At 40.9% G+C, this 485,053-nt stretch overlaps 5 protein-coding genes and 2 long non-coding RNA genes across 14 annotated transcripts; 2 read left to right on the top strand and 5 right to left on the bottom strand.

Annotated features, from left to right (window-relative positions):
• On the bottom strand, nt 41,056-49,691 carry LOC110259413. The gene is made up of 3 exons (XR_002341789.1): nt 49,648-49,691; nt 44,497-44,597; nt 41,056-41,393 (listed from the first exon to the last, which is right to left on the bottom strand). It is a non-coding gene; the product is annotated as an uncharacterized LOC110259413 (long non-coding RNA).
• Nucleotides 50,662-100,608, top strand: ACOT12 (acyl-CoA thioesterase 12). 2 transcript variants are annotated; one of them, XM_003480872.4, is made up of 15 exons: nt 50,662-50,901; nt 58,152-58,221; nt 65,647-65,707; nt 66,834-66,935; nt 70,552-70,687; nt 76,262-76,418; nt 77,982-78,101; nt 78,965-79,115; nt 79,637-79,692; nt 79,977-80,040; nt 80,697-80,780; nt 93,932-94,065; nt 94,995-95,123; nt 97,098-97,224; nt 97,484-100,608. In XM_003480872.4, the coding sequence occupies exons 1-15, from the start codon at nt 50,775-50,777 to the stop codon at nt 97,643-97,645; spliced, it is 1,680 nt and encodes a 559-aa protein (XP_003480920.2). In that variant the 5' UTR covers nt 50,662-50,774; the 3' UTR covers nt 97,646-100,608. The 2 variants fall into 2 exon arrangements, with proteins under 2 accessions (XP_003480920.2, XP_020940164.1); XM_021084505.1 differs by lacking the exon at nt 65,647-65,707 and having other exon boundaries at nt 50,705-50,901.
• LOC106509487 lies at nt 88,997-99,051 on the bottom strand. Of its 2 annotated transcripts, XR_002341788.1 has the most exons (5): nt 98,924-99,051; nt 97,493-97,578; nt 97,108-97,260; nt 92,938-93,159; nt 88,997-90,247 (listed from the first exon to the last, which is right to left on the bottom strand). It is a non-coding gene; the product is annotated as an uncharacterized LOC106509487 (long non-coding RNA). The 2 variants fall into 2 exon arrangements; XR_001307073.2 differs by having other exon boundaries at nt 88,997-93,159.
• On the bottom strand, nt 106,701-115,755 carry ZCCHC9 (zinc finger CCHC-type containing 9). The gene is given in 7 exon segments (NM_001244220.1): nt 106,701-107,331; nt 108,774-108,790; nt 108,793-108,841; nt 110,759-110,851; nt 111,089-111,239; nt 113,918-114,324; nt 115,666-115,755. Coding segments are annotated over 6 exon segments (810 nt in total). The 5' UTR covers nt 114,299-114,324; nt 115,666-115,755; the 3' UTR covers nt 106,701-107,212.
• Nucleotides 125,474-159,297, bottom strand: CKMT2 (creatine kinase, mitochondrial 2). 2 transcript variants are annotated; one of them, XM_021082288.1, is made up of 10 exons: nt 158,596-159,297; nt 141,467-141,638; nt 138,335-138,533; nt 135,888-135,983; nt 135,223-135,444; nt 133,185-133,270; nt 131,866-131,989; nt 130,690-130,824; nt 128,688-128,813; nt 125,474-125,736 (listed from the first exon to the last, which is right to left on the bottom strand). In XM_021082288.1, exons 2-10 carry the CDS (start codon nt 141,616-141,618, stop codon nt 125,617-125,619), a joined length of 1,260 nt encoding a protein of 419 aa, XP_020937947.1. In that variant the 5' UTR covers nt 141,619-141,638; nt 158,596-159,297; the 3' UTR covers nt 125,474-125,616.
• On the bottom strand, nt 161,664-429,819 carry RASGRF2 (Ras protein specific guanine nucleotide releasing factor 2). Of its 5 annotated transcripts, none has more exons than XM_021084499.1 (27): nt 426,091-429,819; nt 350,439-350,545; nt 325,380-325,527; nt 323,073-323,162; nt 317,784-318,037; nt 310,603-310,682; nt 310,024-310,217; nt 304,479-304,588; nt 303,075-303,193; nt 295,780-295,940; nt 294,756-294,822; nt 294,094-294,230; nt 280,702-280,784; nt 271,927-272,175; nt 270,631-271,019; nt 262,658-262,786; nt 259,392-259,481; nt 209,610-209,716; nt 195,029-195,141; nt 187,209-187,269; nt 186,791-186,894; nt 184,617-184,701; nt 180,676-180,873; nt 173,845-173,924; nt 171,286-171,403; nt 170,383-170,451; nt 161,664-166,657 (listed from the first exon to the last, which is right to left on the bottom strand). In XM_021084499.1, exons 1-27 carry the CDS (start codon nt 426,376-426,378, stop codon nt 166,565-166,567), a joined length of 3,723 nt encoding a protein of 1,240 aa, XP_020940158.1. In that variant the 5' UTR covers nt 426,379-429,819; the 3' UTR covers nt 161,664-166,564. The 5 variants fall into 5 exon arrangements, with proteins under 5 accessions (XP_020940158.1, XP_020940162.1, XP_020940159.1 ...); XM_021084503.1 differs by having other exon boundaries at nt 427,633-429,818; XM_021084500.1 differs by having other exon boundaries at nt 262,658-262,783; nt 426,091-427,626.
• LOC110259412 (skin secretory protein xP2-like) lies at nt 426,376-434,302 on the top strand. Its single transcript, XM_021084504.1, has 2 exons — nt 426,376-426,774; nt 431,889-434,302. The coding sequence occupies exons 1-2, from the start codon at nt 426,377-426,379 to the stop codon at nt 431,890-431,892; spliced, it is 402 nt and encodes a 133-aa protein (XP_020940163.1). The 5' UTR covers nt 426,376; the 3' UTR covers nt 431,893-434,302.

The following is a 485,053-nucleotide window of genomic DNA, read 5'->3' as shown; positions in this document are numbered from 1 at the left end:
TCACTTCATTCTGTGCCATCTCCCCTTATTTTTCAAGTCATACTCCCCTTCACCAGGTCATCTGTTCCTGTTGAGACCCAACAGACTGGATCAAACCTCTGACTTTATCTGCCTCTTCTCTTTCAGCACAATATTATTACCATGTTAAAAAAGAATCCTTCTTGCCCTGTCCTCTCAGGTTTTAATAAAACATTATAGGATTCCCTTCGGGCTCAGTGGTTGAAGAACCCAACCAGGATCCATGAGATTGGGTTCAATCCCTGACCTCACGTCAGGGATTAAGATCCGGACAGTACCTGGCCAGATTTGATTGCTGTGCTTTGCAGATTGCAGACACAGCTCAGATTTGGTGTTGCTATGGCCGTGGTGCAGGCTGGCACTGCAGCTCCTATTGACCCCTAGCCTGAAATTCCATATGCTGTGGGTGTGTCCTAAAAAAAATTAATAAAAATGAAAATTTAAATAGTAAGAGCTCATAAACTAAAACCCAGCAGAAATGAGACAACATTATAAATCAACCAACCTCATCCCAAGACCGTTCCATTTGGAAATAGATGCTCCTCCTCCCAACACAGATGATTTGAGTACACTGTCCAAGACGGTGATATAGAATAAATTAAAAACTAAAGTAACATAAAGTTAGTTCCTCAGTAGCACTAGCCAATATCTGTTGCTTCAATTGCCACCTGTGCATGGTGGCCTCAATCTGGATCAGCACAGATATAAAACACATCGCTTTGAAGTTAAGTCGTCAAGCAGTGCTACTCTAGAACTTTCTGGTGCCTCAAAAGTATGAAGGTAGAATTGGCTGTATATCAAACTGATTGTCCTTTTTTGTTTTCCTAATCTTGTGAGACCACTTTCCAGTTTCTCACCTTTCCAATGGTCAGCCTCAACCTGAAAAGTAAATATATACCACAGCCCCCTCAGTATAAGATTGGAACCATAGCTTCAGGAAGAAGTGTATATGCTAAAGTGTACATCAGACTCTTACGTATTCTAACAGCTTTAATGAGGACTCTCTACAGCCAGCTGGGAGTTTATCATTTCCCTTACACTATTAATCTCAATACTCGGAGCATTTCTGTGTATTTCACCGTTACACCATAGTTTATTAAGAGTCTCTCTAATGTAGTAACTGCCTCGCCCCAAACCCCTTAATATCCCATATCTATTACATTAACACTATTACTACAGGTGCAGAACTGAAGCATCCAAGACGAGGTTACTAAACCCCTAAATTTACACAGCCAAGAGATACAAGACTAAATCTCCATCCCTCATACTTTTATGATCAGCCCCGAACTACATTTCTCCCACACTGTTACAAGGGCCCATGAAACATGAGTTGCGAAAGAGGAAGCTTAGGGACTAGGTATTAACAAACCCCCAAATTCATAGAGTAAATGCAACTTTCTTTCCAGAGATATTTGAATTCGCAGTAATTTATTAGTTTCGCTCTGTTTCCTGCTTCTGCTGTTATCCGTATAAGCGTTTAAAGCTTGTGCCATCAAAGAGATAAAAATTCAGCTGACTATATGTTTCCAAGGGAACGCGGGGCTGAAAAATTGTTGTAATATGGATTCTTTTCCTCCAGTACTCCTATGAAATGAACAAGAGCGTGGATCATTACGGTCTCCTCATACAACCACATGCACCCTTTCACAGACTACTCGAAATGTATTCTCACATGTCAGTTAAACAAGAAATCTCAGTCCACCAAACCACTGTTTATTCCTGCTCTCTCCCCTATTTTGTGAAGAAAGCGGTCCACGTGTCGACAACTGTACGGAGCGGCATATTTTAGAATTGCCCTCAACTGAACTGCAAATGATATCTGTGTATTATATATGTGAAAGAGAAGTGTAAGTATGTGTGATGTCTATGACATAGGCACATACGTACATACCCACAGGACATTGTAAAATTATCACATATGACATCTAATAGAACTAATAGGACTTTATTTCCATCCTTTTTTCACGTTTCACATGTTATTATTAAAAGTTGCTCTGCCCTCCCTGAACTATTTTGTGGCTGTGTATATCACTGCTTTATATAAGTTATCTTTTTAAGGTGAACTCAGATGTTATGGTTTGGTAATATGTCTGCAATCATGGATAGGATAAATCGCTTATTTGAGACTTCATTAAATTGCGTTGTGATGCAAGTTATCCTTGAATCATAAAGTGTACTGGTCTCAGAAAAGAAGTGTATCTTCATCTTCATGTCCAGCAAATTCTCATATTACTTCAGTGAGAAGGTTTTTTACTTTTTTTTTTTAGGAAAAATACTTCGAATCAACAAGCTAACTGGGACCTAACACAGTAATTTCTGCATAACTGCTCTAATGGAATTCTTGATTTGCTTGTCTAGATGATACCAGAAAATCATTAATAGCCACAATTGCTTAGACACATAGCAATAAAGTGAACAGGGATTGTTGTATTTTTAGCAACCCTATCTTCTCTTGAATGTGATAGAGCCCAGAGATGAATAAAATCGTTTGCTTGATTTTGTCACTTCTCACCAGGAATGCTAGAGCTAAATTTTCAGTACTAATGTAATTGGACCTGATTTTATTAGGGCTCTTAGAACATTCTCCCAACACTGCAAAGGAGATACATCAAATGATTGGAACTTTGAGCACGAGGGGAAGGACTTTTGACCACAGCCCAGGACTCTGGAGCCCGGCTTTTCTACCCAGGTATCTCACTAACAGCAGAACTAACTGGCAATGGTCCCTTCTGAACACCTCCCTTCTCCCTGCAGCGAGCACCTGCTATGTTCTCAGGATATAGGCTTTCTAAGGGAAATCACTTTTACTAATTATATTTCACCTAGCCATTGACTTCAGCAGCTACATCTAATTCACGAACTGTTCCAGAAAGTGTAGAAAATTAAAATACTTCCCTTATGGAAGCTCATTGCTCTGTTGCGCTTTGGCAATCTTTGGTTCTGTGGTTAATCAGATGTACAAACACCCAAATCATAATAGAAAAGTGTGGAGACTTTGATTTCAGACTCTAAAAGCTAAGTTGTGATCCTGTCTGTTAAAATGTGATACAAATAACCATTGATCAACAACTATATAGCCAAACTCCAGGACTTTAAAAAAATTGTTCATCTCAGTAAGAGAATCCATCTTTCTTTAACATTGGTCTCTAAAATTAAAATGTGCATTGTATTACTAGTTTCTGTCCCAGATGACTTATTTCTCTCAAATCCATCAGGATTTATTCTTTGGGTTTGCCTGTGCATGACAGGATCCAGGCAAAACTGTTAAGGGGAAAAAAAGAGACTGAATTAAAATTTATGTTCCAGATTTAAACTAATCAAATGACTGCCATTAATCACACAGTGGCAGAGCCTAGAACTGCACACCAGAGAACAACTTCAAGCTTTCAAGCTGCAGAAACTTCATGAAAAATTCAAATGACAAGTCTTTAAGTCAAGCCAAGGTAACCTGAAGTGATGCTTTGTACAGACACATGAATTTACCAAGAATAATTTTAACTTTCATTTATGACAGTTGTGTGATCATGAAGTCCTGTGATTATTAAGCATAATCTTATAATGCTAGAATTCTGAAGCTTTTGTACATTCTTTTCTTCATTTTACGTTCTGAATTTCATTTATTTGCCTTCTAGAAGTATTGTTCCTATTATCAAAGAATCCTGAGCATGATTTACTTGCTCTGGTTTGGGGGTAATGCTGAATATTAATGCAGTTGGGTTCCATTATTTCTAGCATTTGGTCAAAAAGTGAAATTGACTTTCAAGTATAGAATTAATTCATCTGAAGTATTTCTTTCTCTTGGAACCCAAGTTTAAATAGCTAGTTTTAAATTCCTGAAATGGAAAATTGAGAAACTTTTATTCAAGAAACTAGAAAATATACTTCATTAATATCAAAACTTTCTCATGCACCAATAGAGGTTCATATATCTTACATTACATTTGTTTAGTTTTGAATCATTTAAACCTTATCCTCTTGTCTTGTAAGAAGCCATTTAGCCCTTTGTTTTCATCCATGTTTTCCATGCATTGTTTTTTCTTATATATACTACCTGTTCCTCAGTTATTTCAACATTTACCCTTACAGTAATGTTAAGAAATTCTTGCCTACAAGGAACAATAAAATATACATATGAAATGTAAAATAAATAGGTGAAACATTAACTTCATTACTCTGTTTTGCATTATGCCTCACTACAGTTTGAAAATGTATGTCCAGTGCTTTCTAACGGTAGGATGTTCTTCACCAGCTGTCTTTCTTATAGTAAAGTTGTACATGGAACAGAGGCTCCGAGGTGCCATTGATCTGCTAATACTCCGCACATTTGATGGGTCAGTCTTAGTGCTCCTTTCCGGGTGTTCCAGTTTGGACTCAGTTGCTGATGAATAGCAATTATACAGCTAAGAAAATGAGTTAACATTGCTCTAATGCAGAAGATTAACCAATCTGCTCTCTGAGCCATGAAGTGCCCAAACACCCTTCCCTCCAGGAATGAAATAGAGAAAACTTCCATTTCTATTTCTATGAATCTCTACACATTTGAACTCTGTGCCCTTCATAGACTCTTTCAGTTAATACTCTCCCTGTAGTTTAAGAGAACAAATGAAATAAATGAGTTCAGTTTCAGATACAAGGCAGCCCTCCATCTGTCCAGACCTTTCTCATCAGATCTTCTGGAATGTGCCAAAAGCATTTAACTGCTCTTTTGCAAAGAGTTTTCCACAGCCCTTAATACCATGAAGTCTTGATTGGCTTTTTTCTCTTGCCTCCCTCCCATTCCTGCGTCCTCCAGTAGAAATGAAGTACAATGTGAACATTTTATCTTTGCAGCCTTACAGTTTTCTTCTTCATGGAGTATACAGTTTCTCAGAAGAAGTAATTGCAGTTTCTACTTTTTGACTCTCACTGTTAATTAGAAGCAGTGCCACAATCATAGCTATTGACTTTGGAATGCATTATAGTATTTTGACATGAGTTTTTATGTTTGGTACCATATTCTCTTTCCTAATAACTCTAATTGATATAAGTAGCACTAGTAGTTTATAGGGAGAAGAAGCCCAACTTGGAGGGAGAAAGTTACCACATTTTTTTTTTCCAAAAAGTAGATTATCCTCCTTTTTAAACCCCTCCTGATAGAGTAAGTTTTTTGTTTGCCATGAGAAGCAGGACTCTCTTCCTTTACCACAGTTGGGACCAACTGTAGCATGTGTAAGAGGCTCCTTGGGTCAATGAATCATACTTTGAGAAATACTAGAAAGTAAAAGAAAGGTGAGCCACTGTTAATACACTTCTCCAGATTAAACGTGAGTGTGTGTGTGTGTGTGTTGGAGATGGCAGTGTGAAGTTTGCTCACAAAACATTCCCATTATAACTTACATTATGTCACAGCATAACTGATGACTGTTTAACAGTTCCTTCCTTTGATTGCATTTCATTTCAATGTAAATAGCTGATTAAAGTGATTTGGGATGGAAAGAGTAGTACAAAATAAGCAGCTGGATTCTCCTGCTTCACATCCCATGCTAGCATGCTCACATTAGCTTCTCTGTGAAGGCACTGCATCTGAAGGTAAGAACATTAAATGACCATTTAGTCCTTGGTCACTTCACTACCAGGAACTGTGCAATAATCTCGTCTTTTGACGTAGACATTTGTGGAGAAGATATTGAATGGACATTCATCTATTTCACCAAAATGTCAACTTTGTCCATGAACTGTAATTCAGAAGGAATGACCTACAGATGAAAAACACCTGAGACCTCTTTAATTACTTTGCTGAACTATATTCTAAAGAAAGTCCTCACTTGAGTGAGTCTCCTAAGGAACATTTCCTCTAGGTTTCCCATGTTAACTTAGTATAAATGGTCTTCCTGAATAGAATAAAAATAATTTCATTAAGAAGTTTAGTGTGAAATTTTTGCTGTCTACATCCTTAAAAATGTAGACAATATATAAACAACTGTAAATTATCAAGTGGGACTAAGTGTTTTCATGTACAGAATTATAGTTTCCTTTTCCCCTTTGGATTTACTATCTCAGGATAAACTGGACTCAAATCAGTTATCCCGTCATTGAAATGTAATGATATGGTCCTAGAAATAGGACCATTTTTTACAGTGAGATGTGCCATTAACACGACAAAGGCAAGTATTACTATTCCTAGAGAAATATTATTCCCAGGATTTATTCCATGTTAACATTAAAACTTTATCCTGCTTTCTCTTTTGTGCCAAACGACTTCAGTAAGTACATTGCCAAGAAAGTGAAATTTGGATTCTTCAGGTTCTCAGAACACAATACAACATGCTATAAGCTAAATTACCACCACGTCCTGGTAAAATTGCTCAAGAAAATACAATTCACCATCCATTTACTAGGAAACAATAATTCAAAGAATCCATCCAATTTACCTGAGTTTAACAACACCTTAGAAATGTTTTAAATATCAATTACCAATTTGAATGTATAGGACTTTCTACTAGAGTATATTTCAGAATATTTACTTCCCATGCATTAAGACAGTTACGTACATAATGTTAGAATGAATAAAGTCATGGGGTTTCCAACACGAATGGACAGTCTTTATAAACAAAATTCTTTAGCGCCATTAGCTTATTGTACTGTTTATCTAATTATGATTTTTAAGAATTAAAGGCGTCTTATTACTACATGTGTTAAAACGTTACCTATCATGTCTTCTTGGAAAAACTAGAATTATTGTAAGGTTTTTATAAATGCATAGTTGGTGTATAAATATAATTAGAGTAGGGGGTGACTCTTCCTAATCCACTATTCTTCATGCTACCATGGCCACCAGCTACCTGACACATTGTGCTAATTTAGCCTCTGCCTGTATGTGGGTGTGTATATAAACATTGTTACTATGTTTATTTCAAATAAATTTGTGACTTCATGTTTTTGTATAAATACTTGAGCTACTTGTGTAATGGGAAAAGTTGTCATAAAGATGTACAATATACATAAATGGCCCTTAATTTGGCAGATGTTTTCACATTTAATTTTAACAATATAGCTTTTCATTTACCATTTCTATCTTTCATTTCTAGCCACTAACTGTATTACTTATTGAAAAAGTAAAGGAAATTTTTCATATGAAGCCGGCATTACTAATGTGGATATCTGTGTCCATAATTGAATTAGACATGATACTTTATGTAAAACCCAGTCTCTAATACCAAAAAAATTATTTATATTAATTTAAATATGCTATGATGAGTTGCTAGCTTTATGTGGTCAGATAACTAAACTTTGAATACAAAAATCATTATTAGCAGATATGTTGATAAAAGTTCATTATTTTATTCCAAGTAGGATTATACTTAATATGGAAAACCTGAAACAATTATTGAGCTAATTCTTGTAAAACTATGCTTCAAGTATATTCATCTTTCTGATGAATTATACAGATTTGTCTCAGTTCACCATCAAACATTCACCCAGATAAATATTCTAAAGTAGGTTCTGCACACTCTTCCATAGATAATTAAGATTATAGGAGGAGGAAGGTCCATAATTGAGATTAAGCATTCGTCCTCTCTATCAATGAAATCTATACATCACTGTTTTCAATAAATTCTTAAGTGCCTTTTCTACAGTGTTTAAGAAGATTTTTAAGTGTTAATTATTTCTAAAATTATGGTTTGGATCCAAATAGGGAGTTCTGGTTCCATGATGCAGCACATTTATACATAGTGTTTAGGTGGGAAAATGCTATACATCCCACTGTTCAGATACCTTTTTGAGCCAGCGTCACCTCAAATAACTTATGAGGCAGCTTTAGCAAGATGTCTGGATTTCTGGAAGATGGAAGGTAAGGAGTAATAAGGAAGGGACTAAGTCAACTGAAGAGTCCCTGAATTTAAACAGGTACAGGCCTCTAAGAACTTTTCTGGAAGTTGTTATTTGAACTATTTCTAATTGTGTAAAAATGGTTGTTAGTGGTAGTAACATCATGTGGATTCAGGACAAGAGTAACATAAACAAACAAAAGCCAACAGAATTCCTTTAGTTCCTCCTCAGCTCCTCCTGGTGAAATGAGATGACAGTGAAAGAGCGCAAATCCCAGGGAAGGGGCTGATGTCTGCACCCCAGCCCCACACAGCAGGGGTCATCAAGTGTTTGCTCCTAGACCGCAGTGTAGCCTGAAAAGTCAAGAACCCCTTTACATCAAAAGAGGTATAAAAAATTAAAGGAAATTCCAGTTTTGTTCCCTACACAAATTGTCTGGTTAGAAATACAGCATTGCTTTTTAGAAAGCTCTGAAGCCAAAAGACATTATACCTAAGTGTTAATCTGTCTCATTCCATTAGCAGAGTTTCCCTTGAAGTCTGTAGGGTCTGCTTGGCTATAGCTGCATTTCTCAGTGTACAGTGATCTCAAATTTCCCTCACATGATTGTGTCTTTGCATCATACAGCCTCTAATTCTTGATGGCTAATAGAAAGGAAACTCAGGTATCCACTTACATCACATGAAAAATTTTGCTTTTCCATGTGCTCACAGTATAATCTCAGTTATCATATATAATTAAAAAATTGGAATACATTTTATAGAGAATTCAATGTTCCTGATTTATGTAAATATTGTTTCAGAGAAAAATGGTTTAACAATTGAAGTCAAATGTATTCTCTAGATAGTCTTACTGGTGCTCACCATTTTGTCATCAAGTTAGTCACTATTCACACATGACTGAAGGGACATTACACATATTTAATGGTCTCATAACTGTTTTAACAGAACACATGTATTAATCATTGCAAGAATTTTTTTCATTTTGAGAACTCAGCATGCTTTTACAACAAGGAGTGACTAGCCAGATTTTCATATACTTCCTTTTTCTTTGAGAAGTATTTATGTAAACACAATTTCTAATTCAAGTGAAAAAAAAAAAACCACAGGAATCTGAACCATTGATAAAGAGAAATGAACACTTTCAAAAGTCTAAGCTACATATGCAAGTGTTAAATGAAAATCAAGCACCAGCAATTGTAAATCTGTCTAACCATAAAAATTCTTCAATACCCAAATTCAAAATTGAAATGATCAATCTAATGAGAAATTTATTCAAATAACTAAATCAAAACATAGTAGCCATATCTAATTTGTACCAAAGGTGAATTAATAATACCACTGCCGGTATTTCTAAGATATCTCCACAAAAATCAGGCAAACCAAATTCTCAATATTGAGACATCAGAGTTTAAAAGGCAACCCATTTAGCAAAAATACCTTTTGAAATAGGCAACACAAGAATCACAGGCTCTGCTCAAAAAATAGTAAGGATGCTGAGAGATTTCCAGTTGCAAAATTACGTGGTCCAATGAAAGTTCAGTTTAGAATGTAAAGCTTTCAAGGTCCAAGCATTTGCAGAATGTGTATGCTGCAAGTATCTCTAAAATGAGCCTCTTAAATCATCTCAGAGGGGAGGTGGTCTGGGATGAGTAGCAGCCTGGCAAGCTGACTCTGGTTACTTCACTTCCCAAATGATTTAAAACCTTGTTTGGTAAGGTGTTTACTACTGTGTTGTCAAGTCCTAGAAAGATTTGCATAATGTTTCTATGTAAGAGAGTTACTGAACTATGTATCTGCAACAATGAATAACTAATACCAACATTTTTTTCCTTCAAATAACCAAAAATATTACGTTGTTTTGCTCTGGCAGTCAGCACTTCAGAAAACTTGAAATGTAGATTGGAAAAGTCTATGTTCCTGATACCTTTGATCTTCATTTCAAATCTGTTTAAAATAAAATATCTTTCTGGTTCACTTGGAAGTATTATTTCTCATCAAATTTACCATGATATGAGCTCTTGCACTGGGCCCCAGAAATTGAGGTTCCCACATGTGCATTAAAGAGGCACTGGAAATATCTAAGCGGCACTAGAAATATCTAAGCCTAACCAACTGGAGTTTTGGAGCAAATTGTTTAATCACGTATCTTTTCCATTTGAGTTGCACAAATACATGTTCTTACTCCTATTAAGTAGAAAATCGGCATTTACCAAGATTAATGATTAATCACTAAATTGCCACAACAATTTCAGCTCAAATGTAAATGTATACAGTTAATCCCTAACCTATTGTGGTAGATTTTTTCCCGCTAAAACCCAAAATTTATGTAAAGGCTTTACATTATAGATGATTTTGTGGTGGATTTCAATCCTGCCAAAAAGAAGCTATGTGATTCCAACTGTTTTCACATGTAAATGCCAACAATTAAAACACTTCAAATCTATTTCTGACATTAAAAACCTGTACACAAATGTGGGGACTCAACCAAAAGAGTTGTGAAAAATACTTAAGTAATTTGGGTCTTGGAGAGAGTGAGTATATATGTGCACACAGCGATTTATTAACATATTTCAACTTTCAAACTCTTTTAGAGTAAGTGCTTTATTTCACAAACTGAATTGGTATTTTACTGTTTGATTAAAAGTTGAAAAATCAACATTAACATTTATGCCTAGAGTTCAAAATATTTCTTAGTTACTTGGCTATGAATTTTTACTTTCAGTGATTATGTTAAAAGTGTATTGAAAATTTTGACAATTATAAGAAATCAGATCTAAGAGGTTCATTATCAAAATGGCAGAGTAATAAGGATGTGAAGTTCACTCACCCCAATGAACACAACGAATACACATCTACATGCGGAACAGTTTTCACCAACACACAGGTCATTAGGCAGGAAGTGAAGAAAAGCTGTAAGGTTGGGAACTGTGCCACTGGGAGGGGACTCAGAGGAAAAGGGAGAATACACAGGGGAACACCCCCCAGGGAGTCAATGGTTGGAGCCAAGAATGGCACCCCAACCCTGAGGTCCTACTTAGGGGAGCCAAGCCCCCTTGGCTGGTTGGAGGGCAGCTAGGCCTAAGAGAAGGGCTGTGGGAAGCCTGGACTATGTGTGAAGGAACACACAATATATTGTCTTGTCTCTGAGCCAGGACAGAGAGCTGTCTGCTCTAGCAGCTGCCAGGTTTCCTGTGACAACCTTGCCACACATGCCAGCCTCAACCATGTGCCAATCCAGTTTCACTCACTCCACACTGCAATGCAGCACAGGATCTGGAGCAGTCATGACTCGTGACCCAGTCCTGGGGTGGAGCCTGGGTGGGGTGGCATTGGCCCCTGTTCGTACTTAAACAAGCACATCAGAAGCCACTGAGATCTCTGATGGTGGCCACTCTACCACAGCTCACGCCCCAGTACACACCACGAGTCTGTGCAGGCCCCACCTGCCCTGTGGAGCAATTCCACGCAGGGCAAGGGCAGCAGAGGTTGAAGGCAGTGATCAGTTGTGAGGGACAAAGGGGACTTTCAACTGAAGCTGCATCTAAGCAGAGTGAGAGATTCAATCACTGCAGAGGCAGCAGACCAGAGGCAGCTTGGCTATTTGTCAGGGGAGGACATGTACTGAGAGTCTGCATGGGATCCACTTTCTTCAGCACTCTCCCACTCTGGGGAAGGGGTCACAGTGCAGAGGAAGGGGGAAAATATACATTTAGAGGGAACAGAACTAGCTTGGGCCCAACTCTCAAGGTTTTTGACAGCCCTCAGGACAGTGACAGCCACTGAGCAAAGGGCAAGTCCCATCTCACACTCAGCACCAGCTCTTACCACTGCATCTCCAGAACCATGACCTGCCAGCACACCCCGATGAAAGATGTGACTTGCATCCTTGTCAAATCCGGCTTACCGACTACTGGCATTGGGCACACTCAGTCTGCATAAAGATGCTCCCACATAGGAACACACCTTTAAGACCACAATAGGTAACTGTTTCACCTTAATTCATAGAGGCAGAGAAAGTTAAGCCAAGTGAGAAGACAGAGGAAGTGCTTCTCAATTAAAAGATCAAGAGAAAACCCTGGAAAAAAAATGATGAAACAGAGATAAACGGTTTACCACATCAAGAATACAAAGCACTGGTAATAAAAAAAAAACATTGAATTAGGAAAAAGAACAGATGTACACAGTGAACACTAACAAGGACCTAGAAAATGAAATACCTGATCAGAAATGCAATTCAATAGCCAAAATAAGCACAATAGAAGGACTAAATAGAAGACTGACATAGAAGAATGCACAAGTCATCTAAAAGAACAATTGAAATCACCAAATCAGAACAGCCAAGGAAAGAATTTTTAATGAAAACAATTTAAGAGATCTCAGGTAAAGCATTAAGTATACCAACATTCACGTAAGGGTCCCAGAAGAAGAGAGAAAAGGGGATCAAAAATGTATTTGAGGAAATTATGACTAAAAACTTCCCAAACCAAAAGAAGGAAATAGATATCCAGGTAGAGGAATGACAGAGGGTCCCAAAAACAATAGAAACTAACCCATGACAAGTTATGTCCATAACCAAAATGGCATAAGGTAAAGATAAAGAGAATTCTAAAGGCAGCAATAGAAAAAAAAAAAAAAAAAAGAGTCATAAGAAAGAGAATCCCATAAGCCCAACAGCTGATTTCTCTGAAGAACTTTTGCAGGCCAGAAGGGAATAGCATGATAAATTCAAATTTCTGAAAGGAGAAACCTGCAACCTAAGATACTATACCCAGCAAGATTATCATTTAATATAGAATGAGAGATAAGGAACTTCTCAGATAAGCAAAAGCTAAAAGAGTTCATCAATACTAAACCTAACCTACAAGAAATGCTCAAGGGTCTTCTCTAAGATGAAAAGAGGTAAGAATTTATGAGGAAAAAAATTCAACTAGGAATGGCAAATATATTTTAAGAATTAAGTATTAACCACTAAATCCAGTACAAAGATTAAGAGACAGAGGATCAAGATGGCAGATGAGTAAGATGTGGCACTCACCTTCTCCCACAAATACCTCAAGGAGATCCTGTTGAGTAGCATCAAGAACTATGTCTAGATACTTATATTACAACAGAACCAAGGGCAGGAAAAAAATATATACATGTAAGAGTAACTTGGTCCCCATGCTATACAACTGAAAAAAATTAAAATAATAAAAAATAAAATAAAAACTACATGTAGAACGATTCAAACAGAACATCTACTGAACACTGGCAGAAGATGTTAAGCCACCAAAAAGGACAAGAAACCCTCCAAATAACTGGATAGAACAAAAGAAAAAAAGAGAGAGAGGGAGGAAAGGAATCAGACAGGACTAGCACTTCTTAGGGGGAGCTGTTAAAGAGCAAAGAAACCCCACACCCTGGGAACCCACCTAACTGATGGGGACATCAGCCAAGACGGAGGGACCTCAAAATCGTGGAGAAAAGTGCAGCAGGTGAACAGAGGAGGGCAAATCAGAGAGAGCCCCACAGACCATTTGTACTACCACCCCCAGACACCATAGCCTGAGATGCTTGGGTGGGGGCTGGGTGCTGAGATTCAGGCTCTGGAGATCAATTCCAGGGAGAAGACTGGGGTTAGCTGTACGGAGACAGCCTGAGGAGCAAGGAAGTGGTGTGTCATGGGCTAGAGAGCTGAGCGCCACAGCTAAGAGAACCTGGGAGGAGGTCTGGGCCTACAGGAGAAGCAAGGCACCATTGCTGGGGAGGGTGAGAGAAGGAGGGGTGGACCTCCATAGGAATATCTTTCCCTGCATACAAGCAGACTCTCAGAGGGCAAATTGCCTCTGGTGCAGGCCATGGGTGATGAGGTGCCACTTGTGTGGGCTACAGGTGACAGGGCACCCCTTGTGCAGGCTAACAGCACTGGGGGGCTAAGCATGATGTGGCACCTCTTGTGTGATATACAGGTAGTAGGGGCAAACCACAGCAGTCATCTCAGACACCAGAGGTGACCATGGCCCACCAGCACTAGGGGTCTGTGAACAGGCACCATCTGCAGCCCCAGTCACTTCAGAGGTCAGCAAAGAAGAGGGCACTGCAATAGAGCACCACCCATTACTGCTCTCACTCCCCTGGGAATGCACCCCCCTGTTGCTGCCATTGCCAGATTCTCCAGGCACCACCTACACTTACCTGATCACTGTCACTTCCCAGGGCCCTGCAACTGGGAGCAGCCTGCACCACCTTCCATGGGTCCTTGCCACTACCAAGGGTCCAGCAACCAGGCATGAGCTACTACTCCTGCCCATTGCCTCCATCTTCCTGGAAGCACACATGGCACCCTAGAAATAAAACATAAGCTCTCACAAAATACCCAGGGGTGCTCACACATATAAATAGCCCCCTAAGACTACAGTATTTGTTTTCCCTAAACCCACAGAATAAGAAATATGTAAGCAAAATGAAGAAGCTCAGGAACCATTCCCAGTTAAAAGACGAGGAGAATTCACCTGAAGGAACAAATAATGAAACAGACCTCTGCATTCGAACAGACACCAAGTTCAAAAAGGAGATACTGAAAATACTGAAGGAACTAAGAGTGAAAATGAAGGAATTAAGAGTGGATATGAACAGTAAAGCAGATTACTTTGGAAAGGAACTAGAAAATATACAGAGGAGCCAAGAAAAATTAGAAAATTTATTTGCCAAGATGTAAGCTAAGTCACTAAAGAGGAGAATGGATAATGCAGAGACACCAATTAGTGACTTGAAAGATAGAATAACTGAAATCACCCAGTTAGGACAGCAGAAATAAAACCAAGTGAAAAAACATGAAATTAAAGGGATTGGAAATATATTTGAAGAAAGTGTGGCTGAAAACTTCCAAATCTAAAGGAAATGGATATCAAGATACAGGAAGAACAGAGGGCCCCAAACAAGTTGAACTGCAACAGGCCCACATCAAGATATTATAATAAAAAATAATTGGAAAAAGTTAAAGATAAACAGAGGATTCTAAAGGCAGCAAGAGAAAAACAAATCATTAATTACAAGGGAACCCCCATAAGACTATTAGCTGATTTCTCTAGAGAAACACTACAGGCCAGAAGAGAGTGGAAAGATGTATTCAAAATTCTAAAATGGAAAAATTTGCAGCCTAGAATACTCAACACAGAGAGAATATCATTTAAAATACAAGGAGAAAAATATTTTCTCCAAACAAAAACTCAAAGAGCACAGTAATACTCAGCCCATTCTAAAAGAAATGCTCAAAGGGCTCCTCTAAGTAAAAAAGAAGTAAGAAGTAATAGGACTGAGGGAATCACAACTGGAAAGCAATCACTTCAATAAGCCAGTATACAGATCTCAAAGAAAAAAAAAATCTATTGTAAAAGCAGCAATAAACTCAAGAAACAGCAAAAGGACAAATATGAAGATGTTAAAAAAGGACTTCATAAATCAAAAAATGTAAGGAAGCAAAGTAAGAAAATTAAACACTTTAAGAATGTGTTTGAACCTATATAACTATCAGGCTAAAGCAAGCAGTAAAGGAAGGGTTTAACATACTTGAAAAACAGGGCAACCACAGATCAAAACCAAATAATACATCTGCAGAAACTAAAAAGAAGAGAACACAAGCATAAGACAGAAGTAAATCATCTAACCAAAAAAAAAAAAAAAAAAGAGAGAGAGAGAAAACATAGAATCAACTGGAAAACATGGAATAAAAGGGCAATACATACATATTTATCAACAATTGCCTTAAATTTCAATGGACTGAATGCTCCAATTAAAAGACAGAGTGGCAGATTGGATAAAAAAGCAAGAGCCTACAATATGCTATTTACAAGAGACTCACCTTAGGGCAAAGGACACATATAAATTGAAAGGGAGGGGATGGAAAAAGCTATTTCATGCCAATGTACAAGACAGGAAAGCACGAGCTGAAATACTTCTATCAGACAAAATGTACTTTAAAAACAAAGGCCATGAAGAAAGAAAAGAAGGACACTATTTAGTGATAAAACAATCCTGTCAAGAAGAGGATATTACAATCATCAACATATATGCCCCTGATATAGGAGCACGCAGATATATACAACAAATACTAACAGACATAAAAGGAGAAATTGATGGGAATATAACAATTATAGGAGACGTTAACACCCCACTGACATCAATGGACAGATCCTCCAGACAGTATCAATAAGGCAACAGAGATCCTAAATGATACAATAGAAAAGTTAGATTGCATTGATATTTTAAAGATATTACATCTTAAAAAAATCAGAATACACATTCTTTTCCAAGTACCCATGGAATAGTCTCAAGGATTGACCACATACTGGGGCACAAAACTGACCTCAACCAATTTAAGAATATAGGCGTTATTTCAAGTATCTTCTCTGACAACGGCATGAAACTAGAAATAAAACACACAAAAAGAAATGAGAAAAAACTGACTACATGGATACTAAATAACATGCTACTAAAAAACCAGTCGGTCAATGAGGAAATCAAAAAGGAAATTAAAAAAATACAAGACAAATGATAATGAAAACACAACCATTCAAAATCTAAGGGATGTCACAGAAGCAGTGCTTAGAGGGAAGTTTATAGTGACACAGGCCTTCCTCTAGAGAAGAAAATCTCAAACTGACAATTCGCCCCACCACCAAAAAGAACTAGAAAAAGAAGAAAAAACAAAACTTAAAGTTAGCAGAAGGAAGGAAATCATAAAGATCAGAGAGGAAATTAGAAAAAAAAAATCGAGATTCAAAAAACAATTTAAAAAAAAAATCCATAAAACCGAGAGCTGGTCCTTTGAGTGGGTAAACAAAATTGACAAACCTCTGGTCAGACTCACCAAAAGAAAGACAGAAAGAACTCAAAATAACAAAGGAAAAAGGAGAAATCTCAAGGGATACTGCAGAAATACAAAAAACCTTAAGAAAATACTATGAACAATTATTCGACAGCCCATAAGAAATGGACTTTCTAGAGACTTACAACCTGCCAAAACTGAATCAAGAAGAATTAGATCAATTGAACATACTCATTGGAATTAGATCAATTGAACATACTCATCACTAGAAATGAAATGGAATATGTGAAAAAAAAACAAAACTCCCTACAAACAAAAATCCAGGACCAGATGACTTCACAGGTAAATTCTACCAAACGTACAAAGAAAAACTTATACCCATCCCTCTTAAACTTTTCCAAAAGGCTGAAGAAGAAGAAACACTCCCAAAGACATTCTATGAAGCCACCATCTCCCTAATACCAAAAACCAGACAAAAATCTACAAAAAAAGAAAATTATAGGCCAGTATCTCAGATGAATATAGATGCAAAAATTCTCAACAAAATTTTAGCCAACCGAATCCAACAAGTAAAAAAAGTCATGCACCACGACCAAGTGAGATTCACCTCAAGTTTACAAGGATGTTTCAACGCACAAATCAAGTCATACACCACATTAACAAACAAAAAAAAAGGAAAAATCCCATGATCATCTTGATTGATGCGGAAAAAGTATTTGACAAAATCCAACATCCATTCATGATTTAAAAAAAAAAAGTGGGTACAGAGGGAACAGACCTTAACATAAGCCATTTATGACAAACCCAGAGTAAACACAGTAACTCAATGGAGAAAAGCTTAAAATCTTTCAAGACAAGGATGCCCACTCTTACCAGTTATTTGACATAGTATTGGAAGTCCTAGCCACAGCAATCAAACAAAAGAAATAAAAGGTATCCAAACTAGAAGAAAAGAGGTAAAACTGTCACTGAATGCTGATGACATGATACTACATAGAAAACCCTAATGACTCCACAAAAACTATTCTAACTGATCAACGAATTCAGCAAAATAGCAGGATACAAAATTAACATTCAGAAATCAGTTGCATTTCTGTATTCTAACAATGAAATATTAGAAAAGGAATATAAAAATACAATACCTTTTAAAATCACACCCCAAAAAATTAAATACCTAGGAGTAAACCTGACCAAGGAGGTGGAAGACTTATATGTTGAGGACTAGAAAGCATTAATCAATAAAATTAAAGAGGATTCAAAGAAATGGAAAGATATACTATGTTCTTGGATTGGAAAAATTAGTATCATTAAAATGGCTATACTACCCAAAACAATCTACAGATTCAATGCAATCCCTATTAAATTACTCAAGACATTTTTCACAGAACTAGTACAAACAATCCAAAAATGTATATGGATCAATCAAAGAGCCATAATTGCCAAAGCAATCCTGAGGAAAAAAAAAAACCTAGCAGGAGGCCTAACTCCCAGACAAAGCTACAGTAATCAAGACAGTGTGGTACTGGTACCAAAACAAGTACCACCACCAATGGAATAGAATAGAGAATGAAGAAATAAACAAAGAAATAACCCTAGACACCTAGAGACAATTAATCTTCAACAACAACAAAATTGAAAAATGGGCAGAAGAGTTGAATAACATTTCTCCAAAGAAGATATACAGATGGCCAACATGCACATGAAAAAATCCTTAACATCACTAATTATTAGAGAAGTGCAAATCAAAACTACAATGAGGTACCACCTCACACAAGTCAGAATGCCCATCACTAATAAGTCCACAAATGACAAATGCTGGAGAGGGTGCGGAGAAAAGGGTACTTTCTTTCACTCTTGCTGGGAATGTAAATTGGTACAACCACTATGGGAAACAGTATGGAGGTACATCAGAAAACTAATTATAGAACTACCATATGACCCAGAAATTCCACACTTAGGCATATATTCAGACCAAAATTTCACTGAAAAAATACAGGCACCTGTATGTTCATTGCAGCAATATTCCAAATAGCCAAGACATGGAAACTACCTAAATGTCCATTGATAGATAAATGGATTAAAAAGATGTGGTATATATACACAATGGAATACTACTCAACCATAAGCAAGAACAAAATAATGCCCTTTGCAGCAACAAGAATGGACTAGAGACTCTTGTACTGGGTGAAGTAAATCAGAAAGAGAAAGACAAATTACCATATGATATCACATATCTGGAATCTAATATACAGCACAAATGAACATTTATACATAAAAAAAACAAACTCCTGGACTTGGAGAACAGACTTGTGATTGCCAAGGGGGAGGGAGTTTGGGGTTAGCAGATGCAAACTATTACATTAAATTGGATAAGCAATGAGGTCCTACTGTATAGCACAGGGAACTATATCCAGTCTTTTTGGATAGACCATGATGGAAAATAATGTAAGAAAAGGAATATATACATATATATATACTCACACACACATATATTAAACTAGGTCACTTTTCTGTATAGCAGAAATTGGCACTACATTGCAAATCAATTGTACTTCAATTTTTTTAAATGGCATTAAGTACATACCTATCAGTAATTATTTTAAGTACCAGTGGACTAAGGCTTCAATCGAAAGACATAACATGGCTAATTAGATTATTTTTAAAATGACCCTTGTATATGTTGCCTGCAAGAGACTCACTTCAGAGCTAAACACACACACAGATTGAAAGTGTGAAAATGGCAAAGATTTGATATGAACAGAAGAAAAAAAGCAGAGCAACACTCCTATATCGGATTAATTAGACTTTTAAAAAAAGGCTATAATGAAAGATAAAGAAGGGCATTATAGGAGTTCCCACTGTGGCACAGTAGATAAAGGATCTGGCATTGTTCCTGCAGTGGCATAGTTTTGATCCCTGGCTTGGTGTAATGGGTTAAAGATTCAACGTTGCCACAGTGAATCATCCTGAAAGTTTTAAACTGAATGACCTCAAAATTTTTAATAAAGAATATTATTTACCTAAAATGTGCTAGTAGCATCTTTCCCAGCCATAAAGCAATCAACTTTTCAGTAATTTTAATTTTGACATTTGAATAAATGGAAACTATTTTAAGGGTATGTATCCCATCATTTAGAATTAGTACCTTAAAAATAGCAGCTCTTCAATGGAATTAATAGTGATATAAAATGTTTGATATAGGCAGTACTTTTATAGAATAAGATATACTGGAAATCATTCCATGTAATGTTTTAAAATAAAAGGTCAATTATGGTTTAAAAAAAGAGAGAGAAGGGAGGAATTATATAATGATAAAGGGGTCAATACATGAAGAGGATAGAACACTCATTAACATATATGCACCACATACAGGAGCACCTAAATATACAAAATATTAATAGACACAAAGGGAGAGAATTTGACAAAAATAGAGTAATAGTAGAGGATTTTAAAACTCCACTTGGAGTTCCTGTCATAGGCCAGTGGTTAACAAATATGATTAGGAACCATGAGGTTGCGTGTTCGATCCCTGGCCTTGCTCAGTGGGTTGAGGATCTGGCATTGCTGTGAGCTGTGCTGTAGATTACAGATGAGGCTCAGATCCTGCATTGCTGTGGCTGTGGTGTAGGCTGGCATCTACAGCTCCAATTAGACCCCTAGCCTGGGAACCTCCATATGCCACTGGAGTGGCCCTAGAAAAGGCACAAAGACAAAATAAATAAATAAATAGTAAAACTCCACTTATGTCAATGGACAGATCTTCCAGATATAAAAATCAAAAAGGTAACAGTGCTATTAAATGATAGACAAGTTGGACTTAAAATCTACAGGACATTCAATCCAAAAACAGCAGAATACACATTCTTTTCAAGTGCACATAGAACATTCTCAGGATAGGTAACATGCTAGGCTACAAAACAAGTCTCAATAAATTTAAGAGGATAGAAATTATTTCAAGCATTTTTTCCAACCACAATGTCAACCAAGTAGAAATCAACCATCTCAAGAAAAAGGGAAAAGAACAAACATGTAGACTCTAAACACCATAGTACTAAAATTCCAATGGCTAAATGAAGAAATCAAATAGGCAATCAGAAAATACCTCAAGAAAAATGAAAAAGCAAAGACAACACTCCAAAATCTATGAGATATGACAGAAGCATTTCTAGTAAGGAAGGCTATAGTAATACAGAACTTCCTCAAGGAATAAGAAAAATCTCAAACAACATCAACTACCTACTATAGAAATTAGGAAAAAAAAAAAAAAAAAAACAAAACAAAGCCCAAAGTCAGCAGAAGGAAGGAAATAACAAAGATCAAGAAGAAATAATAAAATTAGCTATTTTGAAAATAGGAAGGACCTAGGAATAAACATGACCAAGGTAGAAGACTTCTATTTTCAGAACTATAAAACTGTAATAAAGGAATTTAGAGAGGATTCAAAGAAATGGAAAGATATCCCAGGCTCTTGTATTAGAAGAATCAATACTGCTAATATTTGGCCCTACTATCCAAAGCAAACTACAGATTTAATACAATCCCTATTAAATTACCCATGACATTTTCCACAGAACTAGAACGAATAATACAACAATTTATACGGAATCAGAAAACGCCCAGAATTTGCCACAGCAAACCTGAGGCAGTGGGGAGGAAGCAGGAAGCATAACCCTCCCAAACTTCAGACAATATTACAAAGCTATAGTAATCAAAACAGTGTAGAATTGGTATAAAAACAGATATACAGATCCACAGAACAGAATAGAGAGACAAGAAAAAAATCCAAACACCTATGGTCAATTATTTCTGACAAAGAAGGCAAAAATATAAACTTGGGGAAAAGAAAGTCTCTTCAGCAAGTGGTGCTGGGAACAACGAACAGCTGCATATAAATCAGTGAAATTAGAACACATCCTCACATCATGCACAAAAAGAAATTCAAAATGGCTTAAAGACTTAAACATAAGACATTACACCATAAAAATCCTAGAAGAGAACATAAGAAAAACATTCTCTGATATAAATCATACGTATATTTTATTAGGTCAGTCTTTCAAGCAATAGAAATAACAACAAAAATAAACCATTGGGACCTAATGCAACTTACAAGTTTTTGCACAACAAAGGAAACCATAAACAAAACAAAAAGACAACCTACCGAATGGAGGAAATACGTGCAAACAGTACAACTGACAAGTGCTTAATCTCCAAAATACATAAACAACACATATAATTCAACAACAACTACCCCAATCGAAAAACAGGCAGAAGACCTAAATAGACATTTCTCCAAACAAGAGATACAGATGGCAACAGGCACATGAAAAAATGCTCACCATCACTAATTATTAGAGAAATGAAGGTCTACAAATAACCAATGCTGGAGAGGGTGTGGAGAAAAGGAACTCTCTTACACTGTTGGTGGGAATGTAAATTGGTACAACCACTATGGGAAACAGTATGGAGGGTCCTCAGAAAACTAAATATAAAATTACCATAGGATCTGGCAATCCCACTCCTGGGCGTATATCCAGACAAAATTCTAATTCAAAATGATAAAGGCACCCCTATGTTTATAGCAGCTCTATTCACAATAGCCAAGACATAGAAGCAACATAAATGTCCATTGACAGATGAATGGATTAAGATGTGATAATATACACAATGGAATACTATTTAGCCATTAAAAAAAATAAAGCCATTTGCGACAGCATGAATCCAACTAGAGATTCTCATACTAAACCAAATAATTCAGAAAGAAAAAGACAAATACCATAGCATATAATTTACATCTGGAATCTAAAATGCAAAAAAAATGAACCTATATACAAAACAGAAACAGACTTATGGTTGCCAAGGTGAAAGAGGGAGGGAGGGAAACAGACTCGGAGTGTGGGGTTAGTAGATACAAACTACCACATTTCAAATGGAATAAATAATGAGGTCCTACTGTATTGCACAGGGGACTATATCCAATCTTTTGGGATAGATCATTATGGAAGATAATATAAGAAAATGAATACACACACACACATATATGACTGGGTCACTTTGCTGTACAGTAGAACTTGGCATAACATTGTAAATAAATTCTACTATAATAAAGAATGACAGGGAGTTCCCATCGTGGCGCAGTGGTTAATGAATCCGACTAGGAACCATGAGGTTGCGGGTTCAGTCCCTGCCCTTGCTCAGTGGGTTAACAGTCCGGCGTTGCCATGAGCTGTGGTGTAGGTTGCAGACGCGGCTCGGATTCCGCGTTGCTGTGGCTCTGGCGTAGGCCAGTGGCTACCGCTCGGATTCAGTCCTTAGCCTGGGAACCTCCATATGCCGCGGGAGCGGCCCAAGAAATAGCAGCAGCAACAACAACAACAACAACAACAACAAAGACAAAAAAAAAAAAAAAAAAAAAAAAAAGAATGACAAAGAGCAAAGATGAATGAAATCAAGAAATTTTTTTTGAAAAGATAAACAAAATTGCTAAAACTTTAGCCAGGCTTACCAAGAAGAGAAGAGAAAGGATGCAAATAAAACAAAGTAAGACATGAAAGAGGAGAACAGAAAGCAATAGATACCACAGAGATACCAAAAAAAAACTTAAGAAAATATGATGAACAGTTATATGCCAATAAATTGAACAAACTGGAGGAAATGGACAAATTACTAGAAACATGCAAGTTACCAAGACTGAATCAAGAAGAAAACAGACAACTTGCACAGACCAATCACTAGTAGTGAAAACAAAAATAGTACTCTCCCCCGCCCAAAACTCCCAACAAACAAAAGTCCAGGATCAGATGGCTTCATGGGTAAATTCTACATACAATTACAGAAAAGTTAACACCCATTCTTCCCCATCTATTCCAGAAAAACTGTAGAGGAAGGAATGCTTCCAAACTCATTTCACAACTCCAAGATTATCCTGAAACCAAAAATGAAGAAAGCATACAAAAAAGAAAATTACAGACCAATATCACTGAAGAACATAGATACAAAAATCCTCAACAAAATATTAGCAAACTGAATCCAACACTACATCAAAACAATCCTGCACTGTGATCAACTGAGATTTTTCCCAGGGATGCAAGGATTTTTCAGTATCTGTAAAAATGATCATTGTGATATACCATGTTAACAAATTAAATAATAAAAAACCATATGATCATCTCTACAGATGCAGAAAAATCTTTTGACAAAATTCAACATCCATTTAGGGTTAAAAAAAAAACTCTTCAGAAAGTAGGTGTAAGCAGAACATAACATAATAAAGGCCTTATATGACAAACCCACAGTAAGGTTATGAAAAACATATATCTAAGATCAAGAACAAGACAAGGATGTCCAATCTCCATCACTTTTATTCAAAATAGTTTTGAAAGCCTTAGACACAGCAATCAGAAGAGAAAAAAAAAATAAAAGGAACCCACATTAGCCAGAAATAAGTAAAAGATGCAAAACCAATTTGCACGGTTGGTTCCTCTGTCTTTCTTTGGAAGAATTCCATTTATTTAAACAATATGAGACCAACACTCCTTTTCCTGCAGTGAAAGTTTGACAGCTTCTGCCTGCATCACAAAAACTCTTATTTCTCAAGCCATGTTTAAGGCAAAGACGTTGAATTAAGATGGGAATGGAAATTTCGAGGAGACTTACAACCATTTTCCTTTCACAATATAAAAGTTCATAGAAAATACTCTTACAAGTCAAGGAAGAAATTAGTTCTCCGATCACACATTATCTTGATCAAGTGAAATCTAACTTATTCAATAAGAAAATTATATAATTTTTATTAGTAGAATTGCAGCTAATCCTATGTATCTTTTTTCTCTAATCTGGGAGCCCTGTTCTAATACTTATAACTAGTCCTTGTAGTTAAGATATAATATAGAGTTATTGAAAAGTTAATGTACCTTCATAAATAGTTATTAGTTTAAAAGCATTAATGTGGCTCTTGAAACCACTACTTAAATTCCTCAAGGAGTAACTTTGGCCCTGGTAAGACAAGTCCAATCTTTGTAGGAATATTTTTAAGCTATAAAGAGACTCCAAGAAAACACAGTTAGCTAAAAGCCAAGCGGTTACAGATCTTAAACTACTGTGGCCAATGGTTATGGCACCTCACTATTCCCATAACCCTTCCTGTAATGAATGATTACATCTGATCAAAAAATTTCCATTAAGTGAGCTTTCAAGATATTGTTAGCTTTGGGGCTAACTACACTCCTCATCTCTACCACAAGACCCATTATTTACATTCAAGCCAGTTAACAGTAATCTTTCTCAATCTCCTCTTACTTGTATCCCTCCCCATGGTCCCTGGAGTCCTATTACAAGAGCAATGTTAATAAACGCATACCACTGAATCAGCAGCAGGTGGATCCTTAGTCAATACAGCACAAGTCAATAGTTACTTAGAAGGAAGCCCACTACCTGCCTCCCTTGTACCAGTCCCCTCATCTGTCACTTCCCATAGAGACCCTCAAAACTTCTAGCCGATTTAAGTTTTACCTCAGCTTCTACAGTTTGAATCAGGTATGTTTTTGGCTTTTGTTTTCCAGCTTTTTTCCTTTTACTTATCTATCTGGATGTTAGCAGGTTTTAAGAAACAAAGTGTACAGTGACTGGTAGAAAATGATAGCTCAACAATGAGCTGGAATTTATTGAACATGATTACTGGTCTCTACTGACAAATGTTAAGCATGTCATATTAGGTAGGCATACTATCCTTGAAGATCCTGAGTTCCCTGTTTTTTTCTGACTGTAGATCATAAGGCCGAGATAAACATCTGTTATCTTTTTTTTTTTTTTTTGGTCTTTTTGCCTTTTCTAGGGCATATGGAGGTTCCCAGTCTAGGGGTTTAATCAGAGCTGTAGCCACCGGCCTATGCCAGAGCCACAACAACGCAGGATCCAAGCCGCGTCTGTGACCTACACCACAGCTCACAGCAATGCCAGATCCTTAACCCACTGAGCAAAGTCAGGGATCGAACCCACAACCTCATGTTTCCTAGTCAGATTCGCTAACCACTGAGCCATGACAGCAACTCCGATCTATTGTTATCTTATATTATTAGTTTTGATAGAGTATTACAAGTAAGTAGTTTTCTTCCCAAAGTTTTGAAACAATGAGGGAAAGGAGAGGAGGGCAAGAACATGCCCCTTCCTCTTTAATGACTGATCTTTTACATGAATGAAGTATGAGCTGATTGCTTTATAACAAGCCACCTCCACTCTTTAATCAACAGTTCCTCTCGCATCCAAAAGAATAAAATAACTAGGAATACACCTACCTGAAGAGACAAAAGACCTGTACTCTGAAAACTGTAAGACACTGATGAAAGAAATCAAAGATCACACAAATAGATGGAAAGATATACCATGCTCGTGGATTGGAAGAGTTAATATTATCAAAATGACAATACTACCTAAGGCAATATACAGATTCAATGCAATCCCTATCAAATTACCAAGGACATTTTTCACAGAACTCGAACAAAATATTTTAAAGTTTCTTTGGAAACACAAAGACCCAGGATAGCCAAAGACATCCTGAAAAAGAAAAATGGAGCTGGAGGAATCAGGCACCTGGCTGCAGACTATACTACAAAGCAACAATCATTAAAACCCATATGGTACTGGCACAAAGACAGACACATAGATCAGTGGAACAGGATAGAAAGCCAAGAATTAAATCCACACACCTACAGCCAACTAATCTATGACACAGGAGGCAAGAATATACAATGGAGAAAGGACAGCTTGTTCAATAAGTGGTGCTGGGAAAACTGGACAGCCACATGGAAAAGAATGAAATCAGAACACTCCCTAACACCATACACAAAAATAAACTCCAAATGGACTAAAGACCTAGATAGAAGACCAGACACTATAAAACTCTTAGAGGAAAACATAGGCCAAACACTCTCTGACATAAACGACAGCAACATCTTCCCAGATCCACCTCTTAGAGTACTGCCAATAAATACAGAAATAAACAAATGGGATCTAATCAAACTTCAAAGTTTATGCACAGCAAAGGAAACCCTAAACAAAACAAAAAGACAACCCACAGAATGGGAGAAATCTTTGCAAGTGAATCCACTGACAAAGGATTAATCTCCAAAATTTTTAAACACCTTCTGCAGCTCCATGCCAAAAAAACAAACAACCCCATCCAAAAATGGGCAGAAGAGCTAAACAGACAGTTCTCCAAAGAAGACATACAGATGGCCAAAAAACACATGAAAACATGTTCAACATCACTCTTCATTAAAGAAATGTAAATCAAAACCACTCTGAGGTACCACCTTACACCAGCCAGAATAGCCATCATCCAAAAGTCTACAAACAATAAGTGCTGGAGAGGGTGTGGAGAAAAAGGAACCCTAGTACACTGTTGGGGGGGGATTGTCAGTTGGTGCAACCACTGTGGAAAACAGTATGGAGATTCCTCAGAACACTCAAAATAGAACTCCCATTTGATCCAGCAATCCCACTCCTGGGCATCTATCCAGAGAAAACCATGACTCGCAAAGACACATGTACTCCGATGTTCATTGCAGCACTATTTGCAATAGCCAAGACATGGAAACAACCTAAATGTCCATCGACAGAGGATTGGATCAAGAAGATGTAGTACACATACACAATCGAGGATTACTCTGCCATTAAAAGGAAGGAAACACCAGCATTTTTAGCAACATGGATGGACCTAGAAATTATTATACTAAGCGAAGTCAGCCATACCATGAGACACCAACATCGAATGCTTTCACTGACATGTGGAATCTGAAAAAAGGACAGACTGAACTTCTTTGTAGAACAAATGCTGACTCACAGATATTGAAAAACTTATGGTCTTTGGGGGAGACAGTTTGGGGGGTGGGGGGATGTGCTTGGGCTGTGGGATGGAAATCCTGTGAAATTGGATTATGATCATTATACAACTACAGATGTGATAAATTCATTTGAGTAATAAAAAACTAAAAAAAAAAAAAAACAGTTCCTCAATGTGGTTTATAAACTTCTCTAGGCTTCTAAGACTGCTAAAACTCTGTAAATAGGTAGTTAAAATATTTTAGATGCATGCTCATTTTATCTATGGATTTCTTCTGTAACCTAATTCATCAAAATGCAAATGCACTTTTTTTTATCCACAGTCATTCAATTATGTCAACATCTCATGTGAGGGGAGGGGGACACTGTTGGTGGGAGGGCAACATATCCAGCTAAAACTGATTAGTTACATGGCTTTCAAAAAATTAAAATACTAAGCATTCTTTAAGGAAAATAATTAAACCATAGTCCAACATATTTCTGAAACCTGAGTATTTAATCATTATTTACAGTAATTAACTAGTTGCATCCCTGAGATACGACTTCCTCCCTCATGGGTAGGCAAGGGAAATTAACTAGTAAGTATGACTCAAATGCTGTGCTTTTGCTGTGCTTTTACTGTGTCCCAATGACTCACGTGTCTATTCAAAAGCTGAAATTAAATGAGGAGGGATGGGAGCAAACTGCACCTCTGGCCAGCTTGACAGATGCAGCTGCTGGGCAGCAGAATGAGCACATACTTTTCTCCAGACTAAGCTCCCTCTCCCCAAGCCTGAGGTCTCATAAAGTCCTCCCCAAACCTCAGCAATAGTGTTTTGCCAGTGGGTGATTTGCATCAAAGAGCAGCAAAATTCTTAATTTTAAAGCCTACGTGTTTTGTTTTAAATCATTTTATTGAAGTACAATTTACATGTAAAAATCTGTACTAATATATATATATATGTTAATAAGTTTAGAAATGAATATATACCCATAAACTATGAAGGCCATAGACATATCCATCACCTCCCATCCCATCCAACCTGCTGCACATGTGTGTGTTAAGACCACTGTTAGCTGTGGCACTCTGCTTGCTAACAGAGCTCCACAACTTATCTTACATAATTGAAACTTGCTACGCTTAGAACACCACCTTATCATTTCCTCTTTCCCCAACTCCTGGCAATCACTATGTTCCTTTGAGCTAGATGATTTTAGATTCCACATGTTGGTGAGATCATACAGTATTATTCATTTCTGTGTCTGGCTTATTTCAAATGGCATAATGTCCAGTAGGTTCATCCATGTTGTTGGAAATGGCAGGATTTTCCTCTTGCTAAGGCTGAAGGACATTCCATTGTACATATATATATATATATATATATATATATATATATATATATACACACTGCATTTCTTTATTCATCTGCAAGTGCCCATATAGGTCATTTCCATATCCTGAGTATTTTAAATAATTCTGCGATGAACATGAGAACACAGGTATATCTTTAAGATCCTAATTTCAATCCCTTTGGATAAATACCCCTAAGTGGGATTGCCAGATGATATAGTCATTCTATTTTTTAAAATGATTTTTAAAAAAAAAAAAAAAAAAAAAAAAAAAAAAAAAAAAAAAAAAAAAAAAAAAAAAAAAACTATTTTTTAAAATGATTTTTATTTTTCCCATTAGAGTTGGTTTACACTGTTCTGTCAATTTTCTACCATACAGCAAGGTGACCCAGTCACACATACATGTATACATTCTTTTTCTCACATTATCCTCCATCACCAGTAACTAGATATAGTTCCCAGTGCTATATAGCAGGATCTCATTGCTTATCCATTCCAAATGCAATAGTTTGCATCTATCACCCCCAAATTCTGGACTTCCCATGTGGCTCACAACCCCAAATTCCCAGTCCACCTCACTCCCTCCCCCTCGGAAACGACAAGTCTGTTCTCCAAGTCCATGAGTTTCTTTTCTGTGGAAAGGTTCATTTGTGCTGTATATTAGATTCCATATATAAGTGATATGATACAGTATTTGTCTTTCTCTTTCTGACTTACTTCACCCAGTGTAAGAGTCTCTAGTTCTATCCATGTTGCTACAAGTGGCATTATTTTTTCTTTATGGCTGAATAGTATTCCATTGTGTGTATATATATATATATATACACACACACACATATATATATATATACACATATATGTATATCACATCTTCTTAATCCAATCATCTGTCAATGAACATTTAGGTTGTTTCCCTTGTCTTGGCTATTGTGAATAGTGCTGCAACAAACATACGGGTGCATGTGTCTTTTTCAAGCAAAGTCTTATCTGGATATATGCCCAAGAGTGGGATTGCTGAGTCATATGGTAGTTCTATGTATAGATGTTTAAGGTACCTCCATGCTGTTCTCCACAGTGGTTGTACCAGCTTACATTCCCACCAACAGTGCAGGAGGGTTCCCTTTCCTCCATACTCCCTTAAGCATTTGTTATTAGTGGACTTATTAATAATAGCCATTCAACTGGTGTGAGGTGGTACCTCATTGTAGTTTTGATTTGCTTCTCTCTAATAATCAGTGATACTGAGCATTATTTCAGGTGCTTGTTGGCCATGTGTATATCTTCTTTGGAGAAATGTCTATTCAGGTCTTTTGCTCATATTTCACTTGGGTTGTTGGCTTTTTTGCTAACACAAAACAGGTCAGGTTTTCTTTGAGCCTCAGCTTGCTCAGCTCTAAAATAAGAACATTGGTTTGAAAAAGCTCTAAGCACTAAACTTCAAGAAAGTAATGATGAAGTATCTCTTCCTAAAACTATTGCATTTACCAATACTGTATCTGACACTGTTAATATCAAGGTGAGATCTTATAAATGCTAAAAAATTTTAACATAGAGAGAAGAGCCTGAAAAAAAGTTTTCCTGCTAATAAAAGCTGATTTGGAGACCTGATTTTTCTGAAAGTTTACAACCATTTTTGAGTTCACTTTCTTATGGTAACAACCAATTTTCCTGTTTTCATTGCCAAATAAGTCTAGTAATATAAATCTTCTCAGAGTAGAGTTCCTGTCATGGCTCAGCAGAAACAAATCTCACTAGCATCCATGAGGACACAGGTTTGATCCCTGACCTCACTCAGTAGGTTAAGGATCTGTCACTGCCATGAGCTGTAGTGTAGGTCACAGAGGCAGCTCAGATCCCACATGGCTGTGGCATAGGCTAGCAGCTATAGTTCTTATTCAACTCCTAGCCTGGGAACCCCTCTATGCCACTGATGTGGCCCTTAAAAAAAAAAAAAAAAAAAAAACAACAACAGCAACAACAACAAAACTCCTCAGACAACTTCAGGTTCTTAATGCAAGAAGCAACTAAGAAGTGATGAGACTCGGGAGCAACATGATCAATGCATCCTCTGCACAATACTTTAGCCCCATTCACATATTTAACGAGAGAACTAACTTTCGCCCCCAGCTACATTCTCAACTTTTACTTCATCTAAGCTCTAAAACTCTGGCCTGGAGAGTTACTAATAATATTTCAAAAACTGAGGTATTAAAGGACAAAGAAGTATTTTTATAAAGTTATCTTTCTTGTGGAGGTTTCTGCTATTCTTTTTCATTCATGTGACGACAACTCTCAATGTCCACTTAAATGAAGAAAGCTACCGTAATTATCCAGTGCTGCAGTAATGAGGTTTTTTGGTACCTGAAATATTTAGAATTCAGAAGGCATACTGATGAAGAAAGATGTCACATGAGAGCACATTTAATGAAAGGTCTTAATCAAAATGCTCAAAGTCTAATAAGCCATGCAGTGGTTGACATCAGACTTGACAGAACCTCATTTATTTTGGAGGTAGGCAAAGAGAAAAGAGGAGGCAGTTGCTAGATCATACAGGAGATTTTGGAAATAAATCATTTGGTCATTTTAGGAAATCTTTTGTTCCTTAGTCTAGGGTTTGTTATGGTCTTTCTTTACTTGGTTATGCAGTTTGTTTGGAATTATGCTACAACTGATTTGAAGACCTCTGTACAGATTCAAATATACCTATGTCTTGTTTTTATATTTGAATTCACTGTTTCCATAGTTTTGTGTTTTACTTTGACTATGTTTTAACAATTATGCTAGAGGTATGTTGGGTTTTATCAATCAAGAGTTCTTTAAAATGCTCAAGTTATATTTTTTATGTTTATGTTTCACTATTCTCTGTATGTCTACATTTACCTGTTTCAATAGTATTCCTGTCTTACAATTTGAGCTGTGTTTTAGAATAAAGTTTTCTTTCACAAAAGTTGCTATAACATACTGAATTTCTGAAGAAACTAAAGAATTAAGCAAATTCCAAAGTATGTGAGAATATAATCATGAAATTACAAATAAGATAGTATAATATCTAAAAGACTGTCATCATCTCAGGAATTAAGTTGACTCTGAAGACAGGCTGCCCAGGTTCAACTTCTGGTTCTACCATTTCCCGCTGTGTGACTTTGGACAAAGTATTTAATTTTGCTTATTTCCTCAAAAAGAAAATAAGAATACCAATAGTACCTTATACCAATCCATGCAAGGTCTTGTGACAATTTCATGTCAGGATGCATCTAAGTCACTGTGCTGTCTGCCACATGCAACAGTAATGTTGCTGTAAGTACTAAAAATAAAATATTTAGTGTTTACAAAAAAAAAAAAAATCCCACATTACACATGCATCTTTCTTTTAAAACCGACTGGTAAATTTCCTTTTTTAAATTGGAAAAAATAAAGGTTTTCTTCAATTTCAGTCTTAACAAGTGCACTTGTTGACTAAGTTCAAGTATTCTTTAAAAATTTCATGATATGTACAGGAGTAAAATTCTACGTAGATACAGCTTTTTTAAGCTTACCTTGCTAATTTAACTCTTCATATGAAAATCAGTTATAGTAAAACATATTAGAAAAAGACAATTTTTATTCCTTTGCTATTTGAGAAAGAGCATATTCTTATTTCAGATCAGATTTGGTCTCATCACAACTTATTTTACATCTATATTCTGTGCATTAATTATCAAGGTGTGGTACAAAGTCCAGAAGTATGAAAAACTGTTGCACTTTAGACAACAGAAAGACAATGAGGCAAAGTACTTGAAAGAAAAATGTTCAAATGTTCATCAAGTGTTAAAGTTTAGAAAGTGGTGGTTCTTTTATTTCTTCCCTTGGCTGGCCCACAGCATGCACAAGTTCCAGGCCAGGAGCTGAACCCATGCCACAGCAATGACAACACTGGATCCTTAACCCACTGTGCCACTAGGAAACTTCAAAAAGTGGTTCTTCTGAACCCTCTGCTATCAGGAAATCCAGTTAACTAAGCTGTTCAATGTTGGCATGATTGCCTCCTACTCATTGTGGACCTCAGCCCAAAAGTCACCTCCCCAGAGAGCTCTTCCCCAACCCCCTTACCTAAAACTGGCCGCTCCTGCCCCATTTCATGATTTCACAGCACTTGTTTCTATGCTCAATTATCTTAGTTATAGTTTAGGTGTTTATCTTTAGTCTTCTTCCCACTAAAATGGGAGCTCTGTAAGAGCAGGAAATCTGATGGCCTTGCTCACCACTGTGCCTAGAACAGCATCTGACACACAAATGAATGGAAAAGGCAGAAAGTGAATCACTGATTGGTAGGCTTGCAGACTCATCATCATTCTCTTGTTAGGGGTGAAGGAGTTAATAGATTCCTGTCACTGTTCCCCAGACATCTATCCCTATGTCATGGAACAAGTGCCCTGAAAGTGGCAGTGCCCTTAAATTAAAAGAGGCCTTCGTCCTGGCCCTGCACTTTAAAGGGCTCCATGTATCCTACTCACGCCCACCAAGATTTGTATTAAACCATTACTTGTGATCCTCTCAGGGTCTAGCACTCACTGGCACGGCACCACCCTCAACCCTAAATATCCACTTTTGACGCCGCTGTCCAAGGAGTCTCAGGGGAAGGCTTCTCTACCTTGCTTGCCCTATGTCCTCAAAAGGTTTATGAGCATAGGTTTGTGATGTTTCAGTCAGAAATAAACATTGCTTAAGAAGATGGGAGGGTTTCATTGGGACAATTTGAATGAAAGACTTCAGTAGGTAAAAAGAGAAATGAATTCACCTGACAACTTTACGGAAGATTCAGTATGTAGGCAATAGAACATATTACACACAATTAGGTATTTCCTGGAAGTTCTGTCTTTTCTTCATTTTCTAAGTCCTGACTCAGGAGATAACTTGGGAATTAGGACAGTATGTACGACAGTTGCATATAGTGGCTGTGTAACTTTCTACAATCCAAAACAATGATGCAAACACCGCCAGCCCATAAAGATTTGTGTAACAAATTCAGTAGTGTTTTATCTTTTGCCAACTTTCTATTTTGTCATCACAAATGTATATTTTAAAATGGGAGGATTGAACATATTTGACAATTTGCTCACTTGATTTATAATTTTAAATATTTAGACATATGGTGTGTGGGCTTCCATTTGGACTCATTTTAAAATGTACGATTTTTAGAAACAGGCTTGTAATGAAGACATAAAAAACAGTAATCTTTCTCCCTATCCGTACCGTTAGTCATAGCCTAAAAGGAAAGATTTCCTTCAATCTGGCAGAAATTACAATTACCCTCAACAGTTAATTGAGTCCCATGTTAAGCCTTGTTCTACTTGAATCGAATTCTGGAAATTCCTACCAAGTTTTATGACCTTAAAATTATCAGCAAACTCTCCTTGTCCAAGTTATTAGAACATTTCAGATTTTTTACATCATTTCAAGACAAGACAATACTTATTTGACAATGCTTCCCAGGTAATTTTAACACATATACAGCGTTAAAATCCAGCCTTCTTAGGTCATCAAAGACCTGATATGAGAGAAAAAGATATTTTGAGAAGACACATCATCTTTGTTTTCTAGGCAGAGCACTGAAAATGCAAAGAAAAACCCCTGCTCATAATTTCTCAGCAAGAACAGACCAACCATCCAAAAACTCATGCAAACCAAGAGAGAGTTCTAGAGTACATTTGATTACTTTACCAGTGTTGGTGGTTATTATCAAGAGAGAGACTTTTTTTTTTTTTTTTTTTTTTTTTTTTGCTTTTTGCTTTTCAGGCCCTCACCTGCAGCATACAGAAGTTTCCCAAGCTAGGGGTCAAATCAGAGCTACAGCTGCTGGCCTACACCACAGCCACAACAACGCTGGATCTGAGCCACGTCTGTGACCTACACCACAGCTCATTAGCCACACCAGATCCTTAGCCCACTGAGCGAGGCCAGGGCTCGAACCCACAACCTCATGGTTCCTAGTCGGATGGTTTCCACTGTGCCACGACAGGAACTCCAGCAGTCTGTGGTTTTAAAAGCCTCTTTTACTCCCTTTTTATTCTATTACTTTCCCACACATCCTATCTCTTGACTTAGTCTTTGCTGTCACCTGGATCTTAATGTGCGGCACCTGTGCCCTGGCTTTGCAAACTGTGATGCTAAGCTCTCTAACTTGTCATCCTTTGTTTCCGTCCTCTCTGCCAGAGCTAGCAGAGTAGCAGACAACCATTTGTCCTTCCACTTTTAATTCATCCTCATGGCATGCGTGGCATGAACATAGTCATCAATAGATCTAAATATCCCCACCCCCTCCTCTGCAAAAACGATCAAAACTTTAACGGTCTAAGTTACCTAAAAGATGTGAGAAACCATTTAAGCCATAAAGTAATTATTGCTGAGAAGTTCACCTAAAAACGCTTACCTTACACACATCCAATTCATTTGCACTTAATCATACTTAATATAGTTTAACGGTGTATTTGATTTAGTTTACTCAAAACAGCTACAGTATATTCCATGCTGCTAATTCTGAAGCACGACCGCTCTACTCAAACCCACACACCTAAAACAGCTTTTATCTATCAAATACGATCCTAAATCTTATTAACCTGCAAACATTTGGGCTAGCATATACTTCATTTATGCAACACTTCTTTGCCCTCAAGCTAATTGAATAGAACTCTTTACAAATTAACCTTGGCACTACCATCCACAAGTTTAAAAATTTACAACATATAATATACATACACAAATATACACACCAACAGGCTTGTTCGTTTGTTTTCCATTGTGTCTAAGAGATTTAAGATCTCCTCTTTTCCCTTTGGATTTATTTAAAATTTCTTCAGAATGGCCTCTGCAATCCTAAATCATTCAAAATTTCACCTGTTTTTTTCATAAAGCAGAGAATCTGAACCAAGGACAAGGAGAAATCTATCTTGCCTTTGGATTCCCTAAAATGTCTTTCAGAGAGAAATTTAACTTTATGAAAGTCTCAAAGTATCAAAAATGACTTATGGAACTGCTAACTGTGAGGGACCCTCGTCTCCAACAACGGTTTGCCAACCCCCAGTATCATGTACTTTCCCTCCTTTTGAAGAGCATGGGGACTGGCCACAAAGCTTCCACAACCAGAAACATTAACAGAACACACACACACACACACACATACACACACACACACAACAATAGGAAGAAAGCAAAAACAAATGTGCATGATAAAGTTCGAAAGCAGGTACCACAAAGAGAGTGCTCAGACACAAGGGAGACTTACCGGGGACTCTGCAGTTGGCGAAGAATCATGGCACACAGGGCTCTGTGGGAACCAGCACCACAGTTTGCTCCTGGCCTTGGGCTTGCAGCCTTCATCTTCTTGGAGCCCCACTTCAGGCACCATTAAATGTCAAAGGTTCAGAAAAAGCGAAAATAAAACCCACGAACCACCAATTAATAACAACGTAGTTTGCACAAATCACCAAAAGCGAACTAGGAACGTGCACAGAGTGAGGCTTGCAAGTCTACGGTTACCAAGCGGCTTATATAGTGAGAAGGCAGTGTCTTCACAGTAACTGGTAATTAAGCTAAATTAATGACTAAACTGGTTTTTTCTGCTCAGGGAAACTTTGAGACTGGTCTCCATTTGCTTTTGATTTTAACATCACAAAGTACGGACCCTATTTTAGGAGGCTGTCATAAGCCTGCCCAGATTTAAAAGGAGCTGACCCAGACCCCATTTTTCAATGGAAGGAGTGTCAAAGAATTGCAGGCAAATTTCAAAACCACCATCATCCCAGCAGGTTATAGGTTGTCTTTTCAGCAGCCCCCATGGAGAGACATGAAGATTTTCCAGGAGTGAAAAATGACCTACAGTGACACAAACAACTTCTCTGATCACAGAGTTTTCCCTAAAAGGGTAAATTATTCCAATGGCCTGCACAATTCCTTTACCTTCAGTCTTGAATCTAAAACAAAGTGCATCCAAGGACTGTTTCTAATTCCAAAAAGCCTTCGGATGATGAAACTTGCTGGAGAATCCTGGACCACACTACTTTTGGACTACAAGACAATAAAAATAAAAGATAGCTTTTTATTTTTATTTTTTTATTATTATTATTATTTTTTTTTTGTCTTTTTGCCATTTCTTGGGCCACTCCCACGGCATATGGAGGTTCCCAGGCTAGGGGTTGAATCGGAGCTGTAGCCGCCAGCCTACACCAGAGCCACAGCAACGCAGGATCCGAGCCGCGTCTGCAACATACACCACAGCTCACAGCAACGCCGGATCGTTAAAAGATAGCTTTTTAAATGAAACTGAGATTGTAACTGAGCAGGGCCCTGTGGGGCTCCTGGGCACAAAAGCCTTTCTGTGTCCCGCATTTCTTGTTTTTAGGAAATGGGTTTCATTCAGCCTCCATGCACTTCCCTGGGCTCCAAGGGGCAGGTCCAGACAGGTGCTCATTAGGGAAAGAAGGGGATGCAAAGTCAAGGGAGGGACAGTCAAGAAACAACAGTACGGCCTTGGGCAGAATCCTGGTCCCCTCTCAAGGGATCCACATAATGATATAGGGAGGCATCTTATACACCTAAGAGAAAAGTATATTCTTTATGCTTCTTTTAGAGATGAATACTTTGAACAAGAAGGTAGAGGCCTTCTTGTCCTTCTCGCTGGCTTAATTGCACCCTAAATGCTATCACCTGTAAACTAAAGATTAGGCACCCTGAGCATAATTGCCTGTGGGTTAAAGATTATGAGCACATAACGTTTTTCAGGAAGCTTCCTAGTTTGTTCTAATCTCTGATCAATATGCCCTTTTCCAAAGTACTATTATTCTAGGCAAGAACCCAGACGACCACCATTATGATCATGCTGAGATCTCCTGACACCGGCTTTGATGACTACGATTCCTGCAAAGAAAGAAGAATGCATGTCTGCCCCAATCCTGATTCCTATACAAAAACCTGGTTTTCTCCTTTTTTACTATAAAACTCCCCACAATTCTTCCCAATGGATGGCACAGTCTTTAGGGCATGAGCCTGCTGGTCTCCTTTGCCTGGCAAAGCAATAAAACTTATCTATTTCTCCTTTACCCAAAACTCTTGTCTCTGTCTCTATTTGGCACAGGTGGACAGAGGCCAAGTTTCAGCAACAGGTTGATTTGATCTCCCTCAGGATTCATTGTCCTAGTATCTGTCCACAAAGTGGCACAGCATAAGCCAGATTCCCTGAGGAACAGGCTCTGAGTAAATATTTGCATGTTAGCACAGAAAAGAAATTCAGGGACTGGGAGAACATACTTGTGGTTTCCAAGGGGGAGGGGGAGGGAGTGGGATGGACTGGGAATCTGGGTTAATAGATTCAAACTATTGCCCTTGGAGTGGATAAGAAATGAGATCCTGCTGTATAGCACTGGGTTCTATATCTAGTCACTTGTGATGGAGCAGGATGGAGGATAATGTGAGAAAAAGAGTGTATGTGTGTGTGTGTGTGTGTGTGTGTGTGTGTGACTGGGTCATTTTGATGTACAATAGAAAATTGACAATACTGTAAACCAGCTATAATGGGAAAAAAATCATTTAAAAAAAGATTTGCATGTTAGAAGCTTGTTGGGGCATGCTTTTCCCAAACATCACCTGTAAGGGAACGTGTATTTGTTTCCTATTGCTGCTGTAAACAGCAATAAACGGTGACTTCATACAGCATAATTTATCACTGAATAGTTCTAGAGACCAAAGTCCCAAATCAGTCATCAGGACTGCATTCCTTCTCAAGCTCTTAAGGAGAATCTGTCTTGACTTTTTTCATCTTCTATAGGCTACCTACAGTCTTTAGGCTGTGGCTCTATCTTCAAAAACAGGTGGTAGCATCTTCTCTCTTCTCTGACTTCTCGATTCTTCCTTATAAGGACCCTTGGGATTACATTTTGTCCACCAAGGATAATCTCTCCATCTCCAGATCCTTAACTTCCTCATGTGTGCAGATTTCCATTTGTCATGGAAGGCAATGCAGTCACGCATATTGGGGAGGAGGATGCAGACATCCCTGGGGAGCCATTATTCTGTCCGCCATAGAGCAGACTGGGAGGAGGAAGAAAGTGAACACACCTTAGAGACTTCAACCAGTTCCATGAGATGTGAAACCAGCCATGTTCTTCAGAGATGTCCCAGACTGCAGCAAGAGGCCAGGCCCTTAGACTCCCCAAATCAGCCAGACAGTGAATACAACTTCCCCCAGAGAGGGAACAAAAGTGAAAACCTGGCAGTTCCCTTCCACTGAGGGCAATTCCTGGGGAGGGGCCCAGGTGTCATCCAAGAAGGAAGACACTCTTGGTAACTGGGAAAAGGAATATTTGGGTCCTGAAGGGAATCTCTGTGCAGTGCACCATAAAATCCACACACCTTACCTGCGCAGATCTGCTTGCTTTGTACAGTAAGTCAGACCGCCTTGGAATAACTTCTCTGAAATTTTGGTGGGTCTCTTTCCCTAGGGAAAATTTACAAGTGGGAATTTCATGAGAAAAACTATATGCCCCAGGCTCCGGGTGGTTTCCAAACAGTGACAATGCTAATCATTGCCCTCCTCAGTTACCCACCCTGGGTTACCCCGGGCTACAGCCCTACTGGCTTAGGCAGTTTGCCTGGTGGGGGACCTAGAGCCTCATCCCTGAGGGTCCTTGTTCATCCCTTGTCATCATGCCCTTCATAGGACAAGGCTGTGGCACAGATCCTTTTATCACCAAAATTGGGCAAGGGAGACCCAAGATGCCCTGAGAACCACTGCATGTCAAATGTACCTTGGCCTTCCCCAGAAGTCCCACCTCTTCCTGGAGTTTTGGGTCAGTTGCCCTTGCCAGGATGGTGACACCTTTCCCTCCTGCAGCTGGTCCTCCTGCTGGTCTCTAGGCACAAGGAGCCTGGAGTGACCAGGCTCTTGCCAGAAGTGTCCCCCTCTGGAAATCAGAAGTGTCCCCCTCTGGAAATCAGAAGTGTCCCCCTCTGGAAATCAGATCTATACTCACAAAAACTTAAGGTGAGAGTCATCAGGGCTGGAATCACACATTTCCCAAAGAACATAAGTGATGATGATGGCGAGTGGATCCATCCCTACTTCTATCACTTGCTTCCCAGACTCTTGGGTTCTTCTAGGGACACACACAGTGATGTGCAAGGGTCTAACTTCCCTTCTTCCACCTTTGCCCCCTACATTCTCAGCAGAGCAACTGGACTGAGCCTTTTGAAATGTAATGCAAATTTTATCATGCCTCTGCTCAAAACCCCTCAATTCCCCATTTCATTCAGACTAAAAGCCAAAGTCCTTACCATGGTCCTGAAGGCCTCGCACAACCTCTCTCTCCCTTCACCCCCTTTCTGACACCAACTCAGGACCCTCTTGCCCAATCTGCTGCACAGAGCCTCTGTACTGTTCCTCAAACATGCCAGGTCCACTTCTGCCTAAGGACCTTTGCACTTGTTCCCTCTTCCAGAACACAGCTATACCTGCGCAATGTTGCAATAGCAAATAACTCCCAAATCTCAGGGTTACAGCAACAGAGTTTCTGGGTTAGCTGTTGGCTCTGGCCTCTGCTGTTCTGGTCAAGAGCATTCTAAGAGAGCCTCTTTCATGTGGACTCCACTGGCTGAAGACAAGGGAACGTGAGAAATCATGCCCTGACCCTTAAAGTCCTTTGCCCACCCACCGTTACTTATGCCTCGTTGGCCAAATCAATTCATACTTGAGGAGATAGGAATTGCAGCCCTAGCACGTGGCCGGAAGGAGGACAGGGACATTAATGAACAGTCCTAAGGACAACTGTGGCCTCTGAAGCCCCTCCCTCACTTCCTCCTGACCTTTGCTGAAGGAAAGCAGGGTCTCAGGAGAGCCTTTCCTGACCATTCTGTGTAAAGCTGAACTCACGCCCACCTACTGCCTCCCCTGTCCTGTTTTACTAGCCTAATGGCATCACACACACACACACACACACACACACACACACACACACACTTATGTACTTACTTTGTTCACCTTCTGCCTCCCTGCACCAGAAGCTAAGCTCCATGATAACAGGGATAAGCTTTCAATATTTGCTGAGGAAACATTTGGGCCCTGCTTGTGCTTCCTACTTCTGTTCCTATTAGAATTCTGAAAGGATCATTGGTGAGTGTCGTTTTTCTCCAAACTTCTCACCGAGTTTACCTGACAAAAATAAGAGGTGGCCCATGTCTATGTCCCTTTGCTATTCCAGGCTTTGTGTGAGAATCTGCTGAGGAGAGAATATTCCAGACAATCGTAATTCCGATAGGCAGGAAAGACAATTTTCCAAGATTTGTTAAAATATTTATCATTATTCGTTTTAATCTCTAAACCAAAATTTTTTGACCCAGGTATTACTGCCATCTAATGTAAAGTTATTTTTATCAAATACAAATATTGTTAAAATGTATTCAGGGAATCACACAGTAGAAAATAATATTTAAGACTATTGACATGTGTCAGGCCAGTCACAGGCGAGCGTCCTACTTGTCAGCCTCACTGATGGGCAGCCGTTTGGGTAAATCCCTGCCATTCAGCACCAGCTCACTTTCCCACATTTTCTCTTCATTTGTTTTCTCTGCATGTGATAAAAAAAAAAAGAAGAAGAAGAATTCTAAATGAAAAATCTGAGATATCAATATCTACATTACTGGGAAAATGTTTTCTTTTCAAATGCTGTATGATGATCATTAGGGTATATTTAAAACAATATTATTTTATCTAAATAACAGTGCAAATGACAATGGGTGTGTAAGCACCTTGGGCGTGTAACTCAAAAAGATTTACTTAAGAATTCAGATTTGATGACTGATTAGGTGGGCAATGTGGGGTAAATTTCGGGATCTTAGTTTTCTTACTGAAAGACTAGAATAATTATAGTGGCTGTCCCCATGAAGAGACTCCTGTGAATTAATTACCAGTTCCAACGTCCCTCAGGATAACATGGCACTGCAAAAGCTGAGTTACTAGTTTAGTCTCCCACTGGGACAGGAGCTGACCCCATAGCACCCAGGCAGGGCCTATGCCAGCGAGACCAGGTGGGGGCCGAGCAGTTGCCTGATTTGAAGACACACCAATGGCTGTGAAGGTTTTGCATCTCTAGCCTAGTCAGCTGCATGACTGAAAAACTGATTTTACCATTGCTATAAGAAAAAACTATTTCCCATGTATACTACTTTTGTTAATTAGGATACTATGAAGGGTTAATCAGATATCATTATAAAAGTATACCACCTATTTGAGAAAAATGACTTGAGTGTGATATTATAATCTGGATCAGTCCCCTGATAAAAGCTAAAAATGAGCTGCACTGATGGCACTCAGAGATTGAAAATATAAACAGAATTGAATAGTTCCATAGGAAATAAAAGAAAAATAAAGGACCACCAGCAATTGTATAAGAACATTGTGGGGGTGTATCAGCTAGAAATCTTTTGGTTACACATGACAGATAATCAAACTCAAATGGTCTTAAACAAACAATTAAAAAAAAAAAAAGGTCAGGGAAAAGGGGCCCTAAAAAGGCTTATCTGTTCATGTAACTGGAAAGTTCCAAAGTATTGGTTTCAAGTTAGGCTTGATCCAGCAGCTGAACAACATTATCAAGGACTTAACTTTCCCCAAAGTCTTCCCTATGCCTGAACGCCTTTATAAGAGGCACTGATAATTTTTTGTAATTAACTTTTTTTTTTTTTTTTTGCTTTTTAGAGCTGCTCCTGTGGCATATGGAGTTTCCCAGACTAGGAGCTACAGCTGCTGGCCTACACCATAGCCATAGCAACGCAGGATCTGAGCCACGTCTGCAACCTACACCACAGCTCATGGCAATGCCAGATCCTTAACCCACTGAGCAAGACCAGGGATTGAACCCGCAACCTCACGGATCCTAGTCAGATTCATCTCCGCTGCGCTACAAAGAGAACTCCGAGGCACTGATAATTTAAAAAATTTGTCTAGTTTCCATTCTCCATCCCTAATCAGAGCTTAATTTTCTTTGGGGGAATGACTTCTCTCCCAGAGTATTCAGTCTTAGCGAGAAAGAAATTCCAGACACCTGTCTCATCTCTACTGAAAGGAAGAAAAACAGATATTACTCCTCTTGGACCCTTCCCTTCCCCAGTCCTAGGGCCAGGAGCAGACATATGACTCAAGCTTGGTCAGACAGATGCTCTCTCCCAGGACTTTAGATCTTAACCAAGGTCCACAAGGAAGGAGCAGAGGCAAGGCCATACCAGAATATTCTTAATAAACATTCACTGCACTTCCCAGCCCTGCAGCACAGCCTTTGGTCCTGCCCACTGTCAAGCCTGGTTCTCCATGTCTAGTCAATTCTGGGACCCTCTCCCCCAAAGCATTCCCCTTTGCTCAGGATGCTCAGGTCCTGCTGCTTAACTGACCTTCTGGGACTGACCGTATGGAAGACAGCCTCCCCTCTCCATGTCCCACGGCACTGTGTACACTATCTGATGATATGCCCTTTTCATATCACACCGCTGATTTCTATCAGACTGAGAGGTTCCCTGAGAAGGAGGGCTTACCTACGCTCAGCCCAGTGTCTGCTCAGTAGTACGTATTTCATATCAAGTGCTGAGTGAATTAGTTGATGAATGAATCGCTTTAGAGAGACAAGACATGGTGGCATAAACAATTCTAAAATTTAAGGCTTATATTATCAAGCACAAATCATAAGGGCTCTTTAAAAAGTGTGGAACTGCCAGAAAGAATTTCTTAGGCTGTTTTATGAGGAGTTATTGCACATTCTTTGAGGATCTATATACCTATCAGACTACTCTTGTTTCATCCTTGAAATTTAATCCGAAGACTTCTTCTAGGCAGATTGATGCCTATCTAACAGGGGATAAATATTATCCATTTTGCCTCCAGCAAATGCTTCTGATGTTTAGGTACAGGCCTTTTCCAAAGTGAAACAAAGTATCGAAACCTCCAGGTTGGTTCTAGCCTTCCTGCATCACTTGGGGCACTAACCCTGACTGATGACTCCTCGTGGTAAAACACTTGGTCCTGCAGGGTGAGTGCAAATCCAGGGGGCTCTGGTCCCTGCGCTTTCCATGTAAGGCCTGGGTCCTTCACTCCCTACAGGCTCCCAGACACACATTGCACCGCTGTGGGTGGGCCCACAGGGTGAGCGGGGTGAGCAGGTGAGCGGGGTCGGGGATAGAGCACTCAGGGAACAGGACCAGCACCCGCACACCCAGTCAGGGCCCGCCTCCTACTCTCCCCCTCCTCTTCCTTTCCCTTGTTTTCCTGAGCCACACGGCCTAAGGAAAGCCAGTGTGTACATGTGAGGGTGACCCGGAGCAGGAGGTGGTCCCAGGACAGGACCTGGCTGCCCTTTCAGGACAGAGATGGCCTGGAGGTAGGAGATTGGGTACACACAGGAGGACTGACCGAATAGGGTAATCTATCAAGTGGGATGTAAGCCAGCTTTCTCATTGTCAGAAAATGGAGTTAGAAATATGGGGAAAGAGAAATACAATGAATCCTTTGTGGGTGGATGGGAATTGATGTTTCAGTCTGAATTACAGAGAGTGTTTTAGTTTTCCAGGGCTGGTAGAACAAACTGGGTGCTTTAAGATGGCAGACATTGCTTCTCCTGTGGGTCTGGAGGCCAGAAGTCAGAAATCAAGGTGAAGGCACAGAGACTGGGCATCTCTACTCACCTATTTCAGCTTCTGCTGGCTCTGTGAGTTCCTTAGTTCGTGACCACATCACTCCAACCTCTGTGTCCTCCTCCTCTCTGTGTCTCTTGTCCTCTGGGTGTCTATTTTATAAGGACACATGTCATTGCACTTAGGTCCCACCTCGAAAATCCAGGATAAGCTTCTCCTCTCAGATTCTTATTTGCATTTTTTTGTTTGCCATATAAGGTAATATTCATAGGTTCTGATGACTAGGACATGGACATATCTTTTGGGGGACTGTCATTTGACCCACTACAGATAGACAGACAGGCAGACACAGACACACAGACACACACACACTTATGAATCGTAGCTCTGTCCACAATGAGGGCCTGGGAGTGGTGACACTCAAACAGCAACAAGCACATCTAGGGCCCAGATCTTTGGAACCAGCCCTCTTTGAAGAAATGCCTGATTACAGGGCTGGGGAAGGAAAAAGATGAGCCTGGAACATCTGGTTGCACCAGAAAATGAAGAATTACAAAAGAATGATAGAAATATGTCAAAAGGACCCAGAAGTCAGCTTGTGGGGACTCCCTCTGACCCAACTGGAGATAATTTGAACATCAAAAGGAATAAAGATAATGAGAGGGCAGCTCACTGAATAAAATAAGAAACCATGAGTCCAGAGAGACTAAATAAATTAATGAATAAATCACAAATTTAAGGAGAAATGAGATGCTTACATAGTTTCAAAGTACCTCCCTACAAAATGCTAATAAGTTGCAAGGGGGAAATTTTCAGGATCACGTCCTGGAGGCACTACCCTAACCCAAGGACCAAAATGAACATCATCAAAAATGGGACAGGTTGAAACTGTCCACCTCTGGGTCAGGTACACGAAGGACAATACAGCATCGATTCTTGGTGTCCCTGCCAACAGTGCATCAACCCAATTCAATTACAAAGAGACATCAGACAAAGCCAAACTAGGGGCCATTTTCCAAAATAACTGGCCTGGAACCTTCCAACATGGCAAGGTCATGAAAGTCAAAAAAGAATGAAGACTCGTTCCAGACAGAGGAAGGCCAAAGGGAGATGACAACTGAAGGTAACACAAGGCCATGTTGGGGCAACTGGTAAAACATAAATGAGTCTGAGGACTAGAGGTTAATAATAGATTCATGTTAACGTCCTCTTTTTGATAGTGTAGCCTGGTTAGGTAGGAGAATGCCCTGTTTGCACGAAGTTCACATTCAAGTATTTAGAAGTAATGACAGGTTGTGAGGTTGGCAACCTGCTCTCAGATGGCTCAAGGAAAAATAAGCTGTTTGTATAGTTCTTCCATTTCTTTGTATAGTTCTTCAGTTTAAAAACACACACACAAATCAGATGTAAACTTCAGTCAAGTACACAGTCAACTCCCGGATATAATTTGAGGAGCTGCCCATAGCCATCAGCTAAGTTTCCATATATGTTTATCATTGTTTCATCCTCATTAGAATAATTTACATTTTTATAGCACTTTCATATGTTATTTATTAAACCATGAATTCTATAAAGCCAAGGGCTAAATCTATTTCACTCAACACTTCATTTATTCAATGACTGGAACAGCCCCAGGACACAGTAGGCACTCGATAAAATGCACTGATTGAATGAATGTAACTTGGACTAAAAGCACGGTCTTTGAAGTTCGACCGATCTAGGTAACTTCCCATCTCTCTCATTTCCTAACTGTGCAGCCCTGACCCCATTGGTCACCTTCTCAGCCTAGATGAGACAATAGCCAAACTATCGTGTCTGAATCCTGGCTTTACTATTTCCTAGTTCCTGTGTGGGCTACAGTTTCTTCATCTATGAAATGGGAATTATAATAGTCACCACCCTTCACAGGGCTGTGTAGCATGTTATGAGTGGCTCAGATAGTTTCCCCGGAGAATTCTATCAAATGTTTAAAGAACACCAAATCTAAACAATTTCTTTGGAATGTACAGGAACACTTCCCAATTCACTTTATGACTCTGATACCAAAACCAAAGAGAGGAAAGAAAGAAAGAATGGAAGAAAGGAAGGAAGAGGATTACAGACCCAGACCAATATCTCTCAAAAATATAGATGTAAAAATCTTTAACAGAATATTAGAAGATAGAATTCAGCAACATTTAAACAAATTATACCCCATGACTTAAGAGGGATTTATTCCAGAGATGCAAGACTGGCTCCATATTTGAAAGCAATCCCTGTACTCCGCCTACTGTTGAGCAGCGGCAGCCAGGGAACTCCATTGAGCAGTTCCTGAGATAAAGCCGGGGCCAAGCAAATCCCAGTAACTGGAAAAACTGGACACTATACACTTGGCTTTTGTTCAAACAAAATAAAGTGCTACACTGCATATGCATTAGGTGACACCTGGCTTATACCCATGATGCCTGTCTGTTTGCAAGCTGGGGCCACTGGAGGCATAGGAACAAACGGAAAAGGTTGGCTTGAGGCTCCAGGTGCCATATGGGACAGTCCAACTTCCCAAGGTCAGCATGATCCCAAGAACAGAAAATAAAGAGAACTTCCAGGCAAGAAGAGAAAGAGAACTTCCAGGCAGGAAGCGGGCATTTGAAATATAAGGAAACCCATTCTGAATTTTTTGCTTAGGAATTCTGTATTTAAGCTTTGAACCACATCCTTATAAATTTGAATTTGAAAATATTGACCTGGCACCTTTCATAACCTCTACCAAAGGTGGAGAAAGAGACTGCTAACTAATACAATTTATCTCTGTATGAAATACTTTGAATGACCAAGCCATCTGCCTGAGATTCACCTTATAAAAAGAAAAGGCTCCCAGCTACCTCTGATGTTCAGAACAATACCGTAGCTCTTGCTGTCTTCCCTGCAGCCCCTACTCACCATTCCAGCTTTTAGCACAAGCTGACAGCACCCTCCCTTCCTACTGAGGCAAAGCTCTGTCTGAGAGCCTACTCCTGCCCTGGAGTCAGCATAAATGCTGAGGAGTTTATGCTGGGGAGCAGCCCTTCGCCAGTGAAGGGTAGGAGTTGGAGGGCAAAAATCCCAGCTTCCATGTCTCTGGAAGGAGTAACACACACTGTTCTTCACAAACATTAATATGCTTATGACTCACCTGGGGATCTTGATAAAATTCAGACTCTGATCTAATGATTCACATCTGGGGTGGGGCCCAGACTCTGCATTTCTGACAAGCTCCCATGTGATGCTGATGCTGATGTTCTGGGGACCATACTTTGACTCTCCTGCAGGTGTTTTCTACAGTTTTCTCCCAAGTAAACCACATGTTCTCAAATTCCTGTTGGGAGTCCACTTCTGGGGGAAGCACTTTTTCTCTTTTATTTCACACTCCTTGTTCTCGGTTTTCTCAGAAACCTGACCACTACTTGCACTGTGACCCAGGGCAAACAAACATCCCATTTCCTCATGTCCAGAATGAGCGGGTTTGACTGTCTAGTTTCCTTCCCACCCCAACATTCTAGAGATGTTCTTATTGTTCTAGTGATCATCACACTTTCCACACTCTTCCTGATCAGTTCTCTTGCTCCTATGCATGACCTTCTAAAATCAAGCTGGCTTCAGAGCCCGCTCATCTTCAAAAGATGTCTCTAAACAGCAATAGAAAATGGAAGCCTTTCCTTCAAACATAATAGCAAAAATCATTGACAGATAAAGGAGAGAGCAAATGTTCACACATGCAGATGACATTTTCATTATGAAAGGGAAAAAGAGGCCATTCAGAAAAATTTAAGGACAGAGTTCCCATCGTGGCTCAGTGGTTAACGAATCTGACTAGGAACATGCGGTTGCGGCTTTGATCCCTGGCCTCGCTCAGTGGGTTAAGGATCCAGTGTTGCCATGAGCTGTAGCGTAGGTCGCAGATGAGGCTCAGATCCTGTGTTGCTATGGCTCTGGTGTAGGCTGGCAGCAACAGCTCTGATTAGACCCCTAGCCTGGGAACCTCCATATGCCGCGGGTGCAGCCCCAGAAAACTCAAAAAGACAAAAAAAAAGAAGTAAGGACAATAGTTTCAAGCAGAGGCTATGAAAATGAAAATTAGTGCAAAACACACAAAAGGTATGAAACCATAATCAAGACATCTAAACAGGAGATAATACATACAAGAAAACACAATAGTGACTTTGTGTAGTGTGTCTGCCTTTTGAGCAACATTCCCAGGCATACATATACAGATGCACGCTATCCCCTCTAGATAATCACTTTCAAAGGCTACCAACTATATACCATACACATGATATTACCACTTCAGTCACCATTTTAACCCAAAACAACATATGCTTGACTTCCAATAACTTAACAAATTTTCTAATATATTAATAAATTCATACATGTAACCATTAGTGATTGCTGTGTAACAAACCCCAATTCCAGTGACACACAACAAAAAGCAGCTAACGCCTCATTCACGAGTCTGCACGTCTGCTAGATGGTTCAGCTTCAGGCTGTGAATCTGCAGATTGACTGGAATGTCTCTGCAATATGTGATTTTAGCCTGGTATCCGGACGCTGATGGGGCACTGATGGAGGCAATGCATCTTCTTACTGCAGAGGGCAGATGTTGCTGAGAACAGATGTGGTACCTCAAAGGTCTAGGCTCAAACTGGTATACTCTACCTCCCCACACCCCATTCCAAAGCAAGTCACAGAGTCAACCCCAACATCAGTAAGTGCCTCCCATGGAGTCATCAGCACCTGGAGTGAATAGTTGCTGAACAATAAACTCTAAAAGCATATGTCTGAGTCACTTTGCTGTACAGAAGAAATTGGCACAACACTGTATATCAACTATACTCTAATAAATTAAAAAAAAAAAAAAAACTCGAGGCTTTTTCCAAAGAAGAGTGCCAAAAGTGACATGAGTAATAACCCTGTCATTGAAATCAGCATATAACTATATTAGGGGACCCTCCTGGAAGCAGAGGTTTCAATTTGTTGAATAAAGTCATCGTTATGCATTTTATAAAAGCCAAAGTTCTTACTTGCCTAACTGAATGCATCTGATTCTTATTTATGCTGGATATGAGATGGAAACCTACCCGCAGAGGACACTGAAAAACTAACAAGTCCATGTTAACATCATTCCTCTCATTTATATATATAATTTTTATATTTAAAAATATATCTTAAAAGGAGAAGCAAAATTACCAGAAGCACAGGGATGAAAAAGCAGCACCGAATTGTTGGAGTCAGTTAAACTCTGTGGTAACTCAGGAGCTCTGGGTTCAAGCCAGGTGATCTATGACCTTAGCTGAACCTTTTGCATCAGCTGCCTGCCTGACACAATGCTTCACATCTCCAGGCTTCCATTTCCTCACCCATCAATGCCCTCCCAGATGAAGCCAGCCCTAACAATATGACATCTATGGCTCTATAATATGCTGGAGGTTTTCTGATGTCACTGTTTCCTTCATGGGAACTAGTCACTGATTTTAGTTCTGGAAAATGTTACAGCTTTTATGTGCTAAAGGTTGACAATGAAAATTCTCATTTAATGTTCTAGGTTCTGCCTCTCATAAAGAAGAAATTCTCTTGGGATTTGTTGGGCTCATTTGTAATGAAGTGATAGTTTCTAATTGTCAACTCTCTAAATTAAAGCCAAAAGTTTGCCTTCCTTTGTTTGGTGACTCTGATGGGTCTGCAAACATCAGTACTTGTTTGTTTGGCAGTGCAGGTAATTTCACAACAAAATGATCAATAATAGAGGAGTTTTTTGGAGCCATTATAATATCCTAAGAGTCAGAAGGTGTATTTTGAACTTGAGTTCTCACCCTACCTGCCAATCAACAGCCTGAAAAAAAGAAGTCACTCCAAAATCAACTTCTAAAGCAAAAGGTCTACATTTTCTGGGCAGCATTTAACTAATCAGTTCTTAACTTCCCATTGCTGTCAAGTTCTTCACACAGATGAAAACCTCATTGTGCATTCATTTGGCAAACACCTGTATCACCTTAGCCAGGCACAGGCTATAAATTTCCTACATTATCTCTTTCAATTCTCTGCAAGTCCCTTGAAATAAGTACTGCAACCCAAACTGTTCGCAGTTTTGCCAACTTCGGTCTCCTGGGATTCAGACATAATAAAGCTGTCTTTTGCCTTCCTGGCGATATTCCTGGCGCCTTAAATTTCACCTCCCAGGGCACTGGGCGGGCCAGGCAGCCAGCAGGGCGCGCCATGCGGGCCTGGAAGGCAGCGGCGAGGTGCCCTTTGGAGTGGGGGCGGGCCCGGCGGCGGCCAGGCTCCCTCGCCCGGGGGCTTCGCACTCTTGCCCAGTCATGGAGCTGCCCACACCCGGCGAGGTGCGCATGAGCCAGGCCATCCAGCCCGCACACACCAACTCCCGCGGTGAGCTGAGCGCCGGGCAACTTCTCAAGTGGATCGACGCCACCGCCTGCCTGGCGGGTAGGGAAGCTGGAGGGGGAGTGCCGCGCGAGGGGGACCCTGGGTGCTAGGGCTCCGGAATGGGGGAGCACCGGAGGGAGTCGGGTGTGTATTGGGGTGGTGTCCAGGAAGGCAGGGAGTCCCTGAGAACTGGAAGAAGGCTGGGATGTGAGGGATGCGGGATAGCGGAGGGGGTATCTGGGATGCGGAGTTCGGGATGCGGAAAGATCTGGGACGGCCGGGATGAGGAAAGACCTGGGACGGCCGGGATGAGGGATGACGCTCCGCAGTGCGGATCCCTGGGGCTCGGTTCTGCGCCACGCCAGGAACCGGGTTCAGTGAGGAGGGAGAAGGAGGAGAGGAGAATAATTACAGAGTTTTAAGCCCTGTGCAGCTGGGATGTGATGATTGAGATTGTTCATCCTACTCTGGGAATGACCTAGACCAGTAGTTCTAAAACGTTTCAGTCTTAGGACTCCTTTACGCCACTAAATGAGGCTCCTGGAGAGCCTTTATGTGGGTTCTTTTTATCCATATTTACCTATGCAAAATTTTTTTAAATAACCATTTGAAAAGAACAAAAACCCATTACATATTTTCATTGAAAAGTAACTGTATTTTCAATAAGAATAAAAACATACTTAGAGAAGTGGTATTGGTTTATATTATTGCAAATATATTTAATGCCTAGTTTAATACATCACCTCGTTTCATATCTGCTTTCATTCAGTTTGTTGCCTTCCACATCCTCATGTAGTCTCTGCAAAGGACCTTTGCACCTGCTTCTTTTTTTTTTTTAATGTATGTATGTATGTATGTATGCATGCATGCATCTATTTATTACAGACTCTCCTTGCAGTGTATGGAAGTTCCCAGGCTAAAGGTCAAATCAGAGCTGCAGCTGCCAGCCTACACCACAGCCATAGCAATTCCGCACTGAGCTGTGTCTGCAGTCTACACCACAGCTCACAGTAACACCAAGTCCTTAACCCAATGAGCAGGGCCAGGGATTGAACCCATATCCCATGGATACATTACTGCTGAGTCACAACGGGAACTCCTGCAGGTGCTTTTCTTTTTGCCTTTACCCTCTTCTCATGGCCCTTTCAGGGCATTCCGTTTCCATTTAAATATCATTTCTGCAGAGCAGTCTTTCCTAACCATCTGCTTTATGCCTGTGCCCTTTCATCACTTTTATCACAACACCCTTTCTGACTTCCTTCACACCACTTAGCACAATCTGTAATTATTTTTGTATTAATATTTCAACTTTTATTTCTTGCCTGGCCAATTAGCATGTAAACTAAAGCTAGGTCTCTATTGCTTGGTTGGCACTAAATAAAAACCTTCTGATTTTATGTATGGATAGTTAGATGGATGGGTCCAGAACTTGGAATCTCATTTCTAAAAGGAAGCTAGGCTTTGCATAAGGCACTTAATAGAGTCGGCAAATGTACATATTAAGTCAAATAACTTTAAGATAAAATGTTAGAGCTGGAAAGAGCTTAAGATCATGTATTCCCAGGACTCTTATTTTACAGAAGATAAAAATAAAGCTCAGCTGATTACAAAACCCTGCTTTCCTCAATGAATGCTCATAGTTTCTAATCCACTATGTGTTAACCACCCATAAAACTGTCATATATCTGATGCCAATCTGTTTGTTTTCTGTTTGTTGATAGGTCTGTTTGGTTTCTGCCTTAACAGTTTTTATCAGGATTTGAGGTCGCTTATAACAACATAATAATGGAGATATGAATATAAAATTAATTCGCATGTAGGAGAAAAAAATATAGAAATTATTGTTGCTAATAATGATGATGCCTATTGCCAAGGCAACTAAATTCATTATGTGAATGTTTAAGTGATTCTGTAAAGTTACCTCACTTCGTGCTTCTCTCCTATAATGTAGAAACCATTGGCCATCCTGCAATTATCATAAAAATTTCTATGGTTTTTACATCTTTGGAAGCTCTGACCATAGAATGAGTCAGGAGATAACCAATTACTCTGGACCTTAATAGTTGTATTACTAATAATACAATGTTAAAAAGAGACCTTTATGATAAAGCTGGTTTGGAGACATGGTTAATGCCTGTGTTAAACACTCCATCGTAAGAAAAGCCGCCACATAAGCACAGGACATTATTTAGCCAAAAGTGTAACTGAATCTTTGACTGAGAAGTGCTCCAACATGGTGGGTTTTTTTATGCAATTGGACTAATACAAAAACTTTTTTTTTCTGGCATTTTCCCAACCAGAGTTCTATATTGAGAGGAACTGATCCTACCTTTAGAGGAACAGAGTTTTATAGTGTGAGTTTAACTAAAAAACTTAATTAAAAATAAAAAAACCAGTACTCTTCAGAGGATCATATAAGAACCCACAGTTGCTAGAACATATCACTCACAGTGGCTAGGCTCCAATTCAAAATTACTCGATATTCAAAGAAACAGAAAACACGACCCATTCTTAAGAGAAAAGACAGTGAGTGGAGACCAATCCCGAGATGACGCGAATGCTGGAATTAAGTTAAGCTTCAAGGATTTTAAAGCAGCTATCATGACTTTGCTCAAGAATATAATGAAAAATAGACAACAGCTCTCAGCAGAGGAGTAGAAACTATAAAATAATAACGCAATGGAAATACCTGAACTGAAAATAACAGTATCTAAATTAAAAATTCACAAGATAGGATTAACCAAAGAATGGAGGTGACAGACTAAAGAGTTAGTAAACATAAAGATGGAGCAATAGAAATTATCCACTCTGAAGAAAAGAAGGGAAATAATAAAAAGTAAAGTGTCTGAGATTTATGAGAAAAAATGACAAAAAGGTATAACATACCTTTTATAACTAGAGTCCCATAGATAAGAGAAAGTATGGAGCAAAAAAAAAAACAAGAAATAACGGCTGAAAATTTCCAAAATATGGTAAAAGATATATTTACATATTCAAAAAGGTCATAGGGAGTACCTGTTGTGGCTCAGCAGGTTACGAACCCGGCTAGTATCCATGACGATACAGGCTGGATCCCTGGCCTCACTCAGTGAGTGAAAGGATCCCGCATTGCCATGAGCTGTGGTGTAGGTTGCAGACATGGCTCAGATCCCATTGTTGTGGCTGTGGCATAGGCCGGCTGCTACAGCACTGATTTGACCCCTAGCCTGGGAACTTTCATGTGCCATAAGTATACCTAAACAGCAAAAAAAAAAAAAAAAAAAAAATCATAGATCACAAAGCAAAATTAATACAAAGAAAATCACATTTAGGCACATCATAGTCAAACTCTAGAGAAAATCTTGAAAGAAATACATTATACAATATATAGGAAAACAAGGATTAGGATTAGAATAAGCCAATGACCATACGTGGAAAGATGCTCAACATCACTAGTTATTAGAGAAATGCAAGTCAAAACTACCATGAGGTATCACCTCAAACCAGTCAGAATGGGCATCGTCTGTTGTCTACAAACTAATAAACACTGGATAGGGTGTGGAAAAAGGGAACTCTCCTACAGTGTTGGTGGGAATGGACTATTGACAATCGTATGGAGGTTCCTTTAAAAACTAAACACAGAACTACCATATGATCCAGAAATCCCACTCCTGGACATATATCCAGAAAAAAAAAAAACCTATAATCAGAAAAGATACATGCATCCCAATGTTCATTACAGCATTATTTACAATAGCCAAGACATGGAGGCAACCTAAATGCCCATCAATAGAAGAATGTATAAAGAAGATGTAGAACATATATATGGTGGAATATTATTAAGCCATAATAAAGAATGAAATAATGCCATTTGCAGCAACATGTGTGACCAGAGACTATCGTACTGAGTGAAGTAAGTCAGAGAAAGACAAATATCATGTGATATCACTTATACGTGGACTCTAATAATAATGATACAAAATAACACTAATAAAACAGAAAAAAATTCAGATTTCAAAACCAATCTTATGTTTACTATAGGTGAAACTACTGTGGGGAGAGAGGAATTGGGAGGATGGGAATAACATGTGCACACTGGCTGTATAAAATAGATGATTAACTAGAACCTACCGTATAGCAAAAGAAAATCTACTCAATAGTTTGTAATAACCTATATAGGAAAAAAGAATGGATATATTTATATGTATACCTGATCCATTTTGCTGTACATCTGAAACTTATACAACATTGTAAGTCAACTATATTCCAATAAAATTTTTTTAAAAAAATTAGCCACTGACCTCATCAGAAACACTGGAGGCCAGAAGATAGTGAAATAATATCTTTAATACTAAATATAAAAGTTACCAACCAAGAGCTTCAAGGCCCTGCGCCTGGTCTATCCTCGACCTTCCCTTCAGCCGTATCTTACTCACTCTCCTTGCTTTTTGCATTTTAGCCACAAAAACTTTCATCAGGACCTGTGCAGTCACTGTGCCTTCTGCCCAGCATGCCCTCCCTCCTCTGCACCCTCCTTCACAACACACATCTCTTTCACTCCTTCTCATCCTTCAGATGTCAGTTCAAGCATCCCCTCCACATGGAAGCCTTCGCTGACATCCCACTTGCTGTGGTTCCTCAGTTACAGACCCTCACAAATTCCATGTTTTCTTCAGAGCACATAACTCATTTTGTTATTATGTATTCATTTAATAATCTCTGGCTCTTCCACCAGACTCCGTAAGAATGGGGATAGTGGCTGTTCTGTATTTCCGGCACCTCACAGAGAGGCTGACATAGCACAAGTGTTCAGCCAACATGAGTTAAAAGAAGGAACGGACAACAGCACCACCATTTTTGTCAATCGTCATACCTGGATTACATGCACTTGGCTACTGTTCCTCAGCTTCTCTCAGTTTCCTCAAGGAATCAGAAACAGCTTTAGGGTTTCTCCGCTTTTAATGGCATACCGCATGAAGGACAATCAAAACCAAGAGCCAGAACAAGTTGGTCATAGTCAATTCACATCCGTCATACTTGTAAAAAGAAAAGAACCACGTGTAAAAATTGTGGCCCTCGGTTGGCTCTCCATGGCTTTCTTTTTTCTCTTTTAATTTAATGGCCCTTGAAAATATATGATGTAAATCACGGCTACTGAGCCCCTGAAGCCCATGTTCAGCCACGCACTTCTCTAGGGAGGATTCCTTGGTTGGTCTTTTCTTTTCCCAGAGTTCCTATTGCTTTTACAGACAAAAATCACTATTTAGAACAATGTATTTGATCTTTCAAAGCTTGAATTTCCTCATTTGTAAAATGGAACTGATACTACTATCAACCTCATATAATTGATATGCACAAATACTTAACTTAGTGCCAGACCATACTTAATAGATGATAATTATTATGACTGTTTCTTTGTGATGCCTAATGCAATCTATTATCGTGCTATATATATGCATAGAAGACACCCAATACATACATTAAAAATTTAGTCTTTTATCAATTTTTGCACTTTAGTTATTTAAAGCATTCAAAATTGGTAATTCATGTTGGTATACATTGTAACACTTTATTAATAAGAGTAGTTTAATAAATTCAACATCTTATTCCCTCATGTCAGGTAACTAGAATGAATATCTAGTAAGTACTCATTACTCAACTTTTTATAGCATATATTGGTAAGCATTTAAGTTCTCTAGAAAACTTAAACCCTAAAAGGGCACTATTGGAGTTCCCGTCATGGCACAGCGGAAACAAATTCGACTAGGTACCATGAGGTTGTGGCTTTGATCCCTGACCTCGCTCAGTGCGTTAAGGATCTGGCATTGCTGAGAGCTGTGGTGTAGGTCGAAGACGTGGCTCGGATCTGGCATTGCTGTGGCACTGGAGTAGGCGGCGGCTACAGCTCTGATTAGACCCCTAGTCTGGGACCCTCCATATGCCAAGGGCGTGGCCCTCAAAAAGACAAAAAAAAAAAAAAAGATAAAAGGGCACTGTTGATGGTTAGAGTAGACTCATTAACAGATAGGACTAATTCAGCTCAGTATCTGGAAATCAATGGGAACTGAATAAATACTTGATACACTGAATTAAATTGAGCCCAATATGAGAATTACTGGAGTCTGATACTTTTATGCTTATTTCCTCTCACTGCATTTATATCTGGGAAGCCCATTCTCCCCCCTCCATCACTCACACAAAGAGTTCTGCTGTGGTTAGTTTTCTGGTAACTCAGTTTATATTGAGTGTATATCTGGAAGAACAGTTAATCCAACTAGTTAAACCAGAATGTTCAATATTCTATAGAATTAGCTCCTAAGAATGTTACATACTTGCTCTCTGGAATATTTTCTCACATCTCTTTACCTGGGACCATCAGTTAATATATATTGCAGTTTAAGGAATCCACTACATACAAAGAATACAAATTCAGTATAGTTCACCATCTCTTTCTTTTTCATAATGTGGCACCAGGAGTGAAGTCTCCAAAATTAAAGTGGAGTTTACATTTCTTTGTGCATTCTGTTGGGGTCTGTTGCAATTTTAATTGACTATTCCTTCAAGTCAAATTCTAGAAAACACACATGTCAAATTTTTCCTAAAGAGAATAAATTTCATATTTTTACATAAAGTAAAACCAACAATCAAAAAAAAATCTCAACAAATTAAACATAGACAGGGAAAATGTAAATAACTGCAGCTCCTCCCTAATCTCTCCCACCATACTCAATACTTTTCCTCCTCCAACATAATTAATGCATAGTGAATTTTGTGTGAATTTGGTAATAATAAATAATAAATACTTATTAAATGCCTATATGCCGATCTATATTTCTCTGATGCTCAGACAAGTTTCTCTCTGGTTTGGGGTATGACTTTGGGGTCTTCCATATCGTTCAGTGTTTACACTGGTTAAATGGTTTAAATGTATTCATAACACTGGTTATGTGGGATAATAAATACAGCTTTGGGGCCTTGTTTTTAAAACAAAAGAAGGGTAAGTTACTAACAAAATATTTAAAGCTGGCATCGACTTACTAAAGTTGCTATTTAAATAACTCGATATGCTGGATATTGGTGTTGAATTTCAAATCAAAGATAGTACAAGTTAAAACTTAAGAGAAAGTACAGTAATTTCCATACAGTAGAAAAAATATACTGAGCTGAGCAAAGAACTCAGTCAGTTCTTCCAGAAGTGCGGGCACAGCTGTCCTATATTGAATGAGAAGATGAATTACTAGAGTAAATTCTCTTGTTTTATTCCTTTTCTCACGTGCTGAAATATTTAAGCATAACCACTAATGCAGCCCATATTTACCTGTTTTTTGAAGCTGAAAAGCATGCTGGGGTTTCCTGTGTTACAGCCTCAGTGGATGACATACAATTTGAGGAGACAGCTAGGTAAGTGGCATTGCTCTATCAAGCCTTCCAACTCCTGAATGTATATGTTGTGACATATATCTGTGGCACCTTGGTTTACTCATTTGGAGTCAGTGATACAGTTTGTTAATAAAATAAATAACATTCGACCCAATGTAAATCAGAAAAAATATAATTTGCAGGACCTACTTTTAGTAAATACTCTTAACTGTAAATTTACAGTCCTGGAGTTCCCGTCGTAGCGCAGAGGTTAACGAATCCGACTAGGAACCATGAGGTTGCGGGTTCGGTCCCTGCCCTTGCTCAGTGGGTTAAGGATCTGGCGTTGCTGTGAGCTGTGGTGTAGGTTGCAGATGCGGCTTGGATCCAGCGTTGCTGTGGCTCTGGCGTAGGCTGGTGGCTACAGCTCCGATTAGACCCCTAGCCGGGGAACCTCCATATGCCGCGGGAGTGGCCCAAAGAAATAGCAAAAAGCCAAAAAGCCAAAAAAAATTAAAAAATAAATTTACAGTCCTGATTTTGTTGAGAAATAGCTGTTAGCATTAGATGCATTCTGGTATAAGGTAGAGCAGGATTTCTAATAGCTGATTCTTAATGACTCTTCCCTCTACTAGAAGAATAATTAATGCTAATAAGTATCTCTGTGATGGTGAATTCATTATTAGGTTGTTGGGTAAATGCATCTGAGCAGAGACGTTAAATTATAAAAAAAAATTTTGTGCGTGGCTGTGTATATATGTTTTACCATCACTTATTGTAGAAAATCTCAAGGCACACAAATCTTTCAACCACCTATGACAATATTCAACTCATAGACATAGTTGTTTCACCAATATCCCTCCACACTCCCACACACACCTGGATTATATTGAAGCAGATCCTAGATATCACATCTGAATATTTTAGTATATACTTCTAAAAGATAAGAGCTCTTTTAGAAAAAGTAATAACCTAAACACAATACCATTAACAAAAAGTATCATTCCCAATGACCTGAAAAAATGTTTTTTAAACAATTGGTTTATTGAATCGGGACCCAGTATGGCTGATATGACCTTTAACATAATATTTTTCCCTTTCTTCATTTCTCTTGCAATTTAACTTTTAAAGAAACCTGGTCATTTGTCTTACAGATTTTACCACATTTTGTATTTGCTCACTATATCCCTGTTTAACATGTTCTCATATAACATGTTAGGTACATCTAAAAACTGACCTGATAAAAGTTTGAATTTTGGTAAAACCCGTCCCTTTCAAGAACACATAACATCTCCCAATCTTTACATAGAACATTATTTCATTAGATACTGGTAAAATAGTAATATGCTAATTCTACAATTTCTCCACATATTTTCTGAATATTTGTATAGAGAAACCCTTTATCTCACTAATTACTTGATTACTCTGAGCCAAAGTTTGTCCGGGAAAGACAGGCTTAATTCTTTCCCTTTAGTTAGTATCATTATGAGCTCATGGATTTTAACATATTTGATGCATTTCAATTCTGATATGATTATTACTATGGATGTTCAAACTATCCCATCCTCGAGCACTGGGAGCTTCTTTGGTTTGGTTCCTAAGTCCTTTGGACATAACAAAGTTAAAATCTTTAATAACTCCTTTGTTTTCTGCTGTGATAAGCTGGGCTCATCTTTTATGTTCCCTCACACAAATTTAACTTCAGAAAATTTTTCAAAAGAAATGATAAGTCGAGGTCATAATCTAGGCAGGGAAGGTGCTCATTGATACAAGGTTGGTCATTATTTCTATGACTTTTTAGTGGACAGAATTAGGAATTATGTTTTTTGAAGAGTATATGTTAATAACTGTAACAAATTAGGATAATATGGTTTTACTTAATTTCTTTAATTTTATATTCATATCTCTTTTTTTTTCTTTTCTTTTTTTCGGGGGGGGGGGCTGCATCCACAGCACATGGAAGTTCCCAGGCTAGGGGTCGAATTGGCGCTACAGTTGCTGGCCTACACCACAGCCATAGCAACACTAGATCTGAGTTGCTCTGAGACCTACACCATAGCTCATGTCAACACCCAATCCTTAACCCATGGAGCGAGGCCGGGGATTGAACCCACATCCTCATGGATACTAGTTGGATTCTTTACTGCTGAGCCATGATGGGAACTACGTATCTCTTTTTTTCTTTCTGAACACCCTTGATTCTTACGTAACTTAGAAGAAAACAAAACTTATAAGAAACATAACTTACAAGAAAAAGGAAGAAAGAAGATCATCTGTTTCCAGTCTGGGATAGTTCTCAGGACCATTGGGTAGTTACCACCAGTTTTCAAACCCTAAGTACTCTTGTCCAGTGAGATACCTAGTTCATCTCTACAAGCTTACTGCCTATATTTATCTATGTGGTGTTTATTCATTTACATACAAATAAAATTAAGCTAAGTGAAAGCACATGCATAAAGAAATTACATCTTCAAACCTGACTCCAAAAGACTTTTGATAGGAATTAGAAACATAGATATGGAAAGCCTTTAGCTCTTAGCCCAATCATCTCTTGGTACTGATAAGACACTGAGGCCTAATGCCCAAAGCCAGCCAAAGGTCAGAGGGCACTTAAAGCCTGGATCTTCTTATGCTTAATCCAGTGCTTTTCCCAAGCCACTTCTTCTAACTTTGTGATCAGCAATCTTTATTGAACATCCCTATGCTGGTTTTCATAGGCAGCTACAGTGTTAGTAAAAGAGCCCTTGACATACTAAAGCCTTGAAGATGCAGGTAAAGTTCTGTTGGCTAGCTCAGATACTAGCTGTGTGATTTTCCATAGAGTAGAAAAAATTGACATGTGTTTGTATCTGAACAAAATTACAGATTAATGAAAATCCAAACTTATTTGAGCATAGATTAAAGCATCATTACTAAATTTAAGAAGGCCAGCAGTCGATTGCAATAAACATCCATTATGAACTTTCCAATCCTAAATTATATGACTTAGATTTAACTAGTAACATCATCTTAAAATGTGGTTTGCCATTTACTCCATTTTGTGTTTGTGGTGTCAGAAGGGATATGAGAACTGCACCACTGAAAAAGGAAAATTGAAAGCTACTTATAGAAATTCATATAATTTGGTTAAAAGCCATAGTAAATATTTTGAATTCACAAATGTATATTGCATAGACCAAAATTGTGCTCTAGACCCAAAAGAATATATGATTATGGCACAGCTCTGGAGTGTGTGGCACTCAGTCTGGTGAGAAAGTTAGAAAAATACATAGTCATCAGAATGGAAGGAAATGATAGGATGCATGCTTAGGGTGAGATGTAAACTCAGTTCCGGGGGGTGGATAAAAGGTCCATTTTAATTGGAGAATCAATGAGACTTTCATGATGGAGGTAGCATTTAATAAAAGCCTTAAATGAGGTATAGATTTTCATCTGGTGAATAGGAAAAGGTCCTTACAAGATGACATACCTGTATAAGCTAAGCACCAAGGTGGGAAGGAGTGGGGGTGCTCAGGAAAAGCCTGGTCTGCAGAGATGACGCCCTAGCAGTAGTTTGGAATTGGCTAACAGAAGGCCTTGAATGCCATGCTATGAAATTGATTTTATTTAGTTGGAATTTTAGTCATTCCACTCACCCGACAGTTCAGTATCAGAAGTTTGGTTTGGTGGAGAACCAAGCCGTATGTATTTCCCCTACATTTTAAGGGCAGGGCAGAGTTCACAAGATCCGAAAAGCAGTAAGATGCTTCCCCTCTTCAAAGTCTGACAGGCAGAGAGGGCCAAGATTTTGGTAGCATATGAGAACAAAGTACTAAAGTAGCTTAGAAAAGGGACTCACTCTTCGCCTCATGCTATTACCGTAAACCTCTGCTAGAAACTTGACGAGAGCCAGAAAGTCTGGAAGGAACAAATTTAATGAAAAAAGAAAAATTGGTTTCCGTTTGCATGTGTTAAATGTGGGGATTAAGTTAAACGAGGTAATGTGTGTGGAAGCAGCTAACACTCAGCCTAGTAGAGCCTCCATAACTATTAGCCGAATCTGCTAAAAGAAGTTTGAGAATATGGCTCTGAGTTTCAAGAAAGAAGTTCAGGCTAAAGATATAGACTTGAGGAGTTCCCGTTGTGGCACAGTGGTTAAAGAATCCAACTAAGAACCATGAGTTTACGGATTCGATCCCTGGCCTTGCTCAATGGGTTAATGATCTGCCGTGAGCTGTGGTGTAGGTAGCAGACGTGGCTCAGATCCCGAGCTGCTGTGGCTGTGGTGTAGGCTGGTGGCTACAGCTCTGATTCGACCCCTAGCCTGGGAACTTCCATATACCGTGGGAGTGGCCCAAGAAATGGCAAAAAGACGAAAAAAAAAAAAAAAAAGATATAGAATTGAGAATCATCTCTATAAAGATGACAGGATGATGGAAGAGAACAAAGTCTTTCTGGAAGAAAGTGAAATGAGAAGAGAACAGAACAAAGAACAGATTTGGGGGGATGGCTACACTTAAGGGATGGATAAAGGAAGGGAAATCAGTGAAGGAAATGAGAATGAAGAGAGAACAGTGTTTTGGAACCCAAAGGAAGAGATGGTTTCCTGGAGGAAGAAGTTGACAGATTCTCTTAAATGAGAGGAGCCCTTGGATTTAGCTGTTAGGAAGTGACTTTGGAGAGATCAGGAGTAAGATGTGGAGAAAACAGGTAGTTTTGAGTAGCTGAGAAGGGAATGAAAGATGAAACCCCCAAACTGCTGAACCCGAAAAAAATCCTAATTTTTTTTTGTCTTTTTGTCTTTTTAGGGCTGCCCCCGTGGCATATGGAGGTTCCCAGGCTAGGGGTTGAATCAGAGCTACAGCTGCTGGCCTACACCACAGCCACAGCAACACCAGATCCAAGCCATGTCTACCTACACCATAGCTCAAGGCAATACCAGATCCTTAACCCAGTGAGCGAGGCCAGGGATCAAACCTGCAACCTCCTGATTCCTAGTTGGATGCATTTCCGTTGTGCCACAACAGAAACTCCAAAATCCTAATCTTTGAAGACCCATCTCAAATGTCACCTCTTCTTTTTTTATATATATTACTCAATGAATTTATTACATTAGTAGTTGTACAATTATCATCACAATCTAATTTTTTAACATTTCCATCCCAAACCGCTAGCATCCCCCCACCCCCCAAGCTCTCTCCTTTGGAAACCATAAGTTTTTCAAATCTGTGAGTCAGTATCTGTTCTTTGCAAAGAAGTTCATTGTGTCCTTTTTTCAAATTCCACATGTCAGTGAAAGCATTCGATGTTGGTATCTCATTGTATGGCTGACTTCACTTAGCACGATAATTTCTAAGTCCATCCATGTTGCTAAAAATGCTGGTATTTCATTCTTTTTAATGGCTGAGTAATATTCCACTGTGTAAATGTACCACATCTTCTTGATTCAATCCTCTGTCGATGGACATTTAGGTTGTTTCCATGTCTTGGCTATTGACAATAGTGCTGCAATGAACATTGGAGTACATGTGTCTTTGCGAGTCATGGTTTTCTCTGGATAGATGCCCAGGAGTGGGATTGCTGGATCAAATGGGAGTTCTATTTTGAGTGTTCTGAGGAATCTCCATACTGTTTTCCACAGTGGTTGCACCAATTGACAATCCCACCAACAGTGTACTAGGGTTCCTTTTTCTCCACACCCTCTCCAGCACTTATTGTTTGTAGACTTTTGGATGATGGCTATTCTGACTTGTGTAAGGTGGTACCTCGTAGTGGCACCTACAGTCGGCTAATCTATGACAAAGGAGGTAAGAATATACAATGGAGAAAAGACAGCCTGTTCAATAAATGGTGCTGGGAAAACTGGACAGCCACAGGGAAAAGCATGAAATTAGAACACTCCCTATACACAAAAATAAACTCAAAATGGATCAAAGACCTAGATATAAGACCAGATACTATAAAACTCTTAGAGGAAAACATAGGCCGAACACATAAATGACAACAACATCTTCTCAGATCCACCTCAGAGTAATGACAGTAAAAACAAAAATAAACAAATGGGACTTAATTAAACTTCAAAGTTTCTGCACAGCAAAGGAAACCCTAAGCAAAACAAAAAGACAACCCACAGAATGGGAGAAAATCTTTGCAAATGAATCGACTGACAAAGGATTAATCTCCAAAATTTATAAACATCTTCTGCAGCTCAATACCAAAAAAACAACCCCATCAAAAAATGGGCAGATCTAAACATACAATTCTTCAAAGAAGACATACAATGGCCAAAAAACACATGGAAAGATGTTCAACATCACTCACTATTAGAGAAATGCAAATACTACCTCTTCTATGCCTCCTTCCCTGACTTTTCACATTAGTTGCTTCTGGGAGCTTTTGCAATTCTCAATCCTTTCTTCTTTTCGAAAAACTGCATTTCATCTGTCTAGATCCTGGTGTCCCAAGTGAAGACAGATTTCCTTGATGTTCAAAACCTTGTCTTATAAATCACTGTATTCTAAGGTCTTAGTGTAATGCCAGAACTAGTTGTAACTCAGTAAACATTGTTAAATATATTATGAGTTGGAAAGAGAAAAAGATTATTTTAGGAAGTTGAAATATGGAGGAGAAGAGAAAAAAAATCTTGAGATAGAATATAGTTGAAAGATTTTTTTTAAAGGAAAAGGCTTGACCTTTTTCCACAGACTGATAAGGAGTCAGGAAGGGGCAGAGACTGAGGATGCAAAAAAGCAAAGAGCTGCCTAAGACAGACCACAGTGAGGGAGAAAAGGTAATGGGGGGATGGATCAAGGACACAGGTAAAGGAAGAGATCTTCCTTCCTCTGAAACAGAAGAGTGAGGAGAAGAATAATGAGAATGTGGTTCAGCTTTGAAGAAGGGAGAAAAATAGAGGAGGTTTATATTGGGTAGACCCTTAGGTGACCGAGAGGCCTGAACGCAAAAGCTCTGAAACAGCTTCCGGTTACCGGACCAGAGTTCTAGCAATAACAGGGAGTGAATGGATCATCTATCTAGCAACTCTGAGGGCTCAGGTCAACCTAGGGAAGCAAACATTCAGTTTGATCGCTTGCCTGCTTATATGTTTACCCACCTATTTGTTGACAAACATTTTAAAATGTCAATTGTCTAGGTCTGCATGTGTGTTTGTTTTACCTCCTCTTAAGGAAACATCTGTGATATGATATAAATGTCTGCTGTAGATTTGGAAGTTCACTTTTACACCACCTTTGCAGAGGCCCTTTTCTGTTAGAAAGAGGTAGTCAGCTAACATAGGTATGGTTTACAATGATTGACATCTGTGTTTTAGCACTGTCTTGTTCTGTTATCATTAACCTGAGTTTTTCATGCAGGAACATTATCAACATGATAAAGTGGAACTGCACATGCATTTAAGTGACTCCTCATCAAATGAAATGAGATTTGCTAGAATTACAGAGGTGGTTTTTTTTTGTTTGTTTGTTTTACTAGACTTGGACAAGTTATAACCATCAAAGCGAAAGTTACTAGAGCATTTAGCACAAGCATGGAGGTAAGAGGCTCCTATTTTTTCTTCTGCCTCTTGGTGCTCATTTCTTCATTGTTTATAGAAGGTAGATGAGGAGGCCTGGCATGACTTGGTGTTCATGAGATTCTGAATTTCAGAAGGCCCTAGTCAGGCTCACAGGTAAATAAGGAGCCTGTGTTTCCCTGCTACTAAAATTAAATGTGATGTGATGTGCTCTTTTTACATAGAAGGATACACAGGAAGTAAACATACAAGGAAAAGGCACTCTGGTTTCATAAATTAAGTGAATCATGGATTGTTGATGATTTTTGTACATGACATACTTGGTGAAGATGTAGAAATAGATATTCTTTATCATTGATAACATAGTGCTGAATTAAGATGCCTAAGGTGGCCCACAATTTCCAGAAGGTAGTATTATTTTTCTGAGGTATGTGCCTGAGTTTACTTAACACTTCAGCAGAATGTGATCGTGAGGCCCAGAGTTCAGAGTTCTTCACATGGGGAAACCTAGTCCACTATAATGTGTTACCAGGAAGTGTCTTAGCTACCTCCTGGCCAGTCCTGAAAAATGAAATTCCTGAAAGAGGAAAGCTACAAATAACATGACCGCAAGTAATACTCTGTCCATGTCAACTTGTTTATAAAACTCAGACTAAAGATTTTTAAAAGGTATGGTGCATCTCTCTGATAGCTATAAGGCATTCATTAACATCCTGTTTTCAAAAGTGCATTTATTAATAATGGGATTAGAAAATGCTTATCACATAATTTTAAGTTATAATATAAAACTGTAAATACACGGTGATGTACACTTATATACGTGTGTATAATTATTAATCTGAATGATGAGATTACTGGCAATATCTACTCTGATAGTCAGATTCCATTTTTATCATCTATTTTTGTATTTACCAGATTTCCTATGGGAAATATATTTTTTTCTATAATCAGAAAAAAAGATATTTTCCAATTTCATAGAAAAATCATTGAAAGGACTGTATTGTTTGAAAGTAAATTAAAATGCTGATTTCATTTAAAAACCCAAAGAAAATAATGATAGAGTACAGAGATGAATTTTGAATGCTGCAATCTCATCTGTTGTCTGGATGGCTGAAAATTTTTGAATTTATTTTTCTTTTCATTTTAGATCATCATCAAGGTCACAGTACAGGACATGTGCACTGGCACTGAGAAACTTGTTAGTGTGGCTTTCTCTACATTTGTAGCCAAACCAGTTGGAAAAGAAAAGGTAAATTTCCTGTGTGAAGAGATCTCTAGCATGTAATTGAGGGACATATTAACAGAATTATCAGCATCAGAATTACTATGGAAAAAAAAGACATTTCTTTTTACCATGAGTATGCTTTCCCAAGATTTGTTATTCAACAATATTTATCATAATTTTCACCAATATTTATGCAGTAATATCATTGTACTATAACTAACTTAGAGAAAATGAGAGATGTAGACAATTTGTGAAAGAGGAAAAAGCATTGTGTTTTAAATGATGGGAAAGTTATATCAGTGTCTCAAAAACATTGCTTACTGGTTTAATTCTTTTCTTTTAGCGTCATAGAACTCAAAAGTGAGTTAAAATATTTTTTTAGGAGTTCCTGTCGTGGCACAATGGTTAACGAATCCGACGAGGAACCATGAAGTTGCGGGTTCGGTCCCTGCCCTTGCTCAGTGGGTTAAGATCCGGCGTTGCCATGAGCTGTGGTGTAGGTTGCAGACGCGGCTCGGATCCAGCGTTGCTGTGGCTCTGGCGTAGGCCAGCGGCTACAGCTCCGATTCGATCCCTAGCCTGGGAACCTCACATGTCTCGGGAGCGGCCCAAAGAAATAGCAAAAGGACAAAAACAAACAAACAAACAAACAAAATATATATATATATGTTTTTTTTAAGTAAGAGCTGTTTAGCTAGCAGTTGCATGCTATCTATGGTCCAAACAATTTTTGTACCTGAAGGAAGAATGTCAAAGTTGCTGAGTTACTTAAGTTTAAAAATAAGCTGAAGGGCATATGGGGTAAATACACCCTTAAAATATATATATATATTGGCCTGATGTGGGTGCCCAAATAATTACCTGGCCATTGGCCCAGGAGCAGTGAGGCCCTTGTCTGCTGGGGACTTATTATAATTTCTTGGCTTTTCTTTTTAGGGTGACTAGGAGAAGATCCCCATTTAGTCTGAGCATTTTTATGTATTTCTTTGCTTTTTAGGACCACACCCACAGCATATGGAGGTTCCCAGGCTAGGGGTCAAATCGGAGCTACAGGTGCCAGCTACACCGCAGCCACAACAACGTGGGATCCAAGCTGCGTCTGCAACCTACACCACAGCTCATGGCAACACCAGATCCTTAACCCACTGAGTGAGGCCAGGGATCAAATCCGCATCCTCGTGATCCTAGTCAGGTTCATTACTGCTGAGCCACCACGGGAACTACCTAGTCTGACCATTTTTAAATGTAATAATTCAATTTAGAACTTAACTCTTTCACTCCAAGAATCACCCAGAGGTGACCACAGTGGCTTCTCCTAGTTCCATTTTGAAGCAACGAGTAGTTTTCCCTCTGCCAAAGTGTTCTTCCTCACAATGCCTCCAACTTCAGATCCAGATGGGGCAAAGCAATGTTTTCACTGCACCCAACAGAAGTGACAGAGAACCACACTCACCAGCTACTCCTCACCCGGCCAGGAGGCACCGTGGTGCCTGGGTGGCAGGTGTTCCTGCAGAGTTTTGTACCCTGGGACACTTCTTCCACTCTACTCAATATTAAACAGGCCACAAGGCAAATTCACATTGCCTAAGCTGAAGCTCATATCACCTATTATAGTCAACTGAATATATCACTTGTTATATTACAAAAATGCAAATTTCTGGTCTGTATCTCAGGCCTACTGAATTAGAATCACTAGGACAGGAGCTGAGAATCTGTACTTTGACAAAGCACCCTAGGGATCCTCTGGTCACTAACATCATTGAGACACTGAGATAGGTCTTGCCAATCATTTTGTTTTTCCTGGAATCCCCCGCCCCCACATCTCCAAACTTTTGAGAATGAGAGAATATGGGGTGGGTGCAGAGTTCTCATATCTGAGTGCAAGTGACAGAAAGGATTCTACAGCACCCTCCAAGCCACTCCTTCACTTGGAGGAGAAAATGAGAACCACCGCTCTCCCCTCCAGCTTCAGGCCTCTTGCTTCAACTTTATGACTCATGGAATAAGAACAGAACAGCCACACTTTTCATCCAGTTTCTACTGAGTCTAAAAAACTGTTTTCTGACTGTGATTCTGGGAAAGCAGACACCTTAAGTGCTGCTGTAATTGGCTGGCTGAGATAATCTTTATTGTAAGGCTCCTTTCCAAACAAACTTATTTTCTAGTTGGTAACATTCTTATTCAGTAGCACATCATGAAGAGAGCCATGAAAAATCAGTAGTTTGGTTTGAACCAACAGGCCTGCCTGGATCCCTGTCCAAAGTGAGTTTATTCTCAGATGAGCTGGGCAATGATTAACTAGGTCTAGTTCAACAACGGCACAGGCCAGATCACAGAAGGCCGCATAAGACTCCATAGGGTATGCGCCTGCACGGCCTTACTGAAGCTAAAGGAGAGGACACAGAAAACATCAAAGAGCTTCGAGACTTCCAGCCACAGCTCTTAGGGTCCTCTTTAACACACAAAATGTACTTCGTCTGCAGGTTGGAGAACCAAGGCCTTAATTTACCAGGTGGTCTTTATATCCCACTAAAATAAGACTGTGTAATTAGTTAAACCAGTCTAAGCTCTCTGTCTCTATGTCCCCAAACAAATTAGAAGAAGGAGTTCAGGGGAGTTTAACTTTAAGCATATATTAGAAATCACTAGCTGTTTCATCCTTATCTTGGTCAAGGGTCAGCACCAGCGTTTACATGTCTTGTAAATAAGTGTGGAAGGACGCTGGTCCAGCTGTAAGGTGACTCATAAACACAGGCCAGCACTCAGGCATTTCTGGAGGAGTTTGAACACTTGGTTCTGTTGCATCATATTTCCAGGTTTCCAGAGGTCAACTAGAGCTTTATTCTGATATATTGATTCTTTTGTTTTGCTTATTAGAAAAAGTTTTCACCGTGTGATGAAATTTCCAAACTGGGACTATCTCTTGGTACATGATAGCTTTCTCTAGAACATCTCTATTCTCTCCCCTTGCTATCTTTTTCTTTTTTCTTTTTTTTTTTTTTTTTTTTTTTGTCTTTCGTCTTTTTAGGGCCACTCCCACAGCATATAGAGGTTCCCAGGCTAGGGGTCAAATCGGAGCTGTGGCTGCCGGCCTACGCCACGGCCACAGCAACTCCAGATCCGAGCCACATCTGTGACCTACACCACAGCTCACGGCAGCGCCAGATCCTTAACCCATTGAGCGAGGCCAGGGATCGAACCCACAACCTCATGGTTCCTAGTCAGATTCGCTTCCACTGCACCACAATAGGAACTTCTCCCCCTTATCTTAATTTTGCAAAAGGTATAAAACATGTCTTGATAAGAGGAGTCAAAGTCCCTCTCCTCATTCGTTAATGTGAAGAATTCTTGTTTTGTACTTCTGTGGAAAATTTTTTAAATCAGGAGTAATTAATATTTGGGAAATTTTTTAAGGCACATATCTTGTATGAACAAATAATTAGGCCTATATTGATTTTTTTTTAGTTTAAAAATATTTTAAGAAAAAATTAAGTTAAAATAAAATATGTATGAAAACACCCATAAATGCTTTAACATTGAGTTAGATAAAAATGTAGCATGTCATTTGTTTCTGCTAAATTCATGTTGTGCTTTTATGATTTAACAAGGCAATTAAATATAAATGTTTTTCTTTCTCTAGATTCATTTAAAACCAGTCACACTTCTAACTGAACAAGATCATGTGGAACATAACCTGGCTTCTGAGAGAAGGAAAGTTAGGTTACAACATGAAAATACCTTTAAAAACTTGATGAAGGAAAGTGGCACATTTGATGGTCAGTAAATCTACTTACAGGGAATTTAATTATATGGCTGCGGCCTAGCATGTGATCTATCCTGGAGAATGTTCCAGGTGCACTTGAAAAGAACATGTATTCTGCGGCTATGTTGGTCCTTTCCAGTAATGAGAAAGAAAACCAGAGACAGAATGAGAAAGAAAACCAATTCAGGTCAAAGTTCCTGACAAGATGAATGTAAAATTGTCCAGGCAGAATGATGACACAATTCTGAATGAATATCCAAAGTACAAGAATTGAAATTGACCTCCGGATGGGTATTCCCCTGTCTGGAAGCCTGTGGAAAGGATGAGCTTTGTTTACTGTGTTTAACATGAGTACATAGCCAGAGCTGTGAGCCCAGATGGGTCTCTAAACCTGGGAGAACCCTATTTCCCCATTGATTGGCAGTCACCTGCAAAGAGGCATGCTTCTGCCCCAAGGTCCATCCACTAGACTTAACATATTTCTGCAGTCATGTCATAGCTGATGCTTATAAAAATATGACCTGCCCTAGTACCCACCTCTACATGTCTCACTGAATGCCATGTATGTCTTCATAGGAATCCAGTAGCTTTTTCTTTAGTTAGCCCTCAGAAAAGGAATTGTCTTATATTTAAGTCTTTACAATGTCTCTCACAGTATAAGGTCTTTTCTCAATGTTTTAATTTTATCCTGGGAGTTCCCGTCATGGCAGAGTGGTTAACGAATCCAACTAGGAACCATGAGGTTGCGGGTTCGATCCCTGCCCTTGCTCAGTGGGTTAAGGATCCGCGTTGCCGTGAGCTGTGGTGTAGGTTGCAGACGCGGCTCGGATCCCGAGTTGCTGTGGCTCTGGCATAGGCTGGCAGCTACAGCTCTGATTAGACCCCTAGCCTGGGAAACTCCATATGCTGCTGGAGCAGCCCAAGAAATAGCAAAAAAAGACAAAAAAAAAAATTTTTATCCTGGCAACACAATACTCAATTATGCACCTTTCTCTTTTCATTTAACAGTATATTTTAGGGATGGATTATATAAATTTATTTTGAACAAAAAAGAAGTATCATGTAAGTAAGAGAAATTAACCTAAAAAACTCAATCAATACTAGTTTGGATGTTTATAGAATATTATCTAACAAAATCAGTACTTTAAAAAAGATAGAAGTTGGAAAGGATTTAAGATTTCACATGCTCTTTAAAGATCACTTTAGGAAGCAATCCAATTTTGATTACCACAATGTGGTGGGCTTAAAGTCTGGAAAAAACTGAAATTTCCAGATAAAATATTTATAAACATCATTGCAAACACATCTCAGCAGGCAAAAAAAATAAGAGAAAGCCTGGAAGTCTATAAGTGATTAGAAATACAAATGCAGCAGTGTAAGGAGACACAAGAGCTGGCATTTTCTCAGAGGCCCCTGTGGGTGCTACACCTAGAACCTATGTTTTAATGGGCTTGCCAGTGCTCAGGAGACACAGCCAGGTGGAAGCTTGCATTAGGGAACCATACCTGGAGCTGCAAACTCCCGAAAATGATACCCTCAGTGGGTCAACTGGAAAAATCCCATTCCTCAGAGAGCTCTGGTAAGGATGCTTTCCACTTAGCCCTGGGTGGAATGGGGAAAAAAAAAAAAAAAAGCAAAAAAACTGTTTCCCCTGAGGATTCAATCACAACTACATTCTCAAGCAGATTTGGTGTCAGAATTCGTATAACTTGTTTGGCCTGAAACAGACAAGGGAAACCCAGTGTGAAGCAGTACTGTGTTAAGTACCCTCAGGTGGTCTGCAGCCACAAAGGCCAATCCTCTGAAGAAATGACTTTAAGCCCAACCCTCAAGAATTCCCACAGATAAAGATCTAAGAAATACGAGCTTCTAGGCAACAACCATAAAAGATAAAAATACGTCACCAAAATGCAAATGAAGCAATAGTCAATAGAATGAGGTCCTCAAAGACTACAGATATTGAATTTATCATATAAAGAATTTGAAGTAAGAACTTTAGTATATTTTAAGAAATAAGAGTATCAAAAGAATGCAGGAACAAGAAAATGACCTAGAATATTTGAAAAGAAGCAAAAAGAATTTCTATACAAAAAGAATATATAATAATTAAAATTTAAAACTCAATGAACAAAATAAACAACATTTAACATGGTAAACTGGAAAAATGGATCTGAAAAAGAAAAGGGAATATATAAGAGAGATTAGGAAACAGAATGGAGTAAGATGTCTAATAAGCATCTAATCAAAGTTGCAGGAAGACAGGAGAAAAAGAATGGGAGAGAAGTAATATTTGAAGCAAACAACATAGACATTTCATTAAGAGGTAATGCGGAAGTTTAATATACATATGAAAAGATATTCAATCTCATTATTAAGCGAGAAATGAAAATTAGAACCAACTTGAGATACTACTTCACATCCACAAAGCTGGAAAACTTCAAGAGTCTACAACTCCATTTAAGCGAAAATGGGGAGCAGTGGGAATTCTACTAAAGAGCAGATAGAAGTACACATCTGTACAGCTATTGTGTTACTTAAAAGTATTCTGTTGTTAGTGAGAACTGTGAATGTGGAATAAATCAGCAAAGTTAACTTTATTCATCCATCCATTCATTTAATAAATATTTACTGAGCACCCACATTCTGAAATTATATTGGAATAAAAAAAATCAGTCCTTGCTCAATGGAGATTAGAATCTAGTGGATCGGATAATCAAAGAACACACAAATAAATATAAAATTATAGCCATGACATAGAAGATAACCAGCATGTGGCACTGTGGTTGTTAGATATGGACCTCTTGGCCACCCCAGTGTCATTCAGACTCATTTACACCATGGCTGGGCAGAAAAATCATCATTTGTAATAAAAAGAAGAAGGTTCCACTTAGGGACTTTCCATTGAGGGATCATATTTGGGGGACAGTCACTGATGTCTTTGCCCAAAGTCTTAGAATCACCGGAGTAGAAATAGGGCTGAGAATGTAATTTAAACTGAACTGGGGGGAGTTCCCGTCGTGGCGCAGTGCTTAACGAATCCGACTAAGAACCATGAGGTTGCGGGTTCGGTCCCTGCCCTTGCTCAGTGGGTTAACGATCCGGCATTGCCGTGAGCTGTGGTGTAGGTTGCAGACGCAGCTCGGATTCCGCGTTGCTGTGGCTCTGGCGTAGGCTGGTGGCTACAGCTCCGATTGGACCCCTAGCCTGGGAACCTCCATATGCCACGGGAGCGGCCCAAGAAATACCAACAACAACAACAAAAGACAAAAAATAAAAAAATAAAAATAAATAAAAAATAAACTGAACTGGGGACTCTTTAAGGCATACCAACTATCCAGGGGGTTGTGTTGGAGGCATTGTCAGCCTGTGCCCATCCACTGATGTAAGTGCCACTGGGGCAGAGAAGGCGGCAATAACTGTAAATAGTGCTCCACTTTCAAGCGACCCATGTCAGCCCCTGTTCCTCTTTTTCAAAGTTGTTTCTAAGTTATATGTATTTCCAGGCTAATTTTAACATTAGATTTCCTATTTCTACAAAACACTCCATTTGTGAATTTTATTTGGAATTGCATTGAATCTATAGAACAATGTGGGGAGAATGAAAGTTTTGACAATATGAACATTTTCTGACCAGGAACACAGTATAGTTTTCCATTTATTTTGCTCTTTTTCATTTCTCAGTAATGTTTTGTAAATTTCCGTGCATAAGTGTTTGATGGGCTTTGTTTTATTTTTGTGGTCGGACGTCTCTAAGAATTTAATCATTGTGAAGTTATTATAAATGGTTTTTAATTTTTATTTCAACTTGTGTGTTGACAGTATATAGATCTACAACTGATTTTTGTATATTGAGCTTATCCTGCAAACTTGCTATATTAATTTCCTATGACTGCTGTAAAAAATTACACAGACTTCATAGTTTAAAACAAAACGAAACAAAAAATTATAGCCATGAAAGAAAGGTACAAGTGAGAGCTCCTAGCAGTGGGAGCCAGAGGAGGCTTTCCTGAGGACACGTGACTGAGATGGGCCAAGAAAGAAAGAAGGAGCAACAAGGTCCTACTATAGAGCACAGGGAACCATATCCGATCTCCCGGATAGACCATGATGGAAAGGAATATATACATAAACACAGCCACTTTGCTATACAGCAGAAATTGGTACAATATTGTAAATCAACTACGCTTTAATAAAAAAAAAATTTTTTTTAAGAAAGAACGAAGGTAAGTGGAAGAAGGTGGTAGTGGTGGCCAGCAAACCGCTGCCGACCGAGGGAGGACCATGTGCAAATGCCCTGATGTTGAAGAAGACACTGTTTAGCTTAGGAACTGGAAAAAGGCCATTGTGGTTGGAACAAAGGGAGAGAGACTGAGAGAAAATGGGTGGCAGCAGACTAGCTGGGGCTGGAGAAGGAGGCACAGGCCAAATAAGGAAGGAAGGGCTTGAGGCCATGAGGATGATTTGGGATTTTTCTAATAGGACAAGGGGACGTTACAGACATGTTTTTAAGCAGGAGACCCAAAGGATCAGCAGAATGAAGGGGGAGAAAAGAAAAGACCAGCAATTGATTAAAAATATAAAAATTACATTAGGAAATGGAGTTAAAAGACTCTGTAACTACACTTCTCTGCTCACTTATATGTGACTTGGCCAAGAATGGCTCCATCCCCAGCTACCAACAACAGCTGGGCAGATCTGTGCTCTCTTTCAGCTCTGCCTCTAATGGTACAACCAGGATGGTACCCTTGATTTGTAATTCCTCCCTGCCTCTCCTCAACAACAGCACGTGAGATTTAAGCCTAGCTGGTGATTCACTTGATGATGCAGGAAGGGTAATTGAATACATTTTACTGCTTTGCAGCCAAAGTAAATGATTTCTCCATTGTTGAGAGTAAAAACCAATTTGTCAGTAAATGAAGCAGATATGATTCAAAAGAAGCAGAAAAAGACACCAGGGATACACTGTATTGTGTCTTTTCTCTTTGTGACTGCATCCATTACAAAACAGAAACCACAGGAGGCCACATTCTGATTCTGAAGTGTATAGTACAGCAAACCATTCCAGAGTCTCAGTGTCTGTGACCCTTTAAAGTTCAAATCACTTTCTTTTCAATAACTTTATTAATATACCATAAATGGCCCATATCTAACATGTAAAACTTGATAGATTTTGAGACGCGTATACCCTCATAAAAAACCATCACCACAATCGAGATAATAACATATCCATCAATCCCCGAATTTCTTTCTGTCCTGACCTGCTCTGATCTGCCTCTCTTCCACCTGATGCAACCCAAATTTAAACTTAATCATTCTTTTAATTAAATTTCTGGTTGACTTGTAAAATAACTTGGCGTTCAGTCTCTAAAATATCCTCTCTGATCTGTTCTTATCCAGTTCACTGTAAATACCCATGGTTCAGAGCGACTGTAGAATAAAACCTATTTATTTCCTCAAGAGTTTTAGTCTTTGGTAGTAATTCAATGTTTCTAAAAATCCTGTGAGTTGAGTGTGCTGCTGGGAAGACAGGCTGTAGTCTTGGGTTCTGCGTTTAACTCCACCATGTTTGTTGACACCCACCTTTCAGGTTCCATTTGTGATGAAGAGGAAGGAACGGTTTCCACAAGGGGTACCTTCGTGCAGAGCATCGAACTTGTTCTCCCACCCCATGCAAACCATCATGGAAATACATTTGGTGGCCAGATTATGGCTTGGATGGAGACAGTGGCTACTATTTCTGCAAGGTGCTTGGTTTTGACCTTTGGCTTGTGATCTTGGGATCAGTGGGAAGAGGAAAGAAAGGGTCTGAGACTCAGCTCTTGAGTGAATCAAGGAAACAAAGAGAGGGCAATGTTGCCTTTTTATCAAAATGAGAAAATGATTAGTCCATTTTCCTGTTTACCTTAGAATTATTTTGCCCTTTTGTTTGAAGGTGAGTGTTTAAATTTTTGTTTCAAAAATAAACAGAAAATGACAGTTCTTATCCTTTATTCTGAATTATGTATGAATGTTGATCTTGTGACACCGCAACTCTTTGTAACAATAGTTATGGCAAAGTAGACCGGGAATAGAAACAGAAGACAGCCTCTATCTACACTTAAACATAGTCAAGTTATAAACTTTTTTAAAAGGCAATTTACAATTGGTTCTGACCTTTGAAAGTGTTGGTTAGAATCAGTATGGCCAAAGGATTAGCTAAAAAAAGATGAGAAAGAGGGAAGAATTTGGAAAATTACTTTTAAGTTCTCCTCAATTTCAAAAGGGCTATTTTATGATTAATGGAACCATGTAGGTAATCGAGCAGCTTTAAAGAACACTGTGTACTCTGGAAATGCATTTGAACATGATCTGCCCTTCTGACAATTTTTGTAACCACTGAAAATTGTTAAGGTTTTATTTTCCCAAAATCAAAAGAATTCTATTATTAATACGTCTATGGTTATGACTATGGTTAGAAACCTGTGGTTATCCTTCCTATAAATTATGCACAAATATGAGAGCTTGTTTTAAAAATGACATTGTCATTCTTAACGCCAATAAGGCATTTGAACCTGTTTCATTGTAAAGGCTTACAATATAATTAACTATGGCAGCTTCTGTTCACTCACTGTTGGCACAATTCTTTAGAGTAACTGCATGACTACTATGGGAATCCAAAATGTAGAAAATTATGAAAGTAACTTTCTGAGATTACATTTTCGTTATGGGTTTTCAAAACCTTGCACACAAAAAAAATGTAAAATGTATATATACCTGGTAGCCTTTCAGGCTTTGTGCAACAATCCAGGTGATTTTTCTGTGGGGAAAAAAAAATAAGTCTTTTGCTATGTGGGTGAATTCAGGTAACAGTGGAGCCAAGGAATCATGTGAGTGGCACCAGCTGGCAGTTCTCGTCACTGTGCCCCACTCCAAATTGGGACTCACAGCCTCCTGTGATTGTAGTCATGAGCTGTCAGAGGAATAAAACCCTCAAATCAGAACAAAAGACAGTGGTTGGTTTTTCAGAGGGACTTCCACAGAGTGCAAAAGACAACAAAGAGACAACAAAGAGAAACACCAGCATCTTGGTAAAAACCCCACGGCCTAGGGACATGGTATTATTTCCCAAAACATTTGCAGGCAATGTGCGGGACCACTCTCAATGCACACAATCCAAGTATTTATTTCCCTCTTGAGTTAAAAGAGATGTTCATTTAGAAAGCACCTTGAACACTGGTCTATTACATCCATCAAGCAAAGCAGCCATTCCTGAAGATATTTTGGAGAATGATCACGTCTTCTCTCTCTTCTTCCCTTTGTTTCATCAGCCGCCTGTGTCGAGCGCATCCCTTTCTGAAATCCGTGGACATGTTTAAGTTTCGGGGACCGTCTACAGTTGGAGATCGTCTTGTCTTCAATGCCATTGTCAACAATACATTTCAGACCTGGTAAAGCATGTCTAGTGCTCTTACCCTGCTATAAGTGAATTCAAACTTGTCCTTAAGTGGTGTTTTGTCATTTTATTCCAACCTGGAGGTGAGTATAGGGACAACTTCAAAGTAACCAAGTGCCTTCTAATTTTTTTCTTGAAACTTCACTTAACCTTCAAAATCTATAGAACCCTCTGTTCCACTTGAGGCCTCCTTACACCAAGTATATTATGATAATTTTTTTTTTTTCATAATAAGGATGACTGTACGTCCCACTTGATCCAGGATGGTCCTGGTTTGTACTTGTCACAATTATTAACTCTTCCTTTCACTCTCAAGAGTCCCAGTGACCTATGTGGTCAACCAGGTCATAAGAGACCTGTCATTTATCACCATGAAGTCCAAACCACTTCCCAGTTATCCAGTTATTTTTATTATTCTTGATACACAATAAAAAGATTTAACTTAGTATTTTTTCTTTTTAAGTGTAAAAAAAGAACATCTATATTTCCTATGCAGTTTCAGTGTTTGATGCTTTTGTAATTACAGAACTATTGTTTTTAAGAGAGAAAACTTGACTTTGGCACAATTGAATGCCCCTCCCCCATTATGAAAATATGTTCATGAATGTATGTAAAGTTCCACTGGCCTTTTTCCCGCTTCATAGTGGGAAAGTAAAGTGGAAATGCTCCCAGGAGCTTGTACCTCAGATCCATCGACCTGATAAAATGGATTTGAACAGCTGGACAGATTAGCAGACACAAAGAAACAACCTAGGGCCCTCATTCTCTTCCTTGCCTGGAGGAGGAGGTGGGGTGGTGGGCAGAGGAAGCCCGGCGTGCTCAGGTTCTCTGCCTACTGCCCTCGTTGCCCTTCTGCAGTGTGGAAGTGGGAGTGCGCGTGGAGGCCTTTGACTGCCAGGAGTGGTCTGAGGGCCGAGGCCGTCACATCAACAGTGCTTTTCTCATTTATAATGCTGTCGACGATAAAGAAGACCCGGTCACGTTTCCCAGAATCAAACCCATGTCAAAGGTCAGTTATCAGCACATGTAGTTCAGGTATCTGAACACTTACTTATTCTGGGGGAAGCTGTGGGTACAGAGCTCTACTCAGACTCTCTCTTTGCACCAGCAACAACCTTCATGGCTATTCCCCTTTGGTTTTCTTTCTTTCCTGTGTTACAAAGCAAAATGGGCTATTTCTTCTTTTTCCAGTTCACTCTAATCACTTAGAGTCACTGTCATCATTGAAATGATGGAGGCCCCGAAGTCCTCACCTTTACTCGGGCATACACTGCTGTTGGAAGTACATTGTCTTCAGTGTCACAATTCTGTCTTCTCCCACTTTACATCCAGTTCTCTATGCTGCTCCGCATTTGTTGGATTTAAGTCTTTTGGAATAGGCTGCCTCATTGCCAACTCTGACCCGAAGCCTTTTCATGCAGGGACTCCTTGTTCCAAGTAGCCTCTTCAACTGACTTAGAAAAGAGAGACTTAAGGATTGAGCTCTGAGATATTAAAAATTTACTGATTTTACTCTGTTTTTTGTTTAAGGATGATTTTAGACGATACCGCGGAGCTATTGCACGCAGGAGAATCCGCCTTGGCAGGTAAGGGACTTAGGTAGAGGGATTTTATGGAATCTTCTCTTATCTGACAAATTACATAGCAAAGAGCCCCCTCGGGGTCTCTATTCTCACATAATATAAAAAGAGAAGGTCTGATGTTTTCTGACTATGGGGGCTACTATGATGGAAATTGTTCTTTCTGATCATTCCACCAGTAAAAGCAGACTTTTGAAACTGCTGATTTCAGTTCAAGAAAGTGTCATAGTTTTTGCTGTGTGCTAAGGGGAAGAAAGAAAACTGTTATTTAATGTTTTAATTTTTTCCAGAAAATATATTATTTCTCACAAAGAAGAGGTTCCACTTTGCATACACTGGGATATTGGCAACCAGGTGATGACACTTTTATGATTTGAAGTTTTTCATGTAAAAATCACTTCCTTACAAAAACTGAAATTCCCTCATTTAACTGACTCATGCCTATGCAGGTTAGATGAAAAGGAGAATTATAGTAACCAGTCATCTCAAAATGGAATAAAACTAAGCTGTCAGTAACTAGTTATCAGCCAGTTGCTTCGCTGCCTTATTTGAATTAAGTGTACAGTTCCCAAGTCACAGACTCTGGATCAAATGCATTCAAGCAGCTTGATACATTGAGATCTGGTGTCATATCATGGTTCCTGCTGAATGATATACCCACTGGCTTGCAATTTTATAATACAGCAACACAGTATTAGTTTCTGACCATAAAATGTAAAGGGAAATCCAAGTTTACTTATTACATGTTGATTACAAGTGATACTGAATGGTATGCTTATCTTTGCTCAGGATACCAATTAAAATGATATTTATTTGCTAAGCATAGGAGACTCACATTATCTTATCTGAATTCTGAATTAAGAGGTTGGGACAGAAATTATGTTCCTGTAACTTAGTTCTAACCTCAATAGCAGCACTTTGGCTCTAACAATGTCCAGTTTCTGAGCAGAAAATATTTGATCATATATCTGTGCATTGAACTCACAGCTTTTCAAATATTTGCTTTTTAGGTATCTTTGAGTAATGGCAATGTGGAGGCTCTCAAAAATCTGGCAGCCAAAAGTGGTTGGGAGCTTACCAGTGCTGTGGAAAAGGTAGGAGGCATCCAGGTATACACACAACCTGTCGCCCATCACAAATGAAAGTTGTCATGTTGGTGGTGGTTTTGCTACTTCTTCTTTTTTTTTTTTTCTCTCCTTTTTAGGGCCACACCTATAGCATATGGTAGTTCCCAGGGTAGGGACTGAATCAGAGCTGCAGCTGCTGGCCTACACCACAGCCACAGCAACACGGGATCCAAGCCACATCTGCAACCTACACCACAACTTACAGCAATGCCAGATCCTTAACCTACTGAGTGAGGTCTGGGATCAATCCCATATCCTCATAGATACTAGATGGGTTCACTGCCACTGAGCCATGACAGGAACTCCCAGTTCTGATGCTTCCAATACTGCTTCTAAGATGGTAAAAAAAAAAAAAAATGGAGATAAAGATGGCAGAGTAAAGCACAGTGAGCTCACTTCTCACCACAAACACATTAAAAATACTTCTATATGTGGAGCAATTTACACTGAAAACAAACTGAAGACTGGCAGAAAGACTCTTATACAGCAACCAAGACTGTAAAGAACGATCCACACAGAGTCAGGTAGGAGGGGAAGAGAAGCGACCAAGTCAGGGCCTGCATCCCTAAAAGACGTCATGGGGGGGTTATCACACAGGCTCAGAGATCCTCCCCAGAGGGGGAGCAGTTTGAACCATGTGCTGTGCACCCCAGCCCTGAGGTCTGACACCAAGAGAAGGAGTCCACTTAGCTGGTTTGAAAACCAGTGAGACTAACGAACAGGAAGGCTATAAGAAACCCGGACTCCACTGTTAAAGAGCACTTACATGCTGCGTTACCCTGGGAACAAGGCAAAGGAAGCAGATTGAAACCTCCCAGGGTTATGGCTGGTTTCCTGGGACCACCCTAGTGTGTATCCTGGCCCACATCAACCACCTGCTCCAGCCTATATAGCTCCATCACAGCTCCCCACTAGGGGGAAGGTTGCCAATGCTGAGGAGAATGCACAGTCGGAGGAAATGGAGACAGCTCAGACCAAGCACTACATCTGAACAGGGTGAGAGTGGCCATTACTGGTATTCGCAAAAGTGATGGATCACAAGCTGATGTGCCAAGATCACCCAGCACATGCCCCAGCTTACACCAGGTACCTGCTCTGGCCCTCCTCACTCTAGCACTGCTCCCATCTCTGGTTAACAGTGCCATTGTCTGTGTGGAGAAGAGTACACACATAAAAGGAACAGAATCAGCTTTGACTCAATCCTCAGGGCTTCTGTGCCAGCACCCTGGGATCTGACACTGCCCCTAATAGGGCAGTAATGGCCACTGAGCATTGGAGAAGCCCCAGCTCGCACCTAGCTCTGCTTTATCCCTTTCATCTCCAGCCTCAATTCCCACCAAGGTGATAGCCACAAGTACACCCTGTGGAAGAAGTGACCCATCCTCACTTCAGACCCAGCTCCCACCAAAGCCACAGGGCACACATAGATTGCATATGGATGCTCCCACACAAGGATACCCCTTCAAGACCAAGATAACTAACCACTGCACCTAATTTCATACAGAGAGAAGAAAATGGAGGAATTTGTTTCAAATGAAAGAACAATAAAAACCTTGACAAAACAACTAATGAAAGAGATGAATAATTTACCAGATAAAAAGTTGAAAGCATTAGTAATAAGAATGCTAAGTGAACTAGAGAAAAGGACAGATTGAACACAATGAGAATTTTAACAAGGAACTAGAAAATATTTTTTTAAAAAAAAGAACCAGTCATAACTGGAGAGTACAATAACTGAAATGAAAAACACACTAGAAGGAATTAACAGCAAACTAGGTGATAAAGAATGCCTAAGTAATATGGAAGATACAATAATGGAAATCACCTAAACAGAACAGCAAGAAGGAAAATAAATTTTAAGAAATACAAACACCAGATTTCAGGCAATATTACAAAGTCACAGTAATCAAGACAGTGTGTTAATGGTATCAAAACAGATATACAAACCAATGGAACAGAATAGAGAAGCCAGAAATAAACCCAGACACCTACAGCCAACTAATCTTCCATAAAGTAGGCAAAAATATAAAATGGGAAAAACACAGTCTCTTCAGCAAGTGGTGCTGGGGAAACTGGAGAGCCACATATAAATCAATGACACTGGAACACACCCTCATACCATGCACAAAAATAAACTCAAAATGGCTTAAATTTATACATAAGACAAGACACCATCAAACTCCTGGAAGAGAACATAGGCAAAACATTCTCTGATATCAACCTTGCAAATGTTTTCTCAGGTCAGTCTCCCAAGGGAACAGAAATAAAAACAAAAATAAACCAATGGGACCTAATCAAACTGACAGGTTTTTTCACAGCCCAGGAAACCATTAAAAAAAAAAAAAAAAAAAAGACAACTTAAAGAATGGGAGAAAATAGTTTCAAGTGATGCAACCGACAAGGGCTTAATCTCTAAAATATACAAACAATGTATACAACTCAACAGCAAAAAAGCCAACAACCCAATGGAAAAATGGGCAAAAGACCTGAACAGACATTTCTCCAAAAAAGATATACACATGGCCAACAAGCACATGAAAAAATGCTCAACATCTCTGATTATTAGAGAAATGCAAATCAAAACTACCACAAGATACCATCTCACAACAGTCAGGATGGCCATCATTAATAAGTCCACAAATAACAAATGCTGGAGAGGGTAAGAGAAAAGGGAACCCTCCTGCACTGTTGGTAGGAATGTAAATTGGTACAACCACTATGGAAAATAGTATGGAGGTACCTCAGAAAACTATGCATAGAACTACCATAAGACCCAGCAATCCCACTCTTTGGCATATAGCTAGACAAAACTTTCCTTGAAAAAGACACATGCACCCGCATGTTCATTGCAGCACTATTCACAATAGTCAAGACAAGGAAGCAACCTAAATGTCCATTGACAGATAACTGGATTAAGAAGATGTGGTATTATACACAAGGGAATACTACTCAGCCATTAAAAAGAACAAAATAATACCATTTTCAGCAACATGGATGGAACTACAGACTCGCATTAAGTGAAATAGGTCAGAAAGAGAAAGACAAATACCATATGATATCACTTATATCTGGAATCTAATATATGGCACAAATGAACCTTTCCACAGAAAAGAAAATAATGGACATGGAGAACAGACTTGTGGTTGTCAAGGGTGAGAGAGTGGGATGGATTGGGAATTTGAAGTTAATAGACGCAAACTATTGCCTTTGGAATGGGTAATTAATGAGATCCTGCTGTATAGCACAGGGAACTATATCTAGTCACTTACGATGGAGCATGATAATGTGAGAAAAAAGAATGTATACATGTATGTGTGACTGGATCACCTTGCTGTTCAGTGGAGGATTGACAGAACACTGTAAACCAGTTATAATGGAGAAAATAAAAATCATTATAAAATTTTAAAAAATACAAACAGTTAAAGGAAAATTTGGGTAACATCAAGCATATAACATTTACACTGTAGGAGTCCCGGAAGGAGGAGAGAGAGAAAATGGTCAAAAATGTATTCGAAGAAATTATGACTGAAAAATTCCAGAACCAGAAAGGGGAAACAGATATCCAGGCACGAGAAATATAGAGAGTCCCAAACAAGATGAACCCAAAGAGACCTACACCAAGACATATCATAATTAAAAAGACAAAAGTTAAAGGTAAAGAGAGAACTAAAGGCAGCAAGAGAAAAACAAAAAATATCATATAAAGGAAACCCCCCACAAGGCTATCAGCTGATTTTTCTGCAGAAACTTTATGAGCCAGAAGAGAGAGGCATAATATATTTAAAGTGCTTAAAGGGCAAAACCTACAACTTAGGTTACTCCATCTAACAAGACTGTCATCCAGTATTGAAGGAAAGCTAAAGAACTTCTCATACAAGCACAGAAACAAATAAAGTCATCAGTACTAAACCAACCTTAAAATAAATGTTACAGGGTTTTCTCTCAGTGGAAAAGAAGTCTACAACAAGAAGTAATAGGAAAAGAAAAATTCCACTAATAAAGGCAAATATATAGTAAAGGCTGTGGATCAACCACTTAAATAAGCTAGAACAAAGATTAAAAAACAAAAAAATCATAAAGCCATAAGATCAACTATAACTACAATAAATAATTCAGGGATAAACATGAAGGTGTAAAATGTTACAACAAAAACATAAAATGTGGAGAAGGAGAGTTTTTAAATGTAGATCTTTTAGAATGCGTTTGATCTTAATGACTATCAGTTTGAAGCAAGCAGATATAATTACACTACAGCGTATATGAACCCCATGGTAACCACATATCAAAAACCTAAAAAGATTCACAAAAATCAAAAAGAAAGGAATACAAGCACACTACTAAAGAAAACATTAAACCACAGGGGGGGAAAAAGCAAAAAGAAGAAATGAACAGAGAAGAACTTCAAAAAAAAAAAAAAAACCTGGAAAACAAGTAATAAAATGGCATTATGTATATACTTATCAATATTACTTTATTTTTAAAAATTTTTTTCTTTGCTTTTTTAGGGCTGAACATCAGGCGTATGGAAGGTCCCAGGCTAGGAGCTAAATCAGTGTTACAGTTGCCAGCCTATGCCACAGCCACAGAAATGTGGGATCTGAGCTGTATCTGTGACCTACACCACAGCTCATGGCAACACCAGATCCTCTACCCACTGAGAGAGGCCAGGGATCAAACCCACACCCTCATGAATACTAGTCAGATTCATTTCCACTGCCACAACAGTAACACTTCTAGCTATAGATAATTACTTAAATGTCAATGGATTAAATGCTCCAATTAAAAGACACAGGGTGGATGGTTGGATAAAAAAACCAAGACATTCTATATGACGCCTACAAGAGACTGTTTCAGAGATAAACACACACAGACTGAAAATGAGGGGATTGAAAAAATTTTACATAAATAGAAGAAACAAGAAGGCAGAAGTAGCAATACTTGTTTTAGATGACAAAATAGACTTTAAAACAAAGTCTATAACAGAAGACAAAGAAGGACATTATATAATGATAAAGGGATCAATACAAGAAGAGGCTATTATACCTATTAACATATATGTACCCAATACACAAGCACCTAAATATATAAAGCAAATACTAACATATATAAAAGGAGAAATTGACATTAATACAAAAATAGTAGGAGTATTTAACACATCACTTATATCAATGGACAGAATAGCCATATTGAAAATTAATAAAGGAACAGTGCTCTTATACAATAGACCAGTTGGACTTAAATCTGCAGAAAATTCCATCCCAAAGCAGCAGAATACACATTATTTTCAAGTGTACATGGAGCATTCTCCAGGACAGATCACATACTAGGCCCCAAAACAAGTCTCAACAAATTTAATACAACAGAAATCATATTAAACACTCTTTCAGACCATAACATCATGAAATTAGAAATCAATTATAGGAACAAAAGTTGAAAAACACCAAGCACATGGTGACTAAACAATATGTTACTAAGAAACCAAGAGGTCAATTAAAAATCAAAGAGGAAATCAGAAAGTACTTCAGGATAAATGAAAATGTAAATGTAACTTTCTAAAATCTATGGAATGCAGCAAAAGCAGTTCTTAAGAAGGTAGTTCACAGTGATACAAATTTACCTCAAGAAATTAAAATAAAAAATCTCAAATAAACAAACTATCTTACCATCTGAAGGAATTAGAAAAAGAAGAACAAAGCCCAAAGTAAGCAGAAAGAAGGAAATAATAAAGATCGAAGAGGAATTAAATAAAATAGAGACCAAAAAATAATGGAAAATATCAATGAAGCCAAGAGCTGTTTTTTGGAAAACACAAACAAAATTGATAAGCCTTTTGAGAGACTCATCAAGAAAAAAACAGGGAGGACCCAAATAAACAAAATAAAAAAGCAAAGAGGAAAAGTTACAATAGATATCACCAAGACACACAAAAAAACATAATACCGTAAACAATTTTATGCCAACAAACTGGACAATCTAGAAGAAATACATAAATTTCTAGAAGCATACAATCTTCCAAGACCGAATCAAGAAGCAATAGAAATCCTGAACAAACCAATCACTAGTGGTGAAATTGAATAAATAATCAAAAAACTTCCAGGAAACAAAAGTCCAGGATGGGATGGCTTCACAGGGGAATTCTATCAAACATATAAAGAAGAGCTATTACATATCCTTCTCAAACTGTTCTGAAAAATTTAAGAGGAAGAAAAACTCCCAAATTCATTCTATGAGGCCACCATTACCCCAATACCAAAACCAGACAAAGACACTACAAAAAAAAAAAAAGACAATTACAGGCCAATATTTCTGATCAATATAGATGCAAAAATCCTCAAGAAAATATTAGCAAGCTGAATCCAACAATACATAAAAAGGATCATATACCATGATCAAGTGGGATTTATTGCAGGGACATAAGGATGACTTTATATTTGCAGATTAATATGATACACTACATTAACAAAAGGAAGGATAAAAATCATATGATCATTTTAATAGATGCAGAAAAACATTTGACAAGATTCGACATTCATTCATGATATTAACTCTCATCTAAATTGTGATAGAGGGAACACATCTCAACATATATGGTAAGTTCACAGCTAACATCATACTCAATAGCAAAAAAACTAAAAGGTTTTTTCCTCTGAAATTAAGAATAAGACAAGGATTTCCACTATACATTTCTATTTAACATAGCATTGGAATTCCTAGCCACAACAATTAGACAAGAAAAAGAGAACACAAGAAAATAATCCCAGTTTAAATCACATAAAAAGAAGAAAATACCTGTGAATAAACTAAACCAAGCAGGTGAAAAATCTATTCTCTGAAAACTGTAACACACTGATGAAGGAAACTAAAAATGATATAAAGAAGTGGAAAGATATCCCATGCTCATGGATTGAAGAATCAATATTCTCAAATGACCATACCACACAAAGCAACCTACAAATTTAATACATCTGGCATGACAATACCCACAACATTTTTCAGAGAACTAGAATGAATAATCCTAAAATTTATATGGAACCATGAAAGACCTGAATAACCAAAGCAGTCTTGAGAAAAAAGAACAAAGCTGGATATATCACAGTCCCTGGCTCCAGAGTATATTACAAAGCTACAGTAATGGTGCTGGCCCAAAAACAGACACATATAACAATGGGACAGAATAAAGGGCCTCGAAATAAACCCATGCACTTATGGTCAATTAATCTATGACAGGGGTGGGGGCAAGAATATACAATGGGGAAATAGCAGTGTCTTCAATAAGTGGTGCTAGGAAAACTGCTCAGCTATAAGTAAAAGAATGAAATTAGAACATTTTCTCATACTATATACAAAAATAGACTCAAAAATTTAAGACTGGAGACCATAAAACTCCTAGAAGAAAACAGGCAAAAAATTCTTTGACATAAATCATAGCAATATGAGGAAAAAAAGAACAAAACAGGATCTAAAATATTTTTCTGGATGTGTTTCCTAAAGCAAAGGAAACATAGGAAGAAAGAAACAAATGGAACCTAATTAAGCTTTTCCAAAGCAAACAATGGGGAAATGAAAAAACAGCCTATTGAATGAAAGAAAATATTTGCAAGTGATATAACCAATAAGGGGGTAACCTCCAAGTCAATATAAAAAAAAATAACCCAATTAAAAAATGGGCAGAAGGAGTTCCCTGGTGGCCTGGCAGTTAAGGATTCAGTGTTGTCACTGCTGGGGCTCAGGTTCGATCCTTGGCCCAAGAACTCCCTCATTCTGTGGGTGCAGTCAAAAAAAGAACTATGGGCAGAAGACCTGAATAGGTATCTTTCCAAAGATATACAGATGGCCAAGAGTCTCATGAAAAGATGCTCAACATCGCTCATCATCAGAAAAATGCAAATCAAAAATACAGTGAGTTATCACCTTATACCTATAGAATGGCTATCATCAAAATGACCACAAATAACAAATGCTGGCAAAGATGTGTCTAGAACAATGTTTTTAGGAATGTATATTGGTATAGCCACTATGGAAAATAGTATGGAGGTTCCTCAAAAAACTAAAAACAACTACATGGTCCAGCAATTACATATATATATATATATATATAGAGAGAGAGAGAGAGAGAGTGTCATATATAATCATATATTCATGTGTAGGAGTATAATCTATAAAGATATTGAATCACTCTGTTGTCTACCTGAAATGAATATAACCTTGCAAATAAACTATATTTCAATTTTTAAAAAGGTAAAAAATCTTGGGGGGGGAGCTTTTTTAAGAGTCAAGTATCTTTCCAGCTCTGTCTCTTCCATTCCACACCCACTGAACTAGGGTCCTTCAAATCACCTTGCACATTCCTACTCTGAGTTTGGTTTTCATATTCCACCTCTCTCTCCTCCTCCTCCTATCTACCTACCCCAGGCCTACCTGGTCTTCAACACCCAGGACTAAGCTTCTCCATAAAGCCAATTACCCTGACTGAAGGAACTTACCCCTCTAGGAACTCCTTTAACAATTACTTCTTTACAATTAATTTGCCAATCAATTATGCATTATCTTGTAACAGTTCCTCCATGGCTACACTGTATCGATATTTGTCTTATAGAGCAATTTAACTTTTTAACTTCAACACATGATCTTTTCCCTAAACTAGATTATAAACATGTTAAGAATGAAGCCTTGTCTTGACTTCTTTGTATCTCTTTTAGCACCTTTTACAATGTTTGCATGTCAACAAATTTCAATAAACATGTATCATTTGGATTTTAATTTATCTAATTTCAGAGGTGTATCAGGAGATCTTCTGAAGCTGATGTCCACACTAAACAGATTATAAACCCTCTGAGGCCCTTTTGTTCACCCCTATAATTCCAGAACATAGCAGTGCCCACCACTCTGGAGATGCTCAATAATCCCAACATTTATCTATGCTCATATTTCAATGTGTACTGTTTTTCATCATCAATGAAACAGTAGCCTCTAAAGTAGGATTATCATATTTTCTGGTTTTCCTGGAACAGTCCGGATTGTCCCATCATAATTATTAACAGTGCCTAAGTGTTCCAATTTAGATAATAAATAATAGGGTCACTTACCCTGAAATGGAAGCAAATTCAGATGCTACTGCATTGATTGTTTCACCTCTGGCTTGACCTCCTCTTCATGTTTTGGCTTTGGTTGTTTGCTTTTATGATGTCTTGGTGCTCACTTCTGAATCCTTTCAGGGTCTTCCTTACCTTCTTTGGATCCACTTAGGTTTCCATCTATGCTTGGTTCAGTGGTGCAAAAACACAGGTTTAACATAACAATGCTACTTGCTTCTCCTTATTCCTCATAAAAGCTGCTTCAAGACTTTGCCTTCTTTTATTAATATGAAAGCTGCTTTTTGCATCATTGCGAGCATCTGAGCATTCATGAGAAGCGTAGGAAAGGATACTTCTTGTCTGGAACAAAGGACAAGAACATATTTATTTAGTAAAGTCAGATAACATTAAAACTTCAGTTCTTTAGGAGTTTGGGGCCAGAAATCAACCTAGACAAACAAATGTGTTTTTACAGTGTCTAAGGAAAGCCATCAATCATTAATTCTTAACTTTTGTACAGATACATATTAGAGAATATTATGTAACTGAAGAAACATTCTTATGTTATCTCTGTTGAATCTGAAGCCCTCCTTTTTCTAGATTATATTTATGATAAAAATCTAGTTTTTTTTCTTTCTGAGTTATCCCTCTCTCTCTCCAAGTTTTTAAGGCTTCTATATGCTTGTTTTAACCCCTTCACCCACTATATGCTTTTAACTTTAAAATACAGCTCACTTATTTTTTCCGTCACCTTTCAGCTGAATAAAATCTTGTAACATAACTGTCTGTTAAAATTATACTTATTTGAGGTTTTAAAAATCTATACTTATTTTTTAGATGTTTTGATAAATGGCAAATGTCTAAAATTGTTGGTATTTGTAATGAAATTGAGCAGTACTTACTGTTTTAACCTACATTTCATTTTCAGTGTGTAATGGTGGAATTAATAGCAGTAATACAAGAAGCAAAATATGTACCCTCATCTTAAAGAAGCTGATAGTCAATTTTGAAAGCATCACACATGTACATATCACTGCTGAGGAATAATTTTAAGGTAGTTTATAAAGAAGTGAGAGATTGTAGTATTTAAAATGCAAAAGTCAGCTCTTAGGCAAATCAAAGTCAGGGAAGAGAGTTGCTTAGACAGCTTTGGAAAGGAGACGATTCTTTCCTCCCTGAGGATAGTACAGGGGTAAATTGCTGGAGGGGTAAAGTGGCATTCCAGACAGTGAGCAGCTTAAGCCAAGCCTTCCTGATGAAAGTCAGCATTGGTACAAGACTTAATTGACAGACATAGCTTTTTATTTAATAAGTGGATGAGAGTGTACCAGCAGCCAGAATGGCAAGGATCACGTGAAAACTTTTACACAGGACAAAATCTACAGGAAACAGACCAGAGGAGAACTAGTCTGTTTGAAGCTGGGGAGGGGCTGGTCCCAGGGCTCCACCTGACCAAGTCTCCTCCTCTTAGCTCCTGGGATATAATGCATCTCCAAGGAATCTACTCCTCTCCCCATGACTCCGTAAACACAACCAGTTTTGTCCTCCTTCCCACAATATAGTCTCAATGACATACGTGTCAACAGAGAGTACAGAATTCTAAAACTTTTTGAGTTATTTCCTCTTGTGCCATTTGTATAAGACCCAAACCCATTAATTAGAATCTTAGAAGGGGAGAAAAAAAAACATTAATAAAATGTTAACAAGCTCCAGCAAATGTTGAGCCTCCTTTAAGCTTCATTTCATAGAATATAATTCTCTAGGCACCAAATGATGAAACATTTGAGTTGGTTGCAAATGGAATTTAACCATTGTATTCTTCCAAGCATGTACCCAAACTCATTTTCTTGAAGAGTTGGTCTTGGAGAATTTTTCACTAAGAAAAGTTGGCTTTCCCAAAGTAGCACAGTTTAAAGAGAGCCAACACCTCCTGCTGCCTTTCTTTGCCTGCTTCATCTGCATCAACATCATTGACTCTGACAGCAGAGTGATGAGAAGGACTTTCTGTTACTTTTACCTTCAGGGAAAGGATCAAAATATCCAATATGGTACTTAGCACTGGATAAGTCTAGTGAGATCTATAAGGGCAGAATTTAATGATAGCTACTTAGCATGGAGTTTGTTTTGGCTCCAGGTTAGGAAGCAGCAGCATGTGTCTGCAACCTGAGAGCAGCTTCCTGGAAAAATGCTGTGATAATTTCTTAGGGCCACTGTAACAGTACCACAAACTGGGGGTCTCGCAGTTATGGAAGCTGCAAGTCTGAGACCAACATGTGGGCAGTATCAATTCCTTCTGAGGGAGAGAGGGAATATCTATTCCAGGTCTCTCCGTGGCTTCTGATGGTTTGCTGTCAATCTTTGAGACCCCTTGGATTGTACATCCATCACCTGACCTCTGCTTCATCTTCATATGGGATTCTCCCAGTGTATATGTGTGTGTGTGTGTCTAAATTGCCCCCTTTTATAAGGACACCAGTCATATTGGACTAGGGGCCCATTCTACTGCAGTATAACCTCATCTTAACTTACTATATTTACAATGACCTTGTTTCCAAATAAGGTCACATTCTGAGGTACTAGAAGTAGGACTTTAACATATGAGTTGGGGGGTGGGGGGAACAATTCAACACTTAAAAAGTGCTTGGCCTAGTCTTACATCCCACTCTACCCTGGTTCTACCAAGGTTGACCATGGCTGCCCCAAAGCCAGAATCTGACTGAGGTGGTAGAATTCACTCTGACCACCTGCCCTCACTCCTCTGAGATTGCACAGCTCCATCAGGCTGGAGAGCCACATGGACACCAGGCTTTTATAAGGTGACTTCTCCCTTAATTTATACCAATGAACCTCCTGCTACTTCGACTGTACAGGGGGCAAAAGTAGCTAATTCTGTGCTGGAGTGAGTCTCAGCCACCACCTAAAGCCACACTCATAGTCTGCTTTCTGTTTGATAAGTGCCCACAGCCTACTTCTCCTCTGCAGGCTCAATGTAAAGACAGGCTTGGTACTGAGGTCAAATAGAGAATAAAATGGTATAAGCAAATACTTACTTCTTTCCTTTCTAAGCTGCTTTTAGTCAGTTTCTCATTTCTTCATTCTCTTCTTGAAGATATTTATGTTTAAATAAAGGTTTTCCTCTCTTACAGCCTGATTTTTCCATCTGCTTGATTCCTGCAGTGAAGTCTTAACCCTATGCTTGTTTGTCTTCTCGCAGCTTGTTGCCATGGGAATGATTATAAGATGGCACATTTCAACGCTAACTTCAAAGAACCCTGAAAGAGATGGAGAAAATGGGCAGGATAGAAATGTGTTCTTAGCTGAACATATATCTCTGATTATTGGTAAAAGTACAGTAGAATGAGAGTTCAAAGTAACAGGGGATACATTAATGTTTAAGTATATGTCAAATGGCTTCCCCAGACAAGCCTTCTCTTATCTAAAGAATAATAAATACTAGAAACCCAGGGACTGGCCTCTCAGGAAGACAAGCCCTTGTGATTCACAAATGAAAGAATGCTCTGTGCTAAAGAAACGAGGTGCTTCAGCAGCCCTGTTGAGAGGATGAGATGATTCTGAAGGCAGTTGACTTGCCTCTTGGGTCCCTTCGGCCCATGTGAAGGTATGCCTGACATTCTTGGAAAGTATCTTTGGCTATCACCTTGACTCCAAGGTCTAGAGGAAAATGAAGCACTAACTTGCCCAGTGATATTTTCTGTTGTTCCTGGATAGAGGCAGGGAAATATCATAAAGAGATAAAGAGGGAAAGGCTTACACTCTTTATTTTTTGTGACAAAACCTGCTGCACAATAATTATATAACCCACCCTCAAGTACATGTTGTTTAGATGACAAAGGAGCATAGCTTCCTAGCCTGAGGTCTAGACATCCAAGTGTCTGAAGTGAAATTGCCATCGTTTGGCTTCATTATTATCCAGGTGCCACGATGCCTTTGTTAGTGCAGCCTATGACTGTATATACAAGCTTGTGGTTTTTAAGTAAAAACATCCATGTTTCTTTTGTATTTTTTCTTGTTATTTTCTTTTAGATAAAAATATATACTTTGGAAGAGCATGATATTTTATCTGTTTGGGTTAAAAAACGTGCAGAAAGACCAGCGCACTTGGCTTATCATCTCTTATCTGACTTTACCAAGCGACCTTTGTGGGACTCCCATTGCATGTAAGAATACGTTTTAAATATTTCCTTATTCAACCCTGACATCATGTAAAAGATGATCTCCACACTGCAGTCCATCTCCACTGTCCAAAGTATGACCCACTGTTTTATTGATTAAAGAGTATTTTCTAAAAATTGCTCTGCACAAAAAAAAACCTACATCAGGTGCCACTGAGAGACACAAAACAAAAAGTATTATAATCATCTACTTTTCATCTATATTAAGTTGATATACTTTAGCCACATCTATTGTAATCTTCTCAATACCTCTTCAAGGTTGATATTATTCCCATTTAACAAGAGAGAAGTTCCAAAATGTGCCAAGCTCACAGAGGCAGTAAAGCAATGGAACCTGAACTGGAACCCGGGTCTATCAGGCTCTGAATTCCAGACTCTTGTACTTTAATACACAGTCTCATACAACCCCCTCCTTATTATTATCTACATTTTACAGATGGGAAAAAAGTGACCTGCCTAATATAAGACAGCTACTAAGTGGCAATCTAGGACTCAAAGCCAAGTTGTTTGATTTGAAACTTAGGGCTCCTTCCCAATACACCATATTCCTTTACCTAAGGGTCCCTCTTGGATTGTCCATATAATTGACGAGTTTTCAAAATATTATTACTTGATCCTAAAGAAAAATAATTTTGTGGAAAACAGCGATGTGCCTTTCTCTGCAGTGCTGAGAGCGGTGACCTTAGTGTCGGATGGCCAGCATTCTCTTCCTCACACACAGAACTATTCCTTCTGGCCACACAACACTAAAAACAGACTTTGAAAAATGATGCTGGCTTTGAGGGGATGGTTATATAAGCAAAAGAGAGAATATGGACACCAATAATGAAATTATGCAAACAAACAAAAAAATGAATGCTTTATTCTACTGGATAGAAAAGTATAGACTTTCTGTCACTGTTCTATTTACATAGGTCCTGTGAAGTCATAGACTGGATAAATGAAGATGATCAGATTTATCATATCACTTGTCCTCCGATGAATGATGACAAACCCAAAGACTTGGTGGTACTTGTATCACGAAGAAGGCCTCTCAAAGATGGGTGTGTATCTGCAATTCAAGTTTATCGCAATGTTTTATAGTTTAGAGTAGAAAGAAAAAGTTGATATGAAAATAAGGAAGTCAATGGAATAAGCATTTCTTTTTTAATGATATTCATATGAGAATATGAGAATTTTCTAGATGAACCTTTAGTTATCATTAAAAAAAAAATTCTATTAAGTGCAGGCAAAGCATCATGCAAGACTCCTAAAGCAGTTTGATTTCCTTTTGCTCCATGCAAATGTCAAACATACTTAGCAAGGAGTTTCCATCATGGTGCAGCAGAAACGAATCTGACTACGAACCATGAGATTGCGGGTTCTATCCCTGGCCTCGCTCAGTGGGCTAAGGATCTGGTGTTGCTGTGAGCTGTGGTGTAGGTCTGATTAGACCCCTGGCCTGGGAACCTCCATATGCCGCTGGTGTGGCCCTAAAAAAGCAAAAAAACCAAAAACAAATCCCACATACTTAGCAAACCTTTGAGACATTCCTTTTTTGGTAAAAATGCAGTGAAAGCCAAATAAAACACCAGGAAATGGTTTTGGTTCAGAATTTACAAAGGCTCAACTGTGCTAGACACCCAGAATTGCTGGATGTTGATTAGAGCTCTGTTCATGGCTTCTCTATGGTCATTGGACTTTTTGGAAAATAATGTCTAGGTTCTAAGGGGAAGGGTCCCACAAGAAAGTATTCAAGGGACAAGAAGTGGAAGGTGCCAAGACAGTTACAGTCTACCTCTGGAACTGGCCAGCATTATTTCTGATGTCAAAGCTGATCTGTAGAAATAATCCCTCACATGTGGGATTACTGCACATGGATGTTCAGTGTAGTATCATTTACTGCAGCAAAAGATACTAGAAATGAACTAAAGCTCCATCTTATAAATTATGGTGGAACCATACCACAGAGTACTATACCAGCATTAAAAAGGATGAAGCAGTTACTGAGACACTGAGACAGAAACACCTGCAAAGATTTATTGTTAGAGGGAAATCAAATTATAGACCAGTAGTTGTACAATGATTGTATTCATGCAAAAATCTACATTTGTCCCTTTGATTTCATAACTGTTATACATTTATAAATGGGTTTAGAGGGCCACAACAAAAAGTTAAGTGTGTCACCTCTAAGATGGGAGTGTATTGTGGCTACGGTGGACTGAAGGATGATTTCTATTTCCTTTTTTCTTTTTCTGGCAGCACCTGCAGCATATAGAAATAGAAATTCTTGGGGGGCAGGGGTCGAACTGGAGCTGTATCTGCGAGCTACACCACAGCCATGGTAGCACTAGATCTGAGCTACATCTGTGACCTACTCCACAGCTTACAGCAACATCTGATCCTTAACTCCATGAGTGAGGCTAGGGATTGATCTCACATCTTCAGACACAACATTAAGTCCTTAACCCACTGAACCACAACAGGAATTCCAAATATCTATTTTCTACTCTATAAGGTTCTCTATTGTCTGAGAGTTCTTTAAAACAATGATAGGAGTTCTCTTGTGGCACAGCTTAAGGATCCTGCATTGTCACTGTAGCAGCTTTGGTCGCTGCTGTGGCCTGGGTTCCTTTGGAAACTTCTACCTGCCACAGGCACCACCAAATATAAATAAATAAATGAAATTTTAATTTAAAAAATGACATTTTTTCATTAAAAAAGAAGAGACTGAAATCACAACCCATTAGGACATGCACACGCACACATACACAAACAGTTTCGAGGTTGACCCCAGCTTTGCAGAGTTATGCAAAGTATATGTAATTCTCAGGCAGAAGACACCTTTGGCTCATCTCACTATATTTTCTATGCTTGAATGTAGCCATAGTGTTTCTAATGCATACCACTCATCTAGAAGATCTGGATCTCCATAGTTTTACTTTACTATATAAACAAACTGCATTAGCCAAAGGAATTGTCTAAGAACTATGCTTCACTTCTCTCAAGAACTAAGAAAGTGTTCTTTTATCTTTCAGTCACACTTACACGGTGGCAGTGAAGTCGGTTACTCTGCCATCAGTCCCACCTTCATCACAGTACGTCAGAAGTGAAATCGTATGTGCCGGATTTCTCATCCATGCTGTTGATAGCAATTCGTGTACCGTAAGTTTGAGGAAACATCAGCAGATTAATTTGCTCCTATAGATACAGAGAAACCTGGATTTACTAATTAACTGTAATTCTGCAACATGTGCCCACCCACACCCACCAGGGAATCCTAAGTAATCCTTTCAGATCCATTCCCAAAAGATCAGAGTCATTGTCTCCCCTACACCAACAAGACTGGGATCGCTGCTTGAAAAAACTCAAGTCAATAAGAAATTAAAACATTGTTTTGTTTTGCTTTATTTTTTTGAAACAGATATCTTACTTTAACCAGATTTCTGCTGGGATCCTTCCTTACTTTGCTGGAAATCTTGGTGGGTGGTCAAAATCCATTGAAGAGACAGCAGCCTCCTGTATACAATTCATAGAGAATGCTACTGATGATGGAGCTATGCATATTTTAAATGATAAATTTTAAATTACCTGTCCTTTGATGTCCCACTTTCAATTTCAAGCACCCTTAGTTCTGACACTTGGCAAGCTTCTGGGCTACGAAATAATGTCATATCGGTCTAAGCAAAAAATGCAGTTATGAAGAGGTTAAAAAACAAAAAGATTTGGGTGATTTGGGTGACCCAGTGATTTTTAACATTAAAAGTTTTAAAACTCTGTTGTAGATCACCTGTGGCTCTGCTCCCTTCCAGGGACGCAGGCAATGGAAAATTTCTCATAGGCAATATTTTGTGTTCTGTAAAATGGTGAGTTTGGTTAACAGAATCAAAAAAGTTTTATGCTCAGGGCTGAAACATATTCTGGGTGAAATTTTAAAATTTTTTATAAAGTCAGAAATGATAAGTTGGCTATTTGATTAATCGTATGGGGTTATTCCATGTACGGCAGGTATCTGTATGTTGGGAGCATCTGACAAGATGTATTACATGTTTTAGAGCTTTAAATTAGGAAGACATTAAAACATAATGGAATCCAGTCAATTTTAGTAATAGGAACTACTTTACTAGTGTCACTGAACATATATCAAGGTAGCTGACCATTTTAGTATCTATTGCTCTATATACACTCACAAAGTACCTGCAAAATGTGACACTGTAGAGAAAGAATTAACTGAGCTCTTCTTTCATAACCATTACATTAGAACTTTATTCCCTGGACTTTTACATTTATTATTTTACTCTGTGATTTGTCTTAACTTTAAGACAAACCGGCCTACGTCAACTTCTAAAAGTTGGAAGACTTCATCATTAGAGTTTTGAGCACTTAAGAGGTTAGAGATATCCTGCTTTAGTTTGTCTAATCTTTACCTCTGTCCAGGTCTGGTTGTAAATATTTTATTATTCTGTGCCAGCATGTTTACATTAATATGAACTTTGGGCTGTGGCCCAATCTTATGAATTAACAGTTATATACAATAAAAAGAGTGGATATGTAGATTAAAATGGTCATATATTACACTTCAAACGTAGAAAGATTTTTGAGAATATAGATCTTTTAAAAGATAAAAAAAGCGAGTGTAAAGGGGGTTACATTTCACTAAAATTTTGTATGCTAAAATTTCAGCCCTCTCTTAACAACTGACACACTTCTAACTTCTATCTTTACCCAGTCTATGACGTCACAGGACCTGTGTAAATAGAACAGTGACAGGAAGTCTACACTTCTCTACCTGCTAGAATAAGGCATTCATTTTTGTTTGTTGCATAATTTCATTCTTGGTGTCCATATTCACACTTATGCTCACCTAACCATGCCCTCAAGGCAGCATCATTTTTCAAAGTCTGTCTTCAGCGTCGTGTGGCCAGAAGGTATCGTTCTGTGTGTGATGAAGAGAACGCTGGCCATCCAATGCTAAGGTCACTGCTCTCAACACTGCAGAAAAAGGCACATTGTTGTTTCCACCAAATTATTTTGAATTTTAATTTTCTCGAAATTTTTTCCTGAGCAGTAACAGAGCAATTGTGGGGTTGAAGGACTAGAGTAACTTTGGTTGGGTCACTTTTAGACATAAAGATGTTGCCCACTCTAACTTATAACACCGGCATCGTCCATACCAGAACTGTCCAATGTGGTAGCCATAAGCCACATGTGACCATTTAAATTACATTAATTAGAATTAAATAAAATTTAAAGTTCATTTCTTCAGCCACACTAGCCCCATTTCAATATTATCCGTTACACGTGGTCTCATGAAGCTCACTTGTGGACTCCTGGACTAAAGAGATTTTAATAGGTTATAATCTGGAAAAGACAGCAATACATTCGGGCTCTGCTGAGGGCATCTCAACATCTGTTGCCTGAAAGCATGCCACAATTGAGTAAGGACTCCTGTTGGAAAATTCAACAACAGCCCTTAGGTTGACCTTTCCTTTTTTTAATGGAAATGTGTTTGATTGCTCTCTCACTCATTTAATACATACTTAATAAGAACCTCCCTGGTGTTAGAAAGTTTTAGGCATTGTGGGTTCACCAAGGAACAGAAGCATACTGATCACATCGTAATAAAATAAATAAATAATATAGAGTATTTAGGAAATACGTGTTAAATGGAAAAAGGATAAAGGATGTGAGGTCTGGGGAGGTGTGGGAGGTGGTTGTTCACATTTTAAATAGGGCAGTCAGTTAGCTCTCTTGAGGGACATTTGAGCAAAAACCTGAAGGCAGATGGGGACTGAGCCACGAGGATCAGTCCTGCAGGCAAAGCCTTTGAGATGGGACTGTTTCTAGCACTTTCTAGGAAAAGTAGGCTTGAACAGAGTGAGAAATAATTAAAGACAGCAGAATTAAAGACAGCCTTCCCCATTCTTTGGCCCTGGCTTTAAGCAAACACACTGCTCCAAGGGTAAGCAGCTAAGCTGGTTCATCAGCAGTCACCCTCAAGCCCATGGAGACTAAGGATAGAGGAAACATAAAAATGCAGTCATGCTTATTTTTTCCTTTGGCATGTCAAAATATCCTCAAGGAACATTCAAGATTTCATGCTATTCCTAATGGCAAGGGTTTTCAAGAATTTCTAACAGGACCGAAACCCTTTTGATTACGAAAGGAAGCTCATTCCTATTAATTCTTCCTGGTTTTAATGCAGCTGAGTTTCTGATCTGTATTTAGTTTTTCTATCATATTTTTTAAAGAAGAAATCTAGAGGAAAAAATGTGAAAATTGACCTGCATAATTTAGAATATAGTTTACCCTTATACTTAAACACCTCTAGGAAATGAACAATTTTAATAAAAACTGAAAGAACGCCAGAGTATTTTTATGTATACCATCACATGGTTCTCTTCATATTTCTTACTGCACATTTCAGAGATAACTTTGAAATTTTTTACTGGTTTATTTATAGGAGAGTAGTTTTGAAATATATGTTGAAAATGTGTATGTTAAGAAATAAATTTTATGTTTTAGAATAAATTATTAAAATGTAAACTATTAAGTTTGTTCATGTTTTATTTCACTCGTTTGAAGGTAATGTAATTACTGGGACAGACAGTTCACCTTGGACCCAGAGACGTATTGCATGTTCCTGCTGAATGTGCCAGACTGGAAGACTTATCCTAATTCTGAGCAGTACCTGTAGCTGGTCCCAAAGGCAATTAAGTAGGTCAAGGTGACCACAGCATGACTTTAGTGTAATGGCCCACTCTCTGGGCATAGGAGACCCAGCTTGTTTGCTGCTTGCTATAGTGTTTGCAACTTACTCAAAGAGTGCTAGGCTCTGGATTCCTCAGCTGTGACAAAAACCTGCTGTCTATAGCATCTATCTGGGCCTATCATGCCACCCTGTGGGACTGAGGGAAGAAGGGAAGCAGCACAAATAAGTCGATACTCACGTTGCTTGCTGTGCCATGACTAATACTGTCCTTTGTCTCTGAACCAGGATTCTTGCGCCTTCTGTAAATATCCATGAAACAGTAACAGACTAGAATCTCAAACTTTTCAGGGTTCTTGGGTTCCTCAGAGTAACCCACCTCCAGATTCAAAAGTCAAAGAAATATTACAAAATGCCTCTCATTGTATACTTGCAAGTAAAAGCACCATATAAAAATTACACATCTGGTACCATCTTTCCTTTCCTCATTTTGTGATATTTTTAGGGACAACTGAAAATAGATTCAAAATTAATATTTCTATCCTATTCCTTTTTTTTTTTTTTTTGTCTTTTGTCTTTTTATGGCCACACCGTGGCATATGGAGGTTCCCAGGCTAGGCCTGTAATCAGAGCCGTTGCAGCCGTTGCTGCCAGCTTACACCACAGCTCACAGCAACATCGGATCTTAACCCACTGAGCGAGGCCAGGGATTGAACCCAAAACCTCGTGGTTCCTAGTCGGATTTGTTTCCACTGTACCACAATGGGAATTCCTCCATTGGTCTTTATCTCTCTCCATCATCCCTTCTTTCCTTACCTGGCTGAGAGTCCATGGTCTATCATTAATATCACTCCTTGGAAAACCTCTGAACCTCTTCCTTTCATTCACCTTGTCTGGCAAATCACAATTGTGGTTAAGTTATTTGTAATACCTCATGCCTGCACTGAGCACCTGAAAATTGTGGCCTGGTCTCACCTGAAATTTATGACCACAAATTTCAAAAGGATTCTGATAATCCTACTACATTTTCTGTTGGCTACTTCATACTGCCTTCCCTTCTTTCAAGTTTCCCATGTCTTCTATCTTTTCTATTAATGAACTTTAGAAAATACCTCATTGGAGAAAATATAAACCATTAGGCAGGAGTCATCTCATGTCCCCATTTACACACCTTCCACATCTTTGCTGGCCCCCCTGTTGTAATGAATTAAACATCTCTACCCCTAGCAAAGAACCATTTCTCTAACCTTCTCCAAGGCGCCCCTCCTCTAGTTCTCTTTTTTGACATCAGTTTTTCCTGGCTTATTTCCATAGCCACTATTATCTATTAAAATAAGACAACAACTCGCCTGATCCCTTTTCCTAAAGGCCACCCCATCTCTATTCCCGTTAACTGTAAATGTGGTCTTCATATCCTTATTTCATTCATCGAATTGTACTTCCACTCCACTCTTCCATAAAGACCTCTCTTTTCAGGGTCGCCCATGTCTTCCATATTGCCAAAACTCCTGGCCCTCTTCTTGACTTTTTTAGCCTCTGAGCAGAGTCAACAAAGTCAGCTAGTTCCTTCTTTTTGCAATATTTTCTCTTCTTGGCTTCCGTGATGTCACACTCTTGTATTTCCTCGTACATTACCAATTGCTTTTATATTTCTTCTTTTTGTCCACGCCCGTTACATGCACACGTTCCCAGGCCAGAGACTGAACCCAAGACACAGCAGTGATCCAACCGGCTGCAGTGACAACGCTGGATCCTTAACCCACTGTGCCACAGAACTCCTCTCATCACATTTTTAAAGCCCCCTTCTTGTAGTTATTCCTGTTCCACCAGACCTCTAAATATTAGATTACCCTAGGGCTCTGTCCCTGGCCTCTTCTCCTTTACCTCCATTTATCAGCGAGTCCTCACAGTTTCCAGGTTTTAAAAGACATCAACTTGCCAATAACTCCCAGATCTATGTCTCTAGTCCTAAACTCTCCTGAACGCCACACCTGTATATTTAACCACTTATTTGACATTTCCACCAAGGTAATAGTCATCTCAAAGTCAACATTTCCGAAACAGACCCCTTAATTCTGCCGCCTTTCCCTCCATAAAATCCTCCTTTCTTCAGAAAATCTTAACAGCTCTGTTAAAAATATAATCAGAGCCTGATCCCTTCTAATCAACTCCACCGCAACAGCCCTAATGCAGAACACCATCTTCTCTCATCTGGATCATAACCTTTCTGTTCCTATTCTTACTCTTCCCTTCAATCTACTCTTGGCTCAGCAATTAGATTATGTCGCATTTTCCCTCAAAGTGAAAGGTTTTGCCTATCACAGAATAAAAGCCAAAGCATTTTTTTTTTTTGAGGTCCGTTGTCGTACATTGGATTATTTGGAATAATTATCAGAAATAGTCACTCACTCCCTCGCCACCACCTCCATCTGTATCTATTGTCTCTGAATTTGACCATGTGACTCATTAACACACATGATGAATCTAAAGGGCTGAAAAGGTTTTGTTGCAGTGGACTTCCCTCTTATATCTCTGCCATTGTCCTGAGAAAAAACACATCGGGGCTAGCCTGCTGCTGCCAGGAAAAGGAAGAGAGACATGTGAATAGGGCTGCTTCATCTGAGTCTAGCTTAGATCAGCTGATCCCAAACCAAACTTCCTATGGATGTGAGCAAGCCTAACCAAGATTAGCAGAGCTCACAAGCATGAGCTAAGTACACACCTACTATCGTATGCTTCTGAGAGTTTGTGATTCTTAGGTGGCAGAAACTGGTAGAGCCTGTAAGATATGACCCTGTTAACTGTCTGATCTCCTACTGGTTTATCCTTCATTCTTCTCCAACCGTACTGACCTCTTTGCTGTTTTTCAACTACACCAGGTATGCCCCTTCCTCAGAATAAGTGCATTTACTTACTACCTCACATCAAGATATCCAAGGCAAAAAAAAAAAAAAAGGCAAGTTCCCGTTGTGGCCCAGTGGAAATACAGCCGACTAGTATCCATGAGGATGAGGGTTTGATTCCTGGCCTCACTCAGTGGGTTGGGGATCTGGCGTTCCCATGAGCTGTGGTGTAGGTCGCAGATACAGCTCAGATCCCATGCTGCTGTGGCTGTGGCCGGCAGATGTAGCTCCCACTCTACCCCCCAGCCTGGGAACTTCCATATGCCCCCGGTGAGGCCCTAAAAAGAAAAAAAAAAAAAAAATTTTCCAAGCCTTACTCCCTACTACCCATGTACCTATACAGTAGACTATTACAGATAAACCTTGAAGACATCATGGCAAGTGAAGGGAGCCAGTCAAAAGTTCACATCTTCCTTCTACCCCTTGAATACGGCAAGGTCATTCCTCTTTAGGGGCTTTGACTATTTTCTCTCCCTAAATGGTCTTTCTCATTATCCTTACAACAGGTTTCTTCTTGCCATCCACAATCTAGCTTAAAAGTCTAAGCGTCAGAGGCCTTCCCTTGATTATCCAATCTAAAGTAGCTATCCAGCCACTTGCATCATCGAACGCCAATTATATCAGGTATTCATTTAATTCAGTCGTTCATTCAATAAGTATGAACACTTTGTATGTGCCAAGCACTTCTGAGGATCTAGTAATGAGCAAGACTCAAAATTCCTGCCCTCATATAGCCTATAATCTGATGGAGAGGGGACAAATAGTGCTAGGTAGGGACATAAATAATGGACAAAATTTAGAGAGAGAGAGAATGAAAAGTTAGCAGAATGAGGAAAAAGCTATTCTCTGTAAGGCCTGTCCTAAAAGAGTCTATGAGGCCCATTGTAAAGCAGACACTTGAAGGCAGTAAGAGAGGGTTGACTCTGGGATGGGGCGGGGGGGGAATGTCAAGAAAAGAGCAACTCAAGATTCGAGCCTATAGGCTTGGAATATAATTGCAGTGAAAATAAATGGAGACAAGAAAGGAAATTAGTCCTTTTTTTTCTCAAGGGAAGTGATAAGATTCAAAGCTATATGAGTTTTAAGCATTACTGCAATGTCCAGCAGGCAGGTGAGAAGGAAGCGAAATCAGGGATCTGGGGGCTAGATGTAGATTTAGGGGTCACCTATGGCGAAGTGAAAAATAAGCCAGGAGTTCACCAGTAGCTCAGCAGGTTAAGGATCCAGCGTTGTCACTGCTGTGGGTCAGGTTCAATCCCTGGCTCCAGAACTTTTGCATGCTATGGGTACAGCCAAGAAGAAAAAAAAGTTGGCAAGAAGAGATGGCATTTCCAAAAAACTAAAGAAAAGAGAGCTAATGACTCTTAGGGGATTCAATGATGTATTTATAAAGTGTAATAAAATATACTGCCCTAGTATTATTTTTACTGATATTTCTGATACAGAAAGCAATATACACTTTCACAGGATATCAGAACTTCTGTGTCTAGCATGTTCTTCTGACAAAGCGACCACATACTTTTCCAATATTACATTCAGCACCTGCAATTTACTTCTAATGATTTCACTGTCTACTTCAAAGATCATTAAAATGTAAACAAAGTAACCCAAAATAGACGAAACAGACAGGACCATCCCTGCACTGAAGACTCGCATAAAAAACATTAGACTTAACTTGCAGCTGACTGGTTTTCTACTTTCCAGAGACTTTTGCTCCGATTACGACAGGTAAAATAAATCTTAAGTGTTCAGACTTAATGACTAAGGCAGCCCGTCTGTCCTTTTCCAGTTGTATGACCTGTGCCATTCCTTTTAAATGGCACTCATGTCCTTAAGCTCTGAGATACTGAGCCACATTCTGTCATGTTTTCCTCCATCACTGGGGAAAAAAAAAAAAGAACAGCTCCTATCAAGACCAGAACTGTTGGAACAGTGGAAATGAATCTGACTAGGAACCATGAGGTTGCGGGTTCGATCCCTGGCCTCGCTCAGTGGGTTAAGGATCCAGTGTTGCCTTGAGCTGTGCCAGACACAGCTCGAATCCCACGTTGCTGTGGCTATGGTGTAGGCCAGCAGTTGTAGCTCCAGTTGGACCCCTACCCTGGGAACCTCCATATGCTGTGGTTGCAACCCTAAAAGAAAAAAAAAAAGACTAGAATTGTTGAGTCACAGAAGCATTAAAACAGAAAAGTGTTCCTTTTCTTATTTGGTAAATATTTTGCTTTTGAAACATCAGTAACTAATCACAGCTGTTTCCTTTTGTTGCAAATGTATCCAATCAGGTAAAACTCCAAATGAAACACAATCCAACAAAGTCATCCCATTATACAGTACAATGGGAGCCTTAAGCTTTGTGAAATATATGTATTAAGTATGCATGTATTCATCAAATCAAACAAAGAAGCTAATGGTCTCTGATTAGTATTCTAACTCTATTATGATGATGTTTGCATCTCACCCTGACTCAATCCAAAAAATTCGAACAAAATGCTATTAAGTTTGACAGACAATCCGTTATGTACCATCATCATTCTAGTTAAATACCCTATTTGGGCTGGAACTTCTCTCTTGAAAATTGGAGCAAAGAACCAGCTGCTGTTAAATTGAAATATATTCTATTTTAACCTCAGTAATCTGTAATTCTTTATATCAAAACTGAAGCAAAAGGAGTTCCCGCTGTGACTCAGCAGTAATGAACCCTACCAGTATCCATGAGGATGCGAGTTCAATCCCTGGCCTCACTTAGTGGGTTAAGGATCCAGGGTTGCCGTAAGCTGTAGTATAGGTCACAAATGTAGCTCGGATCCCTGAGTTGTTGTGGCTGTGGCGTAGGCTGGCAGCTGCAGCTCCAATTTCAACCCTTAGCCTGGGAACCTCCATATGCCACAGGTGTGGGCCTAAAAAGCAAAAACAAACAAAAACCGAAACAAAAATTAACTAAAACTAACCTTCTAGGAGTCATAAAAAATCATGTTTCCAAACGGATTGTTACAAAGACATTCACGGAAAACCGCTCATTCATTCCAAAGTTAGGTATTCAGAAAAATAAATAGCAAACGCGTTTTTATTAAATATTTTTAAAATACAGATTTTATAGCAATTATAAATTCTAATATAATAATAAATTGATACTTTGAATGAAGAAAATTATGTCGGCAAAAATTCATTTCCAAGTACAAAGCAGTTACCCTATATTTAGGGATGGTTCATATTAATGCATAATTTAATTTTTAAGAAAAAGGTGATTGTTACAATCAGGTATATAACCACTTAGTTACACCTAAGTTTTATCTGTTAAAAATATATACTTTTAGAGAATCCAACTTGAACATTTTATACTTTTTTTCAGCGATTTTCCCCAAACAGTGGGAGAAGTACTCCTCAATGGACAGAACTCAGGGAACAACCTGACCCACCCAGTTTATACTGATATCGATAATACAAGCCGCCTCCAAGAGAGAGTCTAGCTCCAATTTGTGAAGTAAGCCCAATTCAGAATGTTTACCAAAGAAGTGGCAGCTAACAACAGTACCAGTCATTATCAAAAGTTAACAACTTTAGGTAGCTTTGTTTTGGGTTTCTGTGGTTTAGGCACATCCAAAATTTCTTCATAGTCTGCACTCATTCCCTTTGCCCAGCGACCAACTGTGACCATTTGATCTGCAAAGGAACAGGAAAATCAGAATATAAGAAAACCAGTCATCAAATAAATCCACTTAGATTGTTACTGGTTTAGCAAAGGAACTAGTTTTGATATGAATATTGTTACTGGTTTAGCAAAGGAACTAGTTTTGATATGAATAATCACAAGGAGAGACGACTCCATCAATAAAGGAAAGTGAGCAATTCTGTAATTGATTATAACCCTTGATTTCAGAGTACCACAGGCAATTTCTCATCCCAATTAGGGAAATGCAGCAACTGCTTTGCAATGCACAAACTGATGAGAAAGCTCTTTTATTCTTTCTCAGAGTTCATCATTACAGAGTCAATGAATTCCAAGAGTCTGTAAACAGCAAGACTTATGAAGCATCAGTTTTAAATGCACAAGATTCCACCTGTGAAATTAAACAACATCTGCTTGTCAGTCTTGTCATTTGGGAAGTGGCAATCCTCCCAGGAGGGAGAATTCAAATTCCACTTCATCATTTCAATCTCACTGCCTACAATGTTGCAGGCTTCTTTCAACTTCTTCTAGACAAGACTGTAAAAACAAGAACTCTTGGTTTTCAAATTCAAATGCTAGGGGTAGGAAGAAAGAATGGACAGACTTCTTTGTGCGGTACTATGAATATTTGCTACCAAGAGAAATGTGCTTTCTCCTTAAGAAGCACTACTGTCGGAGTTCCTATCATGGCACAGTAGAAACAAATTCGACTAGGAACCATGAGGTTGCAGGTTCGATCCCTGGCCTCGCTCAGTGGGTCAAGGATCCAGGGTTGCCTTGAGCTGTGGTGTAGGTTGCAGATGCGGCTCAGATCTGGTGTTGTGTGACTGTGACGTAAGCCAGCGGCTGCAGCTCTGATTAGACCCCTAGCTTGGGAACCTCCATATGTTGTGGGTGTGGCCCTAAAAATCTGCCTTAGGTTTGGTGAACATTTATGAAGTTTTTGATGACCAAGAGAAGTGTTTCATTAGGAAGAAAACATAACTGGCCAGATGCTGTGTGTATAACACAATTTTAATATTTTTGCCAGTTTTTGCAACCAACTTTGAATCCTATAGGTTTCTTCAGAGCATACCAGAGGATACTCAGTCATAAAAATATTGAAAGTTATTTTCACATTTATTTTCTCTTAGTGAATCCATAGTTTTCTTTAAGTAACAGAATTGGCTCTATTATTAAATACATTACTTAGCAAATACAAATGTTTATGAATAAGATGCTTTATAAAATCAGGGTCCTCTGGAGCTTACGGGTCACTTTTTTCTTCCACTGGAGAACAGCAGCTGATGCTCAGTTAGTACTGTGTCTACTGCTGATAAAGAAATGGTAAGTCATCACTGCAGAAAGAAACCAGCCAGCCTTTAAATCAGTTGTGCCTCAGTGAGGTGAGGAATATTAATCTTACCCCGTCTAACTAGAGAGCCAGAGATCTCACCTGAATTCTTACTTTCCGGCAGTCTTTCTTAAAATGTTCCACAGAGCCACAAAGTCTGCAGCAACCACCTATAAAAAGAACAAAGTTATGGAAAGCCTCTCATACTTACTTAAGGCTTTTAATGTCTTTCATATACAATATGGTCCTCATAACCTTGTCACGTTGTAAAGGCAGCTGGAGCCACAAACTTATTCCTATTAAGTCTGTTGTCTATTCCTCTTGACCTCATAGAGGACTAAACTGTACCTACCCACCATTTCTTGCTCCAGGCCTTCCAGGGAAAAGTGGAAAAGAGATATGACAGAAGGTACCCATCCTTTGGAGTGTCCAAGAGCCACTACATGGAAGCCTAGACCTTGGTTACATGGTCAAGGGTCTGTGACCTCTGCAAAATTTTGTGTGGGTGCATTTTTTGAGGAGAATGCCCATAGTTTTTAATCAGATTCTTTAATGGTCAGATGACTCCCAGATGATTCTTTCATGACCCCCAAAGAGGTGAGGAACCACTGCTCTGCTGTACAGTTCAGACAGGAGTGGGCAGTTACAAAAGGAGTTCACGTAACTTTTGTTTCACTGCCATCTATCCGCCAGGCATCCTAATTCTAATAAAAATGCCTACTTGCCTACTTCAAGCAACATTCTAGGACAGTAAATTACAATACATTTGGTCTCTCAAATGAGTCTTTCAGTGAATGGTCAAACATTACTGCTTAAGGGTTAAGCATTCGCATGATCACGCTATAATGTTAAGCGACTTACTCAGAAAAATGATCCTACAGAATACAAACCTAGATGAATTCTCACTTCCGTGTGATCTACTCCCCTTGCTACATGTTTTTATATCTAGCCATTTTGGTGGACCATACAAAGCTGTCTTTGTTCACCAGTCATATTTTATGCTCTGTTTCATAAGTTCAAAACCAAAAGGGACTTTTGAGCATTTTCTAGGTCCAGGACTCTTTACTGCTGTAGATGCCATAGTGAAAGAGAAGAGGCACTTGAACAATATATTTTAATTCTCATAACTCTTCAAGGTAAAACACCCTAATATGTCAAATCTAAGACACCATTGATTATAAGATGCATCATTATTTTACATACCTCTCTGGAAAAGAAAAACTGCCAATTATGTGGCACCCATCAATAGTAAGATACACTGAGTTCAGAGATACTACACTGTCAAAAAAATGTGTATCTTGCAATCTGCGAGATATAATTTTTTCTCATTTGCACTTAACAGGTAAGGAAAGTGAAATGAGAAAAGTAATCTGGCCAAAGTCCCACAATTAGCGAGTGGTAATGCTGAGGCTATAACTGGTCTAACTCCAAAGTAAAAGCATTTTATTGGACGCCTGCAAAGGAACAAAGGACATGACACAAGAGGTGTCCAGAACCTGATGGTACCAGCATCACATAAATAAACGGCTCACATTACTGGATGACAACTTCCTCCTTAAAGCTTTAAATATCACAGGCTTTAGTGTGGGCACCTTAACACATTAACTGAGCTCAAGGTAAGAAAGTTACATGGTCCCATGACAGACAATTAACTAAGGAAAACATTCAGAAACAAAAATTAGCATAAATATGAAGAGTGTATACCAACCCTTCTACCCAAAATGGCACACTAGGCTGAGATTAAATTTTCAACACTATTTTTTAAATCTTATATTAGTTTGAGAAATAAGCCCTTTGCTTCAGTTGCTTAAAAGTACATATTTATAACATACTCTCACAACTGATGCTGAAGCAAGCACAAAGAGTGTGAAATACACATGTCGGTATTTTCTGATTTGATGTATTAAAAATACCAATTTGCAGTACACAACAAGTTTAGTACACAGAAAACTGCTTGATAAAAACAACTAAATTCGTAAGGTTTTGCTACTTATTTAGTGATGTATTTAAAAACTGGTTAAGTGTAAATTAAATCGCAATTGGACGATGACTCACCATTTTTGACCTATAGGCATTACAGTACTCACCATCAGCATAGAGTCCTTTGGGATTATCAGGACAAGATCTGGATAGATGTCCCATTTCCCCACAAACGAAACATTTTGCAAAAGGAAATTCACCTGTAACAATCAACAGCTCCTGTTGTTAGTTATATATAAGTCATGTAATTCATATTATTTTAAAATACTGAGTAGAAAACATTTTTTTTTACATAAAGTTTAATCTCACTTGATTTCAAAATATTAGGTGACACACTCCTAACAAACCCTGTCAACAACAACAAAAATAGCAGTTGACTATCCATGGCCACTTTCCCCATTAAACACAGGAAAAAATGATAGGAAAAAGAAACATACCAAGAGCTGGGTCTACTTGAGCCTTGCACTTGATTATTTCGTGCTCTGTGGATCCACACCGATAGCATATTCCAGTGCCCATTTCTTGATTTTCAAGGGCAGCGGGGCAATCTGCAATCCCATGGCCAGGTTGTCTGCAATGGAAACATACCTGGAAAAACAAAACCTGAGTTTCCACACTGCAGCACTACACTGGCTTTATTAATTCTAGTCATCAAAAATATCTTTAAAACATTTCTCATTTTGAAGTTATCTAGAGCATTTTTTGAAATCTCAGTTATTTTATCTGCAGAAAAAATGTTTCATATATTCCTAAACCGTAAGAAATGTCATTTCCATCAGAGGGTTTCACTGCCTCTGAAAATTCTCAATCCATAAATCTATCAGTCTCAGACACAAAGTTATAAATGTCTTTGTAGGAGATAATTGCTTAAAATGAATTAAGCAAATATGGACTATTCATTTCATTAATGGGGATGTCTATAACTAGAAAAACTGAGTTTTCTGGAGAAGACAGACAATGACCATAAAAATTATCACTCAAAATTAATACTTTCATTTTAAAGTTCACATAATTGAATGAATTTGGGTCAAATAATCCATTTAAATTATGATTCAAATCATAAGATACATTTCAGATCAAAAAGCACACTTTATAATTTTTATATTGTTAATACATATTCCTTCATATTCATAAATATAGAGGTTTCATTTTAGAATATATACACATTTTTAAAGGTATAATTCTAAGATGAATTATTTTGCTCCAGCATAACATTAAACAATGATTTGGTTGCTTTACATACTATCTGGCAATTTGGAGAATATTCTTTGCTGCAATGAATGAGAACATCACTCATAATCATAAGATGGTAGATATTTAAACTATCTTATTTAAACTGGAAAAAGGTGTATTTTTGGATAACAAATAGTTCATCATTTAATTATTTTTTTCAAAATATGCCCAAGGTTTTAAAAAAGCTAATTCAGCAGGCAAAATAAAACATAATATTCTGCAACTATACCCTCACTTTCTTTTTTTCCTATTTAATAACAGCTTGGAAAAACAAATGAGTCCCTTTATTCCTTATTAACTTTTATATTTAGAATAAGCTAGCCCAAAGGAAGAAAATGCATTTATTCTACAACTGCAGGAAAAGCTACTACCAAAAACTGGCTTACCAACCTAAGAAGTCTTAGACTCCTGGTGAAGTCAGGGTAGTTTCTAGTAACCTGACAGTTTACTGATTAAGGTTTTATCTGTAAAATACAAACTTCAAATACAAACTTCTTGAATGATCCATAAATTTAATGTAGATGGGACTGTGGAGAGCAGACTGTTAAATTTCTAGATGTCAATCAATTTATTAACGTTAAGAACTGATGCTTGGTGTGAGGTATTAAAAAAAAAATGAGTTGAAGGGTCTCGAAAAAATGAAAAACTATCTAAAGCATACGCTTTAATATAAAGCATTCTTTTTTTCCCTAAAACAACGTCATCTCCCTTAACTACAACCATAAAACTTCTCTTAAAAGGTCAAACCACTGAACTTTTTTGAAAAGTATGTGATTCACTGCCTTAACACTGCCTATGCAGGGAAGTGTGCATTGACACTGTCATGTCTATGTCAATGAAATTATCTTTAAATAACCTTTATGTAAAATTAACTAAACTATTTAAAAATAATTGTACAATTTAAACATAACTGTTTGATCCAAACAGAAATGACTATCCAAATTTAACCACAAGGAACATTTCATTATTATCTCAAAAAAAGAAACTTTAAATATGATACTGCATAAAACTAATCTTTCAAATAATCAGAAGCCACATTTATAGAGGCTGTAACATTTCAAGCCTGCGCTGCTGCAAATAATGCTCTACATTTAGTAATTCTAATTTCTTTTAAACCATAAAATAGCAACACATCCTGATTCTAATGTAGCATCCTGCTGGAAAAATCCCTTGCTAGAGAAGGGAAAGAATTATACCAAGTATTTCATTTCCTATCTCTGACACAGTTTAAAATCTAGGTCTTAGCTCCACAGAAATAAACCTGCAGCCTCTAGCATTCCCCTCAGTGTAACATGGGGAAGGAAGGAGCAATGACTAGGGAAAATCGCAAGGAGTTTTAATTCTGCTGTTCCTCTGCTATATTACTAACCAGTGATTCTTACTAGCTCTTCTCTTGTGCCTCAGTTTTTCATGGATAGACAAAAGGACAGTCTTTCCAATATCAAAAGGAACTACACATACCTACCTGTTGTACTTAGCCTCCCCCCTTATTTGGATTTTTTTTTTTTTTTTTTTTTTTTTTTTTTTAGTGACTGCTTGAAAAAGAGCTACTAAGGAGTAAGAACAGAGGTTTTAAAGTCAGACTCCGGGATTAAATACCTTCTCTTTCTTTTTTTTTGGCTAAACTGCATAGAGTTAGCAGCCCATTTAGGTTCACATTTAATAACACACCCACTTATACAGTGCCAGCCAGTATTCTAATTAACACCTTTTCCTGGGTTTGAATTTCTCCTCTGCTACTTGCTAAGTGACTTTCAGCAAGATACTTAACCTATCCGCACACCAGTGTTTTCTACCCATAATATAGAAATAAAGCCACCATCTCTCTGTGTTGTGATAATTAATCAGTACATCAAGTGGCCTAGCATAGAGAAAGTGCTAACATAGTTCTAGTGTTATGACGAGCCCTCAAAAATATCCTTATAAAGCTAATACATCACAGCAATCAGGCTCTGCTAAAATATGTATGTGGAGGTATGAATAATAGTTTCTAGCCATAGAAAGTAACATTTTGGAAGAGGTGATAATCTTACCATTGCATTTTTCTTTGCTGCTTGTCGTTTTAATCGCCTGCCCTCCCGGCGACTGTCCTTCTTTAAAGCAAGTGCAATTTCTTGCCTTACTTCCTGACTGTCTGCTATCTCCTCCCCATTGTGAACCATCTGTGAGTTCTGTCTTAGGTACTCCATGAATCCATTCACATCTTCATTTAAATACTCCTTTTTCTTTTTATTCTTTTTGTGTTTTGCTTGAGGTGAGTCCTTTTTAAGAGACAGCCTATTGGCTTCAAGTTGTTTACTCCTTGGTGGGCTTTGGCTTTTCCCCTCAAGGGATCCCTTCTTCATGTCCTCCCATGATGTTGCAGGGAAGGGTCTTCTGTTCTGTGTGGTCGTAACTCGTGCCCACCTTGTCATGGCTTCATCAGAGGTACCTTATCAATCTTTACCACAAGCATGACCGTTAGTTATCAGCTCCAAGAAAAAAAGAACTATGTCTATAACTATACCACACATACCCATATGTTAAAGTTTTAATTTTTATTTATTTTTTTATTTTTTGCTTTCTAGGGTCGCACCCACCACATATGGAGGTTCCCAGGCTAGGGGTCCAGCCAGCCTACGCCACAGCCAGGCCAGATCCTACCGCATCTGCGACCTTCACCACAGCTCATACGTTAACCCACTGATGAGGCCAGGGATCAAACCGGCAACCTCCTGGTTCCTAGTGGGATTCATTTCCGCTGAGCCACGACAGGACCTCCCAAAGTTTTAATTATTAAGTCACTTATTTCATTTAGATATCTACATGTTTAATTATGTAACACACTGGGGAAATATGCCTGTAATATAAATCTAGCCCTTGCCACAGCTATCAGACCAGTAAAACAACAAACAACAAAAACAGGGATATAAATACTTGCTTCCTATTGGAAAACAATTCATAAGAAACTACATTATTTTCAAAATTAAATCATACAGTAAATGAAGTTACTTTCCCCCAATTCTGCAGTTTTCCCAGCTGTTTATTTTTCCTATCTCTAAGTCGAAAGTCTACTTTCTTTCAATCTTCTCGCTGGGTCTGCCATTTCATTGCAAGCAATTTGCATAGTAAAGTGGTAAGCCTGCACAAATCCTCTCCTTTGACGTGATGTTTGTCATTACAACTCTGCGGCAGACTGAGAAGTAAAATACATAAAAGTGTTTGCAGTCACGTGATAATACTAGATCTTCCTCCAGAGTGTAAGCTACGTCCAGCCTGGTTGTTTCCAATCATTTTCCATTATGAAGCCGCCTCCCTTCTAGGGCAGTATCCTGTGCACCAACCAGTGTTAAAACATCAGCTGCTGCCACAAGAGCTGTGGGGCGGAGCCAATAAGCAGGCGTGGGCCGTGCGCGGCACGCCACTTCACACCACGCACGCACACTCGTCGCTGCAGATCCTGTGTCTGTCACAGTAGGGACAGGAACTGTTCAAGAGGAGATGGTTTCTCCTTTCCCTGAGCATCTGGGAAGGGGAAGCTCCGAGGACCCGGTCGCTTGACACCGTTCGCCCGAATGGCCCCACAGGGGTTGGACACGCCGGCCAAGCGGCCAGCTCCCTACAGCTGAAGCCGGTCCCGGCGCCGACACCCTAGGCCGGTCGGGGAGCCGGGTGCCCCGGCCCCAACTGGCGCCTGGGGGCCCTTAGGGACCTAGCCGCCAGTCCCTCCGCCCTTCCGCCGGGTCCTCAGAAACAAACTAGGGGCCCGTACCACCTCATTCCCCGGCGCGCAACCTCTTACCATGCACGAATCCTCCAGGGCAGCTGAGTTGGCCGGCCAGAGAAACCCGTACCCCTGCCGCGGCGGCAGCGGAGGCGGCACCCTGTAGAGGAAGTACGTGGGCCCTGAGGGTGCGTCACTTCCGGCGGGCCATCGGCTGGCCCCGGTGGAGGTGCACCTGAACGGCGCTGACTTCTCAGCGCCGGTAAATGTGGCTAATTGGTAAATGTAGAGCGCCGGGTGTTTGAAGAGCACTGTGTTGGAAGGCGGAGGCGCAAAGATGAAGAGTGCACAATCTGTGCTGTGTGGAACGCACACCATAGTGAGCGAGATGGGTGGGAGGGTTCGTGGGGTGAGGGAGGCCCGAAAGAGCTTTCCTTGACAAGGGATCTTTGTACTGGACTTGAAAAATAAAACAAACATTTCTTTGGAATTGGCGTTGGGAGAGAGTTAGATCTTTTCAAACAGAGGTAAAGTAAACCTATTAGCGCAGTGGCAGTGGATCATTGTTATAGAAATCCGAAAAGGACATTTGGCGCCCTCTTGGATGGAGGATGGAGCCGCTTAGGCCTGCGCAGTGCTAGTTAAGGATGAACCTGAAATAACACCCCGTGAAGCCAAAGATGTTCTCTTTTTAAGAGTGAAACCCAAGTCTCCCAAACAACTCTTTAGCTCAACAACGCCCCCTCCCCGCAACAGCCACCACCAGTATTCCTGCTTGTTGTAAAAATTGGCATCCACTGAGTTCACCAGGGCAACTGCTCCCATCCCCATTGCCATGGTCGATCCATTTTTACCTCTTAAGTATCTGTCTACTTCATCACTAATACTACTACTCTTGTTCCAACTTTCATCATGTCCTATCTGAATTACTGGCGGCTGATCTGGGCATCTGTTCTTGCTCCACTCCCTCGAATTCATTTTCCAAGCCTTAGCAAGGCAAGCTTTTGAAATGTAAACCAGATTGTTGCTCCCCTGATTTAAACCTTTCCATAGTTTCCCATTGTTTTTGTTTTGTTTTTGTCTTCTTAGGGCCGCACCCGCAGAGTATGGAAGTTCCCAGGCTAGGGGATCACAGCCAAGCCAGATCCAAGCTGCATCTGCAACCTACCCCACAGCACAATACCAGATCCTTAACCCACTGAGGGAGGCCAGGGACCAAACCTACCTCCTCATGTATGCTAGTCAGGTTCCTTACCACTGAGCCACAAGAGGAACACCAGTTTCCCATCGTTCTTAGGAAGAACTTCAAACTCATAAACAAGACGTTAAGTGTCTGCCTACTTCTCTAGCCTCACCCTGCACAAGCTCCCCCTTTTTCCTGAGCTCCCTGCATGGGACTCTTTGCTCCTCAGTTTCTCAAATGCCACGTGCATCTTTCTGTCTCTACCTTTAAGCATGCTGTTCACTTTGTATGCTTCTCCTCCTATTTTTCTTCCAATTAACATCTCCTCACCCTTCAAGGATTTTTTAACATTTAATTCTCAAGTAAGCTTTCCAAAGCTCCTTTCCCCAAACTGGGCCAATCCCTAGTGCTCACTCATAGCAGTCTATATTTCCTTATGGTGTTTTTCAAATTTATAATTGCATAATGCATTTTGTAATAAGTTATTGTATCCCCGTTGCCTGATATGTAGTTGATGCTCCTATGTTTTGCTAACTAAATGAAGAATAAATATTTTGCAATGCTTGTTAAAGTAAGCTAGAAAATGACCCTATTTTAAGAGTAAAGATTAAAGTCAATACTGTAGGAATACTGGAATTTGGTATGGTAAATATCACAGATATCCTAGGTCTTATGGTGGGGAAAGTTTTAAAAGATTTTTTTGAATCCTCCAGGTCTTGAAGAGAGAAAGTTTCCTAAAAGATATATGATAGTGTTCCTCATACCATAATATTCTTAACCAGCCACTTAGCATTCTAAGTGCCAGCCAAGAACCTGACATTTCATAGAGGTTTCTTTTGCAGATTCCAGATTCTTGCACATAATGTATACCACTAGATGGTGCATTCAACTAAAACTTGTCTTTGGCATTGTGCTGAATTTTAATCTGTAGATGGTTGTTCATCCCTGGAAGTGAAGGAACATGATCTCAGTTTGTTTGTGGAGATGTGCATCAGCTAAAAATTAGAAATTGAGTATATCAGCCATGGAAATCTTTTGGGATTCAGAAGACATTATTAGTACTAAGGATAGCCCACTTCCACTGAACATTTGGTAGGTACCTAGCACTGTCTGTTGAATGCTTTACATTCATTACCTAATTAACCTCCCCAGTACCCTGGGAAGTAAGAACTATTATTTTCTCCACTTTACAATGAAGAAACAAGCTCAGAGAGCTGAAGTAACTCATCCAAGGCCATATATCCAGTAAGATAGAGTCAGGATTTGAACCAAGATCTCAGCCCACCATATGCACACCACTGTGTTAAAATACTGCATAAGATTGTGGACTTGAGCCCACTTTTTTTTTTTTTTTTTTTTTTGTCTTTTTAGGGCCACACCCACGGCATATGGAGGTTCCCAGGCTAGGGGTCTAATTGTAGCTGTAGCCACAGGCCTACACCACAGTCACAGCAACATGGGATCCGAGCCGTTTCTGCAACCTACATCACAGCAACTCTGGATACTTAACCCACTAAGCAAAGCCAGGGATCAAACCCACAACCTCATGGTTCCTAGTCGGATTCGTTAACCACCGAGCCACGATGGGAACTCCTACTTGAACCCACTTTAAAGTAAACTTTACTCAGTCTTGCTCATGTAAGACTATTTTTTTTTTTTTAGAATGTATTCACTTTTACAGTTCAAGGAATTATCTTTTTATTAAAAGTTTTTCATTCAGATATCATTAAAATACTGTAAAAGTGTTACTTTCAAAACATATGATCCAGAGGGTAAATGTCGAGTGGGAAGCTAGAGTTTTAGTTATGAAGGGCTGATGGACCTCAGCATGAGCAGCTTCAAACACCTGTTTTTTGTTTTTTGTCTTTTGTCCTTTTAGGGCCACACCCATGACATGTGGAGGTTCCCAAGCTAGGGGTCTAATCGGAGCTGTAGCCACCGGCCTATGCCAGAGCCGCAGCAATGCCAGATCTGAGCCTCATCTGCGACCTACACCACAGCTTACGGCAACGCTGGATCCTTAACCCACTGAGCGAGGCCAGGGATCGAACCCACAACCTCATGGTTCCTAGTCAGATTTGTTCCAGCTGCACCACGACAGGAACTCCCAAACCTGTTTAGCTGTAATTTGGAATGGAGACTACTGCATCTAAAAAGGACAGCTGGGACCAGATGTTACCAAAATAAAGGGTTTTGTAAATACTAAATCAAAATGTTTGCATGTTATCCTTTAGAGCTTAAGCAATGAAGAATTATACATAGTTTTTCAGATCATCAGTAGATCGTCCCATAACATAGATCACAGAAGAGGGCTGTGTGTAGAAAAATGTACCTAAAGCAGTGCCAGAACCCTCTGGAGCCTTGAACTTCATTAGAATATATACAGAAATAGAGCAGAAGAGAGAGGAAAAGAATTAGTGATCCTGCTGTTGTAAATAAAAATGAAATCCAAACCAGTGACAGGAACTCCCTGTCAGTGACTTTTTTTTTTTTTTTTTTTAGCTGCTTTAGAGCCCTTACAATAAGGCTCCTGGGTAATAGAATTATGAGTTCCTTTTTTCTTCTTTAACTATTACTTTACAAATTTTCTTTAATGAACATGTTCTTTAAAATCATTATTATAGTGTTTTTTAATCCACGCAAGTTTTGCAACAGCGCATAAGAATTTCCAATTATATATAGATTCATAGAAATACATACCTTTAAAAGTCTTGTTTTACAGGTTAATAAATGAAGAGTCAGAGAAGTTAAATAACTGCCATAGGACACACTGCTAGTAACACAGTTTTTTTCCCTGACGTGGACAGACAGATGGCCCTATATTTTTAGTTTTTCATTTGACTGTTGGTTTTCTCACTCAATAACAAAGTTACAAGCAGTATCTGAACTCTCAACAGAAGAAACCCATTATAGGAAGTTGCTTGAGGTTGCTAAGCAATAAGGAATAGAAATAACATGAAGTTTGTGTTCCCTCCTGAAAAAAAAAAAAAAAAAAACGAAAAAAAAAAAAAACTTGAATCTTTTTCTTACTCTTTGAACGTAAAAAAAGAATAGCACTGGAAACATTAATCAATCACAAGAATGATGGGGCCTTCTGACGCTCATCTCACCCCCTTCTGGTGTGGCTCTCAAGTTTGAGTTCTTAATCATGCTTTTTAAAGGTTAGAGTGTTAAGAGCTTCAAATGAATACTTAAACCTAAATTACAAGTGATATGATTTGCAAGCTCTCCTCTCTGACATGTGTACTTCCTTCCCTCCTTCTTTGTCTGAGGAAAGCTGCCTGGTATGTATGGGTCTTAGACTGTTCCTTCCAGGGGGACAGTGGGAGGTCTGTAATTAAAAATGGATTTCTATAAAATAGGGTAGGTCAAGAAAAAGCATTTTTTAGTATCTACTGTCTACCAATACCTTGTTAAAGAGTAGATATATCACCTGGCCATTCAGCAGGTTGGGGATCCAGTGTTGTCACTGCTGTGGTTCTGCTCGCTACTGTGGCACAGGTTTGTTATCTGGCCTAGGGATTTCCACATGCTGCAGGCTTGGCCAAAACTTTTTTTAAAAGCCAGTCTATTAAAAAAATAGAAAAATTCATATTTGACCTTTTAATCAAAAAGGTCATCTTGATTCTCTTGTTTACATGTACTTTATTATTTAAGAAGCAGTTCTTAAGTTTAAGAAGCAGATTGTTACCCATGTATAACTTCTCTTTCTTATTACAAAATCACTCATCAATTTGAATTTAGGAAGTGTGATGTGTGGAGCACAAAACCTTTTCAAAATAATTATAGCCACTATTAGTAAGCATCTTATGCTTTAAATCTTCCTAAATAGTTATGACTGGTCATACTCATGATATACTTAACGCTCATGAACAGTAATACTCATTTACAGCTGGGGAAAACTAAGATGCAGAACTAGCTTAACTAACATTAAGTTTGTCAAAACTATATCCAGGATTTAAAATGTTTGTTCCCTTTCCTGAACTCATGGTCATGTCACCTTCCTGTGATTGCCTAATATTTCATTTTATTATTTGCCAGGCTTGTATTAAAATAAGCATTGATTCTTGGCAAATTCTTTCCTAATTTCATATTCTGCTGAATCTCACAGTAAAGTCCTATTTGAAGATGGATGGACTCCCCACCCCACCTCCCACTCATGATGAATACATTCCTAGAAAAGATAAAAAACAGGTGCCCCATTGGCATATAAAAGTGCTAGTATCTAAAAAGAGGGGGAAATGACATCTCAGCAGTATAAGGAGAAAATCTGGAATCAGAGAGAGAATGATTATTTAATTTCTATTTAAAAAAAACAGGATAGAAAAAGACAAAAAAATCAACCTCCGTTTTAATTAAGCTAAACCAATAGGCCACTTAAATGAATGTCGAAGATATGCCAGGAGTGTGTTGAATAGAACATGTTACTTAAAACCTTTAATAACCAAAACTTTTTACCTGTCTACAGAGAGAGATGTGATTTCACTGTCGACCAAATTGTTGTTATGTGAATAAAATGCATAAAGACTTGAAAACCAAGCCTCTTCTACTCATTAAAGTCTTCTAGTGCTTCATTAATTTTAATGGTATAATCTAGTTCTGATTGAAGTGCACCTGAATGCAGTTAGTGCCTCATCAGAACTGATGAGTTCCAAGTAATTCAGTCCATGTCTGCAGAGTGATCACCAAGTACGTGTCTCTATTTACATCTACTCTATGCCTATTTGCCCGTGTCTGCAACAGCACAGCTTCTGCATTCCAGGAGCCCAGCATCTTCCTTTTTTACCTCACCTACACTATTTTAAAAAGATCCCTATTTACGGAGCTGCTTGTATACTAACAACTGAGTTTTGTACAAACGACAAAAAAGGATTTTGTAGAGACACCAAAATACTGCATTTCTTCCCCAAATCTTCACATTGAATACAGGTAAGAGCCTATATGAGTCAAATGCATTTTTTGAAAAGTAGGGAGCCTGATGTATATGTTAAAAAGTAAAAGAATATCGTTTTGCATTTCCTCTGTAACCCTGTTTCATAAAACTAATTTTTTGAAAAATTTCTTAAACCTTCTTTTTAGAATTCCATAATTGTATCTCTCAAACCAGATTTACTCATTGTCAAATACAGGTTTTGCTTACAAGTTGAAAACACAATTATTTATGGTGCACCTCTTTCATCCTTGACCTCCAGCATGGATTTATTTTCAAGGCACTAAGATAAGTGACTCATTGAATATATGGATCCAAAGCAAGAAATTCAGATAATCTAACCCCACCCCCATCCTAGGAACTAACTAAAGAGGATTTGGACCTCAGCAGCAGCTGATAGGATGAAGAAGGCCCCTTGTACCAAATGTGATCTCTCTAGCCCATTTTTTAGGTTCCATGATAACCATTTGCCTTCTCTTTGCCTAGGTTTCTTACAGAAAGGAGAAAACGTAGTTAATTTGGCTTCCTTTTCTGAATCATCTGATTCTAGTCTTGCAGTTCTTAGTTGTACATCCCAGGTCTTCCAGATTTAGTCTTCCAGATGGCTAATCCCCACACGTGTAGATTTTTCTAGTTTAATCCTAGGCAGTTTTATTTACTTTCTCTCTTTTTTGATGGTTTTGAGGCTCCTTCATATATGTACTAGTCCCCTATAAAATTTTAAAGCCTTGTATGGTTCCCTACACATATGAGAAAGAGAATAAATACTTCTAATGTAAAGAATCACTACCTCGATTAATGGACTAAATGCAGTAAATATTCCATAATCTGTACCAAAGTTTTCCTTCACTAAAATTAACAGCAACTCTGGATCCTTTCACATTAAAACAATTAGGCTTGATCAACTTTGAATGTAAAAAAGTTGTTATGAAATATTTTTGACATTGAAAAAGGAGTAAGCGACTTCTTATGCCTGGGAACCAGAAGGTGAGAAGAGGAACCGTCCTTGTGAAAGGGGTAATCATGGAAATCAGAAGACAATAGAACAAAATATTTGGAAACAAAAGAAAGGGGAAAGGAGAGGATTTAATGTTTATTGAGCCAGCTAATTAGATCTATGTCTTCCAAAATGTTTCATCCCATTCATGTGCTGTAAAATCAATTTAGGTGACCCCAATCAACATTTTTTAAATATGAGAGAATGAGTTAATATAGAATAGAAAAATATCAGAGTGCATCTCACATAGGTAACTATTATTACTTCAAACATTTATTGGGTTTTACATACATACATAAAGACACTCAATTGCTTACCTGGGTGCTGGGTTCTAATACAAAATATATTTTTTCCTATAAATTACAGTGAAAGAAAAAAAATGTAAGTTATTGCCTTATATTATTTAATCATCATAAAAACTTTGTAAGGCAAATTGTCTCCATTTTACAAATGAAACCAAGACTTAATTATAGAGTTAAATAATTTGCCCTTGGTCATACAGCCAGTTAGTGGCTGAGCTTCAATTTAAGGCAAATCTTTTAACCTCAAAACAATTTCTTCTGGCTGCTTTCCTAACATGCTCTTACATGATCTTTGGCCTGCAGAACAGCCAGTTCTGCATAAGCAGACATACTGCGGCAGTGCAAAAGTCAAAGAGAAGGACCAAGGAAGAGAGCTAGAATGGTTTCCTGGCCAGCAAAGCCTGCTCTAGCTGCACTCTGCCCCAGAAACAAGAAATACAGCAAACTTTAAAAGTACCATAACGCTAACCATACTCTGTTCCCATCCCTGCTCAACAAATATTGATTGGAGGAGACCTTAATAAACAGAAACCATTTATACACTATGACTGCTTTGGCTAAAAGGGCATTCAGTTAGAAATCTAACAGTGAAGTCTTTTTATCTTTCAATTGACTTATCTTTTACACCACAGATCTTTTATTTTCACTGTAGCATTGTCAATGTGTTTGTTTCTCATAGAAAAAGAACCTACAAGTTCTGCAAACAGGATTATAGCATTCACATATTTGGCAATATTTGTCAGCATGTGCTTCTCTCTAATCTCTTCATTTATGTGTCGGTTTCTTTAAATGTACAAACTTGCCTTCACTTACCACTTATCTCATCAGACCTTTCAGAAGAGGCATCATCAGTCCTGTTAGTCTGCCCTAAAGGATGGTTTTAAGGAATATTCAGAGATGGATTATTATCATATTATAAAAGTGATTCTTTTTTATTATTTAACAAAGGAATCCTTACGTAATACTTACAATGTGTTGAGCACTTCTAAGTGGACTTTACAAACATTACTTTTAGCCTCTCAACAACCCTATGAAGAAGGAATTATCACTATTCTCATTTATACAGAGGAACCTGAGGAACTCAGAGTCAAGCACTTAACATCATATGGTGGGAGAGCTGGGACTTGTACTCGAACAAAGGGCTGTAGAGTCAACATGCTTGACCACAACGTCCTCTCAACCCTCCATCCCTTGTCCCCAGAAAGCCAGTTACTGCCCAAGGTTCTGATCCCTCTTTTGTCAACAGGCATTTGTTGGCAGAACAGCCCTCCACCCCATCCCATTCAGGGTGTTTAGCACAATGTCCTGAATTCTGTGGGTGTAGTTTCCTCTTCTAAATTTCAACCACGTATCAGTTTGTCACTCAAAAATTGGTGTAGTGCTATTAGCACCAGCACAAATGTATTCTTTTTATACATTATTTTTCTCAATATAGCAGAAGGGAAGACTAGGTTTCTATTATAGCAGTGATCTATCTTCATTGTAGCATCTACAGTGCTCATTTATTCACAAAATGCAGAACTTGTTCACATTCCTGTTATTCAAGATAACAGTATTTTTCTCATTGTGTGGGGCAGTTTTAGAGTTAGAGAATTAGCTTCTCCCACCTTTTCTATCATGTCCCTTCAGATTATAGACATCACAGGATGGAAGGAAGAGAATAACAAGATTCGAGGTAAGCATCTGTGTGCTGAGGAAAGAATTCGGCTTTCAAAATTATACTAAATACATTTTCGGTATTTGAGACATCAAATTTTGGATTGCTTTTGAGAGACTGAATATACAAAAGGACAACAGTCAGACCATAAATGACAATGAAACTCTTGACGCTAACCTCTGCATCAACCAGTTCAAGAAGCCAAACCATAGTCTCTGAAGCAGTTGGCCCAGAGGCTGGGCTTGCTCAGTGACTTCCAGTTTCCCTCTTTTGCGCCCTAGCTTCCAATTCACGACCAACCTAAGAAAGCCAAATATGCTTCCCAAACCACTTACAAAGGATACCCTGCTGCTAGTCGGCCTGCCTCCAATTTCCGCCTACAGCCCACTCAGAGCACACCTGAGCATACGCCTTCTTTTGCCAGAAAGCTTTCCTATGCTTGCCTTCAAATTTCTGCCAGATTCCTGGAAGTGGTGGTGGTGGCTGACTCTCCTGCTACGGCAAGCCCTGAAAAGCCTTCATTTGTCCTCTTCTGCATAATCTTTAGTTCCACACATTCAAGAGATGAGTTTCCTCTTGCTCTACTGATTACATTAGTTTCTCATTTTTCTTTTCAATGGTATCTGTAGGGATTTGTTAAAGAGTTGATTACAATAGCATCTAGATAGTTGGAGGGTTTCTAAATTGGTGCCTAAGGGGTCTTACAAATATTAGCTTTATTGCCATCTTAAAATATTTTTACCACCTGCTACTTGTAATTGAATGTTTGCCCTTCTTTGTAGCATTAAAAAAAAAAAAAATCAAAGAAACAAACCAAAGATATTAAGGAGAGTTTTATTGTAAAGATAGACAGGACCTACAATTTTACATTTTTCCAAGTCTATAAAAACTCTCAGAGTAGAAATTGCTTTATGTCTGTCATCCAGCAGACAGATTATTTCAAACTGGGGGAGGGAAAGTTCACTTCCTGCTAAACTGGGGCAGAGGTGGCGGCACCTTAATATCTTGACCTCTCTCCAGCTTCTTTTCACAATCCACCAGGTAATTGACTCCATCGATGACTATCTGAACAAGCTCAACCTTTGACAGTGAAAAAGATGAAAGATTAATTTGCACCGAAGACACATACAAGGCTTTCATAAATAGGAACAATACTGGGACAAATGAGAACTCGCCATGTTAGACGGACTTGATAATGATTTCTTCTCATTATTTCCCTGAAGTTTTGTGGGGAGAGATAGTTATCATCAGAAATATGATGATATCTGATACAGGGTTTCTCTCAATCTTTCCTAAGATGGGTTACCACTCTGTGTGTGGGAAATTTTTTTAAAATACAAAACCCATTAGTGTGTATCTCAGACATTTTTTCCACAACAGTCTCTGCTATAAAATAACGGTTTGTTTAAAACCAAAACTTCACAGTGACACCCTTGTGATGTTCTTTGATCCAGAACTGAATTCTGACCCGCCACTAAGCTACCTGAGTACTAAATGTGCTATAGTTCAGATATTATCATTCACACAGTGAATGGCTTTCTGAAAATTCTTTAAACAAATGTTTGGCAATTAAACCCTGTTTTGCACTGTACGAGGCAAGTTGGCTACTTAAAGAACGTGGGTGAATTATATTAAGATATACTTTAAAGAGTTCCCCTTTAAAATTATTTTACTTACAAATAATTGGTGTTTCTTAAACTAGAGTACCCATCTACCTATGAATTTTTCCCTGGGAATTGCCTCCCAAATTTCTCACACTGCTCCTAAAGGGACCCAAACTAAGATAGTAAGTCATTACTAGTTCATTCCAGATGGCCCAAAAATACATGGTATAACTCCAGAACGGACAGCAATAATGGAAGAGATCATTAAGTGTCAGAGCTAAACATACTTCAGGCATGATGGAGTCTAGTACCCTCCCCGGTTCTTTTCTTGCATAAGGAAACTGAGGCCCTAAGAGAGGGTTGAGTCAGAAAGACAGTCATCACTGAGAAAAGAAACAAGTATTTTCTACTCATCTGACTGCCCTTCTTCCAGTATGAATGAGTGTGTAGTGAGATGGGTCTCTCATTCACTGCCAGTGGATCTCTCTTGGGATAAACCTTCTGGTAGGAAACATGGTCATAAGTAAGGGACCCCTCATCTTTAATTCAGGAATCCCTTTCCTAGAAATATATCCTAACTAAATAATCAGAGTTGTAATTAGAGTTATGCATAGAGAGGAGCAAACAAAATATCAAATAACCAGATATATTAAATAGACAAAGAACTACTTTTAGTATGCTGTCATTAAATACTGTGTTCCAAAGAATATTTAATATTGTAGGAAAATGCCCATGTTATAATATATTGGGAAAATCTGTGTTATGTCAAATATATGCTATAACACTAAATTTTGTGAAAAACATTTTTTGAGTAATTCTATGAATGGAAGGCAGTTTAGAATAATGTTGACGATGGTTATCTCAGGGTTGTTAGGCTAAAAAAGTGGTTTTATTTTTAATACTTTTAAAAACGTTTCTACCTTTTATAATGATCACCTGCTATAGTTTTCTAAAAGTGGTAACTACCTTGCTTTCCAGTAATAAAAATCTAGTTAATATTAGAAGCTGACAGGGCTATGCCCCATATTTTCCTTATTCACTTCACCACACATTTTCCCAACAAATGCCAGGAGGTATGGTAGATAGAGCTGCTTCTTCCTCAAGTACTTTATCAGAGCTAGTAGCACTTAGGCCAATTTAACTGTTTTGAGTGTTTTTGCCTTTCCTTTCCTCAGTTCACCGGGAGGGGTACCAACCTGCAATTAAATATGCAAAAGATGGCAAGGAAGAAGAGCAGGCACCAATAATTCAGATTTAATAACCACCCACTGAGTTAATAAGAGTTGTATAAGAGGCCTTTAAACTAATGATGAGCCCAATACATTCAATGGGATCTCATCCAGATAAGTTGGCATGACTTACTGAGATGAGCACAATCTTACACACGCACACCTAGTACACACCTGAATTGCCATCTGTAGCTCTACACATAACATTTTACAAATATCAAGTATCTAAAAATGCCCGAGTATAATGCCTTTTGCAGCAACGTGGATGGAACTAAATACTCTCCTACTGAGTGAAGTAAGTCAGAAAGAGAAAGACAAATACCATAGGATATCACATATATCTGGAGTCTAATATATGGCACAAGTAAACCTTTCCACAGAAAAGAAACTCATGGACTTGGAGAACAGATTTGTGGTTGCCAAGGGGGTGTGGAAGGAGTGGGGTGGACTGGGAATCTGGGGTTACAGATGCAAACTGTTCCTTTGGAGTGGATAAGCAATGAGATCCTGCTGTATAGCACAGGGAACTATATCCAGCCACTTATGATGGAGCATGATGGAAGATAATGTGAGAAAAAGAATATGTACATGTGTGTATGACTGGGTCACTTTGCTGTGCAGTAGAAATTGACAGAACACTGTAAATCAACCATAATGGAAAAAATAAAAATCACTTTAAAAATTAAAGAAAACAAGCCTATAATGGAAAAAATAAAATTCATCTTAAAAAAATAAAATAAAATAAAAATACCCAAGTGAAGATGACAGTATGTGACCTTCACCAAAGGAAATTCTGAATCAAGAGAAACTCCGTTACTTTACCAGCCTTGGAAAGGGAAAGATAGCACACACGCTCTCTGACTTCACGGTGATAAAAGACTGCCATCCTTCAGCATGACAGAGCTCCTGCTGCTGACGGATCCTGGAAGAGCTCTCAGGGGCAGGCAAGGGACAACAGTCCCACGGTGAATTTCTTCACTTGCCTGTACATCCCCAGCTTATACCATGCTCACCTTCAGGTGGTGATTTCCTGAGGAAGACTAGTACTGCAGAATGAAGAAATGCTAACATGACTCAGGACTTAATGGGCAAAGAGGAGGTCTTGAATTTTGTGTGCAAGGAAAGGCTGTTGAGGTTACTTCTTTTTGTCTTAGGCTGCTTTTGTTGGTTCATGTTCAGAGAGTGAGAGAGCCATTACCTCTGATCGACCAATTCGGTCTATGTTGGAAATATCATACACGTCTGCCACTGCTGCAGTGTCCACACCACCTGTACCACGCTTCTGGAGTCTTAGGTTCTCCAGGATCTTAGAAAATCGCGGATCCTGGGACAAAGGATAGGATTTAGTGTCATAAGATGTAATACTGATGCATTATTGGCACACTCAGACATATAAGGATAAGTAACAACAGTTGATATTTATTTATTTTCTTGCTTTTCAGGGTTGCACCCACGGTATACGGAGGTTCCCAGGCTAGAGGTCGAATGGGAGTTACAGCTGCCAGCCTTTGCCTCAGCCACAGCAACACGGGATCCGAGCTGCACCTGAGACCTACACCACAGCTCATGACAATGCCAGATCCTTAACCGACTGAGCGAGGCCAGGGATCAAATCCACAACCTCAAGGTTCCTGGTCAGATTTGTTTCCCCTGCACCATGATGGGAACTCCCAACAGTTGATATTTATTAAGCATGTACCAGGGCCCTATGGTGGAACACTTAAGCCTTACAACAACCCCATGAAGAAGGTATGGCTTTTACGCCTTCTTCACAGATGAGGAAACTAAGGCTCAGAGGAATTAACTTGCCTAAAAGTAGACTGAACACAGTTAGAAGGGAACAGAGCCATTATTAACCCCTTCTTCTTTTTCTTCTTCTTCTTTCTTTTTTTTTTTTTTTGGTCTTTTTAGGGCCACATTCATGGCATATGGAAGTTCCCAGGCTAGAGGTCAAATCAGAGTTGCAGTTGCCAGCCTATACCATGGCCACAGCAATGCCAGATCCGAGCTGCATCTACAACCTATGCCGCAGCTTGCTGCAATGCCAGATCCTTAACCCACTGAGTGAGGCCAGAGATCGAACCTACATTCTTAAGGATACTAGTCAGGATCTTAACCCTCTGATCCACAAGAGAACCCCTGTCACTAACTTCTACACCCTTTTTTTGGCATGTGGATGCCAGCTTTGGTGAGTTTTGATTCATCTATATAAACGTTGTTACTGATCTGATTAAAATTGTGACATTAAATAACTTCAAAGAATTTTCTTAGTATTGGAGTTTTGAATAACAGATATTATTATGCGATAAGCACATTTTCTAAAATTGTTTTAAAGAATTTGATTCATTTGGTGTGCTGTGACAGAAACTATTAGCTGCCCACTGGAATCCCTCTCCTATTCCACAGATGAACTGAGGAAGTTAACAACTGGTAGGTTCTTTCGATGAACAAGCAGAAGTGGCGTGTGCCACTGCCAGGCCTAGACCTTAAATCTTTTTTCTTTTTTTTTTGCCGTGCCCATGACATATGGAGGGAGGTTCCTGAGTCAGGGATCAAACCTACGCCACAGCAGTAACTAGAGCCACAGCAGTGGCTTAACCTGCTGAGCCACCAGAAAACCCCCATAGAACTCAAATCTTTCTATGGACATACCTGCATGCTCTCTTTCCTTCCACAAGCTAGAACATGAGACCTGACTGTGACCATACAAAGGGGACAGTGCCCTGAGACCATAGTCCTCCAAGTGTAGCTCCCTGGCCAGCAGCAGCAGCAGCACCTGGAAACTTGTTAGAAATGCAAATTCTGCAGGTGGGGCCAGCAATCAGTGTTTGCACAAGCCTCCAGGTGACTTTGCTGCAGGCTCAAGTCTGAGAACCTCTGTCCTAGGAGAGAGAGAGGAGATGGAAGGCAAGCCAGGGAGCAGGGCAGGGCAGGGCAGCCCGCCTATCTATCCCAACCTGGAAGGTGAAAAACTTGAACTTCTTGTTCTTGAAGCCACATCCCTTTCTTAAAGCCCCATTCACCTCTCACCCTAAGGTACAAGTGTTTTTGAAGCAAACAACCCTTTCTTCTCACTTTCTATTATCCGTGCAGAGAGTAAGGGTCAAGGAATGGGCTGTGACATTTCTCCCACTGCAGAGCAGTCCCATCTGAACTGATCCTGGTGGAACCCAACAGGGCCACCAGCCACATGACATTACCTTGCTGAGTTTTGGGATCCTGACATGGACCCCAGCTCGTAATCCCGTGCCGAGGTTCGAGGGACAGGTCAGAATGTACCCGAGGCGCTCATTCCACATGAACTCCCAGCCTCGTTCTTGGATTAGACGTTCTACCTACAACAGGGAACAAACGGCAAAGTTCTCAGCTACCCAGTCACTCAGCACATCCCAAACACCAGGGAGAGACCTGTGTGCTATATGTTTGCCATGAATGAAGTTTAGGTAAATTTACAGGACTTCTCTTTCGGTAGAAAGGAAAAAGGAAAGCTGTCTTTCAGTTCTTTTTTTATGAATGTTTTTAAATTTCTTTTTTATTGAAAGAAAGATTCTTCAAAATCTAGAGCACGTAACAATTGTCAAAAGCTTCACATGCACAATTTCATACAATCCCATGATAACCCTTTCACCTCCCCAACCCCTTTGCTGCCCCTTCCCCTCCCATGGTAACCCCTAGTTTGTTCTTTTTGTCTGTGACTCTGCTTCTTTGTTGTTTTACTCACTAGTTTGTTGCAATTTTTGGATTCCCCAGCTAAGTGACATCACACAGAATTTGTCTTTCTCTGACATTTCACTTAGCATAATGCGCTCCAAGTCCTCCATGTTGCTGCAAATGGCAAAATTCCATCCTTTCACCCTATAATACTTGTTTAACAGAAAATTAAACCTCTCCTATCAGAATATTAAAATGGTCCAATTAAATTAGAAGAACAATGTAAAACATTGATCACAGTACCTAGCCCACAATAAACTCAATAAATGCCAGCTGTTATTGTTTTCCACCTGAGCATAGTAGGAGAATATAGGAATTCTCAGCAAGTATGGCTGTGGGCAGGTTCTTATGAACACAGGAGTATGCTATATTGTCTCTGCTTAGAACAGCCAAGAGCTCTGTTAAAGAAATCAGAAAATAACTAATGATCCACAGAAGTCTCCACCATTTTGCACTGGGGAGGAAAGCAGAGGAGCTTGCTAATAACAAAAGAAAGTCATCTATTTTTTGAAGTACTACCCTGGAATTCCCATCCCAAAAGGGTACCACGATCCCCAGAAAAAATTAGCCCATCTTGGAAGTCACTGTAGTGTCTTCCTGCAAGAATAAAGAATAAAGGATATTTTATCTTAGCGAATATTCAGAAATCTCTGATGACATCTTACCTCCTTGAGTCCTCGACAGAATCGCTCAAATACTCTTTTCATATTGCCTCCTTTCTCCATAGAGATTACCCTGGTGTGGTCTTCCTCATTAATCCAGATGAGAAATGTCTTGTCATAATTGTGCCTAATGAAGAGAGAAATATGGTGCCGAGTGTTAATTACGTTGGTTTCAACACATGAAAATTCCCATTACCTCTGTAGCTTGATTGCCTCCTCATTTCCTTACATGGCCCTAATCTCTTAATTGTGCTGGAACAAGTACTGCAAAATAATGTTATCTTGACAGAATGAAGAGTAAGACCAAGGATGTCATGTTTTTGCCCAAAGAGAACATAATCTCCCTTGTTCCTTAGACTAGGATGATAATTCAACCATGATAACATTTGGCTTTGAAGCTAACAAGAGTGTTTTGTCTCCTAATAGATTGGAACAAAATCTTGCAGCCCTTAAAAATATGATTTTAGGAGTTCCCATTGTGGCGCAGTGGTTAATGAATCCAATTAGGAACCATGAGGTTGTGGGTTCGGTCCCTGGCCTCGCTCAGTGGGTTAAGGATCTGGCATTGCCGTGAGCTGTGGTGTAGGTTGCAGATGCGGCTCAGATCTGGCATTGCTGTGGCTCCGGCGTAGGCTGGCGGCTACAGCTCCGATTTGACCCCTAGCCTGGGAACCTCCATATGCCGCGGGAGTGGCCCAAGAAATAGCAAAAAGACAAAAAAAAAAAAAAATATATATATATATATATATATGATTTTACCTGCATCCCAACACCTTTGGGCTGCAGAAGATTTCACATGTTTGCTGTATAGATCCTGCCTATCTGCCCTCACTGAGCAGCTGCTCCCAAACATTTTGATCTGGGCTCTTCTGGGTAGTGTCACAATAAACTATCGAGGTACAGGGATCAAAGTAGCTTGAGGACTCAGGGTCAAGACAAAATATGTGTACACTCAATAGTCACTCTTCCTCATAGGGTTTTGCTTACATTCTCAGTATTTATTTTTCATGTTCTGCTCTTTTGTTTTAATGTCATGAAACAGATCCTCTGTGAGTTCGAATAGTATGAAGCTAACTTTTCTTAAAAATAGTCTTTTTTCTCATGCATAATTCATGCAAAACAGCAAATATTCCTGCACATCTTGGAAACATCACTCTATTTATACCACACACACACCAATTTCTAAGTAGTCTCTCTTCTCCATTTAGCTCAAGCTGGGCATGCTGTCAAGCGCAGAACACAGCAACTTCAGGTTAGGACAAGCGATGATCTGAAGGAGAACATCTGCACACACTGCAAATGTGAAAACGCTGTGTCCATACCAGATTCCCCTGGCATCTGGCCAGTCACGGGCCATCCCAGCACAAGTTAGTAAAGGGGATACTGGCTTATCAAACAGAAAGTGGTCCTGCAGGCCAAAAAGGACAAAGCAGCAAGGAGAAACTGATGAGATCAGAGACAATGCCAAGTGCCAGGTGGCCAAGTTTCAACTCACTAATAGTGGCTAAAGTCCCTCAGGCAGTGGTTCTCAGCCTTGGCTCCCTGCTATAATAACCTGAGAGCTTTAAAAAAAAATTCTAGTGCCCAGTTCCCATCTCTCAGAGATTCTGACTCGTTATGGGGTGCAGCCTGGACATCAGTCTTTTTGGGTGATTCTCGTGGACAGCTAACGTTGCAAACCACTGGCTGAGCCCAGATGGAAATCCTTCATCACCATGGAGACTGTCAACCCCACCAGTGCCAACCCCACGCAATGGCAGGGTGGGCAGTGAGTGGGGGGTACTATCCTGAAAAGTATTTTACAGAGATGCAGTCTCCACATTTCCAAGTGCTGTTGGTTTATTTATTATTATTATTATTATTCCTTTCATTAAAAAGTATTAGAGATATAAACTGAGTTGGAGTTTCCGTTGTGGCTCAGCAGTTAATGAATGCGACTAGCATCCATGAGGACGCGGGTTTGATCCCTAATCTCACTCAGTGGGTTGCCATGAGCTGTGGTGTAGGTCGCAGACGTAGCGTGGATACTGTGTTGCTGTGGCTGTGGCACAGGCCGGCGGCTACAGCTCCGATGGGACCCCTAGCCTGGAAACCTCCATATGCCATGGGTGTGGCCCTAAAAAGGATAAAAAATAAAATAAAATAAGTTGTGAATAAAATTGTTCCCATTCATGTAATGTTCACTATGTGCCAGGCTCTAGCTATGGATTTTTAAACTTTTATTTCCTTTAATCCTCACAACACCACTCCGAGGTAAATGTGATCATTCTATTTGATAGGAAAAGAAAACTGAGAACACAGACAGCAAACAGCCCATCACACAGGTAGGAAATGGCAGAGCTTCTTACAAACCTAGATTGTCTAAGTCCCAAATACGCCTCTAATTACAATATACTATTCTATATTGTAGTATAGAGTACAAAAATCAAAATCAAATGTATGGATCAAAATCAATGCCCAGAGCCTGACCTTTTTCTTAGCATGTGTACACAATGAGAACATGCATATGGATACCATATATTCAAATATATTACACGGATGTCAGAAATCAAGAGGACACAGGAAGGGGAGTCCTTCAACAATCTCTAAGTGGAGGAGGTCAGAGACCTGAGCCAGGACAGGCTGATGGCTGTCATTTCCCAGGAAATGGGGTATCCCCTAAGCCAGAACCAGAAGTGTCTCCTTGAGGAAGAGGAGGGCTTAGTTCTGAACCAGGAGACTGAGGCCTCTAGATCATGTGGATGGCCCATCTGATTTGGCAACGGGGCATATTTTGTGGCACTGCATCTTCTGAAATGACCGAGATGTGTTTCTGCTGTTCCTTGGGGTTTAAAGCTACTTTTGAAAAATGCCATTCTGTTGTAACTGTGCTACAGGGAAACTGAAGAAGGGACTTGGGGTTTGTCTACCCTTGTGTTAGAGTGAGGCCATGGAGAACCTAAGGAGGCAGCAGGAATCCCGGAGGCTGGCCCCTCCTGGAGGGGCCAGGGCAGGTCTTCTACCTGGATAATTCCCTTCCCAGATTTTCCTAGCTTCCCAGACTTTGAGTGTGGTAATGGACACCATCCAGGCATAGACAGGATTTTTCACACCCAATTGTTTCCATTTATCAACAAGCCAGGGGATCCTCCAAATCCATCCTCCACCCCCCACCATACTTTTTCCTCTGCAGACTTTATCCGTCTCTACTTCTGACCTAAAGCTATATGGCCTGCTCTTCTTTCTTTACACTGACCAGGCTGAAGCCCCAGCAAGCTCCCAACCAGCGCAGGGGCCCGGGCTGGGGGAGAGGCCACACCGCGCGGATCAGGGCTCTCTCTGCACAGCCCAGCCCAGGGCAGCCCAGGGTGTTTGACTCACGTCGATGAGCCGCTGCTGGTCCTGCTCCGTCATCTCGGACAGCTTGTAGTAACGGCCGGCCAGGTCCCCCTTGAGGCCTTCCAGGGCCGTGATGGCCACGTTCTCCACCTCCCTCCGCTCGGCCCGGGTACAGGCGGGCGGCAGGCTCAGCCCGCGGATGCTGCGGCCCGTGCGCACCCGAGACGACAGCACGTAGCGCTCGTCGAACTGCCCCTGGGTGATCTGCCGAGCAAAGCCTGGGGTCACCGTGGCGCCACGGCCACAGTGGCCTCCAGCCTTCGGGTCTGAGGGCCCTATGGCACTGAGCACGTGTGCACGCTGCACACATTCTGGAACTCTGGGGGCAGGAGTCTTAGAGAGAAGTCTAGGGAGGAGCTACTTTACACAGCGCTGCCTGCAGTTCTTTTACCACCCACTAGGTTTGAAGTGAAAAAGGAATTGTTTTATGAAAGGTTTAAAATTCTCAATGACCGCTACACCCCTGGTGGTACAAAGTAAGAAAAACAGACTTCGGGACCTTCCTGACCATCTCCGTGGCCCTCCAGGGAGCCTGCTGTGCCAGGGCCATCACAGGGCTTTCAAAGGCATCTGCCTTCTCTCAGGTGCTCCTCCCCTTGAGCTCGGGAGCAGCTGCACCGGAAGGCACAGAGGCGGCTGGCGCCTACCTTGGATGCGTCCAGATCAGTGGGGTGCTTCATCACCCGAGGGTCGTAGCCATTGTGCCTCAGCTTGATGACTGGGTCAAAGAGGTCAGCAAACACCTGCAGGAGGGAAGATGCTCCTGTTTCCTCTGGAATTAAATTGGTTCATCATTTGCTTTTTATCTTTTTTTTTTTTTTTTTTTTCCCTTTTTAGGGCCACACCTATGGCATACGGAGGTTCCCAGGCTAGGAGTCTAATCAGAGCTACAGTTGCCTGCCACAGCCACAGCCACAGCCACACCAGATCTGAGCCGTGTCTGCAACCTATAACACAGCTCACGGCAATGCCGGATCCTTAACACACTGAGTGAGGCCAGGGATCAAACCCATAACCTCACGGTTTCTAGTCAGATTCGTTTCTGCTGTGCCACAACAGGAACTCCCTGCTCCCTTTTATCTTAAGAGCCAAATTTGATGCCTTCCTTCTCAAAAATTCTCAGTGCTACCATGCAGGAAAGAGCTGTGAGAGTGGACTGATGGCCAGTAATAATAACAGTTGTGGTAGACTTATACCAGAGGAAACTTCTCTAAGGCACCTTGACCCTTCGGAGAGGGCAGGGCTACAGAACTCTGTCATGGTAACCTTTTCCCTAGTGATTCTGCCAAGTTCACTGCCATCAGATGAAGTAGGAAAATCTTGTGTTAGAGGGAGTGGGATGAGACTGGGAATTTGGGGTTAGCAGATGCAAACTATTGCATTTGGAATGGATAAATAATGAGATCCTGCTGTATAGCCCTGGGAACTATATCTAATCACTTGTGATGGAACATGATCGTGGAGAATGTGAAAAAAAGAATGTATATAAACTGGGTCACTTTGCCATACAGCAGAAATTGACACAACATTTTAAATCAACTATAATAAAAAAGCTAAAAAAAAAAATTGAGGGGAGTTACCATTGTGACACAGTGGTAATGAACCTGACTAGTATCCATGAGGATGTGGGTTCGATCCCCGGTCTCACTCACTGGGATTAAGGATCCGGCATTGCTGTGAGCTGTGGTGTAGGTCAAAGACTCAGCTTGGATCCCGTGTTGCTGTGTACTGTGGTGCTGCCTGCACCAATTTGACCCCTAGCCTGGAACTGCCACATAACACAGACTCAGCCCCAAAAAAAGAAAAAAAAAAAAAAAAAAAAAGAGGGCTTTTCCCCAGAAGTTCTTGCTTTTGTGGGATAAAAGAAGCTGCCAGATCAGAAGCTAAGCAGTTCTGGGGTCAAAAGAGAAGGTCAGATTCTAAAGTTTTGCAACATAATAAACTAACTGCAAGGAAAGAAAACTGCACAGCAGCAATTAAGGCAAAGCAGGAACCTCTCACCCTGTGAGGACCTTCCACAGCCCAAACTACCTTGGGCGATACTTACTTTTTTAAAAAAGCAAAAACTTCAAAAAGAATATCCTCTAGGTCAAATAATGTTAAGAGAAGTCATAACAGAGCACCCTACAGCATTTGGGAGCTGTGAGAAGTGGTAAGTGGGTCCAGGCAGCCAGCTCTAGTCTGAGACTCTGGGAGCCCAGAGCTGGGCACTGTGGCACCTGAGTGAGCTACCAGTCTAGTCCATTCCAGAGAAGCCCCACCCTCCTCCTGATGGCTGCCTTTCCAGGGAGCTGCCTTCAGCTCCCTGCAACACAAGGGGCAAAGGGGGCCCAACAAGAGGGAGATCAGCTGGAGGTATTTGTCACCACGAGGCTGCTCCGGTGGCTGAGCTCCAGAGCAGTAGACCGCCCTGTGCTCTGCAGCCGGGATGAGGATGTGGAGATTGTGGGATTCCTCCAAGAGATTTAGTGAACTCACTAATAGAACAGCGCTATGTAATCAGTCATTCTTAAACTCAAGACACATGGAAAAAAGGACACAATGAACTTCTTTGTCTGCAAAGAAGTTTGAAAAATCTATGGTTTCCAAATGAGACAGGTTGGGGGGGGGGGATCTACTGAGGATACCGGATGGAAATGCTGTAAAATTTGGTTGTGATGATTGTTGTACACCTATAAATGTAATAAAATTCATTGAGTAATTTAAAAAAGACACATGGAACCATTCTCCTCCACTGCAGTAAAGTTCAGCCACAAATGCATCATCTCCTAAACCCTTACTGGTGAATACATATCACCAATACAATAAAACCATTAAAATATATATTTTTTTAATATCAATTCATCCCCTTGACAAGCTCAGAGAGTTCCATCACGTAACTCATTCCTCCATGGGGATGGTTTCTGCAGCAGCAGCAAAGGAAGCTTTGTCCCTGGGAGCTATAGACCTCACTGTTTCAGAAAGCACTGCAGATGGCCCCTTGATGCTGGGGCCTCCTTGATGGGCTCCCTTCCTGCAGAGGCAGCAAGGTGGCCCACAGAGAGAACTCAGAGCAATCCGCCCCCATACACGCACTGGCAGCCCAGAATTTTACCTCATAGGACTCCTCATCACCAGCCACCATGCCCACGGTCTTTATAAAGGGGTGGCCGGGGTTGTCCACACCAGTCTGGATACACTGGTCCAGGGTGTAGCCGTTGGGTGTCACCTTGTTGCGGAGCTTGGCGTAGATGGCCGGCGTGAGGCACTCGGCCATGCAGTTGTTGTGCTTGCGTAGATCAGGGTAGTCTGCGCTGCAGGGGGAGGAGAAATGCATTCAGTGAGCAGCCCCTGAGCGAAGGGGTCTGTGCAGGAGCTCTGCTTCTGCCCATCCTTCCCCAGCAGGCAGAGGAACACTAACTAGGTCGTGAATAATGTAAGCCAGATTTTTTAAAAAGAGCTCCTTGAACTGCCAGAGAAATGGACCTGGCCCTGCCTAAGGAGTCCATGATGCTTGCTGCAGAAGCCCACAGACTGTGACTTATGTTTATGTAAAGAGGAGAGAGAGGGGAGTTCCTATGGTGGTGCAGTGGAAATGAATCCAACTAGGAACCATGAGGTTGAGGGTTTGATTCCTGGCCTTGCTCAGTGGGTTAAGGATCCAGTGTTGCAGTGAGCTGTGATGTAGGTTGCAGACGCAGCTCGGATCTGGTGTTGCTGTGGCTGTGGTGTAGGCCGGCCAGCAGCAACAGCTCCAATTCGACTCCTAGGCTGGAACCTCCATCTGCCTCGGATGCGGCCCTCAAAAAAGACAAAAGACAAAAAAAAAAAAAAAAAAAAGAGGAGAGAAAATAATTAGAAAAGAAATTGAAATCATATAAGAAGCTACAACAGGTATAAGAAATATGTAAAATCATTTCTCCCCAAGCTAAGTGATAATCACGTGCATTATTGTGGAATAGGCCATTGTAAAGTATCAAACTTTATCTAAGAGAAATAACAGGACATCTCATTTAAAGGGATTAAATGGTTCTGTTGGGTAGAAGAATGTTAGACTGTAGTTATGATTTCCATATGGTAGAAAAATTGGTAGAGAGATGAGAGAGAGAATATGTTGCGATTCTATGTGATCGGGTAATTTTATAAAAATATTTTTGGTACTTTCCATGGTAAAGATGGACTGTTCCAAAAACATGAAACACACCCATGAGAAAGTGAAATCATATGCAGACTTCCCTTTTTTTTAAACTCCATCGTTTTGGTAAAATACAACAGCTGCATTTTAGTCCCTTAGATCTGCGGTACAAAGGCTAAAAACTCAACAGGTGAAACTACAGAGAAATTCATGTGTCTGTCTGTCCTCTCTCTGTGATGTTCTCTGCTTTGCTGGGAGCAGTGCCTAGCTATAGAAACAGGAATTCAGCTATTGAAATAATACCTAGAAAGAAATCAAATGGAGGTGCTGTCTTACCCTGGGCTATGTACTGATTGAAGAATAGGGGATTAAAGATGACCACAGGCTCAAACGGAGGTAATCTCACCTCAGGAATTCCTGAGGTACACGGTGGGGGCCAGTATTTCCCTCAGAGATCCTGATTCCCACAAAGCCAGTAAATGTTTCTGAGAAACACCTCAGGTGTTCCTTGACTCTTTCATGCAAACCTGCCTACATGAAATCTCTTCAAGGCAGACCTCACCCCAACTCGATCCAGTGGTGTGTGATGCCTCAGCCATAGTAAGTTTCCAAGGGTGGAGAAAACAGTCCATCTTTTTTTTTTTTTTTTTTCCTGCCCCTATATGGAGTTGCCAGGTCAGGGATCAGATCTGAGCCACACCTGTGGCAATGTGGGATCCTTAACCCACTATGCTGGGCGAGGGATCAAACCTGTGTCCCAGCGTTCCCAAGATGCTGCTGATCTCACTCCGCCACAGGAGGAGCTCCAAAACAGTTCACTTTCATGCCACTCCTCCACTTCCCTACTGCAAGGTCCTTTAAAGCTGACACTTAACATCAATACTACCACATGGGGAATTCCCACTGTGGCGCAGCAGAAGCAAAACTGACAAGGGACCATGAGGCTATGGGTTTGATCCCTGGCCTCGCTCAGTGGGTTAAGGATCTGGCATTGCCGTGAGCTGTGGTGTAGGGCACAGATGAAGCTCAGATCCTACGTTGCTGTGGCTATGGCATAGGCTGGCAGCTGTAGCTCTGACTGGACCTCTAGCCTGGGAACCTCTATATGCCCCGGGTACGGCCCTAAAAAAAGCAAAAAAAAAAAACCCTACAATAGCATGTTTTCCAGAGGTGGTACAGCATGTGTAGGCAAGACATAGGTCTCGAATCAAGGTCCCTGGGTTCACATTTGATGGCACTACTTAATTCTCCTCAGTATCCACTGCATCAGGGATGCTAAGAGGAACAAAATACTCTGCATAGGAGTTCCCATCATGGCTCAGGGGTTAATGAATCCGACTAGGAACCATGAGGTTGCGGGTTTGATCCCTGGCCTTGCTCAGTGGGTTAAGGATCTGGCATTGCCGTGACTGTGGTTTAGGTCGCAGACACGGCTCGGATCTGGCGTTGCTGTGGCTGTGGCATAGGCTGGCGTCTACAGCTCCGATTAGACACCTAGCCTGGGAACCTATATATGCCATGGGTGTGGCCCTAGAAAAGACAAAAAGACAAAAAAAAAAAAAAAAAAAAACTCTGCATAAAGTGCTCCGTACACACAGGAGTGTCCAACAAATGTTACTACTATTATTACTATTATTTCTATTTCAACAGACATCCAGCTCTAGGCAGGGATGATGACATTACACTTTCTTAGATTTGCCCCAAGTCACTGTGCTTATAAAGAGTCACTTTGATTTAGTCATCCTCAGTGGCAAAAAGAGGTATCCTTGCTGACAGTTTTGGCAGGAGAAAGCATATTTCTGGCTGGCTTTTGGTGTCATTTCAAAGCCAAGAGGGGGAGTTCCAGTCATAGTTCAGTGAATCCGACTAGCATCCATGAGGATGCGGGTTCAATCCCTGGCCTCGCTCAGTGGGTTAAGGATCCAGCATGACCCTGAGCTGTGGTGTAGATCGCAGATGCAGCTCAGATCTTGTGTTGCTGTGGCTGTGGCATAGTCCAATGGCTACAGCTCTGACTGGATGCCTAGCCTGGGTACCTCCATAGGTGTGGCCCTAAAAAGACAAAAAGACCAAAAAACAGAAAAATAAATAAATAAAGCCAAGAGGACTTACCTTGGCGGGAACAGCCTGTGCTGCTCCCGGGCCTCAGCACACACGCTCCGCTGATTCATCAAGTACCCGGTGGTCAGGGCACCGGTGCCCAAGGTGGCAAATAACAAAGAAGCATTGCGGCCAGTTAGTAATTTTGAGAAGGTGCTGGCCATCCTTCCTCGTGGATGAGTGTCTGGAAGGCAGAGAAGCTGGATTAGCCACACAGCATGGCCCTGAACCATAGTACAGAGATCAATAGATGGGAGAAAGAACTGTGGGAGACTTAGCGTCTGTTTTACTTTTCTCTGTCTTCCTTTCTCTTCTACCCCCTTCACATTGCTTGAGAAAATCTGGGTAGTTTTAGAAACTGAGGATGTCAAATTGCTTGAAGCCCATGCCATTTTTTGCACTAGCAGGACATGCGTGGGTGGGAAACGGAGGATTTCTACATCTGACTGGTTGACAGACCACGTGCTCTTTGGGACTCTGCCCCTGCACAACTTAACACTGAACAGAATGGACTGCTGGGCTTGTAAGAGGTAGAGGAAGTTGTTACCAAACTAGGTTCATTTTGCCCAATGCACAGCAAGCCAAAACGCTGAGACAATAAAGCTTGCAGCAAAGAGAGGGTTATTCCCAAGACAGCCAAGGGAGAAGATGGGAAAGCAAATCTCCAATCTTCCTCCCTGAAGGCAAGGGGCTTGGGGTATTTATGGGATCACAAATAAAGAAGCGGGGCAGGATGTCTCCATGAGGACAAAGGTTCGATCCCTGGCCCTGGGTTAAGGATCCAGCGTTATGGTTGCAGATGTGGGTCAGATCTGGTGTTGTCATGGCAGTGGCAGCTGCAGCTCTGATCCAACCCCTGGCCTGGGAACTTCCATATACTGCAAGTGCAGCAATAAAAAGAAAAATAATTTTTAAAAAAGCAGCAGGGTGGTCGAAGGCATGAGGAATGTGGGGAGGATGGGGAGAGGTGATTGGAAAAAAGGTGCAGTAATAGTCATTTTGCACAGCTGTAATTAGGCTAAAGGGCTCCCAGGTTCTGAGGGTGGAGTTTTCAGCCCTCCTATATCAGAAGGTCACTGAGCTCAGACACTTGTGTATGCCCAGTTGAAGGTTCAGTGGTCAGATCCAGTCTTAACCAACTCAGCCTGAACTAGACACAACTGACTCTAGTTCCTGGAAAATAACTCAGGCAAACATCTTATCATTTAGGCTAGGAGCTGCTTGGTGGAGCTGCAAGCCTTAAAAGGACCTAGATTGGTGAAGACAGGCAAAATGGATGTGATCCATCATTTGTACAGTTTCAAAGTCTCTGAGAACCACACTCCTACTTTGCTTACCCCAAATGAGTCAGTGTCAGAACTCAGGGTAACAAGTCAGGAGGTTTGGGTTATCTTGAGAGTAGATGCCCATTTGAACACTAAGATCAGGATGCTAGCAGGGAGGTGGAGACCAAATCTAAGACTCCCAGGTGAGCAAGGATCTTGAGATGAGCTGAAGTGGTCCAAGGTCAGGAGCCCTCCCTGTACCCCTGGCTTCCAGCTGAAGTGCACTCAAATCCTCTCTGAGGAAGGTATATTCATTTTAGGACCTGGTTTCCTACAGATTAAGATCAAGCAAAAAGCTCTCAGTCAAAGACCACCAAGCACAAATGGAGATACCATGAATGGAAGTCAACAGAAGACATGGCCACAGATTTAGACCTCCAATGATTGAATATACTGGAATTGTCATATGAGAATGCAGATTGCCTCGACGTGCAGTGTTGAAAGAAATAAATCTTGGAATCACAACAATGAGCGAGCAACAGAGACTATTATTACCAAATTTATTTGGAAGAAACCAAACTGAACTACTGGATATAATACAGCTAAAGACAGAATAAATAAACTGGAAGATATATTTAAGAAACTACACAGAATGTCATACAGGTTAAGAAGAAAATGGAAAGTATAAGATAAGAGATGTAAAAGAATGAAGGTCAAATACACATCTAATTAAAGCCCCAGAAAGGAGAACAGAGAAAACAAAGAAGCCATATGAGAAGAAAAGTGAGAATTTTCCAGAATGGAAAAAGACAAAAATCCATAATTCAAGAGGCACAATACAACCAACCGAAATTAAAATAATCCATCCACACATAATAGTCAACTGCAGCACAGATGCAACAATGACACTAAAAGCAGTCACAGAAAGACAGTTTCCTGTAAAAGGAAAAACATCAGCTGATTTTTTTCAACAATGAATAATGGACGCCAGAGACCCGGTGTCTTTAAGGAGCTAGGAGACAATAATTATCAACCAGATTGGGGACCGAATCAAACTATCTTTGACTGAAAATGAAAAAGGCAATTTAAAGAGCAGATCCATAACAAAGAAACTACTAAAATATATACTTTAGGCGTTGCTGTCATGGAGCAGCAGAAAGGAATCCGAACCATGCGGGTTCATCCCTGGCCTCGCTCAGTGGCTCAAGGATCTGGCGTTGCTGTGCCTGTGGTGTAGGTCGCAGATGCAGCTCGGATCCAGTGTTCCTGTGGTTGTGGAGTAGGCCGGCAGCTGCAGCTCCAATTAGACCCCTAGCCTGGGAACCTCCATATGCTGCAGGTGCGGCCCTAAAAAGCAAAATAATAATAATAATAATAAAATATATACTTTAGAAAGTAAGAAACAGACACTAGCGGGACAGCCTGAGATGCAGCTAAAATGTATAAATCATGATACATTTTATATAACATCAACAAAGGATGAAAATCAGATACCCTGCTGTGTCTGCTACTGCTGAGAGATCAGAAGGGACAATTAATCCACAGCATCACCCAGGGAGGGACTATTTAACATGGGTTGTTGAGTAGAGAACAATGGAGCAGGTATCCTTCAGTACTCCCTCTTTAGATTGGCCTCTGTGATGCCCAAATAAAGGAAGGGTAGAATTTCCCCCTAATATTTAGAAGGTTCCCAGGACTCTGCTACAAGATTCTCCAAGTGTAGATGGCTTAGATGGCTGCAAAGAGCCCATTGAGAGTATGATTACAGGATGAAAACCTGGGCTACCCAGTGGATGATGAACTCCCCCAATAAGGCGAAGCTGGCATGGCCTTAAACGTAATTCTGAAGTAGCCTTCTGAGGTCCACTTTCTGGCTTGATTGCATTTGGGGAACTGGGATTGATCCCTCAACTTTGTGCTTCCAGGATCCTCACATGGAAGTCTCTACTTAATATCTTTTTGAGCAACACTAGGGAGAAATTTGAACATCTCAACTAAAAACATCAAAGGCCTTAAAAAATAATGAGGAAATTCTTTTTCTATTTAGCATGGGAAATCAGATTATCAGACAGCATTTCCTCTGTGCTCATGTCTTAAAACAACTCCCTCAATTCCAAAGAAACTGGAATTACCTTAGTAATCACCAGGCAAGATAAACACGTCATTTCTTAAAGTTGTTCTGGGGACTTGTAGTGGCCCAACATTCACCTCGTCACATGTACTTCTTTGTTCCCTACTAGACTTTGGGCTGCTGTTCATCTTCCAAGAGGAGGTGAACGGTCCTCAAGGAACAGCAGCAGGTGTTCCTGGCCCTTGTATGCAGCAGGCAACGTTAGGTTGCATCTTTCAGACCTGTCTTAGCTGTTTCCACACCCTGCAATCAGCTTCCCAAGCAGCGAGGCAATATCGCCTTCTCTGAGTTTTATTGTAGAACTCATCAAAGTAAGGGAAGCTTTGCCCAAACTCTTTCCAGACTATACATGAGCCAAAAAATAAGCCAGGACATTGTTTCTCTAAGTTAACAGGAAGTGCAATTGTTGCGATTGAGGGTGACTCAAATATTTTTATTTTGATTTTTTTTCCCCTTAATTGGATATGTTTTCGCATCAGTCTGTTTGAGAAGAGAAATCCTAAGGGGCAGAGTCAGGAGGAAGAGGTGGGAATGGTGTCCCTGTGTAGTGCACTGACCACTGGTGGTCCTTAAAGGTCTCCCCCGCTGCGAGGGTGATCCGGAGGGAGTATATGACTCAGAATATGAATGTTTGAGATGTCATCATATCCATATTTTAGTTTCTGGAAAAAATAATATTATTTAACATCCAAGAGTTCTAACATCAGGCAATGATGTCAGATTCCTGGCAACAATCCTCTAGAGGCTTTGGGTGCAGCAAGCCAAGCAATCTTAGGGCTGAAATTCTCTTTACCCCCTGCTTTGATTCCTTGTAGAGAACTGACACAGACTCAAAGTTTTGGTAAAGTGAAGAATTCCTGTTTTCTTGACTCTATGTTTTTCTCTCTCCAAGACACATGGAGACAATGAATTTCACCATTAAGGTTCCAATCAATGAACTTGGATATGAAGTTGAAACAAGGGTCTCAAACAGGACAGTGATCTGTCCTGTCCTCCTCTGGAGCCATGCTCCCCCAAGACCCAGAGCCAGGCTTGCAATGAAATCACTCTGCCTCACAACTAAACGAAATCTCTCTTGCATACTAAAAGTTAGTCTTTGGAAGTTCCTCTCATGGCTCAGTGGAAATGAATTTGACTAGAATCCATGAGACTGTGGGTTCAAACCCTGGCCTCAATCAGCCGAGTTGGGGATCTGGCCTTGCTGTGAGCTGTGGTGTAGATCGCAAACACAGCCTGGATCCCACGATGCTGTGGCTGTGGCGGAGGCCGGCAACTGTAGCTCTGATTTGACACCTAGCCTGGGAATTTCCATATGCTGCAGGTGCGGCCCTAAAAAGTGAAAGAAAAAAAAAAAAAAAAAAAAAAAGCTAGTCTTTGAAAACCTGCACTGGCAGAACACTGCTTTGTCCTAAAGATTTCTCTATTACCCGGAAGGCCCCAATGTTACGTAAGCACAGCTGATACCCCTGCTCAGAGGAGGCTCACTTTGTTGTTTGCACAGATGATAACACGTGGCATAAACCAACAGAGCTGCAAAGAGCTATGCTGGAGGTTACCTGTGTTCACCCAAGTGGTCAGTATTTGGCTTTGCCTAGTTTCCAAACACGGTGGTTCTATAAACTGGTATATTATGTGAAACCACTGGAACAAAAGTTTGGAGCTTAAAGTGCTCTGAAGCTCCCTTACAAGCTTTTAAAATTTTGATTCCCTCCATGCGCCTAGTATTAGCATAACACACTGAACTGTCCTGTCAAGAGATCAGTGGAAAGAGGAGATGAGGGGCTGGAGGAACTGTGGTGTTTCTCCGGGGACGAAAGCCCTTGGCATCTAGACACCTGCACTGTGGGTTCCATGTCTTGCTTTTTGCCTGATGGCTTACTTCAAAGCAGGCATCATTCCTGCTTTTGGAATGTCCTGTTTATTCCCTTCTTGGCACTCAATCCCACCTATAGTTATTTTATTTATTTTTCTTGTTTATTGATAATCTCCCTGAACAAATTATAAGCCTCCAAGGGAAGGGACCCTGTTCCTTTTGCTCACTGTCATATTGCCATTGCCTGGTGCTTAGTAGCCTCTCAGGAGCATTATTTAATATAAGTGACTTCTGTTTTTTGCTGGGGTTAGAAGTCAATCTGAGGCTTGCCAGGATCCACGATCCTGGGGTCAAGTGAGTGGTCACAGTGGGGGATGTGAGGCCAGAAATGGAGCCAATCAGAGAGCTGAGGAGATGAGGGAGCACGGGGTGGGGAAGAGGAACATAGGCAGCAGAGAAATTGTGAAGCCTGCTTCCCTCAGCCATATGAGATCAGCAGCCAGGGTCCCCTGGGAGAGCAATGCTGATGTATTCTGGAGAAGAGAGGCCAATGTCAACTCAGTAAGCTCATATGCAGAATTTTGTGAAGGCTCACACAAGCACACGGACATACGTTCAGGGATGGTCATGGGGGCCCAGAATCCCCAGGACACAGTGGGCCAGTCTGACATTCAGGTTGCCAGCTCTAGAGCCTTACAATCTCAACTTGGGGAAAAAAAAAGAAAAAGAAAAAGAAAAAAAAATATATATATACATATTTGAATACAGATTTTTAAAAAAATATCAGTTTTTCTGTCCATATTTTTGTGCTAGTGCAATGAACCACACTCAGTTGTTCTTATAAAATTATTAATTGTTACTATTTAGTAAAAGTATCGCCTCTCACTGCCCCTCCCATTTGGACTTTGCCATCCATTCTTTCCAGCCTGACTGGACCCCAGCCTGGTGCCTGTGTTTCCACAAAAAAAGTGACCGCTTTCTGTCTGAGTGCCCCAAGCACTCACGAGCTGCTCACTTGCACTTGAGCTGCATAGTTCTTTGACATGTGGTGGTGACTTCAGTTATCCCATATCTCCTGTCACGTTGGGGAACTCCCCACATGTGTTTGGATTGTCTTTCCAGCTGACTGGTAAAAGCTTCAAGGATAGGAACTCATCTGCCAGATTCCTGCACAGTAGCTGCTCAATAAACATCTCTTCCCTGACTTTATGTTTGTGAACAGTGTTCTGCCTGATTTCCAGAAGGAGGCACTCTTACCAGCGCCCTGTGTATCTCCTTTTTTTTAGGGGTGCCCTCATGGCATAGAGGAGTTCCCAGGAAGTTCCTAGGAGTCAAATCAGAGTTGCAGTTACTGGTCTACACCACAGCCACACCAGATCCAAGCCACATCTGCAACCTACGCAGCAGCTTGTGGCAACGCCGGATCTTTAACCCACTGATAGAGGCCGGAGATGGAACCCCATCCTCATGGATCCTAGTCGGGTTTGTTACTGATGAGCCGCAAGGGGAACTCCCTGTGTATCTCCTTTTAAAAGTGTGTATCTCTCAAGTGAACATGTAAAAAATAAATAAAATAAAATAAAAACCTGTACGTCTTTTCCTTTCCCCAAGGCACCTTACCCTCTAGCCTGGCCCCTTTACTCCCGAGTCCTTTTCACTTTTAATCTGCTATGAAGCCCCAGGCCTGGTATCCAAACCAATTTAGAATCCACTTTGTGAGTCAGCTTCCTGGATCAAAATTTGAGGAAAAACAAAAATCTACTTACATTACACAAAACACATCCCTTTCAGCCTCTGATTTTGAAATCTTATCAGAAAAGCAGCAAAGCAAGGCTGGTGGGCTGCTTTTCTGCATTTTCCAGCTCAGGTTCCTGGGCTGTGTAAGCCACGCCTGAGCCAAGGCAGCCCAGTGCAGGCTCCTGAACTCTCAGCCTTGACAGGCTGGCTGATCCCAAGAGCCCCCTGAGCCCATTCCACAGGTGCCCAGCAGAGGCTGCCCCACAGACAGCCGACAAAGCATAGCATGTGCACCCTTGCTCCCTCCAAGGATCCGCCCCAGAACAAGCAGGCAGGTGGGAAAGGCATGCTCAGGTGAAGAGCAAGTGCTAGGTGTTGGGGAAATTTAATTTAAATCTCCTGACACCCAGAAATTCCTTTCCAAAAGATACAGGAAAGTAAGAAACAGTTTGGAGTTCCCGTCGTGGCTCAGTGGCTCACAAATCCAACTAGTAACCATGAGGTTGCGGGTTCGATCCCTGGCCTTGCTCAGTGGGTTAAGGATCTGGCATTGCTGTGAGCTATGGTGTAGGTCGCAGACGAGGCTCGGATCTCGCTTGGCTGTGGCTGTGGTGTAGGTGGCAGCTACAGCTCCGATTGGACCCCTAGCCTGGGAACCTCCATATGCCGTGGGTGAGGCCCTAGAAAAGACAAAAAGACAAAAAATAAAAAATAAAAAAGAAAGAAACAGTTTAATTACTGACTAATAAGCAGGAAAACAGACTGCAATGCATAGGCAATCAGTTAAAGAGACTCCAAAAAGGCGGAACAAAATCTCATCCTCTTATGGAGCCTTCAGACAGACCCTTCCAAACTGCTCTCGAGGTAAGTCAGGTAAGAGAATATGACAGCACTACTTGTCACACAGAGTTCACCCTAAATTCACAGTCGTGGGCATGGCCATTTGTGTTAGCTAACTACCTTTGTCCAAAGGGAAAATAAGCTTTTCCATTTCTCTGACAGGTTGCTTACCACTGAGCCTCGGAGACTGGGCGGCTGTCTTCGATGGGGCGTTTACATTTCAAAGAGATGCTCCCAGGTGCTTGAGAAAGACGGGCCTGGGTGGTCAAACCAGCTAGACGTTTACTTAGCTTTTAGAAAGATTTAAATATGTCTCAAAGGGGCAGAGAAAGTTTTCTGAAGGAAATACTCTAAGAAAAGGGAGGGGGTACATTAACTTTGGCATTTCTCTCCCCCACATTACTGGGGAGGACAGTGTTGGGAGATCAGCTGGGCTCAGCTCCAGGATGGACATTATTTGGAGCCGATTTAGTACTTGGTACATAAAAGGGAAGAGAACCCACAACCACAGTATGGGGTCACAGTTTTTCTTGGTTCTCAAGCCCACTGGCCCACATGTGACAGGTTCTAAGTAAATGCTGGGTGAGTGAATGAACAGTCACAGAGAAACCAGGGCAGGAAAGGACTTTGGAAGTCATCTATCTATCTATCTATTTTTTAAAAAAATTTGTGGCCGCGCCTGCAGCATGTGGAAGTTCCCAGCCAGGGATCAAACCTGTTACAACACACCACAACAGCGACCCGAGACGCTGCAGTGACAATGCTGGATCCTTAACCCAATAACCCACAAGGGAACTCCTAGAGACCACTTAGCTCGACTTGAATGCAGAAATCTCTTTCCCTTCAGCCGTTCTTAAATACCAGCAGTGCTGGGGAGCTGACCACTTCTGAGAGCAACCCGTTTTACTGGAGAATAACTGAAAATATTAAAAATCCTTTTCATGTCTTAATAAGGGGGAAAAACAAAACTAGAGAGCACTTTCAAGGGCCATGTACTTTCTTCACAACTCCAAGGAGTATTATCTTGCCCCACGCCACAGATGCGGGAACTCAAAAACAGAGAGGTTAACTGACAGCCAAAGGTCACACAGCTAGAGGGAAGTTATATGTACTGACTTTCAATAGGCACTCATTTAAATGAAGATGCTGCTTTTACTTACAAGCTTTTTGTGTTTTAATTTTTGACTACGCCCATGGAACATGGAAGTTCCCTGGTCAGGGATCAAATGCATGCTATAGCAGCGACCCAGAAACCCACTGCCCTGCAGTGACAACTTCAGAACCTTAACCCACTGCACCACAGGAGAACTCCTACAAGCTTTTGTAATAAACAATATTACAGTATATTTGAATGGAGTAGATCCCCTTGTCTCTCAAGTAACAGAGCTGCCAGACAGTTCTAGCTGCCTCTGGTTCTTTATGCTCTCCCCGGCATCCTGAAGGGTTTGTCTTCATCAGGGTTTCCACAGGGGGCTTGAGAGAGGATAATTATGGGGTCAAATTGCCCACTAGCACATGGGCATCATTCTGGGCAGCTCTGAGAGGCAGCGCAAGCAGGGGGTGTACCCTCGGGGCTCCTCCTCCCTCCAGAAACCCCACTGACCTGGCATGGGGGGTCACGGTCACCATGAATGATAATGACGTGTGTCAGGTGGGGACAAGTCACAGTGAGAAAGTGATGGAGGGAGAAGCAAGACAGGATGAATGACGATAAAGACATGTTATCTCTTTACTTGTTTGTTTGATAAATATTTAAATGCCTACTATGGGGCTGCTTTTCAGAGCTCATAGTCTAAGGGGAAAATTCTCCTGTAGCACTTACCGTTGTTAAGCTTTGTGGTTATCTGCTGTTAGCTTTGTGGTCATTACCTCATTGAATCCGTATAACAGACCCGTGAGGTTGATGCTCTTATGACTCCCATTTTACGGGTGAGCAAATGGAGGTAAAGAAAGATAAAATAACACATCCAAAAGCACACAGTTTCTGAGCGCCAATGCTGGGAGTCAAAACCAGTGGTCTGTTTTCATAATCCAGGCCCTTAACCAGCACCCCGCCTGGGCAACAAGTCAAGTGGTAAGTGTTCTTTGAGGGGACCCAGAGCCCTGTGAGAGCCCCTGGGAGGGTCTGGAACTGGCCCAGCCCACTCCGCTACACTTTTTGAGGGAGCTTGTCTGGTCTCAATTAGATGGAGGTATTACTTGCCTCCACCTGCCCTGGGACTAGTAGCAGGTCACTGACTGCAAAGGATTAGAGCAGAAACAATGAGGAGACACCACACACCCGTGAGCATCATGAGATGACTCTGGAGGTCTGGTGCATCGCCTCCCTCTGGCTGGCTGCTTTCTCGCCATCTCCAGGTGGGAGAACTGCCCCTGCCCTCAGCCCTCACCACACTTAATCTACTTTGGAAAGGAGAAGGGGAAGAAAGGCTAACTTCAGTCCCTGTTCTATGCCTGTTCAATCTTCTGAATGAGGAAACAGCATCCTGGACACTGTCCCTCATTCAAATGTGGCTCTGGAGGGACTCCACAGAAGATAATTCCCCTGAAGGTGGAGAGCTGAATTAAACTGAAGCTGAATCTGCCTGGGATTTGTAGTGGCTGCCCCAGGGAAAATGCACAAATTGGGGATAACCCTGACTGATTCTAGATTCCAGAATACCTGCAGCTACCAGGAGTGAATCTGAACGGGGCCAAGACCAACTACTCAAATGGCCCACGTGAAGGGTGAATGCAACATCCACGGTGGAGAAGATCAATTTCAACCCAAGAGCTAAGCCTCAAATCCCATTCATTCACCAAACCACCCATGCATCTACCTACCCATGCATCCATCTGCCTATCTGTCCTTCCATTCAACCAACATTGGAGAGTGAATCCCTGTGTTAGATCCTGGGGCTGCCCTCCAGGAGTTCACAGTTTGGTGGGGGAGACAGATCACTGTAAGAACACAGCATTCCAATCCAAAGTGGCAAGAGCAAAGAGAATAGAGGGGAGAAACCCCAAATCTGCCGGGTGGACCAGAGGCGGTCATTCTGGAGGAGGTGAAAAATCTTTGGTGCCAGGTGGACAGAGGGGAGGACATTCCAGATAAAGGGAACAAAATGAACAGAGGTGGGGGGCTGCCAGGAGCATAGGGACAGCTAGTGAGGTGAAAGGCAGGGCACAGACTGCAGAGACAGGGAGCAAGAGGAAAGTCACTGTGAGACGTGGCAGTTGATATTGGAGGTGATGAAAAGGGACACCAGGATTTTTAGCAGAGGAACAATTTTACTAGATTTATGGAAGGTTGACTCCATAATGCTGTGGTATTCATGGTGAGACAAACACAGAAATTGAGAGTGAAATTTGAGGATGTGTGTAACATTTTGACAGAATAATTTCAATTAGAAAAAAAAACTGAGCTGGTGTTTTGCATGTCTTTGATTAAGTTCTTTTTCCAGCGATTGCACTTTTATTTTACAAATGTACTGGTCTGCAATGGAGGAGAAATCAGTAGCAGCTTTTTCTATAGATAGATTGAAAAGCACGGCTCAGTTTTCTCATCTGGAAAAGGGGGCCAATGATAGGACCCACACGTTGAGGGTCCTAGTGTCGGCCCGAATCCTGACAGAGAGGGAGCAGGCAATAAATGTTAGGAGTTCTTGTGGCTAAAGCTACTACATTGCTGAGGAAGGGACATGGGTCTGGAGGCAGGGAAACCAAGTCCCAGGGCCCTGGACTAATCTGGGGAGGAGATTCTCTGGCCTTGAGCCATGGCAGTGGCGGAGGCTTACATGGAGATAAATGGGAAGGATTCCCAAGCTATTTAGTGAGTGGGCTCGGGGGGGCTGTGCGGTTAGTTGGGGATGGATGTCATGAAGGACACTTGAAGGACGGCCAGGGTTCTGACTTGAGGAGTCCCCATGACTGGGAATCCTGGCTGGGGAGCAGGTTTAGGGTCCAGGCAAGGACAGGGTAATCAGGTGGAACGGAAGGGTCCCTGGGAGGTTTTGCAGAGAGGATGTCTTCTAATGTGATTATGGAGCTTGTAAGAGACTTCTTGCCCAAGAGGGGTCTGGACTGGAAAGGGCGGCAATTGTTCAAACATCCGCTTCTTTCTTTCTTTTTCTTTCCTCTTTCCTTTTCTTCCTCCCTCCCTCCTTCCCTTCTTTTTTTGCTTTTCAGGGCCAAACGTGCAGCATATGGAGGTTCCCAGACTAGGGGTTGAATTGGAGCAACAGCTGCCAGCTTACACGACAGCCACAGCAATGCAGGATCCGAGCCGCATCTGTGACCTACACCACAGCTCATGGCAACACCAGATCCTCAACCCACTGAGCAAGGCCAGAGATGGAACCCATGTCCTCATGGATGCTAGTCAGGTTCATTACTGCTGAGCCACGACAGGGACTCCAGCCCTGATGTCTTCAAAGAGACTTTAGGCAGGACAAGTTTCACCTCTCTGCTCCAGGTCCACCATTCTGCTTCTGTGGAGGCAGGGAAATAAAGCCCTATGCTAGAGGCAAGGTGGGGCCTTCTTTTGGTCCTAAAAGGTTCCCAGGAGTAGAGCTGGGAGAGTTAGGGGACAGGAGGGAGCAGCTCTGCATGGCCCTTCCTCCCTGGCTGTAAGCAGATTCACCCTGGGGTGCTCTGAGAGCCACCACAACCATTGTGGAAAGTGAACCAGGAAACATCTATTATCATAAAAATGTGGAAACCCACTGGCCCAGCATCACCCTTTGGAAGTCTGTCCTGCAGAAACAGAGCTGTCAGTATATTAGGAAAGAGGCATAAGAATGTTTCAAGAAGCAACGTGTGTAGCGGCAAAAAAAAAAAACCAAACCAAAACACACACGCAGAAGAAACCTGGCCATCAGAGGAAGGCTGTATTAAATGTGACACATTCAGACAATGAAACATTGTGCAGCTATTACAGAATCAGTGAAAACTGCCCCCAGTCACCAGGATGTAAGTCTATACCATGTCCTTAGGTTAAAAGGGAAAAATCTTGCAGAGTAATGAGTATGCATGATTCCAATTGTGTAACAACGAGGTGCATATGTACATATGTGCATAGACTGGTACGAACAGGCCAACCAAAAAGTGTCACTTGCCATCTGGTTCTACAAGAATGAAGTCATTGGCCACTGCAGCCGCTGACCTTCAACACACCCTGAAAAGAGGTCAGAGTGAGGCACTCTGTGCTCTGGGAAAACTGACAGAACAGGCCTTCAGACAGTTAGGTATTTTTCTAGGAGAAGATTTTATGAGCCCAAGTTCTTGCATCTTGCCATATCTAGAAAAGCACTAAAATCGTTCACAGGGACATCTGTTCCTCAGGACTAGCAGCAACCTTCTGCCAAAATGTGTGCTTGATTGCATGTATCCCTCTTTCAGTAAACTTACTTACTTACACACACACACACACACACACACTCAGCTATCTGAAAGGTCGTCTCCCAAACTATAGTCCTCCTTTGGATCCAAATAAAACTTAACTCACAGCTCCCACATTGTGCATTTTTCTAGTCAACAAACATAAAGAAAAGTCTTGAAGGTTATTCAAACTGCATCAAGTATTACTCCAGAGCAATAGATTTGGAGTCAATAGATGATTAATTTTCTCTTAATAGAATTCTGTATTGCATCACTTGTAAAAATATGTATGTATTTGCCTTTGTGATCGAAATTAAATAAATTAAAAGTGAAAAGAAAATCAGCTGTGAAATGGGTTAAAAATCCAGATTTCTAGGCTTTACTTTCCAATGAGTAGCAAGAATGGGACCATTGCATGTCAGGCATTCCCAAGCCCTGCTGGATCTGGGAACACTGTAAATTGCCTACCTGAGCCTCAGCAACTCCTCTACCTCATGGGCTCAGTAAGACCATTTCCTGAGCTCTGTAAGGATTAAGTGACAGACCAGAGCAGGCATGAAATAAATCTGAGTCCCTTCTCCCTAATGACCCAAAGACAATGAGACAGTTATCCCTCTGTCCCCTCAGCCAACCCAGGCTGTCCCAGCCAGCACTGGTCTGCCTCTTCTCTGAACATTTTTTTTTTTTTTTTTGTCTTTCCTAGGGCCGCTCCCGTGGCATATGGAGGTTCCCAGGCTAGGGGTCCAATGGGAGCTGCAGCTGCCAGCCTACACCACAGCCACAACAACGCGGGATCCGAGCCGCATCTGTGACCTACACCACAGCTCACAGCAACGCCAGATCCTTAACCCACTGAGCGAGGGCAGGGATTGAACCCGCAACCTCATGGTTCCTAGACAGATTTGTTAACCACTGCGCCATGATGGGAACTCCTTCTCTGAACATTTGTTGATTTTGGTTTACAAGTTTAGCATTTGATGAGTTTCATTTAATGGTTTTATGTTGTAATTTCTTTGCAGACAAGACCTGATTCCAGAAGGAGCCCATCATGAACTTTCAGATCCACTGATCATCCTCTGAAAACCATTATCTGGGTTCACAATATGTATGTGCTCAGTTGGACTCCCAAGTTCTTCTTCTAGACTCTGACCTTTTGCCCAAGCCTTTCCTTCCACCTTGAACGTCTTTCCATCCTTGCACGCTTGGTTGAACCTTCCTTTCTTTGTTTCTTTTAACTAACATTTACTGAATGCTTACCAGGAGCCATGCATCATGCACGTGGCCCTTACAAACCCTGTTTTCAGTCTTTGAAACAATCCTGCCAAGCAGGCATAATTTTGCTGATGGGGAAACAGACTCAAGAGGGTTCAAAGTCCTGCCCGAGGTCTTGGGCCAGCGCCTAAATGAAGCTGGGATTTGAACTTAGGCTTGTGCTTGGCCCTGCATTCAGGCTCCTTGCTGGCAGCGCACCTCCTGGGCAGCCCCACTCTGCTCAGCAATTGGAAAGAAACCACCTTTGTGGTTTAGGACGTGGTTTAGGACCCGGAAGTGGCATTTGATCACACCATTCAGCGAGGCCCCCCAGATGGTAGAAATGCCTTTACTGCAGCAGCTTCTAGACACGGGATCCTCACCCCAGACCATGTGACACCCTCAGAGTCCCAGAACACTCTGGACCTGTTCTCTTTCCTTGTCCTCAGGCTCCTGCTGAAGGGGCCCAGATGCCAGGTGCCGCTTTACCCACTCCACTCTGACGCCAGGTGCCCAAAGAGCCTGCCAGCCGTGCTGGGGATGCTGGGCCAGCCTGCCTTTCCCTGAGGAGGTGGGGCCTGGGCTTTTGTTCTCTCTCCTCCCCTTCCTTCTCCTCTCTCACACGGAGGTAGGGATTGCAGGGGTGAGGAGAGAAGGCATCTCTAGCCCTCACCTCATAGAAGCGGTCGGCCTCTGTTTCCCTGATCTGGAACACCTCCTGAGTCCTGATTTGAAAAGTACTGCTCATAGCATCAGAGCTAAAACCTGGCAGAACTGCTGGGCTCCCAGCCAGGGAGATTTCTATAGGGGGGTGCAAGGTCACAGCCAAAGGCAACGGTGTCGTGGTTATTCCTACACTTGTCCTCTCCACCAAAAACAAGAACCACCACAGCAAGCCCTCGCGTCACTGTGCCCAAGAGCTATACATCTGTCTCAGACAGGAATCCTGGGAGTCTGGGTCATGGTTTGAGGGTTTTGTCTGGTTCCGTCCCCTCCTAACGTGGAGGCCTTGGGTTTTGTCACAGCCTCCATCCTGAGCCCCTTAGTTGTCCTGAGTATCCTGGATGGAGATGCCATGAGTGCCATTCTGCTGACCCAGAGTTATTTCTGGTCCAGCTGTACACGGTGTCCATGTGTCTGAGCTCCTTGGAGGGCAGTGGAAGGCTAGGGGGAGGTCCACGTGTCAGCTTTCCATCTAGAGAGTCACCCCAAAAGAGAGGATGTCCTTGGGGTTGGACCAGCTCCACAGAACGCTATGAACAAACTCACATGATGCCAGACGTGGCCAGCAGAAAATGACTGTCCCTTCCCAGTTCTAAGAGAGGAAAGGGTTCAAGCTACTTTGCCACCATGGCCTATAGAGGCACCCTCAGGGGCACTCTTGGGCACCCCTGTTCTATTCAACAAATAGAAAGTCATTAGCGGAGAGGTTTAGGGTCCTTCCCTATAAAACAGGTCTTTCCTAGGCCTTCTGGGGATGAAGATATATGATCATCACCAGGCTTGTCTCTCAAGGGTAGGTTGTTTTCAAGAAAATAGGAAGCTGGGCACCATCTAGTCCCTTGAAATGCTGTAAAGGAGTAGTCTCTTTCCCTTGCCCAAGGGACAGAGTCCTTGTGGCTCCCCAGGCAGGAGTGGGTGTGACCTCCAGCAGTCACCTTCAGGAAGGGCTCCCTGTGAGATTCCTGGCTCAATGGGCAGGAACTCCCAGAATGCTGATGCAAGGTTCCATGTGGTTCCCTCTGGGAAGACAAATGTCTCCTCCTCTCAGCTGTGGCAGAGAAGGAGGTCCAGTGGCCCTGAGCCAGAGGCAAAGTCTGTCTCAGAACAAATACTTCTGCCTCTGGACATGCAGGACTCTGCACTCTTTATCCCACTTGATTCCACCTGACCCGCTGGGGGGTTGCAGAACCAGGGCAATGCTCAGGAGAAGGGCTCAAGGACAACAGTGAGGAAGGCTGAGGGGTTGTGGCTTGTTCTGGCAAACACCTCTCTCCATCCCCAGCAGAACATTCGAAGGCAGAGATGTCACCCACTCAAGAGACAGAAACAGGACTGACAGTAACCCAAGCACGCAAAGAACACGTCTTTGGCATAGGTGAAACACATGTAGGCCAATTCTATAGCATTTTTACCTCCAGGGTGGAGGGGAAACATAAGCTTGGCTCATTATTAATGGGTTAGTGATTTCAAAAATGAATTACTAGCAATATGAACCAGTTTAAATCAAGTCTAGCTATATTTGCTCAATTAGTAATTAGCTCCATTCGAGGGCTTCAAAATGCTCATTATTTTCAGTTAGTTTACCCCAAGTCACTGATTTGCACCTCTCTTGTTGCTGCTGCTGCGGGAAACCATTCTCAAAACTAATGTGTGAGTCTCCATAAATACATGCGAAAGTTGAAGGTCCCCAATTTAGTGGCATTTAGATTTCTGCCATCAAGAAAAATTCCCAATTCATTATCAAAAACAGGCACCGCAAGCAGGGTGCTGACACGGCTCTGGCACCTCACACGCAGCTGTCCTACGGCATGGTCACCTGCTCCTGGGGACAGGGTGACGGCAGCCAAGGACAGAGGCTCGACCGGCTTCTTTAGAGAGTTCCCACTAATTCTTCACACAGGAACAGTGCCCAGATCCCGGCCCACTGCCCTGGGTCCACTACTCACAAGGCCCCCACCCTGGCTCCCGAAATGCCCCCGCTTTGGGCTTTGGGGGAAGAAAGGTGCTTCACCGTCTCACTAACCTTGGAGCTGAAGTCTCCTGCGCCCGGCCTCCTGCACTGCCCACAGCCAAGGACTGAAACGCGAGAGCCGGAGCCGGGCCTTGAAAGGGCTCAGGGGAGGGGCGGGATCGGGCCCGTCTCGGCCAATCCGGCCTCAGACCTCCGGCCGAATCGCTCTCCAGCTGTGCCCTTGAAGGCCGGCTCCTGATTCTTCCGCCGCCGCGGGCCCCGGAGTTCCTTGTAGCACCTGCTCTGTCTCTGCTAAATTTTCCGGCTTAAGTCTGCAGCTGGAGGCTGCCTCTCCCTGGCCTCTGCGAGAGGTTCCTGGGCCCACAGGCATCTGACTGGCTGCCCAGGCTTGCAGGCTCCAGCCTTGGGGGTGGAAGGGCCGCTGGGAAACTGTCCTCTATCTGCCCCTTTTAGGGAATTGGTTCCTCCCGTCTCTCAGGAGCCCCATCCCTGGGGCCCCGGATTAACTACGGAGAATGAGCCCCTCTCCTTCTCCCCTTCCCACCCCCAACCTCTCCCTAGGCTGAGGTCCCTCTTTCTAGCTTCTGATCAAGCTCTGAGCTAGGGGCTAAGGCATCAGTTATCATCTTCCAATTTGCCTGGGGCCTGGATTCAGGGACGGTAATTATCACCTTTCTCTTCTAGATCAGGCCATCTGCAGTAGATTGATAGGCAATCTCACTTTGTATCCACGCTAGCTGAAGTTGCTACCCAGAGGTTCTGCAGGCCATCGCCTTGCTTAAAAATAGCCCTCCTTGGAACGGCCACCACAAACCGGAAAGGTTGACTGTAAATAGCATTGACCCACCAGGACTCTGGACCGCAGCCTTGCATTTCAGAGGGAGCTGCCCAGGCCTCTGGGGACGGGTCACGTACCCAGCTTCTATGGCCACGTGCACATCACTAGCTAATTCTTTTCGATTCCTTCTCAGGACCTAACCCATCCTCAGAGGGGCTGATGGAGCAGGTGTGGAGCCCAGAAATAATCTCCCACAGAGGGTGGTTCTCTTTCAGTAGCTCCATTTCTTTTAAATATGATCCAAAGCAAAAATAAGTGTTTCACCTTTGCCTGAGGATACTGACTGGGAGAGTTTATGAAAGGGCCTTTTGAGGCTGGAAAGTTTCCTGACTTGGGGGTGATTGTACAGGTGTACACACATGTAAAAATTCCTCAAGTTGTACACAAGTTTCAAGCACTTTACTGAGTATTGGTCATACCTCAGTTTAAAATATGCTATCCTTATAACCTAGCTTGCATTGAATCAAAATGTTTACAAAGCGAGACTTAACTTTTCTGCATTCAGTATACTCGTGTTCTAGGCTCTCCTGTTATTTCATTAAACAGTTGCAGATTGTCAGATCCACCAAACTGACAGCATGATCCTCCAAAGAGTCAGAGTTCCCAGTCTGCACATTCTGTTGCAATGGACCATGGTCCCTCTGGCTTCTGTGCCAGGATGGGCAGCAGGCTAGAGGTCTGCAGGACTGACCAGCTGCTGTTTGACTGCTGTGTGGCAGTTTAGGCACCACGTGAAATAAATCCAGGGAGCCTAAAATAGCCCAGATCCCAGACCTAGAAAACTGAGGCTTTTTGAAAAGCATGGAAATGTAGAATTTAAAGAATGGCAGTTACAATGAAAGCCCCCTCCCCCCGCCAATTCCTTACTAATGGACATTTAGCCTCTCCCCCGCCACACCTCATCTCAAACCCTCATCTTTTACAGTGTACTTTTAATGTATTAAAGTAAGGTCAGAAGAGAAGTTGGGATGTTGTTGAGAAAAGGGGGGGTGGCACTTTTCTTTTGGGGACCTAGTCATCCTCACACTTAGAATAAAAGTGACGTGATGAGATGGCAACTTCCACAGGTGGTTCAAAAGAAATTCCCCAAATCCTTCACATGTGATCCCTGTCATATGCCATTTATTCCTTTCTCATTGCTGCCAGCTCCCTTCCAAGTCTGGGGGCTGTGTGGCTGGCTCTTGCTCTAGGGACAGGAAAAGAGATGAGGTGTGTAACTGCCCTATCACTTGCTATAAAGGAAATCTCCTGTCGGAGGCTTCTTCTCTTGTCTGTTCCCAAATCCAGCTGGAGACGATGCAGTAGGACCCAGATCTGACTGTCAGGTGAGGGCAATGCCATGAGGAATGGCCAAGTAAGAAGATGAGAGGAACTTGTGCTCCTGAATCCCTAGCAGGCTGATGGCTCATTTCAGAACTGGGAAAGGGAGCCAGTGGGACAGGAGGGACCCACAGTCTTCCTCTTCTCAGCTCTCTCTTGTGCTCAACCACTGCATTGTGTTTCCTTCAGCTCTAAAGGTTAGGACAACTTCATTGACTTGACCAAAATATTTTCATATATGCTATTCCAAATAACCAGTGCAGAAATTCTAGGGCCAGCTAGGAGTCTTACTTGATAGATGAGGCAATCAGCCTCAGCTAGCTCAGGGGCCCTTTCGGGGTGGGAGCTAGGGACGCCTGGGCCAGGCCTCCATCTCAGCAGCTCTTCTCTCCACAGCCTGTTGGTGAGCTGCCATTCAGTGAACAGAGCTGTTGGTGCAGTAATGAGTTCTGTGTGCCTGGGGATAATCAAACCTGGACAGTGGCACTAGATGACACTTAATATCTTTTTTAAAGTCGTTCAAGTTCTCTTGATATTTTAGTACCTGCAGCATGGCTTCTTCTAAACCTACTCCCTCCAGCCCCCTACCCTTGAACTTTAGAAGTAAAAGAATATATGAAGGAGTCCATTGCTATGAAAAATGCTAAAAGAATCAAATGCAGGAGTTTCCTTCATGGCTCAGCAGTTAACAAACCTGACTAGGATTCAGGAGGATGTGGGTTCGATCCCTGGCCTCACTCAGTGGGTTAAGGATCCAGCATTGCTGTGAGCTGTGGTGTAGGTCGCAGACGTGGCTTGGATCCCACATGGCTGTGGCGGTGGCTGTGGCCAGCAGCTAAAGCTCTGATTCAACCCCTAGCCTGGGAACCTCCATATGCTGCAGGCGCAGCCCTAAATAAAGCAAAAAAAAAAAAAAAAAAAAAAAAAAAAAGAATCAAATAAAGAGACTAAGGAGATTGTGGAGAATTTGAGAAAGGCAAAGTTTAATTTGCATATAGGCATAACCCACACCTCACCTGGCAAGTTAGGCCACAGAACAAACCCTTCTGTCGGAGTCACAAATGTCAGCAGATTTGCAAACTGGACACAAACAATATACTTCTCAAAGTAACACATGGATGCGTCCATCACACACACAAATAACAAAGAAATACACTTAGATCCTCTGCACAAGAGAGACGAGGATGGTAATCAAGTTACCTCACACGTGGACAGCACTTTACAGTTTTCCTCATGACAGCCCTGTGAGGTAGGCAGCATAGGAATTACCATTAGCCCCATTTCACAGATAAGCAAACTGAGGAGCAGAGAGGTTTCAGCACTGGCCTAAGGTTCCCCAGCTTTAGATACAGACCTGGGCCTAGGACTCAGGGCTAGGATCCCTAGCCCAGCACGCTTTCATAACTGTCTCTCCAGAGAAAAAATAATGATAGTGTAAAAGACAGTGGTTCAACATCATTTAGTAGAACTATTAGTTTTCTTGAGCAAATGAGATCAAGTACAATCAAATCCACCCTAATGTTAACATGATGTGGTGTGGCAGCCAAGATGAATACTTTTCTGAATCATTCATGTGTTTATACCTACAACAAAATGGTTGTTTTCTCCTTTAGCTCTGCCCTGCTTTAATTTTAAACCACTGGCAGACACAGAGAAATGACACTGATTAGGTTTCATTGACTCAAGTCTTATTACCGGGATTCACATAGTGGTGTCTGTAATCAAGTCATTATTTAAACTTACAATCTGTTGTCTTACTGAAATGAAAATGAATCTTTATTTATTCCTTCTGGCTGTGGACATTAGCCTAGCTCTATTCTTTAGCCATAAATAATATGTTATCTTTTATAGCATTTCAATAGCAGTAAAAATAAGAAATTTTACAGGCTGGTTTTAAAAAAATCTTATATTTTGAAGTGAAGGGAAAGGATCACCCCTTCAAGGGGGATTAAAATCAAACTTTGAAGAGCTAAATAGCGAGTTCCCATTGTGGCTTAGCAGGTTACGAACCCGACTACTATCCATGAGGATGTGGGTTCAATCTCTGGCCTCCCTCAGTGGTTTAAGGATCCGGCATTGCTGTGAGCTATGGTGTAGGTTGTAGTCGAAGCTCGGATCTGGCATTGCTGTGGCTGTGGCACAGGCAACAGCTCCAATTTGACCCCTAGCCTGGGAACTTCCAGGTGCCCTTAAAAAAAGAGAGAGAGAGAGAGCGAGAGCTAAATAAAATCCTTTCTTGTAAAATAAAAGTTAATATTGGGAAAAATCCCTCTGTTGCATTACTCTTTTTAGTTAAGAATTTACAAATGGCTCAATCATTCTCGACCCAAGGTCTTATCTTGTATAACATCCTGAAAAAAGAAGATGTGTGAGTCCATTATCGCACGCATTCAAGGGGGAACATAACAGATTTTTCTCTTCTAAGTTATTCAGTATCTCCAAGTTTCATTTTTTTTTCTTTATTAAACTTAAGGCTTGGGTACATCAAATAAAATCAATTTCTGGGGGAAATTCTTTTTTTGTCTTTTTGCCATTTTTGGGGCCGCTCCCTCAGCACATAGAGGTTCCCAGGCTAGGAGTCTAATCAGAGCTGTAGCCACTGGCCTACGCCATAGCCACAACAACGCGGGATCTGAGCCGCATCTGTGACCAACACCACAGCTCATGGCAATGCCGGATCCTTAGCCCACTGAGCAAGGGCAGGGATCGAACCCGCAACCCCATGGTTCCTAGTCGGACTCGTTAACCACTGAGCCATGACAGGAACTCCAGAAATTCATTTGTTTTTAAGTAGTACTTTAAGATGCACTGAAATTAACAAACAGAAATAGGGGCTTGGTGTGGGCACCAGTTGAAAATATTGCAACAAGAGTTTAAAATTCCCTCTTTAAACTCAAACACTAAGGAAAAGTGACAACATTTTACTTCATGCCTGAATCTGTCACACAATATATTGACTTAAGTGAGAGATTTGTCCCTGTAGCAAAACTGGATGTCTTAGTTAATAACCAAAGGCATCCCCTAAAATCCCCAAGATAATTTCATTGACAGTACAAAACATGGGTATTCATCTGAAAGCATGAAATTGGATTTTGCTTCTGATTTTCTAGGTTAATTTTGCAATAATACGTGTTCCCTACTTGGCTGTTAGAGGCTGACCTCCCATCTATTCATAGAAATGGGTCTCATATGATGGGATAGAAGCAGACACAGCCAAGAGTGCGTGCTCTGACAATCACTCAAAGCTTACAGGGCAGAAGAGGATGGGTGCTTTAAACAATGGAAAGAAATCACAAATTGCTCTTGGGGATTTTAAATGTCACCAAATTGAGCTTTTTAAAAAACATTTTCCTCTTCCAGCTAACCCAGAAATGGTGCAGGTCAGCAAAAGCAACGCCCTTGGAGGTGGAGTTCTCTCGAGGCACAGCTCCAGCAATGCTTTAGACTCTCAGAAGGAGTGTGTTAGCGTCAATAAAATGCTAAAGGGTCAGCACAGACAACGGACAGTGCCCACAGTTGACCACTGGGGGGCGCGGCCAACATTCTGCAGGAAATAGACTTGCCGGCTTTGTCACTAGCAGAGGGGAAAAAAGGCCTACGCCAAAAAGGGAGAAGCATTTGGAAATCCCTCTAGTTCCTATTTTTCTTTAATAAGAATGGTTGCAGTGCCTTTGGAAAATCTGGGTCAGAGAGTTAAGGGTCCAGACTTCCAGGCACAGTGCCGACAGAACCACACCCTCCCTTCTGGAAGACTTTGGGGGACTCTAAGGGCAGAGTTGGATGCATCAACTTTTCCACCTGTTGTTCAGCCTGAAACTACCGTGTGTGTGGTCCTTTCACTGATTCGTCCTGGTTTTGTTCACCTTCCAAATGATGTTTTTCAGCCAAGAAAGTTAACCTTTACTTTCTTATTCTTCTGCAAGACTTTGAGGTGCTTGGTGCGACTGACATACATTAGTACAAACTCTTCGGTTTCTGAACACTGAGAAATAAATTGTAAGTTATGCATTATTAGGACCCAAACAACCCATGCTTCTTATCATGCATCAGGATGCATCAACCTCTTACTTGAGACTAGAGAGGAAAAAAACAAGCAACTTCTTTAAAAAAAAAAAAAAAAAAGAAAGAAAACATCCATTAAGTCACCCTCTGTGGGTTTAGTGCTACACTGTTGGCTAATATGAGCTATTGAAAATATTTTTGGAGTGGTTCGCAAATAGTATAAATATCTTCTATTACTTCATATCTCACTTTATAGTTATATACAGAGATGGCCCTTACCATGCAGGAAAAATGTACATTCTCCACCTCTATGGGACATTATCAATGCCACTGGGTCTTAGGAGCCAGCAAATTGAATTTATTAGTCAGTTGTTAGCTCTAACAACATAATTAAAGTGCAAAGAAAGATGGAAAACAGCCAAACAGATCAATTTTTTTCACTGTCAGCATCCATACACCTCATGCCTCGTAGGGATAATGCCAGGTGCAATAGGCTCAGGTAATAATAACTGTATTTTTTTTTTCTTTTCCTTCTTTTAAAGCAGAGGTCTCCCTGAGAAGAGAAGAGGGAGGTAAACATGAGAGAGCCCTATTTCTTCAACAACCTACAAACCCTGGGGAAAGCAAGATTACTTTCCCAGCCTAAGGGAGGAGGACCAACCCTTGCATTTGGCTTTCTGATGTAAGAGCTGTTGAGAGGTTGGGCCCATTTCCCATATACTTAGAACATTTTCACTCAGAAATGCCTCAAAATCTAAAAACAAAGATGACTGGGGGAAAACTGTCTTCCAATAGCACACGGAATGGGGGGGCGGTTATAAAAAGGAAGTCTCACTAAACAGCTTCAAAAAAATACATCCAATGTTCATAGTGGGCTTAAAAATGGTTTGGGTAAATCAGAATAGATTCCCACATAAGGGGGGGGGGGCGGAGCACAGCAGGGAGTAGAGATGATACATTTTAAGTACATCTTTTCACTTAGCATTGAAACCCACTCTTCTTCCCTGTAGCACTTGGTGGCCTTCTGTCCTCTTCCACAGTTTTGTCGGTGAGGAGCGTGGGCATATTGTTGCAAAGCATGCACCTGCCTCTCCAAGGGCATTGGCTTCCTGGGCTCCACAGCCTCAGGAAGAAGCCCCTCCCACCGACTCGAAACAGTCCTGGGGGCTCAGCTACTTGATTTTTAATCCTGGAAATCTTACGTACAGACGCACCTGACTTTTAGCGTCTTTCCTGCCCTGTCGCCTAAAGACTGAAAGAGCAGTTTCAGAACATGCCATTCCTCCGATGTGAATATTTATAATGCGCTGAGAACCATGCACATGCTCTAGACTGAAATTGCTTATGCGTCGCCCAAACTGACAGAAGCAGCTTCGGCTCTTCTGGAAGCTTGTAACAAAGGAAATGTAACAGTTAAATCCCAGGAGGAGATTGGGAGGTGCACCCGGTTGGTCAAGTGCCAGCGAAATATCGCAGGCCTTTTCCACGGACGCTCGTCCCCCAAGTTCTAACAGAACGTGGAGCAGTTTCAAATTCACCTTCTTTCCTGCTTCATGAAAACGGGCTACCAGCACTTCCCCTCTTGATATTCCCTCAGGCAGATGTGCCCTCAGCTTTACCAAATATCCATCTTCTTCACCTTTCCACCCAAGCCTGAAGCATCTGTCTTTAACCCCAACCAGCTGCGCTTCCCTGACTGGAGACAGAATTCCAGTTTGGTTCTGTCATCTTCGGTGGACAAAGGAGACTGGCTTGGTCTCCATCCCCGGTCCTCCCTACTCTTTGGGAGGCACAGCATGCACAGTTCTGTCCGTTCTGCTTTCCATGAAAATTCCACGGACTCGGGGCGAAGCCAGATGGTCAAGCAGGGAGCCGAGGTTCAATTTTTAGTGACAGATCATAGAGCGTATCTTCATCTATGATGAGGGCTTTGTCAAGCAAGTACTGCGTGACCTGGAGAAAAGAGGAATATCTCCGCATTTAATTCTTTCCAAACACCAGTACGGACGTTTCTGAATGGAACCTGACACAATTCGACATTTTCCCCTAAACCTTTAAAAACTTGGAGTTCCGGTTGTGGCTCAGCGGTAACATACCCGACTAGTATCCATGAGGATGCGGGTTGGATCCCTGGTCTCGCTCTGTGGGTTAAGGATCTGGTGTTGCCATGAACTGTGGTGTAGGTCGCAGACGTGGCTCAGATCCCACATCGATGTGGCTGTGGTGTAGGCGGGCGGCTGCATTCTGATTCGACCCCTAGCCTAGGAACTTCCATATGCAGCACGTGTGACCCTAAAAAGACAAAAAAAAAAAAAAAATCACCGTGACACAAGGCTACAGTGAAATCCCTGTTGACAGGCTCTCTGGTGGTCATGTATGAATGACCCTCTGGGGTAGACAATGGAAATAAAAAGAAAGACAGTGGAATGAACACACTGGAGCATGCGGTATCGCCATGGAAATAGTTCCTTATTTTTACGGAGATATAACCGATGTAAGCAAAATCAATAGCTTGATTGGTTTTGCCAAATGTGAACATCCATGTACCTTACGTATTACAATGTAGAATAATTCCATCACCCCAGAGAGTCTCCTCATGCAGCTTCCCAATCAATCTGCTCCCAGGAGCAACTGCTGCTCTGATTTCTATCACCACACATTAGTTTTGTCTAGTCTAGAACTTCACATGATAAGTGAATATTACATAGGATATACACTTTGGTATCTGGTTTCTTTCCTCAGTGTAATATTTTGAGATTCATCTACATTGTGGTGTGTTTCAGTGGTTTGTCCTCTTTCATAGCTGAGTAGTGGTCCACTGTACAGACACACCACAATTCGTTTATCCATTCATCTATTTATGGACAATTGGGTTGTTTCCAATTTTTAGATATTATTATTATTTTGCCCATAGCATGCAGCAGCTTGATACGGGATCTCAGTTCTCAGCCCAGGGAATGAACTCGGGCCACAGTGTTGAAAGTACTGAATCCTAACCACTGCACTACCAGGGAACTCCCAATTTTTGGATATTATTAAGAAATGCAAAGAATATTTTATACAAGATTTTTATGGGTGTGTTTTCACTTCTCCGTTGGATAAATACCTTGGAGAGTAAGTAATTTCTGGGTCATAAGGTAGATGCATATTTAACATTTTAAGAAACCTCCAAATGACAATTCTTCAATGTGGTTGTACCATGTTATTCTCACCAGCTATGTGTGGGCGTTCTGTTTACTTGGTATATTAATTTTTAACTTCAAAAGATAATATAAAACGATCACCAAAACTATGGTACCAACAGCACATGAGAAGAGCTGGTTATCCTATATCCTAACTAATGTTTGCTACTATCAATATTTAAAAATTGTGCCTATCTGATAACTGATAATGATGCCTCTTTAAAATTTGCCTTTTTTCTTATTAATGAAGCGGAGCAGTTTTCAAATATTATTGGCTTTTTTGGTTTCTTCTTCCAAGTTACCTATTTATAGCTTTGTCAATTTTCCCGTTGAGTTGTTTATGCTTTCCTTTTAGATATGTAGGAATACATTTATTCTGTTTCTTTGTTTTATATTGTCTTCTAGACTACTGCTTGTTTTCTTTTTTTCTTTTTTTTTTTGTCTTTTTGCCATTTTTGGGGCCGCTCCCTCAGCACATGGAGGTTCTCAGGCTAGGAGTCTAATCAGAGCTGTAGCCACTGGCCTACGCCACAGCCACAACAACGCGGGATCTGAGCCGCGTCTGCGACCAACACCACAGCCCACGGCAACACCGGATCCTTAACCCCCTGAGCAAGGGCAGGGACCGAACCCGCAACCTCATGGTTCCTAGTCGGAGTCGTTAACCACTGCGCCACGACAGGAACTCCTGTTTTCTTTTAACATAATTGCCCTTTGTCATAGAGAAGTTTTAGATCTTGATGCAACAAACATTAACAAGTTCTACTTCTACAGCTGTTGCCTTCTGTGTGTAAGAATGTCTTTCAGGAGTTCCCGTCGTGGCACAGTGGTTAACGAGGAGTCCGGCTAGGAACCATGAATTGGCAGGTTCGATCCCTGCCCTTGCTCAGTGGGTTAACGATCCGGCGTTGCCGTGAGCTGTGGTGTAGGTTGCAGACACGGCTCGGATCCTGCATTGCTGTGGGCTCTGGCATAGGCTGGCAGCTACAGTTCCAATTAGACCCCTAGCCTGGGAATCTCCATATGCCGTGGGAGCATCCCAAGAAATAGCAAAAAGACAAAAAAAAAAAAAAAAAAGAATGTCTTTCAAATCCAAAGGCCATGAATATTTTGTCCTATATTTTAAATGATTTCGCATTTCTTTTTATATTTAGGTAATGAATTCATCTGGACCCCATTTTTGTGACTGATATGAAATGGAGAGCCAGAATTTCTATACCATTTATAGAATAGTCAATTTTTTTAATGCCTCCTTTATCCCATATAAGATTTTCATATAGACAAAATCTGCATCTGGACTTCATCCTATTCCATTGAATTTGTATTCCTGTGCCAACATAGTCCTGTTTTTTTTTTTTTTTTTTTTTTACTGTGGTTTGAGGATGTGTGTCTGTATCTGGCAGGGAAAGCTCTACCTTATCCTTCTTATTTTTCAAAAAAAGTCCTTATAAAAAATAATAATAAATTTAAAAAATTAAAAGTGGGAGTTCCTGTCATGGCTCAGAGGAAATGAATCTGACTAGCATCCATGAGGACACAGGTTCGATCCCTGGCCTCGCTCAGTGCATTAAGGATATGGCATCGCTGTGAGCTGTGGTGTAAGTCACAGATGCAGCTCAGATCGTGTGTTGCTGCGGTTGTAGTACAGGCCATTAGCTATAGCTCTGATTCAACCCCTAGCCTAGGAACCTCCATATGCCACAAGTGCAGCCCTAAAAAGACAAAAAACAAAAACAAAAACAAAAAACAAACATCATTTTTTTGCCTATCCGAGCTTCCTTATAAGTTTCATAATAAATATGTCATTCCATGAAATAATAGGGAAAACTGACCGTGACTTACATGGGAATCTTCTGTCCTATCTTTCCATTTTTCTTAAAGTTAAAATGATTCTAAAAAATAACATCTATTAAAAAATGAAAAGAAAGAAAGAAAAAAGAAAGGGCAGGAGGAAAAGGTAAGAAAGACCAGTTGCGGCTGGGATGAAGAGAGGAAGGGGGTCTAAGACTTGAGATCAATCTTAAAAGATGAGTAGGGACCACGTTACACAAGACTTCTTGGACACATCAAGAGCTTTTCTTTCCTTATCCTAAGAGCAAAGGGAAGCCAATGAAATATTTTATGCAAGGGGCAAACAACTTCCACTGTGCATTTCAGAGAGTTCTAGCTGGCTGTAAATGGAGTATAGAATGGATTTTACACTCTAGAGCAAATGCAAGGAGACTGGGTAGCAAAGATTGGTAGCTTGGGCCAGGGGTGGTGGTGGTGTAGACAGCTTTGTGAGAAACAGGAGCTAAAATAGAGTTTAATGATGAATTGATATTCTTTTGGCCCTCTTTCTTTTTTTTTAAAGTCAGAGTTACCAAAGATTTGTCTATTTTATAGGTCTTTTCTTTGAGTCAGCTTTTGGTATTACTGATCAATTCTATCTGTGTCCAATTCATTAATTTCCACTTTTTTCCTACATTAAATTCCCTTTCAACCATAGAACATTACCTTTGGCTGATGGTCTATGCGAAAGGAGGTCTGCTGGAACTGGCGAATCTCTCTGATGATGTGTGATATCTAACAGAGAAACAACAACAACAAAAGCAAAGCAGAAGTATTTCCTGTGCTGCAGCACATTTTTTCTGTGGGCCCAGACTAGTCAGTCAATTCCTTCAATGAAGTATCTGGAGCTCTGCCCGATCATGCCCCAGGCCTGGGGCTTTCTTGCCCTTTGATGAGCCATGCTAAATGCTAACAGCAAGAAGATACTGAATTCACCATTAGGGAAACAGCTGGCACTGGGTGGCTTCAGGTTCAGGAGTGGCAAGCCCTTGGTGCCACTGTCCATGGGCCCCTTGCCTCTAACCTAGTGCTCAGAAGCTGGCTGTCCAGCCAAAAGTCTTCAGCATCTGCCTATGACTGGTCAGCCCTGGACAGTCATCCGTGGAGCTTGATTCCCCACCCTCTTCATCCAGACTAAAAGCTGAAATGGCCCCGTGACAATGTCCTGCTTCTGCCACTCTCAAGTGACCATCATCTCTTCCACCTCAAGATTAAAAAGCAAACAGTGGGAGTTCCTGTTGTGGCTCAGCAGTAACAAACCCAACTAGTATCCATGAGGATGTGGTTTGGATCCCTGGCCTCACTCAGTGGGTTAAGGATCCAGTATTGCTATGAGCTACAGTGCAGGCAATAGATGTGGCTTGGATCTGGGGTTACTGTGGCTGTGGTGTAGGCTGACGGCTACAGCTCCAATTCAACCCCTAGCCTGGGAACCTCCATATGCCATGGGTGAGGCCCTAAAAAGACAAAAAAAAAAAAAAAAAAAAAAAAAAGCAAACAGGGATTTCCATGACGTTGCTTCTTCTCTGTAAGCCACTGAGACACACTGACGGTGAAATTCTCACCTACCATTCTCATCTTGGAGAAATTGACAAGGCCTTCCTCAGTAAAGTTGGGTGTTCCTTCTTCAATAAACGCCAGGTCTGTCAGGTACATCCCCAGATAAGGAACAGCTGGGGGGTTACAACTGCAAGACCAAGAGGCACTGTTTTCATGGCCATTCACACAAGTGTCCATTTACCCAGTTTAAACAGTCAGCGACTGTGCTGCTCCCCTCCTGAAGAATCAAGTCTTTCAATTCCATTTTCAGAAGCACACTCATGATATGCAGAGTTTTTTTGTTTTTTTTTTTATTTGTTTGTTTTTGGCTTTTTAGGGCCACACCATGGCATATGGAAGTTCCCCAGCTAGGGGCAGAATCAGAGCTATAGCTGCTGGCCTACACCACAGCCACAGCAACACTGGATCCTTAACCCACTGAGTAAGGCCAGGGATCGCATCCTCATGGATACTACTCAGATTCATCATTGCTGAGCCACGACGGGAACGCCGATATGCAGAATTTTAAAGACATCTTACAATAGAATATAATACAAAATTACAGCCTATGTTTTTCTCTGTGTTTGAGACAATGGGATTTCAAACAACAGGATGTCTTAGAGACAAAGACAAAGCATTTGCTAGGGTACTTGCTTGTGATGTTTGTAATACCTGTAAACTGGCCACACTTTTCTGAGCAGTAAAAGCATATAGGAAAATCCTATACCCTCATCTCACTTAAGTACAAACATTCAACCTTAAAGAAGTGGGTGGAAAAATCAATGTGTTTAGAGCTTGTAAAATTTGTTTTCCGTTTCAGTTAGTATTTAAATGTTTTCGAAGGGATGGACTTAATTAATATCACACCTGCGCACTCAAGTGAGACCTCTCTTTGGATGGAGGACAAGCTTGGTCTTCTCAAAGAGTCTAGAGGCTGAGAACATGGCCTTTTGAGCCTGAGGGAACTGGGTTTGAGTCCCAGCTTGACCACATACTAAGTGATGCTGGGCCAACTCTCTAGACAGCAGATTCCCTGTCTGTAAAGTGGAGACAATAAAACTTATCTCTTTATTTTGTTCGGAAGTTTAAATAAGTCACATCAATCATTTAGCATAGAATCTGTATTTTGGAAATTATTCAGTGAATAGTTCTTGTGCCATTGTTGTTGTTGTTATTGCTGTTGTTGCTGTGAGTCTTTCTTTCACTCATGGCATCCCAGGACAATATTTCCCAGAGTAAGGCAAGTATGTATAGTAGATCATATGAAAACAAGTCGCAGGAGAATAGCTTCTCTTCTGTGTGTGTGTGTGTGTGTGTGTGTGTAAAGAGAGAATGAATCAGCAATAAGAGGTGAAAAATAAATAACAATATTCAGTAAGTTCTGGAATATTTACATGAAACGTCATAGGAAATTACTCTGTTTAGAAATGGAAATGCCGGAGTTCCCGTCATGGCGCACTGGTTAACAAATCCGACTAGGAACCAAGAGGTTGCGGGTTCGGTCCCTGCCCTTGCTCAGTGGGTTAACGATCTGGCGTTGCCGTGAGCTGTGGTGTAGGTTGCAGACATGGCTCAGATCCCACATTGCTGTGGCTCTGGCATAGGCCGGTGGCTACAGCTCCGATTCAACCCCTAGCCTGGGAACCTCCATATGCCACGGGAGCAGCCCAAAGAAATAGCAAAAAGACAAAAAAAAAAAAAAAAAAAAAGAAAGAAAAGAAATGGAAATGCCAAATCAAGAAACTTTTTATAGTAAAAGATGGGTTGATCAATTATGGTGATATTTTCTTATGCGGAATGCTCTGCATATCATGAGTCTATCCATAAGACATTTACTATATGTGCGTGGTTATTCCAAATGAAAAGGAACATCAGACAAACACCTAGCAAATGAACCTATCTACGAAAGAGAAATGGAGGACATAGAAACAGACTTGTGGTTGTCAAGGGGGAGGGGGCTGGAGGAGGGATGGAGGGGGAGGTTGGGGTTAGCAGACGTAAGCCATTATGCACGGAGGGAATAAACAACAAGGTCCTACTGTAGAGCACAGGGAAGTGTGTTCAATGTCCTATGATAAACCATATGGAAAAGAATGTTTTAAAAAGAATGTATATATAACTGGAGTTCCCATCGTGACGCAGCGGAAACAAATCTGACTAGGAACCATGAAGTTGCAGGTTCGATCCCTGGCCTCACTCAGTGGGTTAAGGATCTGCTGTCCATGAGCTGTGGTGTAGGTCACAGACGCAGCTCGGATGTGGCACTGCTGTGGCTCTGGCAGCAACAGCTCCAATGAGACCCCTAGCCTGGGAACCTCCATATGCTGAGGATGCGTCCCTAAAAGGACAAAAGACAAAAAAACCCAAAAATGTATATATAACTGAACCACTTTGCTATAGAGCAGAAATTAACACAACATTGTAAATCAATTCTACTTCAATAAAAAAAAGAGAAATACCTAAATGATATAAGTTGTTTCCCATTTGTTTTCCCTTCAAAGGCAAAGTAGGAGTTAGGCACTATTTGTAGACTATAAAATTACATAAATACATTTCTGAATTATGAACACTTTAATAAGATAAACGTACTTTTTAAGAGTTTCTCTGAGATTCTTAAATCTTCCTTCAGATGAAACAGTCTTCTGAAGCTTGTCCATTAGAGCTTTTGTCTAGAAAGAAACAAATAACTTAGTATGTCATGAAAACATTCCTATGGTTTGATAAGGTGGTGAGTTACCAAAAGATGCTCAGTTTTCTTCTATATTAGCAAGTACTAATACCTTTGCCAGACTCTTGTGATGTGATATAATTTTCCAAGTATAGAGATGGTGCATTACATATAATTTGATGTTTAAAAAAAGAAAGAAGAACATGTAGAGAAGAAAAAGTGACTACTCATTTAGTCAGAAAGAAAATATGTAGAAAAGAAAAGCTGGAAGGCACAGGAAACTTAGGAACTTACAGAACTAAAAAAACAGGGGATCTTCAAGGAGAGGTCTTGTGTCAGGGAATTTCCCTAATGATTTTATTTGATCATTAATTTCCAAGTCATGAAAGCACATATTAGGTTGCCTGGCTATGAACCAATCAATACCCTCTAGTTCAAATCTTCTTTTGTGGTCATCTTCATCCATTTTCTAGAAAAGTACAACTGATAATTACATGACGTTGTTGTTGACACTGGTCTAAAGTGTCTTCCCTGTGCCTCGGACAATGGTAGGGTGGCCCTTGGAGATGATGACCCTCTCCTGGTCATTCCCACACCCAAGCAGCCAGGCTGGGAGAAACACTTGCAGTAAAGTCCTGGCTGAGGCTCCTCAGATGACTCTGTCCCAATCTGGAGAGGAGCTGCATGGCTTCATGAGCGATTTCAAAGTGGCTGAAAGGGCTCCCTCCCCATCCTGGTCCCTGAGAGCTCTGGAAGAAGACAGCCAGCAAGGCGTGCACAGGGGTGGAGGGCTGGAGGAATGGGATGAGGTCAGGCAGCCCTTCTGCCTGGCCCAGGGCTGGCCTTTGCCCAAAGAAGCTTTAGGAATACAGTCTGTCCTACAGACACACACCATATTTGGTGGGCTCCAGAGCATATATTCTACCAGGTCTTCTGGATGTCTCCCAGATGGAACTCAGACCTTAAGAAAAGCTATAGAGATGATGGTACTAACAAAAGTGTCTGAAGCAGGGCACATATGCAACTAGGCCCTGCTTACCGTGACTGGGTTGAGGTACTGGGCCCTGGAGGATAGTCTATCCCCCATACTAAAGCCACTTTGAGTGATCCGTACGTGTTACTGAAATGGTAAATTCTACTTAATGTCTCTGTAGATGATATTTTCAAATTTGAAAAAAAAATCCAATATTAGTCTTATCATCTCTACTTCATAGTCAGTTCTGTTATCCCTAAACTTGCATCCTGTCAAAAACATGAATATCACCAAGTACAGGGAAGGCCTAACATTTTGTTAAAGAACATTTACGAATCCCTTGATGCCAACTTCAGAGGAAAAAAGAATGAGAAGAAGAAAAGAGAAGGCAAAGAAGTGACTTACTGACCCTGATGAAGTGTGACGTGTCACAGGATAACATTCTCTTTGTATCCAGAGCCTAAGGGCTAGGCCACAACTGCCTTAGAGGGAGGCAAAACCCAGGCACAACAAAGGGCTCAGTGTCCAGCTTTTGGATTCTGATATAATGATATAATGAATACCATTTTAAAAATAGTATTACAATACCCATTCATCATAAAATTTCTCAAAAAACTAGGAAGAGAGGGTAGTGCCCTAAACTTTATAAAAAGCATTCACAAAAAAAACCCTATAGCTCACACGATCCTTAATGGTGAAAAATTGAAAGGAGGATTTCCCCAAGATCAAGAACTAGATAAGAGTGTCCTTTCTTATCTTTTTTTTGTTGTTGTTGTTTTGTTTTTTGTTTTTTAGGGCCATACTCATGACATATTGAAGTTCCCAGGCTAGGGGTAGAATCAGAGCTGTAGCTGCTGGCCTATACCATAGCCACAGCAATGCCAGATCTGAGCCATGTCTGTGACCTACACTGCAGCTCACAGTAACACCAGATCCTTAATCCACTGAGCAAAGCCAGGGATTAAACCCATGTCCTCATGGATACTAGCCAGGTTCATAACTGTTGAGCCACAATAGGAATTCCTTTGCTTATCATCTTATTCAACACAGCACTGGAATGTCTAGCCAGAGCAATAAGACAAGAAAAGGAAATAAAAGGATATAAATTAGAAAGAAAAAATGATATTATTCTTATTTACAAGTGACATAACTGTCTATGTAGAAAATTCCAAGGAATCTATAGAAAAACTCCTAGGACTAATAAGTGAGCTCAGCAAGATTGCAAATTTAAGATCAGCACACAAAAATCAATCACATTTGTACATATTAACAATGAATTGTGGAAACCAAAATTAAAACCACAATAATAATGAAGTTCCTGTTGCAGCTCACTGGGTTACAAACCTGATTAGTATCCATGAGGATGCAAGTTTCCCTGGCCTTGCTCAGTGGATTAAGAATCTGTCGTTGCTGTGAGCTGTGGTGTAAGTCACAGACACAGGTCAGATCTGGCATTGCTGTGGCTGTGGTGTAAGCTGACAGCTGCAGTTCTGGTTTGACCCCTAGCCTGGGAACTTCCATATGTCCTGGGTATAGTCCTAAAAAGAGAAAAACAAAAACAAAAACATAGCACAATAACATTTAAAATATCTCCAAAGAAAAATGAAATATTTAGGCATAAATCCAACAAAATATACATAAGACTTGTATGTTGAAGATTTCAAAATGCTGATTTAAAAAAATTAAAGAAAAAGTGCGAAATACTACATTTATGGGATGGAAGTCTCAGTAGAGTAAAGATGTCACTTTGTTTAATGGAATTCCAATGGAAATCTCGGGAAAGTTTTTTAGATATAGTTTTATTCTAAAATTCATATGGAAAGTCACAGCACCTAGAGTAGCTAAAATAATTTTGAGACAGAAGAATAAAGTGGGAGGATTGCAGAAAGAATACTCAAATCTCAAAGGTAAAAAGACAAACAATCCAATTAAAAAAGAGGTGACGACCTGAGGAGACATTTCATGGAAGAGGATATACAGATGCTAACAAGTACATGAAAAGTTGTTTAACATCATTAACCACCAGGAAATGAAAATAAAAACAATAGTGAGAATCCAAGTGGCTAAAATGAAAAATGATAAAACCAAATGCTGATAAGAATGTGGAGAAACGGGTTGACTCATACATTGCTGATAGGAATGTAAAAGGTACAACCTCTCTGGAAAAGATTCTGGCAGTTTCTTACTAAATTAAACAAACAGGGAGTTGCCGTCATGGCGCAGTGGTTAACGAATCCGACTTGGAACCATGAGGTTGCGGGTTCGGTCCCTGTGCTTGCTCAGTGGGTTGACGATCCCGCGTTGCTGTGGCTCTGGCGTAGGCCAGTGGCTACAGCTCCGATTCGACCCCTAGCCTGGGAACCTCCATATGCCACGGGAGCGGCCCAAAGAAATAGCAAAAAGACAAAATAAATAAATAAATTAATTAATTAATTAAACAAACAATTACCATATGACCCAGTAATGGCATTCTTACGCATTTATCCCAAAGAAATGAAAACTTACACTTACACAAAACCTATACATGAATGTTCAGAGCAGTTTTATTTGTAACAGCGAAAGGTGGAAACAACCCAGATGTTCTTCAAGGGGCGAACGGTTAAATGAAGTGTCATATATCGATACCATGAAATACTGTTCAGCAATAAAATGGAACAAGTATTGATACAGGTAACAACCTGATGGATCTCAAAGGAATGAGGCCAAGCCCCCCCAAAAAAACAGGCAATCTTAAAATGTCATATGCTGTAGGATGCCATTTATACCACATTCTTGAAATAACAAAATTAAAGAGATGGACATAAAATCTGTGGTTGCCAGGAGTTAGGGAGGGAGAGAGTGGAAGGTGGTTGTGACCATAAAAGCGTGGCAGGAGGGATCCTAGTGATAGAACTGCTTCATGTCTTGATCGTGGTGGTGATCACACAAATCTATCCCTGTAATAAAAGCCCAGAGGGGAGTTCCCTCATGGCTCAGTGGTCAACGGATCTGACTAGGATGCATGAAGATGCGGGTTTGATCCCTGGCCTCGCTCCGTGGGTTAAGGATCTGGTGTTGCTGTGAACTGTGGTGTAGGCCGCAGATGCGGCTGATCCCGAGTTGCTGTGGCTGTGGCGTAGGCGGGCAGCTGTGGCTCCGATTCAAACCCTAGCTGGGAACTTCTATATGCCCCAGATGCAGCCCTAAAAAAAAAAAAAAGCATATAAAACACAATATACTCCCACACAAACACACACATGAGTACATGTAAAAGTAATAAAGTCTGAATAAAGTGGGTGGTTGATATTAATGGTCAATTCTGGAGTTGTGATATTGTTTATAGTTATGTAAGATGTTACATTGGGGGACACTGGGTCTAAGGTGTAGGGGATCTTTATGATTTCTTACAACTGCGTATGACCCTGCAATGATCTCAACATTAAAGGTTTTTTATTACAGTTTTTAATAAAACCATAACTTTTACTCAACAATGACAAAAACGAAAAACCCAATGAAAAAATGGGCCAAAGACCTGAATAGACCTTTCTCCAAAGAAGCCATATGGATGGCTAGCAGGCACCTGAAAAGATGGTCAATATCGCTAACTACTAGAGAAATGCAAATCAAAACTACAATGAGGTACCACCTCACACCAGTCACAATGTCCATCATTAATCAGTCACCAAATAATAAAAGCTGGAGAGGGTGTGGAGAAAGGAAACCTTCCTACACTGCTGGTGGGAATGTAAACTGGTACAACCACCATGGAAAACAGTATAGAAGTTCCTCAGGAAACTAAAAATAGAGATTACCATATGATCCAGAAATCTCACTCCTGGACATATATCTGGACAAAACATTCATTCGAAAAGATACATGCACCCCGATGTGCATGTCTCGTGAACTAATGTCATTTGCAGCAACCTGGATGCAACTAGAGATTCTCATGCTAAGGGAAGTAAGTTAGAAAAAGACAAATACCATATGATCCCACTTATATGTGGGATCTAAAATATGGCCCCAACAATCTTATTGTCAAAACACAGACAGACTCACAGACAGAGAGAACAGACTTGTAGTCCTCAAGGGCAGCAGGGAGGAAGTGGGATGGACTGGGATTTGGGGGTTAGTAGATGCAAACTACTACATTTAGAATGGATAAACAAAAAGGTCCTAGTATACAGCACAGGGAACTATAGACAATCTCCTGGGACAGAACATGATAGAAAATAGTATTTTAAAAAGAACGTATATACACTTGTGACTGAGTCACTTTGCTGTACAGCAGAAATAGGCATAACATTGTAAATCAACTATACTTTAATAAAAAATAAAATAAAGTTATTATCAAATAGTGACTCTATTTTCCAATGTTACACAATTTTTAACAAAGGTGTGGCTTTCATGTGCCAGATCCAGGCTTTATTCACAGAAGAAGAATTTGCTAGTTCTTGGGGCCAAATGTGGGATTTTCAGGGCACTTCACTTTTTACTAAAGAATTGGGGGAGGGGATAAAAGCTATGATTTAGGCTTGGTTTCTTGCTACATAGAGAAGAAATGAAAAGGGTTGGAGAGAGAAAAGAAGATAGAATGGGGTCAGAAGTAGTGTCTCTGATTGGCGGAGAGGTGGCTTAAATCCTCAGAAAGGGTGAAGGAAACCAGACAGTTTTGAGGAAATGTCAGCAGAATTCTATGCTCTTCATCCCGCCCGAAACCCTGGGGCTGGGCACCCTGGCGATGCTTCACCACCTTTGGGTGGTCACAACAAGGCAGGCGTAGTGGTGTGTGGAAGAAGAAGACAGAGAGAGTGCCTGGCATAGACCCTCCTAGCCTCTGGCACCCACAGGACATAGAGGAGCCTACACAATTCCCCCAGCACTCTTTGAGAGGGACAAGGTAGTTATCTAGTAGTGAAGAGTTAGCTGGCCCACCAGGGATCCAGGGGGACAGAGGGGGCAGGACCTGTAGCAGAGACAATACGCACCAGTCTCAGAGAATCAGCAGAGCCAGTGAGAGCTGAAGGGGAAGTGAGGTCAGCCAAGTGCCCTGGGGGCGATAACCACAACCTTGTTCCTGGCAGGGTAAGCTGACCATGTGAGCACCAGGCACAGACAATGCACAGCGGCTTGAACCCAATGACCCATCAGCCAAAGACTACAAGAGGCTAGTGAGTGCACACAGTCTTCCACGAGCCCAGAGAAGCCCTCCCAACCCCCACTGACACCCAGGGGGGAGACCAGGAGGAAGAGCAGCAGAAAATGGCCATGGCATTTGAATTTTCACATTATCTGAATGAAAACAATAAGTATGAACAAGCTGAGTCCACCTAAAAGCAAACTAGGCAAGTTCTATTTCTTCACATCCAGGTCATTCGGCCAAAACGTGATGACATGAATGACAAAGAAAAAGGTGAACATGGTGACCATTTGTCCCTGGCTTTTGATCCTAAGGCACTTGTGCCCTTACTGTGAGGGAAAAAGAGGGATCCACTGGGTGTCACTGCCTGCACTGGGAATCAGTGTGTCAGGAGATGGCTCCTGACTGTCAACCACACTGTTTGAAGTTGTCCCCACATATGTGATAATGAATGTTTTCGTTTGTATGTTCTTTTCGAAATGAACCATTTAGAAAGGCACAGGAGTGGAATCAATTAAGTGCTAAGAACGCAGTCATTACCTATGTTGGCACCTTCCTCTGGCAACCGTGCTACTCGTTGCCGCTCATCATTTCCCAATTAGTAACATTTCTCTTGGCTCTGGTCTCCCGGCCCCTCCTCCTCACTCACCCGCTGACGCTCACCTGCTTGGACACCTTGGCCCAGGTTTTCTTCAGCCGGTAGATGGCACTTCGGTTCAAGGCTGAGGTGATCTCCAGCACGCCGTTGTAGTTGTGCAGACACCGGCAGATGTCTGCCACAGCCACCCACTTCTCGATTGCGTTGGCTCGGGAGCTGACATCGGCGTAATTCATGATCTGGGAGGCCACCAGGTTACTCATCTGAGACAACGGAAAAGCCAAGAGAGGCCGGCTAAGAGCCAAAGTAACTCATGCAGGCCAAACACCTGGATTACCGACAGAAATGTCAGGAAAGCAGGTGTCAGGGGACGCGGGTGGAGATCACGGTCCTTTAGACACGGACTTTCTGAAAAGACTAAAGTCTGTAATAATAACCAGAACACACTAAGGGACACCTGCCCATCCTCAGAGTGAAGGGAAGCACTGCTGGGAATCAGCTGGTTGGGGGCAGAGGTGATTTTGGTAATTGGTAATTTTGATGAAGGTGGTATTTCCAATAATTCTTGAGGGAGTGGAATAGAATGAGCTAACCCCTGAGGAACTGAGGAATGGCAACCACTGCAGGTCAGGGGTTTACTTCTTGGGGTCCCTCCCCAAGTTCCCCGGGTTCCCACTGTGTGGGGATATGTACCCTAGGAAGCCTCAGTCATCACAGAGAAAGACAGCGCATTCACCCCCCATCAAATCAAACCAACCTACCCACTCTCAAACCAGAAACACTTGGGTACAGGGGAAGAGAGAACATTTTTATCTTTTAATCTTGCTAAATGTTTTCACCAGCCCATAAAGGGACCTAGAGTTTCAAGGCTAAGTACTGTAATTCTATTAGTTAAAGCCAAGAGAAAAAGAAGCAGCTTAAGAAGCCCAACACTTAGAATATGGAAAGGAAAAGAATAAAATAAGATTACTAACAAAGGCAATACAAGGTCCCTAATCTTATACCCACACACTATATCTGATGGATAGACCCATTCTTAGATAATTCCGTAGATATTTCAGATCTCACAGGGCCTCAGAATTATCATTGTGTGTATTTATTAAAGAAACTACTTTGGGGAGTTCCCACTGTGATCAGCAGGTTAAGGACCCAATGTTATCTCTGTAAGGAATCAGGTTCAATCCCTGGCCTCGATCATTGGGTTAAGGATCCAGTGTTGCCATGAGCTATTGTAAAGGTCACAGATGTGGCTCCGATCTGGCATTGCCGTGAGCTGTGGCATAGGTCACAGATGTGGCTTGGATCCGATGTTGCCATAATGGCGGGTAGGCCGACAGAGCAGCTCCCATTCAACCCCTAGCCCGGGAACTTCCATATGCCACAGGTGCAGCCATAAAAAGAAAAAAAAATATTTTAGGAGTTCCCTGGTGGCCTAGCAGTTAAGGATCCAGCATTGTCACTGCTGTGGCTCAGGTCACTGCTGCGATATAGACTCAGTCCCTGGCCCTGGAACTTCTGCATGCCAGGGGTGTAGCCAAGAAAACAAAAAACAAAAACAAACCAAAAAAAAAAAAAAAAAGCAATTATTTTGTACTGAGCTCCTAGTAAGGACCAGGCATTTTGGGGGTTGTAGGAAGAGGAAAAATCAAATAAATAAACCAGTTTCCCTGGCCTCAAGGTACAGAGCCAGGTTAGACGGGAAGGTAGGAGAAACAGACAGAAACAAATATCACACGGTGAAACACAAAGCTAAGGCTGCATGGAGGGGGAGCTTGAGAAACAGAGGCAGCCTGGGGCAGGCAGCTTCTGGAAAGAGGTCCTACCTGCACCGAACCCTAAAGGATGCACGGGAGCCAGCCTTGTATCCAAGTAGAAGAGCATTTGCAAAGGGACAGAGGCAGAAGGCATGGTGGCATGGTGGCATGTTGGCATGGTGGATGTGGTGGTCTGAGGAGTACAGGGGACAGTGAGAGACAGGTAAATGGGGCTCCTGGAGATCAGCTTGAGCAGTTAGGGATGCACCAGGAAGGGGAAGCCACTGGCAAAATTTTGTCAAAGGAAGGGACACAATTGGATGGGCCTTTGAGAGAAGTTATTCCCGTGGCACCACGTGAAGAATGGGTTGGGTGGCAGCGAGACGGCGTTGGGGAGAGTGAGGTGGGAGCTCTCAGAGAAGAGGCTAATTAAGGTTATGGTGGTGGGAAAGGAAGGAAAAGAAGAGTCTGAAACATATATAGATTTAGGGTTCACTAATATGTGGGGGAGGTAAGGAGGGTGGGGAGGGAGAAGGAGTCGAAGACTGAGCTCTAGATTCTGGGCTTGATTGAGTGAGTGGATGGTGAGGCCATTGCCCAAGACTGAGAAAAGAGAATAAGATGAAGAAGCAGGGTTGGCAGGCCTGAGGGCGGTTGATGAGTTCCATTTGCAATCTCGACACAGTGCAAGTGGCCATCCAAGTAAAGGTATGTGGGTCCAGTGCCTGGGATTGAACCTCTGATTTAAGTGTCCATTACATCCCAATTGTATACATAGCACAAGCAAAAAAAATGGCTTACTGTCCACAGCAGGGGCTCTGCTTCTCAGAGAGTGGCCTACGTGAGTCACGCGTTCTCTCATTTAGGATGCAATGGCATTGATGCTCATCCTGTGATAACAGCTATCCTGCACAAGGCGCTGTCTTGGGAATCTACACTGGTGTTTTATTTTGTTTTTTGCTTTTTTAGGGCCGCATGGGCAGCATGTGGAAGTACCCAGGTGCGCGGTTGAATTGGAGCTATAGCCACTGGCCTAGGGGTTCAATCAGAACTGCAGCTGCAGGCCTGCACCACGGCCACAGCAACGCCAGGTCCGAACAGTGTCTGCAACCTACACCACAGCTCACAGCAACACCAGATCCTCAACCCATTAAGCGAGGCTGGGGATCGAACCCACATCCTCATGGATACTAGTCGGATCCATTACCGCTGACCCACAAAGGGAATTCCCGTTGTTTCGTATTTTGATATCGGATGATGATAATTTACCTATAGGTTTCCAGGTAGTCTTTTAAAAAATTATCATTATTCCTTTTATAGTAGTTTAGCAGAACTGAAAAAGGAGTCTTCCTTTGCCTGGAGAGACCTGAAGACACTCCAGCATCTATGGTTCCACCACAAGACTAAGACCATTAAAATGGCATCAACTGGGAGTTGGAGGGTAGAAAAGCAACTCCATCCTTACAGATGGAGGAAAGCTGGTCACCACTCCACACAGCCACAGCCATACTCTCATTATCCTCAAAGAGATCCCTTCCGACCCTGGAGTATATTTCTACTAAATGTTCAGCAACGAGGAGGGGGAATTGTACCAATCCGGCCTTACCAACACCAGTACCACCAGGGGCCGGTAACACTTGTGCCCTTGGAACTCGTCAATCTATGTCCATGAAGTAATGATGATCATGATAAAAACAGCAGCAGCTACCTGCGTATAACTGAGCACGTACCAGAATCTGTGTACCATCAAAAGTGAACCTCTTCCATCTGGAAGGTAACTGGAAGTTTATTACATCACTATGAATTCTTAGAGGAGATACAAGCCTTTAAAAAAAAAAATTCCTTCAATTTTTGCTTAAAAAGTGGGTGGCAGACTTCCTTTAATGTAGAGGTGGAGGGGAGTTCCCATCATAGCTCAGTGGTTAACGAATCTGACTAGGAACCACGAGGTTGCAGGTTCGATCCCTGGCCTTGCTCAGTGGTTAAGGATCCTGCGTTGCCGTGAGCTGTGGTGTAGCTTGCACACGTGGCTCGGATCCTGTGTTGCTGTGGCTCTGATGTAGGCCGGTGGCTACAGCTCCGATTAGACCCCTAGCCTGGGACCCTCCATAAGCCGCGGGAGCGGCTCAAGAAATGGCAAAAGACAAAAAATAAAATAAAATAAAATAATTTAGAGGTGGAGTGGGAAGACCTTGGGACTCATGTTCCTGTAAGATGCCTGCCCAAGGTTTTCCTTTAATGCTTTTACTCACATCATTGAAGTGCTGGCTGGTTTTCATAATGTAAGGTGTTCTTTCATTTTTATCCAGCTTCATCCACCCCTGCCCAAGGAATTCTCTGCAAGTTCAAAAAAAAAAAAAAAACAAAACAAAAAAACACAAAATCAACTGAGTTTTTTTAAGGGTGTCTAGGATCCTGAAAAATTACTGTGAGTATTAGATACATAAAGCTTGACACTGCCTAATTCCCGCTGCTCCTGATCAGCACAAATGACTTGTAGCTCCATCCTAACATTTTACCCCTTGATGGCAAAAACAAAACGGTTTTTCAGTTTTCTGCTTTCTCTTATAAATGTTTGGAACTCTGTCCCTATTAGAAAAGCTTCTCTGAAATTAGAAAACAATGACAAGAGGAATAAAGAGGTTAAGTCCTAGCTCAGAAACCAAAACCATTTTCCCTGGATCAGCTGTTAAAAAATTCTTAAGCCTTAGCCCAAGGCTTGAAAAATCCATCACTACCAAAAATGTTAATCAAGAACAGCCTGTTTTGCTCCACTGTGCTCTTTCTCCAGGAGAATGTCAATTCCACGGGCAGGAACTTTCCTTTGTTCTCCCCAGAGCCCACACGTGGTAAGGGCTCAATGACCAAACGCCCTTGTTAGCACTTTACAGCCGGTTCACATGATGACCGCAGTGACAGTGGTGGGAACTCAGCCTGGTAGCAGGTCTATCTTCCAAATAACAGCTCTGCTCCTTCATTTCACTCATGAGTGGGTGACCAGATCACAGCAAGCAAGGGACAAGCCAGCTAGAGCACACAGGAGTTATTTTGTCGAGGCATTACCAAAACTAACTTAAGATGAAATTGCTCTGACATATTCTTTTTTTTTTTTTTTTTTGGTCTTTTGTCTTTATTTAGGGCCGCACCCATGGCATATGGAGATTCCCACACTAGGGGTCCAATCGGAGCTGTAGCCACAGCCACAACAACACAGGATCCGAGCCGCGTCTGTGACCTATACCACCACTCACGGCAATGCTGGATCCTTAACCCACTGAGCAAGGCCAGGGATCGAACCCACAGCCTCATGGTTCCTTGTCGGATTCGTCTCCACTGCACCACAACAGGAACTCCGCTCTGACATTCTTATCCCAGAAATGTTGACCGGGTCCCTGTGGAAGTCTCCTTGTCCCATGATGTGGGTGGTGCTGTCCTCATCCCTCAAGGCTGTCGGACATAAAGGTGCGCTAATTCCACAGCTGAAAATAACTGGGACATGTTCCCATCGGCCCAGAGGGGACAAGGAGGAGAGGTGAGAAGGGTTCCAGGAAGGGACCGCACCAAGGGCAACCACATGGGTCCGGGCTTTGCTCTTTCTCTTCCTCCACAGAGGTTACCCTCTCCTCCCTCCCGAATCCTCACTGCACTGGAGGGTTGTCAGGAGGTGGGGGGAAGAGGTAGGTAGGATCTGGGGCTCCTAAGTCAAGTCATCAAACAATCCCTGGGTTCATGTGTACAACCAAGGGGGTCACATTCCTTTTTTTCCCCATGTTCATGGATAGGTCCAGGAGTGCTGAAAGGGGAGGGGGAGGGAAATAAGATAAAGTGCAGAAGAGAAAAGCTTGCAGGAGCATCGATACCGCCAGCATAGCTATAGCTCTAACCATCACCTTGCCACGCTTGTCCCTCCATCATCACGGATTTCCTCCTTTCTTCATGGGACGTGGACTCACTCACGCCTCTTGCCCAGCCCCTCCCTCAACTTCCATTTAGCTATTAATTCACGGAGGACTTGTGGCAATACCTGGGATTTGTCCAAACAAAGGCATTGCGTGTGAAGCTGCTGATTATGACAGCTTGTGGGGGTGGGGAGGAACTTAAGGGAGCATCCTTTACTCTATGCATGAGGACGCAGGTTCGATCCCTGGCCTCGCTCAGTGGGTTAAGGATCAAGCGCTGCCATGAGCTGTGGTGTAGGTCGCTGCTTTGGCTCAGATCCTCTGTTGCTATGGCTGTGGCACAGGTCGGCAACTACAGCTGAGTAATTCGACCCCTGCCTGGGAACCTCCACGTGCTACGGTGTGGCCCTAAAAAGACAAAAGACTAAAATAAAATAAAATAAAACCCCACGCCTCTGCATACATGTCTGCCTGGGAACAATGTCACCCGTCGGGCAGCAGGCCCTGCTGCTGTGAGGTACACTCACTCGTAGGGAATGCTCCTGAAAACGATGTGGTCCAGGAGTGTGATCTGCTCGGCCAACTCCATGGCCGACAGGGTCTCAAAGCACTCGGCCTTCGGACAGTCCGTCTGCAAGAGAGGAGGGCAGGGCGTGAAATACACCTGGAAGCGAGGTGCCCGTCAGCTCCCTGTAGCAGTGGGAGTACAACGTCCATCCTAGATCCCAGCCATGAAGCAAACAGCAGGACACTCAGAAATACCAGCCGACATTCATATTATGGACCAAGTGCTAAGCCCCAAGCCAGTTCCTGTCCATCTCACACAGTTTTGTCGACAGAATACACAGTCCAGAACCCCATTATCTGTCATGAACACCATGCTCGCCCCTGAGAGAGAAGTGCTGCATGTTAATTGTGCAAGAATAAGACCATGGCTGAACTTACCAATTGAATTATATCCTCTAGTTTTAGGTGGATGTCATCTTGATCATCTTGTGAAAGGGCCCTAAAAAAAAAAAAAAAAAAAAAGGAGTCAGAATATCCTCCATGAAAAGAAAATAGACATCCCAGAAATGAAATGCCTAAATGCAGCTCAGTTTTCTCCTCGATGGAAAGCTGGAAGGTTTGGATCTGCAAGGCTGCAGAGACATGAATTGAAGACAGGGGGTTGAAGAAACAGGAAAACACACGTTAAAGGCACAGAAGGCTCATGGAGAGAGCTGACTTCTAACAAGGAGCCAACCTGTTACATACAAGGTTGTGAATGAAATAGGCGCCCCGCCCCTGCCGCCCCGGAAAGGGGAGTGGAGGGTGAGCTGGTGCTTTTTATTGAGAGGATCCTTGCCGTGAATCCCGGTGCCTTGTGTTGCTCTCAGTCAGGGCTTCTAACTCGGGTCTGAGTGCTCATCCACGCGCCTCCAGTCCCTACCCTGGCCCTTTTCTGCTGATGTTGTGGCAAGAAGATGCAAGGCTGCCGCCTCCCTACCCAGGTAGACCAGAAGCTCAGGGGGGTTCCAAGGTAGCAAGAGTTGGAGCAACTGGAGGTAGAAGCCAGCAGGTAAACACGTCCCCTTGGCTTCCCAGAAGGACTTTCCTGAGACACAATTGGTCCCACATCCCCACACCCAGTGTTACTCAGTTCTCAACAAATATATTTCTTTTAATCGGTGACAAATGAATAAATAAATCCATAAGTTAAGGTGGGAGCTGGTTTCAGAGCAAGAGTCGTACTTCATGTCCAACAGAAGTTCAGAGTCCGGGAGACTTAGCCTGATTATATAATTTGCCATCTGGACTAAGCATTTTAAGTTTCCTAAAATGAAATCAAATCACATACTAAAAGGATTAAAATATTTAAAGTGTCCAACCCCATAGCCTGTCTGCTGGAGGACACTGTTTTGTTTGTGTGTGTGTTTGTTTTTGTTTTTGGCTGCCCCACGGCATATGGAGTTCCCCGGCCAGGGATCTGATGCTTAACCTACTGTGCCCAGCCAGAGATGGAACCTGCATCCCAGCACTCCCAAAGTGCCACTGATCCCATTGTGCCATAGCGGGAACTGCTAGAGGACGCTAGTTTTAAAAAGCAATAATAACGTGAGATTCTGTGTGTTCTAAATTGATTACAGCTAAACTATCACCCTCAAAAATACAAAATCAACCGAATTGGGTAACTATATGCCCACTTCATGCCGGGCATGTACTAACTGCCTGACACACGGTCTCTCCTGAATTGTAAAAAGTCCCTTTAAAGTAAGCGTTATTATCTTCATTTTATAGAGGAGGGAGAAAAGCTCCAAAAAATGGACTAAATTGCCCAGGGTTCAGTCCAGTTGTGCTTTGCTGCTGCTTTTGCTCGTCTTAAGCAGGCTCATGAAAGGCACCTGTTCAAGGGTCCGGCATTGAACACACACCAAAAAAAAAAAAAAAAAAAGTCAATTCCCTTTCCTCTAGTTTCCTTCTTTCTAACAAGAACTCTCGGCTGCTTACCAGGGAGCAGAGTCCTTCTAGATTACAGGAGTGGCAGCCCTCTTGTCTGCAATTAGCCATTTCATTCGTGAGTAGAAAAAGTCATCACACGGTAAAGGGCAGGTTAAGGTGAAGAAAAAAAATAAGTCAGTGCAACTCTTTCTCCAAAGACCATTACATCACACTTAAAGGCTACATGGGGGAAAAGTGGCTCTTTCCCAAAGTGCATGTCATTCTTTCTATTGCAGTCGAGGTTCTTGGAGGGAGATCAGTGGCCATATAACGACGTGTACCCGTGGAAAAAGTCTTGTTTATGAGGCTGGGCAATATTCTTCCCTTGGAAAGAAATGGTCCAGAAGTTATTTAGCTTCTATTCAAATGTTCCCTTTCTCAAGGATCTTACCCTAATGTTCCAAAATACGTCTGGTCCCAGTAAGTTACCTAACATTTCTCTCTTCAAAAGAATCTACTCTATAAATGAAAAAACTGTTCTCTATTTTTTTAAAAAAAAGTCCCCTTAGAACACAACGTCTTAACTCTAGATTACCACTAAAAAATGTCTAAGGATCTATAAACCTTTTTGAAATGATATGCAAATATGCATGTATTCCTATGTTCATGTGCCACATATAAACATCCACATGAGAGCACCTTAGCCTGACAAAGTTGCACAGAAGCACAATCAACTGGATTACCTTTGAATCTGGTAAACTAATTTGATTAAACCAAGTAAAACTTTTACCTCAGCCTGTTCATTTTTTTTATAACTATAGTTTATTGTCCAACATATCCCTGATACTTCTGTTTACTTCTTTTTTTATAATGATTTTTATTTTTTTCCATTATAGCTGGTTTACAGTGTTCTATCAATTTTCTACTGTACAGCATGGAGACCCAGGTACACATACTTGTATACATTCTTTTTTCTCACATTATCAGGCTCCATCATAAGTGACTAGACATAGCTCCCAGTGCTACACAGCAGCATTTCATTGCTAATCCATTCCAAAGGCAATAGTCTGCATCTAATAACCCCAAGCACACAATGGAATACTACTCAGCCATAAAAAAGAATAACATAATGCCATTTGCAGCAACATGGATGGAACTAGAGACTCTCATACTGAGTGAAGTAAGTCAGAAAGAGAAAGACAAATACCATATGATATCACTGCTATCTGGAATCTACTACATGGCACAAATGAACCTTTCCACAGAAAAGAAAATCATGGACTTGGAGAATAGACTTGTGGTTGCCAAGGGGTCTGTTCATTTGAATAGCTGGTTTGTTGTGCGAAGCAATTTGAATGAAGTAGAGTTCTTAAAAAAAAAAAAAGTCTGCTGCTGCTGCTGTTGCTTCGGGCTGTGTGGGTTTGTGGGTCTCCTTTCCATGTCCTGAACCCATTCCAGCTGACCATCCAAGAAGGCAACCACTGTTTCCTTTCATTCTGTGGCATGTTGGTTGTCTACTGGGTCACTATGCTGAACAGCAGAAATGGACACAACACTGTAAATCCACTATACGCTAATTAAACAAAACAAAAAACAAAAAAATCAACAGAAAACCAAATACACTGCATAGATTCAGAAGCCAGCTAGTCAGACAACATGGGAGGGGGTGGTATTTTAGGAATATGAAAGTTTTGAGGAGACGTTTTATTGACAAACAGGGTCACAAACTACCTATGCCAATTAAGCTTTCTCATCATAAAGCAACCCCTGTGAGGCTGTGAGGTGGGGATGACTCAGCATAGAAAGCTTTCCCTTCACTGTTTTCATGTAATATATGTTCAAATACACATTTCATGTTTATATCTCTTACCTGACCTGAATGCATATAAATCTTTAATGTCAGGGGCTTTTGTTTTTTTCTTGGCCATGCCCGAAGCACATGCACATCCCCAGGACAGAGACTGAACCTGTGCCACAGGAGTGACAATGCTAGATCTTTAAGCCCCTGTACCACAAGGGAACTCTCAGGGCTTATTTATTTATTTAATTTTAATCTCTCACAATCCTAACTTGTATTCTCCAAGAAGAATGTTCAGAAATGTTCCCTACAGATGTGAAGGCCTCTCTAACTCTGGTCCAGGTCCAATATAAGATGAACTTACTTCTAGTGTTCTGAATACTTATAGAGTTTGATGACTATTCCAGGATCCTACTTTTCCCCCACATCTATCACTCAGTATAATCAGTTTAAAATTTTGTGCATTTGTAAGAGAAATGCCAGTTAAGAAACTTCAAGGGAAATGGGATAATCCAAGTTCTATGACCAGAAAATTTCCTCTTCAATTGTAGAAATCATGTAGTCTTTTTTTTTTTTTTTTAAGTAAAGGTGGGAACCAGAGGACTCAAGGTCTAGAAATCATGTAGTCTTAAAAAACAGAGCCAAGAGGAAGCACCCTCTGGGCAGCTTGCTTGCTACTGGGATTGGCTGGCTTGGGCCCAGGGCGTGGCCTGCTTTAGGCTCTGCTCCTCTCCACCTTATGAATGGTTTAATCTCTTGTTGCTTCTGGGACCTGCCAGACCACCTCTTCCTCCCCATGGCTTTCCTTCTTCCAGGCTTACTTGAGCCCATTGCTCTGGTACAGTTAAAAAAAAGGGGGAGGGGGCATGGTGCAGATGTCTAGAAATGCATGGAAATGTTTAATACTAAATTCTCCTAGTTACGGCTGAAAATAATTCTCCATTTGTTTTCAAATTAAGAAATGAACTAACATGAAAATATTTTTAATTTTCAGGGTTATTAAATAATTCTTTTGATTTCTGTTTCTCTCTCATATACCCCGTGATTTTTTTTTTCACAAAGAGATTTCATAAATGATAACATTCCTTCCGTTAATGGCTCTCTCTAGGTCCTACTTCCTACTCTACTTTGTAATCACTCTGACATGAGTTTTAAGAACCTAAATTTCATACATATAAGCATGAGCATCTGATATTGAAAATCATTCAAAAATCCTAAAAATTAATGTATTATTTATTCCTCCTATAATCACAATCTCATGTGCCAGGGCCAGGACCTTCAAACACAGTGCAGGTAGAATGAATTACTTGGCAGGCAAAATTTAATCTAATATCACTTGTTTTCTTGCACCAGGGTTTTTTGCACAAATCTGTTCACTGGCTTATTGGGAAGATAAGTTAGTGCCCCAGAGACTCAGCTGACACAAACTAAATTAGTTTTTATTTTTTAATTGAAGTATGGTTGATTTACAATATTGTGTTAGTTTCAGGTCTACAGCACAGTGATTCGGTATTTTTGAAGATTATATTCCATTATAGGTTGTTAAAGTTATTACAATCTCTTTTCTATAGACAAGACAATGAAGCCTAAAGAAAGTTGAGTCTGACTAAGATCTAGCCTGGTTTTATTTGGGCCGTGTCACCTTGACGGCAGAAACTATTTTTCCCAAGAGCTACTGTCAGTGCTTTCTCGTAACAACAATAACAACAATACCTGTAGCAGTGATATGAGTGCTAATTATGATTCAGGCCTTGTGTTAACCTCTTTACACATATTACAACACATAATCTTTACAACACCCCAGTGAGGTAGGTCTTGATAGCCTCACTTCATAAATGAGGCAAATAAGGTTTAGACTGATTAAGAAACTTGACAGCTATCAGTGGCTGAGCCAAGATTTAAACCTGTGACACCTTACATGTTAAATTCTTCGAGGTGTTATGCTCCCAGGCTGTACCATCTACTAAAGTTTCTCCTCTTTATCAGCCTTACATCTCTAATTCTTATTAGAATTAGCACTTATTCAGAAAGAAGAATATGAAGTTCCCATCATGGTTTAGCAGAAACAAATCTCATTAGTATCCATGAGAATGCTGGTTTGATCCCTGGCCTCACTCAGTGAGTTAAGGATCCGGCATTGCCGTGAGCTGTGGTATAGGTCAAAGACAAGGCTTGGATCTGGCGTGGCTGTGGCCGTGGCCAAGGCCGGCAGCTGTAGTTCTGATTTGACCCCTAGCCTAGGAACTTCCATATGCCATGGGTGTGGCCCTAAAAAGACAAAAAAAAAAAAAAAAAAAAAAAAAAGAAGAAGAAGAAGAAGAATGTGTACATCTTAAGCTTGATGAATAATAAAGACCCAGGATTGTAAAGAAGGTTCGTCTGAAGCAGTAGTGTCAGTCAGCTGAGTTCTGAGTTCACCTGCAGGGGCAGGGAGAAAGCCCTCGGGATTGATGGCTAATGTCTGGCATGAGTGTTGTGAGGGGCTGGGCAACATGAGGGCCTCACCCTGGCCAGTCCCAACAGCCTGAGCACCCTCATTTCCCTGCCGGCTATTTGGTCACATATCTCTAGGGACACAGATTTCCAGAACAGAGTTGTTATATATCAGTGTTTTAAACACAAAGAGCAGCATCAACTGTTTACATGGAGAAAAGAGGAACAGCAGTCACTCACGGACATAACCACTCACCCACCGACACCAGGTTTTATCTGCAAATGTATTTATAATTTTAAAATCTGAAAATAACCATAGGAACAGAGGCCCTAAGCTGACCTAGCCCTTTCCATAGGAGGAGAAAGGGAAGAAGGCCCAGTTTCCTAGGGTTGCGCTAAACAAGTACAACAAACTTAAAACAACAGGAATTCATTGTCTTAAAGCTCTAGAGGCTCAAAGTCCAAAATCAAGGTGTCTGCAGGGCCATGCTCCCTCTGAAACCTGTAGAGGAATTCTTCCTTGTCTTTCCCCAACTTTTGGAGGTTTGCCAGCGATGGCATTTCTTGGCTTGCAGCTGCCTCCCTCCAAAGTCTGCGCCATCCTCACCTGGCATTCTCTCTGTATTTCCCTCTATGTCACATGGCCATCTTCTCAAAGGACACCAGTCACACTGGATTAGGTGCCCACCCTACTCCAGTATGATGACCTCGTCCTTACTAATTACATCTGCATGGCCCTATTTCCACATGAGGTCATACGGTGAGGTACTCAAGGTTAGAACCTTGACAAATTTTTGAGGGGGGACACAATCCAACCCATAATAGCCTGTAGTCCAAAGAAGGGTCCAGCTATGGGATCTTGAGCTAATGGGGTAAGAATGACTTATGGGCCAATTGTTAGCAGGCATTGCTGCATCAGGAAGGGTGGACTGAAATAAAATGGACTCTCCATTGAACTAAGTGGACTCTCCTCTAACAAAGAAACAAGAGTCAAGTACAGAAAAAAAGGAAGGATTCTTTCCAGAGGTTGCAAATGAAGAGGGACATAGAAGTCAGAATGGGAAAGGAGCACCAGGCCCTGGCAGATAGGGGCCAGGCTTTGTACCCCAAGCAGAGGCAGACAGACAGCTGTGAGTGAGGTGGACAGCTGCAACTGAAATGTCCACACAGAGACACAGATGGCTCCCTTCTTCACAGAGAGGGCACTAGAAAAAAATCCACCCAGTTCACAAAGCCACAAGAAAGTTTGTGACTTGCTTGGATGCTGGCTGTCACAACAGATACCAGCAGCCTCCTAATGAGACACCCAAAGTTCAAGACTTTGTCCCATGGAAGCATGGGATCCAAATGTACACAACCTACATGATGTGGAAATCCACACCTAAGAAGATGACGGTCAAATTGGTCCAGGACCAGCAAAACAAGCCAAAGAAAACAGCTACTTTGGGGTGGCACATCCACAAGCGAGATACATGAGTGTCCCATAGAATTGCCACCCACCCAGCCCATAATGTAAGCTTTCCATAAACAGTTAGAACCACGTGAGGAAGAAACAATTCTGGGATGCCTGCTGGGCTGGGCCTGCAGGGGAGGGTCCTCAAGGCATCTGGTTCTACAGTAAACCCTGTCTGCCACTCAAACAGGAGTGACTGAACTCTACACCAGTTATGTTGCCTGGTCGGAAATCTCCCCAAGGCCACTTTACCAGTGAGGACAGAGCTCCTGCCAACCCCGGGAGTCTAAGCTACTCCTTCTGGTTGGCAGGACCTTCTTTTCTTTTTCTTTTTCTTTCTTTTGGCTTTTTTGCCTTTTCGAGGGCCGCTCCCTCGGCATATGGAGGTTCCCAGGCTAGGGGTCTAATCGGAGCTGTAGCTGCCAAGCCTATGCCAGAGCCACAGCAACTCGGGATCCGAGCTGCATCTGCAACCTACACCACAGCTCATGGCAACGCCGGATCCTTAACCCACCGAGCGAGGCCAGGGATCGAACCTGCAACCTCATTGTTCCTAGTTAGGTTCATTAACTACTGCCACGACGGGAACTCCAGGACCTTCTTTTCTATGAACACAGCACAAACCAAACAGCACAGTTAAGAAGCACCTGCAACTGCCCTTACCTCAGGATATTCGCCGTGGCTTTCCTTTCTTGGGGAAGAAGGTCTGGGTCTCGCAAAACTTCTTCAAGCAAATTTAGGACATTCATCTTTAGTTCGTTGTTGAGTTCAAAATCCTGGAAAGTAAAATGGATCCTTTTATATTTATTTTGGGGTTTTTTTTTGGGGGGGCACACCCATGGCATACAGAAGTTCCCAGGCTAGGGGTCAAATCAGACCTGCAGCTGCCAATCTACACCACAGCCACAGCCACATGGGATCCTTAACCCAGTGATCGAGGCCAGGGATTGACCCTGTGTTCTTATGGGTACTAGTCGGGTTGGTGACTGCTGAGCCACAGTGGGAACTCCTAAAGGGATCTTTTAAAATTTTGGTTTTGAAGGGTGTGGCTCCGTGACACAGAATACCACTCTTCACAATAAATTCTCTAGATGCTCTGTATGGAAATTAAAATGTATGCACTCTCCCTTAGAGATCCTGACCTAATTGGCTGGGGATGGGGCCCTGCTGACAGGCTCCTGGAAGGGCAGGAATTCCTTAAAGAAATAGGTTTCCCTTAGCCTGGAACACTGTGCTTCCTCCACAGGTTTATTTCTATTCATCCTCCAGCTCTAGGGGGTGATGATATATTTCCTCTATATCTACTTTTTCTTTCTCAACCAAGTCTCCTTCCTTGGTTGACCCAAGGGGACAAAGAGTTTTTCCTTGGCGCCCTCATCCTAACTGATTGTCCTGTAAGGGCCGATTTAATTGTCTGGTCTCCCATGGGATCATGAGAAAGATCAGTAACTGGGGCAAAGCAATAGATCAAGAAAAGACTTGCTGCAAGGATAAAAGCTGTCATTTGGGCAGTGACGTGAATAAAAAAACTTTAGTACAGATAAGCTAAAGGGTAAGTGACCCCCACACACCCACACACCAAATGGGCTGTATCAAGCAAACACAGGCGTAGGACCGAGGGGGCACCCACTGGACAAAGCTGGGACAAGGTGAGCATCAAAATGAATAAGGAGAGGGAGTTCCTGTCATGGTGCAGCAGAAACGAATCCGACTAGGAACCGTGAGGTTGTGGGTTCGATCCCTGGCCTCACTCAGTGGGTTAAGGATCCGGCTTTGCCATGAGCTGCAATGTTGGTCACAGACACGGCTCGGATCTGGTGCTGCTGTGGCTGTGGCGCAGGCCAGCAGCAACAGCTTTGATTAGACCCCTGGCCTGGGAACCTCCATATGCCGTGAGTGCAGCCCTAAAAAGACAAAAAGACGAAAAAAAAAAAATGAACAAGGAGAGTAATATGTATTAACCTAGTGAACTGAAACAACCTGCAGGTCCCTATTGATGCCCACAAACAAATACATAAATAGATAAACACACGAAGAGAGGAAAACAGAAAACTACCCTTCACAGTGGACTTGTAATAAATGCAAAGGAATGAAAGAGTTAGGAAATCACCATTTTTGACAAAAGCAGTAATAAGTGATTAGAAAAGGTCATGGGATACTGAAATATATGGGGAACAGAATTAAGAGAGTCGGAGCCCTCACCCCCTTGACACACACCACTATTACAGACTATTTATTAATCACGAAGGGAGACTCTGACAGATGCCACCTTAGCCAAGAGATCAGAGATGTCATCACCAGTAACGGAGCAAACCAACATCATGGATCCCTGAATGTAACGCTCCGGGAAGAAGCATCCCTTAGGATTTTTGCCCCAAATGCATAATCCCGCACTTGCATTGAGAGGAAGCACTGGTCTACAGGCTCTAAAAATGTTAATGTCATCGGATACGAAGAGAAACTGAGAAAGGGCTCCAGTTTAAAGGACACCAAAGAGACCACAGCTAAATGCAGCAGATGAGCCTGGATTAGATCGAGATCAAGGGGGAAATGCTATACAGGGCATTACCAGGACAATGGGCAAAAAGAGAGTCAGAACTATGTACAGTCGAGAGCATTCTATTCATGTTACTTGTCCTGAATTTGGTCATTTTGCCAGAGCTACTTAAGAGCAGGTCTGTGCTCTTGTTGGGGGAGGGGAGGAAAGAGAGAGAACGTGAGAGAGGAAGGGAGAGGGAAGAAGAACACGCACGTGTGGTCAACACACTAACCAAGAGCGACTCCAGAGGTGTATCAGTGCACCTGGCTTTATTCTGGCATTTTCTCTCGATTTGAAATTTCTCCAAAGTAAAAAATAAGTAAAAAAGGTAAGGCTGTAGTGCTTTCACACTCCTTTCTTACATGCATTCTCATAAAACACTGACAGCACGTGGGCAGCATCCTGGAATTGCCAGGTGTCCAGAGATGCCTTCCGGGATCTGATTCTGAAAGGCTGTCTTTGTACGTGCAGGCCTGGGGGTTTACTTTCGCTCCCACATAAATTACTTGTTATAACTACAGTTTAACTTAGGGAAAGTAATTTTGAAGCACTCACATTCTGAATTCTTTTCAAAGACGAAAGAGAATATTGCTAAGTGCAACCGATCCGATCCAAAGAAAACAGCATACTTTTGTGCTGTTTAGCAAATTAGGGGCAGAAAGTCCATCATTTCACAGAGTGTAGTTAAAGCAAAAGTCTAATTTATTTTGAATGGCATTAGTGTGGGCCCCTATTTGGTGGAGAACAGTGTTCATTTTTCTCAACATCTCACTTGCACTGTTGGCAGTCAGTACCCTTTCTTCAGGAACAGGAGTCACTGGTGTCTGGGGCAACACCTTCAGAGGATAAGTTTTCCCAAAATTTCACCTGTTTATTTTCCAAGAGCTTCTTGGCCACTGATTTTTCTTTCTAAATACATGCAAACAGAAGACAGTAACATCCTGCAGCTGTTTTTTTCCCCCCCTTTGTCCCACCCCCTCCCCCACTTCAAAGGGAAAGGAAATGATGTTTGTAAACGGTTAATGGTCTCGCCTACTTCTGTCTTCACGCACTACCAGAGGATTTCTCAGGCACTAGGAGTCTGTGCTTAATGAATGTTTGATATTTATTAGTGAGATGACTGAGTCCTCCTGTGGCTATGTTGAGTCTCTAATGATATAAATAATCAGATTATCATAAATGGATTAGTGTGAAGGACATCGAGCCGGTGTTTGGACCTTGCTGGGGGCTAATTGGTGGTTTAATCAACAAGCATCCTTGAGCACCTACTGGGCCCCCATCCTGGGTGCAACAGAGGGAACACTTCTGAGATCCCAGGAAGGCAAAGTGAGTGAAAGGTCTTGCTGAGGAAAACAGAATGTAATGTTATTACTCTGAGCTCTGGGAAGACTAGCCTGAGAGAGACCTTCGGAAACTTGGTGAAATCTGCCCAGACACTTTGTGTTTTTTTCGTTTTTTGTTTTTTGTCTTTTTGCCTTTTCTAGGGCCACTCCTTCGGGACATGGAGGTTCCCAGGCTAGGGGTCGAATCAGAGCTGTAACTACCGACCTATGCCAAAGCCACAGCAACGCAGGATCTGAGCCACTTCTGCAACCTACACCACAGCTCATGGCAACGCCAGATCCTTAACCCACTGAGCAAGGGCAGGGATCAAACCCGCAACCTCATGGTTCCTAGTTGGATTTGCTAACTACTACGCCACAACGGGAACTTCCATGCCCAGATACTCTTTGAATCATGATGGTTATAGGTGAATATTCGATTGCTGAGGATGTAGCAAATAGAAAGCAGATTATCTAATGATGGCTGAGTATGAAATGTAAGAATTCTCACTCATAGTTTTCCTTTACACTTGCACAGGGTTTTTATCACATTCAAAGTGATCTCCTGTATATGATTTCAGCCCACCCAGGGGCAGGCAAGGCAGGAATCAAAATTCTGTTTCACACTGGGGCCACTGAAGCTGAAGAGAGGTGGTCATACCAGGGGGCTGAGATGCAGAATGGAAGGACATGGCTGTAGCAAAACAAGAACACAGATCTTCCATCTGGCTTCCTCCTGTGTGTCTCAAACTGTCACATGCAAACAAGAATCATCAGATTCGCGTGCAGCAGGTCTGGAACGGGGGCTGAGATTCTAATTTTCAAACAAGGTCTGCAGTGACGCTGGTCACACTTTCAGCAGCAAAACTTTTCCATGAAAAAACATCATGGGAGTTTCTGGTGTGGAGCAGTAGGTTAAGGATCTGGAATTGTCTCTGCAGCAGCTCCGGTTGCTGCTGAGAAGGGGCTTCAACCTCTTGTGCAGTGGGTTAACCATCCTGATTGCTGCAGCTGTGGTGTAGGTTAGGTCACAGCTGCAGCTAGGATTCAATCCCTGGCCCAGGAACTTCTATATATGCTGTGGTGGACCCCCCCCCCCCTCAAAAAAGAGTCAAATAAAAGAATAACTCTTCAAAAACTGACCAAAAAATTCTAAATTCTCTCCTCTGATGTACTGCCTAGGACATAAAGTTTTCTTTTTTTTGACCAGTGCTTATAAAATGCAAAACTGGACATACAAAAAGCTCTGTTAAAATCATAGACACTTCTACTTAATAAAAAGAAATCTGGAACAGCTAAAAGGTACTTGCCCTATTTAAACCCAGACGTAGATTATTCATGATAAGTGTGCCTGACAACCATTTTGTAATTATCGAAAATCTCATTTTTGGTGACATTTCCCCAGGTCCTGGGTCGTGGAGGGACACGGTTTCTTCCCACAGTCAGCAACCGGGGCTCCCACAAGGTGGCGCTCCTGGGTCGTCTGGCTCCACGGGAGTCAGCAGCGCCTTTCCTGGACCAGCAGGCGGGTGGAGAGCAAGCAGAACCAGAGTGGGATGCTTCCTGGGATGATGAACAAACCTCGCAGCACTCAAGAGGGCCTGCGGTTAGCATAGTAACGGCTATGTGGGTTGGTTTTCGTTTTCATGAAACGGGGCTCAGAAGGTTAAAGATGAGAAAAGAAACCACCCTGCTTTCAAAGGCAGAGAGCCCAGAAAATGTGCGACTCGTACATTGCAGTCTCTAAAAGGAAATTATAGCTCTTGTTCTTTGAACAATTACTGAGCCCCTCCATAGTGAGGGCTCTGGGTGATGGGACACAGCAACCAACAGAAGTCTGGGTGGATGGAGGAGACACTAGCCAATGAAAGCCACGGAGACCAGGGCTTGGGGCTGGAGGGGGGGGCGGTGTGGAATCTAAAAGCGGGAGAGCCTAGTGGTGCAGGACTGAGTCTTTAAAAAGGGTCCAGGCCTGGAAATGCAGGTTTGGGGACCCCCTGCAAAGAGATGACAGCTCAAGCACAGTGCCAAAGAGCAGAATGTGGTACACAGCAAAAGCTTAGGAACAAGAAGTTATCAATTGATGATGCTAGAATCCTCCTGGAGAAATAAGCTATTGGAACATAAGAATATTTTACGAAGACTTGTAGACTCTACTCAAACACATTCAAGAATGATTAGGAGAGTCAGTATTTTCTCTACGTCAGTGAACAATTCCTGAGGTACTTATCATGACTGAGACTTAGAATTTGCCACATGCTAGATGATATTTCAACCACCCTATTACCTAATTCAACCCTCAGTAGCAACATAGGTACAATCATTATTATCCTTATGTTACATACGAGGAAATCAAAGTTCAGAGAATCGAAGTATCTTGTCCAAAGTTGCATAGGTAGCAAGTGGCAGACCCAGGACTCAAACCTGTGCAGTGTCAGCGAAAGCCTGAGTCTTTAACTTTAGCTACACTGTAAGGACTCTCCAGAAAAAGCGGTTATCAGTGAGTGAGCACTGGTGGCTTGGGCTGAAAGACACATCCAAACCATAACTGGTTACCATACTGAGTCTGGAACTAACAGTGTTTGAGATGCAGATATCGAGACTCAGTTTGGATAAATAAGATAGACCACACAATGCCCCAAAAAATCATCTGTGAGGCAATAAATCAGATTTTCTGGCACTTTAAGATAAATCCTTGTTTAGGCATCTTGGAAATGAAATTCATTCCTTCAGGAGAGCAGGATATTATAATATACTACATATGGCCAAGGGAATGCTAGGACATTGGGATAATCTGATTCCATGAACACAGTTTGAGGGTAAAGAGAATTACAAGAGTAATTTTCTCACTGTAACCAGTACAGTGTATTCCTAACAGAGGCCAGAGTTTTTAAAAAGGAAAGTGGAAATACTGCAGAATGGAATAAAATCCCATAAATAATTTTAAAACCTGGTTCAAAGGGCTCATAAAGAAGTGGCTTAGGATGCGCTTAGACTCAAAAATAAGAGCCTAGAGTTGGACTTAGTGATTTTCAAGAAAAATGAAAAGCAGGCTTCTATTTCCTGCTTTCTTTGGCTACAGAAGGTGAAAATTTTGTCATGGTATAGATTTACGTTAGATCTGGGCCATTTTGTCAAATGGGAAACTGAAGCAAAGATGTGGGCTGATCTTCCCAAATCTATGCACACTGACCTCAGATTCCCCATTTTAACAACTAAGGATAACGAGCCTCTAATCCAGTGTGGTTTTCAGCTCTCTGGGGGAGGGGAACCTTTATTTAGAACTTTAATATTGAAACCTGATCCTGGGAAGATGTGCTGGCTAAAAGCTGGTATGGGGGACCCTGCATAGCACCCACTCGGTCTGGTCTACTGGCCACCACCCTGCTCTGCCTGCTTCTGACCACCTCTGGGCAACCTTGACTCTGAATCTGGGTTTCTCAATGGAAAAGTGAAAGGTGGAATTTTTCAGCATTTCTACAAAAATATCTTAACCACCTCTTTGTTTGCACGACGAGAAGGACACCCTAGTTGAAAATTTTAAGGAAGGGTGTTAAGTTTGGAAGGAAACCAAGCACTACCATTGTAATTGTAAAGTGTCCAATACCTGTTCAACATTCACCAGGTAATTACTCCGAAGGTTTAGCATCTTCAAAGAGGAACAGAACACAAAGGAAATGCATACCTGACTGTCAGGTAGGTAGGAACTTATGTACCAGGAAAAGGGAGTAAAACCCAGATATGATTAAACCCCAAATTTGGTAAGCACAGGTGGGCCCTCAAATCTTTGCTAAATGAATGGATGAAGTTCATGGGGAGGGTTCTTAACTTTGAGACAAGTGGTAACAAGCTACCTAATCTTCTTAAACTGGCAGTTTGGGAAATCGGTTGAGCAGATGTGAAGTGGGAGAAAGCACAACGCAAATGTGGAAGATATGTTAGAACAAAAATAACTGGGAAGAGGCAAATGGCAATGAATGACACCAACGCAGTGAGAAGAAGAAACCCATGCAGAAAATCATTTGATCCTTGTCTAACAAATGACTCTGCATGTGAATGACTTGCGAAAATTCAGCCTCTAGACCTGAACAGCTGTGCTTCTAAGGATTTTAAAGACTGCCCTACAAGCCTGAAATCAGATGGCTCTCAAGCTGACATCTTTAAGCATCAAAAGAGAATCAGCCAGTTGAAACAGCATTTATCAGAATAAAGGAGAATTTTTCCACATGCTGTGCTTTCCTTCGGTTTCTAGATAGGTGGTTAACTGATGTGGTTTGTAGCCTTCAAGACAACTGGCAAGGATTGGAAGGAGAAAGAAAGTTTGGAAGAGCCTGGTTTTAAACCTGATTTTTTTAACTTTCTTAATCAATGCCACATGCCAACAAAATTATCTTTTAGTTTAACTCCAAGCCTTAGGAAAATTCTAGAATGTGGTCTCTGAGCTAGGCTTTGTTATCCCTGCCCTGATCCACAAGAAGGCAAAAAGCTGATAAAGAACGCTGGTAGGTTTTCCCCACAGAGAAGACAGGCTCAGAGTCACAGGTAGAGGCAGAAGCTTTGATGTCCATCAGAGAAATTTTACTACGGGAGGAGATGAGGAGATACAGGTTGGGGACACCTGGAACAGCGTGGAGAGGAGGGATACAAAGAAAAGGCAGCAGGTGAGACAACACCTTGGACCTGAATGCACTACTTGATGCACCAACATTAAGTGGGCTCCTTGGGGAACCTCACGTGACTTAAACTGACAGATAGTGGCTGGGGACACCGCTGCAGGTCTTGGTCTCCAGAAATGCTTCCAAGATCCAAGAGTAACCGTGAGCATGTAGAAAGCAAACTGGGAAAAATAAGACCCCTCCCCTCTCCTCCCCCCCAACCCTCCCCCACCCTGCCCAGTGGCTCTTTCATCAGAAAACTCTTACATTAGAGATAAGAAGCTATCAGAGTACATAAAATCCCCTGCGGTGCTCCTTTGTGTTTTCTTTGTCAACAAAATCAATCCACAAAAGGTTAAAGAAGCACACTCATTTGTTCTACAGGGGGAAAACTAAATTTCTTTTCTTTTCTTTCTTTTCTTTTCTTTTCTTCTCCTTTCCCTTTCTCTCTCTCTCTCTCTCTCTCTCTCTCTCTTTCTTTCTTTTTGGCTGTACAGCATGGGGACCAAATTACACATAATGTCTCAGTCACTAATGGAAACTGATATCAGTTCCATTTAAAACAGCCTTCTTAAACTCTTAATTCTATTTCACACTGACTTAAATAAATCCTGTTGTAAATCTTGCTGAGTTGGGTTTTTTTTGTTTTTTTGTTTTTTTGTTTTTTAATTTAGGGCCACACCCAGGCATATGGAAGTTCCCAGACTAGGAGTTTCAGCTGGCGACCTATGCCACAGCAACACCAGATCCTTAACCCACTGAGCCGGGCCAGGAATCAAACCCGAAACCTCACAGATACTGGTAGGGTTCATTTCTGCTGAGCCACAATGGGAACTCCTTGCCAAGCATTTTTTAAAAAGACAAGCATGGAAAGCATAAGGGGGGTTTAAAGGATAACAACAGAGATGCATAAAAGACAAGAAAAAACACTTGTAAGCAGTTCAAAGAACTGGGATCTTCTTACTTGGTTGTTTGCTTGGACCAGAGAAAAAGAAGATCCATCTTCAGGATTTAAAAAAAAAAAAAAAGAAAAAGAAAAAGAAATAAAGAAAGAAAACCTATATTTATCAGATAATAGTTTGTTTTCTTTTTTTCGTCTTTTTGTCTTTCTAGGGCTACACCCACGGCATATGGAGGTTCCCAGGCTAGGGGTCTAATTGGAGCTGCAGCTGCCAGCCTACACCAGAGCCACAGCAACACCAGATTTGAGCCACAGCAACACCACAGCTCAGGGCAACGCTGGATCCTTAACCCACTGAGGGAGGCCAGGGATCGAACCTGCAACCTCATGGTTCCTAGTCTGATTTGTTTCCACTGCTCCACAACAGGAACTCCCAGATAATAGTTTCTTACATCATATATTTTTCTAAAGCAATTTGACATTCCTTTCTGCAGAGCCCCATACAGATCATTGGGCCAATTTTACAAATGAGGAATATAGCAAGTGAACAATGAATCTAGACTAGAAGTCAGGTTTCCAGATTCCTCTCCTCACCTGAGTCCTTTTTCACCCAGGAACTAAAGTGAAAGGTGATGCTCACCTGTAGTTACAAGAACAATCTCTTTAATCAAAACAATCAATCTAATACTTTGGAGGAAACTCAATTTTCTAGATTGTTTGGTGACGGATTTACATTCTGCTGCTTTACTGTGGCTTTTCCGTTTTCTACAAATTGAAATGATGTCCCTAGTTAGTGTAACATGTGAGGAAAACTGCAGTTATTACCATGTTAGGCTGGTTGTTTTGTTTTGTTTTGTTTGCTTTTTAGGGCCGCTCATGCAGTTCCCAGGTTAGGGGGCGAATTGGAACTGTAGCTGCTGGCCTACACCACAGCCACAGGAATGCAGGATCCAAGCCACATCTGTGACCCACACCACAGCTCACAGCAACACCAGATCCTTAATCCACCAGATCCTTAATCGAACATGCATTCTCATGGATACTAGTCAGTTCCCTACCACTGAGCCACAATGGGAACGCTGTATTTCAGAAATGAGTACAACTTCCTAGTTATTTTTTAAAAAGCTACTACTTTAGGACAATAAGGTTGCCACAATAATGCTACATTCTTTCTTAAATGGACACAATTGGTACTGAAGGAATCAGATAACAAAACACCCTCTTGTCCAAGCCCTTCATTTGTGATGTGGAAATCAAAGACAACAAAGATGAGGGCTTAATTGGCAGAGTCAGATTATAGCCCAAATTTTTGGACAGGTAGTCTTGTCTCATAGTGGGACACTGTCTTTATGAGAGTAAAGATCTTTATTTATTTATTTGGCCACATCCACAGCATGCGGAAATTCCCTGGCCAAGGATCGAACCCACACCACTGCAGTAACCAGAGCCATAGCAGTGACAATACTAGACCCTTAATCCACTAAGCCACAAGGGAACTCTTTACTAAAGACTTTTAGATAAGCCTGAATAAAGGTACCAAGTTGTTCTTATTTTAAGCATCATAGTAGTCACCTCGCTCAGGGTCCATCAAGTCAGGGGCCACACTCCCACCTCCTCGAACTCAACGGGCTCAGGCTGTGCCATAGTTGGTGAGAGCAGGAGGTAGGCATACAATGCGGCCTCTAGGACTGTGAGCTGAAACCAGTTCTGTCCACTGGAACTGTTTACCAATCCATTATCAAGAGGCTGCCTCGACTTGCTCTTGGTAACAACCTACTAAATTGATTTCACTCCCCATTAGTGGATCTTGATTGAAGGTTTTTAAATCTCTGGTATCTATAATGGTCACACAGGATATGCCATGAATTTGAGGAAAGAGGACATTTTAATTATAATTACATTTAATTTAATTTAACTTTAATTACATTTTAACTTTAATTCCAGTCAGATGAATAAAGGTTTTCATTTAAAATTCATTACAAGGAGTTCCCTGATGGTCTAGTGGTTAGGATGCGGCACTTTCGCTGCTGTGGTCTGAGTTCTATCCCTGGATTCGGAACTGAGATTCCAAATCAAGCCACTGCACAGTGTGGCCCCCCCTGAAAACAATCATTACAGCATGAAACTCTATAATGGTGCTATGTTCCTGTCACTCTTCAGAATTCAGAACAGAGAATTCAAAGAAAAGCACTTACTTTCCCAAACATTTGACTACCAACTTCTCTTGTAGCTTTTCTTCCTTTCTTTTTCTTCTTCTTACAATTGTACCAGCACATATGGAAGTTCCCAGGCTAGGGGCTGAATCAGAACTGCAGCTGCCAGCCTACGCCACAGCCATGGCAACACAGGATCCGAGCCATATCTGTGACCTGTGCTAAAGCTTGCAGCAATGACGGATCCTTAACCCCCTGAGCAAGGCCAGGACTGAACCCATATCCTCACGGCCACTATGCTGGGTTCTTAAACTGCTGAGCCACAATGAGAACTCCTCCTGTAGCTCTAAGTGTTATTTAACAACTTTCAAATAAAACTTAAAGTCCAAACTCTCCATCCAGGCCTTGAGGTGTAATTAAAAGCACTTTGGTCTTGGAAATGGACAAACCTGGGCTCGTATCTTATCAAAAGCAAGTCAATGAAGGGAGGAAGGGAGACCCAGAATCTGAAACGAGCAAACAACAACAACAACAACAAGAAAGAAAGAAACAAACAAACAAACAAACAACAGTCTTACAGCACTGTCAACAAGCAGAAATGTCACAGAAATGCCCTGCACATTAGGCGCTTACACAGGGACAGTGACATCGAACTGGCTTGAATAATGAAGGAAGGTAATAGGATGTGCACATAATGAAGTTATACCAGCACCATCGAAAACCAAGCACAGATCCCTACAATCCACTTACACAAGCAGGGAAGGCGAGAAAAGACGAGTGAGTGCTAAGAACTCCCTTCGGCACATCAGGATCTAAATTTTTATACGGTAACCATGACAGGAGATAAGACTGGATAGCTGAGAAGCTTGTACCATTCACTCATGTAGAGCTGTGCCACCCTGGCTTCCTGGTGGGACCCTGAACTGGAGTTAGTTACAAAGGACTTCACAGGCAGTAACAAACTGCAAAGTATCTGAACTGTCCAAACAAAAGTGAACACCCAGGGTGCTTTTTGGATTAGAAACAAAGGCCACCAGGACACAATCTGAAGAGACCCTTGCCTTCACATTGATCTATCCCCTGTTCCAAAGGCTTGGTGCTGTGCAGCCTGATTTGCCCATATGCGCACAGGTGTACGTGTGCAGTGCAGCTAACAAAGCAGACTTGACTCTAAATCCATAATTCAAAGTGATTAATTATAAATACACCAATCGCCCATCTATGAAATCTCTTTACCAAAAGTAGTAAAATAAACCCTAGCCTACTGTGATTGGCTTTGGGGTACTTTTCTGGCTGCTATAAGAGTTATATGTGAATTGTGAGGGCATATTTTTCTGTTAGAAAAGAGGGCACTGGGGATGGATAAAGGGAAAGTGAGGCTGATAGGGAAGCAGGGTTGGAGTTTTTGAGGAAAGATGTGGAAGAGAGGAGGGAGCTGAGACTGGGGAAAACAGGGCTGTGACTGGTGCCATGCCTGTGAGTCTTGGCACGAACTTGCAGGGGCCAAGCTACGACCGATGGGGAGAACCAAGCAGCACCTGCTCAACCTTGTCTATGGAAGCTGCTCTGCATCTCCAAGGCCACTGTGGTCCCCAGGAATCAGAAGCCAGGACTCTGAGTCAAAAACCAGAGATGACAGGATGGAGGGCCAGAGACAGAAGAAACCTCATTATCATGTTTATCTGCAATGAGGCAAAAGGGATTCAAAGTGGCTCATGGAGATGGTGGAAAAGAGACATTTCCAATGAGCTAAGGATGGTTCTCAAGATCAGAGGTGGATGGGATCTATTGTTATTTATTTAGGATCAATTAAGATGAAATGGGGTTGTTGTGGTGGTGGTGGTTGTTTTAGGGCTGCACCTGCTGCATATGGAAGTTCCCAAGCTAGGGGTTGAATCTGAGCTGTAGCTGCCAGCCTACACCATAGCCACAGCAACACCAGATCTGAGCCACATCTTGGACTTACACCTCAGCTCACAGCAACGTGGGATCCTTAACCCACTGAGTGAGGCCAGGGATCAAACCCGCATCCTCATGGGTATTAGTCAGGTTCACAACAGGAGCCACAATGGGAACTCCTAAGATGAAATGTTTACATCCTTTACTGAGTGTGCTTTTTTTTTTTAAATACTTGAATTAATACTTAAGAATTGTCATGGGCTAACTGGTGGTGAGGTCCAAATCTCACTTTTCCCAGTTAGTGACCTGTCCTCCCCCTGGGCAGGAGCATTTTAGGAGCCTGGCCCTCGAGGGACTCACTCTGATGAACTGTCATTACCAACAGCCAGACAGTAGACCTGGGATGGCCTTTGAGAATAGGACGAATGGAGACACGGGACTTCCTTGTGTTTTCTTGTGTTCTTCTACTTATTAGCGAACTCAGATTTGAGGTTTCCCATGCTCCATGAAGGGCCTTCCTCTCTCCCTCCAAAGCCCTCCTTTGCAGGGTGTGGGCCAGCCAGAGTCCAGAAGGGCCTGCCCTTTCTTTGACAGTAGGTACACTGTTTGGCACCATTTATGCCTTGAATCAATGAGGCAAAGGGGGCCCTTACTTTATTTTGTGAAATGGTGAAATGGGTATAAATTCTACAAACTTACACTGAAAACACACAAATAGATAACAAGCAGGTGTTCTGTCAGCCTGATGCAATTTAAAAACAGAATTCAGTAGACTCTTGAACACAGGTTTGAACTATATAGGTCCACTATATATATATATATATTTTTTTTTTTTTTGATAGTGAATACTATGGTACTACACAATTTGTGGCTGGTTGAGTCCTCGGAGGCAGAGGAATCACACACACTGTGGAGCCACGGATACAGAGGGCTGACTATAAGTTATACCAGATTTTCCACGGCACAGAAGGTTGGCTCCCCTCACCACCACATTGTTCAAGACAACTGTACCAGAAACCAAAACATCAAAGGGCACATGAGGCAAAGCAGCTCCTGAATCAGGCTGAAAAGACACCCCCTGACAAGATACCAGGGTCTGGGACCAGAATGTTACTTCCTTCTGCGGGGACCTGCTTTTTACCTCCAGGAGGTACCACCCCAGCAGACCCAACTCCACTTACAGAGAGGGCCTTGGGAACCTGTGCTCCCAGGATGGCATGCCACAGTGGCCCTGCTGTGGCTCTACTGCCCACAGGTGGGTGCTATTGCCTCAGAGAGGAGGGAAGAGGGAGCCCTGCCACCTCCTTGTCGTGCCCTTTGTAGATCAGAAACAGTGGATGCTGGTTTGCTTTGATCTGTTTGTCCACCCTCCTAATTCTTACCTTCCTCTGCTCCAATTTTAAGGTTCCAAATTCTAACTCCAAAGGATCAGGAGCCATTGTCATGATTTTAAAAGTTGGTTAGGAAAAAAAATCCTTGCAGAGTTCCCATTGTGGCGCAGCAGAAACAAATCAGACTAGGAACCATGAGGTTGCAGGTTCGATCCCTGGCCTCGCTCAGTGGGTTAAGGATCTGGCGTTGCCCCGAGCTGTGGTGTATGTAGGTCACAGACACGGCTCAGATCTGGTGTTGCTGTGGCTCTGGTGTAGGCTGGTGGCTACAGCTCCACTTAGACCCCCAGCCTGGGAACCTCCATATGCGGCGGGTGCGGCCCTAAAAGGACAAAAGACAAAAAAAAAAGTCCTTGCAAGTAAATACCAAGGCCACTGAATTACCTGTGCGTGCTTTGAGACCCAGTGACGGAGGACGTTCAGTACTCGATTGGTGGCCGATCTACGTATAATGAATTCTTTGTCACATGTTCTCTCGGTGTTGTTAAATCCTTAGGAGGAAAAGAAACACACACATGTTGCAGTTAAAGCCAGCCCTCAGGGGCCTGGAAAAGGTCACTTATTTTAGGACATTAGTTCATGAATCTCCCAAATGACACATCTTGGCAGAGAGGAGCAAGTGGCTTCAGACTGCTGTGGGTTCTGCTTACTCGCCTATCATACCTTCAGCAGCGAGGCCACCACATAGTTACAGGCACGATTCAATGAATAATGTGGACGTATTTACTGAAGGGCAGCGATGAAAGCTGAAGCTGGTCTGAGGACACTTTCATTTGTGCCTGTCTTGTTATATCACATAGAGCCAAGGAGGAGTATTTGAATCAACATGAGTTTACACTCTGGCTCCAAAGTCATGACATAACCACTAACATTTTCTATATTTGTACATGGATGAGCCCATACCTTGGCTCACAGATGATACAAATATGGAGAAGCAAAATCGCACAGAGGTTAAGAACATGAACTTCACTGCCACACTGTCTGGGTTCAAGTCCCTGTCCCCCTGCTGTGCAAGTGATGGCTCCTCTCTGGTGTCCAGGGTCCTCAAGTCCTGCATGGGTTATTAAGGATACCAACCTCAGAGGCTTATTTGGAGATGCAGTTAGTTAATACATGTTAATCAAAATGAGAGCTCAATAAATGTTAGCTACCGTTACAACTCAATATTGGGTCTGTGTCTTGGGGCTCTCTCTGTGCCAGCCCGTGTTCCTACCTTGGCCACCATTTCAGGATTAAGAAACCATTTTCATATTTTTCCACTGAGTCTCTATTTTAAAAGATTTTAAATTATAATTAAGGGACATATTTCCTCTAAGAATGAATTCGAGCCTTAAGCAATGTCACTGGCAAACTTCTTGAAAGTTGTCTCTACTCACTGATTTCATTTTGTCTCCTACTCACTCTGTATCCCATTCCAAGCTTCTCGCCCTATCTTACCATCATTAAGGTCACCAGTAACCTCTGTGTCTGTAGAGCTGATAGCTAGCTATCATCTCTCCATAGGAAATCTCATCTCATGATCACCTACAAGAAAATCACTCATGTCATTAGATCCCCAGATTTATCTGAGCTCTGGCCCCATATATCCAACTGCTTCTTGATACTTTCCCCTCAGATGTTTCAAAAATCTCAAACTCAACATGTGCAAAAGAAAAACCCATAGCCTTTCCACAAAACCTTGCCCTCTTCCAGTGTTTTCTCTCTCTCAGCAAAGGAATACCAACGCCATCCAATTACATAAGCCCAGACCTTTGGAGTTGTTCTTGGCCCATCTCTCTGCTTCTTCCTGATAATTTCACCTGCTCAATAAGTCTCCACTCAATCCCTGTCTTTGTATCTACAAAGGCCAAACTGGATTTGAGCTCCAGCAAGCCTCATCCAGTCTACTGACAATAGCCTCCCAAGCATTTTTTCTTTTTTTCTGTCTTTTTGCCTTTTCTTGAGCCACTCCCTTGGCATATGGAGGTTCCCAGGCTAGGGGTCCAATTGGAGCTGTAGCTGCTGGCCTACGCCAGAGCCACAGCAACGCGGGATCTGAGCCGCGTCTGCCACCCACACCACAGCTCACGGCAATGCCAGATTCTTAACCCACTGAGAAAGGCCAGGGATCGAACCTGCAACCTCATGGTTCCTAGTCGGATTCATTAACCACTGCGTCATGACGGGAACTCCCCAAGTAGTTTCTTTATCATCACTCCTCCCTCCTAATATGGTCACTTTTCTGAACTCAGAAAGATCTTTCTTCTTCTTTTTTTGGTCTTTTTAGGGCCACACCCATGGCATATAGAAATTCCCAGGCTAGGAGTCAAAACAGAGCTGTAGCTGCCAGCCTACGCCACAGCCACAGCCACAGCAGATCCGAGCTGCATCTGTGACCTATACCACAGTTTGCAGCAAGGTCAGGGACTGAACTTGCGTCCTCATCGATGCTAGTCAGATTCGTTTCCGCTGAGCCACGATGGGAACTCCATGAACTCAGAAAGATCTTTCAAAGGGCCAATTAGATGTGTCATTCCCCTGTTTAAAGCCCTTCAATGACTCCTACGATAAATATAAAACTCCTTCACACCCTGCAAGGCCTTCTATGGTTTGGTCCCTAGCTCCCTCTCAGCCTTTTTTGGAGCTGCATTCTTCTCACTATTTCCTCTTCCATTTAAGCTCTCTTGTTTTAGTCCCTCATCCTCACCCCAGGGCCTTTGCACATACTGTTTCCCAGTTATCACTCTTTTTTTCACTCTGTGGAAGCCAGTCTTACTGCACTTCTCCAAAGAGGCCTGGCCCTTCCTGGCTGCATTGGATAAATTCCCCACTGCACATCTCACAGTAACATGCACATTTACTTTCTGACAGTTGCTACATTTGCAGTTTTACACTTCTGTATGTAACTATCTCATCATGATTTATGTCCTCCATGAAGACAGGAATTGGGTATGTTTTTGCTGAGCACAAACACATATGTGGCGGAGTTCCCATCGCGACTCACTGGTTAATGAATCCGACTAGGAACCCTGAGGTTGCGGGTTCGATCCCTGGCCTTGCTCAGTGGGTTAATGATCCAGCATTGCCGTGAGCGGTGGTATAGGTCACAGATGCAGCTCAGATCCCATGTTGTTGTGGCTCTGGTGTAGGCCAGTGGCTACAGCTCTGATTCAACCCCTAGCCTGGGAACCTCCATATGCCTCAGGAGCAGCCCAAGAAATGGCAGAAAGACAAAAACAAACAAACAAACAAACACATACCTGGCATGTGTGGCAGATGGTGGGCACAAAATACATTTGCTGAATAAGCATAAGTGAACAGAAGCTTGGAGAGTAGGAACTTAGTGTTTCTTGCATGTGCTCTAAACATAAGGATGACTGAGTGAAAGACTGAAGGAACAGCCCTCAGAGCTTATGAATGAGTTAGACCAAAAAAGTCCATGAACTTTTAAAGGGCAGAGGCCCCTTCTCCACACTCCTCTTTGAATGGAGACAGGCTTCTTCCACCCTCTAGCAGATACCATCAGAATATGAGGATGATGTGCTTTGGGCCAGACAAGGTATCTGGAAAAAACCTCTTGCTATGAAAAGCTTAGACATTCTGGGTAAAAGATAATAAATATCTTTTAAAATGCACATCTGAGTTCTCAAGAAAATAAGCCTTGTGTTTCCAGGCCCACACAGAGAGATGTGAAAATCAGAACCAAGCCTCTGAACTAATGCTGGCTGCCCTGAGAGCAGAGGTTACAAGGCTTGGAAATTGGGGATGTGGACTGCAAATCCACGTTGTTCAGGAAATGAAGCCCCAGGGCCTTCAGGAAGTGTGGTGACAGAATTAGAACTGAGACTCCCACCTAAAGCTGGAACTCTCAAAAAACCATCCCCTCTGCCCAAGAGAGGATGAGGGAAAAATTTTCCATTCTGCACAAGGGGACAGTTAAGAAAGGTGACTATCTTAGCCTGGATCTCAGTGAGAGGGAAGAAAAAAAAAAGCCTCCCTGAAAATTGATAATACAAGTCCACCTCATGCAGGTTCCACACCACTGGGTCACCCAGGCCAGTGACAACCCTGATCCCAACAAAAGCTCACACAAAACCTCTCTATGGGGGCCGAGGGGGACGGGACACACACACACACATAGTCAACCCTAGCCAATACTGGATTACTAATAAGAAAGCTCCAGAAGAAAAACTCACAACCCCAAGTTACAAAATACACAAGTCTTGCACTACGAACAAGGGTCACCAGATACAAAGGTCAGGAACTCCCCACCTCACCCAACTCCTCCACCACCGCCAAGAATTTCAGAAGCTGGAACTACGCAATAGTTCTAGTTAAAATATCCTAAAATTAGGATGTTTATAAAGACTAAAGATATAAAAGCGGCAACTGAAAACATGTGAAAAGATTGAAAAAAAAATTTTTTTTTTTTTTTTTTTTGCTTTTTTAGAGCTGCACCCTCAGCGTAGGGAGGTTCCCAGGTTAGAGGTCTAATCAGAGCTACAGCTGCTGGCCTATACCACAGCCATAGCAACTCAGGATCTGAGCCTTATCTGTGACCTACACTATAGCTCATGGCAACTCCAGATCCGTAACTCACTGAGTGAGGCCAGGGACCAAACCTGCAACCTCATGGTTCCTAGTTGGATTCATTTCCACTGCACCACAAAGGGAACTCCTGCAAAATATTTTCAAAGTCAAATTTTACAAGAATCACATAAAACATCTTCAAATTAATAGTAGTATTCTTTCAATTATTGCTGAAAAATAGACAAATAGCAATTTAAAAGAGATTACAATAAATAAAAACAGGTTAACCCCAGTTGAATAAAGTAAACTGTAAAGAGATCGGAAAAACAGATCTGAGAAAATTACCCAAATGCAGTAAGAGCTAAAGAGATAAAAAACAGAAAAAAGGGTGTTAGGAGTTCTCATTGTGGCACAGCGGGTTAAGGATCTAGCATTGTCTCTACAGTGGTGTAGGTTTGATCCCTGGCTCAGCACAGTGGGTTAAGGATCTGGCGTTGCCACAGTTGCAGTGTTAAGTCACAAACTGCAGCTCAGTTCTGATCTCTGGCCCAGGAACTCCATATGCTACAGGGCAGCAAAAAAAAAAAAAAAAAAAAAAAAAAAAAAACAACAAGAAAGAGGATAGAGGCCTTTGATTTTAGAAACACTGCCTATTTAAACTACCAATTTAGAAATTCCCTAAACCAGACACATGAACCTTCTCTCTGAGGGGCAAATCTGTAATAAGTCTTGATAGATCAAGTTTTATAAATGAAGATGCTGCTCATCCACTAACTGAAATTGCCTTAGTGGGGCTCTCATGTATTAAGACATGTGTAGTCTTGCTGTAATATAGCACATTATGTCCACACTCCCGATCAGACAGCCCACCTCCCCATTTTTCACAAATTTAAAGCTCTATGAGCAAAGCAACAATTTTCTGCAAATCACCAGATAGCCTCCTTATTACAAGCTGTCATCTAAGCTGGGGGTTGCTTGAGCGATATTTATATCTGAATTTAAACATAAACTATACCACTAATTGGTGGTGATACCCACCCAGAAGCCATTCTGTCCTAGAATCATGGATCCACCCCCAAGGAGTTCTTGTGCCCATTTTTTTGGAAGAGCAAACAGCAAATCTTTGTAGCGCTTTAAACATCTTTCACTGGTCAGGTATGACTGCACAATCAAACTCTACATATATAAGGAGAGTTCATTTTACTAATTAACATCTGGAATACCCACATCTTTTCAATTTATGCACACTCTCTTTCATCATTGTTGTAGGCACTGGACAAAAGGGCTAATCTGGGCAACAAAAGCCATCTGGAAAAATGATAAGAACCAAATCACCACATGTGTGATTCTATCTTATGGTCCTTCCTCCCAGACACTTTGTCAGTCCATCCCTTAGAGTAATTGGTAGATGCGACATCTCTCTCATTAGCTGTAACTCCTTGGTGCAGGGATCTTATCCTGAGCATCTTTGTACACAGGCACTCAGCAGTTATACTTGTTAACAAAAAGTGCATCACTCCCTGAAAACTATTTGAAAGTATCTGCAGATGCTATACCTGAATTAAGGGCATTCTATCACCATATTACCATGATGATGATGTATTTGAAATCTGTCAAAGAAAGACATACAATAAAGTAATGGGGAGCAAGCAAGGAAATTTTAAAATAGAGAAAGAGAGGACATTTATTTATTTATTTATTTTGCTCTTTAGGGCCATACTCAGGCATATGGAAGTCGCCAGGTTAGGGGTAGAATTGGAGCTATAGCTACCAGCCTATGCCACAGCCACAGCAACGCAGGATCTGAGCTGCGCCTAAAATCTACACCACAGCTCAGAGCAACCCGGATCCTTAATCCACTGCCCATTGAGCGAGGCCAGGGGTGTAACCTGCATCCTCATGGATGCTAGTGGGATTCGTTTCCACTGTGCCACAACAGGTACTCGGACATTTTTGATTTTATTCTTCAAATGGTGTGACACTTAGCTAACTTCACTGACTATTTTTAAAGGCAAGTAAAATAATGGCGAGATGGAAATAAGATTACATGTAGGCGACGTGGATTATGGGCTTGTCCAGTTAGAGCTACCCCGAGACTGCCTGAGGACATACTGTCAAAGACAAGGAAGTCTTGAATGGGGTGAGGTGTTTTAATATCAAAAGTAGGAGTTCCCACTGTGGCACAGTGGGTTAAGGATCTAGCATTGCCGTAGCTGTGGCTTAGGTCACAGCTACAGCTCGAATTTGATCCCTGTTCTGCCGAAAGAAAAAAAAAGTAGATCACCAAGAAGTGGACCATGGAACTGTCATTAATGCCAACAAAGCATCTTTAGGCCTTCCTCTGACTTTTGCGTAAAATCAGGAAGAGCCAAAAAGCACAGATAATATTGATGGTCCATGGTGGTCCACGGTGATGCACTGAGGAAAAGTAAATGTTTATTTTGGGTAACTTTAATCATGCTTCTAGAAACTATTTTTTTGTTGTTGTTGTGTTCTTATCCCCAGGACCTAGCACTGTAGGTGTAAATAAATTTAGGCTTATTGAATGACTGCATTGCCGTCACTTTAATGGTTATATTGGTAGAGGAATTAGAAAAACTCCATGTTAGTGATGAACTGTTTGTCACTTTACGCAGATGGAACTCAATCTCTCCAATGACATCAATGTTATCCATATACCTTATCCAATAGATATCTTTCTATAAATTGTGTGCAAGGCAGAAATCATATAATTGGTTTGTACATTTCTGTGCACTCAGATTACAACTGTATTTCGACTCTGGTAGCTGGCATGCAAAGATCACTGATATTTACTGTTGCTTTGTGCAGGCACTGTGCTAGGAGCTTTAGAAGTGTCTATAATTTAACCCTCATGATAATAACAATTGTCATTTATCACATGCCCACCAAGTACAGGACTATGAGTGATGTGACTTCTTCAATAACAACAGCAACTCTGTTGAGTAAATGTTGTTTTCCTCACTTATGGACAAAGAAATAGGAACTCAGAGAGGTTAAGTAATTGGGCCAAGGTCACAGTTTCTAAGTGGCAGAACCAGAACTTGAAGTCGAGGTCTGCCCATTTCCAAAGCCAGAGTCCTTTGAATTACACCTCATGACCTGGATCCAAAATTTACATTTTTTTAAATAATTTTTTTATTTTCCCACTGTACAGCAAGGGGGTCAGGTTATCCTTACATGTATACATTACAATTACATTTTTCCCCCACCCTTTCTTCTGTTGCAACATGAGTATCTAGACAAAGTTCTCAATGCTATTCAGCAGGATCTCCTTGTAAATCTATTCTAGTTGTGTCTGATAAGCCCAAGCTCCCGATCCCTCCCACTCCCTCCCTCTCCCATCAGGCAGCCACAAGTCTCTTCTCCAAGTCCATGATTTTCTTTTCTGAGGAGATGTTCATGGATGGAACTAGAGAATCTCATCCTGAGTGAAATGAGCCAGAAAGACAAAGACAAATACCATATGATATCACTTATAACTGGAATCTAATATCCAGCACAAATGAACAAAATTTACATTTTAAGTTTTACTTGCAAGTTGGTAACCAACGAGAGAAGATGCTATGTGAATCTTTTGGGAAAGTAAGTGCTTTTCTTTAATTCTCTCTTTTAAATTTTGAAAGTGCTAAGAACACAGCACTGTTATGGCATTTCATACTGTAATGGATTTGAAACAAAAAGTTTTATCTATCTAACTGGAATTTAAATTTTTTCAAAAATGTACTCTTTCTCCAAATTCATTCCATTTCCTATGTGACCACTGTATGCCCCAGAGCTTTTAAAACTTGCAGTCGTGATTTATATATGGGTAGTGAGATCAATTTAGTGGGTTGTTAACAGCATTTAAACAATGAAATAGATGAAAATTCTCTGAGTAGGTTGTACATAGTGAAAATGAATATTCTTTAGGGAAATTTTGTACCAATTGTGTGTGTGTGGGGGGGGGTGTATCCTGCATCAAAATGTAAAATGCATTTCTTAAGAGTGATTGCAATTTAAAAAAAGTTTGAAAGTGGCTAAAACAGATAATCTGATTATTAGCGTTAGGTTTCAACCACCTGCATTAATTTCCCAGAAACTCTGGATAACCAAGTGCATTCTTTACTCTGAAACATGTCTGAAGGAACAAGCAGAGGTTGCTTCTCCTCTTACTGTCGCTCCCCTTTGGTTTCTGTCACCAAACATCCCCCACCCCCACCCCATTCTCCAACTAATCCTCCAGGTTGTTCGCCTCTGCCTCATTCCTCCGTTTCTGATCTGTTCTCCAGCTGACTCCATCCAGTTCTCACGCCCTCTGGCACATAATTCTCTTCTTTTCTATGCATTCCAACCTCCTCCAGTTCCAACATTTTCCCAAATCCCTCATTCCAAGGACCTTACAAGACATTTCCATATTCATGACACATTCTTCTCTCATAAAGAAACATATCCAAAAATCAAATTTATGGATTTTTTTTCTTGGTAATACCAGATTCATTTTTTTTTACTTTTTTATTAATGTATAGTTGATTTACAATGTTTCTTCAATTTCTGTTCTACAATAAAGTCACCCAATCACATGTAGTACCCTGTGCTATAAAGTAGGATCCATTGCCCATCCATTCTAAATACAACATTTACTTCCAAAAACCCCAAACTGCCCATCCATCCCACTCTCTCCTTCCACCCTTGGGAACCACACATCTACTCTCTTTGACCATGATCTGTTTCTGTTTCATATATAGGATCATCTGTGCCATATTTTAAATTCCACAAATAAGTGGCATTATATGGTATTTGTCTTTTTCTTTATGGCTTAATTCACTTAGGATGAGAATCTCTAGTTCCATCCATGTTGCTACAAATGGCATTGTTTTGTCTTTTTTATGGCTGAGTAGTATTCCATTATATATATATATATGTACCACATCATCTTAATCCATATATCTGTCAATGACATTTAGGCTGTTTTCATGTCTTGGCTATTGTGAATAGCACTGTGATGACTATCGGGGTGCACTCATCTTTGGAATGAATGTTTTGTCTAGATACACACCCAGGAGTGGGATTGCTGGGTCATATGGTAGTTCTATATTTAGTTTTCTGAGGTACCTCCATACTGTTTTCCATAGTAGTTGCACCAATTTACATTCCCACCCTCTCCAGCATTTGTCATTTGTTGACTTGTTAATGATGGCCATTCTGACTGGTGTGAGGTGGTTCCTCATTGTACAATGTTTTGATTTGTATTTCGCTAATCATGAGTGATATTGAGAATTTTTTCATGTGCCTGTTGACCATCTGCATATCTTCTTTGGATAAATGTCTATTTAGGTCTTTTGCCCATTCTTCAATTGGGTTGTTTGTTTTTTTGTTTGTGAGTTGTCTAAATATTTTGGAGAAAAGGTCCTCTTCTGTTGCATTCTCTGCAAAGATTTTCTCCTATTCCATGGGTTGTCTTTTCATTTTTTTTTTTAATGGTTTCCTTTGCTGAGCAAATGCTTTTGAGTTTAATTGGGTCCCATTGGTTTATTTTTGTCTTTATTGTCATTACTCTAGGAAGTGGATCAAACAAGATGTTGCTGTGATTTATGTGAGAGTGTTCTGCCTATTTTTTTCTCTAGGAGTTTTATAGTATCTGGCCTTATATTTAGGCCTATAATCCATTTTGCATTTATTTTTGTGTACGGTGTTAGAGAGAAATTTATGTTTTTTTGCTCCCAAGCTCATCCCCATCCTAATTTTCTGGTTAAGGAATGACCATGGTTTCAGCTCCTCAGGTGGCAAACCTCATTCTTCTCTATCTCTCCTTGGTTTTTCCCTTTTGGTCAACAAATGCTACTCACTTTTTTGGTAGGGTCTGTCAGATTGATCATTTCTCCTCTAGTCTCCTGCTACAACCCTAAGTCTAGGTACCTCCCCCATGGGTTGCAGCTTTTGTCTCCAAATGTTCCTCCTCTCTCATTTCTCTCTGTTCTTCTGTTCTTCCTCCATCCATAATTCAATTATTCAATAAATATCTTTAGAGCACTTACTATGTTCCAGATTTTGTGCAGGTGCTGGATGAACAAAAAGGGTGGAATCCCTGCTCCCATGGAGTTTGCTCTTTAAATGGCAAGAAGACAGCCTTCAAACAAGTCAAACACCTAAAACGTATAATTTGAAATCCTGCAAATGAGCAAGGTGCTATCTATTCAAGAGTAATCTCAATTGTCCTTCTAATTACTGCTCCAACAGCAGTACTTCTTTTTTTTTTAATTGAAGTATAGTTAATGTCAATGTTGTGTTAGTTTCAGGGATACACCAAAGTGATTCAGTTGTACGTATACATTTTTTTTTCAGATTCTTTTCCCTTACAGGTTATTACAAAATATTGCGTGGAGTTCCCTTGGCTACACAGTAGGTCCTTGATTATCTATCTTATGTACAGTAGTGTGTCTATATTAATCCCAAATGCCTAATTTATCCCCCTCCACTTTCCCATCTGGTAACCATAAGTTTGTTTTCTACGTCTGTAAATCTGTTTCTATTTTGCAAATAAGTTCATGTGTATCATTTCATTAGATTCCACATATAAGTGACATCACATGATATTTGTCTTTCTCTGTCTGGCTCATTTCATTGAGTATGATAATTTCTAGGTCCATCCATGTAGCACTGAGTACTCCTAATATCTACCTATTGTCCACTGAACCAAATCTAGAATATTTTCCTCCACATGGAGAGGATAGCTAATATACTCTGCCTTTACTAGCTAATAAACTGAAAAAAAAAACCCACAGGTTAATGAAGATGAGCAGATTTGCATATACACCGTAATGAACATCATGATAACAGTATTCACTGAATCTTTGAACTGATATACTCTTGAGAGATGACCCAGAATAATAGCTACAATGAAGGAAAATGAATGCTAGTCTTTATAAGGTAGGCTATCTGGCATAGGAATCTACTAGTATATTCAATTACTCCCATTTTAATGGACTCTTAGTTGGCAATCTTCTGTTTGCACAAGGGACAGAACACTGAATTCAAAATGGCTTGGAGTAAAAAGGGGATTAGTATTTTCTATATCTGGAGATAGTTCTAGATTCAGATCCTGTTTGATTCAGAGGCACATGTTAGCCTGGTCTGTGTCTATTTCTCTTCTGTACTTTGATTCTGCTCTCATTGCCAGGTAGTGAAAATAGGTAAGGCCATGCTAGTCTTATGACTTCACATCATACCATCCAGAGAATAAGGATAATTATTTCTGGTAACTTCCACTAAAGATAAAGAAATTTGTAACCAAGAAGTCCTACAAAAAATCTTTGCATTGGAGTTTCCATGTGCTCAGCAGAAATGAATCTGACTAGGCTCCATGAGGATGCGGATCCGATCCCTGGCCTTGCTCAGTGGGTTAAAGATCCAGCGTTGCTGTGAGCTGTGGTGTAGGGTGCAGACGAGGCTTGGATCTGGCATTGCTATGGCTGTGGTATAAGTCGGCAGCTGTAGCTCCGATTGGACCCCTAGCCTGGGACCCTCCAAATGCCGTGAGTGCAGCCCTAAAAAGACAAAAAAAAGAACAACAACAAAAAAAACCCAAAAGTCTTTGCATTTCACTTGCCCGAAGTGCATCATACCCCTTCCTCAGACTCATTACTATGGCAATGGTGGGAGAAGGTGTCAGAAATAGCGGGGAGATGTGTGCACATACGTGTGTGTGTGTGTGTGTGTGTGTGTGTGTGTGTGTGTGAGGGGGGTAAGCTTCCACTCAAAGCACATGGCTAAAAATGTGAAAAGGTGGTTTTTCAAAGATGTTATATGGCAAGACAATACTGAAGCAATGAACAAATGCTGCATGGTGTAGTTTTTTTTTTTTTTTAACTTCTCTATAAGTGTGTCCTTATCCTTGAGTTGTTAAGTTCTTATTTTAACTTGAGATTTTTCTCTAAGTGCAATCAACTATAAAAATGAAATACCACATCACTGTAGAATGAGGAAAAGAAGCTCAGCAGGTCTATCATTATTTGTGATGAAAAATACTTGTCAAATGGCAAAATCAATATCTTCCCTCTGCTTTCACCTTTCAAGAAAATCAGTAATTAAGATGGTTAGCTGAATTGTTTTTATGGATTTTTAAAAATAGGTGCTATTTAGATTTTGAAGAAATTATTATACACCAAGTTTAAAATAAAAGTTATTGGGAACCATTGGGTGTTATTTCTTTTTTTAATCTTTTTCTTCTTTTCCTTTTCTTTCTTTCTTCTTCTTTTTTTTTAATGGCTGCACCTGTGGGGCCAGGGGTCAAATTGGAGCTGGCAATGCCACAGCCATAGATAGCAACACCAGATCTAAGCTGCATTTGCAACCTACACCACAGCTTGCGGCAAACGATGGATCCCTAACCCACTGAGCAAGGCCAGGGATCAAACCTGCGTCCTCATGGACACTGTCAGGTTCTTAACTTGCTGAGCCACAATGGGAACTCCATGGGTGTGACTTCTTTTAATCCTTGCAATTACATAAAACACATTTCTTGTTTTTACAGATGAGGAAACTAAGGCTCCGAGAAGTCCAATAGCAACCTAAGGGCACAGATGGTAAAAACAGAACTGGGGTTTATGGCAAGACCATCGGATTCTCAAACCCAGGCTCTTCCCACTGAAACATCCTGTCTGAATGCCTATCCATGAGAAGCACTGGCTGGCCCTGTTTACTGCTGAGTAAGCTCCAACCCTCCCATCACTGCTGTCATCAGCTTCTGCGCTGGTCTAAAGCTGCAATAAGGACATACCACCAAAACAGAGGGCAACACTGCCTTCTGCTGAAGTAGAATGGGGCCCTTTGAGGAGTCAGTGAGAAGTGAAGCCACTGAGTTAATGAATTTAAAGCACTTTTTATGAAAACTGCAAAGGCAAGAAGGAAAGGAACAGGCCAGAAACGAAAAAATGAAACGGGTTTGTGGGAGACAATAACTTGAACTGGTTTGAAAATCAAAATATGGAAATCTATAAAAAACCAAGAAATCTAATAATCATGGTAACACTTTCTGGACAGCAAAACCAGTATTACCCAGGCCTTTGAAAATACAGTAACCGTTCTCGAAATGGTTAACATAACACCAGAAAAAAAGGAACAGACTTCCAATTTTCTGACTATTATCTTTTATGCCCACATAACCAATTATTCCAAAAAAGGAAAGATGGACATTTTTCTGTGCATCAGTCTGAATTCTCTGATGGGCATTCGCTCCCCCTTGTAGATAAGAGATGCCTACCCAGCCTGATGAGGAAAAATATTCGCATTCTTGCATCAGGGAAATTTTCCCTATAAACCAAAATAATAATATTTTTCTAAATTGTTCTGTACTTCTTCCTACACAATCCCGCACACATCTAGACATGCTTTTCTGTGGGGGTAGGGGCAGGACGATGAGTGATAGGTTTTGCCTCGGGAAGTGTGTATAAAGTGTGTACAAAGTTGTAAAGGAGCACGCACCTGTGTGTACAAGGAGGCGGGGACGGGCCCCACATTAGTGGAACTATTCTGAAGAAGCCATAGCTGAGAATTTGAGAGCTGGGGAGGGGGATAAACACAGGCCATGTTATCCCCCTTAATGGTGAACATATAAGAATGTGTACAAACTGCTCCAATGTACCAAAGCAAGAGATTTTGCCACTAGAAAATGAAACACACCTTGGGAGGGAGGGTGAAAGCCACAGAATACAAAGGCAGCCCATTTTATCAGACACAAAACATTTACTGGCGTCTTTGCGTCAATCGCTTTCAGAGGAACTGGGGTACAGTGGTGGACAAGGAAAACTAATTAGCTGGTTAAAGGAACTTAACATTCTACTGGGGGAGGCACAAATAATAAATAATACATCACATCAGTGATAGTATTATCTATAAATAAATGAAGAAGGTAAATTCAGATACTGAAACAAAGAGCTATACAGAAAGTAAACATAAGTTTCTGTCGTGGCACAGTGGAAACAAATCCAACTAGGAACCATGAGGTTGCGGGTTTGATCCTTGGCCTTGCTCAGTGGGTTAAGGATCTGGTGTTGCTATGAGCTGTGGTGTAGGTCGCAGACGTGGCTTGGATCCCAAGTTGTGGCTGTGGTGTAGGCTGGCAGCTGTAGCTCCAATGAGACCCCTAGCCTGGGAACCTCCATATGCTGCAGGTGTGGCCCTAAAAAGCAAAAAAAAAAAAAAAAGGAAAGAAAGTAAATAGGCTATTGTGTGTGTGGTGAAAGAGAGACAGAACAGGGCATTTGCTGGGCTAGGCTTTGTTGGGAAGTCCTTTGTAAGGAGAGGATGATGACAGGTGAGTTGGGATTTGAACAATGAAAAGGATATGGTCATATGAGGATTTGAGGGAAGATTATTTCAAGCAGAGCAGTGAATGAAATGGCCATGAGACAGCTCGGCATGACTGGGGGCCAGAAAGCAGCCCCGGTGTGGCTGGGGCTCAGCACGCAGGCAGGCAGGAAAAGGGAGACGAAGTTGGGGAGTGAGGAAGACCAGTGAGCATCTCTGAAACCAAGTGAAAGAGCTGGATTTTATTCTCTGATATCGGGAAGCCACCAGAGGGTTTTGCAGAAACCATGGCCTCATTGACACTACGAACAGGTTACTCTGGCCGCCTTGGGTAAGGTGGGCTGGAGGGGGCCAAAGTGGACTGGGAGAGACCAGGTATGGGGCAGTGATCCAGGGGATGCAGGTTGGACAAAGGTTGTGGCAGGAGTATGAGAATTGTTGGAGATAAAGAGGCTAAAACTAGCTGAGGGATCTGTACTGAACTGGAGCGTTCCCCCAAATTCATGTTCACTCAAAACCTCCCAGTATTACTTTATGTGGCAACAAGGTCTTTGCAGACGTAATCAAGTTAAGATGTCAAACTGGATGAAGGAAGGTCCTATACCCAATGACTGGTATGGTTCTAAGAAGATGCAAATTTGGGAGTTCCCGTCATGGTGCAGTGGTTAACAAATCTGACTAGGAACCATGAGATTGTGGGTTCAATCCCTGGCCTTGCTCAGTGGGTTAAGGATCTGGCATTGCCATGAGCTGTGGTTTAAGTCTCAGATCTCGCGTGGCTGTGGCGTAGGCTGGCAGCTACAGCATCGATTAGATCCTTAGCCTGGGAACCTCCATATGCCACTGGAGCGGCCCTAGAAAAGGCAAAAAGACCAAAAAAAAAAAAAAAAAAAAAAGAGGCAAATTTGGATACAGACACACCCAGAGGAAGAAGGCCTTGTGACAACAGAAGCAGAGAATTATGCTGCCATAGGCCAGGCACACCAAGGATGGCCAGCAACCACCAGAAGCTGGAAGAGGCCAGGCAGACTCCTCTTACACCTTCAGAGAACACAGCCCCGCTGCCACCTTAATTTCAGGTTTCTAGCCCCCAGAACTGTGAAAGAACACATTTCTGCTGTTTTTAGCCACCCATTTGAGATAATTTACTAGAGCAGCCCTAGGTAACTAATACACCGTCTAAAGGAAAGAGAGGACTTAGGAAAGACTCCACTGTTTGGGGCTTGAGCAGCTGGGTGGAGATGAGGATGATGCCATTTCCTGAAACTGGGAAGGGGTAAGTCTGGGGAGGAAAATCAAGAATTTGGCTTTAGGAGTTACCACTGTGGTGCAATCCAACTGCAGTGGCTCAGGTCACCGCAGAGGCATGCGTTTGATCCCCAGCCTGGTGCAGTGGGTTAAAGCATCTGGGGTTGCCATAGGTTGCAGCTGGAACTTGGCTTCAACTCCTGTCCTGGGAAATTCCATTTGCCACAGGTGTGGCCATAAAAATACAAAAAATACAAAAAAAAAAATTTGGTTTTAAACTGAAAGATGTCTTTCTTTTCTTCCATTCTTTAGAAAAAATTTTATCATAGTTGATTTACAATGTTCTGTCAATTTCTGCTGTATAGTAAAGTGATTCAATCATATATATACATATATATGTGTGTGTGTGTATATACATATAAATATTCTTTTTCTCACATTATCTGCCATCATTTTCCATCACAAGTGATTAGATACAGTTCCCTGTGCTATACAGCAGTATCTCATTGCTTATATACTCTAAATGCAATAGTTTGCATCTACTAACCCCAAACTCCCAGTCCCTCCCTCTCCCTCCCCCTCCTCCTTGGCAACCACAAGTCTGCTCTCCATGTCCATGAGTTTGTTTCTTTTCTGCAGATAGGTTCATTTGTGCCATATATTAGATTCCTGAAAGATGCCTCTTTCAAACACATAAGTGGAAATATCCGTGAGGCTCTTAGACATAACAACCTGAAACTCACACAGAAAGGTTCCTACTAGAAATGTAAACTGGAGAGCATTGGGTATTTATGTATTACTTAGCATCGTAAGACTGCATGAGCTTACTTGGGTAGAGAATTTATATGGGGGAAAGGGCTAGGGAAAGCTGTGGTCCCATAATCAGCTGAGATTTGGTAGAAGAGGAGCCAGCAAAGGAGACGGAAAAAGCGGGGAGGGTAAGGACAACCAGGCATGGGTGGTGTTATGGAGACAAAGACGACACGTGTTTCAACAAGGAGGATGCAACCGGCTGCATCAAATGCTGCAGAGAGGCTGACTGGGATGACGGCTTTGGCTTTGGCAGGATGGAGGTCACAGGTGACCTAGAGAAGAGTCATTTCAGAGTGAAAGTCTAAGAGAATAAGCTAAGGGAAACAGAGGTGATAAAGTGGAGACACTGACTATGGACAACTCAAGATTTTCTGCCTTGAAAGCAAGCAGCAGGAATTCCCTGGTGGCTTAGCAGTTAAGGATCGGCTGTTGTCACTGCTGAGACTCGGGTTATTGCTGTGATGTGGGTTTGATCCCTGGTCTGGGAACTTCTTCATGCTGTGGGCACAGCCAAAAAAAAGAAAGCAAGTAGCAAAAGGAAGCAGAGAAGCAGACATGCTGGTGTCATGGGGAAAGAACCGAGGACGAGGGAGAAAAGGAGAGTAAGCATGTGAGAGCAGTTCTGGAGCATGTGGAGAGGAAGGGCTTAACCCAACAGCAGGGCAGGGATGATTCTCCCAGAAGCACTGGGAGAAGGCAGAGCGTGAATCCAAGTGAACCGGGCTGGTGAAGCCAGTGGAGGAGACAGGTTACCCTTTGTGTTTTCTCAGTGAAGGAGGAGGGAAGCTCATCATCGAGTATGGAGAGGGATGAGGGGATCTAAAGAGAAATCCTGGCATGTAGGGAAGCGACTTTGCTATGGCTGCCTGGCAGCACAGGACACCCATTTGGGAATGTGAAGATATAAGGGGAGTCTCGGCAGCACAGTTCTGCTGGCCTCTCCAGGGAGCAGCTCCACTCTGCGTGAACACTGGCTCCATCTGATCCTGCCTATGTTCAGTTACGGCCCTGGCTGGTGCAGGCTCCATGCCTTTGATCACACTATCAGAACTGGCCAAGCCTTCTGCTTGTCCCTGGGTGCCCTGGAGGCGGCCAAAGAGAGGCGAAGGGTCAGAATGCAGCCTGCAGCTGCTCTAGTGGCCTTTCACTTAAAAAGCTGTGTCTGCTTTGAAACTTACAGACAAATGCAGGGAGGAGACCATCACTGCCATCCGACTGTGTACTCAAGTGTGCCGTTTAAAGACCCCTGCCAGGATTTCTGATTCTGAGCAGCTTGCTGTATATTCTACTCTAGTGAATTTGTTTAACAGAAGTGACGGATGGATGATGCAACCCGGGTCCCTTGCGGCAACAAGTTTGTGTCCCTCACCTTAGCTACTGAGAGCAGCATCAAACAACTCACACTGATGATGAGGGCGCAACATGGCAACACTTTCGGCGCACACTGCCGGGTGGTCTGACCAATTGCCCCCGCCACCTGCTAGAGACTGCAGTCACCTCATGAGGGAGACCAGGAGGCTTGCACCCTTCCTCGAAGTCTCTCTGCCACTCCTTCCCCACTCTCCTCCTTCCCCCCTGGAGAAAGCAGCACATGGGATAGAAGAAACAATAGACTGGGAAGTTTTTAATGGGCTTATCTCACTGAGTGGCCTTGGAAAAGTCTCTCTGTCTCTCCGGGTCTCAGTTTCCTCTTTGGTATCATGCAGAACTTATCTAGACACCTGCCTTTCTTCAGGGTCTCCTGGGATAAAGCTCAGGTCTCCCACTATGAGTCTGAACCCCTGACATCATCAATTACCATCATCACCCATCTTTCCTCGAGCCCTTCAATCTGCATGGATCCCTCCCCTACACTCATGAAGGCTTTTCTTCAATTCTGCCACTCCCTCACATGTGATGATGGAGGCTTTGTCTTTCTTGCTTAGCCTAGGTGCCCCTAGAATATTTGTAAATAGGCAAAGGCTTTCAGCAGGAAGAATAACATGTCACCAGGCCCCCAGAAATCCACTGGTGCTCTAGTCCTGAGTGCTTCGAGTGAAGTTGGGCACCCCCAGGTCCATACATCTGATGGCATCTGTGACTTTACACAAGGCACCCTTATGACCATAACCCCATCTCTTTTCTTCTGTGGTTCAGTGACACTGAGATGCATCAAATGGCCCCATGTGGCACAGTCAGAGTCAGGTCAGACTGTCAGAAAGGATGATGGAGCTCAGAAAAGGCAAGTTGCCAGAAGCAAGAAGGAATCTGAACTGGTGCCTAGAAGAAGTCCTAGGGCTTTAGGGAAGGTGTAAGTCACAGGGTCTGGACAAATTAGCAGAGATCTGGACCCGCCTCAGGAGTAGCCGTAAACAGAGTAGGGTTCACACGAGCATCTCTGTGGACTGGCCAAAGCTTCTGCTGCTGCAGCAGAGACACCTAGGACCAGCCAGTGGGGCCTTGATATAGCTAAAAACATGATATTTGACCAACAGGCTAGTGAAGACAGGGAAACACAGCAGCTGGAATCCTTAGAAATATTCCCAAGAAAGTCTCTGAAAGATGGACTTTCCAATGATCATCCATATTGGAGGCAAGGTAGAGGAGGAGTTCTAAAATTGGTTTAATTCAAGTATAAGAAGAAATCAGGCCTCACTTTGAGGTCCCATGCTGGAGGCCTGGGACACTGGGTTACATTTCCACCTCCCTTCATGCAAAGGGCCTTACAGGCAGTGAGGACGCAGACAATCTGTTTATTTATTTATTTTTGGTTTTTGGGGCCGCAGCCGCAGCACATGGAAATTCCCAGGCTAGGGGTGAATAGGAGCTGCAGCCACCGGCCTGTGCCATGGCCACAGCAACACGGATCCAAGCCATGTCTGGGATCTACACCATGGCTCACGGCAACACCAGATTCTTTAACCCACCGAGCAAGGTCAGGGATCGAACCTGTGTCCTCATGGATACTAGTCGGGTTCCTTTCTGCTGAGCTGCAACGGGAACTCCTAATTGTTTATATATATATTTTTTTTAATTCTAGATTTTTTATTCACTTTATCGCTGTGGATAAATATATTAACACAGACTAGTCCCGTTTATTGGAAGACGTTGGTATTTCCTGAGTCAGGAGGTTCCTGAACCTCCCTGCCTTGGAATTTACCACACTTCTCCTCCCATCCCATCTTCCCCAGGGTCGGTAACCACAAGACCTGAGGTAACGTAAAGTATTTTCGGTTTAGCAACTGAGGACTCAGGAGAGAGGTTTGTACACAGCTGTGAAACCTTCAGGCCCAGGAAAACACCCTCCACACGAAGGCCCAGTTGCACTGGGCCCCGTTCTTGGAGGGGCCTCCATACCCTGGCTGGGAATCTACATCTCTGCAAAGTGTTTCAGGAAAAATCTATCTGTAGCATTTCAGTGGAAGGTGACTGCTCAATTCTGAAAACTTTCAAACAGATTACTAACAGTTCTTTTTTTTTTTTTTTTGCTTTTTAGGGCTGTACCCACGGCATATGGATATTCCCATGCTAGGGGTCCAATTGGAACTACAACTGCTGGCCTACACCACAGCCACAGCAACGTGGGATCCAAGCCACATCTTCGACCTACACCACAGCTCATGGCAACGCTGGATCCTTAACCCACCGAGTGAGGCCCGGGATCGAACCCGCAACCTCACAGTTCCTAGTTGGATTCGCTTCTGCGGCCCACAACGGAAACTCTAAGATTACTAACAATTCCTTTTTTTTTTTTTTTTTTTATCTTTTTGCTATTTCTTTGGGCCGCTTCTGCAGCATATGGAGGTTCCCAGGCTAGGGGGCCAATCGGAGCCATAGCCACCGGCCTACGCCAGAGCCACAGCAACGCGGGATCTGAGCCGCGTCTTCGACCTACACCACAGCTCACGGCAACGCCGGATCGTTAACCCACTGAGCAAGGGCAGGGACCGAACCCACAACCTCATAGTTCCTAGTCAGATTCGTTAACCACCGCACCACGACGGGAACTCCGACTAACAATTCTTAAAATGTGTTTGAGAGCTTCAGAGCTCCTCTTCACCCTACCCAGACACCTTCACCTCACCTACACAGGACTTCAGCTCCCACTTAGGAACTTCATAGGCAAACTCTTCCATCCAGAATCAATACTTTGCTGATCAGGCCAACGTTTGCTAATTGGTATGCAAACTGCCAGAAGGTACAAGAAGGGCCCTAAGAATTCCATTCCCTAAGTCCACGTTACTGTCACTATTCATCAGGCTAGAGTAAATCCTTTTTTAAAACCACAAATTCTGAAAGTATGTTCTTTTCAACCTCCCAAGAAATGATTCAACAGTCTAAAAATGATTCAACAGTCTACCAGATACTTATGCAAAAATATGTTCTACCAAATCAGGTCAAAGTATGTGGCTAATATAAATATGAACTAACAAACCATACCAATTCCTAAATTTCACGAAGATTGGGCCTTTTTATTTTTTTGTCATTAAACGTGGCCCAATCTTAAGGGCAGAGACCTTAATTCATCCAATGACTAAGTGTGGCATGAAGTCGTTTTGGTTTGAGAAATAATTTTCCAAAGGTAAACTAACTTCTTGGGCTTGAGGTTCTATTGAAAGCCTGTAAAATATACTAACGTGTGGAGAAAAATGTGCATGTTGCTAAGAAGCTGCCTGTCCTGAAGGAGAGAAGACGGCCCTCTGCTTGTCTCTCAAATTCAAGCTAGCAAGTCTGTCTCACTCTTCAGAGATAGGAGGCCTCTGGGTTAAAAGGTCTAGGGAAATATGTCATAGTGAAAGCATCATTCTGAGTTAAACCATTATGATTATGATTATTTTATAGCTAACATTCACTCAGTGCTTAATGCCAGGGATTAAAATCATTTAAGCTTTCCAGCAATCCTATAACTAAGTTATCCCCACTTTACAGAAAATAATAATTATTAAATAATAGCAATATATTAATTTAAATAATAATATAATATAAATAATCATAATAATAGCAATTATTTATATAGTGTTCATTATATGCCTGCCACTGTTCCAGTACTTTATACTCATTGAACTCTCACATTAACCTCATGAGGTAGCAGAGTTTTTGCATCCACAGTGTCATCAGCACCCATTCACGTCAACTACAGCTAAGACTACAGCCATCATAGGTTCTAATTTCCCCATTTTACAAGAGTTCCCCAATGAGCAGACACATTCTGGTGCCATCAGCCAAGGCCAGCTCTTTGATTATACAGCATCTCCTGTTGGGACACACAATGCATCGGTGCTTCCCAGGGTCACAAAAAAAGCAATGCTTATTCTCAGCATAGGACTTGATGTGCACACATATGCACATAACCGGGGTCGCACAAGGACGCTCTAATTGCATGTTTCTTTTGTAGCTTGGCCACATACTGCACAAACATTGCTTGGCTTGAAGATACTTTAAATGAGTGAGTTTGGTGGTCAAGAAAGGTGGGTTTAAATTTGTGAGAACACCTTATATGCCTAAGGACTGTCTCATTTTTGCATATTCTTCCAGGATGCTCATTCATAACTTCATATGAATTAAGATGATTAAAAATGAACTTTTTTTTTTTCTTTTTTGGCTGTACTGTAGCATATGGAAGTTCCCAGGCCAGTGATCCAATTGGAGCCACCACAGAAACAATGCCAGATCCTTAACCTGATGCGCCACAGCAGGAATTCCAAAAAGGAACTTTATTTTTTTGCTTTTGAGGGCCACACCCCGGGCACATAGAGGTTCCCAGGCTAGGGGTCCAGTTGGAGCTGTAGCTGCCGGCCTACGCCAGAGCCACAGCAGCCAGATCCAAGCCACGTCTGCGACCTACACCACAGCTCATGGCAACGCCAGATCCTTAGGATCAAACCCGCAACCTCATGGTTCCTAGTCAAATTCATTTCGGCTGCGCCACGACGGGAACTCCAGGAACATTTTTAATAAGCATAACTGACTATATGTAAAAGTCTAAGATGGAGAGGTTTTCCTTCATGTCCTTGGGCTGGAAGGCTCAAAAGCAGAAAAATTCTGCATTTCCCAGGCTCTTCTGCAGCTCAGGTTCTGAACATAAAGTAGGCATCTGCTCAGGGTCTGTACTGTGGGAACGAGACAGAGGCTATTATCCACCACAGCAGCCATGTCTCCTGCTATGGCCATGGAGGCCAGCAGTGTCCCAGCCCAGAGAGACAGCCTCCGCAGAGGCAGGCAGCAGTTTCCTAATCACTCATGTGGTGAAGTCAAGGTCCTCTTGGGTGGGCAGTTTCCACGGAGATCTTCTGCTTTCCTACCATCCAAGGACAGCAGCAGCCCCAGGTAGCTCACTTCTCCCTGGTGTTTCCTTGAAGCCCAGCCTTAAGCCTATTTCTTCCCCTGTACCCCATTTGTTGTAAGAAATCTCTTCCCAAGTAAAGCCCATGATTTATTCCTTACAACCAAATTTTCATGGGTAACAGAGAGCAAGGGTCCAAGGACAAACATCCAGGAATTAGGTCACGATGCTCGGTATTTGCAAATCAGAAACCAGGAGCGACCTTTCCCATCTGAAGTCAGAGGCAGATGAGGGGGACAGGACCTGAACAAGTCTTGACATTCAATTAAAACAACACATTCCACATTCAGAGGGGGCCAGAGGCTCTTCAGTTTTGTTATGCTGAAACCTGCCTTCTAACAGACCTTCATAATTTCTTTCGTTTCTTTTCTTTTCTTTTTTTTTTTTTTTTTTCATCTTTCTAGGGCCGCACCCATGGCATATAGACATTTTCAGGCTAAGGGAGTTCCTGTTGTGACACACCGGAAATACATCTGACTAGGAGCCCTGAGATTTCGGGTCCATCCCTGGCCTCGCTCACTGGATTAAGGATCTGGCATTGCCATGAGCTGTGGTGTAGGTCGCAGATGAAGTTCAGATCTGGCATTGCTGTGGCTGTGGTGTAGGCTGCTCTGATTAGTTCCCTAGCCTGAGAACCTCCATATGCTGCTGGTGCGGCCCTAAAAGGACAAAAAAAAACAAAAGAAGTTTTCAGGCTAGGGGGTCAAATCAGCGCTATAGCTGCTGGCCTACATCACAGCCATAGCAACTCAGGATCCAAGCTATGTCTATAACCTACACCACAGCTCATAGCAATGCTGGATCCTTAACCCACTGAGCGAAACCAGGGATTGAACGCCTGTCCTCATGGACACTAGTCCGATTTGCTACTTCTGAGCCACAACGGGAACTCCTCAGACCTTCCCAGTTTCTAAGTAAACACATGACTGATCAAAATTGCCTTCCACATATGCCAAAAGGAAGGAAGGAAAGGGAGGGAGGGGAGAGAAAGAGAGAATCTCAGTAGAATTAAGGAGACTTCACACAGAAGCTTCTATCTACACAGAGGACAATACTGGTGAGTCAGGCACTCTTGAACCCATCTTTAGAAGACAGCCGGGGATGAGTTTTTAAAAAACCTGTCTCTGGGAGTTCCCGTCGTGGCTCAGTGGTTAATGAATCTGACTAGGAACCATGATGTTGCAGGTTCGATCCCTGGCCTTGCTCAGTGGGTTAAGGATCTGGCATTGCCATGAGCTGTGGTGTAGGTTGCAGACTTGGCTTGGATCCTGAGTTGCTGTGGCTGTGGTGTAGGCCAGCAGCTGCAGCTCTGATTCGACCCCTAGCCTGGGAAACTCCATATGCCGCAGGATCGGCCCCAGAAAAGGCAAAAAACCAAAAAAAATTAAAAAATTTAAAAAAATTAAAAACCTGTCTCTGTTTGCTTGGCAGAACCTGAAAATGAAACCATTCTCATTTAAATGAAAATCAAACCACTGCAAAGGATCATTCTATAGATTCAGAGAAAAAGACTGATCAACTAAAGGAAGGAATTTAAATAACAGATGATAATGCATACTGGACTCTGGCAAGGAGTCCACTGGTGCCGATAATGCTCATAGTAATTGATAATCTTCATTATAAGGATTTTAATAAGGCATCAAGTTATTTGTGCACAATTCATATATGGGAATCATTGTATGCAAGATGGAGAGAGGCTACAGTAGGGACAAAACAGTATTTACTGTTTGTTATATTTGTCCAAGAGGTTCTCTCCAGTTATATACCTTCAGTAAGTTTGGCAAACTGGAAAATCCTATGACCAATAAAGAGCCCATCCTCCTGAGGGGGTACATTTTTACCTCTGGCTCCTAAAGATTCTCAGAGCCAGCTCTCACATTCTGCTCCAAGGTCGAGGATTTAATGGCATCTCAATCATGCAGTGAGGTCATTCACTAGAGCTATTCTCCTTTATCAGTCCAGAGAAAAGGCTATTTTCTTTCAAGATCACACCTTGGAAATACTCTCTGATGAGGGAAATGAAGTCAAATCAGCAGATCAGGGCACCAGCCATTATGTGGCCCTTTTTCTCAGTCTGACCAATTCTGTCACCAGCAGATTAATTTTTAGTTCTATGAAAGCCTGCTTATGTATCAGTAATGCCACTGGTTTTGTACTTTACTAACTTACTCTCTTGGGAAGAAGCCGTAGGCAATTAAATGATGATCCCAAGATGGAATCTGAATTGGGTCCTTGACCCATGTGAGTCTCAGATCTCAGGATGGGAATGTAATGATCACAGCAGACAACTGGCAACAAATGCCCTCTTCTTAGCCTAAAAAAATCTTCCAAAGGCATGGACAGTTCCTCATAAGCACTGGATGAATTCACCTACTCGAGCCAAGGTTAGATATTACGAGAACTTCTAAAGAATGCAGGAAAGAAATACATACAATTAAAGGCTCCTTTCTTACCCACCTCCGACACCACAGTCCCCAACATTTGGTTTCAGATATTCCAGCACAGAGGATGCTATCAAGCTTCCTTCAGAGTTCTAACTAGACTTTTCCTTACAATAAGATGGCTGGGAAAGAGTTCAAAAAGAACTCACCCAACCCACCTCAACTTTTGCTCTAGAGGGAAGAGTTCTAAGTGCCGAGGTACTTATAAAACTCTCTAGGCATTGTTCTTAGCTGGACTACTACTAGAGTCACATAGAAAATAATTTTTTTTCCCTGAAAAGTAATAATATGAGGACAAAATGGCTAAGCTGGAAACAACAGAAACAAGAACAAAAGAAAGCAGATGTAATTTTTAACAGGTTTACTGAAATATAATTTCCATGCCATGAAAGTCACCCATTTTAAGTGTATAATTCAGTTAAGTGCATAATTCGGTGATATTTAGCAAATTTATAGGGTTGTGCAACCACAATCACAATCTAATTACAGAACATTTCCGTTCCCCCAAAATATCCCTGGTGTCAATTTGCAGTCATTCTCTGTTCCCATCCCCAAGCCAGGCAAGCATGAGTCTGCTTTCTGCCAGCAGAGATTTACTTTTCTGAACATTGAGAGGAATGGAATCATACTGCGTATGGTCTTTTGCATCTGGTTTCTTTCACTTAACACAGGAGTCAGCAAAGTACCTGCTGCCTGTTTTTGTAAATAAAGTTTTATGGGAACACAATCACACCCAACCATTTACATATTGTCTGTTGCTGCTTTAGTGCGAGGAGGGCAGAGCTGGGAAGTTGCCATAGAGACCATACGGTCCACAAGCCTAAAATATTTACTATCTGACCTTTTCAAAAAAACATTGCTTGATATTTTTGAGGTTCATCCATGTTGTAACATATATTAGTCATTCATTCCTTTTTCTTGTGGAATAATATTATGTTGCAAAAATATATCGCATTTGTTTACCCAGTCATTTGTTGATGGACATTTGGTCTGTTTCTAATTTGGGGCTATTGTGAATAATGCTGCTATAAACATTCATGTACAAGTCTTTGTGTGAACATATGGCTTCATTCTTTTGCATAGATGCTTAGATCCCAGAAGTGAATTTGCTGGATCCTACGGTAAGCTTATGTTAAACATTTTAGGAAACTGGCAGTGTCCTATAATAACCTACATGTGGAAAAAAAAGAGATGATATGTGTATATGTATAACTGATTCACGTTGCTGTAAACGTGAAACGAATACAATATTGTGGGTCAACTATACTCCAATATTTTTTTTAATTTAAAAATAAATTAAAAAGAAAAAAAGAAACTGATAAACTGTTTTCCAAAGTAGCTATACTATTTTATATGCCCACCAGCAAAGTATAAGGGTTCCTGTGTCTCCACATTCTCACTGTCACTTGTTATTATTTCTGTCAAATTTATTATAGTCATTCTAACAGCTATGAAATAGTATCTCATTGTGACTTTAATTTGTATTTTCCCTAATGAATAATGAGCATCTTTTCATGTGCTTTTTAGTCATTTCTTTATCTTCTTTGGTGAGATATCTATTCAGATCTTCCACTCCCACTTTTATTTCAGTAGTTTGTCTTCTTATTATTGAGTTCTTTATATACTCTGGATGGAAATCCTTTATCAAGTAGATGATTTGCTTTATTTCCTCCCACTTCTCTATGCGTTGTCTTTTTTGCTTTCTTGATGGTGTCCTCAAAAGCATACAAGTTTTCAATTTTGATGAAGTCCAATGATTAATTTTTTTTCATTTATGGATCTTGATTTTGATGTTATATCTAAAAATTCTTTGCCCAACCCAATGCATTAAGACTTTCTCCTATGTTTCTTACTGAACTTCAAACTTTTAGTCCTTAACGTTTAGAATTAAATCAATCTTTTTGCTTATAGCCTGCCATTGCCCCAGTAACATTAGATGAAAAAGACTACCCTTTCTCCTACTGAATTGCTTTGGTATCTTCATTAAAAAAAAAAAAATCAATGGACCATAAAGACTTATTTCTAGACTCCTAGTCCATGGATAGGTATGACTAACCTTATGTCAGAACCATTCTAACTTGCTAATATCTTGCTAACTGTAGTCTTAAATCAGCAAGCAGAAATCCTCCAGCTTAGCTCTTATTTTTCAAACTTGTCTTGGCTATTCTGGGTCTTTTGCATTTCCAAAGAAATGTTAGCACTCAATAAAACAAAACAAAAATGAAAGCAAAAATAAATATACATTTAAAGTGATGCATTTTTTTTTTAGAACCAGCTGGTCAATTTCTAGAAATAAGCCTATGGGTATTAGAAAGGAATTGTGTTGAATCTATAGATCAGTTTTGGGAAAACTGAATCTTCCAGTCAATGAGCTTGGCAGATCTCTCCATTAACTTCTCTTGGCAATGTTCTCTACGGTATAGTGTACAAGCCTTTTACTACTTTTGTTACATTTATTCCTAAGTATCTAATTCTTTAGATGCTTTGTGGCTAGAATTGTTTTCTTAATTTCATTTAAGTTCATTGTTAGTATATAAAATACAAGTGACTTATATATTGATCTTATATTCTACATCTTTGCTGAAATTATTTATTAGTTCTGGTAGGGTTGTTGTTGTTGTGGATTCCTTATGGTTTTCTTTTAAAAAATTTTTTTTATTACAGTTGATTTACAATGTTCTATCAACTTCTTCTGTGTATATGTGTCTGTGTGTATATATACATTTTTTTTTCACATTATCCTCCATTATATTCCATCACAAGTGATCAGATATAGTTCCTTGGGCTATACAGCAGAATATTGGTTTTCTGTATATAGGATCATGTCATCTGTGAGTAATGACAGTTTTACTTTCTTATTTCCTTCCAATCAGGATGCCTTTATATAACCTTTCTTTTCTCTTATTGCATTCAGAAAATATCCCAGTGCAATGTGGAATAGAAGTGACAAGATATCCTTAATATTTTGCTTGACCTTAGGAGGAAAGCATTTGGTCTTTCACCATTAAATATGATGTGAGTTCTACCTTTTTCATAGATGCTTCTTATCAAAATCAAGAATTCTCCTTCTATTCCTACTTTCTTGGTAGAATTGTACGAAATATTTTATCTGTTGCTATTAAGGTAATCATTTTATTCTTTATTTATATGATATACTTATACTACATTAACTAATTAATTTTCTGATGTTAAACCAATTTTGCATCCCTGAGTTAAAATATATTTAGTCATGGTGTTTGATACTTTTCATAACTTGCTGGATTTGGTTTACTCATACTTTATTGAGAATTTTTGTATTTTACATTCAGGTTTTCTTATGTTTTTGTTTGGTTTTGATATCATGGTAATACTAGCCTAATAAAGTAAGTTGGAAGGAGTTCCTCCTCCATTGCCTAGAAGATTTTGTGAGGACTTGACACTACTTATTCTTTAAATGTTTGGTATAAGTCACCTGTGAACCCATCTAGGTCTGGGATTTTCTTTGAAGGAAGACTTTAAATTGCTAACTCACTTTCTTCATCTGGCGTAGATAAAGTCATCCTATTTCTGAATCTAATAGCTTTGTGATGTGAAGGCAGTCATACACCATTAAAACACCTACTCACCTATGCTTGAAGAGCAAAAGGACAACCTAAATTTGGATATCATTTCTATTTTATAGCTATATTAAACCATTTCATAGGGTGGCAAAAAAAAGTATTGAGGTTTTGGTGACAGCTTCCAATTATTAGCAATAATTGTCCAAAGGCTGAGTTTACTACCTATAACCTTTATTTGAATTTGAAGAAAAATACTTCTTTGTACCACTGATATAGTATTACTTCTCAAGATCTTTCTAACTATGGAAAAACCTAATGTCTCCTATACTTCAACGTAAATAATTATAATCATTATGCATGAAAAATTAATCAGGACTGGGAAAATCATAAACTGAATTGAACCACATTGGGAACTATTCTGGAGCACTTACATGATCATAGCACCAGTATGGCTGAGTTCAACCTTGGATGGTCCAGGACAGTACCTGTGAAAATTATCCACTGGAATATCAGATCCAGCAGGCGGGACCTGCGAAAGACTAGCATGGCTAGGGCAGTGTCAGGGGAAGTCTTAAGGAACCTTACCTAAGAAAATATCAGAACCAACCATAGCAGGTGAACTAAAGCTATTCAGTCATGTTGGAGATGTTCTCTTTGATCCCTGACTTCCCGCCTTTTCATCCTCAGGAGTCCCTCTATTGACAGAACCATCTCTTTCTGGCACAGGTCAACTAGGCAGTAGGAATGTGTCAATAAGCAGAAAGCACCAGGAAATGGGGATTGATTCAGTTGCCATCCTTCAACCCATATCACAATGTTGTCTTCATGATTCCATTCTGATTATCTCAGTGCTAGAAAAAATAAATTAATTCTCAAAATTCCAGTAAATTGGACATGATTATTCCTTTGTTAGTGATGAGGAAACTGATGCCTCAAAAAGCTAATAAGTGACTTAACCTGGAACTTGAGTCTGACACAACAGGTAATTAGTGCCCCTTGAGCCATGGAAAAGTACAGCAAACGCCACCTGAGATGACCTTGTTTCTGATAACAGTTTGCACAAGATTTATTCTCTGGGATGTGTGACACTTTCAGGATAAAAGTTGAAAACATAATTTTTATTATTAAGATACCAGTTCCCTATGGACAGAAAACTCAATTTCCTTTGAACTTTGTCCAGATTGGAGCCCAGACAGTCTTCTGACTTGCAATGCAGCCAGGGATCTGCCTCAAGTCCTTTCCAAAACGACATAAATAAACAAGCCCAGAGGACACCTTTCCAGGAGTGAGAGAGGTTGGATAAACTCATCTTAGAAGTGCATCTAGCTCCTCCTCTTTGGTTCTCCCCACTTAGATTTAATGCTGACACCTAACACTTAGCTAATTGTGAACTGAGATCATTACATTAACTTAGTTTTTCAGGTGTAAGACTTGAAGAACTATCTTCCTTGCTTCTCTCGTTTTCACCAGGTACTATATATAGTCCATCCAAAACGCCTACGCTGACATAGAATATAATAGCCAGGTGCTGACTGTTGTTGTCTCTGTTTCAAAACCCCAGGCACTTCGATGCCTCATTGATTTCTCGGACTCCTTTCCCGTCTGGAAACATCCCATGCAAGTACCTAAGCATCTCCTATCATTACTACTATAAATCATACTGGCCAGCTGCTTGCCTCTCCTCCCCCCAATTACTTGTCATTATTCTTGAGAGTCTGCTGTAGCAGATATCATTAGATAGCATAGATTTATTTAACGAGGTTATTTCTAGTTCTCTTGATTGTGCCCAGAAACTACACTTCTTTTATCGGATGACACACAATTAATACTCTTCAGCGGTTATTTTACTAATTCTCGCCCACGTAACAATAGTCAGCAGGGGGTATGGTGTGCACGTATGTGTGTATGTGTACATTTGCACGCACACACGTGGGTGCACATAAGTGAGGCAGGAAAAGACAGACGGAATAAATGAGCTCCAGAGGAATGCATTCAAGTCAACTCTGGCTTGTTACGATGACAGGGGCTAGAGATCTAATCGGAAACACAACAGTCTCAGTTCTCAAGAAGCTCATAAATCATGTGGCGGAAACAGCCAATAATAAGAGCAGGAAATACTCATGGAGGGTTTGGCTGGTTCCAAATGCTAAGAACCGCCCAGGGACCATCTCCTTTAATCCTCGTGACACCTCTATGTGGGAGGTCCAATCATTACTCTCACTTTTTTCAAAGATGAGAAAATGAGAGTCCATCCTCGATCACACAGCTGAGACAAGGGCAGAACTCAGACCCACATTTACTTGACAGAAAAATCCACCCTCTTAACCATTTTCAATCCTGACTTCTTGGAGAATTACTCAAAACTGCTCTCACCAATTCCCCATTCTCTCTAAGGCTCTTGTGGCCTCCGTTCCCTGAATAACTACTTTTCCTACAGCCAGACTGCCAGCCAGATCATTAGCCATCAGAGGCCGCTTTTCCCTAGCACTGTGCTAGGGAAGAGGCAAGGCAGCCTTTCTTCCCATCCTCGACATAATAAGAACAGAAGTTCAAATCCTCGGGACCAACTGTTAACCCCCCCAAGAGGGCAAGGGGGATTCTTAACTGTATCCTCCACCCACACCACAGTGTCAAGTGAAACCAGACACTCTGAGGTGGTCACAGACCCTGATTGAATTGTTTTTTATAGTAGGCAGCCTGAGTGTTTTCAAAACCCAGACTGGAAGACCACTAAAAATGTCAGAGCAAAACTAAAAGTCATTGAATTGTAGGCAATTTAAATGAGCAAATCATAAGGTAAGTAAAACATATCTCAATAAAGCTGTTTATAAATTTGAAGAGTTCCCATTGGGCTCTGTGGGTTGGGACCCGACATTGTCTCTGGGAGTATGCAGGGTTTTTTTGGGGTTTTGTTTTTTTTTTTTCCATTTTTTTTTATTACTCAAATGGAGGATGCAGGTTTGATCCCTGGTCTCGCTCACTGGATTAAGGATCCAGCATTGCCACAAGCTGTGGCACAGGTCACAGAGGCAGCTCAGATCTGGTGTTGCCATGGCGGTGATGTAGCCCTCAGCTGCAGATCTGATTTGACCCCTAGCCTGGGAACTTCGATATGCTGCAGGTATAGCTGTAAAAAACAAAACAAAACCCAAAAAACACTGAATATGGTGTTCTCTTTGGCAGTACATATACTAAAAATTTGAAAATGGCAAGATAGCCAACCTTTGAAAATGAAAGGCTTCTATCTCTAAGTCACCAGCAACGCTAGGAGATGTATTCCAAGGAAATGCATGGTGAGTGGATTTTAAAATGACAGAGTAAATAAGTAAAATCTGGTTGGTGAATTCTGGGTTTTCTTCTGCGTGCCATGATATTTATCTGAAGAATGTGTAGGAAAACAAAGAAATATGTTCAAATCCCTTAAAATGTCCATCGGTCTGTCAATCACTACCCAAGTGACCTCCTCAGGAATACTTGGGTGGGAGACCCTGAACCTTTCTGGGAAATTAGACACAAACTATGAAACACACAAAGCAAACCAGAAATAAAAGTCCATCTTTGAAACTTCCTTACATATAGGAAGTGACTGAGTGCTATTTCCTTAGGTTTTCTTCTTATGTTTTTGTTTGGTTTTGCCGTCATGTAATACTGGCCTAATAAAATAAGTTGGAAGGAGTTCCTCCTCCATTGCCTAGAAGATTTTGTGAGGACTTGACACTACTTATTCTTTAAATGTTTGGTATAAGTCACCTGTGAACCCATCTAGGTCTGGGATTTTCTTTGGAGGAAGACCTTAAATTGCTAACTCACTTTCTTCCTCTGGCGTAGATAAAGTCATCCTATTTCTGAATCTAATAGCTTTGTAGTGTGAAGGGAATCATACACCATCAAAACACCTATGTACCTATACTTGAAGAGGGAAGCGACATTCATATTTGAAGATGCATCATTAAAAACCAACTAGTTTATCAGATACCAGCTAACTGTCCTTTGACATTTCAGAGGAATGGCTCTGAAATGCCACTTTACAAAAGCAACTTGGTTTCGCAGAATGAGCACTGGATCGGAAGTCAAGAGATCTGGACTCTGGGCCTATTCTTGCAATTTATAACTTCCCTTGAATAAGTCACTTTAGCTCGCTGAGCGTGTTTCTTTATATATTAGAAGAAGAAGATAATATCTAACCTATCTTTCCACTTCCAGCCTTGCTGTGACAGACACATGCTGTTACTTATAAAAGGATTTTACAATCATTAGATAGTATACAATATGAATTACAGGATTAGGGCTTCATAAATCTATACTGCTAGGATAGGGGAAAAAAAAAGGAATGAGAACATCACTGATAAATCTTTCAAACTACAGTGAGCAAAGTAAGCAGGATGGAGGGAGGAAACTGCAGCCTTACTAAGATGGTCAGTTTTCTGGTTCCTGCCTCTAAATGGACCATGGCTTGTTTTACACACAACCCACAGGAATCAAAAAAACTGATTGTGGTAGCATAACATTATTTGCCAGATAAAGCTGTATCCTGACTGAGATGCTCTACTGTTTTGGGAATGAATTCTGAATTGTGAAGAGGATCTTGAAAATTAGAAACAACCCAAAGAAAAGTCTATAAAGAGGAGGAGGGGGAGTTCCCGTCGTGGTGCAGTGGTTAATGAATCCAACTAGGAACCATGAGGTTGTGGGTTCGATCCCTGGCCTCGCTCAGTGAGTTAAGGATCTGGCGTTGTTGTGACCTGTGGGGTAGGTCGAAGACTCGGCTCAGATCTGGTGTGGCTGTGGCTGTGGTGTAGGCCAGTAGCAACAGCTCCAATTAGACCCCTAGCCTGGGAACCTCCATATGCCACTGGTGTGGCCCTAAAAGGACAAAAAACAAAAAAATTAATTAATTAATTTTAAAAAAAGAGGAGGAGGAATTATAAGCCAATGACATTTGCACTGCTGTTACTCAAATGCAACATATGATTAAACAGGAGTCTTAGTCTTTACAGCTGGTGATCCAATAATATCTGAAAAAGGAGATGTTTGGCTCCCCATGACTATTTTTTACATTTATTTTAAAAAGAAACACATACACACAAACATATCAGGATACTATTATTTTCCTCTATTTAAACTCATCTCTTTTCAGTTTTCTCTAGGCTAATGACTCCTAGTTTCTGAAGCCACTAAAATATACTTGGTGTAAGTCTTTCATTACTTTTTTTTTTTTTTTTTTTGGTCTTTTTAGGGCTATACCTACAGCATATGGAGGTTCCCAGGCTAGGGGTTGAATCGGAGCTGTAGCTACTGGCCTACAGCACAGCCATAGCAATGCCAGATCCGGGCTGCATCTGGGACCTACACCACAGCTCACGGCAATGCTGGATCCTTAACATACTGAGCGAGGCCAGGGATTAAACCTTCATCCTCATGGATGCCAGTCAGATTGGTTTCCACTGAGCCATGACAGGAACTCCATTTCATCACTTCTTATTATACTGCAGGTGTAGAAATCTTGACAATATTAACTTAGTCCAACGTGTTAATTATGTTAATATTATGTTATTACTAGTATGTTAATAATTATGACAATATTAACAAAGTCCAGTATGACAGACTTTACCCCCACTTAATGTAGTAACAGCTAAACCCCGAAGACTATAACACACACAAGAAGTGTCTGCCCATAAAGAATAACCTGCAGATCCAGAGGAAAACACTGCCTCAAAATTAAAAAACCACACAAAAAAAAAAAAAAACCCACTAAATCAAAAAAGCTCCAAAATCCTATTTTCAGAAAACTGGCTAATTGGAAGACTGCATGAAATACTGTGAAACTAGATTACCCTTTTCTTGCAGGGTCATGCACTGATGGCTTGTTATTTTGCTAATGTGACATTTTCTCTCATCTTCAAGTCCAGAATTTAACAGCATGGCTGAGAATTATACTGATTGTTATCAGTATTCTGGAGCTTAGATCTTGATCATTTGAGATTTACTTCATGCCTGTTTGTCTCACCTCCTCAACAGGATTGTCAGTCCTTAGAGAGTAGAGGCCATGCCTCATATTTCATTGTTAGCTTCCTACAATACCTGATGGATAGACCTATATAACTCACTGAAGATTAAACAAAATCAAATAAACTTGTACATCATTTAATCCAAAGAGTGGGAAAGAGCAATGCTTGTAAATCTTGGTAGCGATTTCTGAATCTCCATACCAACCTTTCTGTCAAACAACTGGATTTAGACCTTTTGTTTAAAAATCCAATGCAGCTGACAATTCTAGGATTCTTTCCCACAGAGCTAGGTAGTAAGGTCAGTGGCAGCTAGACTTCCCACTTCCTCCAAATTTCTTTGGGATCCCCAGCCCACCACTGGTCTCTCCCCCAATATCACTGGCCCATTTTCTAGTCACAACATTTCAAGAATGAAGTTTTCAGCTCCCGAATCACAGAGTCAATGTTAAGGGAATACACACCACCTACCAATGAGGAATAATTCACCAGCTTTTTTCGAGCTTTGTCTGAGATTTCTAAATGCCCCCAAATTCTGGGAGATCAGCCTTTCTGCAAAGGGGCCTCAAACTGGGACAGTCTAACTCCCTGGGTATCTTAGATACTAGGGTAAGTGTAATGTGTCACAGAGGCCAGCTTCGGTTTCATCTTAAAATGATAATTACAATTTTAAATTCAGCATTACAGACAGACAATAGCTACACAGGGAGGCGCCTCTCAGTTTGCAGAAGAGAGTAGAGCCATTAAGTTGCTTCCTATTGCTAAGCAACAGTTGTGTTCAAATCAAACTGCACTCAGCTCTCAAACAGCAGAAAAATCAGTCTATTCAATTCACAGCACCACAGGTGAAGGGAGAAGAGAAAGACTGTTTAGAGATCTTGGAATATAAGGTAGATTTAAGCTACATGTTAATTTTAGATATATTGTCTCCATTTCAAAATATTTCTTAGGGAATAAGGGCAGGGTGTTCTGTACTAGAGGAACAGCCCGGGCATGCGTCTCTTTCCAAGATGAAAACATGCCCCTAAATTCAATTTAATTATGAATAATTTAGCCAAGGTTTACTGGCAATCATGATACTGCCTGTAGTAGCTACCTATTGCTGCACAACAAATTACCCTAAAACTTACAGACTTAAAATTATAAATATTTACTATCACAGTTTCTTTTCTTTTCTTTTCTTTTTTTCTTTTTCTTTTGTCTTTTTAGGGCTGCACCTGTCCCAGGCTAGGGGTTGAATTGGAGCTGTAGCTGCTGGCCTACACCATAGCCACAGCAACTTGGGATCCAAGCCGTGTCTGCAACCTACACCATAGATCATGGCAATGCCGGATCCTTAATCCACCAAGCAAGGCCAAGGATCGAACCCATGTCCTCATGGATACAAGTCAGGGTCATTACCACTGAGCCACGATGGGAACTCCTACAGTTTCTTTAGGGAAAGATTTTGGAAGTGACTCAGCTGGGTGGCTCTGGCCCGAGGTGTCTCATGAGATTGCAAGCCAGATGTCTACCAGGGCTGCAGTCATCTGAAAGCTCAACTGGGGCCAGAGGGTTCACTTCTAAGCTCATGCATGTGGCTATTGGCAGGAGGCTTATTTTCTAGTTTCTTGCTCATCTCACGGGCCTCTCCTCATGACATGGAAGCTTGTTTCCTCCCGAACAAGTGAACCAAGAGAGAGACTGACCAGAATAGAGAACAGTTATGCCTTTTGATGACCTAGCCTCCAAAGTGATACACGATCACCTATGTTTAATTTTATTTGTTAGAAGCAAGTTACTAAATCCTGCCCACACAAAAAAGAAAAAGGAACTCAGCTTTACCTGTTTATGGATGGAGTATGAAAGAATATGTGGACATATTTTTAAAACCACCAGACAGCCCACAGAAACACTCATGTCCTTCTCCAAATACAATGGCGGGACCATAGAAACCTAGAGAATGAAATTCCAGCTCTGCTTTATGGATATAAGGCAGCAGTTGGAACTGGTTATAGATCCAAGATGAAAATATGCCCCTAAATTCAATTTAATTATGAATAATTTAGCCAAGGCTTACTGGCAATCATGGTACCACCTGTATCAGGGTCCTCTTTTTATCAGACAGAGGATATGATTCAAATCTACCACCTACCACCTACATTATCTTAGGTGACTTAACTCTCTGTATTTTGGTTTCCTTACTAAAAAATGAGCATAATAATTGTAACTACTTCACATATCAGTTAACATATGTAAAACTTAGAATGGCACTTGGTGTATAATATACCCTATAGAATTACGTAACTTTACTCTTGTAATTGCCATGTTGATAATAAGTGCAATCACTCAATTTGAAGACAGAAATGCCCAACAGGACAGTGTAGAATATGTGGATACAACTCTGAGAGGCCCTCTGCAAAAACTACCCATAAGTATGATGTATTCACAAGATAAAACAGGTGAATGACATGTTATTAAGTTGCCTCTTCACATCTTTCTAGCACTTGTGAAGCCATAGGCTACAAAGCCAAGTAAGACAAACAACACTGGGAAAAAAACATACTCTGTGCCTTCCTTCTAAGTTCACTCTATAAGTAGATTAACTATTTAAAGAGAGCTAAGAAGTCGTGGCTCAGTAGAAACGAATCTGACTGGTATCCATAACGATGTGGGTTCAATCCCTGGCCACACTCAGTGGGTTAGGGATCGGGTGTTTCCATGAGCTGTGGTGTAAGTCACAGATGCAGCTCAGATCTGGCTTTGTTGTGGCTGTGGCATAGGTCAGTGGCTAGAGCTCTGATTTGACCCCTAGCCTGGGAACCTCCATATGCCACAGGTGCAGCCCTAAAAAGGCCACAAAAAAAAAAAAATCAATAGAGAGAGCTGAGTGTTTTCATAAATCCTAAAAAAAAAAAAAAAATAGATAGCAGAGTACATATGTGACATTAACGTAACTCAATATTAATCCAAATCTCAATTTAGAGATAAATGCTTCCTCTGATCGGGTTATAAAATTGTACTGAGACCCTAATTTATACAATTCTGTGGGAGAAATCACAGGATCCTTCAGTGCTGCTAGCCAAGTAAGAATCTACCTGCAGATGACTAATTCTACCCAGGCTCATCTCTCTGGAGTTACCATGCTGCTCTGCCAGGTGAATGCCAGGTGAACAGAGAGGTGGAAAGAAGATGGAAAAGAAATGGGTGTGTCTCAGACAAAGACAAGATCAAGAATGACTAACAAGGAGTTCCCACTGTGACACAGTGGGTTAAGGAGTTCCCAGCATGGCTCAGTGGTTAATGAACCCGACTAGCAACCATGAGGATGTGGGTTCGATCCCTGACCTTGCTCAGTGGGTTAAGGATCCAGTGTTGCCATGAGCTGTGGTGTAGGTGCAGCTGTAGATTCTGCGTTGCAGTGCATGTGGTGTAGGCCAGCAGCTATAGCTACGATTTGACCCCTAGCCTGGGAATCTCCATATGCTGTGAGTGTGGCCCTAAAAAAAAAAAAAAAAAAAGCCTACAAAAAACAAATGCTGGAAAGGGTGTGGATAAAAGGGAACCCTCTTACACTGTTGATGTGGATGTACACTGGTGCAATCACTACGGAAAACTGTATGGAGGTTCCTCAAAAAACTAAAAATAGAACTACCATACAATCCAGCAATCCCACTCCAGGGCATGCATTCAGAGAAAACCATAACTCAAAAAGATACATGTACCCCAATGTCCATAGCAGCACTATTTACAATAGCCAAGACATGGAAGCAACCTAAATATCCATCAACAGAGGAGTGGATAAAGAAGATGTGGTACATATGTACAATGGAATATTATTCAGCCATAAAAAGAATGATATAATGCCATTTGCAGCAACATGGATGGACCTAGAAACCATTACACTAAATCAAGTTAAGCAGTGAAAGACAAACATCATAACAATATCACCTATATGGAGAATCTAAAAAAAGAAAAGATAAAAATGAACTTATTTGTAGACTAGAAACAGATTCTCAGACTTTGAAAAACTTATAGTTACCAAAGGAGACAGGTAAGGGGAGATGGACTAGGGGTTTGGGATTGGCATATGCCCACTGAGGTACATGGAATGACTGGCCAACGGGGACCTGCAGTGTAGCACAGAGAACTCTATCCAGTATCCTGTGATAATCTACGTGGGAAAAGAATCTGAGAGAGAAGAAATATGTGTGTATGTATGACTGGCTCACTTTGTTGTACAGCAGAAATTATCATGGCCTTGTAAATTAACTATACTTCAATATAACTAAGATAAATAAATAAAACTCACTCCCCCTCCAAAAAATAGATCATAAAATAATAAAAAGAAAACCAAGCAGCCCAGCCAAAGGACTAGGCAATGGTTAAGGGGATGGAGGACTGGGAAGATCATTGCTAGTACTTATGTGTGTCTCAGGAACTCTTACCTGGATCAACTTACAACTCCAGCTATAAGTGATTACAGTAAATCTGAGGTCAGATACTGGTGGCTCACCACCAAATGTGGTCCACACAAGTATTTTGCTTGGCCTAGATAGCATTTTCTAAAAGAGTATGAATTCACTCCCAGCATTTAAAAATAGGAGTTTTCACAAAAATATCCAGTTCTCAGGGTTTTCTTTAAAAAAAGAAGAGAAAGAAATAGATCTGACAGCTCTAGTCTGTATTCTGTCAAGGCAAAAACCAGGGGGAGCTCTCCTGTCCCCCTTTCGGTTATCTGCCTGGCTCTGAAATGGATGAACCCGTACTGCAGCCAAGTAGCAATTAAGCAAAGTGAGCAGATCAAAAAAGTGAAAAGGTGCAATCAACCGTATTGCACCTTTGCCGAGAAGAGAGAGTAATAGAAGAGGATGGTCTGCATGGAACTCAAGCACGGGCAGTGCAAAGAAGGAGAACTTGGCAATGCAACACGGTCAGGGAAGAGGGTGCCCAGGCCAGCTGGAACAAGGATCTGGGTCTGCTTAAAAAGGCACATCAAAAACACATGATGAGCAGAGGAGATGCTCCATGTGATCTGGCTTGTTGGGCATCTTCCCGGTAAGAGAATGCAATGACCCCCTGACATGAGCACTCCTAGCTGCTCTGCAGGCTCAGACTGGTGAAGACGTAACTTGTTAGTTCCAAAATGTTCGTTTCAGTCGTGTGTGTGTGTGTGTGTGTGTGTGTGTGTGTGTGTCTAAAAATAAGACTGGGATCCCTGAGCACAGAATATCTTTCCATTTCTTTGTGACTTCTTCCATTTCTCTTATGGCTTAACATTGTTAAAATGTCCATATTACCTACACCAGTCTACAGATTCAATCCAATTCCCTATCAAAATCCCAACGATATTTTCCACAAAAATGGAAAATTCTAAAATTTATAGAGAACCACAAAAGACCCCAAACAACCAAAGCAATTCTAAGGAAAAAAAAAAATCTGCAAGTATCATACTTTTTGATTTCAAATTATACTACAAGAAGACATCAAAGATACTGCTGGTTCGGTTCCAGACCACCACAACAAAGAAGATATTGCACTAAAGTCACACAATTTTTTTTTGGTTTCCTAGTGCATATAAAAGTTATGTTTAGGAGTCCCTGTTGTGGCTCAGTGGGTTAAGATCCTGGCATAGTGTCTGCGAGGATGCAGGTTCCATCTCTGGCCTCACTCAGTGGGTGAAGGATCCAGCATTGCCACAAGCTGCAGCGTAGTTCACAGATGCAGCTCAGATCTGGTGTTGCCATGGCTGTGGAGTAGGCCTGTAGTTGCAGCTCTGATTTGACACTTAGCCCGGGAACTTCCATATGCCACAGGCATGGCAAGTTATGTTTACATTATGTTGTAGTCTGTTAAGTGTGCAATAGCATTAAATCTAAAAAAGTAATGTACAGACCTTAATTAAAAATACTTCATTGCTAAAAAGAAATACTAAACGTCTGAGCCTTCAACAAATTGTAATATTTTTTACTGGTGGAGGGTCTTGTCTTAATGTTGATGGCTGCTGACTGATCAGGTTGACAGCTGTGGCAATTTTTAAAAATAAGACACGAATGAAGGTGGCTGCATTGATTGACTCTTCCTTTTACCAATGATTTCTCTGTAGCACACAAGGCTGTTTGACAGCATTTTACCCACAGCAGAACTTCTTTCAAAACTGGAATAAATCCTCTCAAACTCTGCTGCTGCTTCATCAACCAAGTTTACGTCAAATTCTAAATCTTGTCATTTTTAACAGTCTTGCAGCGTGTTTCCAGGAATAAATTCCATCTCAAGAAACTACCTTCTTTCTCCATCCATAGGAAGCAAAACTCTCATCCATTCAAGTTTTATCATGAGATTACAGTCAGTCACATCTTCAAGCTCCATTTCTATTTCTAGTTCTTTTGCTATTCCCACCACATCTGCAGTGACTTCCTCCACTAAAGTCTTGAACCCCTCAAACTCATCCATCACAGACGGAATCAACTTGTTCCAAACTCTTGTTAGTGCGGCTATTTTGAATTTTTCCCATGAATCATGAGTGTTCTTAATGGCATCTAGAATGGTAAGTCCTTTCCAGAAGTTTTTCATTTTACCCTTCCCTGATCCATTAGAGGAATCACTATCTATGGCAGATATAGCCTTACAAAATATAACTCTTAAATAGTAGGACTTGAAAGTCCAAATCATTCCTTGAACTGTGGGTTGCAGAATGGATGTTATGTTAGCAGGCATGAAAACATTGTCAACAAGCAGTACTGTTTTGAAAGGGATCTTTTTTTTTTTTTTTCTTTCTGAGCAAGAGGTCTCAACAGTGGACTTAAAATATTCAGTAAAGCACATTATAAATAAATGTGTCATCATCCAGGCCTTGTCCCATTTGCAGGGCACAAGCAGAAGGGAGTCAGCCTAGTTCTTAAGTGTCCTAGGAGTTCTGGAATGGTAAATGAACACTGGCTTCAATTTTAGGTGCAATAGCCCCTACCAAGAGAGTCAGCCTATCCTTTGATGCTTTGAAGCTACACGTTGAATTCTCCTCTCTAGCTATGAAAGTCCTAGAGGCATCTTCTAATAGAAAGCTGTTTCATCTACACTGAAAATCTGCTGTTTGGTGTAGCCACCTTCTTTAATGATCTTAGATAGATCTCCTGGATAACTTGCTGCAGCTTCTACATTAGCATTTGCTGTTTCACCTTGTACTTTTATGTTATAGAGATGGCTTCCCTCCCTAAACCTCATGAATCAACCTCTGCTAGCTTCAGATTTTTTTCCTGCAGCTTCCTCACCTCGATCAGCCTTCACAGCATTGAAGAGAGTATATTGCTCTGGATTAGGCTTTGGCTTAAGGGAATATTGTGGCTGGTTTGAGCTTCTGTCCAGACCATGAAAACTTTCTCCATAACAGCTTCTTGTGTTCACTGAAGGAGCTCTTTTAATTTCCTTCAAGAACTTTTTCCTTTGCATTTACAACTTGGCTAATTGTTTGGTGCAAGAGGCCTAGCTTTCAGCCTGTCTTGGCTTTTGACGTGCCTTCCTCACTAAGATTTATCATTTCTAGCTTTTTTTTTTTTTTCTTTTTAATGATTTTAATTTTTTTTCATTATAGCTGGTTTACAGTGTTCTGTCAATTTTCTATTGTACAGTAAGGTGAACCCTGTCACACATACATATATACATTCTTTTTTCTCACATTAACATGCTCCATCATAAGTGACTAGATACAGTTCCCAGTGCTATACAGCAGGATCTCGTTGCTCATCCACAAATGAACCTTTCCACAGAAAAGAAAATCATGGACATGGAGAACAGACTTGTGGTTGCCAAGGGGGAGGGAGTGGGATGGACTGGGAATTTGGGGTTAATGGATAAGCATTTCTAGCTTTTGATTGAAAGTGCAAGATGTGCAACTCTCTCTTTCACTTAAACACTTAGAGGCTGTTGTAGGGTAATTAATTGGCCTAATGTCTACAGTGTGTGTCTCGGGAAAAAGGGCATCCTGAACAGAGGGAGAGAGACAGGAGAATAGCAGGTCTGCAGAGCAGTCAGAATACACACACATTTATTGGTAAGTTCGCCATCCTTATATGGGTGCAGTTTGTGGACCACCCCTAAGTTAAATAGTGACATCAAAGGTTCCTGATCACAGGTCACCATGAATATAATATTAGTGAAAAAAGTCTGAAATATTGTGAGAATTACCAAAATAGGACACAGAGACATGAAGTGAGCAAATGCTGTTGGAAAAATGTCACTGATGGACTTGCTGGACACAGGGTTGCCACAAACTTCAATTTGTAAAAAACACAGTATTTGTGAAGCACCACAAAGCAAAGTGCAATAAAATGAAATATGCCTGAAACTACAGTAATCAAAACAGCATGATATTGACAGAAATAGACACAGAACAATGAGACAGAATTGACAGCCCAGAATAAACCTACATATATATGGACAATTAATTTATGACAAAGGAGCAAAGAACATGCACTAGGAGAAAGGACAGTCTCTTCAATAAGTGGTGTTAGGAAAAGTGAACAGCAACATGCAAGGAATGAAACTAGACCCATATTTTATACCACACATAAAAATCTTCAAATGGATTGAAGACTTCAATGAAAGACCTAAAATCATAGAACTCCTAGGAAAAACAGATGCAATACATTCTTTCACACTGGTCTTAGCAATCTCTTCCTTGATATGTTTCCTGAGGCAAGAAAAACAAAGGCAAAAATAAACAAATGAGACTACATCAAAGTAAAAGCCTTCTGCACAGCAAAGGAAACCATCGGCCAAACAAAAAGACAACCTGCTGAATGGCAGATGATATTTGCAAATCATATATCCAATAAGGGTTTATAATCAAAATATATAAAGAACTCATACAACACAACAACAAAACTAACACTCTGATTTAAAAAATGGTCATTTTTCCAAAGATAAAAATAGACGTTTTGCCAAAGATATAAAGATGGCCAACAGGCACATGAAAAGATGTTCGCCATCACTCATTACCAGGGAAACACAAATCAAAACCACAATGACCTATGATTTCACGCCAGGTAGAATAGCTATCATCAAAAAGAGGAAATAAGAAGTGTTGGTGAGGATGAGGAGAGAAGTGAACCCTCTTGAACTGGTGCTGGGAATGTAATCTGGTGCAGCCACTATGGAAAACAGTATGAAGATTCCTTAAAAAATTAAGAATGGAATTACCGTATGACCCAGCTATTCTACTTCTGAGAATGTATCCAAAGAAAATGAAGATGCTAATTCAAAGAGACATACGCACCCCTATGTTCACTGCAGCATTATTTACAATAGCCAAGATACAGAAACAATCTAAGTATCCATTAATAGATGAATGGATAAAGATATAGTATATATATATACACAATCAATACTACTTGGCCACAAAAAAAGATGAATTTTTTTTTTTTTGTCTTTTTTCCTTTTCTGGGGCCGCTTCTGCGGCATATAGAGGTTCCCAGGCTAGTATTCTAATCCGAGCTGTAGCCATCGGCCTACCCCAGAGCCACAGCAACGCGGGATTCGAACTGATCCGAGCCACGTCTGCAACCCACACCACAGCTCACAGCAATGCCGGATTCCCAACCCACTGAGCAAGGCCAGGGATCAAACCCGAATCCTCATGGTTCCTAGTCAGATTCGTTAACCACTGCACCACGACGGGAACTCCAAAAGATGAAATTTTGTCATTTGCAACAACATGGATAAACCTGGAGTGTGTTATGCTAAGTGAAATAATTCAGATGGAGAAAGAGAAATATCATGTTTTCACTCATATGAGTTATAAAAAGAAATAAGTAAGCAACCAACCAAACCAAAACAAACACATGGATACAGAGAACAAAGCAATGGTTACCAAGGGGAAAGGGACATGGGGGAGGGCAAAATCGGTAAAGAGGTCAACTGGATAATGATGGATGGAAACTAAACTTTCTTTCTTTTGTCTTTTTAGGGCTGCACCTGAGGCACATAGAGGTTCCCAGGCTAGGGGTCCAATTGGAGCTGTAGCTGCCAGCCTACGCCAGAGCCACAGCAATGTGGGATCCGAGCCACGTCTGCGACCTGCACCAAAGCTCAAAGCAACACTGGATCCTTAACCCACTGTGTGAGGCCAGGGATCAAACCCGAGTCCTCATGTATACTAGTTGGGTACATTAACCACTGAGCCACAACGGGAATTCCGGAAACTAAACTTTCTGAGCAGTGAATACAGAAACTGAAATATAATGCTGTATACATGAAACCTAAAAAATCGGGGAGTTCCCGTCGTGACTCAGTGGTTAACGAATCTGACTAGGAACCATGAGGTTGTGGGTTCAATCCCTGGTCTTGCTCGGTGGGTTAAAGATCCGGCATTGCCGTGAGCTGTGGTGTAGGTTGCAGATGTGGCTCAGATTCTGTGTTGCTGTGGCTGTGGCGTAGGCTGGCAGCTGTAACTCCGATTAGACCCCTAGCCTGGGAATCTCCATATGCCGTGGGTATGGCTCTACAAAAGACCAAAAAAAAAAAAAAAAAAAAAAAAAAAAAATCAAGAAATAATGAAAAATAAGACTTGGAATCATTGTAGATTTAAATTTGGCTTGCCAAAGCTCTTTGATTTTCATTAATAATAGTGACAATGTTTTCACTTAAAAATACAGATTAGGTACATTCTGTCCCTCAAACTTCAACTAGCTATCTTTGATAAAGTAATGACAAATGGATTTAATATATTTTGAAAAAAAAAAACAAAACCAAAAGAAAACATGTCTCAAACTCAGACATTTGAGTAGGAATGCTGAAAGCAGAGAAGAAACCAATGTCTCCATCTAGTTTGGTGGTTTCCCACCTTGACTCCACACAAGTATCACCTGGGGAGCTTTAAAAATCCTGATGCCCTGAAGGTACCCAGACCAATTAAGTCAGAATCTCTGGGTGGGGGACTAAGTGTTGGCATATTGAAAAGCAAGTCTAAGCCCAATTTATACCAAGCTCAGATCTACTATAGGCTACACAAGCATGAGTGGTTTGACAGAAGACAAAACAGGTTACGAATTATCTATTTTACAAGTACCAAGTCATGCCAATAAAAGACTCGCTCTTTCTCTAAGCAATTGTAACTGTGCCATTAATTTTCCTATAAATGCATTCAAGCATTCCTCTACTTTGTTAATTTACTTTGACTCCCAAAGAATGGTAAAACCTATAATCTGCTCACAGAAAATCAAGAGTTGCTTGTAGTAACTTCACTGGCATTATTTCTACTTTTATAAAAATAACCCACCTCATCCTGTCATATTTCATTTTAGATCATTTCATAAAATCTATAATTAATCCCAGAGCTTCAGGTGTAGAGTAAGCACCACGATAGACCCTGATATGTGTATTCATTGGATTTGCATTTCTATTCATATCTTAACTATATCCAAACTGCACCTGCAGATTCCCTGTATCAGCAGCCATCCGAAAAGCACACATTTTAATTCCACTTTAATGCAGAGCTCCTAAATTTGAGCAGATGCTTGAAAATACAGTTCAACCAATGTGGTGGCTCCTAAGACCCCATGATTGTTTTCTGTCTCAATCTTTCATAGAGTTAAAGCTCCACCACCGAAAAGAGCCCTTATGTGACTGTTTGATGATCACTGGTCCCCCTCCCATATCCATCTCTCAGGGATCAAAATTTCCTATAGCTGCTCTGATTCCAAGAACAAGCAGGACTGGCCTCATAAGCTGATTTACCAGGAAGCCAACAGAGCTTAAGCTGCAGGGCCTCTCACTGAGTGTGGCCCTCTTCCAAAGCACTGGGAGGTGCGCTAAAGGTTTGTGGTTGTAATTTTGTATTTTCTCCCTTGAGGCAAACTAGGTAAGCATTAGACCCCACAAACCCTGGATCCATCCATAAGTGGGTCTAATGTGACTTAGCGGCCAATCTGAAGGCAAGCAACTAAATAAACTGAAATCTTCATAACGTGAGTTAACAAGAATTAGTGTCACAATTGTGCCCACAGATCAGGCTCTCCTTCCTCTCAAACAGAGGTACCACTGTTGGTCTATATGGAAAGGGGGCATGATGTGGAAGAGAGACTTATTTTCCTTTGGAAAGGGTAGGCTCTAGGTCCTAAAAGAAACCAGAAGGGAAAAAAACCCAGGCTTTTCCAGTATGTGTGGAAATTAGGCAGGCTCAGACCTGAGGGACAGGACTGGCGATCCTGAGCAGATCCCAGGCCACCTTCCACAGAAAAGTCCGCTTTCTTTGCCTTCACGGCCAGGCATACACATCTTGTTTGGCTTCTATGCTAAGAAAAATTTCTGTCCATCCTCTTGCTAAATTTAAATTTCTTTTAATGCAGTAAAAATACCTTCCAGGCAATCATTAAGGAGAAATGGCTTACATGCGAATGCCTAGAGTGAATAGTTGAAAGCATGATCATTAATTGACAGTTCTAACCCAGAGGTGCCAGATTCCTGTGCATTTTGATGGAGAGAGAGGTTGGGGGCAGGGAGGTGGGAGAGGTTTAAAGCAGGAAGGAACCTGAAGAGGAGCCTGAAACATGGAAGCCCGCTCGGCAGACTGTGAGGCTTGATTGGGCAGACTCTTGTTTCTTGCTCTAAGCCACACACAGCAGAGCAGCGCCACCGGGTGGGCCCACATTTCAGCCAGATGAGGAGACAGGGGCCTGGAAAGATGGACATGAGTATGAGGTGTTCATGTGTCTACACAACCTTCCCTCCTGCTTGCCTTTGCAGCTCTCGAAGTTCTAGGGTGCATTCAGGTCAGCAATTCCTGATTCAAAGACTGTATGTAAAGCCCCATCTGGGATTTAACCATTACCTAGCCTTCCTTTCCTTCGGACACCTGTCCGTCTGGGTCTAGATCTTCTCTGGGCAGCACCAGACCTCCCTGACCAGCCAAGAAGTCCAGATCATCTTCTTAGCACTTCCTCTCTTTCTGCTCCATGTCCACCTTCCTTAGTCATCTGTGAACATGAGCCCCTCTGCCAAGTTCTCACAGGCAGGTGGACGCTCCTGTGGAGCCAGCTCCACGAACAGCTAAGCCCAGGGATGTACTGATCCCCAGTCCAAGACAGACAGACCCCCTCTTGTTTTTTTATGGCCACACCCACAACATATGGAAGCTCCCAAGCCAAGGATTGAATCCAAGCCACAGCTGTCACATCTGCACCCCTGCAGCAACCTGGGCTGCTGCCGTTGGATTCTTTACCCACTGTGCCACAGCGGGAACTCCCAGACCCCCTCTCTTACCACTGTTAGACACTGAGACTGACCCCCACTGCCTTGACAGCAGGGCACAGTGAAATCCATCCTTGATTTCACTTATGTCTAAAACGGAATCATGCAGCTCCAGACCACATTATAGGGGACATCAGCAGCAGGGTAACAAAAGGAGACTCAGGCTACCCTGGACCGAGCAGCACCGGCCACAGCGGGTCAGCAGTCTGCCCTGCCTCATCCCACCCACTGAAGAGAACTTCCTTCCTAAGGCTATTTCAGATGCAGGGGAGAAGCAGGAAGACAGGCAGCAGAGGCAAAAGCCTGTTCAGATAGTGAGGAAGACAGCTGTTTTGGCTACTTCATCCTCTGCCCCATTATGCAGGGACAAGCCAGAGTCCGAAAGCCAATGTCCATTAAAACTCTGCTTCCGTCTCCGCGGAAAAAAGGTAACTTCCCCAACCCAGCCTCCAGCAAACGGGGAAATGGGCTCAGCCCGAAGTAACAATGACTCTTTTCCCTCAGAAAACATATTTAGGCTAAAAAACCTGTGAGGAAGCTCTGTACTTCACTTTTTCCAAAGACAGACTAGCTTGTGAGAACAAAAGACAGGAGATGTTCTTAGCAGGTCACAGTGATAACCGACTAGGCTGAAAATGTAGGGAACACTCCATTATTTCATCCAAGAAATGTTCATTATTATAACATGCAGTCAATAACAGAAGCCAACTGGATTGAGAAAACAGCAATCTTATTACCACGACTGGCTGTATTGTGTTATATTGATAGGAAACTGGGGGGAAAGGTCTGGGGACTATTGGGGGGGGCAAAGAACATCCCCAGTTTGCCTGACCACATCCGATGAGGTGTGTGTGTGGTAAAATACCGAAGATGTGGAATATAGTTAATCTGCAAAGATTTTTCGATTCAGATGGGAGATATATATATAATCACTATGGTAATTCATGTTCATTACAGAACACCTCTCTGTTCTTACTTCAATTTAGAAGGAATTCACAAAGACAGTATCTACCAGTTACTATCACTGAATATAGGTTCATAGGCTTTGGAAACGGACTTCTTTACGGGAGGTGAACAACGGCTAATTAGCAAAATACACCATCCCTCCCAGAACCCAGGGAGTTAAGTTTAGGTGAAGACACTCCCCGCAACAAGGCTGTCTAAACCACATGCAGATTTATTTTAACATAATATCCTCCTTGCACATGAGAAAAGAGGACAGAGATAATGAATAAAAGTCTTGATCTATTTAAAATATCATGCTTTTATTTGAAGTACTTCTTTACCCTGAAAATTAACTGACAGCAACTCAGAAAGCATCATGGAGCTACTGGAAATGAATTATGAGTCAGCTAAAGCAAGAGATCCCACCTTCCTCCCCACCCCCCTCCACAAGCCTCCCCTCCCACCCTGCATGCGTTTTTAGCACGGTACTCAATTAAAAAGGGAAACACTTGCTCTCGATAATTTGGCTAAAAAGGTTAAAGAACTCCATAAAACAACCTGAAAGAGAGAGAACACATCCTTCTCTGCTATAGAAGTTCTCAAAAGTATTCTCCACAGGCCAGCTGGGTGAGACTCACCTGAAGGTGTTTATTTAAAAGGCAGTCCCACACCAAGACACACACGGACTTAGAAAAGGGAGCTGGGGATCTGCATTCTTCAGAAGCTGTGCAGCGTGTCATCAAGACGCTAGCAGGTAAGGACCACTGATGTACCATAAACTGCCCGGTGTCTGCGCTCCGCTGCTCGCCCCGACTCACCTGGTGGACTCCCGTGTCCTGCTGCAGCCGTGGCAATTGCAAAAGCAGAAGCAGGTGAAACAGAGCAGTGGGAGTTGTCAGCCGTCTGTCCTGGTTATTTAAAAAGAATGGAAATGGTATGGTGAGGCAGATGGATGATATTATGTAACGAACACTTTCATTTTATCCCTGCACTGGATGAAAGGTTGGGCCGAATACCCTGTGTTGTCCTTATTAATAAGCAAATAATGAGATTTACCATCAGCAAGTCCACTCTAGATATAGACCCAGGCGAAGCAAAAACTCATACATGAACATCCATGGTAGCATCATTCATAATAGCTAAAAAGGAGAAACAACTGAATGTCCATCGACTGATGAGTGGATAAACCAAATAAAAAATTCCCATATTAGGGAATATTATTTAGTCACATAAAGGAATGAAGTACTGATACATCCTACAACATGCATGAACCCTGAAACACCATGCTAAATGAAAAGTCACATACTGTATGGTTCCATTTATATTAAATGTCCAGAATAGGTAAATCCATAGAGACAGAAAGTAAATTAGTGGTTGCCAGGGGCTGGCGGGAGATGGGAATAGGGAGTGACTACAAATGGGCACAGTGTTTTCCTGTGGCAGAGATGATGAAAATGTTTTAAGAGGACAGTGGTTACGGCTGCTCAGCTTTATAAATATATATAAATCACTGAACTGTATACTTTAAAAGGGTGACTTATGGTATATGAATTTCATTGTTCTCTTCCTTTTTTTTTTTTTTTGGGTCTTTTTAGGGCTGCACCTGCAACATTTGCAAGTTCCCAGGCTAAGGGTTGAATCGGAGCTACAGCTGCTGGCCTGAGCCACAGCCACAGCAACGTGGGATCCAAGCCACATCTGTGACCTCCACCATAGCTCACGGCAATGCTGGATCCTTAACCCACTGAGTGAGGCCAGGGATCGAACCCACATCCTCATGGGTATTAGGTTCGTAACTTCTGAGCCACGACTGGAACTCCCTGAATTCCCTGAACTCTCAATATTAAAAATATTTTTTAGGAGTTCCTGTCATGGCTTAGTGGTTAACAAACACGACTAGTATACACACATATAATTCTACATGTTACTGATAGAATTTTCTTCTCAAAACACCTTTAGAAGTGGGGTGGGTTCTCAGATGGAAGGATGCGCTGAGCACCTCTTTGCAGCCCCTCTCACGCCTCAGATATTTACACACAGCATTTGATAATGTGGATGCCAACCTCACTGCTTCTCCTCACTCAGGCTTTTAGGGAAGAGAGTTCACTGTGATTCTGACCTGGAGGGTTTGTATTAGTTTATAGAGTCATGCTTAAAATAAATAAGAGGGTGAGCAAAGGGCTGTTCCATGTGCCCAAGCACAAAAGCACAGGACAGCCCCACCCTCTCTTTGGCAGCAGCTTGAAACCATTTGTAGAACAAGGTGGCAAGTAGACAGATGAACAGGCAACATTTCAGATACACGGTGAGAACATGTGTGACACTGTCCCCATTTGGATCTTCCACAGTATCACAGATTTCGGCTTCCTTCCTTTGTCTCTGCGATTTAGTCAGATCACGGAAGAAACAAAGAACTTCATTAATCCACAAACAGGGCGAGGATTTGTTTGTGGATTATAATGCACATTCCACATGATGTGGCATAATGCTTATATAAATTTAAAATAATTTATATATTTTCCAATATATATAAATGATGTTTACATAAATTTTTAAAATATTAAATGAATATAAACATATGAAAAGCGGCTATACAACAGAATGCTAATAAGAGTAACCAAGTGGATAGCATTTAACTCTTGCTTTGGTAGAGTTTTGCTTCCAGGCTTTGGCCCCAAACTCTTCCAAGGTGATGGTGAACTCAAGGGAGTATGTCCCTCGTGGCAAAGGTCAAGGCCTGGACTGACCAAGCCTCTGAGAAGAGTGAAGAGATTTGGCCAATTCCATAGTAGTCCTCTAACAAGCCAGGGAAGTCAAGCTTGTTTCCCAGAACCACCCAAACCTCAGGGTGACCCACTACTGACCAGGAACCTAAAATCGGTCCAACCCCAAGGGCTAATATCCATTGGGGAAAATCTGCTGCCAAGAGCCTGACCCAAGACAGCTTCTCTTGGAGTTGATGGCAATGACCACAGCTTCTACCATGTGGCAAAGGCTATGAATGAAATGACCCTTTGGAGCCATGCACTCTATCCTTTGCTAAATGCCTTCTTAAAACTGAAGTCATGAGAATCAAAAAATGTCTACATTTCACTTGGGTTACTTGGGGTGGATCTGGTTTCACAACTGAATAAATTTTCCCTTCCAACTTGAAATAACTGGCCTGAGGAGGAAAAAGGAAACATTTCAAAAACAACTGTTATTTGGATATGTTTATTTGAACGATGGGCAGATAAATCTTCTGCTCTGAGAGTTTTCTCTCCATTCAGAAAACATTTGGTATACCCTAAAACAAATTATGGGTCATAATTTTTATAATTTTCAGAACTATAAAAAAATATACCAGATTCTACTCCTAGCAATAATGATGATCGGGATTCTGTGCAACAGGACTTTATTTTAACCGAAACAGTGGTCTTGATAAAGACCTCCCCAAATCTGGTGTCCCAGATGAGCCTATATTATACAGACCACAACAGGATTCATGGTAAGGTATCAGAGTCTGGGAATATTTTAGTAAAATCAGCACTCAGATTCTTCAACTAGCAACTAAGAACTAGCTTCTTGATTCACGTTACTTCACACAAAGCGCAACGTAATGATGGGGTCAAATAAATATTGGTTATACTAATGGCACGTTCGCTAATCATTTATTTTTCTCCTACTTGGTCCTCCAGTATCATCTGCTTCCAGTTAATTTTCTCTGTCTTTTTTTTTAGCTTTTTAGGGCCGCACCCTCGGCCTATGGAGGTTCCCATCCTAGAATTCAAGTTGGAGCTGTAGCTGCCGGCCTACACCACAGCCACAGCAAGACGGGATCCGAGGCGGGTCTGTGACCTACACCACAGCTCACGGCAACACCGGATCCTTAACCCACTGAGCGAGGCCAAGGATCGAACCCACACCCTCATGGATACCAGTCGGATTCGCTTCCACTGTGCCACAACGGGAACTGCTGCTTCCAATTAATTTTCCTAACTGAAACTAAGATATATCTGGGGAGAGAGACAGTAAGACAGACAAAAGATCCCGGAGCTAAAATCCTCTTTTCCTTGTGTCTCTGAGTCCCTTTCTGAGCTCTCACCTCCAGGCTGGCGGTAGCGGAGGTGCCGAGGAGTCGAGGGTGACCGGCAAGGTGAAAGTTCTGTGGCATCGGTCGCTGGGGAGCTTTCCACTCCTGCTCGGTCCACTGGTCCAGACTCTAGGACTGCTGCTTTAAAACACCAAGAGCTTTAACAACCAGGGCATGAATTCAAGAGTGTCTTGTCAGTATCATGCATGGAGAAAACACAAAAGTTTGTTAGGGAGAACAAGCATTCCATACTCATCTCTGTTTTTAAAGGACTTTAGCATGGACCTGAGGCCTTCCTCCTGGCTGAAGTCGAATGACACAAAATCTAACTGTGGATCTGCCCGACCCCCATCCCGCTGATCTTGTTGAGCCGGTCTGCCCTCCCTAGCCTCTTCTGGTCAACACAACTGAGGCCAAAAAGAATAGGATAGGCAGTAGTTTCCCCACCCTCCAGAATCTCTTCTGCCTGCTTGGAATGGAAAAAGAGGAACCCTTCCAGATTGTAAATGAAAATTAGGACTTTATGAGTTCTTTGCTTGGGTTGCTCCCTTAAGCCAATTAAAGTTTGAATCTTTATCTTTGCAGCCCCCGCCCTGACCCCAAGGAGCTCTAGGGCTCCTAAGCATCTAAAGCGGTACTGTCCAAAAGGGCAAGACTGGCCAGAAGTGGCTATGTACATTTAAATGAAAACTAACTCAATTTAACTGAATATTTCACTTCCTCGCATGCACTGGCTACATGGCACATGTGGCTCCTGGCTACAGTACTCAACAGCACTTCTATCCTCTCGGAAAGCTCTACTGGATAGCCCTGTAGCTACAGGTCAGTAGGAGGGAAGCAGAAATTTTTACAAGAGTTTTAAGATAATGTGAGCCTCGTAACTGTAGCTAACATCTGATGAGTAAAAGAAACATCATTCCAGGGTCATATTTAGGGTCTTAACACACCCCTTCCTCTAGCTTATTCACCAGGTAAAACTACAATGTTGCGTGTGTTCTTTTAAGAAAAAGCACTACAAAAATTTCATAAATTTCCAGCAACTCTTCCATTTCTTTTTCCTTGGGCTTTTCATCAACCAATAAAAGCTGTGTCACCTCCACTAATTTTACATTACACCCATCAGCAAAACAACTCTCAGCTCCCTTTACCATTCCATTCAAAATTTCACTCAATAAACTTTACAAAATCCCTCATGATTTCACATAAGGCCATTTTTACCCTTGCATGTGATTTACTCCCTTAGATATATGGCCGCAATTCAGCTCTTTTGAAACACAAAGGGGCCAGGGAAAGGAAATGGTTAGAATCTTTCCTTGAATGACATAATTATAGTCAAGCTGGCAATGATGCAGGATGGAGACCAAAAAGAAAAAAGAAAAGGAAAAAAAAAATCAGTGCTTAGCTGTTAGTTTTATTATTTTCTAAATAACTCCCTCAAAATTCAGTAATAGAAGGCATCTGCTCTGCAAAAGCAAGCAGAATATCAAATGTATGTCCTATGATTCAACCATTCATTCAAAGCAAAGGAGCAAGTCTTTCAGTCAGCAATTCTACCGAACCCAAAAAACTTTTCAGTGAGAGAGCTGGACAGGCCCTGCATGTCCACTGAAAGAAGACGAAAGCACAGAACACTGTACACAAGCAGGCACCTACAGTGAGGAGAAACCATGCCAGCGTGGTGGCGGGGTGGGGGGGACAGAAGCGTTTCCTTCTTGCAGGTTCATTTTCAATCAAGTTCCACGCTAACAGCTTTGCCTGCAGAACAAGTGGGCAGATGTGGGCTCAAAACAAATGCTAAATTTGGGAGCACTTTCAGCCCACAGGCAGGCAATTTTCAAACTAAGAACATAGAAACAGACACTAGTGATGTGGGTCATGTGGCAATGCCCAGCCTGGGCTGCATGGCTCTGGCCCAAGGGACCACTGACTGGGGAGGGGACTCATATGGTGAGCCACCCTGTGACTCTCCTCTGCCATTGGCCTGTGTTTTTTTGGTTGAGATCTCACCACTAGGTGGAATCTGGATGTGAGCTGGTCTTGTTGGAGGAACCCAGAAGAGCAGAAGGTGGGGGCTTCCAGGTAGGAAGAAAGAGTGGCGCTAATGAATGTTTAGAGAGTCTGGAACTGATCTAGGGACTGGGCAGGGGGTGAAATCAACTGCATTATTTTTTCCCTCCGAGGTTCAAAGTCTCACCCGCTCCGAGGGATATTTCCTATTTCTTTTCTTTCCTTTCATGTCATTTGAAGCTCTCTTGCCAAGAAATATTGCAAGACTGGCAGGATAACTGCAAAAACTGGACAAAGAGTGCTCCTATTTTTCAAAGAGGGTGCCCTGAAACTGTCTAGCTGGACCGCAGTGAGAGAGACCCATGGCCTCAGTATGGACCTCGTGGCAAAGCTGATAGTGTGCAATGCGGTTTGTGGAGCTGTATCCTGAAGCGAAAAGCAGAAAATGTATAAACTCTTGGCGCAGGCTTCTTACTCAAGTTTGCCAACTGTTTCTAGTGTCAGCATTATGCAAAGCACAGGCAAACATCTTTCAAATTAAAGACAGATCATTGTCTCGCTCTTCTTTGCCAATTAGAATTTTCAAGGCTAGATGGCAGAGTTATACGGCAGGACTCTTGGCTTCTACAGATATTGTGTACCCATGCAAACACGCGCGCGCGCGCACACACACACACACACACACACAGAGTGAACTTGTCATTCATGGCTTTCCTACAACTATTCATCATCAGTATTGTCTTTATATGAATGCAAAACAAAAGGAAAAACTAAGTCTCTAAATCCTTTGTTTCACCTTTTCAAAAAAATACCAAAGAGCTCCTCGGACCCCAGGAATATTCTCAAGTCTCCGGAGCAAGAAAGGACGTCCCTGCACACCAACCTGTTCTCAGCTTCCAGACGAATCATGTAATTCACTACATTCAGAACCAAAATCAGAGTGACTCTAGGAACCACAGAGGACCACATAGTATTCATTTGTTCACTAACCGTGACCTTGGCCTCATACAATTTTTCTCCATTGCCTGATTTCCTTATCTATTTTATTTTGAATCCAGCGTACCATGCGCCTCTTTGAACTACCATCTGAAATACTTTTAAGAACAAGCTGGGAAGTAAATACATTGAAAATAATCAGAAAACAGCTACAGAAACAGACAAGAAATCCAAAAGCAAAGAAGAGGCCAGAACAAAATGTTTAACGGAAGGATTTGGGAGGGGGACTACCATGGTAAAAAGGAGAGATGCGGGGGGCATGTCAGTTGGTGGAGGTGACTAAGAAACACAGGAGGCAGGGGAGCTGGCATCTCTGGACTCGAGGTTGGGTCCAATGGGCTTCAAGAACTTTCATGGGCCACCCATGGACACAATCCTGGAACTTCCCCACCCTCTCCCATGAGAAGAGCCATGTATTTAAACCCAGGAGCCACAAAATCATATTCCTAACTCATGAACCATGTGAATAAACTGACTCCTGAAATTCTAACTGCAAATCATGTGTTTTGGGGAAATCCAATGAGGAAGCGGCATTAAGTCCTCAACTTTAGCTATTTCTTTAAAGAAATAGGGCAGAATGCAGAAAGAACCTACTATCTCTGCCACACCACTACTCATGGACCCTCTCCATCTACTGGGTCCTGGTCACAAATGATGCAAGCTGCCACCTAACAAGCTCTCCAGCTGCCACTAGCTGTGCCCATAATGATCCCACCTTGTGCAACACCTGCATGGATAGGCCTTTGCAGCTTTTGTCAATGTCCTTCCCTGGTGGTTTGATCTGTTTTTTTTCTCATTTATTTTGGTCTCCCTGAGTCTAACCTTTTGCCAGCTTGTTGCTCCTGGGGGAAAAACTTCTGATCCCTACCAGTGACCATGCCTCTATCTGAGACAATAGGCCAAACAGCTGTTATAATATGGCAGTGGACCACTGCTGCGAACTCTAGGCTTGTACTTTGAAGACCAAAACTAGGGACTTTAGTGACCACCAGGGAAAAAAAATCGACGTGTGGGTTAAAGTGTAAGAATTAATTAAGATGGGTAATGGGCAGCTTGACTGAGGACTTTTAGAACTACAACACCTTCTTAGTCCATAATGCAGAAAGGAATAGATTTTTCTTTTGCTTCCCTATTAAAGAAAAAAGTTAGGAGTTCTCATCGTGGCTCAGTGGTTAATGAATCCAACTGGCATCCATGAGGACTTGGGTTCAATCCCTGGCCGTGCTCAGTGGGTTAAGGATCCAGCGTTGCTATGGCTCTGGAGTAGGCCAGCAGCTACAGCTCTGATTCAACCCCTAGCCTGGGAACCTCCATATGCTGTGGGTGCGGCCCTAAAAAGACAAAAGACCAAAAAATAAAAGAAAAAAGTTAGTATCTATACTACTAGGCCTTAGGTGAATTAAAATGCAATCTCCAGGAAATTGCAAAAATGAAGAAAGATTCTCACCTCACTCCCCTTAGATGGCTGCTATCAAAAGAACAGAAAATACTAAGTGTTGGCAAGGATGCCGAAAAATTAGAACACTGTACACTGTTGACAGAAATGTAAAATGATGTAGCCACTATGGAAAACGGAATGGAGGTTCCTCAAAAAATTAAAAATAGAGTTACCATATGATATAGCAATCTCACTTCTGGGTATATACACAAAAGAATTGAAAGCAGAATCATGAAGAGATAACTGCATACACATGTACACTGCAGTATTGCTCACAACAGCCAAGAGATGGAAGCAACCCAAATGTCCATCAACAGAGGAATGGATAAAGTAAATATGGAACATACACACACACACGCATGCACGCACACACAATGGAATATTGTTCAGCCTTAAAAAAATAAGAAAATCCTGGCACATGTCACAGCATGGATGAACCTTGAGGAAATCTTGCAATGTGAAATTAACCAGCCACAAAAAGGCAAATATTGTATGATTTCACTTATATGAAGTAAATATAAAGTAGTCAAATTCATAGAAACAGAAAGAAGATGGTGGTTGCCAAAGGCTGTGGGGAGGGAGAAATGGGGAGTTGTTCAATGGATATAGAGTTTCAGTTGTGCAAGATGAAAGAGTTCTAAGTATGTATTGCAAGACAATGTGAAAAATACTGAACACTACTGAATGGTACACTTAAAAAAATCATGGACTTGGAGAATAGACTTGTGGCTGACTGAGGGGAGAGGGAGGGAATGGGAGGGATCGGGAGCTTGGGGTTATCAGATGCAACTTGGAATGGATTTACAAGGAGATCCTGCTGAGTAGCATTGAGAACTATGTCTAGATACTTATATTGCAACAGAATAAAGGGTGGGAAAAAAAATGTATACATGTAAGAGTAACTTGGTCCCCATGCTGTACAGGGGGGGAAAAAAAAAACTGGGGAAAAAAAAGTCTAAGATGGCCAAAAAGAAGAAGGAGGAAGAAGAGGAGGATTTTTTAGAAGAGTTTTGAAAAGTTTACTAGATACCAGAAAGAAGACTAGTAACAGGGTATACCCTACAGAATTGGACTTTGTACCAAAAGTCAACAAAAGCTGTACCTTCAGAAACAGTGATGACTCTTGGTCTCAGAAATGGCTTTCACCACTGGATGTTACCACTAGCCCTTTACTCATAGGTGTTCTTTGCCCATAAGCTTGCCTGTTTCCTCTCTGCAGCTCATTTACCCATTGTTCTTGGCTCATGTCAATGCCATTTTCTGATACTGCTCAACTGAACATGATTTCCCCTGCTTTTCACCTTTCTGAGCACTTTTGTCTATACCTCTTGTACCATTTGTCCTTATATTTATGTTTTGTCTACCTTATACGTAGTTAATGTAAGGGGCCAGTGCACCATCTTATCTACCATTAGAGACCCTGTAGCACAGCAACCTGCACAGACAAGATCACACAATTGCTCCTGAGCAGATCTTACTGTGTTCCATCCCAGCCCCAGGAGCAATCAAATCAAAGCCTTGGAGCCGCAGATGTCACAAATGACACCAAAATGCTTAACTCAAAATAGCATAAAAATCCAGACTTATCTCCAGATTTCTCCCCTCCTATTTAATGCAATCCAAAAAAGGAAGGGAAAGAACTTTCCATACTCCAAGAAGTTCCTGTACTTCCCAAGCCACTCTGGCCTAGAGGGGAGGTTTGCAATAAGCCCCCCAATCACTCTCTCCATGGAGATTCTCAGGCACTGCCCCGGATCAAAGCCCAGATGCACCTGTTGGTTTGTGCACTGGCTCATTATTCCCAAAAAGAATCCATCAAGATTCTGCTGCAGCTTGTTGTTCTAATGAATTTCTAATTATCTTCCCCCTTTCATCCTCCTTAGTTGCTAACGTGTCAATTTAAAGAATTTCTTATTTAAACGGATGCTACTTTTGATGATGACAACCACTCCGGCTAAAAATTCCACTGAATACCTCACTCAGGAAGCATATTTAAATGATCTGAGCTAGAAAGTACAGAGAAGCTCCAAGCAGGTAGAAAACAGGGGTCTACGCTTCCATCTGGGTGATCCTCTTTAAAATTTGCACTTTCTCTGACTTCCTGCCCACTTAGTATTGTGTTGTCAGTAAATACATCAGTTACTATAAAGTAGAAAAAAAAAAAAAAACCTCTTTGCTAATTTGACTGTGAAACCTTTCATATTTTATCACAGAAACACTGGATTATAAAAGCATGCAATCACCTCCTCCAAACCCTATGCTGTACCAAGTTGAGGAGGGTAAGGCGATGTGCCACAGGACCCTTGATTACTTCCCTGAGTATGTGGCTTGATTTATTCATTTAACAAAATTTACGACCTGTCACACCCTGGCCAAGGCACTGAGAGTTACAGAGGTGAACAAAATAGATGAGGTCGCTGACCTCATGAGTGTACCTGGGAAAAGACTGTGCAGGCAGAGGGGAAAACAAGTGCAAAGACCCTGAGGCAGAAGTGACTCAGGTATTTCTGAGACTCAAAAAGGAAATGAAGAGTTCCCCTTGTGGCTCAGCGGTTACAAACCTGACCAGTATCCATGAGGACTCGGGTTTGATCTTCGGCCTCACTCTGTGGATTAAGGATCTGGCGTTGCTGTGAGCCGTGGTGCAGGCCGGACATGCTGCTCAGACCTGGTGTGGCTGTGGCATAGGCTGGCAGCTGAGGCTCTGATTCAACCCCTAGCCCGGGAACTTCCATATGTTGCAGGTGCGGCCCTTTAAAAAAAAAAAAAAAAAAAGGGAAAGAAATCAATGCGACTGAAGCCTAGCAGACAAGGGAGCATGGCAAGAGCCAGGCTTAAAGGGAGAGACAGGATCCAAGTCTCTGAGGATCTGAAGGCCTTAGCAGGAAGAATGTAGTTTATTCTAAGTGCAACAGGAAGTCATTAGAGAATCTAATCAGGAAACCAGATGATCTAATTCACATTTTTAAAAACCATTTGGGTTGTGTCATGGACAATGAACACTGTCTCAGATTTTATTTTTCTCCCTATTTCTCAGTTGTAATATGGAGTGTTGCCTTGGAAACCAAATTGAAGATTTCCTCTTAATGCTTCCAGGCTAGGTTATCCTTAGCAGGGAAAGGCTGAAAGCAGTAGAGGTGTTTAGAGCAGACACCGGAGGACGAAAAGGCTCTGAGGTTCAAGGTCATAGATAAGGTGCCCATAACCTGTTCAAGATCATGCTAGGCTCTTTGGCCAACCAGCCTTCGTCAAATTCCATCAAGAACCTTCCAATGATAACCATTTAGATGATCCGATTCTTCCATAGACAACTGACTGCAATCACCCTTTTGCTACAGAAGGCCTCAGAACTAAGGCTAAGCTTCCTCTCCTTCTACAAAGGCTAGAGGGAACTACAGGCATTTCCTCTTCTAACGAGCCCCTGTATTCATTCTACTTTCTACACAGAAGTAGGAAAGTTGTCAAGGAAGGGAACTAGGGAACCAGAAGGAATGGTAGGGAAGCAGGGGGCCGGCAAATGCGGCACGCGGCAGCTGGATGATACCTCTTTGAATACTTCGTTTCAGCTTGTTACACAGATCCACGCGAGGGTTATCTACATGCTCTTCCACAGCTCCCGGGCTTTGTTCTGGAGAAGAAAGGCCTCTGCTAAGATCCAGCGGTACTTTACCAGTGTGCGGTGGTGGGGACCCGGCAGGGCTGTGGGTGGTGGTAGGGCTGCTGGACGCAGAGGAGGTGGTCAGGTCCAATGCTCCTATCCTTGAGTTCAAGGGAGAAGTCAAGGACAGCTTTCTGGCCCTCACCGGGGAGGACGTTCTGGACACAGCCAGTGGCGGTGGGGAAGAGAATTTGCGACATAGGCGTGGGGATTTGCCATCCACCAAGTGTTCACCTCTGTTGTTCTGGCTGGTGGCAAAGAACAATTCCAATGACCTAAAAACAAGAGCAAAAGCTCTGAATGGACTGTAGGCAAATGAACATGATTCCCCTGATGTCGTTCAAGAACATGCTCCCTACATTAAAAGGCTGCCCTATCATCACCCTTCCTTTTTTTTTTTTAATGCTTTTTTAAATTAAATTTTTTTTTTTTTTTTTTTTTTTTTACTTTTTAGGGCTGCACCCGTAGCATATGGAGGTTCCCAGGTTAGGGAGTCTAATCAGAGCTGTAGCTGCCAGCCTACACCACAGCCACAGCAATGCAGGATCCGAGGCGCATCTGACCTACACCACAGCTCAAGGCAATGCTGGATCCTTAAGCCACTGAGCGAGGCCAGGGATCAAACCTACAACCTCATGGTTCCCAGTGGGGTTCCTTAACCGCTGAGCCACAACGGGAACGTCCCTAGCATCACTCTTCTGTTGCTGGATTCACCTTCATTTAAATGCTGTGTGGAGACCACATACTTGCCAAAGCAACAGAGGCACTTTTTAGGCTTGCTCTAATTCCTTGCTACTAAACTGTAGTCCAAAGATGAGGAACACCGGGATGGGGCCCCATGCCAGACCTACTGAATCAGAGCCGGCAATTTAACAAGGCCCCCAGGTGATGCTTATGCATATTAAAGTGGGCAAAGCACCATTGTTTAAAAAAAAAAATAGAAAGAAAACCCCCAAACAATAGAGTGATCTTCCAAATAATCACAGAGCAAGCAAAGGCCACTTGGAAACTTCAACTGCCTCCCTTAGGAATTCTCTGTGACCTCTCCTCACCCCCTTCTACTGGCCGGGCCTGCTGAGTTCCCAGGCAGGCCAGTAACCGGCAGAGCGGGGCTGCCCAGCTGCATGGCGGCCCAGGGACCAAGTGGGCCACACGTTCCTCACAGGCCAGTCTTGGGCCTACCTGACGGGGATCGAGGTGAAAGGCCTCTTGTATATGTCGGAAAGCTTCCCCAGCACCACGGCTGCTGTGGTGAAAATCCGATAGGTGTGCAGAAAGGTGTTGAGGAAATCGATGCTAAGAAACCGCAGGTCTGTCAGCCGCTCCAAGAGGCGCTCCACGCTAGCGTAACGGATCTGGGGCACTTTGCAGGAGTTGAGTGTTTTACTGAAGCAAATGTCGGTGTCATCCTTGTGAAGACGGGCATCGGACCTACGCACAGGGTGGGAACATGAGGATAAAACCAGGGTGCGGCTGCCTCTCAGCCCCTGAATATTTCAGTATTTGTAAACATGCACAAATATTTCCGTATTTGTAAATATCAAAGATGAGATAGTGAGGTTACAGGGAGATGGGCCCCTGGGCTGAGAACAGCTGGGATTTGTCAGGTTGAGTAAAATAGGCCTTGTTTCTCTGACATTTTAAGAAGAAAGTTAAGGAGAGGAGCTGACCTCTGCTGGGGTAAAAATTTGACCACGTCAACCACTCTTAAGGTCAAGGAGATCTCCCCAACTACGCATGTGTAGAAAGATTCCTGGGGTCAAAAAGGGAGGGGTGCTACCCCATAATAGGTGTTGTCAACCTTCCCATAGGCCATTAGGCTGGAATTCGTCTTGGCTAAAAGACACATGAGCATATCTGGGAGAGCCCTGGGTCCAATCAGGTATGAGAAATAAAACAAGATAACTGGCCACTGGAAAACAAAGACTCGGAAGAACTGCCCTCTATAAGTGATTTAAGTCACCTCTCTGGCCAGTTCCTCATTCAGGAGGATACCCGTACCTTCATCCTTCTTTTGAGTGTGTATCCTCCTTTTGGGGTGCCCTGCCTCAGTCTTAAATAAAGTACTTTCTGTGTGCTCCCCCAGGTTGTGCTGTCCTCCTCCTAAGAAACTTTGCACCTGTTTTTCACAGTTTTTTTTTTTTTTTTTTTTTTTTGCCATTTCTTGGGCCGCTCCCGCAGTACATGGAGGTTCCCAGGCTAGGGGGCAAATCGGAGCTGTAGCCGCCAGCCTACACCACAGCCACAGGAACTCGGGATCCGAGCTGCGTCTGCAACATACACCACAGCTCACGGCAACGCTGGATCCTTAACCCACTGAGCAAGGCCAGGGATCAAATCCGCCACCTCATGGTTCCTAGTCAGATTCGTTAACCACTGCGCCATGACGGGAACTCCCTGTGTTTTACATTTTTGCCTCCTTGAAACATTCTTGCTTTCAATGGAGGTGAGAATCTGGGCCGCTCTGCTTTTAGCCTCTAACCTCTAGTGGTCTAGTGGCTGGGACTTCTGATTTTCACCCAGGCTGCCCAGGTTCCGTTCCTGAGCAGGGAATTAAGATCTCACTTCAAGGCATCACTCACTGCCATCTCTCCAAGATCAATAGGACATTTTACATACAACAAGGCAGGACTATAAAAACATCAAACATGCCATTATAATTTAGGAAGGTCAGAATTAATTGTGGAGAAGGTAATAATTTATTTCTCTCTGTGAATTCCTTCTGCAGGAGAGGAAAAATAATTTTGCCTCTACCCTTCTGAGTTCTTGGCTGAGATCCTGTAATAAAAGACAGATGAACAAGAGAAAAATAAACGAATTTATTAACATGTATATCTCACATATACAAGGCAAATAACTAGAGGAAAATCGGACTCTCAGAGAGGGGGCTTAGAACTGACTTAAATACCACCTTAATAGGGAAAGGGAGGTGGGGGTATGTAGACCTCTCAGGGGAGAGTAAATTGTTTTTAGAAAAGATGAATGAACCCTTGGAAGAACAGATGGGAGGTATGACAGTGCCAGTTTGACTGGGTATGTTGACATCTCTTCTCTCCTGTGACAAGAGTCTGTCTTCCATGGTTGGTTGAAACTCCTGGGAAAGGGATTTATGGCAACTGAGTTCCTTTGGAAGGATCTGTGTTTAGGTAGATATGAGGGATGCAGAAAAAGCCTCTCTTTGCATTTGCTATCTCTCAAGTGCCCATAGTGCATAATAATCAATATGCCTAAGTGGCATATTTTAGGGTGGCATATTCTGCAACCCTTCCGGTCTTTCTCTGGTTCAATTATGTTTCTTTAGGAAATGAAAGCCAAAACCCTGTGTAGGAGGGGCATTGCTTATGCCCTTAACCCAGAGCACCAGAAATGTGCTTCCAAAATTAAAAGTGACATGAGTTTCTGCTGTGGCACAGTGGGTTAAGGATCTGACTGCAGTAACTCGGGTCACTGTGGAGGTGCAAGTTCTGATCCCAGCCTGGCACAGTGGGTTAAAGGTCCAGTGTTGCCACAGCTGCAGCTCAGAGTCAATCCCTGGCCCTAGAACTTCCATATGCTGTGGGTGTGGCCATACAATGACAAAAAGGAAAAAAGCAACAGGTGACACACTCCCCATGGAGAGGGAGACCCAGATGTCACTGCTATCCTCTGTGGTTATTTCTTTTTCTCACTTCTAATTTTGTGTGTTTGTGCTTTCTCTCTTTTTTTTCTTGATTAAACTGTCTAATAGATTATATTATTAGGTATTTTTCCCTCTGGAAGCAGCTTTTTGATCGATTCTACTGCTTCTCTTTATTTTAATTTATTGACTCCATTCTTATCTTAATTATTTCCTTTCTATACTTTCCAACATTTGATTTTGTCATTCTTTTTCTAACTTCCTGAACTGAATGCTTATCCCTTTCATTCTTTCTGGCTGATTAAGGCATTTACGGCTATTCATTTTCTGAATGCAGTTTAATCCGTAAGTTGTATGAAACATGTTTTCATTATGTTTTCAATATTCTGCAGTGTTAAAAAAAAAGTCTTCATTGGAAAAAAAAAAAAAAAAAAGAATGGGTGTCATGTAGGCAGTGAACTCTCCTGGAATAGTACCCACCTGCCTGCCTTCAGGCCTGGGCTTTTCTCATTCTGCAAAACCTCCCATCTGGCTGCTCCTCAAGCCACCACCCTAAGGCCCTTGCGCTAGAAGCCTGCAGCAGCCTCTCCAAGTGCACAAGCAGATGGCGGGGGCGGGGAGGAGGGGGTGGTTCACAGAGTAGCCCTCAAGATCCTTGGCTGTGCTCAGAACCCCCAGCCCAGGGCGCACCTTTGTTAGAAAAAGAGGCCAGCACAGAGGCCAGGTTCCTAAGACGAAAAGACTGGAAGCTGAGGAAGCCCACAGGAATCCAAGTGGGACTCAAAGAAATGCACGCCTTTGCTAGGACTACTGGTAGCCATCACATTCCTGTCTGATACCCAGTGTCCCTCTTCACTGCAGCATCTCAGAACAGGTAATCAATGAAGTCTTGGATTTCACCACTTGATTAAAGGCCACAGGGCCAGAGATGTTCAGTGAGGCAGTTGCCTGCTAAGAATCAGCTGGCTTGTTGTGAGTGCCCTTAATTAGCTCTTTCAGCACGTCAAGGGATTATATATTTATTTTCTCTTGGATAAGAAGAAATCAATAGCTTCCTTAGCTTGCTCTTGGAAACGCTCCACCCCAAAGCAAGCTCAGTGCAGGCAGAAGTACTTCATTTGCGGGCCTGAAAGAGCATTTTAAATGAGCAGCTTACTTCTGACAAGGAACTGGCTCAGGGTGGCCTGTTAGTTTTAGTCACATTACTGATCTCGAAAATACAGAAGTGCATCTCTTGAGATTCTTGGAAATAGCCTGGCTCTTTTTTCCACTTAATATGTGACCCTCAACCAACTTTACTTTTCTTAATTTTTCTCATCTCCCTTAGAAATTTTTATAAATCAGTCTGTCTAGGGGATGGCTAATCAAGGAAAGAGCATTTTCTCCCACCATTTTCCCACCCCAAATCTCTATTTTCTAAGGAAATTGAGGACAACTATTATTAAAAGAAAACAATGGGAGAAAATAGTTTCAAACAATGCAACTGACAAGAGCTTAATCTGTAAAATATACAAACAACTTATACAACTCAACAGCAAAAAAGCCAACAACACAATTGAAAAATGGGCAAAAGACATTTCTCCAAAGATACACAGATGACCAACAAGCACATGAAAAAATGCTCAACATTCCTGATCATTAGAGAAATGCAAATCAAAACTACTATGAGATACCACCTCACACCATTCAGAATGGCCATCATTAATAAGTCCACAAATAACAAATGCTGGAGGGGGTGTGGAGAAAAGGGAACTCACCTGCACTATTGGTGGGAAGGTAAGCTGGTACAACCACTACGGAGAACAGTATGGAGGTACCTCAGAAAACTAAATATAGAACCACCCACCATATGACCCAGCAATCCCAGTCTTGGGCATATATCCAGACAAAACTTTCCTTGAAAAAGACACATGCACCCACATGTTCATTGTAGCACTATTTACAATAGCCAAGACATTGGAAACAACCTAAACATCCATTGATGGGTGAATGAATTAAGATGTGCTATATATACACAACGGAATATTATTCAGCCATAAAAAAGAACCAAATAATGCCATTTGCAGCTACATGGATGGATCTAGTGACTCTCATACTAAGTGAAATAAGCCAGAAAAAGAAAGACAAATACCATATGATATCACTTATATCTGGAATCTAATATGTCACAAATGAATCTTTTCACAGAAAAGAAAATCATGGACTTGGAGAACAGACTTGTGTTTGTGAAGGGGGAGGGAGTGGGATGGACTGGGAATTTGGGGTTAATAGATGCAAACTATTGCTTTTGGAGTGGATAAGCAATGAGATCCTGCTGTATAGCACAGGGAACTATATCTAGTCACTTGTGATGGAACATGATGGAGGATAATGTGAGAAAAAGAATATATATGTGTGTGTGTATGACTGGGTCACTTTGCTGTACAGTAGAAATTGACAGAATACTGTAAATTGACTATAATGGAAAAAATAAAAATCATTAAAAATTAAAAGAAAACAAGCCTTCGCCAATATACGTAAAATATATCACTTAAAAGGATATATTCACCTAATAAATGTCATGATTTTGAATTCTAATTTAGTTTGGAGCTTTGCATCTTTGACTATAATTACTTCAAACACTAGGAGGAAAAAACATATTGCCACCAATATGAAATTAAAACTGACTAATTAAATTACTGTCCTTCAAAGTTATAATTACATTTTCATTTTAAGTAAAGAAATTAAATATTAAGAAATTACTTAATTTTCTTTTATTACACTGAACGAGAGCTTACATTATTTCCTAAGAGACCCTCTAAGCTTCCTATGATAATAACAACTTCTCTTTGGTAGACACTTAAAACAATCTTGAGACATCAAACCCAAATCACCTATTGTAATTAGTAAGTTTTTTGGTTTTGTTTTGTTTTTTTGCTTTTTAGGGCCACACCTGCGGCATATGGAAGTTCTCAGGCTAGGGGTTAAATCAGAGCTGCTGCTGCCAGCCTACACCAAAGCCACAGCAACACAGGACCAAAGCCACATCTGTAACCTATACCACAACTCACAGCAATGTCAGATCCTTAACTCACTGAGCAAGGCCAGGGATTGAACCTGCATCCTCATGGATACTAGTCGGGTTCGTAAACCAATGAGCCACAATAAGAACTTCTATAATTAGTAAGTTTTAAAAGGAAGTGAAATCCCACTCTTGGGCATATATCTGGACAAAACTTTCCTTGAAAAAGACACATGCACCTGTATGTTCACTGCAGCACTATTCACAATAGCCAAGACATTGGAAACAATCTAAATGTCCATCAACAAAGAAGATGTGGTATATATACACAATGGAATACTACTCAGCCATAAAAAAGAACAAAAGAATGCTATTTGCAGCAATATGGATGGGACTAGAACTTATACCAAGTCAGAAAGAGAAAAACAAACACCATATGATACCACTTACATCTGGAATCTAATATATGGCCCAAATGCACCTTTCCACAGGAAAGAAAATCATGGACTTGGAGAACAGACTTGTGGTTGCCAAGGGGGAGGGGGAAGGAGTGGGATGGATTGGGAACTTGGGGTTAATAGATGCAAAGCACTGCCTTTGGAATGGATGAGCAATGAGATCCTGCTGAGTAAGATCTATAGGGAACTATATCTAGCCACTTATGATGGAGCATGATCATGTGAGAAAAAAGAATGTATACATGTATGTGAAACTGGGTCACCTTGCTGTACAGTAGAAAATTGACAGAACACTATAAACCAGTTATAATGGAAAAAATAAAAATCATCATAAAATTAAAAGGAAGTGAGTGCCTGAAACATAATGCCATGTCAATAACAAGACACAATTAAGGGAGGATAATTTTTTCTTTTAACTCTGCAAAACATCTTTTTCCTTTTTTTTTTTTTTTTTTTTTTAATCTCATGTAGGCGGAGAAAGGCGTAGGAGGTAAGAATGCAGAATCTAGGGCAGAATAGGGCCATGGTGAAAACCAACAGAAGGGAGGGAGACTGCAAAAATCATCCTCTTTTTTTCTGAGGAGAGGCAAGCTCAATGTCACAGGGAAAAAGAAAAGGAAAAAAGGTATGAAATACACAAAACTCTTCCTTGGGAATACATCTAGTATAGTATAGGTGGGCATCAAAACATGTGTGACCCCAATAGGAAATCCTTACAGTCCAATATAGGGGTTTCTATTCACATAGGAGAGTGGTCCCAACTTATTACAGTGTCCCCTTGGTGCACCCAAAACTTGGAAAGTCCTGTCTATACAAGACGTAGTTAAACAAATGAGATTGGACATGGACATCAGTCAAAAGGCCATCACAGAGGCCAGAAGATGCGTTCAGGTGCTAGCCATAAATGAGTCAGGCACAAAACTAGTTTTCACCTATATTAATTTTTTGTGGGTGTGTCTTTTTAGGGCCGCACCCATGGCATATGGCGAGTCCCAGGCCAGGGGTTCGAATCAGAGCTGCAACTGCCAGCCTACACCATGGCCATAGCAACATGGGATCCAAGCCTCGTCTGTGTGGCCTACACCACAGCTCACAGCAACACTAGATCCTTAATCCACTAGCCAAGGCCAGGGTTCGAACCTAGGTCCTCATGGATGCTAGTCAGATTTGTTTCCCCTGAGCCACGAGGAGAACACCTCATCTGTATTAAAGTGAACAAAATGTATGTATAGCGGGTGTGCAGCTGCCCTATAGTTTAGTTGCTTATAACTTGGCTGCAAATTCTAACTGACATATTCTCATTCTGAAGCACACCAGACTTTAATGGCTGTTTAACCTTCAAGAAAGTACTTTTCAAAATGAATTAAAATAATGTATATTACTCCGTGACTATTACAATAAGAATACTATGGTAGAAAACTAATAAGACTAACCCAGTGGTGTGAATTTAAAAATTATGTCATAATTTAAACCTTTTAATTTAATATTCCATACTTGGTTTTAATTTTAGTATCATATGTTTTAATCTGTTTTTTTAAGATTATACTAAAATAACAACCTAAAAAACTCAATGCAAAAGGAATCTTTGCTTGAGAGTTTTAAAATGACCCTACCCAAAGTATTTTAAAATTTGACTAGTAATTTAAAATGGTATTCTTTTATATTTTTTCTGCAGTAATTCTGGCACTAGAGTAATGTACTCGGCCTTCATCTGATACAATAATTAATAAGTTTTAAAGTTGGTACCATTGTGATAGTGCTAATTATAATTAATACCTGTCAGAAGAAAAACGTTAATTTTTTTTTTCTTAAGCAGCTCAGGCCTAACAAAATCCACACAAAAAGCCATGGAAGACAGAGACAAACATTTTCTTAGCTTCATGTAACTTTTTTGGAAAGATATAATAGGGCTGCTTTAAAAAATACATTTTAATCTTAGAACTTACACTGCAAATAACCGAAAGAAATGAGAGTAGGGAACAATTAGGTCAGCTTCAAATTCCTCCCAAAACAATTTTTGAATTTGGAGACAGAAAAACATTCATATAGAGAGCAGTGGCACACAGTTATTGATCTAATGTCTCATTTTAAAACTATAGTTTCCTGGAGTTTCCATCATGGCTCAGCAGAAACAAATCTGACTCGCTCAGTGAGTTCAGGATCCAGTGTTGCTGTGAGCTGTGGTGTAGGTCACAGATGCGGCTCAGAATTGGCATGGCTGTGGCTGTGGCGTAGGCCAGCAGCTACAGCTCCGCTTTGACCCCTAGCCTGGGAACCTCCATATGCCGTGTGTGCAGCCCTAAAAAGACAAAAAATGAAATAAAACTATGGTTTCCTTAATGATCACATTAAATTGTAAGTTAGTTTTGGTAAGAAAACACATAGAGGGTAGGATGGCAGCCTTGGGCAATAGCCTCTGGGATAAACACACGTATAGGCTGTGGGTAGATGGAACCACAGAAAATCCAGTTAATCCATTTTGAGTCTTCAAAACCTGAATGTATCTCTACAACCAAATCAGACTAATATGATTTATACCCACTGAGAAGACAGCTAAACAATCTGCCCAACTTTGGTTCACCCTCTGATACATCTGGCTATCCTAACTTTTTATATTGACCTTGAAATTTTGGATAGGCTTTTGTCATTTGTAGCAGCATAAAAACTATTTTTCGATGCTGTGAGTCAATAAACTATGCATCTGAATAACCATTTGGATAGTCTTATTATTTATAATGTCATATCATGAACTGTCACATTACTGTCAACCATCTTCACAGTATGAAGCCAAATGCTACCGAAGCAATATTTTATGCAGGGTTTTACATTCTCGACCAATCTGATCTTGCTTAAAACGTAAGAGAAAGGATTACCACACTTACTTAATCATATGTGGCACAGTGACTTTGGAATTTTCTTCAAACACTATGGTCATTAGACCATTACACCGTATGTTGTCCACACACTGTGAAATTAAAAAACAGACAATTACAACTCACATGAAAACCTAGGCAGAATATATCATCCCAGAATTATTTAGAGCTGCAAAAACAATTTAGTTTCACATCTGTGCACACAGGCGCGTGTGCGCGCGCGCGCACACACACACACACACACACACACACCGAACATTACACATTGATGAACAGATTCAATATCCAAATACCAAAACTGTGCAGCTGGAAAATTCCTGAGGATGGATATAAGGGCTACATTTTCCTGGTAGGTGTTCCCCAAGGATTCTGAGCACAATGTCACAACGGCACAGTTCTCTAGCAATCACTAGAGAATTAGCATTACTAGAGAAGTTTACACCTTCATTGACTGACTCTGCTATATTCATTCTCTGCCCTAGTGGTTGGTAGGCTGCAGGCAGAGTAGAAATGGTGGCTTCCAAAGTGGGTATAGAGGGAACATTCCTGAACATAATCAAAGCCATTTATGACAAACCCACAGCAAATATAATACTCAATGGGGAAAAACTGAAAGCCTTCTCATTCAAATCCGGAACAAGACAGGGATGCCCACTTTCACCACTGCTCTTCAACATAGTTTCAGAAGTCCTAGCCACAGCAATTAGACAAACAAAAGAAATAAAAGGCATCCAAATAGGAAGAGAAGAGATAAAACTGTCACTGTTATGCAGATGACATGATACGATACATAGAAAACCCTAAGGACTCAACCCCAAAACTACTTGAACCGATTAATAAATTCAGCAAAGTAGCAGGATATAAGATTAACATTCAGAAATCAGTCACATTTCTAAATATCAACAATGAAATATTAGAAAAGGAATACAAAAATATAACACTTTTTAAAATTGCACCTCAAAAAATCAAATACCTGAGAAAACACCTGACCAAGGAGGTAAAGGACCTATATGCCGAGAACTATAAAACTTTAATCAAAGAAATTAAAGAAGATGTAAAGAAATGGAAAGACATTCCATGTTCATGGATTTAAAAAATCAATATTGGAAAAATGGCCATACTACCCAAAGCAATCTACAGATTCAATGCAACCCCCATCAAATTACCCAGGACATTTTTCACAGAACTAGAACAAACAATCCAAACATTTATATGGAACCACAAAAGACCCAGAATTGCCAAAGCAATTCTGAGAAACAAAAACCAAGCAGGGGGCATAACTCTCCCAAACTTTAGGCATAACTCTCCCAAACTTCAGGCAATATTACAAAGCCACAGTCATCAAAACAGTGTGGTACTGGTATCAAAACAGATAGACAGGAGTTCCCGTCGTGGCGCAGTGGTTAACGAATCTGACTAGGAACCATGAGGTTGCGGGTTCGGTCCCTGCACTTGCTCAGTGGGTTAACGATCCGGCGTTGCCGTGAGCTGTGGTGTAGGTTGCAGACGCGGCTCGGATCCCGCCGTTGCTGTGGCTCTGGCGTAGGCCGGTGGCTACAGCTCCAATTCGACCCCTAGCCTGGGAACCTCCATATGCCACGGGAGCGGCCCAAGAAATAGCAACAACAGCAGCAACAACAACAAAAGACAAAAAAAAAAAAAAAAAAAAAAAAAACAGATAGACAGACCAATGGAACAGAATAGAGAACCCAGAAATAAACCCTGACACCTATGGTCAATTAATCTTTGACAAGGGAGGCAAGAACATCAAATGGGAAAAAGAAAGTCTATTCAGAAAGCATTGCTGGGAAACCTGGACAGCTGCATGCAATGCAATGAAATTAGAACACAACCTCACACCATGCACAAAAATTAACACAAAATGGCTGAAAGACTTAAATATAAGACAAGATACCATCAAACTCCTAGAAGAGAACATAGGCAAAACACTCTCTGACATCAACCTCATGAATATTTTCTCAGGGCAGTCTCCCAAGGCAACAGAAATAAGAGCAAATATAAACCAATGGGGCCTAATCAAACTGAAAAGCTTTTGCACAGCAAAGGAAACCAAAAAGAAAACAAAAAGACAACTTTCAGAATGGGAGAAAATAGTTTCAAATAATGCAACAGACAAGGGCTTAATCTCTAGAATATATAAGCAACTTATACAACCCAACAGCAAAAAAACCAATCAACCAATTGAAAAATGGGCAAAAGACCTGAATAGACATTTCTCCAAGGAGGATATACAGATGGCCAGCAAACACATGAAAAAATGCTCAACATCGTTGATTTTAAGAGATATGCAAATCAAAACTACCATGAAATACCACCTCACACCAGCCAGAATGGCCATCATTAATAAATCCACAAATAACAAGTGCTGGAGGGGTTGTGGAGAAAAGGGAACCCTCCTGCACTGTTGGTGGGAATGTAAACTGGTACAGCCACTATGGAGAACAGTTTGGAGATAACTCAGAAATCTATACATAGAACTCCCATATGACCCCACAATCCCACTCTTGGGCATCTATCCGGACAAAACTCTACTTAAAAGAGACACATGCACCCGCATGTTCATTGCAGCACTATTCACAATAGCCAGGACATGGAAACAACCCAAATGTCCATCAACAGATGATTGGATTCAGAAGATGTGGTATATATACACAATGGAATACTACTCAGCCATAAAAAGAACGACGTAATGCCATTTATAGCAACATGGGTGGAACTAGAGTCTCTCATACTGAGCGAAATAAGTCAGAAAGAGAAAGACAAATGCCATATGATTTCACTTACAACTGGAATCTAATATATAGCACAAATGAACCTTTCCACTGAAAAGAAAATCATGGACATGGAGAATAGACATGTGGCCACCCGGGGGGAGAGGGAGGTAGTGGGAGGGATCAGGAGCTTGGTGTTATCAGATACAACTTGGAATGGATTTACAAGGAGATCCTGCTGAATAGCATTGAGAACTATGTCTAGATACTTATATTGTAACAGAACGAAGAGTGGAAAAAAAATGTATACATGTAAGTGTATCTTGGCCCCCACGCTGTACAGCGGAAAAATAAATTAATTAATTTTTTAAAATGGTGGCTTCCTTGGATGGAATGCACCACCTCTCTCACAAGGAAGCTCTGTACCTGCTTCTCAGTAGGCTTTTTGGCCAATAAATTCCCCAATTTTACCAGTTTCTCTAGCAGTTTCTATTGGCAACATGTTGCTTAGGTGAGGATATATATAATTTCTCCAATTTCTGGCATACATCCAGCCCTGTTCATCTTCTATTTTCCTTCTAAGAGGACAACTCAGGAATTTGCTAATTTTCTAATTTTTCCTAAAGGGCTCATTTCCTCTGCCTTCTTTATTTATATCCATGCCTTATCAATTTAAAATTTCCCTTTGCAATTACTTTGGGTTGGAGAAGGATTTATTTTGAATTACATATATTTCCTTTAAACAAAGCAGAAAATGAAAAAAAAAGATTGAAACAATTTTTGAAATCATAAATTACTTTTAGTTATTAGGATACCGTGTAGTACTTTACGACTGCAATTAAGTGGTGTGAAGAAGCTCATTGCCAAGTGATTTCACATAGCCCTGAACCCAGGGTGTATTCCTAAACCCCAGTGTCTAACAAAAGAGTGAATATGCCATATAAGAAACTTTGGATCAATGACATTCCCTGACTATTCATTCTACTTAGCATATCAGCTATTTTCACACCTGCTTTTCCCTAAAAAATTTGTTTCCTTAGGTCTTACACCATTATTTCAATGACCAAGTACAGAGGATCTCAACTCGTGGGAAGAAAGTGGAATATTTTCAAGTTCCCCTTCAATTCATTTCCATAAGCATCTGGAATTTGGAGTTTTCTTTTTATATGACTAATTATGGTTATCCAGCTATAAATTAGATGATATGTGCTTACATGTGAGTTTATAGAATATCTTATTCACACAAGTGGATTATAAAAATACCTATGGTAAGAAAAAGTCAAGATAAGTACAAAAATCAGAGAGGAGTTGGATAAAGAATGGAAAATAATAAGATGAAGCCTGGGATCAAACCACCACACATACATTATATTGAGAAGTCCCAAACACTTGCTATACAGGGTCCTCAAAATTAGCTGAGCTATGGAGCAGCCAACTTAAAGGGGGCCAGAAAGTCAGCTACAAAATCCATGTTATCTTAACCTGCATCCAGAGGAAAATCATCTCTTGGGTTCTCATAAAGAAAGCATTGAATAATGTCATGAACAGCATGACATACACATATCCTCAGCAAAGCAACATGTTGCCAATAGAAACTGCTAGAGAAACTGGTAAAAAACAGTAATTACAGGTTTTACCAAATCATTTCTTATCAACTTCCTCAACACTGGTTGAAGGCTATAATTCCAAATTAACCACTTTGTGGTGGGCCCCAAAGAATAGGATCCTGCCATAGCTGGTCTGGTTCCAAGCACAGATTTCATACACTTCAGAAAAGCATGTGTATGGGCTGCTCATTTTTTTTTTTTTTTTTTTTTAGCCACACCCATGTGGAAGTTCTTAGGCCGGGAATCAAATGTGTACCACAGCAGTACCCTGAGCTACAGCAGTCGCAAAGCTGCATCTTTAATCTGCCGAACCACCAGGGAACTCCTGGGCTGCTCTTGTATAGGCCAAAGACATGCTGCCTCTCCTATTCTAGTATGTGTCAGTTTTGAGCCACAGAAGTTGAACATGGTATTCTTCCAAAAGTCTTGAAACTGCAATATCCTAAATTAGTATCCAGTTGTAAAAAATCAGTGTTTCTACAAGTGAGCCAAGCTACTCACTGGTGAGGTATCCTCTTGAACCTGAAAACAGCCACAGGACCTCTAAGGGAGAGCTCTCAGGCAGGGCCAGATGCAAAAAGATACCATCAACTCCACTGCTAAGTGCGAACACACATTGGAGAACGAAGAGATGAGGCTGGCTGGTGTGTGCGTTTATGATGGAGTCAGCTGTAGTCAGCAGTCTCGAATCTGGGTTTTGTCCAGAGGCAGATGGGAAGTCACTACAGGTTTCTAAGTGGCCTGTTTATGTTAAAAGATCTACAGCTGGCTTCATGGAGATAATTCACTGAAAAGAGGGAGGAATGAATGAAGAGACCATCAGAATGAGATTCTGAGTCATAAATGAAATGATTCATGCCTCCTCAGAGACAGACGCTGGGAATGAAAAGGAAGAGATGGAGATAAATATTTTGAAGAAAAAATATAAATCAAGTTACTGAAGAAAACCAAGAGAAAAAAGCAGGGTTAAAAAAAAAATTCAAAGATGACTATCACTAATAGGCAGTTTTTAATTAGAAAATGCAGTAGCTACTGTAGAAAGTCGACAGAAGACTGCAAACCAGCTAAAACTGGAAAAAAATAAAAATAATTACATAAAAGAAGAAAAAAAGAAAATGCAATGGAAAATGCAAATATATTTAAAAGTAGTAAAGCATGAACAAATGTCTTTTGAATGACACAGATCCTAACCCAAACTAATCTACCTTTTGGATTCTCAAAGGCACCAAGAAGATGCACTGATTATATGGCATTAGGGATTTGATTAAATGAGGGTCTCAGGTCTGTGTTTATTAAGTACTTACTACGTGACAAATACTGGGCTAAATGCTGGGAGATGAGGACAGGGAGCAGAGAAAGAATACACGAAAAAGCTTCAAAGATGAATAAGGCAAGCCACTGTAAATTCACTTTCCTAATTCCAGTGGGAACTGGATTAGCATTCTCCCTATTCTTATGAAACTATGAGTATGGGGTTTGGGGAGCATGGGGAAAAAAGCTGTATGAGGACAGATGGTGCACAGAGACAGGAAGAGGAAGGAGGGGATAAGAGAAGCTTCATCCCATGACCTTTCTAGCTATTCCTTAGACTTTTCACTCTCAATGTTTCTGAGCAGAATGAGGATGCCACCTGGGTCACCAGCACAGGAAGTGGGAGGGCAGAGACGCTGTGTGGTGAGACTTGTGGGACATGAACAGCGTTCCTTCAGTTTCATTTAACATTCTAAGCAATAGCATAGTTACACAGACAACAGCTTTAGGATGACTTGGGACATGGGTTCCATGTTTAGATTGTTTTCATTTTTTAAAGTCTTATTGAAATATGGTTGATTTATAATGTTGTGATAATTTCTGCTATACAACAAAGTGATTCAGTTAGACATACAGATTTTCTATTTGGTTCACTGACAGATCAGCCTGGTCCTTTTTACACAGTGATCTATTCTTTTCTTTCCTTCCTCTTCCTTCCCTCCCATCTTCTGTTCCTTCCTTTCATAGCTTTGTTTTTGCAATAATTTATTTTATTGAAGTATAGTTGATTTAAAATGTTGTGTTAATTTCTACTGTACAGCAAGGTGACTTTGTTATACATATATGTATATTCTTTTCCATAGCTTTATTATACTTTAAACACACTTTCGTATAGTCTTTTCTAAGTTATCACTCTATTATCTCAAGTTCCAGCAGTGCTGATTAAACTGCTCACTGGGTCCTTCAACTCTTGCTTGGGACAGATCATTTAGTCACAAGATGTGTAATTTTTGATTTTGAGCACATTGTCATAAGCCCTGCATTGCTGAAGTGCTGCTAATGCACTGACTTCAGGTTTGCCTCTACCAAGCATTCTTGAGAGAGCAACAGTCCAAAAATTGTTTTTGCATTAATTTCTCAGTTTGGAATTTTTGCACCATGTGAATAACCTAAATCTGAATTTCAAATCCATAGGCCAGAAACACATTTGTTTTTTTTCTAAAGGAGAGTTTTAAAAATACAGAACTCAAGACAAAGACAAACTTCCTTATGTCGCTCCTGGCCTAATTAGTTTTTTTGAGTTCTTATTTCATAGAGGGGACAGCCTTTCAATGCTCAGGCTTTAAACAGGGATCTCAATTCCTTTAAGAGGCCCCAAGGTTACCTCTCACCCCTTTTGTTAATATCTCTTGGGCATGGGACCAACAACCAATATAAAATCATTCCCAAGTTCCTCAGTCTTCAGTTTACATGCTGTCTGCCCTGACTTCAAGTTCCCTTGTTATTTCTGCCAGCTAGAGATTTCCCTTTATATCTGTAAGTATCACCAATGTATTCAATTTCTTTATTATACTGGTTTTATGTATTAAAGACCTCTGGTTTTATAACTAAAGGGGATCTAAATTGGAGCAGCCTTCACCATGTCAGGATTAGAACTTGAGATAAATGTTTTAGATCCAAAAGAGAAGATTTATGTGACCACTTCTGAACATCTCATTATCCAATGTCAGATCTCATTCATAAATCTTTCTGATTCACTGTGTTAAGCATGAAAATTATTTTCAATGGGAAGAAAAAGAAATTTTCATGTACCATCAAGTTTCAGGAGAAGAAAATATATATGAAATCTGAATCTTATATCAAAATACCAAGAAATAAAAGTCATATTTATCTGTACAAAACAGTCTTTGAAAACTGACACACAATGTTTAACCTATCTTTGGGATAAATATACGTATATATATATATTTTAAAATTATTTATATATATATAATACATGTGTTAAATGTATAAAACATATTATGGTATATTTATGATAGAAGAGTGGTTTTGAAATGAACATCTTCTTTTTTAGAGGCTCCAAAGACAAGCTGCTGTAACGACACAGGCATGAACAAATAGGACTCCTGCAGGCTCAGAGTCCACCAATTCTACTTCAATCAAAGTATTCTGCTTTTATTTCACTTCCATTTGGCATTTTCAGTAATGCTGCACTGAAGAAAGTGTTCTCATCCAGAAAAAAAAAGTTAAACTACAACAGAATTTGTATTTAGGAATGTGTGTATGAATATATTAGAAGCCATGGTATATATTCATGATCATATAAGCATGTATCTTGGTTGTGTTGGGGAGAAGAGATTGAGCCCTGGGAAAATAAATACAGTTCACTCATTTTAAGAAGAAAGGCATGCAAATAACCAGGGTGTCATATACCTTTAAGGACCCACTGAATTTATGCAAATTACTGTCAATCTTAATTGGATAACAGAAGCAGATTCCTAGATCATAGCTATTCTAGTTCAGTTTGTGATAACTATGACTAGGGTGGGGCCTGATAATATGTAAATTCACAAAAGCCCAGGTAATTTGATGCTAGGTCCTTGAAGAAGGGTTAAGAATGGCCTGTTCCTATAAAATTGGATTGTGATGATCATTGTACAACTATAAATGTAGTAAGTTCATTGAGTAATAAAAATAAATTAATTAATAAAAAAGAATGGTTTGTTCAAGCAGGAGTATTTTTGGTGAGTCTTGCTTAAGGCAATATCTGATCAAAAGTCAGTGGTAAAATAGACTGGATTAGGAAGATGTGGTATATATACACAATGGGATACTACTCAGCCATAAAAAAGAACGAAATAATGCCATTTACAGCAACATGGACAGAACTAGAGACTCTGATCCTGAATGAAGTCAGAAAGAGAAAGACAAATACCATATGATATCACTTATATCTGGAATCTAACATAAGGCACAAATGAATCTTTCCACAGAAAAGAAAATCAAGGACTTGCAGAATAGGCTTGCGGTTGCCAAGGGGATGGGGCGGGAGTGGGTTGCTTGGGGAGCTTGGGGTTAATAGATATAAACTATTGCCTTTAGAATGGATTAGCAATGAGATCCTGCTGTGTAGCACTGGCAACTATGTCTAGTCACTTATGATAGAGCATGATAATGTGCAAAAACAGAATGTGTGCACTGGGTCCCCATGCTGTACAATAGAAAAAAACTGTATTGAGGAAATAACTATTAAAAAAATAACAACAATTAAAAAAAAGTCAGTGGTCTACTGTGTCACCATATTTTTGAGCTTCTTGACACTTCAAAGTAGTGGGAAGAAAAGTAAATTCAATTTTTCTCTTTTAATTCACCTTGTTATATTAAAGTAAAAAATTCCCTGTTGATTGCAGAGAGGCTATTTTAAGGGAAGAAGCATGACCATGTGCTACAAATTTGTCTATACAAGGTCTATATTTTGACACATCTGCCCAAACCAAGAGGCTCAGAGGTGAATTTTAATTCTGCATTTTAGTTAATACCCATAATTATAGAAAAATCTGTTTAATACACCATTATGTATGACAGTAAGATATGCACAAACGACTGCACTATACTGAAATGAATGGTCAAATCTTCGGCCTCAGATTTTTCCCTATAAATAGATGAAAAGGGAAGAATTATTGGTCAAGACCATTAACCACTTGCACATTTTGTTGGAGGCACCAACAGTTAATTATGACCTTGCTGGTGGAGCTAAAAGTATAATTAATCATTCAAGCAATTGTTACTTCTAAAAATTATAGCTTCAAAAAGAGAGATCTGACAAAGTAAAAAGTCTTAATTTTTGTATAGCTCTTTATGGGAAACTAGGATTATGTCAATATTCAGGAACCACTTCATTATCTCAAATAAGACCTACATGTGATTAGTATAACATGGTACAACAGTTTAGCAAGGTGGCATCAAGCCAGAAAAAAAATAAAATTTTTCAAAACAAAGAGTGACAAAAATGAAAGGAGAAAATAATGGAGACCACATTCATAATTTGGATTGGAAAAAAATGTATTTCCCTAGTCTATAAGGATAGCTAGCTCCAACGAATAGATGTCCATCTGGTATAAATAGATAAGAAACAGAAATACTGGAAAATTTTAATCTCACTGTTAATTATAGACATGTAAATTAAAACCACTAGAAAGCCATACCACTTTTCCTTAAATCAGAAAATGTGATAAATGCGACAAAACTCAACATTCTCAGGACTTGAAAAAAAGCTGCACAGACACCTTGCTGATGGTATCGTGAAATGAGGAGTTTCATGTTTCTTGGCACATTTGGGCAGTCTGTTGAGTCATGAATCATGAAATCATGAGAGTGATCATGCCCTCTGTACCAGCCTTACCTGCTGTGGGCAAGATATACCAACAAGGGACCTTAAAAGGGGGAGAAACTCCTGCACAAAGATGTTTAGCATCACATCACATTAAAGCTGAAACCTGGAAACTGCCCATATGCTTAATTATTCAGAAAGAGCTAGAAAAGTGTTAACATGGTAAAACGTGTGTGTGTGTGTGTGTGTGTGTGTGTGTGTGTATACACACATATACACAGTGTGTGTGTGTGTGTGTATATACACAGTAATATATATATTATTATCAGAAGACACCCAATATGAAGACTTAATAGGAACATAGAAAAATGTAAAAAGCAAAACAATGCATATATACACTGAGAGCCAAACTGTTTAATTATTTCTGTATGACAGGACTGTGATGGTTTTAGAGATGGAAACATCTGATTTTCAGAGCAGAGTTTCTCTAATTTAACTGTGCAAAAGTGATCTGTAGAGGTTCTTAAACCTGGGGGGAGGGCGGTTATCTGGAACGTGGGTTCAGGAATCTGTATTTTTAAAAAACCCTCAAGTAATTCTATACAGTTGTCTGTGAAAAGTACTCTGATGCATATTTATTTAATGATCTGGGATAATTTTAGTTCCTTTTTGTGTCCATATTTTTACATACACATGATAAAATATTAAAAAAATACATTTTCAAGCATTCCATAAGTTCATTTTATTAATAATGAATATATCCAAAGGCACACTTGGAAGAATGACAAATTCCATCAATGTATGTATAGTACATAATTTCCCTCATAAAATGAAAATGCTTTAAGCAGAGAACAAAGCCCTGTTGAGATGCAGGCTGCTTGGGCAGTAGGCTGGCCTCAATCAACAGTGTGGCACTCTGCTTCCACCACCCACCATTCAAACCTCAGAAAGATATTGTTGTTTTCTCTGTTGTTTCCTTCTCCAATTCAATTGCACTTACAATCTACTACAATTGAACATCTTAGCCCTAGCAACTTGGAGAAACAGAAAGAATCTGTACATTCAACTCAAGATGTAATCTAAGTATCACAGATTGTAGAGAACAGACTTCTGGTTGCCAAGAGGGAGTGGAGGTGGGATGGGCAGGGAGTTTAGGGGTAGTAGGTGCAAACTATTAGACTTAGAATGGATGGACAACAAGATCCTACTGCAGAGCAGAGGGAACTACATCCAAACTCCTGGGGTAAGCCATAATAAAAAGGGATGTTTAAAAAAAAAAAAAGAATGTACATACGTGTATAGATCGCTTTGCTGTACAGCAAAAGTTAACACTGTTAATTGTTAAGATTAACTGCAATCAACATTATAAATCAACTATGCTATAAATAAATATGAAAAAAGTGAGACAGATGTAGTCTAAGTAAAAAGACTCATTTGATGCTTCTGAGTGGCAAAATATTGGATCCTTCCTTTAAAGGACTGGGCATAGAGTCATTCATGCAACCCAGGGGTCTTAGCAACGGCTCACTGGGTACCCTAAGGAAGATCGCTTGGAGCCTGAAATTGACACAACACCGTAAATCAACTCTAATAAAAATAAAATTTAAATATTTTTTAAAAAAAACTTTTATCAACTCTGCATCTTAGGAGCCCCAGTTTACATTGTAAGGTAGAAACTATAAGCAGCTGGAAAAACAGCTTTGCCTACACTCCTATTCTGCCCACGCCTCCTATTTATCTTGGCCTCACAACACCTACAAAATTTGGTTGCATTAAGTTGTCTTCCCTACTAGCCTGCCCATCTCCTTGCCATGTCCCTAGTAACCACACAATATCTGGCAACACATGGTGATTGTTCAATTAACACTCATAGAATCAATGGCTGATTCAGTTTCATAAGGTAAAAGATGCATTACAGAGACCTAATTAAAGTATTAATTCATACAGCATGGAGCTAATGAAAGTATGAATAAATTACCACAAGGATGTAATTATGCAAATATATAACATCTCATATTTTCATTCCCTTTTTAACCAGAAAAGAAGCACCTTCACTTCAACTATTTATTCACCATCGAAACAGCCCGGGAGGGCTGGGGGTGGGTGGGGGGAGAAAGAAAATTCCTGGTAGAGCATATTTAGAGTGCTAATAAAAGACCTGGATTGGGTTTAAGTCCTGACTCTGAATGAAGTTATGTAACTTCAGACAAATGCTTAGCCCTTCAACCTCAAGTTACTCACCTGTGAGATGGGACTATGATTTCTGCTTTCCTTCAGCATAGTATTGCAAGAGTCGAATGAAATTAAGTCTGTAAAATTTCTTTGACATATAATTTTTTTTGTCTTTTTGTTTTTTTAGGGCCGCACCCACAGCATATGGAGGTCCCCAGGCTAGGGGGGTCGAATCGAAGCTACAGCTGCCTGCCTATACCACAGCCACAGCAACACAGGATCTGCGCCACATCTGCAACCTACACCACAGCTCATGGCAACGCCGGATCCTTAACCCACTGAGCGAGGCCAGGGATTGAATCCACGCCCTCATGGATGCTAGTCAGGTTTGTTAACCACTGGACCACGACAGGAACTCCAACATATAAAAATAATTACTTTTGCATTCATTTTCCCCTAAGTTTTCAGTCACTCAGAAAAAAATTAATTATCTAAGAGCTATGATACAGCTCATATTTATACCCAAGTCTTATATATAAATTATTATGAGTTCTTCAGAAAAAGAAGGCAATGAAATCTATAGTGTATGTCTTTCCTGTTTGCCCCAACCTTCCTTGAGTTAACAACTTTGGATTACTAAGCTTTCTTTTAATATTTTCCTTACACGGCTTCCCTTTTCGTACCTCAGTTGGTTAATGGAGCCAAAATTAATATGGAAATCGGATTGAGGAATCCCCAAGTTCAATCATCCCTAGTTTTGATATTTTTTCAAATCCTGAATAAATGCAGCAATTCCCTCACTGGGCATGGCTAATCAATGAAAGGTAAGCAAATCAGTTCCTAATTTTTTCTGTGTAAAATACAGAAGCTCATTTTCAGACTTTGTGTTACAGACAGTATCACTTCTTCGATCTGACTCCTTAATTTGTGATTTCTCACCAGAGTCCTTATTAGTTGTTTTTGTACCCCTCACCATTTTCCTACCTCAGTATCAAGTAAGCAGGAAACAAAAAAATCAAATGGGGTCATTGGGCAATTTATTACCAACAGGGCAATTTTAACACTGTTCAGCACAAGTGATTACTTTGACAGCTTGCACCAAAATGCCAGAAACAAAACACAATGACTACATTTCAGGTAAACTTTAAGCAAACACAAATGATCCAATCCATTTACAGAGCAGTGATCACAGCAACAAGATATAATTTTTTTAATAAAAATAAACTGACTCTAAAACTCCTTCCCCAAAGTTTAGGTTGTGAAATTTAAAACAACAAAAACCAATCTGTGGCAAAAGCCACCTGCTTACCTGACTTATGTCACTTGTCCAGGCAGCTTTCTCTTGGCGGGAAGGTGCTAACAAGACTACAGTGAAAGGAGCAGCGTCAGGAGGCTCCACCACTATTTTAAAATCCAGGTGTCCAAACACTTGCCCGGAACCTTTGGCTTCAACACACGTAAACCAGAGAGTTAGATGTGAATGCAAAAATATGAGTGATGTCTGCTTACATGTAGTTCTAGTAATACAATCAATGTGTCTCTAAGTCCAGAATCTCATTTCAGCAATATGGTGCTTTTCAGGCATAAGGATGGCTTGGTTAAGCTCATAGCAGATGAAGAAGCTGGCATCAATAGGTTACTCAGAGCTAGCATCCTACTCTCCTCATTTCATGGGTTTTTTTTTTAATTTTTACATAAGTTCCTGAATTCCAACACTACTTCAATTTCTTCCTTCTCAGCCACAGAAAAGTCACTATCAAGAGACAAATTCAGCAAAACATGAATTCCCATCAATGGTTTAACACAGATCATAGGTTAAATGGTTTGACAGAATTTCTCATATATAAATGAACTCAGGACATTTACCCTTAGCTCCTGCCTCCTTAAGCAGCTCTTCTCAGCTGTGAATGAATTAAAAACCATAGGACTTTTTAATTCTAATATAATTCAAAGTGATAGAATGTGACTTACAGTCATCATCGCTTGCATCAGGCTCCTCGATCAATGTACAATCTATGAGAGAGAGAACGCCACCTGTCTGGAAACAAACCAAGTTTTCATTAAGAGGCTAAGAATCCTGCACAAGTTGGGAAGGTCTGATTTGTTAAACTTACATTCCAATTGCCACAGAAGAAAACAGCAATTTTGCATCATGAAATAATTTTTCACTGAGTCCAAATTAAACTTAGATGTATAAAAGTAATTGAACTCACTGAACATCCTTATTCTTCGACCTCATCCGACTCCCACTGCCAATATTGATGAAACTTAGCAAGTCAGTCTATGGGAGATTATAGGGCACCTTAGGGACTCTATAGAGTAAATACAGCTCACTCAGCAAAGGGCAGAACTCTCCAACAAGAAGTGGCTGAAGCAGTAGAAAGCTGTGGCCATGATGTTGGATAATATTTTCAGGCACTAACAGAAGGTACAGACAGGCAAACTTTCTCTGTAAAAGGCCAGCTAATGAATCTTTTAGGTTTTGCAAGTCATATGATCTCTATTGCAACTGCTCAAATCTGCCATCTTAAAAAACCATGAAAACAGCCAGGGATGATATACAAGGAAATGAGGGTGTCTGCGTTCCAACAAAACTTTATTATTAAAAAGAGGTAGCAAGCCATGGGTCATAGTTTGCTCATTCCTGGTACTAAGCAAGATAAAATAGCATTTAGCAAATATTATAAAATCAGTACACTGTAGTACCTTGACAAGATTTTTGTAGCCCAGTGGGCATCAACGAGTAATTTTGTCCAGGTTATGATTTTAATTTCTCTTCTTTATGGCAATGCACACTTCAATTTCTATTACTTTGTATCCAGTTGACAACAAAGTAAATGTCAAGGCTGGTAACTGTACATGACCTCACGATGCAACCGTTGCAACCGTGACAATCTGTTTTATGACAGCAGGCAAGGGAAAGACACAACTAAATTAACCTTGAAGCCTCTTAAGTGCATGGAATATAAATGGAATAGTCATGTAAAACCAGTACCTTGAGCAGATGCAGCTTTCCTCCTGAACTTCTTGTACAAATTAAAAAGTGTTTTGTAAATAGGAAGCATTGTCTTTCTCCTTCCTTTTTCAAAGACAATGAACCCAGGCGAACTTTACTAAGTTTCCCCCTCTCAACGGAAGGTACTTGAATAAGAGAACCTGGTGATCACAAAAGTGAAGAACACACAGTTATTAAAATTCTGTCAAGTGAGAGCCATTCCTGATACAACACTAGGGCCTATTTCCCAAAATACCAAGGATTTATTTGATGCACCATTGGAACAAGTAAATCCCCTGTACTCTGAGCAGAAGAAACAATGTTACATTTTAAGAGTCACGCAAATTCCTATTATTTTTGTAAAAACACTTTAGACCTGATTGTTTATCTATAAGCGGGAAAATAAGTTTAAAAAGAAAGCCAAACTAAATTCAAAGAACAAGGCACTTCTGCCATCTGTCCTTGGTAATCTGATCTCCATCCATTTATTTACATAAGAATGAGGTACATATTGTATAATCACATATAGTAACAAAATAACATAATAAAAAGAAAATTGAATTTCTTCTTCCTAAAGCACTGAAGGTTGATAAACAGCATTAATACAGTACACTTCGTTTTTAAAAAACAAAATGTCCAAACTCTACTTAAAAGAGACACATGCACCTGCATGTTCACTGCAGCACTATTCACAATAGCCAGGACATGGAAACAACCCAAATGTCCATCAACTGATGATTGGATTCGGAAGATGTGGTATATATACACAATGGAATACTACTCAGCCATAAAAAAGAATGACGTAATGCCATTTGCAGCAACATGGATGGAACTAGAGAATCTCATACTGAGTGAAATGAGCCAGAAAGACAAAGACAAATACCATATGATATCACTTATAACTGGAATCTAATATCCAGCACAAATGAACATCTCCACAGAAAAAAAATCATAGACTTGGAGAAAAGACTTGTGGCTGCCTGATGGGAGGGGGAGGGAGTGGGAGGGATCAGGAGCTTGGGCTTATCAGACACAACTTAGAATAGATTTACAAGGAGATCCTGCTGAGTAGCATTGAGAACTTTGTCTAGATACTCATGTTGCAACAGAACAAAGGGTGGGGAAAAAAATGTAAGTGTAATGTATACATGTAAGGATAACTTGATCCCCTTGCTGTACAGTGGGAAAATAAAAAAAAAAAAAAACAGAATTTCCAATGCAAGTATATTATGAAAATACACAAATTAAACAATTTAACACAACTTAGTTAAGAACTATTTTTAAAGGGCAGCTATTTCAGGTTACATATAAATTATAAAAGTTCTAAATGGAATCTAAATGGAAAGGAAACCACATAAATTCTATACCCAGAACACTCCTATGAGTAAAACTGTCTTCTATTCAAGGTGAGAAGCTATGCATAGCCTTTATACGGTTTCACCCTAATAATGGCTCCAAAATAAAATTCCAATCTAAGTTAGTATCATACCTTTAGTACTAACAGAATTCCCACATAGCACAGCAGAAACGAATCTGACTAGGACCCATGAAGTTGCGGGTTCAATCCCTGGCCTCACTCAGTGGGTTAAGGATCCAGCGTTGCTGTGAGCTGTGGTATAGGTCACAGATATGGCTCAGATCTGGCATTGCTGTGACTGTGGTGAAGGCTGGCGGCTGCAGTTCCAATTTGATCCCTAGCCTGGGGACCTCCATATGCCATGAGTGTGGCCCTAAAAAGACAAGACGAAAAAAAAAAAAAAAAAAACACCTTTAGTACTAAGAAAGACGTTTGCAAATACCTTGTCTCTGACTTCTGAAATGCAGAGCCAGTAATATTTCTACTATTGGTTTAATCTAATACCTACCCCAAATGCATCTTTACAAAGGCTCATATCAGCCTCCTAAAAACTAGTAAATGAGTATGTACTGCTTATATATTAATGGAGGTCATCACTAAGAGATGAGACAGTAGGCAATCTTATTTTCCTCTTCATACATTTTTCTGGGTCTCCTGATTGATTTGTTTTGTTTTTATAGCCACATGTGTGGCATGTGGAAGTTTCCAGGCTAGGAGTCGAATTGTAGCCATAGCTTCAGCTTATGCCACAACCACAGCAACACCAGATCTGAGCTGCATCCGCAGCTACCTACACCACAGCTGTGGCAACGTTGGATCCTTAGCCACTGCGTGAGGACAGGGATGGAACCAGCATCCTCACAGGGACAAAATTGGGTCCTTAACCTGCTGAGCCAAAATGGAAACTCCCCTGATTGCTTTTTTTTTTTTTTTTTTTTTTTTTTTGTCTTTTTGCCATTTCTTGGGCTGCTCCCTCAGCACATGGAGGCTCCCAGGCTAGGGGTCCAATCGGAGCCACAGACACCGGCCTACACCAGAGCCACAGCAACGCGCGACCCAAGCCGCGTCTGCAGCCCACACCACGGCTCACGGCAACGCCGGGTCCTTAACCCACTGGGCAAGGCCAGGGATCGAACCCGCAACCCCATGGTTCTTAGTCGGATTCGTCAACCACTGCGCCATGATGGGAACTCCTCCTGATTGCTTTTTTTAATGAGCACAGATTATTTCTATAAGAGGAGAAAAAAAAATTCTCTGAAGCTCTTTATATATGTAAAATAGTAAAGCTATGATTGTGGGTCACGAAATGTTTACATTAACATATGAATATTCGAAACAGCATCTACTTTTACAGAGATCTAAAGATGGACATGCAGTGGGTAAAGAACCCAAGTTTTCAGGCCCTGATTCCATCTGTTCAGGTGAGTGTTTAGCTAAGGCTGCTCTTGGGTCCTAAAGAATAACACGGAGGCAGTTCTGAGGGAGGGAGGGTGTGGGACTGGGGAAAAGGGAGGGAGAAGGCTTGGTTCCAATGAATAGAATGGGAGAGGAGGCGGAGAAGTAGGTGGGAGCAAGGTGGCAGAGAGCACAGGCAGCCAGTAACGAAATACGAAGAATACAGGAGAGATGAAAAAGCAGAAGGCAGAATGCTTAGAGGAGTAGATGAGCAAGTCATAGCAGAAGGATGGTACCCAAGAGACCTCTGGGTGGAATCCAAGGCAGAGATCTTTCAGAGGACCTGGGACATCCCCTCCTTTCACAGAAGGCGAAACGGAGGCCTGCCGATGAAGCTTCCCTCCTAGGGTCACCCCGAATTCGGTGGCTCGGCCAGGATGCAGTGGCCTCAGCAACCTAAATACTCAAAGTCGGAAAGGGAATGATGGAAAAAGCATGTTCTTGCTTTGCCATGAGTGGGCGTGAGTCACCCAGGCAGATGGGTTTGGGCAGAGCTGAAGACTGGGGCAGAGACAGGTGGACAAGAGGGTTTGGGAGTCACTTTCAGAAAGGAAATAACCGAGGCTATGAAAACTGGATAGTAATGTGTTCACAGGTAAATTCTTCTAGTATTTAATTATCTTTTTGTAAACCAGAAATTATAAAACACACTGTTAGCGCATGTAAGTCATCACTGTGAAGTTTAGCTTTGAGGTAAAAAACAAATGTTTCCTTGGCAACTATAAACTAGCAGGCTTAGTCAATAATTATTCATCTCATATTCAACTAGGAAACTATGTGCATTAGGTATATGCACAGAAATCTATACACCTGAATTAAAAGTGAACAATTTCAACACTGGTTTATAAAATAATCACATTGCAAAACATGTTAAGTGGATTTTTTTTCACATTTTATCTTATGTTTGACATGATGTTTCAACACAACCATGAGACTTGAATATTCCTTTCCAGTTAATACAAATTAGAGAAATTATAAGTCTTAAGTCAGTTAACTCCTCGGTATCAGAGCATTGCTACAATATGGTCCTTTGCATCGCCATCATCATTCTATCTAATAATTGGGGTCAACTTACCAAAAAACAGTTATTCAATCACTAAATTCCCATAGCATGGCATTCAAGACTAGTTAATGTTCTATTTTTAATTTCACTCAGTAGTGAAAAAGAATGAAGAGCAATTACCAAGTTACTGGGATAGTCATTTGAGAAGGTAAAAGTATTTTTAGACCCCATGTTACGATTTCAAAGAACACTGGTACATTGAAAGTACATGATTTTGAGTCTGGGAATGATTAAAATACCAGAGAGGTTCATGTCTCATTCTCAATGCATTTAGCTCTAAATTCAGTCACCTTTATTTAATTTTCCTGATTCACATTTCCATAAGACAATGGTGACTATGTATGATAGGTTTTGCACAAAATGTCCATTTAGAGTGTCTTTATCTTCTAATAAATATTCATGTATGAAAATAGAAATCCATTCCAAAGTTTAGGTCTCAGTTTTTAAAGTTTATGTCATAATCTCACAGACACTATTCTAGGTGCTTTTGTGAGACTTAGCTCATTTAATCTTCAGAACAATCCTAAAAGATAGGTACTACTATTAACCCCAATTTAAAAGAGGTAACTGAGGCAAAGAGAGGTTAAATAAATTGCCCAATATCACCCAGCAAGGAAGTGGAGGAGACAGGACTGGGCCTCCATGACGCATCTATACTGTCTAGTTATCATTGCCTCGGACACTGAAACATTTGCTCAAGAAACTTAGAAATGATTTTGGAAAATCAATGACAACGTCAGACCACTATGACAGTCCTTCACATTACTCATCAATTGCCTAACAAATGTAATCAGTTTACAATAAAACCTGCTTTTTCAATCACTAAATTCCCACAGATTGACATTCAAGGTTGGCTGATACCCATATTCTGAGGAAGCCTTTCAGATGCCCTGGATGACTTATTTTCTCTTGTCCTCAGAAGGAAAATTTATTTGAGATTGAAACCATGCATATATCTTTGCACATGCATTTGTACACACACACACACACACACACACTGAAAAACAGACTTCATATCATCCCTAAAAGTAAACACAAACACAAGTACACAATTAAACTGTAGTCATTTCATAGAAAACAGAATCCCGCAAATTTTGAAAAAAAAACCATAAGAAACCCACTGCAATGAGTTTTAAAGCCTATTAAAGGTACTTAGTAAAAGTAATAATAGGAGCAACCAAAGCAAATAATACAAACTTTCCAAATTGTCCATAATTGAATTACTTTCTACCTTCAGATTAAAGCTGATTTTTTAAAGCCACCTTTATTGAATAATTCCTTAACAGACTAACCAAACCAAACAATACAGAAAAATACTGCTGAAAGGCAAATCGTTATATTAACATCAATACAGCAATAACATCAGATATATTAATAGCTGAAAGAAGTGTCTCAAACATGTGGTACAGGACAAGCAGTAAATAACATCTGGACATGAATCAAAGGGAGAGATGGCTCATGACTGTTTTTCCTCCAGGTGCAATGAAAAAAAAATATAACTTCATTGTATTCAACCTTCCAGCATTTTTCATCATAGATTTTTTTCTTCAGAGTTAGATCAAAACTGTTTACGTTTGTAGAACTACATTAAATGTTTATGTGTTATAATACTTTTCAATCAAAAGTCCTTTCAGAACATTGAATACTAGTTATACGAACTTTTGTTTCCATTTTCACATATTATAAAGCTCAAGTCCTTTAGTAAGTATTTTTCAGTGAACGCCAAATACAAGAAAAATACAAAATAAGACAACTGACATTCAAAACTGCAATACAGCAAAGCAACTCAATTTAATTCATTGTCCATTTTTTCCAGGTATCTATAATGGAAGGCATTGTACTAGGCAAGAGAAAATTTATAAACACTGCCCTTTAGAGTTACAATTACTGGGGGAGACAAACATACATTCAGAGACCTATAAAAATACAAGAGGAAGAAATACATGCACCCGCAGCAAAGATGCTTGGGGACAAGGAGGAAAGTAATTCATTCTACCTGGAAGGAAGCAGGGAGGGGAAGATGAGGAGGAAATTTTAAAAGGCTCTTTAGAGGTGTCCAACCTGAGCCTAGGAGGATAAGCATAGGCACGAGAGAGGCAGAGCATTCCTGGCCCCCAGGCTGGGGGCACAACCCATAAAAGCACAAAGGCAGACAAGCGCCAGGAAGGCAGGAAGCCAATAGGGAGACACAGTCTGTGTGGAGGAAGAAAGGGGTAATTACGAAGACTTGATGTGAACATCATAGTCCACTATTATTTAAAGCAAAATTAATACTTAAAGCCAAAAATGAGAATGGTATATCCTGAAATATACTTTCAAACTTTAAATAACATCTGTGTGATTTCTCTGCTTGCAAATAAATAATGTAAAATAGAACAGCATGTGTTAAGATTTTTAGGTGTTCTGTGCAACACTTAGCACATGCAGCACAAATAATGTCTTGTTTTATGAGGTAAAAAAGATATTTCAAGCAGCACGTTTTGGTAGGCACTAGAAATGCAGATATCTTCAAATAATACTGGCATGCTATAAACAAACCACATTAAAGGTTAACTCTAGTTGCATATGTATATGCCACTCCTCACCAAGTTCAAAATTATGAATGTGTGTAATATGCTGCTTCGAATCAATTCCATGAGGCATGCTCCCCTCCTCGAGAACACCTAAGCACTTAACAAGAACTGGGAGTGTGGTTTTAATTCCTGCACTTGGTAACGCAAGTCACGGAGAAATAAAATATCCACTGTTAGGCGTCCGCTTTTCTACAGTTTCCAGCACGAATATCTTCACTCTTCAAAAGCTTAATTTACTGGGGGATGCCCCAAAGCACACGTCTCAAACATGATACCTTCACCAACACCAAAGCATGGCAGGGCAGGTTAATAATCGAGACATTTCATCTAGCAACTGGAGTTACCAGTTGCATCAAGTCATATCATGTGGGGCTGATCCGGAAGTGCTGATGAAAAAGGGGAACAAGAGACAGCTGTTTTCACTTCGGACATTGTCCCCACTGCTATGTGAAAGGGCTTTGAGCAATGCAAGTTTCTCTTGGGCCTTTGCCTGGATGTCGTCATCGCCTGGCACTGCTACTCCAATCGGCCAGACCAATCTGTCCTCCTTGGAGCTGTAGAGAATGTCGGGTCCACTGAGGAGGAGAGTCCAGTCAGAATGTAATTTACTGTCCCATTCGTGCTTTACTATTATTGTGTTGCTGTTTTTCATGGCCCCTGAAAAGAAACAGCACAAAGGTGGGCCTCAACCACAGCCTCGGTCAAGGCCATGGGGACGTCCTGCATGAACAGCATCAATCAAACAGCTAAATCAAGCCTGCTCCAAAATGCTTTCCTGGATCTGCCAGTGATAATGTAACAGGCGCAGAGATCATTCAGACGGTGGGTCCACGGAACAACGACTTACCTTGGCGGATGAAAGTTTGGCTGGTGTCCAGCAAGATATCACAGCCTTCCACAATCATTCTTTCTATGGCAAGGTTCTTCCTTATGTTTTCAGTGTCGCTCACTTCATCGTGCATTACCCTGTGAGACACAACAAAGGATCATGGTAAGAGATTTTCTATTGCCCCAGCAGGTAAGCAAAGGAGCTCCGTCTGAGAAGCTAGGTTTCGAACTTGTAGGCTGTGAACTTGTGGGTTTTGAACTTGTAGGGGCTGTTTAGCATAAGTCACGCTAGACAGCCAGGCTTCATTAAGTTATCACTCAAACAAAGCAATTTACAGCATGATTCTAAAGGATAAATGGGTGGGAAGTTCCCTGGAGGTCCAGTGGTTAGGACTCGGTGCTTTCACCGCTGTGGCCTGCCCCCCGTTCAAACCCTGTTCTGGGAACCTAGATCCCACATCAAGCTACTGCATACTACAGCCAAAAAATTAATTAACTAAATAATTAAATGAGTTATGCTTTTTTTAAAAAATTAAAATTAAAATATAAATAGGAGTTCCCGTCGTGGCGCAGTGGTTAACGAATCCGACTAGGAACCATGAGGTTGCAGGTTCGGTCCCTGCCCTTGCTCAATGGGTTAACGATCCGGCGTTGCCATGAGCTGTGGTGTAGGTTGCAGACGCGGCTCAGATCCCGAGTTACTGTGGCTCTGGCGTAGGCCAGTGGCTGCAGCTCCAATTAGACCCCTAGCTGAGGGAGCGGCCCAAGAAATAGCAAAAAGACTAAATAAATAAATAAATAAAATATAAATAAAGGAGGAGTTCTCATGATGGCTCAGTGGTAATGAACCTGACTAGTATCCATGAGGACATGGGTTTGATCCCTGGCCCAGCACAGTGAATTAAGGATCCTGTGGCCCAGCGCTCCCAAGACGCCGCCAATCCCATTGCACCTCAGTGAGAACTCTCATAAAACCATTTTCAAAGATATATTTTTTTCTTGGTTAAAATGAATGTGCAGACTGATTCTATACCACTTTAGGAGCCAGCATTTAGTGATCAGTGGAATCTGAGATACCGGATTGTGTCTTGCTTCTTGTTCCCTGGATATACAGAGGAGATTTCCACAAAAGACTAACATGCTCCTTTGCCTTATCAAAGCTTTATTATCAGAGTTCCCACCATGGCTCAGTGATTAACGAACCCAACTAGTATCCATAAGGACACAGGTTAGATCCCTGGTCTCATTCAGTGTGTTAAGAATCCGGAGTTGCTGTGTGCTGTGGTGTAGGTCACAGATGAGGCTCAGATCCCGAGTTGCTGTGGCTGTGCCATAGCCATATGCTGCAGGTACAGCCCTAAAAAGACCAAAAAACAAACAAACAAAAAAACAAACCCCCCAAAAAACAAAACTCTCCACATACCTGGATAGTTCCTCTAGTTTTGATTTAGCAAATTCCAGACTTTTCCTCTCCACATGCTCATGGGGAGTATGAGCTAGGAGTTCATGAAGTGTGATGATGTACCTAGGAATCTAAAAGCAAACAAAGGCCAGTATGAGCAAGATGTCAGAGTGAGCAACACTGCACACTCTCTTCTGGGCTAGCATCACTTCTGAAAAGTTCATTCCTACTCGTGATTATTTTACATGTATATATATTAAGAAATACATGGAAAATAAATTAGCCTTCAAACTGCAAACACGAACACAAATACTTTGCCAAGAAAACATGAAGGCAAAGTATTACAAAGAAATTATTGGAGTTTCTGTTGTGGCTCAGTGATTAACGAACCCAACTAGCATCCATGAGGACACAGGTTAGATCCCTGGCCTTGCTCAGTGGGTTAAGGATCCAGCGTTGCTGTGAGTTGTGGTGTGGGTTACAGACATGGCTCAGATCTTGCATTGCTGTGGCTGTGGTGTAGGCTGATGGCTACAGCTGATTCAGCCCCTAGCCTGGGAAGCTCCATATGCTGCAGGTGCAACCCTAAGAAGACAAAAGCCAAAAAAAAAAAAGAAAGAAAGAAAGAAAGAGAGAGAGAAAGAGAGAAAGAAAGAGAGAAAGAAAGAGAGAAAGAAAGAAAGAAAGAAAGAAATTATTGTTTCTTTAGATTTTTTAATATAATCGTACATTTCTCAATTATAATTTTTGAAAACTGGTTCATGGGGAAACAGACAGTTATCGGCAAGTCACTTGAGTCTCTGAGATTTATTTGCCTGTTTACACTTTTTTTCAAAAAACTAAATCCTACTACAATGTTCTCTTTGAGAATTAAAATTTGGAAATGATATGTTCGCCCTTATTACATTCTGATCCTACTCTACTTCAACTCTTTCTAGTGGTAAAAAGTATTGTTTAATTAGATTATTTGTTTGTACTTTTGTTTATGAACAGACTATCTGAATTCTCTCAAAGACAGAAACTCCACCAATATTGTGAAGGTTTTAATAGACCACGGTGGAGAGTTAACTCAAGTTATATTGAATCAATATATTTTTCACTGGCTCATAAACTAAAAAATTTTGGAAAGCAAGGGCAGTGTGTTTAACTTTAATAAAAACCTGCATGAACAACAGCTACCATAACGCAACCTGCTGGGTCAGATTGGGAGCTCAGGGTTTGCATGTATACCCAATCCTCCAACAAAACATCAGGATCATTTCTCTGTTTTATGGAGAAGCAAATAATGCATGAAGAGGTTCCAAAACTTGCCCAAGGTGGCCTCAGAGTAAATGGCAGAACCAGCTATGAGCCTGACTCTGACCAGTGCAGCAGCCCAGTGGGTCTCTTCTGCAGGGACTAAGGTCTCCCTCTGGGCTTGAAAGGACCTATAAGAATGAAGAAAGTAAAACGGCTTCCCAAAGCCCTATGGGTAGCTTCTTCCATTCCGACTTGTATTGGCAGTTCTAGGCACAGATCTGCTTTTGCTCTCTTGCAGGCGGTAGCCTTCATTGGGTTATTTACTAATATTTACGGAGTACCCACACTTACGCATCAGCACAGAGGGTGGCACCCTAAGTGCAGACATTGGTCTGCAGCTCATCCTCTGGGATCGTGTCTTAGGGAACTTCATTGAGTCAAGATTTCAGACGTATAGACTCTCCAGTAGCAGAAGGGTGGTGAAGCCTCCTGGGCTAAGTATGACCAGAAAGGTTCCTTTTGCATAATGCCATGATGGATAAAAGTTCGCCTCTAAGTTAGTACTTCTACAAGAAAATCGAGGTAATCAACACCTAATATTCTCAATTTTTCATAACAGAGAGGGCAGAAATGGGAAGCCTGACTACTTATAATGCACTGAAAACCTACAAAACTAAGTTTAGTCAATAGCTTCATGACCCTCCCCCATTAATTAAATCTATTTTTAGAGAGGTCTTTGGCTAACACTCAAGTGGATGGATTTGAAAGTAACCGGCCCATCTCACTTTCTGGTGGAAAACTGGACAAGCCTGAAACTACCAAAAAGCAGGCAAAGGATTTCTGCAGAGAGAAGCAGCCAGCTCTCTAAGAGTACACCTGTATATTTAAGAACTGATTATAAATTTGTCCCCTCAAAACCCAAGGATCTTAGTAAGTCCTGTCAGATGAATCATAATTCACCATGTTTTCCATTATGCAATAATATGTGTCACTTTATAGACATTAATTAGCTTGCTCTCCAATTTCAGTAAACAAGTGACTCGAGCAGCAAGTGGCTACTTTCTGAAGGACAAATAACAGCACTGTCCTTATCAGAAGCAGATTCCATGATCTGCTTACCTATGGATTAGGAGCAGCTGAAGCCAATTTAAACAGTTCCAGCCAAGCCACCACCTTTGCTAAACAAAAATTATGTTAATGACTACATAATTTTCCATCAAAATGTTCTTGGTAACATTTGAACTTACTTGCCTAATAGGTCAACTGAGGGGAAATTCACTTCATCATCCAAATTCTACAATTCCTCCATGTTCCCATACTTCAAGGTGGTTCAGGAATAACAACTGACTTAACAACAGGTCCAGGAAGAGTTAGAATATAACCCTTTTCTCTTCTAAACATACACAGCCTTTAAGTTTCCAGTTGCCTCTCCTCCTCCCTCTGCCCACACAAACCTTTGCCTCCACATCTAGGCCCCAGAAAAAAGTCTGGGCAGAGGCCCCTTGGCAGTAGGAGCCTAGATCACATCTTCCATTCTTGCTCTATGGGGAAAATGCACAGCACCACAGCCTCATCCCAAGGTGTCCAACCTACACTGGAGCAAGAGAGACATGCACAAGTACCACTGCTGATACAACACAGGCAGAGGGTAGCAGGTATATAGCTGGCCCATGTGAGAGAGCAAATGCCTTCAGGACTCCTTAGCAAAAGGATTGAAAGGGAACAAGGACAGCATGAACCTAGTACGAAAAAAACCTTCAAGCATCTAGAAAGGGCACTGTCCCCTCAAATGTCCCACGTGGTCATTTCTAGGGAGAAAGCAGGAGAGAGAGAGATGCCAAGGAGAACAAAGTCCTTGGGCAGCAAACGTTGATGAGTTCCCTTCATGGTCTGTTCGAAACAGCTATAGGGAAGGGACATATTACAGGGAAGCAAATAAGTAAGAGCACAGTTCAGCACTCCTTCAATTTGCACATTTCTTGCAGTTGGACCGATTCTGGCTAAATTCTTTAAGTTGGAGGCTTCTCCCAGCACCTTTGGTTACCTAGGTCTTAAAGTAACCAGAGAACCTCAACATCTGCCCCCTCAGCTAAATTCCAAGATGTGGGGCCACCACGGTCTTGGGGGGAGGAGGGGCGTCCTAGACTATCACAAGGTGCCTCACAACACCACCCAGTTGTAGTTACCCAGCCCAAACTTCCAGAACCAGTCTAGTTTGCCCCAAATCACAGTCAGAGAGCTGGAGCTCTGGGAGATAAATAGAGCCCAGCTGCCCCAATTTCAAAAGTAAGAAACAGATTTAGATTGGTCCAGGTCTTTTCCCAGTGCTCCTTCTGAAGGGTGAGGGAGATACGCAGGTCTCCTCAACACCCCCAGTCCAATGGCCCTTCTCGGACATTATGGGAATTCTTTGGGGTCAGTCAAAGCGACAAGCTGTTATTGGGCTTAAATTCCAGAGGAAGGAGGAAAGGTTGGTAGAAGAAGAATAGCTCAGCATTTTTAAGAAATCCAAAGGCCCTCCCAAGGCCCTGCCTTCAACTATGCTTGGACACTTCGCCTAAAGTGCAAGTACTGCTCTGCCATTTTATTTATTTGTTTTGTTTGTTTGTTTGTTTTGTCTTTTTAGGGCCGCACCCACAGCATATGGAGGTTCCCAGGTTAGGGGCCAAATAGGAGCTGTAGCTGCCGGCCTACGCCAGAGCCATAGCAATGCAGGATCTGAGCCGTTATCTTCAACCTACACCACAGCTCATGGCAACGCCAGATCCTTAACCCACTGAGTGAGATCAGGGATCAAACCTGCATCCTCATGGATACTAGTCAGGTTCATTACTGTTGAGCCATGACAGGAACTCCCTGTTTTGACATTTTAAACCACGGAGAGCACCACACCCAGGGGAAGAAAAAATACTGGAAAAGACACTCCTAGGCTGTCAGAAAGGGAGTTAGGGACCTCTCTGAATGTTCTATGTGTCTTTCACAACCCTACCTTTGCATATTCACCTGAGCTGGGTGTTGCTAGACAGATTCAATTTAGGGAATTTAACCATGGCCTAGAGGTAACTGCCAAAGATTCAGACAGAATCTCAGAACATTGAACTACATACAATTTTTTCACTGTAAATAAGATCTTATATTATAATTTTGGATAAGGTTAAACAATTATTTTCTTCGTAGTTTTTCTTGTGAAGTATTTTTGCAGAGGGGCAAAACGTTAAACAACTGAATTTCATAAAAAAACAACAACAACACAGTAACATTATAAAGTTTCACTGTACTTAAGTTGTTACAAATGCATCCTTTTGGTTTTTAAAAATCTTACTAAGTTTCTGTAGTGACTTCCAGGATTTCAAGCAGGACCAACAAACTTTAAGACAAACAGTTATGAAGCAGAGCAGCACTTCTGAGGCTACAAAATGATCAGCCAGGGTCAGAGATGCTCATTCAGGGGGACAAAGTTCTCCACTGAAATGAGAACACCCATGATTAGGAGAATCGGTTGCCACATGACAATTTGGAGGCCTGGCCAGAAGCCCCACAAATTCCACTATGGGAACATGCAAGGCTTGTCCAAAAGAACAGAATCAACACTTTTAAAAAAAGAACAGGAGATTTAATTCACATCTTGGCCTCTGCAGTTCTCACGAAAGAAGGGTAAAGTCTAGAAATTGGAAAGCACCTAAGTGAACTTAAGCCTCTGGGTTGCTCTAATCCCAAAAAGTGAAGGTCAGGTCAAGCCCCAGGCTCAATGCAACCACCTGACTCGGGGCTGAGTCCCCACGCCCAGCCAGTGCCTCTGGCCTCCCTTGTCCTCACAGCCTCTGTAACACAGAAGGTCATCTTCCTCTGCAGGGCTCCGGCCACGGCAGACTCAGCAGCAATCACAACAGGGCAGGAAAACAAATACCTGCCCAGCAGTCCTTCCACTCCCCCGGAACCTTTTATGCAACCAGCATACACTGGAACATTTGCATAGCATCCTATTTCTGTAAACCTAATAATATTTTTAAACACACTGGAGGAGGAGACTCCATGGAAGAGGTCTGGGAGGAATCTTTGTGTAAAGAGAAAATTGTGCTGCTTTTCACAAAACCATTCCTGATTTAATTGCCTCAATAAGGCCCAGTTTTCTTTCATACACTGGACAGACTAGAAAGAGAATATATGGCATAAATTTCTTTATCTCAGGGTCAAACTCAAATGACAGATGATACGTATGTGCCTTAACTCCCCACAGGGGACACTGGCAACCTCACTCTGGTCCCACCAGGTATCAGTCACATCATGCTGGAATCAATGACTTATCAACGCACCCCTGACGACTTACCTGAAACATTGGATAGGTCAGAAACGTCTCCAGCATCCTCCCCTCACAGGCAGGGTTGGCTTCATACTGTTTCAAGAGTTTGTCGAAGTCTCTGTTTTGCTTACAATTGGCGAGCACTTGGAGGCTGTACTGGTGATTACGCACAAATTCTTGATAAATGTTCAGCATGGGGAGTAAAATATCAAACAGATCAGCTGGAAAGAAGAAGTAAACATGGCAATGTCTCTTGGTGCTTGGTGACTGTTCTAAGGTACAGGAAGAGCCTGCGTCCACTCTGCAGGAAGGACAGAGGGCGGCTCCTGGCACCATGAATCACACATACATGGTGCCCAGCCAGAGGCTCAAATGACTGACCAGCTAGAATGCACCCTGAGGCAGAGCCCAGCTCTAGCCCCCAAAGAACTCTGATGGGCCAGGGGGAAAGGACAAAAAAGCAAGGAAACAGAATCCCAATGTCTAAGGAAGGTCATGGGTTATTACAGAAATTCAGGTAGCACTGGCTGAATAACATTGAAGCTACTTTACCCTAACTGTGGCCACAGTAAGAGAAAATCTTACCTCTCTAAAGCAAGCACTTACCTAAAATTAATGTGGGCCAGTTGGCTATCCTGGCCTTCAGTCCTTGATGAAATATTTCATGAAGAAACATAATTGTTTCACTATAAAAAAATGAAAAAAATAACATAATTTAGTCATTGTAAACTATTTTGTTCCAGTCCATTGAGTTCTTAAAGGCTTAATAAATGGATGATTTATATGTCTTTGAGGGCCTCTAATAACGACAGCGATTATACCAGCCCCCACAAATCAATTTCTCTTTCAGATGACCTGAAAATCTCAAAGAAAACTCTGAGCTAAGCCTCAAGTATTGGAAGACAGTAAGCACCAAATTACTGTCATACAACCCTCTTCATCAATTTATAGTAAAAACAGCTTTCTACTGTTGGGATGTAGCACTTCAAGTGATAATCAGAAAATTAGTTATGATCCTTCTCTCTTCAGATTTAATTCTAGATAATAACTTGGGGATAGGTCTCTCTTTTTCACCAAAATGAATTTTGACGGAAGGAAACAAGGTAGAGGATTTGACAGACTTCTATCGTAACCACTCCCAGGACAGAAGTGGAGAGGAATCTTCTGCAAAGGATGGAGCCTACACAGATATATTAAAATGAAGACTAGGCATAAATCAGAGATCCAAATTTCTAAAAGGTACCAGATTAACATCTGCTTTCCCCTCAGTAGAATTAACCTGCTGGAATGAACCTTTGAAGGCTTTTCTGAACTAACCCATTGACACAATCAAATACAGGATTATTTCTGTCAGTGAAATACCTTCGTTTGTTATAAGTCAAATTCCATAATAAGAAACATCAGTGGGGGGAGTTCCCGTCGTGGCGCAGTGGTTAACGAATCCGACTAGGAACCATGAGGTTGCGGGTTCGGTCCCTGCCCTTGCTCAGTGGGTTAACGATCCGGCGTTGCCGTGAGCTGTGGTGTAGGTTGCAGACGCGGCTCGGATCCCGAGTTACTGTGGCTCTGGCGTAGGCTGGTGGCTACAGCTCCGATTCGACCCCTAGCCTGGGAACCTCCATATGCCGCGGGAGCGGCCCAAGAAATAGCAACAACAACAACAACAACAAAAAAAGACAAAAGACAAAAAAAAAAAAAAAAAAAAAAAAAAAAAAAAAAAAAGAAACATCAGTGGGGAATCCTTACTATTTCCAAGTGGTCCACGAAGCGTAACAGACACTGCTTGAAGACTGTAATTTGTTTTTCTTTAATACAAATTTTAACTAAGCTGTATTTGTGGTTTAAAGATTTCAACCAAATCTAGTTTGGCAGTGACTGTAGATTAGTCTTTCAATCTCCATTCCATCCTCTTCCAGGTGCAGAGGATGGAGAACTCAAACTACATTTTCCAGATTTCCTCACAGGTAGGGTTCTAGATGTAAATTCAGTTCCACTAATAGATGTACTAGGTAAGACATGGCAAGTGAAGTAGAGGCCACCTTCTTGCTACCCAAAGTCAACCCTGGAGATGTGAGCATTTTAGGGGCAATTTCAGTCTCCAGCCTCGGTGTTCTAGTACTTTGGAACCAGCTTCATGCATCCGAAAGGCAAATATGACAAGCCTTGCCTTTCAAACTGTGGATCAGGCAGATGTGGTGACAGTGGTGGTAGCAATAGTTCCCTAACCTCTGGATCATAGTTATGGGACTGTGCCCTTGAACTCAATGATCTCAGGGCCAGCTCCCAGACTTTTCCTCCAGCCCCTCCAAAGGATTTTTTTTTAATTTACTGTCTTTTTTTAAAATAAATTTTAGTGGAATATAGTTGATGTAGGATTTTATAAGCAGTGAATTCCCTCCAATCAGAGAGGAGGTTTCTCTTTCCTACGCTGAAAACTGTTACATCTACCTTCATATTATGACAACTAAATGGTTAGAAAACAGATGAAACAATTCTGAATTATATTTTTAAACTATAAAGTCTATGTTGAAATTCAAAAGAATTGACCTGCCAAAGGTTTCAATTTCAAAAGCAAGGAAAGAGGATCTAGTTAAACAACAGAAATGACAACAAACACCCTGTAAGCCTCACCTTTAAAACATAACTCTTCAAATCTCCATCTAAGTCCCAGTGTAGTTAACAACTGCTAATCTGTATGAAGCAGACTGTCTCTCTTCCCAAAAGAGGCATAGCATCTTTTTTTTAATTACTCAATGAATTTTATTACATTTATAGTTGTACAACAATCATTACAACCAAATTTTATAGCATTTCCATCCCAAACCCTCAGTGCATCCCCCTACCCCCCAACCTGTCTCATGTGGACACCATAAGTTTTTCAAAGTCTGTGAGTCAATATCTGTTCTACGCAGAAGTTCACTGTGTCCTTTTTTTAGATTCAACTTGTAAATGATAGCATTTGATGTTGGTGTCTCACTGTCTGACTCACTTCACTTAGCATGATAATTTCTAGGTCCATCCATGTTGCTGCAAATGTCGTTATTTCTTTCTTTTTAATGGCTGCGTAATATTCCATTGTGTATATGCTCCACTTCTCTGTCAATGGACATCATAGCATCTTGATTCCAAATAAAACAATATGACAAGTCTTGCCTTTCAAACTGTGGATCAGGCAATCCTTTGGAAACACCCCCAAGAGGCAGCCACTGGAGTGCAGGCTGTGATGGCATCACTATCAGAGCGCAGTTCACAATCCTGTCCACTGCCATCAGAACTGTTGAAACTACATGCCTGGGTGACTGAAGTATCACCCAAATGCTAGCTGTATAGCTTGAGGATCAAGAGCAAAACCTCAGGATGCTCAGGATCTTAAGTACTTCAGCGGAGCCAATACCGCCCAATACGGCGAAGTCTCCCTTCTACCTCACACCGCAAAAGACGAGCTTTTTTCATCTCATGTTACCAGACTGCCACCCATCATCCTTCCTTTTTTGCAGTCATGACAGACGCCCCCGGCTCACCACCCCCCAGACAGTCTTCTAGGGCTGAAGGCCCTTAGCTCCCAGCTCACTGTCAGTCTCTCTTCCAGCACCACTCGTATCTCAATTCTTGGTGACTCCAATTCATACACACAACATTCCAATAACCAGGTCTCTCTGGGGCTTTGAACTTCTTCCTCTGTGGGTTTTGTCTTTCACTGACCTCTGTCAACACTGTCTTAATCGTATCCTAGACCTTGCCATTGTCAATAACTGCATCCCCATCTCAGCTTCAGACCCACTATTCTCTGACCACCTCGTCTTTGGGTTCATTGCCTTGAGAACCCTGATTCCTCAAATCCCTCACACCACCAGGACCTAAAACCGTTGATCCTGTCACCTTATCACTGACAAAAACCTCTCCCAATATCATTTGCCTCTCTGTACCGTTTAGATTCCATGGCTTGGTGTTATAATCCCTTCCTTGTATATACCTACAACTCCCTTCTTGTTTCTTCACTTCATATAAGCCTCGTACAACATCAGTACCAATTGAACACAACTCTCCATCCATTCTGCACCTGCGCCCAGGCAACTGAAATTGGCTAAAGAACAACATACAACTAGTGTCACTGTAAGTCATGATCACCAACCTAATATATTAATATAAGGTCTTAGAGCAGCCTAGCAATTATGCTACACCTCCCTCGTCCACTCACTGCTCCATTCTCCGTGATCATTATTTCACACCTCTTCCTCTCTTACCTGATGCCAACACTTCCCTCCTGACAGCACTACCACCTGATGTCCTTGCTTCCTAACTACCTGTGTCCAGGTACTATTCCTTCCCTGCCCATGCTCTGACCTAATGCCAATTTCCTGACTGGTTTACCACGTTCTATCCACTTCTGCCTATACAAGTTTACTGCTCTAGAAATTCTCCCCTGTCTTTCCTACAACGTTTTCCCCCTCATTACTGGTGTCATTTTCATCTCATCTGAATACACACACACACATTCCTTAGTATTTTTTTAATTTATCTCCAGGTACCACCCTGTTTCTCTGATCTTCTATACAGCAACCCTCCTTGAAAGAGTTTTCTTGGAGTTCCCATCATGGCTCAGTGGTTGGCAAGTCCGACTGGGAGCCATGAGGTTGTGGGTGCGATCCCTGCCCTTGCTCAGTAGGTTGGGGATCCGGCGTTGCTGTGGGCTGCGGTGTGGGCCGGTGGCTGCAGCTCCGATTTGACCCCTGGCCTGGGAGCCTCCATGTGCCGTGGGAGCATCCCGGGAAATGGCAGAAAGACATAAAACAAAAACAAAAAAAAACAAACAGAGAGAGAGAGAAAAAGAAAGAGTTTTCTTTAGCAACTCTCTTCCATTCCAAATCCCCATTAATCAGGCTTTGGCTTCTCATCTAAGTCACTGATAAGCTCCAAGTTCTTAAGCCCACAGATACACTTCGGTTATTTTATTTGACCTTTTGGACATAGCTGTTCATTCCCTCTTGCCTGGGTTTCCAGGACAACCCAGTCTTCTGGTTTACATACTGCAACCCTACCTTGTACTCTACACTCTCTTTAGATGGCTCTTTATCTTCCTAATCTCTAAATGTTGGAATATCCCAGGGATCAGTCCTGGGTCTTCTCTCATTCATCTGTGCTCGCTCCCTTGGTAATCTTATTCAGACTAACAGTTTTAAATACTGTCCATATGCTATTAGACTCCCAAGCTTATACTTCCAGCCCTGAACTCCTCCTCTGAACTCTAGACTAATATCCATCCCTGCTAATTTGATTTCTACATGTAGATGGCTAATAGCATCTCAGACTTGTCAGGTTTGAGAATAAAACAAACAAACAAACAAACAAAAAAAAACCTCTTCATCTTTCCCCTAAACCTGTTCTTACATCAATCTTCCCCCCTTAAAAAATAGCAACTCCATCCTTTTAGTTGTTCAGGCCAAAATCTTTGGACTTTTCCTTAAAATCCACAGCAAACTCATCAACAGATGTTATTGGCTCTACGTTAAAAATATACCCAGAATCCAATCACTCATCACTGCCTCCACTGCAATCATCTCTTGCTTAGATTCTTGCCACAGCCGCCTAACACGACTCCCTGCTAAGTCATCTCTCACCTGGTTTATTGCAATAGTCATCAAACTGACTTCCCTACAGCCGAGTCTCAACAGAGAAACCAGAGTGAACTTTTAAAACATAAGTCATGTCATGCTACTTTTCTCATCAAACCCCCACCACTGTCTCTCCATCTCATTAAGAGTAAAAGCAAACATCTGTGCAATGTCCCCAACTGTTACCTCTCTGACATCCTCCTTCATCCACACTGACCTTGACAGTTCCTCCAACAAGCATGCCAGGTGAGCTCCGGCCCCAGGCTCTTTGAACAGGTAGTCTCCCCTGTTTGCATCGCTGTTCTCTTCCCCAAGGTAGCCACATGGCTTGCTTCCTCCCCAACTTCAAGTCTCTGCTCAAATGTTAACTTATCTTTAAGGCCTTTCTCAAGACTAGCTACAGAAAAATTACAGGACATTCATATAATATAATATTATGCAGCTTTTAAAAACTAGAATGCTCTTTATATATGTGTGTGTGTGTGTGTGTGTGTGTGTGTGTGTGTGTGTGTGTGTAATGATGTCCAAGATATACTGTGAAGTGGAAAAAAGCAGGTACATATTAAATACTTGCCTTTTGTGTAAGATAGGGGGAAATAAGACTTACATTCACATTTTATTTTATTTTATTTTGGTCTTTTTAGGGCCACACTGGTAACATGTGGAGGTTCTCAGGCTAGGGGTTGAATCAGAGCTGTAGCTGCGGGCCTACACCACAGCCACAGCAATGAAGGATCCAAGTCACATCTGCAACCTACACTGCAGCCCACAGCAACGCCAGATCCTTAACCCACTGAGTGAGGCCAGGGATCATACCTGGGTCCCCATGGTTGCTCGTCAGATTTGTTTCTGCTGAGCAATGAAGGGAACTCCTGTATGTTCATATTTGATTGATCTATATCAATTAACACTGGAAGGATGTATAAGGAACTAATGAAAATGGTTACAGAGGAGTTCCCGTCGTGGCGCAGTGGTTAACGAATCTGACTAGGAACCATGAGGTTGCGGGTTCGGTCCCTGCCCTTGCTCAGTGGGTTAATGATCCGGCGTTGCCGTGGCTCTGGCGTAGGCCGGTGGCTATGGCTCCGATTGGACCCCTAGCCTGGGAACCTCCATATGCCGCGGGAGCGGCCCAAGAAATAGCAACAACAACAACAACAACAAAGACAAAAAAAAAAAAAAAAAAAGAAAATGGTTACAGAGAGCAAGTGAGGAAAATGGGATGGGCAGAGACAGAATAAGAGTGAGACTTCTAATTGCTGTTTGATGTTTTCGTATTGCTTTCATTTTTTGAGCCATGTAAATGTATTATCTACTCGAAAACCACAAAGTAACTAAAATTTTAAGTAAAATACTCAAGAAGTCCCTTCCCCCGCTATGCTTCTTTTTCCGTAGCACTCATCACCACATAAAAGCTACATCTTCCACTTATGCACTAGTCATTATCTGCCTTCCCACATCAAAATTTCAGCTCCAAAAAAATGTTAAGTTCCATCAAGGCAGGTATTTTCTGCTTTGTTCACTGATGAACTCTCAGCAGTAAAGGTAGTACAAATATTTACTGAGTGAATAAACTTAGAGATTTTCAGGCCTTCTGTTAGTTTCCATCCTTCCTAAAGTACTTCTGTATAGATTTCAGGTGAAGACCTGTTCATCACTCCATGATTATTATGTTGAGGAGATTATCTTCCTTAACACACACAATGAGAAGAAAAATAGAAAACTAGATGCCAAGATTCAAGAATAAAGAGATGAAAATTTGGGAGGTCCTATCATGGCTCAGTGGTTAACGAATTCAACTGCCATCCATGAGTACACAGGTTCGATCCCTGGCCTTGCTCAATGGGTTAAGGATCCAGCATTGCCGTGAGCCATGGTATAGACCACAGACGTGGTTTGGGTCTGGCATTGCTGTGGCTGTGGCGTAGGCCGGCAGCTGCAGTTCCAACTGGACCCGTAGCCTGGGAACTTCCATGTGCCACGGGTACAGCCCTAAAAAGACAAAAAAAAAAAGAAAAGGAAAAAAAAAAAAAAGGATATGAAAATTTGGGCTAAGAATGCAAAACCAAAGAGAGCTTTCTTATTTTCAATATCATAAGCTCACAGCAGTGAATTTATGGTACTTCTTTTCAGAAACACAAAGTCTTTCACGTGACTCTTGATGCCAAGACCAACCTGTTGAGAAAAATACTGCTGACATCATCATGGCTGATGGGGGGCTTCTTGGAGCTGGCTGCCATTCGCAGGGGCCGGAGGAAACCGTTGACCAGGATGTAGAGCTGGTGAACATACTCTGACTCAGCCTCGACCATGGTGAACACAATCTGGTTTCTCTTCCTCATACTTTCAGCATGAGGAGAGCAAATGTAATCCTGCACGATGGTCTTCCACTTCCTTCTACATAACCAGCCTCGCATGAAGCTCTGAACCTACAGAACAACAAAACACAAACAAAAAAGAACCTTAAGGAAGCTGTCAGGAGGGTGTCCATCCTGTGTCATATACACCCTGCTCTCCCATGGACGCACTAGTAGGCCCACCACCAGAATGAACAGTATCAGGCTTATACCAGAAAGCAAAAAAAAATAAAAATAAAAAAAAAAGAGGTGATTTTAAAAAAATATTTTTGGGGAGTTCTCACTGTCACTTAACAGGTTAAGAACCCGACTAGTATCCATGAGGACGCAGGTTTGATCCCTGGCCTTGCTCAGTGGGTTAAGGATTCAGCATTGCCACAAGCTGCAGTGTAGGTTGCAGACGCAGCTTGGATCACACATTGCTGTGGCTGTGGCGTAGACCAGCAGCTGCAGCTCCGATGTGACCCCTAGCCTGGGACTTTCCCCATATACTGCAGGTGCCCCCCTAAAAAGAAAAAAATTTTTTCCTTGGCTTCACCAGTTTCTTCTATCACTTAAGCTCTTTAGGCCTGCCTAGAAGGACACCAGAATATAATAATATCACATAGGTTAGTTGTTAACATCTCAAGAAAGGAATAAATCAAAAGTTTATTCTTTAACAACATAAAAGCAGATATAGAATTTTTTGTAAATCATGGTTTAAAAATCCCACATAACATAAAATTTACTGTCTTAACCATTTTTAAGTCCACAGTTAATCAGTGTTAAATATCCTCACATTGTTAGACAAACAGATCTCCGGAACATTTTCATCTTGAAAAACTCAAACTCTATACCCACTAAACAATTCTCCATTCCCGCTTTCTGCCATTCTACTTTCTATTCTTACGAATATACCTACTTTGGATACCTCACATAAGTGGAATGATACAGCATCTATCTTTTTATGTGGCTTATTTCACTTAGTATAGTGGCCTCCAGGTACAGCCATGTTGCAGCATGTGCCAGGATTTCCTTCCTTTTTAAGGCTGAATAATATTCCGTGGCTTTTACATACAACATTTTGTTTATCTGTTCATCTGTCAATGAACATTTGGGTTATTTCCACTTCTTGGCTATTGCAAATAATGCTGCAATGAATATGGGAATGCAGACATGTCGCCAAGATCCTGCTCTTGATTATTCTGGATATATACCAGAAGTGGGATTGCTGGATCCTACAGTATTTCTATTTTAATTTTTTGAGGAACAAACATGGCAGTTGAACATTCTATAGTCTTAACAGCAGTGCACAAGGGTTCCAATTTCTTCACATCCTCAACAATATTTTCTATTTCGGGTTTTTTTTTTTTTTTTAATAGTAGCCATCCTCATGGATATGAGGTGACACTGCATTGTGGTTTTGATTTGTATTTCTCTGATGCTGAATGATGATGGGCACCTTTTCATGTGGTGTAGGTGTGGTGATTTCTCTAAAGAATCATCTTGGAGGAGTTCCCGTGGTGGCGCAGTGGTTAACGAATCCGACTAGGAACCATGAGGTTGCGGGTTCGGTCCCTGCCCTTGCTCAGTGGGTTAACGATCCGGCGTTGCCGTGAGCTGTGGTGTAGGTTGCAGACGCGGCTCGGATCCCGCGTTGCTGTGGCTCTGGCGTAGGCCGGTGGCTACAGCTCCGATTCAACCCCTAGCCTGGGAACCTCCATATGCCGCGGGAGCGGCCCAAGAAATAGCAACAACAACAAAAAAAGACAAAAAAAAAAAAAAAGAATCATCTTGGAGAGAAAAGTCTATTATCTTTGAAGAAATATCTATTCAAGTCCTTTGCCTATTTTTAAATTGGGTTATTTGATTTTTTGTGATGGTTGAGTTTTTTATTAAGCTTAAAAAATAAGCACTGGACATCAGTTCATCTGACCCCCCCCTTTTCATGGTTAAGTAAACTAAATTTCTTGGCAAGTCACACAAGAAAGCTGCAACCAAACTTGGCCTTCCTTTATCTGCTTCTGCTAACTGTAAGGACTCTTTCCCAGCCACATGGGCAAAACACATGTTAACAATTTACAACGGTGATCATTTTGTGAAAAGAGACAAAAAGTAAAATTTAAAATCAGTTTTGTAGGAACATGATAGCCTATAAAATTGACGAACTCCCTAGAAGTGATTTGAAAATAAGAGGCAAACCAAACAAGGTGCATTGGCCTTTGTGTTTCAGCCAACAATGATTTACTGAGCACCTTTTAAATGCCCAGAATGCTGAGTGCTAAGCATATAGATATATGTCATAGTAATTAACCCAAAGGCTCTATCACTAACCTATTAGGTGACCTTGAACTCTGACTTCCATTTCCTTATTTATAAAATAACTGACCAAAAAATCTGAAGTCCTTTCTAAGTTTAAAAAAAAGATAATTTATTAGGATTTATTATATCTAAGTGGCATATTCAACAACAAAGCAGGTTGCAAATTCATATGTAATTGAAAGCATTAAATTACTATCGAATCTATTTTAGTATCATTATTTTCTTTCTTCTTTCTTTTTTGGCCATGTCCTTGACATGCAGAAGTTCCCCAGCCAGGGATAGGAACCCCCCCACCCCAGCAACAGTAACCAGAGCCACAGCAGTGACAATTCTAGGTCCTTAACCCACTGAGCCACCAGGGAACTCCTCAGCACATTCTTATTTTTTCCATACTATTTCACCCATATGCTATAAAATATCATCCATTTAAACAACTACTCTTCTTTTGCAATATTTAAAATTCTTTCAATTACCAACCAATGTCAGCATACTATCAATTTTCATAACAGGCATTCATACAGTTGCCATATCTCAAACAACAAAAATTAAATACATTTTAATAGAATTTATACGCTATTATTTGGAGAAATCTAATGGGAAATTTCTGTGAACTATAACCCTTTTCACTTTTGGCTTCTCGAAGTTAAAAATTTTTGTTGATATTTGCCAAGATCAGAATAGAGAAACTAATTCATTTGTAAACATCCCTTTCCATACAGGCATTAGTTTGACTGGAAACAAAGGAATTAAATTTAAAATCTATTCAATAAATTCAAAATAAGTTTGTTAAAAGATCATTAAGAATAGGAAGACAGAAAATATAAAAAGTATGTATTTATCATTATTCTTTTTTTTTTTTGTCTTTTTGCCTTTTCTATTTTTTTTTTTTTTTTTTTGTCTTTTTGCTATTTCTTGGGCCACTCCCGCGGCATGTATTTATCATTATTCTTACATTTAACAGAAGTTCATTTTCAAAAATGAACCTAACTGAATTTTGTGTTAAATAAAATCTTTCTACTTATTTGGGCAGGAATGGTCTGCTGAGCAAAAGCTGGTTCACTTACCTATTACCAGACCAGACTAGCAGCTATAGCTCCGATTTGACCCCTAGCCTGGGAACCTCCATATGCTGCAGGTATGACCCTAAAAAAAGACCAAAATAAAATAAAATAAAATAAAATAAAAATATGTAAATTCTAAGAGAGGAATGTTGTTTTCCTTCTTTTATTTCTATAGCAAGAATGTACTACAATTGTTTTTTTTTTTTTTTTTTTTTGTCTTTTGTCTTTTTGTTGTTGTTGTTGTTGTTGCTATTTCTTGGGCCGCTGTCGCGGCATATGGAGGTTCCCAAGCTAGGGGTTGAATCGGAGCGTAGCCACCGGCCTACGCCAGAGCCACAGCAACTCGGGATCTGAGCCGCGTCTGCGACCTACACCACAGCTCACGGCAACGCCGGATCGTTAACCCACTGAGCAAGGGCAGGGACTGAACCCGCAACCTCATGGTTCCTAGTCGGATTCGTTAACCACTGCGCCACGACGGGAACTCCACAATTGTATTTTATAATACCTTTGTTTCTATGCAATTGCACACTATTAAAAGGAAGGCAAAAGAATTCATTTTGTAACAGAATGGAATAAAAACTGAACTTGATTTAAAAATTTGTAAATTCTAGAGTTCTCGTCGTGGCTCAGTGGAAACAAATCTGACTAGCATCCATGAGGACACATGTTCAATCCCTGCCCTCACTCAGTGGGTTAAGGATCCGGCATTGCCATGAGCTGTGGTGTAGGTCACAGATGTGGCTCGGATCTGTGTTGCTGTGCCTGTGGTGCAGGTCAGCAGCTGCAGCTCTCCGATTTGACCCCTAGCCTGGGAACCTCCATATGCTGCAGGTGTGACCCTAAAAAAAGACCAAAATAAGATAAAATAAAATAAAAATATGTAAATTCTAAGAGAGGAATGTTGTTTTCCTTTTTTTATTTCTTGAAAACTGGAAACAGTGCAACTCAGTCCTAAGACGCATTTCTATTCCAGATTTTGAGCAATATTTAAAGTTCTATTACAACTGAAAGGAAATAATTACCTAGTTACAGGAAAATAAGAATAAAAAAATTGAGAACTTCTTTAACTGTGATGCTTTTTGCCTAATGCTAACAAAGCTGAATAAGTGCTTGTACACAGGACAATTATGATTATGGAACTTGAATCCTAGATGACATAAATCAAACACAGCAGACTAGACTGAGTGCCAGGCTCTGGTTAACTGCAAAAGTTGTACAGTTGTAAATTACAGTAAGATGGAAAGAGCTGCTGATTATGTAGATGTTAAACAAAAAAGAAACAACAATAAACCAGAAATCTGCAGAGATGTACTGATTCACTCAATCTTCTCATGTGCTCCCCCCACAAAAGCTTCTCTAAATAAGCACCGAAGACTTAAGCTAAAAGAAATATTTTCCAAGTTTAATTAAAAGAAATACTCCCCCCAAAATACAAAAGCAGCACCAAATCAGAAGGTTCAGCAGCACTTAACCCAACTAGAGAATACTATTGTCTTAACATCCGGCTTTGGCATCTTTCCTACAGGATCCACAAATGGATCCCAGAACTGGAAAGAAATCTCAAGCTTAAGCTTTTCCAGAGATGTAAGCATGTGTTTCCACTTTGAGGCACAAGTCTGGGAGCCTTTGGAAGAGAAACACTAAGATCGGTCTCAGCTCAGAGTCAGGGTGGCAAAGTCGCCACTCCAGAAAGACAACCGGTTGTCATGCTCTCCCAAACCTGGAAACCCCCAGCACTGTACCTTTTTAATCTTCTTGATGTCTGGATCCTCATCTTCTTGATTGCTTTGGTAAGGTCTCATTCGTTCCTTGGTTTTATTAAGAGCGATAATCTATAACACAAAATCAGTCCATTTCATGATGTGAAAATACTAGACTACAACCATAAATCATAAGAAGTTTCAAGATCCTCAGGCAACATTCACTATTTAGATACCCATCTTCCTCGGGTATTGAGTCAGGGTAAGCATGACCTTCACCCCAAGACTGTTTTGTTATGCTGCTAACAAATGTGCTTGTAAGTGACTGTGGAATGTGTAAAGTCTGAATTAGAGAAATGTTAGTTCAAAACTAGGTCCTGACTGCCAGTGGCGACCAGACCAAGGCCTTCTCGGCATCTCAGTTCATATCCTTCATCTCACGAAAGGCAGCTTCCTGTAATGCCCTGTGGTCTCCAAATGCAGTGACCCTCAGCTCAAAGCTCTTACTTCTTATATCAGCCGATAGCCTTCCAAGGACAGCAGGCTCACAGATCTCCTTGGGAAAATGGTAATGGCAAAGGGAACTTCAGAGCTCAGGGGTCGGTCAAGCCAGCCAAGAAAAGACAAAAAGGCAAAGAAGAATTGAAACAACCTGTGCTCTCTCTTTATAGTCTCAGCTCAGTTCTGTGACCTATGAGGGACAATGCAAATCCAGGTAGCCTGGACTATCACTCAATTTCAGGCTCTTGCAAAATAAAGGACCTATTCAGATTTACTACCAAGCCAACACTTAAAAAGCTGAGCTCATACTTGCTCCCTCTGACCTGTCTTTACATTTTGTCCCCATTACCAAATACACTCCTCTGCCATTTTCTGCCATGGAGGTGGAAAAATAAAAGAGGAGGAAATAAATTATGGCTCCTATCAAGCGACCACACAAGACATACCTGCTACTGACAGTTTTTAGCTGCAATATATATTCACACTAAAATAGAACATAGCAAAGACAGATAAGCACACACAAATAAATATTGGGGAACATTGCTTGGTGCTAAGTTTCGCTCATGGAGTAAATGCCAACCTCTTTCATTTAGTAGACAAGCATCTGCTCTAGCAAACTCTGGCAAAGACAGAACACAATAATTTTGTTTTAAATTACAGTGCCTGATATAGTCTTTTAAAATGCAGGTTTGTAAAGTTTTTTGTTGTTGTTTTCATTATCTCAGATTTCAGAGTTGAATCAGGAAGTTAACAGCACTAATGATATGGTGAACAGTTTGCAACTTATCATCATCAGAGAGGCAAAAAGATCCCAATGGGAGTCAGCTTATACCCATCCTCTGTCTGCTGGAGGTGAGGTACTCAAGCAGCTGGAGGTGAAAACCCTCACAGAAGAAGATGTGAGGAAACGAAGAAGAAAACGTTGAATAACAGAAAAGCAACAAGAAAGTGATGGAGGCTGAGGAGCCTGAATTGCTTCTGTTCAAAAGGATACAATTAGTAGTAGGCTGCATTCTGTCTTATGCTTTTCTTTGATGCTAAGAAGATACTATCACACCACTGGTCAGAAAGAGTAGAAGAAAGCTCATTTTCTATATTCCTCTTCAATTCTTTAGCTATTGATCACTTCCCACCGGGAATGATAGGACAGCAAAGGAAGGTACACTCAGGTTTCAGAGGCACCTCAGAGAGAGGGAGGGTCTACAAATACCCCGTGGCTGCGGGCTTCACCACCACCTTCTGCTCTCACTGGAGCCAAACACACTATGGGGGAGGGAGGCTGCAGAGCCTGAAGAATTCACACTCAGAGGAGCGCTGGGAAGTTGAGGGAAGCAGGAATTCCAACTGCAGGGGAAAAAATGCACCCTGGCATATGTTCTATACTTTAACTCAAATGAGTTTTTCAAAATTCTAGAGGGGAGAAAGCTAGACGCCTTAGACAGAGAAAAAGTAAAGACTTTCTGAATTCATGTTTGGACCTTCCTAAGTTGTCATTCAGACTTTAACTGCATCTATGACAGGCTCCCAATTTTCACTGCTGGGAGTCAATCTGAAAATAGTTCAAACTTATAGTCAACTCTTGAATATGTGATCAAATGAAGGACATCAGGAGCATAAACAACTCAAAAAGAGCACATTATCCTGACATTGCACTGTAGCATATCTACCTAATCCTAACACAGACATTAGATTCTTTTCTAAGGTACACTAGTAGCCTAGACATATACATGCTGATGGCAGAGGAACTAAGTTTGGGATTAAAATTTTGGCCTGACAGACCTTAAGTAATCATGTGGAAATGACAATACACATGGAATAATGAGGAGGACTCAATTAACTGGGAAGTACCTCTGATTTAAGCCTTTCGATTTCTGTATCTTGATCTTCAAGCTGATGCCGGAGCTGGTTGGCAGCAATTTTTTCTGTCTCTACGATCTGAACGAGATGAATGTACTTCTGCATTAACACTTCCCTCTCAATCAAAATGTCTGCATAACTTAAGAGAAAATTACAGAGTTAGTCATTGAGATACTATTCCACTACAGTTTCATACAGAACAGCACATACTACATTCATTTAAAAAGAAGCCATAAATATAGTTTGCTGGCTAACTCTACTTTGTGTAAACATTATCATCGGGCTAACATTTGGCATCTTTTAACACCACAGAATTTGAATCACCATCATATTACATACTTGGTACTAAGAGTTTGTTAAATGATGGCTTCCATCCCCAACTTTGTCACATAAGTGAGAAAGGTGCAAAGCAAATCTATTGTTTTATAAAGATGAACTGATGGCACATATTCAAAATATTTCACTGGATGAGGCACCAGCCTATCAGAACAGACCTGCCACCAAGCAGGCAGAGACCATCAGAGCAGGCACTGGCTGGAAAGAACTATGATGCCTATTCCAGTGACCACCAAGCCCTGTTTGGCTCTCTTTGTGAGGCCACTGACTCCCTGTCCAGAACCAACAGAGGCAAACATTTCATTCTAAAAATAAGTGTAGATTCTCATTGTAGGTCATCAGCCTACACTGACAATGGACAATTGCCATGTCCATTTCTTTGGCCAAGTGTGAAAAAGGCAAGAGTTCTCTTTTAGACTTTTATTGATCTCTGTGGCACCTGGATTTTTGCTTCCAGATCTTCTTGCACCCTTCAGGGTGGTAAGAAGATTATATGGTCCTCCATTCACATAATCTTGTCCGAATGGTATGGTAATAGTAATAAATAACATTGGCTATTTATTGAATGTGTGGGATGTACCAAATATATTATTGCTCTCCCAGCAACCCCGAGGGAGAGGCTTTATCACCCCAATTGTACAGAGAAAGAATCTGATGCTCAGAGAGGTCACACAGCTAGTAGGCGGCAGGGCTGGGATTCAAATCGAGATTTGACCCAAAGCCCATGTTCTTAACCACAAACTACACTGTCTCCCTAATGAGAAACAGCACACTGGATCTAAACAAGAATAATACAACAGACATATCTGGAGATACCTGCCCGATCTTGCACCACTTACCTCTTTTTTGGGAACTTGGACAGTAGCAGTCATGCCACATATCACACAATGAACAATGAGCATAATCACTGGTCATGAGCACAATCACTGGTCTCAAAAGAAATAGCTGGCCCACTCATGGGGTTCCTGTCGTGGCTCAGCACGTTACAAACCTGACTAGTATCCACAAGGATGTGGGTTCAATTCCTGGAGCCGCTCAGTGGCTTAAGGACCCACCATTGCCGTGAGCTGTGGTGTAGGTCACAGATGTGGCTCAGATCCTACATTGCTGTGGCTGTGGTATAGGCTGGCAGCTGTCACTCTGATTTGACCCCTAGCCTGGGAACTTCCATATGCTGCAGATGTGGCCCTAAAAAGCAGAAAGAAAGAAAGAAAGAAAAGAAAAGAAAAGAGGAGTTCCCGTGGTGGCGCAGCGGTTAACGAATCTGACTAGGAACCATGAGGTTGCGGGTTCGGTCCCTGCCCTTGCTCAGTGGATTAACGATCCGGCGTTGCCGTGAGCTGTGGTGTAGGTCGCAGACGCGGCTCGGATCCCGCGTTGCTGTGGCTCTGGCGTAGGCCGGTGGCTACAGCTCCGATTCAACCCCTAGCCTGGGAACCTCCATATGCCACGGGAGCGGCCCAAGAAATAGCAACAACAACAACAAAAAAGACAAAAAATAAAAAAAATAAAAAATAAATAAATAAATAAAATTATTAAAAAAAAAAGAAAAGAAAAGAAAAGAAAGAAAGAAAGGAGGGAGGGAGGGAGGGAGGGAAGGAAGGAGAAAGAAAGAAAGAAAGAAAGAAAAGAGAGAGAGAGAGAAAGAAAGAAAGAAAGGAAAGAAAGAAAGTAAGAAAGAAAGAAAGAGAGAAAGAAAGGAGGGAGGGAGGGAGGGAAGGGGAAAGAAAGAAAGAAAGAAAGAAAGAAAGAAAGAGAGAAAGAAAGAGAGAAAGAAAACGAACGAACTGGCCGAAGGTAAACTAACTGGGTTTTTTCTCCTCAAATCTGGGATTGTGCCTCTGATTTATTTGCTTGAGCTGAGATACAAGCTTGGAAGCTCAGGTTACTGTTGTTGCTTAGCCATGTTTGGCCACAATCATGCCAAAACAAAGTCAGCTGAGAGAGAAAAGAATAAGCAGATGACCAGAAACACAGAGACAAGAGAGAAAGTCTGAGACAGAAAAGTAATGACTTCCTGGATTCCTGCTGGCTGTCTAGTTTCTGGTTCAGAACCTCATGATATCTGAATATAGTTTTAGCTTTGGGTTCAGTGAGATACTATTGCAGCTTCCACCTAATAAACTCTCTTTTTAACTAGTTTGAAATAGCTTTGGACCTTGGAACTAGAACAATCTTAAGACAATTCTAAAATCACAATTTTAGTTCAATTATCTCAACATTCTCAGCACTTACATCATGTGTGCCATAAGTGTTAGAAAAAAACAAAGTGTCAGCAATATTGTTAAGTCACTTGTTCTAAGAAATTACCCTAAGAGAGCAGAAAGGCTATGTAATGGGAAGAGGGAGAGAGAGGAAGAGCATGGTCTTCTTAGAAATATGCTTTGGGGAACTTTAAAAGGAGGAAGTAATAGGAGTTCCCAGCGTGGCGCAGTGGTTAATGTATCCGACTGGGAGCCATGAGGTTGCAGGTTTGATCCCTGCCCTTGCTCAGTGGGTTAAGGATCAGGCATTGCCATGAGCTGTGGTGTAGGTCACAGACGTGGCTCGGATCTGGCGTTGCTGTGGCTGTGGTGTAGGCCGGTGGCTACGGCTCCGATTCGACCCCTAGCCTGGGAACCTCCATGTGCCTTGGGAAGCAGCCCTAGAAAAGGCAAAAAGACAGAAAAAAAAAAAAAAAAAAAGGAGGAAGTAATAATTGAGCATGAGAAAGTTACTATAATACAAATTCTGCCCTTTCTCATCAGTTTTATTAGGAAAATGCCAAATTTATTACAAATACGTTAGGTCAGTGTTTGGTAGCAAAACGGTATTTTATTTTCTCTTATAAAAAGGAAAAGTCCAAAGCAGGATGTGCAGCTGAATTCACACAGACTTACCACTGACATCTGCCTCCCTTTACTTCCAAGGTCCCATCGAAATGCTAGGAACACAGTTTTTTGTTTAAAGAGTGAAACCATACGAGCATTATAAAACAGGAAAATATGCCAACAGACCAGAAGTTTGATGCAATTCTATGAAGAGAAAAACCAAGCAGAATCAGAGTGGTGGGAAAATGAGAGCAGAGGAAACCACACACACTGACCCCTTGCAAAAGCATGATTCCCACGGAGTGGCCAGAGATGCCCTGAGCCCAGAATCAACAAATACAAAGGACCGGAGTCAGTTCGGGAATTACCATCAAGGCCTTTCATTAAACAAATGCCTTTAGACCATCTGGAGGTTGGGTTCCTCCTCTTCTCACCCAGCAAGGTAAAGAAATAAAAGACACAAATGGCAGGAGTGATTTGCCCTCAAGTCACAGCCCAAAGCCTGCCCTCTGTAGAAGCCCCCAGGTGAGGAAGCTGGATTAGGAGAGAAGAGAGCTTGGCTTTACACCACACATCCACTGCATACACAATAGAGAACTGAAAAGGAAAGGCACTGAGAGGAACTAGGCGTGAAATACACTGTATTCATTTTCTACTGTGTAATAAGCTAACCCAAACTTAGTGGTTTAAACAACACATACTTATTATCTCATAGTTTCCCTGGGTCAGTTTAGCTGGATTCTCAGCTCAGAGCCTCACAAGGCTGCAATCAAGGTGTCAGCCAAGGTGCATCTTCTTCTGGAGGCTTGAATGGGGAAGAACCCACTCCCAAGTTCATTTAGGTTGTTGGAAAAAGTCACTTTCTTGCAGCAGTAGACCACAAGCAGTTTATTTCTTCAAGACCAGCTGGAGAGCATCTCTGACCTCAGGGAGGGCCTCCATCCCACTTTTATTTCATTAAGTCAGGCCCACCCAGGAAAACTCTCCCTTTTAATTAACTCAAAGTCAAGTGACTTAGGACCACAAATGCATCTGCAAAATCCCTTTTCCTTTGCCATGTAATGTAACCCAATCAAAGGAGTGACTATCTGGCTATGTGTGCTATAGACTAGTAGCTGGTAGCAAGTCACAGGTAGAATCACAGAAGGTGGGATTCCAGCCAATCTTCCTGCCATCTGCCCACATACCTGTAAAGGAAGCCTACACAAGTGACACAGCCCTTGCAACTACAGTCACAATGTAAACCCAGGCCAGCTACCTGTAATAACCCTCAAGGTCCTTCATTTAGAAACAGAGATCGGAGTACCCACTGTGGCACAGCAGAAACAAACCTGACTAGGAACCATGAGGTTGCGGGTTCAATCCCAGGCATCACTCAATGGGTTAAGAATCTGGCATTGCCATGAGCTGTGGTGTAGGTCACAGATGCAGCTTGGATCTGGCATTGCTGTGGCTGTGACATAGGCCAGCAGCTGTAGCTCCCATTCGACCTCTAGCCTGGGAACCTCCATATGCCGTGGGTGCAGCCCTAAAAAAAAAAAAAAAAAAAAAAAAGAAAGAAAGAAAGAAAGATCACTAAATACTTGAGAAAGCAAATCCCAAAGAGAAAGTAGTAGGCAGCATATAAGACGGTCCCCACTGGTCCATGCCCACTTATGTTCACGTTCTTAACCCTTCCTCTTGAGCGTAAACTAGACCAAGGTGACATACTTCTAAGGAATGGAATGTGGCAAAAGTGACCTCATGGCACTCCCAAGGTCAGTTTACAAGAAGACTCTGGCTTCCATTTCATTGGCCTTTTCCTGCTGTTTTGCCAGTTTGCACTGGAAGCCAGCATAGTGCTGGGAGTTGCTATATGGAGAGGTCCACAAAGATGGTGACTGAGAGAGGCCTCTGGCCAACAGCTGATGAGGAACTGGGGCTTCAAGGCAACAACTGATAAAAAAGTGAATCTGGCTACCAATCATGTGCGTGAACTTGGAAGCAGATCCTTTCCCTTTTGAGCCTTCAGATGAGACTGCAGACCTGGCTGACATCCTAGATTTTGCCTTCTGACCTTATGTCAGAGGCACCCAGCTAAGTGGTACCTGGATTCCTGACTCACAGACACTGTGGGGACAATAAATTGTTTATTGTTTTAAACATTGTGGAGTAAATTGTTAAGCAGCAGGAGACAATAAATACAGCCTTAAATGAACAAACAAAACTATATTAGAGAAACAAGACTTATTCAGGGGACAGAGGTTTATTATCGTCCAAGAGATGTGAAAGGACTGGAGAGCCATAAAGCAAAAAGGGGTTGCCATAGAAAAGACGTAATTAGATAAAAGGAAGAGTTCTTGGAAATGAAAATGATTATTAAAATTTTACAGGTCAGTGAATATGCTAACCAATAAACCAGACATGGCTGATAACTAAACTGAGTGATTGCAGAGATAAAGAACACTGAGTGAAAATACAAAGAGATAAAAAATATAAAAGAAAAATGAGCAGTAATGAGTACAGATCCAAGAACTCTGATGGGAGTTCTAGAAGAGAAAAAAAAATAGAGACTGTGATGGGGAAGAAATAATCAAGAAATCAAAGAAGCCTCCCTAGAACTGAACAGGATACAATTCAAATGAAGGGCTAATTCAAATGCCAGAAAGGATAAGTGAAAAAAATTTCACATCCTGACATACCCTGGTAAAATATCAGAGCTCTAAGAACAGAGAAAAAAATTATAAAAGGTTCCAAAGAGAAACCACAGGTTAGCTAAAGAAAGCAACGATGAATCTGATGTGCTTCTCATTAGTAACCTGGGATGCTAGATCATAAAAGAAAATGGAAAGAAAAATATTATGAACTTCAATCCTATAGCCAGGCAACCAATCAATTAACCAAGTGCCAGTGTAAGACAGAAACAGTTTACTAATAACTAGACTTTCTATGGGAGAAAAATTATGAGGAGGTAGTCTAATCAAACAAAATAAAACAAAGACCAAGGAAGATATGGAATGCAAGAATACAAACTTTTGACGAAGTAAAGGACACAAGAAAGAAATAAGGAGTTCATGCATGTAGGCGTCTTCTTCAAGGAGCAAATGTTCAATTGCATACAATACATTGCTCTGTGGAACCAAACACCAGCCATGATGGTTGGTACATCATATTTGTATAACCACGATGTTAAGTGCCCTTTCTGTTTTTTTAATTTTCAGAATCAACAAAGGCTTAACTAAATTTAGAGAATAGAAGCTAAATGTTTAAAAATTTATAGAGAATAAGTAACAATGAAAATAATAAAATTTCAGAGTATACGAAAGAAAAGAACAATAAGAACACATTAGATGTCTTAATTTACTTATCCTTCAAAGCAGGGAATCAATATATATTGCCCAAAGTTCAGAAATTAAACAGAGGTTTAATGCTATCTTTTTAAGATATAAAGTCAACCACTGCACGAGATAAAAGTATGTAAGTATCAGAAACAGAGGGGACAGAGGGAGGAGAGGTAAGAGATAATTTAAGAGTGTTAAATTCTTCAACTTTTTAGCAGGGAGCCAGGCAATAATACTGCCTAAAATTACTGAGTCAAGAAACAGACAAAAGGACTTCATAGAATATATAAATGACTAACAAATACTGGAAAAAAATGCTATGTAATCAAAGAAGTAAAAAATGTTTAACAAATTCATCGAGAGTTTTAGAAAACAGGGAGTTCCCATCATGGCACAGCAGAAGTGAATCCGGGAGTTCCCGTCGTGGTGCAGTGGTTAACGAATCCGACTAGGAACCATGAGGTTGCGGGTTCGGTCCCTGCCCTTGCTCAGTGGGTTAACGATCCGGCGGCGTTGCCGTGAGCTGTGGTGTAGGTTGCAGACGCAGCTCGGATCCCGTGTTGCTGCGGTTCTGGGGTAGGCCGGTGGCTACAGCTCCGATTCGACCCCTAGCCTGGGAACCTCCATATGCCGCAGGAGCGGCCCAAGAAATAGCAAAAAGACAAAAAAAAAAAAAAAAAAAAAAAAAGAAGTGAATCCGACTAGGAAACATGAGGTTGTGGGTTCGATCTCTGGCCTTGCTCAGTGGTTAAGGATCCAGTGTTTCCGTGAGCTGTGGTGTAGATAGCAGTTGCAGCTCAGATCTGGTGTTGCAGTGTCTGTGGTATAGGCTGGCAGCTGTAGCTCCAATTCCACTCCTAGCCTGGGAACCTCCATATGTCACAGGTGTGGCCCTAAAAAACAAGGGGAAAAAAAAAAAAAAGAGTTTTAGAAAACAATATTTCAAGCACCAGCAAAGATATGATAAAATGGGTGCTGTCTACTGGAGTGAGGCATTCCAAAAGACAATGTCACAATATGTATCAAGATAGGTTAAAAAAGGTCATACATATCTTTGGTCAATTTCACTTCTAATAATCTAACCAAAGGAAAATAAACAGAGACTTGCACAAAGATGTACAAAGAAACAAGATATTCATTCATTAAAATAAATATAAGAGAATGGAAACAATCTAAATATACAATCAGAAGTGATTAAGCAAGCAACAGTACATCCATCTAATGGAATGATACAAGCCATTTAAAACTCGTATTTTTCAGGACTTCCCCTGTGGCTCACAGCAACACTACAGTGGCTGGGTTCAACCCCTGCACCACATCTTCCCCTTCTGCTGCTTCTTCTCCATCTGCTGATGAGCGTTTAGGTTGTTTCCATATCTTGGCTATTGTAAATAAATGCTACAGTGAACACAGGGCTGCATATTATCTTTTTGAATTAGTGTTTTTACATTTTCTTGAAGTTTATCCTGCCTTTTTTTTTCTTTTTTAATGATTTTTATTTTTTTCCATTATGGCTGGTTTACAGTGTTCTGTCAATTTTCTCAGCAAGGTGACCCAGTCACACACAACATATACATTCTTTTTTCTCATATTATCCTGTCTTTTAAAAAAAACTGATTATAGCTGATTTACGATGTTCTGTCAGTTTCTGCTGTACAGTGCAATGACCCAGGCATACATATATCCATTCTTTTTCTCATAAAAAAACTTATTTTTCAGATTCTTTTCCCATATAGATTATCACAGAATACTGGGTAGAGTTCCCTGTACTATACAGCAGGTTCCTGTTGGCCAGTCATTTCATATACTACAGTGTGCATATGCCAATCCAAATCTAAAAAAGAATGGATTGTGTGTATGTATAGCTGAATCACGTTATTGTACAGTAGAAATTATCACAACATTGTAAATCAACTATATACTTCAATAAAACTTTAAAATGAAAAAATAAAAATAAAATAAATGGACTTTTACCAAAAAAACTTGTAAAAATATATATATATATATAAAATGAGTGAATAAAAAAAGGATGGCTACCAAAAATTGTTTTAAAAAATCACCTTTTTGGAGTTCCCATTGTGGCGCAGTGGTTAATGAATCTGACTAGGAACCACGAGGTTGCGGGTTCGATCCCTGGCCTTGCTCAGTGGGTTAAGGATCTGGCATTGCCATGAGCTGTGGTGTAGGTCGCAGACGTTGGCTCAGATCTGGCGTTGCTGTGGCTGTGGTGTAGGCCGGCAGCTACAGCTCCGATTAGACCCCTAGCCTGGGAACCTCCATATGCTGCAGGAGTGGCCCTAGAGAAAGGCAAAAAAAAAAAACAAAAACCACATTTTAAAAGAGTAGTTAACATAGTGGAACATACCCAAAGACTACTAATAAATGAACACCACCAACAAAAAACCCAGTAGATTTAAATAAATATGATTTGCGCATGTACACACATATATGTTCACATAAAGAGAGAGAAAATTATGTATATCACAGGTACAAGGGGTTGGAAAGCAGGGGAGAGAAAGATAGGTACTCCAAACACAAAAAGGCGCTTTCTCTGGTTGGAGCAATTACGGGTAACTTTTAATTACTTCTTTTCTGCTTTTTTGTATTTTCCAGCATCTCTATAATATTAAGTGGAAACCCCCTCAACACACACACACACAAATCCTAATAGCAGTTAGTTACTTTGTGAGGTGAGTTATGTGATATTTATTTCCTTCTTTATATGTTCTGTGACTCCAAATTCATTCTTTCATTCAATGTTTATTGAATGTTATGTATCCAGAAACTGTTCAAAACACTGGATACTGGAGTAAACAAAGTAGGAAAAAAAAAAATCTGTGCCCTCATGAAGCTTATATTGTAGTGCAGAGGAAAACACAATAAAATAAAAGCAAAAAATATATAGTATGTTACCTGGTGATGGTTACCCTTAAAAGGAAAAAGGGAGGAGAAGCATGGGAAGTGGGGAAGATGGGGTTACAATATTTCCTTTTCTTTCTTTCTTTCTTTCTTTTAATTTAAAAAAATTTTTTTTTAATTGTCTTTTTAGGGCTACACCCGTGGCATATGGAGGTTCCAGGCTAGGCGTCCAATTAGAGCTACAGCTGCCAGCCTACGCCACAGCCACAGCAATGCCAGATCTGAGCCGTGTCTACGACCTATGCCACAGCTCACGGCAATGCCGGATCCTTAACCCACTGTGCAAGTCCAGGGATCAAACCCACAACTTCATGGTTCCTAGTCGGGTTTGTTTCCGCTGTGCCATGACAGGAACTCCTCTTTCTTTTCTTTTTCAGCAGCACCCACAGCATATTAAAGTTCCCGGGCCAGGGACTGAATCTAAGCCTCAGCTGCAACCTATACCATAGCTGCAGTAACACCAAGTCCTCAACCTGCTGTGCCACTGCAGGAACTCTGGGGCTCCAATTTTAACCAAGGTATGTAAGAGGTCTCGCTAAAGAGCTAGTACTAGAGTAAGGACCTGAGGAGTGAGCCTTGTGGACAAGTGGAGGAAGCCTTCCAGGTAGAGGAAACTGCAAGTGCAAAAGCCCCACAGTGGAGCAGGCCTGGCCTGTGTGGGGAATGGCAAAGTGGTTGGATGACTGCAGAGATACTTGAGAGGCACAAGAGGGGACGAGATTCTAATGCACGTTGGGCTCTGCAGACAGATGAAAAGTCTCAGGTTTCCACCCTGCATGAGATGGTGAGCTTTGATCAGATGTGTGTCAAGATCCAACTTCTTAACAGGATCATGCTGGCTACTGTGATGAGACAGGACAGAGGTGAGGGGTGTAGCACAAGGGGAGAAAAGGAGACCAGCTGGAGGTTCCGCAATAACCCAGGCAAAAATGTGGAAGATTAGTCCAGCACCAAGCATGGGACCTGGCACAAAATGGTCTTTCAAATGAAGTCACAGTCAAGTGAAAAAAAAAAAAGTCATCTAGTATGATTTACTCTTCTTCATAAAATAATTTTCATTTCTCATAACTTTCAAGTCATTCAAAGCATTTCACTGGGTCTCCCTAGTTTACCACTGGGATATACTCTCACCTTCAAATCATAAAGCTTTCTTTAGGTATCTCACTAGTAAATAAAAGTCTGCTCTGGACAGTGTCAGCTCAACTGAAAATGCATGTATGGCTTTCCATCAATGTAAGAATTTTCAGAGCATTGCTATTTCTATTCCACTATATTTCCAATATATGTTTTATCTGATTAAATGTTCCAGTTACTAGATAATGCTCAAGTTTAAGAGTGCCTGCCTCATCTATTCATTACTTCTGATTTTTTGCTTTTGGTTGTTCAGTTTAATTTCTCTCAAGGAAAAAAAAAATGGTTTCTCACTGCCAAGAGAAATTATTATTTAAGCCATATAAATCAACTTGTTGAAAGCCAAACTAATCTGTTGAATACCAACAGATGGCAAGTTTGAAGCACATATATGGGAGTAAAATATTCATGTGTAATATTTAGAGTCAAACCAAACCACCACCACTCCAGATAGGAGGGAAGGAAATATTCCAGTAAAATCCTGAAAAGTCTAGAGAAGAAGCACAGTATAAAATCATAGGCCTTATCATTAATAAATCCACAAATAACAAGTCTGGAGGGGTTGTGGAGAAAAGGGAACTCTCCTCCACTGTTGGTGGGAATGTAAGCTGATACAGCCACTATGGAGAACAGTATGGAGGTACCTTAGAAAACTATACATAGAACTACCATATGACCCAGCAATCCCACACCTGGGCATATATCTGGATAAAACTTTCCTTAAAAAAGACACATGCACCCGCATGTTCATTGCAGCACTATTCACAATAGCCAAGACATGGAAACAACCTAAATGTCCATTGACAGATGAATGGATTAGGAAGATGTGGTATATATACACAATGAGATACTACTCAGCCATGAAAAAGAATAACATAATGCCATTTGCAGCAACATGGATGGAACCAGAGACTCTCATACTGAGTGAAATAAGTCAGAAAGAAAAAGATAAATACCATATGATATCACTTATACCTGGAATCTAATATACACCACAAATGAACATTTCTACAGAAAAGAAAATAATAGACTTGGAGAATAGACTTGTGGCCATCCGGGGGGGGGGGGAGTGGGAGGGATTGGGAGTGTGGGGTTATTGGATGCAAACTATTGCTCTTGAAATGGATTTACAATGAGATTCTGCTGTGTAGCATTGAGAATTATGTCTAGATATAGTTACATCACAACACAACAATGGAAGGAAAAAGTATGTATACATGTATGTGTAACTTGGTCCCTATGCTGTACAGTGGAAAAAATAAACAAATTAATTAATTAAAAATAAATAAAATCATACGCCTTAATCATTTTTACAGGAGGGAAAAAACTACATTAGCTTAGCAAGGAATTGCTCCTTGGGCCAGAACCTCATACAAGTTATTCTGATTGAAGACAAATTTACTAATGAGAGAGACACCTGTCTAATATGCTAGATATAATTAGCATACATAGGAGGTCCCATTGTAGCTCAGCAGTAATGAACCTGAATAGTATTCATAAGGATGCGAGTTTGATCCTGGCCTCCCTCAGTGGGTTAAGGATCTGGCATTGCCGTAAGCTGCAGCGTAGACTGCAGATGCGGCTCAGAGCTGGCATTGGTGCAGATGTGGCGCAGGCCAGCAGCCACAGCTCTGATTCAACCCCTAGCCTGCACATTTCCATATACCACAGCTGTGACCCCAAAAAGACAAAGATAATAATCATAATAATAAGCATATATATCAAGCATATCAGAGAGAGCGAGAACTATAGTAAAACCCAAACTAAAAAGTCGTGTAACAGGTAACTGAAGAAAAACTTCCACTAGCTCTAGGATTATACTCAATTTTATTGAGAAAACTTTGGAATCAGCAATTCTCATACCACATGAGCACCACAGTGTCTTTGGGAATCGGGAAAATCTGGTCTTGAATGACAGCACTGCAATTCCTACCTAAGCAATGTTTGAGCAAGGGCAGCAACACACTTATCTAGGCTAGACCAGGCCTTCGGGCATCATTCATGGCCCCTTTAACACTGCTACCTTCCATTTTTCTGGCTCTCAAATTCTCTTACATCAATAGCTCCACTCTTACTGGCTAATCAATATTTTTCAGGTGTCACATCAGTTCACTCCTGCTATCTCTTCTCTTTCTACAAATAGGCCCTCCTCTCCTAAGCTGTCCCTTTTACAATGAATGAAAACTCAAGCATTTCTGTGAGGAGAGAGCAAAAAGCTAAATACAATTTAAGGACTAAAACTCCCCGTTTTGAACATGGATCCTTCTTTCCAGTTCACAGTTGTAGTTCATCACTTAAACATGTGACTAAGTTTGGCACATGTAGAAAGCTGTCAGTAATCTTTCTTGAAGCACAAGTCAATATAAAAATACAAGTAAAACATTGTTGTAAGTAAATATAACAGAAAGTCAATAATGGTAAATTATTTCTTTGTCACAAAGCAATTATAAGGAATGCTTCTAAAAGTAGGTACATTTTATAGTATTATATTACAAAACTGAGGAACCTATTTTATATCATAGTTGGTATTGATAACCCTTTCCTAAAACTGAGACTTTTATTTCTTTACAAGTATGCATAAATAAATAGGTATTGGTAGAATTCAATTAATGATCACCAAAAATTCTTTAGCAGAAGTATATTTTCAACTGTATACATTAAACACAAATGGATTAAAGGGGTTTATAAATGTTCATATTCAATTTCCACTATGAGGGCTCTTAAACAAAACAGCAAAGAGGAGGGATGGATTTGGGGTTTGGGATTGGCATATGCACACCAAGGTATATGGAATGATTGGCCAATGGAGACTTGCTATATAGCACAGAGAACTCTACCCAGTACTCTGTGATGGTCTATGTGGGAAAAGAATCTGAAAAAGAACAGATGTGTGCACATGTTTAACTGAATCACTTTGCTGTGCAGCAAAAATTATCACAACACTGTAAATCAACTATACTTTAAGAAAACTTGAAAAAGGAAAAAAACAAACAAAACAAAAAATAGCAATAGAAAGAGGTGTTGGTGAGGCTGTGAAGAAATTGGAACCCTCATACATTGCTGGTGGGAACGTAAAGTGGTGCAGCCATGGGGAAAATAGTTTGGCAATTCCCCAAAAGGTTAAATTTAGAGTTCTGCATGACCCAGTAATTCTACTCCTAGCTATAGCCCCAAGAGAATTGAAAACAAATGTCCACACAAAAACATGTACACAAATATTCATAGCAGCAGTGTTTATAACAGCAAGAAGAAACAACCCACATGACCATCAAGAAGATGACAAGGTCAACAAAACCTGGTATAGTCATTCAATGGAATAGTATTCAGCCGTAAAAAGGAATAGAGGATTGATTATGCTACAACATGGATGAACCTTGATAACATTACATTAAGTGAAAGAAACCAGATCAAAAAAGGCATTTATATGCCCAGAATTGGCAAATCCATAAAGACAACAAGCAGATTAGTGGTTGGCTGGGGCTAGGGAAATTGGAGAATAGGGCATAATGGACCTAGGGTTTCTTTCTTGGGTGTTGAAAATGTTCTGGAATGAGACAGTGGTGATGGTTGCACAACCTTGTTACTATACTAAAAACAACTAAGTGATACCCTTTAAAACCAGTGATTTTATGGTATGTGAATTATATTTCAATTTTTAAAATAATGTTTTAAGAGTTCCTGCTGTGGCTTAGTGGATTAAGAACCCACCGTAGTCTCCGTGAGGATGTGGGTTTGATCCGTAGCCTCACTCAATGGGTTAAGGATCCAGTGGGGCCATGGTGTAGGCCAGCAGCTTCAACTCTAATTGGACCCATAGCCCAAGAACTTCCATATGATGCAGGTGAGGCCATAAAAAGAAAAATAAATAAGTAAAAATAACGTTTTTTTTTAAAGCAATGTAACAACCCCCCTTCCAAAAGCAGTATTTTCTTTACATGATAATTCAAAACTCTTTATGTCAAAAAAAAATGCTGTAGTAGGTGTAAGTATAAGACAAAAAAGTGATACAGGGAATTTACAACAAATATGAAAGACAGCTAATATCTCTGTCATATAAAGAGCTCATAAACAAACTGATAAGAAAAACAACCAATAAGAAAAATGAGGAAAAGACATGAGGTAGCAATTCACGTTGGAAAGAGAGACAAATATTAACCAGAGCCAAAATAGTCTCACTAATTATCAAGGAAATGTTCATTGCACCAAGATACCATTCTCCACCTATCAATATAATAAATATATTTTTTTAAATGGTTCCAGATTTCTCATGTCCTAACACAAGGAGATGAAACTGGTACACACACTTCTGAAAAGCAATTTGGCACTGCGCCAGGAGCAGAGGGATAAGCAATGACCAGGATGCATTTGTGTTGAAGGAATTCAAGCTGACGGGGAGAAGCAGGCAAGCAAATCAATGCAATCATCTCATCAGTGCTTTGAGAGAAGTAAGTGGTTTCAGTGGAGACTCAATGAAGGGAATGGTCGGTTCTTCCTGGCTGGGGAGGAAGAAGATTAGGGAACATGGTGCAGATAACTGAGGGCTGAGTCCCGAGAGAGGAGTTAGAGTTACTCAGCCTGGAGGGATGTCCCCATATTCCTGTCTGCATTGCTGTGGCTAGAGAGCCCAGGACACAAGGGGAGGGGACAGCATGAGGCGATCAGAAAGGTCAGATTGGCTCACTGCCTCCCAGACTTGGTTGGGAGGTAATATATATCAGTTGAATGAACGACTATTTTTTTTCTTAAAAACAACACAGAGAACCATTATACTGCTCTCTCTCTTTGTATCTGCTTAACTTTTTCTACAATAAAAAGAATATTGAGTATAATAACTAAAAAAACTAAAAGGAGTGCTGGAGTTCTTCCAGCATTTCAGATGTTTTCATCAGAAAGGGCATTCCGATAATCATGTGGAAGTTAGATAAGAAGAAGACAAATCTGAAAGGGAAACAGGTGATGCACTTGGGCAACCACCATTGACATGGAGAGTCAGGGAGACCAGATGTTCCCGGGTCAAATCCATAAGTGTGACTGATTGGACGTAAGGAGGATGCAGGATGACATCCTGCTGGCTGGAGAGACTCACTGTTCCTTGGGAAGAAAGAAGGGGGCAAGAAGCCACTTGCAGAAAAATGTGAGTTTGGCTTTGGACTTACTGAGTATCACATAACTCTGAGAACCCAGGGGAGGTAATAAATAGAGAGTATGATACAGAATAATGCATATTTGCATATTTATCAGCTTCTGGAGGCACAATATCTTGGCGGTTAGATGCACAGGCCTGACGTGGATCTGAATTCCAGTTCTGCCATTTCTAGTCAACTGGCCTTCAGGAGGTGATTTCATCTCTCTGAGACCTCAGACACAGCGAGAATAGCACCACCTACTTCACAAACTGTTGTGTCTACTGCATGAAAAGAGCATGTGGTGCACAAGAAATGGTCCCCAACAGAGAGAAAGGGCCACTCCATCCACGGGGTGGAAGCCTAAGGAACGGACACCAGGTGAGAAAAGAGGGGACTGCAGAGCAGTGACATTTTTAAAAAAGACAGAACACGAGGGGGAGTGAAAAAGAAGAGAAAAATGATCAAAAAGCTAGAAGATGAATCAGGAGTGAATGATGTCATTAAGAGAAGATTTAAATCATAGAGACCCACATAAACTGATCTCCATCGTGGCTCAGTGGTAACAAGTCCAACTAGGATCCATGAGGATGCAGGTTCAATCTCTGGCCTTGCTTAGTAGATTTGGCATTGCCATGAGCTGCGGTGCAGGCTGGAAGCTGCAGCTCCAATTCAACCCCTAGCCTGGGAATTTTATAAGCCTTGGGTACAGTACTTAAAAGACAAAAAGAAAAAAAAAAGTATATGATAACAAATGCTGGAGAAGATGTAGAGAAAAGGGAACCCTCCTACACTGTTGGTGGGAATGTAAACTCATGCAACCACTATGGAGAACAGTATGGAGGTTCCCCAAAAAACTAAAAATAGAGTTGCCATATGATCCGGCTATCCCACTCCTGGGCATATATCTGGATGAAACTATAATTCAAAAAGATACATGTACCCCAGTGTTCACAGTAGCACTCTTTACAATAGCCAGGACATGGAAGCAAGCTAAATGTTCACTGACAGATAAATGTATAAAGATATGGTATATTTACACAATAGAATATTATTCAGCCATAAGAAAGAATGAAATAATGCCATTTTCAGCTAAATAGATGGACTGAGAGATTATAATACTAAGTGAAGTAAATCAGAAAGAGAGAGATGTATATAGTGAAATCTAAAATATGACAGAGGAGTTCCCTTGTGGCCTAGTGGTAAAGGATCTGTCATTGTCACTGCCGTGGCTCGGGTTCAGTCCCTGTCCCAGGAATTTCCACATGCTGTGGGTGTAGCTAGAAAAAATGACACAAATGAACTTAACTATGAAACAGAAACAGAATCACAGACATAGACAACAGACGTGTGGTTGCCTTGAGAAAGGGGGCATAGAGGAGGGACGGATTGGGAGTTCGGGATTAGCAGATGCAAACTATTATATACAGAATGGATAAACAATAAAGTCCCACTGTATAGCACAGAGAACTACAGTCAATATCCTATAATAACCCCCCAAAAAACACACACAAAAAAAAACAAAAAAATAAAAAAGTCACTGTTGACCCAAGTGACACAACTTCAGTGGGGTAGGGCAGAAATCCTTCCCAAAGGGCTGAAAAGAGCAGGAGGTGAGTACAGAGGAAGAAAAACCAAACCATTTCTCCAAAAAGCCAGGCTGCATGTGCAAGAAGTCAGTAGCTAGAATAAGATTCTGGGCCAAGGGAGGAGCTTGGGGTTTGTTTTAAGGTGGAAGAGATTTAAAGAATATTAAAGAACACAAGAAAAAAGTCAAGGGGAGCAGGAGGCGGGAGAGAAGAGGCTCAGGTAAACAGAATGGAACTATAAAAGAGAAATGGAAAAATGTCTGGAGAAAGAAAATCAGAAGGAGGAGGCTGAGGATAGAAATCTTCCTTGAACCAGAGACGGTTCTCTTCCGGTGCTTCTCTAAACCAGAGATGGGCTGAGGTGAGCCCATGGACCAGGAAGACACCAGCGAGGCATGCCTGCTCTGTGTGCAGAGACACGAGGTTGCATCACAGTGCAAGCTGATGATTAAGGAAGGAGACAAGCATTTGAAGCAAAAACCCTTTGAGGAACTGGAAACATAACTGACAGGCAAAAGTATTAACAAAGGGCTGAAAACAGGACAATTCAAGCCCAACTTTTCCTTATAGAAAACAAGTTCTATCATCCAAGTAAATCTTTCACAGTCCACAAACACCCTACCTTTTTCTTTTGTGTTGCACTGTGCAGACTCTAAGGGAAAAAGTGTTGAAGTCTTTCATCATGGCAAATCTGGAGGCAAAGGCCTGACAGAAACTCTTGGTAAAAAAAAAAAAATACAGTATCTCAAATGAACAAAATCCACATTTTCAGCTTTTTAATAGTGATAGTCTCTCTGTTACAAGAAGAATACAACACATGGCCTTGGGATTGCTTTAGGCTATAACATCAACACCTGTTTCTGATTTTCTAGTCCTGTGGTTTTGTTATGATACATAAAGCATTTTCAGCCTTTCTATGTAATCACTCTTCTGATTTGTGAGGGATTTCTCCATGCACATTCTACAACATGCTAATTTTATGGGGATGACAGGATACACACATGGACAGATTTTAGTGTTGGACAGATTTCCTATTAAATATTTTGCTCTAAATTAAGCCTCTATCCAAGTAAAAAGAATGAGGTTACAAGCATTGGTGTTTGGTGCAGCTACCATGGGTATGGGTATGGGTGGGTATACGTATAAGTGCTTGTGTGTGTGTTGGGGGAGGGGGAAGTGGTGAGAGAAACAGAGAGAGTGAGAGAGAGACAGAGAATATGAACAACAGGCTGCCTCAGGCTCATGTAATCAATAGGACTACAGAAAAAAACAGACTCAAGGGGCTGGATTAGGAGTTCCCTTCGTGGCTTAGCCATTAATGAAACCAACTAGGATCCATGAGGTTATGGGTTTGATACCTGGCCTCATTCAGTGGGTTAAGAATCCGACGTTGCTGTGAGCTGTAGTGTAGGTTGCAAACATGGCTCAGACTCTGTGTGGCTATGGCTGTGGTGCAGGCCGGCAGCTGTAGCTCTGATTTGACCCCCCAAAAAAGAGGCTGGATTAGAGCTTTTTTTAATGATCAAGAAGACAAGGCCTAATTGAAAAACCTTCTCTCTCTTTTTTTTTGTTAATTACAATATAGTTAGTTTACATAAAGTTTTATCCAGATATATGCCCAAGAGTGGGATTGCTGGGTCAATCTATGTATAGATGTCTAAGGTACCTCCATAGTGGTTGTACCAGCTTACATCCCCACCAACAGTGCAGGAGGGTTCCCTTTTCTCCACACCCCCTCCAGCATTTGTTGTTTGTGGACTTATTAATGATGGCCATTCTGACTGGTGTGAGGTGGTATCTCATGGTAGTTTGGATTTGCATTTCTCTAATAACCAGGAATGCTGAGCATTGTTTCAGGTGCTTGTTGGCCATCTGTTTATCTTCCTTGAGAAATGTCTATTCAGGTCTTTTGCCCGTTTTTCCATTGGGTTGTTGGCGGTTTTGCTGTTGAGTTGTATAAGTGCTTGTATATTCTAGAGATTAAGCCCTTGTCAGTTGCATCATTTAAAAGTATTTTCTCCCATTCTGTAAGTTGTCTTTTTGTTTGCTTTTTGGTTTCCTTTGCTGTGCAAAAGCTTGTCAGTTTGAGAGGTCCCATAGGCTTATTTTTGCTTTTAATACTGCTGCCTTGGGAGACTGACCTGAGTAAACATTTATAAGGTTTATGTCAGAGAATGTTTTGCCTATGTTCTCTTCCAGGAGTTTGATGGTGTCTTGTCTTATGTTTAAGTCTTTCAGCCATTTTGAGTTAATTTTTGTGCATGGTGTGAGGGTGTGTTCCAGTTTCATTGATTTGCATGCAGCTGTCCAGGTTTCCCAGCAAGACTTGCTGAAAAGACTGTCTTTTCCCCATTTCATATTCTTGCCACCTTTGTCAAAGATTAATTGACCATAGGTGTCTGGGTTTATTTCTGGGTTCTCTATTCTGTTCCATTGGTCTGTCTGTCTGTTTTGGTACCAGTACCACACTGTCTTGATGACTGTGGCTTTGTAACATTGCCTGAAGTCTGGAAGAGTTATGCCTCCTGCTTGGTTTTTGTTCCTATGTGTAATGGGGTCACCATGCTGTATAGTAGAAAAAAAAAATTGTACTGGGGAAATAACAATAAAAAAATTAAAAAATAAAAATAAATACAATTCTCAGTGCTACCATGCAGGAAAGAGCTGTGAGAGTGGACTGATGGCCAGTAATAATAATAACCGTTGCAGTAGACTTATACCTGAGGAAACTTCTTTAAGGCACCTTGACCCTTACGAGAGGGCTGGTCTATAGAACTCTGTCATGGTAACCTTTTCCCTAGTGATTCTGCCAAGTTCACTGCCATCAGATGAAGTAGGAAAATCTTGTGTTAGAGGGAGTGGGATGAGACTGGGAATTTGGGGTTAGCAGATGCAAACTACTGCATTTGGAATGGATAAATAATGAGATCCTGCTGTATAGCCCTGGGAACTATATCTAATCACTTGTGATAGAACATGATCGTGGAGAATGTGAAAAAAAGAATGTATATAAATGTATAAGTGGGTCACTTTGCCATACACCAGAAACAGACAGGACATTGTAAATCAACTATAATTTTTAAAAAAAGCTTTTAAAAAAAGAAAAAAATAAAATAAAATATAGTTAGTTTACAATGTTGTGCCAATTTCTGCACAAGAAAGTGACTCAGCTTTATGTATATGTACATTCTTTTTTTATATTCTTTTCCATCATGGTCTATCCCAGGAGATTGATACTGAACAATCTGAACTAGAGGATGAAGTCTCTCTGCTCATTAAGTTCAAAACTGACAGGATGAAGGAAAGGGCTAAGTCAAGCCCTGGCCAAACTAAATCTGACATGAGCTTTATGGAAATGGAAGCATATGCCAAATTCCTTTTTCTCTTGGAAATACCTTCCCCATGGAGGAAAAATTAAGAGCCACCTTCCACAGGCACACACTAAAGGGAGAAAAGAGCATTGAGGAGGGGCGCTGAGTTTCAGCTGGAGAAGTTGGAAAGCAGGTAAAAGACCGTAGGACCAGCTCAAACCCTGAAAGCATAAGCGATGGTTCTGCAGGGCAAGCAAAGCAGCATACACCCCACGGTGTGCAACACCTTGCACCACGTTCTCCATGGCTCCGATGTTTCAAAGGCCTCCCCTGACCCGAGTCTTGGTAGAAGCCCAGAGCCAGATCTCCCCTCAGGACAAACCTCCCTTCTCCAGAAGTCCTATTACTCATCCTCTCATACCTTACACACCAAGGGGCAAGGAGACCCATCAGTATTGCACGGTTCCAGGCAATCATACCCTCCACTTCTCTGCAGAAGCCCCTCCTGGCCAGCGCTCATCATCTTTGCCCCATAGACCTGCTCTCATTCATCCCAGGGAGTGACACCATCCAAGCTGGGGACCCAAGAGATGTGTTAGATGCCACCCTGGTCTAATCCTGCCCACATCCAGGTGGTGGCAAGGTCTTGTGAAGTCTACCCCCTACCTTCACAGTCTGGAATACCTTCCACCAACCTCTCCCCACAACTGTCATAGACCAGGCCCTTCAGGTCTTATGCTCAGGCTGGAATGGGAAGAGCCTTGTTACAGCTGTACATCTGGATCCTCTTCCAGGCCACGACCACCTTCTAACTGCCAAGGCCTTGCTTGATCAGGACTCCAACAGATGAAACATGGAGAAAAGGAGCTGTGGACATTGCCTCTTTGGGCAGTAAGTCCAAAGACCCACCCCCATCAACTGGATCAGTGTTTTGCACTGTCCTAATGTCTACAAATAAATCTACTGTGGTGGACAGATATGGCCAAGAGAACAAAGAAATATCAGGTTCTTGGAAATGTCCAAAGTCCATACCCAACCAGCAAACTATTTATAGAACGAGCCCAGACTTCATTACTGTTAAAATACTGGGGCCTCACTTCATCCAGACAAAAACGAGACTGAGCCTTGCTAGCAGCTTCCCAATGAACTGATGCCAGTAATATGCGATGAAATGGTATTTTTAAATGTGCCAGTTTTTAGAAATGTAATATCGACCAACTTCGAACAAAACTCTGAAAACAAGCTTCCTGGATCAGGTCAACGCTTCAAAATGAGAATGTTAATTTCCAAAAAAGATGCTTTCCTGGGCCAAATCTAAGGAAGAAAACATGCAACTTGACATGCCAGAAAGTGACCTAAAGATCCTCTGAAGACAAACTAGGGCAAGCCAATTTGACTCTGAGGTATGGGAGCCAGCCTGAAGAATATGATTTCACCAAAGACAGAACATCCAAGCCAGAATTGAGAAATATCCCAGGAAAAGAGCAGTGACCAAGAGAAGGATTCTGAGCAGTCCCTGTTTCTCTGTAGCATCTGCAGAAGGATTTGTAGCTCAGAAAAGAACTACTCTCAAACTAAGTCATCAGTTAATCAAAAGCTCAGACCTAAACCAGAGGGAACAATAAAACCATAATTACTGAATATTTTCTATTAAAAAGGCACTGATACCAAATTAATGCCATCAGACTCTCCTCTAAAGGTGAAATGTTTAGTCAACCAACCAGTTGTTTAATTAGCACAATGCCAAGAAAAATGGCTAACAAATCCTTCCTCTGAATCAGCATCATTAACTTTCTGGCTCTCCTCATGTATGTACAAAGTCAGGATGCATTTCACAGACCCAAGTTTGTACCAAACACTTGACTCTGTGAAACAAATGAAAAAGTTACCATCTTCCTTCACTTAGAAAACAAAAGTTTAAGAAGCATCTCAATGCAAAAAGTCAAATACAAGAACTCAAGGATGAAGCAGTCACATTAAAAGGAGGTCATCAAAGAACCCAGTCCTGGACCTCAAGTCAAAGGAAAAGCAAATCCAATGGACCAAATGTCAGGACATCAAAGGAAAAGATCAATTATTAACCAAATCTTCAAATTCGAAAGAGAATTTTTACCATTCAGTTACCTAAACCACTACAGTGGTTTCTAAAAATCTGTTTCCTGATAAATCATGCAAGCCCTGGACTGATCATATGTCAATCAACACCAAATAGTTACTGACCTACTTCCACATATATGACAAAGTTTTTGCAGCATCCCCCCAAAAAACCTCTTACTTGAAATCTTCGCAATTTTAAAGTAATTCACACTCTGGTTCACCACAATATTTGCTTGGCAACTATAAAGGCATTTAGGCTACTCATAGTACCTGGCTCTTCTGGAATGAAAAAGGTGGACAAATACACATGTTTAAAATTATTTACTTCATTTTAACTCCCAAGTAGAAAGGAATAGAAGTGGTCACAAAGATTATGTCTAGAAATGGCCCTTGGGTAGAGCCCTTGCCAACCTGATACACCTTTCCCCCTTGAAGACCTGACCTCCTTTCTACAGTGAGTCAGTCTGCATTAGTCCCAAGTCTGGAGCAAAACCCTCAGACAGAGACAATGAGAGTAAAGACAGCTGAACACTGTGCCTGGATCATGATGTTGGCAAGTTACCCACCCCCTCCCCGGGAAGTATGGTCACCAAGCCTATGCATCTCAGAGAAATGTTTTGGAGGGGGAAAAAAAGAAACGGAATTAAAATCTTTTGCAAATAACATCTACTCTCAACTCTGTCCGCACATTAACCCATTTGCATCCATGAATTAGAGGACGAGAAAAAGAAATAGAAGAGGGAAAGACTGAAGAGAAAAAGAGACAATAATGAAGAGAGGTACAATAAAGAACCTTGGTTAAAGGTTCCAGAGTCCAACAGACCTGGGTTTGAATCACAGTCATTTAGTTTAACAGCTTTGTGTTAGACCTTGGCCAAGCTGCTTAAGTATCATGAATCTTTGTTTTCTCATCTGTAAAAGGCTAATTATACATAAAAACAATTATGTAAAGCACTTAGCATGCTGCCTGATAAAGCAAGTATAAAAAAAAAAAGTAAGTCTGTAAAGGAGGAATGTAAAAAAGATAATTATGTAAAGCACACTGCCTGCTACACAGCAGGTAGTCAATATAAAGCAGCTGAGGAAGGAAATGGGGAGAGAGGAGGGGAGAGGGAAAAAGTTTCCAGGGTTCAAAGAATAGGCTAAACTCACTCAGAACAAATGCCTTATACTTGCTATAATTAATCTGAAAATATGGTCTGATGACCTACTACATAAGTAGTACCATGCTTCAGTCAGAAATGAATGTGCCCTTCTCATCTTCAAGGTTCAAACAATCCAGCTCAAGAAACAGAAGTCACACACATGACATACATAAAAAATACCCTAAATTGTACTAAATTGTACTAAATTATCAAATATTCCATGTATAGTAAAGCCGGTGCTACAGCCATTTGGAGAAGAGGTTAAGTGAGCACTGGCTTGTGGGGGAAAGTGTCCGGGAGTTGGGGGAGGAGGGGAGGAGACGTGAATAACTTACAGGAGAAGGAGGGGCACGTCTGGCAAAGAAAAAGTCATGTGTTTTGTCCCTGAAATACCAGGGGCCTAAGCAGGGAATTGTGGAGCAAAGGGAACTTGGGTTGGGGCGAGGACAGGCAAAAAGCAGCCAGCCCAGGAGCCACTCAAAGCTACTCTTTTGGATTTTTCATTCCCATTTGAAACTGAGTAGAGATGTTACTTGCAAAAGATTTCAATTCCTTTTCTTTTTCCCCCCTCCAAAATATTTCTCTGAGATGCATAAGGTCGGTGACCAAAAATGGACAGGACTTTGGAACTGGATATGAAAAATAAATAAGACGGGTCTACCTGCGTCTCTTTTGGATTTCTCATTCCCATTTGAAGCTGAGTAGTTCCTCTTTCCTGGTACTTCCCAGGAGAAAGCAAAAGCAAGCTTGTATTTCTCTAGAGAGAGGCTGGCATTCCCTTTCTCAACTACCAGGCTGCACAGGGCAGGGTTTACCAATACAGGCTGGGCTGGGTCAGTATCCCAGCTCTGCCACTCAGTAGCTGTGTGACCTCAGGAAGCAAACTAACCTTCCAGGCTTCAGTTTCCTTATCTGGGAAAGAGGGAGTAATTATGATACAGCTGTACAGATTGTTGAGAGGATAAGTAAATCAATACAATCAAAAAATTCCCTAATTGAAAAACACTAAGAACAGTGCCAGCCACTTGGGAACAAATTTTATGTTCAATAATTATCAATATTGTTGTTATATCTACTACCTTTCATTTACCTTTTAGCTAGACTATATCCATGGAAAGCACAAAGAATCTTCCCACATGTGACTAAGGAGGAGGTGCAAAGGGAAAACCCATTTCAGATTTGCAAGTTTGTCCAAAACTACTGCCAATGGGGAAGCCCCAATGCAAGACCAAGACAATCCAGGGTCACACAGAGGATTTGCATCCATACCTAGCTTGGTGAATGGCCTCCATCCACTCTTTACCGTCCTGCTCCTCCTCACAGCGCAGCTCTAGTGGTTTCTGACCTTCGTGGCCGAAAAGAACAGTGAAGTAATACTGGAAAGAAAAACAAAGTAACATTTTATTTTTCAAGCATAACAACGAGGTATTTCCCTACAAAGGGTATATGCTTACAAAATGCATCAGCATTCCCTAAACCATATTTCAAAATGTAACAACACTCCCAGTCTGCTTGGCAATGACTCTGCACCTAGAAGATACCACAGGTTGCATCTTAACATCCCTCAGTAAGAGTCAACTCATGATCTCTCAGATACAGAAAGATATTTGATAAAATCCTGCACAAATAGATGATGAAAATTCCTTGCAAACTACAAAGCAAAATTTCTGAACCTGATTAATAAGGATGTCTATCAAAAATTTACCACAAATATTTTACCTAATGGCGAACTATTACAAGCAACACTTCTAAAATCAAAAATAAGAAAAAAAATGGCAATTATCACCACTTCTATTTAGCAATTCTGTCTAGAGGGCAACATAAATTAAAGGAAAAAAGAAATGGAAAGCAAGGGGGGAAGTCACATAATACAGATGATGTAAGTGTCTATATTAAAAATTCATTGGGAGTTCCCATTGTGGCACAGCAAAAATGAATCCAACTAGGAACCATGAGGTTTCAGGTTCGATCTCTGGCCTCATTCATTTGGGTTAGGGATCCGGTGTTGCTCTGAGCTGTGGTGTAGGTCGCAGATGGAGCTTGGATCTGGTGTTGCTGTGGTGTAGGCCAGCAGGTATAGCTCTGATCAGACCCCTACCCTGGGAAACTCCATATGCCATGGGTGCAGCCCTAAAAAGACCAAAAAAAAAAAAAAAATCCATTGAAAAACTATTAGAATGAGAACATCCAAAAAAGCTGTTGGATATAAAATCAATATATAAAAATCTATTGAACTTTGGCCCACTATCAACAAGTAGGAAACAATTTTTTAAACACAGCATTTGCAATAACAAAGAAATATAAATAGCTAGGGAACCTAAGGAAACAAATGTATCATCTCTAAAGAGTAAATTAATCTATAACTTCAATGTATTCCAATAAAATTACCTACCAAGAGGTTTAACTTGGGTGGAATTTGACAAAGTGAATCTAGAATCCAAGACGGGGACAGGAGAAGCTGTCACTTTAAACAAGTCTAGTTGAGGCTAGACTTATTAATTACCAAACTGAGACTGTCTGGGAAGGAAATATGACTGGAGGACATTTTATTATAGGACAATGATGAACAAATACACTAGGTCTGCCCAAAACTTCAATGGCATGAAAAGAACCATCCCCACACAGGTGCTCTGAGATGGAAAACCAAAGACAAAACCCAAATTCCTTCTGTGCTGCCAACTTCCCACCCGTCTCCAAACTACTCTTGATTCGGTGTGACCACTACATACTCATTTTCTTCAAACGAATTAAAAAGCTTCATTACGAAAGCTTTTAATCTATAAAAATATTGGATCACTGTGTTGTACACCTGAAACTAATATATTGTAAGCCAACTATACTTCAGTTAAAAAAAACTGTCAAGGGAGTTCCCTTTGTAGCGCAGTGGTTAACAAATCTGACTAGGAACCATGAGGTTGCGGGTTCGTTCCCCAGCCTTGCTCAGTAGGTTAAGGATCTGGCGTTGCCGTGAGCTGCGGTGTAGTTTGCAGACACGGCTCGGATCCCGTGTTGCTGTGGCTCTGGCGTAGGCCGGTGGCTACAGCTCCGATTAGACCCCTAGCCTGGGATACTCCACATGCCACGGAAGTGGCCCAAGAAATGGAAAAAAGACAAAAAAAAAAAAAAAAAAAAAAGTCAGGATAATAACTCTAGAGATAAATTCTTAAAAAAAAAAAAGTCATAGAATTTGCAACACAATTTTACAAAAGGGGGAAAAAAATGGGCTAAAAGACTTCTCCTATTACCTGTGCATAATTCATCAGGCAGCTGAGGACATGCCTATGAGATAAACCACTGTGCTTCCCCATGGACAGCCCTGAGCCCCATAAATGACAAGCTGTCTTTAATTCTTAAACCTCTTGTCCAAGCCGGAATGCCATGAACTAGGGGGATATAACCTGATGAAAAGGCCTCTGAGAATCGCAGGAACTGAGGTTACCACAGTATTCAATAAAGCTTCGATTTAATTTGAGAGGAAAAGAATCGAAACTCAACAAAACAGCAAATCAGTGGCTTAAAGGGCAATCCTTTAACTGATGGCATTTCAGTAAGTGCTGGCCACCATCCAAGGCCAGATGCCCAGTCTGGGAAGAGGAAACACTTAATGAACCTGATAGCGAAAGGCTGCAACCAGCACCTCAACAGCAGCTGCTGCTTGGGAACCCAATTAAAAGCCACCTTTAAAAGACAGCAGGGCGATTACATTACAGAGTACATCCAAAGGTTAGACCATGTCTCAGGCGTAACAATGATGGAAAGGGTTTTAAGAAGTACGGGTTCCAGGAGTTTGCCTAACAAATTCTGCTTAAGCACAAAGAATCAAACACTGCCTCTACATGTACCTGCGAATTATTCGACTCAAGCCATTCACCAAAAAGTCTTCTGGAGTTCCCATTGTGGCGCAGTGGAAACAAATCCAATGAGTAACCATGAGACGGCAGGTTCGATCCCTGGCCTCGTTCAGTGAGTTAAGGATCTGGTGTTGCCTTGAGCTGTGGTGTAGGTTGCAGACACAGCTTGGGTCCCGCATTTCTGTGACTGTGGTGTAGGCCAGCAGCTGTAGCTCTAATTCGACCCCTAGCCTGGGAACCTCCATATGCTGTGGGTGTGGCCCTAAAAAGCAAAAAAAAAAAAAATAATAATAATAAGTTTTCATTGTGTATTCTGGCCTCACTCTGATATGGACTCAATATACCATGGATGTGTACGTCAGATCTGGGGCTTTAGAGGTCCCCTTGGGGATCAAAAGCATCAGTAGGTCCCTTGACAGTACTCTGTGACCTCTGGGCTGCTCCACTGCAATAAACTAGGAGGGGAAGTGCCCAAGTACTGGGTCGTCGGGAAGGGCAAGGAAGAATAATGACAGTGATGACCTCGTTTATGTTTTCAAACGCAACAGCTACATCTTTTTTTTTCCTCCCTGGATAGTTTCACCTGTTCCCAAATCTATTTCTCCAGGCGATCTCTCCTAGGTGCCAGCCCCATTTGTTTCCCATTAGCCAGCATTTCGAGCATGTCCAAAATTGAACTCACTTGCTACCTCCCCTCACTTCCTCACACCCGCTTATGCTTCTCCTCCTACCCTCTGCCCCCCCGGAGCCCTCCTCTCCTCCCTTGCATTTCCTCTGACAAGTGCATCTTTATCCAACAGCTGGCCCAACTAAGAACCCCAAAGTCACCCTTAACTTCTCCCTCCTATCAGCCCCACACGGGGTTTCACCAGTGCCCCCTCCTAAGTCTCTCTTGTGGCTTTTATCATCCCTCACTAGATTACCTAACAGTAACAGCTTTACCACTGATGACAGATAACCACAACTTGGAAATACTTTCCAACTGAGGTTGCTTTATCTTCTAGCTGGTCCCTCTTGCTCCTCATTTCCTGGCTGCTCTTACAGCCCAAAGTGGGAGGTTAATGGCAACCTCTGGAAGCAGGACTGGATGACCGAGGGGAAGCCCTGGTGAGCTCGGAACACAAGGAGAAATGTGGAGAGAAGTAGTGGTGAAGGTAGGTTAGAAAGCAGGAGGCAGCGGAGACATGTCTGGTACAGCTTCTCCCCACTGGAGCCTAAAATCCCAGAGAAAGCTGAGGACCTAAGCGGGTTGATGACAAAGCCAAAAATCAAGGGACTTTGATACTTTGGAGCTCCAGAGGATGTTATCTCACATGATGTCCTCCTGCCTCAAACCCCTGCTCATGACAACAGGAGGTGGTGTCCCCATGGGAAGTAACCGTATCGTATCAATCAGTAAATCTGGTGCCACAGTGGCTAAATAAAGGCAGGGTCTAGGTCTCGAGTTTAGCTATCCAGATCCTCCCCAGCTTTTATGTGGTGTGATGTCCTGGGGTGTACCGTGGAGGACTGTGGAAGGAAGGGGGCCATCAGACCTCATGGGGGCGCTATACAGCCCCAGCAGCAGCCTAGCCATGTAAGCAAAACAGAGAATGGACCACAAGTCATAGCAGCCACACACACTTCAGCAACAGACGCCACCAGGTGACCAAGGCAGAGCCAGAACAATGCCAGACCCAAGTCAGCACCAGCAAGGACTGTCACCCCAACCTTTGATACACACACACACACACACAATCTCAAGGACTCGGGGTCTCCACTTACACAGACCCCATCTTAGCGTAGAAGAATGAATTAACTTTCACGTGATTGGAGCAGAACAAATGTACCACTCTCAGGTAAAGACAGGTTCCTTGTTCTCCAATAGACTACGGAGGAGGTCTTAAAGAGAAAGTAGGCTCAATTTAGAAAAAAAAAAATTTTGTACATATAAGTGTGGTGAAGATAAATCTGCCTTCTTACCCAGCTCCCTCCAACGTGAACAAGATGGCCAGAGTCTTCTTTCTAAAAGATAAATCTGAGCCTTCGGATTTGCTCACAAACCCTTGTTGGTATTCTGAAACTAAGAAACGCAAATCTTGTGCAGACAGAAAACACCCTTCACAAACTGGCCCAATTCTCCATTTTAAACCTCATTTCCGCCTCTTTTCTTCAGGGTACACCACACTCCAGCCAATCAACCTATCGCTCCCCCAAGAAGACAAACCCCTTTCTCAGCCTCCGACTACTACAGAGTTTGCTCTCCGGGAGTCTACAAGTGTGTGTGCATCCTGACTCCCCCAAGTGGTAACTCAACTTACGAGACTTTGGGCAGGACATGTAACCTTTCTGAGACTGAGTTTCCTTATGGGCAAAATGAGGACCACATTTTAGATCTTACAGGACTAACTTGCTGACATGCAGTGCCTGGCACTAAGGAAGCACTTGGCAAAATATGAATTCCCTTCTCTCTCAGCTGTATCTCTTTGTCTTGACTTCTTTCATCTCCAGTCCCTTCTCTACCTACAAGTTCCTACTGAATGTTCATGACTGATGTCACAAAACGTCAATTCCTCTGAGAATCCTTCCCAGATCCTTCTGGCATCCCCCCCTTTCCTCTGGGCTTCGGTAAGCCCATGCACGCTTTTCTCACATCACCTTAGAGCTGTTCATGCATGTGTCCCCCTTTCCTGCAGGACTTGTCCTTTTGTACCTATGATCCTAGCACAGCACTGGGCACACACAAATCCCTCAATAATGTTTGCTGAATAAATGATCATCGATAAAGAAAGATGAGATATAATGAACCTAATAAATTTGCTTCAAACAGCCACACATGACAACCGATTTCATAACTATTTAATCACATCCAGCAGACATTCAGAGAAAAGATTTTAAAAGACCCCTAAAGCTACCAACCCCCTAGAGGAGCAGTAAGAACACATATTGCAGGTCGGCATATTCACCAAAGGGTCTTACCTCTTACCTACAGTGACCAGAAAATGCCAGAAAGACAACATAATGAACAGATCTTGGCTACTTAAATGTTCAGGGTTTTATTGCTATCTATCGTCGCTTTATATGCATTTTCATTTTTTCAATTGTCTGGTTTTTATAATGGGTTTGCTGCTGCAAAAAGAACAAATGTAACCCAATATGAGAACACAAGCTCACTTAAAACTCTAGTTCTTAAGCTTCTGCAAGTTAGAAACAAGTTTACGGTTCTAACAGTGGCAATTGCTGGGGGATGCTATTACAGGACCACTTCCGCTTTCTACATTTCTATATTGTTTGAATCATTTACGATAAACACATATAGCTATATAGCCAACAAAAATCTGCTCATTCCATTTTTAAATTGTTTGAGTCACAAACATATAGCCATATCATCAATAATAAAGACACTATCCACTTTCAAAACAATATCTACGTCTTTATAATATTACTTATATACCCAGAGAAAGTAAATGACCTTGGTCAAATCAGTAATGTTCAAAAGAAGATTAAAAACCACTGTGGGTTTTCTGAAAGTGTATAGGAGAAAAATAATCTCTCAAAAAACAAACAAACAAACAAACAAACTTCTCCGGAGTTCTCCTATGACACAGTGGGTTAAGGATCTACTGTTGTCACTGAAGTGGCTTGGGTCACTGCTGTGGTATGGGTTCAATCCCCGGACTGGGGCACTTTCATATGCCATGGGAGTAGCCAAAAATAAATTTAAAAAAAAAACCTTGCTCTGCAATATATTTTATAATTTTGATAGTACTTCATAGTTTTAAATTATTACATATGTTGTTATTTTTCAGTTTTAGATTAAAAGAATTAAAACCAACCCTTTCCGTGGAGGGGTGGGAGGTGCCCTATTTGCTACGGTCTCCTCTCCAGAGGAAAAGTCACATGTCTGACCCTGCAAGTCAGAGGATGAGTGGATAAAGAAACAGCATACCGTGAACATGGCCAAAAAAGAAAGAAATGGACACCTTCCAAATGTTCCTGGCTTGGCGACTTATACACCTGGGGCTAGTAATCACAAGAACATGGCAGCCTGGAGTGGCAGTGCCCCTGGGACCACAGCATCTCTAAGGCCAAAAGGAGAGTTCCTGCAGCAGCTCAGCAGTAACAAACCCGACTAGTATCCACAAGGATGCAGGTTCGATCCCTAGCCCCACTCAGTGGGTTAAGGATCCAGTGTTGTTGTGAGCTGTGGTGTAGGCTGCAGATGCAGCTCAGATCCCCTGTTGCTCTGGCTGTAGCATAGGCCTGCAGGTGTAACTGTGACTCAGCCTCTAGTCTGGGAACTTCCACATGCCACATGTGTGGCCCTTAAAAAGCAAAAAAAAAAAAAAAAAAAAAAAAAAAGCCAGAGGGAGCTCCCCACTCAGGCCTTGTAGTCTGGGCTTCCTAGTCCCCTGGACTATGAATAATGCTATTGATTGGCCCTGGGCAGCCCAGAGAATATTCCTCCCCCAGCATCCCCATGGGTTGCTATGGCCACCCATGCCAATCGGAAGGGAGATCCAGATGTCTCTGGATGTGGATATGGATGAAAACCATGGACAGCAATTCTCTAGTCCCGGTGCATTTCCAAAGCAATAACAAAGTCTGTGCTCCTGTTAATCTTGCTATGATTCATTACCTCCTCCTCTTTCTCCCTTTTCCCCTTTCTTCTGTAATTGCTTGGAGAATGGAAATGAAAATACATGTTAAATATCTGATACACTGACAAAACTGAGTTTTATGTGCCTAAATTTCACTCCCAAGGGTTTAACTTCACCTAAACTGACAACTCCAACATTCACAGGAACTTCAATTCATGTTGCTTGTATGTGACTGGCCCTCCATAAGAGAAGATACCCCATCCCTGCACCCTGGAGGCACAGACAGATCTCTCTGAACCTGATTTGCTGCCACGTCCCTGGCAGTGAGGGAGAGAGAGATAAGAGAAGACAGACTGAAAACAACAGTTAGGTGAGCATAAAAAAGAAGAAAATACGGGAGTTCCCGTGGTGGCGCAGTGGTTAACGAATCCGACTAGGAACCATGAGGTTGCGGGTTCGATCCCTGCCCTTGTTCAGTGCGTTAACGATCCGGCGTTGCCGTGAGCTGTGGTGTAGGTTGCAGACGCGGCTCGGATCCCGCGTTGCTATGGCTCTGGCGTAGGCCGGTGGCTACAGCTCCGATTCAACCCCTAGCCTGGGAACCTCCATATGCCGCGGGAGCGGCCCAAGAAATAGCAACAATAACAACAACAACAACAACAACAAAAAGACAAAAGACAAAAAAAAAAAAAAAAAAGAGGAAAATTCTTCATGCTTTTTGATACCATCCCCTCCCCTCCTCCTCCTCCTGGTATTCCCACTCTTGTGTATTTCTGGCCATTGAAATGTTACTTGTAAGGGACTTCTCTGCCCACTGCAGCTGGTCACTGACGTGCCAGCTGGGGGTGGGGGGCACTCACTGAAGAAAAGCCGAAGACCTTATATCCTGGACCCAGCTCCCTTGGTCTCTAGAAGAGAAGGCATTTCACTCTCCTGCTTCTGGGGCTGTTTTTATATAGTGGGATCATTTCTTGACCACAGCTCTACCTCATGGGTACCTTTAGCTCCAGAGAAGATTCTGCGTAAGTTAGAGAGCAGTTTTCCAACTACTTTATAGACTCCATCTTTTCACATGATGGTTACATGCTGAAGCTCATGCATTGTCGTTAAAACATATGTCAAATCTCCCAACTACTTCCTCCAGGTCTCCTTAAGAACAGAGACCTAAGACACTGAAGGCTTTCCCCCTACCTATTGATTCACTTCCTTTTCAACTCTGAGATTCAGAGGAACGGCCATGGGCATGTTCACTTCAGTACAAGTGACTTCACAGATTCATGAGGCATCTTAGTGTGGTTCAGCAGAAGGAGCCCCAGGCTATAAGATGGAACATCAGGATTCCGTCCTGTCTTGGGTGACACTGTGTGAACTCTGGCAAGATTCTCTCGTGCTTAGTTTGTTCTTCGTCCAAGAGGTGATCAGGCCATGTCTCCTCCTAACCCCAAGGTGAAGATCAAATGCAGTAATAACACAGATCAAAGTGTCTAGAAAAGCATGACTGTGTCTTGTCATTACTATAGGATTGCCAGATCTCACCAGGAAACCAGCCACCTAGTCTGTCCCCGGAACAAATCCTAGCGCACTGGATTTGTTCCAGCTCTGCAAAACTATGGAACTTGAATGTCCCTCCTGCTTTCTCTCCACTACTTTCCTCAGATAAAAGTACATGGGCAAAAAAAGAAAAGGATGTATTAAAATTATAAACCAGCCCACTGGGTACTTGATAATTAAGAAGAGGTCATACTGTTTTTATCATGGTGGTTATCGGTTGGTTATTTTATTCTTGCGGATTTTGCTGTGGTTGTTTGATATTTATGATAAAAAAAAAAAAAGAGTTCTAATTTTCCCAAAGGCTTAGAGAGGCACTGTATTTTGAAGTGTCAGTGACATGCAAGCATTTGCTGGATGACTTGTCCGAACAGAAGCCAACACACAAACTTTAAATTTGAAACTATGAATAAAGCAGAGTGTTAGCAAGCCTAAAATCCACACTAGGCTGAGTATCAGCATGTAAGACTCACCTCAGAATATATTCTTCTACTAAACATATTTTTTTTTCTTTTTTGGCCACCCCGCGGCATACAGAGTTCCCGAGCCAGTGATCAGATCCCAGCCACAGTCACAACCTATGCTGCAGCTGTGGCAATGCTGGATCCTTTAACTTTGGTATCCAACCTGCATCCTGATGTTGCAGAGATGCCACCAATCCTGTTGTGCCACAGTGGGAGCTCCCCAAACATATTTTAATAGACAAGAATTTAATTTAGAATACAGCTTAACTGCCTCCTATTGTGTGTGATTGGTGGGGGGGGTAACAACAATAGGAAAAATACATCCTGTCTGGCTTCCAAATTTCACCAAAAAGTGAGTCAAATTAAACTGTGCCAAGAGGGTCAGAAAACCTGTCATTTTAAGAATAGCTAAAAGAACTTGATATATTTGGTTGCTCTTCAAATCTCTGAAAGGTTATCATATAAAAATTGAACAGGGAAACTTCCATCGACCAAGGGATAAGTTCCCATAAATCACCAGGCATATTGAAATTTATGAAAATGGAAGCATAAGACACAGTGGCCTAAGCCATCATCCCTGGCTCACAGGAAAATGCAACAATTCCTCTCCATGTTTCATTACATTCTCACACAAGTTCCTGTCTTCCTCTTATAGCACCACTTCAGACGGGGGCAGATGTTATTACAGATAATGTTTGATCTATGGAATTGGCTCTCCCTCATCCCCAGTCCTGTTTACTCATTATCTTTAGAGAGAGAGATCTACCACCGGTCAGCCTAGAACCATTGTCACAACATGAGCTGTGCTGTGGTGTAGGTCGAAGATGTGGCTCGGATCCTGAATTGCTGTGGCTATGGTGTAGGCCAGCAGCTACAGCTCTGATTCGACCCCTAGCCTAGGAACTTCCATATGCTGCAGGTGAGGCTCTAAAAAGACAAAAAAAAAAAAAAAAAAAGGCATGTAATAGACGATGCACATAAACAATGGCTAGACCACTGTTCTGATTTTGCTGCTCAATATCTCAGTTTTTATCATATGGCAATTTACCAAAATGGGAATGAAAGAAAATACACGTCTAAGCAAAGAAATAATTAGTGCCTTTTAAGAGGGAACATCTTTTATGACACTGCCCCTTGTGTATATTAATAATCATCAGTTACACTTATCAAATTAACTAAGAATCATTGTTGCATTGATGGCTTTTATCAGAAGCATCAGGTTCACAATATTACAAAAGTGACAGAAAGAATCCTTTGAAATGTCGTCTCACGTTTTATATTTTAAGTGCTAGCTACGCAGCAGTAACTATTAACACATAATTCACTGAGCAAACCTCAAAGATGGAAGCCCTAATAGGAATAAATAACTGAAAATGACCAAATTATCATATATCCCAAATGGCATAGCTCAAGAGGCAAAAATCAGATAATGTAAAAGGATGAATTAATGCAGTTAATAAATAAAGAAGTTTTATAAATCAATTAAAAAAGTCAAATACACTAACAGGAATGTGGGAAAAGGAACAGAATGTTCACATACTCACAACAAAAATTATATACATGAAAATATTAAAAAGAAATGCATAGTAGTACATTAAGACCATTGTTTTAAATTGTCTTTTTTAGGAATACAAAAATACAATGCTTTTTAAAATTGTACCCCAAAAAATCAAATACCCGGGAATACACCTGACCAAGGAGGTAAAAGACTCACATGCCAAGAACTATAAAACATTAATCAAAGAAGTTAAGGAAGATGCAAAGAAATGGAAAGATATTCCATGCTCTTGGGTATGAAAAATCAATACTGCAAAAATGGCTACACTACCCAAAGCAATCTACAGATTCAATGCAATCCCTATCAAATCACCCAGGACATTTTTCACAGAACTAGAACAAACAATCCAAAAATTTATATGGAACCACAAAAGACCCAGAATTGCCAAAGCAATTCTGAGAAACAAAAACCAAGCAGGAGGCATAACTCTCCCAGACTTCAGGCAATGTTACAAAGCCACAGTCATCAAGATAGTGTGGTACTGGTACAAAAACAGACAGACAGACCAATGGAACAGAATAGAGAACCCAGAAATAAACCCAGACACCTATGGTCAATTAAGCTTTGACAAAGGAGGCAGGAACATAAAATGGGGAAAAGACAGTCTTTTCAGCAAGTCCTGCTGGGAAACCTAGACAGCTGTATGCAAATCAATGAAACTGGAACACACCCTCACACCATGCACAAAAATTAACTCAAAATGGCTGAAAGACTTAACTATAAGACAGGACACCATCAAACTCCTGGAAGAAAATATAGGCAAAACATTCTCTGACATAAACCTCATGAATATTTTCTCAGGTCAGTCTCCCAAAGCAACAGAAATAAAAGCAAAAATAAGCCTATGGGACCTCTCAAACTGACAAGCTTTTGCACAGCAAAGGAAACCAAAAAGCAAACAAAAAGACAACTTACAGAATGGGAGAAAATACTTTTAAATGATGCAACTGACAAGGGCTTAATCTCTAGAATATACAAGCACTTATACAACTCAACAGCAAAACCGCCAACAACCCAATGGAAAAACGGGCAAAAGACCTGAATAGACATTTCTCAAAGGAAGATAAACAGATGGCCAACAAGCACCTGAAACAATGCTCAGCATTCCTGGTTATTAGAGAAATGCAAATCCAAACTACCATGAGATACCACCTCACACCAGTCAGAATGGCCATCATTAATAAGTCCACAAACAGCAAATGCTAGAGGGGGTGTGGAGAAAAGGGAACCCTCCTGCACTGTTGGTGGGGATGTAAGCTGGTACAACCACTATGGAGAACAGTATGGAGGTGACTTAGACATCTATACATAGAACTACCATATGACCCAGCAATCCCACTCTTGGGCATATATCCGGACAAAACTTTCCTTAAAAAAGACAATACGCCCACATGTTTTTTGCAGCACTATTCACAATAGCCAAGACATGGAAACAACCCAAATGTCCATCGACAGATGATTGGATTCGGAAGTGTGGTATATATACACAATGAGATACTACTCAGCCATAAAAAAAGAACCAAATAATGCCATTTGCAGCAACATGGATGGAGCTAGAGACTCTCATACTAAGTGAAGTAAGTCAGAAAGAGAAAGACAAATACCATATGATATCACTTATATCTGGAATCTCATATATGGCACAAATGAACCTTTCCACAGAAAAGAAAATCATGGACATGGAGGATAGACTTGTGGTTGCCGAGGGGCAGGGGGAGGGAGTGGGATGGATGGGGAGCTTGGGGTAAATAGATGCAGTGTGTTGCCTTTGGGATGGATTAGCAATGAGATCCTGCTGTGTAGCACTGGAAACTATGTCTAGTCACTTATGATGGAGCATGATAATGTGCAAAAATAGAATGTGTACATGTATATATAGCTGGGTCACCATGCAGTACAGTAGAAAAAAAATTGTATTGGGGAAATAACAATTATTAAAAAAAAAGAAAAAGAAATAAATATGTACATTAAAAAAAGTTAAAAAAAATAAGGTTCTGAAAAATATATAAATAAATTGCCTTTTTTAAAAAATAATAAAAGCCAGAGATAGAAAGTGTAATGTGCTGACTGAAATGAAAATGGTTAAGAACTTTGTAAAGAAGGTTGGTAATTTGTATCAAGACCTTAAAGTATTGCACTGTTTTTATATAGGGATCTATACTAACAAAATCACTGAAAATACATTCAAAGACATATTTGAACCTCAGACCGCTTCTATTTCCACTCAAAGTGGATGGCCAGGTGCACAACCCTCCCCACTGGGAGAATTTCTCCTTATCACGGTCTTTCAGAGCCATTCTGAGCTGACTCATCCACAACCCAAGCTTTGGCTTTTCCCTTTTCCTTCACTGAGTTGTACGGGATTCCGCATACACCCAGCAGCATTAGCTAAGAAAGGGGTGCTGGGGTAACAGTGGTGGATGCCATGATGGTAAAGAGTAAAAATCGTGCGTCAGAGTTGCCACACCCTAGGCTGAAATGGCTGAACCTTTTTTTTTTTTTTTTGTCTTTTTTTTTTTTTTTTTTGCCTCAGCATATGGAGGTTCCCAAGCTAAGGGTCTAATCGGATCTGTAGCCGCCAGCCTACGCCACAGCCACAGCAACGCCAGATCCAAGCCGCATCTGCGACCTACACCACAGCTCACAGCAACACTGGATCCTTAACCCACTGAGCAGGGCCAGGGATCAAACCCGAAACCTCATGGTTCCTAGTCAGATTCGTTAACCACCGAGTCACGGTGGGAACTCCTGAAATGGTTGGACCTTTACAGCACTGCCTCACCAAGTCACTGCATGTGGGCTACCTCAGGAAGGGCATAATCTGGAACAAGGCAGCTCTCTGCAGCTGTAGTAGACGCTGAAGGAGCTGAGAGCTAGAGGGTGTCTGTAGACCAACTCTTTGCAGCTGGGCAGCAACCCCTTCTGTGAAGGGGAATCTGATTGATGTACCTTCATGGCTAGCAAAATCCCAAATGTCCTTCAATAGGTGAAGAAACTATATGTGGTATATGAATACAGTGGAAAACTTTTCAACAGCAAATAAGCAATTGCTAATACTTAGATAAACATGGATGAACCTCCACTTCACAATGGAAAACTCTGGCAGACAACACCATCACCAAAAGAATAAGGTTAAAAAAAGTATCAATTCATATTCATTCATAAAGTAAAGAAAAATCAAGTCAAAGTATTAATTCATATTAATTTATATATAGAGAGAGAGAGTAAATGGGGCAATATATTCATATATAGTGAATCTAGGTAAAAGACATACAGAAGTTCTTTGCACTACTCTTGCAATTTTACTAAGGTTTGAAAGAAAAACAAAATTTGAAATTTTTTAAAAGTCAGGTTGTTAGGGGAGTTCCCATTGTGTCTCAGCAGAAACGAATCTGACTAGCATCCATGAGGACACAGGTTTGATCCCTGGCCTTGCTCAGAAGGTTAGGGAATCTGGTGTTGCCGTGAGCTATGGTGTAGGTCACAGACGTGGCTTGGGTCCGGCATTGCTGTGACTGTGGGGTAGGCCAGCAGCTACAGCTCTGATTCAACCTCTAGCCAGGGAACCTCCATATGCAATGAGTATGGTACTAAAAAGACAAAAAAAAAAAAAAAAAAAAAAAAAAGTCAGGTTGCTAGAAGGCAAATTCATGGTCTCCAAGCACTTGAGAATCTGCTGTAAAAGTTTGGTTACGCTGTCACATATCCACTGACATGGAACAAGTTCATTAGGTCAAAAAAAAGCAGGATTTAAAGCAATAGGTGGAATGCAGCTAACCATTTACAATGAAAGAAAAAGAAATATATGTAACACCTATTTATTTATAATATGTATGTTTGTAAGTTGATAAAAAGGTATATTGAAAAAATACACTAAATGAAGAAAGCGTAAAAGCAAATCTCATCATCAGTAATTTTACTCCCTAGAGAAACACCCATGGGCTCGAAGAGCACATATAGGGATACTCACTACAACACTGCTTTAGAAGCCAAAAAAAAAAAAGACAACAATCTAAATATATATCCAAAAAAGGATAGTTAAATATACTACAGCAAACCTTGAATAAGCAGTTTAAAAGAATGAGTTCTATGTGTACCAACATTTATAAGAAAGGCAACAAAAACCAAGCTGGAGAATAAATACAAAATTTGTAACATTAATGAAGAAGTATTACTAAAACTAAGTGGAAGAACAGACTTGTGGTTGCCAAGGGGAGTGGGGGAGGTGGGATGGACTGCGAGTCTGGGGCTAATAGATGCAAACTATTGCATTTGGAGTGGACAAGCAACGAGATCCTGCTGTAAAGCACAGGGAACTGTATCTAGTCACCTGTGATGGAACATGACGGAGGATAATGTGAGAAAAAGAATATATATGTATGACTGGGTCACTTTTCCGTACAGTAGAAATTGAAAGAACACTGTAAATCAACAATAATGGAAAAAATAAAAATCATATTAAAAAAATAAGTGGAAGGAAACAAACCAAAATGCTGACAGTAGTTATCCCTTAGTAATTATTACCTTCTTATGCATACATTTAATGCACTTTTCAAATTAGTCATAATAAAAATATACATTTTAAAGACAAAATATAAAGAGTCCTACATATGCTAAAGATTTGAAAAATACTCAGGGTCAACTGGACACTTTTCTGCTTTAAAACAAATATGCTGAAGCATCGCAGTGTGAAAAAGAAGGCTACATGTTATGCACTTATTTATAAATTTAAAAAAAAAAGGTACAGCAAATTTTCAGAAACACCTATGTAAATAAAAGGACTTAGAGCACATTTGGTGGACATGCCTGGACTCTTAAATACCAAAGGAGCAGGATTAGGAAGGGAGCTTAAAATGTTGCCTGAATGTGAACTGTTAATGATGGTTTTGCTGGGCCTCTTTCCCCAAAAAAGACTTTCAATATTAAAAATACATTTTCACCTCATTTGCTGATAGCTGAAAGCTTATAGCTGTCAGACATTTAAAAGAAAATGAGAGTCTCAAATCTCCACAATCAGCATGGCTAAGAATATCAAACTTCAGTACTGGAAAAGAAAATTTGCACATGTGCATTAGCTAGGGCTTTTTATTTGTGCTGCTTCTCCAAAAATCCTCATAAAGCTAAACCTCTCTCAAATTTTCCAGAGAATTTGGAATTTTAGTTTCAAAATTGGAGAATTTAGCTTATGCCACACTTTACGTCTCTTTGATAAATTAATAACAAATAATTCAATCTGTACCTTATACATTTGTTATTATTTTCATTGTGAAAATACAAGCTAAATGCCATGACTTTTGTTGACCACTTATGTACATTATGTACCCCTTAAGAAAAAGTTTAATTTTTGCCCATGTAAATAATCACATAAATCATATAAATATAGAAAATATAGAAAAGCAAAATTAGGGAAATTGGTCCATAAGTCCAACATCATCCAAAAACAACCACTGATAAATTCTGATGTCTTTCAACCCATTCTATTTTCTTCTTTTCTTTCTTTTCTTTTTTCTTTTCTTTCTTTCTTTTTTTTTTTTTTTTTAACAGGTGTACCTGCAGCATATGAAGTTCTCAGGCCAGGGGTCAAATCAGAGCTGCAGCTGCTGACCTATACCACAGTCACAGCAACTCAGGATCCAAGTTGCATTTGCAATTTATGCCGTCCCTTTCAGTAATGCCGCATTCTTAATCCACTGAGCAAGGCCAGGGATTGAACCTACATCCTCACAGACACCATGTAGGTTCTTAACCCGCTGAGCCACAACTCCTCATTTTATTTTCTAAAGGCAGTTTAATATAGTTGAGCTCACGCTGCATATGCAATGTTATTCTGGTTATTTTTCAAGTTCCATGATAAACTAAATATGATTCCATGTTACTTAAAATGTGGTAAACATTTATAAAAGGCTGTACAGCACTGCACAGAGAGGATATGCGACAGTTTACTTAAATGTATTTGCCTATTTTTAAAACATTATTCCTCCTAACATTTTGGCACATAAAACTTTTAACTGGAATTTTGAGTTAGTCCATTGGTTGAGATTTTCAAAACTGGATAAAAGATATTAATCGTTTGGGTTTTTAAAATTTGTTTTTAGATTTCCTTTAAGGATCTTTGCTCCGCATTTGCCAAGGCTGACACAAGGCTACATCTAACAGGTGTGATAATCAGCTACTGAAATGACACTCACACCACAATTCCAGCCACTGAATAACCGCATTTGTGATGCTATAACCAGAAATTATAAATGGTTGAATATTCCTACCCTCTGGGAGCTTACACTCTTGGGGAGCTTCTTTCACCTGGGCAGTGTATGATGTTCATGCCTCTGTGCTTGGGCATAAGAATAGCTAACATCCATTCGGTGCTTAATGTTAAGCCAGGTGTTGTACTAAGATTCTGCATGTATCTTCTCATTTAATTCTCACGATGACCCCAAGATTTATTCCCATTTTACAGATGAGAAAATAGGCTTAAAGAGGCATGATGGTCATCCCCAATCCACCAGGGCAAGTGCCCCAAGCTGGAGGCCCAGGAGTAGGAAAGGACTCTTATTCATACACACACACACTGCTGCCTACTCTCTGATGGGAAAGCTTTACACGTGGCAAAGCTAGCCAGGTCATGTGAGTCCAAAACCCAGGACTCTGAAATGGCGATCTGCTCTACTGAGCCACCTCTGGACCACATGGGAGGGAAGAAATAGATGGGTTGGAACCTGGGTAAACAATAAGTACGTCCAGAAAATAAATTTCCAAAAATCATCAAGTCTATGCAGTTCTCCCCCTCAATTTCATAATGTTCCTATCTGCTGCCCTTACCACTTCCATCCTCACTTCTAATATTTATATCAACAGCCTAAGAGACACCAGGTGCTACAAGAAGGAAAGAAGGGAGGGGGAAAAAAAAGGAGGGAGGAAGAAATCCGTTAAATATTTATCAACCACCTTATTTTAGAATGTGTCGTGCTGGTATGTTTTATACACACACACCATACACACACACACACACCCCACTCCCTGGTCTTAAGGACACTGCCATTTAGTTAAAGAGATAAATTAGTTACTCATAAAACAAGATTAAATAAGTGAAAGTTATGTCAAAGTGCTAAAATAAGCTTATGAAAATGACAACTATCAACATACATTTTTTCAGATTATTAGACATTTGAGACAGTTGCTCCTGAATGTTAGACCATACATCCTGATTTGGACCTATTAGAAAATATTTACTAGAGCATTCAGAGGGAAGAACAGTCCAAAATATGGGAGGAGCAGGTGGGAAGAGACTGGCAGAAATGAGGCAGACGTCTCTTGCTGGGTGGTACTGAGAAAGCTTGGGGCCCTTAGAATCTCTCCATCACCACCACTGCCAAGGGATATGGACACTTCTACTGTGCCTTCTACTCACACACGGGAGACCAAGGATGCCCCATCGGATCTGTTTGCTCAGCATGTCACTCAGTGGGTTCACCTCCCCTGTGGGTGGCGTCATTGCTTTGAAGAACAACATGCAGTCGCCCTTCTCTTGGCTGCACCTGCAATTTGGGGAGTAAGGCTCGCAGCATCGCGGAGAGGTGGGTGATCCTGATGGTTGACTGTCGGTCCTGACCCCAGCCTCCTGGCATTCAAGTCCCATTAATGAACCTTATGAACTAACATATCCTTAGGCAAGTTGCTCAGTACCACTGTGCTCCAATTTCTGCATCTAAAAATGTGAGTAAGGAGTTCCCTGATGGCTCAGCAGGTTAAGGACCTGGTGTTCTTACTGCAGTGGCGCAAGTCATTGCTGTGGCGCAGGTTTGACCCCTGGCCCTGGAAATTCTGCATGTTGTGGGTGTGGCCAAAAATAAAGTGAGTGATCATTATATCTACCTCACAGAGTTATTGTGAAAATTACATGAATTCTTCCAAGTAAGGAACTTAGGTACACGGAGCTATTTTCACTAACAAACTTGGGCTTGCTTTGCTGTCTATTTGTAGAGCCTAAGCACACAAGTCCAGACTCAAGGGAAATAGGAAGCTCCTCTTTCAAGGTCAAGATAAGGCCACATTGTTCTCTATAGCCAGGGGATGAGGTGCACCCAGATTTAATAAATTGGCCTTTGTTTCTCATTCTACTGGATATTCTTCTACACGCAGTCCATTGGTGAGAACTTCAGAGGAAGAAAAGAACATAATCCCCCAACAGAAGGGTTGCAGGCTTGCATCCACTTATTTGTCAGATTTTAAAGAGCCACAAAACTACAGAAAATAAAGCCTGTGCCTTAAGCAATGGTGATTTACTGTATTTTTCTTGGGCTGGAACCATGAGATAATAAAAATTGTATTTTAACAGTTCTAACCTGGCAGTCATACACAACTTTCTGCGGAAAGTCTCTATATCCATTCAAAGAGGAGTTGAACTATGTCTAGTCACTTATGATGGAGCAGGATAATGTGCAAAAATAGAATGTGTACATGTATGTGTAACTGGGTCACCATGCCGTACAGTAGGAAAAAAATGTATTGGGGAAATAAGTATTAATAATAATAATAATAATTACTATTATTATTATTATGCAAAGTATTAAAAAAAAGAAGAAGAAAAGCCAGCACTTAGACGATTTTTTTTCACATTTTCTACCCAGATATTTTTTAGCCGGATTTTTAAGGACTCTGTATATAGTACTGAATTTCGACAATGCAAGAACTCTGAAATCCCAGTATCTGACCTATAGTAAGCGTTCCATAATGCTGACTGAATAAATACAAAACAGCATTTACTATAACCAAAAGGATACTGTGAGAAAGTTGAGTTTAATGGCATGAGTTTTAAAAAGCAAAGAAAAAAGAAACAGTGAGGGATTATCTGCCCAGCTCATTTCCAGGGCAGTAAGCAGCAAGGGCTCCCAGGAACAGAAGGACACTGGAGCTCTCTGAAGGCAGGTGGTGCCAGAGGGGAGGGGGCGCTCCAGCCTCAGGGTCCAGCTAGAAAAAGGTCTGGGGGGAGGAGTGGACCTCGGCACCCTCCCAGGAAAGAAAGGTCTGCTTCGCTGTACAGAAGCATCTCTCAGGAACCAAAATAGGTCAGTGTAAATTCTCAAGTTGTTGACCTTGAAAACCAGCAAGTAGACAAAAAGAAACTCAAGTTCACCCTTTCTTCCAACAAGGCTAAGAATCTTGGGAGTGTGTTTCTGGGAAGATTTGGTCAACTTGAAACCACAGTTAGAAACTTTTTGAGCAAATTATACTGTGAAAAAAAAAACATAAATAACCACATGATTTTGATGGCATCTAAATCAGTCACAATACAAGAAGAGGAAATGGATTAGCTGCTCTGGGGTATGAAACTACTGATTTTAACTCATTTACAGCCTCATCCCTGTCTACTATATACAAATCTTTCTACCGACTCCTCTGGCTAGAACACACTTTTGGGAACACCTTCGCACTCTCAAAACTGTTGTGGGTTTCACAAAGCCATTGAAATCAAGAGACTCCCACTTTCAAAGGTCCTTCAATCAAAGTAAGAAGCATCACAGTGAAATCAAGAATAGCCTGAAGGGCCATCAAAACAGGATCCCAACAGAAAACCATGAACCAAGTATGATTAGAGCTTGATAAACAAAAAACAACCTAAAGTGGAAAAAACTGAGGCACCCAAATGAAACACCCCAAAATGTTAAAGCAGATGTTAAATGTCTTTGGGTAATACACATTTAAATAATTTTGGTTCTAGAGTCATCCAGTTTTTTTAAGGAGCATTTATCTGGTTTTTTTTGAAAAACATTTAACTAATTAAATATTGAGGTCCAAGTTGTTTTCAAACTAGGAAACAAAAAAATAGGCTCTAGGGACTTCAGTGGGGTGTGGTTTGTTATTTAGACCTCACTGGAAATAGTTTCCTTCATATCTTGAAAGCCTTTTATTATCACTCAGGAAATTTTTTTTTAATTTGGAAGGGATCTTAAAGATTGTCTGATAAAAACTACCTCTTTGTACAGCTGAGGAAATAGTGAATTTCCTAACAAATAACCAGTCAGGGGCAGACCTAGAACTCTGACCCACAATTCCTGCCTCCTAATCAATGTTCTCACCAACACAGAGCCTACTTCACCAGAGAAAGGGCCTCTTCTCCCTTCTAGAGAGCAAGAACAAAGCACTGCAAAAAGTAATCTCACTCCACACCTGGGTATAAGCTCAAGAGAAATGAAAACATGTATCTACATAAAAACTTGCATAGGACTGCTCACAGCAGCATTATTCATAATAGCCAAAAAGGGGAAACACTCAAATAACCCTCAAGTGATGAATGGATAAACAATGTGGTATATCCATGAAATAGAATATTATTCAGTCATAAAAAGGAATGAAGTATGGATACCAGCTATATACATACATGGATAAGCCTTGAAACCATTATGCTAAGTGAAAGTTGGTCACAACAGACTACACATTACATGATTCCACTTATATAAAAGGTTGAGAAGGGCAAATCCATAGCGACAGAAAGAGAATTAGTAGCTGCATAGGCCTGGGGGGCCAGGGAGTGGGAAACTGGAGAGATTTAATTGTTTTAAAATTCACTATGGAAATTCCCTTCGTGGCTCAGTGGTTAACGAACTCAACCAGGAACCAAGAGAGGAGGTTTGATCCTGGCCTCGCTCAGTAGGTTAAGATTCCAGCATTGCCATGAGCTGTGGTGTAGGTTGCAGACATGGCTCAGGTCCTGCATTGCTGTGGCTGTAGTATAGGCTGGCAGCTGTAGCTCCAATTCGACCCCTAGCCTGGGAACTTTCACATGCTGCAGGAGTGGCCCTAAAAAAAGAAGCAAAAATAAATAAATAAAGTAAAATAAACTAAAATTCACTGGGGTGATGAGTGCAGCTGAAAACAAAACTAAAAATTTACCAGCATGCACTGCATTTCTGTTCCAAGTAGAAAACAATACTGATGATGTTGCATTGAAGGAAAGGCAATTGTTTACACAGATTATGATTTGAATCAGAGCATTTATACCTTTTCCATATTTGCTGCCCTGCCATTGGTCATGTTACCCACACTCTGGAACTCCCATCTCTACCAATTAATACAGTAAATTCTCCAGTGCCATTTCAACTGATGAAATGGCCCAAGTTAAATAGTTGTGGTACCTCATGTGGTAGAAAAAGCCAGGCTCCGACAAGAGAGCCTGCTTTCTGGGGTTTTTGTTGTTGTTGTTGTTGTTGTTGTTGTTGTTGTTGTTGTTGCTTTGTCTTTTGTCCTTTTAGGGCTGCACCTGTAGCATATGGAAGTTCCCAGGCCAGGGGTCGAATCGGAGCTGTTGCCCCAGCCTACACCACAGCCACAGCAACACCAGATCCGAGCTGCGTCTGCAACCTACACCACAGCTCACAGCAACGCCAGATCCTTAACCCACTGAGCGAGGGCAGGGATCAAACCCTCAACTTCATGGTTCCTAATCGGATTCATTTCCGCGGTACCACACAGGAACTACGAGAGCCTGCTTTAAAGAAGAATACATTATTAAGACATAAGAAATGAACTTGCTTCCAATGGTTTAACCAAGTAGTTAGGTGTATGATCGTTCTCACTCACAAGCCAGCTGGGGGGATATTGCAACTGGACTGGATGTGCAGCTTCCTGACCTCACATCACAACCAAAACAGACTCTTAACTGTTCATCCCACTTTTCATTTACAGAAGTCCACAAACTCTCTGGGAAACGGATACCACCCTGTGATCAGTAGGTCAATCACTGCCCAGAAACAAAAGAGCATGCAAGAAGTAACGTGCCAAACCTTATCTGGTTGCAAATCAAGGAGGAGACCTCGAAACCAAGTACATCCAATACTCAGTAGTCAAGTATTATTTTTTTTCTCCCCTGTTCAATGACAGGAAACTGCTCATTGTATTTAGAGCTCAAAGGCAAATGAGAGCTTTATTCTGGCTACAAGCCTCAAATCATTCCAGAGAACCTTAAATGCTCTGAGGCTCTCGCCAACATTAACACAAACACAAGCACATAAGTCAACTCCCAGCTCTCATCTCACCAACACCTCTGCAGCAGGGATTCTGCTTTCCAGCAGGAGTTTTTAAACAGGAGGGTGGGGATGCAAACAAGCCACAGGCACCCTGTTGCCACCACTGACCTACAGTTACCTGAGCCTCTCTCCAGGCAAAGCCTGTAACTGTTACCTATGGGACTCTCTTCAAAGACTTAGGACAATGGCAAGCATGTAGAAGATTCAGTTCCCCACCTTTTGGGGAGGAAAACACAGGCTTCTTTTTCCTAAAATAATGAATAAAAAGTAGATATTCTATTTCTTTAAGTCTATAGTTCAGCCTTGGCACTGACCCTGTGTTATACGGAAACCTGTTTTGATGCGTGAAATCAAAACAAATTGGTTTGATACAATTTTGCTTGTCAATTATACCTAGTAAAGCTGAAAAATTTGTCTGTTTTTATGAATAACCAATTTATTTTTCCTTTATTAAAGAAAAACTATTAGACTCTTTGTGATATAAAAAAAAAAAAAAAGAGTTATTTTCCTCTGGCAGGTAATCAATCACTATAACCAATTCATGCCCACTGGATAGAGTTCGAAGGACTCTCATTGATAGTTTCCACTGGTTTGAAGACATCCAAACAGCCTTTTTTTTCCATAAGCAGCTCAATAGCCAGAGTCAGGCCAGCTACTTTGCTGGCCAAACCTGTCATAATAAATGTAATATAATGCTGACAAATTATTGTTGGGAAAAATTATAATCCTATTATCAAATCTTCCATTTCACTCTGCCTAGTGAGATAACATCTTGCAAAATCCCAGAAAAAAGATGACTTAATTACAAAATCTCCACATCAACACAATGTATATACTCTTACTTACATGGTATTGAGAGTCTGTGAGAACTAATATGCTTTTAAGTCTAGACTGAACTAAGTAAAGGTACAATAAGATTTTTTTTAAATTTTTATTTCTTCCAAAGATATAAATTTACCCAGTAATAATTACAGTCCTTTTTTTTTTTGGCTTTTTAGGGTCACACCGACAGCATATGGAGGTTCCCAGGCTAAGGGTCAAATCAGAGCTACAGCTGCTGGCCTACACCACAGCCACAGCAACGCGGGGTTGTCTGCGGGTGTCTGTGACCTAGACCACAGCTCAGGGCAACACAGCATCCTTAACCCACTGATCGAGGCCAGGGATCAAACCCCGAAACACTATGGTTCCTAGTCGGATTCATTTCCACCGCACTACAACGGGAAACCCCTAGTCCTTTCATTTTAATATCATATAATCACTTGTTTACAATGATAAAACTGCATCTTCTTTTTTTATTTTTTTGTCTTTTTTGCCTTTTCTAGAGCTATTTCCAGTGGCATATGGAGGTTCCAAGGCTAGAGGTCTAATCAGAGCTGCAGCCACCGGCCTACACCAGAGCCACAGCAATGCAGGATCTGAGCCGCGTCTGCGACCTACATCACAGCTCACAGCAACACTGGATTCCTAATCCACTGAGCCAGGCCAGGGATCGAGCCCACGACCTCATGGTTCCTAGTTGGATTTGTTAATCTGAGCCACGACAGGAACTCCTGCATCTTCTGAACCACAGAAAAAATTAAGAATGGATGGGTCACCTCAAAGTACCGTCCAAATGCTCCTTAACTATCGTTCAGTTATAGTTTCTTTTCTCTACGATCCATCATTTAAAATAGGTAGCAAATGGAGTTCCTGTCATGGCGCAGTGGTTAATGAATCCAACTAGGAACCAAGAGGTTGCAGGTTCGATCCCTGGCCTTACTCAGTGGGTTAAGGATCCGGCATTGCCCTGAGCTGTGGTGTAGGCTGCAGACTCGGCTTGGATCCCGTTCCTGTGGCTCTGGAGTAGGCTGGCGGCTACAGCTCCGATTGGACCCCCTAGCCTGGGAACCTCCATATGCCTCGGGAGCAGCCCAAGAAATGGCAAAAAGACAAAAAAAATAAAATTAAAAATAAATAAAATAGGTAGCAAATGAATGGCATTTCAATCGCTGCATAGCTATTTTAGCAACTACTTTAATCAAAACTTAGTACTAGGAGTTCACTTGTGGCACAATAGGTTAAAGATCCAGCATTGTCACTACAGCGGCTTAGGCTGCTGTGGAGTGGGTTTGATCCTGGACCAGGGAACTTTCACATGCCGTGGACATGACCAAAAAGAAAAAATAAAAATAAAAACACAGTACTAAATCCAGTACCCAGAATACAAATGCAGGACAGAAAAGCAAATAAATAATTCAATGTATTGCAGAGAAAAAAATCAAGCCCTAAAAACAAAGCTGACAAATTAGGTAACAACTCCCTCTATAAAGAGGAATAAATATTAAAGGCTAAGTGTGCCACCTTTTATCCTCTAACAAAGCAAAACTAAATGAAGGAAAAGTTTTCCTTTTGAAAACAGACTTTCCAATGAATATATACAGTAGTTTGCCAACTGGATCACCAATGCAAAGTCATTTGCTAAAAACCATAGTGGTAACCAAATTATCTAATTCCACATACAGATGAACCCATGTCCAACTGATATGTATGGATACTTTTCTTCTTTTCCTTAGAGGCCACCAATTCTGTCACAGCTTAATAAGTCACAGAAGACAAAACCTTGCTCATATCAGCAGATGAGGGGAAGGCCGAGATTTCCTTTTGACCTAGCACAAGTCTGTTATAATAGCCAAAACTGTGCTGGGCACTGTTGGTCTATCAAGATAAGAAACTCTTTTTCTCAGCCCTCAAGGACGTTACAACCCTACAGCAAAATGAAGTCAAGAAAACAAGTAAATAAATACACATCAGGGTAAAATTATGTGTCAAGAGGTAGTTGCTTTTCAAAAAAGGAGAACAGTATGTGTGTATGTCTGTGAGAAAGTCCTTTGGGCATCAAACATCTACATCATATTGCCCAGGAAGCACATTCTGTGTTCAAGAAGTTTCGAATTCTTGAAGAAGGAAGAAAAAAGTGGGGCGTTTCCACTGTGGTGCAACAGGATCAGCGGCATCTTGGCAGCACTGGGACACAGGTTTGATCCCCAGCCCAGCACAGTGGGTTAAGTATCTGGCGATGTCACAGCTGTGGCATAGGTCATAACTGCGGCTTGCATCTGATCTCTGGCCTGGGAACCCCATGTGCCATGGGGCAGCCAAAAAAAAAAAAAGAAAGGAGTGAACCCTTGACTCTGAGAGTGCCAAAGAGCAACTTTGTGGTCCAAATAGAATGAGGACTGAGGGTGCTATAGACTAAACGTTTGTGTTTTCCCAAAGTTCATGTTAAGTCCTAAGCCCAACGAGAAGGGGTTAGGAGGCGTGGCTTTTGGAAGGTGATTAGGTGATGAGGGTGGAGTCCTCATGAATAAGGTTAGCATTCTTATAGAAGATCCCAGAGAGATCCCTCACTCTTTCCACCATGTGAGGACACAGAACAATGGCCTTCTATGAACCAGAAAAAGGCAATCACCAGACACCCAATCTCCTGGGGCCTTGATCTTAGACTTTCTAGCCTCCAAAACTGTAAGAAATGACATTTTTTTTTTTTTTTTTTTTTTTGTCTTTTGGAGAGCAACATCGGATCCAAGCTGCATCTAACACCTATGCCATAGCTCATGGAAACACCAGATCCTTAACCCACTGAGCGAGGCCCAGAATCGAACCCAAGTCCTCACTGATATTAGCTGGGTTCACTAACTGCTGAGCCACCATGGGAACTCCAGAAATAAATTTCTGCTGTTTATAAGCCACCCAGTCTGTAGTATCTTGATACAGCAGCTCACACAGACTGTCAAAGGGCCCTAAAATAGCAGTAAAAACTGAGAAGTTCATGTGTCAAAAGAACAAAACACACCAAGACTGCAGGGACACCAAGTAGTACACCTGAACTTTGTGGGCTCCTGCGTGAATCCAAAGAAGCCCAACAAAAGCAGCTACTCCCCACTTGAACCCATCATTAACTCAGAGTATCCGAGTATTTTTTTATTAAAATTATCATAGAGAAGGAGTTCCCTTTGTGGCTTGGTGGTAATGAATTGAACTAGTATCCATGAGGATATGGGTTTGATCCCTGGCCTTGGTCAGTGGGTAAGGACCAGTGTTGCCATGAGTGATGGTGTAGGTCGCACATGCAGCTCGGATATGGCTTGGCTGTGGCTGTGGCTGTGGCGTAGGCCATAGGCCAGCAGCTGCAGCTCTGATTCGACCTCTAGCCTGGGAACTTTCCATATGTCACAGGTGTGGCCCTAAAAAGCAAAAAAAAAAAAAAAAAAAAAAAATTAATTAAAAAAGAGTATCATAGAGAAGTCAGGTATAACAAATACAAGCTTCATTTGTAAATCTAATAAAAAAGACTGCTGCTGGAAGGCTGCTGACTGGGTTAACAATTGTATTTCCCGGGGGTGAAGACATAACAACAGAGAAAGAAAAACAGCCTGTTGGATCACAAATATCATCTTGATCTCTTTCAGAACAGTGCTTCTTAATTAAGGCTGCATGCATCCTTGAATCTGGTAGATATGCTCAATCTATTTAAACAGGAAATAAGAAAAAATATAAAATAACTATGACAGCACTCACTGGTGCATAACTCAGCCATGTAACAAGTCACGTCCCTCGCTACTCACCAGTTCTCTCTCTTTTTTTTAAATAGCTGCACCCACCGCATGTGGAAGTTCCTGGGCTAGGGAATGAATCTGAGCCACAGCTGCAACCTACACTGCAGCTGCAACAACACTGGATTCTTTTTTTATTTTTATTTATTTATTTATTTATTTTTGTCTTTTTTTGCTATTTCTTGGGCCGCTCCCTCGGCATATGGAGGTTCCCAGGCTAGGGGTCGAATCGGAGCTGTAGCCACCAGCCCGTGCCAGAGCCACAAGCAACGCGGGATCCGAGCCGCGTCTGCAACCTACACCACAGCTCACGGCAACGCCGGATCGTTAACCCACTGAGCAAGGGCAGGGACCGAACCCGCAACCTCATGGTTTCTAGTCGGATTCGTCAACCACTGCACCACGATGGGAACTCCCAACACTGGATTCTTTAACCCACTGCACTGAGCCAGGGATCCAACCTGTGCTTCCACCGCTTCCCGAGACACTGCAGTTAGATTCTTAACCCACTGCACCACAGCGGGAACTCTGGTTCTCATTTTTTAAGCACCCAGCTCAATAGTGACAGAGGCAAGGTATGGCAGCAAACAGCTGATGATCAGTTAGGCATGTTGTCCTGGCTTCCTCTGTGGTCTTCTTGGACTTGGCCAAGACAACAGGGTGTCAGGGCTACATCTCTGCTTGAATTTAGCTAGCCAACATCTCTTGTTAGAGTTATCTATATTTTGTGTACTGTGTTGAATAAATGCAAACTGAACTAAGCTTTTCTTTGTTTAGTCACTACCATGCAGATGTGCACAGGACACCACCAAGACAATGCATCCTATGAAATTTGCTGTCAAACACTAGGTCTACACCATCAGAGCTGTGTGTGTGTGGCTTTGACAAACCAGCACTGGGTGAAGTCAGACATGCCCTCGACACTTGAACTTTAACTAGGAAGAGTTTGCTGCATCAGTTAAGATTCCAACAGGATGACGAAACACTGTAAATCAACTATACTTTAATAATAATAAAATTTTTTAAAATGCAGAAAATGTTCAAGGATATTAAATAAAACATGAAAATACAGACATTGTAAAAAAAGATGCCAGTGAGTCAGAAAGAGGAAGACAAATACCATATGATATCACTTATATCTAGAATCTAATATTCAACACAAACGAACCTTTCCACAGGAAAGAAAATCATGGACATGGAGAACAGACTTATGGTTGCCAAGGGGAAGGAGGAGGGAGTGAGATGGACTGGGAATTTGGGGTTCATAGATACAAACTATTTATTGCCTTTGGAATGGATAAGCAATGAGATCCTATTGTATAGCACTAGGAACTATATCTAGTCACTTATGATGGAGCATGTTTATGTGAGAAAAAAGAATGTATATATGTAGGGGTGATGGAATCACCTTGCTGTACAGTAGAAAACTGACAGAACAGTGTAAACCAGCTATAATGGACACAAAAATCATTAAAATATATCTAAATATATCCCAGCAGAAAACCAATGACACCCTCAACTGAGGATAATTTAGGGTGCATTTATAAAACTGAGGAAAAGAGTGCAGTAACTGCAGGACAAGCAACAATGAGATCATCCCTCCGAAGCCCAAGGAGACAAGGGGAGTTAGGGGCGCAGTGGAAAGAAATCCAACTAGGAACGATGAGGCTGCAGGTTCAAACCCTGGCCTCGCTCAGTGGATCAAGGATACGGCGCTGCCGTGAGCTGTGGTGTAGGTCGCAGATACAGCTTGGATCCTGTGTTGCTGTGGCTGAGGTGTAGGCTGACAGCCACAGCTCTGATTAGACCCCTAGTCTGGGAACCTCCATATGCCATGGGTGAGGCCCTAAAAAGACAAAAGACAAAATAAAATAAAATACAATAAAAATGGTAGGGAGTCTGCAAGGATGCTACCTTAAAAGGAAAGATGACCTTTACTAGAAGTACAAAGCCCGACTAAAGCAATCTCACAGAGAAAGATCCACAGAATGAATACGCTCTGACATAATTCTCCCCACTCCTGCCTGTCAACTGAAAAAAAAAAAAAAAAATGCACAACCTAAAACTTGAGAGTTGTATTTTTATTCAGGGACCGTCCAGAGTATTACTGCCTGGGAGACAAACTCTCAGCTAGCTGTGAGGAACTGTTCCAAAGGGGTAAGGGAGAAGCCAGGATATCTAGGAATTTTTGCTGGAAAAAAGCCCATGTCTTTGAACATCAAGATTACTACCGGAGTTCCCGTCGTGGCTCAGTGGTTAACAAATCCAACTAAAAACCATGAGGTTGCGGGGTCGATCCCTGGCCTCAATCAGTGGGTTAAGGATCCAGCATTGCCGTGAGCTGTGGTGTAGGTCACAGATGCGGCTCAGATCCCGTGTTGCTGTGGTTCGGGCGTAGGCCGGCGGCTATAGCTCCAACTAGACCCCTAGCCTGGGAAGCTCCATATGCCGTGGGTGTGGCCCTAGAAAAGGCAAAAAAACCAAAAAAAAAGAAAAAAAAAAAGATTACTACTAATCACAAAATATAGATATCTCAAGTTAATGATTTTAGTGCTTTTCTATATATAGGAAGTTACAAGAGTCTGGGCTTATGGAAATTATTCCTCTGATATGCAATTAAACTATCTAGGGCCAGTATCCAGTTTTCAATCCATCTTGAATTCCCCTCAGAGCGTACGATGGGGGACAGTGGAGGGGAGGAGCTGCAGTGGCTGATGGCTTGACAGTGGCCAATAATCACTGTTTACTGGAATGGCATTATCCACATGCCCATCTCCTGTTGGGCTCCTTGAAGCCAACCAGATGTTACCAGGCATGGTAGTCTGCTGATTCGATGCACATAGGCAGAGAGTAAAGGGTGAAGAGTGGAGACTGGGTGTACAAGGGGCACAGTCAAAGGTATTCCACGCATCTCTCAAGGGAAAAAAACAAAAGGCAATACAGAACTCCAAGGAGGGGAAACCACAAAGGAAAGTCAGGGTAGAAATAAAAAATCCACTAAAATGTGGCCAAATGAGGTGAGTATATTAAAAAAGGGAATTTATTTAATCTTATTTATTGGGGCGGGGAGGACACACCCACAGCTTATGGAAGTTCCTGGGCCAGGAATTGAATCTGAGCCACAGCTGCAGCAACACAGGATCCTTAACCTACTGTGCCAGGCTGGGTATCAAACCTACCTCAGCAGTGACCCAAGCAGCAGCAGAGACAACGCTGGATACTTTCTTAATCCACTAACTCACAGGAGAACTCCTAAACTTATTTCTTGGGTTTTTTTTTTTTTTTTCTTTTAGGACTGTACCTGCAGCATATGGAAGTCCCAAGACTAGGGGTCAAAGCAGAGCTGTAGCTGCCAGCCTATGCCACTGCCACAGCAATGCCAGATCTGAGTCACATCTGTCACCCACATAGCAGCTACAGCAAGGCTGGATCCTTAACCCACTGAGCAAGGCCAGGGATTGAACTCACATCCTCATGGACACCAGCTGGGCTCTTAACCCACTGAGCTACAATAGGAACACCCTAAACTTATTTCTTACAAAGAAGCTTAGCCCTGGTACCACAAAGAAATCTAATCATAGTATATTGCAATAAAACCTACATTCAGCGTTTGTCTTTCAAAAATCGAACTATATACAAATTTGATGATTGTTTAAATTTCAGAATGTATAGTTTGAATCATAGCAATTTTCACCGTAAACATGCAAGGAGGATAGGAGAAAGAAGGGCAGAGAGCAGAGAATCAAGAGATACTGTTGACAGGAGAAAATATTTGCAAATGAAGTGACTGACAAGGGATTAATCTCCAAAACATATGAACACTTCCTGCAGCTCAATATCCAAAAAACAAACAACTCAATCAAAATATGGTCAGAAAATGGGGGGGTTCCTGCTGTTGCTCAATGGTTAAGGAACCCAACTGGTATCCATAACGATTCAGGGTTCAATCCCTGGCCTTGCTCAGTGGGTTAAGGATCCAGCATGGTGTAGGTCATAGACACGGCTCGGATCCTGAGTTGCTGTGGCTGTGGTGTAACCCGGCAACTTCAGCTCCGATTGGATCCCTAGCTTGGGAACCTACATAAGCCTCTGGTGGGGCCCTAAAAAGACAAACAAACAAACAAACAAAAAAGGTCAGAAAACCAAAATAGACATTTCTCCATACAGATGGCAAAAAAACACATGAAAAGATACTCAACATCACTGATTATTAGAGAAATGAAAATCAAAACTACTATGAGGTACCACTTTACACCAGCCAGAATGGCTATCATCAAAAAGTCTACAAACAAACAAACAAAAAAAGTCTACAAACAATAAATGCTGGACACGGTGTGGAAAAAAAGGGAACCCTATTACACTGTTGGTAGGAATGTAAATTAGTGCAACCACAATGGAAACAATATGGATATGCCTCAAAAAACTAAAAATAGAACTACCGTGTGATCCAGCAATCCCACTCCTGGGCATCTATCCAGAGAAAAACTATAATTCAAAAAGATACATGCACCCAGTGTTCATTGCAACACTATTTATAATAGCCAAGACATAGAAACAACCTAAATGTCCATCAACAATGAAACGGATAAAGAAGATGTTGGACATATACACAATGGAATATTATTCAGCCATAAAAAAGAATGAGATAATGCGATTTGTAGCAATAAGGATGGACCTAGAAACTACCATACTAAGTGAAATTAGACAGTGAAAAACAAATATCATATGGTATTACTTATATGTAGAATCTAAAAAAAAGGGTACAAAGGAACTTACTTGCAGAACAGAAACAGACTCGCAGATTTTGAAAAATTTATGGTTACCAAATGGGACAGGTAGGGGGGTGGGCTGGGGGTTTGGGATTGGCACATGTGCACTGAGGTATATGAGTGATTGGCCAATGGGGACCTGCTGTACAGCACAGAGAGCACTACCCCATATTCTATGATAATCTATGTGGGAAAAAAATCTATAAGAGAATGGACGTGAATATATGTACAACTGAATCACTTTGTTGTACAGCAGAAATTCACAACCTTGCAAATCAACTATACTTCAATAAAACTTTTAAAATAATGAAAAGACAAACAAAAAACAGAACAGAAAATAAAAAAGAGGTACTGTTGAAAGTTGATAAAATAAGAAATGGAAATTTACAAATATTAAAAGTTATAAAACAGCAATATGGTAACCACTGTGGAGAGATTACTTCAGGCCTTATCTGCCCCACATGTAAGAACCTTCCCCTGAACATTTCAGCTTCCGCAAGAAATTGTTCAGCAAACAAAATGTCCTCTTGTTCCAGTCATTCAAAACTCTTCTTCAGCACCAGTTCTTAGGCTATATTCCCACTGTCATCTTCTTATTTTAAAGAGGCTGCTGCTGTCAATGGAGAAATCAAAGTCTTGACAACTTTAAAAGGAAATACTGGCCAATTTTCTTCTATGCACTGGCTTTCACTTTTGTATGAACTACAGAAATTTTTGTAATTTGTGACAAAACAAATGAGTTTCATGAAATGTAAAACTATCACTATTTCAGTATTTCAGAATTTCCATTTTAGCCATCCTTCCTGGATAAAGAGACCAAGAAAAAAATGACTGCCCAAGCTCACTGAGATCATTGATTCGTTATTGTTCTTGTTCTTGTTAGATTTAACTAAACAAATTTCTTGAAAGTTGCTGTAAGAGGGGTTTGTTCTTGTACTTAGAAGTCTTTTCATTCTTGCCTTCCACTCAGAAAAGACCACTCTACTTGAAAGAGTTCATGGAGAAGTCTGACCTGCAAACTGGACACCAGAGATGCAAGATGATGAAGTCAAATCTGACAGCTTCCAAAGACTCTGAGAAGGTAAATTACTAAACCACCCTATCTGCACCTGTGACTCCTCATAATAAAGGAAAACAGTCAGAATCCCCTTTTAACATCTCAAAGACGATTATTCATAGAATTACAAGGAAGTGCGCTTGTGTTCATAAATATTGCTCTGAAAAGTTTTTGATAACATTGGCTAAGAATGTTTTAACTCAATTAACTGACAATATAAGGAGTCCTTAGCTGCAAAACCTTTATTTTTAGCTAATTTTTATTGTGTGCCTCATTTTAAATTTCATGTTCTTGCTAGAAAGAGGAAACTCCCTTCATTTGCTTTCCTGAACCCATGTGTACCAAAGGAGCCAAACAAGTCTCCTTTTTCCTTGGGAAAAATAAGAAGCTTTTCCCAAGTCTCCTGAAATTTCCTTCTGAATTTCCCTTACCACAAATGATGTTTTTAACATCAAAGGTCTAATGTGACTGTTTTGTTTTGTAATATGATATATGACTGAAACAAAACTGAATCACAAACATCACACACCAATTCTCTCTCTCTCTCACGCACACAAACACACACACACTATGGCAAAGTAACTTAACTGGTCATGCCTGATCTCTACCCTTGTAATTGATGATTTGGTTATTTTACAGAAAGGACAGTCTACTGAGTCCAAGAATTGTAATTACTTTCTTCTTCAACATGCTAGTTTAAGGTATAACCTCAAGAATAAGCACTTAAAGTTCAAATGGTTAGCAAAAGAGGCAATAAATATAGTGATGTAATTGACAGCTCTCGAGAGGTAGGGAAAGGAGGTCAGAGTAGAGGAGGTGATGCAATGAGCAGAATCATCCCCCTCTCACAGATAAAATAGGGGCAAAATGTGCCGCCCCAAAATGTGTCTCTGGCAGGCAGGTTATTTTGTGGTGAAAACAATCAAGGCACCAAAGACTCAGGAAAAAAAACCCTGACCTTTCCTGTCACTGCCTAAAAAGGCTTCCGATAGAGGACTGTTCCCAGGATAGAGCTATCACCAGAGATAGCTGCAAAGAATACCGGCTAAGGAATCTCAGCAGAGCCTACAGACCAGAGTCCACTCTGCATCCCATTGTCTCTGCACGGTCCAGCAAACATTTGCTTACCAAACGTTTGCTTTCCTATCTCCATGGGAACTGCCATCTTTCCCTCTGAAGTCCCAAAGCGCCACCTCCAACGTCCTCTTTGTCTTTAGCCGAAGGTGGTATTTAAGGTGAAGATTTCAGCCCTTATGGCAAGTTGCTTAAGTCTCTCCGGTGTATCCAACTAAACTTTTGTCGGATTTCTCCTGTTAATCTGTCTTATGTCAATTTAATTCTTAGGCCAGCCAGAAGAACATAAAAGGGTAGAGGAAAATTCCTTCTCCCCAGCAACACTGTCAAGAAACAGCAGTTTGTATATTAATTAAAACCTCCAGAAGAAGTGAAGGCAGACACAATTAAATGCTGCCGGCTCTTGAAGTGGGATTTGAAATGAGAAGAGTGGGCGGTAGGCTTGTGTTTTCATTTGAAACCTTTTTACACTGTTCAGGTCATTTTAACCATGTGGATGTACTTGAATAAATATTAACTTGTATAAACATGTAAACACAAAAATACAATAAATCCCCAGGAGACTTTTTTATAAAAATTGAAAGAAAGGCTGATTTTAAAATGTAGAGGCTGGGAGTCCCCGTTGTGGCACAGCAGAAACGAATCCGACTAGGAATCATGAGGTTGAGGGTTCCATCCCTGGCCTCGCTCAGTGGGTTAAGGATCCAGCTTTGCTGTGAGCTGTGGTATGGGTCACAGACACAGCTTGGATCTGGCATTGCTGTGGCTCTGGTGTAGGCCGGCGGCTACAGCTCAGCTTAGACTCTTAGCCTGGGAACCTCCATAGGCTGCGGGTTTGGCCCTAAAAAGAAAAAAAAAAAAAAAAAAAAGAACAAACAAAATGTAAAGGCTATACTATACATAGGATTCCACTGATACAAAATTCTACAACAGGCAAAGCTAGAGTGACAAAAATCAGACTAAAAATTGCCAGGAGCCAGGACTTCAGAAGCGGGGGGTGGGTCTACCACAAAGGGGCCCAAGTAAACTTTCTGGGGTGATCAAACATTCTCTTTTTTGACCGAGGTAGTGACTGCACAACTGTATACATATGCCCAAACTCATGGAAATGTACACTCAAAGTGGATGAATGTTATTGTGTTTAAACTATATTCCCGTTGAACTTTTTTGAAAAATGTACTGTTTGAGAAGCTGGGGGAAAAATCCACTATGATTCCCTCAGGAATTATATTCCCATACTTGACTTCAAATCACATTTCTGGGGCACAGCAGATTTTGCTTCAAGCCATCGGGTCAAGGAATACAACCTAAGGGGGGAGGTTCTTCATAATAAGGCTGTCACAGAGGCATCCTGTCATTCTTCTGTGAGATTTATGGATCAGAAAATGAATTTTCTCCAACCCTATAAAGATGAGAGCATCAAATGAAATTTGATGAAGGTTTTATTTGTCCTGCGGTCCAAAAACTATTCTCATCGGATTCATTAGGGCTAGGACAACACAGACTCTCAGAAATCCGTCAAAGCCATCAGCTCACCAGGTCTGTTTTATTTCTTCAGCACTCCAATTTGATTGTTGTCATTTATTTAAGGTGCCCGTCACTATCCAGTGGCCCTTTGTTCACTGAACTCTACCGAGGACCAGGTCCTGGGTTAAGCCCTAGAGCTGCAGCAGGAAATCAGAAAAGGTTCTTAGTGAAGAAAACTCAAAGACAGCATTTCTTGACCTTGAGGAAAAATCAAAGCATTTGTTTAGGAATACAAAGTGAGGGAAAGCACTGCATGTCTCTCACCTGCTCCTCCCTGTCTCTGTCTCCACTCCCCTCTGTGCCCCTGGAGGCTGAGGTGTATGGAAACTCTCTTGCCTTCTACTGGGTTTTGCCCATGGGGACCACAGTCAGGAGATGGGAGGGGTAAAGAGTGAAGTTGAGGTGGTCATCCTTCCAGCTCAACTTTCCACTATGATTGGCTGATCCCTCTACAGCTTTTGTTTTGTTTTGGTGTTTTTTTTTTTTGTTTGTTTGTTTGTTTGTTTTTTGTCTTTTTGCTATTTCTTGGGCCACTCCCGCGGCACATGGAGGTTTCCAGGCTAGGGGCCGAATTGGAGCTGCAGCCTCCAGCCTACGCCAGAGCCACAGCAACACGGGATCCGAGCCGCGTCTGCAACCTACACCACAGCTCACGGCAACGCCGGATCGTTAACCCACTGAGCAAGGGCAGGGACCGAACCCGCAAACCTCATGGTTCCTAGTCGGATGCGTTAACCACTGAGCCACGACAAGAACTCCTACAGCTTTTGTTTTTAATTGAAGTAGAGTTGATTTACAATATCGTGTTGGTTCTAGGTACATAGTAAAGTGAAAAAAAAATAAATATACATAAGTATATTTACATTCTTCTACAGATTCTCCTCCCTTATAGGTTATTATAATATATTGAGTATAGTTCCCTCTGCTATACGTAGGTCCTTGTTGGTTATCTATTTTACATACAGTAGTGTGTATATGTTAATCCCTGCATGCATACAATGGAATATTATTCAATCATAAAAAGGAATGAAGTAATGCCACTTGCAACAACATGGAGGGACCTAGAGATTATCATGCTAAGTGAAGTAAGCCAGACAGAGAAAGATAAATATCATTTGGTATCACTTATACATGGGATCTACAGATTTTTGTCAAACAGTTCCCTAAAACTAATCTCTCCAATTTCTATAACCTCCCCTCATACCCACAGCCTAGAAGTACTAAGGGCTCCCTGTGCTAGCTAGTCCTGGGCACTGCACTATGCCCTACTGGATCCCCAAACCCTGCCCTCACTACTGTAAGTGGTCCCTCAATGACCCAATTTAAGAATATCACCTCTTACTTGCCAAGACCTTGGTTAATACAGAAGACTTTTGAGACAAAAGGAACTTTGATGATATATTTAAACCCTCACTATACAAATTAGGCAACTGAGTGATCAGTAGCAGTCATTGGGTTTCATCTGTTTTGTATAGACTTTTCCCCCAAATTAAAGTTGATAACGTTCCACTAGAGAAAGCTTTAGTCACAAATTTTCTTCCCTTTTTAAGCAATTTAACCTAACATTTTCCAAAATATATCTTGGATGAGCAAAATAACATTCATGGAAGACTGCATAAAGAATATGAGTCCATTTCTTCCACCAGACGTGATAATCTTATCCCTGAAGGCAGTCAGAGAACTGTACGCTTAGACTTCATCGTTTGGGGCTCTTGTAAAAAGGTCTTCACTAAATTATGCATACCTATGCCATCCACTTATATATCCAAGGACCTTTTGAAAAATAGCCCCACAAAACACTCTACCATTTATTTGAGGAATGAATATTGCAAAAGCATGGTTCACTACATACATAGAGCTCCCTTTACTAAAGGAAAACTGTTTCCCCTTAATCTTAGGGCCATGATGCATCCCGTCACTGACTTGGGGAACCTGGACACTCTCAGCCAAATCAATAGCTCACTTCTAATGAGTGAACAGCATCTTTTGGGAAATGTTTGTGAGCTGATCCTACTCCTAGCTTCTTTTCTTTCAACCCCATCTCCTTATATATTTTGTTTATTTTTAATCTTTGTGGGTGTATCTTTGTGGGCTATGCAATAGACTGAATGCTTATGCCCCCTTCCCAGATTCACGTCAAAACCTAACCCCCAATGTTCTGGTACCCAGAGGTGGGGTCTCTGGGAAGTGATGAGGTTATGAAGGTAGAGCCTCATGAATGGGGTCAGTAACTGATAAAAGAAACCGCAGTCTGATAAACTGCTCTCTCACCCTTTCTGTCCTGTGAGGACACAGAGAGATGATGGCCGTCTATGAACCAAGAGTGGGTCTCACCAGACACCAAATCTGCCCATGTGCTGATTTTGAGCTTCCCACCCTCCAGAACTGTGAGAAATAAATTTCTGTTGTTCATAAGCCACACAGTCTATGGTATTTTTGATACAGAAGCCCAAACACACTAAGACAGGCTGCATTAAATTCTTTTTGAAATGAAGCAGAGATGAAGATAATTCAGGGAAAAAAAAAAAAAAACCTGACATATATCTTTCCTCATGAAGTTTCATCTATATTTTAAAACTCCCTTAAACCAAAAAGAAGCCTGAGACGGGATGATAATCTTTATAATCTACCCTGAAGCTTCACCTAGAACCAATTCCTTCCAATTTTGTTGAAGAGTTTCATCTCTTTCAAAGTAAGCCCCTGGCTGTACCTCCCTCTTACTCTCTCCTGCAAATTAGAACCCTCATCTTCACTTTACTAACTGGAAAAAAAAAAAAAAGCAGAACAGATACCAGACCACATTGGATGAACTAGGAGAAACCCTCGAGAAAGTCAATTCCCTGAGCCATGTCTCTCACAGGCACAAAGGCCACGGGTGCTCCTGGGTGGGGCTGGGGGCCCATTCCTCCTGCAGACGCAACACCAAAGGGAACTTCAGATCTAAGAAGCAGCGTCCTTCCAAGGATGATACTGGCTTTACTAAAGCTCTTGGTCTCACAGTCTCTCAGTGTGTGTGTGTGTGTGTGTGCGCACACGCGCGTGCATGTATGCATGCACATGCACTCATGCAAAGAGGTAAAGGCAGTGGGGCTTCTCTGGTCTAGGATGGAGGTGAGGGAGGGGTGCAAGGGTGAGGTTGGGAGGCAACATGACAGGTACTCACGTGGAAGACTGTCTATATCACGACCATCCTAATGGGGATTTCCTCCCCAGACATCCCATCCAAAGTCTCCCCTTGTCCACAGGGTCCACCAGCCCTATTATATTTACCCCTGGCAGCACTAACTTATCTAAAGGCCTTCTGCCTCCAGAATTCACATCAAAGTTAGTAGCTGCGTTGAAAGACACGTTCCCTGGTAAAGTTTCTGGATAAACTATAGGTGCTCACAATATTTCTGTAAAATGTGAACATGTTTACATAATTTTAAAAGGAAAACATTTAAAAAAATAAAAGTGACTATTTTCCTTTCATATATTATCTTGGGAAAATACTCAACACTTGAGAAGGTTCTTCAAATGCTTATCAATATATATCTCAGGGACAGCAAAGCAAAGAGGCATACCAGAAAGAGCTCTATTAATAAAATTTAAAAAAAGAGAAAATAAAATATAAAGGGGTGTGTAAGGACTTTGAGGTAAAAGTGGAAAAAGGTGCTACTGAGTGTGAGAATCCTGATGACTATTAGAAATGCTCAGTTTAGGAGTTCCCGTAGTGGCTCAGTGGTTAACGAACCCAACTAGTATACATGAGGACATGAGTTCAATCCCTGGCCTCACTCCATGGTTAAGGATCTGGCGTTGCTGTGAGCTGTGGTGTAGGTCACAGACGTGGCTCGGATCTGCTGTTGTTTTTCTGGCTGTGGTGTAGGCTGGCAGCTACAACTCCAATTCGACCCCTAGCCTGGGAACTTCCCCTAGCCTGGGAATGGATGAGGCCCTAAAAAAAAAAAAAAAAGGAAATGCACTGTCTAGACCTTGACAGGCTGAATCACAATCTACACTTTAAAGGCCCACAGGGTTATTTGCAGACCTTTGCAAGGTTTAAGAAGTCTTGCTCTAACGTTCCAGAAGCTCATGTATTCTATCAACAGTCATATAAAATTAGGAAAGTACTGATGGGAACAAGGGGTCACAGAAATCTACAATAAAGGGAAAAGGAGGTTTGACATTCCTGGAGATGAGTAATTTTCCTGCTCTAATCTGATTCAAACTCCTCCAACCTACAAAAGCACCACCACCCACCTGAGCTTACGCAGCTCACCCCATGTGAACCTTTACATACTAAGAAATCAGCACTTCTGATGCATGATGACAATCTGAACTCTGCTCTTTCCCAAAGTCATACCAAGCAAAGCCCACAGAACAGAGGTTAGACACCACCAGGATGAGGAGCATACCAGCCAACTAGCCAGCCACGAGCCACCGTGCAGGAAGGGAAAACCTTCCTGGGATGTAAGAAGGGCCAACAACAAACAGGAGCCCAGAGTGCCAGGGAGCTGAGAGCTCGGGGTGATAACTGTGGGGCCTATGACTGGCTGGTCTGGGGAACAGAGCGGTTCCCTGACAAGTCCCCACCCCAGCCCCCACCAGTCTTTCACCTGGATTGACAGCCCTGCCCATTAAAATAGGCCCACTGCCATGAGGAGCTGCTGATGCAAGCCAGCGAGGGAGGGGAAATGCCCCCAGCAGACCAGAGCCCCAGACTTAGAACTCCTCGGCCCCACACTGGGGGCCCAACTGCTTCTGGCTGGAGCTGCCCGCCCCTCTCCTTCCAGGGGCAAGAAGACTAGAAGAGCGGTCAGGAGGATTCTCAAGACTCTAAGAATGGACTCTGAGTCGGCCATGAAACTGTGGGCGCCAGGAGCTCACATGCTTCCTAGGGACCCCAGAAGTCAAGCCACTATTAGGCAATATTGTGTGCCTCTGTACCATTTAGAAAACGGGGCTCCAGCTGGACAGAAAAAGAAGAAGAAAACCCTCTAGCAGTCAAACCAGTCGGAGCCTTTCCTTTGGGCAATGGGAGCACTAGGCTTATCAAGTGGAAGGCACCTGTGTGCTAGGAAAATGGCCCTCCTTTCACCAGGGAAGACAGCTGCCACTCACCGCCCCCTCCCCCCAGCAAAATCATGTATGCAACGTGCACAGACAAAGCCATGTGCCCTCCCCACCTGAGCAGCAGGTTATGCTGGGAGGGAAAGGAAGAGAGAGTACATAAGCCCAGGCATCCCAGAATCCAATAAACAATCCAGACAATGAACAGTATTCTAGAAGTGAGGGAACAGTTCTCTGAGGACTCATCCATCCCTCTCATCTCATTATGACTCTTACCGTAATTGCATTTTACACAATCTGATTATATTGAGTTTTATAAATTGACTGATGGCGTGATTAACTACAGCAAAACTACCCTGTACTGTATTGGCAGTGATGGAATCCATTTCAGAAAGCAAGAATATAATAAAGCCCATGCTTCAAAACCAGAGCTGTTTATTTCAGCAAGTGCGGGAGTAGCATAACTGTTCTGCTCATGGTCCACTGCCATCCTCCAGTTCTCATTTGCGAACACGATGGGGCATCTTATGAAGACATTTTTTTCACCGCTCTACAGTAACAGCTCCAAACTGCAACATCATTATTAGTTGCTCCAATGATGAAGTTTGCTCCAACACAAAATATCACACAGAGGAGTCTTTAAAGAACCCCCACTACAGTGGCATGTCTAAACTAAAAATGGCTGCACGGAAACGAGAAAAATCATGACAAACATTTCCATGAGTGTATTTTTACTCGATTCTTTTAATATCAGTGTCTTTAGGCTAGACTTTATGTAGCAGACAATCTGATTTTGAGTATCAACACACAATAAGGGAGTTCTTTCTTTAAAAAAAATAGTAATAATGTTCAACTTTTAATTTTTAATTTTATGGCCACACCCATGGCTCATATGCCCATTCTGGGCCAGAGACTGAACCTGAGTTGTATCCTTTAGCACACTGCAATGGACTGTAGATGGAACCCATGCCTCTGCAGCAACCTCAGCTGATTCTTTTTTTTTTTTTTTTTTTGTCTTTTTGCCATTTCTTGGGCCGCTCCTGTGGCATATGGAGGTTCCCAGGCTAGGGGTCCAATTGGAGCTGTAGCTGCCGGCCTACACCAGAGCCACAGCAATGCGGGATCCGAGCCACGTCTGCATCCTATACCACAGCTCACAGCAATGCCGGATCCTTAACCCATTGAGCAAGGCCAGGGATTGAACCCGCAACCTCATGGTTCCTAGTCGGATTCGTTAGCCACTGAGCCACGACGGGAACTCCAACCTCAGCTGATTCTTAAGTTCCCACTGTCCTACAGAGGGAACTCCATATTCAACTTTTTGAGTCACACTTAATATCACCTTAATTTTCTTCATGGCTGCAAGGTCAATTTTATAATCATTAGAGTAATAATGTATAGGCAAACTACACACATTGTGTTGTTTTATTCTTCTGTGTTTGTATGTACAAATTATACATAGTGGTTAATATTTATCATGCACTTATTCTGTACCAGGAATGTTAAGCATTTTGCACATAACTTCTCTCAACACTGTTATCCCTTCAACAACCCTCTGAGGTAGATGTGTCTTTTAGCTTCATTAAGAGATGAAAAACTGAAGCACAGAAAGGTTAGACTGCTAATACATGGCAAAGTCAGTAACTGAAGTCAGGCAGCATGCCTCTCTCAACTGTTATCAAATAAATGCAAACAGCATCCATCAGGGCCTGGAATGAAAAAATACACACACACACACACACACACACACACACATATGTATATATATTCATATATTTTAAATAAATGTACTTTAGGTATATAGATGCACACACTAAGATTTTAAACACTTAAAAATAATGTAATTCAGAAAGACTCTAACATTTAATATCTTCACAGACTGGTACTAAGAACTCCAGGTAATTTAAAAGAAAGATAGGAGTTCCCGTCGTGGCACAGTGGTTAACGAATCCGACTAGGAACCATGAGGTTGCGGGTTCGGTCCCTGCCCTTGTTCAGTGGGTTAACGATCCGGCGTTGCCGTGAGCTGTGGTGTAGGTCACAGACGCGGCTCGGATCCCACGTTGCTGTAGCTCTGGTGTAGGCCGGTGGCTACAGCTCCGATTAGACCCCTAGCCTGGGAACCTCCATATGCCTCGGGAGCGGCCCAAGAAATAGCAACAACAGCAACAACAACAACAACAACAACAAAAAAAAAAAGAAAGAAAGATATTGTTCTTGGCTACAAACACTTTGCAGATTAATTTAAATACACACACACACACACACACACACACACACACACACACACCCTAAAGTACATTTATTTAAAAGCTACATCTAAGTGGAGATGATCATGTAGCATAAAAGAAAAAAAGGGAAAGATGACAGCTATCACAGGGAGTGTTGTGGAGGTGATCCCTGACACAGCTTTCTAGGGAACCACTGCACTGCCTGGACTAGAAGTGATGGGAGACGGGAACTTGACACCACCATCAAAAACTGAAGCACAGAGTGATGGGAGAGATGGAGGTTGGGAAACAGTTTGCATGTCACGAAGTATTTCAAGTCATATGGAACCACGAGGAGCTACTTCACAGGGGTTTTCCATTAATCAAGAACCTACATTTTATACTAATCCCATCATCGCTATTCTGGCTTTATTCTCCTTTCATCTCAGTGCTCTGGGGCAATGCTCTGAGTGTTAAGTGGAAACCATCTCACCGCGTTTCTTCCCTGGTCTGCCTCTCATGAGTGGGCAATGATTTGCTCAAAAACAAACTAGTCAAGTAAACGAGTGATTATCACTACACAATCACCCACCACTCACTTATTTACAAAAATGATCTTTGCCTGAAGCCAAAATAAAATGAGGACTGAATTCAAATGACTTAGGCTACTTGTCTGCTTATTTAAGATGATGCTGGTGGGAGTTCCCCAGGGGCCTAGCGGGTTAAGGATCCAGCATTGTCTTTGCTGTGGCTTGGGTCACTGCTGGGGCATGGGTTTGATCCCTGGCCTAGGAACTTCCACACGCCACAGCCAAACAAAGAGAAAAAAACAAAAATGATGGAAAGGTCTATAATCAACCAATACATCTGATTTAGAGAGTCCCTGACCAACTAGATATTCAGTCTAGAGTAAGCGGTTAGCCCCCAAAGGTTCCAGGCCCCAAGGCCTTGTTGATCCAGTGGGAAGCAAATCAACAAAAGGCCTGGTGTAGCTGGCACTCAGAAAATGGGAGCTCCCACTTCTTCAGCATTGTAGCAGAGCCAGAGGAATTGACGTAGACGTCAAGAAGCAAAAGATAAATACTTAAGGTAAATCAGAGAGCTGAGAAGCCCTGAACAGGGACCACTGGAAAGTGGGGCAAGCTCCCCGGAGGGATCAGAGAGCCAGTCTTCCACAGAAGAGGACATTTGACTGAAAGAAGAAGCTGGAGAGCATTTCAAGCAGTGAACACAGCAAAGCATGTGGCCTGGCCTGTGAAAGAATGATGACCACCTCTTTGTGGCATTGCTGGGGCCCAGACACAGGAAGAGTGGGAGTAACTGGGCCAGACCACTGAGGGCTCCTGTGTCCTGCAAAGAGGACAAGATTACCGAGCAAGTTATAAGGAGCCAGGAACAAACATTAAACAGGAAAAGAATATGACCCTACTAATTTAGGGACAGCAGTGTGATGGCAACGGGGAAGGTGGCTTGGAAAGGAGGCATGGAGCTCACCAAGAAGGGCAACTGAGAGAAGAGAAGGGTCTGAATTCAACAGTGATGAGTGAGATAAAAGGATGGTCTTTAACAAATGCTGAGAGATTTCTCCCTGCAAAATATGTAGCTTCAACTCCCAAGTTAGATAGAGAGTGTTGGATTGTCCAGTGTTTGAAAAGCATCTGGCCAGAAGCAATTCAGACTACTTTTGAATACAGGGCTTAATAGATTCTATCACCTAGAACAGTCCTCTCTTGCTTTCCTCCTTTCAATAAACATCTACTAGGCACTAACTACACGTCCTGTACTGGTAGCTAGGGACACAAAAGCAAGTAAGACACAGTTCTGGCGGCCAAGGAGCTCTGAGTTTAGTAGAAGAAAGATGGATGCATAGATAATAACCATAACGACTCCAATGCTGTAAGAAGTAGTTATGAGGTGCTAAGTGCACAGAGGAGAATTACAAACTACCCAATTGGGCAAAGCAGGTAACATTTGACTCCACTAACGTCTTAATAATCTGCAAGACCTATCACCCATTTTTCTAATGATGTGCATATTGCCAGTGACATTTCCTGTGAATGTAGCCAAATGATGCCTAAATTGTTCAAAATACATAATATCAGAATATCATATGTAACAGAGTCTATGACACTTTAATATTGTGAATGTTAACGGTAAATCCCGTTAGGAGAGCTCTGTTTGCTAGCTAGGGCTCACCTACTAACTACTAGGATAAAAGATGTTTTCTTACCTTTTCAACTTTATCAAACGGATTCTCAGCCTTAAATTTCATTACAGAAATTTAAAGAAAAATGCCCCAAAATATTCAGACCTGTTGGGGTCAAGCACACACGCTGTATTTGCCTGCCACAATAAAAAAACTGTGTTAACAGCTATTGGAGTTCCAGGCGTGGCACAGTGGTTAACGGATCCGACTAGGAACCATGAGGTTGAGGGTTAGATCCCTGGCCTGGCTCAGTGGGTTAAGGATCCAGCGTTGCCGTGAGCTGTGGTGTAGGTTGCAGACATGGCTCGGATCTGGCGTTGTTGTGGCTCTGGCATAGGCCAGTGGCTACAGCTCCAATTCAACCCCTAGCCTGGGAACCTTCATATGCTGCTGGAGCAGTCCAAGAAATGGCAAAAAGACAAAAAACAAAAACAAAAAATAACAAAAAAAAAAACTTTGTAACAGCTATCTCCTCGGTCTACTTTTGGTGGCCTCAGCCCACTTTCAAACAACTTTTCCATTAACTGGCAGGAGTTCCCATGTACTCCACCCCCTCCACATCCTTCCTGCGCTGGGTGACTTAAAAATAACTAGCCATGAAGCATTTGAAAATTTCAGGAAATTATTTGAGAGGGAAATATCACTGGCCATCACCACTGTGGTAAGGGTAGATCTCAGAAGGCTTTCAAATACAAACTTTATTTTTTAGATAGTACAGATTTCTTTACTCCCTACCAATGACTTCTGCCCTTATTAAGACAATTTGTTCCCAATATGTGATGAATCTGTCACCATAAGGGACATTACCTAAATGTCCCTCATTATGTGACAATAAAATCTATTTTTATGAATTCCTATGCCACACAAATGTGTTCGCTTAGAATTATGAACTTTTTCCAAGGAGCTATTTCATACATTAGTTACAATGTGGTTAAACAATTGTGTTAAGTAATTACATAAGAAACACATGTCTGTTACAGAAAATGAGACCAAAAAATAGGCAGGAAGAAAATTAAAATAACCCGAAATTTCCCAAAGAGAATCATGATGAACAGTTAGAACATGGTCTCTTTCTAACTGTTTTATACTCTTTTTAAAGTATAAACTCATCTATTTCTCTTTAAAATACTGATTGTCGGAGTTCCCGTCGTGGCGCAGTGGTTAACGAATTCGACTAGGAACCATGAGGTTGCGGTTCGGTCCCTGCCCTTGCTCAGTGGGTTAATGATCCGGCGTTGCCGTGAGCTGTGGTGTAGGTCGCAGACGCGGCTCGGATCCTGCGTTGCTGTGGCTCTGGTGTAGGCCGGTGGCTGCAGCTCCGATTCAACCCCTAGCCTGGGAACCTCCATATACCGTGGGAGCGGCCCAAGAAATAGCAACAACAACAACAACAACAACAAAAAAGAGACAAAGACAAAAAATAAATACATAAATGAATAAATAAATAAATAAATAAATAAAATACTGATTGTCATAAATACCTTTTAATAATTCATTGCCATCATTTATATTGGCAATATAACTATGTTGATATTCCATAATTTAAGTAATCAATCTTTATTGTGGGGCATCAAAATAGTTTCCAATTTTTCTTTTTTTAAGGCAATAATGAGAACAGTACCTTGATACATATCTTTGTACACTCAGCCATTTTTTTTCCTTAGGACATAAAGCTAGAAATGGGGTTGCTGAATCAGACATGATAAGGTCATGATTTTTATATCATGGCAAATATATAGCTCACAGATTGTGTAAATCATACATAATGATAAGAATAAAGGAATACCTGATTTAAAGAAAAACATTAAAAATATATCTGTATTTGAAAAACACAAAGGGAAGTATATAACTTTATTTAACGGAGAGTTTTACACCTATTAAACCATAGCTTTGCTGTCAACAAAACACAAACCTTCCAACTAAAATACACTAGGGCTCTGTTTCCTAAACTTGTACCCCAAGAAAAATCAACTAGGTTTATTCAAGAGACTCCTTAAACAAAGAGCTCTGTGGGCAATAAACTTGGGTGCTATACTATAGTCAACATCTTACAATAGCAATATAATGGGCACATCAAATACAAGCCCCACGTGTAATTTTATCTTTTTTTTTTTTTTTTTTTTTTTTTTTGTCTTTTTGTCTTTTGTTGTTGTTGTTGTTGCTATTTCTTGGGCCGCTCCCGCGGCATATGGAGGTTCCCAGGCTAGGGGTTGAATCGGAGCTGTAGCCACCGGCCTACGCCAGAGCCACAGCAACGCGGGATCCGAGCCGCGTCTGCAACCTACACCACAGCTCACGGCAATGCCGGATCGTTAACCCACTGAGCAAGGGCAGGGACCGAACCCGCAACCTCATGGTTCCTAGTCGGATTCGTTAACCACTGCGCCACGACGGGAACTCCCCCACGTGTAATTTTAAATTTGCTAGTGGCCATGGGAGAAAAAAGGCAACCACAAGTTGCCTTGGCAACCACAAGTCTGTTCTCCAAGTCCATGACTTCCTTTTCCGTGGAAAGGTTCATTTGTGCCATATATTAGATTCCAGATATAAGTGATATCCTAAGGTATCTGTCTTTCTCCTTCTGACTTACTTCACATAGTATGAGAGTCTCTGGTTCCATCCATGTTGCTACAAATGGTATGATGTTATTCTTTTTTATAGCTGAATAGTATTCCATTGTGTATAAAAACCACGTCTTCCTAATCCAATCATCTGTCTATGGACATTTAGGTTGTTTCCATGTCTTGGCTATTGTGAATAGAGCTGCAATGAACATACAAGTGCATGTGTCTTTTTCAAGGAAAGTTTTGTCCGGATATATGCCCAGGAGTGGGATTGCTGGGTCATATGGTAGTTCTATGTATAGTTTTCTAACATACCTCCACACTGTTTTCCATAGTGGCTGCACCAATTTACATTCCCACCAACAGTGCAGGAGGGTTCCCTTTTCTCCACACCCTCTCCAGCATTTGTTATTTATTAATGACAGCCATTCTGACTGGTATGAGGTGGTACCTCATAGTAGTATTGATTTGCATTTCTCTAATAATCAGTGTTGTTTAGCATTTTTTCATATGTTTGTTGGAAATCTGCATATCTTTTTTAGAGAAATGTCTATTCAGGTCTTTGGCCCATTTTTCAATTGGGTTGTCGGCTTTTTTGCTGTTGAGATATATAAATTGTTTGTATATTTTAGAGATTAAGCCCTTGTCAGTTGCATTATTTGAAACTTTTTCTCCCATTCTGTAAGTTGTCTTTGTGTTTATTTTAACGGTTTCCTTTGCTGTGCAAAAGCTTGTCAGTTTGGAGTTGCCGGCTCAACAGAAAAGAATCTGACTAGATCAATGAGGATGCAGGTTCAATCCCTGGCCTTGCTCAGTGGGTTAAGCATCTAGCGTTTGCTGTGAGCTATGGTGTAGGTCACAGACGTGGCTCAGATCTGGTATTGCTGTGGCTGTGGTGTAGGCTGGTGGCTACAGCTCAGATTCAACCCCTAGCCTGGGAACCTCCATATGCCATGTATGCAGCCCTAAAAAGACCAAAAAAAAAGTTCCAGGCAGAAGCTGTTGGGAGAGTTTTTCAATACACTAAAATGAAAAAAAAAAAAAAAAAAAAAAAAAGGTTGTCAGTCTGATTAGGTCCCATTGGTTTATTTTTGCTTTTATTACTGCTGCCTTGGGAGACTGACTGACCTGAGAAAACATCTGTAAGGTTGATGTCAGAGAATGTTTTGCCCATATTCTCTTCTAGGAGTTTAATGGTGTCTTGTCTTATGTTTAAGTCTTTAAGCCATTTGGAGTTTATTTTTTGTGCATGGTGTGAGGGCGTGTTCCAGTTTCACTGATTTACATGTGGCTCTCCAGTTTTCCCAGCACTATTTGCTAAAAAGACTGTCTTTTCCCCATTTTTTATTCTTGCCTCCTTTGTCGAAGATTAACTGACCATAGGTGTGTGGGTTTATTTCTGGGTTCTCTATTCTGTTCCATTGGTCCATATGTCTGTTTTGGTACCAGTACCACACTGTCTTGATGACTGTGGCTTTGCAGTATTGTCTGAAGTCTGGGAGAGTTATGCCTCCTGCTTGGTTTTTGTTCCCTCAGGATTGCTTTGGCAATTCTGGGTCTTTTATGGTTCCAAATAAATTTTTGGATTGTTTGTTCTAGTTCTGTGAAAAATGTCATGGGTAATTTAATAGGGATTGCATTGAATCCGTAGATTGCTTTGGGGAGTATGGCCATATTCACGATATTAATTTTTCCAACCCAGGTGCATGGAATATCTTTCCATTTCTTTTCATTCTCTTTAATTTCCTTGATTAATGTTTTATAGTTCTTGGCATATAAGCCTTCACCTCCTTGGTCAGGTGTATTCCCAGGTATTTGATTTTTTGGGGTGCAATTTTAAAAGGTAATGTATTTTTGCATTCCTTTTCTAATATTTCATTGTTAGTGTACAGAAATGTGACTGATTTCTGAATGTTAATCTTATATCCTGCTACTGTGCTGAATTTGTTGATCAGTTTGAGTAGCTTTTCAGTTGAGTCCTTAGGATTTTCCATATATAGTATCATGTCATCTGCATGTGACAATTGTAATGTGACAATTTTACCTCTTCTCTTCCAATCTGGATAACTTTTATTTCTTTTGTTTGTCTGATTGCTGTGGCTAGGACTTCCAATACTATGTTGAATAAAAGTGTGAACAAACTTTTAAAAAAAAAGAATTATTGAGATATTTTAAGTTCTTCTTTCTCGAGCCAGTCTTCAAATTCCAACATGTATAAACGTAAATACTTAGCACATCTCAATTTGGTCGAACCATGTTCTAAGTGCTCAGAAGTCACATACTGCTTCTGGTTACCATATGGACAGGCAAACTTTTTGTGTAAAGCACCAGATAGTAAATATTTTGAGCTTTGTAGGCCAAGAGGCAAAATTGAGGATATTGATACCTACACAACCCAACAAGTATCCATGAGGATACCTACACAATATCCTCAATTTTGCCTCTTGGCCTACAAAGCTCAAAATATTTACTATTTGGCTCTTTACACAAACAGTTTGCCTCTCCATATGGTAGTAGGTACTTAAATAGCACTCTTTTCCTGATTGGGCCCCTCCAAGGTAGTGAGCAGCTTTGCATCTAAGTGCCCTCAACTGAAGACATTTTTCAAGATAAAGTGAACTGGCCCAAGGATGGACAGGGCCACTACTGACACTGGAACCTGGACTCCAGTGAGCCTCAGTCTCCTCCTGAGAACCCAGGTGACTGCAACTTGGACAGGTAGTCAGGACAGAGGAGACATAGCCGCTGAGATTCCTAGACAGAGGTTCCACCATTCAGTGCCCTACAGTTGCCACAGTGAAGACTTCAAGGTGCTGGGAACCACAGGAGGAGGACCAGGGGCCAAAGGGGGTGATGCCATAGCTTGGTCTCTGTGTTCACTGTGCTAAGCTACTCTGGTTCTAGAACAGACTATCAAGTAAGGGAGCATGAACAAACCCATTTGCATAGGAAAGATTCTGAGAAATCCTGTCATGAAGAAACCTGCTTCACTTTGGAATAACTCAGCTTTTCCCCACACTTGTTTGGTGTGAACCCATTTTAACAATAATAAACATCAAGGCACACAAGTAGATATTCTTCCTAACACACGGCTCACTCTGAGATACTGCTCTGGTCTAATCTTATAAAGCCCTGTTTGATATCAGGAAAAATTCCTCCCAGCAAACCTTAATAATAGAACCAAATTCCTCGGTTCTGTCTCAGGCTCCCACCTTTCCTTGTTCCATTTTCCCCAAACACCAAGCCAGGTTATCTTTCCAGCTCACCCCTCCCTCTCCCCTCCCTATATGGGTATCCCTCCGCGGCTCTCCACGACTCACAAGCCAATGAGTGTGGTCTGCCCTCTCTGCCCTTTGGGTCTTGCCCAAAGGTTACTCCCAACTTGAACCTAAACATCCCAGCTAGAGCCAAAATGAACATCGCTTTTCCTTCTGCCAACCAAGTGTGGTTCCTCTGTCTAGGACCCAGGGCCTCAGATGTTTCTGCAACCTCTCTGACCACAAAGCCAGAAAGGTCTTCCTCATCTCCTAAATACTTACAGCCTCTACTAAGCCTCACACATCCTCTGAGAAGTCCTTCAGATACATCAGTTCACCTCCCCCCTAGACAGGCACTTTCAGGATTGCAGAGATTAGACCTGAAACTTCTTTCACAGGCCTCAGAACAGTGCTTTGCAGCAAATGCTCAAAACCTGCTTAGGGAATAAATGAAGGAATGAAGTGCCTGGGCTCTGACACAGGGGGATCTGGCTTGTGAGCACATTCGGGCCTCCTTAAAGGACACCTGCGGTGAGGACATACAGTCAAGCCTTCATGGGCAGAAAAGCTCGACCCACCCTTGCCCCGATTTATCATTTTAGGGTCTGAGCCACATCACTGCAGTGCCCCACTGCTAGTGAATTAATTCATGGTCAAACTGCTGTGTCCCTTTATGATACACTTTATCCTTTACATAATTGTTCTCTGAAGATAAATTTAAGACATTGTCATTTTCCCACTGAAACTGGAAGTTTTGTTTTAAAAAAGCAGTTTTCAGTATGAGAAAGGAATTGCTGAGATACCTCATAAAGAGGAAATGAGTTACTAAAACACCACCACACACAGGCACACACACTCATACAGGCACACACGCGCACTCACAAGCCTCAGTAACAACAAACACAACCTTGTTTAAAAATGTCTCTGATCTGGCATTGCTGTAGCTGTGGTGTAGGCTGGCGGCTACAGCTCCAATTAGACCCCTAGCCTGGGAACCTCCATATGCTGCGGGAGCGGCACTAGAAAAGGCAAAAAGACAAAAAATAAAAATAAAAAAGTCTCTCTCCATCTCAGCTGTACCACATAGGTGCCATTTAAGAGTCGAATGAGGAGTTCCCATTGTCCTCAACGGTAACGAACCCAACAAGTATCCATGAGGATGCAGGTTTGATCCCTGGCCTCACTCTGTGGGTTAAGGATCCAGCATTGCCATGAGCTGTGGCTGCGGCTTGGATATGGCATTGCTGTGGCTGTGGTGTAGGCCAGCAGCTACAACTCCGATTTGACCCCTAGCCTGGGAACTTCCAAATGCCACAGGTGCGGCCCTACAGAGGGGAAAAAAAAGTCTATCCAGCATTTTGTAAATTTTTTTCAAAGCTACCCAGAAGTACAGGTACAATAATTTTCAAAGCAAATCATGACCTCATGATGTGAAAACCCATATGCTTCTATGGGACAGCAGAGATAGAATATTTTAAATCAAGATTGTCCTGGAAAACATGGACCCCATGCTGTGGTATCAATTAAGCCAAACAGTATGAACTATAACAACAACAGGTCTTAGTAAAATCTAAAATGGAAGGTTTTTACTTCATAACAGTGAGTGTGTAAGTAACTAGTGTTGGTGTATTGGGACTAGAGCCACACGACTGATATACAAATACAAAGCTCCAAAACTTTAGATGACTTTTATGTAAATGTGCAAAAGAGATCACAAAGTATCTAGGAAGCACTTGGGTGGATTTTACCGTGATGTTGTGAGCAGCAATCCTGAGGAATTTGGGGACTGGGTGCACAGAGCATGTGGTGAGTGCACTCTCTAGAAACATTCCACTTTGCCAGCCAAGACTGCCAGGTGAAAGCCAATGAACATTCCTCCTTTATTCAAAGTGAGAGTCTCCAAACAAATCTACCTTCCAGGACACTAAAATAATCTTCAAATAAAATGTTTTTGTCTAGCAACCTAAATGTCCATCAACCGGTGAATGGTTAAAGAAGATGTGGAACATACATGTAATGGAATATTACTCAACCAAAAAAAAGAATGAAATCATGCCATTTGCAGCAACATGGATGGACCCAGAAACAAGTGAAGTTAGTCAAAGACAACTACGATATTGCTTATACATGGAATCTAAAAAAAATGACGCAAAGGAACTTACAAAACAGAAACAGACCCAGAGAGAAAACAAACTTATAGTTACCAAAGGGGCTAATGGGAGGTAGGGGAGGATTTGGGGATTAACATATGCATACTACCATGTATAAACTAGGTAAATGACAAGGACCTACTAAAAGCACAGGGAACTATATTCAATATCTTGTAATAACCTATAATGGGAAAGAGTCTGAAAAAGAATATACATATATATGTATTACTGAACAACTTTGCTATACACTTGAAACTAGCACAACCTTGTAAATGAACTACACCTCAGTAAAAATAAATAATAAATGTTTTGTCTAAACAACAAAACTAGAAAGCTCATTTATTTAAATTCATAGCAGTGTATAAGTTTTAAAATAAGACATGAGAAGTTCAACGGCATAATTTCAGAAATTCTGTTTGGGACCAAAATTATTCCCATCAAAAAGCCATCAAAAGCCACAGGGAGAGGCATGATGAGGGAGGGCTGGTGGGACCACAGGAATATGAGAGATGTTCTGGGGGAGGGTGGGAGGGTGGAAAGATAACAATAAGCCCAAGGAGGCAAGGCAGCTGTTAGCAACATGAAAGGTAGGAAAGAATGAGTATCCTTACCCAGGAGGGTTTAATTGTTTTGTTTTGGTCTTAAAAGGTTAACACAATCAAATGGAAGGATGGGCTAGAATTATCAGTCAAATTTGCCATTCTCTAAGCACAATGGAAGAATATGAAAAACGAAGACCCACTGCCAAAAAAGTTGGTAATGTTGTAGCTGAAGGGAGAAGCAAATCTTGAATTTTAGTGACCAGAGAGCGTGTGGCTCAAAGGGGCTGCAGGAAGAGATAACAAGCAAGGTACCGATCAGAGTAAGAAGTTTAAAAACCAAGCTTTGAAGTTCCCTCTTTCTCACATGGTCATGATATTCCCTATCTTTATATTTAATTATTATTAAGAGGTCAAAGGCCCACAGCAGACAATACAATACAGATATCCATACACCTCTTTGCTCTTGTAAATACAGCAAAGAGCATTGAAAATACAAATAAACATCAAGAATCTCAGTCTGAAAACTCCCACTTTTCTTTGTGTCTATGATGGTATTATAAAATATAACATTAACTAGTAAAAAAGTTTATAGAAAAAGGATTACCACATCAACAAAATGTGCATACTGATTGAAAACACATCTTTTTTTTTTTTTTTTTTTGTCTTTTTAGGACCACACTCAAGGCACATGGAGGTCCCCAGGCTAGGGGTCAAATCAGAGCTATAGCCACCGGCCTACGCCACAGCCACCAACTGCAGCGTCAGATCTGAGCCGCGTCTGCGACCTACACAACAGCTCACAGTAACTCCAGATCCTTAACCCATGAGCAAAGGCAGGGGTAGTATCTCTGAGTCCTTGTGGATACTAGTCAGATTTGCTTCTGCTGAGCCATGACAGGAACTCCTGAACACACTTTCCAATTTCAGAAAATGTAAAATGTTATAATCTACGTATGCTCAAAAATCAGTGGAATATGGTAATTTTAGGTATTTCTACTTAATGCAATCAAATGGAGCTCCAGATCATGGTCCTAAGCACTTTAATGAATCATAACAAATATCCTTTAGGGAGAGTAAGTCTCACCAGAAAGCATGCACAAGTCTAGTTTTATTTTCCAAAATTAGACTACTATATTTGGCCTTATTTGTCTCTGTATTTTATTCACAGATGAAATTGTACCTCGATTCCAGAAATTTATATTTTACGTTAAGTTTTCAGTAAGTTACCAAACTACTTTGAAATACAAGTGGGGCATTTATTAGAGAAAATAGTTTTTGCTTAAGATGAAGTTGGGGAAAGTACCCTTGTTGCTGTAGTTAACAGGCTGCCCCTCACTTTCTGCTTGTTTGTCTTTTCGTTTGTTTGCATGTGCCTCCACCTGCCCTGACAGTTTTTTTTCACAAATGTCATCCTGATGTTCACTGCAGCATTGCTGACTATAAACCAAAGCAAAAGTTCATAATATGAAAATAATCTAAACATCTAAGAGTAGGAGAATGTTTGATGTACATCTGTGTGATAGAAAGAATGGCATATAAGCATTAAAACTAATGTTTTCAAAGATATTTACTGGCAAACCAAATGCTCACAATATAATGTTCAATAAAAAAAAAAAGATTCAAAACTCTGCATACATACAATATGATCTCAATTATGCTCCCCTTTATTTACTTGTATTTTTCTTTTGGCTTTTTAGGGCCACACCTGTGGCATTTGGAGGTTCCCAGGCTAGGGCTCGAATTGGAGCTATAGCTGCCGGCCTACACCACAGCCACAGCAACACCAGATCCAAACTCGTCTGCGACCTACACCACAGCTCACGCCACTGAGTGAGGGCAGGGATCAAACCTACATCCTCATGAATACTAGCCAGATTCATTTCCGCTGAGCCACTATGCTCCCCTTTAAAAATGTCTATTTATTATATTCACACACAGAATAAACCTTGAAGGAAATCCTTCAACATTTCAATGTGTAGTTTTTTTCTGAGGGATGGGATTTCAGGAGATTTTAATTTTCCTATTTTATAGTTGCCTGATTTCCAAAATTTATAAATAAACACTTTTTTCACAACGAATTTTAAACTTTAATAATGTGTCTAAAAAGTTAGAAACTGTACAAGAATCACAATACAGTTATTAAGAAATCAAATGGATAAAATATGTGAATGCATTCTGAAAGCTAAATAGAATTATATACCTATATTATTTGATTTTTAAATAATAATGATAATTTTAATTTCCTTTGCAATTGCATAAAAATAGAAGATTAGATACTACTTAAGGTCGAGGTCTATTTGGGTTCATGAGCTAGTGTCTAAAATACCAAGAGAGTTTCAAAATCTCAAACTTTAGTCCTTTACACTCAATTATTTATAAACAAAGAAGCTCTATTTTTTACCCATGAGCAAATATCTTAGTTATTTCCTCAAAGCACTAGAATAAGAATGCAGGTATTTTGACTGGCATCCATTTGGGATACAATATCGCAAGAATAACCAATCACTTCTACATATAATTCATGGAATGAGAAAATATATACTATCTATATCCATTCACTGATTTCCTTTTTTTTTTTTTTTTTTTGCCACACCTGCAGCATGTGGAAATTCCTGGGCGAGGGATAAAACCTCACCACAGCAGTGACCTGAGCCACTGCAGTGATAATGCCAGATACATAACTCACTGAGCCACATGGGAACTCCCCCGATTTCCTTTTCTTCTTCAGCTTTGCTGAGATATCACTGACAAATAACACTGTGTGAGTTTAAAGTGTCCAACATGATGATTTGACATATTATATGTTTATGAAATGATTAACATAAGATTAGCTAACAAATCAATCACTTCACATAGTAATCCCTGTGTGTGTTAAGAACATTTAAGATCTACTCTCTTACTTAATTACAAGTGTACAATACTGTATTGTTAATATAGTCACCATGGTGTACATTAGATCCTCAGAAACACTACTTTTCTAAATAAAAAATTACTTTTTAAGATGTTCTGTTAAACAATAAGTGCCTGAGAGGGTGTGGAGAAAAGAGAGCCTTCTTAACACTGTTGGTGAGATATAAATTGGTGCAACCACTATGGAAAACAGTATGGCATTTCCACAAAGAAAACTGAAAACAGAACTACCACATGATACAGCAAGCCCACTCCTGGGCATCCAGTGGAGAAAACCATAATTCAAAAAGATATATGTACCCCAATGTTCACTGCAGCACTATTTACAATAGCCAAAACATGGAAGCAACCTAAATTCTATCAACAGAGAGGAATGGATCAAGAAGATGTTATCTATAGATATCTATATCTATAGATATAGATATATAATGAAGATGTTATATAGATAGATAGATAGATAATGGAATATTACTCAGCCACTAAAAAGAATGAAATAACGCCATTTGCAGCAACATGGATAGACTTAGAAATTATCATACTGTGAAGTTAGACAGTAAAAGACAAACATCCTGTGATACATCACTTATATGTAGAATCTAAAAAATGATACAAATGAACTTATCTTCAGAACAGAAACAAACTCGCAGACTTTTAAAAACTTATGGTTACCAAAGCAGACAGGTAGTGGGGGCATGGACTGGGGGGGGGGGGATTGGCATATGCACACTGAGGTATATGGAATGATTGGCCAACAGGGACTTACTGCATGGCACAGAGAACTCTACCTGGTATTCTGTGATAATCTATGTGGGAAAAGAATCTGAAAGAGATGTATGTGTGTACAGGTATAACTGAATCTTTGTTCTAGAGGAGAAATTATCACAACCTTGCAAATCAACTATATTTCAATAAAGCTTTAAAAAAATAAAAATAAAAAATGTTCTGTTAACATGGCAGTTTAACACTAAAAGTGAAAAAATGAGTAAGCTGTGGATTTATTTATCCTTCAGTATATATTTTAAACACTCTCTATGAAAAACTGAACTTTCAAAGCACAAGTATCAATATAGCTACATTTTCCTTTAAAAAAATCTATTAATCTCACATTAATATTTATTACAGTCAGCAGGATCTATACAATAGAAAGAAAAATTTCTTCACTGATCTATCCCTTTAGGTAATATTCTCTTGCACTTAGTAAAAGTAATCTCCCAACTGTTTCTTTAGGAATTTGTCATCCACTAAATATTCTCCATAGACCCTGAAAAAGCATAAAGATGTCTACAAACCAAGCAGAGAAGCTATGTGTTTCTCAAAATGGACCATAAAATGAACAGAACACACACCTGTAGTAAGCAAACTTTCAGTTTATTTACTGTTTAAATGGCCCTCACTCAAATGAAAAACCGTAATTGAGAAGAATTTAAATAACATTCTTCTGGCATTTTAATTTACAAAATATTTATCACATACATTGTTATCTCAATTTAATATTCCCCCTTTCTTAACAAGGTAGGAATTATCATGTCCATTTTCCAGATGAGGAAAGGGCTAAGCTTCAGAATATATAGCTTTTTAAAGGGAGATCTAGAACTTGGACCTGGGAACTTCACCTCAATATACTGGGCATTCTATACCATTTAACCATATGGCATGCCATGGCATCTTCAGTGCTCTAAGACTAGGTCATGGCAGAACAGTGGGGAAGGAGGATGGCCTCAGCTCAAACTGACATGGTGAAAATGAATTTGGATAATAACACTCACAGAGGAAATTATAGCTAAGGCACTAGAATCACAGGATGCTATAGTTCGATGATTTGTCTGTACAATTCCAGAGACACCAGGTGAAGCTTCCAGCAAAACAAATACAAGAAGATACTCTGGCCCAGAACGGAAAGACTGAGCACATATAAATAAATGCTCCTTCTCCTTTAATTACATTTATGCTGATCGCACAGACTGCAAGTACCATTCTCATTTGCTTCATGTTTCAGACAAAAGTTCCTGATGCTCTGGGTCAGGAGAGACTACGGTCTAGTTTGACCCAGTGGCCAAAAAGTGGTAGCATCAATCAAAGCACTGAAGAGGTAGACTCACTTCAAAATGTAAGAGGTCTTCTCAGAGTCAAGAGACGTGGCACAGGCAAGGTCTGAAATGGCAGGGAGGTCTCTGTCTTCTACATCTTTTGCACTGGGCCCTTCATGGTGCTGAGCAGACACTAAGAAGCAAGCCTGTGCTGGAAATCAGTGGCACAGGAGAAAGATGAGGATGCTTTGGAGATTGACTGACCTGTTCCCCAACACCAAATCTCCTGCGCATCAGCCCACTGCCAAGCACATAGAGATTACTGAGGTTACATAAACTGGTTTTAATGCTTCCCTTAGATAAACATGAGCCCACAGCTTTGCTTTGTGGACATACTTTCATGAATCCAGGGTAGAAACTATAACTCAATTTTATGGGCTTTATGAATGTTGCCAGATCAGTCTGAGAAGTTTTCCACCTGAACAGCAAATGTACCAAGACAGAGAAGAATGAGACGGAAGACAAAAACTTTTCCCTGCTGGTTATATATTTCTAACTCCTAGATAAGGGCCAAGAACCAACATATGCTTTTACTAAACTAAACCAAGTTTGCTATTTAGTAAAAGTTTGCCCTGGGAGAATTATAAATCACTAAAGCCTCAGTACCTTTAGCTTCAAAATAAAGACGATACTGTCATCTCAGGATGGTTGTGAAAATTAAATAAGGTAATACATGTAAAGGGTTTGGCGCTTTGACAATTAGCATTCAATAAACAGTAATTCTTACAATTGTACAATATAAAACAATGTCCATAATATACTAACAAGTTAGTATCCTAAATGAAATAGTCTACTATTACTTTTTCACTTTGCAAGAAAAAAGGGCTAACTTAGACCTAGAGAAAGATGATTGATTAAATTAAATGCTCATCAACTAGATATATATAGACAGACAGACAATCAGATATGAGAAGACAATCTAAGAGAAAAGTTTATTCATTGCAGCACTTTTCACAATAGCTTAGACATGGAAACAACCTAAATGTCCATTGACAGAGGAATGGATTAAGAATATATGGTACATATACACAATGGAATACTACTCAGCCATAAAAAAGAACAAAATAATGCCATCTGCAGCAACGTGGATGGAACTAGAGACTCTCATACTAAATAAAATCAGAAAGAGAAAGACAAATACTATATGATATCACTTACATCTGGAATCCAATATACAGCACAAATGAATCTATCTACAGAAAAGAAATAAACTCATGGACATGGAGAACAGACTTGTGGTTGCCCAGAGGGAGGAGAAGGGAGTGGGAGAGACTGGAAATTTGGGGTTAGTAGATGCAAACTATTGCATTTGGAATGGATAAGCAATAAAGATCTTGCTGTATAGCACAGGGAACTCTATCTAATCACTAGTGATGTTACATGATGAAGGGTAATGTGAAAAAAAGAATATTTAAATGTATAACTGAGTTACTTTGCGGGTACAGCAGAAATTGACAAAACACTATAAATCAACTATAACTTTTTTTAAATTTACATAAAATAAAAAAGTTTAAATTAAATCTACTATGTAAGGAATAAAATAAGACTTACATCTCAATATCTTCAAAATACACACCTCACCACTCAGGAACAGAATGAAGATATATATGCATCTGTAAAAAAATCTTATAACTACAAAATGATATTTTCTTTTTTTGTAAAATGATATATTCAAAGATTTTCAGAATTAAGCTGATAAAAGAAGGATTAGATATTATTTGACTTCTCAATATTTTTTTTAAGGGCCACACCTGCGACATAAGGAAGTTCCCAAGCCAGGGGTTGAATCAGAGCTACAACTGCCAACCTACACTACAGCCACAGCAACACAAGATCCCTTAACCCACTGAGCGAGGCCCTGGATCGAACCTGCATCCTCATGGATATTAGTCAGATTCACTACTGCTAAGCCACAATGGGAACTCCATGACTTCTCAATATTTATCATTACTGAATTAAGAAGACAACCACTATGGAGAACAGTATGGAGGTACCTTAGAAAACTATACATAGAACTACCATATGACCCAGCAATCCCACTCCTGGGCATATATCCAGACAAAACTTTCCTTAAAAAAGACACATGCACTTGCACGTCCATTGCAGCACTATTTACAATAGCCAAGACATGGAAACAACCTAAATGTCCATTGACAGATGAATGGATTAGGAAGATGTGGTATATATACACAATGGAATACTACTCAGCCATAAAAAAAAGAATGAAATAATTTGCATTTGCAGCAATATGGATGGAACTAGAGACTCTCATACTGAGTAAAGTAAGTCAGAAAGAGAAAGACAAATACCATATGATATCACTTATATCTGGAATCTAGTATATGCACAAATGAACCTTTCCACAGAAAAGAAAATCATGAACTTGGAGAATAAACTTGTGAATGCCAAGGGGTGGGGGGGAGAGAATGGGATGGATTGGGAACTTGGAGTTAAGAGATGCGGCCTATTGCCTTTGGAATGGATTAGCAATGAGGTCCGGCTGTGCAGCACTGGGAACTATGCCTAGTCACTAATGATGGAGCATGGTAATGTGAGAAAAAAGAATGTATACATGTATATGTAACTGGGTCACCATGCTGTACAGTAGAAAATTGACAGAACATTGTAAACCAGCTATAATGGAAAAAAATAAAAATCATTGTTAAAAAAAGAATTAACAGATACATTTCCAGAAAAAAAAAAAAAGACAAGATAATTCTTTTACTGTTTTGAAAGGAGTTTCACTCATTTTTAGACTTATTATTAAAACTCACTGCTAAGTGATAATGGCCAGGTAGTTTGTTCCAGACCCTCCCCAAACACTCCAACATGCACACATTAAGAACAGTACACCACACACACACACACACACACACACACACACACACACACACACACACACACAACTTGAAAGCATCAGTGAGCTAACAAGACATTCAGGACCTAAGGAGTAAAGAAACATTAGAAAAGGGAAGTGAGTTTGACAATCTTTGAAGTTGTTCCTTTCAAGGAATTTGCCAATTTCTGAGTAGTACAGAGCCGAGAGGCTAAGAGGCTAAGCAGAGAGCAGGAGTTAAGAGGCTGGAAATCAGTGTTGAGTTTTTGGCACTCCTGTGGGGCTGGAGAGAGACCAGAGGAAGGGGTTATATAAACATCCAGAATTCCTGATAAGACCCTGGAAAGGCTAGACTTTAGAAATTAGAACCAACTAGAAATAGAGTGTTTTCACAAACCTGAAACCTAGCTTTCACCAGTTCATTCTCAGAATGGATTAGTGTAAATTACCCCACACATCATGCCTGCAAGAAAGCAAAAGTAAACCCTCTCTGACAGAAAAATCACACAGAGCCTCAGATTACCTCTTTGATTTTTTTCATACACAATGTTCGGCATCCAAACAAGATTACAAGGCATATAGGCAAACATTAGCTTACAGCTGAGTCCTTGTCAAAATTGGCCCATAGAGACCTTGTAACTCTCCAGTCTGAAATCTGCATTTCAGGATGAATCAACCTCAGACTCAAGAATTCGGGTAGGAAGGGCTAAAATCTTACTTATCAAATGGAAGAGGTACATTCAAGAATGTAGCTGGAGTAGCCCCGGAAGCATCTCAGCTTTACATTTTAAAAAGCAGCAAGAATCCCTCTATGGGGAACTTTATCTGCTCTGCTCCTGGAGGCAGCCACTGACTCAATGGGGTCCTCGATCCACCTAAATTCCCTAAAGATCTGGGCCTGGCTCATTGATGGTTTGGCTAGGCTGGAACCCAAGAGTATCTACTGGGATGCTGTGGCTATGCAACCTCAGTGTCAACTATGCAGAAGCAAAGACAGATGTAGTTGCTCTAGTCAGGAGGCAAGGCTTTTTGGGCTCTTGCCAACGGCATAGCTATTTGGTTTGCCACTTGGAAAACTATAGATCTGCAGATTAAAGAGACTTTCTTTGGCAACATAAACCGGTAAACAAACCATGTCTGCTGATTGAACTGCCTGGATCACTCATGTAGGTGACCACAGGAAGGGCTATGGACTGACCGGAATCAAGCTGCTGATGGAGGGTGACTCTGTGTCCAATGCAGAGGGCTACCACTGCAGGATAGCCTTGTGACTCCTGCCGACTGTTGACCCTTTTGTCTCACAATGGGAGAGGCCATGTCACAAGGTGTGTTAACCCCCTCCCGCACCCCTTGTAGAATGGTTACATCAGACCTTCGAAGCCCTCTCAGGGCTATCAGAGCTGCCTCACCGCTGCGGATACCTTTTCAGGTTACTGATTAGCTGTTTCCAGTCACACCATTGTGGCCCTTGAAACTAATCTGTGTACTCAACAATGGACTTTTTGTCCGACTCCTTGTCCCTTAGGCCCTCCCAGGCTATATACTGCGGTAAGTCAGTGTGATCAGTGAATGCAGGTATTCCAAGAAAGGGGTCACCCCTTCTTGGCCACGTTCTGGGTAATAATCAAGACAGAAGGGGAAGGGTTATAGGGCACTCTATGAACATATTTTGAAAACTGAGAATTCTGTCTTGACCACTACTGAGCATAATGTATTTTTCTTTCCCTCACAGCACCCCCAGGCCAGCCTAGTTGACACTTCCTGCAGGTGACATCATAGCTGAAAGGGGGGCATCAGGGATTCATGCTTAACACTGGTTAAGTTTTATAAAAGCACTTTGTCCCTCCTGCACTTGACCCTTCCAGATGAATGCTGCAGGTGTGAGCTGGGGATGAGTGAATACAAAGTGAAGTTAGAGCTACTGGAACTGAACACCCAGTTTTGTAGATAACACTGCTATGAAAATTCTTGCACAAGTTTGTGGTGCATATACATGTACGCATCTCTAGAGGAAGAGCAGCAACCAAGCACCTGAGGAAGAAACACCTCAGATCCCAGGAGGTATGAAGGAGGAAAGAACATGATACCTTTTTTTGTCTTTAAGAACTGACCCCGGAGCCTTCCCCCAAGGGGAAAAGATCCTAGTGTGACACCCCAAAGCTGCTGCAAGAGCATTCTGTTTTACTAAGTGGTGCATCTTTTGTGATCCACTTGATTGCCTTGACTACAGAGCAGCAAGGTAGGGTCCCCAGCTCCTGTACCTTGCACACAAAGCACCTCGGATGTCTTCCCCATCCCCACTCACTTCAGGGGCAGACAGATGCCATAAAGAAAAAGACAGATTATACTACATTAGTTTTAAACTTCTCTTCATCAAATGATAGATACCTTTAGGAGAGTAGGAAGGCAAACTGGAGTAAGAGAAAACATTTGCAATACATATAACAGACAAAGCATTCGTGTCTTCATACATCCTAGGATAAACAAGATGAAATTCTGGTATTTGGTCATTTTTGACATTCAAAAACCACGACTCATATAGTTTAACCTAATATTTAAAAACTCCTACACATCAATAAGATAACTCAATAAAAATGAACAGAAGGTTGAACAAGCACTTCAAAACAGAGCACAATCAAATGGTCAACACTTGAAAATGTGTTCAACCTCATTATTAGGAAGTGAAGATGAAAACCAATAGAAGATACTACTACCCACCCATTAGAAGGCTCAAAACTAAAACAATTGATAATACCAAGAGCTGACAAGGATGTAGAGGAAATAGAATTCTTATACACAGCCAGCAGGAATATAAATTGACATATATATTTTGGAAAACTGTTTAGCAATAATTCCTGAGGCTGAATATAAGCAAGTCTTATGAACTAATAAATTCATTCCTGAGTATACACCCAACAGAAACGTAAACATGCACGTGCAAAATATATGTACAAGAACTCCCCTGGAGTTCCCGTCGTGGCGCAGTGGTTAACGAATCCGACTAGGAACCATGAGGTTGCGGGTTCGATCCCTGCCGTTGCTCAGTGGGTTAAGGATCTGGCGTTGCCGTGAGCTGTGGTGTAGGTCAAAGACGTGGCTCGGATCCCGCATTGCTGTGGCTCTGGCGTAGGCCGGTGGCTACAGCTCCAATTGGACCGCTAGCCTGGGAACCTCCATATGCCGCAGGATCGGCCCAAAGAAATAGCAAAAAAAAAAGAATTCCCATTGCCACATCAGTTGTAATAGCGTCAATCTGGAAACAATCCAAATGTCCATCAACGGCAGATACAGAATAGATAAAGAAATTGTTGTATATTCATCCAGTGGAAAACCACAAAGGAATGAACCACAACATCCAAAGACATGGACGCATCTCACAAATAGGATGTTGAGGGAAAGAAGCCTGACACAGAAGAGTACGTACTGCATGTGTCTATGACGAAGTTCAAAAATAGGGAAAAGTAATCCAGGATGTTAGAAATAAGGACAGTGGCTACCCCTGCGCAGAAGTAGTAAAGAGAAACAGATATAAGGTTAGTTTCCAGAGGGCTGATCATGTCGATGGGTGACCCGGGTGCTGCTTACAAAAATATATTCACTTTGTGAAAATTCATGAAGCAACACATTTACGATTTGTGCACTTTTCTATATGTATGCTATACTTTGAAAAACAGGTTTGTGTGTAATTTATTGTTAAAAGAACAACATTCAAATAATTTTCAATATCATAGTATTAGAAAGTAAAAAGAAATTATGAACATGAACCCTTAGCAACACAGGAGGACAATCAGGACCAGAGGATAGAAACTGTAGTATTGACAAGATCTTATTGATAAGGTAAGGATATAAAACTGCTTCTGAAGGAAGAGAAGGTGGCTTATGATGCATAAACATGTTAGTGAAAATAGTATTTACTAACTTGATGAATATACTAGACACATTGAAAATAATGTTTCTCACACCCACCAAATTTTCCATGAAACTCCCTCACCCACAGCCCCGAATGTCCGACAGCCAATCCATGGACCAGTCAGAGACCAATGGCCTTGTCTAGCCCCCAAATGTGAATGAAGCCAATCAGATTCTCTCTCACAAAAAGATGAGCCTGAACATACAGAGTGAATAACAGATGCTGTAGTGAGGACTGAAGCAGTAAAACACAAAGAGAACGGGGCCACAACACATTGAATCAATTCTAAGAGGGGCATGGAAGCCTGAAGTTAGGAGAAGCAGAAATTATGAGAAAACAGAAGCAGTGAGGGGCCAAGAGGCATTGACACACTGGAAAACATGTCAGCCAGTACCTATGTCCAAAGAATATAGCTAGGTCACAATAAAGGCAGAGCAATATCCACCCTTATACTCCCTTAAAATATCCCCACTGTCCCCAACCACACACAGACATGCCCATTATTTAAGCCAACTTGAGTTCATATCCCTTCCTTGCAATCAAAAAAGCTCAAAGCAAATAATCAGATGACAGAAACCAACTAAACCCAAGAAAAGCACAGCAACACTAGAAAAAGCAAACTACACACTCGATTAATGAAGCCTTAGTAACTGCCTTAAAATAGCACTGACTACTGTTAGGTCTCAGAAATGATTCTGAAAGATGGATGAAGCACTAGTTTATGGATAGCGTACTGACGGTTGCAAAACTACGCAAACTACTGAGTGATGAGAAGCATTAACGGCATCAGAGGAGAAAGCACTCACTCTGACCTCTCAACAAGACTCTTCCAGCTGCTCAAAGAGTTCAGTTAATGGACTTCAATAAGGAAAAGAAGGTCCTTCAGTAAGAGAATCACCAGTAATTCAATTTCCCCCAGAGTGTGGTCAAATCATGAAAATAACTTTACACCATGATCATGGTTAAACAACTGATTTCAAGTTTCTTTGGCTTTCAGATTTAACATGCCAGAACTTACTTAAAAGCTAATTCTACTACCTCTATGTCTTCACAACTACTGTTTCAAGTTTTCTCCTACACAATGATATCAAAGGAATAAGAAGATGATGACAATTACAATAACACACATTAAAACGGAAACACATTACAAAGTCTTTCCAAGATCATTCTTCTCAGAGCTACACCTCGTACAACCTTCAGTGCCAAACAAGGGCCATGCCAAAGGGAAAAACATCCTTATTTACAAGAAATAATATGATGTCTGGGACTTGCTTTAAAATAGCTGAACAACAAAAAAAAAGGTATGTGTGGAGAAAAACAGCTAACAAGAAAAGAGAAAGGTGAAGATTGTTGAAGCTGAATGATAAGCATATTGGTGTTCCCAGAACTATTTCTATTTTGTCTGTGTTAAATTAAAAGTATTTTTTAAAGCGGAAGGAAGGAAGTGCCCCTAGTAATGAAAGCAACAGGAAGAAAATAGAAAAAGAATTGTATTAGAAATGGGGTGATAAAAACATCATCTGACATCTACTTACAATAGCCAAGGCGGGAGGTCCTGTTAGGGCGCCACAGAAAAGAAATCAGACTAGTACCCATGAGGATGCAGGTTCAATCCCAGGCCTTACTCAGTGGGTTAAGGATTCAGCCTTGCCAAGAGCTGTGGTGTAGGTGGAAGATGCGGCTTGGATCCCAAATGGCTGTGGCTGTGGTGTAGGTAGAAGATGTGGCTTGGATCCCACATGGCTGTGGCTGTGGTGTAGGTGGGCAGCTGTAGCTCCAATTTGACCCCTAGCCTGGGAACTTCCACATGCTGCGAGGGTGGCCCTAAAAAAGCAAAAAAAAAAAAAAAATTAGCCAAGGCATGGAAACAACCTAAATGCCCATTGACAGATGAATGGATAAAGATGTGGTATATATGTATAAAACTGAATATCACTCGGCCATAAAAAAGACAAAATAATGCCATTTGTAGGGACATGCAGAGACCTAGAGATTATCATAATAAGTGAAATAAGTCAGAAAGAGAAAGACATATACCGAATTATACCACTTATATGTGGAATCTAAACTATGACACAAATAAACTTATCTACCAAAGAGAAACAGGCTCACAGACATAGAAAACAGACTTGTGGTTGCCAAGGGGGAGGAGGGTGGTAGAGAGATGGACTGGAAATTTGGGATGAGAAGATGCAAACTATTATATGCAGAATGGATAAACAGCAAGGTACTACTATATTGAACAGGGCAACTTTTTTTTTTTTTTTTTTTTGTCTTTTTGCCTTTTCTAGGGCCACACCCATGGCATATGGAGGTTCCCAGGCTATGGGTCCAATCAGAGCTGTAGCTGCCGGACTTCACCAGAGCCACAGCAATGCAGGATCCAAGCCGTGTCTGCAACCTACACCACAGCTCACGACAACGCTGGATCCTTAACCCACTGAGCAAGGCCAGGGATCAAACCCGCAACCTCATGGTTCCTAGTCAGATTTGTTAGCCACTGAGCCACGATGGGAACTCCTTTATTTAACTATTTTAAAGTAAGTCCCACACATCATATTATTTCTTATAAAAAGGAAGTTTTTCCTTATTGGCATATATATATATGCATGTATGTATACATATATAATATATTACATAAATATATAATATATATTATATATATAAAACCCACTAGCTGACAAATGTGCTGACTATCCATGTGGTGGGCCCTGTGTTAAGAGCTTGGTGTGGACTACTGCCTATGAGTCTCACACAACCTGATGATGTAGGTACTATCATGATCCCCATCACAGGTAGGGGTCCAGGCTTAGAAAGAGAAACTGCTCATTAGATACCTGGTAAGCAGCTGAGGAGAGAACAAAAACGCCGCCATTGAGCTCCGGAACTGAACCATACTCAGTATTTCTATCTACCCGGAAACTGACATTCTGAAAGTTTAAAGAAAGCAAATTCATATTAGATACAGTGGTCCCCTATTCTATGCACTCCTGACCTGCTCTCACTATGACTTCTTGCATAATGGGTTGTGATGTTACACAGTGAGGCTTAGGCCAGGCTCCTATCTCCCCATTCCCGCATGTCTAACCCAGGAAACCTCCTGGCTTTCCAAGGGTCCCTCTATTTGACAGCACTAACCCCACTATTTACATTAGTCACACAAATGGCATGAGCTCATAAATACAGTTCAGGAAATGAATCAGGCATTGTCTAAATTAAATCAGCAAGGGACAGAATAAGATATTTCAGGAACCTGAAAAGAATGCAAATACCAGTAACCAGTAACCAGCCATTCCCTCAGATCCCCAAAGTTTCCATCATCTTAGGTCTCAGCAATGTCCCAGTGGTAAGTATGGAAGAAGCTAATAAAAAAATTATGGTCTACATTAAAAAAAAGTAAAGCACTAACAGATCGATAAATTTATTTTAAGCATAGCTTTTCTTAACATTGTTTTGTTTATTCTGTCTTATGAGAATTCCATCTTTCGTTAACTTACAGTATTCTGATGCTATGTCATACTTACATAGGCCTGCCCAACTTTCTCACTTCTTCCTCTGCAGTTCAAAAAGAAATATTATTTACATAAGTATAGATCAACTCAAATGTGCTTATTTTCTCCTGCCCTCTCCCAAAAGCCTATTTGGAGCATTCTGCACTCACTGTGAGGAGTTTTAAGAAAAACAATTTGATACTTCACTTTTCATGAATTGTAAGTTTTTCAAGTGCTAGTAAAAATGAAAAGTGTGAATACATGTGCTTTCTGCATCTTCATTCCACTTACTGATACTGATGTTTACTCAAATAAAAGAAAAACTTGCTTCTGTTTTTTCCCCCAAATATACTCACAATCATATGTGAATTCCTTGGGCAAAAAAGGTTAAATATACCCTTTGGTGGAGCCAAAACAATGTATTTATAACTTCATAATCAGCTAATATTTGAAAATTACACCAGTTGGAATGTAATGAATAACTGTGGAATATTGGTTAATTTTTAGAATAATGGCCAAGTATTATACAATAACCAAGTATTTGCATAGTGCTACACTGATACCTAACAAATATCATTTCTAGTTTTGTTTAAATATTAACTAAGATTTTACCATAAATAGTCTTGAAATAAGATAAACTAATTTCGGAGAGGAATTTATACTGTGATTAGCTTAACAGAATCATTAGTCCTGAAAAATAAAACTCCCCAAATTGTACACAGACTGGATTTAAGACACGTCTTGAAATGTTAACAATACAAATAAAAATCTATAAAACTCCAACATGAATAACTGAATAACAAATGTTTAATATTCAATGATACAAGATAAACTCAATAAACATATACACAACATACACACACATATCCCTTATAGGACCAATGCATAGGAATAAAAACATAAAATTATTTTAAAATTGTGAAAATTAGGATTTCAGACCTCAGTAAATCCATATTGTTTGTCAGTCTGTCTTATTTAATCAAAAAATATTCTTTTTTTTTTTTTGTCTTTTTTTTTTTTGTCCAAGCCACGTCTGCGACCTACACCACAGCTCACGGCAACGCCAGATCGTTAACCCACTGAGCAAGGGCAGGGACCGAACCCGCGACCTCATGGTTCCTAGTCGGATTCATTAACCACTGCACCACAACGGGAACTCCTCTTTTTTTTTTTTTTTTTTTTTTAGGGCCATACCTGTGGCATATGGAAGTTCCCAGGCTAGGGGTTCAAATCAGAGCTACAGCTGCTGGCCTATACCACAGCCACAGCAATGCAGGACTGAGTTGTGTCTGCAACCTACAGCACTGCTCATGCCAACGCCAGATCCTTAACCCACTGAGTGAGGCCAGGGATCGAACCTACAACCTTATGGTTCCTAGTCAGATTCGTTTCTGCTGTACCAGAACAGGAACTCCTCCAAAAATATTCTTAAATACAACTTTCTGTCCCACAAAATTAAAATTATATGGATTACACTATATATGGTATAATTAATTACACTATAGCATGCATGTTTATTAAAAAATATGGCCAAAGTTAACTTAAAAATATAATGTGGGAGTTCCCATCATGGTGCAGGGGAAACAATCCAACTAGGAACCATGAGGTGGTGGGTTCGATCCCTGGCCTCGCTCAGTAGATTAAGGATCCAGCATTGCAGTGAGCTGTGGTATAGGTTGCAGACTTGGCTCGGATCTGGCATTGCTATGGCTGTGGTGTAGGCCGGAGACTACAGCCAAAAAGCAAAAAAAAAAAAAAAATATATATATATATATATACACACACATATATATATATATAATGTGTGTTAAACAAAGGTCAATATCAACAATCGTTTTAGCAAACTATTAACATTTGCTTGCTAAAACCTAAAACGTTTGGTTATCACACATGCTTTAGGACTTATCACCCAATTGAAAGGAAAATATCTCTTTTTTTCAATTCCTGAAAGAAGGAAAAAACTTTTGTATCACACTACAAATATTTTCCACCATTTAATACTGCATTTAGCTCTCACTGATTAAATCCCATGGAAAAATACCATCACAATAAAAATTCATTTTATGTATATCTGTCACATCAAACATGGGTTTTCTCTATGTTTATTCCAATTTGCCCTTTACTTGTGTTCAAAAAGCAAAGATTGAAAAGAAAATACAGAGTTGGTTATTAAACTTCAATTAAAAAACCCAAACTAGAGTGAAAACACAATCTACACTTCCCCCCCCAACAAATATTTCAGGGCTTGTGTGCAGCTCTGCCTAATTCGATAAAACGATTACAATCCTCTGCTTGTGGTCAAGTTAGGAAAGCTAAAATGACTGGTTAGAAATGAGGTAGGTGACAGGGGAAATCACACAACCTTTTAATCTCTTCAAAATTAAATCGCTATATTTAATTCAGCGCAAACATGACAAGTATCTACTACTTTAAACTGCCAGAAGTAAAGAGATATTTTCCCCCCAAACAACTGAATAGAACACTGAACACTGCCAAGAAAATGAGAATAAAGATGGCTTTGTTCCTATATGTCTTGCTGCTAGCAGGCAAGACAGATGCAACCACTTAGATCAGACTAACTGGGATATATACTGTCATTTTAAGAGCAAATATTTTTAAAGATCCCCGACTGAAGTCAACCAATGAAGGCCATGTAAAACTGTTTAAACATAAATCCCATTTTTTTTCTTTGAAAATGTAATGGTTTGCAATTATATTTCTCAAGAATCTAAACTATCTTTAATCGGTTTTTAAGGGAAAATAAGAATAAACAAAAACCTCCTACCACCCCAACCTCCCATTCCACCCAGATTTGAAATTTCTGGATGCTCAGTAGATTTGTCTATTTATTTATTTATTTATTTATTTTGGGGCATGGAGAAGTTCCCAGGCATGGGATCGAACCCAGCTGCAGCTGTAACTAGAGCCACTGCGCCAGATCTTTAACCCGCTGAGCCAGGAGGGAACTAACTTCTCAGTGGATTTAAATAGTCTAACAAGGCACTCTTCAAGACTGATTATTTGGTCTTCATACTTGGAGTTGGACTTTGATCATCTCCCCAGAACCCTTTAAGCCTCAGTGTTAACATAGGTAAAAATGAAAAAAAAAAAAGCAACACTACCAATCTCTAAGAGCTAAAGTGAGAATCAAACTACATTACATAATAGAAGACACTAAACTTGGCACATACAAGGCACTTACTAATAAGCAAATTCCCTTCCCCCTTAAACACCTTCACATGGAATGAAAGGTAAGTTTTTCGTTTTCCATAAACAGAGCTTTTTTAGAAAGTACCGCCAGCACACATTTTGGAGGAAAGGAACACCACAATATTTTCCATAACTGAATGTATTTTGATTATATTACCATAACTATTCATAAGAAGATGCCACATAGAACTATTGATAAGATCTCCCAAGGACTTATCAAAGTGGAATCTTGGGACACTATTTAGAAAATGGAGCAATGCAACTATTCCTTCAACCTACCCATATGTGGAAAGTGAAAAACACCTTTCTTTTTCTCCTTAACTGGAAACAGTTTAAGATAAAATGATGAAAGGAAGGAAGGAAAGAAAGAAGGAAAGGAAGGAATGGAGGGAGGAAGGGAGGAAGGGAGGGAGGGAGGGAGGAAGGGAAGGAAGGAAGAAAGGAAAGAAAGAAAAAAAACCTTAATTTTCTTTTGCCAACTAGCTTACTTTGAATTATTATTTAGAAGAAGCAAATCAATGAGTGTTTTCTTTTTATAACTTATCACAACTAATTAGAATTTTTCAGTTATTTGAAGAAGTAGATTTTAAACTGGCAAGAATGATTGGTGGCATTTTATAGCAAGAAAAGGCACTTTCTAGCAACTGTCACTGACATTACAATGACTCCCTCCAGTGTGAACACGAATGTCTTGTGTCACGCAATGACGTTTCCATAGTTTTGCACATCTGCTGACCTGATTGATCACAGGTCCACTTCAAACACCTGCCTGCCCTTAGCCACTCAGATGCAGGCTTCATTACAGGGACTGATGATTTAAATCTTGTGAAATTGTTTTTCACATCTTGTATGTAGCAGAAAGCTCACACTATCCGTGATAACCTTAGAAATAGATGTATAATGACAACTTAGAAATCATCTTAGCCAAATTTTCACATATTTAAGAACAGACTACATTAACAGAAAAAACAGGAAAACAGTTAAGAGATTTGCCTAAGAAGACACAGAAGAAATGTGGTGGAGGAAACCCATGCTGTTTCAAGCCCTTAAATTAACCTTCAACTACGTTTATGGGGATGATGGAGACATTTGCGTAAAGAGATCCAAAGCCTACGTGGAGAAGCAGACCTTGGTATGGTCCTTGCTCAGCACCTCACATCTGCCCTTTACCTTGCCAATTTCACAGGTGCACTATTTTTAAGTGCCTGGGATGAAGTGAAAGGCACCCTGCAAGACAAATTAACTACATAAACTGTGTAGGTTAAAGGTCAACTGTTGCTTCTTGTCTCTTTATAGTTTCTTCTTAATTCTTCAAACATACCCAGACAGTGTTGCAAAAAATATCAACCTGCTACACCAACCCAAGTCATAGAAGTGGTGTCTAACACAAGACAAATTCTGACAGGTTTCCCAGTCCAACTCTTAATCTATTTTGGAATGCTTGCTCCTCTCCATCTAGGTTTTATTACAAACACTAAAGGTTCTAATTTCTAACCTTGTAGAGATGTACAAATGATTGAGAAATACTCATAACTTGTATGATGATAAATAGAAAACAAATTTTCTTCACCATAAGACCTATTTAGGATTCCACTAGAAAGTGGCAGGAGAGTCAAACTCTTTGGAGGTTACATTTCTTTGTAAAAGTATGGTTTAAAGAAAATTGTCCTAAAGATGAGAACCTGGTTATTCGCCAAATAGAAAAATCTTGGAAAAGGGACTGGTAAAAAAATTTTACAAATCAAACAAACAAGCCATGTAAGGTGCAACAAGTAACAACGCCCCACTTCCAGCTCAAAAGAAAAAAAAAAAGTGGTTATCCCTTCATATCAGTATAAATACAGAGAGAAATTTGTATTTAGTAATTAAATCAATGGTGTATCTTCGGAATACTTTAAAGTACACTATTTTATTTTAGACATAATAACACTTTTAAAACTTATTGCTCTCATGGGCCTTAGAACATATGTCTTGAAAAAAAAAGAAAAAGAAAACCTCTCACCAATAAAAAAAGTTAAAAAAAAAATAGATCCTGGAAAAAAATCTGTTTCCTCAAAACCCTTCTCCTGCTCTCAATTTAAACTCTAAAATGCCTGACTTGAAATTTAAATTTATCTTTCCTGTATCTATATCTACAAAATTGGAAATCGGTTTTTCAAATGACATTCAACATGCCCTCAAAAATCAAAGGGCATAGTTTCAAATTTTCAGATTTGTAAGTGTTAAATAGTTTAATCAGTTAGGTCTAAACGATTTACAATGAAGCCAAAGTGACAAAAATTCAAACTTCTGGTAGATCTAGTTTTAACTCCTCTTAATTTTACACGCAATTTTATGAGCCCCCCCAAGGTTATGTACACATCTTATTCAAGATTCCAATGCTACCGCTACCGCCTCCCATAGCCGCAGGGGGTGGGAGGGATGGGAGGGGGAGGGGAGGAGAAAGGGGGAGGGAAAAGGGGGGTGGAAGCTTTACAGTAGAAGCTGTTTGCTGTGACTTGCACGAAAATTAAGGTGTGAAATATTTTTTATGCAATAGCAAAGACAATAAGCTTTCTTTTTTTCAAGGTGGAGATGTAGAAGCAAAGTTAGAACAGTTAGGAACATAAAATGAGTCTGCTTTGAGTTTAATAACCAAATGGTGATTTAAAAAAATAGAAATTTCACATTTGCAGGAATGGGGGGGGCAGTTACTAAATCTGGAGAGTTCCCCCCTCCGAGGGCACACAGAGGAAAAACTAATAAAATTATGATCCAGAATAAAAAGATCACATTCATTTTTGAAGCATTCATTTAAAAGTACACTGAAGTGTTCTTTTAAAATTCCCGCATGTTTACACAAAGCAGGGATGTGGCTACCAAATATTACTCCTGAGGGAAACGGATACACATTTACCTTCATAATTAGACTCAGCAGGCAGAATGTTAGCAAAGTAAACTGACATAAGCCACAAAGACAGATTGAAAGTGACCAATAGCAAGTGCCTGCCTATCCTGGGAACCCGCTTGTTCCCTGCGAAGACAGCAATCAAACGTCTGCAGGCAAAGACATCTACACGCAACCAGCCGAGCAAAGGAGACCAAACTTTTCCAAATAAGTTAGCTCCGTCTTGCCAATCTAAATCCAACAGGTGTCAACACACGTTACCACACTAAATCCTCCCGAACAAGGTGTAGAGAAGCAACGGAAGTTTAGCAATGAAAACGAAATAACTCGACCGCTTTCTGGGTCGCGACAAAATAAAGCCGAATTCCTATTGCAACTGATCTCAAGGAGATAGAGGATAAGGGGGGATGGAGGTGGGGAGGCGTGTGGAGATGTCCTGCCACCGACGCCGAAGAGGAATCTCGGATCGCGGTCGCGGTGTTGGGCCTCGACCTCTGGGGTTAAAAGAACTGGGAACTGCCGCGGCCGGAGGCAGGGAGATGGGGAGGGACGGTGCGTGGTACCTGCTTGTCCAGCGCGTCCCGGGCGCCGCCCGGCCCGGTTCCGGCCCTGGGCGGCGCGAGTGCCCGCTCGCAGCTGCAGCCTTCCAGGAGGTACATGCCGGCCGGGCGGCCGCTCTGCTCGCCCTCAAAGTAGAACAGCACATTCTGGTAGAGGGCGAACCACTTTTCGTGCCAGCGGCTCGCCTCGGCTGCCTTCTTGCTCAGGAAACCGCGCTTGGTGCCCTCTTTGCGGGCCAGAAAGGCCAGGTACAGGGCGTGCCCCTCATTGTAACGCACGCTCTTCTGCATGGTGAGGGCGCGGGAGCTCACCCCTGCCTCGCGGCCATCTCCCGCCGGCTTGTCCGAGGGCGCGCCCGCTCCGCTCCCGACGGCCAAGGGCGCCCCCTTTCCTGACGCAGCGCACAGGGCAGCCCGTCGGCCTCCGGAGAGCGGCGGCGAGCGGGTCCGAGGAGCACCGGGCTGCGGCTGGGGCGCGTTCTCTGCCCCGACCACCGCCCTCCCCGCCGAGCAAAGCCCCTACAGTCCCCGACGCCCGCGTGGAGAGTGGCCCAGAGAAGGCGCCCGGCCCGCCGCTGCTTCGCCCAAAGTTGCGGAAGCCCGAGCCCCCGCGGTGGGCTGGAGAGACGCGACGCGCTGCAGCTTGAGGAAGACTGTCCTCGGGCAACTGGCTCCAGGAGACAGAAGGTAAAACGTCACGTGGGAGATCAGCTGTAATCGGCTTGGAGACCGATTTAAAGGGCAAAGTCGGCGCGGCTGCAGTGACGGCGGCTCAGCCCGCTCACCCCAGCGCGCGTCCCTCCCTCGGGCGGCTGCCTGTTCTCCCGCCGCGATGGGGCGGTTCGCGCGGAGGTGGAGGCGCGCGGCGACCGCACACACCCGCTCACACGCGTACTTGAGCGCGCGCGCACACACACTCACACATACACACAAACATATATACTCACATACACACAAATGCACACTCACCAGTCGCGCACAGTCCCAACACAAATACTCGCGTTTGCGAAATTACATACTCAACGCTCACATATACAAACAAAAACACACAAATTCACAAACACTGCACACTCCAACACACATAAATACTCAATTCGCACAAATAGAAACATGGAAAACTGCCCACTTTCATACATACAAATACATCCACAATATGCATTCCTATACACAAAAATACAAACCTATATACAAATAACATAGGCAGCTACACACACACACACACACACACTGAAACGCTCACGCATTTACACACTCAGCCAAACACACAATATAGACACATGTACACCACATATTCACATTCATACAGGCATTTACACAAAACTACACGTAAACACACAAACATTTATACTCACACATTCATAAGTAGTCACAAATGATCATATACACATACACACATGAACACATCAATGTACATTCACTCAAAAATACACAAATATATTCATATACATGCACTCACAAACATACAAATACACATTCGCGCAAATTCGCACTTTCATAAACCCCTCACATATACAACACACCCAGCTGCCGTGTCCACACACTCACACTTATCCAGGACTGCATTTCCATGGCAGTGGGTGGAGTTACAGGATGGCTTTGCATAACTGGCAGCCTTGACTTTTCCGCCTGTACTTGCACTGTTGTATTCAAAACTGGAGGTGAAGTTAGTGAGTGCAATTCCCCTGTTCCCAGAAAGGTATCAGATGCTGTTTTTCCCTCTCAATGGCTGTGATTTCTCAGGAGTAAAATGAAAGAAACTAAATTTTAAGCACTGAGTTTTCAACCAGGAAAAGAAAACCAAATAAGGGAGACTTGCTACCCCTGGCAGAATCTATTCCTGGAGGCCCTGCTGTCATAGTTTCACTAGATACCCTTGCTGGAACTGGGATTCATTTGATTAACAAATCTTGCTGGTTCAACCAGAAAACCAAGACCCCTATTATAAAATGTAAGTGGAAAAGAAATGATGTGCCCAGCAGCTGCAAGAAAAAGCTAGTGAACACTCCAGAGAGTGCCAGTGTTTGATTTTGTATACATTTTTTAGTCTCCTTAGTCACTTATCATAAAAACGGTTTGCCATAAAGTGTTAGTTGTTAAAGGTAAAATAATAATAATAATCCTTTTTTGGCCCATGAAGCTGTTACCTGTCTTATGCCACTAGTTGTGTGTTCATTAATTGGTAGCCCAGGGGTTCTGTCTGTTCCATAAGTGCTGTTTTTGCAGAATATTTTAACTGCTTCACTGAGCAGCTGACTGTTCTTTCCATTTCACCTCAAAAAAAAAATCACTGTTAAAAACTATATAATAGGGAAATTTCCATTTGAAATTACAGTAAGAGAACAGTGGCCATTTCTCTTTACATATTTTTAAATATCTAAAGGACAGTGCTATGCTAATTTGAGTTTTACCCAGCTGGGAACTTGCATTGTTCTTTAGAGGAGATACTAGTATGGAGACAGTAAATAAATGTGGACAAGGGTTTGAGCCAGATTCTAGATGCAAAGAAGATGGGCATTGGCCTTGGGAGGCTTTTCATTTCCTTCTCCGTGATCCCAACCCCGTAAGCCAATTGACGGGTATAAATGATGAGCTCCGTTTTTGAACGGAAACCATTAAGCATGTGAATTCAGTACAAAAACAGTTTGGCAATGAGTATTTAGAACTTCTAACCACTTGTGTTTTCTCAGATGTGAAACTTTTTTTTTTTTTTTTAGTCCCCAATAAGCAATGTCTCTGGTGGGGAGGCTAATTTCAGCACTTATTTATTCTTTCTGTCTACTCAGAGTTCCTTTTCACTTGAACCACAAAAAGTACTCTTTTCAGCCTCTGGTCTGTCATCACTTCCTACCATGTGAGGTATTGTGGCTGTCATATGCCTCCTGACAGTGAGAGAAAGGAACTCTGGTTTCTTCCAAAATATTGCTGGTGACTACTATGGGTTTTAATTATGGAAATTCACTGGGAGAACTACTTATTGATCACGTGTTTATATGCTCAACACTATATTTAGATGATGTAGAGGATGCAGAAAAAATGCCTTGCCTCTGCCTCTGGTGTGCTCAGATTAGGATATAACGTTGAGGTACTACTTCTCACCTGATTGTCTGTTTCTCCAAAGCAGGGCTGCAGCACCCAGTGGGAGAGCTTATATGCAATAGGTATACAAGTGACTCATAAATATTTCTTAAATTAATATTTGGACACTGAATTATGAAGGAGAGCACACACATTAGCAAATATTAGATCATTCTTCAAGACTGTAAGAGACAGAAACAATTGAAAATCCTTGGACATCCTAGAGAAGCTATAGCCAGTGGGGTGTCTGCTGGGCATTTGTGGACTTTTAGCTTCCATCATTCCTATGGAGAAACTGCGCTGCTGGAATGGTGCCATGTTGAAACACAAAGAACCAGGAGGTTATGTAAATGAGGACGCTTTTTTCCCCAGCTGATCAAACAGGTTGGCAAAAGGAACTACGTTCCAAGTGGGTGGGAACAAGCTCTTCTCTGGATTCATTGTTTTTTCCTCTTGCATGTCATGGACTCTTTCCTGAAAGGGTCAGTTTAAGGTGATTTTGAAGCACAGTAATGCATGTCTCACTGATAGCAGTGAAAGTGTCCTCGTTGCTTCTTTCTAAGCAAGAGAAAAAAATGAGCAAGGAACAATCATATCTGGAAACCCTAATTACTACTTGTAGAGGGAGAAGATTTCCAGATAATTTGACAAAAAGGAAGGGAGAGGGAGGAAGGGAAGACGGAAAAGAGGGAGGGAGGGAGGGAAGAAAGAGGGAAGGGAAGAAGGAAGGAGAAATTTTATCTGAGTGTCCAAAGTGATCGAGACGTGTATAGAACCTAATCCATAGCTTTTCCAAATCCCTGATTCATGTGTGAGAAGACATTCTAGGAGAGAGCTCTTTGGCAAAATAGTATTCAGAGGTTAGGAGGACAGTAGGCAAGAACAAGAAGCAGCCGCAGGCAGGCAAGTAGGGCCTGGAGAGTGTGGTGTCCCCGAAGCTAGTATTTTAAGAGAGAGTGATCAGCTGTTCCAAATGCTTCTTTGATGTCGAGTTAGATGCTGACTGAGAAACGACCATTGACTTTGGACAATGAGGGGACTGTTGGTGACAGTGACAAACATGGTTTCACTGGAGTGGTAGGACTAAAAAGATTGGAGTGGTTCACGCACAGGTTTTATATATGTATGTGTGTGTGTGTGTATATATGTTTTATATATATATAAAACACAATCTAGGATTCAAATCAAAATATTAGGACAAACCATATCAATCAACTTACCAATATGGACTTGCATGCTCAGCCCTCAGATCATCTCACTCTGAACAGAACCATAGATTTCCCTTATAGATAAAAGCCAGGGTCATTCTGACACAGGTCAGGTCATCAAGTGCCTCAGGACCACATACACCTGGGTGGGAAGCTTCACTGCCACAGGAGAATGTGCTATAGGGAAAGGCAACTGGCTAACCCTTGGCAAGGTCACACAGCTGATAATGATAAGATTGAATCCAGTCTTACCACGGTCACCTGGGGCAACCTGACTGCTTTGGCAAGGAAGCTCTTTATTCTACCATATACCACCAAAGGCTCTGAGCAAATGTTCTTTTTTTTTTTTTTTTTTTTTTTTTTTTTTTTTTTTTTTTTGTCTTTTTTGCCATTCCTTGGGCCCCTCTGGTGGCATATGGAGGTTTCCAGGCTAGGGGTCCAATCGGAGCTGTAGCTGCCGGCCTACACCAGAGCCACAGCAACGTGGGATCCAAGCCGCATCTCAACCTATACCACAGCTCACGGCAACGCTGGATCTTTAACCCACTGAGCAAGGCCAGGGATCGAACCCGAAACCTCATGGTTCCTAGTCGGATTCGTTAACCACTGAGCCACGACAGGAACTCCGCTGAGCAAATTGTCTTCCTGGCTCTGGCCATCATGCTGGATTCAGTTTCTCCTCATGCTGTAGGTGCAGATACAGATGGCAGAGGGCACAGGCTGCATGCCTTTGCTTAGACTGAACCCTGAAAGTTTTGAAACCTTGGGGATAAGAAGTAGAAAAGGGCTGGGAGGAGTTCCTGTCATGGCTCAGAGATTAACAAACTGACTAGCATCCATCAGGACTCAGGTTTGATCCCTGGCCTCACTCAGGGAGTTAAGGGTCTGGCATTGCCAAGAGCTGTGGTGTAGGTCACAGACGCAGCTCAGATCTGGTGTTGCTGTGACTGTGGTGTAGGCCAGCGGCTACAGCTCCGATTGGATCCCTAGCATGGGAACCTCCATATGCCGTGGGTACAGCCCTAAAAAGCTAAAAAAAAAAAAAAAAAAAAGAGAGAGAGAGAGAAAGAAAAAAAAAAGAAAAGGAGTGGAGAGGCTGATTTGAAAACCATAAAACAATTTTCTGTATCTTAGGAGCTGAAGCCTTGGATTCCCCTTTGGTGTAGAAACTGCTCCTTTACAAGAAGCCCTTGAATAGGCTCTTCAGTTCAGAAATATAAGGCACATGCCCTCTCATGAATCTGGGAGAAAACTGTGAAGGGATCTGGATGCATGTGTTTAGGCTCAGATGCTCAGCGTTCTTTTGTAATACATGTTTTTGTGTGCAGAGCTGCTCTGGGAAGAGACTGGCTGGATACAGAAATGAAAACACTACTCTTCTTTGCTGGCATGGAGAGGACTCTATTTCCCAGTCCTTCAGACCACAGAACTGGGTTTTGGCCTAAGGGATGTGGGCCGAGGTAATGGGTACCTCCTTCTAGGTCTGACTAAGATCATCTCTGCTCTCTCTTCTTCTAGGTAAGAGTGAAGACACATATTGAAGTCAACAGGGCCACAAGATGGAAGAAGCCATGGTCCCTGAGTCACTGCATGGCTTCATGCTGCCAGAAGTAGCCCAATCCATGTGAAACTGTGACATAAGAAAAACAGAAACTTTTATTGTATCAAGCATTGAGATACTGGGTTTCTTCTTACAGCTAATGATAATTGCCCTGACTGGTACATTTCACTGAGGATATAAAGTGCATTATACTATAAACTCATCTTTGGACTTTTTAAAAATAGGCTCATTGCAGTATGAATGACTTATAATAAACTGCACATATTCGAAGATTAGTAAATGATGTGTCCACATACTGTATATCCATGAAACCATAACCACAATCAAAATAACAATCATTTCTCTTACCCACAGTTGTCTCCTCGTTTCCCCTCTGAAATCCTTTCCTTTCTACCCCTCCTTCCTCTCCACCCCCATGTTTGCATTTTCTAGAATTTTTATATAAATGGACTTATACAGTATCTAGTCTTTTTTCCAGCATCTTTCACACAGCATGGTGGTATTGAGATTCATCCATTTTGATGAGTTTATCAAGAGTCTGTTCATTTCTGAAGTATTCTGTCATACAGGTGCACCATATTTATTCATCCTGCTGATGGACATTTGTGTTGTCCTTTGGACTATCCCAAGGACACTAAAATTTTTTCCTGTATTTTCTTTCATAAGTTTTATGCTATCAGCTCTTATGTTTAGGTCCATGATCCAAAGGTATGAGGTATGGTAATTAAGGTTTGTATTTTTGCACATGGCTCTCCAACTGTTCCAGCACCATTTGTTGAAAAGATTATTCTTTCCCTGTGGAATTGCCTTGGCATGCTTGTCAAAAATCAATTGACTATACATGTGTGAGTTCCTATTATGTTCCTTTGATATATATCTTTGATACACACACACACACAAATCTACACTGATGTAGTGTACTTCACACTGTCTTGATTATTTTAACTTTCTAAAAAGTCTTAAAAATCAGTAGTTTAAGATTTTTCAAATGGTTCTCCTTCAAAATTGTTGTGGCTATTTTAAGTCTTTCAATTCCATACAAATTTTATTTCTATACACATTTTAGATTCAGCTCACAAATTTCTGCAAAAAAAAATCTTGCTGAGGTTTAGGTTGGGATTCAGTTGAATCTGTAAATCAATTTAGAGAGAACATCTTAATATTGAGCCCTCCAATCCATTAGCATGGTACATCTCCCCATTTTAGGTACTTTTAAATTTCTCTTAGCAGTTTTTTGTAGTTTTCAGTGTATGGGTCTTGCACAGCTTTTGTCTAATTTAGTCTTAAGTATTTCATATTTTTGGATGCAACAGTGTCTTAGTCAACTCAGGCTGTTTTAACAGAATACTACAAACTGGGTGACTTAAAAACAACAGGAAATTTCTCACAGTTCTGGAGGCCAGAAGTCCAAGATCATGGTGCTAACATGGTTGGGTCTAGTGAGAGTCCTCTTCCTGGCTGCAGACAGTGGACTTGTAATGTCCTCATAGTGTATGCTGAGTGAGCTTAGGTCTTTCACTGCCTTATAAGGGCACTGACTCCATTCAGGAAGGCTCCAACCTCATGGCCTAATTACTTTCCAGGGGCCACACCTCCCAGTCACACTGGAGATTAGATGAATTTGGGGGGAGGGGTGTAGACACAAAGAGTCCATAACAAATAGTAAATGGTACGTTTTAATTTATTTTCTGGTTGTTCATTGACAGTATTTGGACATAAAATTTATTTTGACATATGGATCTTGTACCCTATAACCACACTGTATTCATAATAAGTTCTTATAACTTTTTCATAGATTAAAGATTTTCTACTTAATCATGTCATCTGTTATTACTTCTTCCTTTCATATCAGTATGTCTTTTGTTTCTATTTCTTGCCTTTTGCTATGGCTAAGTCCTCTAGAAAAAAATGTTAAATAGAAGTGAGAGTGCATAGCCTTGCTTGCTCCTTATCTCAGAAGGGAAGAATTTGCCAAGTGTGATATTACCTGTAGGTTTTTTATAGATGCCTTTGATCAGGTTGAAGAAGTTCCCAGCTATTCCTGGTTTGTGGAGTGTTTGGTGTTTTGTTTTGTTTTTTAATCAAGATTGGATATTGAATTTTGGCAGATACTTTTTCTTACGTTCATACGGTTTTACTTTTTAACTCATTTAATATGGTGGAGCAATAGTTTATTCTTCAGTGTTAAATAAACCTTACATTCCTAGGACAAAGGTTACTTCATCATCATGTATCACCTACTGTTAATCCCACTTAGTGTATTTTTCATCTCTCATACATTAGATTTTTCATCTTTAAAAGTTTTATTGGGGTGTTCCCATTGTGACTCAGTGGTAATGAACCTGACTGATATGCTTGAGGACTCAGGTTAGATCCCTGGTCTTGCACAGTGGGTTAAGGATCCAGCGCTGCTGTGAGCTGTGGCACAGGTTCCATTGTTGTTGTGGCTGTGGTGTATGCCAGCAGCTGCAGCTCCAATTTGACCCCTAGCCTGGGAATTTCCATATGCTGCTGGTGCAGCCCTAAAAAGAAAAAATAAATAAAGTTTGATTGGGTCTTTTTGTCTTTCATTTTCCTCTTCTTCATGCTCATGCTTTCTTTTACCTTATCAAGAATATGGGATATATTTATAATAGCTGTTTTAATGGCTTTATCCACCAGTTTTGCCATTTTTGTCACTTCTGGGTCTACTCTTATTAACTGCCTTTTCTCTTTCCTATGAGTCATATTTTCCTGAATCTCTGCCCTTTTTTGTTTAGATGCCAAGACACTGTGAGTTTTACCTTTTGCATTCTGCTGTCGTTCTCATTGTGTTTGTTTGTTGTAATATACTCCGTTAAATATTTTCTTCTGGGCTGTGGAACTCAGTTTGGTAACTTGAAAATAGTTTGATTCATAGGAGATTTACTTTTAATCTTTTTTTTTTTTTTTGTCTTTTTAGGGCCTCCTGCAGCATATGGAGGTTTCCATGCTAGGGGTCGAATCGGAGCTGTAGCCGCTGGCCTATGCCACAGCCACAGCAACGCAGAATCGTTAACCCTCTGAGTGAGGCCAGGAATTGAACCTGCGTCCTCGTGGCTGCTAGTCAGATTTGTTTCCACCGAGCCATGATGGGAACTCCACTTTTAATCTTTCTTAGGGAGGTTCAAAACAGCTTTTCATCTGAGTTCATCTTGCCCACCCAGCTGAGAACTCCATATATCTTATGCCAGGAGACATTTCCATTCTGACTCTTAGGCAGTGGTGTAAACTCTAGAGATTTTTCCTCTTGCTTCTTTCTGGATGTACATTTTCTGCCCTTAGTCATTTTCTCACATGCATGAGCTGACCTGGACTTGGCTAAGGATGGGAGGGATATTTTCTGCAGATCCAGAGCTCTCTATGCAGCTGTCTCCTCTCCAGTAACCTGTCTTGTGTATTCTAGCCACTGGCTTCCCTGAACCCTCAATTTTGTCTCTTTAACTCTCTTCTTGGGGTTCTCTCAGTTCTGTAGCCTGGCAAACTCTCTCCAGGCTACAGAGAGGCCTGGGAGGGGCACTTCTAGTGCTCATCTCCTTTGCCTTCCTCACTCAAGGATCCCTTTCCTGCCTATTGTCCCGTGTCTGGACTGCTTCATCTATTTTGTCCTATATTGTGGTTGTTTCAGGCAAGAAGTAGAAGTTCTATCTTGGCTCTTGAGAACTTATTTGGCACTTGCTCACAGGTGATGAAGCGTTCATGTTGCTGGGATATCTACAAAGTAAACAACATGTAGGAGCATCACCCTGCATGTAAAAGAGATGGAAGACGAGGTTCAGCAGAGCCGCCTATGACCTGGACCATTGATGTCCTACCTACTGAGGTGTGTTATTTAACACTGAAGCCCACAGATGGCTCATACTGGACTATTTAATCCCATTACAGCCTTAAAAAATAGCCCTCAGGGTAGGGCCTGTGCTTTCTCCTAATGAGAGTGATTTTTCTATAAAATCCTGAGAGGAGGTTGATTCTATGACAAATAAGAGCGGGAGAGGAAAAGTTGGTGTTGAAGGAAGCGAGAAATTTTTCTCTAGCAAAAAGGTTCCCAGTCAGTCTCCACGTTAACACCTGCAGTCTCTGTTTCGTCTAGACCCTCAGTTCTCTGTTGGTTTGAAGGAAATTAAAAGACTGAGTCCATGCTTGAGATGGGTTGGTAAAGGTGAATGGTGCTTCTTCCCTTTGCCAATATCCATTCTCACTGGCCTGAGGGTAAGCAGTGGCCCAGTGTTGCATGGGGTTGATTCCATCCTCAAGGAGATTATAAGCAAAGGTTCCTGGGGCTGGTAACTCAATGAGGAGGCTGGAGCAGGAGACCACAGGCAGATCTTCTGGTGAAGCCTCATAAGGAAACACCCCAGTGGGCTCCTAGCATTTTTAATATACTATATATATATAATTATATACATAAAATATAATATAAATATATTGATATATATACAAATATATTTTTATATAATATATAATTGATAGATAACATTATATTAGTTACAGGTGTACAACATAATAATTTGCTAGATGTACATACTGCAAGGGAAATATTTTGAGATGGTGAAGTTTCTACAGTCAACCAAGGGCAGTATGGAAGTATGATAAAGTCTAAATATTAAGACATGATTACTTAGCCTCCCTGACTGTTGGTGCCCAGACCTACTATCACACACACAAAGAGGTGTGTAGGGTCAGTGATTTTCAACCTTAGCTACATAATATGATCATTGGAACTTTATTTTTTTTTTCATTTTTCTTTCTTTTTTTTTTTTTTTTTTTTTTTTTTTGCTTTTTAGGGCCACACCTGTGGCATATGGAGGTTCCCAGGCCAGGGGTCGAATTGGAGCTACAGCCGCTGACCTACCCCACAGCCACAGCAACACCAGATCCCAGCTGCACCTACACCACAGCTCACGGCAACACCGGATCCTTAACCCACTGAGCGAGGCCAGGGATCGAACCCACAACATCATGGTTCCTAGTTGGATTCGTTTCTGCTGCGCCACAATGGGAACTCCCAATCATGGGAACTTTAAAAAAAAAAAAAAAAAGACCAACTTCTGTGTCCACCTGTACAAATTCTAATTCAAATTAGGCATCTGCATTTTCAAAAGTTTCCATGTAATTTTAAGGGCCCGCTACAGTTGAGAACCACTGCCCTAGACCTTAGAGACATCAAAGTCCTGTACAAAACTATTCCTCTTACCTGGGCCTGCACAGTAGAACCACTTGTCTTCTTCCTCTTCATTTTCTGTCCTCCTCTGCCACTGTCCACTGGAGACTGCCTGGTGGCCACTGCTCCTCTCACACCCTCTCACTACTCCTCCTCTTCTATTTTTCCTCAGTCTGTCTTCTACTGGGTTAGTTCACCTGTAGCTGAAGTTCTGTGCACTTAAAGACTGACCTCACCCAACCATGAACAGCCAATCAGCAAGCAGCTTTCCTTCTACATGGCAGCCTGGTCAACCGTAGCACACTGCCTGTGAGATTCAGAGCCTTGTTCCTCCCCTGAAATCGAGTCTTCACAAGGTGACTGCTTTGTCCCAGGTTACCCAGGACTTCCTGGTTTTAGCATAGAAAGTCCTTCATCCTGGGAGACCCCTCAGTCTCCAACAAATGGGATGGTTGACCTTCCTAACTCTGGGACCAACGCATGACTTCCCAAGAGCTGTTTTTTAAGGCCATTCAAGGTTCACTTCCATCTGAATACTTGAGGGTGGAAGTGGTGAGTTACCAGTGATCTAAGACTTACTATGCCGGAGCTTATTATCAAATCTCTATGCACTTAAATTACCATAGTTTATTTTAAATGGTAAAATTGTCATGTTCAGTAAATGTGTCAGAGTCAAAAACACACATAGGGTAGCATATGTTTTGCCTGAGGCAAATAAAATGCCATTCTACAATTGCTAGACTTAGTTCTCAAGTAGTATGGGAAGATAATTTTTATTTTGTTTATTTATTTATTGCTTTTTAAGGCCGCACTCATGGCATACAGAAGTTCCCAGGCTAGGGGTCAAATCGGAGCTACGCCACAGCCACAGCAACTTGGGATCTAAGCCCACGTCTGCAACCTACACCAGAGCGCACAGCAATGCCAGATCCCCAACCCACTGAATGAGTCCAGGAATCAAATCTGCATCCTCATGGATACTAGTCAGATTCACTTCTGCTGCACCACAAGAGGAACTCCGGAAGGTAATTTTTAAATGTGGATTATAATTTTTTGTGTAGGCTTTATTAAAAATTGTAAAATATATATATATACAAATAGCAACATATGCGTACTTTACATTTGAAAAAGAGATTTACTCACCTACCACTAGCAAAGTTCTGAACTGATTTTCCAGAGCTAGAGATGGACTTTGATGCTCTATCCATATTCCTTGGGGTCAAGGATAGACATCTGGACCAGGGAATGCTGTAGGGGACAGAGTGATGCTCATTGGTTGACACAAAACCCAGAAGTGGCAGTATGCATGGACAGCATTGGCCTCTGAAGAAAACGAAGAAAGAGAAATTCCACCATCTGTGAGTCATCACTTTGAGTGTATCATTTCTGCATCCCTATGCATTTATTAAAAATTCATATACTCCCAGTAGGGGTACACATCTGTGTGTGAATGGATTTATCAGCTCATATGCCTTCCGAACAGGAGAGATAAAGCAGCATGAAAGCTCTGGATCAAAAGGAGGCAGAATTGTGGGGGTGGGGAATAGAGGTAGAATGTGACATTAAAGTCTGAGCAAAATATATAGTTAAAAGAATTGGGGGAAGGAGTATATAGGAATGTCTCACATCATTCAGGATCCAGTAAGGAAAATATTAATTTCTCTTGGCCACGCCCACAGTATGCGGAAGTACCCGGGCCAGGGATTGAACCTATGCCACAGCATGGCAATGCTGGATCCTTAACCATTAGTCCGCCAGCGAATACCTTGACTTTTTTTTATTTTTATTTTTAGGGCAACACCAGTGGCATATGGAAGTTCCCAGGCTACACCACAGCCACAGCAATGCCAGATCCAGATCCAAGCCATGTTTGTTCATGGCAACTCCAGATCCTTAACCCACTGAGTGAGGCCAGGGATCGAACCTGCAGCCTCATGGATACTAGTTGGGTTTGCGATCACTGAAGCACAACGGGAACTCCTTCCTTGAATATTTTAAGTAGAACTTAATTCAGGGAACCAAAGAAGTCAAATGGGATTTGGGGTAGAAACTCAGAGATTAAGAACTGGAGGAAGTCAGTACAGTTTCTGGTCTGTAGAGACAAAGAGAGGAGGTGAACTCCTGGACACTGGAGTCACCTGGCAAAAGACGGACTCGTGTGTCTTGTCCGGCAGGAGCTGAGGCCATGGAAGAGACAGCCGTCATGGCAGACACCAGCCAAGGCAGAGACTGCGGAAAAGAGGGGAAAAAAAGCTGGCTTGTTCTCTCCTTGCCTTCAAGTTCACCAATGTCTCTTGTTGACCGAACTCACCCTGAGTCTTGAAGACAGATACTGGGCAAGAAGTGAATGTGAGAGCAAAGCAAGCCCCAGACTGACACACACCCAATAAATGTCTACTTCTCAGCTTCATGACTTAGACAAGGGATGATTTTGCCTCACCAGCGGTGCATTCTCAGCCCTGGAGTACTCCAGCCCTGGACTTAAAAACATATGGCTTGCAGTCCTCTCTCCCAAACTCTCAACCCTATTTTCCCAAACTAGAAATAAGTTCAGTCTGTAACCAGCTTAATGGCCTCTGTGACCCAGATCATCAAGAGGTCAGTTCAACAAACATTACCAATTCCTTACTAGTTATAGAGTTGATCGTGGAAAAAAATAGAAGACTCAAGAGCCTCCAGTAGTTTCCCATCTTATGCAAGAGGGCAGGTAAATACACAACTATTTATAACCAGCAAGGTGAGACACGAGGCCAAAATGAGTTTCCCCTGTGGCCACCAGAACAACAAGGTGCCTGGGCTAGATGATTAATAAAAATAGAAGAGTTCCTGTCATGGCTCAGTGGAAATGAATCTGACTAGCATCCAGGAGAACACAGGTTCGATCCCTGGCCTTGCCTAGTGGGTTAAGGATCCAGTGTTGCCGTGAGCTGTGGTGTAGTTGGAAGACACGGCTCGGATCTGGTGTTGCTGTGGCTGTGGCGTAGGCAGGCAACACAGTTCTGATTCAACACTTAGCCTGGGAACGTCCATATGCCATGGATGCAGCCCTAACAAAAAATAAAATAAAATAAAAAGAAATAGATGGCAAGTGATAGTTCATCATTTGTGAGTATTTTCCAAGCTGGTGAGTTATGCTAAGACTAAGGAAAGGAGAGACTTACTGAAATTGATTAGGTGAAATTCTTTAGCGCTCGTCCACAACAGATTCCCTGATTCAAATTCCATCTCTCACTGGATAAAACCCAGGTTTCTTCCCCTGGCACAGGGAGCCCTCTGTGATCTGGTCTTGCTTCCTAATTGGTCTCATCTCCTACCACTTCAAATATTAATTTCCAGGAGCTTCAAAATGCAAATTTTAAGCTCCATGCACTTCAAATATTAATCTCCAGTAACTCCAGACTTCTGGTAAATCTCAGTAATTACCATGTTCAGCAGTGTTTGTTGAATAAGTGACTGTTTCATGCCTCTAGTTCTTTATTTGGGTATTTCTATAACAGCAGGTTTCTGTCGTCTTCACCTAATGTCTGCTTGTCCTGAAATACCTGGTTGTGTTGTTATTGTTGTTGTTATTTCTCTCCTTGGAGGCTTCACGGAAGCCCCAGCTAGATTTAGTCTTCTTTCCAGGTGCTCTTGTTTGCATTTCCCCTTTTTGCCTTTACTACCATTTGGGAATTATTTGTTTACATGCATGTCTCTGATACCGCACTGTAAGCTCCTTGAGGCCAGGGACCCCGTCTTATTCATTTCTGAGCCTCAGCAGAGGATAAGTCCTGGGCATTGTTAAAAAAAAAAAAAAAAAAAAAAAAAAAAAAAAAAAAAAAACAACCACCTGCCTTGAACCTAGCTGTGACCAACATTAGTGACTGGTACCCCTAATCATTCTCCACTTCTCTTCCCTAACAATATCCTAAAAATAGGAGTATTTCCAGGAATGGGCTCTACTCTGCTCAAGCCAGCCAGCATACTTCATCCCTCCCACTCAGAGTGATTGAGCTAAGCCAGTCCAATCAAAGTGAATGTCAGGACTCTGGCTTGAAATTCTTAGGGCAAAGACTAAGGCTTTCTCTTTACTTAGATGTGGACGAGAGTCAGGGAGCCTCTGGACCATCAGGCATCATCTTGCAGGTATGACAGGCAGCCTTAGGGTGAGGTCAGTGCTGTGGAAGAAGAATAGAGACACGTTTGAAAAGGAGTCAGGGAGTGGGAGCATTGATAACATTGTTGAACCTCTGGATCAAACCAGACCTGAAATCTGATTTCTCAGTCAGATTTTCTGTCATGTGCAGTATAATGAGATTTGAATGATACATTAGGAAAAGATTAGCATCTCTAGAGTTAATCACACAATCAGGAAACAGTGATGGGCAGCAGTGGAGAAACTATGATTCTCTAATTACTGTTTTCTTCTTCATAGTGTAGTTCTTTGTGTGCTTGTCCAGTCACTTCCTCAGAATATAAGCTTCCCTAGGACAGGGCCTCAGCTGTTCTCATCTTTGACATCCCTGGACCCAGTACAGCTGACCTCAAGGTCACAAGGACAAGTGGCTCAGTAGAGCTGCAGGAGCATCAGGGCTTACAGGGATGGGACATGCCAGTGTGTTAACAGTGGGGTCCACCCTGCACTTTCTCCACCCATGTGCCTTACCCATTCTATTCTATGGAATTAATTCAGTATAGCTCACACCCCAGGTAAGGCCCAGGGGAGGACCACCTTCCTTCTCTTCTGCCCCCTCAGACTGATAACTCACACTGTGCTGACCACATTTTTTGACAAAGGAGTATACTGAGTGCTCAATGGCTACCCTACGTGAGTCAGGGCAGTTGGACTGCTTCCAAGGGAGTGTACACTTCTGCCCTGTGTCCCTTGCTCAGATTTGCCACATGGTAGGGCTTGCCCTCACAGTGTCAATCCCTGCTGTGGGGTGCCCTGGCTCTTAAGAAGAGGCTCTGATGCTTCCTCTCTGGTGTCTCATACTGCAACCCCACCTACCCTACAAAATGAAAGCATCCCTGCCTAAGAGGAAAAAACCTATTGAGCAAACCTGTGCATCCCACAGAGGAGGTCTCCTCTCTATATTTAGAAATTACCAAAAAACAATGAGGCTCCAATGGAAAAGTGGGAACTCTAGATTGTAACCTAAGCCCCAGAGCCTGGCATGTGCACACACACACACACACACTCACACACCCCACACACACTTGATTTCATGTAGAGAAAACAGGTACTAGAGTTTGAGGAAGGCAGAAATAAAGAGAAAGAAGTGATGAGAAGCAGGCGAGCCTTTTGCACTCTGGAAGTGAGGTTTAACAAGCCTTGGTTAAAGGCATCTCTGCCCAGCTGCTTTGACCACTGAGGCTACCTCACTCCATTCTATTGAACTAAGCACGTTGGAGATTCCTGCTGTACCAATAATGCTACGCAAGCGAGTCACAGTCCTAGCTGGCATTTTCCTGCTAAGTTTTCATCTGAAAAAGCCCAGGGGCTGAGAAGTGTCATAGGTAATAATGGTAATAGCAGCAAACACACGTAGCACTTCCTAAGTGCTTGGCGTGGGTTCGTGTCTTTTCATAAATTAACTCATTTCATCCTCAGCACAGCCTGCATTTTGATGTGCATTTTATTATCATCACTACTTTATAATGAAGAAAGTAAGGTATGGAGAGATTGAGTAACTTACCCAAAGGCACAGAGAGTTCATAAATCATGGAGACAGAATTTGAACTTGGGCAGTTTGGCACTAGAATCCATGCTTTTAAGCACTATATGAGACGCGTCCATATTTCTTTTTTTTTTTTTTTTTTTTTTTTTGGTCTTTTTGCTATTTCTTTGGGCTGCTTCTGCAGCATATGGAGGTTCCCAGGCTAGGGGTCTAATCGGAGCTGTAGCCACTGGCCTACGCCAGAGCCACAGCAATGCGTGACCCGAGCCGTGTCTGCAACCTACACCACAGCTCACGGCAACGCCGGATCGTTAACCCACTGAGCAAGGGCAGGGACCGAACCCGCAACCTCATGGTTCTTAGTCGGATTCGTTAACCACTGCGCCACGATGGGAACTCCCAGTGTCCATATTTCTAAAAGAGACATTACATCTCCTATTCCCATAATGGTCAAATAAGTCTTACCTAGTCCTGTTCTAATAGTTCCTTCTCATCACAAATAATAGAACCCACTCTGGGTTCTTTAAGCTGAACAGGAAGTTAATAAAGAGGATCAAAGAATTCTGGTGAGAGTCAGGCTTTGAAGTCTGAGGCACAGAGCCAGGAACAATAGTGGGGACCTCCCAGGACTGCCTGGAAATGTGACATGTCGCATCTGGTGCTGGCAGCCCAGGCATTGTCCACAGGGCATCACCACTGCCACTCTGCCCCTGGTAGCACAGAGTCTCTTGGCCACTCTCCACCACTCTTACTAGCTGCTTGCTCATGATTTTCTTCTCAACTTGGTGTCATGGTAGGTGTATCTAATTGTCAGATCCTAGGTCACACGCCAGTGCTGTCAGGGGAGTGGGTAAATTCTAATTTCAACTTTAGGGAGGCAAAAGAATAAGCAGAAGAATGTTCATACCAGCATCACTCATGAATACCCCAAGCTGGAAACAACCCAACTGCCCTTCACCATGAAAACAGATATGCCAATTGAGGTCCATTCATACAATGGAATAATATACAGCAATGAAATGAATGAAGTATGGGTACAGGAAATAGCATGGATAATTCTCACAAAATTTCTCATTATGTTGAGAAAAAAGTCCAATGCCAAAGAAAATGTGGTATATTATTCCATCTATATAACATTAAAGAGCAGGCAAAACTAATGTGGGGTGACAGAAATCAGAATAGTGGTGACCTTTGGGAAATTATTAACTGGGTGGGGGGTATGAGAGTGCCTTCTAGGGTGATGGCGATTTTCTAAATTATGATATGGTTGCTGGTTACATAGGTTTTTTTCACAATACAGAAATTTGAAGAGCTATATGATTTGATATGTGCACTTTTCTATATGTGTGTTTTATTTCAATAAAAGCATTTAGTTAAAAATCTATGTTGGGCAGCTGCCTACATAAGAAATATCAGCAACTGTCCTGTTGCCATCCTCCTTGTTAAGTGACTGAGCAAATGAATCATTTTGTTTGCAGCCATCTCCTAGTCAAAACAATCAGTGCTTCCTTATAGACTTGAGGATAATATCTAAACTCCTTAAACTGCCCTGAAAGAGTCTTTCCAGTTCAGCCTGTGTCCAGCCCTGGCTATACGCACCTGCTCTAACCTCTGGGATTGACTCTGCACACACCTGGAAAACCCCGCGACTGGGAAGTCTGATCTTTTCTGCAGGGCTGACTAAGCCCTACTTCTCCCCTGAGGTCCCCACCCTATACTCCCTCAGCCTTCTCCGACCTCCCATTGCAGTTAGAATTGGTAAGATGTACTTGACAACCAAGATGTATTCCAGGCAACCTCTGTTGAAATAATACTTTTTTGAGGGTCAACAACTCCCATTTATATTTTATCTTAGTAGTCAGATTGTGAACTTTCTAAAGAGTGATCATAGCTGATAAAAGACATTTTGCTTGTAAGGTGATGCACAGGAATCAGCCCAGGCAGACAGTGTTTGGTAACTTTTTTAGACTCAGGGATTCTGGAGGGAGCAGAGGTAGGGAACCTTCATGTTCAAGGTTCAAAGTTCAAATCCCACCTCTGTCACTTGAGGGAGTTACTCAACTGCTCAGGATCCTAGAACTTCCTATAAAGTGTAGTTAATTATCACATACACTGCTTAACCTGGCATACTAAGTATGCCATGCATTTTAACTATAGGTAATCTTTTCCTTCTTGTTTTTAACTCTGGAGCACTTTTTTTCTTTTTTTTTTTTTTTTTTTTTGGTCTTTTTGCCATTTCTTGGGCCACTCCCTCAGCATATGGAGGTTCCCAGGCTAGGGGTCGAATCGGAGCTGTAGCCGCCGGCCTACAGCAGAACCACAGCAACTCAGGGTCCGAGCCGCGTCTGCAACCTACACCACAGCTCACAGCAACGCCGGATCCTTAACCCACTGAGCAAGGCCAGGGATCGAACCCGCAACCTCATGGTTCTGAGTTGGATTCATTAACCACTGAGCCACAATGGGAACTCCTAACTCTGGAGCACTTTTAAAAGTTCACCAGAAGCCACAGGTCTCAGAATATAAGGAAGATGAAGCACATGGGAGAGGAGGAGTTTTTCCTGGGAAAAGTTCAAGGGAAAAGAAAGGTGGTTTAAAGGACCCCGGGTCCACATCTCTCCTGTGGGCTCCAGGCTGTATACGCAACATTGTTATAAATCTGACTATGCCTTTTACCTTTTGAAATTTACGTACAAATTCAATTGTCCAAATAACAATAGAATTTGTAGGGTTCACCTTCCTTTAGGTGTTATTTTTTCCAAGCTTAGCTGTGGCCCATCCACAACAGCATGAAAATTAAAAGACTCTTTTACCCAGCAATCCCACTGCTGGGCATATATCTGGAGAAAACTTTCCTTGAAAAGGATACATGTGCCCCCATGTTCATTGCAACACTATCCGCAATAGCCAAGACATAGAAACAACCTAAATGTCCATCGACAAAATAATGGATTAAGAAGATGTGGTATATATACATAATGGAATACTACTCAGCCATAGAAAAGAACAAAATAATGCCATTTGTAGCAACATGGATGGAACTAGAGAATCTCATACTGAGTGAAATGAGCCAGAAAGACAAAGACAAATACCATATGATATCACTTATAACTGGAATCTAATATCCACCACCAATGAACATCTCCACAGAAAAGAAAATCATGGACTTGGAGAAAAGACTTGTGGCTGCCTGATGGGAGAGGGAGGGAGAGGGAGGGATTGGGAGCTTGGGGTTATCAGACACAACTTAGAATAGATTTACAAGGAGATGCTGCTGAGTAGCATTGAGAACTATGTCTAGATACTCATGTTGGAACAGAACAAAGGGTGGGGGAAAAAATGTAGTGTATACATGTAGGGATAACTTGATCCCCTTGCTGTACAGTGGGAAAATAAAAAAAATAAAAAATAAATAAAACCACATAAAAAAATAATGTAATAAAAAAAGAAAGAAAGAAAAGAAAAGGATACATGCGCCCGCATGTTCATTGCAACACTATTCGCAATAGTCAAGACATGGAGACAACTTAAATGTCCATCGACAGATGAATGGATTAAGATGTGGTATATACACATAATGGAATACTACTCAGCCATAGAAAAGAACAAAATATGCCATTTGTAGCAACATGGATGGAACTAGAGACTCTCATACTAAGTGAAGTGAGTCAGAAAGAGAAAGACAAATACCATATGACATCGCTTATATCTGGAACCTGATATACGGCACAAATAAATCTTTCCATAGAAAAGAAACTCATGGACTTGGAGAACAGATTTGTGATTGCCAAGGGTGGGGGGAGAGAGTGGGATGGACTGGACGTCTGGGTTTAATAGATGCAAACTACCGCATTTGGAGTGGATAAGCAATGAGATCTTGCTGTTAGTACAGGGAACTGTATCTAGTCACTTATAATGAAGCATGAGAAGGACAGGGCGAGAAAAAGAATGTTTATACATATGAGTGACTGGGTCACTTTGCTGTACAGTAGAAAATTGACAGAACACTGTAAACCAACTATAATGGAAAAAATAAAAATCATTTAAAAATAAAGAAAAGGCTCTTTTAACAGAGGATAAATGTCACCACTGAAGCCATTTTTTAAAATGATCAATGGACACAATCCTATTTTTAGCAGAGACCAGAGCATATGTAATTTGAACAAAAGAAGATAAGCCTTGGAGTTTCCTATTGTGACACAGCGGAAAAGAATCCAACTATTATCCATGAGGACACAGGTTGGATCCCTGGCCTCATTCAGTGGGTTAAGGATCCGGCATTGCTGTGAGCTACAGTGTAGGTCACAGATGTGGCTTGGATCTTGCATTGCTGTGGCTGTGGTGTAGGCTGGCAGCTGCAGCTCCAATTCAACCCCTAGCCTGGGAACTTCCATATGAGGATGTAGCCCTAAAAAGAAAAAAAAAGAAGAAGAAGAAGAAGAAGAGAAGCCTGGATGAGACACATCAGTAGGGATCTGGGGAGCAAAAACCAAGAGAGAGAAGCTCCCTGACAATGTTATCTGAGAAAGGCAAAGCACAGTGGGCCTCCCGATACTCAAAAGATAGCACGTCTCAGACAGTATTGTTTTATATAAACGCTGGGGGAGGTCATGATACTGTTACGCATAATATCAACCTCAGACTCTAAGTCAAACAGATAGGGGTTCAAATCCTGGCTTTGCCAGTCATCAAAAGTAAGACTTTGAGGAACTCTGTGAGCTGGCACTTCAGAATCCAGTGGAAATGTGTCCATCAATTTCCCCATCTGTGAGTAGGGATGATGATGATGATGATAAGCTGACCTCATAGGGTTGTTATAAGTATTAATGCATATGTACATTTTTAACACAGTGATAGCGATAGTATTATTCAACAGTTAGCGATTATTATTCTACCCACATAATAATTCTGCCCTATTACTTTGAGACTGCAATCCCTAATCTTAGCCAAAATGCCAAGAAATCAGCAGAAGTCTCAGTTATTTCACAGCTTCCTCCCTTTGATCAATCGTCAGCCATTGCCACCCTCATCCTTTTATGTCCCACAAAGTTTATGGTAATAGACCATAAAGCATTCTCTGTGGGATAGAGTCATTTGGCTTTCCTATGCCGAGGACAAGCTCAATTTCCTGGGAAGGACCATCTGGCATTGCCCCTAGCTAGACGTTGGAGTCAGGATCATTGCCTGGCTGTGGGCACAGGAGTACAATTCATTTTCTCTTGCAGGATTCAAGAGTCATATTTCGTTCAGATTATAGCTCTGCTTTCCCTTAATGCTAAAATCAAATGTGAACATTAGGCCTGAAATGCACATTCATTTTCTAAAACTGTGCTGCTCTGTGTAGCAGCAGTCTCTACATCTTGACTAAGTCTATAAATTCTGTGATGTTCCTATGAAGAAGGCAATGTGAACCAGAGAGATGAAAAAGGAAACCTCAGAAATCTGTATACCCTGGGTTGTAAGAGAAAACCTTAGAAGACTCAAGCCTGAGAGCTTTTACATTGTGTTCTGTGTGTATTTCATTTACTTTTATTTGCCTTTGTTTGCATGAGGTGTGTGAAGTTAACTGTCAGTGAATTTATGTATATGGCTCTTGTTATATTATGGTTGCTGATATCTACTGCTATGATTATTATTTATAACAAAATTAGCCCCTGTTGCTAAGTGTAGTAAGCTTTTACTCACAGAATGTGTCTATGTGTGTGTTATTTTATTCTCAAATACAAATTGGCAAGCACTGTAATTGTGGAAGAGAACAAGGAAGCTGGATTGTATATTGCCTTTATGGAAGACAGATAGGGGGATTCTTTAAACCCTATTTTTAAATAGCACCTGAGGGAAAATGAGAAACTGCCCCAACTCTGATGACTTTAATGATGACATTTTTGGAGTTAAGGAGCTGAATTTCAGCTCATAATCTCTTGGTTTTATTTCCTGTGCCCTTACGATAGTTTTTCAGATCTTTTCGGGGATAAGCTCGAAAGATCATGGGAACTTTTAAAATATATTCAATTATTACTATTATTATTTTAGAGCTGCACCTGCAGCATACGGAAGTTTTGAAGGCTAAGGGTCAAATCACACTGACCTATACCTTTGGCCTACACCACAGCCACAGCAACTTGGGATCTGAGCTGCTCTGCAACCTACGTCACAGCTCACAGCAATGCCAGATCCTTAACCCACTGAGCGAAGCCAGGGATCAAACCCGCAACCTCATGGTTACTAGTTGGGTTCATTATTGCTGAGCCACAACGGGAACTCCATAAAATATATTCAAATATCTTAATGGCAGGTTATATTGCTCTTTTTTTTTTTTTTTTTTTGTCTTTTTGTCTTTTCTAGGGTCCGCACCCATGGCATGTGGAGGTTCCCAGTGCAGGGGTCCAATCAGAGCTGTAGCCACCAGCCTACACCACAGCCTCAGCAACGCAGGATCCAAGCCACGTCTGCGACCTACACCACAGCTCACGGCAATGCTGGATCCTCAACCCACTGAACAAGGCTAGGGATCGAACCCGCAACCTCATGGATGCCAGTCAGATTCATTAACCACTGCACCACAACAGGAACTCCTATTTGCTCTTTTTTTATTGCTGTATTTTTAAGAACAAAAATTAATATTGAAATTGTTTTGAAATCAAGACAAGAAAAAAAAAAAAAAACTAGACTTTGCAGAGTCACATGGGCGGACTTCCATGCATTTGGAAAGAGAGTTTTGCTGATTAGCACCAGCACAAACAGAAATTGAGATGTTGGGAAATTCTAGGTTTCCAGCCACTGAGACCCACTTTGGAAATATATTGCCAATTTTGCTATGTGACCACAATACCATTATCCCCTAGAGCATTTTCAAGTCTAAATTGCCAAAATGGTCAAGAAAAAGAAGTATTATTTTTCAAAGTCCTTTATCAAATGCACTTCCTTGGTTAACCATGGACTGAGGCCATAGAAAGCAAGTAAACCTTTCCTGGGCCACATCTGATTCCAGCAGTGGCACCATTCTAAGTTCATCCTAAATTGTCATTGCCCACTGGTGCCTGGACCACTGGGATATTCCCATTAGAGCAACTGACAGGGTACTGCTTAGGTAACAACAACAACAACAACAACAAAAAACCAATAACACTAACTCATATTTTTAGCAGGCTTTTATTTAAAAAAATATCAAAATATGCCCATATGCCATCTTGCATTAAAGACATTTAGGAAGTCATTCAGACCATGGTTCTCTAAACATTGGTTTATAAAAAGATTCACTATTTCTCTGTGACATGGGAAAAGTAAGAACAATGTAGTAAGTACAGTTTGTAGAGTTAATAGAGTTTGTAAAGTTAATAAGTTTATAGTACAACTCTACTTATTAAACTTTGAAGGCCCCTTGGGAGTTCCCGTCATGGCTCCGTGGTTAATGAATCTGACTAGGAACCATGAGCTTGCGGGTTCGAACCCTGGCTTTGCTCAGTGGGTTGATGATCCGGCATTGCTGTGAGCTGTGGTGTAGGTTGCAAACTCGGCTCGGATCCTAAGTTGCTGTGGCTCTGGTGTAGGCCGGTGGCCACAGCTCCGATTAGACCCCTAGCCTGGGAACCTCCATATGCCACAGGAATGGCCCTAGAAAAGGCAAAAAGACAAAAATATATATATATAAATTTTGAAGGCCCATCTTTTATCCTGAACATTTTTTCCTTCCTATTTTAAGAAATAAAATATTACTTTTATATAAATGAGAGTTATTGTTGATAATAGGTTTAAAAATATATATCCTTAGCAAAATAAGAAATTGACAACTAAAGTTGTCCTCTACTCTCCAGCCTCCCACTTAAAAAAAATTACAAAAAAACTTTGGATCCACTGATCTGTTCTTTTCACAAGGTAAACTGTATTCAAGCAAATTTGGCTATGCTGTCTTCTTCACTCTATTTAAAATTTCTGCTTGAATGCAATTCCCATCAAATTACCCATGACATTTTTCACAGAACTAGAACAAATAATCCAAAAATCTATATGGACCCATAAAAGACCTACGATTGCCAAAAAAATCCTGAGGGGGAAAAAGAAAAAACAAAGCAGTAGGCATCACTCTCCTATTCTACAGATAATATTATGAAGCTACAGTAATCAAAACAGTGTGGTATTGGTATAAAAACAAACATATAGATCAATGGAACAGAGAGAGAGTCCAGAAATGAACCCATACACATGCAGCAGTCAATTAATCTTCAACAAAGGAGGCAAGGATATAAAATAGGAAAAAAATATCTTCAGCAAATGGTGCTGGGAAATCTGGACAGTTACATGTAAATCAGTGAATAGAACACACCCTCACACCATGCACAAAATTAAATTCAAAATCACTTAAAGACTTAAACATAAAACATGATACCATAAAACTCTTAGAAGGGGACATAGGCAAAACATTCTCTAACATAAACCCTAAAAATGTTTTATTAGGTCAGTCTTGCAAAGCAATAGAAATAAAAACAAAAATAAAACAATGGGACCTAATCAAACGTATAAGCTTTTGCACAGCAAAAGAAACCATAAACAAAACAAAAAGACAACTTAAAGAATGGGAAAAAAAATAGTTGAAACAATGCAACTGACAAGGGCTTAATCTCCAAAATAAATAAACAACTCATACAACTCAACAGCAAAAAAAAAAAAAAAAAAAATCAAACAACCCAGTTGAGAAATGGGCAGAAGACCTAAACAGACAGTTCTCCAAAGAAGACATATAGATGGCCAGTGGGCACATGAAAAGATGCCCAGCATCACTAATTGTTAGAGAAATGTAGATCAAGACAGAATAGGAGTTCCCGTCGTGGCGCAGTGGTTAACGAATCCAACTAGGAACCATGAGGTTGCGGGTTCGGTCCCTGCCCTTGCCCAGTGGGTTAACGATCCGACGTTGCCGTGAGCTGTGGTGTAGGTTGCAGATGCGGCTCGGATCCCGTGTTGCTGTGGCTCTGGTGTAGGCCAGTGGCTACAGCTCCGATTCAACCCCTGGCCTGGGAACCTCCATATGCCACGGGAGCGGCCCAAAAATAGCAACAACAACAACAACAACAACAAAAAGACAAAAGACAAAAAGACAAAAAAAAAAAAAAAAAAGACAGAATGGCCATCTTTAATAAGTCTGCAAATAACAAATGCTGGAGAGGGTGTGGAGTAAAGGGAACCCTCCCACTACTGTTGGTGGGAATGTAAATAGGTACAACCGCCATGGAAAACAGTATGGAGGTTCCTCAAAAAACAAAAAAATAGAACTACCATATGATCCAGCAATCCCACTCCTGGGCATATGTCTGGATAAAACTATAATTAAAAAAAAGATACACACACCCATATGTTCATAGCAGCACTATTCACAATAGCCAAGACATGGAAACAACCTAAATGTCCATTGACAGATTAATGGTTTAAGAAGATGTGGTGTAGGAGTTCCCATCGTGGCTCAATGGTTAATGAATCCAACTAGGAACCATGAGTCTACGGGCTCCATCCCTGGCCTCGCTCAGTGGGTTAAGGATCTGGCATTGCCATGAGTGGTGGTGTAGGTCGCAGATGTGGCTCAGATCCCACATTGCTGTGGCTCTGGCTTAGGCCGGTGGCTATAGCTCCAATTGGACCCCTAGCCTGGGAACCTCCATATGCCATGGGTGTGGCCCTAGAAAAGACAAAAAGACAAAAAAAATTTTTAAATATAATAAAAAAAGAAGATGTGGTATATATACACAATGGAATACTACTCAGCCCTTAAAAATGAAATCATGCCATTTGCAACAACATGGATGCAACTAGAGATCAGCATACTAAATGAAGTTAGGAAGAGAAAGACAAATACCATATGATATCACTTCTATGTGGAATCTAAAATATGGCACAAATGAACATCTACAAAACAAACAGATTTGCAGACATAGAGAACATTTGTAGTTGTCAAGAGGGCAGGGGATGAAGTGGAGATGGACTGGAAGTTTGGGGTTAGTAGATGCAAACTATTACATTTAGAATGAATAAACAAAATAAGGTTCTACTTGTAGCACAGTGAAATATATCCAGTCTCTTGGGATAGACCATGATGGAAAATAATATTTTTAAAAAGATTTTTTTTTGGCAAAAGTTACTTTAAAAATTTTCCCACCCCACCCCCAATTTTTCATTTATACTCTTTGCAAATATTCATTTATACTCTGTCTTCAATCATGTTATATAGTTTGCTCAATAAAAATAAAGAAGAAAATAAAGAAAAAAATTTAAAATAAATTAAAAAATCTTACATGTGTAGGAGCCATGTTTCACTCATCACTGTGTGGGGTTTTTTTGCATTTATTTTTTTAATTTATTTTTTATTTTTTTAATTGTTATTTCCCCAACACCACAAATTTTTTTCCCATTGTACAGCATGGGGACACATACATGTATACACATACATGCATACATAATTTTTTCTCCCATGGGCATGCTCCCTTGTAAGTATCTAGACATAGTTCTCAGTGATACACAGCAGGAGCTCATTGTTGATCCATTCCAAAAGCAATAGTTTGCATCCATTAACCCCAAGCTCCCAATCCATCCCACTCCCTCCCTTTCCCCCTGGGCAACCACAAGTCCACCTCTGTGTTTTGACTTCCCTGACAGTGTTTGGCACTCTGTATGCAGTAGGTGCTCAATAAATGTATGTCATGTTGACTATGAAACAGTCTCCACTCGTGGTGAAAACATCTCCAGCAGAAACAGAAGGCAGCTTTTATTTTATAGTAATAAAGTATTTTGAGATTTGGTTATAACTGTGAAATAAAGTAAAAACAGATGTGGAGTGACAGATCTGGGTAAATTCTTGGCTCTGTCACTTTCCCATGAACCTCTTAAGTTTTTGATACCTTGGTGTTCTCACTTAGAACTGTAGAATATGTGCTTTGCTTCTCTATGACACTGGTTGTGAGATGAGATGTGCAGGTGGCAGACACTCCTTCCCTAGGTCCCATCAAATGCTTCTAGGGCAGCCAATCATAGTATCCCTATCTCTTAGCTGTAAGGCTGGATCATGAAGATGGGATGTGGGGCCAGTAGCCACCCTCTCCTCTGTATAGAAGATACCTTTGTGTAGATGGACCCTCAGGAAATGAGCCAAACTAATGGGCAACATTTATTAAGTCCTCATAATGCACCAGGCACTGTCCTAACTAATTCCACACAAGAAGCCTGGCAGGTAGGTGTTATTATGTCATCCTCACTTGTTGGGGGATAAAACTGCTAGTAACAGCTAGTAACAGGGAGAGCTGAGTGAACCCTGTAGTCGGAGAGGAGCCCAGCGTCTCAGCCAGTTCATCAGACCTGCCAGCCAAGGTGGAGGGACAAGAGGTAGAGTAAGCCCTAATAGAGCCTCCCTGGGTCTACTCACACCCCTCTCAGTTACATGAGCCCATAGATTACACCCTCCCTTTTGGGGGGAAGCACACCCGTAGTATATGGAAGTTTCCAGGCTAGGGGCTGAATTGGAGCTGTAGCTCCATTCTCCACCACAGCCACAACACCACCAGATATGAGACACATCCGTGACCTACACTGCAGCTCACAGCAATGCCAGATCCTTAACCCACTGAGCAAGGCCAAGGATTGAACCTACATCCTCATAGATACTAGTCAGGTTTGTTACTGCTGAGCCACAAAGGGAACTCCTCTTGTGGGATCTTTAGTGTTAATTTACCTCTGGCCTCTATTTAATTCATGTGCCTGATCCCTGATGATCATCTTGACTATGTTCTTTAAAGGGTGGGACTTTCTCTTTGTCTTTGGTCTTTCCCTGAGCAGCTACCACCAACTAGTACCTTACAGACAATTAGGTTCCAACAACCCAATGGAAAAATGGACCGAAGACCCGAATAGACATTTCTCCAAAGAAGATATACAGATGGCCAACAAGCATATGAAAAAAATGCTCAACATCACCAATTATTAGAGAAATTCAAATCAAAACTACTAGGATTCAAAAATCACAGCCGTCAGAATGGCCATCATTAACAAGTCAACAAGTAACAAGTGCTGGAAAGGATGTGGAAAACAGGAAATCCTCCTGCACTATTGGTGGGAATGTAAACTGGTACAACCACTATGGACAACACTATGGAGGTATCTTAGAAAACTATACATAGAACTACAATGTGACCCAGAAATCCCACTCTTGGGCATATATCCAGATAAAACTTTCCTTGAAAAAGACACATGCACCTGCATGTTCATTGCAGCACTATTCACAATAGCCAAGACATGGAAACAACCGAAACATCCATTGATAGATGATTGGATTAGGAAGATGTTGTATATATACACAATGGAATACTACTCAGCCATAAAAAGAATGAAATAATGCCATTTGCAGCAACATGGATGGAACTAGAGACTCTCATACTAAGTGAAGTAAGTCAGAAAGAGAAAGACAAATTCCATATGATCTCACTTACATCTTGAATCTAATAAATGGCACAAATGAACCTTTCCACAGAAAAGAAAATCATGGACATGGAGAATAGACTTGTGGTTGCCAAGAAGGAGGGGGAGGGAGTGAGATGGATTGGGAATTTGGGGTTAATAGATGCAATCTGTTGCCTTTGGAATGGATAAGCTATGGGATCCTGCTGTAAAGCACTGGGAACTATGTCTGGTCACTTGTGATGGAGCATGATAATGTGAAAAAAGAGAAAGTATACATGTATGTGTGACTGGATCACCTTGCCGTACAATAGAAAATTGATAGACACTGTAAACCAGCTATAATGGAAAAAAATAAAAATCATTATAAAACAACAACAACAACAACAACAAAAAGAACTACTGTTTTCAGACTAGGTACCTGAGGCCCTTAGAGGTTAGGCAGCTAGTCCAGGATGACACAAATGGGGAGTGAGAGAACATATGGCCATTTTACAAGAACTTGAAACACTATTTCATATCCATATGTTTGAAAGTATAGCAATTAGATCATATCCTCAGTAGTATGTGTATGTTTACTCCATTATAACTCACATGAACTTGTCTTCATGCAAATCAGAGCATGGTTCTTCCTTTGATCTTGGTTTCAATTATTCTAAAACAGAAACAGTTCAGTTTTTCTAATTATAAATACAAATGTTCAGTAAATTTACCACAATAAAAAAAAAATCACCAAAATATAGATTAGAAAAACAAACAAAAACAGTACCAGAAACATAATGCACAGAATAAAGATCACTAGTAATTCTCTCCTAGGAATAACTGATTAAAAATAAAGTTCTTTAACACATTTAAATTTCTCTGCACTGTTATAGTTGTATAGCGATTTCTTCAGAAATATTAACCATGAATGGCCTGGCCAGTTTTTCTTTTAGCCAGTTGGTTGCTATATTTTTATTTTAGTTTCACTGATCTTTGAGAAAAAAGGAATTAGTCAAAATATTGGCAAACTAACACAAATCCACTGTAATCTTCAATCTGACAGTTTCTCCCTTTGTACCAAGACAAGACAACTCACTGTTCAAAACCCTATCATTGTGTTGACTGAGAAACCAAAAGAAACAGGACATTTCAGGGAAGGAAGACAAATTAGTACTAGGTGGCAAATGCTGTCCTTCCAAACCCAGTAAAGACATCCTGTACTCCATACAAACAGAGGTTTTATTTTATTTATTTATTTATTTTTTGGTCTTTTTTTGCTATTTCTTGGACCGCTCTCGTGGCATATGGAGGTTCCAAGGCTAGGGGTCCAATCGGAGCTGTAGCCACTGGCCTACACCAGAGCCACAGCAACGCGGGATCCGAGCCGCGTCTGCAACATACACCACAGCTCACGGCAATGTCGGATCGTTAACCCACTGAGCAAGGGCAGGGACCGAACCCGCAACCTCATGGTTCCTAGTCGGATTCGTTAACCACTGTGCCACGACGGGAACTCCGAGGGGTTTTATTTTTTATAGAGACAGCTGATGACTGTTGAACAATAAGCCTCTAGGAAGCAAACAAAAGGTCAAGTTTACTTACATACTTTCTACTTATGCTACTGGCTAACAGCATCTATAATCCAATCAATGGATTACTCATATAAAAAAAGGGGCATATTTACCTCTCATAACATACTGTACTAAGGAATTGCTACATTGCATGAATTTAGAGTCAAGATTTTTATTTTCTCTTTTTAGCCACCTTGCAGCATATGGAGTTCCAGGCCCAGGGATCCCATCTGAGCCACAGTTGTGACCTATACCACAGCTGCAGCAATGCTGGATCTTTTAACCCATTGTGCTGGGCCAGGGTCGAATCATCCTGGTGCTATGAAGACAGCATGGATCCTATTGCACCACAGCGGAAACTCCTCATGTTTGTAGTTTAACAGGATGTGATCATGTGAGCACTGGGGGAAAAAGTATATCAGAATCATTAATTAAATTGAAAGAGCCTTTAGGATTTGAGTTATTTTGTCTGGATTGAAAAGGTAAGGGGTGATCGAAGCTGCCTTTGAGATATAAGGTCAAGTGTTAAAAATAAACTGAGGTATATTTAAAAAAATTGTTTTTTGAACAATAGAGAAAATTAATAAAACCAAGAGCTGGTTCTTTGAAAAGGTGAACAAAATTGACAAACCCCTGGCCAGACTCACTAAAAAGAGGAGAGAAAAAACCCAAATAACCAAAATTATAAATGAAAAGGGAGAAATCACAACGGATACAGCAGAAATACAAAAAACCATAAGAGAATACTATGAACAACTATACGGAAACAAGTTTGACAATCTGGAAGAAGTGGACAATTTTCTAGAATCTGACAGCCTGCCAAAACTGAATCAAAAAGAAACAGACCAACTGAACAAACCAATCACTAGAAATGAAATTGAAGAGGTCATAAAAACACTCCCTACAAATAAACGTCCAGGACCAGATGGATTCACAGGTGAATTCTATCAAACATATAAAGAGGAATTGGTGCCCATCCTCCTTAAACCCTTTCAAAAGGTCGAAGAAGAAGGAATACTCCCAAAGACATTCTATGATGCCACCATCACCCTCATTCCAAAACCAGACAGAGATACCACCAAAAAAGAAAACTATCGCCCAATATCATTGATGAATATAGATGCAAAAATTCTCAACAAAATCTTAGCCAACTGAATCCAACAACATACCAAAAAAATTACACACCATGACCAGGTAGGGTTCATTCCAGGTTCACAAGGATGGTTCAACATATGCAAATCAATCAACATCATACACCACATTAACAAAAAAAAAGTCAAAAATCATATGATCATCTCAATAGACACAGAAAAAGCATTTGACAAAGTCCAACATCCATTCATGATCAAGACCCTCACCAAAGTGGGTATAGAGGGAACATTCCTGAATATAATCAAAGTCATTTATGATAAACCCACAGCAAATATAATCTCAATGGGGAAAAACTGAAAGCCTTCTCACTCAAATCTGGAACAAGACAGGGATGCCCACTCTCACCACTGCTCTTCAACATAGTTTTGGAAGTCCTAGCCACAGCAATTAGACAAACAGAAGAAATAAAAGGCATCCGTATAGGAAGAGAAGAGATCAAACTGTCACTGTATGCAGATGACATGATACTATACCTAGAAAACCCTAAGGACTCAACCCCAAAACTCCTTGAATTGATTAATAAATTCAGCAAGTAGCAGGATATAAGATTAACATTCAGAAGTCAGTTGCATTTCTGTATACCAGCAATGAAACATTAGAAAAGGAATACAAAAATACGATACCTTTTAAAATTGTACCTCACAAAATCAAATACCTCGGAATACACCTGACCAAAGAGGTAAAGGACCTATATGCCGAGAACTATAAAACTTTAATCAAAGAAATCAAAGAAGATGTAAAGAAATGGAAAGATATTCCATGTTCCTGGATTGGAAAAATCAATATTGTGAAAATGGCCATCCTACCCAAAGCAATCTACAGATTCAATGCAATCCCCATCAAATTACCCATGACATTTTTCACAGAACTAGAACAAACAATCCAAACATTTATATGGAACCACAAAAGACCCAGAATCACCAAAGCAATCCTGAGAAACAAAAACCAAGCAGGAGGCATAACTCTCCCAGACTTCAAGAAATACTACAAAGCCACAGTCACCAAAACAGCATGGTACTGGTATCAAAACAGACAGACAGACCAATGGAACAGAATAGAGAACCTAGAAATAAACCCTGACACCTATGGTCAATTAATCTTTGACAAGGGAGGCAAGAACATAAAATGGGAAAAAGAAAGTCTATTCAGCAAGCATTGCTGGGAAACCTGGACAGCTGCATGCAAAGCAATGAAACGAGAACACACCCTCACACCATGCACAAAAATAAACTCCAAATGGCTGAAAGACTTAAATATACGACAGGACACCATCAAACTCCTAGAAGAAAACATAGGCAAGACACTCTCTGACATCAACATCATGACTATTTTCTCAGGGCAGTCTCCCAAAGCAATAGAAATTAGAGCAAAAATAAACCCATGGGACCTCATCAAACTGAAAAGCTTTTGCACAGCAAAGAAAACCAAAAAGAAAACAAAAAGACAACTTACAGAATGGGAGAAAATAGTTTCAAATGATGCAACTGGCAAGGGCTTAATCTCTAGAATATATAAGCAACTTATACAACTCAACAGCAAAAAAACCAATCAATCAATGGAAAAATGGGCAAAAGACCTGAATAGACATTTCTCCAAAGAAGATATACAGTTGGCCAACAAACACATGAAAAAATGCTCAACATCACTGATTGTAAGAGAAATGCAAATCAAAACTACCATGAGATATCACCTCACACCAGTCAGAATGGCCATCATTAATAAATCCACAAATAACAAGTGCTGGAGGGGCTGTGGAGAAAAGGGAACCCTCCTGCACTGCTGGTGGGAATGTCAACTGGTACAGCCACTATGGAGAACAGTTTGGAGATACCTTAGAAATCTATACATAGAACTTCCATATGACCCCGCAATCCCACTCTTGGGCATCTATCCGGACAAAGCTCTACTTAAAAGAGACACATGCACCCGCATGTTCATTGCAGCACTATTCACAATAGCCAGGACATGGAAACAACCTAAATGTCCATCAACTGATGATTGGATTAGGAAGAAGTGGTATATATACACAATGGAATACTACTCAGCCATAAAAAAGAATGACATAATGCCATTTGCAGCAACATGGATGGAACTAGAGAATCTCATACTGAGGGAAATGAGCCAGAAAGACAAAGACAAATACCATATGATATCACTTATAACTGGAATCTAATATCCAGCACAAATGAACATCTCCTCAGAAAAGAAAATCATGGACTTGGAGAAAAGACTTGTGGCTGCCTGATGGGAGGGGGAGGGAGTGGGAGGGATCGGGAGCTTGGGCTTATCAGACACAACTGATAAAACAGATTTACAAGGAGATCCTGCTGAATAGCATTGAGATCTTTGTCTAGATACTCTTGTTGCAACAGAACAAAGTGTGGGGAAAGAAATATAATTGTAATGTATACATGTAAGGATAACTTGATCCCCTTGCTGTACAGTGGGAAAATAAAAAATTAAAAAAAAATTTTTTAATTGTTTTTTGGCCATGTTCAGAGCATGCAGAAGTTCCTAGGCCCCGGACTGAACCTGAGACACAGCAGTGATGCCAGATCTTTAACAGACTGAGCCACCAGGGAACTCCTTTTATATTTTTTTTTCTAAAAGTATTTAAAGTTCACTTGAGCAAAAAAAATATTTTAATTAGTAGTTCCAAACTGGTAGTGGTTAGAAGGGCTCCTCCACCAACAGGAGCCAGGAGAAGGATTTACAAAGAATAGAGGGAAGCCAAGAAAGGGAATTATCTGATTTGCTCCAGTTTAAGCATTTGCCTTATTTGGGAAAACCTAGCTGGGGTATGTGATTGGTTGTCCTTAGGTTTCAATTTCTTAATCTTGAGCTATTTACATGCTTATATTTTGGTTTGCTTATATTGGCTGCTAAGGTATTAGAACCACCTCATTCTAACGTCCCCCTTGTTTATTTTACATTCTTTGAGGGACTGTGGTAAACCTACCATATTTACTACTTGCAAACCTTTGTTATTTAAATGTGGTTTATAAAATCTTTAAATTTGAATGTGTAAGTTGGTGTGTCTGAGGGGCCCACCATGAATAATGAAGACACTGCTATGAGTGGGAAACTCCAAGGGTTTATTTTTTTATTTTTATTTTTGTCTTTTTAGGGCTGCACCCACAGTATTATGGAGATTCCCAGGCTAGGGGTCGAATCAGAGCTGTAGCCGCCAGCCTACACCATAGCTACAGCAACGTGGGATCTGAGCCAAGTCTGTGACCTACACCACAGCTCACGACAACACTGGATCCTTCACCCACTAGGCAATGCCAGGGATCGAACCTGTGTCCTCATGGATATTAGTCAGATTGGTTTCCATTGAGCCATTACAGGAACTGCAAGGGTTTAGAGGTTACCTCCCATAAACTAGAGACAAAGGCCAGCCCAATTCTGTTTGTTTGTTTTGGCTGCACCCACAGCATGGGGAAGTTCCCAAGCCAGAGATCAAACCCACACCACAACAGTGACCCAAGCCACTGCAGTGACTGCACCAGATACTTAACCTACTGAGTCACACAGAACTCCAATTCTTTATTAAAATTCATATCTGATCAGGAGCTAGTGTCCAGAATATATAAAGAACACTTTTAACTGAACAATAAAAAGATGGCTCAAATAAAAAATGAGCAAAGGATTTAAATAGACTTTTTTCAAAGAAGTTATGCAAATGGCCAATACACACATTAAAATATACTTAGCATCATTATTTCATTACCCTTCTAGGTCACGAAATGTTTTCCTTCTTCATATATTACTAAATTTACTTTGTTAATATTTGATTGAGGATTTTTTCAGTATCAAAGGTATTTCTTATTAAATAGTGAAATCTTATATCCAGAAACGATACTGAAATCTCAACTCTTTTTTGACTGAGGTTCAGGAATGCAAAGGCAGCATGGCCTATCTTCCGTTCTCTCTGTATTTTCTGTACTTTTTGAGGAATTAGCTAAGCCTCACACTTTGGTCCCATTTAGGCCCTTGAGTCCTTTATCCACCATTTAGAATATGAGGAATGGAGGGGACAGCTGATGGCTCCTTAAACCTCCAGTAGGCCTGGCACTATAAGCCAAGCTCAGCCTTCTGCTTCATGCCAATTCTCATTCTTCAGAACTCAAGGTGGATGCCACTTTTGCTAAATGGGCTCCCCTGAATTTCTCCCTGTTTCAAACCCATTTTGATTCAGGTGTATCTTCCTATGTTCCTCCTGTATCTTAGCTATATCTCTGCCATAGGTATTATTCTATGGTGTCACTCTGACATGAAGACAATATAGTGTGGTAGGCACACTGAAGTCAGAATGTCTGGGTTTAAATTCTGGCTCTATTTCACATAAGGTATGTGAATTAAAGCTTCTTAAATCCTGCGTGCCTCAGCTTCCACATATATAACATTAAGGTAATGCCTTTTGTTTATGGTTGTTGATAAAATTAAACAATTTATCCATAGTAAATTGTTTGGCACATAGTAACTGATCCATAAAAATTAGCTATCATTATTCTTTTTAGGGCTGCACCTGTGGCACATGGAAGCTCCTAAGCTAAGGGTCCAGCTGCTGGCCTCTGCTACAGTCACAGCAACACAGGCTCTGAGCCTCGTCTGCAACCTACAATGAAGTTTATGGCAATGCCTTAACCCACTGAGCAAGGCCAGTGGATACAAGTCGGGTTCGTTACCACCGAGCCAAAATAGGAATTCCCCCCCCCTTTTTTTTAATTTCTGATTTTTCCAGGGGTAGTAAGCTTCTTGAGGGCAGAACCTTATTTTATTTCTTTGTCATTCTTCAGCACTAGTAAGTATGCCTGGCACATAGCAGGTGCTCAACAAATTTTCTATTGTTTTTCAATATAGGCAGAACAAGAAAGGTTTGGTCTCAGGGGCAAAGCTGAAAAAATAAACTTTGGTTTACCTCCAAATACCTAGAGTTCATTCTGCTTCTTTGCAGAGTCCATGCAGTAATCAGCCTTTGGGACTATCCATGGTGCTGACCTTTGCCCAACTGGCTTAGGTGGACAAAGCCTGCCCCAACGATTTGGGTCATATTCTTTTTTTTTTTTTTTTTTTTGTCTTTTGCCTTTTGCCTTTTCTAGGGCCACTCCTGCGGCACATGGAGGTTCCCAGGCTAGGGGTCTAATCAGAGCTATAGCCACCGGCCTATGCCAGATCCAAGCCACGTCTGTGACCTACACCACAGCTCATGGCAACGCCAGATCCTTAACACACTGAGCAAGGCCAGGGAATGAACCTGCAATGTCATGGTTCCTAGTTGGATCTGTTAACCACTGAGCCACGACGGGAACTCCCCTGGGTCATATTCTTTATTGACTTAATATCTCTGCTACACCCCCAGTCTGACTGAGCATGTTGTCACCTCAGTGTGCTGATAACTATGGTTTTTTGTAACCCTCCATACCTAACTTCCTAAATTGCCTAGTAGATGCTTCTTTCCTAAATCCTATCCTATTCCAATTGCTTCTCATGGCTCTACCCACAAAAGTAGTTAACTTTCTTCTTTATTCCCAATCAGCCCTTTTCTCTCCCTCATGCCTCTTCTGCTTTGCTTCCTTACTACTTTATTGTACTAGATTTTTTCCTACCTTTTCCTCTTTCCCCAACAATGATGAAAAAATTTTCATGGTATCCACTTCAATATTTGTGACTCTCTCTCTCAAAAAAAAAATTCCTCTGGAATTGGTGGCATATTTTATGTAAATGCAGAAAAAGAGGAAGTAGGGCAGGCTTTCCATGGGAGAAAAGCAAGAGACAGGTGGATTTTTCAGAAGTAGGGAGCTGTGTGTTTGGCCGCTAACATTTAACTCTTTAAAAAAAGTTCAAATTTGGATTTTCCTTAAGACAGAGCCGAGGATGGGGGGTGGTTATGGTGTGTGTGCAGCAATAGGGCTCTGACTGGGGCTAAAAGCCATGTGGGAAGTGCCCCAAGGATGGCCTTTAGTTACATCACTGGCTTGTGTGGAGCCATATCTGGCTAGAGGGACTTTTTTTGTTGTTGTTCCAGATAAATTCTACTAGAAGGAAGGCATCCAAAGAGGTGTTTTTTTTTTTTTTCTTTCCATGGACCCACTTAAAATAAATTCCAGCTACATCCACAAACAGATAAAAATCATCACCATCTTTGAGTAGGAAGACTGAGAGCACTTCCGTATGCAATTCCTGACACACTATAACAAAGTGCAACCAACAAATCTAGCCAGTGAATCTAGGACCTGAAGTGAACCAGGTTCAGATGTGACAGACTTGGAGCTTCTCTGCAGAGCTGGTGCTGGGATGGGCTGAGCCCAAGGAGCTGAGCCAGATTCTAACCTTTCCCTTTATAAGATTGTAAGCATTTACCAAACTGTTAATGAAGGCAAATGAATATGTATGCAGCAGCATTAGCTCTTGTTTCCGTTAATATAAGTAACTGGGGCGGGAATTGTTTAAAGTTATATTTGCTTTGTTTTGCTTTTTAAAGCTAATACTGCCTCAGGGCCAGGCATTTTTGTAAGAGCTTCATGTACATTAACCCATTCAATTTTTAAAGTAACATAATGATCTGGGTGCTATTATCACACCATTTTGCATATAAAGAATTGGGGCCCAGAGAAGGTAAGCAACTTGCCCAAAGTCACACAACACAGGAAGTGACTGTGTCCTTGGAGTCAAGATTCAAATCCAGATGTTCTGACTACAGAGTCCATGCTCTTAACCTCTGCACTCCACTGATCCTTTAAGGGAATTACATGTGGTGGGGTCTTTCTAGGGCATAGAACTGGGTGAACGTGCATTACTTTCGATACCTTTCAATAAATCTCAGGGACTCCTTAAAGTGAAAATAAGGGTGCATCAATAAAAATAAAAATCGGAGTTCCCATTGTGGCTTGGCAGGTTAAGAAACTGACTAGTATCCATGAGGCTGCAGGTTCAAACCCTGGCCTTGCTCAGTGGGTTAAGGATCTGGCGTTGCCCCTAGCTGCAGCTCTAAGTGGACTCCTGGCTCAGGAACTTCCATATGCCCCAGGTGTAGCCATAAAATAAATTAAATAAAGAAGCAAGCAAACAATTTGAGGAAGCTGAGAAAGTGACGAGCAAGTCATCAGTTGTGGGCTAGTTCCTACCCATCCTGCATGGGGAATCTCTTTTACTCTGTGTTCCTGAAGACCCCATCACTTAGCTAGCTCTCTCCAACTCTGTCTTTCCAAATACACTAAATAATTTTTAATCACACATTATCACTTTATAACAGATATAAAATAGCTTTTTATTGTGAAAAAAATAGATCTGAATTGAAATTTCTGGACATTTCTCAAATTATCCCTCATGATTTACTCTCGGAAACCACAGAGTTTATCTGAGCGATACTGCTGCCAAATCATCTGCCCGTTTCCTTTGCTTCGTTTCCTATAGTTTCTAACAGCCATCTTGCAGAATGGCTTCTTCCCTCCGCACGTGTGGAAATTGGCTCCCTGCCCCCCCCCTCACTCTTTTCACCTTAAGTTACACAAGTTGTTTTGGGGTAGATGGGTTACTCCATGGCTTGGGCTGGTCAGTGCCTCATCCAAATTCTCTCCTCCTTACCTTCCTTTCCTCTCCCCAGGGAGTCCAGCATTCTGGGGTCACCTTCTCCCTCTCACGCTCTCCTACTACCAGGTGAATTCATTTCTCCTCAGGAAATCTCTGTCTTCCATTCAAGTCTTCAGTAATTCCCTTCCTCCTTCACCTTTATCTTTCTTGCCTCATTTCCACAGGAAAATCCCTCCTAGAGATGTTCATCACTCTCTCTATAAATCTACCAGACTTTGGTCTTTTTTATTTTTTATTTTTTAAGGCTTTATGTTTTCTTTTTATTTTTTTCCTTTCTTTTTTTTTTTTGGTCTTTTTGAGAGCCATACCTGCAGCATATGGAGGTTCCCAGGCTAGGGGTCTAATCGGAGCTGTAGCCTCCCACCTACGCCACAGCCACAGCAACTCGGGATCTGAGCCACATCTGAGAACCTACATCACAGGTCACGGCAACGCCGGATCCTTAACCCACTGAGCAAGGCCAGGGATCAAACCCACAACCTCACAGTTCCTAGTCAGATTCGTTAACCACTGAGCCACGACGGGAACGCATGGTCTGTCTTATTTGCTGCTGTATAGAGCCTAGAGCAGCACCTGTCACTTAGTGGGAAACTGATATTCATCTATTCAACAGATGAGATGCAAGGACACGAAAGTCACCCTGCTCAATTAAATCAAAAGTGATACAGATTGATACAGCTATCTCAAGCAAGAAGAAAGCCATGAGATTTTTTCACTTCTTAAGACGTTTTAAAGAAACATTTGACCCACAGCAAATATAATACTCAATGGGGAAAAACTGAAAGCCTTCTCACTCAAATCTGGAACAAGACAGGGATGTCCACTCTCACCACTGCTCTTCAACATCGTTTTGGAAGTCCTAGCCACAGCAATTAGACAAACAAAAGAAATAAAAGGCATCCATATAGGAAGAGAAGAGATCAAACTGTCACTGTATGCAGATGACATGATACTATACCTAGAAAACCCTAAGGACTCAACCCCAAAACTCCTTGAACTGATTAATAAATTCAGCAAAGTGGCAGGATATAAGATTAACATTCAGAAGTCAGTTGCATTTCTGTATACCAGCAATGAAACATTAGAAAAGGAATACAAAAATACGATACCTTTTAAAATTGTACCTCACAAAATCAAATACCTCGGAGTACACCTGATCAAGGAGGTAAAGGACCTATATGCCAAGAACTATAAAACTTTAATCAAAGAAATCAAAGAAGATGTAAAGAAATGGAAAGATATTCCATGTTCCTGGATTGGAAAAATCAATATTGTAAAAATGGCCATCCTACCCAAAGCAATCTACAGATTCAATGCAATCCCCATCAAATTACCCAGGACGTTTTTCACAGAACTAGAACAAACAATCCAAACATTTATATGGAACCACAAAAGACCCAGAATCGCCAAAGCAATCCTGAGAAACAAAAACCAAGCAGGAGGCATAACTCTCCCAGACTTCAAGAAATACTGCAAAGCCACAGTCATCAAAACAGTGTGGTACTGGTATCAAAACAGACAGACAGACCAATGGAACAGAATAGAGAATCCGGACATAAACCCTGACACCTATGGTCAATTAATCTTTGACAAGGGAGGCAAGAACATAAAATGGGAAAAAGAAAGTCTATTCAGCAAGCATTGCTGGGAAACCTGGACAGCTGCATGCAAAGCAATGAAACTAGAACACACCCTCACACCATGCACAAAAATAAACTCCAAATGGCTGAAAGACTTAAATATACGACAGGACACCATCAAACTCCTAGAAGAAAACATAGGCAAGACACTCTCTGACATCAACATCATGACTATTTTCTCAGGGCAGTCTCCCAAAGCAATAGAAATTAGAGCAAAAATAAACCCATGGGACCTCATCAAACTGAAAAGCTTTTGCACAGCAAAGAAAACCAAAAAGAAAACAAAAAGACAACTTACAGAATGGGAGAAAATAGTTTCAAATGATGCAACTGGCAAGGGCTTAATCTCTAGAATATACAAGCAACTTATACAACTCAACAGCAAAAAAACCAATCAATCAATGGAAAAATGGGCAAAAGACCTGAATAGACATTTCTCCAAAGAAGATATACAGTTGGCCAACAAACACATGAAAAAATGCTCAACATCACTGATTGTAAGAGAAATGCAAATCAAAACTACCATGAGATACCACCTCACACCAGTCAGAATGGCCATCATTAATAAATCCACAAATAACAAGTGCTGGAGGGGCTGTGGAGAAAAGGGAACCCTCCTGCACTGCTGGTGGGAATGTCAACTGGTACAGCCACTATGGAGAACAGTTTGGAGATACCTTAGAAATCTATACATAGAACTTCCATATGACCCCGCAATCCCACTCTTGGGCATCTATCCGGACAAAACTCTACTTAAAAGAGACACATGCACCCGCATGTTCATTGCAGCACTATTCACAATAGCCAGGACATGGAAACAACCCAAATGTCCATCGACAGATGACTGGATTCGGAAGAGGTGGTATATATACACAATGGAATACTACTCAGCCATAAAAAAGGATGACATAATGCCATTTGCAGCAACATGGATGGAACTAGAGAATCTCATACTGAGTGCAATGAGCCAGAAAGACAAAGACAAATACCATATGATATCACTTATAACTGGAATCTAATATCCAGCACAAATGAACATCTCCTCAGAAAAGAAAATCATGGACTTGGAGAAGAGACTTGTGGTTGCCTGATGGGAGGGGGAAGGAGTGGGAGGGATCGGGGAGCTTGGGCTTATCAGACACAACTGATAAAACAGATTTACAAGGAGATCCTTCTGAATAGCATTGAGAACTATGTCTAGATACTCATGTCGCAACAGAAGAAAGGGTGGGGGAAAAAACTGTAACTGCAATGTATACATCTAAGGATAACCTGACCCCCTTGCTGTACAGTGGGAAAATAAATAAATAAATAAATAAATAAAAAGAAACATTTGGCATCTTTGACCTAATTATAAAAAATAATGCTTAATGAGGAATATTTTGAAACTTTATCAAGCTGTTTATTTTAAAAGGAAACTAATGTAACAAAGAAAACTATTGCCACTTGTTCTTACATTATTCCTGTTGGAATCATTATGCATATTCTTCTCTATCCCCATCTAGTTTAGTATTTTTCCTTGATAATCATCATTCAACATAAGTTTTTAAAAAATTTTTTATTCAATTTGATTACTTTTCTGGCTTACTTAAGGGTTACCAATATTGCAATAATATTCTACAATTACTCACTGCAGTTATATAATTTTAGTTATATTATGGGTGAAAGAGGCTTTTATGAACTAACCTAGAAACCTCAGTGCCCCTCTTAACCTTGTTTCCATGGAGAAATGCATTTCAAATAACCAGCTGATATACAGACCACTGGAACACAAGCTGTACACTACATCACTGGCTATTTGGAATGTCAAGGGCCTATGACTTTTATTTGCCACACAATATGCAGGAACAAAGCAGCTAAATGTGCTTTTCATTTCCATGTGACCACTGTTCTCCCAGGCACAGATGTTTCAAGGTTTCTGTGAGCTGATGGAAGAATGGAAATGCTCCAAAAACAAAACAAAACAAAACAAAAAACACAATAAATCAACAAGGTGAATATAGCCATTAAACGCCTTGAAAACTGGGTATGTTAGTCTGTCCAAAGAAAATTTTATGAGACAATGTGCAGAAACACATTTTTTAATAAAGCTTTTCTGATTCAAGGCATAAATCCAAGAAAGAATGCTAAGAATTCAGAGGTGCCAAGTAGCCACAAAACTTGAGCTACGGGCAGCCTATCTATAAAATAGATATAAGAAGTGGAGCAAAACTGCAAATATGGTCAATTATTATCTAATTTATACTAGGCAAATTAAAATAGGAAAATATAAATTAAAAGAAGTTATTTTGATGATTCCGAATTTGGACCATTCAGGGAAAAAATAACCTATTAGTTTAATAGCAACTTAACTGCTCTTAGTGGAATGTTTCAAAATAGCTACCAAGATTGATTAAATAACTGTACAAGACAAATTTTGTATATTTCTTTCCTATTTACAAGGTGAAAAGACGTACATGGTAGCATAGGCAATAAAAAGGGACACCAAATATTGGAACACTCTGTTGGCAAAGATGAAATGCATGTAAAACAGAGATGAAAGGAAAATAGTGCAAGAACAATTGAGATATCTGTTATGGGTTTCCAGAAACCTGAAATTAAAGTAACACTCCTGCATGATATCCAGAAACCACATACAGCTATGACTGCAAAGGAAAAGATACCTAGAAAAATTAAAGAATGATCACATTTATGAGACCTTTTCAAGGATCCACAAACACAGACATAAAACAAGGATTAAAAATAATAACACATAGTTTGTGAAACAGAGAACTAGAATAAAAATGAGAAACATCTGGAAATAATGCATGATAACAGAATGCCAAAATGGAGACTGTTCCAAGAAACTATGAAAAGACCAAACTTAGAGCACTGAAAAGCAGGCCTGCTTCCCTAAATCCATGATCCACTCTGTGGTCATTGCTGTTGGTCAAGACAGTGACTAGGAATGGGGGAATACTCCTGCTTTGGAGGAAACACACACAGCATTCCTTGAGGCTTAAGCCATGGGGTCCCTCTGCATTAGTTTCCTTGCAACTTCGGAATACAATGTAACAGAGAGCTCAAGACAATGGCATTGGCAGCTTCTTTTGTCTTGACTGTCTTTTCTTGGAGAAATCTCATGATAAACTTATTTTCCCCATTGGGGAAAAAACTAGGCCCAGGTAGCTTCTAGGACTACCTGGAGATATGGAACTCCACATGAAAAGACCACAGGGAGCTGAGAGCTTCAGTCAGTGCTTATACCAGAGAGGACTTCATTAAGGTTAGAGCTGTACTAGGGTGACCAAATTAAGGAAAATCATCAAATATCTTTAACTTACACTGTGCTTTAAGAACAGGTAAATCTAAGGCTTATTTTGAGTAGTCATAAAGATGAACCCCTTGTGAAACAGGCCAAGTGAACAAAGCTTCGTTCACATGTATTGTGTCAGAATGCTTTTGGCAGAAGGGAACAGAAAAACCAGACTTATGGCTTAAACTGTAAGGATATTATTAGTTCACTAAGTCTACGTAGGCAGTCCTAAGGTTGATTTGATGGTTCGACTGTGTCATCAAGGACTCCAGCTCCTTCTATCCTTGACTTTACTCATCTCATAGGTCCAGGCATCACATTCTTACCTTAGAGCTTTCAAAGCTTAAAGTGGACAAAAGTGGACAAAAACAACTTTCTCTTGCATGCCCCCCTTATCAGAAATGGAAAGGATCGCTTGAATTCTCTGGCAGACTCTCTTTAAACCACATATGATCAGAACTAGATCATAAGCTCATTTTACTCTCAAGGAGGAACAGGGTTGCTGTGATTGGCTTAGACTAATCAAACCATTAGCTGGGCACATTATAGCTAGAATGAAACTGGGATTCCGTTATTAAAGAAGAAAAAAGAAATTGTACAAATTTGGCCTTCAGGAAAGGATACATAGCTAAATGAAAAACCTAGACAAAATGTTACGCAGACTACATAAATGTTTACGAAGCTGCTACTGTGTGGACAGAACATGCAAAGGTCAGGAGAGGCTAAGTAATGCTGCAGCAACAACCACCTCAAGTAAACAGAGGTTGATTTCCTACTCATGTTACATGTCTATCACCGATCTGCTCCACTCATAGACCAAGGCTCATAGAGCAGCTCTTATCTGGAATACTGCTGGTCTTAACAGCAGAGGAACAAGAGACATGGCGAAAAAGATGCTTGTTTTTAATGTTCCTGTTCTGAAGTGCTATGTGTCACTTCTACTCATAATTTATGGCCTGAAGCAAGTCATTTGGCCATGCCCGAGTTCAACAGCCAGGGAGTATTATTCTCCTGCAGGAAGGTGATCCCATGAAGGGGCAACAAATATTTTAAACGATAATGCAGTGGATGTGTCGTTTACTCATTATTCAGTTCATTGTGGTCATGCGTTTTTGTGACTCAGCAATAAGCTTTCCTAAAACTAGAGTCTAGCTTGAATTTTCCTGTTGCCATTAAAGTGAGACCTTGCCATTTATCCTAAGATAAACCACCTGGACAACCAAGAAAATGTACCATAGCATTTGCTGTTTGGTTCTTATATTAAATTTTTTTTCAATAGAATAATGCAACCATATAAAAAACAATTTAAAAGAGCCATAAAAAGTCCCATTTCCTGAGCCCCATCCTCTCTTTTCCCCTTGTCTTTAAGCTCTTGTGAGTGCAGAAGGGATTTTTAACTGTCCTCCTAACACCTCATATCCCTTTTATAAAATCTAGAATTAGGTTGGTTCAAGGAATAGTTGTGACACATCCATAATAGCCTAATCTTTCACAGTTCAAATATTGCCTAGTTGGAAAAAGCACATTTTACAGTTAAGAAGTTTGTTTATACAGGGGGCAAATCCCACACCTTCTAAAGCTCTGTTCTAATCCTCCCAGGACACAGCCTAATCAAGTCCTTGCAAAGCAACTCTCTCCCAGAGCATTCTTTTCCTCACATTCAGCTCCTGTATCCTCAGGATGAAATCAGGGCAATTATGTAACTATCTGTGATTTCTCTGCAATTAATTACGGGAGGAAACATTGCTTTTCTTGTTGCCTAGGGCTTTACAGAAGCAGTTAAAAAGCAAGCTTTTTGCACTGAGATCTTATTTTAACTTACTTTATGATTAACAAAGTTCTATGGCAACATATGCAAAACTCATGTATGACTTTTTGGAAACAGTTAACAGATTAACTTTGTTCTTTAAAGAACACAGAACTTACTTGAATAGGGCATACATAAGGCAATTTCCCCTAGTATTTCTCAGTCAAGACCTATATAAAAACCAGTATTATGTGATCTATTTTTTTGTATATGCATAAAACATATATAAAATTTACCATTTCAATTATTTTTAGTTTAGTTTAGTGGCATTAAGTACAGTTTCTTTTCTGTAGAAAGGTTCATTTGTGCTGTATAATAGATTCCACATATAAGCGATATCATATGGTACTGGTCTTTCTCTTTCTGACTTACTTCACTAAGTATGAGTCTCTAGTTCAGTCCATGTTGCTGCAAATGGCATTATTTTGTTCTTTTTTATGGCTGTGTAGTATTCCATTGTGGTTATAGACCACATCTTATAAATTCATTCATCTGTTGATAGACATTTAGGTTGTTTCCAGGTCTTGGCTATTGCGAATAGTGTTGCAATGAATATATGGGTGTGTCTATCTTTTTCAATGAAAGCTTTGTCCAGATATATGCCCAAGGGTGGGACTGCTAGGCCATATGGTCGTTCTATATTTAGTTTTCTGAGGTACCTCCATGTAGTTTTCCATAGTGGTACCAATTTACATTCCCACCCACAGCGTAGTAGTGTTCCCTTTTCTCCACATCCTCTCCAGCATTTGTTATCTGTTGACTTGTTAATGATGGCCATTCTGACCCATGTGAGGTGGTACCTCATAGTAGTTTTGATTTGCATTTCTCTAATAATTAGTGATGCTGAGCATTTATTCATGTGGCCATCTGTATGTCTTCTTTGGAGAATGTCTGTTCAGGTTTTCTACCCAATTTGCAATTGAGTTGTTGGGTTTTTTTGCTGTTGAGTTGTATAAGTTGCTCGCATATTTTAGAGATTAAGCCCTTGTCAGCTGCATCTTTTTGAAACCATTTTCTCCCATTCCATAGTTGTCTTTTTTTTTTTTTTTAATAGTTTCCTGTGCTGTGCAAAACTTGTCAGTTTTATTAGGTCCCATTGGTTTATTTTTGCTTTTATTTCTGTTGCTTTGGGAGACCGACCTGAGAAAACATTTGTAAGGTTGATGTCAGAGAATGTTTTGCCTATGTTCTCTTCTAGGAGTTTGATGTTGTCTTGTCTTACATTTAAGTCTTTAAGCCATTTTGAGTTTATTACTGTGCATGGTGTGAGGGTGTTTTCCAGTTTTGTTGATTTACATGTGGCTCTCCAGTTTTCCCAGCACCACTTTGTGAAAAGACTGTCTTTTCCCCATTTTATATTCTTGCCTCCTTTTAAATACTGTTTTTGTTTGTTTGTCTTTTTAGGGCTGCACTTGCAGCATACAGAGGTTCCCAGGCCAGGAGTCGAATCAGAGCTGTATCTGCCAGCCTATACCACAGCCACAGCAATGCTGGATCCCAGCTGCATCTGTGAACTAAACCACAGCTCATGGCAACACTAGATCCTTAACCCACTGAGAGAGGCCGGAGATTGAACCCATGTCCTCATGGATACTAGTTGGGTTCATTAACTGCTGACTCTCAACAGGAACTCCAATACTATTGTTTTTTTTAAAATTTTCATACAGTCAGACTTACTTTTGATATAGAGTTCTCTGTGCTTCAATATATGCACAAGTTTGTATAATCACAAACACAATCAGGATACAGAGCTTCCCAAATTTCTACCCTCCTCCAATGCTAGTCCCAAGCAAACATTAATCTGTTCTCCCTCCCTATATGCTGTCTTTTCCAGAATGTCAAATAAGTAAAATCATGAGTATGTAATCTTTTGGAACCAGATTCTTTCATTCAGCATAATGAGAGATTTCCCCATGTTGTTGTTTGTATTAATGGTTTGTTCCCTTGCATTGCTGAAAAGTATTCCCTTGCATGGAGCTATCATTTGTTTATACAGCCACCAGGTGAAACACATTTGGATTGTTCCCAGTATTGGGTCATTATGAATAATGCTGTTATAGACATTCATGATAAGTTTTTGGGTGAATGTAAGTTGTCATTTCTCTAGGGTAAATAGCTAGCAGTAGGAATGTTGAATCACATAGCAACTGTATATTTAACAGAAACTAGCAAACAGTTTTCTAGAGTGGTTGTACCATTTTTCATTTTCACCAGCAAAGTTTAAGAATTCCACTTGCTCCACATTCTCACCAGCAATTGGTTTTGTGTATGTAGGTGTTTTAAGACATTCTAATAGGTGTGCAGTCATATCTTATTTGGACTTTATATTTCTCTAATAACTAATGATGTTGCACATCGCTTTATGTGGTTTTTTTTACCATTCACGTGTCTTCTTTAGTGACGGGTCTGTTCAAATCTGTTGCCCACTCTTATATTGAATTGTTTCCTTATTGCTGAGTTTTAAAGCTCTTTATATGCTATGGCTATGAGTCCTTTGTTGGGTATGTGATTTGAAAATATTTTCTCCCAGTTCATAACTGATCTTCCATTTTCTTAACAGTATTTGGCAGGTTAAAATTTGTTTTTTTTTTTAAATTTTTGATGAAGACCCATTTATTCATTTTTTAAATGGACTATATTTGGTATCATACCTAAAAACTCTTTATCTAAGGTCATAAAATCTTCTATGTTTTCTTCTAGTAATTTTATATTTTCACATTTTACATTTATGTATAGAGTCAATTTTGACTTAATTTTTGTGCAAGAAGTATAGTAGAAATCAGGTTCTTTTTTTTTTTTGCACACAGATTCCAGTAGTTCTAACATCATTTGTTGAAAAGATTATCTTTTCTCCAAAGAACCGCCTTTCCTCTTTGTCAAAAATCAACTGACTGGGGAGTTTCCGTCATGACTCAGTGGAAATGAACCTGGCTAGCAGCCATGAGGACTCAGGTTCAATCCCTGGCCTTGCTCAGTGCGTTAAGGATCCAGCATTGCTGTGAGCTGTAGTGTAGGTCACAGATAGGGCTCAGATCCCGCCCTGCTGTGGCTGTGGTGTAGGCTGGCAGTGGCTACATCTCCAATTGGACTCCTAGCCTGGGTGGGGCCCTAAAAAACCTACAAAACAAAAAAATCAACTGACCATATTTGTACTGTATTTTTTTTTTTTTTTTTGTCTTTTTAGGGCCACACCTGCAGTATGTGGAGGTTCCCAGGCTAGGGGTCCAATCAGAGCTGTAGCCGCCAGCCTACGCCAGAGCCACTGCAACTGGGGATCCGAGCCACGTCTGCAACCTACACCACAGCTCATGGCAACGCTGGATCCTTAACCCACCGAGCAAGGCCAGGGATTGAACCCACAACCTCATGATTCCTAGTCGGATTCATTAACCACTGAGCCACGATGGGAACTTACCTGACCATATTTGTGTGGTTTTATTTCTGGACTTGGTCGGTTCTACTCCACTGATCTATGTGGTTTTCCTTTTCCCGATATCACGCTGCCTTAATTACTATATTTTTTGAGTCAAAATCCAATGTCTTTCAACTTGGTTTTTGTTTTTCAAAGTTATTTTGCCTTTTCATATAAATGTTAAAACAATCTTGTTGTATCTACAAAAAAGTCCTGCTGAGATTTGGGTTAGAATTCATTAAAACTACAAATCAATTTGGGAGAATTGACATTCTTAATTATGTTAAGTATCCTAATCTATGAATAGTACCTCTTCATTTATTTAGAACTTCTTTGATTTATTTAATCAGTGTTTGTAGTTTCAACATTTAGACACTGCAGATATTTTGCTAGATTTAAATAAAAGTATTTCATTTGGGGGGAACTATGTAAATGGTACACATTTTAAATTTGGACATTTTTTTCCCTTTTTTTTTTGGGCTACATTTTTATTACCTATGCCATAGCTACTGCTACGCCAGACCCTTAACCCACTGTGCCACAGCAGGAACTCCTAAATTTTGACTTTCAATTGCTCATGGCTAGTATACAGCAATGTGATTGATTTTTCTGTTAACTGTGTATCTTTCAGCTAACCATGCTAAACTAATTAGTTCTAGCAGCTTTTTTATAGATTCCCTTGGATTTTCTACAATCATGTTTCTGAAAAGAGAAAGTTTTCTTCTTTCCAAATTGCATGCCTCTTATTTCTGTTCTTGCCTTATTAAACTGGCTAGAACTTACGATGTTAAACAGAAATGCTGAGAGCAGACATTCTTTTCTTTTTCCTAATATTGGGGAAAAGTATTTGGTCCCTCGCCATTAAAAATGTTAGCAGTCAGGTTTTAGTAGCCACCATTCATCATCAAGTTAAGGATCTTATATTCCCAGTGTCTTGAGTTTTTTTTTTTTTTTGGTCTTTTTTGGTCTTTTTTTGCTATTTCTTGGACCGCTCCCGTGGCATATGGAGGTTCCCAGGCTAGGGGTCGAATTGGAGCTGTAGCCACTGGCCTACACCAGAGCCACAGCAACACGGGATCTGAGCCAAGTCTGCAACCTACACCACAGCTCATGGCAACGCCGGATCGTTAACCCACTGAGCAAGGGCAGGGACCGAACCCGCAACCTCATGGTTCCTAGTCAGATTCGTTAACCACTGCGCCACGACGGGAACTCCAAGTGTTTTTTTTTTTTTTTTTTTTAATTTATTTATTTAGTTGTTGTTGTTGTTGTTGTTGTTGCTATTTCTTGGGCTGCTCCAGCAGCATATGGAGATTCCCAGGCTAGGGGTTGAATCGGAGCTGTAGCCACCGGCCTACGCCAGAGCCACAGCAACACGGGATCCGAGCCGCGTCTGCAACCTACACCACAGCTCACGGCAACGCCGGATCGTTAACCCACTGAGCAAGGGCAGGGACCGAACCCGCAACCTCATGGTTCCTAGTCGGATTCGTTAACCACTGCGCCACGACAGGAACTCCCCAAGTTTTTTTTAAATCAAGAATAGATGTTGCCTTTGTCAAGTGCATTTTCTACATTTATTCATATGATCATGTGGTTTTGATACTTTAGTCTGTTAATACGGTGGATCATATTGACTGATTTTTGAATGTGATACCAGCTTTGCATTCCTGGCATAAACCCCATTTGGTTTTGACACATTTTTCTATTTATATATTGCTGAATTCAATTGGCTAATTTTTTTGGAGGATTTTTGTGTCTACATACAAGATTTTGGTCTTTGAAATGTCTTTCTCTGGTTTTGGTAGTTGGCTAATGCTAGCTTTCAAAATGAGTGGGGAAACACTGCTACTTTTTCATTTCTGAAAGAGATTATGTAGAATGGTTATTATTTCCTCTGTAAATCTGGCCCTGGAATTTTCTCAGTTGGAACGTTAACTGCAAATTTAGTTCCTTTAATCAATACTGGACAATTCAGATTATGTTTCTTTTTGTGTTTCAATCATTCATGTCTTTCAAGAAACAGCCCGTTAATCTATTATTAAACTTTGGTATTCAATAGCTTAGATTAAATGTGAATTTACTCATATTATTTCCTTATTATCTTTTTAGTGTTTGTGTGGTATATACTGTTACTGCATCTTTCATTCTTAATACTGTTATTTTGTCTTTTTTCTTTCTTTGGTCAGTCTGGCTAGAGGTTTACCAGTTTATTGATCTTTTCCTAGAACTAGCTTTTCACTTCATTAGTTTTCTCTACTGTCCTTCTTTCTGCTTGCCTTAAATTTATTTTGCTTGCCATTTTTCTGATTTCTCAAAATGGAGACTTCCTTCCTTTCTTCTTTTTTTTTTTTTTTACATTCTCATCTGCAGCATACAGAAATTCCCAGGCCGGGGGCTGAACTAGAGCTGCAGCTGCTGGCCTACACCACAGCCACAGCTGGATTCAAGCTGTGTCTGTAACCTATGCCTCAGCTCACGGCAACACCGGATCCTTAACGTACTGAGTCATAACAGGAACTCCCTTTTCTTCTTTTTTAATGTAAGTATTTAGTGCTATAAATTTCCCTAGAGGCACAGTTTTGGGTGCATCCAACAAATTTTGATATTGTATTCTCATGTGCATTCACTTCAAAATATTTTCTAATTTCCCCAAAGACTTTCTCTTTGGCCCATGGATTATTCAGAAGTGTGTTATATTTAACATCCATGTAATTACATGAATTTCTAGGTATCTTTTTCTTGCTAATTTCCAGTTCATTTCCATTTTAGTGAGAACATATTTTATATGATTTTGATTCTTTCAAATTTGTTAAGATTTATTTTATGACCTAGGATATGATCTGTCATGATCAATATTACATATGTACATGCAGAGTGTTCTGCCGTTTTGGAGTGGAATTTCTATAAGAGTTACCTAGATCAAGTTGATTGATGATATAATTCAGGTCTTCTATATTTTTGCTGATTTTCTGTTTACCTGTTCTGTTGATTACACAGAGAAGTTTTCACCAATAATTGTGGATTTATCTCTTTTCTCCTATCAGTTCATATTTTATGTATTTTGAAGCTCTGTTGTAGGCTGCAAACATATTCAGGATTTTTATGTCTTCTTAGTGAACTGTCCATTTTATGCAATTTACTTCTTTATATTTTATTTTTCTTGTTTGAAATCTATTTTGTGTGATTAATATAGCCACTCCAGATTTCTTTTGATTTGTCTTTTCATGGTCTTTTCCCATCCTCCTACTTTAAGCTACTTCTACTTAAAGTAGGAGGTGGACTTCTTACAGACAACATATAATTGGGTCTTATATTTTTAACCAAAATGACAAACTCTGTCTTTTAAGGTGGACTTCTTACAGACAACATATAATTGGGTCTTATATTTTTAACCAAAATGACAAACTCTGTCTTTTAATTGGTGTTTCTAGAACATTTTCATTTAATGTAATTGTTGATATGGCTGGATCTATATTTTATTATTTTTTTCAGTTTGTCCCCTTTATTCTCCATTCCTCTGTTTCTCTTTTTATGGTTTTTTTCTGAGTTACCTGAGTATCTTTTAATTTTCTATTTTAACTTATGTCTTGGCTTTTTAAACTCCATACTTTGTATAATACTTTTTATGATTGTTCCAAGGATTACAACATATTTAACTTTTATAGTCTACTTATTAATAATTTTTCACTCCCAGTAAGATGTAGGAAACCTTCAACCATATAGGTCCCTTTGCATTCCACCCTTATGCTGCAGTTACCATATGTATTACATTCATATACAGTAAAAATCCTACCATTCAGTGTCATATTGTTTGCAACCATTATACATATTTTAAAGTACTTTAGAGGAATTAAAAATATTCTATTTACCCATATATTTTTATTTCTAGTGCTTTTCTTCAATTCTTGAAGTTTCAAATTTCCCTCTGGTATCATCCCCCCCCCCTTTTTTTGCTTTTTTGGGGCCACACCCATGGCACATGGAGATTCCCAGGCCAGGAGTCAAATTGGAGCTACAGCTGCCAGCCTACGCCACAGCCACAGCCACAGCAACGCAGAATCTGAGCTGCATCTTCGACCTACACCATAGCTCACTGCAGCGCCAGACCCTTAACCCACTGAGCAAGGCCAGGGATCAGCCCTGCAACCTCATGGTTCCTAGTTGGATTCGTTTCTGCTGCGCCACGATGGGAACTTCTCATTCCCCTTCTGCCTGAAGAATTTTCTTTAGCATTTCTTTTAAAGCAAGTGTATTGGCAAATTCTCTTACTTTCTTTTCATCTGAGAATGCCTTTTTTTTTTTTTGCCTTCATTCCTGAAGGATAGCTTCACGAAATATAGAATTCTGGATTGACATTTCTTTTCTTTCAGCGTTGAAAAAATTTTGCTCCATTGCTTTCTGGTCTCCATGATTTCTGATGAGAAATCTGCAATTTTGAATAATTTTGCCTCTATATGTAATGTACTATTTTAGTTTCAAAAATTTTTTTAAATTTTTCATCAATTTGGTTTTGATACATCTGGACAGTTTTTTATTTTGTTGAGATTCTCTAATCCTTACAGGCATATGTTCTGCTAACTCACCTTTCATTTCCTTCAATACTTAGCTGCATCAATCTCTTTGTCCTCTCTTCCTGAGACTCCAAAGACATGTAAGTGACCAAAGACACCTTTTGATATTGAGCCACAGGTACAATATGAGGCTCTATTATTCAGATTGAATAATATATATTGATCTTTATATTGATCTTTAAGTTCACTGACTCTTTCCTCTGTTATCATCCAGTGGCTTCATTACAATTGTTATATTTTTCAGTTTGTGCAATCCAATTGGTTCCTCCCCACCCTCTTCCCCCCACTCTGAAACATGTTTTGTTTTTACTTATAGATTTTATATCATGGAGGAGGTCTCTTGTGGGGCAGTGGGTTAAGGACCCTGCGTTGTCACTGTAGCAGCTTGGGTCACTGTTGTGGCGCAGGTTCTATCCCTGGCCTGAGAACATCCACATGTCATAGGTGTGGCCAAAATATATATTTATATCATGGATCTGTTCACAGATAAGTAATTGTCAACTTGCTTTATTCTTAAAAAAAAAAAAACTGCAGTAAAATATACAAAATTTACCATCTTAAACATTTCTTTTGGCCATGCCTATGGCATGTGGAAGTTCCAGGGCCAAGGACAGAACCTGCATCACAGCAGCGCACCAAGCCCCTGCAAAGACAACACCAGATCCTTAACCAGCTAAGCCACCAGGGAATTTCCTTAACAATTTTTAAGCATACATTTCAGTAGTGCTAAGTACATCCACACTGTTGTGCAACCAATCTTTAGAACGCTTCCATCTTGCAAAATTGAAACTCTCTACAGTTCAACAAATCCTCATTTCTATCTACCCCTATGATGTTTTTCTTATAGCTTCTATTTTTTTCTGCAGAGAATTTCTATCTTTTCATTCATTTCAAGAGTGTCTTCCCTTACTTCTTGGAGCTTGGCTATAATAGCTGCTTCAAAGTTACTGAGGAGTTCCCATCATGTAACAAATCTGACTAGTATCCGTGAGGACACAAGTTCGATCCCAGGCCTCGCTCAGTGGGTTAAGGTTGTCATGAGCTGTGGTGTAGGTTGCAGATGCAGCTCATATCCTGTACTGCTGTGGCTGTAGTGTAGGCCAGCAGCTGTAGCTCCAATTTGACCCCTACTCTGGGAACCTCCATATACCACTGGTGTGGTCTTAAAAAGCCAAACAAATAAATAAAATAAAATAAAATAAAATAAAATAAAATAAAATAAAATAAAATAAAATAAAATAAAATAAAAATGTCACTGATAAGTTAAATGAGCCATCTTCAGGTTGGTTTTTCTCGTTTTTTTAAGATTTTTTTCCTAGTTCTTGACAGGTTGAGCATTTTGGATTCCTCCCAAATGTTTTATAGATTGTAATTCTCTAGGTCCTGTCAAAGTCCTTTGGTGAGTGTTTACTTTGCTGTTTTAGCTGCTTATCAAACTGATTGGTTTAGGCCATACTTTCTTACCTGACATCAGTGGGTTACATTTTATCACTTTAGTTTTTCAAAGTCTTTGCTGTGCCATTCAAATCTGCCTCACACATCCATCATTCAGGTAGTCAGTCTAGGACCTGATATTGGTCTACATCACAGCTAGTGCTCAAAGCCTTTAATATTTTGTCTTGGGACAGTTCCATGCATGAGCAGCTTGCCATTAAGCCTAGGACTTTATACACAGCTTTATAAGAATCTTTCCTGAAGCTCCCCCTTTTCTGTGATTTCTCTCCCTCCTGCTGCTAAGAGCCTCTTATCCTGGTTGTTTGGCTTGAAAAAAAAAAAAAAAAAAACCTAGAAAAATAAGGTTTTATCCTCCCTGCACCATAGTACATTTCTCATGACTGAGTTCACCTCTAGTATAAAGTGATGAGTAAAGAGGGCCTCTTTTTACAAGTTCCTATCAACAGAAAAAAAGAATTTTTTCCCCAGAGTTTTAGGTGCCCATGCACCTGCCCTTGATGCTGCCATTGCAGGAATGAAGTTGCAGGAATGGGGTTTGACTTGAGGAAGGATTGAGAGAGAAAAACCCCAGAGGATTTCCCTAACTATATCCACCCTACATGGGGGGGGGTGGGGGTGGGGCTGTGTGAGCGTGTTTCCCTTCTACGTCCTGCGTTCTGAAGGTTTTGCTTGAAGCTTTTTCTGTCCATATCCATGTACAGTTCTGCCTTTTAATCTAAGTTGGGAGAAACAGGAGGAAGAAAAAAAAATGCAGCAAACTCACCAGTAGTGATCATACCTTGTGTTTCTATTTCCCTCATCAATCTGCCTACCATTATCTACTGTTCAGATTCCTAGTTGCTTTATGGGTATTCTTTCCAGAGCCCTTGGTTTTAATCCAGGTAAGATAAAGTCGAGTGTACCTATCACTTCATCTTAATTGGAAACTAAAGCCTGCCCTCACTTTTGATTTTATTTTTTACTTGATCTGATATGTTCCTCAATCAGAGAAATGGAATACTTAGGGAAATAAGCAGGAGAGTAGTTAGATGCTTACTCTTCCTACTCTTGATATTAACATTCTAATTGGTATTTAATATTACTGATTTATTATAAATATTAGATATTGTTAAAATATTATCAATACAACAGAGCACAAAAAAAAAAAAAAATCAATCACAGCCCAGACTATGAGCTCCCAAGACAGATTTCTTCATCACTGAATTTTCTTCTTTGTTTCTGGTTACTGGAAACTGCGATAACTCTACTTCATTTCTGACTCATAAAATTACAACCTTCACAACAAATCCACCTCAGAGTTCAAGTACAAAGCACAACAATCATTAAAATGCATAAGACTACAATAATTAGTGCCATGTTTTACCTTTCAGTTCTATGAGATGCTCTACCAGGTTGCAGCTACAAAAAGGCATCAGAGAACTAACAAGGAATTCTTTTTTTTTAAATTTTATAATGGCTTTTATTTTTTCCATTATAGCTGGTTTAGTGTTTACAGTGTCAATTTTCTACTGTACAGCAAGGTGACCCAGTTACACATGCATGTATACATTCTTTTTTCTCACATTATCATGCTCCATCGTAAGTGACTAGATATAGTTCCCAGTGCTATACAGCAGGTCTTAGCCTTCAGAAACAATGTGTATCAGATATATATTTAAAGAATGCATCAGCAGCAACAGTGACTGACTTTTCATTTTTTATTTATTTTAAAATTATTTTTATTTATTTATTTATTTATTTATTTATTTATTTATTTATTTATTTATTTATTTATTGTCTTTTTGCCTTTTCTAGGGCCGTTCCCGCAGCACATGGAGGTTCCCAGGCTAGGGGTCTAATCAGAGCTGTAGCCACCAGCCTACGCCAGAGCCACAGCAATGTGGGATCTGAGCCACGTCTGCGACCTACACCACAGCTCACGGCAACACTGGATCCTCAACCCACTGAGCAAGGCCAGGGGTTGAACCCGCAGCCTCATGGTTCCTAGTCAGAGTCATTAACCACTGAGCCACAATAGGACGCCGACTTTTCATTTTTTAAAAGGAGCTGGTTCCAAGCAGGATGGCTAAGATTATATTTAGGGTCAAAGTGATGCCAATATTCATCATTTTAAAAAGAATTTCAGGAAATATGAGAGGAACATAAAATGCAGAAATATGTTTTCCCTCCTTCTGAGACCCAGAATCACAAACAGGGCCAAACGGAGAAAAGGAAACATCTACAATGAAAATCAGGGCAACCACAATCCCACTGCATACACTCTGAAGCACATTTGTCAAATACAATAAAACTGGGATAAAGAAACTGAAGGAAGAAGCTGCGATTTGACATCTATTTATTTAGTCTTGTCTCAAGACGGATGGGGTGTAGGAGGGATAGGGGCGAGTATGCTGAGTCCTCTCAACAACACTTGCACCAGGTATGGCCAGACTTGGGGTGTGGAAAAGCACACCAGGGGTAGTAAGCACCCACTTTCACACAAGCCAATAAGCACAGAAGCCTGAGTGAAGTGTTAGAAGGATGATTTTTCAGCATATTCTTGAAAACACACCTTGCTGAAGCATATTACACACATAAAAAATGAATGCCATGAACACATCCACTGGCATCATCTCAAGAAACAGAATATTATCACCACAGAAGCCCCTACTGTCCTTTACCAAGGGAGCCCTTCTAAAAACACACATTGGTTTTGCTTCATTTGTACTTGATATGCAGAGAGCCCTCCATATGTACGACTTTGTCTGTCAGCCAGGTCATTTTTATTTCCCCCTATCTGGTTTCCTAACCAGGGAGGATGGCCAAGAAATGACAAAACCAGCTCTACTGCTGCAGAACAAAGATGACTGAACAGAAATAAGTAAGACCAGACCTTCTAAAAGGGCCTGTGAGCCGATGGACCTCATGCTGTTGTGCACTCTGAAGTGAGATGGACATGAGCAACCTCGGGTTGTTAAATCCTCTCCTGCTTATGCCAAACTAGACAGGCCCCAGGGATGGAAAAGTGCAATAACTATGGTGATTATATACATGGAGGCAGCACAGCTGAAGTGCTTGACTGATTTGCTGCTGTCCATTATCACTGCTCCAGGACTATCTCCCCTGAATATAACTGAATGAATGCATAAAGATTCCAAGATAAAAACATGAAGAAAAAGGAAGAAGGATTAGTATTTTTACCACAATGGGCAAAGAGCAGGTCTACATCGAATTGGTCCCATTCGAAGATAAGAAAAATAAATGTACAGAGTTCCCGTTGTGGCTCAGTGGTTAACAAATCCAACTATGTTGTGGGTTCGATCCCTGACCTCGCTCAGTGGGTTAAGGATCCGGCATTGCTGTGAGCCATGGTGTAGGTTGCAGA

The sequence above is a fragment of the Sus scrofa genome, chromosome 2, assembly GCF_000003025.6.
Source record: "Sus scrofa isolate TJ Tabasco breed Duroc chromosome 2, Sscrofa11.1, whole genome shotgun sequence".
Lineage (NCBI taxonomy): Eukaryota > Metazoa > Chordata > Mammalia > Artiodactyla > Suidae > Sus > Sus scrofa.
The sequence above is the reverse complement of the archived record's forward strand: the minus strand, read 5'-3'. Positions and strand labels throughout refer to the sequence as shown.

What these genes read in the sequence shown, in the direction of transcription:
- LOC110259412 (XM_021084504.1), top strand. Translation starts at nt 426,377, where the DNA reads ATGGTGAGGGCGCGGGAGCTCACCCCTGCCTCGCGGCCATCTCCCGCC.
- ACOT12 (XM_003480872.4), top strand. Translation starts at nt 50,775, where the DNA reads ATGGAGCTGCCCACACCCGGCGAGGTGCGCATGAGCCAGGCCATCCAG. An exon ending in GGAAAGTGGCACATTTGATG is followed by an intron (nt 70,688 to 76,261) that starts GTCAGTAAATCT and finishes CCCACCTTTCAG; the next exon opens with GTTCCATTTGTGATGAAGAG. An exon ending in GTGGCTACTATTTCTGCAAG is followed by an intron (nt 76,419 to 77,981) that starts GTGCTTGGTTTT and finishes TTGTTTCATCAG; the next exon opens with CCGCCTGTGTCGAGCGCATC.
- CKMT2 (XM_021082288.1), bottom strand. Translation starts at nt 141,618, where the DNA reads ATGGCCAGCACCTTCTCAAAATTACTAACTGGCCGCAATGCTTCTTTG. An exon ending in GTGATGAGGAGTCCTATGAG is followed by an intron (nt 135,984 to 138,334) that starts GTAAAATTCTGG and finishes TCCCTCCTGCAG; the next exon opens with GTGTTTGCTGACCTCTTTGA. An exon ending in ACCAGCAGCGGCTCATCGAC is followed by an intron (nt 133,271 to 135,222) that starts GTGAGTCAAACA and finishes TTTGGCCTGCAG; the next exon opens with GACCACTTTCTGTTTGATAA.
- RASGRF2 (XM_021084499.1), bottom strand. Translation starts at nt 426,378, where the DNA reads ATGCAGAAGAGCGTGCGTTACAATGAGGGGCACGCCCTGTACCTGGCC. An exon ending in ACTGTGCCACATATGATTAA is followed by an intron (nt 272,176 to 280,701) that starts GTAAGTGTGGTA and finishes CCCTGTGCGTAG; the next exon opens with GTCCGATGCCCGTCTTCACA. An exon ending in TTCACCTCGATCCCCGTCAG is followed by an intron (nt 271,020 to 271,926) that starts GTAGGCCCAAGA and finishes TCTTGTTTTTAG; the next exon opens with GTCATTGGAATTGTTCTTTG.